The sequence below is a fragment of the Scyliorhinus canicula genome, chromosome 14 (assembly GCF_902713615.1).
Source record: "Scyliorhinus canicula chromosome 14, sScyCan1.1, whole genome shotgun sequence".
In the NCBI taxonomy this organism is placed as follows: Eukaryota; Metazoa; Chordata; class Chondrichthyes; order Carcharhiniformes; family Scyliorhinidae; genus Scyliorhinus; species Scyliorhinus canicula.
In genome coordinates this window covers 84,247,520-84,711,052 of record NC_052159.1, presented here as the reverse complement: position 1 = coordinate 84,711,052, position 463,533 = coordinate 84,247,520, and the positions used below count along the sequence as shown (strand labels likewise).

Genomic DNA, 463,533 nt, shown 5'->3' with positions numbered 1-463,533 from the left:
ATTGAAGACAAGTTGGGAGTAAATCCCAAGCCCCTGGCATGGGCCCCTGAAATTCACCAAGATCAATCTCCACTCTTGTACTGACCTCATCCGTTATTAGAAGAGATACCTAACTTCCCTTTTGCTTCTTCCTAACCTTCAGAAATGTCAAATGCCCTTGAATATTCAATTCCCAGTCTTGGTGACTTTGCAACAATGGATTGCATTTTTCATTTTCTTTCTAAGTGCAGGCTCAGCTGAGAAAAGTGGTGTGCAGCTCGCCAGCTACGCAGCCCCATATTTTCAAGCACTGAGAAAATATATGCTGGAGGCATCTCCCATGATGTCACACTGGTGGGGCAGATTCTGAAAGAGCCTGCCCAGCTAGTAACGTCAGGCTTTCCAGTGATCAGGCGCTGTTTTTAAAGTGCACTCCGATCTCTAAAAATTAAAATGCAAAATCCCCCCCATGGACTCGGAGACTCCCCTGAGCCCCCCACAGACACAGAGAACCCTGCAAATCCCCTCCCCTCCCCCCTCCATGGAGAACCCACCACGAACGGGGTGTACCCTTCCACCCTCGGAGCTCCCACAAAGCCACCAGGCATTGCACACTGGCACTGCCAGGGTACTGCCCGGACATGTCCATCTCTCTCCTTGAGGCTGTACTTACTGTGTGCCCTGACGTGGGGCGGAATTCTCCGCTCCCCACATGGCATGGGAGAATCGTGGGAGGGCCTCCTGGCATTTTTTACGCCCCCCCTGGCACCCCCGCGATTCTCCCCCCCCCCCCCCCGGAAAAATCGCCGCTCGCCGTTTTTCACGGCGAATGGCGATTCTCCGAGCCCGATGGGCCGAGCGGCCGGCCCTTCACGCCCGTTTCAACACGGCAGCAACCACACCTGGTCGCTGCATTTATGAAACGGGCGCTGGATGCCGACACGTCTTGCCGGGCGGCGGTGGAGAAAGATGACACCGCGGGTTCGTCGTCTGCGCGCTGATGTCATCCGCGCATGCGCGGGTTCCTGCGCATGCGCGGATGACATCCGCGAAGCGCCGTTCGAGCGTTAATTCAGGCGGCCGAGGTCGCGGCCGGGAACGACGGGGGCCCGCTCCTAGCCCCTCGGGTGGGGGTGAATTAGGTGCGGGGAGCAGGCCCCGAGGCCGTCGTGAACCTCGGCCGAGTTCACGACGGCCTCTACGATTTTGGCCACCAGCGGAGAATTCCGCCCAACGGTTTCTTCGCCTGGTTCACGTTGCTCCAGACCTGTTGTAAACCCAATATGGGGGAAGGATATAGAAGGGAAACCTGCTAATGGGATTTAAATATATTGAAGTGAGGTTCCTGATCTTCCTGGGTGGGAAAATGTCAATGGCTGGAGGTGGGACATTTTGCGAGGTCGTGCGGCGACATTCTCATTTTTGGCCTCTTGTGGGATTTTGCGCCCATGGCAAAAGCTTCTGGCCTATATCTCTGTAATGGCTATCATATCATACCCATTTATTTCTAATTGTACTAGGAATTCATCTATCTTGTTATAAATGTGTGTATTCTTTCATATTTTAAAAATATATATTTTATTCCAAACACACAGAAACAGTCAAATGGCACAGAATAAACAAAGTACATATAGTTTGTTTGATTCCCCCCTCCCCGGCGATGAACAATTCCTCAAACGTGGATAGAAACAGTCTGCAACACATGTTAAATCCCTCCTCCGACCCCCTGAGGGCGAACTTAATCGTCTCCAGCCAAAGAAATTCAGACAGATCTCCCAACCATGCCGTGCCACCCGGCAGCACAACCAGCCTCCAACTCAATAGAACCCATTGTCGGCAATCATTGTTGTCCCCTTGTTCAAGAAGGGGAGTAGAGACAACCCCGGTAATTATAGACCAGTGAGCCTTACTTCTGTTGTGGGCAAAGTCTTGGAAAGGTTTATAAGAGATAGGATTTATAATCATCTAGAAAGGAATAATTTGATTAGGGATAGTCAACATGGTTTTGTGAAGGGTAGGTCGTGCCTCACAAACCTTATTGTGTTCTTTGAGAAGGTGACCAAACAGGTGGACGAGGGTAAAGCAGTTCATGTGGTGTATATGGATTTCAGTAAAGCGTTTGATAAGTTAGGCTATTGCAGAAAATACGGAGGCATGGGATTCAGGGTGATTTAGCAGTTTGGATCAGAAATTGGCTCGCTGTAAGAAGACAGAGGGTGGTGGTTGATGGGAAATGTTCAGCCTGGAGTTCAGTTACTAGTGGTGTACCACAAGGATCTGTTTTGGGGCCACTGCTGTTTGTCATTTTTATAAATGACCTGGAGGAGGGCGTTGAGGGATGGGTGAGTAAATTTGCAGATGACACTAAAGTTGGTGGAGTTGTGGACAGTGCGGAAGAATGTTGCAGGTTACAGAGGGACATAGATAAGCTGAAGAGCTGGGCAAATGGAGTTTAATGCAGAAAAGTGTGAGGTGACTCATTTTGGAAGGAATAACAGGGAGACAGAGTACTGGGCTAATGGTAAGATTCTTGGTAGTGTGGATGAGCGGAGAGATCTCGGTGTCCATGTACATAGATCCCTGAAAGTTGCCACCCAGGTTGATAGGGTTGTTAAAAAGGCGTAGGGTGTGTTAGCTTTTATTGGTAGCGGGATTGCGTTTCGGAGCCATGAGGTCATGTTGCAGTTGTACAAAACTCTGGTGCGGCCGCATTTGGAGTATTGCGTGCAGTTCTGGCCGCCGTATTATAGGAAGGATGTGGAAGCATTGGAAAGGGTGCAGAGGAGATTTACCAGGATGTTGCCTGGTATGGAGGGAAGATCTTATGAGGAAAGGCTGAGGGACTTAAGGCTGTTTTCGTTAGAGAGAAGAAGGTTAAGAGGTGACTTAATTGAGGCATACAAGATTATCAGAGGATTAGATAGGGTAGACAGTGAGAGCCTTTTTCCTCGGATGGTGATGTCTAGCACGAGGGGACATAGCTTTAAATTGAGGGGAGATAGATGTAGGACAGATGTCAGAGGTAGGTTCTTTACTCAGAGAGTAGGGCGTGGAATGCCCTGCCTGCAACAGTAGTGGACTCACCAACATTAAGGGCATTTAAATGGTCATTGGATAAACATATGGATGAAAAGGGAATAGTGTAGATGGGTTTTAGAGTGGTTTCACAGGTTGGTGCAACATCGAGGGCCGAAGGGCCTGTACTGTGCTGTAATGTTCTATGAGGCGAAGGCCAACACATCGGCTCCTTCCCATCCTACAGCCCCGGCACCTCCGACACTGCTGTCTACCAGTTGCAGCAATAGTGATGATGATGGTGAACCATGGAAGACAGATGGACATAGTTCGTTAGTTATCTATCCACATGTTCATTTTGTTAATGAACTATCTTACTAGTCAAAGAACTAGATGTTCTGTGTGCATCTTTACCAGGGCCAGAACACAGAACAAAACAGGATAAACAAGACTCTTCAAACTGAGCACTGTGCTACTTGCTCACAAACTTTAAAAATGGTAAGCTGTTCTCTTTAAACAACTAATTGAACATTTGCAGACAAGTTTATTATTGATTACAAATTTCAACATTTAAAAATAATTTTTCTCCTATCCAAGAGAAGTTTAAAAAAACCTCATGATGATCTCTTGGAGACCTAGTGTGCCAGAGAACACTAAACCTGTTCAAAGGTAGTGTGCCTCACAGCAGACCACTGTGCTTGTTATTTTCAGCATTCTCTGAAGAACTGGGGAAGAATTTAACATGTTTTCTGACCCCTGTCTCCAGGAGAGTCGAGGGGTACACGTCCTGATGTTTAACACTTGAGCAAGTCAATTGACCGGAGATGAGATATGCACCTCTCACTCAGGCAGAAGACCCCCTCAGAGATTTGCTGACCAATCATATTGGCCAGCAGTTTTGTAGTCCCAATGACACCAAAGGCATTAGTGGTCACTGCTGGGACTACAAGCAGTTCCAGGAGTCAAAAGTCCTAGAAACAGGCGGAGGAAAGTGCCAAGAAGGTGTGACAGCGGAGGTGGAAGTGGTGGTCCAGGGGATTGGAAGGTGGTTGGGAGTGTTGATAGATCGACCAAGGGAGGGAGCACTTAAGGGTGGGGGACAGGCCTTGGCTGGGGGGAGGGATGGGGGGGGGGGGGGGGCCCTCAGTAGGAAAATGGGGCTCTTGTGGAAGGTACTAACCCCTGTCTCCACTGGAGAATATTCTACCTCCTACATTTAGCTTTTGAAATGTTTCACTCTGTCTTCCACCCGATGGACAGGGTTACATGAAAATGTATCCCCATGGGATCCAATACCAGGACAGGGGAAATTTGAAACCACTCCGAAATCCTTGTTGGTCTGAGGCCAGTGTGCAAACTGAATTTGGCTGTAATTTTCACACAGACTTATAGCTAAAAGCTACAGAAATTACACTTTAATTTTGAAAATTGGGAGTTTTATTGCTTTTTCACAAACAAAACCAAAAATCAGGTACAGTAAAGCATTACAAAATACACACAAAATAATTATATGTTGAAAAATAATAAATCTTTGTCACACTGACTAATACCACTATTATAATGTAGACATAAATAATGTAACATGTTTTTCCAGAATATTGTACTTGAAGCAGTGTAATTTATTATTTGAAAAGTTGTATCAAGATGTATTTCTTCAGTGCAAATTCATAATACAATATATAGTTCTAGAAAACTCCTAATTTTATTTATATTAATAATATTTCCAGAGAAGCTATTTATTTTATATTTTGTGTTGCATTGCTTTCTGCCATTTAAGATGGTTTCTCACCCATCATTTCACCAAAATCATTAATAAAGCTAAAATAATCTTTGCAGCATGAACCTGGGAAAGATAGGGCAGGATTAGTAACCTGAAAGTAACCCTTGGCTAGTGTCTTCAACTGTTTCAAGTATAGGGAATCCTAAAGTACTGATTTATTGTCAAAACAACAGAACAACTCCTCCAAAGCAATATATTGGGCGCGATTTAGCAGCATCGATGCGCCTGACTTGGTGTCAGGACAAGGTTTAACGAAATCTCACGGAATGCCCCGGTCTGGTTCTCGCCTTTACTGGCCAGGATCCAAATGTGCATACTTAAATGAGCCATTAGGTTTATACCTGTTTGTGGGATTCTCCCGGCGCCCCGGTCCTAACAGCCCTGTCTTGTTATATCTGGGAGACCTTGTCACGGGGCCTTTTCGTACTGGCACTTGGCCGGTTTCCCAGCCCATTAGAGGACCCCAGATAGTCGGGCACAGGGCTAGCTGGCAACCTGGCACTCCCTCGGGCATCCTGCCACTGCCAGGCTGGATGTGCCAGGGCGCCCGGGTGCTAGGTTGGCATTGACAGAGATCAAGCCCAGGGGGCCTTACCAGGTTGAGGGAGTGAGGAGTGTTCCCTTGGGCCTCCCCTTGGATGAAATAGGCTTTTGAAAATGAGGGATGCAGAAGAGGGGGGAGATCAGGACAGCCTTCCAAAATGCGCCCCGATCTGCAAGGAGCCTTTTCTGCTGAGCTTGCCAGCAGGAAATGACTCATGTGTGCCCTCGGTGGAGAGAAACTCCTCTTGCCAAGAAAACGGCAAAATGCTGTTGAATAACCGGTGTTTCTTGGTGCTGCAGCCGTCGAGAAACGTGCTCAAAATCGGCCATCAATTTTTTTTCTGTTGAATCGCGCCCATTGTATTCCTTTTATAATTGCTGAAGAATGGTGACAAAATATGCTCTCCACACCCTGCACAAAGTCACAGCTGTAGTTCTGAAAATGTCTATATCCTCGGGAATGTGTAGTGTTCTATCCTCATTGCTGACAGTTCTAGTGAGCTGCTGAACTGAACATGTAATTTTATAAACTATACAAATGAAAGTTAGGGAAGTGGTTTGTGTATACTTTCATCATTCCTCCTGGCCCCCCAAAAAACAATCCTGACTCTACCTTAGCCTCCCTCAGGATCTCACCCGTTGACATTCCAGCAGCGGTGTTGCCAGGTTTTCCACCTCCCCTTACCAGTGTTTGGAATGTTAATTAGCCCTGAACTTGAAATTGTTTGAAGTTCATCTTCTCTGACAGATGTTTTCAAAGAGTGATATGCTGGATAAAATTTAGATCTCTAACCAGAACAAACAACTAACAACAACTAGCATTTCTCCAACATCAATATGTTATAGATAATCTGAAAGGCACTTCATGGGGAATATTACTGAACAAATGTACATCAAGCTACATAATGAGATATTAGGACAGGTAGGTAAGCCAATCTAAAAGATGAGCAATGACTAAATCAGTGCAGCCTACTAACAAAAATGCATGTTACATGTTCTGTGCTATTCTTTGGACAATACAGTACTAACCAATAAGAGTTATAAAAGATTTCTATGAAGGTTCGTAACCATTTCTGCTTTAGATGTATACCAGGTTTTATTGTTATATTCATCTCCTTGCCTGTGCCAAAGATTGCTTAAAAGCCGGGTCGGAGAATCGCCGGGGGCGGCATGAATCCCGCCCCCGCCGGCTGCCGAATTCTCCGGCGCCGGTGATTTGGCGGGGGCGGGAATCACGCCGGTCAGCGGCCGCTCGCAGTGACCCCCCCCCCAGCAATTCTCCAACCCCGTGATGGGTCAAAGTCCCGCCCGTTCTATGCAGGTCCCACCGCCGTAAATTGGACTAGGTCCCTTACCGGCGGGACCTGGTGGCGCGGGCGGGCTCTGGGGTCCTGGGGGGGCCGCGGGGCAATCTGGCCCTGTGGAGTGCCCCCACGGTGGCCTGGCCCGCGATCGGGGCCCACTGATCCACGGGCAGGCCTGTGCCATGGGGGCACTCTTTTCCTACGCGCCGGCCGTGTAGGCCTCTGCGATGGCCTGCGCGAAGGTGAACCCCCCCGCACATGTGCGGGGATGACATCAGCAGCTACTGACGCTCCCACGCATGTGCGGACCCACGCCGGCCAGCGGAGTCCCTTCGGCCCCGGCTGGCGTGGCGCCAAAGGCCTTCCACCCCGGCGGGTGGGGAGCAAACCACTCCGGCGCCAGCCTAGCCCCTGAAGGTGCGGAATATTCCGCATCTTTGGGGCGGCCCAATGCCGGAGTGGTTTACGCCACTCCGTCCCGCCGGGTACGGGAGAATCCCGCCCCTCAAGAACGGTGATGTGCACTTAACTCTGATGTTTTATAAAAGTCATCCACTTGTTGATGGAATAATATAGTCCTGTTTTGTTTTGCGAATCCCTTTTTCTGAGTGCAATCCAAAGGTGAAGATGTACTATTTCCTGACTTCCGTCAGGCTTAAATTTATCAGCCATTCACTCAATCACAATTGTTTATAACTGCATGTTTTCAAAGGTGCTTTAGAGCTAATAGGCAGAAGAAAAAATGTATAGTTCTTTTCCCATCATTTCCTGTCTTCCCAAAGCAAGTTCATATCCCTGCAGAGCAGTATTTGCCTTGCTTACCTTAACACTATGTAAAAGTATGGCTCACTAAAAAGAAATCAAAAACAAATGTGGTATTACTGTTGTTTAACTTTGCACATATAGGACAGAATGTAATGGCAATGTTGCAGGACTCAGATGGCGGACCCGGAACTGTTGTCAATCAGGAGTGATGTGAATGATCACTTCTCGGCCTTTTGGCTAAGATCAAGTGTGGTATCTGCACTGCCTTTTGGCTCAGATCTGGTATGTCTCTCTTGTGGGGATCATGAATTGGATTCAATTTGAATTTGAATTGTTTTTTGGAGCAGGCAAGGAGCTGGATTAGGGGTTCGCACCTGTCCACACTCTGAGCCCTGGCTTTGTAACTCAGAAAAAGTAATTTTTAAAAAAGGAGTGACGTGAATGGCCAATTACCAAGATGGAAGCATGGGATCTATCCAAGTATGTGATGATGTGGGCAGAAAAGCACTGATTTCATCATCAGCTGATTTAAAACAGATATTGGTGCCATTTTTAAATGAGTCATGGGTGCAATGCCACAAGCGGGTCAATGGCCATCTCCATTCCATCAGGGTAAGTTGACTGCTCGCATCACTAGTGTCTTCAGTTGCAACACAGGATAGTTCACCATATGGTGAGAAGTTGCCCAGGCAGGCCCCGGTATTGGGCTGCACCAGCACCAACTGCCTGATTCTGCATTGACACATCTGGAAAATGGGATTCCTTCCATCTTTTGTTGGCAGTATCCTGCACATCCTGAGAGATTTGTGTAAAAAGGAGACATCCAAGAGGCCCCATCATGTGCCAAAGGGACGACTGCAGTAAATGTGATCAGCTGATCATTGAAGAGTGACTCTGGGTCCGCCATCATAGACCTGTGCTATGGCCATTAAATTCTGCCCTATATGTGCAAAGTTAAACAGCATTCACACCACATTTGTTTTTGTTATCTTTTTAGTGAGCCATATTTTACATAAGCTCATGGTAAGCCAGGTGAAGCAGTTCCTCATTCATGTTCTGATACCTGCAGAGGGGAGGCTCTCAAACTAGCAGGAACACAGGCTTAGCAATCGCAAAATGGTGCCACAAGTGAAGATGATGAGCTCATGTGTCCAACACTGAGCAAAGAAATAGTCACAGCAGGCATGGATGGGAGGAGGAACTATGCAGAATTTGTACCTAACTCGCATGATGGTTTCCACACTCTGGAAATACAGGCAGCAACTGAGACTGGGACACTGCTCTCTACCCCTGGGGAGGATGAGGATTCTCAGAGTGTGCACTGTCGTGTCATTCACCACCTTCCACCCCACCCCAATAATAACCAGCACAGAAACTCTCATTTTGGCAGGTTAGCATTCAGAATTACAAACTCTGAGCACATCACTGTCGTGCGTGAATAGCTGACAGAGACTATGATAGCTGAGCTACTGACAGACAGAGGACTGTGAGAGACCAGGCCAATGCTGAGGCCCATTATGCATTGAAAAGGAGGAGGATTGGCTACCAGCCGCATCTGGGGGTTCTCTCAGTGTTTCCAGGGGAAGACAGGTGTCCCTCCCCCCGCCCCTCCACGAGTGACCTGAGCACCTTGAGTAGCAACAGTGAGCAAGAGGGATCCTGAACCTGCACGGAGTCTCCTCAGCATCTTGCGCCCTAAAGAGGACAACTGCCAAAGTTATCCCATGCCACAAGACAGCTAAGACAGCAGCCTGCCTCCTCCTCAACTGCAAGTGCAGGGATTGCACCCCATAGAAGCTCATGGAGGTGTATTAAAAAGAACATGGGGACTCACCAAGGGGAGCATGAGTATTAAAAGTCTGTACATGTTAATGAATTACGGTATTGTGCTGTGCATGGACCCTTGGTTCGTAAACACCAAGTGTCACTGAGTGTTGAGGTTCTACCTGTCTCCAGTGTGACAAAGAATGAGTCTGACCACGTTGCTGCGTAACACTCCAAGCAGTTGGACTATGCCATATCTCTTATCGCTCATGCAAACATTTATGTCGAAAAACACTTTTTGAGTACAAGTTCCCCAGGCTGTAGTGGTCTGCATGTGACATCCTTGAGGCCCTGTGAGAAAAGGAGATGATAAATCCTATCAAATAGTTCCCTGAACAGACTATGAAATTCATTTGGCAGAATACCTAATCTCCAGAATCTTCAAATAAGCACCAAGGTGTAGCTTAGCTCGTTAACATAAAGGCACTCTCCGTCAGATTCTTCCTACATGGCTGGAAAATTATCTTGAGATGGTTGCGGTGGGAAGAGACTGTTGTCCACCTCCTTCTAGAAAGTGCCTTTGCAAAGAAAGTGTGGAGAGAGATGCAGGGTGGGATTCTCCGTCGACTGTGTTCCAGGTTGTGCCATGCTAGCCCCTCAACCGTTGCTGAATCGGTCCAGGTGCAGCGTCAGTTTTGCTGTCATAGAAGTCCACGAATACTGTCCCGGCATCAACACTTAGTCTCAGGAGCGGAGAATCCCACTGGCAGTGTTTTTTGTCAAGGTTCATTCTGGGCAGCTTTGTGACACAGGACTCTGTGCTCTATGGGTTGATCCCATGGATGCACAGAAGATAAACATCAACTGTAGCTGGAGGACCATCACCCAATGAAATAAGCTCTTTTGTCTGCCTGAAACTTGCTGGCCTTCAAGTGTAAAGAGTTGTCCATCATCGAGGGTTGCAGACTGGCACATCCCGAGGCCTAGAACTTTCATTCTGAGGGACTCATTAAAGCTTGGGGAAATCGCCGCGGAGGTGCAATGGGGAAGGTCTTTAGCCATAGTAAACTGAGGGGCTGGAAACTATGTAAAACCCCCCAGGCTGTATGTCTGACAAGGAACATACATATTAATATCAAGAGCAGTGAAATTGTATTGAGTGGAACATGTTGGACAGAGAAAAGCTGAATTATATTGTTCTTTCTGTAATTTCCAAGTCAAAATGTTTTGTAATGCACTTTTATAAATGTTATGAATTAAGTATATATTTGGGAAAAAATGTATTTATGTTTTGAGATGTATTTCATTGATGCAGTTTTTTTTGTCTTTTGGAATGTACAATTTGCATCCTCATTTGCCTGCCTGAAAGGGGAAGTTGGTGTCTGCTCATCTCCTCACACGTGGCAGTGCACATTGGAGGCTAGGAGCAAGTCGATGGTGAGTAATAAATGAGATGATGTAATGCCAACATGGTATATGGGCAAGCATTTTAAGGATATCATGGTTGCTGGAAGCCAGTGTGAATCATAAATCCTCCTTTGGTGTCTTTCAATGGCTCTGGTCTCTGGTATGGGGCTCATCATCCAGTGTGCCTGTTCTGCTCCCTCCTCCATACGCTCTTTATTAGATGACAAGTAAATCATCCAAATGATCTGGAAGAAAGGCCAACCTCTCTGCACTGCAAGCACAAAGATAACACAGGGAACTCTCACTAGGGCATACTGCTGAGCTCCACCAAATCAGTCCAACCAACAGAATCTCAATTTAGTAGGGCTAAAGCTTGCTTAATCATTGTTTGGGTCAACTCGTATTCCCTGGATGTAGTGCCAGGGTTCCTCAACTGCATTATCAGTCAAGCCTTAAGTGGACACTCTTCTGCGGATCCATTCCTATGAGACTTGGGAGTGTCATTGTACATAAGTGTCATGATGACTCCTGGGAAAATGGGTGCGTACACATATAGGATGTGCTTTCAGTGATCACAGACCACTTTCATATTAATGAAGGCCAAGGAAGCATTGTTTGCCACATGGGTGCAGTTGATTACACCTTGCACTTGGGGAAATCCTGCAATGGCCTCAAAGCCAATGGACCTCTCTGTCTATCAGAATTGATGTGGGAGCATAAAATCACCAGCCCTCTTGAACAATTCATTGGTCACCTTTTTAATGCAATGTTGAGCTGCTGCCTGGAAGACCTCATATATGGCCCCAAAGGATCCCTAATAGGAGGTGGATGTGTAAATGTTCAACACAGTGGTGAATTTCAGCACCACAGCATTTGGATGTCCACTGAGTCCAATGGGTTGGAGGACACCCTTCAGCATTGCACACAGGTTGTTGACAGCCATAGTCTTCTTTGGCCGGGGGCCGGTTAACTTACTTGGTTAGACAGCTAGTTCACGATCCAGAGTGAGGCCAGCAGCCTGGGTTCAATTCCTGTAGCAGCTCAAGGTATTCATGAAGGCCTGCCTTCTCAACCTTACTGCTAGCCTGAGGTGTGGTGATCCTCAGGTTAAACCACCACCAGTCAGCTCTCCCCCTCAAAGAGGAAAGCAACCTATGGTCATCTTGGACTATGGCGACTTTACCGTACCTCTTTGGCACTGGCACTCCAACATCTGGAGATAGTTCAGGTGAGTCCAGAAAACCCTGGATCATGTCTGGCTCCACTTTTGAATATGAACTTGCTGCCAGTCCATTTGACATCCTTCTGCTGTTTGCCCAGCTAGAGACTCTGGCACCTTGTCCACTATCCTACTTCACTGCTTCTCTGCTCATCTCCTCATATGTGGCAATGCACATTGGAAAGGCTAGGAGCTAGACAGTGGTGGGTAATAAGTAATGTCAACATGGAGTATTGGGCAGGCATTCAAGCGTGTTATGATTGCTGGAAGGGAGTGTGAATCAGAAGTGTTCCTTGCGTATCTCCCAATGGCTCAAGCCCCTGTACCAGAGACCAGGCTTCCATCACAGCACATCCCAGTACGATTCTACCACCCCTTGCCTCGTCTCCTACTTGTGCAACCCTTATTGAATTCCACCCGTACAAATTACAGATCTATAGCATCTATAAAGTGCACAGCTTTGTTTTGCTTACCTTTATTTATTCCATCTATAGTTCTTATCAATAGTTAACCTATATTTCTTTAATTTTTTAACCTTTCACTAAGTGATGTATTGATCTACATAAAGGTTTTACATCAGTAAAGGCTCAGGTGGAAGTTGTTTATAGAATGCCAAGCACTGGTTTTGTTTTTAGTGTACAGTGATTTGGTATGGAATGAATGCACCCTCCCATTTGCTAACTGAACCAAACCAGTCCAAGGTTTACTGCCCAAAGTCCAAATTTGACCTTAGCTACCTTTACTTTCCAAGTAAAACTGCTACATTTGGAGAGTATATTATTGGACTTGTCAGAACTAACATGAAAATTAATTTGAATGAGAGTTAGTCCAAATAGTTTCCATTAAGATTTCAGTGGCAACGCCAAGTCTTTTCAGCACAGATTGGATGCGACAGAAGACTGGAGCTGCTCTGTAAAAAGTTGAAGAAATCCGAATCCTTACTTCAGACCTGAAGATCCCAAAGGAAAATATTTTTAGGTCCAGTTTGCCTCAATGGGCTCAAGGGTACAAATGATTGCAGAAGTGCCGGTATTGCAATATGGATTTATTCTAAAATGGTCGAAAAGCTGCTTGATTAGACAAAACGTGATTAACAGTGCAATGTATACTCCCTTGCAAACAGCAGCTCCACTGTAATCTAAAGGAAATGTGCTAAGCCAGTTCACATCATTAATTCAGTTGCTGAGAAATGTGGGAATTTCCATGATTTGGATGGAATTTGACTGTCCATTGTTATTAAGAGTAAGTTAAATCATTAATTTGTTCCAGTTGTAATGAAAGAATTGCTCCAAATATTTGTCTGCCCACTGTTTGTTAAACGTCGTTTACACTGAAAACAACGGCGATATTTATTACATTGATCAAGTAGAAAAAGTCCTCCAGCCCTGTAAAGCAAATTAAAAATAGTTAGCATTGGCTTTGGCTTAATAAACAATTCTAGGTTCCTACAATACAGAATATCAAGTTGACCATCCCTCTAAATGAACTACTTTTTAAAAATCCCATTTTAAAATTTTACACAATTTTGTTCTGATAATTTTACTGACTCATGATGTATAAGAAATTGACAACTAATTTTTAATCTTTCCAAATTGACAGTTAGGAAAATACATATTTTAATTAGAAATTTAAGGGATGATTTTGAGCTCTCAAATGCAGGTGAATGGCACCCAGAAATGATAAGGATTGGCTTACAACACTAGTCCCTATCTTTCGTCCCAGGCTTACCCCTGGGCAGACTCAGGAACCATCATGGTAGGCTCCTCTAATATGCCAAATAGGGTACTCTGACATGCATAGGACTCTGTCACAAGGTTCATTGGGATGGGGTAGTGTGGGGGCGGGGGTCAATTGTGAGGGTTGGGGAGTCAATGTTGTACATCATTTAGAATATTCTATGAGCAAAACTTTTTCTGCCTCTACCTATCTGTTCACCGCACTATCACCCCCAACACATTATTGTTTCTTTAAGAACACAATAATGTGGATACCAATAACTCTCTCTTATGCACTTCTCTCCACACTCTATCATGCAATATCTCACTGATTTTAACTGTTCACTTTTCCCTCTCAATCCAGTTTTTCTGTTCTCTTGCATTTTTCTTTCCAATTGTGGTTCCTTTATGAACTCGTCTTTATGTCTTATTCTTTTTGTCCCAACTTGATTTTAGCTCCATTTTATCCAATTATTGAAGACAGCTTAGACAGTGCGAGTCTTGGATGAACTTTATTCTTACTGTAATCATGGCTCAGACTTTGAGGCACAAACATTAGTGAGACTATCATCACTTACCATTATTAAAGTCTACATAAAATGGTAATTCCTGACAGCCACACGTATTCAGTTAAATGCAGAAATCAGTAATATTTGCTGCCCGAGTTACCCTGCTCATCCAGATGTTTTGCAATACCAGTATCTCTCCAAAAGGCTCAGCATTGTATTACATAGACTGAAATGAAGTTGCTGTATTTCATGATGGATAGTCACTAAAATTACCAGAAAATTTTAGGGCTTGTTCATTGAAGTGTAAGTATGTTTTAGCGACCTGGTACGTTTCAATACTGCCAAACAATTACTTTGGCACTGCAACCTAATTTTTACAAGTGCGGAGGATCATTCATTCAGGGCCTAGTTATTGTTGAAGATTTTAAAACAAAAAAAATAGTCTTTTATTTTGTCACTTTTATCTCTCACTCTTAAGCCCATCTCTAGTTCACTATCTTTATTTCATTTTCTATATGAGATTGAAAATGAAATGAAAATGAAAATCGCTTATTGTCACGAGTAGGCTTCAAATGAAGTTACTGTGAAAAGCCCCTAGTCGCCACATTCCGGCGCCTGTTCGGGGAGGCTGTTACGGGAATCGAACCGTGCTGCTGGCTTGCCTTAGTCTGCTTTCAAAGCCAGCGATTAGCCCTGTGAGCTAAACAGCCCCAGATTTGGCATAGAATTAAATATTGCAACTTACACGTCACAGTTCAGATTCTGTGCCTGATTTGAAACTTGTTTGCATAAGGAGATGGACAATTGCTTCCCTATTCAACTGAAATCCTGATCCCTTTTATAGGGCACAATGCAAAAATTGTTTTCTAATCGCAACACCAATGACTTGCATATATATATTGCCTTTAATGTAAAATACGCCCAAGAGCATTGTAAAGCAAAGTTTGACAGAGTCAGATAAGACTATATTAGGCCAGATGGACAATAACTTGCTCAAAGAGATAGGTTTTAAAGAGTATTGTGAAGAAGGCAAAGTAGCAAAGCAGAGAGGTTTAGGGAGAAAATTACAGAGCTTAGAAAGAGATAGTGGGAATTATGCATTCTTAAGGATGGTGTGGGTATGTATTCAGAAGCTCTTCTTGGGGTCAAATTTCATTGGCATATTTCATTGGCACAATTGGTTTGTCAATGAAGGGTGAAGTTGCACATCAAGCTAATGAGAACCCCATTCTGCACTGGCAGTCTGGCATCTTATGGGACTCCACCCAGAAACCTCACAGTTGCCCCCAGTGCTGACCTCAGTATTCACCTCCTCCCACCCACATTTCAGCTCCCAATAAGGATGGTCACTTTCTCAGCAGTGATTTGAGCACAAACCCAGCAAGGAGGATGCAGGAAGTGATGCCTGCATGCCAGCTTCCAGACTTCCTTAAAGCAAAGGGCGCCCCAAAGTCAATGGAAGTTAAGGCCTAGACCTTTCCACCTGAGATTGAGTGACTGAACCCGAGCTGAGCTTATTTATGTCCTCCACATCCTCTCTGCTGCACCCTGAACAGTGAAGAGCCTGGAGAGCCGTGGCTGTCTGAGCGCTCACCTCCATTATCCCTCCCAGGGGTGAGGCCGTCAGATTCACGATTTTGTAGATCTGTTGTATATGACACCGCGCCCGGTGAATATTCCGTGAAGGGGAGGGGGGGCAGAGAAAGTGCTTGTTAATGATATGCTAATATTTAAATGAGGTTCCTGGGCTCCCACAGTGCGATTTTCAGTACTCAACTGCAGAAGGTGGGGTGAAAATTCCAAAAGCCAATCGTGCAGGAGAGAATTGTGTTTTTGATTCTCTCCAGATTTTGAACCCGCTCCAAGTTTTTCATGGATGGAGAATGTGGGCTCAAAATCGCCCTCTATGTTTCAACAGCAAGTTGCAGTACAATACTTGAGAAAAAGTATGTAGGCAGGTGCAAGTAAAGGCCAGCACTGCAGAATCATGGGATGTGGGAATAAAAATCACAGAATCATAGAATTATTATTGCACAGAAAAGGACCATTTGGTCCATTCTGTCTGCACCAGCTTTCCAAATGACTTAGTGCCATTCTCCTGCCTTTTCCCCGTACCCCTGCACATTGTTTCTATTCGGATAATTATCTAATGCTCTCTTGAATGCCTCAATTGAACCTGTCTTGAACACACTTCCAGGTAGTGCATTCCAGGCCTGAATCACTCATGTGAAAAAGTTTTTCCTCACATCACATTTGCTTCTTTTGTAAACCACTTTAAATCTGTCCCCTCTCTTTCTTGATCCTTTTACAGTTTCTCCTTATCTATTCTGTCGAGTCCCCTCATGATTTTGAACAACTCTAACATCTCCTCCAAACATCTCTTCTCTCCAAAGAAGGCAGTTCCAATCTCTCCAATCTAGCCTCATAATTGAAGTTTCTCATCCCTGGAATCATTCTTGTAAACCTTTTCTGCACTCTCTCCATCCTTTCTATAGTGTGGCATGCAGAATTGTGCACAATACTCTAGTTGAGGTCTAACTAGTATCTTGTATAAGTTCAGTATAACCACCTTGCTCTTGTGCTCTATGACGTATTAATGAAACCCAGAATACTATATGCATTATCATTGCTGTCACCACCTGTTCTACCAGTTTCAATGATCTCTACACATATAAACCCAGGTCCCTCCATTCCTGCACACCTTTAACAATTTTACCCCTTATTTCATTCTGTTTCTGTATGGTCTTTCTACCAAAATGCATAACCTCATGCTTCTCTGCACAGAACTTCATCTGCCATCATTCTGTCTACTCCACCAACTTGACTATCTCCTTTTGAAGGCCGACATTGTCCTTATCACAGTTTACAATACTTCCAAGTCTGCAAACTTTGAAATTGTCCCCTTCACACCAAGATCTAGATATAAAACATGACGTACCCATAAAAGTTTAAGGTAGTCAACTTAATTCTATTAGACGTTATAGGGATGAAACCCAAAATGCTAGGAAGGGCTCAACGGGTATCTGCACCTCTAACCCTGCTGGAGTAAACATGGTTAAAGGAGAGGGTTCCTGATCTCAATATGATTGATGAGTACCTGCATCATTACACGGTAGCACTGTGGTAGCACAGTTGCTTCATAGCTCCAAGTTTGATTCCTGGCTTGATTCCTGGCTTGGTCACTGTCTGTGTGGAGTCTGCACGTTCTCCCCATGTCTGCGTGGGTTTCGCCTCCACAATAATGTGCAGGGTAGGTGGATTGGCCACGCTAAATTGCCCCTTAATTGGAGAAAATTAATTGGATACTCAAAATTTATTTTTAAAAAGGAACCTGTCAGATGGGAAGACTGCATGTTCTGGTGTGGTGGTGGGCAGGGTCCTACTGTCAGAAATCTCCCAAAATGTGGACTTTCAGCTTCCTTGTTGGAAAGTCAAGAACATTTAGCAGCACAATAATGTTATGAGATCCATCAGCCACTACAGAGATGTCAAAACTCCTGTCACACCCACACAAACAAGGACAAGCAGAAAATGGCAAAGATGACCAGGCACTTCAATAACTCTCCTTCCAATCTAATGTAACAGTGCGCTGGAAGAGCCAGAGACGGTCCCTATATATGTTATGTCTTCTATTTCCCAACATGATAGCAGCAGGTGCCTGGAAGACCCAAACATTTTAAACAGATCTAGTATTCAATTGAAGTGGGAAAATCAACCCAAATTAATGTCAGAGAGAGAGACAGAAAACTGACTAAATCTTGCAAAGACAAAATGGCCACTGCCACAGCAATGAATTCACAACTACAGCCCATAATGAATTGGGGTGCTGATGAAGTCATAGAAGCATTTGAGAAGTTTAAACAAAAAATCCAGATTGACATTCAGCAGCTTTCTACATGGTACCAGCGAAGAAGAAAAAAGTCAGCCACATCCTTTTGTGAGCATGGGAGAAAGGAGGGTGAGAGACTTAAATAAAAGCAAATTACTGCGGATGCTGGAATCTGAAGGTGAGAGATTTTCTGATGATGACAATAAAAATCCATACAAAAGTTTTGAAAACATCAGCGCACATCTCCAAAGTCAAATCATTGGATCACTGATATGGGTTTCAAAGCCTGCGAAAGAAATCATGTGAGCTGGTAAACAATTTTTAATAATATTGAAAAATGTAGCCAGAAAATATAAATTCAAAGAATTAGAAGAAAAGCTTTTAGATCAACTTATCTGGGGCTTTGCACACCCTGAACTACAAAATGATTTGATTGGAAAGGACAAGTTTTCATGACAAAGAAAGAAGATGGTAAATGAGTTATCTGAGACAGAGCGAATAAGAAAAAAAAGAAATGAAAATCCAAACTCTGGAAGATTATGATGATGAATTTAAGAACATAAGAGACATAGGAACCAAACATGGATGCTGGATGCAACAAGTAGAGAACAGAAATTCTCACAATCATTCAGATCATGAAGAAGGTGAGAAATAAATCCAGAAGCAGAACACTAAAGTTAAAAAGTAATATTGGAGCACATCAACCCACTCAGTCTATACCAATAGGTCTTTCCTGAAAATTTAGAAGAAAATAGGTACCCAAGAAAAGCTGCTCTGAATAAGCAACATGATGCTAAAGCATATGAGGGACTGAGATTCAAGAGAACAGTCCAAATCAGAGGGACATACAAATGTTAACTATTTGTTCTATAGCACTGAAACAGATGGTCCTGCATAAGCAGTTATGAAGAGGTGCAGGTTATCTTTGTAAACCATGGCCTAAATATTCGGGGTGTTGGGCAAGCCTGATCTGCTGGACCGGAAGCGGATGTGAATTCACTCCCTCCCGTGATCAGCTCCTGATGGTGCTTACGCACTGGCTGGCTAATTAACTCCCTGCTAGAATGAAAAAACTCATGCTGAGAAGCTCGGTGGAGTGGTGCAGGAAAAGGGCAGGTGCTGAATGGTCGCAGCTGCAGGTGGGGGTTTAAAAGCAGCTGCTATGCATGGAGGAAATGTGTTAGAAAGCTGTTGTAATCTTTCAAGAGGCAAACAACTGTGGCGTGATACTTTACAGGAAAGCGTGGCTCGGACATTCGCAATGTCTTCCGAAACCCAGTCACAATGCGGTGGAAATGGCTGAAACCAATTGGCTCACCGCTGTTCAGATAACTGCCTGTGGATCCTTAGAATCATAGAATCCCTACAGTGCAGAAGAGGCCATTCAGCCCATCAAGTCTGCACCGACTATCTGAAAGAGCACCCCACCCAGGCCAGGGCCACTGTCCCGGTCCTTCCCCATAACCCCACCTAGCCATTGGACACTAAGGGGAAATTTGGCATGGCCAATCCACCTAACCGGCACATCTTTGGACTGTGGGAAGGAAACCGGAGAACCCGGAGCAAACTCGCGCAGACACGGGGGAGAATGTGAAAACCCCATTCAATCACCCAAGATCCCTGGCACTGTGAGGCAACAGTGCTAACCACTATGCCACCATGCAGCCAGGACTCTATTGGAGGCTGCGAGCAACCATCAGGAAATATTGCTGCTGAGAGATGGAAAGAGGATACCTCCGCACTTAATGAAGAAGGCATGGACAAGAGGTGGATCTCAGGTCACTTTTTAAAATTTGTTTATGTGACATGGACGTTGCAGGCTGTGCCAGTATTTATTGCCTATCCCTAATTGCCCTTGAGGCAGCAGTTACATTGCTGTGTATCTGGAGTCACATGTAAGCCAAACCAGGTAAGGATGCTTTACCCGGGTGAGTTTTTTAAATTAAGTTTTGACAGATGTGGGCTTCGTTGGCTGGGCCAGCATTTGTTGCCCGTCCCTAATTGCCCTTGGGAAAGTGGTGGTGAGCTGCCTTCCTGAACCTCTGCAGTCCATATGGTGCAGGTACACCTACTGTGTGATTAGGGAGGGAATTCCAGGATTTTGACCCAGTGACAGTGAAGAAAAGATGATATATTTCCAAGTCAGGATGGTGAGTAACTTGGAGGACCACTTCCAGGTGGTGATACTCCCATGTATCCGCTGCCCTTGTCCTTCTCGATGGTAGTGGTCGTGGGTTTAGTAGGTGCTGATCAAAGGAGCCTTGGTGAGTTACTGCAGTTCATCTTGTAAATAGTACTCACTGCTACTACTGTGCATCGGTGTTGGAATGCTTGTGGAAGGGGTGCCAATCAAGCTGCTTTGTCATGGTAGTGTCAAATTTCTTGAGTGTTGTTGGAGCTGCACTCATTCAGGCAACTGGGGAGTATTTCATCACACTTCTGATTTGTGCCTTTTAGGTGGTGGACAGACTTTGGGGAGTAAGGAACTGAGTTGTTCGCTGCAGGATTCCTAGCCTCTGACCTGCTCTTGTAGCCACAGTATTTATATGGCTAGTCTAGTTCAGTTTGTCCTCAATGGTAACCTGCAGGATGTTGATAGTGGGGGATCCAGGTATGGTAATGCCATTAAATGTCAAGGTAGGTGCAATTGTTTGATTCTCTCTTATTGGAGATGGTCATTGCCTGGCACTTGTGTAGCGCGAATATTATTTGCCATTTGTCATCCCAAGCCTGGATATTGTCCAGACCTTGCTGCATTTGCAAGTGGACTGCTTCTCCATGTAACTGTGGGGTGACGTGTTTGTGTGCCTACGCTTGTTGGGTCTCCGTGGTGTAAAGCTTCGAGTTTAATTTCACACATCTTCTTGTGCCCTTAAAGACTGTATGTGAGTAATAATAATCTTTATTAGTGTCACAGATAGGTTTACATTAACACTGCAATAAAGTTACTGTGAAAATTCCTAGGCGCCACACTATGGTGCCTGTTCGAGTACACAGAGGGAGAATTCAGAATGTCCAATTCACCGAACAAGTACGTCTTTCAGGACTTGTGGGAGGAAACAGGAGCACCCAGAGGAATCCTTCGCAGGCACGGGGAGAAAGTGCAGACTCCGAACAGACAGTGGCCAAGCCGGAATTGAACACGGGTCCCTGGCTCTGTGAAGCAACAGTGCTACCACACTGCGTATACAGGAAGGATGCATGTATGGAAAGGTGAAGTCTCACAATATGATGGATACCTAAACTTGTGACATTAGGGGGAAGGATAGAATATTCTGGCATGTAGAAGGGGGAGCTAATAAAAAGCATTGTTACCGTTACAGGAGAAAATGAGTCACAAAGTCCAGGAATAAGGCCAAATTGGTGGTGGTGTTCTGAATCTGATGGTTCTAACTCAGGTGTAGTAGCAGATCTTGAAGGTGGCATGTGAGCATGGAGCGAGGACCACTGGTTACATTGGGGCAGTGATTTCGGAGGAGGGTAAGTGTCCAGTGGACAATTCTGGTTGTCACACTATCAGTAGGATGTGGAAGCTTTGGCGATTGTACAGAAGAGGTTTATCAGGATGTTGCCTGGTATGAAGGGCGTTAGCTATGAGGAGAGGTTGGATAAATTTGGTTTGTTTTTACTGGAATGACAGAGGTTAAGGGGCGACCTGATAGACAAATTATGAGGGGCATGGACAAGGTGTTTAGTCAGAAGCTTTTTCCCAGGGTGTAAGAGTCGATTACTAGGGGACATAGGTTTACGGCGTGAAGGGTAACGTTTAGAGGAGATGTGCTAGGGAAGATTTTTACACAGAGAGTAGTGGGTGCCTGGAACTCACTACCAGAGGAGGTGATGGAAACAGATACAATAGTGGTGTTTAAGGGGCGTCTTGACAAAATATGAATAGGATGGGAATCGAGTTTCTCCAAATAGAGAAAATCAAATTCGCCATCCGTGGGTCGGAAGAGGGCTTCCACAAAACATCTGTTCCGAGACTTGTTTGTGGACAACGAATAAGCCAAAGCCAGCATGAAAGAAAGGCGGGTAGCAGCGAAGAAGGGGAGAAAGGGTGTGGGGGGCGGGGGGGGGGGGGGGGGGGGGGGGGGGGGGGGGAAGGGGGAGAACAAAAAAGGGGAGCCAGAAGGGGGAAGAGATAAGAGAACAAAAATGGTGGGGGGGGGGGGGGGAGAGAGGGGAGCACAGGGGAAGACAACGGCGGCAACAACCACAGCAGTTGCACCTGCGTCACATCCACTCTCTGCACCATGCACCAAAACAGATACAGGCACATCGGTGGGAATGAGCATTTCAGAATAGATGGTGGCGCACACTGGGGAAGACACATCAGACTTGCTCATGGAGCTGGTGCTGACAAAGAGAAAATTGCTGGAAACCTGGACATTGGTGAACCTGACGCAGATGATGAACCTCTAGAGCAGTCTCTAAGGCAGCAAATGCTGAATGTCCAGTGGGATGCACATGAAGAGCTGGTAGAAATCCCTGAAGGTCTTTGTATTGGAGGAGTCCATGCAGAGTGTAAGCACTGCTTTAACCCAAAGCTCTGAAGACAAAGCATCCTCCATAGAAGATAGCGGCGACTCTCTTGGAGCGGTAGCTCCAGGAACACAATCAGCGGTTTCTGGGGTTGCGTTCAAACTTGTGAGCCTACATACTGGCAGTGATCTCAGGCACTGCCATGTGAGAGATGGATGAGGCACCTAGTGACTCTGCTGGCACCCTGTCCATCACTGGTGAGTAGGGAGGTTCAGAAAAATACCGTGTTGGCAGACGACATACAGTTCCATGCATCCTCTCAGCACACATCTGATGATGAAGTAGCTCTTCTGTTCCTTTGCCAGCGACCTTCGCATCTGAGAAGACCGCAATGACTGAGGAATACCCAGCTAGTTGGGGCTCACTCAGGTGACCAGAGGACACCCACCAAAATAAACAAGGCTGATGGGGCATCAGAGTCAGCAGCCTGCCTCCAATGTAGCTGCCGGAGAGGGGGAAGCACCAAGACGTTGCACTTGTAAATAAAAATGTAAGTGTTTATGATCACAGAAGGGGTTGAAGTGAATCATTTCTCATTGTCACTTGTGTAATGATACATGTATGTCACAAATCACTAGTAAAATGTGACATCATGTCAAATGGCCTCATTGTGCTTTATGCCATTGTTAGGGAGAAGGCCTGCAACTCTTGTAAAAGTCATCACTTGGTTTGCAAAGTGTATTTCAGAGATAGGTTCAGACAAGCAGTCTATCTGTGAACATTTGGAGACCTGGCTTTGGAGTCCTACTGGAAACCCCTCTGAATCATGGCCTCCCTGGTGTTCCTGGCTCCCATAAGCATCTCCATTGCTAGATCTTGTTCATGACCCTGGGTTGATAAAGCTCCTGCTTAGACTCAGTGCTGGATTCTTCCTCAGCGGATTCTGGAAGAACATCACTGTCTTCGCCCTCCATCTGCTTACCCCTTGAGAGAGTCAGTCCGGACAGCAGACTCCAACCATAAGGGAAACACATTCTGGAGGATATTGTAGAGATGCTCCTGAGCAGTCCAGATATGAAAACCTCATTTTCAGTAAGCCTAATGGCCTCGCAATGATTGTCCTTGTTGAAGGATGACTCTGGTTGTACTTCTCCTTCCCTGACTTCCTTGCTTGTCTGAGTGGTGCCATCAGCCACCTTTCGAGCAGATATGCTTTGTCACCAGGAGCCAGCCATCCAACTGCATCTGAGCTATGAAGAGTTATGTAAGATATATGCATCATGGCAGCTTCTAGGATACCTGCCACAAATGTGCTTGTCACACCTAATCTGAACGGTTTCTATTCGCAAAGCTACATAACTGCCCCACAGGTGCCTTGATGGTATAAATGTGCAGTTAATAGCTCCCTGAATTCTTGGAAATCCTGTTATTGCTGTGAAATCTCTGGCTCGCTCTGCATGGCTGCCTTTGCTTGTCTTGTATTGAATTAAGGTGTTTACCCTTTGGAACAAGGCATTTGATGCAGCTGCGGATTGTGATACTCCACAAAGTCTCCCACCGACCTCTGAAATGAACCCGAAGAATAAACGTTTAGGGCCACTGTGACCTTCAGAGTAACTGGCTATGGGTGGCCACCTACAGAGTTTGAGGCTATCTGATCATGTCACGAACAGAGGTGATTTATTCTCTGGAGACGTGGCGCCTTCTTCGGCACTGTATGTCTGTTAATACTCCTATCTGCTCTCATCTCCATTCCTACTGGGACATTTATCCCACCCTGGATCTGGAATGATTAAAAAACGTGAAGCCCGCCTGGCCGACTGGATCGTTTGCCAAGCATGAAAGTGCACAGGCCTCATAAAATCAGGATTGATTATATTTTTAACAACTTTAAATGGCTCTTTAATTGCCGGTGGTGCCTGCCAACCAAAATATCGTAAGGAAGCACGATTCTGTCGGGAAATCCTCTCAATGTTATCACATGCCATTTCATGCTGCATCATGGCTGCTACGCACCTGCACAGAAAACGTCAAATTCCGGCCCATGAGATGAAGGAGGTGGCACTCTGGGTTGAAGGTAGCAGACATATTGAAAAGCGCCCTCTAATTAGAAGCAAGAATGTGGTAGCAGAGTCACAGAGCATACAGATTGGGTAAATTCCATTGTTAGGAGAGATAACATGCTCAGTCAAATGAATGAGGCAGTCAGATGATGAAACACTCAAGGCCGATATTAAAAGACACAAAGAGCTCTTGACAGAAAAGGAAAGAAATGAAATGAAAATCGCTTATTGTCACAAGTAGGCTTCAAATGAAGTTACTGTGAAAAGCCCCTAGTCGCCACATTCCTGCACCTGTTCGGGGAGGCTAGTACGGGAATTGAACCGTGCTGCTCGCCTGCCTTGGTCTGCTTTAAAAGCCAGCAATTTAGCCCAGTGTCCTAAACCAGCCCCCAGAGAACTAATTTGGAAAGTTCAGGCTGCTAAAAAAGGTTTCCAGAAACTTAAAACATTTCAAGATGAAAACTTAGGACTAGAGAATAAAGTTGTTGACCTGGAATGATTGAAAGCTGAGCACAACATAATGTGGCAAGCTGAAAAAGAACGCATGAAAGAGGAACTGAAGAGAAACAAGATGCTGCACAGTTAGCAAAGGAGACATCTGAGAGGGTGATTCTGAACCTTAGGTCAAAACTTCAACAGCAGCAGAGAGAAGATTAGGAGCAGGAGTAGGCCACACGGCCCTTCACTGTTCAAATAAAAAAAGAAGAGAATGACAGTGCTGAGTTCAGAGAGCAAATTAATGAACTGCACATGCCACTTAACACCATATCACGGGGAACGATTTACTGGAGATCAATTACATATTGGAGAGCTTAAAGAGGAAATGCAAAAAGCCAAGCAGAGCAAGCACAGCAGGGGGCTGAAAAACTGGTGGAAGACAGGCAGGTAGTAGGAAACTTGTGTTGCTCCAGGGAGCGGGAAACAAGGCGGCCAAAATTCAGCTTCTTGACAGCGGGACAAATGTCTGCATTTAAGTTCTGGGAGTCTGAAGGTGTGTCCTGCTTCCTCACAGAAAATGTTAGGAAATGCATTTGTATGCATCTGCATGTCATGCATGTTCACTAAAATGCCAGCTCAGCAGAATTAACATATCAGTGAGTGAGCAATACATGCCTTAAGATTTATGACTGTGTAAAAGTGGCATGTAGAAAGCAGGGTAGTCAGCTTACTGCAGCGGAGTGAGTACTCACTGTTTCTTTCCTCTTTGGGGACAATTGTTCAACAAGGCACCGATTGGGTGGTGTGACTAGGCAGCAGGGAGGCTAATCAGGAGAGGGAGAAATCTGGGGCAGGGATGGAACATGAGGGTGCAGGGAGAGAGGAACGGGCCTTGCATGTTGGGTGAGGGGGTCTTATAAATGAATAGGGATGAAGTTTCTGGGAACTGATGGTGGGAGAGAGAGATGGGCCTAAAGGTCAGGGTCAGTGCTGTCCATGGTGGGCTCCTGAGGGTTGAACTGAAGGTAGTGGGAAGCGAAGGGAATAATCACATTGAGAAGGAATAGAGGAATGTGATAGGGAGGCAGCCCAGGATCATGGTTGGGTTGTGGATGGTCTCATGCAGTGGTCTGAGAAGCAAACAAAACAGGTGGCGCACAGGTAGGGTGATGTTTATAGGCTCAAGAATAATAGGGAGGAAGTTTAAGGGTAACAGCAGGGAGACAAATGGTTATATTGGGTGGATAAAGTGTTTAGAACCTCGAGGGGTCCTGAGTAGATAGTCATGGCTTATAATAGGGTCGGTGATACGTCTATGGTGGCAAGGCAAGGATCTCGCGATTGTGTCTTGAGAAGGTGATGGAGGGAAGCCTCATATTTGAGGGAGGATGCACAGACATGACTGGTCAATGCTACAGTCTACATACACAAGGATGTATGAATGAAAGAACGCAATCTGTGCTACTCTAGAATATGGGGCGAGGTGCCAGGGGTAGACCAATGCTAGGTCCAGTGTTTCCTATTTGCTGAAATTCTCAGGGCTGGAGAGACAGCTTCAAATAGCATGCTGACCAGATGGATCACTGCAATTTGTGCACAGATCATCTCAGACATACATGATGATGGTTTGACGCAAACCTACACTTCCCTTGGCTATGGTCTCGCAATGTGTATACCACAATGGGGGTGTCGACATTCCGCCCACCTTCCCACAGGATTTACCATGCTCTTTGCATGTGTATACCTAATGAGCTAACCGGGATCATGTGTGGCCAGATGTCCCCAACCCCCCACTTCCACTCCCATCTCGTAAGATTCTTCCCACAGAGTAGTGGAAAATTGTGACACAGAGCTTGAGGATAAGTATTGTCAGACCAAAGACTGACTGCAGTGTACTGCTTCAGTTTTTGAAAAAATAAATCAAGTTGTAAGATTCTATCGGTGTCTAGTTTAATTATAAAAATCAATTGTTAATCTTCTTTAGGTCAGCATAATATATATTTAAAAAGTTAATGGGAAGATTTTCTGCTCTTGTTTTCGGGGGGAAGGAACAATGGAGGGGAGAAAATTGCATTGGTGTCCCAAAATGCCTTTTATGCTGGTGGGAGTTCCTGAGGAATTGTCCCCACTCCTACCAATGACATTATGGAGTCACGATCCCGATTTGCATCAATTTAAATATAATTGTCAGGCCTTATTGCCTGAGAGACCCTAACGGTAAATTATCTACTCGCATTGGCATGAATCACGACAGGTCCCCCCGCGACGTGCACCTGGTGAGCCTCACCTGCTGGATGCGTGCAGGTGAGTACAACCCCAGAGGGATGAGGGTCATATCTGGGGGGAAGGTGGTGGGGAGGGATTGGAGTTCTGTGGGAGGAGCTCTGTGGGGGTGGGGGAATTCCATGGTGGGTGGCAGTGGGGGAGTTCCATGGGAGCTGAGAATGTGAGAGTTTCGTGGGGATGGGATTTTGGTGGGGGTTGGAGTCTGGTAGTTCCGTGGGGATGTTGTTTCTATTTTTAATTTCTTATATCGAGGCGTCCCAATTTTTAAAAAACCTAAGTTGTTGGTGGGGCAGGCTCTACCAGTGAGAAGTTATGGGACCTGCCCCATACCTGTTGTTTCACAATCAGTTAAAAATATTTGCCATAACAATGGCAAAATTCGGCCCAATAATTGCAACAATTCAGAAAGAGGGATGTTATATTGCTATAATATTCATAAAAAGCTGGGAACTAATGGCTTTGTAAATGCACATACGTGGTGCTACATTTACACTGCTGAGCAATAATACATCAGTCTAACAACCACATGGAGAATTATAAGAAATGCACTCTATGAATTTCCAGTAGTTTAAGTCTAAAAGGGTCATTACTTGTGTCATGGGAGTGTCCCTTTAAGAAAGGTTTTTGTCTTATCACATGCCTTAAATTTTGTCATTGCATGTGTGGAGCTGGGCTGTGGCTCTGTGAGTTTTTACTTTCGCTTTGAGTTTTGGACTGGTTTGAACTGCACAGATTGAAAGAAATGTGTCACGATCTTCATTTTAAAAGCTGTTTCCAGACTGCTCGGTAATTTATAGGAGATAATTGTTTTCTGGAAGGAATTCAAATCTGCTGTTTGAAAAGGGGAACAGACTATCAGTAACAGTCTTATGTAAGTGAGAATGCTGTGTGCTGGGCCCCGCCTTTGAAAAGGGGTTTCTAGTTTTATTTGGATTTTACTATTGAATTGGGACAGTTAAGGGATGATTAATTAAGGGTTATACAGAGATCACCGTAGCTGTGTGGGGTCTTTGTGTTTGTAATTGATAAAAGTTCTCGCTGTGTGTGTTTGTTAAAATGTTAACTAAATTCTTAGAATAAAGCTTGCTGTTTTGATTAAAACGCCTAAGAGGTCTGTTGAATAATGTCTGAAAGGCAGGCTCTTGTGCTTATCCCAGCTAAATTCAACAAACAGTTATAGGTCAGGTGAACTCCATTATATACTTTGGAGTTTTCTAAACCCTGGCACATAGCACTTGGATCTTCTGAGAACCAGAGGACGTAACAATATATATCATGCCATTTTGCAAGAATTTAAAGCTGAGACTAATATAGAATTATCTTTTCTTGGTGTAAGGATCATGATGTTTCAATGACTAATATAAGCCAGGTGCAAATACTTGAATCTGAATGTGCAGAACAGATCAGTGGTGCGTTTCTCTGATCGCCGTCGCCAAAATCGCGTTCGGTGATCGGCCAGAGAATCCACGTTTACGCTGGAATCGGGGCGGTGCAGTGTTTGTGATGCTCCACCCCCTAAAAAATGCCATACTTGGGGAAAACTCCACACGCTATATGGCCGGCCTCAGGACGCCACCTGAGGCCTTCCCCGATGCTCTGCCCCCGATTGGCCGAGTCCCCAACGGCATGGGGCGCATGACCTCACAATGTTTGGGGACCTTGCACAGAGGCTGTCCAGCGCCGCCACAGTCGGGGGTGGGCAAGCCATTCCGCTAGCAGGGGGGGGCTTTGGCAGTGGCTGGGGTGACAGGTGGGGTGTGGTCCGAAGGTGCAGAGGGGGGTTACGGAGGGGGGGGGGGGCAGTTTTTGGCACGCGGGTCTGAGCTCAGCCAGCACCATGTTTCATGGGACCCGGCCATTCTGCGGCCGTATTTGCAGGTAAAGCCGGGGGCTTTACACTCTACGCGGCTTATAGCCCCCCAACAGAAGGAGGATCGGTGTGAGGCTGACACCAACTTTCTGGTCATATGACCAGACGGATCCTGAGGACATAACCCAATATATTTTCAGAAGGAAGTGTAAGTTTTACAACTTATGTGCACTGCTGGTGCATTTGAAATGTATTGTTTTTCATAATTTTTTTAATTAATAATTTATTCACGGGTTGTGGGATGGCGCTAGCAAGACAAGCATTTATTGCCCATCCCTAATCTCCCTTGCAAAGGTGGTGGTGGTAGTGAAAGGAGAACTTTTTAATTGGTGGGATATTTTGCAAACTGTTTGGATGCACAGGTTGAAGCTTTAAACACCTCTTTAAATAAAACACCAACCATATGGATTCCATAGACAGTGGAATTACCAATTATGGACACAAGGTGAGATTGCTTTACAATATAAAATATTAGGTGTGATAGTTTCATTATCTTACTTTGAGTATTGGTTTTCTTCATAATCTTTCAGTTGCTTCATTATTACATTGTCGTTCCATGCTTCCTCTAAAGTTTTATGTATTCTTTGTAAATTTTCATAGCGTTTTCTATGTTCATTTATTAAACTGTAGAAAATATTTAAACACCATTAATAACACAGCTTAATTAATGCCTAACCTCCTGCATAGTTCTCAAATTTACCAAACTTTTCTGTCCAAGTGAATCCCAAAACAAAATAACATACTTTACATAGATAGTGATCTGTTTCTTTCTGATAGTGACCCATTATTTTTTTATACACTTGTGAATTATTGGATGGTGAGTGATAAATACAGGTATTACTTACTTCAGGGGGGGGCCACCACCATGGCCAGGCCTGTGATCGGGACAACCGATTGGCGGGCGCGCTAATTCCGGGGAAGGCGTATGTTCCTCTGTGCCAAGCCCCTGTACGGCTCCGCCATGTTGCCTGTGGGCTGGCGCCGACGGCTGTGGCACGCATGCGTGGACTCGCGCTGGCCGTGGTGGGCCGGCGTTCGGTGCCAGAGCAGCACACAGCACTCCGGTGCTGTTCTAGCCCCCGAGGATGGGGAGAATGACTGGGCCTGGAGGCCCATTGACGCTGGTGTCGCTTGCGCAAGTTCTGACGCCAGCGTCAACATTTGGCTTGGATTTCAGAGAATCCCGGCCAATGTTGATTAAGCACATTGACATCCCTTTCTACACCCAATAGCATTGGTTCCATTAAAGGGAAAGCTTCCTGATAATAATCATTACTAGGCAATCAAAGTTGCCACATGTTTAATGAACTTCCTGTCACTCAGTTCTCATTCAAGAGAATAAACGGGACATTATTGTGAGAGGGAGGAAGAGGATTGAATTCCTCCACTTGCCCAAATAACATGGACATATACCTCAGTCAGTCAATTTGCACAGAAAATTAGTGCAACAATAGATAGGAAATAAAATCAAACCTGCTGATCTGCATTTCCAGTTTAAGGATTTTTAAAAAACCTGGTGCTCAGTTGATAAAGTAAAAATTAAAACCACTGGTCAGAAGAATAATTAAATTTAATGTCCAGACTTTGAAAACACATATATTTAACTATTAAAGACAAACCAAACAACAGAAGATTAGAACTCGAATATAAACTTACCTTTTTCTGTTTCTTTCCAGCAAATCTGACTCAGTTTTCTGTTCATACAGTTCATTCAGAATGGCAATCCTTTTACGATCAGCTGCAGCCTTCATCTGTTCATTGTAAAGGTTGTAAGCGTCTTGCTTTTGTTCTTCTGTCCTTCCAAGTGAATCAGAGCTGCCAAAGATTGGTTCAACGGAATCGGGTACAGATGCTGGCAACTGTCGTGGTTTATATTTTCTCTAGATATAGAAGGGCTAATGATTACATAGATGAAGAATTGTCTTTTGCCATATTAACTGCAACCAATCAAGATAACATGTTTAGGTCCAAGTGATTAATAACCAGAGCAGGCACAATTTTAACTGCCAAGAGGGGTGTTGTGGGAAAATATTAGAATGTATTAACAATAATACAGTTAGGACAGTTAGCACTTATTCTATAGGATTATGTCGTGTAGTACAGTATCCTAAAGCAATTTTCATAAAGATGTCAGCTAAAAGCTGACGTGGCACCAATCTACAGTAGTTGGTATAAGGACCACGCATGTTTCAGTTCCAGTGACCTAAACAGTTTATTCCAAGACACAATCAACAATAGTCAGCATAAAAAGTTAACAAACATATTTTTCTAACTGACCTGAGGACCAGACACATCTAGGGGCTGGTTTGGCACAGGTCTAAATCACTGGCTTTGAAAGCAGACCAAGACAGGCCAGCAGCACAGTTCAATTCCCGTACCAGCCTCCCCAAACAGGCACCAGAATGTGGCGACTGGGGGCTTTTCACAGTAACTTCATTTGAAGCCTACTTGTGACAATAAGCAATTTTCATTCATCTAACGTATCTGGCACCAAGTAGGGAGGCTAGGGAAGGAACCATAAGTTGAAAACTGAAGGGTAGATAAGGGTAGATAACACTCACTGTGTTTGAGTGCACATAATCTGTTAAATGTAAAATTTAAAACAAACATGATCTAGGATAAATAATATCCTTACATGCATAACCTACGTAACCATATTCTTTATAAATATCACCTGATTATGTAGGCTGGCAGAGTCAGCTCTGGAGGTCTACCTCTGAAGCTGGGCTCTCCCAACACGTAAATCAATAAATGATCATTACGTGTCTGAGATTCCTCTCGTTATTTTGTGGAAATGTGATAAACCACAACAGGGGAGAGGGGGAATGGTGGGAGGCCCTCAGAACTATTGCGAGAGGCTTAATAGCTAGGACGAAGAGCATCAGGGAGATGTGACAGCCCTGTCTATTGCCGATACCTAAGGGAAAGTAATCTGAAAATACAGTGTTTGTGCGAATACTGGCAGTAGGGGCATTATACAACAGATGAATCCAGCTCGCAAACATAAAGCCGAATACAAATCTCCCTAGAATCTCAAGCGGATTGTTCCACTCTACCGTATCAAATACTTTCTTCCGTATCCAAAGACACTATAACCTCAGGATCTGGTGCTGTGGAAGGGGGGAGAATAGCGTTCAAAGGGCAACGAATATTGGCCGACAATTGTCGGCCTTGAAAAAACCGTTTGGTCCTCTGACGTTAAGTATGGGAGACAAGGCTCCAGCTGGAACGCCAGGACCTTAGCTAGAAGCTTAACGTCCGTATTCAAAAGTGAGATGGGTTGGTCTGACCCACACTCTACTTGGTCCCTGTACCCTTAAGGAGCAATGGGATTGAGGCTTGAGTGAGGATGTGGGCAATGAACATCCAAGACAGTGAATCATTGAATATATCCAATATTAAGGTATAAGCTATTCTGAGAAGGTTTTATAAAACTCGGCTAGGAAGCAGTCAGGACCTGAGGTTTTGCCAGGTTGCAGCCGCCCAAAACATTTTAAAGTCTCTCCCAGGCATAAAAAGGAATACAATTCATATCTCCTACTCTTTTCAATAGTTGGGATGTGCAAGCTTTCCAGAAAGCTAGCCATACTTGATTTGTTCACAGTGGGTTCTGACTCATGGTTAGGTCACGGTAATATGATTTGAAGACTGCACTGACCTGGAGATGAGTGGAAACAAGATTGCCGTCTTTATTATGAATCATGGGGATCTCTCAAGAGCCAGTCTGCTGCTTGAGTTGATGAGCCAGAAGACGACTGGCTTTCTCCCCATGGAGTGCTGTAACTGATGCACAGCCTTACTCGTAGACACTAGCTTAAATTGGGCTTGTAATCTTTTCCTGTGTGTCAGTAGCTCCAGAGTTGGGGTGAGTGAGTATCGGTGGTCCGCCTCCAAGATGGAGTCCACCAAGTTCTGTTGCTCTAACTGTTCCATTTTCAGGGTATAATCCCTATATGAAATAATCTCCCCCTTTATGCTGGCTTTGAGAGTCTCCCAAAGTGTGGAAGGAGAGATTGGGTCTGATTTGTGGAGTTTAATGATATCCTCTATGGAGGTTCATACAATTAGTCATTTGTCAACAGAATGATGTCCAGTCTCCAGGGTGGGTATTGGAGTCAAACAGTAATCAACAAAATGTGGGGCGTGATCGGAAATGACAATTGCCAAGTCGTCAGTTGCAACTGTGGGAGGGAGGAGGGCCCTATTAAAAATAAAAAAAGTTGATTTGAGAATATGTCAGGTGGAGGTGGACATACGAAAAAAGAAAATTCTATATTATTTGGGTGCAGAACATGCCACGGATCTACTTCACCCATCTGCGCCCCATCTACGCCGTAAAAGAAGACAAGCACAGGCCATCCCAGATGGGACAAGAGATTTTGGTTTGGAACAATCCAATTTAGGGTCCAAGACACAGTTCAGTTCGCTTACTGGAATCATCTGGTGTAAATCAAGGTTAGGGAGAGAATTCACAAGAGAATTTATAAAGTTTGAGTCGTCGCAATTGGGGCATGTATGTTTACCAGGACTACTAGAGTCTTCGCCAGTGAGACATAAACAATAACATAGCAACCACTCGGTTCAGCGATGACCTGAGAAGAGGAGAATTGTATTCTCTTATGAATTAAGATTGCCGTGCCTATGGCCCTGCCATTAAAACTAGAGTGGAAGACTTGCCCCACTCAATTCTTACGTAGCCTGGCCTGGTCCTTGACCCACAAGTGGGTCTCCTGTAAGAAAATAACATCAGCGTTTAGGTTCTTAAGATGGAAAAATGCCCTCGACTACTTTACTTGGTCATTCAGACCTCAAATATTCCAGGTGACCAAATGAATTGGAGGTTTCCCATTGTGCCTCAGCCATTTCCAGGGAGGAATACCAGGCAAGGGATCTAGAAAGATAAAGTGGAGAGACCCACCCAAGATAGAAACGAGTCAAGTCATACAACTTGACAAGAAAGGACTTAATGTAAGCCAACTTACATTAAAACCCCTCCCAAGACCCAACCCACCTCAATAGCGCCCTTTTCTAACACTAAAAAACAATACCCTATCCCTAAACCTACAGTTGACAAAGCCCAACTAATTATACAATCTAAGCTCATATTCACAGATTGTTTGTGAAAAGCTGCAGCAAACCCTCCATCACTGCTTCCGTTAGCTAACTTAATCATTAGCAGAGAGACTCCCCACTAGAAATTCCAATAAAATCTTGTCTAATTTACAGCGCAACAATATTATTCAATCATCAAACCTAATAGCAACTACAAATCCCAAACGAGATAAAAACAAGAACTATGAAACTGGTCACCAGTTCATATAGTAGAATGAACATGAACATGTATCAAACAGAGTCCAAATTAAGTTTTTGAACAAAGGAGTTTGCTTCCTCCGGCAAGTCAAAAAGACAGTGGACTGGATTCTCCCAAAAAGGGACTATGTCCCCACGCCGGGGTAAAAACGCTGGCGTTTCACTCTGACGATTCCTGTGAAAAAGTGGAGTCAATTCACTGATCTGCAGGGGGCTAGCAGGGACACAAAGTAGTTCACACAGTTTTAGCTGTGGATACAGGGCCCCGCACTGCCGGTTTTGAGTCTATGCATGCGCAGGACAGCTGCCACCAGCGGCCGCACCGAGCGTCATGGCGGAATCGGACCGCGGAGGCAGATTAAAAATGTAGAACCCCGCAATCGGCTGCGCGGCCGAAGATCCGACCGTGCTGATCTGTCCCCCGGCCACCTAAAAGGATCCCCCCCCCCGGTATCCCCCAACAGGGCTGCCACAGACTGAGTCTGCAGCCGCCTAGCAAGCATGCCGACCAGCAATAGGTGGTTAGAACCACGCCGTCAGGAACTCGGCTGGACGGGAGCGGAGGATCGCTGGGCGGGCCTCTGATAATGGGCCCCCAGCCGCGCGGAGTACTCTGCGAACACGCCGATTCTCGGGTCCCGGAGAATCGCCGGATCGGCGCCGAGCCCGACGTAGCACGGGTAGCACAAGTGGATAGCACTGTGGCTTCACAGCGCCAGGGTCCCAGGTTCGATTCCCGGCTTGGGTCATTGTCTGTGCGGAGTTTGCACGTTCTCCCCGTGTGTGCGCGTGTTTTCTCTGGGTGCCCCGGTTTCCTCCCACAGTCCAAAGATGTGCAGGTTAGGTGGATTGGCCATGATAAATTGCCCTTAGTGTCCAAAATTGCCCGTAGTATTGGGTGGGGTTACTGGGTTATGGGGATAGGGTGATGTGAGCTTGGTTAGGGTGCTCTTTCAAAAGAGCCGGTGCAGACTCGATGGGCCGAATGGCATCCTTCTGCACTGTAAATTCTATGAAACTATGAAATTGGTAGAGAATCCAGCCCTGTCTTTTTGTGACTTATTAAGTGGAGCAAATAAGACTATCTTGAGCTTTAACGCAATTGAAGAAATTTTGCAGGAAAAATGGCTGGGATTCTCTGAGCCTCCGCGCCGCAATCGCACTCGGCGCGTGGCGGAGAATGGGCGTCAGACCCGTGATCGGGTCCCACCAATTGCCAGCGCGCGCCAGTCGGGGGCCATTGAAAGAGGCCCCCGCGGCGATTCTCCGCCGAGAACTGGCTGAGTTCCTGCCGGCATGGTTAACTCATGGTTCCACCCAATGGGAGCTCGGAGTGACGTCTGCAGACTCAGTCCGTGGCCGCCTGGTTGGGGGCGGGAGGATCCGTCACCGGGGGGGGGGCCTCCAGAACGGCCTTGCTCGTGATCGGGGGCTACTGATCAAAGGCCGTGCGCTCTCTCGGGGCGCCTACATTGTCAGGGCAAGCCCCTGGTGTGGGTTTGCCATGTTGCGCAGGGCCGCCGCTGCACGCGACCGCCGCACGCATGAGTGGACCCTCGGCCAGAGGTGCAGGGCCCCGTTTTAGCAGCCAGAGTTACAAGGAGCACTCTGGGGCCCTGCTAACCCTCCGCAAAATGGAGAATCACTCCGGACTTTCTCCAGGAAAGTCCACAGTGATTTGCGCCCGTTTTCTCGCGGGCGTGGGACATGGCCCCATTATCAGAGAATTCTGCCCACTGTCCAGAGATAAGTACATTTTTCAGTGAGTTAGATACCACTTTTTCTAATCTTTTTTATTTGCCCCTTCAAATCATCTTCCATTCATGTATGGACATATCATATACAAGTTTTTACTTTGCTCCAGATAGGAATGTACATATTTCATGATTCATTACCTGAAAATCTAGTGCTTTCTTATAGGCCTCTGTCTGTTCCTGTTTCTCCTTCTGAAAGTGTTGTCTCTGGACAGCAAGACTGTGAAACAAAAGATACTCCTTAGAAAAAACAATTTTGGACCAGGTCAACATGTCGATTTAAATAGTTCATAAAACTCTGAGAATTCCATTCAAAATGTAAATGCATTGATAAATATAGCATTCTATTACCTAGTTCTCAGGGTGCATTGCAGGAAAGAAGAGACACCAAACAAGAGTAAGGTAAGCTTACTAAAGACACAGGCCAGAATTCTCTAGTCATTAGGATTCAATATTCCCGCTGGCAATAATAATAATCTTTATTAGTGTCACATGTAGGCTTACATTAACACTGCAATGAAGTTACTGTGAAAATCCCTAGTCGTCACACTCCGCCACCTGTTCGGGTACACTGAGGGAGAATTCAGAATGTCCAAATTCACCTAACAAAGCACGTCTTTTGGGACTTGTGGGAGGAAACTGGAGCACCCGGAGGAAACCCACGCATCCACGCAAGCAGGTTTCACGGTGGTGTGGGTGGTTTCAATGGGAAATCCCAATGACAGGCAGCGGAAGGATAGAATCCTGCCACCACCAAACGGTGTGCCACCGGGAAACACGTGGCTGACAGACTGGAGAGTCCCACCCATGCTCCAAAAGTTACTTTACGTGAACTTTTAAATGAGAAGATAAAGGGAGATTAAGCACTGTGGAAGGCTTTTGGAAGGAAAGCAGTTGATATCGTCCCTCTGTTACCTGAAGTTAAGACTCATAGAATCATAGGGTGCAATCTACCTGTCGCGTTGCTCCCGAAAGGCAACGTGCTGCGGCCGATAGATGACGGGAGATCCCTTTTCCGAATCTACCCGACAAACCACACCTCCTGAGACGTAAAACGATCACGCAAGATGTCGCTATCTGAATCCCGCCCATTATTTTGCAAATCTGATTATTAGAGTGAGCCAGCTAGTTACATTCTAATATGCATTCCCATGATCCACCCAAGGCGTGGGATCTAACCCCCTCGCCTCTGAGATCTCGAGTGAGTGCAGTTCAGTGTAGGTCTCCACAAATGGGGACCAGATGGAATGGCACTTCCTAGAATCATAGAATCCTTGCAGAAGGAGGCCATTTGGCCCATCGAGTCTACACCGACTCTCTGATGCTCTTTTGGGACCAACTCTCTGAAAAAATGCACCCCAACTAGGCTCAAGCCCCACACTATCCCCGTAACCAGGAACCATGGTTGAGTGAGGGAACCATGGTTGAGTGAGGGAACCATGGTTGACAAGAGAGGTTGAATGTCTTGTTAAGAGGAAGAAGGAGACTTATGTAAGGCTGAAGAAACAAGGTTCAGACAGGGCGCTGGAGGGATACAAGATAGCCAGGAGGGAACTGAAGAAAGGGATTAGGAGAGCTAAGAGAGGGCATGAAAAATCTTTGGCGGGTAGGATCAAGGAAAACCCCAAGGCCTTTTACACATATGTGAGAAATATGAGAATGACTAGAGCGAGGGTAGGTCCGATTAAGGACAGTAGTGGGAGATTGTGTATTGAGTCTGAAGAGATAGGAGAGGTCTTGAACAAGTATTTTTCTTCAGTATTTACAAACGAGAGGGGCCATATTGTTGGAGAGGACAGCGTGAAGCAGACTGATAAGCTTGAGGAGATACTTGTCAGGAAGGAAGATGTGTTGCGCGTTTTGAAAAACTTGAGGATAGACAAGTTCCCCGGGCCTGACGGGATATATCCAAGGATTCTATGGGAAGCAAGAAATGAAATTGCAGAGCCGTTGGCAATGATCTTTTCGTCCTCGCTGTCAACAGGGGTGGTACCAGAGGATTGGAGAGTGGCGAATGTCGTGCCCCTGTTCAAAAAAGGGAATAGGGATAACCCTGGGAATTACAGGCCAGTTAGTCTTACTTCGGTGGTAGGCAAAGTAATGGAAAGGGTACTGAGGGATAGGATTTCTGAGCATCTGGAAAGGCATTGCTTGATTAGGGGTAGTCAGCACGGATTTGTGAGGGGTAGGTCTTGCCTTACAAGTCTTATTGAATTCTTTGAGGAGGTGACCAAGCATGTGGATGAAGGTAAAGCAGTGGATGTAGTGTACATGGATTTTAGTAAGGCATTTGATAAGGTTCCCCATGGTAGGCTTATGCAGAAAGTAAGGAGGCATGGGATAGTGGGAAATTTGGCCAGTTGGATAACAAACTGGCTAACCGATAGACGACAGAGAGTGGTGGTGGATGGCAAATATTCAGCCTGGAGCCCAGTTATCAGTGGCGTACCGCAGGGATCAGTTCTGGGTCCTCTGCTGTTTGTGATTTTCATTAACGACTTGGATGAGGGAGTTGAAGGGTGGGTCAGTAAATTTGCAGATGATACGAAAATTGGTGGAGTTGTGGATAGTGAGGAGGGCTGTTGTCGGCTTCAAAGAGACATAGATAGAATGCAGAGCTGGGCTGAGAAGTGGCAGATGGAGTTTAACCCTGACAAGTGTGAGGTTGTCCATTTTGGAAGGACAAATCTGAATGCGGAATACAGGGTTAATGGTAGGGTTCTTGGCAATGTGGAGGAGCAGAGAGATCTTGGGGTCTATGTTCATAGTTCTTTGAAAGTTGCCACTCAAGTGGATAGAGCTGTGAAGAAGGCCTATGGTGTGCTAGCGTTCATTAGCAGAGGGATTGAATTTAAGAGCCGTGAGGTGATGATGCAGCTGTACAAAACCTTGGTCAGGCCACATTTGGAGTACTGTGTGCAGTTCTGGTCACCTCATTTTAGGAAGGATGTGGAAGCTTTGGAAAAGGTGCAAAGGAGATTTACCAGGATGTTGCCTGGAATGGAGAGTAGGTCATACGAGGAAAGGTTGAGGGTGCTAGGCCTTTTCTCATTAGAACGGAGAAGGATGAGGGGCGACTTGATAGAGGTTTATAAGATGATCAGGGGAATAGATAGAGTAGACAGTCAGAGACTTTTTCCCCGGGTGGAACACACCATTACAAGGGGACATAAATTTAAGATAAATGGTGGACGATATAGAGGGGATGTCAGAGGTAGGTTCTTTACCCAGAGAGTAGTGGGGGCATGGAATGCACTGCCTGTGGTAGTAGTTGAGTCAGAAAAGTTAGGGACCTTCAAGCGGCTATTGGATAGGTACTTGGATTAGGGTAGAATAATGGAGTGTAGGTTAACTTCTTAAGGGCAGCACGGTAGCATTGTGGATAGCACAATTGCTTCACAGCTCCAGGGTCCCAAGTTCGATTTCGACTTGGGTCACTGTCTGTGTGGAGTCTGCACATCCTCCCCGTGACTGCGTGGGTTTCCTCCGGGTACTCCGGTTTCCTCCCACAGTCCAAAGATGTGCAGGTTGGGTGGATTGGCCATGGAAAATTGTCCAAAATTCTATGATTAACCTAGGACAAATGTTCGGCGCAACATCGTGGGCCGAAGGGCCTGTTCTGTGCTGTATTTCTCTATCTATCTAACCCCACTCGGGGCCAATTTAGAATAACCAATTCATCAACCTGCACATCTTTGGACAGGAGTGATAACACTGACAGCAGAGAGCTTTTATGGTATAATAAACTTTAATTTAAACACATAAGTAAACACAATAGCAACAAAGGAATAACTTACATTTCTCAGTTACAACATTTTACGTGCTTTCTAACCCTGCCTCTATATAATTCCAACTAAGCAAACCTATAGATATATATATTTATAATTCCAATTAAGCAAACCCATATTTTCTTTAATTAATTTATTGGATGTAGGTGTTGCTGGTTAGGTCAGCGTTTACTGCCCATCCCTAGTTGCCCTTCAGAAGGTGGTGGTGAGTTGCCTTCTTGAACTGCTGCAGTCCTTGAGGTGTAGGTACACCCACAGTGCCGTTAGGGAGTGAGTTCCAGAATTTTGACCCAGTGACAGTGAAGGATCGGCGATATATTTCCAAGTCGGGATGGTGAAACACAGCAAAAATACTAAATACAAACTTTTAAACATAAAAACATCTTATATCCATCAAGCCTCCCCCTGAACACAAAATAAACCAGCAATATCAAAAGCTGGCTTCATTGTCCAGATTTGTGATTCTTAAAATCGGAGACAGAGGCATTGATTTCTCCCATAAGCATCTTCTCCAAAGATGTTAGTTTTCTCTATAGGTCACATATCAGCCTACTTAGTAGCAAAAAGCCAATTTCTCCAAAGTTTCCTCTAGATTAGGCCTCCAACACGACAAAATCAATCTCTTCCCCTGTCAAAGTGATTGCTGTGCTCCTTCAGTATTGAAGGTGAAATGAGAAAAATTTTGTGCAGAAGAAATGCACATATCTATAATATCTTCAGGAGTCCTAAGAAGGTTACACAAAGAGGGTTTATTATGGTAAACAAAAGTAAAGGCCACAACGTGGCACACAGCACTTAAGTCCCAGCTGGGACTACCTGTGGTAGTCACCATTGATTGTATAGCAGTTGTAATGATGATTATTAGATGTAAAACGGTAAGGCTCCTGTACTATAGGTACAGCGGTAAATCCTTGCCTGCTGGCTCCACCCAGTAGGCGGAGTATAAATGTGTGTGCACACCCGAGCTGCTACCATTCTGGTAGCAGCTGCAGGAGGCTACGTATCTCTGCTTAATAAAGCCTCGATTATTCTCTACTCTCGTCTCGTAGTAATTAATAGTGCATCAATTTATTAAGCAGAGGTATTACAGCGATGGAACTTCGTATCAAGCCTGATCACCTACAGCTGCACCCTCAAGCAGCCAACGTCACGCCGGCCTTCGACCACTGACTAGCTTGCCTCGAAAGCTACCTCAGATCATCGACTGACCAACCCTCGGACGCACAGAAGCTCCAGGTCCTGTACTCACGGGTGAGCTCCGATATTTCTCCCCTTATCCAGGATGCGCCCACTTACACTGAAGCAATGGAGCTTCTGAAAGGACATTATATTCGGGCGATCAACAAATTCTACGCCAGGCACCCCCTGTCCACGAGACAGCAACTCCCCGGTGTGTCGTTAAACGATTTCAGGCGTGCCCCGCACATCCTGGCGAGGAACTGTGATTGCCAGGCGGTTTCGGCAGTCGAACATACGGAACTTTTAATCAGGGACGCTTTTGTTACGGGCATGGGTCAGCGTACATCCGCCAGCGCCTATTAGAAGGGGGTACGCTCGACCTTGCGGCAACCAGACAGCTCGCAAACTTGCTAACAGTAGCCTCCCGTAATGTACAGTTGTATGCCCTCGACTGCACGGCACCCTCATGGACATTGTGGGCCCCACCAGCTACCGCCTCCAGCCCACACAAGCCTGCGCCGCGCGGCAGCCAGCCAACCCCGGGGGGCCCAAATGCAACTTCTGCAGGCAGACCAAACACCCCCGACAGCGCTGCCCGGCGTGGAGTGCAACCTGCAAGACCTGCGGAAAGAAGGGACATTTTGCTGCTGTGTGTCAGGCTAGGTCGATCGTTGCAGTTTCTAGGCCCAGCGTTCCTACACCCCTCATGTGCGACCCGTGAGTGCCGCCATTTTCATTCCCGCAGACCACATGCGGCCTGTGGGCGCCGCCATCTTTAACGCCGCCCGCCATGTGCACCCTGTTGACGCCGCCATCTTTGGCGCCATTTTGGACGACGCCTCAGGACCCCTGCTCGTCGGGAACTTCATCTGGCCGTTCATTGCCTGCCACCACCGCCGACCAGCCCGGGGCCTACCAGCACTAGCCACAGCTCGCCTCAATCACCCTCGACTAGTCCCAGCCTCAAAACCTCGCAACCGCGAAGACGATGGTGAAAGTCGATGGGCACAAGATTTCCTGCCTTCTTGACTCCAGGAACACGGAAAGCTTCATCCACCCCTCTACGATAAGGCTATACTCCCTCGCGGTACACCCCATTACCCAGAGAATCTCCCTGGCCTCCAGATCCCATTCCGTGGAAATCCGGGAGGACTGTATCGCCACCCTCACCGTCCAGGGAATAGAGTTCAGCAACTTCCGACTCTACGTCCTCCCCAACCTCTGCGCTGCCCTATTACTCAGCCTGGACTTCCAGTGCAACCTCCAAAGCCTAACTCTAAAATCCAGTGGACCCCTACCACCCCTCACCATATGCGGCCTCACAACCCTTAAGGCCGACCCACCTTCCCTGTTTGCAAACCTCGCCCGGATTGCAAACCCATCGCCACAAGGAGCAGACGGTACAGTGCCCAGGACAGGACCTTCTTCAGGTCAGTGGTCCAGCGGCAACTGCGGAAAGGCATCATTGAGGCCAGCAACAGCCCCTGGAGAGCCCAAGTGGTAGTAGTAAAGACTGGGGAGAAACACAGGATGGTCATTGACTACATAGACCATCAATCGGTACACGCAGCTCGAAGCCTACCCCCTCCCATGCATATCTGATATGGTCAGTCAGATTACACAGTACTGGATCTTTTCTCCAGTGGACCTGAAATCTGCCTACCACCAGCTCCACGTCCGCAAGGCGGACCGCCAATACACTGCGTTCGAAGCAGATGGCTGCCTTTACCATTTCCTTAGGGTTCCTTTCGGCCTCACTAACGGGGTCTCGGTCTTCTAACGTGAGATGGACTGAATGGTTGACCGGTACAGACTGCGGGCCACCTTCCCATACCTAGATAACATCACCATCTGCGGCCACGACCAGCAGGACCACAACGCTAACCTTCTCAAATTTCTCCACACCGCCAAACACCTTAATCTCACGTCCAATAAGGAGAAGTGCGTGTTCCGCACCAACCGTTTTGCCATCCTTGGCTATGTTGTGGAAAACAGATTTCTAGGGCCCGACCCGCCCCCTTCATGGAACACTCCCTCCACCACTGCCCCAAGGCCCTGAAACGATGCCTGGGGTTTTTCTCCTATTATGCCCAATGGGTCCCTAACTATGCGGACAAGGCCCGCCCATTCATTCACTCCACAGTTTTCCCCCTGATGCCTGAGGCCCGCCAGGCCTTCAAACACATCAAGTCAGACATCGCCAAGGCCACGATGCATGCGGTCGACGAGTCCCTCCCTTTTCAGGTCGAGAGCGATGCATCGGACATCGCTCTGGCCGCCACCCTCAACCAGGTAGGCAGACTCATGGCATTCTTTTCCCGTACCCTCCATGCCTCTGAAATTCGGCACTCCTCTGTCGAAAAGGAGGCCCAAGCCAGTGTGGAAGCTGTGCGGCATTGGAGGCATTACCTGGCCGGCAGGAGATTCACTCTTCTCACTGACCAACGGTCGGTTGCCTTCATGTTGAATAATACACAGCGGGGCAAGATCAAAAATGATAAAATCTGAAGGTGGAGGATCAAGCTCTCCACCTACAATTACGAGACTTTGTATCGGCCCGGGAAGCTCAACGAGCCCCCCTATGCCCTATCCCGAGGTACATGTGCCAGTGCACAAGTGGACCCTCTCCAAGACCCTACACGATGGTCTCTGTCACCCGAAAGGTCACCCGGTTCTTTCACTTCATAAAGGCCCGCAACCTGCCCTACTCCATTGAGGAGGTCAGGGCTGCCACCAGAGACCGCCAGGTCTGCGCAGAGTGCAAGCCGCACTTCTACCGGTCAGATCGAGCGCACCTGGTGAAGGCCTCCCACCCCTTTGAACGCCTCAGCATGGACTTCAAAGGGCCCCTCCCCTCCACCGACTGAAACACGTACTTCGTGAACGTGGTCGATAAGTACTCCCGATTCTCCTTCCCCATCCCATGCCCCGATATGACGTCTGCCACAGTCATTAAAGCACTCAACAGCATCTTTGCCCTGCGGTTTCCCCGCTTTCGTACACAGTGACCGGGGATCCTCCTTTATGAGTGATGAGCTGCGTCAGCTCCTGCTCAGCAAGGGAATTGCCTCGAGCAGGACAACCAGCTATAACACCCGGGCAAACGGGCAGGTGGAGAGGGAGAATGGGATGGTCTGGAAGGCCATCCTGCTGGCCCTCCGGTCTAAAAATCTTCCAGTCTCCCGCTGGCAGGAGGTCCTCCCCGACGCGCTCCACTCCATCCGATCACTACTCTGCACTGCAACTAATGAAACCCCCCATGAATGTTTCCTTGCCTTCCCCAGGAAGCCTACCTTCGGGGTTTCTCTCCCAAAATGGCTGGCAGCTCCTGGACCTGTCCTCCTCCGCAAACACGTGCGGATCCATAAGGCAGGCCCGTTGGTCGAAAGGGTACAACTGCTGCACGCAAACCCACAGTACGCCTACGTGGCAAACCCCGACAGGCACCAGGACACAGTCTCCCTCTGGGACCTATCACCAGCTAGCTGGATCCCCATCCACTGCCCGACACCCCCCCCCCCCACTCCGATTGCCCTGGTGCAACTCACCCTCCACCCAACGCACCTCACCACAGCCCCCGCCCCAGGACGATCCGTCCTCCCACTGGTTCCACCCGGAGATGAAGACGAGGACAACACGCTCCCGGAGTCACAGGCGACCAAGTCGCCGCCCACATCATCACCGGGATCGAGACGATCACAGCGGAGGATCAAGGCACCTGACCGGCTAAATGTCGCCTGAACTGTAAATTTTTCAACCAAACTGTAAATCTTTCCACCACCCCCGCTGGACTCTTTTTTTTAACAGGGGGTGAAGGTGGTAGTCACCATTGATTGTATAGTAATTGTAATGATGATTATTCGAGGTAATACGGTAAGGCTCCTGTACTATAGGTACGGGGGTAAATCCCTGCCTGCTGGCTCCGCCCAGTCGGCGGAATATAAATGTGTGTGCACACCCGAGCTGCTTCCATTCTGGTAGCAGCTACAGGAGGCCACACATCTCTGCTTAATAAAGCCTTGATTATTCTTTACTCTCGTCTCGTAGTAATTGATAATGCATCACTACCAAGTTGCCTGGTCCCAATCTGGGCTGGCTTTTAGTACAAGATTCATGAGCCCTAGCTTTTAGGCCTCCGTCCCTCAGCGGGGAGCTTGTATTCCACTAATCCCATGGAGAGATCAATGGGGTCATCCCCATGGGTCACATAAGGGCTATTACATCCCCTCTCCCCCAAATCCATAGGTCCCTCAGTCATTGTAGGAGGAAGAGGTCTCCTTCACTGCTTTGCCCGCGGCTGTATTTCCAATGGTAGCATGGCTAGGTCGGACGGGTGAAATCTGTCGGGGAGTATCGCTTCCACGCCGATTATCTGGGGGATCCTGTCGCTAGTCTCTCCCTGACCAAACTGTCATCCAAAATTATGGATGTTTCTGTCTCCATGATTGATCCGCAATCCTCTGTCTCACGCATATCAGTGTCCTGGTCCTTGGGGAGTACTGCTCGCTGGCTCCTGGATTATGAGCAAGAGGGATGAGGGGCTGCTTTATTTGGTGGGGCTGGCTTCAGTGCTGGTTCCCTGCCTTTGAGATGGTCCACGTGTTTGTGTACCATCTTCTGCTTGGTTTTGACTGTATATGGATACAGTGTCTCCTAGCTCAGTGTTCTTCAAAGTCGGGGTGTGACCCGCGGATGGGTCGCGGGCGGGTGTTGGGAGGGTCATGGAGCCGTTGTCCGCGGCGCTCCCGATCGCGCAAATCCCTGCGCGGCAGCTGGCTTTTCATAACGCCGGCTGCAAGGGGCCACGAACATGTTAAAAAAAATTCGGCCGCATTGCGCATGCGTGCCGATCATCGTGCGCGTGGGATTCTCCATCCCACGCACCACGTTTCTGTTTCATCCCACCGGTGGGATGCTCTGTTACACCGGCTGGTCACTTGGATTTCCCATTGTGGGGCATCCCACGCTGTCGGGAAACCTCTGGGTTGCCGGCAAAACAGAGCATCCCATCGGTGGAGAATCCAGCCCCTTGTTTCTTCTCCATATTCCCACCAAGATTTGGAAACGCCAGGCATATATGGGTTTTGGTCTTCGGCCCATCAGAAATTCTGTCGGTGCTACCCTGGTCATCATATGTGGCGTGGTGCGATAGTTGAACAAGAAACATGCCAATTTTGTCTCGACTGACTCCTGTGGCATTTTGTTAGGCCCCTCTTAAAGGTTTATGCCACCTGCTCAACTAAGCTGTTTGAAGAAGGGTTGTACGGGGCGGTCTGTATGTGTGTCACTCCAGTTGCCTGCATGAACTTCGAGAATTTTTCACTGGTAAAAGGAGTGGGGTGTCATTATCAGTGACAAGCACCTCTGGGATACCATGGACACTGAATGACTGGCATAGCTTCTCTGTGGTGGTCTGCAAAGTGGTGGACGGCATGTGGTAAACGTCCATCCTTTTTGAGTGGGCGTCGACAAGTAGTAGAAACATTGATCCTAGGAAAGACCCGGTGAAGTCAGCATGTAACCTTGCCCAGGACCAGCCTGGCCACTCCCAGGGATGGTGAGGCAGATGGCGGGAGCTTTTGATGCCCTTGGAATGCCGCACACTGCTGCACGCCTTGTTCACCATCATTTGATAATCTCTGCACAGGCAGACGATCTTGGCTAGCTTCAGCAACGGGACCACAGATGCTGCCCACCGTGAACTGAACTCAGCGAATACACCCCAAGTTCTGATCATATTGACCCACCGAGAAAAGATTTGGGCACAAAAATCGGACAATATGAAGAAAAACAGAAACTTTGGCAGCACTGTCATCTTAACTGTCTGAATCCTTCCAGCCAATGACAAAAACCCAACACCCCACCTCTTAAAATCCTCCTTCATTCCCTCCACCAGATTCACCCAATTCAGCTTATGCAGCTGGGCCCAACTATGCGGCACTCATATCCCCAGGTATCGGAAACCTGCCCCGACCAGCCAAAATTGTAACTTCTCCAAAACCTTCCCCCTCACCCATATATTGACATGGGAACACCACGCCATTCCCCATGTTGAGTTTATACCCCGAGACTGAGCCAAACCCCCAATATCCCCATGATATTATCGAAGCTCTCCAACTGGTTCGGAATATACAGCAAAAGGTCATCTACATATAAGGAGACCCAATGCTCCATCACCCCCCCCCCCCCCACTCCCCAAATCACCCCCCCCCCCACCCCACCCCAAGGCTCTAAGTGCCATCGCCAGAGGCTTGATCGCCAAAGTAAAAAGTAACGAGACAGCGGACACCTGTCTTGTTACCCAATGCAAACCAAAATACCCTGCGCTCACATTGTTCATATGAACACTCGATGTGGGGCCCTATACAGCAACCTAACCTACAAACCCTGCCCAAACCCAAACCATCCCAACGCCTCAAAATAATATGTCCATTCCACCCAGCTGAATGCTTTTTCCGCATCCATCACACTATCACTTCCGTTTCCTGGTCCTCCGAGGGCATCATGATCACATTCAACAGTCGTCTAATATTCGCTGAGCTGCTGCCGCTGTTTCACAAACCCTTTGTTGGGTCCTTCCCTATCACCCCTGGCACACAGTCCTCTATATGCGTTGCCATCAACAGCTTTGCATCCACATTTAGTAACAATATCGAGTGGAACGAGCCACATTCATCTGGATCATTATTTTTAATTAAAATTAGTGAAATTGAAGCATGAGATAATGTGGGTAGGAGCCCCCCCCCCTTACTGACTGACACATTATACATCTCTACAGTAAGGGTCCCAATTCCGGGCCAAAAGTATTACAAAACTTTGCTGGGAACCCACCTGGACCACGGGCCTCCCGGACTGCGAAATTATGCAGAACTAAATAGGATGGATGAGGTTTCTGCCTCTGTTGTGTGGGAAGCGTTGAAGGCGGTGATCAGGGCAGAGTATATTTTGATCCTGGCGCAGAAAGAGAAGGGAGAGCGGCTAGAAAGGCAAAGATTAGTGGAGGCCATTCTGGAGGTGGATAAGAGGTACTCGGCAGCCCCTCAGGTGGGTTTGCTAAGGAAAGGAAGAAGCTCCAGATGGAGTTTCAGCTTATGTATACAGAGAAGGCAGTGGGGCATTGCCCCGTCCCTCTCTCTCCACTGCTCTACCCCCCACTTTGCTTCCGTTAACTAGCCTACCTGTCAGCAGTGTGACCCCCACCCGAGGCAACTGCTTCTTCCCCCCCCAAAATCCGCTGTCCGCCTCCTCCGCCCCTTCAACCCCATCTCCCCACCATCCCCCCCAACGCTGCCAACAAAAAATTCCAGATGTTAATATACATCAAACATTTCTCCCAGCGCTGGGAGGATACAAAGTTACCCCAGTTCTACCTTAACACAGATAACTAACTAAACCCAATAGGTATTATAAACAAAGCCAAAGATAATAACCCGGCACAAACATAAACAATTCCCCTCCTTCCCTGAGTGCAGCACCTCCAATCTGCTTCACAAGTGTATCCACCAAGTTCCAATGTTCTGATAAGTCCCCCAATCCATGGTCCATTAGGAACTTATAACGGTGGCTGAGATCATGTCGGGGCAGGGGACAGCGAATGGGAAGCGGGATAACTTGTCGATGATGGTTAAAAAATAGGTATTGCGGTTGGTGGACGGGAGGGGCCCTTTGAAGTCCATGCTTAGTCGCTCAAAGGGCCCAGAGGCCTTTACCAGGCGAGCCTTGCCTGGCCAGTAGAAGTGCGGTTTGCACTCCGCGCAGATTTGGCAATCCTTGGTCATGGCCCCGATGTCCGTGGTGGAATAGGGTAGGTTACGGGACTTAAGAAAATGGGCAAGCCGGGTGACCCCCGGGTGACAGAGGTCATTGTGGATAGCCCGCAGGCGATCCTCCACATTGGCGCACGTGCCGCGGAACAAGGCATCTGGGGGCTCGTTGAGCTCCCCTGGACGATGCTTAATATCATACGTGTAGGTGGAGAGCTCGATTCTCCACCTCAAGATCTTGTCATTTTTGATCTTGCCCCGCTGCGCGTTATCGCACATGAAGGCGACCGACCATGGTCAGTGATGAGGGTGAACCTCCTACTGGCTAGGTAGTGCCTCCAGTGCCGCACAGCCTCCACAATAGCTTGCGCCTCCTTCTCGACTGCAGAATACCGGATCTCGGAGGCGTTGAGGGTAGCAGCCAGGGCGTCGTCTGACGCATTACTCTCGACCTGAAAAGGGATGGTTTCGTCCACCGCGTGCAGAGCGGCCTTGATGATGTCGGCCTTGATACGGCTGAAGGCCGACCGGGCCTCAGCCGTAGGGGAAAAACCGTGGTCTTTATGAGTGGGCGGGCTTTGTCCACGTATTTGGGGACCCACTGGCATAATAGGAGAAACGCCCCAAGCACCGTTTAAGGCCCTTGTGACTATGGGGTAGGGGGAGTTCCTTGAGGGGGCGCATGGTGTCGGGCCCTAGGACCCCGTTTTCTATGACGTAGCCGAGAATGGCTAGTCGGGTTGTGTGGAAAACGCATTTTTATTTGTTGTAGGTCAAGTTGAGGGCCCGGGCGGTCTGGAGAAACTTTTCAAGGTTTGCGTCATGGTCCTGCTGATCATGGCTGCAGATGGTGACATTGTCCAAGTACGGGTAAGTAGCCCGCACTGGTCCACCATTCAGTCCATCGTCCTCTGGAAGACGGAGACCCCATTAGTAACGCTGAAGGGGACCCTAAGGAAGTGGAAAAGCCGGCCGGCTGCTTCTAAAGCAGTATAGAGGCGGTCTTCCGGATGGATAGGGAGCTGGTGGTAGGCAGATTTCAGGTCCACCGTGGAGAATACCTGGTATTGCACGATCCGGTTGCCAATCTCTGTTGTGCGGGGGGAGGGGGTGCGCATCGAGCTGCGTGAAGCGGTTTATGGTCTGGCTGTAATCCACGACCATCTGTTTCTTTTCCCCGGACCAGACTACCACCACTTGTGCCCTCCAGGGGCTGTTGCACTGGACCTCTGACTGGATGAAAGTCATATCTTGGGCACTGTGCCGCCGGCTCCTGGTGGCGACGGGCTTACAGTCGGGGGTGAGGTTCACGAATAGTGAGGGGGGTGCAACTTTCAGTGTTGAGAGGCTGCATACAGTGAGGGGGGGGCGCAAGGGTCCGCCGAACTTCAGAGTCAGACTTCGGTGGCTACATTGGAAATCCAGGCCGAGCAGTAGGGGGGCACAGAGGTGAGAGAGGATGTACAGCTTAAAACGGGCCGAGTGGGACCCAGAGGCGAGGGTGATGGTTTGGGATGCGGGATATGTGCGCAGGGAGCAGCGCCTTACCGTTTCTGGGTGCTCAAAACTCTCCGTGCTCCCGGAGTCGAAAAGGTAGGGGGTGTCGCGCCCGTTGATCTGGACGAGCATCATGGAGTTCCGCAGGTGCTTTTGCCGCGACTGGTCAAGGGTGATTGCTCCCAGCTGTGGGTAGTCTGAGTCTTCTGCCGAGTCCGAGTCACAAAATGGCCGCCCCCGTCGGTCGCATGTTTCAGGTTTAGAAGATGGCTGCCACCAAGATGGCCGCCCCATGACTTGCATGAGGCCGATCACGCATCAGAAAGGGGCGTGTCCGGCCGAGGCGCAGCCGCGTTGCGGAGCCTGCGGGCCTGTGTGATGGAACCATCAATTCACTAGACACGTGCTTTAAGATATGAACAGTGGTTTTAATCTACTTACTATAGAGTCAGCCTGTTACCCGTTGAACTCTCGATGAACTGGCAGGCTGGCTCTGGACAAGGGTATTTATACAGCAGTCCAGGGGAAGGAGTCGTGGGCTGAGCCAAGGGTGGAGCCCTGTACAAACTCCTGAGCATTCCCAGAGCTACTCCCCCTAGTGGTCGGATAACACTACTGCACTTACAATGGTATTGGTAAATACAGTGTGAATTACTAAGTTACATTCACTACATTCACCCCCTGCAAAAAATCCAGTCCGGCAGGGGTAGTGGTCTACAAGGTAAGTCTGTCCGGTGGTCGAACTGTCCGCTGTGATCTGCGGAGCACCGGGGTTGCAGCCTCTTGCGGTGGTTGGATGGGTGTTGTGTGCTGGGGTACGATGGCGGACTCCAGGGAGGGTTGTGTCCGAGCTTCATATTCTTCTGGTTCGACCGGGGACTGGGGGCGCTGGGTGCTGGCCGGCGTGAGTGCACGGAACTGGTGGAGCGAGCTCGTGGGCTCGGGAGCATATGGGGCGGCAGCATGGGGTGTAGGGTGAGGGGTCCTTCTGTAGGGGTAGAGGGGGCACTGGATCCGGCGGGTGCCAGATCCCAGAGGGATACTGTGTCCTGACGGCCGTCAGGGAACTCGACGAAGGTGTACTGGGGGTTGGAGTGGAGCAGACGCACCTTCTCAACAAGGGGGTCGGTTTTGTGTGCCGTGACGTGTTTCCTCAGGAGTACCGGGCCCGGTGTCCTCAGCCATGCCGGAAGTGAGACCCCCGTGGTAGTGCCCCTGGAAAAAATGAAGAGCCTCTCGTGAGGGGTCTGATTGGTCGCTGTGCATAAGAGGGACCTAATAGAGTGGAGCGCGTCTGGGAGGACTTCCTGCCACTGGGAGACTTGGAGCTTTCTAGACCGGAGGGTCAGTAGGACGGTCTTCCAGACCGTCGCGTTCTCCCTCTCCACCTGCCCGTTCCCCGGGGTTGTAGCTGGTAGTCCTGCTCGAGGCAATACCCTTGTCGAGCAGGTACTGACGCAGCTCGTCGCTCATGAAGGACGAACCCCCGTCGCTGTGCACGTAGCTGGGGAAACCAAACAGGGTGAAGATGCTATGCAGGGCCCTAATGACTGTGTGGGAGGTCACGGGATAGCAAATGGGAAACGGGAGAACTCATCTACGACGTTTAGAAAGTAAACGTTCTTGTTGGTTGAGGGGTGTGGCCCTTTGAAATCAATCGCGAGGCGTTCAAAGGGCCTAGAAGCCTTGACCAGGTGGGCCCTGTCTGGTCTATAGAAGTGCGGTTTGCACTCTGCACAGATCGGGCAGTCCCTGGTGACCACTTTTACCTCCTCGTTGGAGAAAGGCAGACTTCGGGCTCTTATGTAGTGGGCTAGCCGGGTTACCCCCGGGTGGCAGAGGTCGTTGTGGATGACTTTCATTCGGTCAATCTGCGCGCTGGCGCATGTCCCGCGGGATAGGGCATCTGGAGGCTTGTTGAGCTTCCCAGGTCGATACTTAATATCGTAGCTATAGGTGGAGAGTTCGATCCTCCACCGAAGAATTTTATCATTTTTTATTTTGCCCCTTTGCGAGTTATCAAACATAAAGGCAACTGATCGTTGGTCGGTGATGAGGGTGAACCTCCTACCTGCGATGTAGTGCCTCCAGTAACGAATACAATGGTTTGTGCTTCTTTCTCAACTGAGGAGTGTCAGAGTTCTGAAGCGGAGAGGGCACGGGAGAAAAATGCGATTGGTCTCCCTGTCTGATTTAGTGTGGCTGCCAGAGCTACCTCTGAGACGTCGCTCTCAACCTGGAATGGGGTGGATTCATCCACCGCCCGCATGGCCGCTTTGGCGATGTCCTCCTTGATGCAGTTGAAGGCCTGGCATGCCTCAGCTGACAGGGGAAATCGTGTGGCCTTAAAGAGTGGGCGGGCTTTGTCCGCATATTGAGGGACCCACTGGGCGTAGTAGGAGAAGAAGCCCAAGCACCATTTGAGGGCTTTGGGGCAATGGGGGAGGGGGAGTTCTAAGAGGCGGCATACGGTCCGGGCCTGGGCCCAGGACTCCGTTTTCCACAACGTAGCTGAGGATGGCCAGTCTGTTTGTGCGGAAAACGCATTTCTCCTTGTTGTAGGTGAGGTTTAATTTCTGTGCCGTCTGGAGAAAACGGTGGAGGTTGGCGTCGTGGTCCTGCTGGTCATAGCCGCAGATGGTGACATTGTCCAAGTACGGAAACGTGGCCCGCAGCCCGCACTGGTCCACCATTCGGTCCATTGGTTGTTGGAACACCGAGACCCCATTAGTGACGCCGAAGGGGACCTGGAGGAAATGGAAGAGGCGGCCATCGGCCTCGAATGCCGTGTAGTGGCGGTCCTCCGGGCGGATTGAGAGCTGGTGGTATGCAGACTTCAGATCCACCGTGGAAAAGAGCCGATACTGGGCGATCTGATTTACCATGTCTGCAATCCTGGGGAGGGGATATGCATCGAGGAGCGTAAATCTATTTATGGTCTGACTACAGTCGACAACCATGCGGAATTTTCCCCGGTCTTAACGACCACCACCTGAGCACTCCAGGGACTATTGCTGGCCTCTATAATCCCCTCGCTGAGAAGCCTTCGGACCTCTGATCTGATAAATACCCTATCCTGCAGGCTATACCGCCTGCTACGAGTGGCTACGGGTTTACAGTCCTTTGTGAGATTGGCAAAGAGAGGAGGGGGATGATTCGCAGCATAGCGAGGCTGCAGATAGTTAGTGGGGGCAGGGGCCCGCCGAAGCTGAGGGTGAGGCTCTTAAGGTTACACTGCAAATCTAGGCCTAATAAGAGTGGCGCGCAGAGGTCGGGCAAAACATAGAGTTGAAATTTTGAGTAGCTAGCGCCTCGGATTGTGAGTGTCGTGGCGGTGCGCCCCTGGATCTGGACAGAATGGGAGCCTGAAGCGAGCGAGATAGTTTGCCGCACGGGGAAAACGGGGAGCGAACAGCGTCTTACCAGGTCTGGGTGTATGAAGCTCTCAGTGCTCCCGGAGTCGAAAAGGCATGGCGTGTTGTACCCGTTGATTTGGACCTCTGCCATCGAATTTCGCAGATGCTTCGGGCGTGATTGATCCAGGGTGACTGCGCGAGTTGCGGGCCGTGTGACGAGCGCCCGGGGAGGTCGTACTCTTCCGATGAATTGTCCGAGCATGGAGATGCAGGTCGGGCCCGTGGAACGCACGTGGCCGGCGGCAAGGAAGATGGCGGCCCCCATGAGTCACACGTGGCCGGCCGCGTGGTGGAGGTTTTCCAAGATGGCGACTCCCATGGATCGCACGTGGCGGGAGGGGGCGGGGTCGGGGCATAGGCCACAGAGTTCCGGGCCCCGCGGGCCTGCGGGTGTGGGGAGCGATTACTTTGTGCCGCTGGGGAGTTGGAAGCTGGGGCCCTTTTTGCGAGGCACACTCTCGCGTAGTGGCCTTTCCGCCCGCAGCTGCTGCAGGTCGCGTTGCGGGCCGGGCTGTGCTGCCACGGGTGCTGATTCTGGCCGCAGAAATGGCAGGCTGGAGTAGCGTAGTGGCTGGCTGGGGCAGCATAGTGGCTGGGCGGCCGCGTGGCACAGGCCTGGGGGAGTCGCTAGTCGGGGGCCCATGATCGGGTCGCGGGGTCCGCGGGGAACGAGGTGAGGCTGCAGAAGGAGACCTCCATCGTGGTAGCAATTTACGCAGTTGTTTCTAAGTCTTGGGCCCCCTTTTCCAGCAGTCGTTGGCGCACATAATTAGACCTGAGGCCCGCTACAAAAACATCGCGTACAGCAAGTTCTCTATGTTCAGCCGCGGTAACCGCTTGATAGTTACAGTCATTTGATAGATTATTGAGCTCTCTTAAAAATTCGGCGAGTGATTCTGTAAGCCGCTGGCGGCGAGTCGTGAACACATGGCGTGCGTAAACTTCGTTAATGAGCCTTACATACATCTTATTGAGTATCACTAGCGCTGCAGTATATGAACCGGCCGTGTTTAGTTGCGTAGAGATTCTGTGGCTCACCCTCGCGTACAGTAGACTTAACTTCTGTTCCTCTGTTGTTTCGTCTGTGCTCGCTTCTGCCAGGTAGGCCTTAAAGCACCGCAGCCAGTGGGAGAAGATTTATTTTGCCTCTGCATTCTGTGGGTCGAGTTCTAGGCGTCCAGACTTGAGGGCTGATTCCATGATCGATCCTGACTGTTCTTAAGTAGATTAAATTGATGGAACCATCAATTCACTAGACACGTGCTTTAAGATATGAACAGTGGTTTTAATCTAGTTACTACAGAGCCAGCCTGTTACCTGTTGAACTCTCAATGAACTGGCAGGCTGGCTCTGGACAAGGGTATCTATACAGCAGTCCAGGGGGAGGAGTCATGGGCGGAGCCAAGGGTGGAGCCCTGTACAAACTCCTGAGCATTCCCAGAGCTACTCCCCCTAGTGGTCGGATAACGCTACTGCGCTTACAATGGTATTGGTAAATACAGTGTGAATTACTAAGTTACATTCACCACACTGTGAGCTCGATTTTCGGGCCTGTTGGGCTTTTTGTTTCTGGGCCTTGGGCCTGGTCAGGCAGATCCTTGCGAAATGCCCCTTCTTTCCGCAATCATTACAGGTCGCGGAACGGGCTGGGCAGTGCTGTCATGGATGCTGGCCCTGCCCACAGAAAAAGCACGGTGGGCCCCTGGTCTGGGCGGGTTGCCGTGCGGTGCAGGCCCGTGGTGTGGCCGAGTCTGGGGAAGGACGAGAGGGGCTCGCAGGGTCCACGGGATACGTACCGAGGTTCTGGTAGGCACCTCCAGCGAGGTGGCGAGCGTTACCGTTTCCTGCAGATCTTTCGCCCCGTTTTCCAGGAGTCGCTGCCTAATATAGTTTGATCGGATTCCAGACACATAGGTGACGCGGATGGTTACAGTTTCTAGCGAGCATGGTGAGCTTTTCCAAGTACTCGTCCAGCGATTCCCCTAAGCGCTGCCGGCAAGTAGAGAGCAGATGCCGTACATGTACCTCATTGATGGGTTTTACGAAACACTTCCTCAGAATCTCGATTGTCGCGATGTAGTTGGCCGCCTTCTCGATCAGGCCGGAGATTCTGTAGCTCACCCGGGCATGGAGTAGGCGCAGCTTGCGAGGCTCGGCGACAGGGTCTGCCGCGGAGTCCAGGTAGGCCTCAAAACACCGAAGCCAGTGTTCAAAAATGTCTTTGACTTCCGGCGTACGTGCGTCCAGGTCGTGCTTTTCTGGCTTGAGACCGTTATCCATCCTATCATAATCTGTTTATTAAATTGATATACCCTCAATTATGACACGAGAGAGTACTCTCGTAAAACAAAGGCTTTAATAAACAGAGAACTTTGCCGGCCGGGGAGATGAGTGCTCACTGAGCGCCGCCCACAGGACGTTACCTTATGTACGGCCCTTAGGAGGTGGAGCCTGAGGCGGAGTCCCCCGGGTTCCAAACCCAGTCTTAAAGGAAGATTACATGCATGATCTCAAAGGTACATTACCCATTCATCACACTCCTTTAGTACTGTCATTATACCTGCCCTCATATAACACTAATAGTCCTTCCATTGGTCTGGTAAATGTTGACACAAATTTTGAAGATTTCCTGCAACTAGACTATGAGTAGGGTTGGCAACGCTGAATGAAGTGTTGGGTTCACTTGTGACTCTTTTCAACCCCATCAGTTTTACATTTTCTCCTGGCTTTCACACGGCCACTTTCAGCAACAAGTGCCGCCGAGGGGTCAGTCATCTCAGAGTAGATTGACTCGACAGGCACTTTCTTGGGGTGACAACTTTTACCCCCTCATCGGAGTTTTCGTAACCACCGCCAGCATTTCCACTTTTGGAAACAGTGTATGGGACATCTCTGCCACTATGAACGGTTTGGGTTTTCCTGGCCTCGGTGGTTACAGAACCACTGCATAGGATTCATCATCCACCCTCCCTTAAACTCTTGAAAAGTATTGATGGCCAAATACTGCACCTTCCTGGCTATCTACTTCTGCTACCTCGAAAAGATGCAGTGAGCCTTCAAAAGGAGAGGGTTAACCAGTCGCTCACTTGTTACCACTTCACAATCTTTATTGTCCTCGCCCTGACTAACTGATACCATGCAGTCAGGTACACTTTCCTTAAAAGAAAGCCTGGAAGGAATGGCAGCAGGCTTACCACATGAGGGGGTATTAAATTACTTTTAGGCAAGCCCAATTTACCTACTTCTACCGGAATGGCTAACTCCTTCACAAGCTTTGGAGGAATTGTTTGCCAATTGTCCAAGTCCAATTAATGACGAGTCTACTTGGGAGAAACTGTCTATCATCGCATCATAGTCAGACCTGGCATCAAAGTCAAGTCTGTCGTCTGACTCTTCCTCCCTACCATCACCCTTGCAACAACTATATACCATTACCTCGTAACCAGGACCTAGGTCGAAGTCAAAACTTTTGTCTGACTCCTCCTACTTACCAACACTCTGGTAACAACTGTTTACCAGTACCTCATAATCAGAACCTAAGTTAAAATCAAGACCCCCATCTGATTCCTCGTCCTTATGGTCACCTTTGGCCTGAAAATGCTCAGGACCTGGTTCACCACCATGATCACTTGAAGCATGCTCAACAGTTATCAACATCTCTGTCCAAATCCTTACTGCCCAATTAGTTTTCCTAGCTCCCACATGCCCAGCGGTCAGCATTTCAGGTGCTAACTACAGAACTTCCTTTGGATTCTCTATATCCATGAGTGAAGCTACAACCTTCACACCCGCTCAATCGTTCCCCAAAACTACATCTCCTCCTACTTTGGTATTCCTTAACCACTCTGCATGTCCCTGCATGCGGCTGTGACACTGCAGCGCATGGTCCCGTCGTCTGCCCGGGGGTTGGCGAGGATGACCCGGGGAGGGAGGGGGAGCACACTCACCTGACCTCGACGTCCTATCACCCCTCACACCCTGGCATCCATCTCACACCCCACCCCCGCACGCACCGGAAAGAGCACAGAGGCAGTTTCTGTAGGTGTGAAAGTGATTTTAATGACAAACAGTTCATACACGTGCCCTAGCCCCTATAACTAATCTGTGCCCTGCACCCATGCCAACTTACTCAGTGTCTAAGTTTTTTGGCCTTCCGGGCCCTATGACTACGCCTAGGTGGTTCCCTAGACGATACAGCAGAACTGGAGATGGACTCCTGTGATTCCTGCCCTGTGACTAGGGACCCCTTTGGCAGCCATTTCCTGGGGAGGCCCGGCCTAGATGGGCCAGGCTGCGGGTCGGGCGACTGGGATGGCGAGCTGCCAGCCTGTCCTGCCCGTTGCCCACCAGATGCACCTGGGAGGGTAGGGCGGGGAGTCCGAGGTGTCGCGGTGTTCCGGGACCTCCCCTACAGGGGGACCCAGAATGGGCCCCAGCACCTCCTCCTACCTCGGGGCGCACGATGGCCCCCGGGCCTCTCTATGAGACGGGGCTGCGAACGGATCCAGCACCCGAGGCTGTCAGTCACTCTTCCAACTTCTTACATCAGGCAGGAGATACAGAGGTCTGAGAACACGCACGAACAGACTCAAAAACAGCTTCTTCCCCAATGCAGCCTGCATGGGTGGGTGCAGCCATGTCGGTTTCAGCTAGGGCTGTGCCGCCCATCCTTGAGAGTGGGGGAGAATGGGGGGGGGTACTCACCCTGGCTGCCCTGCCTAGGTCATTGACCTTCTTGTGGCACTGGATGCTTGTCCTGGCTGTTATGGCCATGCGCTGACAGCCTCTGCCACCTCCCTCCACAGGCGCTGGCTGAGGCGTGGTGCGACCCTGCGGCCGTGTCCGGGGTACAGCGCCTCCCTCTCCTCTGCTCCACTGCGTCCAGGAGCGCCTCGATGTCCCACTCCTGGAACCTCGGCGCTGCGCGGCGGGTGGCCATTTTGCCGAGTCTCCGGCAGTGGCGTCTTTTGTGCTGCAATGCCACGCGGCGTCAACGACGGCGTGGGCGTCTGTGATGCTGTCACGATTGGCATCACCCGCTGCTAGCCCCTTCCGGGTCGGAGGTTTCCTGAATTTCCGGTTGGCCCGACGCCGGAGTGGTTTGTGCCGTTCTTGGCGCCGGCATCGGGCCATCCCGCCGATTGCGGGAGAATCCCACCCAAGGTCTTTAATCACAGGCCATCAGTTGAGAAAAGTCAGTTTCAGTTCCCAGCCTTTTACTCAGAAGTGGAACATTCACAGGATACTTTAATTGCCAGCCTTAGCTGATATAAAGTGTTTTACATCACAAGCCCTCTCAAACAGAGATTTAAAATTCTCCATAGACATGACTACTGCCTGCAGGCTTTTAAACAGGAGGGACTTGCACAGGCCTGACGGGAACCAGTTTAAATCACCAAGCTGAGAGCTGAGAGAGAGGTCTGCTTTGTGCTGCCTTCTAGGTACAAGCCCCAAAACTGAAACTACTTTACAAAATGGTGTTTGCCTGTTCTCCAGAACCTTCTGAAGTGCTTGACCAATCAGCAGTGAAAATATGAAAAGGTCCAGAATTCCGGAAGTGGTGATTGGCTGTAGCTGAGTCAATTCAGTCTCTATAGATGTTCCTTAATTGGAATAGATCTACATCACGTATGATCACCTTCGTACTTCCTAGTTTGTTCAGACATATATCTCTATGTGATTGTAATAGCTCTTTCAGGTGTCTCTGATTTTCCTCTGGAAGGTAACTCAGTAATTTATCCCAATTTTGTATTACTTCCCCAGTATCCAATCTAATTTGAAGAATGTATAATTCAGAATCCTCTGGATTTATCTCTTCCCCCTGAGTTGTAACTACTAATATATCCTCCTGCTTTTCTTCCCTATCAAAATATCTTTTGAGCATATTACCAGGACATGTGTGACATGTATGACAATCAATTTCAATAATCTTTATTGTCACAAGTAGGCTTACATTAACACTGCAATGAAGTTACTGTGAAAAGCCCCTAGTCGCCACATTCCGGCGCCTGTTCAGGTACACAGAGGGAGAATTCAGAATGTCCAAATTACCTAACAAAGCACGTTTTTAGGGACTTGGTGAGAGGAAACCGGAGCACCTGGAAGAAACCCACGCAGACACAGGGAGAATGTGCAGACTCCACACAGACAGTGAGTCAAGCCGGGAATCGAATCTGGGACCCAGGAGTTGGGAAGCGCCAGTGCTATCCACTGTGCTACCGTAATGGTGAGAGCTAAGGACATACGTAGTTCAGAAGGAGTATAGCCAGAAAAGGTGGTAACATGTGGAATTAATGGCCAGTGCAGGACGGTTGCCTACATGTGACACTCGGCGGGATTTTGTTTTACGGTGATGGAGACGGCCTGCCATTGGCCGGCGGGATCTTCTGGTCCCAGCATTGTCAATGTGGGAGTTTCCCATTAAATGCACCTTTCTCCGCCCGGAACGCTGTGGCGGCGTGCACAGTAGGTGGGACCCGACATTCCCGCCAGTGTGAACGGCTGGAAAGTTCCAACCCAAGTCTTGTGAGTCTTTAAGATCAGAGTCAAACATATTTAAATAAAAACAATTCCAAAAACAGTTTGACTTGCTTATCTTGAGACACCATTTAGGAGAGAAATATTTCTTTATAATCAAACTGAACTATATCTATCTAGTTTGATGTTTCAGAGGCAACTGTCAAACCTGGTTACATTGCCACTGCAAAAATCAGTGATCCGCGCCCTTTGTAATCACAGCAAAAACACTAAATGTAAATTTGACAATATGAACATTTCCCACATCTGTGACAATATAGATACTGTGGTTACAAGAGCAGAACAGAGGCTAAGAATTCATAGAGGTTATCATAGAATTTACAGTACAGAAGGAGGCCAAACGGCCCATCAAGTCTGCACCGGCTCTTGGAAAGAGCACCCTACCCAAGGTCAACACCTCCACCCTATCCCCATAACCCAGTATCCCCACCCAACACTAAGGGCAATTTTGGACACTAAGGGCAATTTATCATGGCCAATCCACCTAACCTGCACATCTTTGGACTGTGGGAGGAAACCGGAGCACCCGGAGGAAACCCACGCACACACAGGGAGGATGTGCAGACTCCGCACAGACAGTGACCCAAGCCGGAATCGAACCTGGGATCCTGGAACTGTGAAGCAATTGTGCTATCCACAATGCTACCGTGCTGCCCGTATTCTGCAGCGTATAACTCACCTCCTGACTCCCCAAAGGTTGTCAACCATCGAGAAGGCACAAGTCAGGACTGTGATGGAATACACGCCACTTGTCTTGGTGAGTCCCGTTCCAACACTCAAGAAGCTCAATACCAACCAGACTAAAGCAGCCCGCTTGATCGGCACCCCATCCACCACTTTAATCATTCACTCCATCACCACCGACGCAAATGTTCTTTCGTGAATAAAGCTTGCTTACTGGGCCTGGCCTATATGTGATTCTAAACCCAAAGCAATGGTTGATTTTCAACTGCCCTTTAAAGTGGTCTAGCAAGTCACTAAACTGTATCAAGATCACTATGACAAACTATATGGGGCGGCATGGTGGCACAGTGGTTAGCACTGCTGCCTCACAGCTCCAGGGTCCCAGGTTCACTTCTGGCCTCAGGTGTCTGTGTGGAGTTTGCACTTTCTCTCCGTGTCTGAGTGGGTTTCCTCCGAATGCTCTGGTTTCCTCCCACAGTCCAAAGATGTGCCGGTTAGGTGGATTGGCCATGATAAATTGCCCCTTAGTGTCCAAAAGGTTAGGTCGGGTTATTGGGTTACGGGAATGGGGTGGGGTCACGGCCTTGAGTGGGGTGCTCTTTCCAAGGGCTGGTGGAGACTTGATGGGCAGAATGCCTCCTTCTGCACTGTAAATATCACTTGGCCATTTGCCTTGAGGGTACAATTGAGAATTTGATACATGTGGACCTGTCAGCAACAATGCATAACTCCAGCCATTTAATTGAGAGAATAAATACTGCTACGCAATATAGCCCACATCCCAACAACAAATTGAACATTACATACTCTTCAGCCAACTGCACTTGTTCCAAACGATCCAAAAACTCATCATCCTGTTTCTTTTTTTCTTCTCTTTGCTTTTTCTCTTGAATCTGTCTGGTCAGACATTGCGCATATTGCTGTTGCTTAAGAAAGACTGGTGGTGTCAAGAGTCTTCTTTGGAAAATGTATCCATTCTAAAAATAAACCTTCAATATTATTACCAGATATATTATGCATAACATAACAAAATTTCAGCATTGTATTGAATTATTAGTTTTCATAATTTAAATTTTTTAAGGAGTAAGTCATGTAATTTTTACTTTTGAACAATTACTTTAAAAAAATAAATGCAAATTACATTGCCAATGCTGAAAACATACACACAATTGTTCAATATGAAATGAAAACAAATATTCAAATTCCAGGAAATGTGCTACTGATAAAGAGGATTGTTACAGGATACAGGATTGTTATTAGACATTAGTCAGCCCGTGTGTGTAGATTCACTCACGGTGCTGTCAGCAGAGAGTCTAGAATTGTTATAATATTAATCTTTATTATTGACACAAGTAGGCTTACATTAACACTGCAATGAAGTTACTGTGAAAAGCCTCCAGTCACCACCCTACAGCACCTGTTCGGGTACACAGAGGGAGAATTCAGAATGTCCAAGTCACCTAACAGCACATCTTTCATGACTGTGGGAGGAAACCAGAGCGTCCGGAGGAAACCCACACAGATACGGGCAGAACGTGCAGACTCCGCACAGATAGTAACCCAAGCCGCGAAGCGAACCCGGGAAACCTGGTGCTGTGAAGCAACAATGCTAACCACTGTGCTACTGTGTATTATTATTATTGGACATCAGTTAGTCCATGTGGTGTAGCTACACCCACAAATCTGTTAGGAAGGGAGTTCCAAGAATGTTATTGGCCATCAGTCAGTGTATGTGGTGTAGCTACACCCACAAATCTGTTAGGAAGGGAGTTCCAGGATTGTTATTGGATAGTCGTCACTCTCTGTGGTGTAGGCATACCCACAGTGCTGTTAGGAAGAGAGTTCCAAGATTGATATTAGACATCAGTCAGCACATGTGGTCCAGGTACATCTTCAGTGCTGTTAGGAAGAGAGTTCCAGGATTGTATTAGACATCAGTCAGTCCATGTGGTGTCGGTGCACTCACAATGCTGTTAGGGAGGGAGTTCCAGGATTGTTTTCACAAATCAGTCAATCCATGTTGTGTATGTACACCCACAGTGCTGTTAGGAAGAGAGTTCCAGGATTGTTATTGGATGTCAATCAGTCCATGTGGTGAAGGTTGTTACGACACCCTGGGCAGTTGTGCAGTTAATTACAACCTCACTTGTTCCGGAGTCATAACACAAGTGAATTAACCAATAATTCTTATAAAAATATCTAAAATCTTTGGTCCTTGGCTGTCCAATACTTACAGTCACCAGTTTTGTACATTTAAACACAGTTACTGTTTATTTATATCGGGACCAAATATGAAATATGCAGTAAATACCACTTCCTTGCAGTTAGCAATATCTTATTCACAGCTTTTCCAGGAGACTCCTGGCTTCACATCAAACAATGCTTCCAGGCCATTGTCCCCTCTGGAGAAAGTATTGGTTGGTTCATATCAGCCTTTTCTACAGATAGTTGGTCTCCATATCGGAGTTGAAATCTGAGTCCTCCGCATCAAACATTTCAGTGTCCTGTGGTTCTTGGACCCATGGTGGCGGTCCCGATGTCCACGGTGGTAGAGATGGCAACAACGATGCCGATTCATCCGAATAGTGGTCGAACAATGCCGGAGAGTGGCTGTGGGGGTGATAAACATGCCGATTCAATTCTCTATCCTGCACATGAACTCTGTAAGACACTTACCCCATCTGCTTAATTACAATGCCCGAAACCCATATTACTCTGATGCTGAAAGTTTGGACATGCACCACATCCCCAGGTAAAAAACGCCACAGGGTGTATGCCTGCCAGAATTCAATTCTGACCGTTTCTGCCCATTTCGGATCACCCCACCATGTCCGCAACACGAGGCTCAAGCGTGTGCATAAGCGCCACCCCATGAGCAGCTCTGATGGTGCCACACCCATGGTGATGTGCAGCGTAGTCCTGTAACAGAGGAGGAAACAGGCCAGGTGCATCTTGATGGAATCCGTGGTCTGTTTCCGCACTCACCCCACCCCCACCCCTCGCCGTTTGAATGTCTGAACCGCTCGCTCGGCCAACCCATGTGATGCTGGGTGGTATGGTGCAGTGCAGATGTGGTGAATCCCATTTGTACGTAAGGTCTAAAATTTTGTGCTGGTGAGACAAGGACCTGCTAAACGTCTGTCGGAGCCTTTCAATTGTGGCCTTGGAGATTGTCAAAAGCATTCAGTGAACGTCCATCCATTTTGAGTGGGTGTCAATCAGGATCATCAATCCCCAGAATGGGCTGGCAAAATCGATGCGAAGCCGAGACCAAGGTCACCTTGGCCACTCCCAAGGACAGAGGCGCGCTGCCGGTGGACGCTTCTGGTGCTCCTGGCACAGGCCACACTGCAGGGTGAGTTTCTCGATTTCTGTGTCGACACCTGGGCACCATACATCATTTTCATTTTAGATACCCCGGGGTCATCGTTACGGAAATTCCCCCAAAATGGGACCATGGCACGCCATCTCTCATGGAAGGCTTCTATACTGAGTTTCGCGATCTTCGTCGTGATGGCTTTCAGGTTGTCAGGCAAAGCCGCGGTGTCAGGCCTTGTACAAAATGATGTGCCAAACATGGGCTAGCTGAGGGTCTATCTGGGTCCAAGCATGCATTTGGGATGCTGCGATGGGCAACATGCCAATTAAATGTAAAGTTGCGACAATCTTGTTGGGGCAAACAGGCGTCAGCAGCCTGGTTAGCAAGGGAAGCTGACTCAAAGTGTCCGCATGAGGGATCTTCGTCCTGGGGCAGTGTTCCAACACATATTCATAAGCTGCCTATAGTAAAGCCCATGGTTGGATTCATGCGGACGCGACAGAGGGATTGCCCTGTCCTCTTTGAACAACCCCAGCAAGGGTTTGTGATTCGTCAATACCGCAAAAGCATGCCTGTAGACGTATTGATGGAACTTTTTAACCGCAAACACCATGGCTGAACCTTCCTTCTCAATCTGACTCTAATTTTGCTCGATCGCGGTGAGAGTCCGAGAGACAAATATGATGGGCGGCCGATTGGGGGGTATCTTTCTTGGGTCTAGCTCCGCGGTCCGTGTCCGCCATGGAGCACGGCCCGGCCGCTGGAGGCCGCCGCCATTCGCATGAGCGACCTCTGACACGGAAGTGCGGGGGCCTGTATCTGCAGCAAAAGATGCAAGATCTACGCCGGGTCCCTGCTAGCCCCCTGCAGGACGAGGAATTAGTGGTCCTTTCACAACAGTTTTTCTGGTGTGAAACTCCACCGTTCTGATGCCGGCATGGGGACATAGTCCCAGTAATGGAGAATCCAGCCCCCTGTGTCCGGTGTTCGGGGTACATCAGGTTCTTGATCACGCTCTACGTGGCAGCTCCACAAGCGGTGAAAACGATGACCATCTGCCGCACCTCCCCAATGATGGCATTGGTGCGAAAAAAATATTGCATTCTCTCCAAATATTATCAGTCATCCGTACCTGTATCAAAAACTTCCAGCTTCCCTGTAAGTGGCATGTCTGCCATCGGTAAAGCGGCCTCCTAAGGCCTGTGCAAAGTGGACCAAGTCTGAGAAATTGGCCCCATCAGCAGCTCCACTTTATCCTCATCGCTAGTGTTAGATCCAGACAGAGCGACCACAAGGAAGAAACGATGAAAACTAACAAAGGTTTTGATCACGTGGTAAACTACAATAATCAACTCCACTCCTGGAAGGACCGCCTTCCCGACGCACATCCACATCGGGGTTTTTATGTCCGGTTGGCTTCCCTTGTTAAAGGAAAGCCCCGCCCTCTTATGGGAAGCTGGTATTCTTCCAAGGTCACAGGGAACTTGACAGTCCACACACCGTGATTCTCGTGAGGGTTACAACACATAATTAAATGATATATATGCATTTAAATCTCAGTTTACAAAGCAAAATGCATTTATAGTAAACCATCATCGACCAACAGCGTCTGCATTAATTTACAAATCTTACAATGTTATGCCCATACCTGAATGGTGCCTAAAGTACATTCAATGCTGTATTGGTTCATCTGGAAAAGGTAGCACAGTGGTTATCACTATTGTTTCACAGCGCCAGGGACCCAGGTATGATTCCGGCTTGGGTCACTGCCTGCAGAGTCTGCACGTTCTCCCCTTGTCTGCGTGGGTTTCTTCTGGGCACTTCGGTTTCCTCCTACAAGTCCTGAAAGACGTGCTGTTGGGTGAATTGGACATTCTGAATCCTCCCTCAGTGTACCTGAACAGGCAACTAGGGGATTTTCACAGTAACTTCATTGCAGTGTTAATGTAAGACTACTTGTGACACCAATAAAGATTATTCTTAGGCTCCTTACATACTCTACTGAGGGACTTCATAACTGTTCCTCAACCCCGAAAACAAAATCCAACAGAAGTGAGCAGAAAAGCCTTATTTCCTTCAGTTTTTCAGGATCTTCTGTGGCCTAACCAGTGGTCCTAGAAGAGACCAATGGAGTTTACAACAAAGAGATAAGATTTTAAATTTCAACTCACCATAATGTTCAACTGCAGGCCACTGCCAGCATGCATCCTCTGCCTCTGTTCCCTCCCAGTCTCCCATTCTACTTGAGCATTGCTGCTGCCAATGTTGCAGATGGCCTAAACTGGTGGCCTCAAAACCTGCAAATTGCATCTAGGTGGCCTAGCAACTGTGCCTCGAGCAAATTAAGTTGATGAAGTTCAATGTCTGATTTTGGCTGATATTCAAGATGCAAGGAAGAGCTTCGAAGAATGGTAGCTATCAATGCTTCAATAAAGATGTTGAACAGAGAACTTCTACAAAATTTCCCAAACCACACTGTGATAAGTCAGTCAGTGATAATATTAATCTGTAGCACTTCTGGGGAATGCTAAATTCATTATGGTCCATTTTTATCTGCATTACCCATATGATTCTATGACTGCCCTGCATTGATCCTCGAGCCTCATTCTAATGATCTGAATTGTAATCTGTTGCACCTCCAGTGGCAGCTTACTCAAGTGGTTGCATAGAATTTGAGTCATTTATTTGCCTACTCTGGCACTCAGTTAAGTGCTGCATGGCCAAGGACCAGAGAAGTGAGGGAGACAGAAGTGGGGAGGAGAACAGGAAATAGGAAACTAACAGCAACCCATGGTAGTGTTGTGGAGCCAAGAGGATCATTCCCACTATTCATAGCTCCACGGTCGGATAAGCATGATGCAAATAGTCACTTGCCAATTTGGAAGGTGGGTATTGCTGAAAAAAGAGACATATGGGGCTGGATTCTCCGGTCGTCGACACCGCAATTGTGTTCGGCGAACGGCCAGATAATCCAAATTCCTGACAAAATTGAGGGTAGTGCCGCTTTCGCGATTATCTGCCCCCTTCAAAGTGTTGTACCCGGACAGTACGCCGCGCCACATATCGACGGCCTCAATTCCTGACGGCGCAGGACACGTGTGGTCTCATTCGTCTGGAACTCGGAATGGCGGCTGCGGACTTAGTCCAGTGCCACCATAGTCGGGGAAGGGCTGATCCGTGGGCAGGGGGGGCATTATTCAGGGCTGGGGGTACTGTGGCGGGGTGGTCCAGGACGAGACCCGGCCGAAGGAGGGGACTATTTCGCGGGCCGGGTACGTGAGCTGCCACCGCCATGAAACACGCCGTGCCCACATTCTCCACTTTCATTAGGGCAGCACGGTAGCATTGTGGTAGCACAAATGCTTCACAGCGCCAGGGTCCCAGGTTCGATTCCCCGCTGGGTCACTGTCTGTGTGGAGTCTGCATGTTCTCCCCGTGTGTGCGTGGGTTTCCTCCGGGTGCTCCGGTTTCCTCCCACAGTCCAATGTGCAGGTTAGGTGGATTGGCCATGATAAATTGCCCTCAGGGTCCAAATTGCCCCTTAGTGTTAGGTGGGGTTTCTGGGTTATGGGGATAGGGTGGAGGTAGGGGCTTGGGTAGGGTGCTCGTTCCAAGAGCCAGTGCAGACTTGATGGGCCGAATGGCCTCCTTCTGCACTGTAAATTCTATGGAGCGCATGGGCGACTCTACCACTTTTTAAGGGTTCCCTTCAGTGTCACAAACGGGGTCTCGGTCTTTCAAAGGGAGATGGACCGAATGGTCGACCAATACGGTTTATGGGCAACCTTCCCGTATCTCGTTAACGTCACCATCTGCGGCCACGACCAGCAGGACCACGACACCAATCTCCAAAAATTCCTCCGAACCGCAAAACTCCTTAATCTGACCTACAACAAGGATAAATGCGTCTTTAGCACTGACCGTCTAGCCATCCTCAACTACGTAGTGCGTAACGGAGTAATAGGCCCCGACCCGGAACGCATGCTCTCCCTGATGGAGCACCCCCTCCCCCACTCCTTCAAAGCCCTCAAGCGCTGTCCTGGCTTCTTTTCCTATTACGCCCAGTGGGTCCCCAATTACGCCGACAAAGCCCATCCACTCATCCAATTAGCCACATTCCCCCTGTCGATGGAGGCCCGCCAGGCCTTTAGCCGCATCAAAGCAGACATTGCAAAGGCCACGATACGCGCTATCGACAAGTCACTCCCCTTCCAAGTCGAGAGCGACGCGTCCGATGTAGCTCTGGCAGCCACCCTCAATCAAGCGGGCAGACCCGTGGCCTTCTTCTCCCGTACCCTCCACGCTTCCGAAATCCGCCCCTCCTCGGTCGAAAAAGAAGCACAGGCCATAGTAGAAGCTGTGCGACATTGGAGGCACTATCTGGCCGGCAGGAGGTTCACCCTCCTCACAGACCAACGGTCAGTGATCTTCATGTTCGACAACACACAGAGGGGCAAGATAAAGAACGACAAGATCTTGCGGTGGAGGATAGAACTGTCCACCTACAACTACAACATCTTGTATCGTCCTGGGAAGCTAAACGAGCCTCCCGATGCCCTGTCCCGAGGCACCTGTGCCAACGCACAAGTGGACCGTCTTTGAACGCTCCACGCGGACCTCTGCCACCCGGGGGTCACCCGCTTTTTCCATTTTATAAAGACCCGCAACCTGCCCTACTCCATCGAGGAGGTCAGGACAATGACCAGGGAATGCCACATCGGCACGGAGTGCAAGCCGCACTTCTACCACCCTGAACAAGTGCACCTTATAAAGGCTTCCCGCCCCTTTGAACGTCTCAGCATTGACTTCAAGCGTCCCCTCCCCTCCAACAACCGAAACACGTACTTTCTCAACGTGAGTGACGAGTACTCCCGCTTCCCTTCGCCATCCCCTGCCCTGACATGACCACAACTACCGTCATCAAAGCCCTGCATACCATCTTCTCCCTGTTCGGATTCCCTACTTACATTCATAGCAATAGGGGGTCCTCCTTTATGAGTGACGAGCTGCGTCAATTCCTGCTCAGCAGGGGCATCGCCTCCAGCAGGACGACCAGTTACAACCCCCGAGGTAACGGACAGGTCGAGAGGGAGAACGGTACGGTCTGGAAGAAACGAAGGAGGGGACTATTTCGTGGGCCGGGTACGTGAGCGGCCACCGCCATGAAACACGCCGTGGTTGCTGCAGGCTGCTGCAGTGCGCATGCGCGGCCACAGTCCCGGCGATTCTCCAGGGTGTATTGGCAACTAGAGCTGGGTGCTCTATGATGCCATCCTGTTAGCCCCCCACAAAACATTGAGTGCCAACCCGTTCCATGGGGCGGTGACATTGGCCACCAGCACACCCGAGTTCCACCCCTCTGATGAAGCCGTGTTGGGGGGTTAGTGTGGTAGTATGACTAGGGGTATTACGGTACCTGGAAGTGTGAGCTGCCATTGGTGCAGAGGACTCGCTGCCCATTGGCCCAGGTATGTCATGTGCCTCTCAGCCAATTGGCTGAGAGGTAGGTAGCTCCGCCTACGAGGCAGGGTATAAGAACCCGTGCTCCCCGGCAGTCTGGCATTCTTCTGTACGTCTGCTGCCGGGTACACTTCTTGTGTATTAAAGCCAATCGTTTGGACTTTATCTACGTTTCGTGTCCATTGATTGTGCATCAGTTAGCACATGAGGCACGGCAGCACAGCGGTGCATGTGCCATCGACAAGTGAGCCAGGGCCTTCCAGTCTCAGAGCCCCCAGAGGACACCCGCCAGAGCATCAAAGGCCATGGGACGAGGTAAGTAGCTGGCGGCCCCCACCTCAGATGTGCATCCTGGGGAAACACCAAGACGTAGTGGTAGATCTAGGAGGGCCAGGCACATTGAGCATCACTGGAGTAGGGGGAAGGGGTTAGGTAGGGTGTGGGGAGGGGGTGGTGTTGGGGGCTGAGGGAGCTTGGAGGGGTGGCACTATCTGGAATGGGTATTGTACAGCACATTAAACAACTTTTTGAACTCACTTCAAATGCGGGCTGACGCCACGACCCTTTGCCTGTCTCTCCGTCAAACCCCCCCTCCCCGTGGCACCCACCCACCCTCCAGCCATGGTCGTGTCCCGAGATTTGTGACCCATTCTCTGGGTGTTCGGATGTTGACTGCAGCGTCTGTGGTGTCGTACCCCATACAGTGTCCAGGCATCAAGGTTTGATTGGAACTCTAAGCAATGACTCCCAAATGCTACATGGCCTGCCTAACCACGGGAATCCACTTGGCATGTGTCACGTGCTCACTTAAACACAATTGCCAATTCCCTACTAGCAATAGCTTTCAGCTGCGCAGCCAGAGGCCTCAGCAATCGGAGGGGTTATGGGTGATCGGTGGGGCAGACAGGCAGGTACAGGGGTTGCCCCCGGCATGGGGTTGGGATCCAAGGGTTCGCACGGTGGTCCCCCAAGCGATTGCCTCCTCAGTTGCACCCCGGCGCCCGGCGCCCTTCCCCCCCCCCCCCCCCCACCCCATCCTCCCATGGCGGCCCACTTCTGCGGAGGATCACCCAACCCCGTCGAGTACTGGGATGGCAAGCCCAGCACATCCGAGTTCTTTGCCTGTGAGAAAGATTGCTACTGACTTCCTTGGCTCCCCACAGAAGCCCTTCTGTCAGGTTCACGTTTTTAAAAAGGAGCACCAATCGGCGCCAGGGTGAACACTTGCTGGGGAGGCCAGTGAATGACAGGAGGCCTTTGAATGTCAGGTGGCTCTCGTTAATTATATGGAAATGAGGCTTAAGTGGTGTTATTGGTTTCTCGCCATGCTTCAGCGAGACTTCGAATTCACCTATGGGAACCGGCCGGTTGCATCGCAAACTGTTTGGCGCCTGGCGCTGTTCCCGTTTTAGGCCTCTCTCGCTATTCACCGGCCTCATTATGCTTTAGGGCTGATATAACAAGGCCAGAAGATCGCGACCTAAGAATTTTTTTTCGCACTTGGGAGAAGAACTCAGAGATCGGGCCACCATTTTGAAATGGTGCCCCAATCTCTAAGTGAGCATGTGGGTCCTTCCCACTCATGGGCAATGTCACCCCTCACACACATGGGCACTATCCCACACCCACCAATTGGGGGCACCCTGCTATGGGATCCAGTAGTGTGGGCTAAACCCGTGAGAAACTCCCCAGGGCCCAAAAAAGTGACTAAGTGTCATTGAATAGCGGTGGGCAACTCGCTGGCAGAGCCGGTGGGGAACTCCCTAAAAAACCCGCCACAAATGAGCTCAGAAATTTTGGGGAATAATTGGCCCTGAGTGTCCTCGTCACATCTTTCCATATTGAATTGACAGCTGAACTCAATTCATTTGGCTGTAAAACTTCAATCTTTTCAAAAGAAGCCCCAGTAAATTTAGCAGTGTCCTGCACATGGGTACAGGCTTTCCCATTCCCAGAAATTGGGCAGAGTTCAGGCTTATGATAAAAAGAGAGAGATATTGGGCGCGACCTTCCCAAAGGGGAACAACGTCCCCAAGCGAGCGGGTTTAGCCACTGAAATACAACTCGTGTTGAATAAGGGGCCTAAACGCCGAGGCCACACATAGCCCCGTTTTTTACAATGGGGAGCTCTGCTCACCGGAACTCCCCATTGTAGGAAGGAATTGGTACGCCATTTTTAAATAGCATCCCAATCTCTGATGCCCACAAACAAAATCCCCGACCTCCCAATCTGGGAGGGAGGGAGGGATACCCTTGAAGACCCCCATGAGTGCCATTCTATTTGGCACCGTTTATGGGGACCAGTACCAAACGGTGCTGGCTAAGGTCCCCGAGGCAAAGGGACTGAATCCCAAAGCCTCAGGTATCTTGGGAATCTGCATATTAGAGTGTGGCTTACTGCCTTGCTCTAATTTGCAGATTTGACAAAATCTGATCCCGCCCATTGTGGGCAAGATTCTCCTTGCAACATCTTGCCAGATTGTGTTGAATCTCGCGAGACGTTGCGAGCCGGTCGGATCCCAGGAGCGGGGTCTCCCGGCTTTCATCGGCCACACTGCGCCGCGGCGAGCTGCTTTTCAGGCGCAACCGGAAGATTCTGGGTATTCCTGGGCTCTATGGAAATTCTGCCAGATACGCCATTGTAAACACTGTTGCAGCAACATTTACAAAAAGCAGCCATATTCACTCTTCTCAGCCACAGGTGAGCCTCAACTAGCAATTTACCTTGGAGGGATTGATTACATCTGATTTGGGGCTTCCCGGCCTGGGAGCTTCTTCTAAAAGTTGAACCCCGCTATAGGGAGGGGACATGAGAAGTCTTTGGCAGGTAGGATCAAGGAAAACCCAAAAGCTTTCTATAGGTATGTCAGGAATAAAAGAATGACTAGGGTAAGAGTAGGGCCAGTCAAGGACAGTGGTGGGAAGTTGTGTGTGGAGGCTGAGGAGATAAGCGAGATACTAAATGAATACTTTTCGTCAGTATTCACTCAAGAAAAAGATAATATTGTGGAGGACAATGCTGAGACCCAGGCTATTAGAATAGATGGCATTGAGGTGCGTAGGGAAGAAGTGTTGGCAATTCTGGACAAGGTGAAAATAGACAAGTTCCCGGGGCCGGATGGGATTTATCCTAGGATTCTCTGGGAAGCCAGGGAAGAGATTGCTGAGCCTTTGGCTTTGATTTTTAGGTCATCATTGGCTACAGGAATAGTGCCAGAGGACTGGAGGATAGCAAATGTGGTCCCTTTGTTCAAGAAGGGGAGTAGAGATAACCCCGGTAACTATAGGCCGGTGAGCCTAACGTCTGTGGTGGGTAAAGTCTTGGAGAGGATTATAAAAGATACGATTTATAATCATCTAGATAGGAATAATATGATTAGGGATAGTCAGCATGGTTTTGTGAAGGGTAGGTCATGCCTCACAAACCTTATCGAGTTCTTTGAGAAGGTGACTGAACAGGTAGACGAGGGTAGAGCAGTTGATGTGGTGTATATGGATTTCAGTAAAGCGTTTGATAAGGTTCCCCACGGTCGGCTATTGCAGAAAATACGGAGGCTGGGGATTGAGGGTGATTTAGAGATGTGGATCAGAAATTGGCTAGTTGAAAGAAGACAGAGAGTGGTAGTTGATGGGAAATGTTCAGAATGGAGTTCAGTTACGAGTGGTGTACCACAAGGATCTGTTCTGGGGCCGTTGCTGTTTGTTATTTTTATAAATGACCTAGAGAAGGGCGCAGAAGGATGGGTGAGTAAATTTGCAGACGACACTAAAGTCGGTGGAGTTGTAGACAGTGCGGAAGGATGTTGCAGGTTACAGAGGGACATAGATAAGCTGCAGAGCTGGGCTGAGAGGTGGCAAATGGAGTTTAATGTGGAGAAGTGTGAGGTGATTCACTTTGGAAAGAATAACAGGAATGCGGAATATTTGGCTAATGGTAAAATTCTTGGTAGTGTGGATGAGCAGAGGGATCTCGGTGTCCATGTACATAGATCCCTGAAAGTTGCCACCCAGGTTGATAGGGTTGTGAAGAAGGCCTATGGTGTGTTGGCCTTTATTGGTAGAGGGATTGAGTTCCGGAGCCATGAGGTCATGTTGCAGTTGTACAAAACTCTAGTATGGCCGCATTTGGAGTATTGCGTACAGTTCTGGTCGCCTCATTATAGGAAGGACGTGGAAGCTTTGGAACGGTGCAGAGGAGATTTACCAGGATGTTGCCTGGTATGGAGGGAAAATCTTATGAGGAAAGGCTGATGGACTTGAGGTTGTTTTCGTTAGAGAGAAGAAGGTTAAGAGGTGACTTAATAGAGGCATACAAAATGATCAGAGGGTTAGATAGGGTGGACAGCGAGAGCCTTCTCCCGCGGATGGAGGTGGCTAGCACGAGGGGACATAGCCTTAAATTGAGGGGTAATAGATATAGGACAGAGGTCAGAGGTGGGTTTTTTACGCAAAGAGTGGTGAGGCCGTGGAATGCCCTACCTGCAACAGTAGTGAACTCGCCAACATTGAGGGCATTTAAAAATTTATTGGATAAGCATATGGATGATAAGGGCATAGTGTAGGTTAGATGGCCTTTAGTTTTTTTCCATGTCGGTGCAACATCGAGGGCTGAAGGGCCTGTACTGCGCTGTATCGTTCTATGTTCTATGTTCTATCTATATTTCTTTGGCTCATTAAGTCTATGAAATTCTGTTTATTCTACTGAATGGGTGACCTGCATTCATCATAATTGCTTAAGGTATTTACACTTATTATGTTAATGCCCCACCCCCTGAATTTGAGACAAGTCATGAACTTCAACAATGACATAATGCCCTTGTGCTACCAGAATTACTACCTTCATGAATCAAAATATGAAAGGCGGGAATTTCCATGCAACCTACATGTTTTGTTTGGCAGTGATGGAGACGGCCTGCCATTGGCCGGCGGGATCTTCTGGTCCCAGCATTGTCAATGTGGGAGTTTCCCATTGAATGCACCTCTCTCTGCCGGGAACCCTGTGGCGGGGTGCACAGTAGGCGGCACCCGATGATCCTGCCAGTGTGAACAGCTGGAAAGTTCCGACTCAAGTCTTGAGTCTTTCAGATCAGAGTCAAACATATTTAAATAAAAACAATTTCAAAAACAGATTATTTTTCTGCTGTTCAAGTCTTACACGAGGTTCTTTGCATTTTGAATTCTTCAATTCCTTTTTGGCTTCAGCAACCCCTATGTTGAATGCGGAAATCTTTTGGTTGAATTCTCTTTTAGCCAACACTTCACACTAAAAAAAAGGAACACATTAACTACAATTAAAAACAAGGTGAAGGAAATGCTATTTGGAGCACACATTACCATTTAAATAAACAAAATGAAAGAAACTACTTCTTATAGCGTTGTATATTTAAGCCATACTAAATTACATGACAAGCAAAAACATTGCTTTTATTCATGCAAATAATAATTTTGTTGAAAGATATGAACATGCTTGGCATGGTGACACAGTGGTTAGCACTGCTGCCTCACAGCACCAGGGACCCAGATTCAATTTCAACCTTGGGTGACTGTGGAGTTCTCCCCATGTCAGTGTGGATTTCCTCCGGGTGCTTCGGTTTCCTCCCACAGTCCAAAGATGTGCTGTTAGGAGGATTGCCTCTTAGTGTCCAAAGCTTAGGTGGGGTTGCAGAGATAGGGAGGGGGAGGGGGCCTAGGTAGGGTGCTCTTTCGGAGGGTTGGTGCAGACTTGATGGGCTGAATGGCCTCCTTCTGCACTGTATTGATTCCATGTATTCTATGTTCAAGAAGATATTGGGGTAGTAAGCATCTCTCCTCTTGATTTCATTTAGTGCCACTATATTTTCTTTGAATTTTAGATATTTAGAGTAATAAAACTTCCTCAAAGTACTAGATTTCAGGCTTTCAATCTGCACAACCTATTCACATATATAGGGCTGGATTCTCCCACCCCGCTCGCCGCATTGATCATGGGCGGGATTCACCGGTCACCGGGCGGACACGGTCAATGAATGTCACCCAAAATAAAAATATAATGCAGTTGTCGCATTGGATGGAATTTAATGCTTGGAGATAGGTTCAAAGGTGGGAGATCCATGTGATCAGGCAGGTCTTGCCCCTATTTTCTTGAGTCCAATGCAGAAGGGCAGCTTTTCTGCATGGAAGTCAATTGAAACCCTTAAGAGGCCAATTAAGAGTCACTTATGGGCCTCAAGTGCGGCCGCTGGTACTTAACCAGGAGTCTGGGTTCCCCCCACCCCTTAATGCAAGACCCACCACCCCTCAACAGGGCTTCCAAGTCTGCCCCCAGCGAACCCGCCCCACTCACCTGTTTCCTGGTGTAGGCCCCACCACAGTACTGGCAGTGGCCGTTGCTACCATTGACGCTGCCGGTACTGGAGAATTGCTAGCCTCTAATTAGCTGGTATCTCTCAGAGGCAGGACGTCCACCCTCCAGCAGGATTTCTTAGGGGGAAATTCACCTCACAGGAGCCAGGAAGCCCAATGTCAGGTAAATATTGCCTGATTGGGATTCAATCAATTTGGCCTCCCGCAAATGGCTGCAGTGGGATTGCCATCGATTTTCCAGCCAATGGATTGATCCACTGTCATGGTGATTACATTCCACCCATTATGTTCAAAGGAGAGTTTAGTAACTGTACTGTAATATTTGTTTCCATTTACACCAATAATTCAGCTCTCCCTATAATCTAAATAGTCTTTTTGCCCTGGATTACCATATGGCAAAACAGCAGAGTAAAATATTCACTTTTTATGTAAATAAAAAGAAACGTCAAAGCTCTTCCAATGTCTCAAAAGGCAAATATAAAACTTCCCTAATTGTTTGTCATTGAAATCAGCTCGAGTTTTGATCATGAGCCCATACTGAGATGGCTGATTAAGCTACTAGGACAGTGTGTGCATTCTAGCTGTCCTCAGTGCCTGAAGTAAAGAGAAGAAATAAAGATCAGCCAAGAACTACATAATTTAATGGAATCTGAAAATAGATGCCGGGATCATGAGACGTGATTCACCTGCGCTCAATGCTTTTGATGCAGGAAATATACAAACTTCATACTGCCAACTTTTTAATATGATTTCTGCATGCAGCCAGCCCAGTGCTAAAAACCTGAGAAGAGGCAAAAAATCGTAAGAAGCTAAAATAACTTAAATATGGTCACATACTTAATAACAGCCTGCAACTCGTAAAGGGGAGGTGCATTATTGCTAGAGCAGGTGCTGGAATTTGTTGCAGAAGAGCATGAGTGTTAGAAGAACAGGAAGAGAGCTGGTTCCAAGATTTTCCATCGCTATACTGGAGGCCTTAGTTGAGGAGTTGCAGAGGAGTTACTTCATCCCATCATCAGGAGGCCCTCCAGACAAACTTTAAGAAGGCTTTGGGAGCAGATAGCTGCGGTGGTCAATGTGGAGTGCAGTCCCAAGGGCCGGTACAACTGCAAAGTGTCCAATGACCACACACATTTGGCCAAATTCAGCAACTTACCCACTATGGCCTCATTGTACTATACCCTCATCACTCACCTACCAACAATTTCAATCAATCACAACACATACCTAACATTTGTATGCCTCACATCATCCTCATAGACAGCACGCTTTTATAAACTTCATGTCCACATTGTGTTGTTCCTCGTGTCTTAATAAAGCTCGTAGTCTCAAAGTTGGAGAAGATGCTTTATTGTGAATTTGTTCTCTCTTCAGAGCTTAATTTACGGCTACCTCAAATGCTGCCTGCTTGTGTCTGTGTCCTGCTACGAGTTCTGCCTTCCGTGAAGTGTGTCGTCACTTCCTGTCCCTGTGTATATATAGCTCTCCCATGCTCCCTCTAGTGCTTGCTCAGTTGTATTGCATCTAGTCAGATCTACAATCACCACATCCCCCTTTTTTCTTTACATATTTTCTGTACATCGTTAAAGAATATTGTACAAAACAGTTACTTATGATATGTGTATCTATACAAGAGATGGTGCTATTGCATATTTTACAAAGCCAATTTATATTTATGAGTCCACTCTTAATAAAAACATTTATGAGTCCAAACTTGATGAATTTGTTCACTGAGTTTTTTCTTTTGTTGTTGTTGACGTGGTGACTGTTGTCGGTGTTCCTGTTATTTTAAGTAACCAATACGTCATCCCGAGGTGTTTGCATGGTCGAACCACTGATGTTGACTGACATGGACTTTTTTCTGTGCTTGTGGTATCGATTTATTACGTCATCTGCCTTGAAAGCTGGTGTGCTTGCTTGTTCTGGAGCAGATGTGAGTTTGTGCGATTCATTGTCATCCCATGGCATGTTTGTAGTCTTGTCATTGTTTTGCAGTGTGCTGTGGCATTGTCCTTCATGTGCAGAGTTGTACCATTTTGTACAAGTCGTTGTTTCATTGCTGTTGTTTCTGTCGTTCCTGTCTTTGTTGCTTTCGTTGCCGTTCTTGTTGCTGTTTTTGTCGTTTCTGTCTTTGTTGTTATCGCTATCTTTGTTATGCTTCTTGTTGGTTTTGTTGTTCTTCTTGTAGTTTTTATCGTTGTGCTTGTAGTTTTTGTTGGTGCTGTTGTTCTTGTTTCTGCAGTGCTTCTTGCGATTTTTGTTGTTCTTGTCGCGCTTCATGTTGCTTTTGTTCTTGCTGTTGTTGTTCTCGTTTCTGCTGTGCTTCTTTTGGCTTTTGTTTTTCTTGTTATGCTCAATGAGTGTCCCGTGTGGATAATTTGAGTCATTGTCACAGTTATTGGTGCGAGTGTCCTTTGTGGAATCTGTTGCATTGAAAGTTTCGTCTCGGGAATGGTGAGACTGATCTGATGTTGCATTGATGCTGGTGACATCAGTCATTTGTGGTGAATTTGATTCCTCGTCTTTGCTTTCTTGGTGCTCCTCTTCTGGAGTCAAATTCTTCACGATTTCATTTGACGCGATCTCTCTGGACTCTTGGTGCTCCTCTTCCGGAGTCAGATTCTTCATGATTTCTGTTGATGTGGTCTCACTGGACTCTTGGTGCTCCTCTTCCGGAGTCAAAATCTTCATGATTTCAATTGACGTGGTCTCTCTGGACTCTTGGCGCTCCTCTTCTGGAGTCAAAATCTTCATGATTTCTGTTGATGTGGTCTCACTGGACTCTTGGTGCTCCTCTTCTGGAGTCAAAATCTGCATGGTTTCTATTGGCGTGGTCTCACTGGACTCTTGGGTGTCCCGACTCTGTGCTTCTGTACAGACAAGCTGAGAACTGTCAGTCTCGCTGTGATCACCTTGTCACTGTTTTCGCATGCAGTGGGTAGATGTACATTGTCTTTTTCTTGTTTATGTGAGCTTGGTAGACTTTCATAGTCTGCTTGCGGTTGCTCAGATACGGCGGGTCGACCTTCATGGTCTTGTTCATGCATGGTGTTCGCCAGGGAGTGTTTGCTTGCTTCCCTTTTGGAGTCTTTCATCACTCTCACTGTGGAGCCGGTCATCGCTCTCTCTGTGGAGTCTTTCTGTGCTCTCTGTGTGGTGTCGTCTTCTTCTTGGGTATTGGTGTCATCCAATGTATCAACGATCTGCCATGGCACCATGGTGTTGGATTCATCTACCACGAGTAGATTTGTGTTGAGCTTTGCGACCGTGTCGCTGATGCTGTGATCAGCATATCCGAATAACTCAGCCATGTCTGAGTAGTATTCTTCGAAAACCAAATCATCTTAGTTGGATTCATCTACCACGAGTAGATTTGTGTTGAGCTTTGCGACCGTGTCGCTGATGCTGTGATCAGCATATCCGAATAACTCAGCCATGTCTGAGCAGTAATCTTCGAAAACCAAATCATCTTTTTTTGTTTCGGATTTCTTTTTGTTCTCTTCACTTTGGGTGGTGCTGACTGCTTTTTCCAGGGTGTTGTGCAAGTTGTTTTCAACTGCTGGTTTAAGTTCAGGCATTTTTTTGTCTTCCGAGGCAAGAAAGTTTGGTTTTACCGCTTTAAATATCTTGTTTTCAATTATCGGGCATTTCCCTTTTAAGTAGGCGTGGTCCGGATGCTCAGACGTCATGACGCTCGTGACGTCATGCGTAGGAATCAATTGCGCATGCGCAAATCGGCCTTCCATTACTGTGCGGGTTTGCGTCCACTGCGCATGCGCGTCTTGCGCATGCACATAACGATCCGCGACCAAAACGTTTTGAGACTGCGCATGCGCGGCTTGCGCATGCGCATAACGATCAGAAACAAGAACTTCTTTTAACTGCGCATGTGTGGCTTGCGCATGCGCAGAACGCAAAACGGGTGATTGTAACTGCGCATGCGCGGCTTCCGTTTCCTGCGCATACGCAGACGCAGTTTTTAGTTCTTTGTCTGCCCGAAACTGTAAAATGTGCTCCGACGCCATTTTGTCACGGATTTCAGCGTTTTTTCTTTCTGAAAGTTGTAATTTACCTTTTCCTTTCGATCTGGACTGGATTTCAGCGTTTTGGCTTTGTGAAAAATTCAAGTTATTTCTTCTTTTTGATCTGTACTTTTCTTGACTGAAACCTTTCTGTTCTGATTTTGATTGTTTGAGTTTTGCATCACTCAGTTTCTGTGCATTTTGCCTCTGAGCATACAGTGCTGTTCAAATTTCTTACAGTACTCTTCAAATTTGTTTAGTATTATTCGTAAGCTGTTGCTGTCTTCATCTTTTGAGTATTTAAATCCATTATATACTTTCCTAGCTTCATGTCCTGCGATGAGCATTGCTATTTTAATTTCATCTGAGGCTGCTGCTACATCATTAGCTATGATATATAAATCGAACATTTGTTTAAATAGTTTCCAGACATTTCTTACATTGCCGGTCGTGTCCAGCTGAGGTGGGGTTCCATGCCACATCCTCGAATAAGCGATGTCTTCCCAAGTCCAATGTCCAGTAGGAGATATCCATGCCATTTTGTTCTTTCTGTGTCTGCAGCTGAGTTGTCCTGTAGTAAGCGTCTGAAGCCACTGCTGGCACCATGTGTTGTTCCTCGTGTCTTAATAAAGCTCGTAGTCTCAAAGTTAGAGAAGATGCTTTATTGTGAATTTGTTCTCTCTTCAGAGCTTAACTTACGACTACCTAAAATCCTGCCTGCTTGTGTCTGTGTCCTGCTACGAGTTCGGCCTTCCGTGAAGTGTGTCATCACTTCCTGTCCCTGTGTTTTATAGCTCTCCCGTGTTCCCTCTAGTGCTTGCTCAGTTGTATTGCATCTAGTCAGATCTACAATCACCACACACATCTCACAATTTGCGCACACTGCCAGACAGCCACAGTATACAAATATATTGTACCACACTTACTGACAAAACATCTTCCCTGTTGCAGGACAAGGTGTTGCATAGCTAGAGGTCGCAAAACGTGATTGGTGGGATGCAGGTATGGCTACATGTCCTCACTCTGATGGAAGAGACAGTGCTCACCATCATTAGGGTGGCCATGACTGAGTCTGTGGCCAGCGCCAGAGCTGAAAGCATTAAAGATGATGGTATGTTCATACCTCATCCTTGAAATCATATCCCACTTGCTCTTCATCCCACAATCCCTTCTAATTTAAAGATTTCAGATTGTTTAAGCATTCACCTGTTACTTCCTCTCATTGCACCCCAACCCTTGTGTCTTTCTTCTTTCAGGTGCCCAGTTCTGTCACCTGCCTGGACAGTGGTGCAGGAACAAGAAGTGGAAGTGGAAAAGTGAATGATGATGAAGGAACACTTCACTCAAATTCATACTCTCAGACACCAGCTCAGATACTGAGGGCGGGTCGGAGAATCCCCAGGGGGCGGCATGAATTCTGCCCCGTCGCTCTGCCGTGTGGCTGCTGTATTCTCCGGCGCCGGTTTTCGGGCGGGGACCATGCCCCGCTGGTCGGGGGCCGTTGGCAGCGGCCCCCCCAGCAATTCTCCGGGCCCCGATGGGCCGAGAGGCCACCCGTTTTTGGCAAGTCTCTCCGGCGTGGATTGGACATGGTCCCACACGGCGGGACCTGGCAAGTAAGTTGGCTGGTGCGGTCCTCGTGGTGGGCGCAGGGGGATCCGACCCGGAGGGGGGTGGGGGGGGCCCACGGTGCCCTGGCCCGCAATCGGGGCCTACCGATTTGCGGGCGGGCCTGTGCCATGGGGGCATTTCTTCCTTCCGTGCAAGCCCCTGTAGGGCTATGCCATGGCCGGCACCGAGGATACACCCCCCTGCGCATGCGCCAGAACACGCTGGCCGGTCTGCGCATGTGTGGAACCACGCCAGCGGTTATGTGCATGCGCTAACTCACGCAGTTCCTTCGGCACCAGCTGGCGTGGCGCCAACCCCTCCGTTACTTTAGAGTGCAATTTTAGAGTGGGATCACAACCAGGGCACGCGACAATTGCAGCGTAGGAGCCTTCTTCCCAGAGGGTATGGTTTCATACTGTAGAAGAGATATTTGAGAGTTTTAATGGGGCAGCAGACAGGAAAAAGCAGATGGGTATGCACAATGAGATGCTTGGTGCATTGACAAGCCTGCCAAAGGCTGTGGTCACTGATAAGGAGCATAGAAGAATCAAGCATATCCTTTCCAGTATGAAAATGATGGCTGTACTTAGACATCTCATGGCATGTACTGCAATTGAAGCTGATATTGGCCATCAGATGCCATATTATGGATGGGTCTGCAAGTGGACCTTCCCACTACTTCCATACTGGAAAGGCTTGGCTCCAGCTCTCTGCAAAGCTCTGTGTCAAGTTGGAATCAGACAAGGGCGGGACGGTGGCGCAGTGGTTAGCAGTGCTGCTTCATGGTGCCGAGGATCTGGGTTCCATCCCGGCCCCAGGTCACTGTCCATGTGGACTTTGCACATTCTCTCCAAGCCTGAATGGGTCTCACCCCCACAACTCAGAGATGTGCAGGGTACGTGGATTGGCCATGCTAAATTGCCCATTAATTGGAAACAAAAATGGTACTTCAGTGAAACCAGCAATGCAATTCTACATTAATTGGTCCACTTGACGAGGTCTCACGTGCTTCTCGCCGCAAATAAAGCCTCACCAGCCGTTTCACCGGGGTTGCGTTCGGCAGCATCCCCCCCCCCCCCCCCCCCCCAAACCGCTAACAAGTTCGAGCAGCAGTTAAACTGCACTTGCCCAGCCAGCTATGTTGGTGCCAATAATGGTGCTAAAGAGACCGGCACCAAAATTCGTGGACGCTGGCCTGGGGAGGCTCCTGGACGCGGTGGGGGCCAGGAAGGATTTCCTGTTCTCCCCGGGGTCCCGGAGAGTGAACCACAAGGCAGACAGTGCTGCCTCGGATGTGGTGGCAGCAGCCGATAGTTCCAGCAGTATAACCAAGAGGGCTGGCCAGCAGTGCAGGAAGAAGGTTAATGGCCTACACTGGGTAGCACGAGTGATTGGATTTGTTTAATGTCATGTGTACCGAGATACAGTAAAAAGTATTTTTCTGCGAGAAGAAAACAGATCATTTAGTACATGAAAAGAAATGAAAATACATAAAAGGGCAACACAAGGCGCACAATGTAAATACCTAGACACCGGCATCGGGTGGAGCATACAGGGGTGTAGTATTAATCAGGTCAGTCCAAATGAATAAACACCAACGTCATCCACTTCCCCGCCCCCCCCCCCCCACCACCTCCAAGGGAGCATCCACTCCCCAACCCTCCAAGTGGCCCCATCCCTCCCTCCCTCAGCCCCCAACCCCGCCTTCACACCTCCTCTCTCACCACTGAACCACGTATGTGGCTAACAATGCCCTCTCTCTGTCTCCTCAGGAAAAGCATCCCATAATCAGCGGGAGAGGGCCAAGACTGGCGCTGGGTGCTGAACTTAAGAATCCTCACCTCCTTCGAGGAGCGGGCTCTGGAGGTGATTGGGGTGACTGGGGAAAGATCGGTCACCCACACGGCGGCTGGCGCATGCCGCAGAGGTGAGGAACCAGCGGGCTCCACCCGGGCGACCTGCCAAACATGAGTACTGATTGCCGTACTGACTGACCCATCCCTCTCACTGACCACATGTCCATCTCCCACAGGTCCTGCACCGACGGTGCCGGCCCATCCCAGTGGCCCCCTCTCCTGACTCCGAGGGGAACACTTTGGAGTACAGCTCCGAGGATGCCATCCCCACCCTCAACCAACACGGATACACACATCTCGATGGGACATGTTAGTGGTCAGTCACCTGGGGCAAATCTGGTGAGCACCACACTGCTGCTGATGTACATCAGGTGAAGGCAAAAACCCCCAGGCGAGACAGCAGTTGGAAGTCTGCTGGATCTCAGGACCCAGTTGGGTCCCAGCCTGATGCTGAACCTCTGGAACAGGGTTACCCGGACCTAATGGAGACAATAGGGAGTGTCCAGGACACCCAGGGGGAGATGTCAGCGACACTCCACCAGATCCGTAGCCACTTGGAGGAATTTCAGAGGCTACAGGTGCAGGAGATGGTACCGGCAATGAGTGTTACCAAGGCCAACACTGCTAAGGTGATACCCGCAGTGGAGAGCCTGGTGCACGACACGGCACCACAAGTGAAGGTGTCCAAGGTGTCGTGCAGTCAGTGATGGCCATGGCTGAGGGCGATGTGACCCAGTACCAGGCTAACCCTGATGAGGTTCTGCGGGACATGCCCCGCTCTCAGATGGGCATGGCCAAGGCGCTGTGGAGCATGTCCCAGTCACTAAGGAGCATCACTGAGGGCGTTGACACCATGGGCTAGCAGAGCCAGATGATGCATGGGCAGTCGGGGCAGAACCAACTGTCCCTCTGTCCCAGGGTGAACCCGAGGGCCCTATGTGCCAGTGCCAACCTGGACCCATCCCAGTGGCGAACGTGGCCACCAGCACCTCCGAGTTCCACCCCTCTGATGAGGCCGCGTCTCGTAGGCAGCACAAGGGGCAGGGCAGCACGACTGTGCATGTGTCGCGAACAAGTGAGTCGGGGCCCTCCGGCCCCAGAGCTCCCAGAGGACGCCCTTCCGGGGCATCAAGGGCCAAGGGACGAGGTAAGCAACTGGCAATCTCCACCTCAGATGTGCATCCTGGGGAAATACTAAGACATAGTGGTAGAGCTAGGAGAGCCAGGTACAGTAAGGATCACTGAAGGCAACGGGGTAGGGGGTGAGAGGGATAGGTAGGGGTTGTAGAGAGGGTGGGGAGGAGGTGTTGTGGGTGGGGGAGATGGCACTATCGGGAATGGGGTATTGTATAGCACATTAAACAACTTTTTGTACAACCATTGAGATGCCTCTGTCACTTCCTTCCACACTGCGGGCTGACCCCCGAACCCTTTGCCCATCTCCCCAGGCAAACCACCCCCCCCCCCCCTCCCCCGCCCCCACCCACCCGTGGCACTAACCCAGCCTCTGGCTGTGAACATGACCCCAGAGCTGTGTCCTATCCCCTGGGTGTTTCGGATGTTGTCTGCTGTGTGTGTGGTGTTGCCTCCCACAGTGCTCATGCACAGTGTACAGACATCAAGGTGGGATTTGAATGCTGATGAATGATTCACACATGCTACATGGCCCGCCCACCCACAGGAATGCACTTGGCATGTGTCAACTGCTCACTTACCCTCGGTGGTGGAGCCAGGCAGGGACAAGGGCTGCCCCTGGAATGGGATGAAGATCCAGGGGTTGGCACGATGGTGTCGTGAGTGATTGCCCCCCTTGGTTGCCCTCGCAAGCACCTCCCCCCCACCCTTCCAAGATAGCCCAGCCCTGCGGAGGATCACCCTACCCCGCTGAGCACTGGGGTGGCAATCCCAGCACACCCGGGTTCTTTGCCTGTGAGCAAAGATGGCTACTCACCTCCTTGCCTCGCCACAGAAGCCCTTCCGCCAGGTTCACGTTTTTAAAAAGGATTATTAATCAGCACCAGGGTGACCACTTGTTGAGGAGGCTGCTGAATGACGGGAGGCCATTGGATATGGGGTGGCTCTGGTTGATCGTATGGAAGTGGTGATAATTGGTTTCTCGCCACGCTACGGTGAGATACTGATTTCGCCTCGCTTGAGCGAGAGCGTAATGAGGCCAAAGAATTGCGCCCATTAACTCTGTTTCTCTCCACAGATGCTGCCGAAATACTGAGCATTTCCAGCATTTTTTGTTTTTATTAAGCATTTCAGTATGCATGCTGATTAGTCTTTTTTATAGGCCATTACTTCAAAGTCCTCGGGCGGAATTCTCCGCTCCCCACGCGGCCTGGGAGAATCGCGGGAGGGCCTCCCGACATTTTTTACGCCCCCCCTGGCGCCCCCCAGTGATTCTCCCCCCCCCCCCCCCGGCTCGGAAAAATCACCGCTCGCCGTTTTTCACGGCGAACGGCGATTCTCCGAGCCCGATGGGCCGAGCGGCCGGCCCTTCACACACATTTCACCAGGGCAGCAACCACACCTGGTCGCTGCATTCGTGAAACGGGCGCCAGATGCCCGTTTGGGGCATCTAGGGGCCCGATTTGGACTGGAGCACCACGACTGTGCTCGGGAGGGGACAGGCCCGCGATCGGTGCCCACCGATCGTCGGGCCAGCGTCCAAAACAGACGCACTCTTTCCCCTCCGCCGCCCAGCAAGGTCAAGCCGCCACGTCTTGCCGGGCGGCTGAGGAGAAAGACGGCCACCGCGCATGCGCGGTTCGCGCCGTCTGCGCGATGAAGTCATCCGCACATGCGCGGGTTGGAACCGGCAACCCGCGCATGTGTGGATGACCTCACAAATGCGCCGTTTGCGCGTCATTTCCGGCGCGACAAGGTCGCGGCCGGGAAAGACAGAGGCCCGCTCCTAGCCCCCCGGGTGGGGGTGAATTAGGTGCAGGGAGTGGGCCTCGAGGCCGTCGTGATCCTCGGCCGATTTCACGACGGCCATCCCGATTTTTATCGGGAGCGGAGAATACCGCCCCTCATCTGAGTTCTCTATAACAAAGCTCATGTGCAACTTTGTCCTCTGATCAGCTGGCACCCAAGCAATCTTTCCCCCTGTTTCCAGCTGCAGCCCATTTGTGCCTAGTAACTCATTAAAATTAAATGCGCAGGGCAGCGTGGTGGCACAGTGGTTAGCATTGCTGCCTACAGCACTGAGGACCCAGGTTCGAATCCGGCTCTGGGTCACTGTCCGTGTGGAGTTTGTACATTCTCCCCGTGTCTGCGTGGGTTTCACCCCCAGAACCCAAAGATGTGCAGGTGGATTGGCCACACTAAATTGGCCCTTAATTGGAAAAAAAATTGGATACTCTAAATTTATTTATTTTTTTTAATTAAATGCGCATCCTGCATCTGTGTAACCCTCTAAAGCAGAGTTTTTAAAACATTTTTTTCCGGGACCCACTTTTGTCAACTGACCGAACTTCAGGACTAATGCCAACTGACGTTCTGGACCCACACTGGTTGACCTTCGGGACTCACGCCACGTATGCTTACCTTTATTGTGACGGGTGAGCCTACTTGGTCCTCACCATCTCAGTCCATACATCCTGTCTTGTCCAACCTTCCTCCCTTAAGTTGGATGAGACTGGAGGAAGGAAGCGCACTCCCAGCTGCATCAGCGCAGAATAACTTGAGCGCATAGAAGAAAGACACACTCCTCTCTCTCTTGCTCCCTCCGCCCATGTCTGGGTTATCCATGATCATTTCAACTTTGATCTCTCCCTATCAATATTCATCTCCCTACAAGTTACTCTGCAACACCCACCATGTCTGATTGCCTTTACCTCCATGCCCGTGCCATTATTTCCCCTTTTCAACATCTCCCTTATGCTCTTTCCTGGGTTTTTCCTAATGTATGACTGTTTTGCCAGTTTTTCCCTTCATCACCAGGGATTTATTTGTTTTCCTTATTTCTCTTTCTTTTCCTATCTGGCCCAGTCACTCCCCCTCTCCTTGTCCACTCATTCTTTTCCCTGATTCCCTGATTCCAAACGACTCTTTCAATTTTCTCTGTGTCTCTCCACCAATTTTGTTTTTTTTTCCCCCAACATCTTGATTGTCTCAGTTATTTCAGCACCCTCATGTGTATCAAAGTAGAATTTGAGTTACAAAGGTATCTAGGGAGATTTATATAGAGATATGGAAAAGTAGTTTATAGACATAGAAAGACAGAAGTCAGGCTTTTGATAATAGTCAAAAACGCAACCATGGAGTGCTTCAAAATCAGCCTCCGCATTTTAACTATCTGTCACTGTACCTCTCACCTTATGGTCTTCAGCTTTGTGCCCGAATGTGGAATGAACAGATTCACAATCATTTATTTGTGTTAAGGCTGCGGATTTAATATGAGGATTTTTTTTGTTCTGTGGCACCAGAAGTGCCCTTCAGTGCAGTAAAAGAGAAATGAACCCTTTGCCTCCAAGTACATATTCATACATCTGTATCGAGAAAATTATTTTAATCCTATGCTTCTGAAACCAAAGAGACTGTAGTATGGCTCGGTGCTGTGAGTGGAAACAGAAACTAAATTTATACAAATCACTTATATTTGTAACAAGGCTCCACAACTCACTCAAGCCACTCGCAAAAAGGGATTACTTTCTCTCTGGTATGTCGGCATCGTTGTTCACAGGTACGGGTAGATAACAGTGTTACAGCTGTTTTACAACAGCTCGGCCGAGTGTGCTGCTAATGGTAGAGCTTTAATATTCAGCAATATCGCGGGGATCCTTTGGGAACACCGGCGCAACCCTTAGCTCTGTGACCAATCTGCCACCCATCCAGGGTCGCGACCCACATTTTGAAAAACCCTGCTCTACAGTATAAGTACCAGTATCTAATAGGTCACCCTCATCAGTTACCACTATCTAAGAGCTACACTCATCAATAGCGACCACGTGTATAAATGTTTAACTGGAGTCTGAGCCGGTCCATAGCAGGTGGAATGGATGAAGATGTTCTCCAGTTAAGTTAAAACTTTCCTTTATTAGGCTGGAAGGAACAGGAGTTCTCCAGACGAATAACAAAGTTGCACTTCTCTTGCCTGGACTCCCCTATTTTGCTTCTTTTAAGATCTTTCGGAACTCCCTCCCTGCCTCTTACGTCCATGCAAAATGGTGGATGGAAGGCTGGCCGAGAGAGCTTTGGAATTCAGGTTTGGAGATGATAAACTTTTTAGTGGAAGATGGACTGAAGTTGGAAAAGAAGTGGGTGATGTTAATGAGGTGATTGTGGATGGTCTTTGTGACAGTTAGGAGAAGGCGTCAAAGGTAGGGGATCAAGAAAATAAGACCCTTTTTTGTATTTATCAGATCAAGAACCTTCTTGGGCCTGTAACCGTAGCAGAATTTATTCGCTGATTTCTAATCAATAGGCTCTGTTGGATACAGGCCAGAGCCACATGAAGACCAAGCATGCAACTAGAATCCATGCAGAGGCAGGTCACGCCTGGGTGCATAGTGCCTGATTAGCACCCATGTGGAGAAAATAAAAATCAGTCCCAATAAGGATAGGGAATAAGACTGTTAGTATTGGATGAGTTGCACATTATACACTCTATCCAGATTCTGGTGGTCTTAGCTAGCCTATTTTAAGCCCTTGCCAATTGGCCAAGTTATCACTAAAATAATCATTTTGAGTGTGTCTGTTGCATATTTTAATATAATTTTGGACTTAACATATAGTTCATAATTTGTTATATACCTGCTGCTGGAAGAGGGTCTCCTGATCTTTTATTTGCTGGTATTGCTGCAATATTTGTTCATTTTCCTCTTCTTTTATTCTCCTGTTCTCCGAAAGATCAATAGGAAAATTCTTCAGAGCTCGTTGCATGCAAAGGTAGCACAGTTCCTGCAACATCAATCAGTAGCAAATACATTCAGTTCACTTTCCTTTTTAAGGCACATTCCAATAGCTTTTAAATACACATTTGATAATATTAGCGCACAGTTTAGAAGTTTGTGGTATATTTAACAATAAACATTTCTGCATCAACTCCCTTGTCCAGAACAATTTCTCAGTTTGTTCCTTCAATTGTCTGCTAGTAGTTCCAACGAGGCATTTCAAACTCAAGAGCAGCATTTTGATTCACCTGTCTTGACAGAAAGACTTGCTGAATTGCTGAATTGCACAGGCAAAAACATATGTGGCGAACACATTATGAGATGCATACATACTTTAAGTAGGCCTCAAGAATTTAATTGGAAGCTGCATTACCCTGTGGGAAAGTGCCGAATTTCCATGAGATTGGGAGAGCAAACTGCCAATCATATTAAAATAAAGCCTAGGAGTTAAATTGTGCAGGCTCTATGGTGGGAGTTTGTTGTTTGTCCAAATTCATGCCTGTATTTGGGCAGAGCACACATGACATAATAGCGCAGCAAAATATCTGAAAGTCTTTAGAATGGCAAAAAAGATATCTCAGCTGACAAGAAATCATTGTCAAAGCTGAAGGGGCAGGAAAATTATTGGATGAATCTTATGTCTCCTTTAAACTTATTTCTATATACAGTTCAGCGCTAAGTAAACTGAGACACGTGTTTACAGGGCATATTTTGGATATAGTATGTGAACATTTTAATAGACCTCCCATCTGCTTTCAGGTGGCAGTTTCCTCTGCCCACTGTCAGCCCATCAGAAATGCTCATTTTCCCAAAAACAGTTAGAGAGTTACTGGCCGGGATTCTTCGAGCCTCCGCGCCACAATCGGGCTTGGCGGAGGGGCGGAGAATGGGGCGTCAGACCCATGATCGGGTCCAACGCCTTCCCGCGATTCTCCAGGGACCGGAGAATCGCCGCAAGTTGTGCGCATGCGGTCGACGTGGCACTGGTCGGGGGCCATTGAAAGAGGTTCACTCATGGTTCCACCCAGCGGGAGCTCGGAGTGGTGGCTGCGGACTCAGTCTGCGGCCGCCTGGTGGGGCGGGGGATCCGTCACGGGGGTGGCCTCTGGGACAGCCAGGTTCGCGATCTGGGGTGAGGGGTCTGTATTGTCAGGGCCAGCCCGCTGTGTGGGTCCGCCATGTGGCCGCCGGGCGCATGCGCAGGCCCACGGCCAGACGTGCAGGGCCCCGTATCGGCAGCCGGAACTGCAAGGACTATTCTGGGGCCCTGCTAGCCCCCTTCAAAACGAAGAATCACTCTGGACTTTTTCCAGGAATGGGGACATAGCCCCATTATCAGAGAATTCCGCCCACTGTTTATTTTTCAATGCCATAGTTCCCTATGAAATTGAACACTTGGCATAAACAATCATAGGAATTATCCCAAATGCCACCAAGCATTTTCTTTACATAAATTGCATGTACTAGAGCTCCCTCAAGATCAAATGTTGGTTCAGAGAGAAAATATATGCATTCATCTGTTGTAATAGATATGCTCGACCATATCTCCAATACCGTATTGGCTTTATGGCAAGTAATAAAATATATCCATTCTTGAAGCAAATATAATTTTTTTAATATTACTGTGGTATAATCTGTGTGCGTGACTAATAATTATGCTTAAAACAGTGTAAATCATCAAAATGGCTAGGTGTAAGAACAGGTATTTGAAATGGAGATGAACAAGCTAAGATGTTTATAAGTATATACAACCCGAGTAGAAATTTGCATAAAGCAATAAGTGATGATCTGGATTTTTAGATTATGAATTTCGAAGATCAATAAAAAAGAGATTTGCAACTGGTAAAGATCATAAATGAATAAAGGAAAGTTATTAAGTTTATTTTACCCGCAAGTAGTGGCCATTAGGAAAACATGGAAAATTTTTATATTCTGGGAAAGGTCACTTCCAAAGAAGTATAAGAACAATGATTTTAAAGAGAAAAAAACATATTTAAGGAGAGATTGGAAGCTATGTTGGGGGAGTGGCCATGTAATATCCTGCAGTGTGCTATATTAAGAGACAGCTGTAAAAAAAAAGTGAGCCATCTTCAGAAACTCCAGGGAATTGTCTGTCTGTTCCAAAAAGCAGGGTTTTATTTGAAGTTTAGGATTTCTACTGTTGAGTGAGAGGGAGAGACAAGCCCTGTGAAGTACCTCCCCTATAAGAACAGTGAGTGACTTTCGGCAAGTATCTATATTGGCTGTTGCCTAAAAAAGTGTTTGTTTGTGAGTCTGAGTAAGACGATTGAGAGGAAATGTTGAGGACAAGTAATGTAACTGTTTAAATGTAATCTTGCATGTTTAAGTTTACTTTCTGAATAAATGTTTTCATTTAATAGTTAAAACCTCCAAAAGAGTTATATGAATTTTTTACTCCTGGCTTCAGTGCATGGCACCTGCCATATCATAACAATTCAGATGCCCCAGTATATACCTGTCCTGCCCTGCAATGGTCAGAGCAGGCCGTGGCTGGTGGTGTTTTACGTTTCAGTGCCTGCAGATTAGTGTGCTGAATACCAGGTTGACAGGATGAAGAGCGATGCGGAGAAGCCAACCTAAGGATGTAGCAAAATAAACATGCTAACCAATGCAATCCAAAATTCTACTTTCAATAAAATTATTATAAATGACTGCTCGAACATAACAACACGTATTGTAGAAAACTACAAAATTCGACATCTATCAATCAACTGGCAAGTAGTGCTGCTCCGAAAGGGAGATGAAAACATCGAACTTACATTATGAAAAGATGAAAACTGTAAGTTAATTTCATCATAACATTCCATAGCACCTAAAATACTTGTATATTATATTGAGAGGATTGCAGGTTGCAGCCAGTATAAAACAAATAGATTCAGGATATCTCAATTAATGTTTTCCTACAGCATCCTATGGCAAACAGGCATTCTATTTCTCAAATTAACTATGTAATTAGGATGAAATAATCATTTCTAGTATTCACCTATAAATATTTTGTTTTGATGGTGTCAGAGAGATTAATATCAATCCGTAAACAACTTTCATCCTGAACTAAAACACAACTTTCAAATGACGTGTCTACATCTCACAGAAAGTCATAACATTTCTTTTCTCATCGCTATAGTATTTTTCTGTAAATTATGAAAATTTCAGTTCAGTACTTTAAATATCAACCGATCCTCAGATTTTCATTAAAGTTTAATGATAAGACATTAATTATTACAATAATTGACATTTAAAAATTAAATTCCACACAGGATGGACGGGATTCTCCATCCAGTGACGCCTGAATTGCGATCGGACGAAAATTGCGCGTCAGCTGAATATCAAAGTCAGCTACGGGAGCCCAACGGATCACCATGCTCCGGCATCTTGATATTGGCATGAATGCATTCTACACCCCATGCAGCTGTGGACATGCAAATTGAACAGTAACGGCCATTATTATATCATTAAGGACCGACCCGGCAATCTCCGGCCTCCCGCGATACTCCACCTCCACCAGGTGGAAGGGAGCCGGCGTGGTTCAATTGTGGTATTTAAAAACGGGAACCGGGCGCTTTGGCTGCAGAGGGTGTATGGAGGTAAGACATGTTTCCAAAGGCGCAACCATGGGCTGCCAGTTGTTCTGATGTTGGGTTGTGGGTTGTGACTGCCTGGGCTGGGGGGAGCAGCAGGGGGGAACCAGAAGATGGGCCATGGTTGTTCCCCTGGGACCGGGATGTCTGGGTACGGACCGTCATTGCCACAGCCAGCAAGGCAGCCATCTAGCTGCACACTCCACCGACTGCCTATTGTGACCTGTAAATGTACAGAGCGCCACTGGATGTATGGGTGCCCCTCTCCCCCGACCCACCAAGCACCCCGGAGGAACCTCCAGACCCCAGACAACCCATAAATGAGGTGGGTGCGGCCCCGTGCACCAGTGGACCACCAGGTGTTGGCACCCCTCAGTATATCCATTGGAGACGCTGACCCACTGCAGGGGGAGCAGAAGAGAGAGTGCAGAGTGCAGCCCGAACAGTGAACGTATACACCATGACCCTTGCCACCCTTCCTGGCCACCATGCCCCACCAGAGGTACCTTTACCCAGCCCACCCCACAGGAACACAGGGCGGTACTAAGCCCTGCCTGCCCACTGCATCCCAGCTCCCATCCACGCTGCTCCCGGACAGGTAGGCACAACCTGTGCATCGCACACAAGCCCGACGGCCGTCCGCTGGAGCGGCAGTCTTCCAGGTGTCACAGGTGGTGTGATGCCACCCTGTTCTGCCTGCTGCCCATTGGGTGCGTCAGGCACATGTAGCGGGGATTCAGAGGTGCAGAGGTACGCCGGCGCCCACCCTGTGGGTTCCACTGGTACGGGCCCCCATCACCTCCCTCTCCCTCTCCCTCGGGGTGTCTGGTGATCCCTGGGCTATTCCTTGGGACAGGGTTGCAGCTGGAGAGGGCTCCGGGGGCTCCACCGTCACCTGGCTCTGCCAATCCTGGAGGCCGCCTCTCGTCTCATCCAGGGTCATCATGCTCATGGCCATGGAGCAGAGGGACTGTGCTATGTCACTCAGTGGCCGTACCAGGTCCCTCTGTGACTTGCTCAGATGAGCCAGCGCCAGACCAATGATCTCGACGCCCGCAGCCATGGGCCATTATGACTGGGCCACGCTCACGAGCACGGCAACAATGTCCGTGCGGCCTTGAAAAATGGCTGCACGTAAAATGGCTGCCCTGTCCTGTGCCTCAGCCACCGCCCATACAGAGTGCCCTAGGCCTTGCACACCCTGACCGATTACCGATACCTTTGCACCAAAAGCCTTCGCCAAGGATGCCACTCATGCGGTGTTGACCTGGATAGCACTCATGGTCGGCACTGCCTCCTGCTCCTGCAGGCAGCTAGACTCCTCCAACTACAAGTTCAGCCATTGGATGGTTACTGACACCCTTTATGTAGTCCCCGGATCTGCCCCTGCATCTCCAACATTAATGGGACCGACCTTTCCAAAAGCATTAGACCTGTCTAGACGGCAGCTCGTACCTGGGACCTGGCTGTCCTCCGACAATCCGCCCCCTCAGGGGTTCCTACCTCCACATGATGTACGGCTGCATGTGTGTGGTATGCAGCAGGAGACTCTTCACTACAATGCCCGACCAAGGTGAGTGTCTCTGAGATGGTGGAGAGTGCCGGTGACAGCAATGGCAAGAGGTCAGTGTTGTCCCCAGACATGTGCTCCGGGGTGTTGCGAGGGGGCATCGGGCCCTGGATGGTCTCACCTTGTCTCCCAGTGAGTCGCAGGGTTGTGGCTGGAGGTGGGGGACACTGGCCGGCCCCTCATTGTCTGGTGGTGAACCTGCATGACACAATGCAAGATGGATGGTTAGATCACAGGTTGGTGTGATTTGGGGAAAGGGGTGACTCAGGTGCCATAGGGACATCGCAATGCATTGGGGGCTTACCTGATTATCCCATGCCACCCTCCGCCTCTGCATCTGCCTACTTTCCCACGCTGCCGGCCATGTCCAACGCCCTCTGTTCTGTGATGGTGAGAGGATGCAGGTCCGGCAGGCCCCCTCTGTTCTGCTTTCACTCCCAGCAGTTGTGGACCATCTTTTCGTGGCGGGACAGATAATGCACAGTGCAAGACACCCGGAAGTGGGCAGTGCAGGATGTCCGTAGCCTGACACGGTGGCACAGTGGTTAGCACTGTCGCTTCACAGCTCCAACATCCCAGGTACGATTCCCGGCTTGGGTCACTGTCTGTGTGGAGTCTGCCCGTTCTCCCTGTGTATGCATGGGTTTCCTCTGTGAGCACCAGTTTCCTCCCACAGTCCAAACATGTGCAGGTTAGTGGATTGGCCATGCTAAATTGCCCTAAGTGTCTAAAGGGGTGGGTGGGGTTGCTGTGTTACCGGTATGGGGCGGAGGTGTGGGCCTAAGTGTGGTGTTCTTTCCAAGGGCTGGTGCAGACACGATGGGCCAAATGGCCTCCTTCTGCACTGCAAATGCTATGTCAATGTAGCTGGTGACTTGTGTGTGCAGGAAAGCCGGCATGGTGGGCAGTACAAGTTTTGGCATGTGGTGCAGGGTGGGGTGTAAGGGGCAGATGAGGTGCAGTTGCCCTCTGAAGGGGTTGAGGCATGTGGGTGAGTGGGACAGAGGTGATGCCGTGGGCATGAAGGTGGTGACGCACCATGTATTGCCTGGGGGATTGCCTATCCTAACACAGCACTGCCTACTGGTCCACCTGGCAGGTTCGCTTGGGGGTGGGGAGAGGGGGGGAGGGGTGTGGGTGTACGTGATGGGGGTGGTGCCAGTGGCACAGAGGTGGTAACTCACCCAGGCCACCCTGAGGAATTTGTGCAGTTTTTTCTGGCACTGCTACCTGTCCGTGCAATGGGGCTCACGGCGCTCAAGGCCTCTGCCATCTGCGCCTACGCCCATTTGACGTCAGCAGATGGCAGCCACTTTCCCATCCCAGGGAACAGGGTGGTCCACCTCTCCACCTCTCCTTGATGGCATCGGGCAATATCTCCAGCTCTGTTTCTGCGAATCTCAGGGCTGTTCTCCGGGGTGGCATCGTCTTGGATGGAATGAGGTCTCTGGGGAGTGGAGTGCTTATGCAGCTCCAGCTTGTCAGACTCTCAGTACCAATACCGACCCCAGCAAATCCGACACAGGTGTGAGTTGGAATTGCATTAATTCCATGTGGCACGAGTGCTGACCCATCGTCGTGCCCTGAATTTCTCCGGGACTGGCACTGCCATTGGGACCGTGGAACACCCTGATGAGCCATCAATCGAACGCGAGACGAGTTGCTGTACAAAAGTTAGGCTTTAATAAGCTAGAACTTAGCCCTGCGGTCGACTACAGTAAATGGATGACCGCCGGGCGTTCTGACTATTTATACCTCGGTATGGAGGCGTGGTTAACTCAGCCTCTCGACCAATCGGAGAGCAGTCACATGACTGGTCTCAACCAATCGGTCGAGAGGCACATGACCGACCAGCGCCAATGGTAAGCCGGTGTTCTGCACCAATGGCAGACAGCTATGCACATCATACCACCACATTCACCCCTTGCGGAGAAAGAAGCCGGGGAGGGGGGGTATCAACGAGAGCCGGGGGGGGGGGGGGGGGGGGGGGAGAGAGAACTGGAGGTATGAGTAGCAGCCGGGGAAGGGAGAAAGAACAAAAATTTTCTCTTCTTTTCTTTTATTACATTTTTTTGGCTTCCCACTGGCCCAGACAATTTTTTTTTTTTTTTTTCTTTTTTTTTTTTTTATAAATTTAGAATATCCAATTCATTTTTTCCAATTAAGGGGCAATTTAACGTGGCCAATCCACCTAACCTGCACATCTTTGGGTTGTGGGGGTGAAACCCACGCAGACACGGGGAGAATGTGCAAACTCCTCACAGACAGTGACCCAGGGCCGGGATTCGAACCCGGGTCCTCAGCGCCGTAGGCAGCAATGCTAACCACTGTGCCACCGTGCCGCCCTGGCCCAGACAATTAACAATAGTACACAAAGTCCCAACAAAATCCATGGAGCTGTTGTAATTTAAATCGATTCGATCAGTCTTTTCGTGGCCCGTGACGTTCTGGCAGACTGCCGCAGTGGAGTAGGTGACGTCGGTTCAGCCGATGGTGGTGCTTCCGCTGACGTCCTGGAGTCCGGGAGCAATGGTCCTTGAACAGTCTCCGTCACCCGAGCTGGCTGTGGAGACGCCATTGATGGGGAAGGTGTGGCCTGGGTGGGGCGCTGGGGGGAAAAAACAGGGGGGGGTCTGTGGTAGAGGGGAGGAAGGCCGCACGCCGGCGGGTGCCAGGTCCCGGAGGGAGACCATGTCCTGCCGACCGTCGGGGTACTCCACGTATGCATACTGCGGGTCAGCGTGGAGTAACTGGACTTGTTCCACCAATGGGTCGGACTTGTGCACCCGCACATGCTTCCGGAGCAAGATGGGTCCAGGGGCGGCCAGCCACGTCGGGAGAGGGGATCCGGAGGACAACTTCCGGGGGAAAACAAGAAGACGTTCATGAGGTGTCTGATTTGTTGCAGTACAGAGGAGTGAGCTGATAGAATGTAGGGCATCGGGGATAACCTCTTGCCATCGGGAAATAGGGAGATCTCTGGACCGGAGGGCCAGTAGTATGGTCTTCCAGATGGTACCATTCTCCGGCTCGACCTGTCCGTTACCTTGAGGGTTATAGCTGGTCGTCCTGCTAGAGGCAATGCCCTTGTTGAGCAGGAATTGACGCAGCTCGTCGCTCATAAATGAGGACCCCCGATCGCTATGTATGTATGCGGGGTAGCCGAACAGGAAGAAGATGGAGAGGAGGGCCTTAATGACGGTCGATGTAGTCATGTCGGGGCAGGGAATGGCAAAGGGGAAGCGGGAGTATTCGTCGATTACCACCAGGAAGTAAATGTTGTGGTTGTTAGAGGGAAGGGGCCCCTTGAAGTCAATGCTGAGACGTTCGAACGGGCGGGATGCTTTGATCAGCTGCGCGCGCTCAGGGCGGTAGAAGTGCGGTTTGCACTCTGCGCAGATGTGGCATTCACGGGTTACTGTCCTAACTTCCTCGATGGAGTAAGGCAGGTTGCGGGTCTTTATGAAATGATAGAAACGGGTCACCCCTGGATGGCAGAGGTCCGCGTGGAGGGAGCGGAGGCGGTCTATCTGCGCGCTGGCGTAGGTACCGCGGGACAGGGCATCAGGAGGCTCGTTGAGCTTCCCAGGACGATACAAGACCTCATAGTTGTACGTGGACAACTCGATCCGCCACCGTAAGATCTTGTCATTCTTAATCTTGCCCCTTTGTGCATTATCAAACATGAAGGCTACTGACCGTTGGTCTGTGAGGAGGGTAAACCTCCTGCCGGCCAAATAGTGCCTCCAATGTCGCACCGCTTCGACTATGGCCTGGGCTTCCTTTTCCACAGAGGGGTGGCGGAGTTCGGAAGCCTGGAGGGTTCTGGAGAAGAAGGCCACGGGTCTGCCCGCTTGGTTCAGGGTGGCCGCCAGAGCTACTTCTGATGCGTCGCTCTCGACCTGGAAGGGGAGGGACTCGTTGATGGCTCGCATTGTGGCCTTTGCGATGTCCGCTTTGATGCGGCTAAAGGCCTGGCAGGCCTCTGTCGATGGCGGGAAGGTCGTGGACTGAATGAGGGGACGGGCCTTGTCAGCGTAATTGGGAACCCATTGGGCGTAGTAAGCGAAGAAACCCAGGCAGCGTTTAAGGGATTTGAGGGTATTGGGGAGAGGGAGTTCCATCAGGGGGCGCATGCGTTCGGGGTCGGGGCCTATCACTCCTTTACACACTACGTAGCCGAGGATGGCTAGACGGTCGGTGCTAAACACACACTTATCCTTATTGTATGTGAGGTTAAGGAGTTTTGCGGTTTGGAGGAATTTCTGGAGGTTGGCGTCATGGTCCTGCTGATCATGGCCGCAGATGGTGACATTATCAAGATACGGGAAGGTAGCCCGTAATCCGTACTTATCGACTATTCGGTCCATCTCCCGTTGGAAGACCGAGACTCCATTTATGACACCAAATGGAACCCTAAGGAAGTGGTAGAGGCGCCCATCTGCCTCAAACGCGGTGTATCTGCGGTCACTCACGCGGAGGGGGAGCTGGTGGTGAGCGGACTTAAGGTCCACAGTGGAGAAGACTTTGCATTTCGCGATATCGTTTATCATGGTGGAAATACGGGAGAGAGGATACGCGTTTAGTTGCGTAAACCGGTTGATGGTCTGGCTATAGTCGATGACCATCCGGTTTTTCTCCCCCAGTCCGGACCACCAGCACTTGGGCTCGCCATGGACTGTTGCTGCCCTCGATGACCCCTTCCTTCAGTAACCTCTGGACCTCGGACCTGATGTAGGTCCGGTCCTGGGCGCTGTGCCGTCTGCTCCGTGTCGCGACGGGTTTGCAATCGGGGGTGAGATTAGCAAACAAGGAGGGGGGGTCCACTTTGAGGGACGCGAGGCTGCAGACAGTGAGGGGGGGTATAGGGCCGCCGAATTGGAAGGTCAAGCTCTGCAGGTTACACTGGAAGTCCAATCCTAGGAGTGCCGGTGCGCAAAGGTCAGGGAGGACGAGGAGTTTATAATTTTTTAAAACCTTCCCTTGGACCATGAGGTCCGCGATGCAGCAGCCGGTGATGCGGACCGGGTGTGAACCTGAGGCTAACCCTATTTTGTGTTTTGCAGGATGGACAGGGAGCGCGCAGCGTCTTACCGTGGTAGGGTGAACGAAGCTTTCTGTGCTCCCGGACTCCAGCAGGCAGCCCGTCTTGTGGCCGTTGAGGTGGATCAGTGTTGTCGTTTTGGAGAGCGTGCGTGGACGTGACTGGTCGAGCTCAATGGCCACGAGCCGTAGATAAGATCCATAGTCGTCGGCGGCGGCCGAGTAGGTGCTGGAAGAACCTTGCGTGCCAGTCCAGGATGGTGGTGCCCAGGATCCGCACGTGGAGTCGGGGTCCCAAGATGGCGGCGCCCAGGACCCGCACGTGGAGTCGGGGCCCCAAGATGGAGGCGCCCAGGATCCACACGTGGAGTCGGGGCCCCAAGATGGCGGCGCCCGGGACCTGCACGTGGCGTTCGGGGCCCAAGATGGCGGGGCCCTCGTGGTTGCTGGGGGCGGGGTTAGTGGTGCCGGCAGGCCGACCGCAGCGGCTGAGAGCGGGGGCCGAGAGGCCAGGCGCAGGGGCCCGGGGGCGGGGGGGGGGGGGGAGAGAGTTGCGCGGTGCACTGGGAGGGCGGGAAGGCCCCGGAGGAGGGGGAGGCGCGCAGGCCGGGCGCAGGGGCCAGGCGGCCGGGGGGGGGGGGGGAGATTAGCGTAGTGCGCTAGAGGGGCCCGGAAAGGCCCAGCGGAGGAGATCCCCGGTCGCTGCGCGGCACAGCATCGACCGATTTGGCGGCTGAGAGCGGGGGCGGAGAGGCGCGCAGGCCAGGCGCACGGGCCCGGGGGCGGGGGGGGAGAGAGTTGCTCGGTGTGCTGGAGGGGCCCAGAAGGCCCCGGAGGAGAGGGGGAGGCGCGCAGGCCAGGCGCAGGGGCCCGGCGGCGGGGGGGGGGGGGGGGGGGGGGGGGGAGATTAGCGCGGTGCGCTGGAGGGGCCTGGAAAGGCCCGGTGGGGGGGGGGGAGATTGGCGCGGCGGATGGCAGTGGGGAAGCGCGCCAGGAGGCCCAGGGCGCTGCAGTGCGGCTGGGGACATAGGCGCGGGCGTGTAAAGCGGCGACCTCCAGGGAGGTGGAGAGAGTCCGTGCCTCAGTTAAGCTGAGGTCGTCTTTCTCCAGCATCCGCTGGCGGATAGCGGCAGACTGCATCCTAGCCACGTAAGCATCTCTGATCAGCAGTTCCATGTGCTCCGTGGCTGAAACTTGGAGGCAGGAGCAATTCCTCCCCAGGACAGTGAGGGCCTGGTAAAATTGGTCTAATAACTCACCGGGGAGCTGTTGTCTGGTGGCCAGCAGATGTCGGGCGAAAACTCTGTTGACTGGTTTAAGAAACTGTCCATTCAGCTTAAGCATGGCCGCATCGTAATCTTGCTCTTCCTTGATTATCGCGTAGGCTGTTGTGCCCATGCTGGAGTGGAGAACGTGAAGCTTCTGTGCCATGGTGGGGGGGCTGTTTGCAGACTCCAGGTATCCTTCGAGACATGCCAGCCAATGTTGAAAAATGTCTGAAGCGTTCTGAGTTTGCGGGCTGATGCGGAGGCATTCGGGCTTGATCCAGAACTCCATCTTCAAAAATCTAGCTTATTAAATTGATGAGCCATCAATCGGACGCGAGACGAGTTGCTGTACAAAAGTTAGGCTTTAATAAGCTAGAACTTAGCCCTGCGGTCGACTACAGTAAATGGATGACCGCCGGGCGTTCAGACTATTTATACCTCGGTATGGAGGCGTGGTTAACTCAGCCTCTCGACCAATCGGAGAGCCGTCACATGACTGGTTTCAACCAATCGGTCGAGGGGCACATGACCGACCAGGGCCAATGGTAAGCCGGTGTTCTGCACCAATGGCAGACACCTATGCAAATCATACCACCACACACCCCCTGTTCAGACCCGCATGGGCACTTAGTCTTTCAAATGGAGAATCCCGCTCGATGTTCTTATGTTCTTATGATATGTTCATACTAACATAACACCAGAGATGCATTTTTTTACGAACAACAATACAGCTTTCCAAAAGGAACTGCTGAATGCCTGCTGTTGTGTGGTCGGTGCAACTGGTAATTTCTTTCACTGGTTACGATGTTGTTTCATGGCTTTTACAGAATCTTTAGCCATTGAAACTCTTTAGTTATTTTCATATCTGTTGTATTGAGAGTTTCAAAATTTATGAATATAGCAAAAGATCATTCTGTCAGATCAAATGTTCATTATAGGGAATTCAACTACATGAAAAACACAGAATTTACAGCAGAGAAACAAGGCCTTCATCCAAACTGGTATATGCTGGCATTTATGCTTCACTTGAGGCAACACTCACTCTCTTCATCTAACCCCATCAGCATAATCTACTCCATTCTCCCTCATGTTCTTATTTAGGTTCCCCTTAAAACCAAAACAGAAAATACTGGACAATCTTAGCAGGTCTGACAGCATCTGTGGAGAGAGAAGGGAGGTAATGTTTTGTATCTGGATGACTCTTTATCAAAGCAGGAGAGAACTGGAAATAGGTTCAGCTTTATATTGTTGTGAGTGTAGCCACCATGTCCCGATTACAAAATGGACACTTGCAGAGAATGAAGGGAAAAATGGACAATGCTGAGAAAGTAAGCAGGTGCAAGGTTTGTCTGTTGGTTGGAGTTTGCAGCTCCCAGACAAGACCGATACTGCAAAACCATTAGCATACTGATGAGCCATCTCCGGGGACAAAAGAGAAACATTTAGGCAAACGATACCAAAGCAGACACCCCGGTGCCAGAGGAGACTAGAATAAAGCAGGCCAACGGCCACCTAGGGCCCGCCCAGCAATCAGGGCAGCCACTCCTTTATTGGAGGAAATCGATACCAATGATCAGGATACAGTCCAATTAATTGGGAGCAAGTTCAAGGACCGCCCAAAAGCGCGCGAAGCCCCGTTTGGGTATAAGAAGCCCCGAGAGAATCGTTCTTCTTGGCCTTGGCTCTCAGCGATGAGAGGCCTGCCTAGCAGCTGCACCAGAACAAGTAAGTCCAAAGTCAACGCACGCTACGAGATAGACGCTCCTAGCTACTATTCTGTACCAGCTCGGCCCCAGCAGCCTCAGAACTGGACAACAGCCATTGTTCCTCTGACTGAGTGGGCTCCCGAAGCTAAGTGTAGGCTTTAGTAGTAGTGATAGTTTAGTTAGTAGAGTTTGTGCATCAGTATAATTGACTGTGTGTGTAAATAAATGAATATTGATTTTGAACTTACTAACTGGTGTATCGAGTCTTTGACCAGTATTCGGTTCTGAACATTGCGGCGGTATCGAAAAGGTACCTGGCGACTCTTGAGCAAGCATAATTAGAATTAAGGACGGCGACCATATTAACCGCCATAAACAGAGCCAATTAAAGAGAGAACACAACAAGCAACATAGGGGTGGGGTGGGGAAGCGTGGAGCAGTGATGCTGGATAGAGGGTCAGCGTTAGGTGGAGATTGACAAAGCTGTCATGGACAGAAAGACAAAGGGAATGTAAATGGAGTGATTAAGGCTAAACAGGGTGCTGATAGTGGCACATAAAGAGATTAGAATGTGTTTATGGCAGAACAAAGGTAAGCAGTGTTTCAAAGGGAAATTAGGCACAGGGAACAGTTGGTCCAGGTGGAGTGGGGTTGGGCTGATGCAACTGAAGGTCATGTACAGGGTGCACCTCATTAGGGCGAGGATGAGCTGAGGGGGTGGAGGATGTAAGTGAGCATTGTGGAAGGAGCCCCGCAAACCATGTTCACATGTTTTGGTTCAGCCCAAAGCTGGAGGGTATTGGAGGGAGGTTTTTAAGGTGGTACATGTGAGTTTGGAACCAGGGCCTTTAGAATCTATTTTTGGGGTGTCGGACCAGCCCGGGCTGCAGGCGGTTGCGGGTGCAGGTGTCTTAGCCTTCGCCTCACTGATTGTCCAGAGACGGGTCCTTCTTGGGTGGAGGTCAGCTTCTCCGCCCTGTGCCTCTGCTTGGCGGGGGCACCTGCTGGAATTTCTGACACTCGGGAAAGTGAAGTTTGAGCTGAGGGGGAGGATGGAAGGGTTCCACAATTCATGGGCATTGTTTATCATGCACTTTCAAGAATTGGATACCATCGAGCATTAGTGGGGGGAGGGGGGGTTGACACATTGTTTATGGGATGACCATTGATTCACTTTTGGTCTTTTTGTTTTATTGTTTTTGGAATGTATCCCATAGCCTAGTCTTCCACAATTATCATGTAATTGGTCAACTTTTCAAAGAGTCTTAATTCAAGTACCAGAAACACCAGCATCTCAAAGGTGCCTTGAATCATAGTCTGCATGAGGAAAGCTTTTCAAAGGTAAGTTCAAATGGTTCTCCTCCTGCTGCTCCCAACTACCATGACAAGGGATGCACCCCCATCTTCCCATGGCCTCTCATGGTGCCCCATTCCAAGCTGTGGCACTCCTATGCCCATTCACCCAATGTACACTGTATATACATAATCAACCCTATAGTGACAGTAAGAGATGGAAAATGACTTTAAAAAACATTCACTGACAACTTTCCATTTTCTAAAAAAGTCAATTGTAGAGGAATGGATTAATGGTCAGTTAACAGGATAGTTAATGAGATCATGATGTTATAGATAAGGTAAGCATGGTACCAAGAGTCAGATGACTAAGAGGTTCCAAAAAAAGTAAGACACAGAATAGTCTGGAAACTATATGCATACCCTGAAGTCTTTGTCAATAGTTCTTAATAAATAATGTCAAGTAAAACCATATACCAACTGTTTCAAGTCAATTGTAGTGCTGACCTTGGAAAGGGTCCAGAGGGTCACACCAATGATCCCTGGAATGAACAGCGTGTTGTATGAGGAACGGTTGAGGACTCTGGGCCTGTACTTGTTGCCGTTTAGCGGGACGAGGGGGATCTTATTGAAACTTACAGGATACTGCGAGGCCTGGATAGAGTGGATGGGGAGAGGATGTGAAATGAAAAAATAAATGAAAATTGCTTATTGTCACAAGTATGCTTCAAATGAAGTTACTGTGAAAAGCCCCGAGTCGCCACATTCCAACGCCTGTTCAGGGAGGCTGGTACGGGAATTGAACCGTGCTGCTGGCCTGCCTTGGTCTGCTTTAAAAACCAGCTCTTTAGCCTTGTGCTAAACCAGCCCCTGAATGTTTCAACTTGTAGGAAAATCTAGAACCAGAGGACACAATCTCAGACTAAATACTGCCCCTTCAGTATTTTTGAAAGGCTTTTTTGCGGGCCTTTCACTGGGCAGGTCTCCCGACCTTAGGCCAATATACTGGATCAATCCTCACAAGCCTTGAAGTTTCCCCGAATTACACCCCAATTCTGCTGTCAAACTCTGCCTTCCTCACTGCCTCACAAGCTGTTCGGCCTCCTCTAAGGTTAAATCCTTTTTGGATTGCAACATATCCAACACAACATCACCAAGCATGCTGATTAGAATGTGTTCGCAAATCAATTCATGCTTTAAGGCTCTATAACAGCAAGTACATGGAAATCAATATAATTATTACAAAGGAATCAGTGGATTCACCCAGCCTTTGTCTCCTATAGTTGGATCTTGCTCTTCCTATTACTAGATCCCTCTTCGGGCTGAAGTACTTATCTAAGGTACTTATAACCTTGTCATAAAATGCCAAAGTCTCTTCGTCAGGACATCAGCAGTTATGGGTCCAACTACGTATATAAGGAAATGTACCTAGTGTTTCTGGTATCCAAATCCTTGGTACCTTTCAAACTGTTTCCTCCAGACCTCTCATTGATGTCTTGCTGCGGACCCACCATGTGTTGGAAAGGCTGTGGTAGGGGTAGTGGCTGTTCAGTAGCTGAGGACATTATACGTATCTCAATGTACCGTACCAAGATATGTTTTGGTTTTGCTCTTCATTATTGAAAATTCAATCTAATTCAAGGTCTTCACCCATGTGTTATCAACTGTGACTTCAGTTTCTTCAATTGTGGCCTCCAGTGCTGTCATCATGTTTCAATCTGTTTTGATGTTTTGGGTTGTGTTCATCATTTAGTGTCTTATCATACTTTGATAAGACCATAAGACCAGAAGACATAAGAGCTTAATTAAGCCACTCAGCCCATCGACACTGCTCCGCCATTCAATCATGGCTGATATTTCTCTCATCCCCAATCTCCTGCCTTCTCCCCATAACCCTTGATCCCCTTATTGCTGGAACAAGTAGATTTGACCTGGGGCAGCACGGTAGCATGGTGGTTAGCATAAATGCTTCACAGCTCCAGGGTCCCAGGTTCGATTCCCGGCTGGGTCACTGTCTGTGCGGAGTCTGCACGTCCTCCCCGTGTGTGCGTGGGTTTCCTCCGGGTGCTCCGGTTTCCTCCCACAGTCCAAAGATGTGCGGGTTAGGTGGATTGGCTATGCTAAATTGCCCTTAGTGTCCTAAAAAATATAAGGTTAATGGGGTTGGGGTGTTGGGTTACTGGTATAGGGTGATTACTTTGACTTGAGTAGGGTGATAATTGCTCGGCACAACATCGAGGGCCGAAGGGCCTGTTCTGTGCTGTACTGTGCTATGCTATGCTATGCTATGACCTTTTGAAAATTGGAAACGGGAACTTGCGTATGTGCATTTGTATGTCCATGATCTTCGCATAAAAGTGAAGTTTTTGATACCTGCACAGTCTGGCTCCTCCTTCTGAATGTAAAAGTGGGAGAAAAAATAGGAATGTAAAAAGTTCCCTTTTCCTGAAAATAGACAAATCGTAAGTGCAAGTATAAAACCAACTTAAGTATCTTTATTCGGTATATTGTTTTGCATTGCAGTTACCCATCCTATTGACATAGCCACTATTAGTGAGGGATCTATTACACCTTTCAAGAGTTTTGTTTCAGATTACATTTGTTTCCTTTTCAACAGGTTCTTGTAACCACAGAAATTGTTAAATAAGATCAGGGAGATAACTGAAACCTTTAAAGTCATTAGTTAACATGATTGTCAATCTTTATTAAGAATTTATTAACCACATAAGCCATTTACCTCCAAGATACTGAATAAATAATGCAAATCCACTACAATGTTTATGAGCAAGCCAGATAGTCAAACAAAGGCCAATACCTGTTCAACTAACTGCAGTGGCAGCCTTTGTCTTGCGCTATGTTAGTCAGCTCTGTGTTAACCATTGCCTGGCGTGGCTCATGAGCCCCATTATGGCATGACAGCCTCTGCCGCATTTGCTGCAGAGAAAAGTATTGGGCTGAGAAAGGGCACAATTCACTGGCCTATGTTTTCCCTGAGTCCTCAAAGAGGTACTTCTACTCAATTCTGTTGAAGACTTTTTCTGCATCCAGGGAGATGATCACCTCTGGTGTTCTCTCCCCGGGATGGCCATTATTACATTCACCAGCCACCTGATGTTCGCAGTTAGCTGCCTACCCTTGACAAAGCCCGTCTGATCCTCTGCGACTCCCTCTGTATGCAGTTCTCCGGTCTCTTGGCCAGGACTTCCGCGAGTATCTTTACTTCTACATTAAGCAGCGAAATGGGTCTCTATCATCCGCATTCCGTCGGGTCTTTGTCTTTTTTGGGTATCAGCGAAATCGTGGTCTGTCTTAGCATAGGAGGCAGAGTGTCCCTTGCTAGCGAGTCTGCGAACATATCCCTTAGGCGTTGGCAAGGCCAGCACAAATTGTTTATAGAAGTCCGCCAGGAAACCGTCGGGTCCCTTCGCCTTCCCTGCCTGCGTGGAGCTGATGCTCTCCACGATCTCTCCAAGACCAATCGGTGCTTCCAGTTCATCCCGCCTATCATCCCCCACAACTGCATGTCCAGTTCAACGCCGCGCCCTCATTGGGGGACTCGGAGGTGTACAGTCCTCAGTAGAAAGTCTCAAACGCCCGGTTGACCTCTTTTGGCTAGTTATCAGTCTGCCTCTGCTATTCTTTACCTGCTCTACCTCCCTCATGGCTGCCTGCTTTCTCAGCTGGTGAGCTAGTAGGTGGCCAGCCTTTTCTCCATGCTCGTAGAGGCTCCCGCGTGTCTGGTAGAGTTGGTGTACTGCTTTCCTGGTGAATAGGAGTTTAAAGTCCAGCTTTTTCCTCTCCATCAGGAGCTCTACGGTCGAGGCCTCAGAGTACTTTGTGTCGACCTCCAGGATGAAGTCAATCAGTTGTTGCCTGACTCCCGCTCTTCCCTGTCTCTACCTATCTTATAGGCTATAATTTCTCCCTTGATGACAGCCTTCTGTGCCTTCCAGAACATGGAAGGTGAGACTTCCCCATCTGGTTATAAGTAATGTACTATCCTATGGCCTCTGACATTTTTTGGCAGAAGGCCTCATCGGGCAAGAGATCCGTGTCCAGCCTCCATGTGGGGCACTGGGCTGGATCCATCTCCAACCTCACAATCATGTAGTATGGAATGTGGTCGGAGATGACTATCGCTGAATATTCCGCCCTTGCTGTTCCTGGAAGCACCGATTTCCCCACTGCAAAGAAGTCGATCCGGGTGTATATCTTGTGCACTGGCGAAAAGAACGAGAATTCCCTTTCGCCGGAGTGTAGAAACCACCATGGGTCCACCACCCCCATCTGCTCCATAAATGCTCCCAATTCCCTAGCCATGCCTGTTTTTTTCCCCATTCTGGGGTTTGATTGGTCCGTCAGAGGGTCCTATACACAGCTGAAGTCGCCACCCCCATGATCAGTTGGTGTGTGTCAATGTCGGGGATTTCCGCCATGGTCTTTCTTGTGAAGTCTGTGTTGTCCCAATTGGGCATGTACACATTTACCAGCACCACCGGTGCCCCGTCTGGGACACCGCTGACCATGACGTATCGTCCCCCTTGGTCCGTAACCCTCCTTATCTCAGTGAACCTCGTCCTCTTGCTAAACTATATGGCTACTCCCCTGGCCCTCATCCCGTAGCATGGACGTCTGTCCCATCCAGCCTTTCTTACCTGCAGTCGTTCCTTTTCACTCAGGTGTGTCTCCTGCAGGAAGATTATGTCGGCTTTCAGATTTCTTAAGTGGGCAAAGACTCTGGACCTTTTCACTGGGCCATAGAGTCCTGTGACATTCCAGGTGATAATCCTGGTGGGGGGTGTCCCCCCCCTTCCTGCGGGATCAACCATACTTACCTGGTGGACAGGACCCTGCACTAGGGGTTTTTCTTTGTTAGGGGGCCGTCCAAAATGTTCTCACCATGAGACCAGGCCCTTGCTCTCGGGGTTTCCCTTTGTCCATAGGGCACCCAACATGGCCTCCAATTATGTGTCCACCGTGTGGATGCGCCCTGCACTCCAGGTTTCCCTTTGTTTAGGGACCCTCCAAAGTGGCTGATTGTGTGCCAGCTTGCTTCCTTGGCCTGCTCCCTCCCGCCGAAGCCAATCCGAGAACCAAATTATTTTTCCCGTCCTGTTTCCTACGTGTTCCTTTTCACCCCTCTGCCCTCCCATCCACACCCTCCCTGCATCTCCCCCATTCATCCCTGCATCCTCCCCCCTGCCCCCCACCCCCACTCTGGCCTGGCGCTCCCTCCATGCCAAGAAGTGCACCATGGCCCCCCTTACTGCCTGTCTTCCCGTGCTAGCTATCCCTGCTAATACGGTGGCTCCCCTCCTGGTGCTGGTTTAGCCCTTTGCTTATGCCCGCTGCCTCTCTGCTTTCTCTGCCTGCACCCTCACCTGCATTTCCCTGTCCTCGCTCTCTCCTGTGACCCGGTCTTTTTGATCAGAACGAGCCAGCGCAAACATTGTAACTGTTCAATAAGTCTCTGTTCCTTTAGTGATCTTTCTCCGATCCGCCTTCATTGCTGCCTCACTTGCCCTTTGTCTATGCTGTAGGCCCACACAAAATTGTTTGTCTCCGCCAGGGTATTGATGTTGTGCTCTTTGTTCTGGTGTGTGACCCAGAATCTAGCTGGGAATAGCATGCCAAATCGCACCCCATTTCTGCAGAGCGCCGCCTTTGCCTGGTTGAACACGGCCCTTCGTTTCACCAGATCTGTCTCAATGTCCTGATAAATATGGATTGTGTGTCCTTCCCATGTGCTCGCTCTGGTCTGTCTTGCCCACTGCAGGATCCTCTCGTGATCCTGATATTGGTGCAGCTTCGCGATGATCAGTTTTGGCTACTCCCCCGCCTTGGGCTTCGGTCTGAGCGACCAGTGTGCCCTGTTGAGTTCTGAGGTTTGGGAAGCTGTCTCTCTCGACCTAGGTTGCCCAGCATTTAGGCGGTGTAGCCAGTCGGGTCTCTTCCCTTGATGCTTCTGGCAGGCCCACAATCCACACATTCTATCATCAGGACCTGTTCTCCTGATCCTCGGCCTTCCCATTAAGCTCCCTTGGGCCGCCACCAACCTTTTCATTTCTGCTTCCAGATCAGCAATCCTGTTAGTCTAGTCTGTCGAGGCTCTCTCCAGGTCATGGATCATCCACTCCTGCACCTCCACTTTCTTCCCCAACCCGTTGATTGTTTTTTGTAAGGCGACCATCGCCCCTGTCACCACCACCTTGACCGACTCCTGGATTTCAATTCTGATCGCCTTTCATGGCAGCCAGCTCCTTCTTGAGGAACGTCTTCCATCCATCTCCAGGCGGCAAGGGGGAGACTGATGCTCGGGTCAACGATCTCCCTGTCTCTTGGGCGGCTGGGGCCCCCTCACCTCGTGGGTCCTCCGGCTCATCCGCTTGCTGTTCATGGCCCTTTCCGTCACTTCTGCCGTACCATCAACCCCTCAAGCTCCTGTTTGCTGGCATTTCTTTTGCGTTCATTTTCTTTCCTCCTTTGAGGTTACTTTGCTATCGATGTTTTGGGCAAAATTCGCCTAAAAGTGCCTGTTTGATTCTGGTGGGGAGGAGAGCCACCTGATGTGCGTCTACTCAGCACATCACTGTCACCGGAAGTCGATACCTCCCCATTTTGGTTCAAATCTACATAGTCCTTATTCACCGACCACACCTTATCACAAAACCCTGTCTGGTAACAACCCTGAATCCAACCTCCACCCTGTCCTCTGCTCCCATCCCGATCTATGTCAAATGCCCAACCAGTGTGGTGTATGGTCCAAGGTTACTAACCCCGCCTACTCTGCCCCCACCACCCCCACCAACACCTCACAGCTCACCACAAAAATGTCAATTCTGGAGTATATCTTAGACACGTGTCAGGTGGAATACTCCCCCCCCCCCCGGGTTCTTAAATCGCTACAGGTCCTCCATGCCCATTTTCTCCTTAAATCCTCCCATCTTCTTCACCATCCGCAGCCTTCCCATTGACCTGGGACTCGACCTATTCACCCTTGGTTCCAGCACACAGATCTCCTCCCATATACAACTGATGTGCAGCCAGGTTCGGAATCGCTCCGAACATCCCCTCCCCCTCACAATTCGGTGCATATACATTCACCAACACCACTGGTGTCCCCTCAAACAACCCCCTCACCATCTCCCATCCGGATCTCTCACTTCCTTCACACTCACAAACCCCATCATTTTGTTCAGCAGAATGGCCACCCTCCGCGACGTTGAGTCAAACGCCGAGTGGATTACCTGACCCACCCATCCCTTTCTCAACCTGACCTGGTCCCCCACACAGAGATGTGTCTCCTGCAGAACCCGCAACCCCACCCCCCCACCCCGCCTTCAAACTCCTTAGGTGCATTAAGACCCAAGATCTTTTCACTGGCCCATTGAGCCCAACACATTCCACATTGTAAGCCTTACTGGAGGCTTATGCTTCCATTCCCCTCTTCCATCCGCCATCCTCCTCTGTCCCCTTTAATTTTGCCTCGTACCAGGCCCATCCAAGATGGCTCCCTTCTCCGCCCTGACCACACTTCCTCCCCAACCCTACCACTTTGCATCTCCCTGCTCCCCAATCCCCTTCCCTCCTACCCTCGCCTATCACTTATAGCCATCTCCCCCATCACTTATAGCCATCTCCCCCACCTCACTTCCGTTCATCAGCATTACCTGCTAGCATGGCAACTCCTGCCCGAAGACTCCTCCTATTTATTCCCCCTCCCCCCCCACCGCCCACCGTCTCCTCTATGGTCTGTGTAAGAGGATCCCCGTGGACCTCTCCCTCCCGCACCCAAACAAAGACACATCCAAAACCACAGGTCGCCTCCTCCAAAAAATAAACACCACCAGAGACAGCAGGAGGGGGAGGGGGACAGCTTCCCACTTACAAATCTATTACCTCTGCAACAAATAGTAGACACAACAAAAACCCTTCACCTCGGAAGAAAGGAGAAAAAAAACACCCTCCAGCCGTATCCACCGAACTCCATTGTGCCAGCTCCTCCGTCTCCCACTGAAGTTCGATTCTCCCCCAGTTTGTGCTCTTTAATGAAGTCATTGGCCGCCTCTGGGGTTTTGAAGTAATACCCCCCCGGCCTTTATAAGTCACCCACACTTTTGCCGGGTAGAGCACCCCAAACCTAATCTGTCATCGATAAAACAACGCCTTGGCTTTTTTGAATCCAGCACGCTTTTTGCCAGTTCCGCTCCAAGTCCTGGTATATTCGGACCTTGTTCCCTCCCATTCACAGTCCCATTTCTCCCTGACCCACTGCAGGATCTTTTCTTTTTCCATGAAGTTGTGGAGTCTTACAATCACCGCCCGCGGTGGCTCCCCTGCTCTTGGCTTCTGCCTTAGGGACCTCTGTGCTCTATCCACCTCCGGGGCCTTGAACAGCACTCCCTCCGCCACCAGCACTCCCTCTGCCACCAGCCCTGCCAGCATCCTCGAGACATATCTTGTGGCACTCATGCCTTCCACTTCCTCAGGTTCTGCCTTCAATACCTGTTCTCCTGCTCTTCCACCTTCGCTCTTAACGTCTTGCAAAGGTCTCACAGGAACCCCATCTTCGCCTCCAATGCCACGACCCGATCGCTGTGGTCTGACATCACCCGCTCCATCCCTGGATCTGCTACCTCTGTGTCTCCAAACACTTCTCGAGTCTTTCCATCGAGCCCTTCAGGGGTGTCACCACTCTTTTCGATGATCTTCAATCGGTCCTCCTGCATCTCCTTTCTTTGTTGATGAATCTCTTCCCTAATAAAAGCCATCAACTGCTCCATCTGAGGCTTTCCAACCTACACCGGCCTTTCCCCCTCCGCCATCATTCCAATAATTGCTGCACCCTTCCAGCTCCTTGGTCAGGTCTTTCACCTCCTTCTACCAGGTCTGGTAACCAGCAGACATGCCACACCGGGGGGGAACCTCTCCTCCAACCTTCAACTGCACTTTCGCGCCAACATTTCTGCCATTTTCGGGTAAAAAGAGCTTGGTTCTGTGCCTTCAAGCAGAAGCTGCCCTGTGTGCAACCACTCACTCCATGGTCACCACCAGAAGTCTCGTTTGATGCCATTTTAATAGAGTCTGGGAATCGATAGTTAAAGCAATTGTGAACAGTTTGTACAACCGTCAAGGCAAAGAAATCCTGAAGAGGTAGTGTAAAACCTGGATGCTGGATTATTTGTTACAAATGGATTGGAAGCTTTATTTGAAAGAGTAATTTGAAAACCTTGACTGGATTTGTAATGCAAACCGCTGATTGAAAGCATTGTTGTGAACGAAGGGTTTAAAGCATGTTTTTTTGAGAGTGGAGTTAGGAAACTCTCATTTGGTAATCATCTGGTGGGTTTTGAAGAGAAATCCACAGACATTTATTTGGGTTCAGAGTGGAGTGTATTTGACCACAGCCAGTCTATGTGCTTAAAGGGACTTTTTGTTACTGAGACTACTGTGGCTTAAGATATACTCTGCAATCAGTAACTTTAAAACCAGTGTATATCTGTGAGGCTAAGGGGAGAGTAAAGAGTATTGTCGTGTGATCCAACTTTTCATGTTTAATAATTTTTTTCTTGTTGTTAAAACCAATTAGCGGTCCTGTAGCTCTGTTAAGAACATAAGAACTAGGAGCAGGAGTAGGCCATCTGGCCCCTCGAGCCTGCTCCGCCATTCAATTAGATCATGGCTGATCTTTTGTGGACTCAGCTCCACTTTCCGGCCCAAACACCATAACCCTTAATCCCTTTATTCTTCAAAAAACTATCTATCTTTACCTTAAAAACATGTAATGAAGGAGCCTCAACTGCTTCACTGGGCAAGGAATTCCATAGATTCACAACCCTTTGGGTGAAGAAGTTCCTCCTAAACTCAGTCCTAAATCTACTTCCCCTTATTTTGAGGCTATGCCCCCTAGTTCTGCTGTCACCCGCCAGTGGAAACAACCTGCCCGCATCTATCCTATCTATTCCCTTCATAATTTTAAATGTTTCTATAAGATCCCCCCTCATCCTTCTAAATTCCAACGAGTACAGTCCCAGTCTACTCAACCTCTCCTCATAATCCAACCCCTTCAGCTCTGGGATTAACCTAGTGAATCTCCTCTGCACACCCTCCAGCGCCAGTACGTCCTTTCTCAAGTAAGGAGACCAAAACTGAACACAATACTCCAGGTGTGGCCGCACTAACACCTTATACAATTGCAACATAACCTCCCTAGTCTTAAACTCCATCCCTCTAGCAATGAAGGACAAAATTCCATTTGCCTTCTTAATCACCTGTTGCACTTGTAAACCAACCTTCTGTGACTCATGCACTAGCACACCCAAGTCTCTCTGAACAGCGGCATGCTTTAATATTTTATCATTTAAATAATAATCCCGTTTGCTGTTATTCCTACCAAAATGGATAACCTCACATTTGTCAACATTGTATTCCATCTGCCAGACCCGAGCCCATTTACTTAACCTATCCAAATCCCTCTGCAGACTTCCAGTATCCTCTGCACTTTTCGCTTTACCACTCATCTTAGTGTCATCTGCAAACTTGGACACATTGCCCTTGGTCCCCAACTCCAAATCATCAATGTAAATTGTGAACAATTGTGGGCCCAACACGGATCCCTGAGGGACACCACTAGCTACTGATTGCCAACCAGAGAAACACCCATTTATCCCAACTCTTTGCTTTCTATTAATTAACCAATCCTCTATCCATGCTACTACTTTACCCTTAATGCCATGCATCTTTATCTTATGCAGCAACCTTTTGTGTGGCACCTTGTCAAAGGCTTTCTGGAAATCCAGATATACCACATCCATCGGCTCCCCGTTATCTACTGCACTGGTAATGTCCTCAAAAAATTCCACTAAATTAGTTAGGCACGACCTGCCTTTTACGAACCCATGCTGCGTCTGCCCAATGGGACAATTTCTATCCAGATGCCTCGCAATTTCTTCCTTGATGATAGATTCCAGCATCTTCCCTATTACCGAAGTTAAACTCACTGGCCTATAATTTCCTGCTTTCTGCCTACCTCCTTTTTTAAACAGTGGCGTCACGTTTGCTAATTTCTAATCCACCGGGACCACCCCAGAGTCTAGTGAATTTCGGTAAATTACCGAAACATGTTCCTCCATGTTTTCTAAAAAAAAGAAAAAGTTACCATCTTTTGAGTCAGGGTTCCATTCTGGGATCTTCCCATCCAACTTGGATCTTAACAGAGGTGGAGGGGAGTAACATATTAGCATGGACAGGAGATTGGCTAGCTACCAGGAAACAGAAAATGGGCAGAAATGAGTCATTTTCTGGTTGGCAAGATGTAAAGAGTGGTGAGGCACAGGGATTGGTTGTGGGGCCTCAATTTTTTTACAATTTATATAAATAACCTGGATGAAGGTACACACTGATACACACTGTGTGGAGTTTGCACATTCTCCCCATGTCTGCAAACCCAAAAGGTTAGGTGGATTGGCCACACTAAATTTCCCCTTAATTGGAAAATAATAATTAGGTACTCTAAAAAAAATTTCTAATACAAAGATAGGTAGGAAAGTAAATTGTGAAAAGGACACAAGAAAGCTTCAAAGGTACATAAATAGGTTAAGCGAGTGGGCAAAGGTCTGGCAAATGGAGTGTAGTGTTGGCAAAAATGAAATTGTCCATTTTGGCAGGAAGAATGAAAACAAAGCATATCATCTAAATGGTGCATGATTGCAGACCTCAGAGATGCAGAGGGATCTGGATGTCACAATGTATGATTCACAAAAGGTTAGTATGCAGGTAAAGCAAGTAATTGGGAAAGCAAACAGAATGTTGTAATTTATTGCGAAGGCAATTGATACCAAAATTGGAGAGGTTATGCTTCAATTGTATAGGGCATTGGTGAAGCCACACTTGGAGTACAGTGTATAGTATTGGTCTCCTTATTTAAGGAAGGATGTAAATGTGTTGGAAGCAGTTCAGAGAAGGTTTACTACATTAATACCTGGAATGGGACAGTTGCCTTATGAGGAAAGGTAGGACAGGTTAGGCTTGTATCTGCTAGCGTTTAGAAGAGTAAGATGTTGACTTCCGGTTGCGGTGATGCGGAGCTAAGCCGCACATTCGGCAGCTCCCGCTATCAAAGGACTTTCGGGCCTGTTTTAGGCCCCCAAACGGCGCTGTTTTGACGATTCCCGGTTGGGGAAGGTGCTTGGAGGAACATTCCCCGGAATTTATGGTGCGCACCCAGAGTGGGGCAAAGAAAAAGGCTGCAGCAGCTCCCCATAAAAAGCGGGGGAAGGAGGACAAAATGGCGGCCAGCGGAGCACCCGAGAATTGGTGGCAGTGGGCGCAGGAGCAGCAAGCTGCTCTTCTGCGCTGTTTTGCGGAGCTGAAGGCTGAGTTGCTGGACTCCCTGAAGGCGACTACCAGCAAGCTGCTTGAGACCCAGACAGCCCAGGGAGCAGCCATTCAGGAGTTGCAGCAGCAGGCCGCTGATCGGGAGGAGGAGGCCGTGGTCCTCGTGGGGAAGGTGGAGATCCACGAGGCACTTCACAAAAAGTGGCAAGACCGCTTGGAGGAGCTGGACTTTCGCACGAGGCGGAAGAATTTGAGGATCCTGAGCCTCGCGGAGGGGCTGGAGGGGTCGGATCTACCGTCCTATGTGGCCACGATGCTGAATTTGTTGGTGGGGGCAGGGTCCTTCCATCTGCCCCTGGAGCTTGAGGGAGCCCACAGAGTGCTGGCCAGGAGGCCCAAGGCGAATGAACCCCTGCGGGCGGTGCTGGTCCATCGGTTCAGTGACCGGGAGTGTGTGCTGCGCTGGGCCAAGAAGGAGAGGAGCAGCAAGTGGGAGAACTCGGTAGTGCGAATCTACCAGGACTGGAGTGCGGAGGTGGCTAAGCGGCGGGCCGGGTTTAACCGGACGAAGGCGGTGCTGCATAACAAGCAGGTTAAATTTGGAATGCTGCAGCCTGCGCGTCTGTGGGTAACATATAAGGACCGGCATTACTATTTCGAGTCCCCGGAGGAGGCGTGGGCCTTTGTACAGGCGGAGAAGCTGGACTCGAACTAGGGTTTGGGGGCTGCGGGGTCTTGTGTACTACGGTTGTTGCTGTTTTTGTAATTTTGATATTTTTTTAAATGCTGGTTCTTGCTCTGTTTCCGGATGGTTCTGTTGGGTATGGTTTTGTGTTATGTGGGGAATGTTGGGGGTTTGTTTTTTTTCTGTACGGAGCTGGGGGATGGAGTGGAGCTGGAATTTGGGAGCTGCGTCAGAAGGGTGGGGTGAGGCAGTGTGAAAGCGCGGGCTTTCCTCTGGTTTCCCGCGCTGTGGGGCAGGAGGGGTGGAGCTGGCGGTGGGGGCGTGGCCTCTACTGGTTTTTTCCCGCGCTGAAGCGGTGCCATGGAGGAGTGGCAGGAGGGGGGATGACCCCATGTCGGGACGGGTCGGGTTTTGGCGGGAGTTGCCGGGGTCTGCAGAAGTCAGCTGACTCACGGAAGTACCATGGGGGGTGCGTCGCGGTTAGGAGGGGTCCTAGCCTGGGGGGAGGGGGGATACCGGGTTGCTGCTGGAACGGCCAGGAAGGAACTAGTGTGGGCCGGGGGGGGTAGGGGAGAGGCGCTATCGTCATGGGGAACGGGTCGGGCGGGGTGTGCTGGCCTGGGGCGAGCAGTCGATGAGCTATGGCTAGTCGGCGGGGGAGGGGGGCGGGGTGCCCTCTGATCCGGCTGATCACCTGGAACGTGAGGGGGCTGAATGGGCCGGTTAAGCGGGCTAGGGCATTTTCTCATTTGAAGGGGCTGAAGGCGGACGTGGCTATGCTCCAGGAGACCTACTTGAAGGTGGCGAACCAGGTTCGTTTGAGGAAGAGGTAGGTGGGGCAGGTTTTCCACCCAGGATTAGATGTGAAGAGGGATGGGAAGGTATCTGATATCTACAAGGTAATGCAGGAGGTGGAGGAGGCGTCAGTAGAGGAGCTAAAGGCTAAGTGGGAGGGGGAGCTGGGGGAGCAGATCGAGGATGGGACATGGGCGGATGCCCTGGAGAGGGTTAACTCTTCCTCCTCATGTGGGCGGCTTAGCCTCATCCAATTCAAGGTGCTGCACCGGGCCCATATGTCCGGGACTAGGATGAGTAGGTTCTTTGGGGGCGAAGACAGGTGTGTCAGGTGTTCGGGGAGTCCAGCGAACCATGCCCATATGTTCTGGGCATGTCCGGCACTGGAGGAGTTCTGGAAGGGGGTGGCAAGGACGGTGTCGAGGGTGGTAGGATCCAGGGTCAAGCCAGGCTGGGGACTCGCGATTTTTGGGGTTGCGGTGGAGCCGGGAGTGCAGGAGGCGAGAGAGGCCGGTGTTTTGGCCTTTGCGTCCCTAGTAGCCCGGCGGAGGATCTTGCTACAGTGGAAGGATGCGAGACCCCCAAGCGTGGAGACCTGGATCAATGACATGGCGGGTTTTATTAAGCTGGAGAAGTGCATAACCTTACACTTTTCCACCTTGTATTCCGTCTGCCACTTTTTTCCCACTCTCCTAGTCTGGCCAAGTCCTTCTGGAACCTCACCACTTCCTCAACACTATCTGTCCCTCTACAAGTTCTCTTGTTGTTTACCGGGTTTGGGGGGGTTGGGGGGGGGGGGGGGTTGATATATGCGTTGCTACGGTCTTGGGGGTGCTATACTTATTATGTTATTTTATTGTTGCTTGTTACTGTTTGTTGTTATATATTTTGGAAAAAATTTTCAATAAAAATTATTTTAAAAAAAAGAAGAGTAAGATGTGTGAATGTGGAGTTGAGGTTACTATCAGATCAGCCATGAACTTATTAAATGGCGGAGCAGGCTCGAGGAGCTGATTGTCCTACTCGTGCTCTGATTTGTTTGTTTGTGTATATATGTATGTATCTCGATCATCGTATTGTCAATGCTGTTAGATGGTGGCATGGTAACATTCGGGATTATGATATTTATCTACTTGATGCTGATAGTCAGGCCAATCTCTTTACAGGTGTGAGGGGGTTTGTCCATTTGCTGTTGAAGATGTTTCTCAGTGTGGAATACTAGTGTGGCAACATCAATGTAGAGCAAATTCTGAACGAAAACTTGGTGTACCTTCGACTTGGATCTCAAATAATCAAGGCTGAATTGCCTTCCATTAGTTCTGATATGTAAATCAACACTCACTGCAGATAACTTGAAGACAGGTGACAGCAGCAAAGAGGGGTGTATGCCAAAAAGGGATGTTCATATGCCATAGGTCTGCACACTACTGGGGTTCAAACCTCCACTGAGTTTTTCTGAAACTCTAGCCTAGAGCCATGAGGAACTCAGTTTCCATGTGTCACCATGAGAAAGAACAGCTGAGAACTTGCTGATGGAGAGGTTGCGTATTTACAGAGAGAGATGTACACATTTGCTTCATTTTTTTGCTTTGTTGATAGCCAGCAATGAAGGTTAAAAATGAAAAGTAAACTAGTATACAAAAGCAGAAAGCATGCTAATTCTCTTCACCCACACAGTATACATATTACCCTGACCTGTTGAACACAAATTGTTGAGTTGCTGTTTATGTGGTGAAGTTCAGAAGATCATAAAATAGATATGAGAAAGGATATTCAGATTTTTCATCCAACTAGAAAGATGCTATAATTCTCCATTATTGTATCCAGCAGTTTCTTAAATTACTTTTTTCTTCGACTACCCTACCTGAAAGTCTTTTCAAGATTTTGAGCATAATTTAAGGGTCATTTTCTGATGTGGTGCTTCTATAGCGCAGTCTCATCCATAAGTCGTGCATTCAGAAATGTCGGCACTTAGACATGCTAAAAGCATTCATAACAAGTGAAACGTGTGGTAGATACCATTTATCCCAGAGTTGACAGAGCCAAGAGTGGAGATTTGTGGAGCAGTGACAATCATGGGTCATTATAGAGGACTATAACATTCTTTAAGGTACTGTATGTATATTCTGGTATGCACATTTGTCAACAAATCCAAACTCCTGATAGAGGTTAACAATTATAATAAAAATATTGTCACAAGTAGGCTTACATTAACACTGCAGCAATGAAGTTACTGTGAAAAGCCCCTAGTCGCCACATTTCGGCACCTGTTCAGGTACATAGAGGGAGAATTCAGAATGTCGAAATTACCTAACAGCATGTATTTTGGGACTGTCCCAGCTTTTCAACCAAATGCAAACAAGATAAGAATAGTGAATTGAAATTATGTTTTCAATACTCAGACAGGAAATTGCTGACTTCTCTTTAAGCGTACCATTGCCTTCTCCAAACTTATGATCTGAGTTGAGATTTATTTGCAGTGTTCAAAGTATTACATGCAAAATTTGAATCTTCAGCCACTGAGATTTGTATCATGGCTTGCGTTTCAGGAATTCAGGTATCAAAAGCATCGCACTGGATTCAAAAACTGTACAAATTTATATCAATAAAATGAATAACCAGGAAAATATATGTACTTTAAATCAAGTACAATAAGCGACTCATCTGAATTCCTAACATATACCCATATAGTGCAAAACGCTGTACCAATAATATCAATGTATAAAATATAGTCCTTTATTTCAATTTTCTCAATTAGCTTTGCCACTGATAGAACAGAAATGTGCTATCTACAGGTATACTAAAAGCTACAAGGGATTCCAAAAAATGGTTGATTTTTAAACTGTGTTTGGAATTGATATTGTCCTTCTAGACCCGAGGCTGTAAAAAACATCATAATACTTCAGTGGCAACCAAAATATGAATGATTCAATTGACCAAAATATATCACAAGGGTTTCAATATTTCTTATGTTTAAGAAACCTCAGTTCTGAAATTGTGCAGTTTCATATTAGTAAATATAATTATGTATTTTTCAAGAAATTCCTTTTTATGTTATTTTGCCAAGTTAACCCATTTACTTTAAAAGACTAATCTCTTTCTTAAAATAACATAGATTACCCATGGCAAGCTTTTGAACTGTAGTGACTGCTATGATGTAACAATGATAGTTATATCATTGGGCTTTGTGACCATAAGTAATGCCATGAGAGGTCTGCTAGCTATAATCAAGTCTTGAGGAAAGCACACGCAGTCACACACATCCTACAGCACTTAAATATATAACACATAGTGTGACATTTCTCAGTGATGGCAAACATATTGAATTTATTTTAGTACCAGCAAATATATTCCACAATATCTCATTTGGTCATTCCTCACAATTCTTCTATTTTTGCATGGGATGGACATTGTTTGTGATGCTAACATTTGCTACTCATCCATAATGGCCCTTGAGAAGGTGGTAGTGAGCTGTATTCTTGAACTGGTACGGTCTATCTGGTGAAGGTACACCCACAGTGCTGTTAGGAAAGGAGATCCAGGGTTTTGATCTAGCAACAATAAAGGAACAGTGATATATTTCCGAGTCAGGATGGTGTGGGGCTTAGAGGAGAACTTGCAGGTGATAATGCTCCCATGTGTCTGCTGCCCTTGTCCTTCCAGGTGGTGGAGATCCAGGTTTGGAAAGTGCTGTCGATGGAGGCATGGCAAGTTGCTATACTGCATCCTGTATATGGTACACATTGCTGCCACTGTGCGTCAGTGGTGGCAGCATGGTAGCATGGTGGTTAGCACAATTGCTTCACAGCTCCAGGGTCCCAGGTTCGATTCCCGGCTTGGGTCACTGTCTGTGCGGAATTTGCACATTCTCCCCGTGTGAGCGTGGGTTTCCTCCGGGTGCTCCGGTTTCCTCCCACAGTCCAAAGATGTGCAGGTTAGGTGGATTGGCCATGCTAAATTGCCCTTAGTGTTAGGTGGGGTTACTGGGTTATGGGTGGAGGTGTGGGCTTGGGTAGGGTGCTCTTTCAAAAGAGCCGGTGCAGACTCGATGGGCCGAATGGCCTCCTTCTGCACTGTAAATTCTATGAAATGTAGTGAATATTTATGATGGTGGAAGGGGTCTGATCAAGCAGGCTGTTTTGTCCTGAATGATGAAAAGCATCATGCGTGTTGTTGGAGCTGCATTCATTAAGGGAAGTGGAAAGCATTCCACCACGTTTGATTTGTGCCTTGTAGATGCTCTTTTGTTGAATATGGTAATTATGCGGAACTTATGCGGAACGTATGTTACTTGCTGCTTATCGGCCCAAGCCTGAATGTAGTCCAGATCCTGCTGCATCTGGACCCTTCAGTGTCTGAAGAATTTCCACGCTGACATTCCTCATTACCACTGTCTTAACTACTGCAGTATCTGCTCCACTTGTAAAGAATTTTAAAGACTTTGAAAATGAAAACCGGCAATCCTTTGCCACTACTGCATTTACAGCAAAGCAGAAGATGTGCCTGTGTGGGCCTGACCTTGCTGGAGCTCTCAGGGTTTAAGGAATTTGCACATTGCTGGCAGGTGTTTGTACCAGTATTGGCAAATCTTGAGCACTTATGTCATGGTAGGGGAAGGGAAAATGGTATTGGATAGTTTTTTGTTTGCAAAGCCAGAAGGTCTTTTTTTATTACCTGGCCATTACTGAAATGCCATTGTTCGTCCTCTTCCAAATGCTGCAAACCACAAACCTAACCTAGAACACTAAAAGGCTCCTTTCCCTCCATACAAATGCACAGTAATTTGTAATACGTTACAGGTGCAGAAGGGAGGACCAGTGGGAAATTTGACAGATTATGCCATCTCACCTGTTCTGCCTCCTATTTGTACATCAAGCTGCAGAAAGGGGCAGATGCAACTTCTATTCACCTATATCCCGAGATGAAATCCCAGCAAAGCTTTCTTCAAGACAGAGACTGGAATGATCAGGTCCCATCAATTTTCCATTCCCACTAAAAGTAAAGTTGCCCTAGTCCCAGATGACCATTGGCTGCTGTTCCCTTTGAGGGGGAGAGCTAGCTGGTGGTGATTTAACCTGAGGTTCACCATACCTCAGGCGAGGGGCAAGGTTGAGAAGGCGGGCCTTCATGAATAACCTTAGCTGGCATGGGAATTGAACGCCCCGTTGTTGGCATCGCTCTGCATCACAAAATTTGTCAAACATTTAGCAATCTACTTTATTGAGGTAGTTGAGCTAAATTAATTCTCCTATTTCTTAGAAAATAAAGACAAAGGCAGGACTAGAATGCAATGGTGAATCCAATTACTGTATAATATATCAAAATTGAAAATTCCAATCAACTTGACCTTTTGCAACTTACAAATAGGATTCATGAAAATGGATAGTCGTTTATGACACAAATGATGCCAAGAATTAACTAGATGCGACTAATCATAAATTACCTTTCTGAAAAATCTTTAGGTTCAGCAATCTTTTGAAACTCTTCTGTCAGACATACAGCAGAGGTTTTAGCAGGTATAAAAGGTTGTTTAGCAAAAGGTTGCTTGACATGGGGCATTTCTGTTAAAACAAAAAGTGCATAAGGGTTAAAACTTTGCCAGAATCAGGCACAATGGCAGTGATGCAACTTCACTATGTATACAAACTGGGAGGCCAGCCCAAGATTGTGAAATGAGTGTGTTGCTTGCACCTGCGGCATTTCTAAAGCCAGCTTGCTCATTTGAACAAAAATTTACATTTGTTCGGTTTCAGCAGCCCAAAACGAAGTACCATGGCTTAGGGCTGCCTAATTAAAATACCGCAGAGTCAGGTGGGCATCCTTTGGATGTTCTTTGCTACCAGCAGTGTTTTTATTTTTTAAAGCATATATACTACTTGGTTGATGTATTACAACCACTATACGCACTGCAAACCGTAATATGCGAGCTTTCCACTGACAAAGAGCAGCCTAACAGCCCTGAAAGGATGGAAGAGAAAAGAAAGAGAGAGAGGTTAAAAAGGTGAGAGAGGTTCAAGCTAACAGTGAAGAAGAAAAATAAGGAATGGCTGAGGAGCAAGGGTGACATAAAACAGAGGCAGTTCAAGCCAGTCACGATAACAGTATAGAATCGCATTCCTTAACATATACAAGAATTCATTTCTGAAACATTTCAAGTTAATGTTGCACATTAAAGATGGACAGCTAACCGTCAAATCAAACTCATTTAATTTTAACCCAAACCAATTAGGATTACATAGGGGTGTAGGTAGATGGCTAAAGACTGATATGATTTAGTCTGACCACGATAGTCCGTATGGCCATCTTTTTCATGGATCATTCTATACTTTGATCTAACTTACTCGCTGTCTCTCTATTTTTCATATTTTCACTTTTCCACTCTAACTCTTGAAGTAAATGCAAGCTGTTTGCTGTAAGCAAGAAAATTATTTCTGTATCATTTGAAAGTTAAATTGTGTACGAATTACTTCTCTTTGAGTCCTTTTGCATGCTGGACTTATTAGAGAATAAGGTTTAAGTGATTCTCAATTGTGATCAAATAGAAGACAATAAACGATTCTTATTTGCACCCAAGAAGTGTTAACTCAAATTTCTCCTGAGTTTTAATGTTCGTAAGTGCCATTAGATCCGCATGATAGATCTCCACAGCATAGCCTCAAAATAAGGGGAAGTAGATTTAGGACAGCGCTCAGGAGGAACTTCTTCACCCAAAGGGTTGTGAATCTATGGCATTCCCTGCCCAGTGAAGCAGTTGAGGCTCCTTCATTGAATGTTTTCAAGATAAAGATAGATAGTTTTTTGAAGAATAAAGGAATAAAGGGTTATGGTGTTCGGGCGGGAAAGTGAAGCTGAGTCCACAAAATGTCAACCACCATGATCTCATTGAATGGTGAAGCAGGCTCGAATGGCCAGATGGCCTACTCCTGCTCCTAGTTCTTATGTTCTTATATGTGGGCAGCGTGGTAGCACAAGTGGATAGCACTGTGGCTTCACAGCGCCAGGGTTCCAGGTTCGATTCCCCGCTGGGTCACTGTCTATGCGGAGTCTGCACGTTCTCCCGTGTCTACGTGGGTTTCCTCGAGTGATCCAGTTTCTTCCCACAGTCCAAAGACGTGCAGTTTAGGTGGTTTGGCCATGATAAATTGCCCTTAGTGACTAAAAGGGTTAGGAGGGGTTATTGGGTTACGGGGATAGGGTGGAAGTGAGGGCTTAAGTGGGTCGGTGCAGACTCGATCGGCCGAATGGCCTCCTTCTGCACTGTATGTGCTAGGTTCTATATGACCGCGGTTGATGCACTACCGCGTGATTGGCCCCAAGCTGGTCACATGGTCCGTCAGGCCCACCCCCTTAAAGGGGCTGCGCTACCTCATTCCCCCCCCCCCCCCACAGATCCTTTATTACAACTACCACAAACAAACTATATAAAGAGATAACAAACGTTATAAGAGACCACAGTAGAAATAGAGTCCATCAAAAAGTAAATTGGTCCGGAGATGTCCAATTCCTCCTGGATCTCCAGAACCCGACCACAGACTCCACACCCTTCTGTGTAATTTCATTGTCAACAGTCAGTGTCACCTCAGGAGACACCATCTCAACTACAGATAAACTGGCTTCACCGGCCTCGATAGCTGGTTGTATAGATTCAGGAGCCCCTGACTGCCCTTGGCTAGACAAAGTTACACGAGTGTTCATAATACTGGTGGGACTTGTTGACTCCAAGCTGGGGCCACCAACCCCAAACTTCTCAAGTGGTCAACGTGCTTTCTGATAACCTTCCAGTTGACACTGACCACATATGACACCAGCCCCGACTGGACCACAACCCGTCCCTGAGACAAAATTATGGCCCAAAATTGGGTCTCCTACATGGAACAACTTGCTGCCCCTCTGCTCTGACCATTGAATCTTCTGGGAGGCCTGACATGCCTCCACCCTCCCCACCAAATTTAGAAACACAAAATCCAATCAGGTTATCTATGCCTGGCCGCCCGATGTAACTGCATGTCCGCAGCTTCATCTTTGTCTGCCCTGGGTGGGTGCTATGTAGCTCCTGCAGGAGGGCCCCCCTGGCTGGAGGAGGAATGACTACTCGTGATCCACACAGAATCATGCTATCCTCACAGGTCAACGTCCTGACAGGTGAAGTAGGGCCTTAGTTGCTGAGGTTTCTCGTACTGCCACGTAGTCTGTATCATTATTTTCTTCTTTGATAGTATGGGGGTCTCGCTCGGTAAAATTAGGATGATGTCCAGTGGAACTGGCACAATGTCTATGAGGTTCAAAGCCAGTAAGATCTCCTGGGGTACTGGTGTGGTGGAATGCTCTTTGGCAGGGGTAGGCAACTTAATGCAGCCGCATTGACAATTTGAATGTCGGGTCAGTACTAGAAAGCATAGTCAGGCCGCCAGCAGCAAGACCCAACATTGTTCTCACGCCGAGGCTATGACAGCATGGTCTTCCCTTAAAAGAACCAGTAATGGCTTATGGTAGGTCACTGTGTCAAACCGCCGTTCATACATATATTGGTGGAATTTCTTCACACCCTGTATAACTGATAGGACCTCCTTCTCGATTTGGGCATAGTTCCGTTCTGCTTCTTAAAAAGTTCCTGAGCCAAAGGCACTAGGGCACTCAGAACCATCTCCCATTTTGTGGGATAAAACTGCCCCTATAACAGATAAAACTGCCCCTATCACATGTAAGCACAATCAGGTTCCCTGGGTCAAAATGAACCAAAAGGTTCAATGACTCCAAGGCTTGCTTCACAATTCAAAAGGCTTCCTTTTGGAGCTCCCTCCATTACCGCCATTGCTGCTTCTTTAGTAGGTGGTGTAATGAAGCCAACGTTGTGAATAAATTTGAAATGAATCTTCCATAATAAGTCACCATATCGAGAAAGGATTTGAGTTCACTGACATTTTTGAGTACAGGGACTTCAGCAAAGCCTTGACCTTCCTTCCAGGGGATACAACCCTGTCGTATCAACACTAAATCCTAGGTATGTCACTTCTGAGGCCTGGAAAGTACACATTTCATGCTTGAGTTGGAACTCTGTATTCCCCAAAAATATTTTTATTCAGATAAAATTTTCATTATAACAAACACAACAATACAATCAACCAGCCCCATCTTATTCCCAAAATAAACCCACTTTTTCTATTAACTTTATTAGTGTCTCGTGTAGGCTTACATTAAGTTACTGTGAAAAATCCCCTAGTCGCCACATTCGGGCGCCTGTTCGGGTACACTGAGGGAGAATTCGGAATGTCCAATTCACCTAACAAGCACATTTTTCGGGACTTGTGGGAGGAAACCGAAGCACCCAGAGAAAACTCATGCAGACACAAGGAGAATGTGCAGACTCCGCAGACAGTGACCCAAACCGGAAATCAAACCAGGGACCCTGGCGCTGTGAAGCAACAGTGCTAACCACTACACTACCGTGCCACCCGCCTAGTACGCCAGTCACACTCCCCCCATACCCCCCCATGAAAAAACCTTAACCAACTAAAAAGACAAACCTCCCACAGCCAACAGCTGACGGTAACCAGTTCCCTGCCACCTCGAGTAGAACCCTTCCACCCACCCCCTCATGGTATACTTGATCTTCTCGAGGTGCAAAAATTCCATCAGGTCCCCCAACCAAGCCAAGGCCTTGGGCAGCACCGGAGACCTCCACCCAAGTAGAACCTGCCTCCGGGTTATTAGCAAGATGCAAGCTAGGACATTTGCCTTTGCCCCATCTGCAACACCGGCGAGTCCGATACTCCTAAAATGGCCACCAATGAGAACGGTTCCAACTGAATGCCCAAAATCCCTGACATTGTATCAAAAACGGAAGCCCTGAAACTAACAAGCTTGGAGAAAGTCCGAAACATGTACGCTGCTCACATATATCCTCCACCCCTGAGAAGAACCCACTCATACCCACCCTAGTCAGGTACGCTCTCTGCATCAACTTGACCCTACGAAGAGCCTCACCCGCATTCCCCCCTCAAAGACCAAACCCAGCTCAGCTTCCCACTTCCTCTCTACTTCCTCAAGTGATGCCTGCTCCATCATCAACAACTGCCCATAGACATCTGAAATCTTACCCTCCCCCTACTTGACCAGGGACAGGACCCTGTGCATCGGTGAAGGCGACAAGACCAAAGGAAATGAAGGAAGCTCCTTGTGTAAAAATTCACGCAGCTGAATACATTACATCTCGGAAGCTGGAACTTCTCTAACTACTCGTCTAGACTGGCACACCTACTGTACAGAAACATGTCTCCAAACCTCTCCATTCCCTCTCTTCCATGCCCGAAATGATTAATCTGAGCCCGGCAGCACAAACCTAGGGTTTCTGCCAATTGGAGTGAACAGAGACATGGAGCCCAGTTTAAAATGCTGCCTAAACTGATTCCAAATCCTCAAAGTGCCTATCACCATCAGACTTGAAGAGAATCTCACAGGGACAAAAGGGAGTGGCGCTGTAACCAGGGCCCTGAGACTCGATCCTTTGCATGAAGGCTCCTCCATCCACGCCATACAGAGTCCAAATCCTCGAACCACCCCTGCACCTTAACAATATTCGATGCCCAGTAATAGCGTTTAAGATTGGGCAATGTCAACCCCCCTGACTCCTATCTCTTTGCAAAAACATCCTACAAACCTGAGGAGCCGTACCAGCCCAAACAAAAGTAGAAACTAATTTGTTCACCCTGCAAAAGAAAGCCTTGGGAAGAAAGCCATGGGGCATGATCCAATTGCTAAGTTGTGCATGAAAACCAGCGTGCCATGGTGCAGCGTGGCCGATAAAAGTCGGGAGACCCTACGTCGGGATCTACACAGCATGCAACGCCTTGTGAGATCCAACACAATTTCATGAGATGTTGCGATGTAAATCCGCCTATTGTGGGCGGATCACTTTTTCCAAAATCTGCATATTAGAGTGAGACAGCTAATCTCACTGTAATGTGCAGATTCCTGAGGTACTTGAGGCTTTGGAATTCATCCCCTGCATCTTAGAGACCTCAGGCAAGCGCCTTTTAGCACTTGTCCCCCCACATGGGGACCAGAGGGAATGGCACATGTGGGGGTCTCACAGGGGATTGGACGCCCCCAGCTGCATGCCCTTTGGGCAGGGTAGTGCCCTGGCACTGCTGCTGCCACCTGGGTACCCTGGCAGTGCCACTGCTGCGATCAAAACTTTTACCTTGTTGCCAATGTGATGGCTTGAGACACCTTCCAATGGCTAACAAAGGGATTTATTGATGAAAGGCAAATGCAGTTAAATAACAGGCACAGAGACCCATAGGTGGTGAGGAATTGGGCAGGGTGGCACCCTGGCACTCCCTATGGTACCAATACATCTTGACACTGCCAGCCTGGCATCTAGGCACTGCCACCTAGGCACCCTGGCAGTGACACCCTCGCACTGCCAGGGTGCCTGGGTGACACTGCCAGGCTAGCAGGGGCAGGAGAGAGGAGGTAAAAGGACAAGCCTGTGGTTGAAGGGAAGGTGCTGGAGAAGGAGATGCTGAGGAAAGGACCAGGGTGTTGCAGAGGGGAGGGTCCCTTTGGAATGTTGACAGGAGAGGATAAGGGAATCTGTATTTAGAGGTAATATCATGCTGGCGGTGTTAGAAATAATGAAAAATGATTCTTTGAATGTGGAGACTGGTGGGGTGGAAAGTGAGGACAAGGAAAACCTTATTGTGGCTCTGGGAGGTAAGGGAAGGGGTGGGAGCACAAGTGGGGGAAATAGATCAGAGATGGTTGAGGGTCGTGACAATCACAGTAGCTCGGGGAAATCTGAGTTGAGGAAAAAGAAAAACATGTCAGAAGCACCACAGTGGAAGATACATTGTCAGAACAGATCCAACGGAGATGGCGAAACTGGGAGAATGTCGTCCTTGCAGGAAACAGGGCGTGAGGGTGTATAGATGATGGAGGTGTGAGATTCAGTGGGTCTATAGTGAATATTTTTTTAAATATAAATTTAGAGTACCCAATTATTTGTTTTTCCAATAAAGGGGCAATTTAGCATGGCCAATCCACCTAACCTGCACATCTTTGGGTTGTGGAGGTGAAACCCACACAGACACGGGGAGAATGTGCAAACTATACATGGACAGTGACCCAGGGCCGGGATTCGAACCCGGGTCCTCAGCGCTGCATTCCCAGTGCTAACCACTGCATCATGTGCCGCCCCTATAGTGAATATTAATAGTATTTTTATCCAGGCATGAGCAATTTTGTATCAAAGGAATCTCTTTCTCCAAAGCCCCCAATTTTGTGATTGATCTGGGTCTTTGATAAGCCAAAATTGATGTGGAAGGGTGGATTTCTAATCAATTGTTAAAATTTTTAAATTTCAAATTCAACTTTAAGCTGTTTCCAAAAATCTAAGATTGTGTTGTTGCATACTTCTTCACAAAGCGCTTTCCTGTGCTTGCCGGTATTTGCGGGCTCCTGCAATAATGCCGTTCGTGATTGGCTATAATCAAATCTTTTCAGCAATGGCTGCCTGGGAAGAGTGTTCCCCATTTAGTGCAATGTTCTTGTGGCTTGGAGGCATCGAATCCTGGCTTTTGCCAGGTTTTTAAAGCGATCTACTCAGTCATGATTAATTTTTAATTAACCATTATCTTTTCCTTTCTTCGAAGCAAGTTCAGCTGCCATGTGTTCCGGGAAACTGACTGATGTGCCATCAATTGGACGCGAGGCACGATGAAGGTCAAAACTTTAATCAGCTAGTTGTTAGCCTGGTGGTCGACTACAGAGAAAGGTCGACTGCCGGGAACTCTGGGTACTTATACCCCACCTTGGAGGCGGGGTCTACTTGCCTCTCGACCAATTGGTGAGCAGTCACATGGCTAGTCCCAGCCAATCGGACGAGAGGCACATGACCAGCCAGAGCCAATGGGAAACCCACGCTTTGCACCAATGGCAGTGCTCACATTCATACCACCACATTCACCTGTTGTGGAGAAAGAAGGCGGGGGGGTGTAAGTGGAAGAGAGGGAGGGGGGGTCCGAGGACTGGTGGTATGAGCAGCAAAAATCGATAAAGGTGGGCTGCCCACTGGCTCGTGGCAAAAAAATAATACTACTACTACTACTTAAGGTGCAACAGAATAACAACAAAGACCAAAAATGTCCCATGGTCGCATCAGATGGACACGATCAGCCTGTCGGGCGCCCATGGTGTTCTAGAGGACCGTCGCAGTGGAGCCGGTGACGTCGGGTCGATGGTCGTCCTTGCCTCCGGGAGTGGCGGTCGTAGATGTGTCTCCGTACCCCGGGCCGGTGGTGGAGACGCTGTAATCGGGGGAGAGGGGGCATGTGCGCTGGGTTGTGAGGGCGCGGGGGGCGCTGGGGGGAATTGGGGTTGGGGGGGAGGTGTTGATGTAGGGGGAAAAGGCCGCACGCCTGCGGGTGCCAGGTCCCGAAGTGAGACCGTATCCTGCCGACCGTTGGGATACTCCACGTACGCATACTGCGGGTTGGCGTGGAGTAACTGGACCCGCTCAACCAACGGGTTGGACTTGTGCACCCGCACATGCTTCCGGAGCAAGATGGGCCCGGGGGTGGCCAGCCAGGTCGGGAGAGGGGATCCTGAGGACGACTTCCTGGGGAAAACAAGAAGACGTTCATGAGGTGTTTGATTAGTGGTAGTACAGAGGAGAGACCGGGTTGAATGCAGGGCGTCGGGGATGACTTCTTGCCAACGGGGGATAGGGAGATCTCTGGACCGTAGGGCCAGCAGGATGGTCTTCCAAATGGTGCCATTCTCCCGCTCGACCCGACCGTTACCCCGGGGGTTATAACTGATCGTCCTTGCAGAGGCTATGCCCCTGATGAGCAGAAATTAACGCAGTTCGTCACTCATAAAGGAGGACCCCCGGTCGCTGTAGATGTACGCGGGGTAACCGAACAGGGAGAAGATGGATAGGAGGGCCCTTATGACGGTTGTTGTGGTCATGTCGGGACAGGGAATGGCGAAAGGGAAGCGGGAGTATTCGTCGATAACACTCAAGAAATATGTGTTACGGTTGTTGGAGGGGAGGGGACCCTTGAAGTCTATACTGAGACGTTCAAAGGGGCGGGATGCCTTGATCAGATGCGCTCGTTCGGGGCGGTAGAAGTGCGGTTTGCACTTGGCGCAGACGTGGCAGTCCCTGGTGAAGGTCCTGACTTCCTCAACGGAGTAGGGCAGGTTGCGGGTCGTAATAAAATGGTAAAAACGGGTGACCCCTGTGTTGTTACTCGTGTCTTAATAAAGCTCGTAGTCTCAAATGTGGAGAAGATGCTTTATTGTGAGTTCGTTCTCTCTTCAGAGCTGTTTCCTACGGTTACCTTCAGTGTTCCTAGCTGGCATGTGTGTGTGTGTGTCCTGCTCCAAGTTCTGCCCTCTGTGAAGTGTGTCCTCACTTCCTGTCCCCATCTATTTATATGGCTCTCCCGTGCCCCCTCTAGTGTTTGCTCAGTTGTATTGCATCTAGTTAACTTGTGATCACCACATCCCCCTTTTTCTCTTTACATATTTTCTGTACATCGTTAAAGAAAATTGTACATCCTGTCCCGGTGTATTTATAGCTCTCCCTCTGGTGTTTGCTCAGTTGTTTTGTATCTAGTAAATCTACGATCACCACATCCCCCTTTTTCTCTTTACATATTTGCTGTACATCGTTAAAGAAAATTATAGAAAACAGTTACTTATGATATGCGTATCTATACAGGTGATGGTGCTATTGCATATTGTACAAAGCCAATGTAGTTATATGTCCAATCTTAATTAAAACATTTATGAGTCCAAACTTGATGAATTTGTTCAGAGCTTTTTTTTCTTTTTTTTTTTGTTGTTGATGACGTGGTGATATTGATATTGCAAGTCCGCTGTGAATGTTGTTGGTGTTCCTTGTTATTTTAAGTACCCAATGCATCATCCCGAGGTGTTTGCATGGTCACCTCACTGATGTTGACTGGCATGGACTTTTTTCTGTGCTTGTGGTGTTGATTTATTGTCTCATCCGCCTTGGATGCTGGTGTGCTTGCTCGTTCTGGAGCAGACGTGAGTTTGTGCGATTCGTTGTCATCCCATGACATGTTTGTAGTCTTGTCATCGTTTTGCAGTGTGCTGTGGCATTGTCCTTCATGTGCCGAGTAGTACCATTGTGTACAAGTCGTTGTTGCATTGCTGTTGTTTCTGTCGTTCCTGTTTTTGTTGTTTTCGTTGCCGTACTTGTTGCTGTTTTTGTCGTTTCTGTCTTTGGTGTTGGCACTGTCGTTGTTCCTGACTTTGTTGTTTTCGTTGCCGTTCGTGTTGCTGTTTTTGTCGTTTCTGTCTTTGGTGTTGTCGCTATCTTTGTTCCTGACTTTGTTGTTTTCGTTGCCGTTCTTGTTGTCTCTGTTTCTGTCGTTGTCGCTATCTTTGTGCCTGACTTTGTTGTTTGTCTTGTCGCGCTTCATGTTGCTTTTGTTCTTTCTGTTGTCGTTCTCGTTTCTGCTGTGCTTCTTGCTATTGTTGTTGGTCTTGTCGCGCTTCATGTTGCTTTTGTTCTTGCTGTTGTTTGTCCCGTTTCTGCTGTGCTTCTTTTGACTTTTGTTTTTCTTGTTATACTCTATTCGTGTCCCGAGTGGATAATTTGAGTCATTGAGCATTTCGTCTCGAGAGTGGTGCGAATGATCTGATGTTGCATCGGTGCAGGTGACATCAATCATTTGTGGAGAATTGGATTCCTCATCTTTGCTTTTTTTGTGCTCCTCTTCCGGAGTCAAATTCTTCTCGATTTCGTTTGACGCGGTGTCTCTGGATTCTTGGCGCTCCTCTTCTGGAGTCAAAACCTCCATGATTACAATTGACGTGGTGTCTGTGGACTTCTGGCACTCCTCTTCTGGAGTCCAAATCTGCATGATTTCAGTTGACGTGGTGTCTCCGGACTCTTGGTGCTCCGCTTCTGGAGTTGAAATCTTCATGATTTCCGTTGATGTTGTCTCACTGGACTCCAGGTGCTCCTCTTCTGGAGTCAAAATCTGCATGGTTTCTTTTGGCTTGGTCTCTCTGGACTCCAGGTGCTCCTCTTCTGGAGTCAGAATCTGCATGGTTTCTTTTGGCTTGGTCTCTCTGGACTCCAGGTGCTCCTCTTCTGGAGTCAGAATCTGCATGGTTTCTTTCGGCGTTGTCTCTCTGGACTCTAGGTGCTCCTCTTCTGGAGTCAAAATCTGCATGTTTTCTTTCGGCATCGTCTCTCTGGACTGTTGGGTGGCCCGACTCTGTGCTTCTGTACAGACAAGCTGAGAACTGTCAGTCTCGCTGTGATCCTGTACGTCGAGTGCGATCACCTTGTTACTGTTTTCGCTCTGTGCTTCGGTACAGACAAGCTGAGAACTGTCAGTCTCACTGTGATCCTGTACGTCGAGTGTGATCACCTTGTCACTGTCTTCGCATGCAGTGGGTAGAGGTGCATTGTCTTCTTCTTGTTCCTGTGAGCTTGGTAGACTTTCATAGTCTGCTTGCGGTTGCTCAGATACAGCGGGTTTACCTGCATGGTCTTGTTCATGCATGGTGTTCGCCAGGGAGTGTTTGCTTGCATCCCTATTGGAGTCTTTCATTACTCGCACTGTGAAGCCTGTCATCGCTCGCTCTGTGGAGTCTTCCTGTGCTCTCTGTGTGGCGTCGTCTTCGTCTAGGGTATTGCTGTCATCCAATGTATCGACGAGCTGCCATGGCATCATGGTGTTGGATTCATCTACCATGAGTAGAATCGTGTTGAGCTTTGCAACGGTGTCGCTGATGCTGTGATCAGCATGTCCAAATAACTCCTCCATGTCTGAGTAGTATTCTTTGATACCCATTTCATCTTCGTTGGCTTCTTCTACCACGAGTTGATTCGTGTTGAACTTTGCGACCGTGTCGCTGATGCTGTGATAAGCATATCCGACTGACTCAGCTGTGTCTGAGTAGTATTCTTTGAAAACCAAATCATCCTGGTTGGATTCTTCTACCACAAGTTGATTCGTGTTGAACTTTGCGACCGTGTCGCTGATGCTGTGATAAGCATATCCGACTGTCTCAGCCATGTCTGAGAGGTAATCTTCGAAAAACAAATCATCTTTTGTTGTTTCGGAATTCTTTTTGTTCTCTTCACTTTGGGTGGTGCAGACTGCTTTTTTCAGGGTGTTGTGCAAGTTGTTTTTAACTGTTGGTTTAAGTTCAGGCGTTTTTCTGTGTTCTGAGGCAAGAAAATTTGTGTTTACCACTTTAAGTGTCTTATTTTCAATTTTCGGGCATTTCCCTTTTAAGTGGGCGTGGTCGGGATGCTCAGACATCATGACGTCATGCGTAGGAATGAATTGCGCATGCGCAAATCGGCTTTCCTTCCCTGTGCGGTTCTGTGTCCATTGCGCATGCGCGGCTTGCGCATGCGCATGACGATCCGCGACCAAGACTTTTTTTGACTGCGCATGCGCGGATTGCGCATGCGCATCACGATCGGCACCGCGATCTTTTTTAAACTGCGCATGCGCGGCTTCCGGTTCCGGCGCATGCGCAGACGCCATTTGTAGTTCTTTGCTTACCGGAGACTGCAAAATGTGCTCCAACGCCATTTTTTGGCGTTTTTCGCGGATTTCAGGGATTTTTCTTTCCCACCAGGACTGGATCTCCAAAATTCGTAAGTAATCTTCTCTTCCCGATTTGGACAGGGTTTCAGCGTTTTGGCTTTGTGAGAAATTCTTGTTATTTCTTCTTTTTGATCTGTACTTTTCATTCGCGATTTCTTGTTCTTTTCGTGATTTTTTAAGTTTTGCATCACTCAGTCTCTCTGCAGTTTGGACTCTGAGCATGCCTTGCTGTTCAAATTCCTTACAGTACTCTTCAAATTTGTTTAGTATCGTTTGTAAGCTGTTTCTGTCTTCACCTTTTGAGTATTTAAATCCATTATAAACTTTCGTAGCTTCATGTCCTTCGATGAGAATTGCTATTTTAATTTCGTCTGAGGCTGCTTCTGCATCATATGCTATGATACCGATATCGAACCATTGTTTAAACGTTTCCAAGACACTTTTTACATTTCCAGTCGTGTCCAGCTGAAGTGGGAATCCAAGGCACATCCTCCCATCAGCGATGTCTTCCCAAGTCGAATGTCCAGTAGGAGATTTCCATGCCATTTTGAGCTTTCTGTATCTGCCACTGAGTTGTCCTGTAGTAAGCGTCTGAAGCCACTCCTGGGTACCATGTGTTGTTACTCATGTCTTAATAAAGCTCGTAGTCTCAAATGTGGAGAAGATGCTTTATTGTGAGTTCGTTCTCTCTTCAGAGCTGTTTCCTACGGTTACCTTCAGTGTTCCTAGCTGGCATGTGTGTGTGTGTGTCCTGCTCCAAGTTCTGCCCTCTATGAAGTGTGTCCTCACTTCCTGTCCCCGTCTATTTATATGGCTCTCCCGTGCCCCCTCTAGTGTTTGCTCAGTTGTATTGCATCTAGTTAACTTGTGATCACCACAACCCCTGGATGGCAAAGGTCCGTGTGGAGGGAGCGGAGGCGGTCGATCTGCACGCTGGCGCAGGTACCGCGGGATAGGGCATCGGGAGGCTCGTTGAGCTTCCCAGGACGATACAAGATATCATAGTTGTACGTGGACAACTCGATCCGCCACCGCAATACCTTGTCGTTCTTGATCTTGCCCCTCTGTACATTGTCGAACATGAAAGCAACTGACCGTTGGTCTGTGAGGAGGGTAAACCTCCTGCCGGCCAGATAGTGCCTCCAATATCGCACAGCTTCGACTATGGCCTGTGCCTCCTTTTCCACCGAGGAATGGCGGATTTCGGAAGCGTGGAGGGTTCGTGAAAAGAAGGCCACGGGTCTGCCCGCTTGGTTCAGGGTGGCCGCCAGAGCTACGTCAGACGCGTCGCTCTCGACCTGGAATGGGAGGGACTCGTCGATAGTATGCATCGTGGCCTTTGCGATATCCGTTTGATGCGGCTAAAGGCCTGGCGGGCCTCCATTGACAGGGGAAAGGAGGTGGACTGGATGAGGGGGCGGGCTTTGTCGGCGTAGTTGGGGACCCACTGGGCATAATATGAGAAGAAGCCCAGGCAGCGTTTGAGGGATTTGAGGGAGTTGGGGAGGGGGAGTTCCATCAGGGGGCACATGCGTTCGGGATCGGGGCCTATCACTCCGTTACGCACTACGTAGCCAAGGATGGCTAGACGGTCGGTGCTAAACACGCACTTATAGAACATAGAACGATACAGCGCAGTACAGGCCCTTCGGCCCACGATGTTGCACCGACATGGGAAGTCAAAAACTAAAGGCCATCTAACCTACACTATGCCATTATCATCCATATGCTTATCCAATAAACTTTTAAATGCCCTCAATGTTGGCGAGTGCACTACTGTTGCAGGTAGGGCATTCCACGGCCTCACCACTCTTTGCGTAAAAAACCTACCTCTGACCTCTGTCCTATATCTATTACCCCTCAATTTAAGGCTATGTCCCCTCGTGCTAGCCACCTCCATCCGCGGGAGAAGGCTCTCACTGTCCACCCTATCTAATCCTCTGATCATTTTGTATGCCTCTATTAAGTCACCTCTTAACCTTCTTCTCTCTAACGAAAACAACCTCAAGTCCATCAGCCTTTCCTCATAAGATTTTCCCTCCATACCAGGCAACTTCCTGGTAAATCTCCTCTGCACCCGTTCCAAAGCTTCCACGTCCTTCCTATAATGAGGCGACCAGAACTGTACGCAATACTCCAAATGCGGCCGTACCAGAGTTTTGTACAGTTGCAACATGACCTCATGGCTCCGGAACTCAATCCCTCTACCAATAAAGGCCAACACACCATAGGCCTTCTTCACAACCCTATCAACCTGGGTGGCAACTTTCAGGGATCTATGTACATGGACACCGAGATCCCTCTGCTCATCCACACTACCAAGAATTTTACCATTAGCCAAATAGTCCGCATTCCTGTTATTCTTTCCAAAGTGAATCACCTCACACTTCTCTACATTAAACTCCATTTGCCACCTCTCAGCCCAGCTCTGCAGCTTATCTATGTCCCTCTGTAACCTGCAACATCCTTCCACACTGTCTACAACTCCACCGACTTTAGTGTCGTCTGCAAATTTACTCACCCAACCTTCTGTGCCCTCCTCTAGGTCATTTATAAAAATGACAAACAGCAACGGCCCCAGAACAGATCCTTGTGGTACGCCACTCGTAACTGAACTCCATTCTGAACATTTCCCATCAACCACCACCCTCTGTCTTCTTTCAACTAGCCAATTTCTGATCCACATCTCTAAATCACCCTCAATCCCCAGCCTCCGTATTTTCTGCAATAGCCGACCGTGGGGAACCTTATCAAACGCTTTACTGAAATCCATATACACCACATCAACTGCTCTACCCTCGTCTACCTGTTCAGTCACCTTCTCAAAGAACTCGATAAGGTTTGTGAGGCATGACCTACCCTTCACAAAACCATGCTGACTATCCCTAATCATATTATTCCTATCTAGATGATTATAAATCGTATCTCTTATAATCCTCTCCAAGACTTTACCCACAACAGACGTGAGGCTCACCGGCCTATAGTTACCGGGGTTATCTCTACTCCCCTTCTTAAACAAAGGGACCACATTTGCTATCCTCCAGTCCTCTGGCACTATTCCTGTAGCCAATGATGACATAAAAATCAAAGCCAAAGGCTCAGCAATCTCTTCCCTGGCTTCCCAGAGAATCCTAGGATAAATCCCATCAGGCCCCAGGGACTTATCTATTTTCACCTTGTCCAGAATTGCCAACACTTCTTCCCTACGCACCTCAATGCCATCTATTCTAATAGCCTGGGTCTCAGCATTCTCCTCCACAACATTATCTTTTTCCTGAGTGAATACTGACGAAAAGTATTCATTTAGTATCTCGCTTATCTCCTCAGCCTCCACACACAACTTCCCACCACTGTCCTTGACTGGCCCTACTCTTGCCCTAGTCATTCTTTTATTCCTGACATACCTATAGAAAGCTTTTGGGTTTTCCTTGATCCTACCTGCCAAAGACTTCTCATGTCCCCTCCTTGCTCGTCTTAGCTCTCTTTAGATCCTTCCTCGCTTCCTTGTAACTATCAAGCACCCCAACTGAAACTTCACACCTCATCTTCACATAGGCCTCCTTCTTCCTCTTAACAAGAGATTCCACTTCTTTGGTAAACCACGGTTCAGCTCGCTCTACCCCTTCCTCCCTGCCTGACTGGTACGTACTTATCAAGAACACGCAATAGCTGTTCCTTGAACAAGCTCCACATATCCAGTGTGCCCAACCCTTGCAGCCTACTTCTCCAACCTACACATCCTAAGTCATGTCTAATGGCATCATAATTGCCCTTCCCCCAGCTATAACTCTTGCCCTGCGGGGTATACTTATCCCTTTCCATCACTAACTTAAAGGTCACAGAATTGTGGTCACTGTCTCCAAAGTGCTCACCGAACTCCAGATCTAACACCTGGCCTGGTTCATTACCCAAAACCAAATCCAATGTGGCCTCGCCTCTTGTTGGCCTGTCAACATATTGTGTCAGGAAACCCTCCTGCACACATTGTACAAAGAACGACCCATCTAATGTACTCAAACTATACTATACGGGTATAGGGTGGATACGTGGGTTTGAGTAGGGTGATCTGCTCGGCACAACATCGAGGGCTGAAGTGCCTGTTCTGTGCTGTACTGTTCTATGGTCTATGTTCTATGTTCTAACTATTAGGTGGCCTATAGAAAACTCCCAACAGGATGACCTCTCCTTTCCTGTTTCTAACCTCAGCCAATACTACCTCGGAAGAAGAGTCCCCGTCTAGCATCCTTTCCGCCACCGTAATACTGTCCTTGACTAGCAGCGCCACACCTCCCCCTCTTTTGCCCCCTTCTCTGAGCTTACTAAAACACCTAAACCCCGGAACCTGCAACAACCATTCCTGTCCCTGCTCTATCCATGTCTCTGAAATGGCCACAACATCGAAGTCCCAGGTACCAACCCATGCTGCCAGTTCCCCTACCTTATTTCGTATACTCCTGGCATTGAAGTAGACACACTTCAAACCACCTACCTGAACACTGGCACCCTCCTGCGAAGTCAAATCTGTGCTCCTGACCTCTATACTCTCAATCTCCCGTACCCCAAAACTACAATCCAGGTTCCCATGCCCCTGCTGAATTAGTTTAACCCCCCCCAAATGCACTAACAAATCTCCCCCCCAGGATATTGGTGCACCTCAGGTTCAGATGTAGACCATCCTGTCTATAGAGGTCCCACCTTCCCCAGAAAGAGCCCCAGTTATCCAGAAATCTGAATCCCTCCCGCCTGCACCATCCCTGTAGCCATGTGTTTAATTGCTCTCTCCCCCTATTCCTCGTCTCACTATCACGTGGCACGGGCAACAACCCAGAGATAACAACTCTGTTTGTTCTCGCTCTGAGCTTCCATCCTAGCTCCCTAAAAGCCTGCCTGACATCCTTGTCCCCTTTCCTACCTATGTCGTTAGTGCCAATGTGGACTACGACTTGGGGCTGCTCCTCCTCCCCCTTAAGGACCCGGAAAACACGATCCAAGACATCACGTACCCTTGCACCCTTATCCTTATTGTAAGTTAAATTAAGGAGTTTTGCAGTTCGGAGGAATTTTTGGAGGTTGATGTCGTGGTCCTGCTGGTCATGGCCGCAGATGGTGACGTTATCGAGATACAGGAAGGTGGCCCATAAACCGTACTTGTCGACCATTCGGTCCATCTCCTGTTGGAAGACCGAGACTCCATCTGTGACACCGAATGGAACCCTGAGGAAGTGGTAGAGGCACCCATCTGCCTCAAACGCGGTGTACTTTCGGTCACTCATGCAGATGAGGAGCTGGTGGTAGGCGGACTTAAGGTCCACCGTGGAAAAGACTTTGTATTTCGTGATCCTGTTAACCAGGTCGGAAATACGGGGGAGAGGATACGCGTCCAGCTGCGTAAACCTGTTGATGGTCTGACTGTAATCGATGACCATCTGGTTTTTCACCCCAGTCCGAACTACCAGCACTTGGGCTCGCCAGGGACTGTTGCTGGCCTCGATAACTTCTTCCTTAAGGAGCCTCTGGACCTCGGACCTGATGAAGGTCCGGTCCTGGGCACTGTATCGTCTGCTCCTAGTGGCGACAGGTTTACAATCTGGGGTGAGATTAGCAAACAAGGAAGGGGGGTCCACTTTGAGGGACGCGAGGCTGCAAACAGTAAGAGGGGGAATAGGGCCGCCAAATTGAAAGGTCAAGCTCTGCAGGTTGCACTGGAAATCCAGGCCCAAGAGTGCCGGTGCGCATAGACGGGGGAGGATGAGGAGTTTGAAGTTTTTGAAAACCCTCCCCTGGACCGTGAGGTCCGCTATGCAGCACCTGGTGATTTGCACGGAGTGCGAACCCGAGGCCAATTCAATCTTATGCTTAACTGGATGGATGAGGAGTGCGCAGCGTCTTACCGTGTCGGGGTGGATGAACTTTCCGTGCTCCCGGAGTCCAGCAGGTATCTTGTTTTGTGTCCGTTGAGCTGGATCGTCGTCGTAGTCTTGGCGATCGTGCGTGGTCGCGACTGGTTGAGTGTGATGGAAGCAAGTCGTGGTGAGAGTTCCAGATCCTCCTCGGTGGCAGAGTAATCACTGGCAGGGCCTTCCGTGTTTGCCCAAGATGGCGGCGCCCAGGACCCGTATGTGGAGTCGGGGTCCCAAGATGGCTGCGCCCAGGACCCGCACGTGGAGCCGGGGCCCCAAGATGGCGGCGCCCATGGCCCGCACATGGCGTCCGGGGCCCACGATGGTGGCGTGGGAACCTCGTGGCGGCTGGGGGCAGTGTCAGCGGCGTCTGCGGGCTGGTCGGGGCAGCTGGGAGCGAGGGTCGGGAGGACCATGGGGCCGTTGCAGGGGCCGGGAGGCGGGCCGGAGCGGTTGGTGCGCGGCGCTGGGCCCTAGGGGTGCCCGGGGGCACGATCCACGGTCGCTGCACGGAACAGCAGCGACCAACTTGGTCTGGTAGATCACCGCGTAGTGGCCCTTCTTCCCGCAGCTCTTACACAGAGTGGAGCGGGCCGGGCAGCGCGGGCAGGGGTGCTTGGAGAGGCCACAAAAATAGCAACGGGGCCCCGCTAGTTTATCGGAGTGACCCGCAGCGCAGGCTTGAGGGGGTCGGGGTCCACGGAGGATGGGGGTGGCCGGTGCCATGAAGTCCAGGGGGTTGCCGCGCGGGCGTTCAGGTCAGCAACCTCCAGGGAGGTTGCAAGGGTCTGTGCCTCAGCTAGGCTGAGGGCGTTCTTCTCTAGCAATCGTTGGCGTATTGAAGGGGACTGCATGCCAGCAACGTAAGCGTCTCTAATTAAAAGTTCCATGTGCTCAGTCGCCGAAACTTGGAGACATGGGCACGTTCTCCCTAGAGCTGTAAGGGCCTGGTAAAACTCATCGATAGACTCACCAGGGAACTGTTGTCTAGTCGTCAGGAGATGCTGTGCGTATACTTCGTTGACCGGCCGGAGAAAGTGTCCTTTGAGAATCTCCATGGCCGCACGGTAGCATTGTGGATAGCACAATGGCTTCACAGCTCCAGGGTCCCAGGTTCAATTCCGGCTTGGGCCACTGTCTGTGCGGAGTCTGCACATCCTCCCCGTGTGTGCGTGGGTTTCCTCCGGGTGCTCCGGTTTCCTCCCACAGTCCAAAGATGTGCAGGTTAGGTGGATTGGCAATGATAAATTGCCCTTAGTGTCCAAAATTGCCATTAGTGTTGGGTGGGGTTACTGGGTTATGGGGATAGGGTGGAGGTGTTAACCTTGGGTAGGGTGCTCTTTCCAAGAGCCGGTGCAGACTCGATGGGCTGAATGGCCTCCTTCTGCACTGTAAATTCTATAAATTCAATCTATAATCACTTTCGTCCTCAATCATTGAGTATACCGCCGTGCACACGCATGAGTGGAGGATGTGGAGTTTCTGCTCCTTGGTGGGCTTTCCGGCTGCAGTCGTCAGGTACCTATTAAAACACGCCTGCCAGTGTTTAAAGATTGCAGACGCATTTGAAGCATGCAGGCTGGTGTGGAGGCAGTCAGGCTTGATGCGTAGCTCCATTCCAAAATTCTAGCTGATTAAATTGATGTACCATCAATTGGACTTGAGACACGATGAAGATCCAAACTGTGGCTTTAATCAGCTAGTTGTTAGTCCGGTGGTCGACTACAGAGAAAGGCCAACCGCCGGGAACTCTGGGTACTTATACCCCGCCTCAGAGGCGGGGTCTACTTGCCCCTCGACCAATTGGTGAGCAGTCACATGACTAGTCCCAGCCAATCGGACGAGAGGCACATGACCAGCCAGAGCCAATGGGATACCCATGCTCTGCACCAATGGCAGTGCTCACATTCATACCACCACACTGACTTAACAATCATGTTTCTAAGACTGTGATTTTAACAATTTCTGACCACTGCAGTATTTAACTCTCTCCAGGACTGGTGTTGTCCAGGAATTTTTTATTTTGCTCACTGCTGCTAGACCTGCTGACTGCACACTCTGGGTATTGAAGCTGTATTTCCACAGAATGGAGTCTTCTGCTTTGGTGAGGAATTTAATTTCTGTCTTCAGCTTCAAAGCCTTGCTTTTGAGTTTTTCTTTGTCTAATTTCTTCTATACTTTCACTTCTTTAACTTTTCTTCAGGTAAGAATGCTTCTTTGATTTTTCCTTCAATTTTCCAGGATTCTAATTTTCTTCTGCATTCTCTGAGAGGTTTTGAGTTGTTCAATATTCTGCCATCATGTTGTAAGGTGTTGTTCGTAGTTCAAAGTTCATGATCTTAAGTAGTTCAACAGTAAGTACTTATCAACTACTGAAACTATACACATATTTTCACAGTAACTTCATTGCAGTGTTAATGTAAGCCTACTTGTGATACTAATAAAGATAAAGATTATTAAATACAGTAAAAATCCAAGTTAGGAGCTCTCTCCATTGTTGCTTCTACACATAGCTCTATCCAACAATACACGGGCCCCTAGGTGCCAGTCATGTGTTCTCTTATATGACTGTGTGGATGATACTGTACTTGGCCCCATGTTAACCTTTTATGTGCCAGATTCTACTGCAGAAGAGACATCTGAAAGAGATGAATAAAATTATGTAGCTTGTATCTTAGATAAGATAGGCAAAGAACGGCCATCCTATTAGCTAAACATACAAGAATTATTCATCACAGATTTAAGATTTTGTGCAAGAGATAAAGGGTGGATGTGAGGAAGAACGTTCTGACACAGTACTTTGTAATGAACAGGAACTCATTGCATGGAATGTGGTTAAAGTGGAGATGATCAATAATTTCAAAAGGCAATTGCATTGGCACTGAGGAAAATAAACTTGTATGGCTATGGGGTTACAGCGGGGACATTAGACTGGCTGGATTGCTCTACAGTGAGCTGACATGCACTCAATGGACCAAATGGCCTCCTTCTGTGCCATAATTCCTCAATGAACCTTTGCGATTGAGAGCATGGAATCACAGATTTCTTGAAAAAAGGACCTTTCAGATTAAGGAAAAGAGAACTGCAAATACACAGAAGAATCGGAAATATTGTCGTCACACATAATCTCAGGGAATTGTTTCAGTTATTTCAAATAAATTTGCAGAACTGACAAAGGGGATGTGTGTTTAAAAAGATAAAAATAAAATTAATTTGTTCCAGTGCTTTAAGATTTTGCTCCAATAAAAGAATGTGCCCATCCTTAAAACTACTTCAATTTCTCTGTATTTTATCCTCGATCTCACGCTTTGCATAAACTCTTGCATCCACAACCTGAAACTCCACACCAGTACTGTGAGAATTTATGTTGCCAACCCATTGCTTCCAGGTCCCAAATCCACTCTAATTCTGAATATCATAGTCTCTGATAATGGCATAATACCTTTATAAAATTGAGCGATAGTACAAGACATTAGCTGTACACAAATTGTCCAGGTGTGAGTTAAGTGAATCAAAGTGTTTTAGCAATATTTTTATACAATACAAGGTCATCTCCAACAGAACAAATAAGAGCTATTTTGGAGGCAACTGTCTTTGAATTTCTCTTCTCAATACATACACGCAGACACAGTAGCTAACATAAAGCAAACAAAAAAACAATGTGAATATGAATCACACTGCCTTGTATTTTCCTAATTCCAATAACTAAAATTATGAAGGGTAATTTCAATCATCATACCTGTTGTTTCTCTACATTTCTCTCTTTCCTTCATTTTCTCAGTTTGTTCACTTTCTCCACTTGGCTCGTTTTGTTGAGGTTGAGAGAGATTCTCATAATTTTCTTTGAGATTTTCTTCCTTAATTGTCTGCAGCATTGATTTTTTTTCATTGAGATCACCCGGCGAAATTCTATGAGAAGGTTACAGTTATGACCAAAGATAGATCCACATACATGTCTAAGGACAATCAATACATAATCCACACATAATATCAAAGCCTGAATATATTTTATTGTTAATATTCTAGTTTAACAAAATGAATACAATGATCTTTAATTTCCTCCATGATTCCATCAGATCCCACTCAACTCTAGTGGGGATCCATCAGAATCAGAAAGCAGAAGGATCCTAATTGTGTTGGGTTCCTACTAATTTCAGAATCATTTAGTTTGAAGGGAGGGTCTTCAGTCTACCCTCACAAGACGCATGAATTTGAATATTGAGCCAAGGAGGAGGCTCCCTAGATTATCAGTTCCCATTATACCAGCTCAGCTGTGAGCTGCAATTGGCTTGGAGGCGAGTATTGTGAAAGAAAGGAAGTAAGTGCCCTTGGGCTATTCCTACCTTTATGAACACAGCTACAGCATCACTAACAATGGATTATCCTTCCTTTAATGCCATGTGGGAGCAGTCTCAAAGATTTAGAGCAATGCATGACAGAGCAACAGAGGTAGAAGATGCACAGTTGGTGAAAAAAAAATTGCAAAGAGGCGTCACAGTATATGGTGGGGGTAAGTTTACAAGTAAATATTTAATTTAAACTACCTATAACTTAAACTAGATCAGGTAATTTGTTTAAAAAACTAAATGAGCAAAGTTGATTAATTTACAGAATCATACTATCTTTTTTTTATAAATATTTTGGTAAGGCATATATAATTTTAACAATTTTCAAGAGGAAAAAACACAAAGCAAATAACAACCAACCAACCAACAACCAACTCCAGCCAACATGGCTTACAAACACAATTTCCCAATCCCCCTTTCCCACCAACTATTTCCCTCCTCAACCAGTCCTCCATGCTTCCTTCTTTCCCTTTACCCCACCCCCCAATCTTTTTTCTGCTGACAGCTTAATTTTCCCCAAAGATGTCAATAAAGGGCTGACATCTCTGGGCGAACCCTAGCATCGATCCCCTCAGGGCAAACCCGATCTTCTCAAGCCTGAGAAACCTGGCCATGTCACTGACCCTAACCCCCAATTTCGGGGGTTCCAAGTCCATCCACCCCAATAAGATCCGTCTCCAGTCTACCAGGGTGGCAAAGGCCAAAACATCAGCCTCTGTCGTTCCCTGGACTCCCGGTCTTCCGACACACCAAAAATCGCCACCTCTGGACTCGGAACCACCCGTACATACAATAGTTTTGATATGGCATCGGCAAATCCCTGCCAAAATCCCCTAAGCCTCGGACATGCCCAAAATATGTGGACATGATTTGCGGGCCCTCCCGCACACCGCCCATACCTTTCCACACCATTCCATGAGCCCTTTATAAATTTTCGAGACCTTCCCCTCCCCCACTCCCATTTTCGACACTACCTTGTCCTGTATCCCTTGGGACGTGTGGTGCACAAAGTCCCTCACCTGCAGATAGCAGAACTCATTCCCACCGAGCAGCTCAAACCTCTCCTCCAAATCCTCCAAGCACGGAAAGCTGCGATCGATAAACAGGTCCCCAAACCGTTCGATCCCAGCTTGCTGCCATCTCCGAACCTCCCCATCCAGCCCCTCCAGTGCAAACTGGTGGTTGCGACAGATAGGTGTCCATACCGACGCCCCCTCCACTCTCATGTGCTTCCACCACTGTCCCCACACCCTCACAGCAGCCTCTACCACCAGGCTTGTGGAGTACCGAGCTGGCGAGAACGGCAGAGGTGATGTTATCAATGCCCCTAAACATGTGCCCTACATGAGGCCGCCTCCACCCACTCCCACAGCAACCCCTCCTCCACTACCCACTGCCTAACCATTGCTATGTTCGCCATCCAGTAGTAGTTTCTGAAATTCGGTAGGGTCAGCCACCTCCCCGCGACTCTGCTCCAACAGCACTTTCCTTGCCATGGGGTTTTACCTGCCCACACAAACCCAGAGATCACCACATTCACATTCTTAAAGAAAGCCTTGGGGTAAAAATAGGCAGGCACTGAAATACAAACAAAAACTTTGGGAGAACCATCATCTTCACTGTCTGCACCCTCCCCGCCAGTGACAATGGGAGCAGATCCCACCTTCTGAAGTCCCCCTTCATTTGCTCCACCAACTGAGCCAAATTCAGCTTGTGTAGCTGTTACCACTCCCGCGCCACCTGGATACCCAAATACCGAAAGCTTCCTCCCATCAACTTAAACGGCATCTCCCCCAATCTCCTCTCTTGTCCCCTTGCTTGACAAAGATGTCACTCTTGCCCATATTCAATTTGTACCCCAAAAATCGGCCAAATTCCCCTAAGTTCCCTACAGTCCCTCCAATCCCCCCCCCAGCGGGTCAGAAATATACAAAAGCAGGTCGTATAGCGAGACCCTACGCTCCACATCCTCCCCCCCCCCCCCCCTCCCCTCCACCGTACAATGCCCTGCCAGTCCTTCGATGCTCTCAAAGCCATCGTCAATTGCTCTGTAACCAAGGCAAAAAGCAGTGGGGAGATTGGACGACCCTGCTTTGTCCCCCGGTGCAGCCTACAATAATCCAAGCTCACTCGGTTCGTCCGCACACTCTCCACCGGTGTCTGGTACAGCAACCGGACCCAGTGCACAAAACTTACCCAAGCCCAAACCGCCCCAGGACTTCCCACAAATACTCCCACTCCACCCGATCAAAGGCCTTCTCCGCATCCATGGTGACCACCACCACCACCTCCCTTCCCTCGGAGCGCTTCATAATCACATTCATCAGCCTTCTAATGTTCACTGCAAATTGCCCCCCCCCTTCACAAACCACGTCTGGTCCTCCCTTTTTACCCCTGGCACACAATCCCCTATTCTCGAGGCCAAGATCTTGGCCAATAGCTTGGCCACCAGGTGCGGGAGCCACCAAATGTGAGACTACTCATTCCATGGCCGCCACTGGAAGTTCACAGAATCATACTATCATAGAATTGTTACAGCATCATGGTTAGGATGGGTATAGAGGGATATGGCACAAGGAAGTGCTAAGGGTTCTGCCAAGGTTGGTAGCATGACCGGTACAGGCATGGAGGACTGAAGACCCTGTTCCTGTGCTGTATTGTTCGTTATTCTTTCACAGAACAAGGCCATTCATCTCGTCAGGTCTGCGCTGACTCTTGTTTGTTTGTTTGGTGGGGGATGGGTTGGTTAAGAGGGAGCATTGTTCTCTGGGAGGTGAGCAGCAGGTTCATGTGTGGGAAGGGGGTGGAGAAGGGAGGGGATTGGGGATTGAGAGTGACTCGGGCTTTTTCTTTGTTTTATCTTTTGGGTGGGGCTGGGCCGAGGTATTTGGTGTGGGTACGGGATAATCCTTTGTGGTGTAAATGGCTGACTCCATGGTGAGGGAGGATGAAAGACCTCTGATCAGGTTGGTCACATGGAACGTGCGGGGCTGGGGGCGGGGGGGGGGGGGGGGGTTGGTGTCCAGTGAAGAGATTGGGAGTTTTCTCTCAGCTGAAGAAGATGTGGTGCTCTTGCAGGAGACGCACTTGCCGGCGAGGGACCAGACCAGACTCCAGAGGGGGTGGGTGAGCCAGCTATTTCAATAGGGTTTTGACAGCAGGGCCCGGGGGGGTGGCAATTTTAATAAACAAGTGGACTAGTTTCTTTGCGGATAAGGTCAAGGCAGCATGGGTGGTAGGTATGTGATTGGTACTGTGCAGGTAAGTTAGTCGTATGGGTAAATATTTAGCTTGTACACAGGATACAAGTTGAATCTGGGAAAGAATGAGTATTTTCCGGTGAACCCCAGGGGGAGGGGTGCCAAACCAGGGTTGCTTCCTTTAAGCCTTGCCAATTCAAGCTTCAGCTATCTGGGTGTCCCAGTGGCCCGGGACTGCGCCCAGCTCCATAAACTGAACTTTGCCAGTCTGGTGTGTAAGATCAAGTCTGATCTACGAAGTTGGGACAACCTTCCCTGTTCTTGGTGGGCAGGGTCCAGTCTGTCAAAATGAATATTCTTCCACGGTTTCTGTTTTTCTTTTCAATGTCTTCCTGTCTTCTTCCCTAAATCGTTTTTGGGAAGGTTAGTAAGTTGATAGCTTTTATATGGGAGGGTAAGACTGAGAGAATCCGTAGGGCAGTTTTACAAAGAGTCAGGCAATCTGGGGGCCTGGCGCTGCCGAATTTACTTTTTTATTATTGGGCAGCCAATTTGGAGAAGGTGCTGGGTTGATGCAGCGACCCGGAAGCCGCTTGGGTGCAGGTTGAGGCAGGGTCATGTAAGGGGTCTCGACTGGACGCACTGGTGATAGCTTCGCTCCCGTTTTCGGCGACAAAATAATCTGCAAGTCCCGTGGTCGTATCCACTTTGAGGCTATGTCGACAGTTCACACCAACATTTTAAGCTTGAGTCTCTTTCGAAGTTGGCTCCTATTTGTGCCAACCATCTGTTCGAGCCGACGAAGCTCACCGCCTTGTTTGGGGAATGGGGAAGGAAAGGACTGGAGTGGTTAGGAGATTTGCCAGTCTGGAGGAATTGATGGTGAAATACGGGCTTGTGCAGGCAAATGGTTTAGATATCTCCAGATTTTGAATTTTAACAGAAGGCCTCCTGACATTCCTGAGCTCCGCAGACATCTCTTCCAGAAAGGATCCGATCGTTTGCGGGGTCGGAGGAGGGTAGCACATCTGGCATTTATGGGCGTATCGTGTGAGAGGAAGTGAGCCCGGTGGATAGGGTAAAAGCAAAGTGATGTTAGACGTTTAGCTGCTGTAGTATTAAGAGTCAAAGGTTCTGCTGCTTTTCCATAAAACACCTTTAATTTCTTCAACAGACTTTACACAAAACTTTTAACATCACATCACCTGACACAAGGGCCACCTGAAGCCCCTTTACATATCAGTGTCAATTATTGGATGCTTAACATAAATGAGACAACTAATTGGAATGCCTCTTAACCCATTATTTAACAGTTGAGAGGGGGTGATTTGGCTCAGAGTGGATGGCGAGGTGTGGAGTGAGGCCCTTCACAGGGTGACGCCACGTCCTCATGTGCGAGGCTGGGCTTGATCCAACTCAAGGTAGTGTTTGGGGCACACCTGACCAAGGTGAAGATGAGTGTTTTTTTCCTGAAGATGTTTGATAGGTGTTATCAGTGTTCCAGAGGCTTGGCCAATCATACACAAATGTTCTGGTGTTGTCCCAAACTTGTGAGCTTTTGTGTCTCCTTCTTTAGCACCATGTCAATGATTCTGAAGGTCAAATGGAGATCTGTCCTCGAGTTGCCATATTTGGTGTGTCGGACTTGCACTGGGGTTGCAGGCAGGGATGGAAGGGGGGATGTTCTTGCCTTCACCTCATTTATTTCCTGGATGCATGTTCTGCTGGGCTGGCGGTCCCCAAGCCCGCCCAGAGCCTCAATGTGGTTATGGGACCTAATGGAGTTTCCGTACCTGAAGAAGGTCAAATACAAGGTGAGGGCATCGGTCGAGAAATTCTACTGGAGTTTAAGGCCTTTTATTACATATTTTAAGGAACTAATCACCGTCAGCTGCTGGTGGGGAGGGGGGTTGGGAAGTGGGGGGTAAGGGTGTGTGAAATTTGTATTTCTTTTTAATATTTTTTCTTGTATGTTGTATATGTGAATTTGTAAAAATTTAAATTTTTTGTAATATCTGGTAAAATTCTAAACCTTTAATGTTTTTAAAAATGTCTGCGCTGGCTCTCCATAGAAGCAATTTATGTAGTGACATTCTCAGCCTTCTCCCACAGCCTTGCATAATCTTCCTTTTGAGATAACAATCCAATTCCCTCTGAAATATCTCGATTGAACCTGCCTCCACCACTCTCTCATGCAGTGCATTCCAGATCACAGCCGCCCGCCACGTAAATGTTTTTCGTCCTGATTCTTTTGCCTATTATCTTAAATCTCTACTCTCTTGTTCTCACCAATGGGAACACTTTTTCCATAGCCACTCTGTCTATACCTGTCATCATTTTAAATATCTCTATTAATCACCTCTCCTTCAAGGAAAACAGTCCCAAATTTTCCAATGTATCTACATAACTGAAGTTTCAAATCCATGGGACCATTCCCATGAATCTTTTCTGTACTCTCTCAAATGCCTTACCATCCTTCCTAAAGTGTGGCACCCAGAACTGGACACAATACTCCAGTTGAGGCCAAAACAGTGCTCCATACATGTTTCGCATAACTTCCTTGCCTTTACATTCAATGGCCTGAATTTTATGCGCGACATGCATGCGCGATTGGAAGCGGCTGAGTTTTCCAGTCCCACCCAAGATCAATTGCTGATTGCGATATTATGCTGGCTAGCCACTTAAGTGACAGCCAGCATGAATTGTATCTGTATTGGTTCAGCATGGCTGGCGGGGGCCGGTGTGCAGCGGTCACTGTGTCTAATGGCGGCCCAATGTGAAGGTCAAAGGCCACAAAGACAACAGAGGAGCCAGAGGGAGATAATGGCGGTGGCAGCACAGCACATCAGGTGGGAGGGTAGTTCAAATGGGCAGCAAGCCCCCCCCCCCCCGTTTCTCCAATGAGTGTCTGCACGGCCCTGTGGAGGTGGTGACATCTAGGAGTGACATCCTCATGCTGAGGGATGGAAAGAGGAGGCCACCCAACTCACAAAGAAGGCTTGGGCAGAGGCAGCAGCTGAGGTCAACAGGCATGACCTGGTCCGGTGCTAGTGGAACCGGTGCCAGAACAGGTTCAATGACTTTCTGCACTTGGCAAGGATGAGTTCTGAGTGGACATTGTACAGTATGGCAGACTGAGGAAGGGTGCCTGTATGTAGTTGCAATCAAGTGTGTGGGAATCAGGGAGCATCAGAACATATCTTTGACTGTGTGTCTCAAGGCTGAAGAGATCTGAAGACCTGAGTCCATCAATGGGTCAGGTGTGCAAAGGGTTGGGAACATTCACAAGCCTCATAGGGATGATCTGGGGTGGTGTACAGCATGATATGGTGCCGGAGGTGGTGGATCGAGTACTCAATGGAACTCTGCGCTTACCCGAAGGAGAAACACAGCCATAGCGACAAAGAGATCTGCCACTGTGGTGGGGTGCCCAACCTGGCCATGAGGTGGGAGCCCTGGAGTTCAAGTGCGAGCCGAGAGAGAGATGATCAGGTCGTGGAGTGGCTGGCGTCTCTGAGGAAGGTAAGAGCCCAGTGGACTGAAGTGTGACAAGCTGAGAAGGAAAAGAATGTATGGGCTTCTCATCCCTCAGAAGGACTTCAGCGATGTACCAAATACTGAACCATGTATTACCATTGACACCAATCGCACAGGGCCACATGTCATGGAAACTAACTCTGCCGTATGACTAATAGTTCTGTCTGATTGTTTTCCTCCCTCAGATTCATCAGAGCTAGCCAGGAGTCTAGCGAGCGTCCACTGACATCTGAGAAGTCAACCATGGAAGATGCACCCGTGGCACATCCCCTCAAACACCAGCGCAAATACTAGCACATTAGAATGCAATAACGCATTGGCTCAGTTGGTAGTGCACAGTGGTGAGAGCAGATCACACTCACTTGAGCAGATGATGGAGAAAGGGAGTGCTCAGGGCACTGGCAGTCGGAGGATTACTGGAGACCAGGACCGTGTTGAGTCCAAAGCTAAGGATAAGCCTCTGGAGTCATCAATCAGGCAGGAATTTCTGGATGACCAGCAGAATGTGCAAGGAGATCTGGCAGAGATGCCTGATGATCTGCATGCCATGGTCTCTGTCATGGCGGAGCATAAGCACTGCACTGAACCTTGGCTCTCAGTGTACAGCTTCATCCAATGAGAGAATGGTGATGCTTATGGAGAGGGACCTCCAGGAACAGAATGAGGGGTTCATGGGGTTGCACTTGGACCTAGAAGCCCTCATACAGACATTGACCTCAGGAGGTCACTGTGAGAGAAGGATGAGGCACTCAGTCTCTCAGGTGAATGTCCATCCTTTATTGAAGAGAAGGGAGGTCAAAGCTTATCTCACAATGGTGGACAACCTGCCTGTAGTTTCTGGGGCCTCCTCTCATGGCACCCGAAAGGAGGGCAGCAGCTCCTTCATCTCACAGCTATTATTGAAACATAGCTTAAAGAAGAGTAGGAATGGCAGCTCAATGTTCTCGGCTACAGGGTTTCCAGAAACAACAGAGAATTGGATTTAAAAAAAGGAGGAACTGATAAGGCTTTTAGCATCTTTGAAAGTAAATAAATGTCAGGCCTGGGTGAAATGTATCCCAGGTTGCTAAGACAAGCAAGAGAGGAAATAGCAAAAGTTCTGACCATCATTTTCCAATGCTCTTTGGCTACTGGCATGGTGTGAGAAGACCAGAGGACTGCTGACATTATACATTGTTTTTTAAAAAAAGAGGAAAGGATAAACCAAATTAATACAGACTAGTCAGTCTAAACTTGGTAGTGAGCAAATAAATTGTCATTTAAAAAAGCACAAATTAATCAATGACAGTCAGCGTGGATAAGTTAAGGGAAGGTCATGCTTGACTAACTAGATAGAATTTTTTGAGATGCGATGGAGGTAGCATGTTTGATGTAGGCTACATGGATTTTTTGCAAGACTTATGACAATGTCCCATATGGCAGATTTCAGTTGTCAGAAAAGTATGTGCCTTTGGGATCCAAAAGCAAATGGCAAATTGGAGCCAAAATTCGCAATGCTTATCAAACTCACTTAGAAAGCCCCCACCATGCCATCCTGTTCAACTACCTTCTTAGGACCTTAAGTAAACTCTCAACACTATTTGAAGATCAGATGGTTTCATCTGGATCAACACGATATCAAAGGAAGATATTAAAATCAGGGTTAAAGGCTTAAGGAATTCTCGCAAATACATGACTGTTGGGAGTGGGTTGATATGGTTGGTGGGGTTAGGTCAGACATCACTGAGATTGAGGATAGTCTGCCCCCAGTTAGAGCTAATCATTTTGAGATTTTTCTTTTGGATTTGTATATTCTTTGAAATAAGAATCCATGTCTTTGGCCTTTGGTCTGGGCAGAGTTTGTATCCTGAGCTGAGTTTGTATCCTGGGTTCCTTCTGTCTCTTTCTTGAGATTGATTTTTTTCCTTCCCTTTGTTTGGGTCTATCTTCATGTTCCTCCCCTGGGCTATTATGGTGGTTGGGTTGATGAGGAGGGAGGTTGCTCTGAATACCGTTACTATGATGTTGGTCACTTTGAGCTAGGCTGGGTGTCCCCTCCTTGAGGGTTCCCTTCTCTTCTCCTTTCTTCTCTTCATTCAGGTGATCATTGTGTTGGTTTTATCCTGATCTGGCTCAGTCGTTTGGGGCATAGTTTCTGTGTTTGTGTCTCCCAGGGCACCTAATTATTGATTCCTCTTTGTCTCATGGGGGAGCGCACTCCGCCCCCCAAAACCATCCTCCTTATGGCGCATTGCTCTGGATGGGATCGAAAAGGTACAAGCTCGACGGAGGTGCAGCTTTTTTTTTAGGGGTGTGCTGGAGGCCTGTTTATGTGTTGGTTGGTGTTAGGCTAGGCCAGGCCCATTAATGTGGCTCTTATCCTGGTGTACCTAGGGCTCGGAATGTCCTTTTCTGAGGGTGTGGGAAAGATCTCCCTTCAAGGCTGAGTTTTATTTCCTTGTCCCTCTGGTGCGCAGAGGCCTGGGGATGGGTCAAGTTCTATACCTTGGTCGATATCCTGTGGTTCCTCTGGGGGGTGGGGTCGCACTTTTGTTGATTGGTGACCAATTCGCTGGTAGGCGTTGTTATTTGGTGGGATAGCCTGTAGGTCTGTTTTCTTTGTTTTTCTCTTCCTTCTTTTCTACCTTGGGAGGCCCTGCGAGCTTGACCATAGACTGAACATGTTGTTAGCACCGCGCTCAGGACCCGGGTTCAATCCCAGCCCCAGGACACTGTCTATGTGGAATTTTCACATTCTCCCTATGTCTTCGTGGGTTTCACCCCCACAACCCAAAGATGTACAGGTGGGTTGGCCATGCTAAATTGCCCTTAATTTGAAAAAAAAAATGGGTACTCTAAATTTATTTTTAAAAAACTACTGCTGGACCTCTCCTTCTCCTTTTGTTATAACTGTCATTCTGCCTTCGGTCTGGGTTTGGGATTTTGTTATATTATGTAGTATGAATGTAGCTCCTGGTAGATCTGGGGTTTCCATGTATTTTCTTTTGTTTTTGCAAGGGTGAGTATGACAAATCCATTCGTACATGGGTGCAGGTGGTCTGGAATCCGGAAAGAGAAGGCTGTGTTTGATCATTGGTGGTGTCTGTGCTGCTGGAGTTGGGGGGGGGGGGGGGGGGGGATTTTGTTGTGCACCTGATCATGGTTTGAGAACTTTATCCTGACATTCCATGATGATTGTGGAGCTGGGCGGCATGAGAGAGTATGTGCTATTTTGTCGTGCTGGCACGTTTTCATGATCTTATCTTGTTTCTTCCTCAGTCTCTGGTTTGGCGATGTGGGTATCTACTTTTCTCTAATGGTGGTATTAAGCCATTTGTGATGTCATTCTCCTGTTCCACACTGTCCTCTTGTGGGTTAAGCCCTTTCTGTTTTTTCCCCTCCCTTGCTTTGGGTGCTGTATTATTTTGTACTTTTATTGCATTATTGTATAAACTGTAAAATCTCAATAAACATCCTTTTTAAAGAAATGCCCACTGAACTGGCCCAAATGGACTCGGTTTAAGGGCAATTAGTGATGGGCAATAAATGCTAGCCAAGCCAGTCACACAGATCCCACGAATGAATAAAATAAAATCATCAATAGCACCCTGCAATGTTAATAGCATGCATGGCACAGGTGTCAGATTATCAAGTCTTCCCAACAAGATTGACTCCATAAAATTTCTACAGTGCAGAAGGAGGCCTTTCAGCCCATCAAGTCTGTACCAACCCTCAAAAAAAGCACCCTCTATAGGCTCACACCCTGCCCTATAGGAATGAGGAGCAGAAGTAGGCAATTCAGCCCTTCAAGCCTACTCCGCCGTTCAATCAGATGATGGCTGACCTCTTCCTGGTCTCAAATCCGCCTCCCTCATCGTTTCCCATATCCCTTTAACCCGTTTTTTAAAAATCAGAAACCCCAACTAATCTGCACATCTTTGGACACGAAGGGGCTATTTAGCATGGTGAATCCACCAAACATGCACATCTTTGCACTGCGGAAGGAAACCAAAGCACCCGGAAGAAACACATGCAGACACGCAAACTCCACAGTCACTCGAGGCCGGATCGAACCCAGGACCCTGGGTGTGAGGCAGCAGTTCTAACCACTGTGCCATTCGTTGGGTGTACCAATTTGGAGTCAATTTAACCATAAAGAGAATGTTTCCTTATCCACCACCAGCACCCAGAAAGGTCAACTGGCAAGCACAGAATTGAATCCTTGATAGGTGAACAGTCAGCTCCTGAAATTCTCTTTGATTAGTGTGGTGAACATGACAGCCCAAAAGACAGCAAACAAAGCATTCAATGATCAGATAATGTACTTTTGGTGATATTAGTTGAAGAAGGGACATTGGATAAGGCTTTTCTTCCCTATCCTTTAAAGGAAAAGAGGGCTTCTGTTTATTATTTCATTTAAAAGGCAATACAGTATAATACAGTACTCTGATTTTGCATGGAAACATCTGTCTGGACTATGTATTCGAGTCCATAATGAGGTATTAAACTAAATATGATTTGCTAAAGCATAATTCCGATGGGAACTTTTTAATGTATTTACCTAAATACCAAATTCATGGAGGCTTGTTTATAAATTATTTCAAATAATTTTTGTTACATTTTCTGCTTACATTGAATCATTTCCTTTCTGGCCATTGTTTAGTAAAAATCAATAAAACGCTTAAGTAGGAACATTGCTTTCTCTTCTTCCCAGAAATCAAGTTTAGATAGGTGCAAGGATTCATACCTGGGAAACAGAACAGAATTGGTTGTAGCAGGTCGAACTGCACACACATCTTTGACTGACTTTATTGAGTCTGCAGTCCCAGGTCTCTGTTCAGAAAGGAAAATGTGTATTAATTGTGGAACAAGTGATAGATATAAAATTAATCTTCCCATTATCACAAATAATGACCAACTTGTGTGTCAAAAGTTGTTCATTTGATATTTCTTTCTGAAGAAGTTTCAAAGAATGTGATACTTTTATGTTTTCTCAATATATATTTGTTTCATGTGTCAAGTGAGAAGTAATGTCTTTTCAGTACGCTTCTGTTAATTCAAGTCTTCTTTTTGCATTAGGATTTTAAAATACCCAGCACTTTAAGTTAAGCAACTTCAATGAACAGGAATAAACTCCATTTTCCTTTGTTTCTTTAGCTCACGAAAAAATGGTCAATAAGAGGGCATAGAATGGGCTCTATTATCCTGATGGTATACTCTAAAATGCTCAGTGCCAATTGAGCTAATACCTATGCAATGAATCAGACAAGGGAAAAAAATGTTCAGTATTAGTTTGTCATGTATTTTAGAACATAGAATTTACAGTGTAGAAGGAGGCCATTCAGCCCATCGAGCCTGCACTGGCCCTTGGAAAGAGCACCCCACAACTCCGCCCCATACCCATAACCCAGCAACCCTACCCAACCCCTTTGGACACCAAGGACAATTTAGCATCGCCAGTCCACCTAACCTGCATGTCTTTGGAGTGTAGGAGGAAACCGGAGTTCCCAGAGGAAACCCACGCAGACAGGAGGAGAACGTGCAGACTCCGCACAGACAGTGACCGAAGCCGGGAATCAAACCTGGGACCCTGTGCTGTTAAGCGACAATGCTAACCACTGTGCTACCGTGACACCCTCGATCCCAATGAGAGAAATAAGATATAAAAAAAACTTCAAAAATAAATCATTACAATTTATACACTGTTCCACTGCTTACCGGGGCAATACAAAATCTGGTAGAGAGCTCGATCCTCCACCTCAAGATTTTATCATTTTTGATCTTACCCTGCTGTGTGTTGTTAAACATGAAGGCAACCGACCGTTGGTCAGTGAGGAGAGTGAATCTCCTGCCGGCCACGTAATGCCTCCAATGTCGCACAGTTTCAACGATCGCTTGGATCTCCTTTTCAACGGAGGAGTGCCAAATTTCAGAGGCATGGAGGGTGCGGGGAAAGAATGCCATGGGTCTGCCTGCCTGGTTTAGGGTGGCGGCCAGAGCGACGTCTGATGCATCGCTCCCGACTTGGGAGGGGAGCGTCTCGTTGACCGCATGTATCACGGTCTTGGCATTTGTTGGCCTTGATACAGTTGAAGGCCTGGTAAGTTTCGGCCATCAGTGGGAAAGCGGTGGATTGAATGAGTGGGCAGGCCTTGTCCTCATTGTTTGGGACCCACTGAGCATAATACGAAAAGAACCCCAGGCATCATTTTGGGGCAGTGGGGGAGGGGGAGTTCCATGAGGGGGCGCATGCAGTCGGGGTCAAGCCCTAGAACTCCGTTCTGAACCACATAGCCGAGGTTGGCTAATCGGTTTGTGCTGAACACACACTTCTCCTTGTTGTAAGTTAGGTTGAGGAGTGTGGCAGTGTGGAGAAATTTGGAAAGGTTAACGCATGGTCCTGCTGGTCATGGCCGCAGATGGTGACGTTGTCCAGGTACGGGAAAGTGGCCCGCAGCCCGTACCAGTCAACCCTTCGGTCCATCTCCCATTGGAAGACCGAGACGCTGTTTGTGACGCCGAAGGGAACCCTAAGGAAATGGTAAAGGCGGCCGCCAGCTTCAAACGCAGTGTATGGGCGGTCCGCCTTATGGATTGGGAGCTGGTGGTAGGCAGATTTCAGGTCCACTATCGAGAAGACCAGGTACTGTGCAATCTGATTCACTACATCAGATATGTGTGGGAGGGGATATGCGTCGAGCTGTGTGTACCAATTGATGGTCTGACTGTAGTCAACGACTATCCTGTTCTTCTCCCCAGTTTTCACCACTACCACTTGGGCTCTCCAGAGGCTGTTGCTGGCCTCAATGATACCTTCCCGCAGAAGCCGCTGGACCTCAGACATGCTGAAGGTCCTGTCCTGGGTGCTGTACCGTCTGCTCCTGGAGGCGATAGGTTTGCAATCCAGGGTGAGGTTTGCAAAAAGGGAACGCGGGTTGACCTTAAGGGTCGCGAGGCCGAAAACAGTAAGGGGTGGTAGGGGCCTGCCAAATTTCAGGGTTAGGCTCTGGACGTTGCACTGGAAGCCCAGGCAAAGTAGCAAGGCAGCGCAGAGGTTGGGGAGGACGTAGAGCCGGAAGCCACTGAACTCTATGCCCTGGGCGGTGAGGGTGGCGATGCAGTACCCCTGGATCGTCACGAAGTGGGATCCGGAGGCCAGGGAAATTCTTTGGTTTGAGTGTACTGCGAGGGAGCAGCGCCGTACCATTTTGGGGTGGATGAAGCTCTCCGTGTTCCCGGAGTCCAGAAGGCCGGCTATCTCGTGACCGTTGACCTTCACCTTTGTTGAAGCGGTCGCAAGGTTGTGCGGTCGAGACAGGTTGATCGTGACCGAGGTGAGACACGTCTGGTTGTCGGTGGGTGCAGGCGGTGAGCTGCCTGATGAAGCGTCCTGAGGCGGGTAAGATGGCGGCACCCACGGGCTGCACATGTCATGGGGCAGGCAAGATGGCGGCGCCCATTGGTTCTGATGGCGGTGCCCACAGGCCGCACGTGTTGTGAGTGGAGCAAGATGGCGGCGCCCACGGGCCACACGTGGAGGGTGCCGGGACAATAGCGGCGATTGAGCGGGCCTGGCACACTGCAGCATAATGTCCCTTCTTGCCACAGGCCTCTGCACTGGGCAGCGCTGCCGGGGGTGTTTTGTCTGTCTGCAGAAGTAGCACTTGGGTCCCCCGGAGATGGTTGGCTGCCGCGCGGCGCAGGCGTGGGATGGCTGAGGGCAGTTGCTGATGGGGTCCACGATGGAGTGGCCGCTGGCAGGTCCACGATGCACAAGGGGGGGGGGTGGGCCATGCGGTCGGGGGCCTAAGCCTGTACGTTGTGTGAGGCAACCGTGAGCGAGAGTGCGAGTTTCATGGTCGCTGCGAGGTCAAGCGTGGCCCCTTCTAAGAGCCGCTGGCGGATGTAGTCAGATCTTATGCCCGTAACGAACGCGTCTCTCATTAGCAGGTTCGAACATTCAGTGGGCGAAACGGCCTGGCAGTCGCAGTATCTCACCAGGACGAGCAGGGAACGCCAGAAATCTTCCACAGACTCACCGGGAAGTTGGTGCCACGTGGACAGGAGGTGCCTGGCGTAGATCCTGTTGGTCTGCTGAGCGTAATTCTCCTTCAGTAGCGCCATGGCCTCTGCATAGGTAGGCACATCCTGGACGAGGGGAAAAACGTTGGAGCTCAGCCGCGTGGGCAGAATCTGGAGCTTCTGTGCTTCTGAGATTGGGTCTGGCACAGACCCGATGTATGCTTCAAAGCAAGCTAGCTAATGTTAGAAGTCCTTTTTGGCATTGTCTGCTTGAGGATGCAGCTGCAGGCGATCCGGCTTGATGCGGAGGTCAGTCTCTGAAAAATCTCTGTGTAATAAATTGATACACTGTCAATTACGACGAGACGAGAGTAGAATGTAATCGAGGCTTTATTACATGGAGATGTGTGGCCTCCTGCAGCAGCTGACGAAATGGCTGCTGTTCGAAGAGCACACACATTTATACTCCGCCTATTGGGCGGAGCCAGCAGGCAGGGATCTACCCCCCATACCTGTAGTACAGGGGCCTTACCGTAATACCCATATATACAATATAATACAACAATGGTGACTACCACACATACTATGCAAGGATCCTTATCCGCCAGTAACATTTATTAGGATCATACACAAACAGCCCAGAATTTTGTCTCTGTATAAGGTAGAAATTTGAGCAGGTCCATTTTCACGAGGGAATTAGTGCAATGCTGGGAGCATAAACCTAATCACATGGGAGGGACATGACTGTCATACTGGTCGGTGGCATTCACTGTAATGAAATAGTCATGATGTTAGCTAGTAACTGACTCAATCTAAGTTTTAAACTTTCAGCATCCCTATTTAAAGGCCACCTTCACGTCTGAAAGCGAAGCGGCGCTTAGGTTGCGGGTAACCTGAAGGCAGCTAAAGATATGACAGGATAAGTAGATATTGCAAGAACGCTTTGCTTTACCAACACTAACTACATAAAACTTCCAGGTGGAGAAGATTGGCAGCAGGAGGGAGATCCTCTTCCCACCAGCATCAGGATATTATTCCCTCCCAAAATTGCTTAGCAGCAGTGAGCAAAACTGGTGGTGGGTGCCAATAGCAGCAGAATTGTCCCATGGACTGGCTGCATTGCAGAAGTTTGAGGGCCCAACCAAGGTTGCTAAGATAAACCTCCGAGCTTTGATCATGCATCATTTCCAGCAGAGCCCTGCACTTCTTGCAGTCCATCCATTCATCAACCTTCTCTTCTGAGTACTAGCATCTTCTCCTTTTCGTATAGAACACTTCACTTCACACTTGCCATACTCTGCACCTCCTACACGCCTCACTAGTGCAACGCAGTCTCCCCATTCTTCTGCCACCTTCAACACTTGCACTTCTCTGATCTTGATGCACACATCCTCAAATCAGTTCTGGGCTATATGTCAGAACTCCACCAGAGCAGTCCTGGTACTGGAACCTTTATCTGAGGACACCCATAGTTTGCACAATGAGAGCTTTTGTTTTTTATTAGCTGGCATTATAACCATGCTCCACGTCTGTACCTGGGTTTCTTTTTTCTAAATTTAGAGTATCCAATTATTATTTTTCCAATCAAGGACCAATTTAGTGTGGCCAATCCACCTACCCTGCATATCTTTGGGTTGTGGGGGTGAGACCCACGCAAACAAGGGGCGAATGTGCAAACTCCACACGAACAGTGACCCAGGGCCAGGATCGAACCCGGGTATCAGCTCCGTGAGGCAGTAATGCTAGCCTAACCACTTTGCCTGGGTTTTCAAGAAGCTAGCTTTTTGTGTTGAAGAATGGAAGGATTGGGGGTTATCAAAGCGTGATGTTATTATGAGCACTGGCAGGATACCAGGCACATTATTCAACAAATTATGTGGATGCACTGTGGGGAGTTGCTGGAGTAGTTTGGAGGTATTTTCTCTTCATAGGAAAGCAGAAAATAACATTGCCTTGCATTGCTTTGGGGACAACAAGGAGTAATATTGTAACTGTAAGGCCTTCCGCCAGCTTAATATGCAATTGGTTTGTGACAATGCCAAGAAGTTAATTTTGGTGATTGCCTGCCAGCCTTGAGCATCTACTTTGCTTTTGTCCTTAGTTACTCCACAATACTGACTATCTTAAGACATTGAAGACTCATCAAAGGATGCTGCTCAGATACAGCTAATCCTTCCATATGTGACTCATGGCGCCCATCTACCATCCCACCACACAAGTTAAGACGGCCTTAAATGAAAGTCACAGAACCACCCATAAAACTGTGGAGTATGCCATTGATCTACTAAAAAACAGGTTTTGCTACTCAGATCACTTGAGGGTTTTCTACTATACACACCTGAATAGCATCCATGTGTGTGGTGGTGTGCTGCATCCTCCACAACCTTACAATTCTGACGACCTAGTCAGTGAGTCCTGGAATCTGGAGGTCACTTTAGGAGGAGAAGGGAGAAGGGAGGAGACCATTGCATGCAACTGGGCAGAATGAGAGTGACTGCTTCGTGATTCTTTATTTTAATTGGATGAACTTCACCATTCCCAACATGGACCCACCATTCCTTAACAGGGAATCCATATTAGAGTCCCAACCACAAAGTCCCTTTAATCAGCATTTTTCAAGCCAACAGCAAAAACCTCCACTCAACAGCTTTATTTAATAGCAAGTTAATGATACAAAAAAAATAGAACTAATCACCCTTATGCATTTCCATAGTGGCTGCCTTGGAGGTGTCCTTGCCTGGCCAGTGTTCTTGCACAGTGCTACCCCAGTGGCTGCAGCATGGCTGGTGCATGGCTACTGAATTTCAATGAAGTAGACTGCAGATTACTTTGAGGGACCACCTCAAGCAGCTCTAAGCTTTGATGGGCCCTACATTGGACTTTATCACCTTCTCATGGATAACAGCAGACTGAACAACTGCAAGGGCACTGGTGGAGTGGCAGTGTTGGGCACATAAATCCTGCCATTCTGAGAGGGGATTGCATGTTTGTGCTCCACTGTGTCGCGGTCACTCCCCTTGGTCTCTTGGGACTGCACTCCCCTTGGTTCCCTTGGGAATGCCCTCTGAAATGGCCTAGAAAGCCACTCAGTTGTATTCAACTGCTACGAAAACACAAAAAGGTATGAAACCAGATGGGCAACCCAACATCGAACCAGGCACCGGAAACAACAACGGCAAACCCAGCCCTGCCAACACTGCAAAATCCTCTTTACTAACACCTGGGGGCTTGTGCCAAAGTTGGGAGAGCTGTCTCACAGACTAGTTAAGCAACAGCGACATAGTCATACTCACAGAATCATACCTTACAGACAATGTCCCAGACACCACTATCACCATTCCTGGGTATGTCCTGTCTCACCGGCAGGACAGATCCAGTACAGATGGTGGCACAATGGTATATAGTCGGGAGGGTGTTGCCCTGGAAGTCCTGAACATCGACTCTGGGCCCCGTGAAGTCTCATGGCTTCAGATTAAACATGGGCAAGGGAACCTCCTGCTGGTTACCACGTACCGGCCACCATCCGCTGATGAATCAGAACTCCTCCATGTTGAGCACCACTTGGAGGAAGCACTGAGGATGGCAAGGGCACAGAATATGCTCTGGGTGGTGTCTTTAATGTCCATCACCATGGGTGGCTCAGTAGTACCACCACAGACCAAGCCAGCTGGGTTCTAAAGGACACAGTTGCTGGACTGGACTGCAGCAGGTGGTGAGGGAACCAACAAGAGGGAAAGCATACTTGACCTTATCCTCGCCAATCTGCCTGCTGCAGATGCATCTGTCCATGACAGTATCGGTAGAGGTCCTGCATAATCCTTGTGGAGAAACAGTCCCATCTTCACATTGAGGATACCTTCTATCATGTTGTGTGGCACTAGCACTGTGCTAAATGGGATAGACTTCGAACAGATCAAGCAACTCCAGACTGGGCATCCATGAGGCGCTGTGGGCCATCAGCAGCAGCAGAATTATATTCAACCACAATATGCAATCTCATGGTCTGGCATATCCCCCACTCTACCATTATCACCAAGCCAGAGAATCAATCCCGGTTCAATGAAGAGTGCAGGACAGCATGCCAGGAACAACATCAGGCAAAATGAAAAATGAGATGTCGACCTGGTGACGCTACAACACAGGACTACTTGAGTGCCAAGCAGCATAAGCAGCAATTAATCGTCAGAGCTAAGCGATTCCACAACAAACGCATCAAATCTAAACTCTGTAGTCCTGCCACATCCAGCTGTGAATGGTGGCGGACAATTAAACAACAATCAGACAATAAAGATTATTATAACACACTAGAGGAGGAGGCCCCACAAATATCCCCATCCTCAATGATGGAGGAGTCCAACACATATGTACAAAAGGCAAGGTGAGGAATTTGCAACGATCTTCAGCCAGAAGTGCCAAGTGTGTGGATGATCCAATCTCAGTCTCCTCCGGAGTCCCCAGCATCACAGATGTCAGTCTTCAGCCAATTCGATTAACTCCATGTGATACCAAGAAACGACTGAAGGCATTGAATACTGCAACGGCTATGGTCCTGACAATATCCCGACAATAGTACTAAAGACTTGTGCTCCAGAACTTGCTGCACCCCTAGCCTCCTCGTCAACTCCACAGTAAAGTCCTGGTATATACGTATACCAGTTCTAGCCCACTGCACATGCCGCTTCTGCTTTGCCCAACACAGGACCTTCTCCTTCACGCGGCACCTACGGAAACAAATAATCACTGCTCGAGGCACCTCATTCGCCTTTGGTTTAGGCCTCCACACCCTATGAGCCTGGTCCAGTTCGTACCAAGAGGGATCTTTCCCCTCCTCCAACAGCTCCGTCAACATCTTGGCAAAATACTCCGTCGGCCTCGGGTCCTCAACCCCTTCAGGTAGGCCCAGGATCCTCAGATTTTGCAGCCTAGATCTGTTTTGCCTGTCCTCCACTTTGGCTCGCAGACCCTTGTTGGCCTCCACCACCCTCTGCAGCTCCTCGCCCATCAAGGTGAATTGATCACTGTGTTGCGACAAGGTCTCTTCCACTTCCTTTAGTTTCTCACTTTGCTCCTGCATTTTCGACGATGCCCTCGACACCGCCGTCTTCACCAGGGCAATCGCCTCCTCCACCAGCACCTTCAATACTGCCATCATCTCCTTCCTCATCACCTCCATGTGCTTTGGAACGGTTTTTCAAGTACCACAACCATCACCTCGATCATCTTTTCTGCGTAAACAGTGCAGCCCCGCCAAGCGACCCAGCCTCCGCCATCCTTCCAGTTAGTTAACCGACCCTTCCACTCGATAGCGAACCTTCATTCGCCCTCTTCTTCACGGCAGCTTTTCTTTGAGTTTTGGACATCTTTCTTCCTTATGAGTTCCTGCACTTATTTAACCAAAAATTGCCCCTGGGACCGGGCATTAAATTCTAAAAAAAATCAAGCCTCAAGCAGGAGCCATCAAATGTGCGACCTCCTCCTACATGCCGCCACCAGAGTCCTGTTCCAGTGCAGCTATAACACTGGCATCTACCTGGCAATGTGGAAAATTGCCCAAGTGTGTCCCATACACTACAAACAGGACAAATCCAAACCAGCCAATTACCACCCTATTAGTCTACTCTCCACCATCAGCAATGTGATGGAAAGTCATCAACAGTGCTATCAAGCAGCACTTACTCAGCAATAATTTGCTCACGGACGCTCAGTTTGGGTTCCGCCAGAATCACTCAGCTCCAGACCTCATTACAGCCTTGTTTCAAAAATGGACAAAAGAGTTGAATGCCAGAAGTAAGGTGAGAGTGACTGCCCTTGACATCAAGGCAGCAATTAACTGAGTATAGCATCAAAGAGCCCAAGCTAAACTGAAGTTAATGGGAATCAAGAGGAAAACTCTCCACTCCGTCCTGATCAGCTCCATCAACTTAGCCAGGTCCTCCAAGTCCTCTTGCTGTTGGAACTTGGTGTTCAGAATCTCCACCAATTGCTCAGTAGACCACTGGCTGAGGACGATGCCCCAGAGCCCTCCGCCATCTTTCCCTCTGACGCACTTTGAGAGTCGTTCCGGCCAGACTGCCGCCCCTTGATCGTTGCACTCCTCATCTGATAAGCCATAAACAGGCCCTTCTGGAGGAAAATTGCTATCTCTGTACGAGAAAATACCCACTAAGAGGTGATGCATTTTGGTAGGAAGAACATGGACAGACAATATAATTTTTTTAGTATATTTTTGTTAGACATTCTTCACTTTACAAAACATTTTAAGATGAAACCCATATTACCCACAGCAGATGATGCATAATCCCAACGTAACAAAAACTCAAACCAATTATACCTACCCCATCCAAGAAAAGAAAACAGCCGAAAAACAAATCCCAACCTCCCCCCCCCGCACCCCCCCCCCCCCCCCCCCAAACAAACAAACAATAACCTTGGAAGAATATAAATTTTAATAGACTTGGCTCTGCCCGCCAGGGACAGGGGAAAGTTGTTCCATTTTTGAGGATCGGACTTAACCTTGTCCACCAGACTTGCCAAGTTCAGCTTATGAATCCGGGCCCAATCATGAGCCATCCGGACTCCCAGATATCTGAAGCTAGAGCTGGCCAAGCAAAAAGGCAACACCCCAAGTTGGCTCCCCTCCCTGGGGGTTAACCAGTAAATATTTGTTCTTTCCCAAATTCAACTGGAACACAAAAATTAACCAAAGCTCCTCAATAGCTCCATTATATCACCCATGGTGAGGACTGCGTCCGTAACATCGAAGACCATAAGACATAGGAGCAAAATTAGGCCAGTCAGCCATCGGGTCTGCTCCGCAATTCAATCATGGCTGATATGTTTCTCATCCCCATTCTCCTGCCTTCTCCCCATAACCCCTGACCCCCTTATTAATCAAGAAGCAATCTTTCGACTTCTGGTGATGGTGATGTGCTGATCAGTCGCATATCAGGTGGCTCTCCTCCAGAATATAAACATATCGGCACATTTAGTCAAATTTAGCCCGAAAATACAGACTTACTTCACCCACAAGTAAGAAAGGGAGGGAATAGGTACATCATGCCAGCAAATGGGAGCTTGAGGGGCCGCAGAGAAGGCAGAAGTGGAGGAAAAGGCCAAGAGCAGCGGGTGAGCGAGTCAGCGGACCCACGAGGCTCAGTGTCCCCGGCAACCCCGAATAAAGGGAGACCGACGACCCAAACAACGGCCCCCACCCCAGGGAATGGAGATGGATGGAAGACATTCCTGACGAAGGAACTGATGGCAATGAGAGAGGCGATTAAAGTGGAGATCCAGGTGGCAGTCAAGTTGGCAGTAAAGCAGACTTTGGTCGCTTGAAGACGTTGATACTCGGAATGGGGAAGAAACTGGAAGCTTGGGGGAAGATAATGCTAGAGCTGGAAAAGGCATTGAAGGACCAAAGCAACGGGATTGTTTCTCAGGAGGCCGAAATTAAAAGGTTGGTGGCAACCCAGGGTAGCTTTAAGGGGAAGGTCATGGACCAGGAGAATCGGTCTCAGTGCCAAAATATCTGAATCGCAGGCCTGCCAGAGGGGATCCAGGGCAGAGACCCAATGGACTATGAGGCCCAGATGCTGGGAAACCTAGTCAGTAGGGATAGCTTCCCCAAGCCGCCGAAGATCAAAAGGACACACAGATTACTTCAACCAAGCCCAAGGTGGAGTAACAGCCAAGGAGAAGATCCTGCGGTGGGCAAGGCAGAAGACGGCAAGCAGCTGGGAAGGGCATAGAATATGAGTATACCAGGACATTGAAGAAGGCTAGGCAAAGTGCAGGGCCGGGTTCAACCAGGCGAAATTGGCCTTGTACAAAAGCAGAGTGAATTTTGGAATGCTGTTCCCAGCCAGGCCCTGGGTCACGTTCCAAAACGAGGAACATTATTTCAACACCCCGAAAGAGGCAGAGGAGTTTGTACGGATGTACGGCCTGGACAAGGGGCAGACAAGGCAGCATTGAGGACAAAGCTGAGGAGGAAAAGTGAAAATAACTGTGATGAACTTAAACAATGTTTGCACGGGACACTACTGCCTCACTTTGAACAGAAATATCAGACTCCAGGGAAGGGCGAGGGCAGCGGAACGCAGGAGAGGCTGAAGAGATAACAGCTATTAAGTGGGCATAGGAAAAGGGTAAGATCAGCCCGGGAGAGGGGCCACCACGCTAGTGGGGAAAGCTAGCGCTAGGAAGCACGAAAGCAAGGGGGGCCGCAGTGCACCTCCAGGCAGGGAGGGAGCGTCTGGCACGGGGAAGGGGGGGACCACAGGGACAGTGAGGGGGAATGTAAGGGGGGAGATAGAAAGTGGGGGACACGATGGGGGGAGACAGAAGGGAGACAGAAGGGAGAAGGGGAATACAAGGGAAATACAAGGATAAGAAAGGGATGGGTTTCAGATTGGCTTCAGTAGGTAAGGTGCAGGTTGAGGGAACAAGACAGCGCCACAAGCAGCCACTTCGGAGGGTCCCTAAACAAAGGGAAACCTTGGAGCGCAGGGGCGCACCCACATGGTGTGCACACAGTTGGCGGCCATGTTGGGTGCCATCTGGACAAAGGGAAACCCTGGAGCATAGGGGCCCGGCTTCATGGCGAGAACGGTGACCGCAGCCATTTTGGACTGTCCCCGAACAAAAGGAAATCCCGGAGTGCAGGGGTGCATCCACCAGGTAAGTATGATTGATCCCGAAGGAAGGGGGGAACAAAAACCCCCCACCAGGATCATCGGCAGGAATGTTTGGGGACGTAACTGCCCAGTGAAGAGATCCAGAATCTTCGCCCACTTAAGAAGTTTGAAAGCCAACACAGTCTTCCTTCAAGAGACGCACCTGAGGGAAAAGAACCGACTGCGGCTAAGGAAGGGTTGGGTGGGACAGACTTACGACTCATGGTGCGGGACGATGGCTAGGGGAGTAGCTATCTTGATTAGCAAGAGGACGGTGTACGGCAAGAAGAATGGTTACGGTCCCAGAGGGACGGTACGTCATGGTCAATGGGGCCTTAGACGGGGCAATGGTAGTCCTGGTAAATGTGTACGCTCCCAACTGGGATGACACCGATTTCATAAAGACGATCATCTTGGAAATCCCCGGCATCGACATACACTGACTGGTAGCATTGTGGATAGCACAATTGCTTCACAGCTCCAGGGTCCCAGGTTCGATTCCGGCTTGGGTCACTGTCTGTGCGGAGTCTGCACATCCTCCCCGTGTGTGCGTGGGTTTCCTCCGGGTGCTCCGGTTTCCTCCCGCAGTCCAAAGATGTGCAGGTTAGGTTGATTGGCCATGCTAAATTGCCCTTAGTGTCTAAAATTGCCCTTAGTGTTGGGTGGGGTTACTGGGTTATGGGGGTAGGGTGGGGGTGTTGACCTTGGGTAGGGTGCTCTTTCCAAGAGCCGGTGCAGACTCGATGGGCCGAATGGCCTCCTTCTGCACTGTAAATTCTATGATCATGGGGCAGGGGTCTTTAATTGTGTACAAGACTCACTGACAGAGCGGTCAAATCCCAGAACTGAGAAAAAACAGGCATGGCTAGGGATCTGGGAGCATTCATGGAGCATATGGGGGCAATGGACCCATGGCGGTTCCTACACCCAGGTGAGAAGGAATTCCTGTTCTTCTCAGCAGTGCACAAGGTATATACCCGTATGGACTTCTTTGCAGTGGGGAAATCGGTGCTTTCAGAAGTAGTAAGAGCGGAATACTCCGTAATAGTCATCTCCGACCATGCTCCACATTACATGGATATGAGGTTGGAGACGGGCCGTACCCAATGCCCTGCATGGAGGTTGGCAATGAACCTCCTGGCTGACAAGGTCTTCTGCCAGAAAACATCGCGGGCCATAGGCGAGTACATTACAAACAGCCAAAATGGGGATGTCTCACCTTCCACGTTCTGGCAGGCACTGAAGGCGGTGATTAGGGGAGAGATTACAGCCGACAAGACTCATAGAGACAGGGAAGAGAGGGCAGTAAGGCAATAACTGATCAACTCCATCCTGGAAGTGGACAGAAGATACTCCGAGGCCCCGACCGTGGAGCCTCTGGCAGAGAGGAGAAAGCTACAAATGAACTTTAACCTGCTATCCACCAGGAAGAAAGTGCACCAACTTCACCAGACACAGAGGATGTTTTATTGTCATGTCAGAATACCTTTAAGAAATGGGTGTTTATAAAATAGATGTAGTGGATGTACCTTTAAGAAATGGGTGTTTATTATTGCAGTGATGTCAGAGGTGGAGCTGGGCTGTCTGTCTGCTTTTACTTTCACTTTGGCTGTCTGCTACAGGGTGTGTTTTATTTTTGTTTTGAGAGCTGGATTGCTGCAGTCACAGCAAGAAGGGTATTAGTCTCTCTCTGCAATCTAAAGACTGTCTCCAGACCATTTGGTGATTTTAAAATAGTACCTGTTTCTGAAGAGAAGTTAAACCTGATGTCTTTTTGTAAAAAGGTTTTTTGTTATCTTATGGATGTTGCAAGGAAAGATTAAGAGTTACTTATAGAGTACTGTATTCTTTGGGGGATTTATTGATGTTGATAGTTGTTAAGATGTTTACTGTGGGTTTATAAAGTGTGACTGGTTTCATAAATAAACATTGTTTTAATTTAAAAGTACTGTAGATCTCTGTTGCACTATACCTGTAAGGTAGGCCCGTGTGCTCCCCATAATCACAATCTATTAAAAGTTGTTGGTCAGGTGAACTCCAAGATACACTTTTGGGGTTCTCTCAACCCTGGCCCATAACACTATGAACAAGGAGAGAAGGCTAGCTGCCTGTTGGCTCACCAGCTGAGAAAGCAGGCAGCCATGAGGGAAATAGCCCAGGTAAGAGGCAATGGAGGCAACGAATAGCCGAACCGAAAAAGATCAGCCAAGCATTTGAGGCCTTCTACCAGGGCTTGTACATCTCTGAGCCCCTCGAAGGGGATGCAGGGGTGAAACAGTTCCTTGACAGACTGGACATGCCAGTCATGGGGACGATAGACGGAGGGAGCTGGAAGCACCAATAGGACTGGGTGAGGTCATGGAGAGTATCAACTCTATACAGGCAGGGAAGGCGACGGGACCCAATGGGTTCCCAGCAACCTCTGTAAAAGATTCGCATCAGCTCTTGCCCTGCAAGAGATGTTCGCAGACTCGCGAGCTAGGGGAACTTTGCCTCCTACGCTAACACAGGCCACCATATAGCTGATATCCAAAAAATGACAAAGACCCGGCAGAATGAGGATCACATAGACGCATTTTGCTGCTTAACATAGATGCGAAAATGCTCGCCAAAGTCCTGTCCCAGAGACTGGAGAATTGGGTACCAGAATTGGTCGAAGAGGACCAGACGGGCTTTGTCAAGGGTAGACAGCTAACTACGAACATCAGACAGCTGCTGAATGTGATACTGAAGCCATCCGGGGAGAGAACACCAGAGGTGATCGTCTCCCTGGATACAGAAAAAACCTTTGACAGAGTCGAACGGAAGTACCTCATAGAGGTACTGGAACCATTTGGGCTGAGGAAGGGGTTCACCTCGTAGATGAAACTTCTGTACAGCACCCCCAAGGCGAGCATTTGGATGAACACTACCAGTCTGAATACTTCCAGTTGCACAGAGGCACAAGGCAGGGATGTCCGCTGTCCCTGCTTGTGTTCGCCCTGCAATTGAACCCCTGGCAATCACCCTGCGAGATGCGAGAGGCTGGAAGGGTATCCAAAGAGGAGGCAGAGAGCACAGAGTCTCACTCTATGGTCTACCATTTAAACTAGCCCAAAACAAATTTGGCTACCTGGGGATCCAGATAGCCCACGACTGGACACGGATCCACAAGTGGAATCTGACCTGTCTGATGGCGGAAGCTAAAAAGGACCTACAGAAATGGTATGCACTCCCATTTTCGCTGGGGGCGGGCGGGGAGGCCACAACATTGCTCCCTTCCCCGCCGGCAAAGTACACGTCCAGCACAGTGGTGGTAGCAACACGAAAAACTTGGAACCAGATGAGACAACATTTTAGCTTAACTGAGGTGTCCACCATGGCCCCCATCTGCGGTAACGACAAATTCCCACCAGCCATGCGAGATGCCACTTTTAAGAGGTGGAGACGGTACGGGGGAACTCTCGCGATTAGGGACTTTTACATGGGGGACTGACTTGCAACCTTGGATGAGCTGACGGAAAGATTAGAGCTCCGACATTTCTAAATCAGAAACTGTCTCCTTGTGGTGAGGTACCGTAGAGCCCGAGAGACACAATTCTGGACGAACTGCTGGACGCGGACAGTATGGAGAAAGGGAACTGGGGGGACATATACAGACGACTTTAAGAAAGGGTGAGAACACCACTAGATGGAACAAGACAGAAATGGGAAGACGAACTAGGGACGGAAATAGGGTGGGGAATCTGGAGCAAAGCACGCCAACTCCACCTTTTCCTTCGCAAGGCTAAGCCTCATGCAGTTTAAAGTGATGCATGAATGCACCTAACCAGAATCTGAATGAACAAGTTATTCCTGGAGGTGGAGGGCAAATGTGAATGGTGCCAGAGCGGTCCGGCCAACCACACCCACATGTTCTGGGCCTGCCCCAGACTTGCCGGGTTCTGGACAGCCTTCTTCGATGCGATGTCCAAGGTTGTGGGGGTGAGGGTGGAACCGTGCCCAAAAGTGGCAGTCATGGGGGTATCGAATAAGCCAGAATTTCATATGGGGGAGAGAACTTTCTGCGGCAAAAAGTCCCACAAATTCACCACCCTCTGGCTGAAGAAATTCCTCCTCATCTTAATTTTAAAGAATCGTACTTTAAATGCAAAGCTGTGCCCTTTGGTTCTAGATTTCCTACTAGTGAAAATATCCTCTCCATGTCCACTCTATCTGCGTCTCTCAGTATCATGTAAGTTCAATCTGATCCCCCCTCATCCTTCTAAACTCCAAGTGCAGACCCAGAGTCCTGAACCACTCCTCATATGACAAGCTCTTCATTCCAGGGATCATTCGTATGAACTTCCTCTGGGCCCTTTCCAAGGCCATCCTATTGTTCCTTAGATATGGGGTCTGACCAGAACCTCATTAAGCCTCAGAAATACATCCATGCTCTTGTATTCTAGCCCTCTCGACTTGCATGTGCCTTCCTAACTGCCGACTGAACCTACACGTTAACCTTAAGAGAATCTTGAACTAGGACTCCTAAATCCCTTTTGTGCTTCTGATTTCCTAAGCCTTTTCCCATTTAGAAAATAGTCTGTGCCTCCATTCGTCCGACCAAAATGCACAACCTCACACTTGTCCACATTGTATTCCATCTGCCACATCTTTGCACACTCTCCTAGCCTGTCCAAATCCTTCTGCAGCTTCCCTGATTCCTCAATACTATCTGTCCCTCTACATATCTTTGTGCCATCTGCAAACTTAGCAACAGTGCCCTCAGTTCCTTCTTCCAGATCGTTAACATATATTGTGAAACATTGTGGTCCCAACACCAACTCCTGAGGCATACCGCTAGTCACCAGCTACTATCCTGAAAAAGAATCCTTTATCCACACTCTCTACGTTCTGCCAATCAGCCAATCCTCCATTCATGCCAATATCTTACCCTGAACACCATGGGCTCCTAATTTATTTAACAGCCTCCTATACACCACTGTGTCAAAGGCTTTCTGGAAATCTAAAGAGATCACGTCAACTGGTTCTCCCTTGTCTAACTTCTTTGTTACCTCCTCAAAGAATTCTAACAGATTTATCAGATGAAGCCGTGCTGACGCAGTCCTATTTTACCATGCACTTCCATGTACTCCGCAAACTCATCTTTAATAATGGACTCTAAAATCTTACCAATGACCAAAGTCAGGTTAACTGGCCTATAATTTCCCATCTTCTGTCTCCCTCCCTTCTTAAACAGGGGTGTTACATTAGCCATGTTCCAGTCCTCTGGGACCCTCCCTGCCTCCAGTGATTCCTGAAAGATCACCACCAATACCTTCACAATGTACTCAGCTATCTCCTTTAGAACTCTGTCGTCCATCCGGTCCAGGTGATTTATCCACTTTCAGACCTTTCAGTTTCCCCAGAACCTTCACCTTAGTGATGGGCACAACACTCAGCTCTAACCCCCCCCCCCTCCCCCCGATTCTCCAGAAGGTAACTGCAGATCGTCAGCATATAGGGGTACCTTATGCTCCACCCCTCCCCTCTCTATCGTCTTCTACTTACCCAAAGCCCTCAAAAGTAATGGCTAAGGGCTCAATCGCTAGCGCAAATAGTAGGGGAAACATTGGACACCCTGCCCCGTCCCCCTATTCAAATGGAGGTACTCCAAACTCAAGGAACTGGTACGAACACTAGCCAAGGGGGCCCATACAACACCTGTACCAATTAAATCAATTTTAGCCCTAGACCAAACCTTTCCAGAACTTTGAAAAGGTATCTCCACTACACCCTGTCAAATGCCTTCTCTGAAGACAACATTCAACAGCCTCCGAATATTGGTTGACAATTGCCGTCCCTTGACAAAGCCTATCTGATACCACAATTACCTGTGGGAGACAGGGCTCCAGCCTTACCGCCAACACTTTAGCCAATATCTTGGCATCAACATTTAACAGCGTGATAGGCCTGTATGACCCACATTCCATTGGGTCCATATCCAATGCGGTATTAACTTTATCGGGGCAGAGGGACTTCCGGTTGCGGCTATGCGGAGCTAAGCCGCACGTTCGGCAGCTCCCGCTTTAAAAGGACTTGTGGGCTCTTTTAAGGGCCCCAAACGGCGCTGATTCGACGATTCCCGGTGGATAAGGGGGTCTGGAGCAAAACCCCCCGGGATTTATGGTTCGGACTCGAAGTGGGGCGAGGAGAAAAACGGCAGCAGCTCCCCTGGAAAAGAGGGGGAAGGTGGACAAAATGGCGGCTGGTGGAGCCCCTGAGGAGTGGAGGCAGTGAGCTGAGGAGCAGCAGGCGGCCCTTCTGCGCTATTTCACGGAGTTGAAAGGGGAGTTGTTGGAATCCCTGAAGGTGACGACGAGTAAGCTGCTGGAGACCCAGACAACCCAGGGTGCAGCGATACTCGAGTTGCAGCAGCAGGCCTCTGAGCGCGAGGAGGAGGTTTCGGCCCTCGTGGGGAAGGTGGAGATACACGAGGCACTTCATAAAAAGTGGCAAGATCGGTTTGAGGAGATGGAGCTTCGGTCACGGAGGAAGAACCTGCGGATCCTGGGCCTCGAGGAGGGGTTGGAGGGGTCGGACCTGCCGGCCTATATGGCCGTGATGTTGAACTCGCTGGTGGGGGCAGGATCCTTCCATCTGCCCCTGGAGCTGGAGGGGGCCCATAGAGTGCTGGCCAGGCGGCCTAAGGCGAATGAACCCCCTCGGGCGGTGCTGGTGCGGTTCCATCGGTTCAGCGACCGGGAGTGTGTTCTCCGATGGGCCAAGAAGGTGAGGAGCAGTAAGTGGGAGAATTCGGTAGTGCATATCTACCAGGACTGGAGTGCAGAGGTGGCCAAGCGGAGAGCCGGGTTTAACCGGACGAAGGCGGTGCTCCATGAAAAGCAGCTGAAGTTCGGCATGTTGCCTCCTGCGCGCCTGTGGGTCACCTACAAGGACCAGCATCACTACATTGAGTCCCCGGAGGAAGCGTGTGCCTTTGTGCAGGCTGAAAAGCTGGACTTGAACTAAAGATTGGGGGCGGTGGGAGTTTTTCTACTCTATTCATGTATAATTGTTTATGTTGTAGCGGGTTATTCTGTTTGTTTTTGTTTTTTCTCTCGCTTTCAGACAATGAGGGTTATGGTTTCGTGTTCTAAGGGGGGTACTGGGTTTTGTGGTTGATCTGTGTCTTTGTTTGTATGGAGTTGGTGGTTGGGTTGGGACTGCGGTTTGGGAGCTGCGTTGGTGGGGTGGGGCAGTGTGAAAGCGCGGGCTTTTCTCTGGTTTCCCGCACTGCGGGGCGAGGGGGTGGAGCTGGTGGCGAGGGGCGTGGCTATTAGACCGGGTTTCCCGCACTGAAGCAGTGCCCAGGACCTGATGCAGGGGAGGAGGGGGGGGACCTCATATCGGGAGGGGTCGGAGTTAGAGCGGGAGCTGCCGGGGTCAGCAGAAGTCAGCTGGCTCACGGGAGTACAGTGGAGGGAGAGTCGCGGCTAGGAGGGGTCCTAGCCTGGGGGGGGGGTTACCGGGTTGTTGCTGGATTGGCCAGGGAGGAGTTCGGGGTGGTCGGGGTGAGGTTCTATCGCCGTGGGAAACGGGCCAAATGGGTGATGGCCAGGGGCGAGCAATCGATGGGTTATGGCTAGTCAACGGGGGAGGGGGGCAGGGTGCCCCCTGATCCGGCTGATTACGTGGAACGTGAGGGGGTTGAATGGGCCGGTTAAGCGGGCCCGGGTGTTTTCGCATCTGAAGGGGCTGAAGGCGGACATTGCCATGCTCCAGGAGACCCACCTGAAGGTGGCGGACCAGGTCCGTCTGAGGAAGGGGTGGGTGGGGCAGGTTTTCCACTCAGGGCTCGACTCGAAGAACCGGGGGGTGGCGTTCCTGGTGGGGAAGAGGGTGGCGTTTGAGGCGTCTGAGGTTGTGGCTGATAGTGGCGGCAGATATGTGATGGTGAGCGGTAAGCTGCAGGGGGAGAGGGTGGTGTTGGTTAATGTGTACGCCCCAAATTGGGATGATGCTGGTTTCATGAGGCGTATGTTGGGCCGCATTCCTGGCCTGGAGGTGGGGGGCTTGATCATGGGGGGGGACTTCAATACGGTGCTCGATCCCCTACTGGATCGTTCAAGTTCAAGGACAGGCAGGAGGCCAGCGGCGGCCAAGGTATTGAGGGGGTTTATGGACCAGATGGGAGGAGTGGATCCCTGGAGGTTCGGGAGGCCGAGGGCTCGGGAGTACTCCTTTTTCTCCCATGTGCACAGGGTTTATTCTCGCATTGATTTCTTTGTTCTGAGCAGGGGACTGGTCCCGAGGGTGGAGGAGGCCGAATATTCGGCTATCGCGATTTCGGACCATGCTCCGCATTGGGTGGATCTCGAGATGGGGGAGGCGCGGGACCAGCGCCCGCTTTGGCGTCTGGACGTGGGTTTGTTGGCTGATGAGGAGGTGTGTAGGAGGGTTCGGGGATGTATCGAGAGGTACCTCGAGGTCAATGATACTGGGGAGGTCCAGGTGGGGATGGTGTGGGAGGCTCTGAAAGCAGTGATCCGGGGGGAGCTGATCTCCATCCGAGCCCATAGGGAGAGGGGGAGAGGAGGGAGAGGGAGAGACTGGTGGAGAAGCTGTTGAGTGTGGATAGGAGGTACGCGGAGGCCCCGGAGGAGGGATTGCTGAGGGAACGGCGTAACTTGCAGGCCGAGTTTGATTTATTAACCACCAGAAAGGCAGAGACACAGTGGAGGAAGACGCAGTTAGCGGTCTATGAGTATGGAGAGAAGGCAAGCAGGATGCTGGCGCACCAGCTGCATAAGCGGGACACGGCTAGAGAGATTGGTGGAGTGAAGGACAGAGATGGAAATGTGGTGCGGCAAGGGGCAGAGGTCAATGAGGTCTTTAGGGACTTCTATAGGGAACTGTACCGGTCGGAGCCGCCGGCGGTGGGAGGGGGAATGGAGAATTTTTTGGACAGGCTCCGATTTCCAAGGGTGCAGGAGGAGCAGGTGGAGGGACTGGGGGCGCCGATCGAGTTGGAGGAGCTGGTCAGTGGGATTGGCCACATGCAGTCGGGGAAGGCGCCAGGACCGGATGGGTTCCCGGTTGAATTTTATAAGAAATATGCGGACCTCTGGGCCCCCTGTTGGTCAGGACCTTTAACGAGGCATGGGAGGGGGGGTGTTCTGCCCACGACGATGTCTCAGGCACTAATCTCCCTGATCCTGAAGCGTGATAAGGACCCCTTGCAGTGCGGTTCATACAGGCCGATTTCACTGCTGAATATAGACGCCAAGTTGCCGGCGAAGATCTTGGCCACTAGAATAGAGGACTGTGTGCCGGGGGTGATACATGAAGATCAGACGGGTTTTGTGAAGGGGAGGCAGCTGAACACTAACGTGCGAAGGCTGCTAAATGTGATAATGATGCCGGCAGCAGAAGGAGAGGCGGAGATTGTGGTGGCATTGGATGCGGAGAAGGCCTTTGACAGGGTTGAGTGGGGGTACTTGTGGGAAGTGTTGGAAAGGTTTGGGGTGGGGTTTATTAAATGGGTGAGGTTGCTGTACGAGGCCCCGATGGCGAGTGTAGCGACAAATGGGAGGAGGTCCGAGTACTTCAGGCTCCACCGTGGGACGAGGCAGGGGTGCCCCCTGTCCCCCTTGCTTTTTGCGCTGGCAATAGAGCCTCTTGCCATGGCTCTCAGGGAGTCGAGGAGGTGGAGGGGTTTGGTGCGAGGGGGGGAGGAGCACCGAGTGTCGCTGTATGCGGACGACTTGCTGTTGTATGTCACAGACCCGGTGGGGGGAATGCCGGAAGTGATGGAGATTCTTGCTGAGTTCGGGAGTTTCTCGGGATATAAATTGAACCTGGGCAAGAGCGAGCTGTTTGTCGTGCACCCGGGAGATCAGGAGGAGGGGATTGGTAGGCCCCCGCTAAAGAGGGCAGTGAGGAGTTTTAGGTACCTGGAGGTTCAGGTGGCTAGGAGCTGGGGGACTCTGCACAAGCTCAATTTTACTAGGTTGGTGGAGCAGATGGAGGAGGAATTTAAAAGGTGGGACATGCTGCCGTTGTTGTTGGCAGGTAGAGTACAATCCGTTAAAATGGCGGTGCTCCCGAGGTTTTTGTTTTTGTTTCAGTGCCTCCCCATTTTTGTTCTGAGGGCCTTTTTTAGGAGGGTGAACAGCAGCTTTCTGGGATTTGTTTGGGCGCATGGGACTCCGAGGGTAAGGAGGGTCTTTTTGGAGCGGGGCAGGGATAGAGGGGGGCTGGCACGGCCCAACCTCTCTGGGTACTATTGGGCGGATAATGTCTCGATGGTACGCAAGTGGGTAATGGAGGGGGAGGGGGCAGCATGGAAAAGGATGGAGATGGCGTCCTGCGGAGGCACGAGCCTGAAGGCACTGGTAACGGCTCCGTTGCCGCTCCCTCCAACGAGGTACACCACGAGCCCGCTGGGGGCCACCCTCAAAATTTGGGGGCAGTGGAGGCGACACAGAGGGGAAGTGGGGGGCTCGGTTGAGGCCCCGCTGCAGGGGAACCACCGGTTTGTCCCAGGGAACATGGATGGCGGGTTCCTGGGGTGGCACAGGGCGGGCATTAGGAAGTTGGGAGACCTGTTTATTGACGGGAGGTTCGCGAGCCTTGATGAACTGGAGGAGAAGTTTGAGCTCCCCCCCCGGGGAATATGTTCAGGTACCTTCAGGTCAAGGCGTTTGCTAGGCGACAGGTGGGGGGGTTCCCTTTTCTGCCCCCACGGGGGGGGGTAAGGGATAGGGTGCTTTCAGGGGTGTGGGTCGGGGATGGGAAGGTGTCTGACATCTATCAGGTAATGCAAGAGGTGGGGGGAGGTGTCGGTAGAGGAGCTGACAGCTAAGTGGGAGGTGGAGCTGGGGAAGCAGATTGAGGAGGGGACATGGGCGGACGCCCTGGAGAGGGTGAACTCCTCCTCTTCATGTGCGAGGCTTAGTCTCATCCAGTTCAAGGTGCTGCACCAGGCCCACATGTCCGGATCTAGGATGAGTAGGTTCTTTGGGGGCGAAGACAAGTGCGTCAGGTGTTCGGGGATCCAGCGAACCATGCCCATATGTTCTGGGCATGCCCGGCACTGGAGGAGTTCTGGAAGGGGGTGGCGGGGACGGTGTCGAGGGTGGTGGGATCCAGGGTCAAGCCAGGTTGGGGACTCGCGATATTTGGGGTTGGGGTGGAGCCGGGAGTGCAGGAGGCGAAAGAGGCCGATGTCTTGGCCTTTGCGTCCCTAGTAGCCCGGCGAAGGATTTTGCTGCAGTGGAAAGATGCGAGACCTCCGAGTGTGGAGACCTGGATTAATGACATGGCGGGATTCATTAAGTTGGAAAGGGTCGAGTTTGCCCTGAGGGGGTCGGTACAAGGGTTCTTTAGGAGGTGGCAGCCTTTCCTCGACTTTCTGGCTCAACGATAAGGTACTAGGTCAGCAGCAGCAGCAACCCGGGGGGGGGGTTTGTTAAATGCGTTGTTACGGGTGCCGGGGGGTGTTTATTATTATTATTGTTATTGTTATTATTATATTGTTTTGTTGATATATATTTTTCAAAAAATTTCAATAAAAATTATTTTTAAAAAAAACTTTGGGCGTGATTCTCCGCACCCGCGAAAAATCGTGAGGCTGGCGTCAAAAACGGGCGGGTTTGACGCCAGCCTCCGCCCCCCCCCCCCCGACCGGGAACTGATTCTGCTCCCCGGTCGGGGCTAGCATCGCGCGGCCGTGACCGGCTGTATCCATTCGCGGGGCGGCTGAGGGGCTTAAAAGCCCGCTAGCCAGAGTTAGCGACGGCTGACGCGTCAGATGACGTCAGCCGCGCATGCGCGGATTGGACGACTCCAACCCGCGTATGCGCGAATGACGTCATCACGCATATGCGTGAAACCCGCGCATGCGCGGGCCGGTATGCCCCTCAGCCGCCGGGAGGGCGTCGGACCAGCGTGGCCGTACAAATTTACGCCGCCCGCTATTCTCCGCCCCGTCGTGAGTGCGGAGAATTCCGCCCTTTATCTAGGGCGGAAACCAAACTACCACTCAAATCCTTTACCTGAATAATCTCCCGGGAGGTTGCCTCAGATGATGAGGTAACAGATGGATGGCCTTCCCCCCCCCCATACTCATAGAAGAGTCCCCTCAAAAGCTGCAACTGTCTCACTGTCTTCCCTGTAGACAACAGATCAAGATGTGTCTTCCTGCTCGCCAGGAACTCAGGGGTAGGATCACACAAGTAGCTGCAGTCCATCTCCAAGATCCACCAATCTCTGCGATTCCACCCTTACCTCCCTCTCCATATGCACTCTATACGATATAATCACTCCCCTAATCACTGCTTTCAAAGCTTTCCAAAGCGTGGATGGCGAGACAGAATCATTGCTTTTTTAAATAAATTTAGAGTACCCAATTCATTTTTTCCAATTAAGGGGCAATTTAACATGGCCAATCCACCTACCCTGTACATCTTTGGGTTATGGGGTGAAACCCACGCAAACACGGGAGAATGTGCAAACTCCACACAGACAGTGACCCAGGTCCGGGATCGAACCTGGGACATCGGTGCCGTGAGGCAGCAGTGAGAACCATTGTGCCACCATGCTGCCTTGAGACAGAATCATTCCTATTGAATTCTACATACTCACCAATGGCCTTAAGACATGTGCCCACAGAACTCCAAATCCACCCTACATCTAAACTCCACGGTAGGTGCTGCGCAGGGCCCGATTCCAGAACCAAATCTACCAGAGTGGGCATGATCCTAGATGCCAATGGCCGAGTATTCTGCCTTCAACATCCAACAGACCTACCCAACAGAAAAATGTTTACCCTGGAAAAAACCTTATATACTGGGGAGAAGAACGATAATTCCTTAGCCATCAGCACGGTAGCATTGTGGATAGCACAATTGCTTCACAGCTCCAAGGTCCCAGGTTCGATTCCAGTTTGGGTCACTGTCTGTGCTCAGTCTGCACATCCTCACCGTGTGTGCGTGGGTTTCCTCCGGGTGCTCCGGTTTCCTCCCACAGTCCAAAGATATGCAGGTTAGGTGGATTGGCCATGATAAATTGCCCTTAGTGTCCAAAATTGCCCTTAGTGTTGGGTGGGGTTACTGGGTTATGGATAGGGTGGAGGTGTTGACCTTGGGTAGGGTGCTCTTTCCATTAGCCGGTGCAGACTCGATGGGCCAAATGGCCTCCTTCTGCACTGTAAATTCTATGAAATAAGGTGCATAAAGCTCCATGGATCTACCCCCAAGGCCCCCCCCCCCCCACCACCCACTTGCTCGAGAAAAGCTAACAACGTCTTCCCCACCTCTGAGAGAGCCAAACAATTTCGGCCTAGAATAGTCCAGCTTCAGATTTAGCACGCAATCTAAATCACCACCGAAACTCAGTTGATGTGTATCCAAATCTGGAATGGAAGCCAACAGCTTCCTAACAAATGCTGCATCGTCCCAGTTCAGGACATATACATTAACTAACACCGCCAATCGTATGGGTCTGCCACAATCTTGTACGATGAAAAGTTAAACGTTTATTGATTAAAACTACTCCCGCCCAGCCCTACCATCGAAGCCCAAGTGAAAGACCTGGCTCACCCACCCCTTCCGCAGTCTGGTCTGGTCTGATCCCTCACCCACAGATGAGTCTCCTGCAAAAACTCCACATAAGCCCTCAGGATCTTTAGGTGAGAGAAAACTCTCAACCTTTTTACTGGGCCCCCCAACTCCCTCCACCCTCCTCACTTCTGTTCGCTAGCTAAAAAATTACTGCTAGCCAATTAGCCCCTACCAAGGGCCTAGAAAAGAGAAAGAAGCACCCAACTACAAAAATGCAACAAAATTCAACAGTCCTACCAAGAGCAAGATCCCACCAGGAGCCAGATATTTCCAATGAAAGAGAAATACTGCCTTAAACAGTATCTCACAAAACAGTTAGCCTCCCATCCCCCACCATATAACTTATGCTAAACAATCTCATCGCAGCCCCAAAATAAATAAATAACAACAAATAGATACAAAATGCCCCAAAATCCCTTCCCATAAACAACCACAAGTCCACACAGAGCTCATTTAATTCAATCCCAGTCCATGCTCTGTAACAAAAGCTTCAGCTGCCTCCGAAGTATCGAAGTAATGGTCCTTTGACCCAAAGGTACAATTCAATTTTGCAGGGTACACCACGCCAAACTTCACTCCAATCTTATATAAAGCCGCTTTTGTCTTATTGAAGACCGCCTGCATTTTCACAAGCTCCGCACCGACACCGCACTCTCATCCTGGGAGATTCTAACGTGGCTTCCTTCTCATCTCAGATCAGAGTTCTCTTTGGCCCACTTCAGGACTTGAAGGGGCAGCACGGTAGCATAGTGGTTAGCACAATTGCTCCACAGCTCCAGAATCCCAGGTTCGATTCCTCAGCTTGGGTCACTGTCTGTGCGGAGTCTGCACATTCTCCCCGTGTGTGCGTGGGTTTCCTCAGGGTGCTCCGGTTTCCTCCCACAGTCCAAAGATGTGCAGGTTAGGTGGATTGGCCATGCTAAATTGCCCTTAGTGTCCAAAATTGCCCTTAGTGTTGGGTGGTGTTACTGGGTTATGGGGATAGGGTGGGGGTGTGGGCTTGGGTAGGGTGCTCTTTCCAAGAGCCGGTGCAGACGCGATGGGCCAAATGGCCTCCTTCTGCACTGTAAATTCTATAACATGACTTGCACCTTCTCCTGGAAGCTGTGAAATCTGAATATAACCGCTCGTGATGGCTCATTTGCCCGAGTCTTCTACCAGAATGTTTGATGGGCCCTGTCCAACTTTTGAGGGGCACCAGTACACCCTCCCCCACCATCTTACCCAACATCTGAAAAACATATGCAGTTGGATTCACCAAAACCCTCCAGCAACCCCACAACCCTGAGGTTTTGTCCCTTCGGCTGATTTTCCAGGCTATCCACCTTCACCACCAGATTTTCAATCTTCTCCGCCACCACTGATCTCAGTTTCCAGCGAGGAATTTGGTCGCTGTGCCTCGACAAAGTAGCCTCTACCCCTTTCAACACCTCGCCATGCTTCTTCACAGATTCTGAAGTCCTCTCCAACTTTTTGCGGACAGGACTCAGCGCCTCGTCAGAGAGAATCGAACATCACTCTCCATTGTGTAGTCGTCACCACTAACTGTATATTAGATGTAGTATGGTAAGGCTCCTGTACTAGAGATACAGGGGTAAATACCTGCCTGCTGGCTCCGCCCAGTAGGCGGCATATAAATGTGTGTGCACACCAGAGCTGCTCCCATTCTGGTAGCAGCTGCAGGAGGTGACACATCTCAGCTCAATAAAGCCTCGATTATTCTCTACTCTCGTCTTTGTAGTAATTGATAGTGCATCAATTTATTGAGCTGAGATTTTACAGCAATGGAACTTCGTATCAAGACTGATCACCTACAGCTGCACTCTCATGCACCCTCAATTGGCCTTCGACCAATGGCTAGCCTGCTTTGAAAGCTACCTCCGATCGTCGGCCCAACATCCTCGGACGCACAGAAGCTCCAGGTCCTTTATTCACGGGTGAGCTCTGATATTTTTCCCCTTATCCGGGATGCGCCCACTTACACTGAAGCAATGGAGCTTCTGAAAGGACATTACGTTCGGCCGGTTAAAAAACTCTACGCCAGGCATCTCCTGTCCACGAGACAGCAACTCCCCGGTGAGTCCTTAGACGATTTCTGGCGTGCCCTGCACATCCTGGCGAGGAACTGTGACTGCCAGGCAGTTTCGGCAGTCGAACATATAGAACCTTTAATCAGAGACGCTTTTGTTACGGGCATGGGGTCGGCGTACATCCGCCAGCACCTATTGGAAGGGGGTACGCTCGACCTCGTGGCTACCAGGCAGCGAATTCGCTAACAGTAGCCTCCCGTAACGTACAGTCGTACGCCCCCGAACGCACGGCATACGCCCCCGACCGCATGGCACCCTTATGGACATCGTGGGCCCCAGCAGCTGCCACCCCCAGCCCACCCCAAGCCTGCACCGCACGGCAGCCAGCCAAACCCGGGGGGGGGGGGGCAAATGCTACTTCTGCGGGCAGCGAAGTGCAACCTACAAGACCTGCGGAAAGAAGGGACATTTTGCTGCTGTGTGCCAGGCCCGGACGATCGCTGCAGTTTCTAGGCCCAGCGTTCCTACACCCCCCATGTGCAACCTGTGGGCACCACCATTTTCGGCCCCGCAGACCACGTGCGGCCCGTGGGCATCGCCATCTTCTTCTCTACAGACCATGTGCGGCCCGTGGGCGCCGCCATCTTCGGCGTCATTTTGGACGGCGCCTCAGGACCCCTGCTCGTCGGGAACTTCGTCTGGCCGTTCATCACCTGCCACCACCGCCGACAAGCACAGGGCCTACCAGCACCAGCCGCAGCTCGCCTCGATCACCCTCAACAAGTCCTGGCCTCACAACCGCAACAACTACGGTGAAAATTGATAGGCACAAGACTTTCTGCCTTCTTGATTCCGGGGGCACGGAAAGCTTCATCAACCCCACTATGGAAGTCTACCTCAGGGGTTTCGCTCCCAACATGGCTGGCAGCTTCTGAACCCAACCTCCTCCGCAAACACGTGTGGACCCAGAAGGCGGACCCGTTGGTCAAAAGAATACAATGACTGCACGCAAACCCGCAGTATGCCTACGTGGCGCACCCCGATGGGCACTACGGCACAGTCTCCCTCCGGGATCTGGCACTAGCTGGACCCCCACCCATGGCCCACCACCCAACACCCCCCTTCCCTCCGATTGCCCCGGCGCCACTCACCCTCCCACCAGCACCTCACCACAGCCGCCGCCCCAGGACAATCCGTCCTCCCACTGGTTCCACTCGGGGATGAAGACGAGGACAACACGCTCCCGGAGACATAGGCGACCAAGTCGGCGCCAGCATCACCACCAGGACTGAGGCGATCACAGCAGAGGATCAAGGCACCCGACTGACTGAACCTGTAGATTTTGCCTGAACTTGTAAATTTTGCCTGAACTGTAAATTTTTCCACCACCCCCACTGGACTCTTTTTTTTAACAGGGTAGTCACCTCTAACTGTATATTAGATGTAGTACGGTAAGGCTCCTGTACTAGAGGTACAAGGATAAATCCCTGCCTGCTAGCTCCGCCCAGTAGGCAGCATATAAATGTGTGTGCACACCAGAGCTGCTCCCATTCTGGATTCTGGGAGCAGCTGCAGGAGGCCACACATCTCAGCTCAATAAAGCCTCGATTATTCACTACTCTTGTCTTTGTAGTAATTGCATCACAGTGCCTCTCAAAATTATTTTTAAATCGCTTTTCAAATTTAATAGCTAATACCCAGTTGGCATATCTGTCGTGTTCGGAGCGGCCACAAACACAGGAGCCACGGCCGCCACTTTGCTGCTGAGGCGAAGCCTCTGTGCCGGTTGAAGAATTTCCACCCGCAGACTTCTTAGCTGTAGCCTTTTTTGACATACTTCCACACTAGAACCCCGCTATTATGTGCGGCATGGTAACATGGGCAGCACGGTAGCACAGTGGTTAGCACTGTTGCTTCACAGCGCCAGGGACCCAGGGTCTATTCTCGGCTTGGTCACTGTCTGTGCGGAGTCTGCATGTTCTCCCCGTGTCTGCGTGGGTTTCCTCCCGGTGCTCCGGTTTCCTCCCACAAGTCCTGAAAGGTGAAATGGAAATTCTGTATTCTCCCTCAATGTACCCGCACATGCGCTGGAGAGTGGCGACTAGAGGATTTTAATAGTAACTTCATTGCAGTGTTAATGTAAGCCAACTTGTGACACTAATAAACATTATTATTATTCGTAGGGGAAGAGTTTATCCACCAAAAAACACCAGGAATGCCAGGCAAAAAGGGCCAGGAAACAAGTACCCTGGTGGTAGCTATCTAGTGCAGGACCTCCGCCTACATGCTGCCCCCGGACATAATTCTTAAGGGGGTGCAGGAGAAGCAGGATCTGGATGTATATGTGCATAGATTATTGGAGGTAGCAGGACAAGTGGATTGAGAAGTTAACAAAGCATACAGTATCCTGGGCTTTATTAGTAGGAGCATAGAGTACAACAGCAAAGAGGTGGTGCTGAACAAGACACTTGTTACACCTCAGCTGGAATATTGTGTACAGTTCTGAGCGCCACACTAGAGGAAGGATGTGAATATGCTGAAGAGGTTTACAAGAATGATTCCAGGGATGAGAAACTATGTTCCGAGACAAAATTGGAGAGGCTGGGATTATTCTTCTTGGAGACAAGAAGGCTAAGAGGAGATATGATAGAGGTGTTTAAAATCATGATGGGCTGGACAGAGTAAATAGGGAGAAATTGTTCCTGCCTCTAAAAGGATCGAAAACAAGAAAGCACAGAGTTAGAGTGATTTGCAAAAGAAGCAAATGTGATTTGAGAAAAACATATTTTCACATAGCAAGTGATTTGGGTCTGGAATGCACTGCCTGGAAGTGTGGTGGAGGGAGTTTCAATCAAGGCATTCAAGAGGGCATTAGATAATTATTTAAATATAAACAACATTTAAAGAATGGGGAAAAGGCAGGAGAATGGTACTAAATCGTAATGCTCATTTATAGTGCCACAATGGGCCAAATAGCTTCCTTCTGCTCCTTAGCAATTATGTGATTATGTGACGATCAGATCAGAGACTGGGAATTCTGTGGCTAGTAATTCACTTCCTCAATCCTCAAAGCCTGTTCAAAGTCTACAAGGTGACATGTTGCACTGTGATTAGCAATGCTGCCTCAAAGCACCAAGTACCCGGGTTCAATTCCAACCTAGGATGACTGTCTGTGTGGAGTTTGCACGTTCCCCTCTTGTTTGTGTGGGTTTCCTCTGGGTGCACCTGTTTCCTCCCACAGTCCAAAGGTGTGCAGGTTAGGTGGATTGGCCATGCTAAATTGCCCCAAGTATCCAAAGGTTACGCAGGGTTAATCATAGAATTTACAGTGCAGAAGGAGGCCATTCGGCCCATCGAGTCTGCACCGGCTCTTTTGAAAGAGCACCCTACCCAAGCCCACATCTCCACCCTGTCCCCATAATCCAGCAACCCCACCCAACACTAAGGGCAATTGTGAACACTAAGGGCAATTTAGCATGGCCAATCCACTTAACCTGCACACCTTTGGACTGTGGGAGGAAACCGGAGCACCCGGAGGAAACCCACGCACACACAGGGAGAACATGCAGACTGCGCACAGAGTGAACCAAGCCGGGAATCGAACCTGGGACACTGGACCTGTGAGGCAATTGTGCTAACCACCATGCTACTGTGCTGCCCAAGGTTAGGGTGGGTGAATGGACCTAGGTAGAGTGCTCTTTTGTAGAGTTGGTGTAAACTCGATGGGCCAAATGGCCTCCTTCTGCAATGCAGGAATTCTATGATTCCATGAAATCAAGAGTGTGATGGGATTCTCTCCACTTGCCTGGATGAGTGCAGCTCCAACAACACTCAAGAACTTGATGCTATCCAGGAAAAAACAGCTCATTTGATTGGCACTCTAATGACCACTTTAAACATTCGCTCCTCTGGCACATGGTAGCAGCAGTGTGTGTGTACCACTTTAAAAATGTACTGCATTTACATGCCAAGATCTTTACAAACCCACAACCTCTACCAGCCTCTAGAAGAACAAGGGCAAGGCAACAAAAGTATGAGAAATTGCAACTTGTAGGTTTCGCCTCAAGTCACACACAACCTTATCATCATTCCTTCACTGTTGTTAGTCAAAATTCTGGAACTCCCACCTTACCTGCACTGTAGTTATACCTACATCACACAACCTACAGCAGATCAAGAAGGCAGTTCACCATCACCTTCTTAAATGTAATTAGAGAAGGGCAATAAATGCTAGTAGTGCTGTTGACGCCTACATTCCACACACAAATAAAAACAAGCGAACAGAACAGAGGGAATGAATGTTGACATGTTTGAATAACCAGGGCATTGAGAGTGGGATGCCAAGTTAACTCCAAACATTAGGCGAGTCATGCAAATTCATCCGAACGGGGTAGATGACAACAGCAGGCATTGTAGAAGGTCGATCAACAGGATGACTGGACATTACATGGAGGCAACAACCAAGATCTGGCACTTCTTTAAATTTGAAAAATATCTAAATGCATCATAGATTCCAAATTGTAACCCTCACAAATCATTGTGAACACTAGAAGGGAATTTTAAAACCTTTCTAGTTTCCTCTATTGCAACAACATGAAATAAAGGACTAAAAAATAATCACAGCTCATTCACCCCGAAAAACCTTGGGCAGGTTTTTCCATCCTTCCAACCCTGAGACCGGAAATTCCTGCCCAAGATCAACAGACCTTCAAATGGTCCACCAAATTTTCTGCCCCACCCATTATGATCCCCGTGGCGGACGGGACCGGAATATTTACCGCCTAGAGTTTCCCCTTCTATTTTTCTACAGCCATTCCACAATATTCATCTACCTTTTGACTAAAATTATGACATTTTAATCATAAAAGAACATCCCAACAAGCCAGTGTTTCTGTACAAAAAGACCGCATTTCAGAAGTGATTCATTGGTTTGGAAGAACTACAGAATATCCTAAAGGGATAATAACCATAGTCAGAATTTTCCATCCCCATCGTGAAGGGGCCCATCTTCGAGATTTGGGGCCCAGGCAAAAGTCAAAGCAAAATACTGTGGATTCAGGAAATCTGAATTAAAAACAGAAAATATTGGCAAAACTCCAAAAGTCCATTGGCGTTCTGCGGGACAGGATGGTCCTGACGGTGGGTGGGTCTGGAAATTTCCACCCCAGTGTCTCCTATTCTATCAAGATTTTCTTGAAGTAACGGGCGGCACATTGGCACAATGGTTAACGATTCCCGCCTTCGGTGACTGTGTGGAGTTTGCACTTTCTCCCCTCATCTGCTTGGGTTTCCTCCGGGTGCTCTGGTTTCCTCCCACAGTCCAAAGATGTGCAGGGTAGGTGGATTGGCCATGATAAATTGTCCCTTAGTGTCCAAAGAGATGCAGGTTATGTGGGGTTATGGAGTGGGCCAAGAGGATCTTTCAGCGGGTCGGTGGTACTTGATGGGCCGAATGACCTCCTTCTGCACTGTAGGAATTCTAAATTCTAAGTAAGCATTAGTGTTTACGTATTCAGATATGTTTCATTATCTTGCATATCTATTAAAATTTCTTCTCAGCTGCTTCCTTTCTTAACTAAAGTTCTTCAGCATTTCCTCATAACCCATTTGTCGAACACTTAGGATAAGTTTCCTCTGCGATACCTCCAAGTCTTTCATGTTTTCAGTCATCAAAATAGTCCCTGATACTACAAATGAATCTTCGCAAGGAAAATACAATGGGCAGGATTCTCCGCTGGCTGACGCCGAAATCGGGAAATGCGATTGGGCAGAGAATAGCTTCCGATGCCAAAATCGCAGCAGGCGCCGGTGTGATGTCAAATAGTGAGCCTCCATAATCTCAAAAATGGCGTAAATGCGCCGTGCGTAGCGCATAGCTTAAATTCCATTTGCATCTCATTAGTGGGCCCACCCAGATTCTCCGCCTCCAATGGTCCACATGTGCTTTTAAAAATTGTGAACCATGTGTGGTTGCTGCTGAGAGAGAGAGAGAGAGAGAGAGAGAGAGAATTGAAGTAAGACACGGAGAGGAGTGACCGCAGGCTGCCGCACGGACACTGGTCATGCTGGCTGGGGTGGGGGGGGGCCCTTCCAGGACTGGGGGAGGGGGAGGAACAAGCTGAGCGGACGAATGACTCCCGACGGAACCGGGCCGGTGCTCAGGCACCGGCTGCCATTAATGCGGCCATCTTGCTGTGGACCTACTGACCACCCATCTTGGCCCCTGATTCACCAGTGACACCGGCCGTATGGGTGTCCCCCCCCCCCCTCCCACTGCCCCAAACCCCGCGCCCAACCGTTCGCCACCCACCATCAGACCACTCAGGGCAACCCTCATGGCAGCCCCCAGCGAGAGCAGAGCCAACCAATCAGCAACAGGCACCATAGCTGGAGGTCCCCATTGTGCCGGCAACTGATGGGGCAGAGGTGAAGGGATGGGATGGGGGGGTAAGAGACATGTGAAGGCAGAGCCCTCAGTGCCAACCGGGGCCATTGTGTAGTCCGGAGGACCTGGTTCGGCACGGGGGTATGCACCACGCTAACATGTTGGCCTTTCACCCCTGCAGATAATGGATTTTGGAGTTCGACCAGCAATAGTGGTCGCTGCAGCTCTGCAGGATGCCCTACGGCCTTATGAGCAGGCGCTGTTCGAAGAGGAGGTGGATGCTGCAGCAGCAGAGCGGATAGCAGCAAGGCCGCAGCAGCGGGGCGGGCAGCAGGAAGTGGACCATCTCCGTCATGGACTGCGCCACATCACTCTGTGACTGTGCCACCACTTTCTGGGTCTGAGACACATCAGCCAGTAACTGCGCCATCTCCCTCTGGGACTGGGCCACCTCTACCTGTGCGCCATGGGGCCAGCGCCTGGACAATGCCGTCAACATTCTCAGCCATGGCTTGCTGTGACTGAGTCATGCTGAAGGGCGCCTCTGCAATGTCCAAGTGGCTCTGGCACATGGCTGCTTGTGAGGCGGAAACCCTGTGCTGTGCCTTGGCCAGCACCTGCACAGAATGCCCCAGGCCTTGGACGTGCTGATCCATAGCCAAAACCATCACCCCCCCCCCCCCCAATGCCTCCACCGCAGACGCTATCGTGCGGTGTTGGCCTGGGTGACACGCATGGTCGGCACCACCTCCTGCTCCGCAACAGGGCGCCTGCAAGTGCTGGATACTCAGCGCCATCCCCTCATGTAGTTTTTGGCTCTGTGACTGCATCTCCACTGCAGTTGGGACTGGATGTTCCAGATGCCCGGGACCCTGTCTGAACGGAAGCCAGTTCCTGGGGTCGGCCTGCCCTCCAACCGTCCGCCCCCTCGGGTGCTACTATCTCCTGTACCGGATCAGCTGTGCAATGCGCACCAGATGGTGTCCCAGGAGCCTCTTCACTAAAGTGACCAACCAAGGTCTCAGGGATGGTGGAGGGTGTTTGAGACAGCTGTGACGGAAAAGCACTGTCATGCTCCGATCCGAGCTCCGGGGTCTCCTACATCTCGGGCGGAGGATTGGTGTCCGAGCTGCTATCCTCGTCACTGCTCAGCTCAACGGGCGCCCCGCCACATCTCTGGCAGGTCCCGCAAGACACAAGACCACATGCATAATTAGAGCAGGGGCCGGGGAGCGGAGGGGGGGGCAGCGGCATGTGGATGGGGGGGTGGGGGGGTGTTGTTGGTGGAGGGTGAGGGTGGGGTGGGGTGAGGATGGTGTGGGGTGAGGGTAGGGGGAGATGAGGGTGGCGTGGGGCAAGGGTGGTGTGGGGTGTGGATGGTATGGGGTGAGGATGGTGTGGGGTGAGGGTGGTGTGGGGTGAGGGTGGGGATTCCGCCGTCCCCAGAACGAGGAGGGGGGCGGGTTACGGGTGTGTGGGGGGGCGGGGTCAGTGCCAGTGACACAGTGCTGCCTACTCACCCTGGCCGCCCTGAGGAGGTCGTGAAGTTTTTTTCGGCACTGGATGCTGAAAAAACTGCCCACGGCGCTGACTGCCTCCGCTCCCACCTGCGCCCAGGCAAGATGGACGGCGGTGCCTGGCAGCCTCCTTCCTGGGCTGGGCTACAGGGTCATCCGCTGTTCCTCCACGGCGTCCAGGAGGGTCTCCAGTTCCGCATCCGTGATCAGTTGCGCTGCTCCCCTTACAGCCATCTTGTTGGCTGGGGTGGCGTGTGGGAGGGAGAATGGTTTATGTGCAGCTGCAGCTTGTCAGCCTCCTGGGTGTCAATCATGGACTCGGTGAATCCCGCACCGTTTTTCATTAGAATTGATTGTGTTCCACGTGGTGCCGGTGCTAGCCCGTTAAAAGTAGCGCAATCGGTGCAGGTATGGCGCCAATTTTTCTGTCATGAAAGTCCAAGGATTCTCCTTTGACGTTAACATTCCAACCCCATACCTATACTCTTATTTATCTAGCAATATAATTTAACCTTCAGTCTTTTTTTGCCTGTGCTCTTTAGTTACTAATCATGTTCATTGCTGAGTCTGAAAACAGCCTTGTGTCATGTAAAGAACAATTTTATTATTCTTTTATTATTAGATCCAGAAACAAAAAATTTCAGCAATTAAAGAATTCTAGTTTGGCAATGCCATTTATAGTATTACTGCCTGTGGCTATCCCAGCCACAATTTAAATGCTGACCATAGCTTGATAGTGGGAGATTTCATGCTGCCAAAATATGTTAATTGTCAAAAACTTACCTTTTCGGCGAATGAATTCTCTCTTGTCTTTCGCACTGAAAGCAACCTTTGTATAACGCTGGTGAAACGGAAATGTTCCTTGAATTATGTGTTACCATAATGGCTTTGACTTAGATGACGGTAAGTCAACATGCAGCTTGCAAGGGGTACATGAGTGCACAGAAACTATCCAATATTTGAAGCCATCGATTCCCGGCTTGGATCACTGTGCGGAGTTTGCACTTTCTCCCCGTGTCTGCATGGATTTTCTCCAGGTGCTCCAGGTATCCCCCAGTCCAAAGATGTGCAGGTTAGGTGGATTGGCCATGTTAAATTGCCGTTAGTGTCCAAAAAAGGTTGGGTTCGGTTACTGGTTTGCTAGGTTACGGGGATAGGGTGGGGGTTTGGGTTTAAGTGGGGTGCTCTTTCCAAGGGCCGGTGCAGACTCGATGGGCCAAATGGCCTCCTTCTGCACTGTAAATTCTATGAAAAAATTACTAGCAAGTTGCCATTTCAGGTGAGCCTTCCAAGAAACCACTGACTTACGACTGCACATTCTTTTAAATGCTGAACATAGCCCAAATAGTGAGTGGTAATAAATTCCCAGACATCCATTGTATAACTTGAATATCTCCTTGAACCGAACGTTCTGATTTCCTTTTTATGGTTGCCTCAGACAGTCAGCTATAAAAAAATTGCCTTAGGGATAAATTCTCATCTACTTTCACCACAAATTGATCTTTCGGAAAATTAAAATGACTATAATTTGATACGACATTTACACTGGGTCTTCATGTCTATACATAATTTCCTGTCATCCACCTAACCATAGACCATTCAGAAATGTCACTGGCCAGACAAGGAAATAGCTGTGAAGCTAACTTGGGCTCCTTCTTCAGTTTGACTGCACAATGCACTGTTCCTGTCACAACTTGCTAAATAATTTGGTGTTCTGTTTGCAGAGCATATTATGTTTCAGTTACATATGTGAGATTAAAGTACATAATAAAGTGTAGAATAAGACAGGAAACAGGCTCGGTGAGGGGAGAGAACATTGTAAAGATTGTGGAACATCCAGATAGAGACCGTCCCCACTTAACATTAACTCAGTCAATGTTTTTGTTTTAGCATAATTAATAAAATAGGGCTACATACCTGGTTAACGTTGTAACGTTCATTATAACAATGTTTGTCACGACTCTGTTCTATGGCCTGCATGTGCCAATGAGTGCATGATGTTTTCCCCAACACTGGCCTTGCACCTCTTCCCTCCACTCCTGCCTTCATCCTGCTTTCAGTCTTGAAGTGCCTCTAAACCCAGCTCCTATTCCTGCCCTCCATTCTTACCTTTAAAGTCCCTGGTGTTCATTGCCACCATGGAGGCTTCTTTAGCTGTTCCTCTACCCATCCCCCACATTTCCGCCCTCACTTCCGCTTCAGCCCCTGCCCTCAGTCTTGAAATCCCTCTTCTCCCCTCCTGCTTCGATTCCCATCCTCTTCTTACTTTTAAAGTCTCTATTCTCCATTGCTACCATCAGGTTCTTCTTCAGCTGGCTCCTCTTCTCACTCCTGCTTCCACAAACAGCTCAAAATGATGTCCTAGGATTTCTTCAGCTACTCCTAATCAACCACCGTCTGCCACAATTTGGAGCCTGGTCAATCTGATGAGTGTATTTGTTCACATTTATTCACATTTTCTCCAATTGCATTTTTTTATTTTTTTTTATTATTTTGTTTTGAAGGTTATTTTTTTTAAATATTTTTATTCTTCTCCTTTTTCACATTTTCTCCCAAATTTGCACCCACCAACAATAAACAATAATCAGTGACGAATATGTCAATCCCCATATCAATAAGAACGATCCCATCCTCCCACCAAACCCCAAACATTAGCCCGCATGTTCACATAAACAAGTGACAAAATGGAATCAGGAATCACCCATAGTCACCCTTAATACACACAGCCCCCCTCCCCACCAACCCTCCCATCCATCCCCCCAACTAATGTTCGATGTTATCCAGTTCTTGAACGTGCATAATGAATAATGGCCATGAATTGTAGAACCCCTCCAACCTTCCCCTAAGTTCAAACTTAACCTTCTCAAGAGTCAAGAATTCCAACAGGTCCTCCTGCCACGCCAGTGCACAGGGTGGAGAGGTTGCTCTCCAACCCATCAGGATCCGCCTTCGGGCGATCAACGAGGCAAAGGCTACAACATCTGCCTCCGCACCCGTTTCCAACCCTGGCTGGTCCGACACCCCGAATATGGCCTCCCGAGGGCCTGGGTCCAGTTTCACATGCACCATTTTCGAGAATACCCTAAAAACCTCCTTTCAGTAATCCTCTAGCTTTGGACAGAACCAAAACATATGAACGTGATTTGCACCCCTCCCCCCCCTTCCCCCCCAAATGTTCACACACATCTTCTACCCTTTCAAAGAATCGGCTCATCCTCGCCCTTGTGAGGTGTGCTCTATATACCACCTTCAGCTGTATCGGCCCCAACCTCGGTTATTTTATTTAGGAATATAAACTTTTGGGAATGTACAGTATTTCGACTTATCATGTTTTTTTTCTGCTGAGTACCTCTAGTACCTTCTTTTATATTTAGTGATTTAGTTTATGTTGCAAGTTATGGTACAGAATTTCAACTTGTATATTGTATTTTCCAGATGAGAAACGTCTGAAGGAACCTAACTCCAGTTTCAACAGATTCCTATGGGAAACTATGATGCCCTTAAAATCACTTCACTTAAAGTACTGACTTTCAGGAATGCAACCACAACTTTATGTGAGAACTTACTGAAATCTACAAAATTCCTCAGTGTGAAGCAAATGGGTGGCATAAAAATTGCAAGGTAAAAGAAAAATGAAATCAAATAGTACAAGATTTTTTAAAAGAAAAATCATACACCATTGCAAGGCTAGACTCCTAGTTAGCACGCTTGATGTGGAGTGGCGCCCCTCAGGTTTTAAGCCCCTGATGACATACTAGTGAGCTGCTCCAGGAATTTTTTTTGTTGAAAATATTTTAGTTAAACTTTTATCATTTTGTACCAAAAAATAAAAAAGTTCAAAAATCACAAATAACAACAGTAAACCAAATAATAAGAATAATAACCTAGTAAACTCACACACCTCCTTACACCCTCCCCTCCTACAACCCCCCACCCCCAAGAGATATCAGTTACCAATTCCTTAAAGTACAATATGAAAAGTTTCCATCTGTGGTAGAATCCTTCAATTGACCCCTTCTCGTGGTGCAAAAGCTCCATTAAGTCACCTAGCCATGCTGAGGCGTTATGTGGCATCACCAGTCTCCAACTCAGGAGGATTCACCTCCGAGCAACCAGCGAGACGAATGCCAGGACATCTGCCTGCACCCATCCGCAATTCAGGCACATTCAATACCCCACATATAGCCACTAAAGGACAGGACTCCAGCTCAATATTCAGTCTTGCTGATACAGTGCTGAAAAAAAGAGACCCAGAAACCCACAAGATTGGGACACAACCTGAATATGTGCATATAGTTCACAGGCCCTCTTGAACAGCACTCACACATATCCTCAACCCCCTCAAAGAAAGGACTCATTCTGGCCTTGGTTAGGTGTGCCCTAAATGAGCTGGATCAGACTCAGCCTCGCACAGGATGACGTAGCATTCACTCATTCCACACCTCCTCATCCAGCATGGATCACAGCTCCCTCTCCCATTTAACCACCCCTTCCACCGAGACCAACTCTCCCCCCAAAATCCATCCACAAATGCCAGCCCTATTGCCCTCTTCCGACCCTGAACAGGAAAGAACCTTGTCCAATAAGATTGAAGGCAGCGCCACGGGAAATGTTGGGAACGTCCATCAAACTAAATTTTGAACCTGGATGTACCTAACCCATCTGAGCTCAAGAGCCCCTCCAGGCTGGCAAACCGACGCTCCAAAAATAAATCTCTCACTCTCTCCAGCCCTTTCCACCTCCCAAATGTGGCATCCAACTTTGCCGGTTTGAACAAGTGGTTCATACAAATAGTGGCCCACCTTGACGCTGACCCCAACTTGAAATGCTGTCGGAGTTGCCTCCAAACCACTAGGTTTGAAGAGCAAAAGACAAAAACATTGTCGCCAGCACCTCAAAATTGAACTCGCTGTATGACCCATACTCCATTCGCAGCTAGGTAGACCCCAGGTCTCCACGCCACCCCAACACCTTCACCATATTGGCAGCCCAGTAGTAAATATCAAATTTGACAGATCAAGCCCCCCCCCCCCCCCACCCCCAACTGTCTATCCTTCTGCAAGACCTCCCCTCCGAATTCTCTGGGTTTTCCCCTCGCATATGAAACCCATAAAAGCCACTCAATCCCCCGAAAAAAAGACTTGCGTAGGAATACTGGAAGACAGTGAAGTAGACCGCGAAGAAGTACCTCCACTCAACCTTGTCAAACGCTTTTTCTGCGTCTAGTGACATGATTATCCCCGGCTCTGGCCCAGTTGTGGGGTGAGAACCACATTGAGCAGTCGCCTCACAAATCCTGTCTGGTCCTCCCCAACTACCTCCGTGAGACTGGGTTCTAACCACACTGCCAGGATTTTGCATCAACATTGAGCAGTGAAATCGGGCGATAAAACCCACATTCCGTGGGATCCTTTTCCTTTTTCAGGAGAAGGGAGATGGATGTCTGCCCCAATGAATCAGGGAAAGAACCGCGCTCCAGGAAATCACCATCAGTAACAGAACCAACTGATCAGCAAGCTTGTGCTAAAATTCTACCAGGAACCCATCTGACCCCGGCGCCTTCCTTGTCTGCATCTTTCCTGAGGCTGTCGGACCGCCTCCAATCCCAGCAGGGCCTCCAGCTCCTCTCGCAATTCCTCCCCAATCTTGGGACCTCTAAAAAGACTGCCATTCCCCGCTCGTCCCTTGGTGGCTCCGACCTTTAGAGCCTCTCTTAGAAGGCTCGAAAAGCCCCATTCACCATGTCCGGGGCAGAGACCATTCTACCCTCTGAATCCCTAACCTGAACGATCTCCCGAGCAGCCTCCTGCCACCTTCACTGGTGAGCCAAGAGACAACTTGCCTTCTCCCCATACTCATATACCACCCTCTTCAACTGCCCTGTCCGTAGACAGAGGTCAAACTGCATTTGCAGCTTTTTCCTACATGCCAATACTGCTCACATACCAAAGGTGCACTCCCAGGATCTCATCCACTAACCTCTATCGTTCCTTTTTGCTCTCCCTATCCATATGCACCTGGTACGATATGATTGCCCCTCTAATAATTGCCTTCAACGCCTAGCACAGTGGGCTAAACAGCTGGCTTGTAATGCAGAACAAGGTCAGCAGCGCGGGTTTAATTCCCTTATCGGCCTGCCCGAACAGGCGCCAGAATGTGGCGACTAGGGGCTTTGCACAGTAACTTCATTGAAGCCTACTTGTGACAATAAGCGATTATTATTATTAAACTCTACATATTCTCTTATTTCTCACCAGGGAAAAAAATGATAACTCCTTATTCCCAGGATACATAAACTGCCATGGGTCTGCCCTTCCTGTCTCTTCCATGAATGCAGCTAATAGCCTCCCATCCCCGAAGGGGCCAGCGTCTTTGGCCTGCAGCAGTCCTGCTTCAGGTGCAGCACATTCCCCCTAAAATCAGTTGGTGCAAATCTAAAGGTGGTCAGCAACCGCCTTATAAACTTGACATTGTCCCAGTTTGAGGCATATACATTCATTAACATCACCGCTTTCCCCTGCAATGAACCTGCCAACCATTACGGACTGCCCCGCCTGATCAGCAAATACCGCCTAGAAATGGAACCTTTTGTTGGTTAGAATCGTCACACCCTGGGCCTTGCTATCAAAGCCTGCTTGAAAAACCTGGTTCACCTAGGCCTTCCGCAACCTGGGCTGGTCCCACACTCACAAGTGAGTCGTTTGTCGAACACATCGGTCCACAAACATTTTAAATGGGAGAAAACTCTTTCCCTTTTCATCAGATCCGCCCTCCCAGGCCCCACACATTCCAGGTGACTAACCTTGTTGGGGGTCTCGCACCTTCCCCCTCAATCTCGAGTCAGCCATTTCCACCATGATAAATCATCTCCTCCTTACAAATTCCTGGGTCCCAGGCCCTCTAGGGTGGCCACAAGCCCCACCCCAAGGATAAAGAAAAATCCCTGGTCACTGATCGCTCTCCCCCCTCCTCCACCAGTATCTCCTTGCCCCCCCCTTCCGCCTTAGCTAACCCCATTCCCTCCATCAAACAAACAACTAGACCGTGTGCCTCACCGAAACTGGCCAAACGAGTCGTAGCCCCTCCCCCCACTCAACCCCTGTTCACTACTGACTCGTGCTTATTAGTGAGGTAGCCCCACCCAGGATCCAAAAAGCCAACCAAAAGCAACAGCCTAATCCCTCCTAGCCCACTTTACCACCCAAGTGCCCAAGCCCTAGCATCCTAACTATCCTCTCCCCGACCAGTGCCTATCAAACGCCCCTTTTACAACCCGAACATCCAAGCAAAATAAGAAGAAACATTAACACATTGTAATAAAACATAATCAACCACCACCACCAACTGCCCCCCCCCCCCCCCCCCCAACAACTATTCTCTCACAAAGCCCCCCCCATCATCCCTCCTCAGACCGGTCCCAGTCCCTTCTCTGTGATGAAGGTCGCTGTCAGCTCCGGCGTATCAAAAAAATGATCCTTCGAGTCCATCATAACTCTCAGTCACTTTGGGACACCATCCCGAACTGCACTGCTTTGTTATCGAACACCGCCTTCACCTTACTGAAGGCTGCACGCCTCTTTTCCAGCATGGTCCCAATGTCCTGGTAGATCCGCACTGTATGCCCATCCCAGTCAATGTTACATTGTTAGGACCCATTCCTTTCTCTGGAAACTGTGACAGTGGATGATCACCACCAACAGTTCTCATTCGGTCGTGGCTTCTGCCGAGTGCCCAACAGGCTCTTTTCAACTCCAGAAGGGAGAACACCTCATCCCCTCCCACCAGCCAAGAGAACATCTCCGAGGAGCATTCAGTTGGCCCCAAGCCCTCCACTCCCTCCGGCAGCTCCACCATCCTGAGGTTCAGTCACCTCAACTTGTTCTCCAGATCTTCCACTTTTGCCCTCAAGCTCTTATTACTCTCCACCATGAGCAACAACTCCACTTCCAACGAGGCAAACCGCCAATCATGCTATGACAAGGCCTCCTCTACGCCTTTCAACGTTTCACCTTGTTCTTCCTCAGCTATCTCGGATCAGGCCCAATGCCTCCTCGATAATGGCTGTGAAGGATTCCTTCAGCTCGTTACCTTGCCACTCAAACTGTTTGTCTATCTGCTTTCCAAGTTTTTCCAGCTCCTGTGCCATCACCACAGCTAGTGTGTCCACTGTAATGGGTGAGGCTGCCTTTGCCATCTTCTCCCCTTCAGATTCCTTTGTCGTACTACCAACCTAGGTTTTCTTCCCAGCGGGCTTTTTCGTTGAACCTTTCAACATAACTCCTTCAAGTAAATGTTCCCTAGATCAGCCAACATGAAAATTCCCTGCAAATGGGCAAAGGGGGTAAAAAACAAAAATCCTGGCAGGAGCCACCTTTCTTGCGATTTGCTCTCACGTGATGTCACCGGAAGTTTGTTCTGGGAATTTTGTCTCACATTTTGCCTTATGTTCATATAATAAGTGGCATCAAGCTGATCAACATGGCAATTTAAAAAATATATTGCTAGAGGTCACATTTGTTTTGCATTCTCCAATTCAGGGCAACTACAATGGGTAAAATAGTCACTTATTATTCCTTTAATATACGTGGCTTTTCCAAAATATTTAGTGTACTTACATTTGAAAGGGCTCTCACTAAACATCCAGTCCCATCCATTGCATTAAGAAAGTCTCTATAAAACTTCATTTTGATCTTATTATTTCGTATAGTTAGCACACCAATATCTTTGAATGTGAAATGTACACTACGGTTGTTGGCAATATAACGATACATGATCTGCAGAGTCTCTTTGACGCATCCTTCAACTGTATCCCGATCATAAGGGCTCTCCAGAGCCAGGAATGTAAAATTTAATTCAACAATAGGTATGTCACCTACAGAAAAATAAATGATAAAACTTGTATGATGATTAGGTAACAAAGGAATTCATCAATGGATTTCTTTGATATTCTATGACCTCTAAACATGCACTCAATATACTAGATGGTAGGATAATACTGTAATAGGCAATTTGCTGAATCAACTTGCTAAAACAAATTGTATCTATCATAGACTCGCTACAGTGCAGAAGGAGGCCATACGGCCCATCGGGTTTGCACTGGCCCTTCAAAAGAAGACCACCCTACCTAGGCCCAATCCCCCACCCTATTCGTACAACCCTACCCTAAGGGACAATTCGGCATGGCTAAGCTTTGGACTGTGGGAAGAAACCTGAACACCCGGAGGATATCCACACAGACATGGGGGGAATGTACAAACTCACCCGAGGTCGGAATCAAAGATGGGTCCCTTGCTCTGTGAGGCAGCAGTGCTAACCACTGTGCCAATGTACAGGGCGATTTGGCTAAGCTGGATTTCATTGTCCCCAACAATCATTTTGCCTCCTGACATGCACGGTCAAAGAATGCATTTGAAGAATGCTCACTAGGAGGAAGTACTGCAAGTTTGAGCACTAAGGAGGAAATTGACAGAATGGAGAACAAATAACTTAGCAAACATTACATAAAAAATCATTCTCTTTTACTGCAAGATTAAAATTGTGGAATCAACTGTGAATTTTTAAAGAATTGTTGACCCTGAACTTCAGTAGAGGTCTGGAAGTTAGTGAGACCCAATAACGTGATTTACAAAGATGTAAAATAACTCTAGACAACATCACACTTAAAATAGTGTAATGATAGGTGGAGACATCCAGTGGCAGCCATCAGCTGAGTGGTCGCACGAAAGGTGACTCTCTGCTGACTTTCTGTTGGATTTTTTAAACTGGGTGTACGGGAGCAAAAAAATAGGGGAGGCCACGGTGGATCTCCCGAGAGGGAGGGATCGTCTTGCGGGGATGAGGGGGAAGGGTAGAGCAACCTGTGGGTGGGGGGAACAGGACATGCAGGCAAGGGAAGGGGGGCAGGCAAGAGGGAAGGGGGGAGTGGGGAAGGAAAGGGGAGAATACACAGGCAGAGAGGCTCAGAGGGGGATGGGAGACAGGAAGGGGAAGGGAAGGAGCTGAGATAGAATGCTGATCGGACAGGTCACACAAGGAGATGGTTGGAAAGAGGAAGATGGTGGTGGCCATCTTGGACTGCCCAAGAACAAAGGCAAGCCTGGGACTGCAGGGGCATGTCCAAGAAGTAAACATGGCTGACCCCAGAGGAGGGAGGGGACAGAAACCCCCATCAGGATAGTCACCTAGAACGTGAGGGGACTGAACTGACTAGTAAAAAGATCTAGAGTCTTCACCCATCTAAAAAGCCTGAGGGTCGAAGTAATATTTCTTCAAGAGATATACATAAGAGAGGAGGACCAACTGAGGGTAAGGAAAGGCTGGGTGGAACAGGCATGCCAGTTGTGCCTCAACACAAGGGCGAGGGGGGTTTCCCTTCCACAGGTAGCCATACTATTTAATAAATGGATAGCCTTTTCAGTGATGAACGCGGAGACTGACCCAGGGGGCTGGTATATCATGGTCAGTGGGGTCCTAGAAGGGGCCTCGGTGGTATTAGTCAACATATAGGCTCACAACTGGGGCAACAATGAGTTAATTAAAAAGACCATGGCAGCAACTCCCCTCGAGTAAGGAGGGTAATGCTTGAGGGAAGTCGGGGAGAGGGCCGGCTGGCGCTGCCGAATTTTAGCAACTATTACTGGGCAGCTAACATAGCCATGATTAGGAAATGATTGGGGAAGGGGAGCGTCGGCATGGGTGAGTATGGAGGCAGCTTCATGCAAGGGCACAAGTTTGGGGGCGCTGGTAACTGCGCCTCTGCCGTTCCCGCCGGTGCGGTACTCCACCAGCCCCATGGTGGTGGCGGCCCTGAGAATCTGGGGGCAATGGAGGAGATCTGTGGGAGCAGTGGGAGCATCGGTCTGGTCCCCAATCTGCGATAATCACCAGTTTTCCCCGGGGAATATAGATGGGGGGTTCCAAATATGGCGGAGAGTGAGGATTGAGGGCTTGGGGGACTTGTTTATAGAGGGGAGCTTTCTGAGTGTGAGGGCACTGGAGGAGAATTTTGCAATGGTGAGGGGAAATTAGTTTAGATATCTGCAGGTGCGGGACTTTCTGCGTAGACAGGTATCAACCTTCCCACTCCTGCACTAAGGGGGATTCAGGACAGGGTAGTTTCCAGAGGGTGGGTAGGAGAAGGGAGTGTCTCTGACATTTACAAGGAACTTATGGGATCAGAGAACACGCAGACTGAGGAGCTGAGGCGCAAGTGGGAGGAGGAGCTGGGAGGACAGATAGAGGATGGTCCATGGGCGGACACGTTGAGTAGAGTCAACGCGACCGCAACATGTGCCAAGCTCAGCCTGATTCAATTCAAGGTCGTTCACCGGGCCCACATGACAGTGGCCCGGATGAGCAGATTCTTTGGGGTGGAAGATAGGTGCGCAAGGTGTACGGGAGGACCAGCGAACCATGTCCCCATGCTCTGGACATGTCCGAAGCTTAGGGGAGTTTTGGCAGGGGTTTGCAGATGTCATGTCCACGGTGCTAAAAAGAAGGGTGTCACCGAGTCCAGAGGTGGCGATTTTCGGGGTGTCAGAAGACCCGGGAATCCAGGAGGAGAAAGAGGCTGACGTTCTAGCCTTTGCTTCCTTGGTAGCCCGGAGACGGATACTATTAGCCTGGAGAGACTCAAAGCTCCCGAAGTCGGAGACCTGGCTATCGGACATGGCTAGGTTTCTCTGTTTGGAGAAAATCAAGTTTGCCTTGAAAGGGTCACTGTTAGGGGTCGCCCGGAGGTGGCAACCGTTCGTCGATTTCTTCGTGGAAAATTAATCATCAGCAGAAGGCGGGGGGGGGGGTTAGTTTACCTTAGAGTAGGGGGTTAATAAAGGTGGGACCTGTAAGAAAGGGAGACGGCTTTTGCACTATGTTTATAGTTTCATGTACATTGTTTATTTTGTTGTTACAATACCTCCGTGTACCCAAACAGGCGACTAGGGGCTTTTCACAGTAACTTCATTGCAGTGTTAATGTCAGCCTACTTGTGACAATAAAGATTATATATATATGTATAAGACAAGTGTGAATACGTTAGGGGGGTCCGGCCAATCACTCCGACATGTTCTGGTCCTGTCCCAAGCTGAGCGAGGTCTGGACCACCTTTTTCAAAGCCATGTCCAAAATTGTGGAGATGAAGGTTGAGTCATACCCTTCAGTGGCGGTCTTCGGGGTGTCGGACAAGCCAGAACTCTTTGAGGGGAAAGGAGCCCCCACCTGGCCTTCACCTCCCTGATTGCCCAGCAGAGACTCCTGCTCGGTCGGATGTCGACCCGCCACCCAAGGCTGCAGACTGGCTGTCTGACATAGGGGAATTCCTGAGGCTCGAATAGAGGGGCTGGTTTAGCACACTGGGCTAAATAGCTGGCTTTTAAAGCAGACCGAAGCAGGCCAGCAGCGAGGGTTCAATTCCCGTACCAGCCTCCCCGAACAGGTGCCGGAATGTGGCGACTAGGGGCGTTTCACAGTAACTTCATTTGAAGCCTACTTGTGACAATAAGCGATTTTCATTTTCATAAATGAAGTTGCCATCAGGGTGTCGGAGGAAGAGTTCCACTGTACGTGGAAGCAGTTCATCGAATCATAGAATCCATAGTGCAGAAGGAGGCCACCTGCCCATCGAGTCTGCATCGGCCCTTGGAAAGAGCACCCCACCCAAACCCACACCTCCACTCTATCCCCGTAACCCAGTAACCCAGCCTAACCTTTTTGGACACTAAGGGTAATTTAGCATGGCCTATCCACCTAACCTGCACATCTTTGGACTGGGAAGAAACCGGAGCTCCGGAGGAAACCCACGCAGACAGTAGGAGAATGTGCAGACTCCACACAGACAGTGACCCAAGCCAGGAATCGAACCTGGGACCCTGGAGCTGTGAGGCGACTGTGCTAACCACAGTGCTTCCGTGCAGCCCAGTTCACCAACATCTTCCAAGACCTGTTCGTGGCCAGCAGCTAAGGGGGAGGTGTTGTGCGGCGAGAGAGGGAGGGAAGGGGTAGGGGAAAGGGAGAGGGTAATGGGGGGGAGGGGGGGGGGGGTAGCAGAGGAGATAGTACCCATAACTCAGGGAAAGCAAAATGTTTGCACCACATCAGGTGCCCAGAAGCAGCATTACATGGACACGGCCATAAAAGAGGGCGGCAGCCCAGATAACGATAATGGATTCAAGTCTGGCCACCTAAGGGGGAAACCTGTTTCAGGGACTGGGTGGTGCTTAGGGAGAGAGAAGAAAGAAATGTTGTTTTGAACAGTTACAGAGAAGGCTGTGGACTCAATCAGGGACATCATGAAAGTTGCCACCGATGTGACTTGGGGCCGAACAGAAGAAAGGTGCTTTGTAAATGCAAGTATTGGCTTTGTCTGTTTGCCTAAGTGGAACAAGAACTGCATTTTCATGTACAGTGCGGTACAGTGGGAACTGGTGTTCAGTTGGGAACAGTTAAGAAACTGCATGTAATCTCTTAGTGTTAGCTGAAGTAAAAGTTTAAATATTATTTTCTTTTCTTTTAATAAAGTTTGTTTTTAAAATAACCAAGCCTTATTTCTTATATTATCACTCTCGGAACAAAACAATCTTTCTGCACAGTCTTAAAACTTCAAAAACACAATCGCTTCACAGCTCCAGGGTCCCAGGTTCGATTCCGGCTTGGGTCACTGCCTGTGCGGAGTCTGCACATCCTCCCCGTGTGTGCGGGGGTTTCCTCCGGGTGCTCCGGTTTCCTCCCACAGTCCAAAGACGTGCAGGTTAGGTGGATTGGCTATGATAAATTGCCCTTAGTGTCCAAAATTACCCTTAGTGTTGGGTGGGGTTACTGGGTTATGGGGATAGGGTGGAGGTGTTAACATAGAACATAGAACATAGAACGATACAGCGCAGTACAGGCCCTTCGGCCCTCGATGTTGCACCGACATGGAAAAAATCTAAAGGCCATCTAACCTACACTATGCCCTTATCATCCATATGCTTATCCAATAAACTTTTAAATGCCCTCAATGTTGGCGAGTTCACTACTGTTGCAGGTAGGGCATTCCACGGCCTCACCACTCTTTGCGTAAAAAACCCACCTCTGACCTCTGTCCTATATCTATTACCCCTCAATTTAAGGCTATGTCCCCTCGTGCTAGCCACCTCCATCCGCGGGAGAAGGCTCTCGCTGTCCACCCTATCTAACCCTCTGATCATTTTGTATGCCTCTATTAAGTCACCTCTTAACCTTCTTCTCTCTAACGAAAACAACCTCAAGTCCATCAGCCTTTCCTCATAAGATTTTCCCTCCATACCAGGCAACATCCTGGTAAATCTCCTCTGCACCCGTTCCAAAGCTTCCACGTCCTTCCTATAATGAGGCGACCAGAACTGTACGCAATACTCCAAATGCGGCCGTACTAGAGTTTTGTACAACTGCAACATGACCTCATGGCTCCGGAACTCAATCCCTCTACCAATAAAGGCCAACACACCATAGGCCTTCTTCACAACCCTATCAACCTGGGTGGCAACTTTCAGGGATCTATGTACATGGACACCGAGATCCCTCTGCTCATCCACACTACCAAGAATTTTACCATTAGCCAAATATTCCGCATTTCTGTTATTCTTTCCAAAGTGAATCACCTCACACTTCTCCACATTAAACTCCATTTGCCACCTCTCAGCCCAGCTCTGCAGCTTATCTATGTCCCTCTGTAACCTGCAACATCCTTCCGCACTGTCTACAACTCCACCGACTTTAGTGTCGTCTGCAAATTTACTCACCCATCCTTCTGCGCCCTCCTCTAGGTCATTTATAAAAATGACAAACAGCAACGGCCCCAGAACAGATCCTTGTGGTACCTTGGGTAGGGTGCTCTTTCCAAGAGCCGGTGCAGACTCGATGGGCTAAATGGCCTACTTCTGCACTGTAAATTCTATGATTACTCGCCTGATTCAGTATCCCAGCCATTGCGCCTTTAACAATAGAATTTCATTATTTTCAAATTCCGAACACAAAGTAGCTGTTGGGCATTGCAGCATGAAAACTTATTGTGGAAACACTGCCAGCATGAACCTGGAAGGTGTCGGAAAAAACTTTTATGATACAGTAGCTCCTTGTCTTTTTATTACATTCAATTGATATTGCCACTCTGAAGAAACGTGTAAATGATATTGCTACACGAGTAAAATATCTCCATCCATATTGTCATGGAAAAGAAATAATTTACCATAGAATTATATATTGGATAGTTACTGCACAAAACAAGCCGTTCGGCCCAATTCCTCCTGGCCACTAGTGTGACCCACACGAACCAACTTTCACACATCTTCACCTAACCCTGTCAGCATAACCCTTCCATTCCGTTCTATCTCGTATGTGTATTTCGGTTCCTCTTAAACACATCGGTAAACTCTAACCACTCTGGACAAATAGATTTCTCCTGAATTCTTAATTGGATTTATCAATGACCCACTTGTAATATGGCCCCTAATATTGGTCTCCCCTATCAGCGTGCATTCATTCATCTTTCACCCTTCAGAACCTCGGTTCATCCCAAAGTGTATTTTACAGCCGATTGGTTTTAAATGTAGTTGTTGTTGTAATTGTAGGAAACGTTACTTCAGCTGTTTGTTTTTTGACTAACTCAGTATGTCCTTTGACGGAAAGGGGATCAGGAATTAGAGGTGGTGTTGAAACAGGCTACTTCTGAAAGCCCATTGCAAATATTTAATGCTGATTCCCACTGGAACTTTAGGTTCCTGCATGATCATGAATGTAGCGTTGGATTTTAGAGTGGCGTCTTTTAAAAATGCAAACTAATATAAAAATGGTCAATATACAGTGGTGTGTTGACAAAATCGTATTTTCACTGGTCTGATAGGTAAAATGTCTTTTCACCTTCTCATATTCTTAAAACTTCTGCATAAATTATGCTAGGTCACTATCCAAACGTAATTCATACAATTCCATCGTACATATTATTTACAGATTGACGCACTGAGATAATTTATTACCAGATACGTGTTGCTTCGTGTATGATAATCCATGGTTCTGCACGAATTTTTCAGACATCACAAATACCGGCCTCTGAATTAAAATTAATCTACGTCCGACATCCAATCTTTGCTGCGAAAATGTAAAAGTCCCCAAACCTGAGATATGTACTCCCTGGAATACATGGCACAAAAAAACGTGTAACCTTAACATGTTTTATTTTAACTGATCGCTAATTAATTTTTCATAGATTGTTAAAGTTCCAAAGCTTGCTGATGTTGAACATGTTATTATACTACGACTTTCAGTTGACATATATATCTGCAAATTTTACTTTAACAAATACAAATAGGTGTGGAATTGGGAAGGAAATAGAAACCGAAGTCGTGGTTAGTTTTCTTCTGGCTAGTAACGAAAACATACTTCCCCGTTTCAAAGATGTAATTTTAACCCCCTTGCATTAAGAAGTTTACTCCGCGAATTCAGTCTGGTTTCCAAGGTGCAGGCTCTTTACCTTCTGGAGAGACATGTGGCGATCCACGAAAGCAGAAACATTTGCCCAAATGTTCACAATGTCTAATGGAGAAAACAAATGGAGGGGGGGAATAAAGTAACCCGTGAAACAATCCCACATATAAAAAAGAGACAGCTGAAGTCTCGACTAGTTTATCTGACCCATAATATTATATAATATGCCTGAGGAAGGAGCAGTGCTCCGAAAGCTCGTGTTTGAAACAAACCTGTTGGACTTTAACCTAGTGTTGTAAGACTTCTTACTGTGCCCATCCCAGCCGGCATCTCCACACCATAATATTATGAGCATTAAATAAGAAATCCCATTGTGTGGAACTCACTCCAGAAAGGAAAATTAATTCGTAGAAGGCAACAATTAAAGGGTCCCTCAAACTAGTGTCAGTAAAATGGAACGAGGGACTGAGCGACTCATCAATGAAATGTTACTGAGCAGATCTTTACCGTCATCTGTAAGGTTGGAGAGAGTTAGGAAACAATTTCTGCCGATTTCCACGATGGCGTACTGTATGGTATCCAACATTGCTGCTTTACTTATCAGATCTTGCCGCGAGGAAGCCCCGGCTTTTCTCCCACTCCCCCAGCAGCGCTGTTGCTAAGACGCGACGAGCGACCTTTGACCTCGGCTCGGTTACCTAGTGTGACGTCACCGTGGTCACGTGAGGCCGCGAGCGAGGAGGCGGAACTCTCTCTCTCGTGCGGGCGCCGGGAATGTTTTCCCGCGCTCCGGGACATCCGCTGCGTGGTCCCCTCCTCTCCCCTGCTTCAAACCCCTTTTCATCGCCCCAGCTGCCGCCACCACACCCACCGTCATCGCAGCACTGACCAATGGAAAGTGAAGGGTCGAGCAACTTACAAGGTCGCGCATGGTCGTGAAAAATGGCAACTTTAATGAAATGAAAAAAATGAAATGAAAATCGCTTATTGTCCTGAGTACAGTAAGAAGTCTTACAACACCAGGTTAAAGTCCAACAGGTTTGTTTCAAACACAAGCTTTCCGAGCGCAGCTCCTTCCTCAGGTGAATGGCGAGGTATGTTCCAGAAACATTTATATAGACAAAGTCAGCGATGCCGGACAATGCTTGGAATGCGAGCATTTGCAGGTAATCAAATCATTACAGATCCAGGGAGAGGGATAATCACAGGTTAAAGAGGTGTGAATTGTCTCAAGCCAGAACAGTTGGTAGGATTTTGCAAGTCCAGGCCAGATGGTGGGGGGGTGGATGTAATGCGACATGAATCCAAGATCCCTGTTGAGGCCGCACTCATGCGTGCGGAACTTAGCTATAAGTTTTTGCTTGGCAATTCTGTGTTGTCGTGTGTCCTGAAGACCGCCTTGGAGAACGCTTACCCGGAGATCAGAGGCTGAATGCCCTTGACTGCTGAAGTGTTCCCCGACTGGAAGGGAACATTCCTGCCTGGTGATTGTCGCACGATGCCCGAACGGTGCTCACCCCAGTCCAACGCCGGCATCTCCACATCATGGCTGTCCCGGGTAGTCTTCAATGAAGTTACTGTGAAAAGCCTCCTGATTTCCTCCCAAGTTGTCTTCTGCACTGCCTGGGGCTGAACCAATGTGTTTCTCACTATTCGGGATATACCTAACCCAGGAAAGAGCTTTCCACCACATATTCGTGCCATAATGAAGACTGCCTATTTCTATCACCTTGGCACTGCCCAATACTGCCCCTGCCTCACCTCAGGTGCTGTTGAAATCCTCATCCATGCTTTGTACCCTCTGGATTTAACTATTCCATTGCACTACTGGCTGGGTTCCTATATTCTACCCTTCATAAACGACATCTCCAGAACTCTGCTGCTCATGTTCTTATTCGCACTAAGTCCCATTCAAACATCGATGTGTTTGCCGGTCTACACTGACTCCTGGTTGAGAAATGGCCTGGTTAGGAAAGGGGCTGGTTTAGCACATGGTTAAATCGCTGGCTTTGAAAGTAGACTCAGGCAGGCCAGCCGGTTCAATTCCCATATCAGCCTCCCCGAACAGGCGCCAGAATGTGGCGACTGGGGCTTTTCACAGTAACTTCATTTGAAGCCTACTTGTGACAAGAAGCGATTTTCATTTCATTTCAAATGCCTCCATTTTAAAGTTCTAATCCTCGTTTCGAAATCCTTCCATAGTCTTTTTACACCATATGTCTGTAATAGCCTCCACCTCCCCGTGTGCGCGTGGGTTTCCTCCGTGTGCTCCGGTTTCCTCCCACAGTCCAAAGATGTGCCGGTTAGGTGGATTGGCTATGCTAAATTGCCCTTAGTGTCCTAAAAAATAAGGTTAATGGGGGGGGGGGGGGGGGGGGGGGGGTGTTGTTGGGTTACTGGTATAGGGTGGATACGTTGACTTGAATAGAGTGATCATTGCTCGGCACAACATCGAGGGCCGAAGGGCCTGTACTGTTCTATTCTGCGATAAATGCACTGTTCTTATTCTGGCCTCCTGAGCATCCCTTCTATCATTTATGGCTGTGCCTTCAGCTGCCAATGCGCTAAACTCTGAAAGACCCATCCAAAGCCTCTCCACCTCTTTTTCCTCCTTAAATCTACTTCTTTGACTAAAGCTTTTGATAACTGCCACATTTTCTTATACAACTACAGGTCGGTGTCAAATTTTGCTTTAAACACTCCTCTGGAGTGCATTTAGGGGCATTATTACATTAATAACATATAAATAGAAGTAGTTATTGTTCACACCAGTGTCCAGGAGATTAATCTGTAATTCTTGATTAGGGTGGCAACCTTTTACTGTGCAATGTAAGTTTACAATTTTATAACCAGTTGATGAGATTGAGCCTGATTCAGTAACTTGCCTCTATATTTCAAATATGCATATAGGCATTTTCTCTGCTCTACATTATTTCCAATAATCCAATAAATTCATTGAACATCCACTTTATTTTTCCACCAGAATGCCAACCACGTTGGAAGTATTCCAGGAGATTTAGTCAGTTTACATCTAGGCATGTGATGACATTCCACACGATATCTGCAATTACTTTAAGATTGGGAGCTCAGTCATAAAACATTTTGCTCATAAATTTTAGCAGCAGCCAGTACATGAGAAAAGTTTTAAGAATCAGCAGGTCATCACGAGCAGGGAAAGAATCAAAAATCAAGGGGAAGGAAGAGGGGAAATCAAAGATGGAGGAGGGAAACTCCTGTTCCTAATTTGATTATCCAAAAGAAGAAAGGCTATACCTAAATAACTCACTTTCTGTCTCACACATGTTCCAGCTCAGCTCCCTCACATCACCATCCCCAAACCCACACCCCAGGCCACATTATTACTCAGGCATCAAACGGAACAGATTTCCGAGGAGTCAGTGTCACATTGTGCTACCCCACACTCTGCCAACTCAGATATAAGCATTTCAGAGGGCTGTATCAGGTGTGTACAGTTGGCAGAGGATGGAATTAATTGCACCAGAGTGTCGGAGGAATTGTCAGAATCAGATACATCTATGCAAAGTCCCTCTCAGAGGAGGAAGGAAAGTTACATTCATGCTCCTGTGGCAGTAATGTGGAGCCTTGGGAGTCCCTTTTTGGGGCACAGTAATTAGATAATCAGCAGTAGATGTGTGGACATCTGTTGGAGTTCCCTGAGGCAGTCTGAGGACTTGGACTGTGAATGCAGGAGTCTATCACTGTCACAAGCTTCACATTGTTCCAGGGTCTCAAGCCCATGAGTTCTGAGCATGAGAGGCTGGCCAATCTCATGGAGAGACTCATGCAGCAGCACTCGAAGTGGAAGATGCAAGAGCAGTGTCTCGGCTCAGAAAGGTTGAAAGCTTTCCTCAGTAGCCTCGATCACTCCGCTCAGAATATGGGCACTGACATCCACAGAATACTGAAACTTTGCGTACACATAACAGGATGGTCGCATTTGAAAGAGGCAGACAAACTGCACTGATTTCCTCTTACCATCTGTACGTAAGCAGAAGGTGTTTTGAATTTGTTTTTAGAAATAGGCGGTAGCATGTTTTCATACTCGCTCAGTTTTTGTGATCCAATTTACTAATAATCCACAGCAAGCTTGAGTCAGGATTAACTCAGATTAGTTTTCTTTCCACACTCAAAACCTGGGGATGGAAAGAATATTTGCAATGTTCCACTCCAAACATACACATTCACACAGTAAAGGGAGGAAGAGCAAAGGAGTTTCACAGTAAAATAACCTCTGAAATGAATATTAGTTCACATGATTTCCAGAGTCCAAAGAGGAATTCTTTCACATAGGTGTTCAAGTTCAGCTGGCTGAGAGCTGGACTTGCAGTATTCACTTTTCAGTTACTACTGATGAGAAGATAAAGTAGGTATGCAGCATCTGGGTCAATTGTAGTGAAATCTTCCAGCAGAGACAGGCTTGATGATCAGGTGGTTGTTCTGCCTGCAGGGTTCTGTTTTTGGTGGCTCACCAGTTGGATGTTAAAACAACAGACTGACCACAAAGGCATATATGGATTTCAAAATGGTCACTTGAGTAATGTGACCTTCCTTCTCCACAATTACTTCAAAAGGGATGCCTATCCAGCCTCTGGAATTGGCTTTGATTTCAGGGCTAATTATGTCCCAATGGTTGAAAGAGTTACCATTGATGTGTTAGGCGGGTTGGTTTGATGTTGACTGCAACTGGATACAGGGAAGCTAGGAACAAACATCTAACACCGGAGATGATCCAATACGGTTTTATTTAAACTATGAACGGCTGTACATGTTCAGCTGTGGGTTGACACTCTACTAATCCTACTGATGACCTCTTACTGGTTCAACCAGACTTACCAGCTACTACATGGCAATAATGTCCACTGACGTGTGCATTCTGACTGTTTCAGTGTCTGGGTCCCGAAAGGAGCGGGAGTCTTAATGCCTTTGTTGCTCGTTCTGGGTGAGTATGCTTAACACTCAATTTGGCTCTTTTTCGTTACTTAGCTCTGGAGTCGCTAGGTATCGTTAAGATACCGGCACAAGTTTCTAGGTCAAGTTCAAAGCAATAAAACCATACACCAATTAGTAAGTTCAAACAAATGAGTTTATTATAATACAATTATAATCTACTCATGCACACGCTAAGATGACTAAACTATTTCTACCACTAAATAAACCAATACTTAAAGGGAACTGCCGGATCAGGGGACAAGGCCTCTTGCTCTGCACTGGTCCGCAGACTTCAGGTTGGTACGGGTTAAAAAGGGGTCAGGAGTGTCTATCTCTGGTAGCGATCGTTGTGAGACACTTACTTGCTTGCGGCTGCTGTCCCAAACCTCTCCTCTCTCTCGGTCAAGGTCTTCTTCGGTAAAAGGCTGGTTGAGAGGGCTGGTCCAGAGAGAAGGGCTGGTCAAGAAGAACGAACTAAGTTTGGGACCTGTCTTTTATAGGTCCCAGGGCTTCGCGCCCTTTTGGGCGGACCCTCTATCTGCTGGGGATCGATTGGGTCTCTTCCCAATCGATTTGTTTGAATCCCCCAATACTGAGGCTGTCCCTCGGCTACTGGACGGGCCTTCAGGTGCTTTGTCTTCGAACCCCGCTGGTGCTGGGGTGTCTGGTTTCCCATACACTGTTGCAATCACTTCCCTATTTGTGTCCATTGTCCCTGGGATCGTTCCATTACTATGTTAACTATCCCGGAGATTGCCTCATTAGTATGCGGAATGTTCGTTTTGGTGACAGAATACACATTGGCTTGGTGCAGCCTGCTTGTGCTGCAAACTTTGTCCATTTTAACCTGCAAGCTTTGCGTTCCTCCATTTTGTATTGAGGGAATGGCCAACTTCGGTGGCTACACCCTCTGAGCTTTATAGTGGTGGTGTCTTGTCTGGTGATTGGTTGTTCTGTGTTGTGTGTTCACTGGTCATCCTATGTGTTAATCACTGCCTGTCTGCATCTCATTATATACGAGTGGCTAGTATGACATCTCTCCCCTTTGTTTAAAAAATAAGTCATGAAACGTGAAGGTATATAAGACCATAAGACATAGGAGTGGAAGTAAGGCCATTCGGCCCATCGAGTCCACTCCGCCATTCAATCATGGCTGATGGGCATTTCAACTCCACCTACCAGCATTCTCCCCGTAGCCCTTAATTCCTCGCGACATCAAGAATTTATCTATCTCTGCCTTGAAGCCATTTAGCGTCCCGGCCTCCACTGCACTCCGCGGCAATGAATTCCACAGGCCCACCACTCTCTGGCTGAAGAAATGTCTCCGCATTTCTGTTCTGAATTTACCCCCTCTAATTCTAAGGCTGTGCCCACGGGTCCTTGTCTCCTCGCCTAACGGAAACAGTTTCTTTGCGTCCACCCTTTCTAAGCCATGTATTATCTTGTAAGTTTCTATTAGATCTCCCCTTAACCTTCTAAACTCCAATGAATACAATCCCAGGATCCTCAGCCGTTCATCATATGTTAGACCCGCCATTCCAGGGATCATCCGTGTGAATCTCCGCTGGACACGCTCCAGTGCCAGTATGTCCTTCCTGAGATGTGGGGCCCAAAACTGGACACAGTACTCCAAATGGGGCCTAACCACAGCCTTATAAAGGCTCAGTAGCACATCGCTGCTTTTATATTCCAACCCTCTTGAGATAAATGACAACATTGCATTCGCTTTCTTAATCACAGATTCAACCTGCATGTTTACCTTTAGGGAATCCTCGACTAGCACTCCCAGATCCCTTTGTACTTTGGCATTATGAATTTTCTCACCGTTTAGAAAATAGTCTATGCTTGGATTCTTTTTTCCAAAGTGCAAGACCTCACATTTTCTCACGTTGAATTGCATCAGCCATTTCCTGCACCACTCTCCCAAACTGTCTAGATCCTTCTGCAGCCTCCCCACTTCCTCAGCACTACCTGCCTGACCACCTAACTTCGTATCATCGGCAAACTTCGCTAGAATGCCCCCAGTCCCTTCATCCAGATCATTAATATATATGGTGAACAGCTGCGGCCCCAACACTGAACCCTGTGGGACACCGCTGGTCACCGGCTGCCATTCCGAAAAAGAACCTTTTATCCCAACTCTCTGCCTTCTGTCAGACAGCCAATCCTCAACCCATGCCAGTAGCTCACCTCGAACACCATGGGCCCTCACCTTACTCAGCAGCCTCCTGTGTGGCACCTTATCAAAGGCCTTTTGGAAATCCAGATAGACCACATCCACTGGGTTTCCCTGGTCTAACCTACTTGTCACCTCCTCAAAGAATTCTAACAGGTTCGTCAGGCACGACCTCCCCTTACTAAATCCATGTTGACTTGTTCTAATCCGACCCTGCTCTTCCAAGAATTTAGAAATCTCATCCTTAACGATCGATTCTAGAATTTTACCAACAACCGAGGTTAGGCTAATTGGCCTATAATTTTCCATCTTTTGTCTTGATCCTTTCTTGAACAAGGGGGTTACAACAGCGATCTTCCAATCGTCTGGGACTTTCCCTGACTCCAGTGATTTTTGAAAGATCTCAACCAACGCTTCCGCTATTTCTTCAGCCACCTCTCTCAGAACTCTAGGGTGTAGCCCATCGGGGCCAGGAGATTTGTCAATTTTAAGACCTTTTAGCTTTTTTAGCACCATCTCTTTTGTAATGGCAACCATACTCAACTCAGCCCCCTGACCCTCTATAATTTTTGGGATATTACTCATGTCTTCCACTGTGAAGACAGAGGCAAAGTACTTATTAAGTTCTCCAGCCATTTCCTCGTCTCCCATCACTAGCCTTCCGGAATCAGTTTGAATTGGCCCAATGTCTACTTTGGCCTGTCGTTTGTTTCTTATGTATTGAAAGAAACTTTTATTATCATTTCTTATATTACTGGCTAGCCTGCCTTCATATTTGATCCTCTCCTTCCTTATTTGTCTCTTTGTTAACCTCTGTTTGTTTTTGTAGCCTTCCCAATCTTCTGATTTCCCAGTGCTTTTGGCCACTTTATAGGATCTCTCTTTTTCTTTGATACATTTCCTGACCTCCTTTGTCAGCCATGGCTGTCTAATCCCTCCCCGGATAATCTTTCTTTTCTTGGGGATGAACCTCTGTACAGTGTCCTCAATTATGCATACAAACTCCTGCCATTTTTGCTCTGCTGTCTTCCCCACTAGGGTCTGCTTCCAGTCGATTTTCGCCAGTTCCTCTCTCATGCCCTCGTAATTACCTTTATTTAACTGTAACACCATTACATCCGATTTTGCCTTCTCTCTTTCAAACTGCAGACTGAACTCAACCATATTATGATCGCTGCTTCCTAAGTGTTCCCTTACTTTAAGATCTTTTATAAAGTCTGGTTCATTACATAGCACTAGGTCCAGAATAGCCTGCTCCCTTGTGGGCTCCATAACAAGCTGTTCCAAAAAGCCATCTTGTAAGCATTCCATGAATTCCTTTTCTTTGGATCCACTGGCTACGTTATTTACCCAATCCACCTGCATATTGAAGTCCCCCATGATCACCGTGACCGTGCCTTTCTGACATGCCTTTTCTATTTCCCGGTACATGTTGCGCCCCTGGTCCTGACCACTGTTAGGAGGTCTGTACATAACTCCCATTATGGTTTTTTTGCCTTTGTGGTTCCTCAATTCTACCCACACAGACTCCACATCATCCGACCCTATGTCGTTTAGTGCCATAGATTTAATTTTGTTCTTAACTAACAAGGCAACCCCACCCCCTCGGCCCACCTCCCTGTCTTTTCGATAGGCTGTATATCCTTGGATGTTTAACTGCCAGTCCTGAACCCCCTGCAGCCATGTCTCTGTGATGCCTACCACATCATAATCATTCACGATGATCTGTGCCATTAGTTCGTCTACTTTGTTACAAATGCTACGAGCATTCAGGTAAAGTACCTTAATGCTAAATTTCTTATCATTACAGATATTGGAAGTCCTAAGATGTCCAAAGTTATCCTTCCTTTTTGTTGAATTCCTAGTCTGCATCAAGCTTAAATCCACCTGCCTACATGTTATTCTCCTGCGTATCTTGCCATTTAACTCCATGCTCCCTGTCGCTTTCACTTTCCCTTCCCCCCAACTCAGAAGTTTAAAGTCCTACTGACCACCCTATTTATCCTCTTCGCTAGAACACTGGTTCCAGATCGGTTCAGGTGGAGACCGTCCCAACGGTACAGATCCCCCCGGTTCGAAAACTGATGCCAATGTCCCATGAAGTGGAATCCCTCTTTCCCACACCAATCCCTTAGCCACGTGTTTACTTCCCTAATTTTCTTGTCCCTATGCCAATTGGCACGTGGCTCGGGCAGTAATCCGGAGATTATGACCCTTGAGGACCTGTATTTCAATTTTCTTCCTAGTGCTTGATAGTCCCCGAACAGGTCCTCCACCCTAGCTTTACCTATGTTGTTAGTCCCAACGTGGACCACAACAACTGGATCCTCCCCCTCCCGCTCCAATATCCTTTCAAGCCGGTCAGAGATGTCCCGCACCCTGGCACCGGGCAGGCAACACACCATGCGAGACTCCCGATCCGGCTTGCATAGGATACTATCTGTCCCCCTAATTATAGAATCCCCTATAACAACTACTTGTCTTTTTACTCCCCCCTCTTGAATGGCCTTCTGCACCATGGTACCGTGGTCAGCTGGCTCATCCTGTCCAGAGCCCTTTTCCTCATCCATACAGGGAGCAAGAGTCTCATACCTGTTGGACAAGGTCAAGGGCTGAGGCTCCTGCACTCCTGAACTCAGGTTCCCCCTGCCTGCCTTACTAACAGTCACACTCTGAAATCCCTGATCACTTACTGAATGTGAATTACTTAATCTCCCAGGTGTGACTGCCTCCTAAAACAAAGTGTCCAGGTAACTCTCCCCCTCCCGGATGTGCCGCAGTGTTTGAAGCTCAGATTCCAGATCATCAACTCTGAGCCGGAGTTCTTCCAGCAACCAACACTTGCTGCAGATGTGGTCATTGCCATTCACAAGGGGAACAGCCAGCTCCCACATCATACAGCTACAGCACATCACCTGCCCAGCCATCTCTGATTAGTTAATTAATTTATTACTTTGTATAAATTTCAGTTTAAAAAAAAACTTGGATACCTCTGCTATAGTCTTTATACATGCCTGACTATGTACAAATGGTGAGCTAACGAACATATATACATGGGAAGGTGTCTATCGTGCAGATACAGAGCAAACTGAATGAAATTTACAAAAGTAAAGTCTATAGATTCAGTCTTTGAGGCGGGTGCCGAATTCTGGTCGATCGCCGCAGAGGTGGAGCAGGAGACGCCGGCACTTGGACAGGCGGGATTGCTGGCATTGCAGCGGTGCCGTGGACAGGCGGGATCGATGGCAGATCGGTGTCCTCGTGGCAGGAAACGTCCAGAGGAGGCACGATAGCCGGCGGAGCAATGTGGTTAGGCGGTGGGCAGGGAACTCTCCACGGCGCCCTCCTGTTGCGCCGAAGAATGGAGTCATCAGCCAATTGGACAATGAAAGAACTTGGGGCGGTCTTCCTGATAACAACAGCTGGGGCCGACCAACCTCCCTCAGGCAACTGGACTGAACAACATCTGCGGGAGCCAGCGCAGGCAGATCCATGGCATGAGCATCAGACGCAATTTTCTGCTGGTCCCTGGACCAATGCACTTTTTGCAGCACCGTGAGGTGGTCAAGGTCTGGAATGTGAATGGCTGGAACAGTCATCCTCAAGTTGTGGTTCATGAGCATCTGCGCCGGAGACTAACCAGTCGACAGAGGGGCCGCCCTGTAGGCCAGCAGCGCCAAGTTGAAATCGGATGCTGAGTCTGCAGCCTTGCACAACAACCGCTTGACGATATGGACCTCTTTTTCGGCCTTCCCGTTTGATTGCGGGTAATGGGGACTGGACGTGTTGTGTCTGAAGTTGTAGGATCATGCAAAATCAGACCACTCCTGGCTGCAAAAACACGGACCGGTTGTCACTCATTACTGTGAGTGGTATCCCGTGCCTGGCAAACGTCTCTTTGCAGGCTTTGATGACGGACCTAGACGTGAGGTCCGACACTTTCACCACCTCCGGGTAGCTGGAGAAGTAGTCGACCAGGAGCACATAATCACGCCCATTGGCATGAAAGAGGTCTACCCCCACTTTAGACCACGGAGAGGTCACAAGCTTGTGCTGTTGCAGTGTTTCTTTAGGCTGAGCCGATTGGAACGTCTGGCACGTCAGGCAGTTGAGGACCGTGTTAGCAATGTCCTGGTTGATACCCGGCTAATAAACCGCCTCCGGAGCTCGGCGTCGACATTTTTAGACCCCAAGGTGACCCTCATGGACCTGCCCGAGCACCATAGCTCGCATGCTTTGAGAAATGACAATCCTGTCCAGTTTAAGAAGGACTCCCTCAATGACCGTTAACTCGTCCTTTATGTTAAAGAACTGGAGACACTGCCCATTTTGCCAGCCATGGGCAAAGTGTTGCATCACGCGCTGCAGTAGAGGATCCTTGGCAGTTTCTTCATGTATTTGAACCGCACGTTCATCGGTGGCTGGTAAGTTGCTGTCACACAACTGCACCTGTGCCTCTATGTGGTAGATTAAGTCGCCCTGTTCACACGGCGTGGTGATGGACCTGGATAGGGCATCTGCGATGATCAGCTCCTTACCCGGTGTGTAGATGAGTTCAAAGTCATATCGGCGGAGACAAGAATGCGCTGTAGCCGAGGCGTCATGTCATTTAGATCCTTCTGGATTATGTGAACTAAAGGCCTATGGTCTGTTTCCACCCTGAACTTCGGCAGGCCATATACGTAGTCATGAAACTTGACTATTCCTGTCAGGAGACCCAAACACTCCTTCTCGATCTGGGCACACCGTTGCTCGGTCGGCGTCATGGCCCTGGAGGCATATGCCACTGGAGCCCAGGACGAGGAGTCATCTCGCTGGAGAAGCACCGCCCCAATGCCATCCTAGCTCGCATCAGTAGATATCTTGGTGTCCCTGGTTGGGTCAAAGAACGCCAGTACTGGGGCTGTGGTGAGCTTCGCCTTTAGCTCGAGCCACTCCTTTTCATGTGCGGGCAGCTGGAACACTGTTGACTTCTTTACGAGATGCCGGAGGGCTGTGGTGTGGGCTGCCAAATTGGGAATGAATTTCCCGAGAAAATTCACCATCCCGAGGAAGCGGAGGACCGCCTTCTTGTCGTTGATTGGCATTGATCGCCAATACCTTGTCGGCGTCAGGTTGCGCCCAGTGTTGTGAAATGTTGTCATCCAGGATCTTGATAGTGGATTGACCAAAGGAACATTTGGCCCTGTTGAGCTGGAGGCCATTTTCGTGAATCCGCTGAAAGACCTGTCGGAGGCGGGCAATGTGATCCTCGGGCGTTGTGGGCCAGACGATCACGTCATCCACATATACTCGCACCCCCTCAATGCCCTCCATGATGGGATGAAATACTTCAGAAGTTGCTATGATACCGAAGGGCATGCGGTTATAGCAATGGCGTCCAAACAGGGTGTTGAACGTGCACAGCTTCCGACTGGACTCGTCCAGCTGTATTTGCCAGAAACCCCGGGAGGCGTCCAGCTTAGTGAAGAATCTGGCATGAGCCATCTCACTGGTCAACTCTTCACGCTTCGGGATCGGGTAGTGCTCCCACATGATATTGCTGTTCAGGTCTTTGGGATCAATGCAAATACAGAGTTCACCAGAGAGTTTTTTGATGCATACAATGGAGCTAACCCAGTCTGTTGGTTCCGTGACCCTTGCGATGACGCCCTGGTCTTGGAGGTCTTGCAGCTGCTTTTTTAGGTGATTCTTGAGAGGTGCCGGCACCCGGCGTGGTGCATGGATCACTGGGGTGGCGTTCAGCTTTAGCAGAATTTTGTAGCGATATGGGAGCGGGTCCATTCCATGAAACAAGTTGTGGTATTACGTGAGGATGTCATCTATCTCGGTCTGGAGATTCACATCGGTCGAGGTAGTCGCCGGTGTCGAGGATATGGTGTGGACTCACTGGACCAGATTCAGGAGCTTGCAGGTGCGAGCACCGAGCAGGGACGCCCTGTCAGGCCGAACGATCATGAATCGTAAGGTTTCCTTGAATTCCTTGTGAAATACTCCTAGCCGACACGATCCACTGGCAGCTATGGCATTGCCATTGTAGTCAAGGAGTTGGCATGCTGGTGGAAGAATGTTTGGTCGGTCACAGATGCTGTCGAGATCTGACTGCGATACGAGGTTCCCAGACTCGCTGGTGTCCAGTTTAAATCGGATGCGAGCCTGATTGACTGTGAGGATAGCACACCACTCATTGTCGGGATCCACACCGAGGATCGAAAGGCGGTGCTGTGGGAACCAGCTCGCGTGTGGTTATGATGCCCACCTGATATCGAAATTCAAGGCAATCAGCGTCAGGATCCGTTGGGCTGTCGGGATCAGTATCCTGCAAGTCTTGTACCGAACGGATACTTCTGTGCCGTATCTGGGACCGCTGGCTGATAATCGGTGGAGCGGACCTGCAGCGGGCCGCGTAACGGCCAGGCGTCCCACACTGTAGGCATCGCCGTCCTTTGGCTGGACATTGCCGCTTTAAATGGGCGGAGCCACAATTCGGACAGGTCATAATGCTGACGTCAGCGCGTTCCGTGCACCACCGCGCATGCACCGTGGCGACGTGGTCAGCCGACGTACGCACCTCCGCATCAGGGTTGTCGTCCTCGTCGTCCACTCGGCTGTGGCGCGCATGCGTCGGGACCCGGGAAAAAGCTCGTGAAACAGCCACTCTCCTCGATGCTCAGGCTTTGCATTTTTTCAATGGCCTGCAGCCGTTCCACCTCGTGGGAGGCCAGTTTTGCATTTTCCGCCGCCCTGATGTGATTGTAACGATTCTCAGCATGCTCAGGACCACGCACGTCTCAATAGCGATGGTGAGAGTTAGCTGTTTTATTTTAAGGAGCTGCTGCCGAAGGGAATCGGAGTGGACCGAAAACGATCTGATCCCGATCATGGAATCAGCCGCTGAGCCGTCATTGCATGACTGCGCCAGGATGCGGAGATGGGTCAGGAAGGACTGAAAAGGTTCATCCTTACCCTGGAGTCTCTGTTGGAAGATATACCTTTCAAAGCTTTCATTCACTTCAGTGTCATAGTGGCTGTTGAATTTCAGCAGGACCATTTTAAACTTTGTCTTGTCTTCGCCATCGGCAAACGTAAGCGAGTTGTAGATATGGATGGTGTGATCCCCCACGGTCCAGAGAAATAGCGCGATCTTCCTTGCATCTGATGCTGCCTCAAGGTCGGAGGTCTCGATATACAGGAGGAACTTTTGCTTGAAGATCTTCCAATTGGTAGCGAGGTTGTCGGAAATCCGGAGCTGCGGAGGAGGCTGGATTTTTTCCATGTCGCTGGATGGCCGCTTTTTGGTCGTTGCAGATTTACTCAAGGTAGGTTCGGCAGGATTAATAGCACTCTGGTACCATAATGTGTTAGGCGGGTTGGTTTGACGTTGACTGCAACTGGATGCAGGGAAGCTAGAAACAAACGTCTAACACTGGAGATGATCCAACACGGTTTTATTTGGATTTGGATTGGTTTATTGTCACGTGTACCGAGGTCAGTGAAAAGTATTTTTCTGTGAGCAGCTCAACAGATCATTAAGTACATGGGAAGAAAAGGGAATAAAAGAAAATACATAATAGGGCAACACAACATATACAATGTAGCTACATAAGCACTGGCATCGGATGAAGCATAAAGGGTGTAGTGTTAATGAGGTCAGTCCATAAGAGGGTCATTTAGGAGTCTGGTGACAGTGGGGAAGAACTATTTAAACTATGAACAGCTGTGGGTTGACATGGGTTGACACTCTACTAATCCTACTGATGACCTCTTACTGGTTCGACCAGACTTACTAGGTACCACATGGCAATAATGTCCACTGACTTTGCACTCTGACTGTCTCAGTGTCTGGGTCACGAAAGGAGTGAGAGTCTTAATGCCCTGTGAGCTTTATAGTGGTGGTGTCTTGTCTGGTGATTGGTTGTTCTGTGTTGTGTGTTCATTGGTCATCCTATGTGTCAATCACTGCCTGTCTGCATCTCATTATATACGAGTGGATATTATGACAACCATCGATGTTAAAGGTCTGGTGTTTGGGAAGCCATTGTTTAGGCAAACCCACTGGCTCCACTAGCAAGGTGAGCTTGCAAATGTCATTCCTTTTGAACTGGGCCTGGTCAGTTCCAGGTGTGATATGTATCTGTTGACAGATATGTGGCATAACAGGTTCTGATGCCCAAATCTCTTTCTTAACCATTTTGGATTACAAATGAGGTTTGAAATTCCAGAAGCTGAACAAAGAATTTTGTTCTTTTTTTTTTTAAATAATTTTTATTGAAATTTTTCGATACAAACATTTACCCCTACTACATTTTAAATTATAACACAACAAATCCCCCCTGGAATATCCTCCCCACGCCCTCCCCCGCGCGCACCCCCCCACCCTCCCGCGCTACCAGTCTAGCAACCAAACCGTTTTTCCCTTTCTGCCGATGGCGTCGGGCAGTCATTGCCCGCGACCCCCCGCTGACGTGCTCCCTTCGTTGCTATCCCCCCCCCCCCCCTCCCTTCCCCCCCCCCCCCCCCCCTTTCTCCCCGGGTTGCTGCTGTTTCGGCCTCCAGTTCCTATCTCTGATCCAGAAAGTCAAGGAAGGGCTGCCACCGCCGAAAGAACCCCTGTACCGACCCTCTCAGGGCGAATTTGATTCTTTCCAATTGGATGAAGCTTGCCATGTCGTTTAACCAGGTGTTAACACTTGGTGGCCTTGTGTCCCTCCACTGAATCAAGATCCTTCTCCGAGCTACCAAGGACGCAAAGGCCAATATTCCGGCCTCCCCTGCCTCCTGTACTCCTGGCTCCACCCCAACCCCAAAAATCGCTAGCCCCCACCCTGGTTTGACCCTGGTTCCCACCACTCTCGATACCGTCCCCGCCACCCCCTCCCAGAACTCTTCCAGTGCCGGGCACATCCAGAACATATGTACATGGTTCGCAGGGCTTCCCGAACACCTAACACACCTGTCCTCACCCCCGAAGAACCGACTCATCCTAGTCCCCGTCATATGGGCTCTGTGCAGCACCTTAAATTGGATGAGGCCCAACCTTGCGCACGACGACGACGAATTGACCCTCTCTAAGGCATCCGCCCATGTCCCATCTTCTATCTGCTCTCCCAGCTCCGCTTCCCACTTGTCTTTCAGCTCCTCTATCGATACCTCCTCCACCTCCTGCATTATTTTGTAGATGTCCGAGACCTTCCCTTCTCCGACCCAGACCCCTGACAGCACCCTATCACTCACCCCTCTATCGGGAAGCAAGGGAAATCCTTCCACCTGTCGTCTGGCAAATGCCTTCACCTGCAGGTATCTAAACGTGTTCCCCGGGGGGAGCTCAAATTTCTCCTCCAGCTCTCCCAGGCTCGCAAACCTCCCCTCTATGAACATGTCCCTCAGTTGCCTGATGCCCGCCCTGTGCCAGCTCTGGAATCCCCCGCCAGTGTTCCCCGGGACAAATCTGTGGTTCCCTCTCAGTGGCGCCGCCATCAGCCCCCCCCACTTCCCCCCTGTGTCGCCTCCACTGCCCCCAGATTTTAAGGGTGGCCGCCACTACCGGACTCGTGGTATACCTTGTGGGGGGGAGCGGCCATGGTGCCGTTACTAGCGCCCCCAGGCTTGTATTGCCGCAGGACGCCCTCTCCATACGTTTCCAAGCTGCCCCCTCCCCCTCCATCACCCACTTGCGCACCATCGATGCGTTCGCCGCCCAGTAGTATCCGGAAAGATTGGGTAGCGCTAATCCTCCACTGTCCCTACTCCGTTCCAAGAACATCCTTCTCACTCTAGGGGTGCCATGTGCCCACACATAGCCCATAATGCTGCTAGTTACCTTCTTGAAGAAGGCCCTGGGGAGAAAGATGGGCAAGCACTGGAACAGAAACAAGAACCTCGGGAGGACCGTCATTTTGACTGACTGCACCCTCCCTGCTAGCGACAGCGGTACCATGTCCCACCTCTTGAACTCCTCCTCCATCTGCTCCACCAGCCTTGAAAAGTTCAGCTTGTGGAGGGTCCCCCAGTTCCTTGCCACCTGCACCCCTAAGTACCTGAAGCTCTTTACTGCTCTCTTAAAGGGGAGCCGCCCAATTCCCTCCCCCTGATCTCCCGGGTGTATCACAAAGACCTCACTTTTACCCACATTTAATTTATATCCCGAAAAGTCCCCAAACTCCGCTAGTATTTCCATTACCTCCGGCATTCCCCCTTCCGGGTCTGCCACATACAACAACAAATCATCCGCATAGAGTGATACCCGATGTTCCTCCCCTCCCCTTGTCAGTCCTCTCCACCCCCCTGAACCCCTCAGTGCCATCGCCAACGGTTCGATCGCTAATGCAAATAGTAAGGGGGATAGGGGGCATCCCTGCCTGGTACCTCGATGGAGCCCAAAATACTCTGACCTCCTCCCGTTTGTAACCACACTCGCCATCGGGGCCGAATACAGCAGCTTCACCCACTTGATAAATCCCTCCCCAAACCCAAACCGTTCCAGCGTCTCCCACAGGTATTCCCACTCCACCCTATCGAATGCCTTCTCCGCATCCAGTGCTACCACTATCTCAGCCTCCCCCTCCACTGCTGGCATCATAATCACATTCAACAGTCTCCGGACATTTGTGTTAAGTTGTCGTCCCTTTACGAACCCCGTCTGGTCCTCATGGATTACCCCTGGCACACAATCCTCTATTCTGGTTGCCAGGACCTTTGCCAACAGTTTGGCATCTACATTCAAGAGGGAGATAGGCCTGTAGGACCCGCACTGTACAGGGTCTTTGTCCCGCTTCAGGATCAAGGAGATCAGGGCCTGTGACATTGTCGGGGGCAGAACCCCCCCCTCTCGCGCCTCATTGAAGGCTCGCACCAGCACTGGACCCACCAAGTCCACATACTTCTTATAAAATTCCACCGGGAACCCATCCGGCCCCGGCGCCTTCCCCGCCTGCATCTGGCCTATCCCTTTAACTAGCTCCTGCAGCTCTATCGGCGCCCCCAGCCCCTCCACCCGTTCCTCCTGGACCTTTGGGAACCTCAATCTATCGAGGAAGTTCTCCATTCCCCCCCTCCTCCTGGGCGGCTCAGACCGGTACAATTCCCTGTAGAAATCCCTGAAGACCCCGTTCACCTCTTGCCCCTTCTGCACTACGTTCCCTCCCTTCTCTCTCACTCCCCCAATCTCTCTGGCTGCATCTCGCTTGCGCAGCTGGTGTGCCAGCATCCTGCTCGCCTTTTCCCCGTACTCATAGACCGCGCCCTGTGCCCTTCTCCATTGCGTCTCCGCCTTCCTAGTGGTCAGTAGGTCAAACTGGGCCTGTAAACTGCGCCGCTCCCTCAACAGCCCCTCCTCTGGTGTCTCCGCATATCTCCTGTCCACTTCTATAAGTTCCCCCACCAGTCTCTCCCTCTCCTGCCTCTCCTTCCTTTCTCTGTGTGCCCTTATGGAGATCAGCTCTCCTCTGATCACTGCTTTCAGGGCCTCCCAGACTATCCCCACCTTCACCTCGCCCGTGTCGTTCGTGCCCAGATATCTCTCAATGCCCTTCCGGACCCTTCCGCACACCTCATCGTCCGCCAGCAGCCCCACATCCAGGCGCCACAACGGGCGCTGGTCCCGTGCTTCCCCCAGTTCTACCTCTACCCAGTGTGGTGCATGGTCCGAAATCGCAATGGCCGAGTACTCCGTGTCCTGCACTCTCGAAATCAGCCCCCTGCTCAGTACAAAAAAGTCTATTCTGGAGTACACCCTGTGGACGTGGGAGAAAAAAGAATACTCCCTCGCCCTTGGCCTGCCAAATCTCCAAGGGTCTACCCCCCCCATCTGCTCCATGAACCCCCTTAGCACCTCTGCCGCTGCCGGCCTCCTATTCGTCCTGGAACTCGATCTGTCCAGCCCAGGGTCGAGCACTGTATTGAAGTCCCCCCCCATGATCAGGCCCCCTGCCTCCAGACCCGGAATGAGGCCCAACAGGCGCCTCATAAAACCCGCGTCATCCCAATTCGGGGCATACACATTCACCAGCACCACATTCTCTCCCTGCAGCCTACCCTTCACCATCACGTACCTACCCTCCTTATCTGCTACCACCTGCGCCGCCACGAACGACACCCTCTTTCCCACCAAAATCGCCACCCCCCGGTTCTTTGCGTCCAAGCCTGAGTGGAACACCTGTCCCACCCACCCCCTTCTCAGGCGTACCTGGTCTACTACTCTCAAGTGAGTCTCCTGCAACATTGCCACATCCGCCTGCAGTCCCTTTAGGTGTGAAAAAAACCCTTGATCTCTTGACCGGCCCATTCAGCCCCCTCACGTTCCAAGTAATCAACCGGGTCGCGGAGCGACCCGTCCCTTTCCCCTGTCTATTAGCCATGTCCTGTCCCCTGTTCGCCCCGGGTCGACCCTCCCCTTCTGACCCGTTCCCCATGGCGATGGCCCCTCCCCCTCTCTCCTCCCGTTCTTCCCTTCCCGTCCTCGGCCTTTCCAGCAGCAACCCGGTATCCCCCCCTAACCCCCCTTCCCCCCCCCCCCCCCCGGCTAGGACCCCTCCTAGCCGCGGTGTATCCACCATCGTACTCCCGAGAGTCAGCTGGTTTTCGCTGACCCGGCTGCCCCTGCCACACTCCGACTCCTCCCGATGTGGGGGGGGAGGGGCCTCCCCCCCCCCTTGCCATCCCTCTCTGACCCCGCTTCAGCGCGGGAAAAGCCGCCATTGCTGGCCACACCCCACTCTTCTCTCCTCCCCCTTCCTCCGTCCCGCGCGCGGGAAACAGGGGAAAGCCCGCGCTTTCGCCCGGCCACACCCTACCCCGCCATCTTCAATTCCACCCCCGTCCCCATCCAAGCCCATAAAAAAGCCCCCTTAAAACGAGAGGAAGAAAAAGAGAAAAAGAAAACACGCATAACCAACTTGCACCCCCCCCGTCCCGCCTCCCCAACTTAACAATATAACAATATAAATAACAAATCTCAAATAAATACATAAATACATAACTATGCCTGCATAACTAAATAACTACCCAATAATAACGTATTTAACCATCACCCTCCATCGAACAGAACAGTAACCATAACCCTTAAAGAACAGTTCAAAAAACAGTAAAAAAAGCCCCCCCTACAACAACAATAATTAAGGGAAGTTGGCAACGGGAAGAGACACACAAAAAGGAACAAAGAAACCCCCCATAACACAAGTTTCAAAGAAACCAAACGATCCATCAACTTTAACCAAGTTCCGACCTGGCCTAAGAAAGACATGGGCCACTTGATCAGTCAAGGGTACTCGGGCGGCCTCGACCGCCGGCGTTCCCAAGTTCTAGTTCAGGTCCAGCTTTTCCTCCCGAACAAAAGTCCATGCCTCCTCTGGGGTCTCAAAGTAATGGTGCTGGTCCTTGTAGGTGACCCACAAACGCGCTGGCTGCAGCATTCCGAACTTGATCCTCTTTGCGTGCAGCACCGCCTTCGTCCGGTTAAACCGGGCCCGCCGCTTTGCCACCTCCGCACTCCAGTCCTGATATATCCGCACCGTCGAATTCTCCCATTTGCTGCTTTTCTCCCTCTTGGCCCACCTCAGCACTTTCTCCCGATCACAGAAACGCTGGAATCGCACCAGCACCGCCCTCGGGGGCTCGTTCGCCCTAGGCCGCCTAGCCATGACCCGATATGCTTCTTCCAGCTCCAGGGGCGATGGACCGGCCCCCTCTCCCATCAGGGAGCTCAGCATCTCCGCTACATATTTCGGGAGATCAGGCCCCTCCAGGCCTTCTGCTAGGCCCAGGATCCTCAAGTTCTTCCGCCTCATTCGAGTGTCCAGCTCCTCAAAGCGGCTCTGCCATTTCAGGTGGAGTGCCTCGTGCACCTCCACCTTTCCCACGAGGACCGTGGCCTCCTCCTCCCTTGCAGTCATCTCCTGCTGCAGCTCTCTTATCAACGCCTCTTGGGTCGCCTGGGCCCCCATCAGCCTTGTGGTCGTCGCGTTCATAGACTCTAAGAGTTCCACTTTCAGCTCCGTAAAACACCGGAGGAGAGCGGCCTGCTGCTCCTCCGCCCATTTTCTCCAATCTTCTAGTGCGCCACCGGCCGCCATTTTGGTCCTCTTCCCCCGCTTTTTTCGGGGAGCTGCTGCCGCTTTTTTTGTCGCCCCACTCCGAGTACCGACCATAAAGTTGGTCTCACTCTCCTCAGGGAGCCTTCCCCCACCGGGATTCGTCTTTACAGTACCGTCGGGGCCCTCCAATCGGCCCTTAAACACCTTTGTCGCAGGAGCTGCCAAATGTGCGACTTAGCTGGTCATAGCCGCAACCGGAAGTCGAATTTTGTTCTTGAAACCCCTGATGATGGTTTTCAAACAAAGGGCTAACCCTGCGGTCAGCCGACTTGCAGCAGCCATCTATTTGGTTGAGCAAAAAGTCAATTTTTTAAAACAGCAAAAACAGCACATTCACTGCAGTTCTTCTCACTTCATAAGAACCCAACACAATTTTGGCACAGTGATTACTGGAATGGACGACTGCTGTGCACCAGCAGCCAGTCCCACCTGAAGGCCAACTCAGGGATGTGCAGGTCACTGAGGAAGGTGAAGGTAGCGTAAGCTCCTCAACACCCTCATCTGCCTTCACCTCTCCAGCTCCTCCACCAGAACCTTCTTCTGCACAAATGTCAGTGACCACGGCTGTTCATGCAGAGATGTAAAGACCACAGTCTGAAGGAAGTCCCTAATGGGTATCTGCATAATGAGGCAAGATGTATTAGGTTAAAAAATGATTATACATTAAAAAGGTAGAAATCTGTTGGCTTACTGGACTTTCACTCTACAAAGGTGTTCACATGTTGACTACATGGTTGCATGGGCACAATCCATAACATCCTGGGGGAAGCCGGATAATAGGCAAAGGTTTTGGCTCTCAGCATCAAATCCATACAGAAATTAATGTGATCCCCACACAAGCAAATAGGGCTTTAGTACAGCCTTACTGTAGTTGTGCATAGAATTGTTGACAGGGATAGACCAGACAAGTCTGATATTCTCTGGAAAGATCCTGAGTCATAGCAGTTGAGAGCAACACTCACCTTTACAGCCACTTGCAGAGCATGGGAGTCAATGGATAATGGCTTGAGCTGCTGCTAGACCATGCAACATTTTTATGTCACCACCTACGGCTTAGCCTCAGCTGCCTTTGACTTTGATTCTCTGTCATGTTAAGGAACGATGTCCTTGATCTGTAGACCCTGTCCACACAGTAATACCTGGTTGTCCTGTCCACCCTGCTCCTCCTGGTGGGCATGCATCAGTCTTTCCTTCCTGATCGTATGCCCTCCCTGTGGCCTTCAATTGCTCACAGCAAATGGCTTCTATACCTTTTATGTGCGATGGTCCCATGCCTATCTTCCGCATTCCTTTGCATAAAATGCTATCCACCCTTCTCCAACAGAAAGTTCTTCCTGGCACTTGGGTGCACAAGTCAGTAGGAGAAAAAATAATTGCCTTGCAAAACCAGGAGCCCAACCTTTCTACACCCTTGGGTTAAGGGAAGACAGTTGGAATTTGGTTTTGAACAGTTGGAATTTGGTTTGTGTCACTTCTTGTGAGTACAGTTTTAAGGCAAATTCCACATATCCCTATCTCTCCAAAGGGATTCCCCCCTGGCTATTTAAAAAAGTACGGCAAGTTTAGATCTGCGCCTATCAGGTCTTCATTGAACACTCTGGAATCCTTGGGAGTATAGGAACAGCAGTAGGCCATTCAGCCCCTCGGGCTTGTTCCACCAATCAATGAGATTGTAGCTGATCTGTGACCTAATGACCTGTCTTTGGCCCATATCCCTTAATATCTTTGCTTATCAAAAATATATCTATCTCAGATTTAAAATTAACAACTATTCTAGTTTCAACTGCTATTTGTGGAGAGAGTTCCAAAACTCTACCACCCTTTGCGTGAAGACGTTCTTCATAACATCTCTACTGAGTGGTATCGCCCTAATCTTTTAGACTATGCCCCCTAGTTTTACAATTTCCAACCAATGGAAATGGTTTATCCATATCTATCCTGTCTTTCCCAGGTAATATCTTGAATACTTCAATCAGATCTCTCCTCCAAGTATGCAACCAAATTGCGACGCACTTCCTCCAGGTGCGCAAGGTGCCCACCAAGTGTTCAGAATTGCGACATTGTTGGCCGGTCTCAGATTCCCAACATTTTTTTTTTTGAAATAATTTTTATTCAAATTTTCAACAACAAATTTTATCACAACAGAGAAAAACAGTAACTCCTCCCCTCCAATACAAAAACAATAAATTAACAAGAAAAAGAACTAAGCATAAAACCATGAGAGCAAACCCCCATAACGAACCCGTAGCCCTCCCCCACACAGAATAAGAAACATATATAGAAAGACACACATTTACAGGAGAAGGGCACACCCCAACATAAAAAAATATATAATAAAATATGAAGTGGAATAACTGGTGGGGTATTGTGCACCAGCTTGACAGCGGCAGCTCTGCAGATCTGGCAAAATTACCCACACCACGTAAGTAGGCGACAGCCTGCGGGGGTGGGGGGGACTGGGGTGGCACACACACATTTGGGTGCCGGGGAGAAAATCACAGTCTGCGATTTTTTCCTGTGCTGTGTGTTGTCGTCCGCCCCTCCCGGACGGGTCTCGCTGCCGTCCCACGCTCGCCCCCTGCGTCAGGCTGAGCCTTGCACACGTGGAGGTGGAGTTGACCCTATGCAGTGCTTCACTCCAGAGTCCCCACCCTATCTCAATCCCCAGGTCATCCTCCCATTTCTTTCTTGTTGCGTCCAGTACGGTGTTGGCCCTTTCTACCAGTCGGTCATACATGTCGCTACAGTTCCCTTTATCTAGGATACTTGCGTCCAGTAGATCTTCCAGTAGTGTCTGTTGTGGGTACGTCCTTGTCTCCTTTCGTAAAAAGTTTTTGAGCTGCAGATACCTTAGCTCGTTCCCCCTGGCTAGCTGAAATTTCTCTGTCAGTTTGTCCAGTGTTGCGATCCTGCCGTCCGTGTACAGGTCCCTGTTGCTCGTTCTGAGTAAGTGTGCTTAACTTGGCTCTGTTTCTCTTTCTATGCTCTGGAGTCGCCAGGTGCCGTAAAAGACACCGTCACAAGTATTACGGTCAAGTTCAAAGCAATAAAGCTAACACCGATTAGTAAGTCCAAAACAATTAAAGTTTATTATAAAACAATTATAATAACACTCATGCACACGCTAAAGACTAACTTACTTCTACCATTAAACGGCCAATACTTATCTAAGAAGGAACAGGCAAGGTCAGGGAACAAGGCCTTCGTTCCGTTCTGGTCTGCAACTTCGAGTCACTATTGGTCGGCAAGGGTATAAGTAATGCCTGGGTCAAGTAGCGATCGTCGTTTGGCACTTACTTATCGATGGCTGCTGCTCGACGGCTGGTATAAAAGACAGGGGTCTGGAGGCTGGAGTCGGAGGCTGGAGACAGGAGACTGAACCATGTGCGGAACCTCTCTTTTATAGGTCCCAGGGGGTCCGTGCCCCTTGGGGCGGGCTTCCTCGCCTGCTGGGGATCGATTGGGCCTTTTCCCAATCGATATGATTTGAACCCCCCTATCCTAGGGCCGTTCCTTGATGGCTGGGGCGGTTCTTAGGACTCATTGTCCTGGCTTCGCTGGCTCCATCGTGTCTGCTTCGCTATTGAAAGTATCAATTGATACTTGAGTGTATCGTGCCCGGGACTGTCCCGGTATCACCTCATTAATATGTAAACTGTTTTCCCATTTACAGCGCTGCCTGAACTCTGCAGCTGTCGGGAAACCGGTTTTTGCAAGTGTCTCAATGCTGAAAGCTTCTGCAAGCTGTTTGCTCTTTACTATGTCCGTTTTTCCCTGCATTCTTTGCAGTCTTCCATTTTGTGTTACCAGTGGCCATCTTAGATGGCTACACCCTGACTGTCAGTGTCCCTCCGTCCTGCCTCCACCTTTTGAAGGTGGCGTCAGTCAGTGCTGGTGTGAACCTATGGTTGTTGCAGATGAGAGCTTTGTCCGACATTTTGGTCAGGCCAAATTGCTGCCGCAGTTGGTTCCAGGATTGTAGGGTGGCTGTCACCACCGGCCTGCTGGAGTGTTTTTTGGGTGGGGATGGGAGTGCTGCCGGTGTGAGGGCCCAGAGGGAGGTCCCCACGCAGGAGGCCTCCTCCGCGCGCACCCACTCGGCCTCTGGCTCCTGGATCCATCCCCTTACTCGCTCGGCTGTTGCCACCCAGTGGTAGAATTGTAGGTTTGGGAGGGCTAGCCCCCCCACTGGATTTTGTTTTTTGTAGGACCTTCTTTGGGATCCTAGCATTTTTACCCCCCCTCCGCCCCATACAAACACCATGATTAGTTTGTCCAGTGCTTTGAAAAAGGCCTTGGGGATGTAGATCGGGATGGATCTAAACAGGAAGAGGAACCTGGGCAGTACATTCATTTTGATCGTCTGGACTCTCCGTGCGAGGGAGAGTGGGAGTGTGTTCCATCTTTGCAGGTCCTTTTTTACTTCCTCCGTCAGACTGGTGAGGTTCCATTTGTGGATCCCTTTCCAGTCATGGGCTATTCGGATCCCCAGGTAGCGGAATTTGTGTCGGGCTTGTTTGAATGGCAGCCCCTTTAATGCTGCCCCCCCCCCCCCCCTCCCCCCTCCCTTGCGGGTGTACTGGGAAGATCTCGCTTTTGCTCATGTTGAGTTTGTAGCCCGAGAAGGCTCCAAACTCTTTCAGGAGTGCAATGATTCCGTCCATGCTGCTCTGTGGGTCCGAGATGTAGAGAAGCAGGTCATCTGCATAGAGTGAGACTCTGTGCTCTCTGCCTCCCCTTCGGATCCCCCTCCAACTTTTTGCTGCCCTGAGCACGATAGCTAGCGGTTTGATCGCTAGGGCGAACAGCAACGGGGACAGTGGTCCGTATGCTCGCCATGGGAGCGTTGTATAGGAGCTTTACCCAAGAGGTGAACCCTATTCCAAGCCCGAACCACTCCAGTACCTCTATGAGGTATTTCCATTCTACTCTCTCGAAGGCCTTTTCTGCGTCCAGGGAGACGATCACCTCTTGTGTTCTCTCCCCGGAGGGGGTCATTATCACGTTCAGCAGGCGCCTGATGTTCGAGGTAAACTGTCTACCTTTGACGAAGCCTGTCTGGTCCTCTGTGACCAACTCAGGTACACAGTCCTCTAGCCTTTTGGCTAGGATTCTGGCCAGTATTTTGGCGTCTGCGTTCAGCAGTGAGATGGGTCTGTATGACCCACATTCCGTTGGGTCTTTGTCTTTCTTAGGTATCAGCGAGATTGAGGGCTGTGCTAGCGTGGGTGGCAGTGTGCCCTTAGCTAGCAAGTCTGTGAACATCTCCCGCAGGTGCGGGGCCGGCGCAGTCGCAAATTGTTTGTAGAAGTCCGCCGGGAATCCGTCCAGTCCTGGCGCCTTCCCCGTCTGCATGGAGCTAATGCTGTCCATGATCTCTCCCAGTGCTAGTGGTGCTTCCAGGGCACGTTTTCTGCCCTCCCCCACGGCTGGAATGTCCAGTCCATCAAGGAACCGTTTCATCCCAGCCTCCCCCCTTGGGGGCTCTGAGGTGTACAGCTCTTGGTAGAAGGCCTTGAAGGTTTTGTTAATCATCTCTGGTTCTGTTTCCAACGTTCCTCCGGTACCCCTGATTTGCGCAATTTCTCTGGTGGCTGCCTGCTTTCTCAGCTGGTGTGCCAACAGGCGGCTGGCTTTGTCTCCGTGTTCGTACAGGGTCCCGAGCGCCTGGAGGAGTTGGTGAACTGCTTTCCTGGTGGAGAGCAGGTCAAAGTTCCTTTGTAGTTCTTTCCTCTCCGCCAGGAGCTCTACGGTCGGGGCCTCAGACTATTTCCGGTCTGCCTCCAGTATGGAGTCGATCAGCTGGTGCGTAGCCACTCTTTCCTCCCTATCTCTTTGCGCTTTGAAGGCGATGATTTCCGCTCTTAGTACGGCCGTTAGCGCTTCCCAGAACGTGGAGGGTGAGACCTCCCCATTTTGGTCGTTCTCCGTACTCTGCTATGGCCCGCACTATCCTTTCGCTGAAGGCCTTGTCAGCTAGAAAGGCACCGTCCAGCCTCCATGTGGGGCGTTGGGCCCTTCCCGTCTCTAGCCGCACGTCCATGTAATGTGGAGCGTGGTCTGATATCACAATTGCGGAGTATTCCACTTTGTCTATCCCTGGAAGCACCGTTTTCCCCACCACAAAGAAGTCAATTCTGATGTATATGTTGTGTACTGGGGAGAAGAAGGAGAATTCCTTCTCCCCCAGGTGGGCGAACCTCTAGGGGTCCACTGCTCCCATCTGCTCCATAAAGTGACTGAGTTCCCTTGCCATGCTTGAGGTTTTCCCCGTTATGGAGTTTGATCTGTCCATCTTTGGATCCTGTACACAGTTGAAGTCCCCCCCCCCATGATTAGTCGGTGCGTCGCTATGTCCGGGATTTCTGCCATGGTCTTTTTGATGAAACTCGTGTCGTCCCAGTTGGGCGCGTACATGTTGACTAGAACTACCGGTGCCCCATCCAGGCCCCGCTGACCATGACATACCGCCCCCCCCCCCCCCCCGGGTCTGTAACCGTCTTTGTCGCCCTAAACATCGTCCTCTTGCCGATCAAGATCGCCACCCCTCTGGCCCTTGTCCCATAGCAGGAATGGTCCCACCCAGCCCTTTTTTACCCGCAGTTGGTGCGTCTCTTGGAGGAAGACTTCGTCGGCCCTCATATTTCTGAGGTGGGTGAGGACTCTGGATCTCTTCACTGGGCTGTTAAGTCCCCTTATGTTCTAGGTGACTATCCTGATGGGGGGCTTCTGCCCCCTCGCTCCTGTGGGATTAACCATACTTATCTGGTTGACGCACCCCTGCTCTCCGGGGTTTCCCTTTGTTAGGGGGCCGCCCAGGATGGCCGCTGCTCTCCCCATGCGGTCGGGTCTCTGCGCTCCGGGGTTTTCCCTTGTCCCGGGGGCACCCGCCATGGCCGTCCACTGTGTGACTGTCACGCGGGTAGTCCCCTGCACCCTGGGGTCTCCCTTGAAAATGAAAATCGCTTATTGTCACGAGTAGGCTTCAATGAAGTTACTGTGAAAAACCCCTAGTCGCCACATTCCAGCACCTGTCCGGGGAGGCTGGTACGGGAGGCTTCGCCCAAAGACCGTACTGGGTGGGTGCTTGCAGAGGTTCCTAGTTTTGAGTCCTTGGTTGTGGCACTTTGTAGCCCTGTTCCTTTTCTACCCTCTTTTGTCCCTCCTTCCCTGCATCCCCATCCCCCCCCCCCCCCCCACCGGTCTCTCGCTCCCTGTGTGACCCCCCCCGGTCTCTCCCTTTTCCCTCCTCACCCGTATACCCCTCCTTTGCCCCTCTTTCCCCTATTCCTGTCCCCGTTTGCTCTCCCGACTTTGACGGGTGTTTCCCCCCCCCCATCCCCTGCCTGGTACCGTCCCCCCTGTTGGGGGTGCCCCCGGCGCTAGCTTTCCTGCTAGTACGGTGGCCCCCCTCTCGGGGGTTATTGTCTCGCTTCTCCCCTGCCTGGCCTCTACGATTTTCTGCCCGCTCTTCCCCCATCCTACCCTCTCGCCTGCTCTCCCTTCTCCATTGCTCTTGTTCCCTCATGCTGGGGCCTGGCCTCCCACGTGGAGCGGTCCCTCGGGCAGTGGTTTGTTCTTTGTTCTGGGTGTTCTTGCCGGGGCGGGGTGGCCTGGCATTGCCTCGCCCCCCCACCCACCCCATCAGCGTGTCGTTGCCCCTTGCTAGGGGCCCCTCGTCCCTACCCTCGCTGGTTGTTTCCAGCCCATGTTCCTCGACGAACCTATTTGCCTCAGCGGGGGCTGTAAAGAAATATTCCCTGTTTCAGTATGTGACCCAGAGTTTCGCTGGGTACAGCATACCAAAACGCACTCTGCTCCTGTGAAGAGCTGCTTTCGCTCTATTGAACTCAGCCCGTCTCTTTATGAGAATCTTGGGGCAGATTTAACTAGATTCGGATGGCGTGCCCTTCCCATTTGCAAGCTCTATTTTCCTTGGCCCAGCAAGGATTGTCTCCCTATCCCGGTACCGGTGCAGTTTGGCTATGACTGCTCTCGGTTGTTCCCCTGCCTTGGGCTTCGGGCGCAGCGACCGATGTGCTCTGTCCATTTCCGGTGGGTTGGGGAAAGTTTCCCTCCCCACTAAGTTGCCCAGCATCTCAGCCACGTATGCGGTGGAGTTTCTACCCTCACTCCCCTCTGGCAGGCCCACTATCCTGACATTTTGCCTTCTCGAGCGGTTTTCCTGGTCGTCTACTCTGCCCTTCAGGCTCCCCTGTGTTGCGCCCAGTCTCGTCATCTCCTTCTCCAGGGCCGTGACCCGGTCGCTCACGTCAGTCGCTGAGCTCCTTAATGGTCGCCTCCTGGGCTTCCAGTTTCTCTCCTTGGGCATCCAATTTCTCCTCTAATCTGGTCAGGGCCTGCTGCACCCACCCCCCCCCCCCCCCAACCCCCCAACCCCCCGACATGGATTCCCAACATTTTTGAGGGACCACAGTGGCTACAGCGTTGGCTCCTCGGGAACTAGTGATACCGACTGAGGGTGTGGCCAATGATGCGTGTGTGTGGGCGGGGGGTACAGAGTCCAGCTGAGAGCAGATACAAGGCTTATGCTGCTACTCATTGGTGGAGCAAACCATTGGGATGCTGAAAATGCAGTTCCGGAGCCTGGACCAGTCTGATGGAGCCCTGCAATACAGTTTGCAGAGGGTGTTGCACATTGTGGTTGTGTGCTCCACCTTTTGCAACCAGCAGGTGCTTAAATGGGGCAGGGTTCTGCCCAATAAGCAGATGGAGGAGTGGCACAATTCCTTTGATGAGGAGAATATCAAGGTGGATAATGAAAAGAGGTCCCGGAAGTCTGCGATCAAGCGGCGACGATGACCAGAAGGACACATTCATAGCCACGCAATTCATGGATAGTGATGATTAGGACCTCTGATCACATACCATCATCCTTAAGTCCTTTCATGAGCACAACTCACCCGTCTGACTGCTGGCAGCCCACATTCTCACTGAAAGGGCTTGCGTCATGGGGAGGGAGCGGTTATCCATAGTCCTAATGCTGCAGCAGGATAACGGTAACTTGCAGTGGGAACAAACAATAATCCTCAAAGAGGTACTGTGAATCTTTGATTCCTGTCTGGCTGAAGGGTCATATCAGGACAATGCCATGTGGAGAGTTTCATCTATCATAATCTAGGCTCCTGCTTAGTGATCTTGGCCCCCGAGGTTCAGTGCCACCGGAGGCCAAGCTCAGTTTTCATAAGGGTCTAGTCATCAGATAACATGTGTAGAGAACAAATATTGACAATGGCTGGGTTAAGTGACATTAGCCCTAAATATGTGGAGGATGTCCTAATCACCAACAAGACACATATATGACTGATGTATTCTGTCACTAAGGAGATGCCACAAATACGTTAGCAACCTTGCAGAGAACCAATGGCAACAAAGCATTCAGCCTTTCTGTGGAACAGGAATGCACTTATCTGAGCAGCACTACAGGAAGACCTCTCATAAGAACAAGGAGTCAGAGAGGTAGCAATATGTCAGTTTATTTACAGAGGTGGTGCTTATTTACATAGGCACCTAGATAGCGTCCACCTAACACCTGTGCCCATACTTTACAACTACAGCTTTTTAACCTCTCTAACCCTGCCACTACATTTTTGCTTATCTCCAGGATCCAGAGTGGAGGGGGAGGCAGCCTGCTGTACACCACTCCCTGTTGTCTATGATGACCTTGGCAGGCGTCTTCTGGCGAGGGACATCTGGAGGTCTCCGGCCTGCTTTCGGGGTCCTGTGTGATAGTGCCACCTCCAACTGTTGAGGTTGGAGCTTAATTGGTAACAGGGACTGTGGGGTTGGAGCTGAATCGATCACAGGAAGAGGGGATTCAGATGGGGTGGATGGTCTTGTGCTGTGCACCAGCTTCTCCTCCTCCCTGTGGGTGCCTGAAAATCCCTGGCTTCCTCCTTGGGAGTGAGCTCAAGAAGCTCGTTTGACATTGACATTCATGGATACTCACATGTGCACGCACCATGGAGTGCACGGCCTTCAGGGACGTGCATGTCTTTGCCTGCTGTGGATCAGAGTGAGGTCCCACTGTGCTGTTGGAGGGTGCAGGTAAAAGTTGTGATGGCTCCTTGGTCTCCAATTCTGAGAAATCATCAGAGTTGGCCTCGGAGCTGGACTCTTGGACCTGACTGGTGGAGGTCCTGGGCTGCTTCTCTAATATGCCTGCAAGAGAAGAGATTCCAAGAGAATTTTCAATTCTGGCATTTATCTATCCATCTGGGATCTCTCCCATTTATTGTGAGCCAACTCGTCCTGCAAAAAAAAAAAGATGGAGTACAATCAGGCTGAATGCCAGGGCAGATGGTAACGATGCCTGGCATGTGCGGATGTTGAGTGGGAGCTGTAAAGTGATGAGAGGAGCCACTGAGAAGAAGAGGATGTGTGGAACAGAACAAGTGGTAGTGTCTCATGAGGGGCAGTAAGTTCCATGTACATATGTGATGAGTCTGAGAGAGTGAGGGGAGGAGTGACTCACTTTGGCAAAATGGAGATGATTCATCTTTTTGCAGCATTGGATGGCCATTCTCCTCTGCAGGCAGCTGGTGCGGTCATCGCCTCCCATGCTAGATACATCTACTTACTTGCTGGTCTCCTCTCTGTGAGTGGGTAGACAATTCCATTACATTGCTCCATGGCATCCAGCAGCCTGGTGAGGACTCAGCCCGGTAGCACAGTGGTTAACACTGTTGCTTCACAGCAGGTTCGATTCCCGCTTGGGTCACCAACTGTGCAGAGATTGCACCTTCTTCCTGTGTGGGTTTCCCCCGGGTGCTCCGGTTTCCTCCCACCATCCAAAAATGGATTGGCTACGCTAATTTGCCTCTTAGTGTTAGTTAAGGCTACGGGGACAGAGTGGAGACATGGGCTTAAGTAAGGTTCTCTGTCCAAGGGCCGGCGCAGACTCGATGGACCGAATGGCCTCCTTCTGCCCTATTGCGATTCTATGATAACTCCATCCAAATGTGAAAATTCCACCTCTTATTTCAAGTGATATGGCTCATTATGAGGGGGGCACAGAGGATGGAAAGGCCAATGGAAAGTTATAGGATGTGAGGGAAAATCAATGATTATCCAACAAGTGAATCAAACAGTAAAATCCCATTCCTCGTAGGTCATCAGAATAAATTGTACGTTTTGGGATCACAATGTGATTTTTAAAAATTCTTTCATGGGAAAAAGGCATCATTGGCTAGGTCAGCAGTTATTGACCATCCCTAATATCCCTCGAGAAGGTGATGGTTGTCATAATATACACAAGTATATGATGGTGCACAGACAGGCAATGATTGACACACAGGATGACAAATGAACACACAGAACACAGCAGCCAATCACCAGACAGGATACGACCACTATAAAGCCAGAGGGCACTAGTTTTCCCGCTCTCTTGCGAACCAGCCTCTGAGACAGTCAGAGCCCGTGAGCAACAACTAGAACATACACCATATCGTAGTAAGATAGTCAGGTCAGGTTAGCCTCAGGTCTCCAGTCAACTCAGCATAGTGTCAACCCACAGTTACAGTATGTATGATAGTTAAGAGTTCAATAAAATAGAGTTGCATTTCTTTAAGAAGTCTTACAACACCAGGTTAAAGTCCAACAGGTTTGTTTCAAACACGAGCTTTCGGAGCACGGCATTTCTTTAAGTGTTGGAAGCCTGTCTCTCTCACTGCTACAGCAAATGCAGTCCTTGCAGACCCAGCTTACCCAACACATCAATGGTGAGCTATCATCTTGAACCACTGCAGTCCAATTATTTTAATTGAGTCAAATAAACTAAATTAAACAAACTGAGGGACAAAGTAAAAGGGGCAGTCCCTTAAAGTGATACTACCTAAAACAAAACACAAATGAGACTTAAAACATTAAACTGAAATGTGATTAAAAGGTCAATAAAGCACTCCATACCCTCAGAGGCCCACCAGGCATGGAATGCCTTCATGGTATCTTCAGGGACACCCAGCCACGAATTAAGCCGTGGAATTGGGGCAGACAGTCAGGTTGGACAACCCCCTCGGCCGCCCGCTGCCTGGATCTGTTAATGGAAAGTTTTACCAGGCCCAGGTTCACAAGGAGGTCCTCCTCCCTGCCCTTGCCTTCTCTGCACCAGGTGGTCACTGCAGTCCATGTGGTATAGGTACACCCACAGTGCTGGGGATGATGAAGCACCATGTGCACCATATACTCATGGGGCAAAACCAAGGGACAAGATATTACAGATCAGGAGTTAGATACTGGTAAAAAGGCAGATCATGATGAACACTGCTAAGGGCAATTTTTTCTAGAGGTCAGTGTCCAATGCGAGTGCTCGGCTATTGTATAGCCCAGTAGGACAAATCACTGGGAAGTTGCAACAATAGTGGGACAGGCAGGAAAATAAACTGAAAAACACAAGAATTGGTCAAATATCCAGGACAGACAAGCAGTGAAAGCAATGGACTGGAAAAGCAAAGTATGAAAATGGAAAATAAAGAAGCATAGCCTGAGTTACAATATTGGGTTAGGTAGTGAATCTCGGGTGAGGAAGTGTTCACTTAGAGTGGAAAGAGCCTTAGATAGGGTATGCACAAATCCAACAATAGCAGCCTGGAAAGACATCAACAGATGAGTACTCTAACTAGATGATAGTTAAATGGAGAATGCAGAATCATCACAACAAAATATTAAAAACCTAAGTGTTTTAGTAATAGTCAGCAAATTAGAGGATAAATTGAGGCTAAATTGAAGTAGGCAGTTGGAGGGAGTTTGGCATGTATTCAGAGGTCTCAGGTAAGGATTAGCCAGCATTATCGCATAGGTGGATCTGCACGGAAAGGTCCAACCAGATGGTATCTCCAAGACTAGGTTAGTGGCCTGGGGTTTTGAAGAGTGCTTAGCATATTTTGTTGGGGCCTCACGGTAGCATGGTGGTTAGCATCAATGCTTCACAGCGCCAGGGTCCCAGGTTCGATTCCCGGCTGGGTCACTGTCTGTGTGGAGTCTGCACGTCCTCCCCGTGTGTGCGTGGGTTTCCTCCGGGTTCTCCGGTTTCCTCCCACAGTCCAAAGATGTGCGGGTTAGGTGGATTGGCCATGCTAAATTGCCCGTAGTGTAAGGTTAATGGGGGGATTGTTGGGTTACGGGTATACGGGTTACGTGGGTTTAAGTAGGGTGATCATTGCTCGGCACAACATCGAGGGCCGAAGGGCCTGTTCTGTGCTGTACTGTTCTATGATCTATATAGAGGTCAAAGTGGACTCACCCACAGCAGGAAAGGTAATTTTGGAAATTTCTTTGGAATTAATTCCTAGAAAGCATTAATCCCATCTTAGTCAATCAGGCTAGGTTCTCATAAAAAGATGCAGATGCTTTCAGAGTTGGTCAGTGTAAAATAAAATCCAGAAAATGCTGGGTAAACTCGGGTCTGGCAGATCTGTGGAGAAAAAGTAAAAGAATCATATGAACTCGGAACTGTAGTATCTCGCTCCACAGATGCTGCTGTGTTTATCCAGCATTGTCTGGTTTTATTTCAGATTTCCAGCATCTGCAGTATTTTTCTTTTACTGCATATTTATTTGAACAGTTGTACTGACTGGGCACAACGGTCAAATGCAAGTTTTGATGATTCAGAACTGAGTACTGTAATGAAACATCTCAAACTCCAGAACATTTTGCAGGCAAACAAAACATTAAGATGGAGAAATGTGTGTTGAAATTTCCATATTTAGGTGACCCTAAGAATATAAAATTATTTTTAATGACATGTCTCGTGCAAACCTTTCTGATGGGATTTATAATATTTCTAATTGGAGAAAGTGGGAATTCCTGTCCCTCATCTTGGGACACCAGGAAAATTAGAAGAGCACCCTGGCTGCTGAGACACTTCAAAGATATTTTGGGGAAATTATATGAGGGAAATGCACCAATAGAATGTTATATACACAATCGTTCCCTTTATAATAAAGTGCACTGTACAATATGCGTAAATGAAAAATGATTAAGATTTGATGTTTGTGATCTAAAATGAATGGTGGCAAGAAAGGAAATCGCCAAATGGGAGCTACAAGTATAATTGATACAAGGCATCAATCCCGTACCAGCCTCCCCGAACAAGCGCCGGAATGAGGCGACTAGGGGCTTTTCACAGTAACTTCATTTGAAGCCTACTTGTGACAATAAGCGATTTTCATTTCATTTCATTTTTTCAATTACCAGATTATTTTACCAAAAGGAACACTTCTAATGAGAAATTGAAAGCACTAAAAGGGCGACTCATGAGGTAAGTCTTGAAAATGTATGATTTATTTCTCTTTCACCATTTTTTTCTGTCTTAAATATGCACTTGTTATTTTTTTTAAATTAAGAAAGAATAATATTGGAATCCTGTTCAAATGAAGTGAATGCTTTAGTTTGGCAGCTATTACTAACACTTTGCAGCTGGAGACAAACTTGGAATGCAGGAGGGAGGATCCAATTGTCATGATCCATGTCGTAACCAATGACATAGGTAAAACTAGCAATGATGTTCTGCTGGGAGTTTGAAAAGCAAACATGCAAATTAACATACAGATCCTCAGAAGATATTCCATTGGGATGAGCTCCACTTAAAAGAGACTGGAATCGATATCATGGCTAATTGTGTCAGAAGGGCTGTGGGTAAGGCCTTAAATAAAAAGGTGGCGAGGAGTCAGATGCAGGGCAATTTAGAAATCACAGGAGAAAAATCAGGCAAGGGAGAAGTGTGGCAATTTGGGTAATTTGTCAAAATATCCTCCCTATATCAAATCTACTCAGGATCTTATATTTTTTCAATAAGGTCAACTCTCATTCTTCTAAACTACAATGGGTTTAGGTCCAACCTGTTCAACCTTTCCTCAAGTTCCTCATCCCAGAATGATTCAAGTGAACCTTCATTTTTTAAATAAGGCAACCAAAAATGTACACAGCACAAATGTGGTCTCACCTGTATACCCGCCATAAAACTTCCCTACATTTACATTCCATCCCCTTGCAATTAATGCCAACATTCCATTTGCCTTCCTCATCACTTGCTGAACCTTCGTACTAGTATTCTGTGATTCATGCACCAAGAAACCCAGATTCCACTTTACCACCGAGAATCTCTCTCCATTTAAATATTATGAAGCATTTCTAATCTTCCTGCCAAGGTGGACAAGTTAAAATTTTCCCACATTGTACTTCCTCAAAAAATCTCTATTAAACACAATTTCCCTTTTACAAACCCATGTTGACTCTGCCTGATCAAATTATGATTTTCTAAGTGTCCTGCTGTAACTTCCATGATAATTAATTCTAGCAATTTTCCCATGACAAATGTTAGACAAATTGGCCTGTAGATTCCTGCTTTCTGACCTTCCTTGAATCAAGGTGTTACATCAGGTCTTTCCAAATCCATCGGAACCATTCCAGAATTTAAGGAACTTTGGAAGAATGTAACCAACACATCTACTATCTTTGTTTCCACTTCTTTTAAGATATAGGCTATTTCGTTGTGGGGATTTGTCAACCTTTCACAAAGACAGGTGTAAAATACCTGTTCCAGTACACCCATTTCGTTTTCTGTTATCAATTCACATCTCACTCTTTGAAATGTCATAAGTCTCGGCTCTCCTCTCCTCTTTGGAATGCCGAAACTCACGGCTCTCCTCGTTCTTCGAGACACCAAAGCTCCGGGCTCTCCTCTCACTCTTTGGAATGCCAAAACCCCCGGCTCTCCTCTCGCTCTTTCAAACGCCGAAAGGTCCTTCTCAAAGGCAATTAGTAAATGGACATTAATTGCCGATGACACCTAGATCACAACAGTGATTCAAGCAAATCCTTCCATTCTTCGTATATTTTATGATATAGTCTGCCACATTTGTCACCCTCAGCAACCTATTTTCTAAAGTCACAATTTCAACTCTGCTTTTCCCCCTTTTGGATTTAAAACGGTACAAATCCTAATATCATCAACCCCAATTCTAACTAAAACTGTTAAAATCCAATTAAAAGAAAATCACGAGAATTTTTTTCCCCACAAGAGGGGAGATGTGGAACAAAATCCCAGTTAATCCTGTAAATAAATAGTTGAATAATTATCAGTTGAAGATCGCAGTCTAAACCAAATATCAGTTATGTGATTTTAAACAAATTAATTATTTATTTGAATTAACATTGCTGTATTGGTCAAGTGGAACATTAATCTTTAAAATAAAATGTTGAATAATTTAATTATCTGACTGAAAAAGTGTGTCTGGGTAGGTATAACCAGAGATTAGGGTGAAATACAGTGTCCAAGCAAGTAACTGCTCAATACTTGAATGGCTATGGCTAGATTGATACCAAGGTTGCACCTAATTACTTTTAAATCAGTGATAAACTTTGAGTACCTTTCTTCAAGAGATTACATGCACTCGATAGAGTTCATTACAAAAGTGTGTGCATTACAGAAGAACAGATTTGATACACTGAACAGCTGTTCCATATTTTATAATTTTGCATAGGTCCCATCAATTTGTAACTGGATTGTATCTGGATTTAAACAAATACAATTTTGGAATTTGTTACATTCAGGAAGGAATTAGAAAAAGCTCTTGGGGCTAAACGGACCAAGGGATATGGGTGGAAGGCAGGATCACTGTATTGAACTTAATGATCAGCCATGATCGTAATGAATGGCGGAGCAGGCTCAACGGGCCAAATGGCCTCCTCCTGCTTCTATTTTCTATATTTTCTATACAGCTTACTACTGCTCATTAACTTTCATTTAGTTCTAATATTATAACCTTACTGTTAATCATCTGTATGGTATTCTGCAGCCCAACAGTTCAGAAATTAAGACTAGAATCAAATTTATTATTAGACAATAACTAACTAAACAGTTCAAAGAAAATTATCCATTTAGGTAATGACAGCATTACCAAACACAATAATTAATAAATCAGGTGGTAATGTATTAGACATGTTTGTGAATAACCAACAATAACAGGAACCCAACCTGTTCCTTTAATATCTAAAAATATACCTAAAGTGCACTAAAGGAGATATCACCTAGTTTTTACAATAGAAAGAGTTCAGTTTATGTTTGATGGAGCAATTAGTATATACATCAGTACATTAGAAGATCATTTTGCTAATTAGGTCGGTATGTAACTATGTTTTAGCACCACAGACTTGTGGCACTAATTCGGCAGTTGTGGCAATAGGCACCACTAGTCCATACATTTGTACCATATTGCTTAATATTTGCAAGATCAATTTTAACAAGTAAATTACTGAGATTTACAAGTGACATCAATCTTAGCTGCCTTTGCGTAATTCTCAGTAGTCAGTTTAAGAATGTCTATGGCCAAGCATTTCTATGTATTCAGGCAAGAAGTACTATGATAGAAGGTGATGGCACAAATAATTTTTTCTCAATTTGCCAGACAAAATTGCTCATTTCAATGAATTCATTAGTAATCAGTTGGATCCACCTTTGAATTGCTGGGTTGTCTAGTATCAGTATAAATTTAAACTAGCCCATTACTAATCTCAAAGAACTAATCCATGTTAGAATGACTATCAGAGTTATGAGTAATTGTGGTATAGAAACAGGAAGAATTAACTCAATTTTGGTGCCGCTGTGCTCTTGCATTGAACTAATATGCCTTTTACATACCATTTCCTAACCACACCTCTATAACCAGGACAATTACACGGCAACTTTGTTATTAAAACTTCATGGGAACCAGCCAGATGACATGAATAGGCATATTGTCTTTTTGACTTTATAACCTGAGTTTTAGCCCAACTCAAATCAATGGGGTAAATGTCTTGAAACGTCCCTTCCAAGGGTGCCACATGAGTTAGGCATCCGCGATTCAGTTGCTAATGGCTTTACAGCATAAAAATCCACACAATTCAGTATAAAATAGTAATTCTCCTCAACAATAATTAGGATGAAAAATTGGCACTCATGAAAAAGATAAAATATAACAGTGTACCCAGTGTTCATGGATGCTGAGCCAGAGATACAATGTTGTATGTTCTGCACAAATGTTCGATCATTGGGCATTTACTAAAGTACTTGCTGATTGGATTATTGTATTGCTACTGTATTGTCTGCCATTGATGTTTGATAAGAAGAGTAAAATGGCTGAAGTCCTTGAGATCCATTTCTTAATTTGTGGGAATGTAGACAAAGGGGTCTAAATACAAATTGGGGTTTTAGATACTACTGGCACTCAATGAAAATCCAGCCACATCATTCTAATAATCTAGCGTAGAGGTCAGTAGAGAGGAATGGAAGAGCTGGCAGAGTAAACAAAGTAGAAAACTTATTTTTAAGCAAAGAGGATCTGCTTGACTAATAGTGTAAAAAAGTACAGCAGGATAAAAAGGAAAGGAAGGAAAGCAGAATAGAGAAGACAATTTGTGATGGGGATGCTGAGCCCATTTAACAGTAGCATTCTCAATTTGACATTTAAAAGTAAAATTCGATTAAATACCAAACACCCTGTTGAAATAAAGTGTGCACTGTACTATAAAAGCTTTCTTAACCTATAAATCTATATTGATTTGTGAACTTGAGGGAAGTATTTACTTGCTGATAAGTTTTGAAATAATTATTCTAATAAATCAATTTATGTAGCTTGATTCCTCTATGTAACTAATCTGCATGTGAAGAGTTTACAAAAAGGAGATTCTGTCAACCTGCCAAAAATTGAACTGTTTTGAAAACTTTTCAACTTATATGGAGACCAAATTAAATTATGCCTGCAATCCTTCAGTGAAGCATTAAGTTTCTGATTTTAGTTCTGATTAGTTGACACTATTAGCATTAAGTACTGCCTATCCTTTCTATGGACTGTATGCAATTTTCTTTTCCAGTGCCTGACTCGGGCTGCATTGTTCCATTTAAATTAGTTTCCCTTGCAACTTACATTTTCAATGCCAGTAATATATTCTGAATGCTTAGTTGTTCCTCAAATTTTCTCTTATGTTTTTCCCTTCCCACTCCTCTCTTCAATATTTATTATAAGCATTTTGTCTTGAAGGATGTTCCAGGTACATACAATTGTATCAAGAGAGGTAGGTCATATTTAATTTTTTGTGCTCATCTACATACTGCCTGGTTAAGATTCAGAATATAATTCAATAAAACATCCTGGGGTTACTGCAAAACCACTATCAGCTACATTAATAGACTTGTGATAGTGACTATTTACTAACCACTCATTTACATTCATATTCTACTTGAGGAAGAATATCAATACATATCTTCATAGCAGGTCAGACACCATCTTTGGAGTATCTCCGTTCTAATGAAAGGTCATCAACCAGATATGTTAACTCTGTTTTTCCCTCTCTTTAGATGCTACCTGAATTGGTGAATTCTTCCAGAAATTTCTGTTCTCATTTCAGATTTCCAGCAGCTTCAGTATTTTGTTTTTGAGTTGGGACTATATAGCTATGCTGATGCTGAAGAAATATGTGCATAGACAACATACATCATTGTTCTACACAGTCTAAGCACGATAACTGCCAGCAGTCCAATTCTTCAGTTTACTACCTTCTGGAACTTGAATCCGATCTTAGAACAAAATAGCCATCAAGAAGACACATGTAGGGTTATATACATAACTAATAAGTCAATATGGAACTTAAAACTTAAGATAACATGAAGCAGGTTTTGTAAAAGGTCCCTGTTCATGAAATATATTTCAAGATTAGCATTGATGGTAGAATAGAAAAAGATGCAAGTAGAGAAGAGTACATCTTAGGCATGACAGGAAAAGAATGCATAGTTTCAGAAAGATTTATCTAGAACAGGATTCCCTATGTACTTTTTCCACTAGATGAGCTCAAATCCGGTTGTGGCATATGTGGTATAAAGAGTTTTCACAACATAATACAACTTCTGAACAGTCTTAGGTGCTCAAGTCCAATTTAAATGCATTTTGAGAATGAAAATAAAGCTGGCAATCCAAACATGATTAGAATGATCGTTACTATCCATGTAACAAGTGTGATAGGTATCGGAAGCAAGATATTCCAAAATAATTTTCAAACCAGCTTCATTACTATGAAATGCATCATGTATTCAAAACATCTTGCAGAAAAGAAAAGAATTTGCAAAAATCAGTTTATACAGTTTGAATGCTGCTGGTTGTAACAATTATCTTCTGTAGAATTTATGATTTCCAAAAGTTTGGGTTTTGGGACAATCTTCTGTGAAAATTCTCATACCTGAGGAATGGAAAACAAGAGAAAAAGCATACATGGATCAGCAACATGGATCTTTGCAAATTAAACGTTAAAATAATTAAATGGCTTTCTTGGTGTAGCTACAGAAATTAGTATGCATGAACAATTTCTATGAAGGCGAAAGGGATGACGGTGTTGGTTAATAAGCGGGCTGTGTTCGGGGGGGGGGGGGGGTATTGTTGCCAATCTGGGGAGGGTGAGGAGGATATGTGATGGTCAGTGGGAAGTTGGAGGGGATGCCGATAGTTCTGATGAACGTTTATTCCCCGAATTGGGACAATGTTGTTTTTATGAGACGGGTATTAGTGAAGATTCTGGTTTTGGACTCGCAACGGTTGATTATGGGGAGGGGGCTTTTAACACGGCCATATATCCAAGCTTGTAGTCCCACGTTGTTGAGGGTGTCGGCAATGGTGAAGGAGCTGAAGGGGGTTTATGGAACGCACGGCGGGGCGGGGACCCATGGAAGTTTGGAATGCCACGGGCAAAGGAGTTTTCACACTTCCCCCATTTGCACTAGATGTACTCCCAGATTTACTTCTTTGTGTTGGATAAGACGTTGCTGGCAGGGGTGATCGACTCGAGTATTCGCCGATTGTGATTGCTGACCACGCGCCACACTGGGTGGATTTGTGGGTGGTGTGGGGGAGTAGCGCAAGCAGTGGAGATTGGATGAGGGGTCGTTCGCAGATGAGGTGGTGTGTGAGCAGCCGAGGGCTGCCATTTAGAGCTACGTGGAGGTGAACCAACACAGGGAGGTCACAACCGCCACGCTGTGGGAGGCACTCAAGGCTATAGAGTCAGGGGGCGTCATATCAATTTGGGCACATAGGGAGAAAAAGGAGCGGGAGAGAGGGCAAGACTGGTGGACGAGATCTTGAGGGTGGACAGGAAATATTTGGTGGCGCCTGAGGCAGGGTTGTCGAAGGGGAGGCAGAGGCTTCACATGGAGTTTGGGCTAGTTTCTACAGGAAAGTTGTGGGGGCAACTGCGGAAGGTCAGTGTATGAGTATGGGGAAAAAGGTGAGCAGGATGTTGGCCCATCGTTGAGAAAGCAGGAGGCAGCAAGGCTGATCAGTAGTTAGAATGATAGGGATAAGGTGGTGAGGGACATGGAGGGGGTGAATAGGGTGTTGAGGGGTTCTACCGGAGGCTCTACAAGTCGGAGCACCCAACCGAAGAGGAGGGGATGCAGCCTGGATAGGTTAGAGTTTCCCCAGAGTGGAGGATAGGCCGGTTCAGGAACTGGGGCACAAATTGAGCTGAGGGAGGTGATGAATAATACAAGGACGATGCAGCAGGAAAGGCTCCTGGGCCAGACGGCTTCCCAGTTGAGTTTTATAAAAAGTTTAGAGCGGACCTGGGATCACTGCTGGTGAGGGCATATAATAAAGCATGAGGGGGGGGAACTCCCCCTACTTTGTCAAGGCCCTACACTGTCAAGGCTTCCATCTCCCTGATATTAAAGAAGGATAAGGATCCAGAGCAATGCGAGTCGTACCGCCCAATTTCACTGTTGAACGTGAATGTCAAGTTATTGGCATAACAAATTGAGGGCTGTGTCCTGGGGTGATAGACGAGAATCAGACAAGTTTTGTGAAGGGGAGGCAGTTGTCAGCGAATGTGAGAAGGCTGCTCAATGTAATCATGATGCCTTTGGAGGGGCAGGAGGTGGAGGTAGTGGTGGCGATGGACGCTGAGAAGGCATTTGATTTGGTGGAGTGGCCGTATTTGCTGGAGGTGCTCGGCCGGTTCAGGTAGGGGTTTGTGGATTGGGTCCAGCTGCTATATAAGGCTCCAATCACGAGCGTACGGACGAACCGAGTGAGTTCCGGGGAGTTCGAGCTGCATCGTGGGACGGGGCAGAGGTGCCCGCTCCACCTGTTGCTTTTCACCTTGGCGATAGAGCCACTGGCAATGGCGCTTGGGATGTTGAGGGATTGAGTAGAGGGGGTGGGGCGCCTCGAACACAGGGTCGCTTTGTATGCAGTTATTAGTTTGCACCGGCGGAGCCAAGTGCGAGGTTTAGGAGGTGGCGGCAGGCAGGGATTGAGCGCTTTGGCAACTTGTTTATAGAGGGCAAATTCACAAGATTAGAGGACCTGGAGGAAGTGTGGGAGATGTGGGGGGGGGGGGGGGGGGGGGTATGGCTTTAGGTACCTGCAGGTTCGGGACTTTGTAAGGAAAGAGGTACTGTCCTTTCCTGGGCTGCCGCCTCTGGGGTTGCAGGACAAGGTGCTATCAAAGGACAAAATAGGGGAGGGGAAGGTGTCAGATGTCTATAAGTTGATGGAGTGGGGGGGAACCCTGGTGGGGGATATCAAACGTAAATGGGAGGAGCTGGGGGAAAAGGATGAACGTGTCCTCGTCATGTGCAAGGCTAAGCCTCACCCAGTTTAAAGTGGTACACAGGGATCAAATAATGATGGTGGATGGGTAGGTTCTTTGCGGGGGTAGATGATAGGAGTGGGCGGTGTGCAGGAGAACCTGCGAATCACATCCATATGTTCTGGACGTGACCGAGATTGAGGGGGTTCTCACATGTGATGACCAATGGGGAAGCCAGGATTCGAGGCGGGGTTGACATCATGGGAGTAGGTGGTTGTTTATTGAACTGTTTTGCTGTTCTGAATCTTTTTCGTATATGTGAAAATGCCTTGAATAAAAATATTTTCAAAAAGAAACAATTTCTGATTCCATTTTGGTCAATCTCTTCCTTTTAGATCCTTTAAATGCAAAAAAAACACAAACATATTATCCTTTATGAGATAAGATGGGTGGGGGAGATGGAGGACCATATTTTTGGTATCTCTTTCTCAAAAAGTTTATGTAGGGTGCACATGCTTAGAAATATTGAGGAATACAATCAGCTTAACTCTGAAGAAAAATATTTAACTTGAAAGCAAGCAAAAAGGAAATTAGGCCACAAGAAACTGCAGTTCTGCTTCTTGTAAAACAGATCCAAAGACTATTTACTATATTTATAACTTTTTAAATAAAAAGAGAAATGTGAAGGAGTTCGACTGAATGGTATTGTTCCCCAGAGATTATTTGCTAAATAAAATAACCAAATGTGTTGAATAAGTCATCAAAATCTCCATTTAGTATGTGGCTCAGCAGAAAATACTAGCAAAAATACATGCTGCAGTGAGCTAGTCAACATCCAAATTATGGAACAGTTTGCATTGGGTGGTTGCAAACTTCATAAGGAGTAGGTGGGGTGTGGTTGTTTATTGAACTGTTTTGTTCTTCTTCTGAATCTTTTTTGTACATTTGAAAATGCATTGAATCTAGAACTAGGGACCACTCACTTAAAGAGAGAGAGAGAGAGAGATTAGGAGTTATTTTTCCTCTCAGAGGGTCATGAGTCTTTGGAACTCTCTTCCTCAAAAGGCAGTGGAAGCAGAGTTTTTGTATATTTGTACGGCAGGGCTAGTTAGAGTCTTGATTAACAAGGGGATGAAAGGTTATCGGGGATAGGCAGGAAAGCAGGATTGAGATTACAATCAGATCAGCCATGATCTTATCGAATGGTGGAGAAGACTCGAAGGGCCAAGTGGCCTAATCCTGCTCCTAATTCGGATGTTCGTATGACGAAAGCTAATTAGCCTGGCTTTGTCAACAGTCATTTATAGAAGACTTTAGCTCCAGGGGCAACCTTCCAACTTAGTCATATAGACAAATAAAGGTCCTGGATAAAAACATGTGAGTAAAGGTTCCAGATAAAGAATGCTAGCTTGAGGAAAGAATCAGCCTGGATGCACAAAATAATTCATGGAAAATACAATGTACAGTCGATAAATATAGTTTTCTTATTCTTCAGAACAGTTTTTAAAGCATTAAATCAGGGAAATAAACTAGGGTGGCTGCAGACACAGTGAGGCTGTTATAAAAGGAGCTGGAAAGAAATTTCCAAGACGTTTGATTGCAAATGTGGTAGCCTTCAGTTATTTACTGATTGCCTTCGGTGAAATAAATAATACAGCAAAAGAACAATTTTCTAGATAACGTTATTTTCAGCGCATCCCTTACATCTAACGAATGTGCAACACTTCAAAGGAGGCATCAACATTTTAAACATGCCAATAGATTTTCCAGTTCCTCCCAGCTCATCAAAAATTTCTCCGGCCAGACCTTTTTTATTTCTATAGGAGATTAATTTAAATTCAAATTATAGATAGACAGTTGTTTTCAATGTTACAGGCATGTAACATTAGAAAGTAAAGTTAGAAAGTAACCAGTCATGAAGATTGAAAGTTTTAATTATACACCAGATGCATGCATATGACATAATGAGATGAGATCTGAGAGCTTTTCCAGAACCAAGTTTTATCAAGGTGTAAACACCAAAAGAAAAGTAACTGTTCCTACTGATTGCATATAGATATACCATAGAGATCTATATTTACCATTTCAAGACAATATTTGCTGGGATAAACATCTCAGAAGGGTTTGGGATCATTTGAGCCTGGGTCAGTGCAAATGAGGTTGAAAAATTATAGAAATTGTCTAGCATCTTCTGTGTAAACTGAAAGCACAAGAAATTTATAATTATTTATAGGGTATTTAGACTGTAGCATTAAACATGTTATATACAACTACATGTAAAATAGCAGAAAGGAGGGAAAAAAAGTGCAGCAGCCCAGAGCTTTAAAGACAAATGTTCAAACACGGTTGCTGATTAAAATGTCAGTTTCTAGAAAAAGTTACTTCCATAGTAGAAAACAGACACTTCATGAACTTTTATGATTGTTCATGCTATGCTAGCAGATTTTCAAAGCAACATTTGTATTACAATTAAGAGTGGCACAGTGGCTAGCACCGCTGTTTCACAGCACAAGCAGCACAGGTTCAATTCCAGCCTTGGGTAGTTGTTGGTGTAAATTTTCTGCGGAGACAGTGAACTTTAGGCTAAGAGTGACTCTAACAGATGTATCCTCCAAAGACAATGGGTCAAGTGAGGACCAGTGCTCCAAGGACTGCAGGAGCAGTTATTCTAAGCTGTCAAGACAGCTGCGAGAGGAAGGTTGGCCTCTAAATCCACATCTCGGACTGGCAACTCGTGACCTTATGGCTGGCGACTCATAACTTTATGACCTTGTCTAATCACGCGCGCAACATCTTGATTGGACGAATGTAACATACCGTATAAAGAATTGATAACTATATAGGAATTAACTGCGATACTAAGAGAACTGATTGGCTGTATGTAAATGAGAATGCGAACTAATTCTGCTTTTGAATGTGTATATTAAGCCAATTTCAGCCACAGCTCAGCGAGAAAGTGTACCGGCAAGACCGAGGGGTCTAGGACTTTCTCCCAGAGCTCTGCAACAATAAATTGCTTCTTTTGCTCATGTTAAGGTCTACTTATGAATATTTTCACCCAACGGTGGCTGTGTAGAGTTTGCACGTTCTCCCAGTGTGTGTGTGTGTTTCCTCTGATTTCCTCCCACAGACAAAAGATGTGCAGGATAGGTGGACAGGGCATGATCAATGCACGGGGTTACAGGGATAGGGTGGGGGAGTGGGCCTCAGTAAAGTTCTCTTTCGGAAGGTGGGTGCTGACTCGATGGGCCAAATGGCCTCCTTCTGCACTGTAGAGATTCTATACAGAAAATGTGTCACAGTTTAAGATTATGTCACAGAAATAACTTGGACATGAGCTATTTTAAAATTTGCTTTACAGAAAAACGGCACCAAAAAGGGTTTCGCTTTCCAAAATAACTCCATGCTGAGTTTTAGATCAGGAGATAAGCCAATGATAATTACTCGGTTTTGGATCAGTCAGCAAACTAATGCTATTTACAAAAGAAGATGGAAAGTTGCTTTCCCTCGGAAAACCAAAGAGTTGATCATTTAAATCCGGGCCAAGATTTAACACTCAATCAACATCACAAAAGCAGATTATCTGGTCATTTGTAGGATTTTGCTGTGAGCAAATCAGATGCCACAACTGGAACCATAAAATCCTCTGGAAGAACACCCTACCTAGGCTTACTCCCCCGCCCTATTCTCATAACCCAGCCTAACCTGCACATCTTTGGACACTAAAGGTCAATTTAGCATGACCAATCCTCATAACCTGCACATCTTTGGACATTGCAACACAGATTACACTTCAAATGTACTTCATTGGTTGTATAATGCTCTGGGGTGTCCTGATATTGTGAAAGGTACATTATAAATACAAGACATTCATTTATTTTTTAATTGCCTGGCTATTCAGAAACAATTTCATTAACGACTTGGATGAGGGAGTTGAAGAGTGGGTCAGTAAATTTGCAGATGATATGAAGATTGATGGAGTTGTGGATAGTGAAGAGACATAGATAGAATGCAGAGCTGGGCTGAGAAGTGGCAGATGGAGTTTAACCCTGACAAGTGTGAGGTTGTCCATTTTGGAAGGACAAATATGAATGCGGAATACAGGGTTAATGGTAGGGTTCTTGGCAAGGTGGAGGAGCAGAGAGATCTTGGGGTCTATGTTCATAGTTCTTTGAAAGTTGCCACTCAAGTGGATAGAGCTGTGAAGAAGGCCTATGGTGTGCTAGCGTTCATTAGCAGAGGGATTGAATTTAAGAGCCATGAGGTGATGATGCAGCTGTACAAAATCTTGGTCAGGCCACATTTGGAGTACTGTGTGCAGTTCTGGTCACCTCATTTTAGGAAGGATGTGGAAGCTTTGGAAAAGGTGCAAAGGAGATTTACCAGGATGTTGCCTGGAATGGAGAGGTCATACGAGGAAAGGTTGAGGGTGCTAGGCCTTTTCTCATTAGAACGGAGAAGGATGAGGGGCGACTTGATAGAGGTTTATAAGATGATCAGGGGAATAGATAGAGTAGACAGTCAGAGACTTTTTCCCCGGGTGGAACACACCATTACAAGGGGACATAAATTTAAGATAAATGGTGGACGATATAGAGGGGATGTCAGAGGTAGGTTCTTTACCCAGAGAGTAGTGGGGGCATGGAATGCACTGCCTGTGGTAGTAGTTGAGTCGGAAAAGTTAGGGACCTTCAAGCGGCTACTGGATAGGTACTTGGATTAGGGTAGAATAATGGAGTGTAGGTTAACTTCTTAAGGGCAGCACGGTAGCATTGTGGATAGCACAATTGCTTCACAGCTCCAGGGTCCCAAGTTCGATTTCGACTTGGGTCACTGTCTGTGTGGAGTCTGCACATCCTCCCCGTGACTGCGTGGGTTTCCTCCGGGTACTCCGGTTTCCTCCCACAGTCCAAAGATGTGCAGGTTGGGTGGATTGGCCATGAAAAATTGTCCAAAATTCTATGATTAACCTAGGACAAAAGTTCGGCGCAACATCGTGGGCCGAAGGGCCTGTTCTGTGCTGTATTTCTCTATCTATCTATCTAACTGGTGAAACTATTTTTTGCAGGAGCTACAAGATAATGTATTGTACAAAATGTCCCAAACACCACTATCACCATTCCTGGTCTGTCCTGACAGTGAGATAGGACATATCCACCAGAGGTAGCAGCACATTAGTACACAGTCAGGAGAGTTGCTCTGGTAGTCCTCAATATTGACTTCTGGTCCCATGAAGTCTCATGTCATCAGGTCAAATATGGGCAAGGAAACTTCCTGTTGGTTACCATTCAATGTCATCTCCATCCCCCAGCTGATGAATTAGTGCTCCTCTATGTTGAGCACCACTTTGAAGAAGCACTGAAAGTGGCAAGGACACAGAATGAGGTTGTCCATCACCAAGAGTGGTTCGGTAACACCACTATTTACTGAACCCAAAAGGACACAGCTGTTATTCTGGGTTTGTGACAGATGGTGAGGCAAACAATAAGAGGGAAAAACCTACTTGATCTCGTCCTCACCAATCTGTCACAGATGCATCTGTTTTAACTGCATTGATTTCACACAGACCTAATGACTAAAACCTGGACATCCATGAAGCTCTTTGGGCCATCAGCAGCAGCAGAATTGTATACATCCACAACCTTCAACCTCATGACCCTGCAAATCCCCACTCGTACTATCAAGCCAAGGGAACAACCCTGGTTGAATGTAAAGTGCAGAAAGGTAGGGCAGCACGGTGGCGCAGTGATTAGCACTTCTACCTCATGGCGCCAAGGATTCGAGTTCGATCCCGACCCAGGTCACTGTCCGTGTGGAGTTTGCACATTCTCCCAGTGTCTGCGTGGGTTTCACCCCCACAACCCAAAGATGTGCAGGTTAGGTGGATTGGCCACACTAAATTGCCCCTTAATTGGAAAAAATAATTGGATACTCTAAATTTATAAAAAAAATAAAATAAAGTGCAGAAGGGTATTCCAGGAGCAGCACCAGGCATACCTAAAAATGAGGTGTCAACCTGGTTAAGCTATAACACAGGACTACCTGCACATGAAAATGAAATTAAAATTGCTTGTCACAAGTAGGCTTCAATGAAGTTACTGTGAAAATCCCCTAGTCACCACATTCCAGCACCTGTTCGGGGAGGCTGGTACGGGAATTGAACCGTGCTGCTGGCCTGCCTTGGTCGGTTTTAAAAGCCAGCAATTTAGCCCAGTGTGCTAAACCAGCCAACGGTTTAAGCAATCCCACAAGCAAAGGATCAAATCCAAGCTCAGCAGTCGTGCCACATTTAGTCGTGAGTGGTGGTGGACAAATAAAACCAATAATTGGAGGCTCCACAAATATCCCCATCCTCAATGAAGGGGGAGCCCAGCACATCATCAATGCAAGAACAAGGCTGCTCTTGCAACCATCTTCAGCCAGAAGTGCTGAGTGGATGATTCATCTCCGCCTCCTCCTGAGGTGCCCAGCATCGCAGATACAAATCTTCAGCCAATTTGATTCACTCCATGTGATATCTAGAAATACCTGAAGGAATTAGATATTGCAAAGACTCTGAGCCATAACAACACTTGCAGCATGGCAACTCTAGATGTGTCACTGGGTATGTACAGCACCCTTCCAAATTCTTTGCCAAGTCATACCGTCTCCTATTCACTTCTTGCATTTGTACAATAGAGTCATTTTAATATCACCATGCCAGGGGTACCCATTTTACACATAGAATTTACAGTGCAGGAGGCCATTAGGCCCATTGAGTCTGCACCGACCCTTGAAAAGAACACCCTACTTAAGCCCACGCCTCCATCCTATTCAATTAACCCCACCTAATCTTTCGGACACTAAGGGGCAATTTAGCATGGCCTATCCATCTAACATGCCCATCTTTGGACTGTGGGAGGAAACCAGAGCAAACCCACGCACACAGGGAGAAAGTGCAAACTCCACACAGACAGACAGTCACCCAAGGCTGGAATTGAACCCAGGACCCTGGAGCTGTGATGCAGCAGTGCTAACCACTGTGCCGCTCCAATTTCAATTGTTACATTCAAATGTAACAAGGATACCCGCTGGGTTAATAATTATGGAGGCTTTAATAGCTATCGTACTTACTTGTGTAAATGAATCAATTGTTGAAACAGCTGCACTTGCTACTGGAGTTTGCTGTGTCAATAGTTCCACAGGTTCCACAGAGATTCCTATTTGGGCAACAGATTGAGTTTGTGCAATATTCATCATTCCAAAAGGATGCACACCAACTTCGTCTGCAAGGAGATATACAATTCTATTAATATGTAATTTTATAACAAATCCGATCAATAGAATGTAAACTCTGCCAAACAAATGTAAATCCAAAGGAATAAAATTATAAGACAATGAAGTTACTTGAAGCTAAAATGAAAAATAAAACACAGAATTAGCATGTTATTTTTATATCAAGTGCAAAAATTGTTTTATGGTGTCAATTTGTTTAAAAAGTACAGTGCAAACATTTGATCTTTGATGTTAAGGTATAGGAAAAAATTGAATAATCTCAGAAGAGTCTTATTGGGGGAAATTATTTGTAAAAGCATTTTTATATAGGACAATCAATGCCAAAGTTGAATTTCTATCCATTCCAGATGAATTTGGCAACATTCAGATATAGTTAATTTAACCCATTACTTTTAAAATATTTATACCAGAGTCACGATCTTGCTGATTTCCAACATTGATTAACATCTTTCTATTAGTTAATCTTATATATGACCTTACATTTTACTTGCTTTGGTGCACACTTCAAATTTTGGACCTTAAGGAATGCTAGGAGTACAACAAGCTGAGAGGTCCAGTAAGAAATGCAACAATGAGCAATCAAGGTAACCCAAGCTGTTTGGCATGTATTTTTAGTAGGTAGGTATGCAGAAATATGTACTACAGTCCATTGTTCCATCCACAGATTATATTCCTGTTCAGCTAGTGTTGATAGGAGTAAGATTACATATTTGAATTGGAAGACTATCGGAGAAAAGATTTTAATGTGACCAATTTCACCATCAATTAAACTATGCATTTTTTTTTTTAAAGGAGGAAAATCAACAATTCAATAAAAGTTTTATTTTTATGTAAAAGTGAACTAATGCACAGTATGATTCTACATTTGTTTGTAGAAATATACCACACAGGTCCAGAAGGTTCCAGATCTGTGCCAACATGACAGAATTCAACTGAAGGTTGCTTTAATTCATTTCCGAGTCCTTGGTGTGGATGTCGGGAGGAGTTTGAAAATTTGGAAATATAACCCTGACTATCAAGCAACTATCTCACCTCGACTCGAAATTGGCTATCCAACATCAAAACAGCCCAAATGCCACTCATTTTCTAAGCAGTCCAGAAAAAAAAGGCATTTGAATAAAGGTGCTGGAGGAAGGCTGATGTCCATAGTGCCATAACCCAGCAGTCAGTGACTTTAGTAGATCAGGAATGTAAAAGATAAAGTCCTGAAGTGGCAAACAGAGATTATGTTCTTGTTCGGTTCGATTCACAATTTCTCCAGTTAAGAAGCAGGTCATGCCAACTCACAGCAGAACCCAAATAACATGCAAGTTGAGGCTTACCAGTGGGAAGAACAGTCACACCATGCAAATCCCAAATAATGTCCATCACCAATAACAAAGCCCAGCAATATCTCTGCATTTCAATGGAACCACCAAATGTCTGGGGGTCACCACTTACCAGAAGCTGAACTAGGCCAGTCATATTAACACAACTACAACAGCATGTACTCTGCAACAAATGGCTCACTTCCTGGTGCCTTAAAACCTCTCCACCATCTAGAAGACTCAAGCCAGAAATGTAACGGATTGATGATCATTCACCTGGATGGCTGCAGTTTTAACAAGTCAAGAAACTAGACACCCCCCGATGGCAAGTGTAGCTACTAATGGAAGGAGGTCAGAGTACTTCAGGCTCTACCGTGGGACCAGGCAGGGGTGCCCCCTGTCCCCCTTGCTTTTTGCACTGGCAATTGAACCTCTGGCTATGGCGTTGAGGGAGTCGGGGAGGTGGAGGGGTCTGGTGCGGGGTGGGGAGGAACATCGGGTATCGCTGTATGCGGACGACCTGCTGCTGTATGTGGCGGACCCAGTGGGGGGAATGGGAAGGTATCTGATATCTACAAGGTAATGCAGGAGGCGGAGGACGCGTCAGTAGAGGAGCTAAAGGCTAAGTGGGAGGGAGAGCAGATCGAGGATGGGACATGGGCGGATGCCCTGGAGAGGGTTAACTCTTCCTCCTCATGTGCGCGGCTTAGCCTCATCCAATTCAAGGTGCTGCACCGGGCTCATATGTCCGGGACGAGGATGAGTAGGTTCTTTGGGGGCGAAGACAGGTGTGTTAGGTGTTCGGGGAGTCCAGCGAACCATGCCCATATGTTCTGGGCATGCCCGGCACTGGAGGAGTTCTGGAAGGGGGTGGCGAGGACGGTGTCGAGGGTGGTAGGATCCAGGGTCAAGCCAGGCTGGGGACTCGCGATTTTTGGGGTTGCAGTGGAGCCGGGAGTGCAGGAGGCGAGAGAGGCCGGTGTTTTGGCCTTTGCGTCCCTAGTAGCCCGGCGGAGGATTTTGCTACAGTGGAAGGATGCGAGACCCCCAAGCGTAGAGACCTGGATCAATGACATGGCGGGTTTTATTAAGCTGGAGAAGGTCAAATTCGCCCTTAGAGGATCGGTAAAAGGGTTCTTTAGGCGGTGGCAGCCTTTCCTCGATTTACTGGCTCAACGATAGCGAACTAGGTCAGCAGCAACCCGGGGGGGGGGTGTTGACTATGTTTATTTAATTTAATTTATTTTCAAGTTCTCTTGTTGTTTACCGGGTTTCGGGGGGCTCGATATATGCGTTGTTACGGTCTTGGGGTGTTATGCTTATTATGTTGTTTTATTGTTGTTTGTTACTGTTTGTTGTTATATATTTTGTAAAAAATTTTCAATAAAAATTATTTTTAAAAAAAAAGAAACTAGACACCCGCCAAGATGGAGCAATTCACTCGGCTGGTGCTTCTACTACTGAACTTAATACACACACCCACCACTGTATTGTGCAATCCACAAGGTGCATGCATGTATCAACTGACTACGGTTACTTCAGCAGTTCCTCCAATCTAATCTCTACCACCAAGAAGGACAGGAGCAGTGATGTTCTGGATGTACAATTAACTCCAACATTGCTTCTAAGTTGTAAATGGGCTGGTCAGAATACTGTTTCCTATCTAATACCATTATCAAAAAGACCACAATGGTTCAAGAAGGTCCACCATCACCTTCTAAGCAAAACAAACCTAAAGCTTATAAACATGGCCTTTCCAGTGTCCTTTACATCTTGAGAACAAATATATACATTTTTAAACAACCAAGTATCCATTGGGAAGGTAAAGGTCAAACAAGAGCTAAATAATCCCAATAACCAAAGTGAAACTAGAAAGAATTGAGGGGTATAAAAAGGAGATAGATAAAATATATTATCCACTGCTACATAACATTCCAGATATACAAGTAAATGTTCAATGAATTTGAAACAAACAACCCTTTCAAGTGCTTTCATAATGAATACTTAAATATCTGGTACTGATCGTTGATTTAGATAAGTAATTGATAGTCTGTCAAGGAAAGTCACACGGTAGTGTACTCTATTATCATTTTTGAGAAACAGGAAGGAAGGCAAGAGCATGACAACATTATCTTCATATTCAGCCAAAATATAAAGTTAAAAGGCCCAATAGAAAAATATGCTGGAAGTTACAAACAGTAGGAATGAGCAAATTTTATTGTCCATTTGTCATAGCAATCGAGAAAACAAAAAACAACTTTTCTGAAGGTGGTCCAGATGAAATCTGAGGTGGAGATGAATCTCTGTAACCATGGCAATTCAAGGGGTGGCACGGTGGAACAGTGGTTAGCACTACTGTCTACAGCGCTGAGGACCCGGGTTCGATCCCGGTCCCCTGTCTGTGTGGAGTTTGCCCATTCTCCCAGTGTCTGCGTGGGTTTTGCCCCCACAACAAAAGATATACACGTTAGGTGGATTGGCCACGCTAAATTGCCTGTTAATTGGAAAAAAAATAATTGGGTACTCTAAATTTAAAAAAAAACATGGCAATTCAGGATGCTCACTTTAAATGTCAGTTAAGGCATGTCATTGTATTAATGAGTGGGTGGCACAGTCACACAGTGGTTAGCACTGTCGATTCACAGCGCCAGGGACCCGGGTTCGATTCCCGGCTAGGGTCACTGTCTGTGCAGAGTCGGCACATTCTCCTCGTGTCTGTTTAGATTTACTCCGGGTGCTCCAGTTTCTTCCAACAAGTCCCAGAAAGACGTGTTTCTTAGGTGAATTGGACAAAAGGGATGGTTTAGCTCAGTGGGCTAGACACCTGGTTTGTAATGCAGAACCAGGCCAACAGCGCAAGTTCAATTCCCGTACCAAATTACCCGAACAGGCACCAGAATGCGGCGACTAGGGGCTTGTAACAGTAACTTCATACTTGTGAGAATAAAAGATTATTATTCTGAATTGTCCCTCAGTGTACCTGAACAGGTGCCGGAGTATGGCGACGAGGGGATTTTCACAGTAATTTCATTGCAGTGTTAATATAAACCTACTTGTGACACTAATAAAGATTATTATACGATAAAACTGTTACATTGTTTGTCAATGCATCAAGAGTTCTTGAATACCCTTTAAACAGGTTTAATGTAGTCAACGTACATGTATTTGCTCCTCTGAGCAAACAGCCCATGCAGTAACGGTTCTTAAATCACCTAAACCAGCATTACCTTTTTACAGCAGTTGAACGAAAATCTAAACCAAGGTGTACCATCAAACCATTCCTTTGGATATCTAATTTTTAGATGAAGGATTAAATGGAATATTTTCCCTCCAAATTCTTTGCACTGTTAACTGGAGTAAAATATACTTTCCTGAAACAGTGATGGGTCAATGAAATAGTGATGAGTCGGTTTGGTGGCTTCTGATCATAGAGTCCATATCTCACTGAAGGAGGAAATATGTCCTTTTAACTATCACATTTTGAATCACAGTTGGCCAGTCAGCACTAGTATAACTTATTTTTCCAAAATTGGAGGAACATTAATTGGATTTTTGAGCAGTGAATTTAAAATAATGCAATTTAGTTGCAATAAGCATTAGCTTAGCTCAGTGGCAGCATTCTTACTGGAGCCAAAACATTATGGGTTTAAACCCACACTGCTTGATCACATAATCTAGTTTGACATTTCAGGCAAGTACTAAGGAACTGCTAATACCTTTGAGCTGATTTGTTAAATCAAGATCTTCACAGAATTTTTATAGTGAAGGAGGCCGCCATTAGGCCTGTCGAGTCTGCACTGGCTCTCTGACAGAGACATCTACCCAGTTCTACTCCCCCTGTCTTATCCCCGTAACCTTCCACATTCTCTCTTTTCAGATAGGAATCTTTCAAAATACCTCTATTGAACCTGCCTCAACCACTCTCAGGAAGATCATTCCAGACTCCAACCACCCTCTGCGTGAATAAAATTCCTTCACATCACTTTTACTCTTTTCACCAACTATTTTGAATTTGTGTCCTGTAGTTCCTGATTTGCTCTTTAGTGGGATGTCCTTGAACACCTCTAACAAGTCTCCCCTCAACCTTCTTTTCTCAAAGGAAAACAGATCCAATCTCTCCAAATTATCCTCCTAGTTACAGTTCTTTATCACTGGAATCGTTCTTCTCTTGTCTTGTCTTTTCAAATGAACATGAAAGAATCCATGACACTACTTGGAAAAGAACAGGGATAACATTTCCTAGTGTCCATTTGCCTACAAGACTAAAGCTGTTTATTGACTAGCTATATGCTAAATGGTTGCTGCATTTGCCTACATAACAGAAACTACACTTCAAAAGTCATGAATTGGTTTAAAGTACTTTCAGATGTACTGAGAATATCTATATAGTTGTATGTTCTTTTCCCAACTTTATTAGTAAGTCAATCCATTGAAAGACCATCTTCTACTTACCTGTCTTTAACCGTGATATTTTGAAGATTGCACTAGGTTTTTCATTAGTTATGAATCCCAGCAACTGCCAAACTGGCATTCCACTCTTGTCGGGATATGAGAAATACACAGATCCTCCTGTTCCTACAGGGAATGGTGTTGTCCCCAGCATAAAGACCACCACGTGATTGACATTCTCATAATCAGGAAGGTTAAAAACAAATTTCCCTTCTGCAACTGGTTGTGCATCTGTCTGCACCTGGGCAAGGGAGAAAAACCCTATTAGTGGATACAGAATACAAGAAACAGAAACCCAAGATATATTCCAACATTTTCACAACAGCAAAAAGGAATATAGTATTAAAAAGGTGGGAGAAAGAGAAAGAATTACAAAAAAAAGATACAAATGTTATTTTCTATTTTGTTCAAAAGCAAAGCGATGAGAGATCAACTAATAGTTTCCTATTCTCACAATGATTACACACTCAATTTGGGCTGTCTCTTTATTTTTCTTTTAAAGAGGAGTGGTTCCAAGAGATGATAGTAAGCAAGCCAACACATTTCTAATATGCACAGTAATGTCCCATTACATGATATTGCACATTATGTATACCACAGAAACAAGCCATTTAGCCCAACAAGTGCTTGAAAGTTTTTATGCTCCACATGAGCCTCCTATCAATCCATCCTAGTTTTCTCCCTCCTGTGTTTATCCATCTTTCCCTTTAATGAATCTATGCTATCCATCGCAACTAATCTATATAGGACAGCAAGTTCCACATTCTAACTAGCCCTGTCGACCCGGCAAAGTTGTCCTTACTAACATTTGGGACTTGTGCCAAAATTGAGATAGCTGACCCACAGACTATTAATTAAGCCGTACACAGTCAACTTACTGAATCATAATTTACATACAATGTCACAGAACCACCATCTCTAGGCATGACCTGTTCTACCAGCAGGACAGACCCACCAATGCAGTCGGGAGGAAACTGCTCTGGGAGTCCACAACGTTGACTCGGAACCCCATAATTCTCATCAAACATGGGCAAGGAAAGCTACTGCTGCTTACTACTTACCGCCTTCTACCGCCTCGCAGCTGATAAATCAGTACTCCACCAAGGGCAGCATGGTGGCTAAGTGGGTAGCACTGATGCCCCACGGCACTGAAGACCCAGGTTTGATCCCGACCCCGGGTTACTGTCCGTGTGGAGTTTGCATGGGTCTCACCCCCACAACCCAAAGATGTGCAGGCTAGGTGGGCTGGCCACGCTAAATTGTCCCTTAATTGGAAAAAAAAATAATTGGTTCTCAAAATATTTTTTTTTTTTTTATTAAAAGAATTGTACTTCACCATGCTGAACACCAAATGGAAGAATCAATGAGGGTGGCAGAAGCAGAGAATTTACCTTCGGTTGGGAACTTCAATATCCATCATAATAGTTCAGTAATACGACTAGAAAACAAGCTGGCCGACTCCTAAAGTACACAACTGCTAGGCTGGGCCTGGTGGTGAGGGAACCAACAAGAGAGAAAAACCTTCTTGGCCTCATTCTCACCAATTTACCTGCTGCAGATGTATCTGTCCATGACAGTATTGGTAGAAGTGAGCAGTGTACAGTCCAAGCGGTGACGAAAGTCCCACCTTCAGACTGAATGTGCCTCCACTGTGTTGAGTGGCACTACCATCATGCTAAATGGGCTGATTTAGGACAGATCTAGCAGTGCAAAACTGAGCATTCACACGGCACTGAGACCATCAGCAGCAAAAATATATTCAACTCTTAAGCTGGAACCTCATGGTCTGACATACTCCCCAATTCTACAATTACCATTAAGCTGAGGCATCAAACCATGTTTAATAAAGAGTGCAGATGGGCATGCCAGGAGCAGTACCAGGCATACCTTAAAATGGAGTGTTAACCTAGTGAAGCTACAATACAGATACTTGCATGCCAAACAGCTGAAGAGGCAGACAGAGCCAAGTGATTCCATAACTAACTGATCAGATGGGCAATCCTGCCACATCCTGCCATGCATGGTGATGGATAGTTAAACAACTACCCAGAGGAGGCGGCACCACAGAATTCCCATCATTAAAGATGGGAAGGTCCAGCATATCAGTACAAACGACAAGGTTGAAGCATTTGCAACCATCTTCAGCCAGAATTGCAGAGTGAATGAGCCGTCAAACTCCTCCTGAGCTCCCTGATACCACAGATGCCACCTTCAGCCAAGCCAATTTCATTCACTCCGTGTGATGGCACGAAATGACTGTAAGCACTGGATATCCATTGGATCCTTACAATGCAGAAGGAGGCTATTTGGCTCATTGAGCCCTACCAAGGACCACACCCCCACTCTATCCCCATACCCCGTCCTAAGCTTTGGACACTAAGGGCCAATTTAACATGGCCAATCTATCTAATCTGCACATCTTTGGACTGTGGGAGGAAACCGGAGCATCTAGAGGAAACTCACACAGACACGGGTAGAACGTGTAAACTCCACACAGTCACCCAAGACCAGAACTGAACCAGAGTGCCTGGTACTGTGATGGAGCAGTGCTAACCACCATGCCACCCGATACAGTAAAGGCTGTGGGCCCCGATGACATATCAGCAGTTCTGAAGACTTGTGCTCCAGAAATAGCTGTACCCAAGCCAAGCTGTTCCAGTACAGCTACAACACTGGCATCTACCTGACAATGTGAAAAATGCCCAGGTATGTTTTGTACACAAAAAAAAAACAGGACAAATCCAACCCACACCATCAGTCTGCTCTCAATCATCAGTAAAGTGATGGAAAGTGTCATCAACAGTGCTATGAAGCAGCACTTAGCAGAACCTGCTCACCGATGCGCAGTTTGGATTCTGCCAATGTGCTCCTGACCTCATTACAGCCTTGATCCAAACATGGACAAAAGAGCTGAACTGAACAGGTGAGGTTAAGTGCGACTGCCCTTGACATGAAGATATAGTCTATGGGGCTGGTTTAGCACAGTGGGCTAAACAGCTGGCTTGTAATGCAGAACAAGGCCAGCAGCGTGGGTTCAATTCCCATACCAACCTCCCCGAACAGGCGCTGGAATGTGGCAACTAGGGGGCTTTTCACAGTAACTTCATTGAAGCCTACTTGTGACAGTAAGCGATTATTATTATTCTAACCACATGTGGCATCAAGGAGCCTGAGCAAAACCAGACAATGAGAAACTGGCTGGAGTCATACCTTACACAAAAGGAAGATGGATGTGGTTGTCAGAGGTCAATCATCTCAGTCCAAGATCATCACTGCAGGAGTTCCTCAGGATAGTGACCTAGGGCGAAATATCTGCAACTGCTTCAATGCTCCATCGTAAGGTCAGAAGTGGGGGGTGGATGTTCACTGACATTTACACAACATCCAGTACCATCCTCAGATAATGAAGAAGTCCGTGTCCATGTGTAGCAAGAATGGACAACTTTCAGTCTTGGGCTGATAAAAGTGGCAAGTAACATTTGCACCATTCCAAGAGCCAGGCAGTGGACCTCCAGTGGTGGCAATGAGATAAGCAATTGCAGTGGCTCCCGCTAGGATACTTCGATTTTAGTCCTTTTTGCCCAGTTATGGCAAACTTTGGGGGGAAATTGGTTTTGTTTGATGGAATAGGGGTCCCCTCATAAAAGGTAATGTCCGGCAAATACAATACAAGGCAGAAGTCGGGAAACGGATCGTCGTCAGGCTCCGAAGCTCCTCAGGCCTCAGTGGATTTCTGCTGCATCCTTGGCCTCTCCATGGTGAACCAAAACGTTGGCTAGCTTCTTGACGGACGAATTTAAGAAGCAGCAGCAGGCGATCGCTGGTGACCTGGAGAAGGCAACGGAGCGGGCTTGGCAATGATGGACCAGCGTATAAAAGTATACGGTGAAGTAATACAGAAGGTGCAGGTGGCACTCTCAGACAGTAGTGATCGGATTGTCTCCTTGGAGGCAGAGATGGCTTTGCTGGCTGAAGAGCGGAAAGCATTGAAGGCCAAGGTTGACGATCTGGAAAAGCGCTCCAGATAGCAAAACGTAAGGATAGTGAGGCTGCCAGAGAGTCTGGAGGGCTCAAACTCCACGGACTATGTGTCTGAGATGTTTGGAAAGTTGGTGGGGAAGGGGGTTTTGCCTTCTCTCCTGAATTGGATCGTGCCCATTCGGTTGCTGTGGCAGAAGCCTATTAAGGGGCTGGTTTAGCTCACTGGGCTAAATCACTGGCTTTTAAAGCAGACCAAACAGGCCAGCAGCACGGTTCGATTCCCGTACCAGCCTCCCCGGACAGGTGCCGGAATGTGGCGACTAGGGACTTTTCACAGTAACTTCATTGAAGTCTACTCGTGACAATAAGCGATTTTCATTTTTCATTTCATCTGGGAAGGCACCACAGACGATCACATAGGTAGCCTTCGATGTGCCAGAGGATGCGAATGAGTTTGTCAAGAAGCATGGACTGGGGGAGTTCTCAGCGATCATTATCTCGGATCATATTCCGAATTTTGTGGACCTGATGTTGGAGGCGGGTCGCTCTCAGCAACCCCTGTGGAGATTGGACACGGCGCTACTCATGGATAAGAGATTTTGTGAGCATATATTCTCCGCCATTGGGGAGTATGTTGAGCTTAACAAGAATGAGGCGGTCTTGCCTTTCACGCTCAGGGAAGCCCTGAAGGAGGTCATTAGGGGAGAGATAATCTCTTACAAGGCACATAGGGATAAATCTGGACGGGTGGAAGGCAAGGGCTGGTGGAATCCATTCCCAAGGTGGACCAGCAGTACTCAACTGCCCCGACATTGGAGTTATGGCAAGCAGAAAGAAATTGCAGATGGAATTAGAGTTGTTGTCAACAGGCAAGGTGGCGAGCCAGCTGCGACGATCGAGGGAGACCTTTTACGAGTATAGGTAGAAAGCCTGCCATCTGTCAGCACACCAAATGAGACAGCAGACTGCCTTCCAGGAGATAATGCAGATCAAGGACTCAAGTGGCGGGTTGGTTTCTGCCCCAGGGAAGATTAATGAGGTGTTTGAGGCCTTCTACCGAGAGCTGTGCAAGTCAGAACCCCCAGAGGAACAATCATCAAATGATGCAGTTTTTGGGTGGGTTGCCCTTCCCGGAGGTGCAGCAGGAGAGAAGGCAGAAGTTGGGAGACGTTGATAGAGCTGGAGGTCATGAACTTTTATTAGGTTAATGCAGATGAGTACGGTTGGATTCCCTATCGAAATTTACAAAGTTTGCCGGTCAGTTGGTCCCACTTCTGCTTGGCATGTTTAATGGGTCCATGACCAGGGGGGTGTTGCTGGCCACATTGGCGTAGGCACTGATTTCCTTGATCGGGAGAAGGGAAAGGATCCGTATTTCATTGTTAAATGCTGACGCTAAGTCGTTGACTAAAGTGTTGGCAATGCATTTGGAGCCATGTCTTTCTGGGCTGATTTTGGAGGTGGAGACTGGTTTTGTTAAGGGCCAGCAGTTGTTGACCAACATTAGGAGATTGTTAGATGTTGTGCTGTTGCCCTCCTTAGGGCCCCGAGCCAGAGTTGATTATATCGATGGATGCTGAGAAAGCATTTGATAGGGTTGCGCGGGGGTACCTCTTCCAAATCCTTAGAAGGTTTGGCTTTGAGCAAATGTTTATATCAGGGACTAGGTTACTGTACAGGACTCCCACAATGAATGTGCATACTAATGCCCTGAGCTCAGGTTATTTTCAACTGAATAGGGGTACAAGGCAGGGGTGTCCATTGTCCCCGCTTTTGTTTGCCTTAGTATTCAAGCCGCTGGTCATTGCGTTGAGGTTGTCCACTAGATGGAGGGGGATAGAGCGTTGGGAGGGGGGGGGGGGGGGGGGGGCATGGAGTGTCCTGATATATGGATGATTTGCAGCTATACATCACTGACCCATTCTTCAATGTGGAGGAGATAATGAAGCTGCTCAGAGTTTTAGCTCCTTTTCGGGGTTCAAACTGAATCTGGGCAAAAGTGAATATTTTCCAGTGAATCCCCCCCCCCCCCCCACCCCCCTCCCCCTCCGGGGAGGGGAGCTCATCTGGGAGGTTGGCATTTTGTTGGCCAGGACTAGCTTCCATTATCTTGGAATCCCAGTGGCCCATAATTGAGCATTGCTCCAGAAACTTATACTTTGCTAACCTGGTGGATGAGCTGAAGGCCGACTTGAAAAGGTGGGACGCCCTCCCTCTGACCTTAGCAAGAAGAGTACAGACGGCGAAGATGAATATTCTCCCGAGGTTTTTGTTCCAGCGTCTCCTAATCTTTCTTCCCAAGCTTTATTTTGCAGGGTCAATAAATTGATATGTAATTTTGTTTGGGCTGATAAGATGTTAATGTTACTAGTGGGCACCAAATATTGATAATGTGCAAGGATGGCTCAGGGATCTGGATTTTATATGGGGGCGGATGGAGGAGGGTTCATGCATAGGGTCAAGTCGGAGGGCCCTGGTTACTGCCCCACTCTCGTTTCCCCTACAAGATTCACTTCGAGCCGAGTGATGATAGTCATTTTGAAGATTTGGAATCATTTTAGGCAGCATTTTAAACTGGGCTCCATGTCACTGTTGGTTCTGATTTGCAAGAACCATGGGCTGGATTCAGTGGCTGAGTGCCAGCTGAAACAGAGAATTAGCGGGCATTTTACGACGCCGAACCCTCAACCGATTCCGGGACCGGTGAGGGGCTAGCAGCAATGCCGGGTAAAACTGCCGGCCGGAGAATGATCAGGTCTGTGGCCACGCTTGTGCACGGTGACGACCTGCAGCAGTCATGCCGGACAACATGGCGCCAGCCATGCGTGGACCAGACCCGCCAAATGTGACCCCACAGATATCCCCACCAGTCCCCCCCAGCCTTCGCGGAAGCTCCCCCTGGCCAGTGGCATGGATCCAGGCCGAGTATGATGGCGCTGGACATAGTCCGCAGTCGCCACACCAGGTTCCCGACCGTTCAGACCACACAGTCGAGAACGCAGTCTATCGGGGCGGAGCATAGTGGGAGGGCCTGCCGATGACGCGCCAACTGCGTTGCAACAGCATGCGGCGCTCGACGAGGTGTCAGAGGGGGAGAAGACTCAAAAACCGGTGCCACATCCCGATTTTGGCCTCGGAAGGGATTCTCCACCCGATCCCAGATTACGATATCGGTGTCGGGCAACGGAGCATCCCGCCCTATAGGTTTGTGCTGTATGTCTTGAATTCATCGTTTAGGGCATGGGAGAGGGAGGGGTTGGAGTCGTTTAGGGACATGTTTCTTGAAGGTTGATTCCCTGGCTTAGATGAGTTTTTAAGAGAAATTCCAGCTCCCAGGAGGGAACATATTCGCAACTTTCTATGCAAGGAGCTTCCTTCATTTCCCCTGATACCGTTGTCCTTGCTTTTGGCCAGGGTCCTGTCTCTGTCCAAGTTAGGGAGTCAAGATTTTGGATATTTATGGTCCAGATGTTGTCGACGGAGCAGGCTGGAAGAAGTAATGGGGAAATGGGAGGGTGAGCTGGGTTTTATTTTTGAGGTGGAGGTATGGAGTGAGGGTCTTCACAGGGTCAACCTCACCTCCTCGTGTGCGAGGTTAAGCTTGATCCAGGGCACACATGAGTAGGTCATTTACAGGGGTTGAGGATAGGCGTGAGTGGTGCTCTAGGGGGCTGGCAAATCATAAGCACATGTTTTGGTCTTACCTCAAGCTGGTTAGTTTCTGGGTTTCCTTTTTTGACACAATGTCAGGGATTTTGGGTGTTCACCTGGAGCTATGCTTGTTGGTAGCCATTTTTGGAGTATCGGACTCGCAGGTGCTACAGATGGAGATGAAGGTAGATGTTCTAGCCTTCATCTCGTTAACAGCCCAGAGGCGAGTTCTGCTTAGGTGGAGGTCCCTGGTGCCGCCCAAGGCCTGGGGGATCTTATGAAACTTTTGTACCTTGAGAAGATCAAGTATATCATCAGGGGGTCAGTGGAAGGGCTCCACTCACGATGGCAGCTTTTTTCCTCCTTATTCAGGGAACGGCTTACCGTCAGCTGTTGGGGGGGGGGGGGGGGGGGGGCTGTCGTTTTGTTACGGTTTTGCTTTCTTTCTGGGGGTTGAGCGGGGAGTGGACTGAGAATTAGGTGGGTGTAGTTTGTATTGTGTTCGGGTTTGATGTATTGTTATTTTGTTATAAGGAAATCTTTTTTGAATAAAAAGATATATTTTTTGAAAGACTCAGGCAATAACCATCTCCAACAACAGAGAATCTAACCATTTCCCCTCGACATTCAATGATATTGCCACTGCTAAATCTCCCACTATCAATATCCTGGGGGTTACTATTCACAAGAAACAGAACTGGAACTGCCATATAAATACTACGGCTACAAGATAAGGTCAGAGACTGGAAATTCTGAAGCAGGTAACAATTCCTGACTCCCTAAGTCTTGTCTACCATCTGCAAGACAAGTCAAGATTGTGATGGAATAATCTCCACTTTCCTGGATGAGTGCAGCGCCAGTAATACTCAGGAAGCTTGACGCCATCCAGGACAAAACAGCTCATCCCCCAACTTAAACATTCACTACCTTCCCCACCAACACATCAGGGCAGCAGTGTATAACATTTTCAAGATGCATTGAAATGAAATGAAATGAAATGAAAGCAACTCATCAAGCGTGCTTCAACAGCACCTTCCAAACCCACACCTACCACTTAGGAGGCAAAGGGAAGCAGGTGCACGAGAACACCACCACTGCAAGCTCTCTCCAAGGCACACAACATCATGCCTTGGAACAATTTCACTGTAACTGAGTTGAAACCTTGGAATTCCCTTCCGAACAGCACTGTGGGTGTACCTACACTATATGGACCACAGCAGTACAAGCTGATTCACCACCTTCTCAACGTCAATTAGGGTTGGGCAAGCAATGCCCACATCCCATGAAAGAATAAATAATATTGGTCTAACCAAGATTTTAAATAAGTTTACAATCGCTTTTCTTATTTTGAATTTTATTCCTCGAGAATTGAACCCCAATAATTTATTTGCATTGTTATGCCCGAGTTAACTTGCATGGCCATTCTTAATAATTTATGAATTGGTACACCAGATCCCTTTATTCTTCTACCACATTTGGATTCTAATTTTCAAAGGAGATCATTAGTCGTTTTATCAAAATGCACCAATTTACACTTCCCTATATTGAAATTGATTCGCTATTTACATACCTTGTCTACAGAGTCAAGTCTATTAATATATTGTATATGTCACAGTCTTCCTCAAAACTAACTGCACACCAATTTGTGCCATCAGGAACATTTTGATATTGTGTTATTTCCAATTTCCATGTCAAAATAATTAATGCTGTGATAACAATAGCAGCTTCAATCCTTGTAGAACACCATTTCTAATCTTCTGCCAAAAAACTGCCATTGACCCATGAAGTAATATCAGTTATTAGGGCACTCAAATCAGAGACAATATTTCTATAGAAAGGAAAAAATCCTGCAGTTATTAGCAGTTGGTTTTGTGCATTGTTTCTTTCCTCTACAATCCTCAGGACCTTGCAAGTGATTGCAGCAAGATTTAACCACCAAGTAGCCTTTGAAACCACGAAGGGCACATCAATGGATTCAGTCTGGATTTCCAGACAGTAAAAATGCATGGCATTGAAGGTGACCTTATATGGGTTAGAAATCAATTGAAATACAGGAGATAGAAAGTAGGGATAAACCATGGAGCACAGTCTCAGAATGAGGGACAGGCCATTTAAGACTGAGATTAGGAAGAATTTCTTCACTCACAGCGTGGTGAATCTTTGGAATTTTCTGCCTCAGGGAACTGTGAAAGCGGTGTTGAAGTAGAATATCAGCCATGATCTCATTGAATGACAGAGTGGATTCGAAGAGCTGAATAGCCTACTCATGCTCCTATTTTTTATGTGGAGCGGCATGGTGGCACAGAGGTTAGCACTGTTGTCTCATGGCGCTGAGGAACCGGGTTCGATCCCGGCCCCGGGTCACTTTCCGCGTGGAGTTTGCACATTTTCTCCCCCACAACCCAAAGATGTGCAGGCTAGATGAATTGGCCACACTAAATTGCACCTTAATTGGAAATAAAAATAATTGGGTATTTTTTAAAAAATTAAATCATGGGAATGTGACAAGTGGTGTTCCCTGGTGATCTGTACTGTGCCTTAGTTTTCATCATTTGAATAAAGAAACAAAAGTTGTTTATCCAAATGTACACATGACACAAATTTAGGAGGCACTGCAAGTTCCACAGATGGGAGCAGAAAGTTACAAAGGCCATACATTAAGTAAGCAAAATTGTGTCAGATAAATTTGATATGACAAAATGTGAGATGTCATTCTTGCATCCAAAGTAGACAATCCAAATGTTTTCTTACTATTGAAGAGAATCTGTTGAGGAATTAAGACATTTAGGTGCCTTTGCACAGATCACTCAATGTTAGTGCTCGGCCAACAAAAGCAATCAAAATGTCGAATGAAATGTTATCCTTTATCTTAAGGTTGGGAATAGATAAATGAGGCAGTTATGTTTCAATTGCTCATTGACGAGTCCTCATCTGGAGAACTGCATTGAGTTTTGAGCACCACACTTCAAGATATAATGGCTTTGATAGGTGGACAATATATATTATGAAATAACTAATGATACAGGATAGGTTTCAGAAACTTGGTTTGTATGCCACAAATTTAGAAAGTTACGGGTTGATTCAATGGAGATGTTCACAATGTTAAAATGATCCAATAGAGTAGATGTAGGTTTTTAAAATCTCTCTTCTGTTCGAGGAATCCAGAACTTGGGAGGCAACCTCTGCCTCCATCTTAGTAAACGAAATGTGCGTATTCTGTAATACTAAGGGTGCTGGGTTGTAGCTGTCCAATACCCAGGTGTTGATTTGTGTATTTGGTGGGGTTCTTCGTAGTTTTATTTTAAATCTCCACCATGTAAAAATTATTTTAATATGAAAACATAATTTATATCCAGTAGTTTTTCGGGGGTGGCATGGTGACCCAGTGTTTAACACTGGTGCCTACGGCAGTGAGGACCTGGGTTTGATCCCAGCCCCGGGTAACTGTGTGGAGTTTGCACATTCTCCTTGAGCCTGTGTGGGTTTCACCCCCACAACCCAAAAGATGTCCCGGCTAGGCGGATTGGCCACACTAAATTGCCCTTTAAAATCGATAAAAATAATTGGGTACTCTAAATTCCAAAAAAATCCAGTAGTTTTACATGGTCTTATTTTTCTATGGTTAGACAAACATTCTCAAGAAGTATTTGAGAGGAGAGTAAAACATTACAGATTACATTTGAATTTCTATTTGCTTTACAAATAGTGCACTGAACTAAATGTTGTAAACTCAATAAGCCTATTTAATAGAATTTTAGAAAATCATTAACGTTGATACATCTGCTAATTGTCAGCTAAGAAAGCTGGAAAACCAGACTAAAAAGAGTGCAAATTGGCTAAAAGAAATCTGAAAGCAAAGCTGCACTTTATATTGTACAACACCAACTGCATTCACACAGCACCTTTAAAATTGAAAAAGAACTCCAAAGGCATTTCACAGAAACATAACCAAAACAAAAATTGAAACAAGCCAAAGGAGGATAATCAGAGTAAAATCTTATTCAGACGTAGGTTTTATAGAGTGTGTTAAAGAAAAAGGTGGAGGCAAAGAGGTTTGAGAACGGAATTCCAGGACTGATGGTCAAGATGGCTGAATACGTTTACAAATGGGGAGAAGACATTTGCAATGCACATGAGCTCTTCCAATACTGGTTTCCAATGCATGCCCAATTTGAATCACTCCACCACTGACATCTGCGCCTTGAGATGCCTGATACAAGAATTGCCTTCCCAACGTCTCTAGCACTGTACCTCCCCACCTTTAAGACTCTCCTTAAAACCAACCTCTTTGGCCAAGCTTTTCATCACCTGCTCTAATATCGCTTTACATGGCTAAGTGCCAAATTATATTTAATAATGCTGCTGAGAAGCTCTTTGGGACATTTTACTTTGTTGAACACTTAAAATATAAGCGGTTATTGAAATGAACCTTGGAATGTGAGGAGAGTTAGGAAAGAAGCTAAGGAAAGATTTGTGCATTGGTAAGAGGGACTGAAGCAGAGGTGATTGAATAGATGGTTTCACTCATAGTAACAAAGAAATCCTTGAGCTCAAATAAAAACAGAAAAAGCTGTATAAACTGAGCAGGTCTGGCAACATCGGTGGAGAAACAAAGTTAGTGCATTGGGTCCATCTGAATCTTCTACAGAACTAAACTCTTAGAACTGGAGAAGAGCATGAACGACATGGAAGAGGCGTTGTCGACATGCGGCAGGGAAAAAGAAGACAAGGCGTTATTTTTGCATTCCAGGATGATTCTGACTGGGTGTTATTGACAGGAGACAAAGGTAATAATGCTTGATGTAGAATAGTCAGAATTGATATGTGGATGGCAACACTAGATACATTCAAATCTGCATCATCTGGGCTTGGGAGCACAAAGATGGGAGCCGTAATAGACCTAATGAAACAAATAGGATATTTTAAACATTTAATATTTACATGTTTTTTTTTTAAATGCCTCATTGCCTTAAATTTAGAGGTAATTCAGTAGCTAAAAATACGTACTCCACAACTAAGTAAGTCAAGCATTTCCCAAAAAGTCAGAGAGTAAAACAGAATTGAAGTCAATTACAAAAGCAAAACTAATTGGGTACTCTAAATTTTAAAAAAATCCAGTAGTCTGGTCTTATCTGCCGAAATAAGTCTAGAAATTGCTGGAAACAATCAGCAGGTAAAGTGAGCTGTCAGGTCGGAGAAGTACTGTCAGTATTTTTGCTTTTTACTGAAGTTAACTAATCCATTTTTCCGCCAAAACACAACTTTCACTCACCGCTGCTTCCAATAGGGTAACTTTTCACAGACCCAAAAGTATTACCTGGCTTTCAGCTCCAAAATTTGTTCAAAACAAAACTATTAAATCCCAATGGTGCAAGTGTTGAATGAAAATAAACTTACCAATCGACCCGCAACCAGGCATCCGAACATTGTCTCACCAAATACACCTCCCCTCTCTGGTCAGGATCCAACTCTCGCCGATGTCTGACATGTCAGTCTGTCCCGTCCCTGCCGCCCCGCACCCAGCGGCCCAGAAGCTTCTGGAACCACTGGAACCACCGCCACAGAGAGCGCCCTCCCACCTTTCACCCGGAACGAGTTTGCAGATCTCGGTCCCCTTGGAAACCGGATATGTCGGATCCGGGCCTGGAGGCGCTCTTTTAACTTTCCCTGATTACATTTTGCATATCCGCCACATTGCAGCGACTTTAATCCATTCCTATTTATTTAATTGACGATCGACTGCTGACAAAGTTGACGTTATTCATGACTCGCTAGCGAAACATGTTGCCGTCTATGAATATCAAAGACAATGCTCTTCTTGAATTAAGTATAGTTCTGTGCATGTTGCTTTGGAAAATTTCTTGTGTCGCAATCGTTCAGAAGAAGACGATGTTGATTCTAAAAGTCATGGTAATACACGTAGAACGTTTCTAACTGCGCCTTTGTACCCTGAATTCTCCATCCGAATCCCACCTTCACAGTTTTGGTCCATAGGCCTGTAAATTATGGCATGTGATTGATGTCAGTTACATTTCCAAGTGCTTTTTATGTGTGACGAAGAATATACAAGAATGGGATAAGATAAAAACAAGATGACGGCAGATGCTAGAATCCAACACGAAAATTCTGAGCAGGACTGACAACATCTGGCGAGAGAACAGCTAATGTTTCGAGTCTAGCTGACTCTCCTCAAAGCTAGTGAGAACTGGAAATAGGATTGATGTGGAGATGCTGGCTTTGGACTGGGGTGAGCACAGTAAGTCTTACAACACCAGGTTAAAGTCCAACAGGTTTTTTTCAAATCTGAGGAAGGAGCAGTGCTCCGAAAGCTAGTGATTTGAAACAAACCTGTTGGACTTTAACCTGGTGTTGTAAGACTTCTTACTGGAAATAGGATGGCATTTTTACTATGGCGGGGGGTGGGGGTGGGGGGAGATGGAGCAGTGGGGCTGGCTAGAGGGCCAATGATGACTGGAGGCAAGGGAGAGATTGACAGATGCCATGGGCAAAGAACAATACAGCTCAGGGAACAGATCCTTTGGCCCTCCAAGTCTACCGGTCTTGGCCAGAACCTTCAACACTTCCTGGTGCCATATCCCTCTATGCCCATCCTATCCATGTATTTGTCGAGATGTCTTTTGAAGGCTGTTAATGTATCTGCTTCCACAACTTCCCCTGGTAAATCGTTCCAGACAATCACCACTCTGTGTAAAAAAACCTGCCTCGCACATCTCTAAACTTTGCCCCACGGATGCCCCCTGGTGACTGACCCCTCCACCCTCGGAAAGAGTGGCTGCCCAACCACTCTAGCCATGCCCCTAATAATCTTGTAGACCTCTATAAGATCACTCCTCAACCTCAATTATTTCAATGAAAACAGTCCAAATCTATTCAGCCTCTCCACATAGCTAATACCCTCCAGATCAGGCAACATCCTGGTAAACATCCTCTTTACCCTCTCCAAAGCCTAGACACAAGACTGAATGTAAATGGTGCTGATTGTGGCTAAGAAGGGTGCTGATGGTGGCACATTAAAAGATCAGAATGTGATAAGGGCAGAACAACGGTAAGCAGTGTGTCAAAGGACGCCCTGGAACAGATGGTGCTAGTGGTGTGGGGGAGAGGAGATGATGATAAGGGGAAACCAAGTTGGAAAGCAGGGTGAAAAGGAGGATGGAAAATAATAATAATCTTTATTGTCACAAGTAGGCCTACATTAACACTGCAATGAAGTTACTGTGAAAATCCCCTAGTCGGCACTTTCCGACACCTGTTCGGGTACAGAGGGAGGATTCAGAATGACCAAATTACCTAACAGCACGTCTTTCAGGACTTGTTGGAGGAAACCGGAGCACCCGGAGGAAACCCACACAGACACAGAGAGAACGTGCAGACTCTGCACAATGACCAAGCCAGCAATCGAACCTGGGACCCTGACGCTGTGAAGCAAAAGCGCTAACCACTGTGCTACCATGCCGCCCAAATGAATCAATGATTGAATAAAATTGACAGAAATAAAAATGGGATGATGGTGGAGGAGAGAGTTCACAGTCTGAAGTTGTTGAACTCAATATTAAGTCCAGAAGGCTGTAACATGTCTAATTGAAAGATGAGGTGCTGTTCCTCCCAGTTTGTGTTGGCCTTCATTTGGAGCATTGCAGCAGGCCAAGGACGGATGTGTGGACATGAGAGTAGGATGGTGTGTTAAAATGGTAAACAACAGGAAAGTCTGGGTCGTGCTTTTGGATATACTGTCGGTGTTCTTCAAAGCAGTCACCCAGTCTGCATTTAGTCTCTCCAATGTAGAGTAGACCACATTGGGAGCAACGAACGCAATAGACCAGGTTGAAGGAGGTACACATGGATGGTGAGAAGGGAAGAGATAAACAGGCAGGTTTAGAACCTTCTTTGACTGCATGGATAGGTGCCATTGGAAGGCAGTGAGGTGTAGAGGTGATGGAAGAAGGACAAGGGTATCCCGGAGTAAATGGTCCCGAGGAATGCTGACGGCGGAATGAAGGGAAGATGTATTTGGTGGTGGCATCATGCTGGAGTTGGCGGAACTGGCAGAGGATGATCCTTTGAATGTGGAGGCTGGTGGGGTGAAAAGTGAAGACAAGGGGACCACATCTTGGTTCTGGGAGGGAGGGGAAGGGGTGAGGGTAGAGGTGCAGACGACGGTGAGACGCAGTTGAGAGCCCCGTCAACCACACCACAATTAAGGAAGACATGTCAGCAGCATCAGTTTGTAAAGTGGCAACATTGGAACAGATACAACGAAGGCAAAAGAACTGAGAGAATAGGATGGAGTCCCATTGAGAATGGGATGGATTAAAGATTTTGCCTGTACTACTCTTTCAGGCAGTGTGATCTGTACCCCTACTATACCCTTTCCACACAGACTAGGTGAAAAAAAATCCCCAAATTCATTCTAATTCTCCAATTAATTTAAATCATTTCTCAAAACTTTCTGCATTATATTGCATAACCCTTTAATTAAATCATAGTTGGGCTGACAAGTGGCAAGTTACATTTAAGACCATAAGACATAGGAGTGGAAGTAAGGCCATTCGGCCCATCGAGTCCACTCCACCATTCAATCATGGTTGATTTCAACTCCATTTACCCGCTCTCACCCCATAGCCCTTAATTCCTCGAGAAATCAAGAATTTATCAATTTCTGTCTTAAAGACACTCAATGTACCGGCCTCCACCGCCCTCTGTGGCAATGAATTCCACAGACCTACCACTCTCTGGCTGAAGAAATTTCTCCTCATCTCTGTTCTAAAGTGACTCCCTTTTATTCTAAGGCTGTGTCCCCGCGTCCTAGTCTCCCCTGCTAATGGAAACAACTTCCCTACGTCCATCCTATCCAAGCCATTCATTATCTTGTACGTTTCTATTAGATCTCCCCTCAACCTTCTAAACTCCAATGAATATAATCCCACGATCCTCAGACGTTCATCGTATGTTAGGCCTACCATTCCTGGGATCATCCGTGTGAATCTCCGCTGGACCCGCTCCAGTGCCAGTATGTCCTTCCTGAGGTATGGAGCCCAAAATTGCTCACAGTATTCTAAATGGGGCCTAACTAGTGCTTTATAAAGCCTCAGAAGTACATCCCTGCTTTTATATTCCAAGCCTCTTGAGATAAATGACAACATTACATTTGCTTTCTTAATTACGGACTCAACCTGCAAGTTTACCTTTAGAGAATCCTGGACTAGGACTCCCAAGTCCCTTTGCACTTTAGCATTATGAATTTTGTCACCGTTTAGAAAATAGTCCATGCCTCTATTCTTTTTTCCAAAGTGCAAGACCTCACACTTGCCCACGTTGAATTTCATCAGCCACTTCTTGGACCATTCTCCTAAACTGTCTAAATCTTTCTGCAGCCTCCCCACCTCCTCAATACTACCTGCCCCTCCACCTATCTTTGTATCATCGGCAAACTTGGCCAGAATGCCCCCAGTCCCGTCATCTAGATCGTTAATATATAAAGAGAACAGCTGTGGCCCCAACACTGAACCCTGCGGGACACCACTTGTCACCGGTTGCCATTCCGAAAAAGAACCTTTTATCCCAACTCTCTGCCTTCTGTCTGACAGCCAATCGTCAATCCATGTTAGTACCTTGCCTCGAATACCATGGGCCCTTATTTTACTCAGCAGCCTCCTGTGAGGCACCTTGTCAAAGGCCTTTTGGAAGTCAAGATAGATAACATCCATTGGCTCTCCTTGGTCTAACCTATTTGTTATCTCTTCAAAGAACTCTAACAGGTTTGTCAGGCACGACCTCCCCTTACTAAATCCATGCTGACTTGTCCTAATCCGACCCTGCACTTCCAAGAATTTAGAAATCTCATCCTTAACGATGGATTCTAGAATTTTGCCAACAACCGAGGTTAGGCTAATTGGCCTATAATTTTCCATCTTTTTTCTTGTTCCCTTCTTGAACAGGGGGGTTACAACAGCGATTTTCCAATCCTCTGGGACTTTCCCTGATTCCAGTGACTTTTGAAAGATCATAACTAACGCCTCCACTATTTCTTCAGCTATCTCCTTTAGAACTCTAGGATGTAGCCCATCTGGGCCCGGAGATTTATCAATTTTCAGACCTTTTAGTTTCTCTAGCACCTTCTCCTTTGTGATGGCAACCATATTCAACTCTGCCCCCTGACTTTCCTGAATTGTTGGGATATTACTCATGTCTTCTACTGTGAAGACTGACGCAAAGTACTTATTAAGTTCCTCAGCTATTTCCTTGTCTCCCATCACTAGATTACCAGCGTCATTTTGGAGCGGCCCAATGTCTACTTTTGCCTCCCGTTTGTTTTTAATGTATTTAAAGAAACTTTTACTATCATTCCTAATGTTACTGGCTAGCCTACCTTCATATTTGATCCTCTCCTTCCTTATTTCTCTCTTTGTTATCCTCTGTTTGTTTTTGTAGCCTTCCCAATCTTCTGACTTCCCACTACTCTTTGCCACATTATAGGCTCTCTCTTTTGCCTTGATGCATTCCCTGACTTCCTTTGTCAGCCATGGCTGCCTAATCCTCCCTCTGATAACCTTTCTTTTCTTTGGGATGAACCTCTGTACTGTGTCCTCAATTACTCCCAGAAACTCCTGCCATTGCTGTTCTACTGTCTTTCCCACTAGGCTCTGCTTCCAGTCGATTTTCGTCAGTTCCTCCCTCATGCGCCTGTAATTACCTTTATTTAACTGTAAAACCTTTACATCTGATTCTACCTTCTTTCTTTCAAATTGCAGACTGAATTCTACCATATTATGATCACTGCTTCCTAAGTGTTCCCTTACTTTAAGGTCTTTTATCAATTCTGGCTCATTACATAACACTAAGTCCAGAATAGCCTGTTCCCTCGTGGGCTCCATCACAAGCTGTTCCAAAAAGCCATCCTGTAAACATTCAATGAATTCCCTTTCTTTGGGTCCACTGGCAACATTATTTACCCAGTCCACCTGCATATTGAAGTCCCCCATGATCACTGTGACCTTGCCTTTCTGACATGCCCTTTCTATTTCGTGGTGCATTTTGTGCCCCTGGTCCTGACCACTGTCAGGAGGCCTGTACATAACTCCCATTATGGTTTTTTTTGCCTTTGTGGTTCCTCAACTCTACCCACACAGACTCCACATCGTCTGACCCTATGTCGTTTAGTGCTATTGATTTAATTTCATTTCTAATTAACAAGGCAACCCCGCCCCCTCTACCCACCTCTCTGTCTTTTCGATAGGTTGTAAATCCCTGGATGTTTAACTGCCAGTCCTGAACCCCCTGCAACCACGTCTCTGTGATGCCTACCACATCATACCTGCCAGTCACAATCTGGGCCACAAGCTCATCTACCTTGTTCCGTACACTGCGGGCATTTAAATATAGCACCTTTAATTCCCTATTGACTGTCCGTTTTTGTTTTCTTAGCGTGGTGGACCTTGGTTTACTGAGCCTTTCCATACACTGTCATATTTTGTGAGATGGGGACTATCGTAACCTCTCCTGAGCTCTGTCTCTTCGTGATTTTTTGTAATCCTAAGCAGCTACGCTTCCCACTGATTCCTTCACCTCTTGGTTCCCTGACTTTCCCTTCCCCCCCAATCTCTAGTTTAAAGTCCTATTGACCACCCTATTTACTCTTTTCGCCAGAACACTGGTCCCAGCTCGGTTCAGGTGGAGACCATCCCAACGGTATAGGTCCCCCCTGTCCCAAAACTGATGCCAGTGTCCCATGAAAAGGAACCCCTCTTTCCCACACCACTCTTTCAGCCACGTGTTAACTTCCCTTATTCTTGCCTCCCTATGCCAATTTGCACGTGGCTCGGGCAGTAATCCGGAGATTATGACCCTTGAGGACCTGTTTTTTAATTTGAATCCTAACTCTTTATAATCTCTAAACAGGTCCTCTTTCCTAGACTTGCCTAAGTTGTTGGTACCGACATGGACCACAACAACTGGATCCTCCCCCTCCCTCTCCAATATCCTTTCAAGCCGGTCAGAGATGTCCCGCACCCTAGCACCGGGCAGGCAACATACCATGCGGGACCCTCGATCCTGCTCACAAAGGATACTATCTATCCCTCTGATAATAGAATCCCCTACAACTACAACTTGCCTATTTACTTCCTCCCCTTGAATGGCCTGCTGAACCATGGTGCCTTGGTCAGCTGACTCATCCTTCCTGCAGCCCTGTTCGCCATCCACACAGGGAGCAAGTGCCTCGTACCTGTTGGACAGGGTCACGGGCTGAGGCTCCTGAGTTCCTGACTGCTGGTTCCCTTTACCTGCCTGACTTGCAGTCACACCCTGCTGTCCCTGGCCACTGGCAGGATTTAAACTATTTACTCTGACAGGTGTGACTGCCTCCTGAAACAAAGTGTCCAGGTAAGCCTCCCCCTCCCGGATGTGCCTCAGTGTGTGAAGCTCAGACTCCAGCTCATCAACTCTGAGCCGGAGTTCTTCGAGCAGCCAACACTTGCTGCAGATGTGGTCGCTGCAGCTCGCAATGGGATCTGCCAGCTCCCACATCAAGCAGCTTAAGCACATCACCTGACCAGCCATCTCTAATTAATTAATTTGTTTAATTTAAGTTTACGAGTTTTAAATTTGGGGCAGTTTGGTTACCAACCAATCAGATCACAGCTTCCCTCTGACGTCACTTTTGAAATAAAAAAAAGTGGAAAACAGGAAGTTACCGTTAGGTCTGTATACTCACCCAGAGACTGCTCCTCCTCCTCTGAACGGCTCCCGAAACTAGGCCTCGATCCCCGGGTTAAAGTGAGTTTTTATACTCACCCAGAGATTGCTCCTCCTCCTCTGAACGGCTCCCGAAACTAGGCCTCGATCCCCGGGTTAAAGTGAGTTTTTATACTCACCCAGAGACTGCTCCTCCTCCTCTGAACGGCTCCCGAAACTAGGCCTCGATCCCCGGGTTAAAGTGAGTTTTTATACTCACCCAGAGACTGCTCCTCCTCCTCCCGGAACAGCCAATCAGAAGCTCTGCTCTGCTGCCCTCTGCTGGATGCTTGACTTCCGTCGAACTCCTCGGGTCACTGATGCAGGTGCACCTTCAACTTACGCTGACCGCACTGCACGTATGCAAATGTCCCCGGAACAGCCAATCAGAAGCTCTGCTCTGCTGCCCTCTGCTGGATGCTTGACTTCCGTCGAACTCCTCGGGTCACTGATGCAGGTGCACCTTCAACTTACGCTGACCGCACTGCACGTATGCAAATGTCCCCGGAACAGCCAATCAGAAGCTCTGCTCTGCTGCCCTCTGCTGGATGCTTGACTTCCGTCGAACTCCTCGGGTCACTGATGCAGGTGCACCTTCAACTTACGCTGACCGCACTGCACGTATGCAAATGTCCCCGGAACAGCCAATCAGAAGCTCTGCTCTGCTGCTCTCTGCTGGATCAGACAAGTGCCAGGCAATGACCATCTCCTACAAGTGAGGATCTAACCATCGCCCCTTGACATTACTATAGCCGAATCCCCCACTAGCAACTCACCTCCTGACCCCGCCAAAGTCTGTCCACCATCTACAAGGCACAAGTCAGGAGTGTAACGGAATACTCTCCACTTGCCTGGATGAGTGCAGCTCCAACAACACTCAAGAAGCTCGACACTGTCTTGTTGCACGTTTTACTTGAGTGTTACGTGTTTTATTGGAGTGTATTAACACGCCTCCGTTTAAAGGCCGTGTGCTTAACACTACTACAGCTCTGTGTATGTAATTCAGCTCAGGAGTCGCCAGGTGCCGTATCTAGACACCTCACAAGTATATCAAGGTCAGGTTCAAAGTAATAAATCTGTACACCGATTAGTAAGTTCAAACGATTGATATTTATTATAACAAATACAGTAGTCCCCCGTTATAACGCGGGTGTTGGGGTCCAAGACAGCCACCCGCGTTGCATCCGAGCCGCGGATATCCACGATGGGGGTTTTAAATTTATTTTAAAATCTATGCATGCGCTTCCCATTGTGAGTCTACGGGGGGCGGGGGGAGAGGTCAGACCCCCGTAGACTCACAATGGGAAGCGCATGCATAGATTTTTAAATAAATTTAAAACCCCCATCGTGGATCTAATTAAAACAAGCTCTCTGATTGCCACAGAATGAGGCTGGGAGTTATTCCAGAGGGAAACCCACAGAAACTTACCAGGAACTCTGGTGGGTTTCACCAAACTGGAGGAAAGGATTGCCTTTCAAAAATATGTTCTGACCGCCACCGGTTTAAAGAACCTGTCTGCTGTGCAGGGTTGAGGCAGCTGTAGCTCTGCACTATCCACTTCCGGACGCTGTGTGAGCTGCTCCTCTCTCACTGAATCTCCCTCCAATCAGCCGGCAGGGTCAACTTCAGCGGCCGGCTCACTTTGATCCGGAGAGGGAAGCTGACAGTTGGGGTCCATAAGCCCCCCCGCCAAATATCGCGAACCGCGGTATTGCGGAGCGCGGTATAACGGGGGACTACTGTATAATAAATACACATGCATACGCTAAAGAGACTAAGTTACTTCTAAACTAAATGACTAAAATACTTATCTAAACAGGAACAGGCAAGGTCAGGGAGCGAGGCCTTCGTCCCGTTCTTGGTCTGCAACTCTCAGAGTGTTAAAGGTCGTCAGGGTCTAGCAAGTCTGGCTCACGTAGCGATCGTTGTGGTGACACTTACAGTTCGATGGCTGGTGGCTCAACGGCTGGTGATGGAACTGGAGTCAGGATGCGATGTATCAGCAAAGCGATGAAGACAGCAGAGAGCCGGAGCCAAAACAACAGACCGGACCATGTGCGGGGTCTACTTTTATAGGTCCCCCAAAGTCCGTGCCTCTTCGGGGCGGTCTCTACCTGCTGTATATCGATTGGGCCTTCTCCCAATCGATATTTTCCAAACCCCCCAATCTGAGGGTCGCTTCTCGATGGGTGGGGTGGTCTCTATGGTGCTTTGTGATGGATACTTATGGTGCCGTTTCGTCAAAAGTATCCATTCATACCTAAATGTTTCTATTGTGTGGGCATGGATCTGGATCACCTCATTACTATGTAAATCGTTGTTGCCATTTACACCTTTAGCTGAGATTCTGCACCTGGCCACAAACTGGTTTCTGTACGTGCAGAATGCTAATTATCCTTCTGCAAACTGCTTGTCCTTGCTAAGACTGTTTTCTCCCTGCAGCCTTAGCAGTTCTCCATTTTGTAGCCCAGTGTCCATCTTAGGTGGCTACAGTCTCACCCCCACAACCCAAAATAAGTGCAGGCTAGATGGATTGGCCACGCTAAATTGCTCCTTAATTGGAAAAAAAAATTGGGTATTCTAATTTTTTTTAAAAAGAAGCTCGACATCATCCAGGACAAAGCAGCCCGCTTGATTTCTACCCTTTCCACAAACATTCACCCTCCACCACCTACAAACAGTGGCAGCCATGTGTACCATCTAAAAGATGCATTGCAGTAACTCACCAAGGTTCCTAAGCACCTTCCAAACCCACGACCACTATCATTTAGTAGGAAAAGAGCACCTGGGAACCACGCCACCTAGAGGTTCCCCTCCAAGTTACTCACCAGCCTGACTTGGAAGTATATCGCTGTTCCTTCACTGTCACTGGGGCAACAACCTGGAACTCCCTTACAGCACAGTAGGTGTACCTACACCCCAAGGACTACAGAGGTTCAAGAAGGCAGCTCACCACCCTATCTGAACGGGAACCAGCGACGCCAATATCCCATAACCAAATAAAAAGATGGTTGGGCACTATCCTAAGGAACGCCTGCAGTGCTGTCCTGGAGCTGAGATGATTAACCACCCTCTCAAGGTCAACTAGGGATGAGTAATAAATTCTGGCCGAGCCAGCAACACCCACATCCTGTAAATTAATTTTTTAAAATGCACAGATACTCTAAGGTCAATGTGCTTCTGCACTCCCTTTAGAGATGTACTCTTTATTTTATATTGTCTTGCCATGTCCTTCCAACTCAAAACTAATCACGTCACATTTCTCTGCATTGAATTTCACATGCCGTCCATTCGACTAACTTGTCTGTGTCATTATGTCCTTTTGAAGTTCTACACTATCCACCTCATAATTCAGAATGCTTCCAAGCTTTGTATCATTCACAAATTTTGAAATGGTGCCCTGTACACCAAGGTCTATGTCATTAATATAGCAAGGGTCCCAACTGACCCCTGGGGAATGCCACTGCCATCCTTCCTCCAGCCCGAAAAATATCCATTAATCTCTACTCATTGTTTCCTGTTACTCTGCCAATTTAATATCCATGTTGCTGCTTTCCCTTTTATTCCATGAGCTATAACTTTGCTGACAAGTTTGTTGGGCAGTATGAATCAAATGCCTTTTGGAATTCCATGTATACCATATCAACAGCATCGTTTTCATAAACACTCACTGGCATCTCTTCAAAACAAAACTCAAGCAAGTTAGCTAAATACAAATTACCCTGAAGAAACCACAGTATGGTGGGACAGTTGATATTTAAGGATGACATCAGAGCAGTCATGAGATGACCGAGGTTCTCTGGTGAAAAGGGTTGAATCCATTTGGGTGGAAATTAGAAATAGTAAGGAGAAAAAGTCACTGACAGGAATAGTCTATCGTCCACCAAATAATAACATCACGGTGGGGCAGGCAATAAACAAAGAAATAACTGATGCATGTAAAAGTGGCACGGCAATTATGGGGGATTTTAATCTACATGTCAATTGGTTAAAACAGGTCAGTCAAGGCAGCCTTGAGGAATTCATAGATAGTATCCTTGAACAGTATGTAATGGAACTAATGAGGGAGCAAGCTATCCTAGATCGGGTCATGGGTAATGAGGCTGGAATAATTAATGATCTCATAATTGGGGCAGCACGGTAGCATTGTGGATAGCACAATCGCTTCACAGCTTCGGGGTCCCGGGTTCAATTCTGGCTTGGGTCACTGTCTGTGCGGAGTCTGCACATCCTCCCCGTGTGTGCGTGGGTTTCCTCCGCGTGCTCCGGTTTCCTCCCACAGTCCAAAGATGTGCAGGTTAGGTGGATTGGCCATGATAAATTGCCCTTAGTGTCCAAAATTGCCCTTAGTGTTGGGTTGGGTTATGGGGATAGGGTGGAGGTGTTGACCTTGGGTAGGGTGCTCTTTCCAAGAGCCGGTGCAGACTCGATGGGCTGAATGGCCTCCTTCTGTACTGTAAATTCTATGAAATTCGGGGTCCTCTTGGAAGGAGTGACCACAGTATGTTGAATTTAAAATACAGGTGAGAAGGTAAAATCTGATACCAGTGTCCTGTTCTTAAACAATGGAAACTACAATGGGATGTGGGAGGAGTGGGCTAAGGTAGACTGGGAGCAAAGACTTTATGGTGGGACAATTGAGGAATAGTGGGGGACTTTCCAAGTGATTTTTCACAGTGCTCAGCCAAAGAATATACCAGTGAAAAGGGAATGGATATCTAGGGAGGGCATCAAATTGAATGCATGCAAAGTGGCTAAGATTAGTGGGAAACTAGAGGATTGGGAAATCTTTAGTGGTCAGCAAAAAGCCATGAAAAAGCTATAAAGAAAAGTAAGATAGATTATGAGAGTAAACTAGCTCAGACTATAAAAACAGATAGCAAAAGTTTCTACAAATATATAAAACGAAAAAGAGTGGCTAAGATAAACATTGGTCCTTTAGAGGATGAGAAGAGGGATTTAATAATGGGAAATGAGAAAATGGCCGAGGCATTGAACACGTATTTTGTGTCGGCCTTCACAGTAGAAGACACAAATAACATGACAAAAACTGATGGCAAGGAGGCTATGGCAGGTGAAGACTTAGAAATTATCATTGTCACTAAGGAGGTAGTGTTGAGCAAGCTAATGGGTCTAAAGGTAGACAAGTCTCATGGCCGTGATGGAATGCATCCCAAGCTACTTGAAGGGATGAGAGGGGAAATAGCAAATGCGCTTGTGGTAATTTACCAAAATTCGCTGTACTCTGGAGCAGTTTTGGCAGATTGGAAAACAGCAAATGTGACGCCACTGTTTAAAAAAAGGAGGTAGACAAAAGGCGGGTAAAAATAGGCTGATTAGCTTAACTTCTGTAGTGGGGAAAATGCTTGAATCTATCATCAAGGAAGAAATGGCAAGACATCTATCCCATTGTCCCATTTAATAGACGCAGCATGGGTTCATGAAAGGCAGGTCATGTTTAACTAATTTACTGGAATTCTTTGAAGACATTACGAGTGCGGTGGACAACAGGGAACTGTCGATGTGGTGTATCTGGATTTCCAGAAGGCATTCGACGAGGTGCCGCACAAAAGGCTGATGCATAAGATAAAGGTGCCTAGTGTTACAGGTGATTTATTAGCATGGATAGAGGATTGGTCAACTAACAGAAAGAAAAGAGTGGGGATAAATAGATGTTTTTTTGGTTGGCGATCAGTGGCTAGTGGTGTGCCTCGGGGATCAGTTTTGGGACCACAATTGTTTACAATTTACATAGATGATTTGGAGTTGGGGACCAATTGTAATTGTTAAAGCTCGAGATGACACTAAGATGAATGGTAGAGCAAAATGCACAGAGGACACACAAAGTCTGTAGAGGGATATAGATAGTTTGTGAGTGGGAAAGGGTCTGGCAGATGGAGAACAATGTTGGTAAATGTGAGGTCATCCATTTTGGTAAGAATAATAGTAAAATGGATTATTTAAATGGTAAAAAAATGCAGCACGCTGATGTGCAGAGGGACCTGGGTGTCCTTGTGCATGAATCGCAGAAAGTTGGTTTGCAGGCAGTTTATAAACTGAGAGGTTAAGTTGCAGCTGCATTGGGTGCTGGTGAGGCCACACCTGGAGTACTGTGTACAGTTTTAGTCTCCTTACTTGGGAAAGGATGTACTGGCACTGGAGATGGTGCAGAGGAGATTCACTAGGACAATTCTGGAATTGAGAAGATTGGCTTATGAGGAGAGACTGAGTATACTGGGACTATACTCATTGGAATTTAGAAGGTTGAGGGGGGAATCTTATAGAAACATATAAAATTATGAAGAAAATGGGTAAGATAGAGGTTGTTTTCACTGGTGGGTGAAAATAGAACTAGGGGGCATAGAACTGAGCTGAGGAAGAACTTCTTCACCCAAAGGGTTGTGAATCTGTCGAATTCCCTGCCCAGTGGAGCAGTTGAGACTACCTTGTTGAGTGTTTTTAAGGCAAAGATAGATAGATAGATTTTTGAATAGTAAAGGAATTAAGGGTTATGGCGAGCGGGCGGGTAAGTGGAGCTGAGTCCACAAAAAGCTCCTAGTTCTTATGAATCCATGCTGGCTTTCTTTAATTAACCTGCATTTGTACATATGATTATTAATTGTGTCCCTAATTATTGCTTCAAGAAGCTTCTCCACCATTGAAGTTAAACTGACTGGCTTATGTTCACATCCTTTTTTGAACAAGAATGTAATGTTTGCCATTCTCCAGACCTCTGCTACCACCACTGAATTTAAGAAAAACTGAAAAATTACAGCCTGTGCATCCACAATTTCTACTGTCACCTCGCTCAGTATTCTTTGATGCACCATAGTGTCTTATTATCCAAGTATAGATAGTCTATCCAATATTTCCACCTTTTAAACCATCAGTGTATCGGAATTACCTCTTCCTTCACCATGATAACGTCTTCTTCCTTGGTAAAGACATGTATTAAATTAATATTTTGCACTTCAGCTGTAATCTCTGCCTCCAAGTATAAATCCCTTTTACCCTGCGCAGTTTGGGCAAGCTGATCCTGCCGACCAGGTTGCACAGCATCTGGGCCACATAGTGCGTCGGGTCCCTGCCCTCGATCCCCTCTGGGAGGTCCACGATCTGTATATTTTGGCACCGGGACCTTCCCCTTTAGGCACCAACCTTTTAATTTCGGCTTGCAGAGCAACAATCCTATCGCTCTGATCTGTCACACCATCTCAAAGCTCCTGGATCGTCCTCCCCTGACCTGCCAGCTTCTTCCCCAGTCCGTATATCACTGTCTGCATGGCGACCAACACCTTAGGCACTGCCACCTTAACCGCCACCTGGATCTCTACCTTTATCACCTCCCTCATCGCGAACAGTTCTTTGGTCAGGAAAGTCTTCCATCCATCCCCAGGCTGGTGGCGGGGGAGGGAAGGAGGCCGTTCGAGTTGTTGGTCTCCATCTGTCTGGGGTGGCCAGAGGTCCCCCGCCTCGTGGGTCCACCATCTCATCCACCCGCTGCTCTTGTCCTTTCCCTCTGATCCTATCTCTCTGCTTCTCGAGCTCTCGTTTGCTGGCATACTGTTGTTCCTCTTCTCTTCCTTTCTTATTTATGGGTGCTGTCCAAATTTTCAGGCTAAATTCAAACAGAACTGCCTGTTTGGTTGTCTTCAGGAGAGCCACCTGATGTGCGACCGCTCAGCACATCACTGCCACCAGAGAATCCATCCATGATCGGCTTATTTGCATGGTACCCCATGGTGCTTCACAGATGACACCCAGTTCTAACTCTTCATCTTTCACCACCCCTCTGCTGCATCTCCTATCGAGCTGCTTGTCCAACAGTCAAGTCAGTTCTCCACCATATTGTCCCTTGTTTCCTGTAATCAACACCTATGCCTGCCACCTCTGACCATCGTTTCTTCACTAAAACCATATATCTCTCTCTCTCCTTTGGAACTTGGGCCACAGCCTTTTACAACCAATATCAATGACTTGGATGAGGGACAGCGTACACGTTTGCTGATGATACAAAGCTGGGTGGGAAAGTATGCTGTAAGGAAGAAGCAGAGGCTAGTATATGTTGGTATGCAGCGCAATTTGAATGTGCTTATATACAAAATTAATTTGCAGATATAACAAGCAGTTGGAAGGCAAATGGTAAGTTAGCTTTTATTGCAAAGGAGTTGCAATACAAGAGTATGGCGAATTTGATGCAGTTACTTGTGCAGAGTTTTGTTCTCTTGACCCAAGGAAGGATATACTTGAGTATGTGCAAAAAAGGTTCAGTTGGATTGATGAATGAGGGTTGAACTCTGAGGAAAGTTTCAATAGAATGAGCCTTTGAAGTTGGGGCTGGTTTAGCACAGTGGGCTAAACAGCTGGCCTGTAATGCAGTACAAGGCCAGCAGCGCGGCTTTAATTCCCGTACCGACCTCCCCGAACATGCGCCGGAATGTGGCAACTAGGGGCTTTTCACAGTAACTTCATTGAAGCCTACTTGTGACAATAAGCGATTATTATTATTTAGAAGAATGAGATGTGATTGCATTAAATTTATAAGATTCCAAGAAGGCTTGGCAGGGTAGATGCTGAGGGAATGTTTTCAGTAGCTGGAGAGTCTAAAACTAGGGGTTAGTCCCAGGATAAAGGGTTGGCCATTTAACACTGGGGTTCAGAGAAATTTCTTCACTCAGAGGATCGTGAATCTGTAGAATTTTCAATCCCAGAGGACTGTGGATTCTGTTACTTGGTGTATTCAAGACTGAGATAAATATGGGTTTGAGGGCATTAAGGAATATGTGGAAAGGGCAGGAAAGTAAAGCCATACTTTACTGAAGGACAGAGCAGGCTCGAGATGGGTAGATTTTTGAACTGTAAGACTGTGCTTCCAAAACCATTTTCTAATGTGTCCTGATTTTAACACTTGAAAATTGAAGTCATCCCAGATACCAGCAACAACAAATCTGTGATACAGCAGCATAGTAACACTCAGCATAATCAAGAAAATCTGTGTTTTTAAAAGTATTTTGCATAAATCTTGTGTACTCATGTAGGTTTCAGCCAAGCATCCCTATTCCCTGAAGACAGAACTCAGTGAAGTCCCTCTCATAGTGTAATGACCAACTCTTCTCCACACTCAGCTGCCCCATTTCTCAACCTCCCACCTGCTACAAAATCACACTGAAAAGTCCCTTTTCCCATGCCCCCAACCCTCACTCACTCAGCAGCTTCTCTCCCTTTCCCACTTTCGGTCTACTTACCGGTACCTGCAAAGCAGCTTCACTATTCTAGGGCAACAAGCCTGTACAAGCAGATCGGAGCAGAAATACAGAAAAATTCAACGTCGCCACTCAATCCTACCAGTTCAACTGCATGATCTCCCAATGTTATCTTGCACGCTGGATGCAGTCAGTTTTTGCCTGTCCCAAGTCGGTGCTCAAATATCATGGGCCCATTCAAAGTATTTTTGGAATCTAAAGAGCATTTTTGGCTCATCGACTACTCTTTTATTTGGCTGTATTGATCTAGGATTGACCCTACAGATCCTCCAGACTTGGTAGTCTCCTCTCCATAGTCCCCAGCTGCGCACAACCCCAAATATGATCTCTGCAACCGCATGAGAGAGCACGAGCCACAGTTTGGGTACCTGTGCTGTAGACGAATCAAGGGGAAATCAAGTAGGAAACCGGAATTGAGGACAGGGATGAACCATCTTTTTGGAAGGCAGAACAAATCCGAGGGGCTGTAAACCTACTCCTGCTTACATTCCTTTATTTTAAAAGTAACTATATAAGTGTTACCTGACCGATCTCTTTCAGATCAAATTCATTACAATTTACATGTTTCACTGGCTACAATCATTTAACTCACTGTAACTCTTCAAATTTGAACTCCAAGTCTTTCTTTATGACTAAACCCTTGTCAATGGCAGAAGTTTTTCTTTCAAGACTTTAAACCCACAGGGATTTGGTTGGAGTCCTAAAACCTATTCCTTTTGCTACAATGGCATTTTAGAGGGGAAAAAAGCCTTTGATGCCAGTTATTGTGATGTCAGCTGTTGTTTAGATGGGTTGAATGCTTTAAACAGATTTACACAGCCATTAATTGTAAACGATATTGTAAAAAATTTATAAACAGCATTTACATACGGCCAACATATAAAAAATATATTTTATTGACAGTAGAGTAAAAGCAACCATCAACACGAACAGAAAGGTCAACTTAACTACACAGTATGCAATAGCAGATATACACAAACAGTAAAATTCCTGTGACAATATAACTGAGAAAAACAAGCTGAGAAAATATTCAATGTCATTGGTACACAGATTATGTGCTAATTAATTAAATTTGGAATGTGATTAACATTATTGTTTATCGAAGTCTGTCCCATCGCCAGATGGTGGCATCATCACATACAGCGATGAGGATACTGCTATCTCTGCTAAAACTGGTTTGTCGTATGGCTGCCGTGCATTTTGGATGTGCCAGTGTTGTGCATCTAAGAAAAAATAAAATCATAATTGCATTACAAAATAGTTCAAAGCTTAATTGCAGTGTCAAAAAGGTCCAACAGCTCACCATTTTGGCATTTGCAAATAGTACGCCATAAAATGTACTTGGGCATCTCCACGTTCCAATATCAGCTGTACAAAAATCAAGAACCTCTCTAATGGGGTGGTTTAGAAAATCGGAGCTTCATTCAGCCCAAACAATTTTGAATTACATAAACAGCTGACTAAAAGCAACATCAGGCATCTAGTTGCTTCTCCAGGACAGCGCTGCCATTGATAATGGTTAAAATAAAGGTGGGAGATGAAAGAATTACATTTCTTTCGTCTCCATTTTATTAAGCATAAGTCTGACCAGAACCGTGACATTTTTGGAGACTAGGCTCCATGGAAACGAATTGGTCCATGATTTCAAAACGACTGGAGAACCTTGAAAAGCCATATACCTGCTTTGCTTTTAGCACAAGTTATTTATAAAATAAGATATTGAGAAAATACTAACTTGGCCTTATGAGGATCTTCCACTTCAAGGTCCCATACATAGAGTTTTCCAACTTGATTACCTAAAGCCAGCATCTTTAAAGAGAAATCTAGATTTTAATAAACAAATAGTGTCAAAGAAATCACTAACAAAAGGAGGAAGGCTAAGATAATAATGAAGTCAAAATATCGAAAGAAGATAATAAATAACTATACATTACAGATATTGAGATTAAAAACTTCAATAATTAACGAACAATCCGCTCTTTCAACAAACAAGATCATAAATTATGGGAGGGTTATTGGTAATCACCTTCCCCAGTGATGGCAGTAGTAAACAACTACAAAATATATTTCTTAATTACACAAACTGAACACTTTAAATGCACTCATGCATACTTTATTCTCACCTTTTGCCAGAAATCCATTGAAAACCTCATGTACCAGATATCACACTGACTGTAATCAAATCTTCCCAGTATGGTCACATTTGACTCATTTGGTTTTATTCTATCAATGTCATCCTCCATTTTGCTAGGTTTCCAGCACACTATGGCATTTTCACAAGACTGAAACAGATAACAATTGTTAATCATAGTTCATAGTTCTTGTGCATAAAAGCTGAACTATAACAATTGATCCAACCTATGTCAAAACTTTTGGAATACTTAACTCATCTTGAGAATCTAAAACTCAGCCCTTAAAACAGCAGACAATCTACAGACCTCCAACAATAGTATTGCTAAATTAAATTCATTTTTATTGTGCAGTTTCCATTTCTGTACATATCTTCCTGAAAAAGTCATTATGCACCATTTTGGAGCAGGAACAGGTCAGCGGCCTGGTTACAACCAACATATTCACATTAAGAAAGGCTATTTGTAATTTAGCTGCCAAATTATTTGTGCAGATTCCCATAAACATGGAGATTCATTAGAGGGTAAACATTCAGACAACCCATGGTCAAATGAATGTTGCAAACAGGAACAAATGTTTACCTTTGATAATATTAGATCTCCAAGCCAACGCACACAGTCCACATAATTCCTGTGTATGTCCCTTGTGGAGAAATCTGGGAAATGGATTTTCTGTGACACAAATGGCCTACAAATAAAAACGACATTTTAATGAACAGTTTAAAAAAACCCTCAAGTTTCACCACGCCTCCAAAAAACTCAGACAAGTCCATGAAAATTGTTAATGATGCTCAAAACATGTTATTGCAAAGAGTTGCACTGAACTTCCGATGGCGGCCATGGAGTGAGTGGTCGCACACAGGGCAGCTCCAACTCAAAAGGCATTGGTTTGAGCTCTTTTTACCCAAAAGTGGGGTAATTTCGGCAGGAAAATGTAGCTGAAGGTGTGGAGAGGTCCCGCCCACCCCAGTTGGTTACCAGACCCGGCAGAAAAAAGTTAACGACCTGGCCAAGGAACTGGAGGAGACTTGTGGCGCAGTAGCAATTTGGAAGACGATGGAGGGGGAAGGGTTGTCGCATGCTGGAAAACCCCAGGTGAAGCAGTTGATGGTGTTTATTAGAGAAGACTTTGGCAATCAGCGAAAGGAGATGCATGGGGATCAGTCGAAGGCCATCGAGGGAACGGGAGCATGCCTGAAAGGATTGATGGAGAGAGTTGAGAAGTGCCTGGAGGCACAGCGGTCGCAGATCAGGGTGATGGAGAAGGTGAAGCCCGATCACAGTGATTGGGTGGTGGAGCTGGAAGTGAGGGTCCTGGGGGACCCTTGCAAGTCATTAAGGGCAAAGGTAGAACAGCAGGGGAACAGATCTAGAAGGCAGAACCTGCGTATTGTTGGCTTGCCTGAGGGTGTGGAAGGCTTGAGTGCCATAAGATACGTCTCGAGGATGCTGGCGGGGCTCATGGCAGAGGGGGTAATGGACAAGGCCCCGGAGGTGGAAAGGGCGTACAGGTTCCTAAGACAGACGTTGAGAGCCGGGGAGCCACCGGGGGCGGTGATTGTAAGGTTCCATACATTTGTGGAGAAGATGACCGTTGGAATGTGGGAGGAAACCGGCGCAGCCAGAGGAAACCCATGCAGACACGGGGAGAACGTGCAGACTTCGCACAGACAGTGACCCAAGCCGGGAATCGAACCCAGGTCCCTGGAGCTGTGAAGCAACAGTGTTAATCACTACTACCGTGCCACCCCACATAATGTTTATATGGGTGGGGAAGGTACCTAGGGTGAAGAGGGCCCTGTTAGTGGCAGAAAGGGGGGCTGGTGCTACCAAACCTGCTGCATTACTATTGGGTGGTGAATGCAGAGGTGAGGCAGTGGTGGGAAGGGAGAGAGGTTAGAGTGGGTTAGGATGGAGGAGGAGTCCTGTAGAGGGTCCAGCCTGAGGGCCATGATAACAGCATTACTTCCGTTGACACCGGGGAGGTACATAGTGCGTCTGGTGGTGCAGTCCACGATTAGGATGTGGAACCAGTTGAGGAGACACTTTAGGATGGAAGGGATGTCAGTGCTGACACCGCTGTGTGGGAACCATAGGTTTAAGCCGGGGGAGGTGAGCGGCATGTATAGGAAGTGGAGGGAGGTGGGGCTGGTGAGGGCGAGATTTGTACCTGGAAGAGAAGTTTGCAGGTCTGGAAGAGCTGCGGGAGAGGGTGGAGCTGCCGAAGAGAACCAAATTTGGGTATATGCAAGTGAGGGACTTTGCGCGGAAAGAATGGAGTGGGTTTCCCAAGCTGCCGGATTATACCCTGTTGGAGCGGTTGCTGCTCCCGGATGTGAAAGGGGAATATAGGGCAGCACGGTGGCCTAGTGGTTAGCATAACCGCCTCACGGCGCTGAGGTCCCAGGTTCGATCCCGGCTCTGGGTCACTGTCCGTGTGGAGTTTGCACATTCTCCCCGTGTCTGCGTGGGTTTTCGCCCCCACAACCCAAAAATGTGCAGAGTAGGTGGATTGGCCACGCTAAATTGCCCCTTAATATAAAAAAAAATAATTGGGTAATCTAAATTTAAAAAAAAAAAAAGTGAAAGGGGAATGTCGGATTAAGGAGAAATGAGAGAAGGTGCTGGGAGGGGAGATAGGATGGGAGTATGGGATGAGGTGATGCATCGGATAAATTTGACCTCCTCGTGTGTGAGGATGAATTTGATTCAATTTAAGGTGGTGCATATGACTCAGGCGAGGCTGCGTGGGTTTTTCCAGGGGGTGGCAGATGAGTGTGAGAAGTGTGGTGAGGACCAGGTAATCACATGCACATGTTTGGGGCTGCGAGAAGTTGGAGAAATACTGGGAGGCGGTGTACAGGATGCTATCAAAGATTGTGGGGGTAGCAGCTGGGCTGAACCCAATAGTGGCGATTTTGGGGTATTGGATATGCTGGAGCTAATAGAGGGAGGAGGGCTGATATTGTAGCCTTTGCATGGCAAACGATTCTGTTATAATGGCAGTCGATATCGCCACCGGGGTGTGGAGCCCTGGCTGGAGGAACTGTACGATTTCCGCTGGCTGGAAAAGATCAAGTTTGATTTGAGGGAATCAGTGGAGGGCTTTGATATGCGGTGGGGACTGTTCATGACCATGTTTGAGGAATTGTTTCTCCTGACAGTGGAGTGGGTGAAAAGGGGAAAATCTTGCACAAAGTGTGAGCTATGAGGGTGTTGACAATGTGTTTTCATTTATGTCTTTGTACTTTTGAATATGTTTGGAATAAAATACATTTAAAAAGATGTACATTTATACAGTGGCAAATCAAATCTCACCAACATTTTCACATGCAATGAATAACTACGTTTAAGAGCAATAAGAATCATGCAGGCAAAAGGGGCAGGATGTTCGAGTGGTTCAACAACAAACAAACAGCAATGACATGATCAATCAGTTTTGGTTGAGGATTGTTAACATAACGAGAAAATTGTGATCTTCTCCAAACAGTTCTGTGGGGCCTTCAAAGTCTACCTGGTCAACAAGGACAGTTTAAGGGTAGCATGCGTCACAGTGGTTAGCACTGGGACTACAGCGCTGAGGACCAGGGTTCGAATCCCAGCCCTGGGTCACTGTCCGTATGGAGTTTGCACATTCTTCCCATGTCTGCGTGGATTTCACCCCCACAACCCAAAGATGTGCGGGTTAGGTAGATTGGCCACTCTAAATTGCCCCTTCATTGGGAAAAAAATAATTGGCTACTCTAAATTTATATTTAAAAAAAAGAAATCAGTTAAGTTTAAAATCTGGTCCAAAAAACGGCCTGTATTGGAATGCCAATCTTGTGAAACAAGGTCTTGGAGAAAAGTTTCAATTAAGAACTTTATAATTTAAGTGTGATTGGTACCAACTAAGTAAAGTCAACAGTCCAGTTAGACAGAAATATTGTTGCTAAAATTATACTTGTGAAATGTCTTCCCCCCCCCAACTTCCTTTTCCACTGGTGAAGGTATTGGTTCAGAGTTGGTTTGGGGTATTGCACTAACCTCAATCGAACAATGGGACTTCATCTCAGTGGTTATTCTTCCTGTTAAAGGCCAACGTTAGACAGGTGTAGGGGGAATGGAGAAATCACAGCTCAACCCAATCTATTGTCATTTACACACTTGAACCTCTGACATCGGGTTTCTGGATAGCAAATTCATTGGTTTTCTTTCTGAACCAGGGGTAATGGGTCCCATAGCATAATGCAAATTGAAATCAGCCAACCCTCCGACAGACCAGGCATCAAACCGTGGACCGTTTGTTAAGTAATGGGTTAAGAGTCATTCCAATTAGTTGTCTCATTTATGTTAAGTATCCAATAATTGACACTGATATGTAAAGGGGCTTCAGGTGGTCTTTGTGTCAGGTGATGTGGTGTTGTGCAGAGTCTGTTGAAGTGAATTAAAGGTGTTTGAGGGAAAGGAGCAGGACTGTTGACCCTTTATACAACAGCAGCTAAATGTATAACAAATGGTAGCAGAGGATGGTTGCGGTGCAAATATGAAGGGTTGAAAGATACAACTTTTCCAGACAAGGAGTGAGTGAGAAGAAAAAAAGCCAAAGATGTTTTCGATGTGACTCTCAATATCATTATGCTTTTAACTGTCCAACACATTATAATAGTGTTTGAAGTGACACATGACACATAAGAGGAATGAAATGAAATGAAATGAAAATCGCTTATTGTCACGAGTAGGCTTCGATGAAGTTACTGTGAAAAGCCCCGAGTCGTCACATTCCGGCACCTGTTCGGAGAGGCTGGTACGGGAATTGAACCGTGCTGTTGGCCTGCCTGGGTCTGCTTTAAAAGCCAGCGATTTAGCCCAGTGTGCTCAACCAGCCCCTAGAGGAAAAAGATAATGACCAGAAAAAAGGCATTGTCCTTTTACAAGCAGTTTTATGCCGGTAATGAGGGTGTTGGTTGCAGAGTTCTTCAACTGTGCTATATTGGTCAGTGGCTGCACATCTACTGTGTGTGGAATTGACTGGTTAAAATGTTACCTGGACTCCTTGAATGCTGAAAATCGTAACAAGGTTAAGGAATTTGAAAGTTCCACAAGTTTCAGGTTTGGGGATGATATTCCTGAAAAGAGTGGTGATCCCTAGCAATATTGCCAGAGTGAATCATTTCATTAGCAAGGATGTTGTATCAAGTGAGATACCTTTGCTTCTGAGCAGACCGTCAATAATATATTCATTTTGCATTTTATAGATTTAGCAACCAGATTTAGTCAATCAACGATTGTACGAAGTAAAGAAAAGAGAATAATTCTGGATCAAATCATGGAAAAATGGATAGTGACAGGAATGGGCCCACCGGCAAAATTCCTTACGGACAATGGGGGAGAATTTGCTAATGATGAGTTTAGGGATGTGTGTGAAAATGTGAATCTCTCAGTTCTGAATACGGCAGCCCATTTAGTAATGGTGTGTGTGAAAGAAACCATGCGGTAATGGATGACATGCTGTGGAAAATTTTGGCAGATAGACTAAACTGCAAGCTAAATTCAGCTTTAGCATGGGCGGTACATGCAAAGAAATCAGTGCAGATGGTTGGGGGCTATAGTCCTATCAATTAGTGTTTGGTAGAATCCTAAAATTCCGTCCATTTTGGATGACCAGCCTCCAGCTTGGGAAGAGACTACAATTAGCTCTGCCTTTGCTGAACATTTAAATGTATTACTTAGCAGTAGAAAAGCTTTTTTGGAAGCAGAAGTCTCTCAAAGGATTCGTAGAGCTTTGAGGCAGAATGTACGGCCATCAAATATCGTTTTTCAGCAAGGAGACATGGTATACTATAAGAGAGAAAATATTAATGAATGGAAAGGCCCAGGGAAGATCATAAGCCTGGATGGCAAAACAATTATTTTGCAACATGGCAATCAAACTGTTAGGGTACATTCATCAAGGATAATGGGTACAGATTACAAATTTTCAAATTTAGACAGAGCAGACAGACATGACGAAGAGCCAGGGTCATCCGGTACGTACGTGTGACAGAACTATGAGGACGAGTGAACTGATATAGACAGGGTTTCTGTAGAGGAACATAACATTTCTGATTATTTAAAACAGGCCATTTTTCCAAAAGGACAACTGCCAAAAGTTGGTACAAATGTGACATACTTGCCTGAAGAGTCTAGTCAATGGCAGGATGCAACGGTTATTAGTAGAGCAGGAAAGACTTCCGGTGTGGACCATGGAGTAAGTGGTCACACACAAAGCAGCTCCTGCCCAAGTTTACAGAAAAGAGCTCTTTTTTTAATCAATACGGGTTGGAATTTTGATGAAAAGATGTAGGTGAATGTTGGAGGAGTACTTTCCCCCAGGAATAGTATGCCTCTTGGTTACCAGACCCGGCAGAAACAGTGAAATATTTGGCTGGAGCTGCAGCAAAGACAAAAGCCTCTTCCAGCATGCAGGCGGGGGAAGGGCAAGCTTATAGGCTTCAAGCTATAAGCTTGGGCAGCAGGGTAGCATGGTGGTTAGCATAAATGCTTCACAGCTCCAGGGTCCCAGGTTCGATTCCCGGCTGGGTCACTGTCTGTGTGGAGTCTGCACGTCCTCCCCCTGTATGCGTGGGTTCCCTCCGGGCGCTCCGGTTTCCTCCCACAGTCCAAAGATGTGCGGGTTAGGTGGATTGGCCATGCAAAATTGCCCGTAGTGTCCTAATAAAAGCAAGGTTAAGGGGGGGGTTGTTGGGTTACGGGTATAGGGTGGATACGTGTGTTTGAGTAGGGTGATCATGGCTCGGCACAACATTGAGGGCCGAAGGGCCTGTTCTGTGCTGTACTGTTCTATGTTCTAAGCTGACCTGAGGGCCTTTATTAAAGCTGAATTCTAGCAGCAGAGGGAACAACTGTGAAACGATCTCGCCAAGACCATTGAAGAAGCAGTGACGAGACTTCCGGTGGCGGCCATGGAGGAGTAGGTCGCACATTCAGCAGCTCCCGTCTGGAACAGACTCTCGGACCTTTTTAATGGGGTTTTCACGGACTTTTTGGGGCAGATTGGTGAAGCGAACACTGCCAAAAGGATTCCCTCTCTGTCGTATGGATAGCTGGACCAGGAGTGGCCAGGTGAAGCATTTAAGTCTCAGTAGACAGAAGCGTGCGAGCGGGCTCCGAGGCACGGCATGGCGGCCGGTATAGACCAGGGTGCATGGGCGCAGTGGGCACAGGAGCAACAAGAGTTCCTTAGTGGCTGCTTTTCTGATCTTAAAAAGGACATGCTGGCCCCGATGAAGGCATCAATAGACCAAATGATCGCAACTCAGGCGATACAAGGGAAAGCGATTAAGGAGATGGAGAAAAAGCTATCCAACCATGAGGACGAGTTGGTCGTATTGGCCCTTAAGGTGGAGGTGCAGGATGACCTCCACAAGAAGTGGCAGGAGAGGCTGGAGTACCAAGAAAACAGGTCCAGGAGACAGAACCTGAGAATTGTGGGCCTCCCCGAAGGTGTGGAGGGGTCGGATGTGGGAGCATTTGTGTCCAAGATGCTGGAGACGCTGCTAGGGACGGGGGTATTCCCTCGACCCCTGGAGCTGGACAGGGTGCACAGAGCCCTTGCAAGGATGCCCAAGGCGAATGAACGGCCGAGGGCCATGGAGGTGAGATTTCATCGCTTCTCGGACAAGGAACTTGTCTTGCGGTGGGCAAAAAAAGAACAGAGCAGCAGGTGGTAAAACAGTATGATACGCATCTATCGGGACCTGGGTGCGGAGCTGGCCAAGAGGCGTGCTGGATTCAACCGGGTGAAGGCGACCCTCTTCAGCAAGGGCGTGAAATTTGGGATGCTACACCCAGCGAAGCTACGGGTCATGTCCAAGGAACTGCATCACTATTTTGAGACGCCGGGCGAGGCGTGGTCATTCGTCAAACAAGAAAAGCTGGACTCGAATTAAAGGACAGCTAAGCTTTGGTGGAATGCGGCGGTGGGGCTGGGTAACACGGTACCATTGTTAATATAAGATTGTATACAATGTTGGGTGCGTGTAAGGGCTGTGGTGGTGACTGGAGGGTGCAGTGTTTTTGGCAAATTTGAGATACGGAACGGGGAGGGGGCCCTGTACATAGTGCTAATTTTCAGAACGTTGGAGCCTTGGTTCAACAAGTGTCTCCTCACGGGACAATATTAGTGTCTTCTGTTTATTTTTCATTTCGTATTACTATTTACTCACTGGGGCTGAATGGGCCGGTCAAAAGAGCGCACGTGTTCGCGCATCTAAAGGGGTTAAAGGCAGACGTAGCAATGCTTCAGGAGACACATTTAAAGCTCTCAGATCACACGAGATTGAGAAAGGGATGGGTAGGCCAGGTGTTCCATTCAGGGCTTGATTCAAAAACCAGGGGGATAGCAATTCTGATCCGTAAGGGTGTGGCATTCGAGGCTGGGAGAATTGTGGCAGATAAGGAGGGGGTAGGTATATAATGGTGAGTGCAAAGTGGGAGGGGGTCCGGGTGGTGTTTGTGAACGTCTATGCTCCGAATTGGGATGATGTGGAATTTATGAGACGCATGCCAGGCAAAAGAGTCACACACCCTGATCATGGGGGGAGGCTTTAACACAGTCATTGACCCCGAGCTGGACTGGTCGAAGTCCAGGACAGGGATGCGAGCGTCAGTGCCTAAGGAACTGAAGGGTTTTATGGAGCAGATGGGGGGGGGGGAATGGATCCCTGGAGGTTTGCGCGGCTGAGAGCGAAGGAGTTCTCTTTTTTTCTCCCACGTTCATAAGGTTTATTCCCGCATAGACTTCTTTGTCTTGAGCAGGGCGTTAATCCCAAAGGTGGCGGGGACAGAATACTCAGCAATCATGGTCTCGGACCATGCCCCGTACTGGGTGGACCTGCGGCTTAGTGAGGAGAGAGGGCAGCACCCACTCTGGAGACTGGATGTGGGGCTGCTGGCAGACGAAGAGGTTTGCGGGCGGATTAGCAGGAACATTCAGGATTACCTGGAAACAAACGATACAGGTGAGGTAGCAGTGGCAACGGTCTGGGAGGCTCTGAAGGCAGTTGTCAGAGGGGAACTCATCTTAATTCGATCCCATAGGGAAAAGAGAGAAAGAGCGGAGAGGGAGAGATTGGTGGAGGAGATACTCTGAGTGGACAGGAGATACGCGGAGGTCCCCGAGGCTGGGCTACTGAGGGAGCGGCGGAGTCTGAGGCGGAGTTTGAACTGCTGACCACAGGGAAAGCGGTAGCACAGCTGAGGAAGGCAAAGGGGGCCGTCTATGAGTACAGGGAGAAAGTGAGTAGAATGCTGGCACATCAACTGCGAAAGAGGGAGGCGGCCAGGGAAATCGGGGGAGTAAAAAAAATAAGGAGGGTAACACGGTCTTGGATCCGGGGGGGGGGTGAACTGAGTCTTTCAGGAATTCTATAGTAAACAATAAGAGTTGGAGCCCCCGAAGGGATGAGGCAATTTTTGAACCAGTTGAGGTTTCCAAAGGTGGAAGAGGACCTGGTGGAGGGGCTGGGGACCCCGATTGAATTGGAGGAGATTGTCAAGGGTATAGAGGGCATGCAATCGGGTAAAGCTCCAGGGCCGGAAGGTTACCAGGTAGAATTCTACAAGAAATTTTCGGAAATATTGAGCCCACTCCTGATGAGGACCTTCAATGAGGCAAGAGAGAAAGGAACCCTCCCTCCAACAATGTCACAGGCTTTGATCTCACTCATTCTTAAACGATGGAAGGATCCGGCACATTGCGGGTCATACAGGCCGATTTCGCTTTTAAATGTGGATGCCAAATTGCTAGATTCTGGCCACAGGATTTGAGGATTGCGTCCCAGGGGTGATAGAGGAAGACTGGGTTTGTTGAAGGCAGACATCTCAATCCCAATGTCCAGAGACTTTTGAATATTATGATATCCTCAGAGGATGGGGAGGCGGAGGTGGTAACAGCGATGGACGCAGAGAAAGTCTTTGACCGGGTGGAATGGGAGTACCTGTGGGAAAAGCCGGGGAGGTTTGGGTTTGGTGAGGGCTTTGTTGGCTGGGTCAAATTGCTGTACCAGGCGCCTGTAGCAAGTATATGTACAAACCGGCTGAGGTCGGGGTACTTCGAGCTTCACCGGGGAACGAGGCAGGGGTGTCCTCTCGCCCCGTTACTATTTACCCTAGCTATAGAACCACTAGCTATGGCACTGAGAGCCTCGAGGAACTGGTGGGGTTGTGGGACATCAGGTCTCGCTATACGCGGATGATTTGCTCCTGTACATTTCAGACCCTGTGGAGGGGATGGGGGAGGTTCTGCGGATCCTGAGGGATTTTGGTAGTTTTTCAGGGTACAAACTGAACGTGGGAAAGAGCAAGTTGTTTGTGATCCAGGCCAAGGGGCAGGAGGAGAGACTGAAAGAGCTGCCGCTCAGGATAGTAGAGAACATTTTTCGTTACCTGGGTATACAGGTGGCCAGGAAATGGGATGCCCTGCACAGGCTCAACCTGACCCGGTTGGTGGAGCAAATGGAAGGGGACTTTAAAAGGTGGGACATGCTCCCGCTGTCACTGGCAGGGAGGGTGCAGACCGTGAAAATGACTGTCCTTCCCCAGATTTTTGTTTGTCTTTCAGTGCCTCCCCATCTTCATCCTTAAGGCCTTTTTTAAGCGGGTGAGTAGGATCATTATGAGCTTTGTGTGGGCGAATAAGACGCCGCGAGTAAGGAGATCGCTATTGGGAGTGCAGGGGGGGGGGGGGGGGGGGGGGGGGGGGGTTGGCGCTGCCAAACTTTCGCAACTACTACAGGGCAGCCAATATAGCTATAATTAGGAAATTGGTGATGGGGGGGTGGGGCACGTGGGAGCAGCTGGAGGCGGCGTCATGTAAAGGTACTAGTCTGGGAGCTTTGATAACGGCTCCTTTGCCGTTCTCGCCGACTCGTTACTCCACAAGTCCGGTGGTGGTGGCGACACTGCGGATCTGGGGACAGTGGAGGAGGTACAAGAAGGTGGAGGGAGTGTCGGTCTGGACCCCGATATGCAACAACCACAGGTTTGTCCCAGGTAGGATGGGTGGTGGGTTCCAGAGCTGGCAGAGGGCAGACATCAGAAGAAGGGAGATCTGTTCATAGACGGAAGCTTTCCCAGTTTGAAGGCGCTAGAGGACAAATTTAATCTGCCGCCAGGAAATGCCTTTAAATATCTGCAAGTATGAGCCTTCCTGAAAAAACAGGTAGTGGCCTTTCCGACGCTGTTGCAACTGAGATACAGGACAGGGTGGTCTGCAGCACCTGGGTGGGGGAAGGGAGGGTGTCAGATATCTACCAGGAACTGCAGAAGGCAGAGGAAACCCCGGCGGAGGAGCTCACGGGCAAGTGGGAGGAGGAGCTAGATGAGGAGTTGGAAGCAGGTCTGTGGGCAGAGTCCCTGGGCAGGGTTAATTCCTCCTTCATGTGCCAGGCTCAGTAATTCAATTTAAGGTGGTCCACCGGGCACACATGACCGCAGCAAGAATAACCAAATTTTTTCGGGTAGAAGATAGTTGTATGAGGTGCAAGGGCAGCCCTGTAAACTATGTCCACATGTTTTGGGCATGCCCAGAGCTTAGTGTTCTGGCAAGGGCAATGTCCAAGGTGCTTAACACACGGGTGGTGCCGAGTCCAGAGATAGCGATCTTTGGAGTTATGGGGCCGAAAGAGGCCACGTCTTAGCCTTTGCCTCCCTACTAGCCTGGTGACGGATTTTATTAATGTGGAGGGACTCGAAGCCCCCGAGTGTAGAGACTTGGGTTAACGACGTGGCTGGGTTACTCGGTCTTGAGAAAATAAAGTTTGCCTTAAGAGGGTCTAAGCTCGGGTTCTCTCGGAGGTGGCAGCTGAACGTCGACTTTCTCGGGGAAAATTAAAATGTCAGCAGCAGCAATTCGTGTGTGTGTGTGGAGGGGGGGTGTTTGTGAGTGCTTCATTGGGATGGTGTGGGAAGACTGGGTCGTGTGGGGTAATGTCTATTTAATTGTTATTGTATATTCTCTTTTTGCACTATGTTAATATTCACTCTAGTTTGTTTTGTTATGGTTACTACTGTTTTATTATGAAAATTCTGCAAAACCTTAATAAAAATACTTTTTTTTTAAAATTAGTAGAGCAGGGAAGGCCACTGGAAAGTATAAACATTGGTTGAAAGTACAGCATTTGGGGGAGGGTGTCAAGACAATGGATTGGGAACACCAAGTTCAAAAATGGAGGGCACAGAAACGCAGTGCCAGTTCAGATAGTACATTGGATAGTGAACAGGTCCACAGGAAAAGATCGAGAACTATTGAAAGGACATCCCACAGCAGAAGGGAAAGATCAAGCAGTAGCAGTACAGAACGAGATACCAGGTGGGAGAGGGGACGTAGTTTATCAAGATCTCGGAACGTGAGTAAGACTACAAATACCAATAGGAGTAAAAGCCCACATGCACGTGAGATTTTGGTGGCTTTCAATAAGTTAAATGAAAAAGTTATCAAAGATGCCAAACAGCAAGAACTGCATATTTGGAGTGAATTTGGGGTATACATGGAAGTACCGGATAGGGGGCAAAGAGCTCTGTCCCACAGATGGATTTGCACGAGAAAGGTTCTTCCGGATGGAACTTATAAGGCAAAGGCCAGGCTTGTGGCGAGGGGATTTGAAGATCAGGATTTAAGGGTAGATTCACCTACGACATGAAAAGATCTTATTGGCTCTATTAGCCACAAAGGCATGGGAATGCAAATCTGTAGATATAAAAGCTGCCTTTTTGCAGGGGCATCAGCTCCAGAGACATTTTTCTCAGTCCTCCTAAAGAGGCAGCTAACACAGAAGGGGTACTCTGGAAGTTCAACAAATGTGTACATGGATTAAATGATGCGTCTAGAGTCTGGATTAAATGATGCGTCTATTGTCTGGTATTTTTTAGTAAGGTCAGTTTTGTTAAAGTTAGGCTGTTGCCAGTTGAAAGCAGATCCGGCAATACTGGCACTATAAAGGAAATCTTTCTGGCATCTTTATGATGCATGTCGATGATTTTTTGTGCGGTAGGCTAGTGATTTCAAAGCTGTTGTGATCTCTGGTTTGAGGAAAGAATTCAGGGTTGGAAGTCAGGCTTCCGGTGCATTTAAATATATTGGACTGGAAATCAGACACAGACTAAGTTTGGGACAACTTTACGTCCGCAATATTATTTGGAAAGCATCAGCCCAATAGCAATTAGCTGTGGCCGGGTTTCACAAAAAGACGCAATGGTTTCAAAGATTGGAAAAAGAGCAACTGCGAAGTTTAATTGGGCAACTGAATTCGTTAGTAGACAGACTAGACCGGATGTGAGTTTTGATGTCTTAGAGTTGAGTACAAAAATTAATGATCCTAAAGAGGAAAACATAATAAGAGCAAATAAAGCATTGGTCAAACTGAAAATGCAGATATGTGTTTTGAGGTTCCCGCTTTTAGGTGACCTCAGGCACTTGAAACTCATAATTTATAGTGATGCGTCCTATGCAAATTTATGTGATGGGTTTTAAGTGCAGGAGGTTATATAATTTTCCTTTTGGGGAACAATGGGAAATGTTGCCCTCTTGTGTGGGAAACAAAGAAAATAAGGAGTGGTCAAAAGCACTTTGGCTGCTGAGACGTTAAGCCTTGTAGAGGTGGTGGATATGGCCTTTTATATATCTCAGATATTGAAAGCAATTTTGGGATTAGGGGATTTGGATAATATACCTATTGAATGTCACATTAACAATAAATCCCTGTGGGAAAATGTGCACTCTACAAAAAGTGTCAATGAGAAAAGGCTAAGGATAGACATCATAAGTTTGAAGCAGATGTTGGACAGACGGAAAATAGCAAAAATTAAATGGGTTAACAGCAGCCGTCAATTGTCAGACTGTTTTACAAAAAGAGGGGCTAGTTCACAGAAACTTTTGGATATTGTTAATGAAGGGCGCCTGTTTCTGTGACTGTTTATTTTTCTTCCAAAAATGATTAAAAATGGGGGGAAATTGCGTGTGTTTTCAAATTTGTAATTTTGTTTTCACCTAATTATTTTTTTCTTCAAGGGGCGGCTGTGAAGTAATGGGTTAAAAAACATTCCAATTAGTTGTCTCGTTTATGTTAAGTATCCAATAATTGACACCGATATGTAAAGGGATTTCAGGTGGCCTTTCTGTCAGATGTTGTGATGTTAGAGTTTTGTTGAAGTAAATTTAAAGGTGTTGTGGAAAAGGATGAGAAAAGTTGACTCTTTATACAAGAGCAGCTAAACGTATAACACCGTTTATTATGTATGTGGCTCAGCTACTTATTATCTCCGAAACATCAAAGGAAGTAGGTGCAAAGTTTACATAATGTGCAAGATGGGTCAATAGGTAGCTACAACAGTTTAAAATCTAAATAAACGATACTGACCTTTATAATAAAATAAACTTTAGAACGTCCTCTGCTATATTGTACAGCAGTTCCACAAGACGATAAGACATAGGAGCAGAATTATGCCACTTGGCCCATCAAGTCTGCTCCGCCATTCAGTCATGGCTGATATTTTTCTCATCCCCATAACCCCGATCCCCTTATTAATCAAGAACCTAACTATCTCTGTCTTAAAGACACTCAGTGATTTGGCCTCCACAGCCTTCTGCGGCAAAGAGGTCCAGATTCACCACCCTGTGGCTGAAGAAATTCCTCCTCATCTCCGTTTTAAAGGATCGTCCCTTTAGTCTGAAGTTGTGCCTTCTGGTTCTAGCTTTTCTTACAAGTGGAAACATCCTCTCCAGGTCCACTCTATCCAGGCCTCACAGTATCCTGTAAATTTCAATAAGATCCCCCTTCATCCTTCTAAACCCCGAGTACAGACCCGGAAGTCCTCAACCAATCCTCACCTGACAAGCTCTTCATTCCAGGGATTATTCTTGTGAATCTCCTCTGGACCCTTTCCAAGGCCAGCATATCCTTTCTTAGATACAGGGCCCAAAACTGCTCATAATACTCCAAATGGGTCTGACCAGAGCCATATACAGCCTCAAAAGTACATCCCTGCCCTTGTATTCGAGCTCTCTCGACATGAATGCTAACATTTCACTTGCCTTCCTAACTGCCGACTTGAACCTGCACGTTAACCGTAAGAGAATTTTGAACAAAGATTCCTACGCCTCTGTGCTTCTCATTTTCTAAGCATTTCCCCATTTAGAAAATAGTCTATGCCTCCATTCCTCCTTCCAAAGTGCATAACCCCAAACCTTTCCACATTGTATTCCACCTGCCACTTCTTTGCCCACTCTCCTGGCCTGTCCAAGTCCTTCTGCAGCCCGCCTGCTTCCTCAATACTTCCTGTCCCTCTACATATCCTTGTATCATCTGCAATCCTAGCAACAATGCCTTCAGTTCCTTCTCCCAGATAGTTAATGTAAATTGTGAAAAATTGTGGTCCCAGCACCGACCCCTGAGGCACACCATTAGTCATTGTCTGCCATCCTCAAAAAGACCCCTTTATCTCCTCTCTCTGCCTTCTGCCAATCCTCCAATATGGCAGGTAAAAGGGCGCAAACAAGAGCGTCAAGATTACCTACCATTAATCAAGATATCATCACAAAAAATTTACAGATGTTTCAACGAGAAAAAACTGGTTACAACATGGGTTTCTCTAGAATGCAAGCTGAGAAGCTGGGAAATACAAAATCAAGCAGGCAGTTTTCATTAATAATGTGAATTCATAATGGAAAAGTTGAAACTGAAAACAAGTGCAGGCATTAAGATTTCCATGTTTTTGTTCAATTAAATAAATCTCTATTTGAAGTAAAGTTGGTGGATATAAGGTATGATCTATATATCACCAGATGTGATGAGTTAATACTCATTTTTAAAATTTAATTCATGGGATTTGGGCGCTGCTGCTGAGGCCAGCATTTATTGCCCATCCCTAATTACCCTCAAGAAGGTGGGAATGAGCTGATGAGACATTTTTATATACCATTGAAATGTAAATTCGAACAAAAGATATCAAGAAAGATCTTGTTAGAATGGCGTTGTTTAAAGAAAATCCAATGTAGACTTGTTAACTTGGTATACACTGTATTTAGATCTTACAGTTTTTTCCATCTGTGAAGACAACATGAATACTGCCAGTTCTACAATAAAATGAACTAGTAATCAGGAAAACAAGTCCAGGCAACATAATATAATTAGGGCTGAAGAATGCAACCACTACCTGTTTGTTTTGCTTGGGTTATATTCATTTGATGCTTTAATAGCTTTTAACATCCTTTCCGAGTTGATTCTCCACAATTTAAGGGAATGATCCATGCCACAAGACATTATTTTTTCTCCAAGCAGATCAAAATCCTGCAAACAAAGAAAACCATGATATATAATATAAACTACTCATATACTGAAAATGTTAAGTGGGTCACAGTTATGCCATTTATAGGCACATTTAAAATTCTTAGATCAGGCTATTTATCTAGCGAGTGCAAATCTCTGAATAGCCTCATCTGCCAGGTTTAAGGCAATTGGTCTGTAGAGGGTATACTCCTTGGTAATATGCAGCATTGTTTGTATCTTTCCACAAGTGCAAAAAGGGTGTGTACTGAGGCTCCAGTGGACGTTAGCTGCTTGGGGCCCCTGTCCTGTCCTCGATCTATTTAGCAAGGACCACTCTTGCCATGATGGTACAAATCTGCCATTTGACATATGGGGTTTGTCATAGGGACATATTAGTGACTTCAGGCTCTCTACAGAAAGCCATTTTAAGTGTCAAAATGTACCTGCAGACGGAGTTATGCATCAATGTTAATGCTAAATTTCGTCTTTCAATGCATGACAGAAATAGCTAGAAAATCAGTGTCCCACATACCCAACATTGCTGGCTGCCTGTGGACTATTATATCAGATTACAGTGTCATCCTTAGCTCAGTGGTAGCACTGTCACTCAAGTCTAAAGATTGTGTGTCGATTCTTCACTCTGCAGACCTGAGCACATAATCAAATCTGGCATTTCAAGGGCAGCATGGTGGTGCACCGGTTAGCACAGCTGCCTCACGGCGCCGAGGTCCCAAGTCCGATCCCGGCTCTGTGTCACTGTCTGTGTGGAGTTTGCACATTCTACCGGTGTTTGCACGGGTTTCGCCCCCACAACCCAAAGATGTGCAGGGTAGGTGGATTAGCCATAATAAATTGCCCCTTAATTGGAAAAAATGAATTGGGTGTTCCTGCTTAAAAATTCCTTGACTGGCTTTTGGACACCTCAGTTTATAAAAGCTTTGAAATGCAGACTTTCTTTTATGTCCGGCCTGATATTGTAGCTTCACCCATAAATTCTATATTCTCCCCACATGAACCAATATCTTACGGGTGCATAATCAGCATTTTGTGCATGGCTGCTCCAACCTATTCTACGTATTGCTCCATCCCCAACACCCTCACATCTAAGCATTTTTGTGCAAGTGAATGTCACCCCCGGAGCAACATTTTCTACATTGCAGTCAATCCTGCCCTCCAATGGATCTCTCTCAACACTCACGACTACCCAACACACTAGCTAAATATGTCTTCTGACTGCCCTAACCTTATTCTCCCATTCCCTCCTCTATCCTGCCACCCACTCATCATTTAACCCCGCTTGACTAGTGTAAAGAATTGAGTGCAAAAGAGAAATGGGATAAAGGGGGAACCTTTTTTTTTTGAAGTGGAGGGATAAGGGAATAATTTCCACCTATATGCTAAAAGCCTGGTTGGTCTACGGGGTGGGTAACATCAAAGGGAAAAATGAAACATCCAGAAAGATAACTGAAGATAGTAGAGAAGCTATCATTATAACTGCACCCAGTTGTAGAAGATAGGCTCTCCCAACAACAAGTTGTTGCTAAAAGCTACTGTTTCAAATAAAGCTCTTACAAGGAATACTGCTACGCTGAACTGAAGACTGCTTTCCCAAACCTGGGAAATAACCTGCTCGGTGGTAAATATGTGCTGGATTTAGCTCATGGGAGTTATACAGTATTGGTTGCTGTTTGGGAAAAGGGACGTTTCTGAATTCAGGAAATGTAGGTAGTCAGGAACTTCATGAGATATTGTGTGTAGATAAATATACTGTTGTAGTGTATTATACTCTTTATCATGTGTTTCCTTTCAAGTTAATAAATATTCTTTATTATTTGATCACAAGAAGAGTGAACTGTTCCTCCTTTGCATATTTTTTCTCACATTATACCAAACTGAAAAAAACACCACTAAGAACCGGCATTCCAAGTTACCCTTCTGGGTTTTAGGATACCATCACATTTAACATCAGTGGATTATTAACACTAGAATGTTCTCCATTGGCTTAACTCCCATGTACAATTACTTAAAAATTAACAAAAAAACACAAGTCCTCAAGAAATGGGATGCCCTGCCATTAGAAACCAGTCCAAAGATAGAACATAGAACAGTACAGCACAGAACAGGCCCTTCGGCCCTCGATGTTGTGCCGAGCAATGATCACCCTACTCAAACCCACGTATCCACCCTATACCCGTAACCCAAACAACCCCCCCTTAACCTTACTTTTTTTTAGGACGCTACGGGCAATTTAGCATGTCCAATCCACCTAACCCGCACATCTTTGGACTGTGGGAGGAAACCGGAGCACCCGGAGGAAACCCACGCACACACGGGGAGGACGTGCAGACTCCGCACAGATGTGCAGGTTAGGTGGAGTTATGGGATAGGGTGGGGCAGTGGGCCGAGGTAGGGTGCCCCTTTGGAGGGTTAGTGCAGACTCGATGGGCCAAATGGCCTCCTTCTGCACTGTAGGCATTCTATGGATTCCATTCTATGAATATTGATCATCTTGCTGTTAACCCTTGCAAACTCAACATTTACTTACCTTTCAATATACTAACTGCGTTTTATCATTAAATCCTTAGGAGAATAAATAATGTGAATGAATCATTGGTTATTATTACTGCAGAATATTGTCTGGAATGGAATGTTGTTACCAGCAGCAGCCAAATAAATGAATAGCACAGAGTGTCTGGTCACTTACTGCACTCAGCACTTCATCTCGATGTCCTTCCACACCTCCAAATATCGCAACTAAAGTGTCTGTCTGGATGTTCCAAAACCTTAGAGCATGATCTAGTATGAAGCACAGGTTCCATTTAGCCTTTCAGATCGAGTACTTCACAGAAGCTGTACAGCTTTATCATCTTGATAAGCTACCAGAACACGGAGTGAATTACAAGTCTTCACGGAATTTTACTTGCACAAAATATTAAAAAGTGATTACACCACTTGACAATTCTGCCAAACATATTGACAGAAGATATAACATTGCCTCTACATAGGATATTAAGAAAATAATAGGAGACAATGAATAACATTTGAATTTTTTTTAAAATGCTACATCTTCAAATCAAGAGAAAGACTCAGTTGGTGCACGAACAAAAAAACAAGTGTTTACTGGGTGAGGGCAGTAAGATTTTAAAATGTTAAAGTAGGCGAAAATTAAATGGAACCCACAGGTAAAAGTACAAAGTATGCACAAAATCTAACATGACCGCCTTGAATTTTGGTGAAACTGATTTGGGGGATTTGATTGGTCTATCAGAATGGGACCAGACGTGCATGGAAGAGAAATACATTTTTGGTTTTCATAGAATCCCTGCAGTGCAGAAGGAGGCCATTTGGCACATCGAGACTGCATCGATCCTTCGATAGACCACCCTATCTAGACCCAATCTCCACAATATTCCTGCAACTCTACCCTAAGCGGCAATTTAGCTAACGCTCACATTTTTGGATTATGGGAGGAAACTGGAGCACCTGGAGGAAGCCAACGCAATGATTTATATTCTTTAGACACATTGGCCCATAACTTCATGGTTTCCCAGCGTCGCATTTAATAATAATCATTATTAGTGTCACAAGTAGGCTTACATTAACACTGCAATGAAGGGTGGCACGGTGGCGCAGTGGTTAGCATTGCTGCCTATGGCACTGAGGACCCAGGTTCGATCCCAGCCCCAGGTTACTGTCTGTGTGGAGTTTGCACATTCTCCCCGTGTCTGCGAGGATTTCACCCCCCGTGCAGATTTCATACAGACAGTGACCCAAGCTGAGAATCGAACCTGGGTCCCTGGCGGTGTGAAGCAACAGTGCTAACCACTTGATACCCCAAAGATCCGCTGGGAATTCCTTTAGGAGGTTCCCATGTCAGGGTTTACGCAGCAATTGCCCAGAAGTGTTAACTTCCTCTAGACAATTGCACGGGGCTGGGAACCACTCGACAGAAGTGATTTAAATTGTTAATTTCGGATGGTTCTGCCAGTTTTACCCTGATAGTTACTCTGAAGAGCTACAAGGAAAAAAAAACACTTCCAACTCCAGGGTAATTATTTTAAAAACGCAGATCCTGTTGTATGTATTTAGTAGTCTTCCTGTTTCTTTCCCCCTGTACTGGTTTGATCCCCCCCCTTATTGACTGGTGACTTGCTCTCCTCTGCAGTGGTGTGTTTCAGAAGCTGTCCGAGAAGTTGGGGGTATGGTTTGGATACTGAATCCCTGCTCTGTTTTTCTGCTTCTTTTTTCTGTATGGTGTTATTTTGTCACTTTGTTTTTCAATTTCTAAAACCTTGGGGCAACGTGGTGGCGCAGTGGCTAGCACCGCTGACTCACGACACTTAGGACCCGGGTTCGAACCTGGCCCTGGGTCACAGTTCGTGCAGAGTTTGCACATTGTCCCAACGTCTGCGTGGGTCTTACCCCCGCAACACAAAAAGATGTGCTAAACTGCCCCTTAATTGAAAAAACGAGAATTAGGTACTCTAAAAAAATCTTAATAAATATCTTTATTTAAAAAACCCAGACCCAGCCTTGCACGAGTCACTCCCCAGACACACAAAAGATATCTCCCTCCGGGGCCAGGAGGCATTCCTTTCTTCCCTGTGCCCCAGTTACTCCACGCCATGCAGCCAGGGATACTTTTCACTGCTCCTGTCTCACCCAGCCTGAGTGAGGAGGGTTGGGCGAGACGGAGGGTTGGGCGAGCAGAGGCTTTGGAATATCAAACTGGGTAAATCCGTCGAGAGTGGCAATCCTAGGAGATTGCTATTGAGAAAGTTACGGGCCAAATTTAGTATATTATTAGTATTTGGGCAGCACAAGTGGATAGCACTGTGGCTTCATAGCGCCAGGATCCCAGGTTCGATTCCCCGCTGGGTCAGTCTGTGCAGAGTTCTCCCCGTGTCTGCGTGGGTTTCCTCCGGGTGCTCCGGTTTCTTTCCACAGTCCAAAGATATGAAGGTTAGGGGGATTGGCTATGATAAATTGCCCTTCGTGACCAAAAAGGTTAGATGGGGTTATTGGGTTACGGGAATTGGGTGGCAGTGAGGGCTGAAGTGGGTCGGTGCAGACTCGATGGGCCGAATGGCCTCCATCTGCACTGCTGTTCTATGTATATATAATTAATTTACACCTTTCACTTAAGAAAAGTGTTGAATTCCCCTGAAGTGTTTCAAATCATTCTTTTCTCTTTATATTTTTTCCAAGTCAATTTATTCTTCTGGTGTCACAACGTTGATAGTTCCCCGGACCCTTTAGAATGCTACCCAGGGAAGTGGCTGACAAAAGCTACTGTGGCAACATTCTCAAAATCCTCTCCTCTCCCAAAACTTCAATTCAGCGCTCTCATCCAGCAGCACTGCTGAACCTGCAGCTCAGCATCATGGAGAATCCATATGCAAACTCAAATCCCACAATACAAGATCTTTAGACAACAAGTTAATCTCAATTGCTACCTTACCTTTGCTTACAGAAAGCAGGAGATTTGGTTCTCTGGGGTGGAATTTCAGCTCATTGATTGCATTACCATGTCCAACATAATGCTACAATCAATTAAAAAGGAAGAAATCACATCAGTCTTCTACAATAAATAGTAAATACTTGTTAGGAATTAAAAAGTAATAATGAAGTTATTTTTTCCATTGAAATGCAGCAACTTAAAGATTGAAAATATACATGTATATTAAGCACCAGTGTGCTTTGCAACCATTTAAAAAAAAAACGCATTTTATCGACGAACAGCTCCTCAAACACGGTCACAAACATCCCCCACCTTTTCTCAAACTCCCCTGTTGAGCCCCTTAAACTCATACTTTATCTTCTCTAACTGCAGGAAGTCGTACAGGTCACCCAACCATGCTGCTACCCCCGGTGGCGATGCCGATCGCCACTCCTGCAAAATTTGTCGCCGTGCAATCAGAGAGGCGAAGGCCATGACATCGGCCTTCCTCCTCTCCATGAGCTCCGGCTTCTCTGAAAGAAGGCCCCTGGGCCGGATGAATTCCCGGCGGAATTCTATAAGGAATTTGCAGTGCTTTGCAACCATTGACTTCTAATATTTACAAAAATCAAGTTATTTCCCAAATGAAACAGAAGGAATCATAAGCATCATAATCTTCAGCGCCAGGAAAATAATACTAATAGACAAAGTCTTATCCACCAACAGATCATACATTTCTCTCTTGTTGCTTTTCGTAGACGTTGAATATTTTCAAATTTCACCAATTTGGTTTGTAGATAGATATTTTGTCAGCAAACAACTTCTTGAGCTCTTCCAATAATTCCTGGTTTAAGCCAAAATTCAATAGAAATGGCATTTTGTTTTGCGACTGTCAATACGCAGATTTCTGGGACTGCCAGCACATATAGAGGGCAATTTTAACAGGCAAAACATGTGGGTTTATAGCGTGGGCTGCAAAACTGTTAAAATTCTCAAACCAGTCCCAATCCTGTCTATTTCTGATTTTACTATCCATGAAGCAGATTGTCCATTTAAATACTAATACAAATCGACAGACCTCAAATTTAATTTCCATTTAAAAATTTCAGGCTGGCCAGCCAAATTCACCAGGCCTAAAATGCCCAACAGCGAAAGGGAGGCGAGGACTGCTGGATCCAGTAACCAAGTGCTTTTCAATTTACTCATTCCACCAAGCTTGCCTACTAATCTGAACCTTTCAGCCACCCACACCTGAAGATTCTAATCTCTCCGAATCCCAACATCTCCAGACCCTGATCAATCTGAAGCCCCAAACCCATAATCTCATGCTCCCTCCTCTCTGCCATCTGGGTGTGGCCAGGTGTCAGAGACCTTTGTGTTCGCCAGCCAGTAAGCTTTTCAATTTAGCTTGCTGTGCCTGGGAAATCACGCCGAGGCACTAGGTGGCATTGCCAGCCTCCAACTCAATAGGACCCGCCTCCGAGCAACTAAAGAGGCGAAGGTAAAGACATCTACCCCTGCCCCTTGAACAGCGCTCCCACCTATCCTCAACCCCAACAAAGAAACCACTCATTCTGGCTTTAGTAAAGTACGTCCTAAACACAGTCTTGCGCTATTTCAGACTCAGCCTTGCATATGATGACGTGGCATTCACCCTGCGACGGGTGACCCTGTGAACTCTATACCCCCCCAGCAATATGAGCCCCAGCTCCTCCTCCCATTTGGTCTTCACCCCTTCCACCCAGCCCACATTTTCCCCCAAAATCCGACCACATATGCCGGACGTACTACCCTCTTCCGACCCCGAACAGGAAAGGATCCTCTCCAGCAAGCATGATGGCAGCAGCACCGGGGATGCCGAATCATCCGCCAAACAAAATTTTATAGCTAGAGATGCCTGAACAAGCGCGAGCCCAAGGGCCCGAACTTCTCTCTCAATTCTCCCAGGCTGGCAAACCTCACCTCCAGGTTAAATCCTTCACTCTTTCCAGCCCCATCCTCTTTCAAACCCCACATGTAGCATCTAACTGTGCCGGCCCGAACAAGTGGTTAATACAAACGGGGTCAGCCTTGACACTGACCCCAACTTGAAATGCTGACGGAGGTGCCTCCATATCTTTAAAGTGAAGACAACAACCAGGTTTGACGAGTACTTTGCTGGAGCAAATGGCAGAGACGCCATCACCAGTACCCCCAAACTGGACCCTCTACATGACCCAGATTCCATCCACACCCAGATAGACAAAGAAAATAAATGCTAAGGTTCAACAAGGCCCAACGAAAATATTTCTTCCGAGTTTCCGGGCCACAAAATTTCCTCTCCCTTAATGCCTCCAATAATGAGGCCGCAAGTTCTCTCCTCACAAATTCCAACATTTAATGGAAAGCATACCCCAGTTTGAGTTAGAAATCAAAGTCAAGCAGCTGATGCTCATTATCCCAGATCACAAAGGTCCTCAGTTGTTGTATAAGTCCACAGAAGCTTGAAACCAAGCAATAGTGCATTCTTCTATCGAACACTCAATAGGGATGATTATCACAATATCAAAAGAACTTTTAACTTTATGTGACAAAATCAACTAAGTCATATAATGCAAATCTGTCCCCAAAGTCGCAAAATAGCATATGCGTCCCTATTTGTCCACACTTAACTAGACCTGTCAATGATATGCTAGTTCTATTTAATTATGATACTTGAAGACAAATAAAAAACTTGGTTCTGAATTAAAACAATTTTAAAAACAAAACATACAAATTTATAATTGAAGCACAGATATTTGATAGGTTAACAGACCACTGAAAAGTAAACTAAACTTAACTAATAAGTTGTCCTTTAATATTATATCTGACATTGCTTAGAATAGATAGTTTTGTAGGGATTTTGCCAGCAAAATAGAGTAGAATACTAACCTCCACAAGTATTATTCTAGCCCAAACAATAGTATTTACAACTGGTTGTACTCACCTTAATGCACTGCATGGAGATAGGATTAATAATTCGGATAATGCCCCTTGATCCTGCCACAGCCAGGAGGGGATGGCTTGTATTACTGTCATAGGTCCACGCACATGTGTAGAAGTTTTCATCTGTCTGAATGGCTCCAGAGTTAGAGTCAATACAGAATAAAAATCTAAAATGTCCTTTTATTTCTTTTGTAACTACAACTCCTCATTCAGTAAGGATTATGAAACAATCTTACTCAAGCTTACTTATGGTAAATTTTGGTGCCACTTTGGATATGCAATTAAAAGGACACAAGAACCCAACTGGGGAAGGTAAATTTCTTCAATCTCCAAAGAGGTTATAATCTCTAATCAAACAGACCATGGGGGGGTTGGGGGGGGGGGGGGGGGGGGGGGGGGGGGGCTGATCGCACATAGCATTGACTGTGAGAGCCATGCACTCCCTCCTCTGTGTTCAATCAAGTGTAAATTTTTATTTTGTTTTCACCATTTGAAACTGATGACAGTACTACTAATATCTGAATGATTAAGCATTTTCTATAACTCGTTATGAAATATTCAACATGTATTAAATATATTTAATCTTACCCATGAGGTCATGGTTGGTGAAAACACCCAATTTTAATCTTGCAGCCCACTGAGATGAAGGAGGGTCTCGGAGTTGAGGGGCAACCTGATAGAGATTATGAAGGGCATGGATAGAGTGGATGCGCAGGCACTCTTTCCCAGGCTGGAGGGGTCAGTCACGAGGGGGCATAGGTTTAAGGTCCGTGGGGCAAAGTTTCGAGGAGATGTGCGAGGCAGGTTTTTTTTTTTTTACACAGAGGGTGGCGAGTGCCTGGAACGTGTTGCCTGGGACGGTTGTGGAAGCCGATACATTAACGGCGTTCAAAGGCACCCCAACAAATACATGGATAGGATGGGTATAGAGGGATACGGCACTGGGAAATGCTGAGGGTTTTGGCCACGGGTGGTATCCTGACCGGTTCAGCTTGGAGGGCCGAAGTGCCTATTTTTGTGCTGTATTGTTCTTTGTTCATGCGGCCCACTCACTAGTCTATGTTGCCCATCACTGGGTTAGCTGCTAGTGAAAAAGACTCAACCTTTCAAATGATGTTAAAATCTACCTTATGCTGGAATTTCAATGTTAATAAATACAAAAATATTCAGTAATTTGAATAGGAATCATTGTTGGATGAAATTAACAGTCTCTGGACTTTCCAACCTCCCCAGAATATTGAGTCATTATAACCCAGCACAGAATGGCACTTGAACATTTCAGGTTTCTACTCTAAAACCACATGTTCGTTGAAATGAACTCAACTTAAAAATGCCAATTTTAATTCCATTGGAAGTGCAAAGTTTCAGTCTCATTATATGTTTACATTCAAAGAAGGATACATCAGCATCTACATATGACTGTAGTAATCGTATTTCCCCTAGTGAATGGCATTCATAAAGTGTGACCTATTCCAAATAAAAAGAACACAAATTAAAATACATAAGAACATGTGATTAAACATTTTATTCATTAGTAACCAAATTCAAAACATTCAAATATATTTTTCTAATAAAGCCCGAGGTAGCAGTAGGTGGAAAGGCGGGGAGAAAGCAAGGGAAAGTGAATAATGATTTATCATTAGTCTCTACCTGAACCACACAAAACATATACAATTAAGAATGAACTGTGAGATTGGTTCATTAGTCAGACATGTAAAATTTCTGTTTGTTTCAAAATTGCGGTGATTTAAGTTAGAACATTTGTTGGCAAGAAGCCGTCCGTTAAATCTAGCAATGTTGTCCTTTGAAATTGAGAGGAAAGTCAATTCCCAAAATATTCAGCTCCGTAGAATCAAATTAAACCCTAGCTTCGAAGATAATTTGTAATAGAAAAAATTTAAAAATGCAATTAAAAATCTTATCCTCAAATACTACTGCATACAAACACTAATTTTGACAAGCATGGGATGTATGGCACAGAAACAGGCCAGTCGGTCCAACCAGTCCGTGGTGTTTCAGCTCCCCTCATCGTTTCTCATCTACATCTACCATCGCAACCATTTATTTTCTTCTCCCTCAAATGGTCGTTTAATTTCCCTTAAATGTATCTATACAATCCGCTTCAACCACTCCTCGTGATAGAGTTCTTCGCTCTTATTACTCTCGGAGTAATGAAGTTGCTTCCAAACTCTCAATTGGATTTCTTGGTTACTATCCCAGACTGATAGCTTCTAATTATGCTTTTGTCCACAAGAGGAAACATTTTCTCTTGTATCCACAGTATGAAAATCTTTCATAATTTTAAAGGCCTCTATTCAACATCCCTCGGCCTTTCCTGTTGAAAAGAGACCCAGATTATCAACCTTTTCCTGATATGTATTACGCATGCAGTTTACATATCAGTAAATCTTCCCTGCACTTTCTTTGGTGTCTTTATATCCTTTTGAATAATATAGTGGCCACAATTGCACATTGCAAGAATGGTCTAACCAACGTTTTTCTCTAGTTTACAATTCTATCTCTCTAGAAATAAAGCCTACTGCATGGTTTGCTTTTTTATGGCCTTGCTAACCTGTGGCTCAACTTCCAACGATTGAGGCATTTGCACTCCGAGGTCCATTTGTTCCTGTATTTAACAGGTGCAAATTTAGGTGGGACTATGTTACCTCCCTAACTTTCAGGGTCCCAGGTTCGATTCCTGGCTTGGGTCACTGTCTGTGCGAAGTCTGCACCTTCTCCAGTGTCTGCGTGGGTTTCCTCCAGACATTCCGATTTCCTCCCACAAGCCGCAAAAGATCTGCTTGTTACGTGAATTGGGCATTCTAAATTCTCCCTCAGTGAACCCGAACAGTCGCCGCAGGATTTTCACAGTAACTTCATTGCAGTGTTAATGTACGCCTACTTGTGACAATAATAAAGATTATTATTATTCCTATCAAAATGTACTATGCCGTACAATTATCTGTGTTCAACTTTCTTTTGCCAATTATTTGCCTATTCTGCAAGTCTACTAACCTCTTCCCGTAATTTGGTGCAGATCACCTCAATATTGAATACCCACCCACTGCCAGTTTGGTTTTGATTGCAAAGTCCAAGTCATTCATCTAAATTGTGAACAGCTGTGGTCACGGTACCAATCCTTCCGGAACACCATTTCCTACCTTCAGCCACTCTGAATAACTATCCTTTATTCCCACTCTCTGCCAGCTAATAATCCACTTTGCAACTTGTTGCCTGACTCCACTGAACTTATTCATTAGTCTATTATGGGTCACTTTATCGATGGTGTTCTGAAAATCCAGATAAATTGCCTCATCTATTGTACTCTTATCTGCTCTGTTACCTCCTCAAAAAATCACTAAGATCGGTCAACCTTTTGTTTAAACCACGCTGACTATTCATTATAAGAACATAAGAACTAGGAGGAGGAGTAGGCCATCTGGCCCCTCGAGCCTGCTCCGCCATTCAATGAGATCATGGCTGATCTTTTGTGGACTCAGCTCCACTTTCTGGCCCGAACACCATAACCCTTAATCCCTTTATTCTTCAAAAAACTATCTATCTTTACCTTAAAAACATTTAATGAAGGAGCCTCAACTGCTTCACTGGGCAAGGAATTCCATAGATTCACAACCCTTTGGATGAAGAAGTTCCTCCTAATCTCAGTCCTAAATCTACTTCCCCTTATTTTGAGGCTATGTCCCCTAGTTCTGCTTTCACCCGCCAGTGGAAACAACCTGCCCGCATCTATCCTACCTATTCCCTTCATAATTTAAAATGTTTCTATAAGATCCCCCCCTCATCTTTCTAAATTCCAACAAGTACAGTCCCAGTCTACTCAACCTCTCCTCATAATCCAACCCCTTCAACTCTGGGATTAACCTAGTGAATCTCCTCTGCACACCCTACAGTGCCAGTACGTCCTTTCTCAAGTAAGGAGACCAAAACTGAACACAATACTCCAGGTGTGGCCTCACTAACACCTTATACAATTGCAACATAACCTCCCTAGTCTTAAACTCCATCCCTCTAGCAATGAAGGACAAAATTCAATTTGCCTTCTTAATCACCTGTTGCACCTGTAAACCAACTTTCTGTGACTCATGCACTAGCACACCCAGGTCTCTCTGCACAGCGGCATGCTTTAATATTTTATCGCTTAAATAATAATCCTGTTTGCTGTTATTCCTACCAAAATGGATAACCTCACATTATGATGTTTTCCTTTTCAGTGTTCTTCTATTCTCTCCTCAGTGTTCCATGAGCATCCGGAGGTAAATGTATCAGGAATGTAGGTTGAGATCCAACTATACATTGTTCGTTTGAAAACTGAAAAGTTTAATTGGTGGCATGATACTTTCTTGTTAATCATACATTAAGACACTAACCCGGTTGCTACCGACTGTGGCAAATACCAAAGGATCGCCCTCCTTACTGTGCCAGTTAAACTGCACTCCAAAAAGTGGTTGACCATGATCTTCCTAGAAAAGAACAATGAATATTACTGTTTCCTTGTGTGACGGTTAGTTTCAAGCATCACAAATATCAAACACTGCGATCAAGAAGCCAGACATTTTGAAAGGATGTTCAACAAACTATCATAAAAACCCATTTGGTTCAATAATGTTCTTTAGAGAAAGAAATCTGCTGTTCTTACCTGGTTTGGCCTACATGTGACAGCATGCCCACAGCAATGTGGTTGAATTGTTAACTGCCCTCCGAAATGGTCTGGTTAGCCACTCAATTCAATTGGGAATGGGCAACAAATACTGGTCTTGCCAGCAATACCCAAATCCCAACTGAGAAAAAAATACATGGCATTAATGCCTCTGTAGTTAGGATAGGTAGGATAAGGAGATGCACAATGACAGTAAGGTGGAACTCTGGGGCGGAATTCTCTGCTCTTGTGGAAAATCGAGAAGGCCGTCGTGAACTCGGCCGAGTTTCACGACGGCCTCGGAGGCCGCTCCTCTCACCTTATTCACCCCCACCCGGGGGGCTAGGAGCGGCGCTCCGTTATTCTCGGCCGCCGGGCCTTGTCGCTGGCGTCAAGGCCCAGTGCGCCGAGAATGACGCGGCCGGTGCGCCTAATGACGTCAGCCGCGCATGCGCACGTTGGCCGGCGCCAACCCGCGCATGCGCGGTTGCCGGCTTCCCCTCCGCCGCCCCGTAAGACGTGGCGGCTTGATCTTGCGGGGCGGCGGAGGGGAAAGAGTGCGTCCCTTTGAGACGCCAGCCCGACGATCGGTGGGTACCGATCGCGGGCCAGTCCCCTCCCGAGCACGGCCGTGGTTCTCAGTCCCATCTCCGCCCCCCACAAGCGTCAAACCAGCGTTTGGCGCCATGTTCACGACGGCGGCGACCAGGTGTGGTTGCCGCCGTCATGAACCGGTCGCGAACGGCAGGCCGCTCGGCCCATCGGGGTCGGAGAATCGCCGGTCACTGTGAAAAACGGCGAGCGGCGATTCTTCCGAGCGGGGGGTGGGAGAATCGCGGGGTGCGTGTCGTGAGTCGCCCGGCCCTCCCGCGATTCTCCCACCCGGCGTGGGGAGCAGATAATCGCGCCTCTGGTCTTCTCTCCCACTACCTGCAAGAAAACCTGCAGCTTCAGTGTCTAATTTTCCTATTCAACAAAGTTCAGGTCATAGAAATCAAACTAACGTTTGCCCTTCATTGCATAGCATTATGCAACATAACGTGGTGTCTCCACTTAATCCAGTCAGCCCATTTGAGATGTAATCCACATTTAATGATTTCTTTTTTTTTAATGATTTTTATTAAAGTTTTCACAAAAGATCAACAACAGAATGGAAAAAGAACCCCATAGAATTAAATACAAAACAAAACACCCCAGTACCCCCTCCCCCCTGTACATAAACACATAGGAAACATAACAAATACGTACACCCCCTCAGATCCTCCAGTGTTGAACAACAAAAGTAAAAAAGAACTCACCCCCCCTCCCTCCCGCTGCTGCTACTGACCATTGTCTACCGTTCTGCCAGGAAGTCTAGAAACGGTTGCCACCGCCTAAAATGCCCTTGCACCGACCCCCTCGAAGCAAATTTCATCTTTTCAAATTTAATAAACCCCGCCATGTCGTTGATCCAGGCCTCCACGCTTGGGGGCCTCGCATCCTTCCACTGAAGAAGAATCCTCCGCCAGGCTACTAGGGACGCAAAGGCCAGAATACCGGCCTCCTTCGCCTCCTGCACTTCCGGCTCCTCTGCAACCCCAAATATTGCAAACCCCCAGCCCGGTTTGACCCTGGATCCTACCACCCTCGACACCATCCTCACTACGCCCTGCCAAAATTCCTCCAGCGCTGGGCATGCCCAGAACATATGGGTGTGGTTTGCTGGGCGCCCCGAGAACCTAACACACCTGTCCTCACCCCCAAAAAACCGACTCATCTTGGTCCCGGTCATGTGTGCCCTGTGCAGCGCCTTAAACTGTATGAGGCTGAGCCTCGCGCACAAAGAGGAAGAGTTCACCCTCCTGACGGCCTCTGCCCACGTCCCCTCCTCGATCTCCTCCCCCAACTCCTCCTCCCACTTACCTTTCAGCTCCTCCATTGAGGTCTCCTCCTGCATCACCTGGTTTGTTGCCGAGATCTTCCCCTCTCCGACCCATACCCCCGAGAGCACCCTGTCCTGTACCATGCGTGGCGGCAGCAGCGGGAATTCCACCACTTGCCGCCTGGCAAACGGCCTTACCTATAGATACCTAAAGGGGAGCCCGTACTTCTCCTCCAGCTCGCCCAGGCTCGCGAACTTCCCATCCACAAACAGGTCTCCCAACCCGCAAACCCTCCATCTATTCTCCCCGGGACAAACCGGTGTATCCCCCGTATCGGGGACCACACAGAGGCCCCCACTTCCCCCCTGTGCCGCCTCCATTGCCCCCAAATATTGAGGGTAGCCGCCACCACCGGGCTCGTGGTATACCTCGTTGGAGGGACCGGCAGCGGCACCGTTGCCAGCGCCTCCAGACTCGTACCCCTACAAGATGCTGTCTCCAGCCTCTTCCGTGCCGCCCCCTCCCCCTCCATCACCCACTTTCGCACCATCGCCGCATTAGCGGCCCAGTAGTACCCACGGAGGTTGGGCAGCACCAGGCCCCCCCCCCCCCCCCCCTGCTCCGCTCCAGGAACACCCATCTCACTCTCGGGGTCCCCCGCGCCCACACAAACCCCGTAATGCTCCTGTTGACCCGCCAAAAGGCGGCCTTCGGGATAAGAATGGGGAGGCACTAGAACAGGAACAAAAACCTTGGGAGCACCGTCATCTTGACTGACTGCCCCCTACCCGCCAGGGACAGAGGCAATGCATCCCACCTCTTAAACTCATCCATCCTCGTGAAATTAAGTCTATGCAGGGCCCCCCTCCCCTGGGTGAACCATGAACAGCTCGCTCTTCCCCATGTTGAGCTTGTACCCAGAGAAATCCCCAAACTCCCTGAGGATCCTCATTACCTCCGTCATCCTCCCCCACCGGGTCCGCCATATATAGCAACAAGTCATCCACATAGAGCAACACCTTATGGTCCTCCCCACCCTAGCCCCCTCCATTTCCTCGACTCCCTCAGTGCCATAGCCAGGGGTTCGATCGCCAATGCAAAGAGCAGGGGGGACATGGGACACCCCTGCCTCGTCCCTCGATGCAGCCGAAAGTACTCAGACCTCCTCTTGTCTGTGGCCACACTCGCCATCTGGGTCTCATACAACAGCCTAACCCACCTGACGAACCCGTCCCCAAACCTCTTCAGCACCTCCCACAAATATCCCCACTCTACCCTATCGAAGGACTTCTCACCATCCATCACCGCCACTATCCCAGCCTCCCCCTCCCTCGCCGGCATCATAATAACGTTCAGGAGCCTCCGCACATTCACGTTCAACTGCCTCCCTTCACGAACCCAGTCTAGTCCTCGTGGATGACCTGCAGCACACAATCCTCAATTCTCATGGCTAAGACCTTCGGCAGCACCTTGGCATCTACATTTAACAGCGAGATCGGCCTGTAAGATCCGCACTGCAGGGGATCTTTGTCCCGCTTCAAGAGCAAGGTGATCAGTACCCGGGACATCGTCGGGGGCAAACCCCACCCCCCTTTTGCCTCATTGAAGGTCCTAACCAGCAACGGGCCCAACAGGTCCACATATTTTCTGTAAAACTCGACTGGGAAACCGTCCAGCCCAAGCTCCTTCCCCGCCTGCATGCTCCCTATCCCTTTGACCAGCTCCTCCAGCACAATCGGGACCCCTAACACCACCACCAGTCCCTCCTCCACCTTCGGGAACCTCAGTTGGTCCAGAAAGCTGCCCATCCCTCCCTCCTCCACCGGGGGCACGGACTGATACAGTTCCTCATAAAAGTCCCTGAAGACCCCATTGATGCCAACCCCACTCCGCACCACACTCCCTCCCCTATCTTTAACTCCCCCGATCTCCCTAGCTGCGTCCCGCTTCCGAAGCTGATGCACCAGCATCCGGCTTGCCTTTTCCCCGTATTCATAAATCGCCCCCTGGGCCTTCCTCAACTGCGCCTCCGCCTTCCTGGTGGTCAACAGGTCGAATTCAGCCTGGAGGCTGCGCCTCTCCCTCAATAGTCCCTCCTCCGGCATCTCCGCGTACCTCCTGTCTACCCTCACCATCTCCCCCACCAGCCTCTCCCTTGGTTCTCTCTTCTCCTTGTGGGCAGCTCTCCCCTAACCACTGCCTTCAGCACCTCCCAGACCGTCCCCACTCGAACCTCCCTGTTATCGTTGGCCTCCAGGTATCGTTCTATGCTTCCTCGGACCCGCTCGCTCACCTCCTCGTCCGCCAACAGCCCCACCTCCAAGCGCCACAACGGGCGCTGGTCCCTCTCCTCCCCCAGCTCTAAGTCCACCCAATGCGGGCGTGATCCGAAATGGCTATCGCTGAGTACTCGGTATCCTCTACTCTCGCAATCAGCGCCCTGCTCATGACAAAGAAGTCGATCTGGGAATAGGCCTTATGAACGTGCGAGAAGAATCAAAATTCCCTTGCCCCCGGCCTTGCAAATCTCCACGGGTCCACCCCTCCCATCTGGTCCATGAACACCCTCAGCACTGCCGGCCTCCTACCCATCTTAGACCTGGAGCGATCCAGTGCCGGATCCAACACCGTGTTAAAATCCCCCCCACCATTATTAGGCCCCCCACTTCCAAGTCCAGGATCCAACCCAACATACGCCGCATAAAACCCACATCGTCCCAGTTCGGGGCGTACACGTTGACCAGCACCACCCTCTCCCCTTGCAGCTTACCGCTCACCATTATGTACCTACCGCATTGTCTGTCACAATGCTCGACGCCTCGAACGATACCTTCTTTCCCACCAAGATCGCCACTCCCCGATTTTTGGCATCCAACCCTGAATGGAACACCTGGCCTACCCACTCCTTCCTCAATCTTACCTGGTCCGCCACCTTCAGGTATGTCTCCTGGAGCATTACCACATCCGCATTCAGCCCCTTCAGGTGTGCGAACACCCGGGCCCGTTTAATCGGCCCATTCAGTCCCCTTACGTTCCAGGTTATCAGCCAAATCAGGGGGCTGCCCGCCCCCGTCGACTAGCCATAACCCCTCCTTGGCCAGCCACGCGCCCACACCCGGCCCATTCCTCACGGCGACAGACCCCCGTCCTGACCCCCTCTATTCGCTCCAGCTCACCCGTGACCATACCAGCAGCAACCCGGTCTCTTCTCTCTCCCCCCCCCCCCCACCCCCCCGCTCAAAGCTAGGACCCCTCCTAGCTGCGTTGCTCCCCCCATTGCAGTCCTGTAAGTCAGCTGACTCCTGCTGACCCCGGCCACTCCCGCCTCTCCTTCGACTCCTCCCAATGTGGGACTCCCCCTCCCGCCATTACCCACCAGCAGGCTCTCCGCCTCCCCCATCCATCCCGAGCGCGGGAAAATGCCCACGCTTCCCCGCCCCCTTCAGCCTTTAGCACGGGAAAAATCCCGCGCTTTCCACCTCCGGCCCCGCCTCCTCTGGCGCAGCTCCTTTTACAGGCCCAGTCCCCTCACCCCCGGATCGGGCCTCACCCACCCCTGGGGCCCCATCCCCCCTACCGGCCATCCACCCCCCATTCCACTTACTTGCCCCCCTCCAAGAGCCAACCCAACAGACCCAACCAAAACATTGCCCAACCCTCCCTAACCGCCCACACCGAATCAAAAATAAACAAGAACAGAGAACCCCCTCCCCTCAAAATGTAACACAACCACGGCAATCCCCAATCATCCCCACACACGACCCCTCGTCCCGACACTCAGTTTGTGTCCAGCTTCTCGGCCTGAACAAAGGCCCACGCCTCCTCCGGGGACTCAAAGTAATGGTGCCGGTCCTTGTAGGTGACCCACAGACGCGCCAGCTGCATCATGCCAAACTTCATCCCCTTCCTGTGCAGCACCGCCTTTGCCCAGTTGTACCCGGCCCGCTTCTTCGCCACCTCTGCGCTCCAGTCCTGCTAAATGCGAACCTCCGCGTTCTCCCACCTGCTGCTCCTCTCTTTCTTGGCCCATCTGAGCACATACTCCCGGCCGACGAATCGATGAAACCGCACCAGCATCGCCCGCGGCGGCTCGTTAGCCTTGGGCCTCCTCGCCAGCACTCTATGGGCCCCTTCCAGCTCCAGGGGCCCTTGGAAGGACCCCGCTCCCATCAGCGAGTTTAACACGGTGACCACATAGGCCCCCACGTCCGACCCCCCCAGGCCCTTCGGGAGGCCCAGGATTCGCAAATTCTTCCGCCTCGATCGATTCTCCATCTCTTCGAACCGTGCCTGCCATTTCTTGTGGAGCGCCTCCACCTTTACCGCCTGGCCCCAAGATCTCATCCTCATTATCCAAGATCTTTTGCCGGGCTTTCGCATGGATAAAATGGAGAGAGAGCATCTGGTAGTTTTTTACAATTGAAGAGATAGGTATGATATCTTTCCTTAGGGAATTTTCTGAACATCCTTTTACTAGTTGGAAATGTAGTAAACACGGAGAATGATGATGACAAAATTCAGAAAAACATAAGGATTACATAATTTTACAGTACAGGAATAGGTCAGAGACCGAAAGGTCTTTGTGTTTATATGCCATATGAACCCACTCCCACCTTAATCCATCTCATATCAGCATATTACCCTATTTCTGGCTTGTGTAATTCCTTCAAATGTCTGCATTATTTGCCACAACCAATCCACATGGTAGCAAGTTCCACATTCTCACCACTCTCTGAATAAGGCCATTTCTCCTGCATTTATTGGAATAAGTAGTAACTATCTAGCTCCTAATTTGGGCACCCCACTAGTGGAAATATTTTCAGGTCACCTAATGCAAGAACGAAGAGAGATAGAAAGACCTGGAGTTCACATACACAAATCTTTGAATGTGGCAAAATATAATTTATACGACTGCAAAAAAATTCTAAATGGAAGCACCAATACGAAATCAAGGTAAGGGAGATAAGGGCTGTACCAATGGGAAGAGTCAGTGTGAGATATATTCACTGACTTAGTGGGAGAAGGATAAAGAGGTGAGGGTGTTGTTGAATGGCAGCTGCAGAAATGCAGCTGTGAATGGAGAAGCAAAGTTAGGATTTTGAAAGTGCAGTAGTAAGTGATAAGCCGCCTGGTCTACTGAACTTGGGCATACTGAAAGACAAGGGAGATATGCTATCAAAGCTTTTCCTCTTTCATTCATCAAGATGGAGAACAAGAATTTTCCAACAGTAATGAAATGAAATGAAAATCGCTTATTGTCACGAGTAGAGTAGGCTTCAATGAAGCTACTGGGAAAAGCCCCTAGTTGCCACATTCCGGCGCCTGTCCGGGGAGGCTGGTACGGGAACAGGGGAGCAACAATTTATACATGTGAAAGGTGTGCTGATTGGTGGAGACGTCGCATTTGGGAATGCAGCATGGAACTGTTAACTGCCCAGCTTTGTTCAAATTCAAATCAGGCAGGTCTGCTGTGATTGGTCATGCCAATGCTGCGGACTAAAGATTATTTAGCAAATGCTGTCCAATGACGGAATCGCATTTAATGTTGGACACTATGGTTTGGTTTTGCAGGCAGACTGGTTCGGTACGATCAGTACTTTGCCTGATGTAAACAGCCAAAGGGACAGGCTGTTTGGTATGATCCGCTAATTGTTGGGACGTATGGCTTATATACCTGGCATCAAGCTGGTAATGAAATTCATATGCCACATTGTTCATTCATGTGAGAGGTAGAAAGTCTTTTTGGCTTGATGGCCGCATCCTGTTCATCATGTTGCTACCGCATAGCAATAATGTGCAATGGCTAGCTTCATATATTTCTCAGAATTGAGACACCTTAAATCTCCAGGGTAATTAGAAGTAGAGCAGGCACTTCTCAGTACTGAAAATGGCAGCGTCAGCACTTTCATGAGTTTGAGCAATATACAGCCAGTGATAATCTAATCAGGTAGACATCAGCCTGGAGAACACTTTGATGCACCCAATTTCAACATCAAGCTTGCATGGTAAGCAAATGGCTCAGCCTCTATTTTCAAGATTGCCAATAAGACCAATCTTATAGTATGTGGAACTGTAGGAATTCTAAAGTAGGAGGTTGGGTGTCATTCCATCAAAGATGAATATCTTGTGGAAACCGACAAAGACGTTTGAGAGAGCTAGGCCGAGAGGGATCCCATGGCAACACAATATTTTGGGCAGCCATGGTTAAAACCGAACTCAACTGCACGAGTTGCTGTATTCATTAAGTTCAATGAACACAGACTCAGATAGTGTTGGTATGTCTAGATTTCCGTGATATGATGATGCAATGAAAATGGCTGTGGCTTCCTTGAGAACTACATTGGAGAATAGGCTAGCAATGTTGAACAAGCACATGAACACAACATTACCATCTATATCAGGGGTGGGCAAACTTTTCTGTGCAAGGGCCACATTCAGAAATTCACAATTTTAAAGGGCCGCATAGTATTAATAGTCCCGGTTGTAACCAATTAGCGTGCGGCATATACCTCAGTGCTTCCCCCGGCGGCATCCTGCCTTTAGCCCTCTTTATCTCTACTTTTTCACCCGGTTATGATTCTGGGCACCTCATATAGAACATAGAACAGTACAACACAGAACAGGCCCTTCGGCCCTCGATGTTGTGCCGAGCAATGATCACCCTACTCAAGTCAACGTATCCACCCTATACCAGTAACACAACAGCCCCCCACATTAACCTTATAAAAAAAAAATTAAAAAAAAAAAAATTTTTTTTTTTAAATTTTTTTTTTTTTGTTTAATGACTTGATCTTGGTGGGCCACATAAAGACCTTTGGCGGGCCGCATGCGGCCCGCGGGCCGTAGTTTGCCCACCCCTGATCTATATGCAATCCTGCGTAGTCTTTGCAAAGAGGAGGGAATCCGCACTTTTGTGCGTCTGAGGCAGCCCATACAATCCTACCTGGCAGCTCGTTACTCCTACACAAATCCAACAAAAAGTGTTTTTGTAACTTGCTTTCAAGCAGTTATCCGGTCGTGCATAGGAACGGGTCCAAGGATACGAATATGGACCCATCATAAAGAATGGTGTGCGTTTTGGTAATAGTCATACTTGTTGAGGATTACTATTGCCTCTTAAGAGTGAAGGTAAGGCTGGTAGAAGGAGAGAACCCTGGATGACTCGGGATATTGAGGCCGTGGTCAAAAGGAAGAAGGAGGCATATGGAATACATAGGCAGCTGGGATCAAGTGGATCTCTCGAAGAGTATCGGGTTTGTCGGAGTACAGGCAAGAGAGAAATCAGGGGGCAGGAAGAGGACATGGGATTGCCTTGGCAGATAAGGGAAAGGAAAATCCAAAGAACTTTTACAGATACATAAAGGGTAAAAGAGTGACTAGGGAGAGGGTGGGGCCTCTTAAGGATAGACAAGGTCATCTATGTGTAGATTCACAAGGGCTGGAAGAAGTCCTAAATGAATATTTCTCAAGTGTATTTACTGTTGAGAAAGGCATATTAGGGAAATTGGGGAAATAAAAAGTGACGCCTTGAGGAGTGTACATATTACAGAGGAGGTGGTGCTGGAGGTATTAAAGCGCATCAATAAAGATAAATCCCCGGGACCTGATGAAATGGATCCCAGGACGTTGTGGGAGGACAGGGAGGAAATTTCTGGCCCTTAGCCGAGATATTTGAATCATCGACAGCCACAGGAGAGGTGTCTGAAGATTGGAGGGGAGGAAACGTTGTGCCCTTGTTTAAGAAGGGCTATAGGGATAAGCCTGGGAACTACGGTTAGTCATACTTCTGTAGTGGGTAAATTGTTAGAAGATATTTTGAGTGACAGGATTCACAGGCATTTAGACAGGCATGGGCTAATTTGGGAAAGTCAGCATGGCTTTGTAAGGGGAAAGTCATGTCTCATGAATTTGACTGAGTTTTTTGAAGGAGTAAACAAGAAGGTAGATGAGGGCTGTGCGGTCGACGTTGTCATGGTCTTTGGCAAGGCCTTTGACAAGGTACCGCATGGTAGGTTGTTGCAAAAGATTAAATCTCACGGAATCCAGGGTGAGGTAGCCAATTGGATACAAAATTGGCTTGGTGACTGAAGCCAAAGGGTAGTTGTGGAAGGCTGTTTTTCAAACTGGAGGCCCGTGACCAGCGGTGTGCCTCAGGGTTCAGTGCGCCTCAGGGATCGATACTGGGTCCACTGTTGGTTGTTATATATATTAATGATTTGGATGAGAATGTAGGAGGTATGGTTAGTAAATTTGCAGATGACACCAAGATTGGTGGCATAGTGGATAGTGAAGAAGGTTATATAAGATTGCAACAGGATCTTGACCAATTGGGCCAGTGGGCCGATGAATGGCAGATGGAGTTTAATTTGGATAACGGTGAGGTGATGCATTTTGGTAGATCAAATCCGGGCAGGACCAACTCAGTTAATGGGGAGTTACAGAACAGAGAGATCTAGCAATACAGGTTCATAGCTACTTGAAGGTGGAGTTGCAGGTGGACAGAGTGGTGAAGAAGGCATTCAGAATGCTAGGTTTTATTGGTCAGAATATTGAATATAGGAGTTGGGACGTCTTGTTGAAGTTGTACAAGACATTGGTAAGACCACACATGGAACACTGTGTTCAGTTCTGGTCACCCTATTATAGGAAGGATATTGTTAAACTAGAAAGAGTGCAGAAGAGATTTACGAGGATGCTACTAGCACTTGATGGTCTGAGTTATAAGGAGAGGCTGGAACTTTTTCCCCTGGAGCGTAGGAGGCCTAGGGTGATCTTATAGAGGTCGATAAAATAATGAGGAGCATAGATAAGGTAGATAGTCAACATCTTTTCCCAAAGGTAGAGGAGTCTAGAACTAGAGGGTATAGGGTAAAGGTGCGAGGGGAGATACAAAAGAGATCAGAGGAGAATTTATTTCACACAGAGGGTTGTGAGCATCTGGAACGAGCTGCCAGAGGCAATGGTAGAGGCGGGTACAATTTTTGCCTTTAAAAAAGTTAGACACTTACATGGGCAGGGTGGGTATAGAGGGATATGGGCCAAATGCAGGCAAGTGGGACTGGCTTAGTGATAGAAACTGGGCGGCATGGACAAGCTGGGCTGAAGGGCCTGTTTCCAAGCGATAAACAACTATGACTCTATATGTACAGATATGTATGCCCAGGTTGGCCTTGAAGCCTTGCAATGCTACCAGACAGCCACATTACTTATGAAAATTGACCAAGTTGTTAGGAATCACACAATGTATATGGTAGATCAGTAATGCACACTTGCAAGGATTCAGCATCTTCAGTGGATCCTGGTTTGTGGCAGGATAGCTAGGACGATTTCAAACTCAGCAAATATGTATATATTCCTGGTTGGTGAGACAGCGAAAGCATTCCAAACTGAAACCATATGCATGAGTGAAGTCATGTCAGAGACTTCGTACATGATTGGTGGTGTAATTGATTGCACTTCTAAACCATTTTCACTTACGTGAATTTACAGTGCAGGTGGTTTCAAGATGGTTCATGGTGCGGTCATTCACTGAGCAAATGTAGCAGCACAAACTGATCAAATTAAAAAATGAAAGGAGTATCCATACTCAGACCAAGTGTCATAAATTCATGACCCTCCTACTAATCTGTCCATCGCATCTTGCATAAAAACTAGCTTGATCATGAGATGACATCTCACTTTAGCGTTGTCAATATGTTTGGTGATGAACACGGGCACAACCTTGGATTTAATAGGAGCAGATGTTTGAGGGCAAATAAACATCTGGCATGTGGGAGTGTAGGTTGATAGGAATTCAGGACTGACATGCTCCTGTAAGGAAGAATAATAAGTATGGCAATTTTCAGGAACCTTGGATAACAAGAGATATTGTGAGCCTAGTCAAAAAGAAAAAGGAAACATTTGTTAAGGCTAGGAGGCTGGGAACACACGAAGCAAGTGTGGAATACAAGGAAAGTAGAAAGCAACCTAAGCAAGGAGCAGGAGGGCTAAAAGGGGTGATGAAAAGTCATTGGCCAGCAGGATTAAGGAAAATCCCAAGGCTTTTTATACATATATAAAGAGCAAGAGGATAGCCAGCGAGAAGGTTGGCCCACTCAGGAACAGGGAAGGAAATCTATGCGTGGAGCCAGAGGAAATGGGTGAAGTATTAAATTAGTACTTTGCATCAGTGTTCACCAAAGAGAAGGACTTGATGGATGATAAGTCTGGGGAAGGGTGTGTAGATAGTTTGGGTCATGTTGGGGTCAAAGAGGTATCGAGGGTGTTGAAAAATATTACGGTAGACAAGTCCCCAGGGCCTGATGGGATATTCCCCAGAATATTGAGAGAGGCAAGGGAGGAAATTGTTGGGGCCTTGAGAGAAATCTTTTATCCTCAATGGCTACAGGGGAAGTCCCAGAAGATTGGAAAATAGCCAATGTCATTCCTTTGTTTAAGAAGGGTAGCAAGGATAGTCCAGGTAAATTATAGGCCGGTGAGCCTTCTGTCAGTGGCAGGGAAATTATTGGAGAAGATTCTTCGAGACAGGATTTACTCCCACTTGGAAATAAGTGGACATATTAGGGAGAGGCAATATGGTTTTGTGAAGGGGAGGTTAACTTGATTGAGTTTTTCGAGGAATTGATGAAGATGATTGATGAGGGTAGGGCAGTGGATGTTGTCTACATGGACTTCAATAAGGCCTTTGACAAGGTCCCCTCATGGCAGACTGGTACAGAAGGCGAAGTTGCACGGGATCAGAGGTGATCTGGCAAGATGGATACAGAACCGGCTTGGTCATAGAAGACAAAAAGGTAACAGTGGAAGGGCGCATTTCTGAATGGAGGGCTGTGATTAGTGGCGTTCCTCAGAGATCAGTGCTGGGACCTTTGCTGTTTGTTTTATATATATATAATATATATATATGATTTGGAGGAAAATGTAAATGTTTTGATTAGTAAATTTGCAGACGACAAAAGGTTGGTGGAATTGGGGATAGAGAAGAGGCCTGTCAGAGGATACAGCAGGATATAGATTGGTTGTAGATTTGAGCGGAGAGATGGCAAATGGAGTTTAATCCGGGCAATTTTGAGGTAATGCATTTTGGAAGGTCTAATGCAGATGGGAAATATACAGTAAATGGCAGAACCCTTAGGAGTATTGATAGACAGGCATCTGGGTGTACAGATACACAGGCCACTGAAAGTGGCAAAGCAGATGGAGATGGTAGTCAAGAAAGCATACGGCCAGCTTGCCTTCATCGGCCGGGGCATTGAGTTTAAAAATTGCCAAGTTATGTTGCAGCTTTATAGAACCTTAGTTAGGCCGCACTTGGAATAGTGTTCATTTCTGGACACCACACTACCAGACGGATGTGGAGGCTTTGGAGAGGGTACAGAAAAAATTTACCAGGATGTTGCCTGGTATGGAGGGCATTAGCTGAGGAGATTGGAGAAATTTGGTTTATTCTCACTGGAACAACGGAGGTTGAGGAGCGACCTGATAGATGTCTACAAGATTATGAGGGGCAGGGATGGAGTGGATAGTCAGAAGATTTCTCCCAGTGTGGAAGAGTCAGTTATTAGGGGGCATAGGTTTAAGGTGCAAGGTGCTGGAAGAGAAATTTGGGCTGCCCCCGGGGAATACCTTTAGGTACATTCAGGTCCGGGCATTCATGAAAAAGCAGGTACGTGAATTCCCACGGCTCCCTGCTCGGAGGATACAGGATACGGTTGTCTCGGGTGTGTGGGTTGGGGATGGCAAGATATCGGAAATATACCAGGAGCTGCAGGCGGCGGAGGAGATCTCGGTGGAAGAGCTGAAGGGCAAGTGGGAGGAGGAGCTGGGCGAGGTGCTGGGTGAGGGCCTGTGGGCTGGCGCCCTGGGCAGGGTCAATTCCTCATCTTGCGCCAGCTAAAGTGGTGCATCGGGCACATATGACAGGGGCAAGAATGAGTAAGTTTTTTGGGGTAGAAGATAGGTGTGTGAGGTGTTCAGGGAGCCCAGCTAATCATGCTCATATGTTCTGGGCGTGCCCGGCACTTACGGAATTTTGGAAGGGCTTTGCAAAGGCTATGTCCAAGGTCTTGGATACTCGGGTAAAACCGAGCTGGGGGATAGCGATATTTGGGGTATCGGATGATCTGGGAGTGCAGGAGTCGAAAGAGGCCGGAGTTCTGGCGTTTGCCTCCTTGGTAGCCCGGAGAAGGCTCTTGTTAATGTGGAGGGACACAAATCCCCCAAGCGTGGAGGCATAGGTCAGTGACATGGCGGAGTTTCTCAGGTTGAAGATGATAAAGTTTGTCTTGCAAGGGTCTCTGCAGGGGGGCGTGATTCTCCGCCCCCCACGCCGGGTGGGAAAATAACGGGAGGGCCTCCCGACATTTTTCACGCCCTCCCGCTATTCTCTCCCCCCCCCCCCCCCCCCCCCAACGACGCCACGAATCGCCGCTCGCCGTTTTTTCTCCGAGGCCGAGCCTTCACCCCGTTTCAACACGGCAGCAAACACACCTGCTTGCTGCCGTCATGAAACGGGCGCCAGATGCCTGTTTGGGGCATCTGGGGGCCCAATTGGCACGGTTGTATCACGGCCGTGCCAAGGGGGCATAGGCCCGCGATCGGTGCCCACCGATCGCGGGCCGTGCGCCCATAACGGACGCACTCTTTTCCCTCCACCATCCCGCAAGATGACGCCGCCACGTCTTGTGGAGCGGCTGAGGGAAAAGACGTCAACTGCGCATGCGCGGGTTGGCATTGTCCAACCTGCGCATGCGCAGCTGACGTCATCGGCGGCGTCAGCCGGCGTGATGCTTGGCGTGCGGCCCCGGAAGTGGGCGTGAAGCCTGCCGTGGGTCACGGCCTGTCCCACGGCAGCCTTTACGATTCTCCGCATTTGCGGAGAATCTCGCCCATGGTTCCCAGAAGGATAGTGGGTTTTAGTTCAGACAGGCAGCACAGTCGGTGCAGGCTTGCAGGGTCAACGGGCCTGTCCTGTGCTGTCATTTTCTTTGTAATACACCTGGAGAAATTTGACTGACAACTTAGCTGTTTTTAACTTGACTCAAGTTATGTTGTTGATATCTCAAATTTGGTCATCGTTGTGTCGATGTCGCTTATACAAATAGTTGATTGAGAGATATGCATGCTAGAACTAACATACATTTGCACTGTCTTTTGCAGACAAAATTTACATGTCCACCCATTAAGCTTTTTCAAATAAACTAAAGCTTCATGAACAGTATTGATTCCCCAGGGCATTGCTTCGACCAATTGGAGTCGACCTGTCTGGTTTGAATTTGAACAAAGCTGGACAGTTAACTATTCCAAGCTGCATTCTCCATGGCAAAGCCTCCACCAATCAGAGTCCACTTGCCAACCAATCATACTTATCATGCAATATAAATTTTTGTCCCTTGGTCACTGTTGGAGAATCCCGATGAGTGCAAAACAAAAAGCTTTGATAGCATGTCTTTTTCTTTGAGCAGTACTCAAGTTGTAACTGAATTCGAGCAAGTTATTATGCAATTATGCAGCGAGTCATGATTTGGAATACAATGCCTGAAAAGGTAGTAGCTGTAGTTTTGGTCATATCTTGAATTGGATATATAATTGAAATAGATATTGGGTGATGCAGAGGTTAGCACCGGTATCCCACGGCGCCAAGGACCCGGGTTCAATCCCGGCCCCGGGTTACGATCCGTGTCGAGTTTCCACATTCTCCCCATGTCTGCGCGGGTCTCACCCCACAACCCAAAGATGTGCAGGGTAGGTGGATTGACCACGCTAAATTGCCCCTTAATTGGAAAAAATTATACGTAAATAAAATCAAAATAGAAAAAGTTTCCATGTTATAGGAAATAAGCAGGGGAATGAGGCAAATAGGATTGCTTTAAAAACTGGCACATGAATGAAGGGCTGAAAGGTCTTCTGTGCTATATGATTCAAGTTATGACATCAACCACTGGTGAATATTTCCAGACACAAACCTTAAGACTGTTGACACACTTAAAGGAATATTTGCATTTCTTGGACTTCCACTTGCCCTTCCCCCAACTCTTCCGTCCAGGAACATTTGGTGTGTTTGTTGGAGTGTCCGGCCTCTCTGTATTTGTACCACTCTCAATGCTAGCAGCATCATCCTGTAAAGAAAACAATAAGCAAAACAAAAATTACCTCCAGATAGTTCAATATATCTTTTTCGAGCTACTTAGATCAAAGGACGCACAACACCATGAAACAGCGTTGTTGAAGTACTCTACAACAGAAAAGCTTTTACCATTATTAAAAATACCATGAACTTTTGAAAAAGTTAAGTGTTGTCATATTCCTTTAATAAAATATGTGGCAGTTTCATTCTGCATCTGTCATGCAAAATGGCCAGCAATGGGGCCTAAAAAATTGCACTGAATTTCAAAAGTCTTTACAGTCAAATCAACAGTGGAATATTTTGGTTGTAGTTCCCTTTTCAACTCCACTTCAATATAAGATGCCAGGTGCATGAAACACTGGTCAATAATAAAACTGTCACAGATAGACAAACATCGTGAACTGAAAATTTTGATAACGTACAAACAAGCAAATTAGGGACAGGACTACACTACTCAATCCATTGAGCATGCTCCATCATTTAGTATGATCGTGTCGATCTGATTGTGGCCTCAACTCCACTTTCCTACCTATCCTGATAACCTTCACTCCCATATCCATTTATTAAAAAGTCAAAAATACATTAATATTTTACCTATTTTGTATTTTATTTCTCTTCCTTATTACTTAGACTTCCCAAGGATAGGAACACATCAGATCCATAGCTTTAGTTTTGCAGTTGATCAGCACATTTTGTTGATAACTTTTCATCTTTGAAAGTTGGTTTGAATGGGAAAAAATATACGTTGCAGAAGTATCAGCTCAATGCACCACTGAAGTAGGGAAACAATGAAGCATCAAGTTACATCTGATACTTCATAATTTAGTTGTTCATGTTAACTCAACAAATATGCGAACCAACTTTTAAAAGCATGAGCAGAGGAGAGCATAGTGTCCTGAAAAGTAAGGTTACGGGGGGGGTTTTGTTGGGTTACGGGTATAGGGTGGATACGTGGGTTTGAGTAGGGTGATCATGGCTCGGCACAACATCGAGGGCCGAAGGGCCTGTTCTGTGCTGTACTGTTCTATGTTCTATGAATCATGATGTACACATCAACTGATTTTACACTATAGAAATAGTATGAGACTCCTCACACCATGAACTGTAACATCAAGAAGCAATGTTTTATACATTTTGTTGATGCAAACTATTGAAGGATAGAAGAGCAAGGAGGATTAAAATGGATCATTCCAAAGTGAAATTGGTGTTAGCACAGTATTATGGATCAAAAGGGTCCTTCTATGCTGGAAATTACTATGATAATGCTTAAGCAGGAGTATTCCAATGATGAATTTGTCAAGTCTGTAGAGAACACAGATCTTGCAACGCAGTTCCATATTGTTCTGCAGATTATCAGTACCAAACCAAAGCTAGATGTACTCTAGGCCAAACCCAGTGAAAATTTGACAGTCCTTAAGCTTAATGTCTGCGAAACCACACCTAGACTTAGGTAAATGAGGCGTTTCCCTCCAAATCGTGCATCTGGACTCCATTGAGCAAATAAACATTGTACCGAGAAATCCTAGTTAATTGATTTGGATAGCTAGTGCTGGGTTTGTGCTCATTAGATAGTTGAACAAACAAAAAAGGCATGGGGAATGAGTCTGGGAAAAATGTTCCATAATTCTTCAATGTAATTTAACTCCAATGAAGAACCATAGTGCAGGGTGTAAATTCAGCAGAAAGCCCTTAAGCCAGATTCATGCCAAAGCTAATGTCTGCAGCAACGAAATCAAGTTCCACGAACTGGAGTCGTCAATTCTGGTCATAGCTGTTTGTAGTCACAACGTGCGCAGTGATAGAGGCAGCACCAGGACTTGCGATGGAGATAACACCATAAGCCGCAATATGGTACCAACAATTAGAATGGGAGAAATAAAATGAAACCGTTACAAATATAACAAGTGTTATATTCATACTGTGCTACTGGGATAACAATACCGTCTTGTGCAGCGACAGGGCGCTACAGTGATTCTGGGTTTACCTCCCCCACCCGCACGCCTGGCTGAGATCCATCACACTGACTAATGTTGAAGTAAAGCCGGTGCCCTGGGTTTAACCAAGCTGCCGATTCTCATTGTTCATCCCGCGGCACCGGAGGCCGTCCAACATCCCAACTTGAGGGACCGTGCAACTTCTAAACAAAACCCTCATTAGAAATGGCCGGACACATCGTCGCTGCGACCCTCCTTATAACAGCGATCGTCCTGACTCACGTTTTCGTCTCCGGACACGTCCGGGTTGCTGTTTTCGTCGCTCAGTTTCTGTCGTTTGGCCGGCATGTCCCCTCGTACCGCGCTCTCCGACATGATCCGCACAAAGGACCGCGTCACGCCGCGCACTGTCGCAAAGTCGTTGCGTCACGTCGCACACCGTCGCAAACCCATCGGCTCATGCCGCACACCGTCGCAAAATCATTCCTGGATGCTGCAGACTGTCGCAAAGTCATTGCCTCAAGCCGCACGCTGCTTGGGGGGGTTTGTCTTTCGAGCTGTTCGGCGATTGCAATAGTATATCTCAAAATGTAGTTCAATTCGATTTCCTTAGTTGTTAGCTGCCAGAACGTTTCTTAGTTCTTAGTTTTCCAATCTACGTGTGGATATTATATGTGCTGATTCTGACATCAGGGTTAATTAAGAACTATTCTCAGCTTCGCCTGTAAGTTCATGACTGACCTGAGCACTAGGGTCCAAGAGAGAACGCATAGGCCCAGGCGCGTCTCCTGTTTCTGGGCCCATAGAAAAAACAGATTTTTGTGGTTGACTTCAATTTATGTTTCATATCTTATTCAAAAGCTAATATATCGAAAAGCTGATTTTGACTAGCTCAGGGATGTGCATTGTTTCATTACAACCATTTTGGTATGCAATTTATCACATTCTGATGTAGCATACATTATCGATGTTTCCTTACACACTTAATATTTGGGCGACTAAGCATCCAGGCACTCACTAAATGTCCCAGTATCCCGACAGTTTCCTCCAAATTGCTTATATATCCTGGTTTTCAGCTCCCCTCTTTAACTCATCCCTCGCATTCTGTTTACTGTCAGCAAACCCCCCCCAAAACTCTCTTGCGTTGTTGCACCTTGGGAATTGGAGTGCCACTCATTCACCGATTGTTAAGCAGCTGCTCCAGGATGCTCCGCATGCACAGAAAACCTCACTGGCTCCAGCATGCAAAGGCAGGAGGGAATCAGTCTCTGTGATGAAAGTAGATTGATAGTGGTGCCGCCAACTGCAAGCCACACTTGGGTAGAGGTCACCTATTAGTATACTACCAATCAATGAGGAAGGTGGCAGGCCAGTTTAGTTGAGGCATGGCTATTCATCCAAACTTCACATTGATGGACCTCACACGTTCCTGCTTGTGGTTCAGGGTGCAAATGTAATCTCACACACTCGAGGTATGTTTGCTTGTTTAAAATACAATTTTTGGCTGAAAACATCTATTGTTAGAACCCAGTATACAAATGAAAATAAACAGGGCAACACAGTGGTCAGCACTGTTGCCTCACACAACCAAGGACCTGGGTTTGGTCACGGCCCTGGGTATAATAATAATCTTTATTGTCGCAAGTAGGCTTACGTTAACACTGCAAAGTTACTGTGAAAAGCCCTTAGTTGCCACTTTCCGGCGCCTTTTCGGATACACAGAAGGAGAATTCAGAATATCCAATTCACCGAACGGCACATCTTTTGGGACTTGTGGGAGGAAACCGGAGTACCCAGAGGAAACCCATGCAAACACGGAGAACGTAAATTCGCGACACCGCTGGCCCCGCACCTGCGGGAAATGTTCACAGACTCGCTAGCTAGGGGCACACTGCCACCCACGCTAGCACAGGCCTCAATCTCGCTGATACCTAAGAAAGGCAAAGACCCAACGGAATGTGGGTCATACAGATCCATCTCATTGCTGAACGCAGGCGGCAAAATACTGGCCAAATTCCTAGCCAAAAGGCTAGAAGACTGTGTACCTGAGTTGGTCACAGAGGACCAGACGGGCTTCGTCAAAGGTAGACAGCTTACCTCGAACATCAGGCACCTGCTGAACGTGATAATGACCCCCTCCGGGGAGAGAATACAAGAGGTGATCGTCTCCCTGGACGCAGAAAAGGCCTTCGACAGAGTCGAATGGAAATACCTCTTAGAGGTACTGGAGCGGTTTGGGCTTGGAACAGGGTTCACCTCCTGGGTAAAGCTATACAACGCTCTCATGGCGAGCGTACGGACCAACAATACCAACTCCCAATACTTCCAACTGCACAGGGGCACCAGACAAGGATGCCCACTGTCCCCACTGCTGTTCGCCCTAGCGATCACGCTCAGAGCAGCAAAACGCTGGAGGGGGATCCGAAGGGGAGGCTGAGAGTACAGAGTCTCACTCTCTGCAGATGACCTGCTCCTCTACATTTCGGACCCACAGAGCAGCATGGACGGAATCATTGCGCTCCTGAAAGAGTTTGGAGCCTTCTCGGGCTACAAACTCAACATGAGCAAAAGCGAGATCTTCCCAGTACACCCGCAAGTGGGGGGGCCAGCACTTAAGGGGGCTGCTGTTTAAGCAAGCCCGACACAAATTCCGCTACCTGGGGATCCAAATAGCCCATGACTGGACAGGGATCCATAAATGGAACCTCACCATTCTGACGGAGGAAGTAAAAAAGGACCTGCAAAGATGGAACACACTCCCACTCTCCCTCGCGGGGAGAGTCCAGACGATCAAAATGAACGTACTGCCCAGGTTCCTCTTCCTGTTTAGATCCATTCCGATTTACATCCCCAAGGCCTTTTTCAAAGCGCTGTACAAACTAATCATGGCGTTCGTGTGTGTGGGGGGGGGGGGGGGGGAATGCTAGGATCCCAAAGAAGGTCCTGCAAAAAATAAAATCCGGGGGGGGCTAGCCCTCCCAAACCTACAATTCTACCACTGGGCGGCGACAGCCGAGCGAATAAGGGGATGGATCAAGGTGCCAGAGGTCAAGTGGGTGTGCGCGGAGGAGGCCTGCATGGGGACCTCCCTCCGGGCCCTCGCCACGGCAGCACTCCCATCCCCACCCAAAAAACACTCTAGCAGCCGGGTGGTGATAGCCACCCTACAATCCTGGAACCAACTGCGGCAGCAATTTGACCTGACCAAAATGTCGGACAAAGCTCCCATCTGCAACAACCATAGGTTCACACCAGCACTGACTGACGCCACCTTCAAAAGGTGGAGGCAGGACGGAGGGACACTGACAGTCAGGGACCTATACATGGACGGTAGGATCGCAACACTGGACGAACTGACAAAGAAATTTCAGCTAGCCAGGGGGAACGAGCTAAGCTATCTGCAGCTTAAAAACTTCCTACGAAAGGAGACAAGGACGTACCCACAACCGCCACGACAGACACTACTGGAAGAACTACTGGACGCAAGCATACTAGACAAGGGAGACTGTAGTGACATGTATGACCGACTGACAGAAAGGGCCAACACCATACTGGACGCAACAAGAAAGAAATGGGAGGAGGACATGGGGATTGAAATAGGGTGTGGACTCTGCACTGCATAGGGTCAACTCCACCGCCACGTGCGCAAGGCTCAGCCTGACGCAGCTAAAAGTGGTACATAGAGCCCACTTAACAAGACCCCGTATGAGTAGGTTCTTCCCGGAGGTGGAGGATAGATGTGAACGGTGCCAAGTAGGCCCGGTCAACCATGCCGACATGTTCTGGTCTTGCCCCAGACTTGTGGAGTACTGGACAGCCTTCTTTGAGGCAATGTCCAAAGTGGTGGGAGTGAGGGTGGAGCCATGCCCGAAGGTGGCGGTCTTAGGGGTCTCGGACCAGCCAGATCTATTCCTGGGGAGGTGGGCGGACGCCCTTGCCTTTGCCTCCCTGATCGCTTGCCGTAGAATCCTGTTTGGCTGGCGGTCAGCAGCACCACCCAGAGCTGCAGACTGGCTGTCCAACCTCTCGGAATCTCTCCAAATGGAGAAAATCAAATTCGCCATCCGATGGTCAGACGACGGCTTCCACAGAACGTGGGAGCCATTCACGCGACTGTTCCGGGACCTGTTTGTGGCCAGCGAACAAGAGGAAGAATAGCCAGGTAGCCAAGAATCAGGGGAAATTAGTCAAGAATCAGGGGAAAGTAGCCAAGGCATGAAAGGGAAAGATAGACTGGGAGGGGGACGGGGACGGCTAAACCTGAGGAAAGAAAGGTGAACCACGGAGGGGGGGGAGACAGCTAAACCTGAGGAAAGAAAGGTGAACCACGGAGGGGGGGGGAGACAGCTAAACCTGAGGAAAGAAAGGCAAAGGGTGGGGGGGGGGGGACAAGAGAGGAGAACTAGCGAGGTGGGGTGGGGCAGGGAAATGGGAGCCGGAAGGAAGGCACGGGATACCAAAACGTGCATGACATCTCCAGGACCGTGGAACGAGGAAAATAAAGACGGAGGACGGGAGGAGCAGCAGAAGCGGAGGCGACGCGAGACGGCAGCGAGATCCGTCCGGGAGAAGCAGGCGACAATAACACGAAACACAGCCAAGTATCACACACTGTAATTATCTCCCCGGCACCCAAATGTATATTTGCCACCCCAATCCCCCCCCCCCCCCCCCCCCGGCCCCCCCACCCCGGCAAACAGTTGCCTACTTACGTGGTGTAAATTATTTTGCCAGGTGTACAGAGCTGCCGCTGTCGAGCTGGTGCAGAATATCCTACCAGTTATTCTATTTCATATTTTATTGTATTTTTTTTTACTATGTACCATTTTCTTCTCTTTGGTATGTTGGGGTGTGCCCTTCTCTTCTAGATTTGTGTATATATATATATATATATATATGTTTCTTATCCTGTGTACATAACGGTAATTATTACCTTGTTCAAAAACCCAATAAAAAACATTTATTAAAAAAAACACGGAGAACGTGCAGACCCCACAGAGACAGTGGCTCAAGTCGGGAATGGAACCTGGGACCCTGGAGCTGTGAAGCAACAGTGCTACCCACTGCTACCATGCTGCCCGATCACTGTCATGTGGAGTTTGCATATTCTCCCCGTGTGCATGGGTCTCATCCCCCACAACCAAAAAGGATGTGCAGGTTAGGTGAATTGGCCACGCTAAATTGCCCCTTAATTAAAAAAAAAACGTGAAAATAAACAAGACTTTTAAATGGAGATTGGTCTTATTGTTGTGAATTGCAAAGTAAAGATAGAGTGGAATAGAAGATTTTGGCTGGGATATTTGACAAATTAAACTTTGGTGCCGTTTTTTAAAAGAAAATTTGGCAGAAACGTCATTAAAACAAAAGTCTTGTGGTTCCTAACTGCTGTCTTCAATAATTGAATGGCTAGCGTTGCCACTTGTGGCTGGACATATTCCAGGAGATGTCATCACATGACCTACCTTCATCTGCTCCACCCCAGACTCCTGCCATTGGTTGCCCAAGATGTCAGTCATCAACTCAAGGTTTTTCAATCTGTCGCAGTTTTGATTTTTGAAAATGTTTATATTTTGTAAGATATACTGGCATCTCTGCCTCCTTGACACCCTCCTGCATTTATTATTTCGTAAGGTGCACTATTGAATGTCAATACACAAAGTTATCTTGCAGATTCTTAACTGTACTTTTTATCTGCTATGTAAACTCTATTGAAGTTTTTATTTCTAACAAATTAACAGATATGTTGATTAATTTGCAACCATTTAATTTAATTTACAGAGCTCTGCGTTAAGTTTGAGACTTGCAAATTAATTTACATTAAGATTTACATTAATTTGGATACATTAGGTTACACTCAATTTTTTCTTCAGTTGTATCGGACCTAAAATGTTAACACTCAAATGCTACCAGAATGACTGAGTTTTTCCAGCACTTTCTGTTTTTATTTCAGATTTCCAGCATTCACAGTATTTTGATTTTATTTTAGATTAAACTTATTGCTTCAGTAAAACTACCATGAAGACTGTATGATTTTATTTTTCATATCAAACTGACTTCGGAATCATCATTCAAACCACCATTGTTCACATTTACATTGGATTTTCATCATTTTATCATGTTTGCATTTAATATTGTGTGAAAAAATTCATCCTCCCACAAATTATCGTATCAGTGTTACAGTAATACCAACATTCATTTTTAAATCCTTCACTGTTACTCCTGGCTGATGGGAAAATTCACAACAGAGCCGTTTTTATTTATTTATTTATTTTTCTATTTAAAGTTTATTTTACTTCCAATTAAAGGGCAAATAGGCATGGCTAATCCACCTACCCTGCATATCTTTGGGTTGTGGGGGTGAGACCCATGCAGACACAGGGAGAATGTGCAAACTCCACATGGACAGAGACACAGGGCCGGGATCGAACCTGGGTCCTCGGTGCCGTGAGGCAGCAGTACTAACCACTGTGCCATCGGTCCGCCCTCAAAACCGCTGTTACTGTAAATGTTTTTCAAAATTAATTACTGGACTGATCAGACAGTTAACAGATATAATGAGGTCTTGCACCTCACTGAGACTTTGAACGGGTCTTGCAACTCAAGACTGGGCATCCATGAGGCCCTGTGAGCCACCAGCAGCAGCAGAAGTTTTTCAACCACAAACCTCAACTTCATGACCTGGCATGTCCCCCACTCTACTATTACCACCAAGCCAGGGGATCAATCCTGGTTCAATGAAGTGTGCAGGAGAGCATGCCAGGAGCAATATTAGGCATATAGGAAAATGAGGTATCAACCTGGTGAAGTTACAGCACAGGACTACTTGTGTGCCAAACAAATTAAGCAACAATAAATAGAGCTAAGTGATTCAACAACAAACGCATCAGATCTAAGCTCTGTGGTTCTACCACATCCAGCCATGAATTGTGGTGGACAATTAAACAACTCACTGGAGGAGGAGGCTCCACAAATATCTCCATCCTCAATGATGGAGGAGCCCAACACATGTGCAAAAGACAAGGCTGAGGCATTCGCAACAATCTTCAGCCAAAAGTGCTGAGTGGATGATCTATCTCGGTTTCCTACAGAGCTTCCCAGCATCACAGATGTCAGTCTTCAGCCTATACGATTCACTCCACGTAATACCAAGGAATGACTGAAGGCACCGGATACTACAATGGCTATGGGCCCAGACAATATCCCAGCAATAGTACTGAATACTTGTGCTCCAGAACTTGCCACACCCCTAGCCAAGCTGTTCCAGTACAGACACAATACTGACATCTACCCCGCAATGTGGAACGTTGCCCAGGTGTGTCCTGTACACAAGAAACAGGAGAAATCCAACCCAGCCAATTACTGCCCTATCAATCTATTCTCCCATCACCAGTAAAGTAATGGAAGGAGTCATCAACAGTGCTATCAAGTGGCACTTACTCAGCAATAACCTGCTCACGGACGCTGATTTTGGGTTCCGCCAGGGTCACTCAGCTCCTGACCTCATTACAGCCTTGGTTCAAACATGGACAAAATAGCTGAATGCCAAAAAATGAAGTAAGAGTGACTGCCCTTGACATCAAGGCAGCATTTGACCGCTTATGGCATCAAGGAGCCATAGCTAAACTGGAGTCAATGGGATTCGGGGGAAACTCCATTGGCTGGAGTCATACCTGGCACAGAGGAAGATGGTCGTAGTGGTTGGAGATCAATCATCACAACTCCAAGACATCACTGCAGGAGTTCCTCAGGGAAGTGTCCTAGGCCCAACCATCTTCAGCTGCTTCATCAATGACCTCCTTCCATCATAAGGTCAGAGGTGGGGATGTTTGGTCAGTATAGTGGCACAGTGGGTTAGTCCTGCAACCTCACGGCGCCGAGGTTCCAGGTTCAAATCTCGACTTGTGGAGTTTGCACATTCTCCCCGTTTGCATGGGTTTCGCCCCCACAACCCAAAAATGTGCAGGGTAGGTGGATTGGCCACACTAAATTGCCTCTTAACTGGAAAAAAAATGAATTGGGTACTCTAAATTTATATTTAAAAAAAAGAAAAAGGGAAAAAAAGTGGGTATGTTTGCGGATGACTGCACAATGTTCAGCGCCATTCGCGACTCCTCATATAATGAAGCAGTCCATGCCCAAATGCAGCAAGACCTAGACAATGTCCAGGCTTGGGCTGACAAGTGGCAAGTTACATTTGCGCCACACACGTGCCAGGCAATGAGCATCTCGTACAAGAGAAGGTCTAACCATCGCCACTTGACATTCAATGGCATTACTATCGCTGAATCCCCCACAACCAACATCCTAGGGGTTGCCATTGATCAGAAACTGAACTGAGTAATCATATTAATACTGTGGCTACCAGCGCAGTTCAAAGGCTAGGAATCCTACGGCCTCACCCCCCAAAGCCTGTCCACTCTCTATAAGGCACAAGTCAGGAGTGTAATAGAGTACTCACCACTTTCCTGGATAAGTCCAACTCCCAACAACACTCAAGAAGCTCAACACCATCCAGGACAAAGCCGTCCGCTTGATTGCTCTCCCTTCCACAAATACTCAAACTCTCCACCACTGACGAACAGTGGCAGCCACGTTTACCATCTACAAGATGCACTGCAGTAACTCACCAAGGATCCTCAGACAGCACCTTCCAAACCCACTGCCATCTAGATGGACAAGAGCAGCCGATACCTGGGAACCCCGCCACCTGGAGGTTCCCCTCCAAGCCACTCACTGCACTGACTTGGAAATATATCACCGTTCCCTCACCGCCGCAGAGGCAACATCCTGGAACTCCCTCCCTAACAGCATCATGGATGTACCTACACTTCAGGGACTGCAGCGGTTCAAGAAGACAACTCACCACCACCTTCTGAAGGGCAACTAGGGATGGGCAATAAATGCTAACCAGCAACACCCTCATTCCGTAAATGAATAAAACATTTTTTAAAAAATTATAATGTTTATCAACAAGAATCCAAATGTGTTTATTTTGCTCTCTTTTCAATGGAAATCTTTTTTTTGGACATATTTATTTGCCTCAACTTACAGGTTAGGATGATCACACTGAGGGGGAAATTGCACTGAGTTCCCGAAAATTAATTTTTCAAGCCTTGCTTCCAACCTCCGCATATTTCCCTGGCACTGAAGAAATTATGGGGCTGCCCTAGTCATGGAGAAATCAGAAGCATGGAAAGTATTTGCTGGAGCCTGCCCACACCCCCCAGCAGGACACAGGCCCCAGTGTTTTTCACCTTCTGCATCCGCATCTCCTGGATGCAGCAAGACGCCCCAAAGCCTGTCCACCACAACAAGTTAGGTGACCAAATGTCCCTTATTTTTAGGGATTGGCCCTTACTTTGACTGTCTTATGTTCCTTAAGGGACAGATATTTACAGGGCAACCTGTGAGAGACTGATCTGAGGCGTGTCCAAGGTGAGTTTGAGTTATTCAAGCAGGACCTAAGGGAGTTAGGGAGTTGGGGAGCAGAGAGATGGTAATATTGTAACTCAACATGGTAAGTTATGTTTTAGTTGATTTTAAACAGGCACCCCTCCTTCGCCCCCTACTATTATAATTATTATGATCGCAAGACCCCTTCCTCTCACCCTCCTTTGATTTTGAAACGGCCCCCTCCCGGTTTACCAACCAAACCAGCTGTCAAGATTACCAGCATTTCCATCCCTCAACCCATAGGCATTCTAGGCTATATCTTTGGGTGTAAAGTTTGAATGAAGCAAACATTGTCTCCAATGTGCCCTTAAGTCTGCTGCCTGGAACGAAAAGGTTTACAATGTTGGATTGCCTCAATATGAAAGCTTCATGACAGCTCCCAAGGAATCTGCTGGTCATCAACTGGTGCATTCTCTATAGTAGCGCCTCCACCAATGAGAGTCCGCTTGCCAACCAATTAACCCTCTCTTCTCATAAAGTACAAGTTTGTTGATTTTCCTTACATTGTATTCTTGCAAGTGCCCTGATGAGTGCCAGACAAAAAGCTTTGGCAAAAATGCCTCTTTTTTCAGCAAGGTTTAAAAAAATAAAAGAAAGATAATGTTATTTTTATTTTTATTTTTTTAATTTAGAGTACCCAATTATTTTTTTTCCAATTAAGGGACAATTTAGCGTGGCCAATCCACCTAACCTGCACATCTTTGGGTTGTGGGGGTGAAACCCACGCAGACATGGGGAGAATGTGCAAACTCCACACGGACAGTGACCCAGGGTCGGGATTCGAACCCGGGTCCTCAGCACCGCAGTCCCAGTGCTATCCACTTAGCCACATGCTGCCCCAAAAGATAATGTTATTAAAAAGAAAGTAAGACAGAGCCGTTAGACGCAGACACCAAAATACTGGCCAAAATCCTAGCCAAAGGCTAAAGGACCAGACGGGCTTCGTCAAAGGTAGACAGCTTACCTCGAACATCAGGCGCCTGCTGAACGTGATAATGACCCCCTCCGGGAAGAGAACACAAGAGGTGATCGTCTCCCTGGACGCAGAAAAGGCCTTCGACAGAGTCGAATGGAAATACCTCATAGAGGTACTGGAGCGGTTCGGGCTTGGAACAGGGTTCACCGCTTGGGTAAAGCTCCTATACAACGCTCCCATGGCGAGCGTACGGACCAACAATACCAACTCCCAATACGTCCAGCTGCACAGGGGCACCAGACAAGGATGCCCACTGTCCCCGCTGCTGTTCGCACTAGCAGTCGAACCGCTAGCAATCGCGCTCAGGGCAGCAAAAAATTGGAGGGGGATCCGAAGGGGAGGCAGAGAGCACAGAGTCTCACTCTATGCAGATGATCTGCTCCTTTATATCTCGGACCCACAAAGCAGCATGGACGGAATCATCGCGCTGCTGAAAGAGTTTGGAGCCTTCTCGGGCTACAAACTCAACATGAGCAAAAGCGAGATCTTCCCAGTACACCCGCAAGAGGGGGGTGGGGGAGCACTAAAGGGGCTGCCGTTCAAACAAGCCCGACATAAATTCCGCTACCTGGGGATCCAAATAGCCCATGACTGGAAAGGGATCCACAAATGGAACCTCACCAGCCTGACGGAGGAAGTAAAAAAGGACCTGCAAAGATGGAACACACTCCCACTCTCCCTCGCGGGGAGAGTCCAGACGATCAAAATGAACGTATTGCCCAGGTTCCTCTTCCTGTTTAGATCCATTCCGATCTACATCCCCAAGGCCTTTTTCAGTGTGCTGGTCAAACTTATCATGTCGTTCGTATGGGGGGGGTAAAAATGCTAGGATCCCAAAGATGGTCCTACAAAAAACAAAATCCAGGGGGGGACTAGCCCTCCCGAATCTACAATTCTACCACTGGGCGGCAACGGCCGGGCGAGTAAGGGGATGGATCCAGGAGCCAGAACCCGAGTGGGTGTGTGCGGAGGAGGCCTCCTGCATGGGGACCTCCCTCCGGGCCCTCGCCACGGCAGCACTCCCATCCCCACCCAAAAAACACTCCAGCAGCCCGGTGGTGACAGCCACCCTCCAATCCTGGAACCAACTGCGGCAGCAATTTGGCCTGACCAAAATGTCGGACAAGGCTCCCATCTGCAACAACCATAGGTTCACACCAGCACTGACTGACGCCACCTTCAAAAGGTGGAGGCAGGACGGGGGGACACTGACAGTCAGGGACCTATACACGGATGACAGGATCGCAACACTGGACGAACTGACAGAGAAATTACGACTAGCTGGGAGGAACGAGCTACGGTGCCTGCAGCTCAAAAACTTCCTACGAAAGGAGACAAGGACGTACCCACAACCGCCACGACAGACACTACTGGAAGACCTACTGGACGCAAGTATCCTAGAGAAAGGGAACTGTAGCGACATGTATGACCGACTGGTAGAAAGGGACGACACCGTACTGGACGCAACAAGAATGAAATGGGAGGACGGCCTGGGGATGGAGATAGGGTGGGGACTCTGGAGTGAAGCACTGCATAGGGTCAATTCCACCTCCACGTGCGCAAGGCTTAGCTTGACGCAACTAAAAGTGGTACATAGAGCCCACTTAACGAGAAACCGTATGAGTAGGTTCTTCCCGGAGGTGGAGGACAGATGTGAACGGTGCCAAAGAGGCCCGGCCAACCACGCCCACATGTTCTGGTCTTGCCCCAGACTTGTGGAGTACTGGACAGCCTTCTTCGAGGCTATGTCCAAAGTGGTGAGGGTGGAGCCATGCCTGATTGTGGCGGTCTTCGGGGTTTCAGACCAGCCAGATCTATTCCTGGGGAGGAGGGCGGACGCCCTTGCCTTTGCCTCCCTGATCGCCCGCCGTAGAATCCTGTTTGGCTGGCGGTCAGCAGCACCGCCCAGAGCTGCAGACTGGCTGTCCGACCTCTCGGAATCTCTCCAAATGGAGAAAATCAAATTCGCCATCAGAGGGTCAGACGACGGCTTCCACAGAACGTGGGAGCCATTCATGCAATTGTTCCGGGACCTGTTTGTGGCTAACGAACAAGAGGAAGAATAGTCGGGTGGCCAAGAATCAGGGGAAAATGGATGGGAATCGGGGGAAGGTAGCCGGGGGGGGGGGTTCGTTATGGAGGTTTGATGGCAAGCTAAGGCCCGAAACCAAACTATAAATAAATGCCTATAAACATGTGCCTCGGCCATATTAGGGGTTGTAAAATATGTATGCCGGCTAAAGGGGACGGCCACAATTGTTATTATGAAGATGCTTACCTGTAAATATATATGTTAATTTTTGCGTGTTTTTTTTACTCTAATAATTTGTAATATGTTGTATATAAAATATGAAAACTCAATAAAAAAACATTTAAAAAAAAGACAGAGCCGTTAGCAATTATCTTTTAGTCCTCACAGGGGTGGTACCAGGGGATTGGAGAGTGGTGAATGTCGTGCCCCTGTTCAAAAAAGGGAATAGGGATAACCCTGGGAATTACAGGCCAGTTAGTCTTACTTCAGTGGTAGGCAAAGTAATGGAAAGGGTACTGAGGGATAGGATTTCAGAGCATCTGGAAAGACACTGCTTGATTAGGGATAGTCAGCACGGATTTGTGAGGGGTAGGTCTTGCCTCACAAGTCTTATTGAATTCTTTGAGGAGGTGACCAAGCACGTGGATGAAGGTAAATCAGTGAATGTGGTGTACATGGATTTTAGTAAGGCATTTGATAAGGTTCCCCATGGTAGGCTTATGCAGAAAGTAAGGAGGCATGGGATAGTGGGAAATTTGGCCAGTTGGATAACAAACTGGCTAACTGATAGAAGTCAGAGAGTGATGGTGGATGGTAAATATTCAGCCTGGAGCCCAGTTACCAGTGGCGTACCGCAGGGATCAGTTCTGGGTCCTCTGCTGTTTGTGATTTTCATTAATGACTTAGATGAGGAAGTTGACGGGTGGGTCAGTAAATTTGCAGACGATACGAAGATTGGTGGAGTTGTGGATAGTGAGGAGGGCTGTTGTCGGCTGCAAAGAGACATCATAGGATGCAGAGCTGGGCTGAGAAGTGGCAGATGGAGTTTAACCCTGAAAATTGTGAGGTTGTCCATTTTGGAAGGACAAATATGAAGGCGGAATACAGGGTTAACGGTAGGGTTCTTGGCAATGTGGAGAAGCAGAGAGATCTTGGGGTCTATGTTTATAGATCTTTGAAAGTTGCCATTCAAGTGGATAGAGCTGTGAAGAAGGCCTATGGTGTGCTAGCGTTCATTCGCAGAGATTGAATTTAAGAGCCGTGAGGTGATGATGCAGCTGTACAAAACCTTGGTAAGGCCACATTTGGAGTACTGTGTGCAGTTCTGGTCGCCTCATTTCAGGAAGGATGTGGAAGCTTTGGAAAAGGTGCAAAGGAGATTTACCAGGATGTTGCCTGGAATGGAGAGTAGGTCTTACGAGGAAAGGTTGAGGTTGTTCGGCCTTTTTTCGTTCGAACGGAGAAGGATGAGGGGTGACTTGATAGAGGTTTATAAGATGATCAGGGGAATAGATAGAGTAGACAGTCAGAGACTTTTCCCCCGGGTGGAACAAGCCATTACAAGGCGGCATAAATTTAAGGTGAATGGTGGAAGATATAGAGGGGATTTCAGAGGTAGGTTCTTTACTCAGAGAGTAGTGGGAGCATGGAATATCCCTTTAAGGTTCCCTTCCAGCCTTTTGAGGTTTAACTCAGATGTTCACAAATAAATGTCTGCAAAAGGTGAGTCCTTGTCAATCCTGCTCAAAGGCGCTTCAAGGCTTTGTAGACTTTGCCCTATTCAAGTTGTTTATGCATCTTTTGATCGTGTCTCCCACCTGCCTTCAGTCAGGTTGCATGTCCATCAATCAAACTCCATCATCTCCCTGATTCCAAACCACAGTTGACCACCCTATGTGTAAGGCTACTGATCTTCCTGGCTTGTAGTTCAAGGGTCATCAAATGCAGTGAGGAAAAGCTTTTCTGATCAACAGAACACAACATTTATTTCAGTCGTTGAGATTGAAAAGGGACCACAAAGATGTCGACCAAATACTAGCTGTGAATGTTCTGTATGAAAAACAAAAGACTTGTGAAAACAAGTCTACAATTAATACAATCACTATTGCTTACTATTGTGAAGTTAAAATTCACCACTATTCTTAGAATTCCCCCTATACCAAAAAAAAGGTCGATATTCTAAATGGTGAACAGGGATTCTCATTCCCTGACTCCGATGCAGGCTTCTGTGGGTGCTATTCAGGTCAAACTATCTTTTCAAGTTATCCCCCGGTATAACCCATACCTTCACCGAAGAATTTTACCTACTTACCCCTTAATAGCATTGATGTCCTGGGTCCTGCGTTATTAAGGAAGTGAAGTAAGCTAATAACCACTTTTTCAGGTTAAGTTATTTTTATTATTATATTTTTTCTTTTAAAAGCTGCAAACACTTTCTTTACAGAAAGGAAAAAAGATCTTGCTTCTGGCTGCTGCTGGTTGGTTGTACAGACCTTCAGGCCCACGACACTCAATCTTCTTTAAATTCTGGTCTTCTTGGGATGTATTCGCTGGTTAGCTCTGTTGCTGTGTCTTGTTGATCCATGTACTGAGCTATAAGAGCTAGCTCTGCTAGCTATCTCTAAGCTGACTCTGACTCCTGTTTAAATTCTAGCCTTCCTTAGATGTATAGCTGTTTAAACTCGGCTGCTTGACTTGTCTTTCCCATGACCGAGCTCTCTCTCTCTCTCTGAGTTCTCCTCCCCTTCTCTCCTGTTCCTGTTTTCCTCTGTCCTGTCCTCTGTGCTTGTTGCTGCTGCTCCCTGGGTTTATATTCTCTTTCTGAGAGTTATTAAGTTTTAACGACTTTATTGTAAATGAGCTTGTTTCACTTTGATAGTTTAAAAGTATCTTTGATGTAAACATTTTACTACAACTAATTATTCATTTTGGGCATATCGTCTCCTCTCAGATCTGATTAAAAAATGCTTTGGTTTCAATAGTTAACTTTTATTTCTGTGATTTCGAATCGTTTAATTTTCCAATTGTCCCCAGCTCATAACTTTGCCTTTGATTTTGACTTAAATTATGTTTCTCGTAGACAGGTCGTCTCCAATTTTCTTTTAATTGACTTGATGTTCGTAGAATTTTACACTTTAAAATTGACACCAAATTCGACTGGGCATCTTCCATCCTTTCCAGCTGTTTACTAAGAGAGTTTATTTCAATTAAGGTGTGAAACTTTGCTTTTAGCTGTATGCTAAAATCTAACTTGGTTATGACTTGAAAGACTTGCCTGTTTTAAACATTCGTCACTTAATGCAATTGAAACTCTCATCCATGCTTTTTCAGATGCTTCCTGAGATAGTTACATTCCATGAAGGTGTGAGCCATTGTTTTAGCTTACCACATGAAACCTATGTGTCTGCGAAACCTGCTTGTGAGCATGAATCTGCATTTTATAACCCTGCTCTTTGCAGCTGCTATTAACCTTTTGTGGGATTTTTCCCTGTACCCTCTCAAACCAGATATTGCCAGACTTCCATGTTTCAAATGACACATTTTTCTGTATTTTCAAGAACAATTGATTCATTATTTGATTTTATTCAAAGCACAATCACACTTAGTTTTAAATCGACGTGTACAAAGTAACTTTAAATATTCATTACAGCCTTAAAATCAAGAGCAAAGTAGAAATAAATTGTTCAAATAAAAAAATAGCAAACGTTAGTGGCTGTCGGCTTCTGGCCGTCAAGTGGACACAAAGATGGGGAGTGTCCTGGCTCTCCATCCTGTTTGCATTGGAGGAGTTGCACCTGATATTGCCAGGATGGCACCACTTGAGGAAGTGGGCAATGGAGAGATGGGAATATCTGTAGGTGAGGATGAAAATATTGAATTCTGTAGATGATGGGGATGAAATGCACTCTGCCCTTTTGATAGTTGCCAATGCTTCAGTTGCAGTGGCATCCGCTGTCAGGCAGGTTCTCATGATCTCTTCTCTCTCCCACAGGGCCAATTTTGGAGGGGGAGAAATGTCAGTCCTCTGGTGACATAGAAGTCACAGACCCAGCCCCATTACATCATTCAAGTGTACTCTCCATTAATGCAGATATACTTGCATCGATCAGTCATTGTGCATGTTTAGAAAATGTGGCAGAGGTGAAGAACATGCTATGAGTGAGTAGGACCAGATGAAAAAAGGCAAAGGCAGTTACAATGTTGGAATAAATCTAAATGCAAGCTTGAGGAACAGCACCTCATATTTTGAGTTGGCACTCTACAGCCTTCTGGACTCAACATTGAGTTCAACAATTTTCGATTTTAACCTCTGCTGCCTCCATTTTGATTATTTTTTTTGCTGGTTTATGTTTTCCAGTCAGGGTGACCGAACTGAGGAAATGCCATCAGGGACACTTCTGAGTGTGGGAGAGACTGGAGACTGGCAGTGGATGCTAGACCTCACATAATATTCCACTTTTACTTTACTTACTCAGAGCTTTCCTCTTCACCCCCACCTGAGAATGTAATGATCATAATAATCTTTATTATTATCACAAGTAGGCTTACATTAACACTGCAATGAAGTTATTGTGAAAATCCCCCAGTCGCCACACTCCGGTGCCTGTTCGGGTACAAAAGGAGAATGTGGAAGAGCAGTCACGAGTGTGTTCTAATACAGCCAAGTCTGGGATGCTGGGAACAAAAGGATTGAATGAGGGCTTCTCTGCTTATTTATTGAGACCCTGGGTCTGTATTTGTTGGAGTTTAGAAGGATAAGGGGGGATCTTATTGAAATTTACAGGATACTGAGAGGCCTGGTTAGAATGAACGTGGAGAGGATGTTTCCACTAGTAGGAAAAACTAGAACCCGATGCCACAGTCTCAGACTGAAGAGACAATCTTAAAAACTGAGATGAAGGGGAATTTCTTCAGCCAAGGGGTGGTGAATCTGTGGAACTCATTGCTGCAGAAGTCTGTGGAGGCCAAATCGCTGAGTGTTTTTAAGATCGATAGGCTCTTGATTAAAAAGAGGATCAGGGGTTATGGGGAGAAGACTTGAGAATGGGAATGAGACACATATCAGCCATGAATGAATGGCAGAGCAGGCTTAATGGGCTGAATGTCCTAATTCTGCTCCTGTGTCTTGGAGTAATTTAAACATTGGCTCTGATTTAGAATCCATTCAGTTCAGTGTTGAGCTGCAATAGGAGTATGAGTGAGGGGAAGTTTTGTCTCTTGCTGTGTAATCCCAGAGCTGTAACAATTTTTATCGATGTCAATGTCACCCATTTTCCCCCACCCACCGCCCCTGTGACCCCTAGCTCCAGGAGACAGTGGAGAACATCTCAGAGGGAAGGATGAGTAGGTGAGTATGACTGAGATTTGGACCTGACGCCACCCTGCTTAAGACTTGGGCTTGACCCCACCACCCGAGACTTGTGCTTGACCCTATCACCAAAACTTCGGCCTGATTCCACTCCCTCCCCCTACTCGGGACTTGGGCCTGACCCTCCAGCCCAAAACCTGGGGTGCACCATTATCCCCCTGCGCTCCTCCCCCAATCCCCATCTTGGGAATGCCGGAGCTGTACCTCCTCAACTTTGAGTCCCCTACTCCTCCCCCAGTGTCCTTGGCTCCATTCAACACCAGTCAGATGGTCTTGTGAGTTGTGGCCTCGTGGGATAACATCACGGCGACACATGCACTGCAGCACAATGTGCATGTTTAAGCACCAAAGATACATGGACAGTGGCAGGAGACTCTGCAACATTCCCCCAGTTGCTACTCCAGAGATACGGGACAAATAGTGTCCCAGGTGGAAATGGTAAATGGTATCACACAATTAGCTAAATTATGGGATGATCCTGTAAAATACAGGGCAGATAGCACTCTGGCCAGGATTTTACGGCCCTGCATTGTGTGTATCACTTTCGCGGCTATGATAGGCAATTTAAATTGCTGTTTACTTCGACATGGCAGTAATATTCTGCTGAGTGGGAGAGGCCATAAAATCCTTGACTCTGTTTCCAGTTTCTTTCTTCCTTCACATTGTATTTGGACAGCTTCATAGCTCATCTGGACACATCTTTTGTTATTTTGGCTTTTGAACCATGAAACATTTTGTCATTTACTCTTTTGTGTCCGTAACCCTATCACAGACCATTTTTGTTCCTCCTCCCTCTTCCCAACTTTTTTATTTGTGCAAAACCTACAACATTTTGACCTTTTTTTGGTTCTTATGAAAGGCCATTGATTTGAAATGTTAACTCTTTCTCTCCATAGATGCTGCCTGACCTGCTCAGTATCTCCAATATTTCCGTTTTTATTTCAGATTTCCAACACCTGCAGTGTTTTACTTTCATATATATTCACTATGGATTGGCTGTAAGACTGAAACTATTCAAACGTAAATGTTTAACAGGGGATTCCTCATAGCCAGAGTATGGTTGGTGGCAGAGCATGCAGTCCTGCTGGATGGTAAAAGGTGACTGGATTAGATGTGATCTGGCGTCTATGACATCCTGCTCCCAAAAGCTGTGTCAATGTAGCACATCATAGTTTTCAAGGTCCACCAGGTTTTGGTCTAATTGGTCAAAGTAACCTTAAATTGATTGCCTGTTGGGCTCACAGTGTGGTGGATATGTGTGCACTGGAAACTGCATATTTTAATACACAAGGCTCTGTTCTTTGCAAACAGAAATAATATGCACACACTATGTGCATGTCTCCGTTAAACAAAGTAAGGGCTAGCCATTTGCTGATTCATTCCTCAGTGCAATGCTTTGATCAATCAGAGAAAAGTTGCCTGGTTTGAATTTTCAAATAATACTTGGCAGTTAACTGTCAGTCACCATTCACTGGTACATTCTCCATGACAATGCCTCTACCAATCAGAGTTTACTTGCCAACCAATCAGCACTGACTTCTCATACAAAGGAAGTTGATTCCCTTGACATTGGTATTCTTACAATTGTCCTGATGAATTCAAGATAAGCAGCTTTGGCAAAATGTCTTTTTTCAGCAATATTCAAGTTCTGTACCACCAAATGGCCATTTGAACACAGCCATCTTCCTGTGTTCTAGGCATAATCCAAACCAGTGGAGAGCTTTCTACCTGATGCCCATTGACTTCAATTTTGCTAGGCCTACTTGATGCCACATTCGGTCAAGTGCTGCCTTGATGCCAAAGGCAACCATTCTCATCTCAGCTCTTGAATTCACCTCTCTTATCTATGTTTGGACCCAGGCTGTACTGAGGTCAGGAGATGAGTCACCCTGGCAGAACCTAAACAGCATCATTGATCAGATTTTTGCTCTGTAAATGATGCTTGATAGTACCATCAATGGCATCTTCCTCAGTTTTGTTGATTTTTATTTTATTTTCCAATTAAGGGGCAATTTAACACAGCCAATCCACCTCGTCTGCACATCTTTTGGGGTGTGGGGGTGAGACCCATGCAAACATGGGAGAATGTGCAAACTCCACATGGACAGTGACCTGGGGCAGGAATCGAATCAGGATCGTCAGCACCATGAGGCAGCAGTGCTAACCACTGTGCCACCTTGTTTTGTTGATGATTGAGAGTAGACTGAGGGGGTGGTTAATTGGCTGGATTAGATTTTTCCTGCTTTTTGTGAACAGGGCGTATTGGGGCAATTTATCACATTGTCAGTGCTGTCGCTGTACTTGAAAAGCTTGGCTAGGTATGCAGCTATAGTTCTGGAGCACTGGGTTTCAGTACAGTTGCCAGAATTTTGTCAGGGTTCAGTGTGCTTGCAGTATCCAGTGCCTTCAACAGATTTTTGATATGAACAGTTTCGTGGAATGAATTGTGTGGCTGTAAAATGCTGGGGACCTCAGGAGTAGGCCAAAATGGATCATCCACTCTGCAGTTCTGGCTGAAGATGGTTGAAAATGCTTCTATTTTTCTCTGATGTGCAGGGTTTTCCCATCTGTCTTTGGAGCCTCTGGTTAGTTTTTTTAATTGTACACCACCTTTCGTGACTGTATGTGGCAGGACTGCAGAGTATTGATCTGATCAAGGGTACAGATTTCCAAAATAATGATCCTCTGAGAATACATTCCTCCTCATCTCCATTTTAAATTGAAGACCGCTTTTGAAACTTTTTCACATGGGGGGTGGTGGGAATTTGGAACTCACTGCCTGAAAATGTGGTAGAGGCGGGAACCTTCATAATGGGTGGCACGGTAGCACAGTGGATGGCACTGTTGCTTCACAGTTCCAGGGTCCCAGGTTTAATTCCCGGCTTGGGTCACTGTGCGTAGTCTGCACGTTCTCCCTGTGTCTGCGTGGGTTACCTCCGGGTGCTCCAGTTTCATCCCACTTGTCTCAAAAAGACATGCTGTTAGGTCATTTGGACCTAATTCTCCCTGTGTACCAGCACAGGCACTGGAGTGGGGTGACTAGGGGCTTTTCACAGTAACTTCATTGCAGTGTTAATGTAAACCTACTTGTGACAATAAAGATTATTGTTATTATTTAAGAAGTGTTTAGATGAGCACTTGAAATGCCACAGCATACAAGGCTACAGACCAAGTGCTGGAAAATAGGATTAGAAAAGATTGGTGCTTGGTGGCTGACGCAGACACGAAGGGCTGAATGGACTCTGTTTGCACAGTCCCACATTAACCTTTATTCTGCCCAAACACCCTGATACTACAGTGAGCAATAACATTTTATTACAGTATTTGACTGACTTGGGTGGGCTTGTGACGCCAGATCAGAAGGTTGCATGTTCAAGTCACATCAGGCTTGGAGTTTTTCTGCAGCTGGTGCCAGGATTTTATATTCAGACAAAGTCATTGTGGGAATGTTTGTGGAATACTGAATTTCAAAACCTGATGAAAATTATCTTTTGGGGCAGCACAGTGGTCAACATTGCGTCCTCAAAGCGTCAGGGACCTGGGTTCAATTTGGGCTTCAGGTGACTGCGTATGTATCTTCTGAGTGCTCTTGTTTCCTCCCAGCAGGTCAGGTAGATTGACCATGCTAAATTTGCCCCTTAGTGTCCAAAAATGTGCAGGTTGTGTGAGGTTGCGGGGATAGGGTGGGGAGTGGGCTTAGGGTGCTGTTTCAGGGGGTCGATGCAGACTTTATGGGCCATTTGGCCACCTCCTGCACTAGGAATTCTATGGATTTTAATGAACTCCATGAATTGCCATTGTTGTCTTTTAAAGCAACTTTTAGGAAGCTTGTAAAACCCAAAGATGCAGCAGAAAATTTGAATGATGGCTGAAATATTGCTACAATGGATTGATTGACATATTTAAATTGGTGACCTGCCTCTCCAGAAGTGGGTTATATACAACCTGCCGAATGCACCCAAACGTGAAAGATGGCACATTGGAATAAATATATTTATGACCACTTTAACCATGCCCCTAACTTGCACCCGAACCCATACTCCCCTCTGTCTCTCCACAGATGTAGTTTGACCCTCTTGAGTTTTCCACCAATTTCTGTTTTTATTTCACAACCTCAGAAGTCGCTGCACAGGGACAGAATTCATTTTGAGGACGCCATCTGTAATGAACTCCAATTGGCTTTATTGGTTGGCCAATTGGAGTATGAGCTCCCTCAATGATAGCTCATTGAGGAGGCCCATATAAGCACCTGTGTAGGCTTTGTGAGCCAGTCTTAAGTTGACTGGACTGCTAGCAGCACTGTTTGTAGCTGCTCCTGTAATATCGTTATTGTAAATAAATATTGGTGTGGTGACGGAACTCCTGCCTCCCGTGGATTACTACAGTGGTGACGAGGTAAACTAAGAATTTTGCGGAGACCAGCTGCCGCACTCGGAGGGCAAGCCTTGCCATTTAAAAAATGCCATTTTTTGGGAGGTTAGAGGCATTCGACCTGGCTATTGAGGACTGGTCCCAGTATGTGGAGAGAATGTGTTACTTCTTCCGGGCAAATGATATACTGACGGACGAAAGGAGACGGCTTATCCTGCTGTCGGCGTGCGGACCCTCAGCTTTCGCCATTATACATAGTCTAACTTATCCCGATGCGCCAGACATGAAAAATTTCCAAGAATTAACGGAATTGGTGAAAGAGCACCATGACCCAAAACCACCCCTCATTTTGCATAGGTACAGATTCTACATAGCAAAGCGGGAAGACAGGGAGTCAGTCACGAATTTCTTGACCCGCCTGAGAAGGCTGGCGGAAAAATGTGAGTTCGGCCCGACGCTAAATGAAATGCTTCGGGACCGGTTAGTGTGTGGTATAAACGACCTCACAATACAGAAACGTCTGTTGGCGGAAATGGAGCTAGACTGCAGGTAGGCGTTATAGCTCGCACTGTCCCTAGAAAAGGCAGCAAGTGGGACGCAGGAACTACAGGGCACGCCAATGGAGGTAGATACCTGTGAGAGGGACTACCACAATGGGTTCTGCTACCAGATAGCCACTCTCAGGAAAAGCCTGAGGAATAAAGGGAAAAAGGAAAACCCCAGAACTGCACCCAAGTCTGCCAGGACTAACTGGAGACAGAGGGAAGTACCGGCTGAGGCCACCCCAACAGAGAAAGACCGTTTCTGGCACCAGACAGAGTGGGGTAACAGCAACAGAAACCCTAGAAGGAGGTGGCAAAAAAGGAATAGCAGGTGGGGACGCAGGGAAGTACACAACCTAGATGCCCCATCCTCCTCCGAAGGGGAACAATTATATTATATTGCAACGAAGAAAGCAGAACCCATTAAGATTACCCCACGGGTGAACGGGCGGCCGACAATAATGGAAATAGACACTGGTGCGGCCGTATCAGTAATGGGAGTGGCAGCATTTAGAAAAATCAAAGATGGACTCCAGCCACTAACCCTAACAAAAACATCGACGAAACTTAAAACCTACACGGGGGAACCCCTGGAAGTTCTAGGCACGACTCATGTACCTGTGGAATATGAGAAACAATTGCTCAGATTACCGTTGACGATAGTAGAGGGCTCCGGACCGAGCTTAATTGGATGGAACTGGCTGAAAGACCTAAAATTAGATTGGATGAAAATTTTCCAGAGTGGAAGCGGGCAGTTGAGTGGAGTACTCTAAAAATACCCGGAGGTCTTCCAGGAAGGTTTGGGTGAAATCATAGGCGCCAAAGCAACTTTGCACGTGGACCCAGAAGCCCTTCCAAAATTTTGTAAGGCCAGGCCGGTACCTTTTGCATTAAGGAAGAAAGTAGATGACGAAATAGAAAGGTTACGGCGCGACGGCATTATCAGACCATTACAATTCTCGGAATGGGCAGCGCCGGTGGTACCAATTTTGAAGCCAGACGGCTCGATACGTCTCTGTGGAGATTTCAAACAGACGGTAAACAAATACGCACTGCTGGACAAATACCCAATCCCGAAAATAGACGACCTATATGCCAAATTGGCAGGTGGGCTTTTGTTCACGAAACTGGACATGAGCCACGCCTACCTGCAGTTAAAACTGGACAAGGACTCCCAGAAGTTCGCTACAATCAACATCCTGAAGGGTCTTTTTCGTTATACTAGGCTACCTTTCGGAGTGTCATCAGCCTGCGCTATATTCCAGCGTACGATGGAAAATATTCTGCAGGGACTACGGCAGGTGCCGATTTATTTGGACGATGTTTTAATCACGGGTAGGACAAACAGGGAACACTTAAGGAACCTGGAGGAAGTGCTCAGGCGTTTCGCAAAGGCAGGCGTACGGCTAAAAAGGGAAAAATGTGTTTTTCTGGCCCCACAAGTGACGTACCTGGGATATATAGTAGACGAGTCAGGCTTACACCCATTAGAAGACAGAGTAAGGACAATAAAAGAAGCCCCAGCTCCCACCACGGTCCAGGAGTTATGACCATTTCTAGGGTTGGTAACCTATTATGGAAAGTTTATTGAAAATAGGGCTACCATCCTAGAACCCCTCCACCAGCTACTAAAAAAGGGGCAAGAATGGAAATGGTCCACCCGCCAAAACCGAGCATTTAGGGACATTAAGGAACAGCTGTCATCCGAAAATGTCCTATAGCATTATGACCCAAGGAAGGAGTTGGTGGTCACTTGTGATGCATCCCCCTATGGGTTATGAGCCGTCTTAGCCCAGAGAGGAAGGAATGGGGAAGAACGGCGAATAGCCTATGCTTCGAGGACCTTGGCGATGGCTGAGAGGAAGTACGCCCAAATCGAGAAGGAAGGACTGGCGGTGATATTCGCAGTAAACAAATTTCACCAGTATCTGTACGGACGGAAATTCACCATAGTGACGGACCATAAGCCGTTATTAGGGTTATTAAAAGAAGACAAGTCAATACCCCCGATTGCCTCAGCTAGAATCCAACGCTGGGTGTTGCTACTGGCGGCGTATAGATACGTTCTGGAGCACAGACCGGGAACGCGAGTAGCACATGCAGATGCTTTGAGCAGACTTCCACTCCCGGACACTCCGCCGCAAATACCAAAAGTAGAGGAGACAGTAATGACTCTAAATTCTTTGGACACCCTACCAGTAGACGCACAACATATTCGGTTGTGGATGCAAAAAGACCCAGTTTTAGCCAAGATGAAGCATTTACTGCTAACAGGGGAAGTGGAAAGACCAGTGGAGCCCCAGATGAACCCATACTGGAGCAGAAGGGACCAAATAACTGTAGAAGACGGTATCCTATTATGGAGAGCCCGGGTAATCGTCCCAGCCGCCGCGACACCTCTCCCCAAGGAGGAGGAAGAACAACTTCCAAGGAGGTCGTCAAGGAAAAGACAGGCACCTAGAAGGTACACCCCGCCCACTTCGGAGAACGACCCGGCGGACGACACAGAGGTGACAGACCCAGACATGAGGAGCAGGAAGAAGCTCAGAGGAATGCCAGCTGGCAGGAATTCCTCGGACCTTGGTTGGGGGGGGGGGGGGGGGGGGGGGGGGTGTAATGAACTCCAATTGGCTTTATTGGTTGGCCAATTGGAGTATGAGCTCCCTGAATTATAGCTCATTGAGGGGGCCCATATAAGCACCTGTGTAGGCTTTGTGAGCCAGTCTTAAGTTGACTGGACTGCTAGCAGCACTGTTTGTAGCTGCTCCTGTAATATTGTTATTATAAATAAATATTGGTGTGGTGACGGAACTCCTGTCTCCCGTGGATTACTACACCATCTGTTAATCTTGATGAATTAGAACATTGACCTGATTAAACTATGATGTTGTTTAATGCGTTCAAGTGACATTTCACTGTCTGCTTTTTTAACGGAAGCATTAACCTATTTCAGATTTGTCCACTAATTGTAATTTATTGGAAATAATACAGGTAACGGAGGGAATATACAACAGGTCCGGCAGTATCTATATAAAATATTTTGAGTGTGCTTCAGAATGACAATTTCTAGTTGCTGTAACGAGATACACTGTTAGATACATTGGGCTGAATTCTCTGCTGGCGGGATTCTCTGTTTTGCCGGCATCCCAGAAGTTTCCCGATGGCGTGTGGCTGCCCCACAATGGAAACTCCATTGTCCTGGACAGTCTCTTCCTTCCCCAGACAGTCTTCCTTCCCTTCTTTTGCCTCTCTCCCATGTCCAGCCTCTGCTCCACCCTATCCCCTCCCATCTTTAGCCTGTCTCCCATGTTCTGGTTCCGCTTCATCCTTCCACCCTATGTCCCTCGACTCGTCACCTGCCTCCCATGCCCAGCCTTTGTGCAGCTTGTCCTACCAGTGCCAGATATGAGTCAAATTATGAGCAGTCCCCAAGAAGGACAAAGCAGCATTTTCTCACTTCAAGGTCTAAGCAGAAATGATGTTCGCCAGGTGAATGCCACTTATATACAATTGTAAAATTGAACATTCTAATTTTTCACTGGTGGGGGACTTAATTGCAGTGAGGTGGCCTTTTAATGCGAATGAACGACACGCAAAAGACCTTCTCAACAATGTTCGGAAGCTTGACACGCCAAAAGTTCATCTGGGTGTGGGGATCCTTATTTTTGGCTTCACACCAAATTAGGCTTCCCCTCCCACCAAGCTTCCAGCAGCCTGCGGTGTCAGAAGATTCTGCTCCATGTATCTTTCTAGTAAGCCCATGCAGCATTCCCTAAAAGGCCAATATAACCTTCCTAAGATGACGCCCCTCAGAAATGCTTATAGTATTCCAAGTGCGTAACCATGGCTTTGCATGCGTGAAGCATGACTTCTAACTCCTTGTATTCTATTCCTATAAATGTAAAGGCCTCTGTGTGGAGTTTGCACATTCTCCTCGTGTCTGTGCAGGTTTCACTCCACAACCCAAAAGACGTGCAAGTTAGGTGGATTGGCCATGCTAAATTGCCCCTTAATTGGGACAAAAATAATTGGGTACTCTAGATTTAGAAAAGAAAAATGTAAAGGCCAGTCAATGAGATTGATTATAAGCCATTTGGATGTGAATATGGTGAGAAGCTTTTCCATTACCATGATAAATAAATCCTAAATAGAACTAAATGGAACGTTAGTATCTATGCTTCCATATGTTTATTGGTATATTTCCTCCAGTCTCACCAATTTTGTAAAGTAACACGTTAAATAAATTAAATAAAAGCAAATTGCTGTGGATGCTGGAATCTGAAACTAAAAGAGAAAATGCTGGAAAATCTCAGCAGGTCTGGCAGCATCTGTAAGGCGAGAAAAGAGCTAACGTTTCAAGTCGAGATGACTCTTTGTCAAAACAAACCGTTAAAAAAATTGATATTAAGAAATGGTGCCTATGCAATTTCATATGCTGGATTCATTACTAAAGCGCCTTTTTAAAACAGGTTAAAATGTGCTTTATTATTAACAGTACGTGTGAAATAATTAAAGCTAATTTATGAAAGCTATATAATAATCGCTTATTGTCACAAGTCGGCTTCAATGAAGTTACTGTGAAAAGCCCCGAGTCACCACATTCCGGCGCCTGTTCAGGGAGGCCGGTACGGGAATTGAACCCATGCTGCTGGCTTTGTTCTGCATTACAAGTCACCTGTTCAGCCCACTGTGCTAAACCAGCCCCTCACACATACCCACAGTTGCTGGGATTGTGGGTGCAAAAGTTAAAATATTGTTTCATATTTGCATACACAGAGAAAACATTAGTATTTACACGCACTTTGTGCTTTTCATCTTGATTATCACTCAATAAGAGAATTAACAAGCAATCAAATAACTTAATTGAATGCATTCGAGTTTGTTTCCTGGAACAGTATGTCGGAACCAACCAGGGTGAAGGCTACTCTCGATTTGGCATTTTGTAATCAGGAGGGATTAATTAATGACCTCATATTTAAGGATCGACTAGGGAGTACTGACCATAGTATGGTAGAATTCAAGATTCAGTTTGGGGGCGAGAAGGTAGAGTCCCACACTAGTGTTCTAGACTTAAACAAAGGAAATTACATAGGCTTGAGGTCAGATTTGGCCTGTATAGACTGGGTAGGAAGGCTAAAAGGTAGGACAGCTGATGAGCAGTGGCAGTTGTTTAAGGAGATACTCAATTCCTCACAACTAAAACATATCCCAGTGAGGAAGAACAATAGGAACAGGGGTAAAAAAACATCCATGGCTAAACAAGGAGGTCAAGGACATTATAAAGACAAAAAATAAGTTATATCATATTGCAAAGGCCAGTAGCAGACTGGAAGATTGGGAAACTTTCAAACATAAACAAAGGAATACCAAAACAGTAATAAAAAATGCTAAGGTAAATTACAAAACTAAACTAGCACAGAATATCAAAAAGAATAGCAAAAGCTTCTACAGATACATAAAAGGGAAGAGAGTCACTAAGGTGAATGTTGGCCCCTTGGAAGATGAAACAGGTGAATTTATAGATGGGAATGCAGACGTGGCAGAGATGCTAAATCAATACTTTGCCTCAGTTTTCATGGTGGAGGACACTAGTACCATTCAGAGGTAATAGAAAGGGTGGAACTTGGAACAGTCAGTATAAATAGGGAAATGGTACACAACAAACTCTTGGGATTGAGGGCAGACAAGTCCCCAGGGCTTGATGGAATACATCCTTGGGTGTTAAAGGAAGTGGCAGCAGAGATGGTGTATCGATTGGTTATTATATTCCAAAATTCCATAGACACGGGAAAGGTTCCAGTGGATTGGGAAAATGCTACCGTAATGCGCTTATTCAAAAAGGGAGGGAGGCAGTATGTGGGAAATTAAAGACCAGTTAGTTTAACATCTGTTTTTGGAAAATTGTTAGAATCAATTATCAAGGATGTAAAAAGATCAGGGCAATTGGAAAGCCAAAGCGCTATCCATCAGAGTTAGCATGGTTTTATGAAGAGCAAATCATGTTTGACTAATTTCCTTGAGTTCTTCAAAGATGTAACAAGTAAAGTGAATAATGGGGATCCTGTAGATGTAGTATATCTGGACTTCCGGAAGGCGTTTGATAAAGTGCTGCACAGAAGGTTGATTCACAAGGTGCGATCACATGGGATTAGGGGTAATTTACTAGCTTGGAACCTGTAACCTGATTCCCTTTAATAAGAAAGAAGTAGATGTTATTGATAAATGGCCTTTATTATGAGCCCTGCACCTTTTCCAACCCACCTTCCTCCCATGAGATCTTACGTTGCCCCTCCCGCAAAAATGAATAATGTGGAGACTGGCCTGGCATTAGAATGCCATTAGGAATAATTATGGTGTTGCTGATCAGCACACCTTTCTCATTTACCTTACTGGGTGACTTTACTGAGATAGGTCTTAGATGGAAACATGCTGTAGGTGATGAGCCACTAATCTGAAAGCATCCACTCCTTGGCTGGGATTTTCTGCTCCTAATCACAATGGCAGACATGATAGCTAAATCTGAAGGAAAGACTTAAAACCAGCTTTATGATATTGTAAAACAAGGATGCAATTGTGCACTTCAGCCATCAATGGCAGGCTGTGTTTCCGCTGCCGAATGGCGTGAATATCATTAGCATAAATCAGCATCTCCTTATGACGGCTCCTCGCCAGATTCATCACTCCACACTGGATTCAGAGCCCACATTGGCGTGCAATTAGAACAATGGCCAGGATTCACCGAAATCCCGGCCAAGTGTTGACGCCGGCATCAAAACTGGCGTGAGTGACGTCAGCGTCAACAGGCCTCCAGGCCTAGGCATTCACCTCTTCTTCGGGGGCTAGTATGGCGCTGGAGTGCTGTGCGCGTGAAAGCCGGCACGCCACGGCCGGTGCAGGGGTTGCCGTCTCCGTGCTGGCCCCTGGGCATTATGGCGGAGCCCTACAGGGGCACAGAGGAACATAGCCCCCCCCGCCCCCGGAATTAGCCCGCCCACCGATCGGTAGGCCCCGATCGCGGGCCTGGCCACCATGGAGGCCCCACCCACCCGGAGTCGGGCCCCACCCCACCAGGACGGCCCCCGTAGCCAGAACTCCTAGGTCCCGCCAGGTGGGACCATACGTAAACCACGCCGGCGGGACTCAGCGGAACACAGCTTGTCGAGCGCGAAGAATCGCCGGCGGGGGGGCACTTTCAACGGCCCCCGACCAGCAAGGCGGCAACCACGCAGGCACGATTGCCACCGATTCTCTGGCGGCCTGGCTTCGGAGCGGCGTGGCGCGATTCTCGTGCCCCCCCCTTACGGCACGGGACCGGAGAATCCCGGGCAATGTGTTTTACAACAGAATTTTAGTGATGTGCAGCTGGTAACCAGCACTTCACTCATGGCTCGTAGGTTAGTTTGCATACCTTGTATTACACATCGCTCGCGGAGATCAAACCAGGCTTCACAGGCTGCACTGCATCAGTTTTGGTGGACCTCACAGGCAAGTCTCTACAGCTACCACACCAGGGTTAAGACAGGGGTGGCTTTGGTTCTACTGCAGGAAAATGGCTTCACTGGGGGCAAAGCAGGGAAGGTTCCAGTGAGACCATTAACTGAGGAGCGGGACACTAAAGGGCCTGCCAACTGAAAGGATAGTTCCAAAATGAATACAGAGCCACAACTCAGACAGGTTAGCAGGTGCTCCATTGACATGCAGGAAGAGAGAAAAGAGAAACAATTATGCCCACTAAGCCCATAAAGTGACAATAATTGCTCCTTTATTTTAACTCCTTGTTCGCAACCTTCAAATTCACCAGAGTATTACAGAACAACAGAACTATTGGGTGACGGGCAAGTTTGATAACCCGACCCTGGAAATGTCCCTATGCAACACTCATAGAGAAATCTCTGTTAGCATCTGGCTGCTGTTGAGTGAAGAGTCAAGAGTTTTGCTCCTTTCCCAAACACCTTTATTTTCCTTGAACACACTCAATACAAAACTCTATCACCACTGCAAGTGCCACCTGCAACTCCATTACATATCAGTGTCATTCATTGAATACTTAAAATCAATTTGACATGTAATTGTAATGTCTCTTAATCCATTCCTAACAGTCTCCAGGACTGCTAAGTTAATCTCATAAAGTAATTGAACATTCATGTTCATGTTTGCATTCAAACATTACAGTCTTGGAGTGTGTGCATGACGATCCCAGCACCTGAGCTGAAGGCAGAACATCCAGTCACCAAGCTGAAGCTGTCAGCAGATGGTCATGTGGGGTGGCCGAGTATCGTGGTGAATGTTCCCGCACAGGGCATAATTTCAGGGGCCACTACTCTTCAGCACGTGTAACCACAATCACAGACGATACCTTGACAGGAAGTGAACCCATGGAAACAAATGCTGATTCCTGGATCTTCCTTTGATACTGCAGTGAGGGATCATCACAAAGATGGAGCCTGCTGTTGTCGCAGCCTGCATCATTGCATATAGGCAGGAGAGAAGATGAGAATATTGTGATGGAAGAATATAACCCTCAAGACAAAGGGGCATGAGGTGTTCCTCTCGACGCAGAGAACTATCCTCAGACAGTTGTCATTCTCAGGTGCCTCGCAAGACCCAGGGTGTATAGGTAGAATCATAGAATTTATGGTGCAGAAGGAGGCCCTTCGACCCATCGAGTCTGCACCGGCCCTTGGAAAGGACCCCCTAATTAAGCCCATACCTCCACCCTATCCCTGTAACCCAGTAACCCCACCCAGTCTTTTTTGGACACAAAGGGCAATTTAACATGACAAATCTACCGAACCTGCACATCTTTGGACTGTGAGAGGAAATTGAATTACCTGGAGGAAACCCACGCAGACACGGGGAGAACGTGCATACTCCACACAGACAGTGACCCAAGCCAGAATTGAACCTGGGACCCTGGAGCTGTGAAGCAACTGTGCTAACCACTGCGCTACCGTGCTGCCCAAGGTATTGCATGGGAACGAGGTTTGTTTCGCAAGCACACTTAACTCAAAGGTGAAGACATTACTGATATGGAGAATTACTTTGAAACCGGACACTCACATTGGTCAGTTGGTAGCACACTGCACAGAAGAGAGGCACAGGATAGAAACAATGGTCATAAGTGGGTGCAGGAACCAAGGTATCACATATAATTGACAGTAAGACAGCTCATCACAAGAAGGAGGCATAGACAAGAAGTGGCATGAAATGATTGCTTGTGTATTTACATTTGTGAATATTACATACCTGCGGTTAACAACCGTGCCAACATTGTACAACTGCATCTTTTTCACTTTCTCTAACCTGCTGCTACGCCTTGGTACTCATAGACATAGACATAGACATAGAACAGTACCAACAGAACAGGCCCTTCGGCCCTCGATGTTGTGCCGAGCAATAATCACCCTACTCAAACCCACGTATCCACCCTATACCCGTAACCCAACAACCCCCCCCCTTAACCTTACTTTTTAGGACACTACGGGCAATTTAGCATGGCCAATCCACCTAACCCGCACATCTTTGGACTGTGGGAGGAAACCGGAGCACCCGGAGGAAACCCACGCACACACGGGGAGGACGTGCAGACTCCGCACAGACAGTGACCCAGCCGGGAATCGAACCTGGGACCCTGGAGCTGTGAAGCATTTATGCTAACCACCATGCTACCGTGCTGCTCTCCTCTGACATTCATAGCAGAGGTGGAGGTAGCCTGTTGAATGCTATGCTCTGATGTCTCTGATGACTTTGGCAGATGTTCTCTGGAGCTCCGAGACCTGGACAGCCCCAACCTGTTTTTGATATCCTGTTTTTGGAGCTGCACCCACCTTGTCTTATGTAGCTGAAGCTAATGGGGTCACGGGAAGTGGAGATTTGGATTGGTCGGTCACTCCTAGAGCCCCGGGTGTCGAGCTGCTGGTCCTCCTCAGCTTTGCATCCGAAGATGGATCGATCTAAGCCATGCTTGTTGACCCCTTCGGGAGGAGTGAAGGTGTTGGCAGCATTCATGAAGGAGATGGGGGGGGGGGGGGGGAGCAGATCCGTGGAGGTTCTTGCATCCGGGGTCAGTGTCATGGAAGTGTCACTTTAAGAAATGTTTGTCTGCTCAAGTGGCTGCAGTGATGTCAGAGTGTGGGTGGAGCTGCGCTCTGGCTCTGCTTTTTAGTTTTGCTTTGAGGAAAAGCTTGGGTGTGTCTGTGTTTTTTTTAGTTTTGTTTTAGTGTTCGAGCTGCAGCCAGCCAAAGAAGATGTAATTTTGATCTCTCTACCATCTAAAGCCTATCTCTAGATAACTGCTCTCAGTAGAGAATTTAAACCTAATCTCTGCGTTAAAAAGGGTCTTTTGTCTTTCGGATGTTGGGAATTTATTAAGGGTTATCTATAGAGTACTGTATTCTTTGGGGATTTATTGGTGTTGATAGTTGTTAAGATGTTTACTGTGGGTTTATAAAGTGTTAACTGGTTTCATAAATAAACATTGTTTTAATTTAAAAGTACTGTAGATTTCTGGTGTATCACACCTGCAGAGTAGGCCGGTGTATTTCCCCATTACCACAATCTATTCAAATTTGTGGGTCAGATGAACTCCAAGATACACTTTGGGATTCTCTAAACCCTGGCCCGTAACACAGAGAATATTCCTATTTCTCGCTGGTGCATAATGTATATTTGAGAAGCGGGGTGTACGAGTACGGGAAGAAGGCCAGTCACTTGCTGGTGGGACAGCTCCATTGGCAGGTGGTCTCTGAGGCAATTGTTCAGGTCCGGGATGGGATGAGGGGGTTGGTGATGGCACCAGAGCAGGTGAATTTGAGGAGTTTTATAAGACATTGCTCGTAGGCGGGTCCTGTTGATGTTCTCTGCCCTCAGTGTGACTGGGAGACCTGAAGGAGTTTCTGTATCTTAAGATGGTTAAGTTCCTCTTGAGGGAGGGATTGAGGGATTTCATATGAGATGGAGTCTATTTATTCTTCACTTTAAAGAGTTGGTCACAGTCAGCTCCTAAGGGCAGTGGGAGGGGTGGGGGTGGGGGTTGAATCATATGTGTATTGTTTGGCAAACTGGGGGGCATGGTTTCTGTTCTTTCTGCTTTGTGTTGTTTTATGTCAAAAATGTTAAAAAACAAATAAAAATATTTTCCAAAAAAACAGATTTATGCGAAGACAGGTGATAAGGATGCCTAGTATGTGTGGGTGGCGAGTAGAGCATGGACAGGATAAGGATGCAACCTCTAAAGGAGATGAGGCCAGATGGAGATGTGAGGCTGTGTGAAAGTGAGTGGTGATGCCCCTTAAGATGGCAGCAAGTGAACCCCTTGTGAATGCATGATGGGCTTTGAGTGTGTAAGTTGAGAGTGATGAGATAGTTGACTTACCCTGACAGAATGGAGGAGGCCATTCATCTGCTTCCTGCACTGGGGGGCTGATCTCTTCTGCAGGACGTTTTGCTGCAACCACCTTCTAAGCCAGATTGGTCACCCTGGCAGAGGTCCTAGGGTCAGAATTAAAATCTAATGATGATCATAAAACCATTGTTGATTGTCATCGAAATCCCATCTAGTTCACAATTACCCATCAGTCTACTCTCGATCATCAGTAAAGTGATGGAAGGGGTCATTGCCAGTGCCACTAAGCAGCACTTGCTTAACAATAACTTGCTCACTGGTGCTCAGCTTCAGTTCCACTAAGCCAATCAACTCCTGATCTCATTATGTCTTGGTTCAAACATGGACAGAAAAGCAGAATTCCAGAGATGACGTGACCGTGACTGCCCTTGACATCAAGGCTAAACTTGACTGGATATGGCATCATGAGGCACTAGCAAAACTGGAGACAATGAGATTCAAGGAGAAAACCTTCCGCTCTTTGGAGTCACTCTTTGCACAAAGGAAGATGGTTGTGGTAGTTGGAGGTCAATCATCTCAGCAAGGTAGCACAAATGATTAGCACTGTGGCTTCACAGCACCAGAGTCCCAGGTTCGATTCCCCGCTGGGTCACTGTCTCCGCGGAGTCTGCACGTTCTCCCTGTGTCTGCGTGCTCCAGTTTCCTCCCACAGTCCAAAGATGTCAGGTTAGGTGGATTAGCCATGATAAATTGCCCTTCGTGACCAAAAAGGTCAGGAGGGGTTATTGGGTTACGGGAATAGGGTGGAAATGAGGGCTTAAGTGGGTCGATGCAGACTCAATGGGCCAAATGGCCTCCTTCTGCATTGTATGTTCTATGTTCTATTTTTCAGGACATCACTGCAGGAGTTCCTCAGAGTAGTGTCCTAAACTTATCCATCTTCAGCTACTTCATCACCGTCTATAAGGCATATATCAGGAATGTAATGGAACACTCCTTACTTGCCTGGATGAGTGCAGCTCTAACAACACTCATCAAAGACATAGATACATAGACACATAGAAGATAGGAGCAGGAGGAGGCTTTTTGGCCCTTCAAGCCTGCTCCGCCATTCATCAAGATCATGGTTAATCATCCAACTCAATAGCCTAATCCTGCTTTCTCCCCATAGCCTTTGATCCCATTCTCCCCAAGTGCTATATCTCGCTATATCTAGCCGCCTTTTTTAAATATTCAAAGTTTTAGCATCAACTACTTCCTGTGGTAATGAATTCCACAGGCTCACCACTCTTTGTGTGAAGAAATGGCTCCTTATATCTGTCCAAAATGGTTTACCCTGAATCCTCAGACTGTGACCCCTGGTTCTGGACACCCTTCATTGGTAACATCTATCCTGTCTAGTCCTGTTAAAATGTTATAAATCTCTATGCGATCCCCCCATATTCTTCTGAACTCCAGCGAGAACAATCCCAACCTAGTCAATCTCTCCTCATATGACAGTCCCGCCATCCCTGGAATCAATCTGGTAAACCTTCGCTGCACTCCTTTGAGAGCAAGAACATCCTTCTTCAGAGAAGGAGACCAAAACTGCACACAATACTCCAGGTGTGGCCTCACCAAGGCCCTGTATAATTGCAGCAACACATCCCTGCTTCTATACTCAAAACCTCTCGCAATGAAGGTGAAGCCTTCTTTACCACCTGCTGCACCTGCATGCTTACCTTTAGTGACTGGTGCACAAGGACACCCAAGTCCGTCTACACACTACCCTCTCCCAATTTACAACCCATTCAGGTAGTAATCGGCCTTCCTGTTTTTGCTTCCAAAGTGAATAACCTCACACTTGTCCACATTATACTGCATCTGCCATTGATTTGCCCACTCACCCAACCTGTCCAGATCATGCTGTAGGATCCCTGCATCCTCGTCACAATTCACCCTCCCACCTAACTTGGTATCATCTGCAAACTTTGAGATGTTACATTTTGTTCCCTCTTCCAAATCATTAATATATATAGTGAATAGCTGGTGACCCAGCACCAATCCCTGTGGTACCCCACTAATTTCTGCCTGCCAGTTTGAAAATGACTCATTAATCTCTACTCTTTGTTTCCTCTCTGCCAACCAGTTTTCTATCAACCTCAATCCATTACCCCCAACCCCATGCGCTTTAATTTTGCACAATAATCTCTTATGCAGGACTTTGTCAAACGCCTTCTGAAAGTCCAAATATACCACATTGGCTGGCTCCCCCTTGTCAACTGTACTGGTTACATCTTCAAAGAATTCCAACAGATTTGTCAAGCATGATTTTCCCTTCATAAATCCATGCTGACTCTGACTGATCCTGCCACAGCTTTCTAAATGTTCTATATACTTACTGGTCTATAATTCCCTGTTTTCTCTCTACCTCCTTTTTTGAATATCGGAGTGACGTGAGCTATCCTCCAATCTGCAGGAACAGTTCCAGAGTTTATAGAATTCCAGAAGATGACCACCAACGCTCCCACTATTTCCAGAGCCACCTCCTTAAGCACTCTGGGATGCGGATTCTCAGGCCCTGGGGATTTATCCGCCTTCAATCCCATCAATTTTCCTAGCACCATTTCTCTACTAATGTTGATCTCCCTCAGTTCTTCCCTCTCACTAAACCTTTCATTCTCCAACATTTCTGGTATCTGATTTGTGTCCTCTTTTGTGAAGACAGAACCAAAGTATGTATTCAATTGCTCAGCCATTTCTTTGTCCCTTATTCTGCATTCGCCTATTTTTGACCTTCCATCATAAGGTCAGAAGTGTGGATGTTCACCGATGATTGCACAATGTTCAGCACGATTCGCGACTCCTCAGATGCTGGAGCAGTCCATGTCCAAATGCAGCAATACCTGGACAATATCCAGGCTTGGGCTGACAAGTGGCAAGTTACATTTTTGCCGCACAAGTGCCAGACAATGACCATCTCCAACAAGAAGGAATCTAACCAGCACCCCCTGACATTCAATGGCATTACCATTGCTGAATCCTCAACTATCAACATTTTGGGGTTCACCATTGACCAGAAATTGAACTGGACTAGCCATATTAATACTGTGGCTCCAAAAGCAGGTCAAAAGCTCGGATTCCTATGGGGAGTAACTCACCTCCTGATCCACCAAAGCCTGACCACCATCTACAAAGCACAAGTCAGGAGTGTAATGGAATACTTTCCACTTGGCTGGATGAGTGCAGCTCCAACAACACTCAAGAAGTGTGACACCATCCAGGACAAAACTGCCCACTTGATTGCTTCCCCTTCCACAAACATTCAAACCCTCCACCACTGACGAACTGTGGCAGCCCTGTGTACCATATTTAATATAATCTTTATTATTGTCACAGGTAGGCTTACAGTAACACTGCAATGAAGTTACTGTGAAAAACTCTTAGTCGCCACACTCCGGCACCTATTCGGATACACTGAGGGAGAAGTCAGAATATCCAATTCACCTAACAAACATGTCATTAAGGACTTGTGGGAAGAAACCGGAGCGCCTGGAGGAAACACACGCAGAAACGGAGAGAACGTGCAGACTCCTCACAGACAATGACCCATTGACCAGGAGTTGAACCCGGGTCCCTGGTGCTGTGAAGCAACAGTGCTAACCACTGTGCTTACTAACATCTGGGGGTTTGTGACAAACTTGGGTGAGCTGTCACAAAGGCTAGTCAATCAACAGTCTGACATAGATATACACACTGCATAAGCTACAGCCAAACTATGCTTACAAACGAAGTACCTTCTGCACAGTGTGGATACCTTCCAGCATGTCATGTGGCACTAGCTCAGTGCCAAATGTGATAGATTCAAAACAGGCCCAGCAGCTCAAAACAGGGCATAAATGAGGTGCTGTGGGCCAGCAGCAGCAGAATTGTATTCAACCACAATCTGTGCCACATAGCCTGGCATATCCTTTACTCTACCATTATCATCAAGCCAAATGATCAATTCCAGTTCAATAAAGAGTGTAGAAGAGTAGGCCAAGAGCAGCACCAACTATACCTAAAAATGAGGCGTTAACCTGAAGACGATACAACACAGGACTATTTGCATTTCAAACAGTAGATGCAGCATGTAACCCACAACCAACGGGTCAGATCAAATCTCTGCAGTCCTGACACATCCAGTCATGAATGGTAGTGGACAATCAAACAATGAACTGGAGAAGGTGGCACCTCAAATATCCCCATCCTTAATGATGGAGGAGCCCAGACCATCAGTGCAAAAAGGAAAGCTGAAACATTTTCAACTAACTTCTACCAGAGGTTCCAGCTGGATGATTCATCTTGGCCTCCTCCCGAGGTCCCCAGCATCGAAGCCAATCTTCAGTTAATTGAATTAATTCCACATGATAGTACCAGATACTGCAAAGACTATGGCTCACACCATCCCAACGATAATGCTGAAACCTAGTGCTCCAGCATTAGCTGTGTCCATAGCCAAGCTTTTCCAGTACAGATACAATACTGATATGTACTGTCATGTGAGAGTACCTTTAAGAAGGTAAGCAGGTTCTTAAGCAACGTGCCTTTAAGAAATGCATGTTTAAGCAATGTACCTTTAAGAAATGCAGCAGCTCATATTACGTAAGTGATGTCAGAGTGTGGGTGGAGCTGGGTTTTTTAGCTCAGCCATTTTGCAGTGTTTAGGTTTCAGTTTGAGAGAGAGCAGCTGAAAAGTGCCTGGCTGGTTTGTGAGCTGTTTGAAAGGAAAAGCCAGTTTTGAGAAAAAGAGCTTGGGTGTGTCTGTATTTGCAGTGAGCTGGATCTGCTGTGATATCTATCAGGAAAGACTATCTCTAAATCATTTGGGTGATTTAAACTCATAATAGTAATATCTTTAACCTGATGTGTTCCTGTTTAAAGCTGTTAAGTCTTTTGGAGGTTTGAAGGAACATTTTGAGGGTTTATTTAGTGTTGTATTATTTTAGGGGTTATCTTTGAAGAAAGGGGTGTTAAGGGATCCAATGTTTATTTAAAAGGTTAAGTTGAATTCATGGAATAAACATTGTTTTGTGTTTAAAAACTCACGTGTCCATTATTGTAATACCACACCTGGAGACCAAGCCGTGTGCTTCAAAAGCAACAATACATTAAAGGGAGAGGTTGGTTGAACTCCATGATACATTTTGGGGTTCTGAAAACACCGCTCCCATAACAGTACCAGATTATGTGTAAAATCACCCAGGTATGTCTAGTTTAACATAGGACAAATCCAATCTTGCCAATTACCGCGCCGACTCTCAATAGACAAGGTGATGATGTCGTCAACAGTTTTATCAGGTGGCACTTGCACAGCAATGGCCTGCTTACTGGCACTTAGTTTAGGTTCACCAGGGCCACTCAACTCCTGATCTCATTACAGCCTTGGTCCAAATTGGAACTAAAGAGCTAAACTCATGAGGGGAGGTAAGAATGACTGCCGTTGACATCAAGGTAGAATTTGACTGAGTGTGGCATCAAGGAGCCCTCGCAAAATTGAAGTAAGTAGGAATCAGGGGAAAAGTCTTACTGGTTGTAGCCGTACCTAGCACAGAGAAAGATGGTTGTGATTGCTGGAGGTCAATGATTGCACGCCCAGACATTTCTGCAAGAATTCCTCAGGATAGTAACCTAGACCAAACATCTGTAGTTATTTCATCAATAACCTTTGCTCCATCATAAGGTCAGAGGTGGGAATTTTTGTTGATGATTCCACAATGTTCAGCACCATTCCTGAGTCCTCAGATACTGAAGCAGTCTGTGTACATATGCAATACGACCTGGAAAACATTCAGGCTTAGGTTGATAAATGGCAAGTAACATTCACATCACACAAGTGCCAGGCAATTATGACCTTCAATGACAGAGAATCAAACTATTCCCCCCTTGACATTCAATGACATTACCAGTGCTGAATCCCCCACTATCAACATCCGAGGAGTTATCATTGACCAGAAACTGAATTTGTCCAGTTATATTAATACTGTGACTATAAGAGCTGGTCAGAGGCTAGGAATCCTATGGCGAGTAGACTAGATTCCCTACAGTGCAGAAGGAGGCCATTTGGCCCATTGAGTTTGCACGGACCCTCTGAAAGAGCGTCTTCACCTAGGCACACTCCCTCCCCATCCCGTTAATCCCATAACCCCACCAAACCTGTCCATATAATTTGAAATACTTTAAAATACATTCTCAGGGCTAATTGGGTTCTGAAGAAAATGTTAATATATTTTTAATAGCTGGGGTATGATAATTCCTCAGTACTAGCGGCGCCATGTGGATGAAGATTTCATTGTATGCAGGCTCCCTGGAAGATTTCCATCAGTCTACATGAACTGCCAAGATGAATTTTTCAGTGTATTTTCACACAACTTGTGTTGGAATTATTCTGTGGTGCAAAGCCAATCTTAATGTTTGAGCAGAATTCCAAGGATTTTTAAAAAATACTTTCAGTTAGAGACAGAGTGGACAGGATCTGACATACCATTGCAGTTCTAGCTAAGTATTTTGAGTGCTGCACTTAAATATATTAAAGTTCAGCTGATGTTTGAATTTGGTTAGAAAATTATTGGTCATAGTTTCAATTATAAACAATCTGTTAAAATTGCTAGTTTTACACACGAATTACTAGAAGTAAACCACAGCTAGCCCAGGATGAATGAGTAATTTTTCAACCATGGAAATTTGGCAAGATCATTTTTCAGTATTATAAACTCACTGCATTTTGTGACAGTGAAAATTCATTTGACATGATATCTACAATGGGTTAATAGCATCCGTTTCTTCTATACATTTCTACATATGGAAGGGAGTGGGAAGTCACATAGCTAGTCATCAGCTTTGTGGTAAACATAGGACATTGAACAAACAGTGAAGAAGGAGGCCATTTGGCCCTTCGAGTCTGCACCGACCCACTTAAGCCTTCACTTCCACCCTATCTCCGTAACTCAATAACCCCTCCTAACCTTTTTGGTCACTAAGGGCAATTTATCATGGCCAATCCACCTAACCTGTACGTCTTTGGACTGTGGGAGGAAATTGGACCACCCAGAGGAAACCCACACATACAAGGGGAGAACGTGCAGACTCTGCACAGACAGTGACCCAGCGGGGAATCGAACCTGGCACTGTCAAGCCACAGTGCTAACCACCTGTGCTACCGTGCTGCCCTCGAGAAAAGATCAATCTAGATTACTCATTCAAATCAAAGAATGGCATTAGGACAAAGTGGCACAGGTTAAAACTGGAAATAAAGAACTTTATTAATGACATCATCTTTGCACCAAGAATAATTAATGTGTAGAATTATCTGTTCCATGGAGACAAAAACCATGAAATCATTGAAGTGATCCATTAGAGTATTTCTAGTACAAAGTGTTTCTTTGACAGTTTCCATTATAAATATGGAGATACAAATCTATAATGGAAGTATATGAAAAGAACCAAATATGTGACTTTAAAACTGGATCTAAATTACATCTGTATACACTGGTCCACTTATTCACTGACCTCTAATCCCACAGAAAATTACTCTTGGTCTTACTCCTGGTGTGAAATTCCACGAGAAATGGATCCGTTTTTCATTGTAAATGTAATTTTCTTTTTGGTATTATCTTTATATTATTTCTATTAGTTTCTTTTTCTTTAATTTTACAAATGTTGTAGCTCAGGAACAGTTAGCTCAAATTATACCTGTCTCTATTGTGGGTTTGTTATATTTATTGCCGCTAAGAGAAAAGGTATGGAGGTGCCCACATTGGTTTCTTGTGAAACATGATGAGAGGTTTAATAAGGGTGTTGCTCAATACAATCAAGATGGTGATCTGCCCAAAGCCCACGCAAATACTCTGCCGATGTCATTACACATCACGTGATGCAGAACCAGCAAGAATGTATTCTCAGATACATAGCATCCCTCCTTCTTTACTTCATTAGTGCAACAACAACAATTAACATTTCTACAACAGATCCCTGAGCTGTTGGGCGAAATTCTCCCCTACCCGGCGGGGCAGGGGGTCCCGGCGTAGCGGAGTGACGCCAACTACTCTGGCGTCGGGCCTCCCCAAAGGTGCGGAATTCTTCGCACCTTCAGGGGCTAGGCCCGCGCCGGAGTGGCTCCCGCTCCGCCAACTGGCGCCAACGGCCTTTGGCGCTACGCCGATCGGCTTCGGGGCTGGCCGAAAGGCCTTCGCCGGTCGGCGTGAGTCCGTGCATGCACCGGAGCGTCAGTGGCCGCTGACGTCACCACCGGCGCATGCGCGGTGGAGGGGGTCTCTTCCGCCTCCGCCATGGTGGAGGCCGTGGCGGCGGTGGAAAAAAAAGAGTGCCCCCACGGCACAGGTCCGCCCGCCGATCGGTGGGCCCTGATCACTGGCCAGGCCACCGTGGGGGCACCCCCGGGGTCCGATCGCCCCGCGCCCCCCCCAGGACCCCGGGGGCCCACTCGTGCCGCCAATCCCGCCGGCACAGAGGTGGTTCAAACCACGTCGCCGGGAGAGGCCTGACAGCAGCGGGACTTCGGCCCATCGCGGGCCGGAGAATTGCCGCGGGGGGCAGCCGATCGGCGGGGCGTGATTCCCGCTCCCGCCGATTCCCTGGGTGGCGGAGAATTCCGGCCACGGCGGGGGCAGGATTTACGCTGGCCCCGGGCGATTCCCCGACCCTGTCGGTGAATCGCCGGGAGCGGTGTGAATCCCGCCCCGACGTCGGCTGCCGGATTCTCCAGCGCAGGTTTTCCGGCGGGGGCGGGAATCGCACCACGCCATTCACAGTGGCTCCACCGGCGATTCTCCGGCCCGTGATGGGCCGAGTGGCCGCCCGTTTTCGGTGGGTCCCGCCGGCGTAAATGACACCAGGTCCATACCGGCGGGACCTGGCTCTGCGGGCGGCCTGCGGTGTCCTCGGGGGAGGGGGTGAGGTGGGGCGATCTGGTCCTGGGTGAGGGGGGGGTGGGACCCACGATGGCCTGGCCCACGATCGGGGCCCACCGATCCGCGGACGGGCCTGTGCCGTGGGGGCTCTCTTTCCCTCCACGCCGGCCGATGTAATGGTCCTCAATGGCCGGCGCGGAGAAGATCCCCCTGCGCATGCGCTGGGATGACGTCAGCACACGCTAGTGCTCCCACGCATGCGCCAACTCGCGCTGCCCGGTGGAGGACCTTCACCGCAGGCTGGCGCGGCGCCAACCCCGCCGGCGCCGGCCTAGCCCCTGAAGGTTCAGCACCTTCCGGGCAGCCCGACGCCAGAGTGGTGCACGCCACTGCTCGGCGCTGGTACGGCCCACCACGCCGGTTGGGGGAGAATCCCGCCCACAATTCAATAAGACAGTTTCGATGCTGGACGTCTGTTTCTTTTTGGAAGAATTTGGGGTTCTTGAACTCAGATACTTGCGACCTCAGAAATGGCCTCATTCCTTTCTGTAGATTGTACTTCTTGAGTAATTATTCCAGTATCCGTCACAATAGACATTGAAATGTCCTCATAAACAGAATCTGAACACGTCACTGTCTCTGATCCCCGTACCAAAATGTAGCTCTCTAGATCTCCTGAAGGTAGAACCTCTTGAGACATTCCTGCAAACTCACTTCATTCAGCAAGTAACTGATTAGCATGACGTTGCCAAATTCTTTCACGATCCGTCTGGCTGGTGTACGATATTGGTCCTTTCTTTGTTAAGATCAAAACTGGAACCCATTTTTCTTTGGTGGTATAACTCATAGCCAGCACTCTCTCTCATAGTTGAATACTTGCCTTTTTGAGATTTTCTCCCTCCCAGCAATTTGTGCTTCTTGTTGTTGTTTGATAATTTCTGAAGTATCCGGTGGTGTCAACAAACCAAACTGTGTTTGTAGTTTCCTCTTAAAAAACAACATTGCCGGTGAACTTTGCATGGTAGCATGTGCAGTGTTAGACATTAGATAAGATGTTAGAAATTTGTTTACTCTGCTTGATAATGTTCCCTGGCCGTTGGATGCTTTTTTATTTTTATAAATTTAGAGTATCAAATTAATTTTTCCAATTAAGGGGAAATTTAGCATGGCCAATCCACCCATCCTGCACATCTTTGGGTTGTGGGGGCGAAACCCACGCAAACATGGGGAGAATGTGCAAACTCCATACGGACAGTGACCCAGAATCGAACCTGAGACCTCGGCGCCATGAGGCAGCAGGGCCAACCACTGCACCACCGTGCTGCTCGTCTTGTTGGGTTGTTGGGTTACGGGTATAGGGTGGATACTTGGGTTTGAGTAGGGTGATCATTGCTCGGCATAACATCGAGGGCCGAAGGGCCTGTTCTGTGCTGTACTGTTCTATGTTCTAACTGTACAGTTTTTACAAATGTTTACCCTTTTTCGTCCTCCCCTCCTCACCGCAACGCCCCTCCCATGCCCCTCTGCTGCCGGGATGCGATTCTCCGGCGACCGGAGAATCGGTGCCAATCACGCCCGCGAGGTCACCGCGGCACATGTTGGGGACCGCTGAAATAGGCCCCCGCGGCGATTCTCCACAGGCGATGGGCCGAACTTCTGCCGAGTTCCGCCGAGTCCTGCCAGCATGGTTCGAACCATGTACCACCCGGCTGCGGTGAACGCCCTGGTGGGGGGGGGGGCGGGAAGATCTGACTCCAGGAGGGGTCTCCACGGGATCCAAATCTGCGATCGAAGGCCTACCTCCTTCCGCGCAGCCCGCTGTAAGGTCGCCGACATGTTGCTCCACGCCGGCGCGGAGATGGCAACCATGTGCATGTGCTGGCGCGGAGACGGCCGTCGCGCACATGCACGGACCCACGCCGGCCATGCAGGGCCGCCTTTCGGTGCCGGAGCGGCCGCAACACTCCGGCACCGTGCTAGTCCCCTAAAGACTGGCCAATTGCTGGGCCAGGCGGCTCATTGACGCCGGCGTACACCACTCTGGTGTTTACACCGGTGTCAACACTTGGCCAGGATTTCAGAGAATCCCGGCCCCTATCTGTCCAAAAGTGCCTAATAGCTGGATCCAGATCTTCACCATTGACTGCACCACCGGACTCCCCGAGTATCTGTTTGGCACCATTAGCAATGCCGCCGTCACCATAGCCCTTAAGCTAGATCCCCTGGAGGATTCCTCCTCCACCCTAACCCATTCTACCCCCTCACCTCCCCACCATCACCTCACCTGCTCCATGTTTGCCGCCCAATAGTAATGTAATACAATGTAGCAGGTTCAGCAACGCCAACCCTCCCTGCTTCTGTAACAGGGTCCTTTTAAACCTTGGCACCTTTCCTGCCCATACAAAGTCCAAAATAATTGTGTCAGTTTCCAAAGAAGGCCTTCAGTACAAAGATCGGGAGTGTCTGGAATATGAACAGGAACCTCGGCAAAATGTTCATCTTTACCACTTGGACCCTCCCTGCCAAAATCAAGCGCAGCGTATATCACCACTTGAGATCCTCCCTCGCCTCCTCCACCAGTTTTATTAAATTCCATTTGTGAAGCATCACCCATTCCCTCACTACCTGAATCCCCAGGTAGCCGAACCTGCCTCTAGCCATCTTAAATGGCATCCCCTCTAAATTGGCTCACTGATCCAACTCATACCGCGCAGGGCAGCACGGTAGCACAGTGGTTAGCATAGTTGCTTCACAGCTCCAGGGTCCCAGGTTTGATTCCCAGCTTGGTCACTGTGCAGAGTCTGCACGTTCTCCCTGTGTCTGCATGGCAAACCTCCGGGTGCTCCGCTTCCTCCCATAGTCCAAAGATGTGCAGGTTAGGTGGACTGGCCATGATAAATTGCCCTGAGTGTCCAAAAAGATTAGGTGGGCTTACTGGGTTACGGGGATAGGGTGGAGGCGCGGGCTTAAGTAGGGTGCTCTTTCCAAGAGCTGGTGGAGACTCGATGGGCCAAATGGCCTCCTTCTGCACTGTAAATTCTGTGATTCTATGATTCACCGGGAACACTTCGTTTTTCCCTACATTTAACTTTATCCCGAGAACGTCCCAAACTTGCCAACAAGCCCATGATCTTCTCCATGATCCCCAGCAGGTCCGAAACATACAACAGTAGGTTGTCAGCATAAAGCGAAAGCTGATGTTCCCTTCATCCCCTCGTAATCCCTTGCCACTCTGCCGACCACCCTAAGAGCCATTGCCAGAGGCTCTATAGCCAGTGCAAACAGCAGCTGCAACAGCGGGCACCCCTGCCTTGATCTCCTGTGTAGTTCAAATTTCCGTGAACCCATGTCATTGGTCCGCACATTCGCCCTCGGTGCCACATATAACAGGCGCACCCCATGCCATAAACTTCGGCCCAAACCTTCCCAGGACCTCAAACAGGTACCACCACTCCACCTGGTCGAATACCTTTGCTGCATCCAAGAACACGACTGTCTTCAATACCTGAGCTCCCTACTGGGTCATGATCACATTTAATAGCTTCCTTCTATTTCTAGAAAACTGCCTGCCCTTTACGATGTCTGTTTGGTCCTCCACAACCACCCGTTCCATCCTTCCCGCCTTTAATACGTCCGTATTTAACAAAGATATGGGCCTATATCACCCACATTCCAACGGGTCCTTCCCCTTTTTTTGGTATAAACGTGGTCGTCGCCTATACCATCGTCTCCGGCAGCTCCACCTTCTCCAACGCCTCATTAAATGCCTCCAAGAGATGTGGTGCCAGGTCTGTCACAAACTCCTGATAAAATTCTGCCAGGTAGCCATCGGGCCCCAGGGCCTTCCCCGACTTCATACCCCTTATACTATCCAATATCTCCCTCATCCCCAGGGACACCTCTAGTGCCTGCCTCTTCTCTTCCTCCATCTGTGGAACCTCCAGTTCATCTAAAAACCGTCCCATGTCCCCTCCTCACCACCCGGGTCCACCCTGTACAGCTCCTTATAATACTCCCTAAACACCTCATTTATCTTCCCCGACTCTGAATCACATCCCCAGCCCCAGTCCGCACCTTCAATATTTCCCTGTACACGCTAACATTCGACTCGCCTTCTCTCCGTATTCGTACTGCACCCCTCTTGTCCTACCGCCCTCTCCATTGTCAGCCTATTAAATTGCGCCTGTAATTTTTTCCTCCTCGCCAATCCCTCCGTGGTAGGCACCCTTGAGTACTCCCTATCTACCTCCACTATCGTGTTCATTAACCATTCACATTCCTCCTTCCTTTTCCTATCGGCATGAGCCTTGAACAAGATAATCTTCCCTCAGACCACCGCTTTTAGCACTTCCCAAAAAGTGGCATGCGACGCCTTCCCGTTTTGGTTCAAATGAACAAAATCTTTAATCACAGCCCGCACTTTGTCACAAAACCCTCTATCTGCCAACAACTCCGAATTGAGCTTCCACCCCGGCCTCTGCTCCTGTTCAATCTAAGCCTAATCTCCAGCCAGTGGGGCACATGGTCCGAGATTATTATCCCGGTGTACTCTGCCCCTCCATCCCTACCAACACCTCCCGGCTCACCACAAAAAAGTTAATTCTGGAATATACCCTGTACACATGCAAAAAAAAGGAATACTTCCTACCTCTTGGGTTCTTGCAGTGCCACGGGTCCACCATACCCACCTTTTCCATAAACCCATCCAGCTCCTTTGCGCTACGTATTCTACCCATTGACCTGGGGCTCTATCTATCTATCCTCGACTCTAGGACGCAATTAAAATCTCCTTTCATAATTAACTGGTGTGTGGCAAAGTCCTGGATTGCTGCCAATAACCCCCTCATAAAACCTACATCATCCCAATTTGGTGCATACACATTCACAGCACCACCTGTGTCCCTTCTAATACCCCACTCGCAATCACCCACAATCTCCCACCCGGGTCCCTCACAAACCCCGTTTTCTTACTCAACAAAATTGGCACTCCCCGCGACATTGATTCAAACCCCAAGTGTAAAACCTGACACACCCACCCCTTCCTTAGCCTAACCTGGTCCTTCATGTGGAGATTCGTCTCCTGCAGAAAGACCACCTCTGCTTTCAAGCTCCTAAGGTGCACAAAGACCTGAGATCTTTTTATTTTTTTTAGAAATTTTGACTACCCAATTTATTTTTTTCCAATTAAAGGGCAATTTAGCGTGGCCAATCTACCTACTTTGCACATCTTTGGGTTTTGGGGACGAAACCCATGCAAACATGGGAAGAATGTGCAAACTCCAAACGGATAGTGACCCAGGGCCGGGATCGAACATGGGACTTTGGTGCCGTGAGGCAGCAATGCTAACCACTGCGCCACCATCCTGACCAACCCAAGATCTTTTGAACGGTCCATTGAGCCCTCACACATTCCGTATTATCAGCCTTACTGGGGGCTTACACCTCCATTCCTCTCTACTATCCGCCATCCTCCCCTTTTGGTTCTGCCCCCGTTAATTTCACCCTAGACCTGGTCCATCCATGATGGCCCTTTTCTCCGCCCCGACCATGTTTCTTCTCCAACTTTGCCTCGTCGTGTCACCCTCCCTTCCCCCCTCTACCCTCCCCCTTCCCCTGCCCTCCCCCCCCCCCCCCCCCCCCCATGGCCATCTCTCTCGGCCTCTTCCCCCACCTCGCTTCCATTCACCAGCATTACCTGCCAGCGTTGCAACTCCTACCCAAAGGCTTCACCCACTGATCCCCCATCCCTCACCTCTCTGTTCTGTGAAAAAGGCTCCACACTGACTACCCCATACCCCCGCAAACAAGGACTCATCCCGAACCACAGGTCACCTTCCCCAAGAACAAACAAACAGGAAAATAAACACACAGGCCCAGGTGGCAGGACGAGAGGCGGCGGGTTCAACAAGGCCAAGGTGGTGCTATATCAGCGGCAGATCAGGTTTGGGATGCTCTATCTGGTGAAGCTTTGGGTGCCACAGCCCCTGTGATAGCTTTCGAGCAATCCTCCTGCATCTCCTTCCTCTGCTGGTGGACTTCTTCCTTGATGAAGACTTGTTCGATCTGGGGCGTTCCAGCTTGTACTAGCCCTTCCCCTCCGCCACCCTTCCTCTGGCTGCTGCGCCACAGGTCTCTTCCAACTCCTTGGCCAGGTCTTTCACCTTCTTCTGCCGGGTTTGGTAACCAGCAGACAGACCACTCCCGGGGGGAACTTCTCTTCCGACCTTCAGCTACACTTTCTGTCAAAGTTGCACCCAATTTTGGGTAAAAAGAGCTCTTTACTACACTTTCAAGCCAGAGCTGCCCTGTGTGTGACCACTCACACCATGGCCGCCACCGGAAGTCTTCTACCGGCAATCGTGATAAAACATCAGCATTTGCATGCTGCTTGGACTTGAGATACTGGATATCGTAAGTGTGTGCCGACAATATCAATGACCATCTGTTCAATCTACTAATGACAAAGAAGGTATACCTTTATAAAGCCCAAATATTGTAGTCAAGGGTTGATGACCCATCAAAAGGGTAAAATGATGACCATAAAGGTTTTTAAAAAATAAATTTAGAGTACCCAATTAAACTTTTCCAATTAAGGGGCAATTTAGTGTGGCCAATCCACCTACCCTGCACATCTTTGGGTTGTGGGGGCCACCGTACTGCCCCTTGATGCCCATCAAAGTTCTTTTTCTGGCTGAACATAACTAATTTCTGTGCGAGGAAGTGTGCGTGAAGCAAATGCTATCTCCTGAAGGGATGATGTGCGAGACGACTGCCCAAACCCCATAGAGTGAGGTATCGCAAAGCAATTGCAATTTCATTTTTGTATTATAATGAACCAACAGCTCTGACTTCAGTAAAGCATCTTTCACTTCATTGTATGCATTTACACATTCTTCTGACCACTGCCATGCTTGTATGTCACATAGCAATATTTGTAAAGACTTCAATCGTGTTGCTAAATTTGGCACAAATTCATCGTACTAATTAATCAATCCTAAAAACCGCCTTAATTATGTCACATGTTGAGGACATGGTGCTTCTAAGATTGCTGATATTTTCTTTTGTTCTATGTAAAAACTGCCTTTGTCGATGATATGACCCAGGTAATTTATGGATGACTTATAAAAGTCACATTTTCCCTTCTTAATTCTCAGATTGTGGTTCTGTAACTGCTTCAGGGTAGCTTCCAAATTTTCCAAGTGTTCCTGTTCACTTGAACCGATGATGAGTATGTCATCTAAATAACATTGCACTCCATTCAACCCACTTAAAATTTGATTGATGGGCTTTCAAAAAAGAGCAGGCGTAGATGTTATTCCAAATGGAATTCTCCTGTAACTAAACAGACATTTGTGCATTACGATGGTGAGTAGTGGCTGTGATTTGGCAGACACATTCTATTGCAGATATGCCTCTGAAAGATCAATTTTACTGAATTTCTGTCTCCAGACGGTCCAGCAAACAAGTCTTCAATCAGCAGCGGATAATGATCTATCCACAAACTGGGTTAATTGTAGTTTTTAAATCTCCACAAATTCTCCCTGAGCCATCCTGTTTTAATACAGGAACGACTAGTGTTCCCAATCACTTGTAGCAACAGGTTCAATGATTCCTGTCCTTACTAATCTTTCTAGTTCTTCTTCAACTTTAGCTTGATGGTACAGAACATAGAACATAAAGTGCAGAAGGAGGCCATTCGGCCCATCGAATCTGCACCGACCCACTTAAGCCCTCACTTCAACCCTATCCCCTTACCCCAGAAACCCCTCCTAACTTTTTTTTGGACACTAAAGGCAATTTAGCATGGCCAATCCACCTAACCTGCACGTCTTTGGACTGTGGGAGGAAACCGGAGCACCCGGAAGAAACCCATGCAGACACGGGGAGAACGTACAGACTCCGCATAGACTGTGAGCCAACAGGGAATAAAACCTGGGACCCTGGCGATGTGAAGCCACAAGCGAACCACTATGCTACTGTGCTGCCCAAAGTTTGAGCTTTGAGATATTAACCCTAACCCTAACCCTGATTTGGTGTGCTGTCTGGCTTGATTTTTAGATGTAGCTCAATTCCAGTCATAGAGCCTAGTGAATCTTTGTACACCTTCTCATACTTCTTCAGAAGTTGTTGAAAGTTGTTCTTTGAATCCACTAATTTGTAGACACAGCTAGATTTACTTTTATTGCTCTTCTTGCACTTTCTTGGCATAGGTAAAGTTTTCTGAGCTTTGCAGACTTTGACTATGTGGCTCTTCTTGCCACTGCTCTTGCATATATTTGATTTACTCCAGCAATCCTCTGTTGCGTGTCCAACGTATGTACAATGGTGACATGGTTGCACCTTTGCAGCCCCATTCCTTGAGATATCCATTTTGTGGATCTTTGCTCCAGCCCCTATCTGCGAAACTTCTCTTGCTGCAAGCACCATAGATGTGACAACTTCCACAGCAGCTTTCAGAGTTAAAACAATTACAGAAAGCAACTTCCTTCATGACCCACAAGCCAGTCTGTATCATAGTGTATCATCAAGTGTTGCACCAATTCACATTTTCCAGCTAATAATCCTCTAAAAGACGCTACAAACTGTAAAATGGTTTCACCGTCTTCCTGACTATGGCAGTAGAATCAAAGCCTTTCTGCAATCAATAATGGTTGAGGAGAGAAATGCCCCTCTAAGATTGTCATTAACACATTGAGGGACTTGTCTCCTGGATTTTCTGGGTGATCATGATTCTGTAGCAGCATAAACGTTTTACGGCCAAAGAAGCTGAGAAATGTTGTGACCTTTAGATCATCTGGTGTCTGATTAATTATTAAAAACTATTGGGGAGGGCTCCGAAAATATAATTTTACTAGTTTGGTGGGGAAGGTAAAGGCCGATCTGTCAAGGTAGGACAACCTCCCTATGTCGCTGGGTGCAGGTAGTTAAAATGAATGTTTTGCTGCGATTCTTGTTTTTACTCCAGTGCCTGCCGGTCTTTTTATCGAAGTCCTTCTTCAGGCGGGTGGACATGTTGATCTCCTCGTTCATCTGCAGGGGAATGTGGCCAGGATTAGGATGGTGATTCTGCAGAATGGATCACAGGGGGGGGTTAGGCCTCCCAAACATGCTGTACTATTATTGGGCGGCGAATGTGGAGAAGGTGCAGGACTGGAGCAAGGAGGAAAAAACCCGATGGGTTGTGTACATAGATACATAGAAGATAGGAGCAGGAGGAGTCCTTTTGGCTCTTCGAGCCTGCTCCGCCATTCATCATGATCATGGCTGATCATCCAACTCAATAACCTAAACCTGTTTTCTCCCCATAGCCTTTGATCCCATTCTCCCCAAGTGCCATATCTAGCTGCCTCTTGAATATATAAGTTTTACAATCAACTACTTCCTGTGGTAATGAATTCCACAGGCTCGCCACTCTTTGTGTGAAGAAATGTCTCCTTACATCTGTACAAAATGGTTTACCCTGGATCCTCAGACTGTGACCCCTGGTTCTGGGCACACCCATCATTGGTAACATCTTCCCTGCATCTACCCTGTCTAGTCCCATTAAAATTTTATAAGTCTCTAGGTGTGGCCTCATTAAGGCCCTGTATAATTGCAGCAACACATCTCTGATTCTATACTCAAAACCTCTCGCAATGAAGGCCAACATACCATTAGACTTCTTTACCGCCTGCTGCACCTGCATGCTTACCTTCAGCGATTGGTGCACAAGGACACCCAGGTCCCACTGCACACTCCCCTCTCCCAATTTACAACCCATTCAGGTAGTAATCTGCCTTCCTGTTTTTGCTTCCAAAGTGAATAACCTCACACTTATCCAAATTCTATAGGATCTGCCATTGATTTGCCCACTCACCCAACCTGTCCAGATCTTGCTGTAGGTTCCCTGCATCCTTGTTACAATTCATCCTCCCACCTAACTTGGTATCATCTGCAAACTTTGAGATGTTACATTTTGTTCCCTCATCCAAACCATTAATATATATTGTGAATAGCTGGGGTCCCAGCACCGATCCCTGTGGAGATGGAGGCGGACTCGTGCAGAGGGTCAGAGTTGCAGGCGCTGGCAACTCGGTGAGGAAAGTACTCGGTGAGTCCAGTGGTGGTGGCCACATTGAAGATTTGGAGACAGTTCAGGCAACATTTTAAGCTGCGGGCGGATTAGGGGGAATTGTGGGTTCGAGCCAGGGAGGATGGATGTGAGATTTCGGAGATGGGATGAGAGGGGGAATCAAGGAAATTAAGGATTTGTTCCTTGAGGGGGGGGGGGCAATTCGCGAGCCTGGAGGAGTTTAGAGAGAAGTATGGGTTGACCCTGGGGGAAGGGTTTAGGTACCGACAGGTTTGGAACTTTGCAAGAAAGGTTTTCCCGACCTTCCCGATGGCGCCAGCTCTTCGTTGCTGGAGGTAGTCTGGAGGCGGGGGGCTGGATAGGGGGATTGTTTTGGTGATCTACAGGAGTATCCTAGAGGACGACAGATGTCAATGGATGGGATTAAGGCAAAGTGGGAGGAGGAGCTGAGGGGGCATTGGAAAAGGGAGGAGTTCCTCAGGGTAGCGTCCTCGGCCCAACCATCTTCAGCTGCTTAATCAATGACCTTCCTTCCATCATAAAGTCAGAAGTTGGAATGTTTGCTGATGATTGTACAATGTTCACCACAATTCACAACCCTCAGATACTGAAGCAGTGTCCAAATGCAGCAAGACCTGGACAATATCCAGCCCTGGGCTGACAATTGGTAAATAACTTTGTGCCACACAAGTGACAGGTAATGATCACCTCCAACAGGAGAGAACCTAATCATCATCCCTTGGCATTCAATGGAATTGCCATTGTTGAATCCCCCACTATCAACATCTTGGGGAGTTACCATTAAGCAGAAACTGACTGAACTGACCATATGCATACTGTGGTTACAAGAGCTGGTCAGAGGCTAGAAATTCTGTGGTGAGTAACTCACCTCCTGACTCCCCAACATCTGTCGACCATCTACAAGGCAATAGTCAGGAGTAGAATGGAATACTCTCCACTTGCCTGGTTGAGTGCAGCTCCAACAACGTTGAAGAAGTTCAACGGCATCTAGGAGAAAGCGGCCTGTTTGATTGCTATGTCTTCTAAAACATTCAACTCCTCCACCACCAACAAACAGTGGAGCAGTGTGTACTATCTACAAGACGCACTGCAGAAACTCACCAAGGCTTCTGAGGCAGCACCCTCCAAACCCACGACCACTACCATCTCGAAGGACAAGGGCAGCAGATACATGGACGCACCACCATTTAGAAGTACCCCTCCAAGGTGGCACGGTGGCACAGTGGTTAGGGCTGCTGCCTCACAGCTCCAGGGTCCCAGGTTCAATTTCTGCCTCAGGTGGCTAACTGTGTGGAGTTTGCACGTTCTCCCTGTGTCTGCCTGGGCTTCCTCCGGGTGCTCTGGTTTCCTCCCACAGTCTAAAGATGTGGAGTTAGAGGGATTGGCCATGCTAAATTGCCCCTTAGTGTCCAAAGGGTGAGGTGGGGTTACTGGGTTACAGGGATAGGTTGGAGGCAAGGGCTTAAGTATGGTGCTCTTTCAAGCGCCGGTGTAGACTCGATGGGCCGAATGACCTCCTTCTACACTGTAAATTCTGTTTCCCTGTAAACCACTCACCATTCTGACTTAGAAATATATCACCATTCCTTCACTGTTACAGTGTCAAGATCCTGGAGTTCCCTCCCTAAAAACACTGTGGGTGTACCGACATCAAAGGGCTTGCAGCAGCTCAAGAAGGCAGCTCACCGCCACCTTCTCAAGGGAAATTGGGAAGGGCAATAAATGTTGACCTAGCCAGTGATACCCACATCCCAGAAATTAATATTTTTAAAACGCCTATCAGAGTGAAAGCCACAATAAAAGCTTTCATTGCGGGTTAAGCTAAGTTAAACATGCTGGATTGAGTTTAAGGTCTGAGCTCATATTGTTTAGTTTCATTATCTTATTTGTTCAGTATAACTGTTTAGTTATTATAGCTTGTGTTTGTTTTGTTCAAGTTTATATAGCAAAGATTATTTTTGTGTTTCAATTTAATCTTGGAGTCTTGCCATTTATTCCCTTATCTTTGGTTCTTCCATGCATTATATAATTTTTAAATGATTACGGTCTATCAAGCTAGATCCGAACTAATATCCAGCTTGTCCAGTATTTTCATAGCTGGGATCATAACACTCTGGTGTTATGAGACTGCAGATTTTGGATTGTGAAAGTGAATGGATGAATGCACTGCATAAACATTCAAATGAAGTTTTTATTATGCATATCCTTGAAATTTAACTATAACTGAGAAGTTTAGACTTAGAATCAGAGATTCATAATCATACAGCACAGAAGGAGGCTATATGTTCATGTTGGTTCTTTGATAGAGCCAGCAGGATTAGATCCTACCTGGAATAATTCATTCTGCATCTCAGGAATGATAAATTTGCAAGAGTGATACAAGAGCTAAAGGGTTAAATTATGAAGACAGATTGCATACATTATGGGCTGAAACTTCTGCTCTGAAGTCTGGGTTTGGTGGCGAGTGCAGAAGCAGTGGTGGTTTTGCATTGGCAAGCTCAATGCACATGACCTTACCAATTCTAATGGTATGGATAGGCAGGAAGTTGCCATCCCCACCGTTATCCCATGTGGTTGATGAACCAAGCATCATATTTAAAGGACAGCCTGCACTATACCTTTGCTTGATCACTGCTCCAATCTTCCCCATTAATCCTTCCTCCCTTCCTTGGTCATCCACCATGCAATTTGCACTGACACCACCCAGTCTCAAGCATAAGCTGACATTTATATACGCTCCCCAAGAAAGACATTGCAGTATAACTCATGAAAGAAGCCTACCTTGTCAGTTGCAAACCACTTATGTGCAATCTAAGCGTTCTACATTCTCACTGGCAGGAATCTGAATGTTGCAGGGCAACTTAATTCTGGCAAGGTGGCCTTTTAATAACATGACATGAAAATGTATGTTTTCAAAAAAGCTTTTTAAATTTTAAAGTACCCAATTGTTTTTTTTCCAGTTAAGGGGCAATTTAGCGTGGCCAATTCACCGAACCTGCACATCTTTGCATTGTGGGAGTGAGACCCACACAGACACGGGGAGAATGTGCAAACTCCACAGGGACAGTGACCCAGGCCGGGATCAAACCCAGGTCCACTGTGGCACCGTGCCGCCCCTATGCTAATGCATGTAAAAGAACTTCCTGACATTGTGTGGAAGTGTGACCTGCCTTTTCCAAACCTTAAAGTCCCAAGAATAGAATTCCAAAGATTCATCCTAATGACAGCAAACTGATTTTTGGCCTTACACTAAAGTAAGTTCCCCACCTGCCAGGCTGGCAACTGCTGTTCGAGTGGACGATGCCAACCTCTGTTTCCATTCCCTTGAGTGTATAAGATTAATGGGGGTATCTAATTGAGGTGTTTAAGGTGATTAAAGGATTAGATGCGGCAGAGTGAGAGACAATAGGTGGAATCTTGTTGCATCAGTGCATGTTTTGATCCCAGGACTGGAAGTGAACAGGACCTCTGCTTGGAGGTGGGATGACTGAACATGTGCAACCACCTGATAGCCAGCCAATTAGCTAGGGATAGTTTGACACCACCAATTGTGCAGTGGGGCAGGCAGACTCTGTTGTTACCTCATAGGAGTTGAAGGTATGGGCGCCATATTTAAATAGCATGTAGACAGGCATCCACTCCCTGAAAGCCAGCAGCACCATTCTGTCTGTCTGAGAGGAGCATTTTGAACTTGAACTGCTGCCACCCCATCCCCACCTGCCACACTACCATCACCCGTGCTCTGCCACCATCGACCTTGCACCTTTCCCCCTGCTGTCACCCTCAACCTGTGAAACTGCCATTCTCAACCCTCCCTCGCCCTTGACATACCTCTGTTACCCTCGACTCTCTCAGCCTCACCATTGATCTCTCTATCATGCTTTGCATGTCTGTTGTAGAGATTGTCTTTCCCTCTTCCAACTCCCTCGCTCTGACCTCCTAACCTTTTTTAGGACAGCCATAATCTGAACTCCACCACCTCCTGCCCCCCACTTGACCAGCCCAATTTGACGGCAAAACGTCCACTCGAGCTCAATGCAACAACTCAGCCTCCTCTCCTCTTGTGCAACAAATAACCCCATACAAAAAAAGCTGCTCCTATCACTTCAAATCCATTAGGAAGAATACGTTACCTTCTACATGTCACCTTTAACCAGTTGTGAATCTGAGGGCATGGGTTTCCCGTTTGCTGCTGACTTAATCGCAAAGGTACAATTTAATCTGGAGACCATGCATTTTAATGAATATGCATGATATGCTAATACATTAAGAACAGGATCCCACTGCTTGCCCTCGGCAATCACGATCTGCCTTCAATCTGTCAGCAATTTACTTCCCAACTTTCATCATGCCGTCAGGAAGCTGATATTTTGCCTCCTACCCTCACTTCCTGCTCCTGGGTTCATTTGATTCTTCCCATTATTTCTCCTGATGGGAGAGTTCAGAACAAGGGGGTATTACATAACATTAAGGTTAGGTTAGGTTGCATGGCCCAAATAAACAGTTTTTTACAAAAACACGTGGAGTATAAGAAACAAATTGAATAAATTGCAGGCGTAGATTCAACGTGGTGTATATGTATTGCATTGTAACTACGAAGGAGACATAATTGCAGATGGTCAAGACTTGGAGCTAAATATACACGGTCTAAAGGTTTACAGGAAAGATAGGAAAATAAATGGTTGGGAGAAATAACCTGAATGATTAAGCATGAAGTCACTTCAATGATAAGAGAGGATATACTAGGTATAATATCCGCAGAGTGGCAATCGGAGTCAGATTGCCACTCCGCTCCTACGTTTTTACCCTGTAATCTATTTGACCCTGTCCCGTTCATCCTTTTGATTCAGGTTAGGAAAGAACTGTGCAGGCAGTGAGCTCCTTAGCCCTTCAGTCGAATGCTGCTGAATTGAAGGCAAGGAGGTGACGTCCCTTTTTTACGGCACCAGCTGCCATAAATCGGATAAGTTCAAAGGTCCAGCCAGGGAGAACATAGAACATAGAACAGTACAGCACAGAACAGACCCTTCAGCCCTCGATGTTGTGCCGAGCAATGATCACCCTACTCAAACCCACGTATCCACCCTATACCCGTAACCCAACAACCCCCCCTTAACCTTACTTTTTAGGACACTACGGGCAATTTAGCATGGCCAATCCACCTAACCCGCACATCTTTGGACTGTGGGAGGAAACCGGAGCACCCGGAGGAAACCCACGCACACACGGGGAGGACGTGCAGACTCCGCACAGACAGTGATCCAGCCGGGAATCGAACCTGGGACCCTGGAGCTGTGAAGCATTTATGCTAACCACCATGCTACCGTGCTGCCCCTAGGTAGGTATCTGAGGTGTAGTGGCTAGACTTCGGTGGGGTATGTGGGAGAACACTCAGGGTGACAAGGGTGGTGGGGAGGGGGAATGTCAGATAGCGAGGGGGAGATGGGAGCCAGGGAAGGGGAGCAGACGGTCAATGGGGAGTCGGACACTCAGGGGAGCAATCAGTCAGGTAAGGGGAGCAGACAGTGGGTGGGTGGGGGAGCGGGTCAGACAGCTGGGGGTGACAGCTGGGGTAATGATGTGGATCAGCCGGGGAAGGGGAAGGGGGGAGGGGTGGCTTGTCAGATGGCCTCAACAAGAGTCAGACAGCCATGGGGTGGGGGGGTTCAACAGTCGGGGTGGGGGGGGGGGGAAGTGGACGGGCTCCTGGGTGACTCAGAAAGCTGATGGAAATGGACAGTGGGGGGTGGATGGTTGCATAGCCTGGGGAGTCGGTCAGATAGCTGAGGGGTGGGGCAAGTTGGATGATTGTGATTGTGGAAGAGTAGGATATTCAGATGGGAGTTTGGACAGTTGTGGGGCAGTCAGTCATGGCAGGCAGATGGTTGGTGAGCAGGACCAGGGGGACCAGACAGTCGGGTGGGATGGACAGTAATGGGGGAGGTCGGACAGTTAGTGTGGCTGCCAGTTGGGGATGCAAATAGAGTAGGGTGTGCTCAATGAAAATTAGCTTTATTGTCATGGATGACATTTTGGTACTATTGTGACTGTATCTATCCATATACCCAGGACTAACCAATCATGCAGAAGGAGCATCAGTGGTAAATTGACTCATAAAATCAAAAACAGAACAACTGAACACTACTCCTTTTCCCCCTTGTAAAACTAAATATTTTATTTTAAACAAAATCATTCCAAAAAACAAAAATACATATATACACCAAGTAATTTCTTAGAGTTCAGCTTATCTGGTTTTTCAAATTACAGAAATAATCTTTGATATATGAAGGTGCCTGGTGATTATGTGAATATCTACAAATGTAAGGTTGTGGTTCTATGTGATCAACTTGATAAGGCAAATGATCAACATTACAATCGCTCATCTGAAACAAATGCTGAATCCTAGAGACGGATTGTACTTCGCCAAATTTGGAGTTGTTGCCATGGGGTAGATTGTAAAGGTGTGGGACACAGTTCAGCAGATTTTCACTGCGTGTTGAAGCCAAGTTTTTGCATTGTGATCGGTATCTGAACCAGACTGCTTCTCGGGATTGTTGTTTCATCTTAATAACACCCGGATGTTCTTCATGGGAAAGTTGCAATACGTGCTGTTGTAGCCCTTTTGGGACAACTATTCGAGCTTCGCGTGCAGTATGTATGTCATCAAACAATGCACGTTCATAACGCACTCTGCAGTATGGGGCCAATTCTTCTTCTATTTTGCAAGACCTTCTGCAAGGTGGACTTTCTGCAGCAAGCTGTCCGCTGCTGATTCTGTCTTCAACTCCTCTCTGTACAGCAAGATTCACAGTCAGGTGTGAGATCATCACGAACACACTGTAATGATTGGAAGATGTTAGGAAAATTGGATTCAAGGGTTAAAGCCTGGGGTTATAATGTGTTTGGTTAAAGGTCATTCTGTTGTGCAGGACCTGGGTGGTTTTAGCAGCCAGCAGGTGAAATTGATGAAGAAATGTGTTTTTCAGTCTATGCTAATGCATAGTAGTTTCCCTGGGGAAGTCCCTGGGGTGTCAATGTGCTTTGTTGTTTTTCAGCTTGGGGAGATGAGGTAATTGCTGGGTGGAGCCAAGGAAGGCAGAGAGACATTTTGAAAGTATTAGAGAGGCAGTTGGTAGAGAAACTTTGGAGAGAGGAGTTGCCTTCTGATCTGCCTGATGCTAAGTCCACACTTCTCCCACAGCAAGATAGATTGAGATCTGTATGTTTATTTTCTTGTTGTTTAATGAGAAATTGAGTAGCAGTGCTTAAGGTGTAAATTGTAAGCTGCTCTTTTTGGGTGTGAAGTTAAAAAGTTTAATATTGTAGTTATAATGAAGTTTTATTTTAAAAATAACTGTACCCTATTTCTTCATGCAATTATTCCTGAGCGAATCATTCTTTCTGCACAGACTTGCAAATAAACAAAATTATTGGGGCTCTGGTCTAGTATACTCGCCACTGTTGGGGTCTGGTCTGGAATCGTAATAACATAGTCTTCAATGTAGCAAGTTGTTGCATCATTAACACTGCGGTTGCAGTATGGTCAAGCATGTCAGCTATTTGGTTGTGTGGACCTGTGGCAAAAATACCGATGCTAAAATTTGTCACTCAAAATAGGCACTTCTGTGCCACCATCATGAGAAACAACCCTGAGTGCCCATGATCTCAACTGAAAAATTCTTAAAAAGACCCACCATTTGTGATGGTATACACATGTTCTAATTCACTCTCAGGGAGCTTGGATCCTCCAAGCGTTGAACCGATGAAGTCCTTTTTTTTATGACCTGCACATCTAAATAAAATGAATCAACTTCAAGCATAAGTCTTCCCCTTGAGCTGGACATGGCATTGTGAATTGATGAGCAGTTCCACAATCTAGGCACATTTTTGACGTGATCTGACTGTGATAGAATGAGAGTGCTAATATCTCTTTGTCCATAATTCTTGCACTTGAACTGGTTGGGCAAGCTGTTGTTGCTCTGTTTACTTGCTATAAATATGGTGGTTAATAAGGTTGCCTTTCTTAATCCTAATTATGAGTATACTTTCAGAGTCGCCAGGTATCTCTCGATACCGCCACAAGGTTCAACCCGAATACAGATCAAAGAGCCAATACACCAGTTAGTTAGTTCAAAGTCAATACTACTTTATTTACACACAGTAAAATCTACTCATGCACAATAACATTACAGGCTAAACTATATCTATCACTAACACCTATACTTAACTTTGGGTGCCCACTTAGGTCAGAGGAACAATGGCTGTTGTTCGAATCTAAGGCTGCTGGGTTCGAAGAGGTAATAGGATTACAGCTAAGGTCGTCCGTCTGGTAGCGAGAGTTGAACTTCAACTTACTTGCTTCTGGTGGTGCTGGTGGAAGGGTCTCTCCGCTTGAGAGCCGAATCCAAGAGGCTGAACCTTTGGCGGGGGTTCCTTCTTATACTTGGAGGGCTTTGCGCGCTTTTAAGCGGGCCTTAAACTTGGTCTCAATTAATTGGGCAGCTTCTTGATCATTGTCATCAATCGAAACCAATAAAGGGGCGGGTGCCTTGATGGCTGGGCGTGTCCTAGGTGGCCATTGGCCTTGTTTTGTTTGTGTCTTTCGGTTGGGGTACTGGCGCCGGGATGTCTGCGACAGTATCGGCTACCTGAATATTAGTCCTTTGTTCCTTGGAGATGGGCCATCAATATGTCAATCGACCCAGAGTTTTGATTCGGTCTGCTGACTGCCTTTCAAATATACATTCAGGCTCTGTGCCTGCTTGTTTGCTTTGCATTGTCCATATTTCCCTATAGGCTCTGCGAGTGTCCATTTTATATACTGAAAGTGGCCATCCCAGATGGCTACACTGTGTCTGCAACCCTGAGTCTGAGAGTGCATTTCTGTGTAACCTCTTTGAATAAAACATGGCAGATTCCAATTGGACTGCCAAAGTCATGCCGTTTTTCTAGGTTAAATCATCATCCTCCATGAGATGTTCCCTAATTTGTGGAATTGAAGTATTTACAATTAATTGGTCACAAATTAGTTAATTTGTATGCACAATTTAGCTGTCGAAGCCATTTGCCACAATGGAATGTACATTGCTTGATCATCACACTTTTCTTTGGCCCAAAGTATTTTTGAGAGCACTTACTGCTATTTCAAATGTAGACGTGACCTCTGTGAGCTGCTTGAATATTTGCTGGCTTTCTTCACCAAGCCAATGTGAGCAACTCTTTCTTGAGGATCGCTGATAAATCAGGACTGTCTATCCCTCCAATGAGCTAGTAAGTCTTGAACCCTGAGATCCATTGATCCTACAGCATGGTGGTGAATCTCCTTGTGAAGAAAGGAAAGGTGCGGGTGTAAGTAAACTTTAACTTTTCTCCATCCAAATACCCCAATTTGTTATTGTATCTTTTATATCTAAGATGAACGCACAGGTGACAGTCATTTCTTGCCTAAAACGTACCAAGAACTTTCAGATTGGAAGGATAATTATGTGAAGTTTCTCTGCTCAGTTGAAATGTTGAGAAAAGAATCACAGCCCTAGAAATGGGAAAGGTTGGAGGATAACAGTCAAGGCATAAGTAAAATGACATAAATTTTTTTTTCTTTTTTAAAATAAATTTAGAGTACCCAATTATTTTTTCCAATTAAGAGGCAATTTTAGCGTGGCCAATTCACCTACTCTGCACATCTTTGGGTTATGGGGGTGAAACCAACGCAAACACGGGGAGAATGTGCAAACTCCACACGGACAGTGACCCAGGGCCGGGATTCGAACCCGGGTCCTCAGCGCCGCGAGGCAGCAATGCTAACCACTGTGCCACCATGCTGCCCGTAAAATTACATTACTAATGAAGATAAACGTTTAATTACATAACTAATTTTTGTACTAAAGATGTACTTGTTTTATAGAAGATCTGTGGATTTTTTATATTACCGGAAGGGTGGCTTAGAAGGATAAAGGTTGAGTACCCTTGCTCTGATTTGAGAATTGTCAACGTATTTCAAAGATTGTTGAACTGGCCCTTTAAGGCAATTTCAAAAATCTGAGCGGGTGTATGGCGGCCTGCTTTCTCAGCATTAACGGGGGTGATTTCGTTTGTCTGTCTGTCTGTCTCTTTTTATTTCATTTTTGAAGGCAAACATATTTGTATTTTTTTCCACTGAAAACAATATCTGGCTCTTAAAATGACCAGTCAACAACTAAGCTTAAGAAGAGTTTCGTTTCAGGCAATGAAGACTGGCAGCAATCAATTTCACGAATAAAAGACAAATATGTTATTTGAAAATCTTCTTGAACATTGCTGTTAAAAGTTATTGCAGCGATGGCTTTTGTTGCAAAAATCACATTTCACTTGTAAATAATCTCTCGCTTTCGAAACAAAAGGTAAAGGGCTATTCAAGACACAGATCTACAGGCGGGTGCAATCTATATTCTGGATGCAGCTTATCGTGTGCAAAAAACTGTACACGTGTAGACAGATGTGCATAAATCCAGATGGATGGGTGGAAAGGCTCAGCGAACAAAAAAGAATCTCTCATTTGGCAGAGGCAGACAAGGGAGGGAGGAAGGGAGGGGCATATTTTGCTGGGAGCAGCAGCAGTGTCAGGCTGGGCTGCAGGGGAGAGTCTGGGACTGGCTGATGGGCTGGTACGAGGTTGGTGGATGGTCACATGATAACGATCCAGTGGGCAGGAGCCTGGTTCAAACCCGCCATTTTCCTGTAATTCCTGCTCCTTTTCGGCAGAGGAAGAAAGCGGATTTGAACCCTGGGTGGCGACAGCTGCCCAAGTGACCGCCTTGTATATAAATTCAGGGGGGGAAAAAAGCTCCAGTGCAGCCAGTTGTGCTTGGCTTTCCCTCCCTTGCTGGGTTTTCAGTTTACTTTTTGTTTTGTTTCCCCTCCCTCTCTCCCGGTATTCCTGGCCGGGGTTTGCTCAGTGAGAGGGTTTTTAAACCCCCTCTGTGTGTATCTGCTGCTGGCGAGGAGGGAAGATGTCGGGACAGAGTATCACGGATCGGATCGCCGCGGCTCAGCATAGTGTCACCGGCTCGGCCGTCTCTAAAACCGTCTGCAAAGCCACCACACACGAGATCATGGGCCCCAAGAAGAAGCACCTTGACTGTAAGCACTTTCTTGCACATTCTCACAGCAAAAATGAAAACGCGTCCTGACCCGACCGCTGTGGTCCTCGGCCACTGGGTTTAATTTTTTAATACCAGCGGGTTGTGTTTGAAGTTGGTGTCGGGGGCTGTGTGTGTTGTCAGGGGAAAGTCTCCCTAGTTTTCATACGGCACCAGGCCCCACATAACGCCCTTGGCCTTGATTTAGTTCAATGGACCGGCGCTAGTGTTTTGGCGTATACATTTTTTATTATTTTTTTTATTGCATAGTTTCTCCAGAATTTTTTTTTGATGCAGTGCATTTACTGGTAGGGAGTTTGCGGTGGGAGGGGCGGAGGCAAGTCTCGGGGCTTCCATACATTTTTGTGGTCTGCTGTGATGTGGTAACTGTGGTTACACGTCTGAAAGCTACTATTGAGGACAGAAATTACAGCCCACTTCATATTCACATTATAATGAATCAGCATTTTTCTACAATTGAAATGACTGTTTAACTAAGGCATATTTTTCAATCTTCTATTGATTGAGACAGATTCTTTTCCCGTTTGAAAATAAGGTGCAGGACTGCATTCACTCTCAAGATACTGTATCCCTAGTGTCTTTAATTATGTGGGAACTTGTTGGCTTTTCATAGGTTGAAGAAGAACACCTAAGTGTCCCAAATTGGAAGCTTCTCCTGTTTCTGAAAATATGCCTCCTTACCTAGTGTTACCTAGAATTGGCTTCCAAAAGGTACAGCAGTTGGCTGAGATGTGTGGCTTGAATCCAATGCAGTACCAATAGTCACTTTCACTACCTTCAACATAATTTAGTGCTACTTCTGATGAGTAGTACGAACATTTATTTAAAAATAAATTGTTAGTTAATTAAATATGTTGATCCAATATAAGATGCTCCTTTTACAGTTCATGGGAAGCATTTCAGAAAAAAACATTGTAAACTCTGGGAACTCAACCAGAGCTGCTGCAGTAAAACTGAGAACTAAACGTTAAAAATTTTAAAACTGCCTGTTAGCTTCTCGTGATTGGCCCTTTTTGGATATATGTGATTCATACTGCCGTCAGGCTTTCTATATCTGTTCTTTTTCTTTTAGATGTTTTGTGCTCTCTGGTGATTTTGAATGAGCTTTTCCATTTTGGTGTAATCCATTTGGTGCATACTTGCTGTGCTGCAATGCCCCACATTTAAAACAAAAATGGAAATCAACAAAATCAACATACCAGGAGAAAATCACATTTATTAGATTTTAGTCTTTTGTTTAAAAATGAAACTTTTAAACCACTGCTGCAATGTTAAATTCATGTGTTGGAAAATCACTAATTTGTGTCCCAGAGTACATGCACATTATATGTTTTGGGATATTTGCATGTCTGGACAATGGGAGCTCAGCTGTTTTTCTTGCAAAATATGGAAATTACAAGAATAGTTTTCTCAAGTGGTATTATTAACCTTTGGAGCTGATTTGAGTACCATTGATAGTCTTGAACAATAGGCATTTTTGGGAGGAGAATGGTACAAGCTAACAACAAAACTATAACTTCACAATGGTTTGTTAATTGAGCTACAATTAGTTACACTGGCATTATTAGCTCAGTAAGTAGTTTAGAGAATGAAAAGATTTGCCAGTTTTAATCAATAAAAATAACACTCAGTTTTCAAATTACTTACTTGGTGTATTTTCGGAGGTTGGCTTTTTACTACTTGTTGATGCAGAGTGGTTTGTAATGCATACAAATGAGTGGTTTGTAATGCATATAAATGAGAATGTAACGGTCATATCCTGGTCTGTCTTCTGTGGGCAGCACGGTAGCTCAGTGGTTAGTACAGTTGCTTCACAGCTCCAGGGTCCCAGGTTCGATCCCCAGCTTGGGTCACTGTGCGGAGTCTGCACATTCTCCCCATGTGTGCGTGGGTTTCCTCCAGGTGCTCCGGTTTCCTCCCACAATCCAAAGATGTGCAGGTTAGGTGGATTGGCTGTGCTAAATTGCCCTTCGTTTCCAAAAAAGGTGAGTTGGGGTTAAGGGGCTAGGGTGGAGGTATGGGGCTTGGGTCGGGTGCTCTTTCCATGGGCTGCTGCAGATTTGATGGGCCAAATGGCCTCCTTCTGCACAGTAAATTCTATGAAAATCATTGAGCTTGGATGAAAGAGACCATCTGTAGTGAGTATCTCCCACGTGGGTGTACTAAAATTCCAGCCTAGTGAGCATTTTAAGACATCAATTTCCAGAGTACATTCTGGCTGAATCAAATAAAACTGATTCAATCCTTGCTGAATTAGATGATTACTGCCAGAACAGCTATAGGGATGTTTTATGTGGCTTCACTGATCCTGTATTAGTTATGCAGGGGAAAGTCAGCAATCATTCCACTTCCTGATTGCTATCCACCTACCTCTATTGAAAGTCTATTGGTGGGCATTGGTTAAGAGTATGTTGGCTTTGGTGCAATACCTCCCCAAGGTCAAATAAGCTGCTGACGTTAGCCCTGCAGCCTCACGGCGCTGAGGTCCCAGCTCTGGGTCACTGTCCGTGTGGAGTTTGCACATTCTCCCCATGTTTGCGTGGGTTTTGCCCCCACAACCCAAAAGATGTGCAGGCTAGGTGGATTGGCAACATTAAATTGCCCCTTAATTGGAAAATGAATTGGGTACTCTAAATTTATATTTAAAAAAATAAGCTGCTGAGTACTATTGAGGCTCATTCAAGAGATGAGCTCCAACTGTACCCATAGTAAAACCTTTTTTTACTGGAAAAAAAAAGATACAAAACTGACACATTTTACTGCTCTAGGAATGAAAAACATACTTACGTACTTCTAAATGTTCAACTTTAAGGTGAACTTTGCGGCTCTCTTCACTTGACCTCTTGCACTTCAGTGTACTGTAGAAAAGCATCTATATTTAAATCTGTATCTTAGCTTCCCAAATTTATCTGCTTAACTGTAAAATGAGTCAAAAAATAAGGGCTGAATATTGTCTGCATGCTCTGATCCAGTTAGTCTTGCCCTGCTTCACTCAAGACATCCCTCTTTCCCGACTCCCTTGTTCAGAGCCAAATTCCAAATACTACGGTATGTGGCATAATCTCAGATTTTACTAATTCTGTGGATCATAATTTTCATAAAGAGAGCGTCATGTGTTATTAAGTTGAATTATTTCTTGTTTAGTATGTGTTAGACCCATTGTCCCTTTTTCACTCAACTTGGTTATCACTGATTGAAGTGCCAACTCCTGGCATGTGGGATTTAGCAGCCAGCCTGAAAGTAAGCTGCTGAAATTCACTGTAATTTTAAACTGAACATTTGGTAGAATTGGGCAGCACAGTGGTGCAGTGGTTAGCACTGTTGTCTCACATCGGTACAAGCTTGGAGGGCCAAAGGGCCTGTTCCTGTATTGTTCTTTGTTTCACAGTGCCGAGGACCTGGGTTCGATCCTGGCCCCGAGTCACTGTCCATGCGGAGTTAGCACATTCTCCCCGTGACTGTGTGGGTCTTACCCCCACCCCCACAACCCGAAAAGATGTGCAGGGTAGGTGGATTGACCATTGAATTGCCCCATAATTGGGGGGGAAAAAAAGAATTGGGTACTCTAAATTTATAAAGATTTGCTAGAATTGTCCTATTATTGAGCATTGATGAGATTATTTTTGAGTTGCAATTGGCCATGTGAGACCTCCATATCGGGGACCAATGATATAATGCAGATTCTGGCATGATATAAAAGTGGTTGTTATGGGAAAGTGATTTTCTATAGCTTTAGATTCACTTGGAAACTATAACTTTCACAAGCTCAGAACTTTTAGGGAAATCATGACACTTAATTAGTATATGGAATGATATTTGATTAGTGTAAACACTTGTGGGAAATGTTGCAATGTGCTGGATCACTTTCCAGTTTGATGTTCTCATTGAGAGTTTCGGGTGTCATAATTTGCAACAGTAAATTTCAAGCTGTTAATAATTGTGTGGTGTAATTGTTGATGCAGGAATAACTGAATAACTTTAGATTCTGATTTTTATTTAAAAATAAACTTGATTGGCATTTGAGGATGACTCTTGATGACAGAAATTAGTATCATCCAGTTAACATGTATTCATGTCCATGGTGAAATATTAATGATTATGATATCACTAACAATTGACCTCATGAACTTGTAATTACTAGAAAATAATATGGTCAGTATGTTCTATTACTATATCTGATGTAATCAACTTATTTTCAAAAGGCCTGTTCTATTATATAATTTTAGGCATTTTGTCGGTGTTCAAAAATTACGTAACCTGTATTAGGATTTCTTGTGATGCTACATGTTACTGAACTAGTAGTACAACTTGGGTTTCTATGATGCTAGGGTCTTTTTTCCCTCTGAAAAACTTGCTTTTTAAAAATAAATTTAGAGTACCCAATTCTTTTTTTTTCCAATTTAAGGGGCAATTTAGCGTGGCCGTGGCCAATCCACCGACCCTGCACATCTTTGGGTTGTGGGGGTGAGACCCACATAGACACGGGGAGAATGTGCAAACTCCACATGGACAGTGGGCCGGGATCGAACCCTGGTCCTCGGCATCGTGAGGCAGCAGTGCTAACCATTCTGCCGCCCCCTGCAACCCTTCCTTCTGTTCCGTTCTATATGTGCCTCTGCACCTGCTGCTCTCTGAGCAATCAGATGCACTCCTCTCTAGCCTAACCAGGAAAACTCGACGTTTTGGCAATGTGCCATTTAAGCACTGTACATGTTTTCATCATTGGAAAATGCACTTTTCTGTGGTAGCAGCACACTTATTGATTGGTATGGAAGGCACCTTTTAAGCTGCAGCTGTTGCATTGCCAATACTTGGAGGAAGGTGATTTAGTTAAAAATCCTAAATTTGATTTTTTTAAAAATCAATTCAATAACTGGAAGTCTTTTCCAAAAGTAATACAGTACTGTACTATGTTTACTATGTACTATGTTATTCATGAAATCATTGAAAGATTGTCCAACCTTTAATTTCAAGTACTAGTTCACAATTTGGAATTCATGATGCTTCCAGTGCCAGTTACAGAAGAAGAAATGAACATTTAATGTGTGATAACACAAATTCCAAGTGGTGATCAAACAGTTTTAACTATCCAATACTTAAGTGTTCTTTTGTCCCAACTGTAAGTTGTCAATAAGTGATTTTGGCCATGCTGATTGCCTTGAAAGAGATGACTCACCACTAAGTAAAGGCGATAGTGAGGTGCTTTTGACCATATATCCGAAAAGGTTAATTGAAACTATCATTTAAAATGTCAAATACTTGAAGTTTATATTGAAATGAAAAATATTGTGGTTGACTACTTTTCTAAAATCATCCAATTAATCCACGATACATAGAAATACACAGTAAATCTTTAAATCTGATTATTGTTGAGGCAATTATGTTTTTATAAAATATATATATTTATTTTAAAATCTAATTAAGGGGCAATTTAGAGTGGGCACATCTTTGGGTTATGGGCCTGAGACCCACACAAACACAGTGTGCAAAGTCCGCACGGACAGTGACCCTAGGCCAGGATCGAACCTGGGTCCTCGGTGCTGTGAGGGAGCAGTGATAGACACTGCACCACCATGCCATCTTGAGGCAATTACGTTGAATAAACTGATGTGTGACATGCCATTTATTTTTATCTTTTGTAAGGAATGTCATGTCATTTAGATGCATTCAGTAGTGCATACATCTGATTCTGTAGGTTGATAATTCAAATTTCACGCCAGTACTTCAGTATACAATCTAGATTGCCACCAGTAAAGTACTGGTACTGGATGGGTGCTGCATCATCAGAAGTGTCATTTTTCTGGCAAGGCATTAAATTGATGCCCCATCTGCTTGTTGGATTCCGTTGGACTTAGCTAAAATCAGGGAGTTCTACCGGAGCCTGGCCAACATTTGTTCCTCAACCAGCATCAAGCAGACTTGACTGGTTGGTCTTTTATTTCATTTGCTTTTTGTGTGATCATGCTGCGCCTACCTGCATAAAATTTTACTTCATAAAGTGATTTGTGTGGAGTACTTTTCAGACCGTTATTTTCTAAGGTAGCATGTCTTTGAGAACACAGCTCGTTTGGTATGCCCCTGCAAAGTCATATAATCAAGTTGTTTTTAAATTTGCTTTTCTCCACTTCCTGCCACCAAATTAGTACTTTGATTTAATTAGCATTGATGGAGAAGGTCTTTGGGGACTAGTGAACCTTTTGTTGTCATCATGCATTGCATTTGACTGTTACAAATTGCACCTTCCAACAAGAGTGGCAAAATAGTTGTTGATTAGTAGCTTTGATCCTGTCTTATCATGAACCTAATAGCTATCACTTTCTCTCCCACCCACAGCACTTGATTGATTCAAGTAATTACATTGCTATCTCTCTGCCACTTCCAAACTTCCAATTCCACACTGAATGTTTAGGTAACTTTTGCCTGTTTCTCTCCGTTCTGCTGTTTGAACCAACACAGCAGTGTAGTTTGCAGTAGAAAAGGCAAATTGAGTATCGTGATACAAAGTTGATTCAGATTTCTCAATTATACAAGGGTTACATTGCTATCTCTCTGCCATTTCAATCCCACACTGAATGTTTAGCTAACTTTTGCCCAGTCTCTCCCTTTTGCTGTTTGAATCAACACAGCAGTGTAGTTTGCAGAGGCAAATTAAGTACCGCAATATTAAAAAGTTGATTCAGATTGCTCAGTTAGACAAGGGAATAACATTTAATGGCAATTTAGGAGTAGAGGCAAATCAGTAGGATAACCACGTTACAGAATACTGGTAAATTAGCAGGAAATGTCATTTGAAGCCTATATCAGATTAGAATCATGGATGAATATTTGAGAATTCACAAAATATGTGTTTTGGGGAAAGAGAAAGCAAAATAAATAGGCCTGATTGATGAATAGGGATTATCCATGTTATTTTCGTGCTCTTTTCCAAACCCATGGCGCCTATTCTCTGACTTGGCTTAGTGCTCAATTGAATGTATGATTTGTGATATATTTCAGGGGTAATAGTTTTTCTCTGATTTTTAAGTTTCTTTTTGTTGCTTGCTAATTTGTCTGTTAGCACATTTTGTTCTCTCATCGCCATCTCCCCCCCCGTTTACATTCTGCCCCTCTACAATGTCAACTGGAGACAGTTCCACAACATTTAGCTTGCCTCTCTACCACTATCTTGTATTCCATGAGCAGTGTCTAACATCCAGTTGCAACTGAGCAAGATCTTTTTTCCAACTTAACATACTTAACACCAAAATAATCCTTTAAAAAAAATAATTTTCCAAAAGGGGCAATTTAGTGTGGCAAACCCACCTACCCTAAACATCTTTGGCTTGTGAGGGTGAGACCCTTGCAGTCATGGGAAGAATGTGCAAACTCCACACAGACTGACTCAGGACTGGGATTGAACCCGGGTCCTCGGCACCGTAGGGAGCCATCCTATTAAGGTTTGAATATGTAAATTTGCTTGTGCCATTTAAAAAAAAAAAACCAGATTATGTACTGCTAGAAGCAGCATATCACCTAATGTGATCAGGCCATTCAACTCATTATGTCTCAGCTAGCCCAGCAGAATTCAGAAGGTTGCAATCCAAAACATTTAATGCTGTTGGCAAAGATGAATACTTTTAAGACGTATTGCTTAAGGTGTTGTTTTGTTCCAGGAGCAAGCCCCCACCTATAGTAGTAACTTTAATAGGTATTCTGAGAGATGAATGGAGCTCTTGATTTGGCTGAAGCTTCTGTGATTGACAACTTCATCTAAGATTCCGGAATTACATGATACCGAACAATATTCACACCCCAGAAATGGTTTTGAGTAGGAGAAGAATTGGTGTGTGAGACCAGTAACTAGCTAAAACCTCAGCGATGGATAGTTAAGCTACAGGAAGTTTACAGCCAAGGGATCTTGTTGTTTTAAAGGCCATGTTCAGAAAAAAGCAGGGAGACAGGGACATGTATATCACAGTGTGTACTGTTTGTTCGTCTGTAAATGAAAGTACTGGTTCAAAACCCATGTCTTGATTCAGTTCGGAATGTTTATTCAGCTCACTGTTTGGAGAGAGAGAGAGAGGGAGGAGAATTCACTCGCAATGTGCAAGATGCATTCCAGTAGCTGATGTACAGAGTAGGAGTTTTTAGTTATGATCCCTGGGTTTCGCTACTGTTTGCATTGAAATTAAACCCAAGAAAAAGGCACTGACTCAGAGGAGACATGATATTTAGCAGTTGCTAATTCCCTTGCAGTAGACTAACTCTTGAGTGTGCATTCTTGGTCTCCTGTTTGATCCTGAGAAGAGCTTCAAATTCTGTTTCTTGCCTCCTCATATTTTGTCCGTTTAAATCCGTGTTGCACTATACGCCAACTGCTGCTAAAGTACTATTTAATACCTTGGTCACTGACATGTTTGACACCCCCCCCCCCCCCCCCCCCCCCTCAAAAACGTTTTCCTCGCCAGCTACCCATGTTCTGTCAAGTACACACTGAAACTTTACCTTAATTTTCACCTTGCTCGTATCCATCCTGTAGAACATCCTGCTTTCTCACTGTCCCTTTCTTCATGACGTTTTGGCACCCAGTCCACTAGTGTGTGGAAATGATCCATGTTCATGGCCTCTGATTTCTGTAATCCCATCCAATTTTCAACTGTCTTGATGCCATACTCCTGAATGCTCTCTCCAAATCCCTTTCCTTTAATAAACATGTCCCCTCCTGGGAAAAACTTGCCTCTTAGTTTTGCTTGTTGGCTATTCCTGTGTTTATCTCAGTTCTTCTCCCAGCACATGCTCCTTGAAAATCTGTAGCTTTGAAACTTTAGATCACCTGTTCTAACATTTCTTTCTTTAGTTATTTTGTCTGATTACATTCCTGTAAAGCATGTTGAGATGTTTTCCTACATGCAAAGCATTGTGTATGCGTTAGTTGTTGTCCTTGCACCATCTGTTCACTTTTTCAAGGAATCTTTTGCCTTTTTGCTTTTTCTGCATGATGTATCTGAATTACAACACCTGCATATATGCATATTCCAGTTAGGCGGTCTGCTGAAATTTCCTTTGCCACAATTGCTTACTTTGTCATCAGCAACATTGATTAATTTCGGGCAGCATTTGGACTGTCGTGTATGCTGTGAGTGCTCCATTGTTTTATTTTAATTTGTCACTTCACTTTGCATTGGAAATGTCACCAACTGGTGCCATCTTTGGAATCCTGAGGCCACTCGCCAATTTTGTATTGGGGAGGATAGATTCAAACATTACTGCCATTACATATGCTTTTAGGAACTCGAGTGTCACGGTCTGGAAATAAAGAATTGTTATTTTGTGTGCACATTACAATGCTCTGGATTCTTATTTTGATAATCTTGAGAGAAGCAACATCAGGTTTTCATTATTCAGCAATTGTCTGAAAAATGCAAAGCATTGCTGGAATAACTACATTGTTTTGTGCAACAGATTAACAGTTATTGGAATCTCTTCCAATTTTTAAATATCAATTCCTGTTACAAAATCTTCTTGCCCAAATGTTCATGAACTGTTTTCTGACTAATGAATGATCTAACTGCTGTCGGTGCAACACTGTGGCTACACCAGATGATCTTCTGTATTATCATCTGTGCAACCAGGTGACACAAGATTGGAAAGCAAAGCTGTTCTAATGAGTGTTGATTTTAAAAATCTATCACAAACAAACTGCGACTGCAAGTCTGGAGTGTTTGAACTTGTAATAATCTGGTTGGTCCTAATTGGGCTAAACTCAGGCGAGCAAAATCTGCCTATGGCTGGCTAATGATCAGAGGGATGTATGTTCATAAATGCCACTTTCTGTTTGCAGAAAACAAGGCTGTTTATATTTTATTTTAAACAAAACATTGGTACCATCCCCAGAATAACATGATACCTGTCTTATCTTCCGATGCTAATGGACCGGCTGTAATTTGCACTTTTTCCCTCAGTTAACAGTGATGCTCCGGTTGGCTGTTGAAAATTTGATCACTATGTAATTTGGCTCGGCAGTTTTCTGATGGATGAGATTCCTATAATAGTGCATCTAATCATCAGGGAAGAAAACCTGTTGAAGGTAGTAGATGTGTTGATTACATATTGTGTTGACTGAACACAATTGTTGCTGCAGGAGTTAAGATGCAGTAACTAGTCTTTCTGGTTAGAACATGTTATATGAAGGTGACTACAGTGGGACAGTAGAAAAGTGCAGTCGTCATTTTCAAACTCCAAATTAGTGAATTTTTAAACGTGCAGAGTCAGGAATCGGGCTACCAACGTCAACCACCCACTTCTGCTTTTCACCTCTGGGTTTGAAGGTGAATGGAACCAACCCCCTTTGCAGCTGTTGGGTAAATAATTTACATATTCTAATAGGTAATTCAATTCCTGTTTTTAACCCGCATTCTGACTTGAATAGCCGGTATATCTATTTCCTAGACTGTCAGAAACTCGCCATGGCCAACCAGGCATGTACACATCTGGGAGAGTTACATCACTGAAACAACACAAATGGAAACCTTTGATCATTAAAACTCCATGGCTGTATCAGAGGCTGCAGCTTGCATCACTCCTGAGAGTCTACTTGTACTACTTGACTGGCAATTCCAACTTATTGATATTCACTTTGCTTCCTTCCCAAAATTCAGCTGCAATTTCTTCCTGCCAGCCTTCACCATGGCATGGGAGCAGCTTACGAAGCTCCATCTTGAACCTCTTAGGAACAAGAGGAGCTGCAGTTGCTGCCTTCTCCTCTGTTACATACTGCTGCTCCAGGGGAAAGAAGGGATGGACACAGAATTCTAGTTGGAAGGAAGTGAAATTCCCATCCAGGATGTATATAATAATAATCTTTTTCATTGTCACAAGTAGGCTTACATTAACACTGCAATGAAGTTACTGTGAAAATCCCTAAGTTGCTACACTACGGCTCCTGTTTGGGTACACAGAGGGGGAATTCAGAATGTTCAATTCAGCTAACGAGCACGTATTTCGGGAATTGTGGGAGGAAACCGGAGCACCCAGAGGAAGCCCATGCAAACACGGGGAGAACGTGCAGACTACGCACAAATAGTGACTCAAGCAGGAATCGAACCCGGGATCCTGGTGCTGTGAAGCAACATTGCTAACCACTGTATTACCATGCCGCAGGGGCTCGATGCTTATAACATGCCTGAGCAACTGGTGGCTCAGGCTTTCTGGCAGACCATTGTAAGATGATATCCTCCTTCCAAAGTGGGCATGATTTTTCAGCAGTCATCAAGGTGCACGTTACTGAAGAACCACATCTTGTGCAACCGACCCCAATGAGTCTCTGCCTTTTCCCAAAAAGAAGAGCGTCAAAGTTGTAAATAGCTTACGTAGAAGGACATTGTGGAGGGTCAGATTGAGGCATTGGTTGCTAGAGGATAAGGGGGAGTGTTTGTTCAGATGGATATGTTGCACCTGGGGAGAGAGGAATGAGTGGAGCTACAAGATGTGGTGTTCTGTAGAGTGTTGTGCAATAGAATACAGAGTTGGGATAAGAGGGGCATTTTCAGGATGGCAACCTGTAACTAGTGGAGTGCTGGGGCTGCAATTATTTACTATATATAAATGACATGGACGAGGGAAGTGAATGTGCTATTGCCAGTTTGTGGATGATACAAAAATAGGTGGGGAAGGCAAGTGGTGAAGGTGACAGTGTCTACAGAGGGATATAGACAGGTTAAGTGAGTGGGCAAAAACTTGGCATATGGAACATTTATGCAGGAAAATGTGAGGTTATGCACTTTGGCAGGAAGAATAAAGGAGCTGAATGTTATTTAAATTGAGAAAGACTGCAGAAAACTACAACATAGAGGGATTTGGGGGTCCTTGTGCATAAATCATAAAAAGCTAGCATGCAAGTTCAGCAGGTAACAGGGAAGGCAAATGGAATGTTGGCCTTTATTTCAAAGATGTGGAGATGTCGGCATTGGACTGGGGTGGGCACAGTAAGAAGTCTTACAACACCAGGTTAAAGTCCAACAGGTTTGTATGGAGTCACTAGCTTTCGGAGCACAGCTCCTTCATCACCTGATCAGGTGATTCACCTGAGGAAGGAGCTGTGCTCTGAAAGCTAGTGACTCCAAACAAACCTATTGGACTTTAACCTGGTATTGTAAGACTTCTTACTATATTTCAAAGGGAATGGAGAGGGGGGAAAAAAAGGGAAGTCTTGCTAAATGTTTCATATGAGGATAGGTTGAGTTTTTGGGCCTGTACTCATTGCAGTTTAGAAGAATGAGAGGTATGCTCACTTTGTCAGCCACTTCCATTCACATCTACTTAGTTGGAGAAGCTGTCCTCTTCTTCCTGCACTTGACAATATCACCCTATTCCTCAGATCAGCTGCAGGACCTCGTGGTAAGAGAGGGAGATTCAGGGAGCAGTCTTCCCAGGTCTTTTCCATTCCTCTGGTGCTGCAGGCTCCGCAATACACATGTATCTGAGCCTTTCTGACCTTACCAGGCCCCCTTTTAATTAATTCCTGTTACAAAATCTGCTTGCCCAAATGATCATGAGCTGCTTCATGATCAATAATTCTTCCTTTGCCAGATCCGGCACAAGTTCCCATCTGCCCTCTCTGGCCAGGGAGCCTGCAAGCAGGATGCTAATGTTGCAGCCCTGTTAAAGAGCGACAGCAAATCAAGCTGGAGATTTCAACAGGCTCTGAACCTGCTAATGGTCACTATTAATTCGGCAATTTTGTGTTTAAAAATTATGCCCTTTGTTTTTACTGAAGTGCTATTTCTGACTTTCTCTTTCGCCCTTCTCCAAATCGCATTATCTTACAGTGGTGTCTACAAAATTTAACTTTTTCCTCATTCACCTGAGGAAGGAGCAGTGCTCCGAAAGCTAGTGTTTGAAACAAACATGTTGGACTTTAACCTGGTGTTGTAAGACTTCTTACTAAACTTTTTAAAGTTGGTGCTGGTATGAGTAAAATGAGATAAATGGCATAATTAGAGCTGATTTCCAAATTCTGTTTAAACAATGATTTTAAATGAAGTTTCAGAGCTCTCTGTTGGGACAGTGGAGCTTAATTCTTCCAGTTACAGTCTTCTTGTTTAAAAGGAGATTATCGATGAACAATTAGCAGTAATGCAAACCTTGATCGATCAGGAAGTTGAAATCTGAATGTTCCATTCAAGTAGAATGCGAGTCTTTGGTATTAAGAGGTCTTCTGTCTCTTTCTCTCTCTTTGCCATCTACCTCTAGTCTCTGAGAACATTAACATAGGGATTCATTATTGTTGACTTCTACTCTATTTATTGTCTTGGCTCTTTCTATTTCCAAACCATTTCTAATCCAGGTGTTTTGTGGAAAATTTGGCTGAAACTAGTTTAAAATAAAAAATTGAGTTTTTACAAACAAAACAATGCACCCTCAATTGGTACGGTACAGTGTGATCAATGTCCGTTCAGTAAACCGGTCAACTGGTACGGTACAGTGTGTTCAATGTCAGTTCAGTAAACCGGTCAACTGGTATGGTACAGTGTGACCAATGTCAGTTCAGTAAACCGGTCAACTGGTACGGTACAGTGTGACCAATGTCAGTTCACTAAACCGGCACTTCCACAGATACTAATTTTCCCAGATAGTAACCTCATCGGTATTCACAGCGTGATCTGTTTCCCAAGACCGTAGAGTATCTAGCACATTCATACAGGATCTAGGACTAGAACTTGCTAATTATTTGCTTTGATTCCGTAGATAACAGGATTGTTTTTGCACCGGTGAGAGACTAGCATCATGTTGCAGAGATTTCTTATCAAGAATAAAATCGTGACATTGTAGATCTCTGAAAAAAGAGTACCTCGGGGATGCCATATTGTTGACACAGTTGCTCAAAAAACAAAGAAGCACCCTTAAGCATGCCCCCATACCTTCCAATCTCAAAACCATGGTCAATAAGACCTGGTGTGAAATCTGAGTTATCCACAATGGGACAGAGAGGAGAAGTCAAATTAAATCTCCCTCCCAGCTTACGGACCAACCTCCACGCTCTTGAGTGTTGATGATTATTGAATTCTCACACTTATTCAGCACAGTCCTAAAATCCCTAAGAAACAACAGATCTTGTAAGGAGTATTCAGACTGGCCAGCCTCAATATCAAGCCAGATGGAGATGTGTAAATCTGAGATGCAAGGCTCATTGATGCATCCTAATATTCAGCTCCCCCAGACTTTTCTTTGAACTAGGAAGCTGCAATTTGGCCAATTTTAAGTGAGGTATCTTTTTATTTCATATAAAAGGAGCTAGACACCCCATTAATTTCCTTTAAAATCTTGGCAGAAAGCAACATTTATAGTATCTGTAAAATATGTACAATGTAAAACCTAGGCAGCACATTGATCTTAATCAGGCCAACCAACCAAACCACAATAATGGTCAGAGGGACTTATGATGTTTACAGACATGGAGGGGGCAGGGGATTTTGCAAAGTTAATTTACCTACTACAATATCAAGAGAGGATTTTCAGTTTAGACACTAATAGAAACACATCATTCATATATGACGTGATCTTATGTTGCTTCCCACCACTAGAAACCCAATCACCAAAGGATTTTATCTAATTGCCTCCGCCAGGGGTTCAATAGCTTTTTAAAAAAAATCTTTCTATTCTCCACCTGTTCAACATTTTCATCAAATAAACAACAAAAGAAAAACAATAACAATTCCCCCAAACAAAACCAGCACGCCCCTCAACATACAGACCAAAACATCAGTCCATGCGTTCCAAGTAAAAGTTAAAATTAACAGTCAGTCAATCAGTAAACAGTGTAATCAAAAACAGCAATAACACCCCCCCCCCCCCCCCATGCTCAATGGCAACCAATTCTCATAGGTGCATAATAAACTGTCCCCATGAATTGTAGAACCCTTCCTTCAACCTTCTCGTGAGTCAGAAATTCAAGTAGGTTCCCCCTGCCAAACCAAAGCATAGGGTGGAGAAGCTGACCTCCACCCCAACGGGACCTGTCTCCGGGCAATCGGCGTGTCGAAGGCTAAAACATCTGCCCCGCACCCGCCTGCAGCTCGGGCCAGTCCAACACCCCGAAAATGGCTTTAAGAGGCCCTGGTTCCAGGTTCACGTGCAGTACCCCCGAGACGACACTGAAAACCTCCCTCCAAAACCTCTCATGCTTCAGACAGGACAAAAACATATGTACATGATTTGTGGGACCCCTCCCACACCACTCGCATACGTCCTCCACTCCCTCAAAGAGCCAGCTGATCCTTGCCCTCGTGATGTGCGCCCTATACACGACCTTCAGCTGTATCAGCCCCAACCTCGCGCATGAGGTTGAGGCATTCACCCTCCAGAGCACCTCACACCACAGCCCTTCTTCCATAACCTCCCCCAATTCTTCTTCCCACTTGGCATTAATCCTCCCATAGATCACCGACACCAGCACCTTCTCCAATACCTCTATGTCAGTACCTCTTCCAACAGCGAGGGGGTTGGCACTATTGGGAACTCTTTCTCGGAGCTGCAGGTACCTAAACCCTTCCCCTTGCTCCAGTCCATATTTCTCCCCCAACTCTTCCAACCTCGCAAAATGTCCCCCCAGAAACAGTCTTTTAATACCCTGATCCCCATCTCTGAAACTTCCCATCCAGCCTCTCTGGCTCAAACCTGCGATTTTTCTCCCTGATCGGCATCTCCCCTGACTCAGCTCCCAGATGTGGTGCCTCAGCTGCCTCCAAATCTTCAGTGTCGCCACCACCACCGGACATCTAGAGTACTTGCCTGGGGCCATCGGGAGCATCACCCTCGCCAGCGCCCCAACCCCCTACACAGGCCCTTCTCCATCAGGGGCTCAATAACTGGCAACCTTACCTAGTCCCTCACTAAAGGCTAAAAATTATCAGATCTATAACTGTTAGTAAGAACTGCTGCCAGAGGATTTTTATAAAGCTCTTGTATCCACTTACCATAATTCCCCTCCCAGCCCAAAGTTCTGCAGCGTGTAGAATAAATAATTCTCCTCCACTCGAGCAAAAGCTTTCTCTGCATCTAATGAGATCACAAAGCGGTCTCTCGCCTGCTTTTGGAAGACCTGAATAATATTTAATCTCCTAACATTGTTACATGAATTTCGGTCATTGATGAACCCAGTCTGAACATTCCAGAGAATCAAGGGGAGGACTTTTTCTAGATGCAACGCTAGTAATTTAGACAACAATTTCAACTCTACATTCAAGAGTGAAATCAGCCTACAGAATGCACATTCCTCTGAGTTCTTGCCCTCCTTCAAAATTAAGGAGATATTTGCTTCTCAAAGCAACTGAGGCAGCAGACATGCTTCGAATGAATGAATATGCATACCAATCAGGGGATCTATTGGCAGGTCTTTAAAATTCACTCCCAAAACTATCAGGCTCCGGAGCTTCACCAGACTGGAGATGCTGCACGGCAAATATAATTTCCCCCTTAGAAATTGGAGCATTTAGGGTTGACCTTTGGTCCTCGGAAATTGTTAGGAGTTTAAAGGAAGAGAAAATGCTCTATATGTATTGGTGCATCCCCCGACTGACCTGTTTTATATAAATTGGGATAGAAGCTTTTAAATGCCCTATTAATACACTTTGTCTTTAGAATCCTATTAGCCTTGGAATCTAGCACAGAGGAAATAAGCCCTAGTGTGCATCGTCTTCTTCTTCATATGGAAAGTCAAATATCTACTTGGTTTATTTCCAAATTCATGTAGCTGTTGTTTTGCAAACATTATTCTCCTCATCACATTGTGTGGAGATGCCGGCGTTGGACTGCTGTGAGCACAGTAAGAAGTCTTACAACACCAGGTTAAAGTCAGCACATTGTGGCAGCAAGGAGTCCAGTGCCATTTGGATTGCATTAATTTCTTTTTAGCATTGAATGGCTAGGTTTCCTAACATATTCCTCTCTGATGCAGCATATTTTACTTGCGCTTTTTGCTGGCCATATATGAAATGATTAAGCCCCTTTCAAAGGCTTTGCAGATTTTCCACCAGATTGAGGAAGGGCTTCCTTCAGAGAGAGAGAGTGGACTGAATAGATGAAATCGAACTCTGCCTTAAAGTACAAAATAAAGTTATGATCCTTAAACAGAGATGCATTAAATCTCCCAAGATCCAGACCGAGGATGAACACTCTGAATAAAAATTCCAAGAAGACCAGGCCATGATCAGAGGCTAATTAATACTACCTATAGAGTAGGAAGCTACTGAATGTAATATTGTTTTGGGCATGAAAAGATAATCAAATCTGGTATTACATTGGTCGGGAGCAGAAAAGAAGGTAAACTCTTTATCTTTGGGATGTAATGGTCTCCTAACATACAAGTAACCCATATCCTCTCATATCGATGCTGATGCCTTTGCCTATTGAGTGGGTGGTATCCTAGTTGTCCATCAAAAGATTAAGATGGCAGTTGAAGTCCTCACTTATGAAGGAATTTGTTGAAGCTAATTCGGTAAAATCCGCAAAGATTTCAGTCACAAAATCGGGAGAGTAGCTCGGAGGGCCATAAATACTTCTCCATGCAGCATCCCCATAATAATTACATACCTTATCCCCTCTTGTCCATCACGCAGTTCCCTCGTCTAAAAAGCACATTTTTATGAACTAAAATCACAACCGTGCGGCTATTAGTCGAGAATGCAGCAATAATCACCTGCCCCACCCGATCCTGCTTCAATTCCTAGTCCTCCTTGCCATCTAAATGAGTTTCCTGCAACTAAGCTATGTCCACTTTCTCCTTTTTAACGAAAGACAGAATCTTTTTTCTTTGAATAGATTGATGTATCCCTTGTACATTCCAGGAGCAGAGTTTCAAAGTAGCTACAGTCATTGCTTATTCAGCCAAAGAGCATATAGGAAATTGACGCAAAGAAAATCGTTTACCAGCCAAGAATTTTCCTACGCCGCTTGACCATTCACCAAAACATACTCTTCCCCATCTCCAACCATACTGGAAGCACCAGGGACACGTTTATGAAGTCTTTTTTTTACTGAGACATGAGACTTGTCTGTATCCTTGCAGGAACCAATTGATGATCCTTTACCCCCAAATAATAAGAAAACACCCAAAGCCAGTAGCTCGAAGGGGGTTATCCTCTCCAAATGTGAGGCCCTGTAGGGCTACACCTACAAATCTCCCATAACACCAATGAGTCTTTCTCCTTAAAAGAGAGGAGACACAATATTCCATGAAAAGGGTCAGCACAGAACCTGCATTCTAACCCTTCCTATTGAAACCTGATCCACACGCCTACCTTCCAGCAGAGGCACTATTCATAATCATCATGATCAGAGCAAAGGAGGCCATAAAACATGCACCTCCATTGTAAGCATATGGATGAAAAGAAGGATATTGTTCACACGGCCCTTGTGTTATACAACCAGCACAGTGTATTCCTTAATTAGGAGGAGCACGCTGAGGAGTAATTTTGAGTAATTGGGAAGTCCACCCCCTATTCTCTCGGATTAAAAACTCACTCCAGTGCTCATTTGCTAAATCACCCCTGTCAGATTGAAACATACCAACACAGAATCTGAAAGGAACTATAATGTCAAGGGATAGAGTCCAGATTATTCAGTGAACTGTTATTCCATGGAGTTTAAAAGCCAAGGCTTTAGCCGGATTGTCGAACATCTTTCTAGAGTTGTCAGATGTCACCCTTGGTGTGGCAGGATACGGTAGGGCCCTTAGGGCAAGGACTCATTACGTCTATAGCTGCCTCTAATATTCTTTGGTGACTCTTGAAGTTCTGATAATAGACAATTAAGGGGCAGGGCTATTGGTTGTCCCTAGCCCTAGACAGGATATGATGTGCCCGTTCTAATTTAATGTGTCCAACTTTCATTTCTGAGTTCGAACGATGTAGCCAGCTCTCAAAGAATTTAACTGGAAGTTTACCCTCGGCTCCTACTGACAATCCAGATATTCATCCTCTGACGATTTATAGCTGATCTCTACTGAGAAAGTTCCATTTTCGACAGTACTTATTCTTTCCTACACTTCATTAAGCCATTTACCTGTATTCTGCAGCTCTATATTATGAACACTGATATTTTGTGCTAACAGACTTAGTTTCTCATTAATGACCGTATTAATATTAGCAGTCATCAGTTATAATACCAATAAGAATGGGGGAAGGGTTTGCCGTCAGTGGTATGGGAAGCGCTGAAAACAGTAGTGAGGGGTGATGCCATCTCGTTTGAGGCTCCGGTGGACAGAGGTAAGAGAGTAGCAGCAGTGGCTTGTAGAGTATATTTTGGAGGTAGATAGAAGGGTCTGTGGAGGATCCAGCTCCGGATCTTCTGGTGAGGAGGAAGGAGCTGCAGGCGAGGATTGACCTTGTGTCCAGGAGAAAGACAGTTTGGCAGTTGAGGCAGACAAAGGGGAGGGGGCAGTATATGAGTATGGGGAGAAGGCCAGCCAGGCGGCTGTGAGGGAGATTGTTTGTTTGGGTCTGGGATGGGACAGGGGAGCTGGTGGTTGCATCAGAGCAGATGATCAAGGCATTTGAGGAGTTATACAAACTGGACATGAGGGAGTTTTTTGAGAGGATTGGAATGTTCCGAAGGAGGAGAGGGAAGGGTTGGAGGAGCCAGTGGTAGTGGAAGAAGTGCGGGTAGTGATGGGGGAAAATGCAGACAGGTAAGTCACCGGAACCGGATGGTTTCTTGGTAGAGTTGTACAAAAAGTTTATCGATAAGTTGGCGCTGCTGTAGGTAGAGATGTTTGAGGATGAGGTGGCTAAGAGAGCACTGCCAGAGACAATAGGACAGGCATCCATCTCATTGTTGCTTAAGAGGGTCAAGGACCCGGTGGAGTGTGGATTGTATAGGCCTATATATTTGTTGAATGTGGATGCTGCCAAGATATTGGCGAAGGTGATGGCGCTTAGGTTGGGGGGAGGGTTCGTTCCGGGGTTGGTGTTGGGTTTATTTTATTTTGTGATGTTATATGTGTTTAATGTAAAATTTGAATAAAAATACTTTTTAAAAAAAAAAATAGAAAAGTTGGATTCACAGCTTCATGTTAACTTAGTGAGGTCGAGGTCATGCTGGAAAATTCCCTTTCTATTGGACTTGACTGGAACTAAACTAATTTTGTATGAGAGACCAAATAAAAAGATTGGTTATGCTGTTATTCTTTCAAATGCTCAGCTAAATGATGCAGTTTTCCCATGCACATATGAAATGTGATGGATTAAGTAATTGGAAGGAAAAAAATGTGAGTTTGTTTTCTCTTCGGGACCAGGATGAGTCTATACATAGGATAATGCTGTTAGAACATTTGTGCTAGTATAATCTCAAATGTCTGGACTGGTATTCACCAAATGGGAGATCTTAAAATTATTGAATTAGTTTTTCTTGACTATTTAAATGCAGTGTTCATAATTTGCTTCCACTCAATAGTTTATTCAACTAGTTTGACCTGTATTTAACAAAAAGACTTTTGATGAGCTTGATCACATCTTATGAACAAATACAAGAAGATTATTGGGTTATCAACAAAATATTTTTTATTTAAGGCTAGCTGATCCACTATTAAATACAATTAACTTTCAGTTTCATACTGTGACTTTATTTAAATTTTAATGGAAGCAAAGTTTTTGTATGTGGATATAATATCACATCAACAATCAATGAATTGAGTTGAAAGCACCAGCTGCTGATGTGAGTGCCAGTAACAGAATAAATTGATATTGTTTGAATTGTCTAAAAATGGCCTTGTGAACCCAAGCAATAGTGTGTCTCTTCTGGAAAGTGTGCCAGTGAGGAAAATGACGTAGCATTTTGACGGCAGGAAATGTGCCAGTTATTCATCTGTTTAATACTGGCAGCTTTTACACTGGCGCTCATTCTTTTTGCATTAACAGAGCAGGCTTTTTTCATTGATGGAAATGGAGATGATCCCAATGTAAGATTGAATTATGTACACAGTCTCAATGCACCATTTCATGTGCCGTTTTCAAATGTATAGTGCAGGTGCAAATAGTAGAATTGATAGCTGTTCCTTTGCCAACTGGACCTTTCAGCTTGAAATTGCACTAAAAACTGAATGCAAATGCCACTTGAAAGGAATACTTGTGGAATGGCTATTTCCTCAACTATTAATTTCTTCCTGACAAAATGTCACTTAATTTTTCTTGTCAAAGTGAAACTTTGAGCTCACCTTAATCAGGATTCTGATCTTTATTTGCTGAAATAGATGCTGAAATAAGCATTTCGCTGTAGACTCTCTATCGCCACGTGGTATCTTTATCTTCCCCTTCCATTGTTCCACTAAATCCAAAAGAATGATCGCTAATGGGGTTTCCTTACCTGAAATCCAAAAGATGGGACATATCTTATTTCAATTTCAATTTTTTTAAAATTTAAAGTACCCAATTCATTTTTTTCCCAATTGAGGGGCAATTTAGCGTGGCCAGTCCACCTACTGTGCACATCTTTGGGCTGTGGGGGTGAGACCCACACAAACATGGGGAGATTGTGCAAACTCCACACGGACAGTGACCCAGGTCCGGGATCGATCCTGGGACCTCGGTGCCGTGAGGCAGCAGTGCTAACCACTGCGCCACCGTGCTGCCTATTTCAATTTCAAAGATAAAATTTGCATTGAATATTTGCATTGAATACTTGAGGGTAAGACCATTATGGAATTGTTCTGTGAGATTCCTTAATCTACTTTCACTAATTGGAAGCTGATGCGATTTGTGTGCAAGCACTAAGACCTCCAAGTAACATCTCTGCAATGTCCATCAACTCTGCCCCAACCTCTGCTCATCTGCTGCCGTCAAATCTTTGTTACCTCTAATTGTGACCATTTAGTACACTCCTTTCAGGCATCTCCGATTCTAACCTCTAAACTTGAGACCATCCAAAACATTGTCCATGTCCCAAGTTGGACCAAGTCCAGTTCTTCCATCACCCCTCTGCTGGCTGATCTGCACCGACTCCTATTTGGGCGATGCCTTGATTTCAAAATTCTCATTCCTATTTTTGTCTCTGTGGACTTGCTATCTCCCTAACCCCCTCCAGCTCGACATTCTGAGACATCTGAGCTCCTCCAATTCTGGCCTCTTAGTGGCCCTGACATTAATTGCTCCTCCATTGCTTTCTGTTGCAGAGACCCCAAGCTCTGGAATTCTCTTCCTAAACCTTTCTGTGCCTCTACCCACTTTGCTCCATGAAACCTAACCTAGATCGTATAAACCTACCAACTGATATGGGGGATCAATTAAATACGGGTGTGAGTGAAATGTGGGAAAAAACATTGGAATAGAATAGAATAGAATAGAACAGTACAGCACAGAACAGGCCCTTCGGCCCTCGATGTTGTGCCGAGCAATGATCACCCTACTTAAACCCACGTAACCCGTATACCCGTAACCCAACAATCCCCCCATTAACCTTACACTACGGGCAATTTAGCATGGCCAATCCACCTAACCCTCACATCTTTGGACTGTGGGAGGAAACCGGAGCACCCGGAGGAAACCCACGCACACACGGGGAGGACGTGCAGACTCCACACAGACAGTGACCCAGCCGGGAATCGAACCTGGGACCCTGGAGCTGTGAAGCATTGATGCTAACCACCATGCTACCGTGAGGCCCCTAATGTTAAATTTAATGTATGGTTTATTAAATGAATTAATTGTACAAAGATATATTTAACCACAATCAAAATGTTTTAAAACTGTCAAATTCATTGGCTTTGGCACCCAACAGAGTTCACCAAATTCATTGAGTCTCTTTGGCTACAGCATCATCGTAAAGAATCCTACTCTGGATCAGATGTGGCACTTTCCCTTACAAAACCATCCCTCCAACAAATCATCATCTTCCCTCTTTCATTGTGTTGGATATTTTGCATAAAGGTAGTTTTAAGGAATTTATATTTCTATTGGTAAACATTAGAAGTAAAGTATAGTTAGTGTGTTTCATTTGATGTTTCTGTGCCTGGAAGGGTGAAACCTACAGTTAGATTCATGCTGGACAAAGGTATTTGTTTGTTTGGGGGTTGGTTTCCATTCCATCTGTGATTATATTGTGCTTGGATAGGGCTATGGCGTGAAGAGTAAATAAACCAGCAGTGGTTTCTTAGCAACTGGGGCCTTGCAAGGTAGAAAAGCTTTAAGTTTTTGTTTAGCTAATTTGATTGCAGTTAGAGAAAGGTATAGAGAGAGCAGGCAGCTCTTGCATCTCCTCCATGTGGAGGAACGGATTGGGAAACAGATTTTGGAAAGGTGCAGAAGTCACAGGGTAGTAGTCATGGGTGACTTCAACTTCCCAAACATTGAGTGGAAACTCTTTAGATCAAATAGTTTGGATGGGGTAGTGTTTGTGCAGTGTGTCCAGGAAGCTTTTCTAACACAGTATGTAGATTTTCCGACCAGAGGGGAGGCCATATTGGATTTGGTACTCGGTAATGAATCAGGGCAGGTGATAGATTTGTTAGTGGGGGAGCATTTTGGAGGTAGTGACCACAATTCTGTGACTTTCACTTTAGTAATGGAGAGGGATAGGTGCGTGCAACAGGGCAAGGTTTACAATTGGGGGAAGGGTAAATACAATGCTGTCAGACAAGAAATGAAGTGCATAAGTTGAGAACATAGGCTGTCAGGGAAGGACACAAGTGAAATATGGAACTTGTTCAAGGAACAGGTACTGCGTGTTTTTGATATGTATGTCCCTGTCAGGCAGGGAAGAGATGGTCGAGTGAGGGAACCATGGTTGACAAGAGAGGTTGAATGTCTTGTTAGGAGACTTGCGTAAGGCTGAGGAAACAAGGTTCAGACAGGGCGCTGGAGGGATACAAGATAGCCAGGAGAGAACTAAAGAAAGGGATTAGGAGAGCTAAGAGAGGGCATGAAAAATCTTTGGCGGGTAGAATCAAGGAAAACCCTAAGGCCTTTTACACATATGTGAGAAATATGAGAATGACGAGAGCGAGGGTAGGTCCGATTAAGGACAGTAGCGGAGATTGTGTATTGAGTCTGAAGAGATAGGAGAGGTCTTGAACAAGTATTTTTCTTCAGTATTTACAAATGAGAGGGGCCGTATTGTTGGAGAGAACAGTGTGAAACAGACTGGTAAGCTCGAGGAGATACTTGTTAGGAAGGAAGATGTGTTGCGCGTTTTGAAAAACTTGAGGATAGACAAGTCCCCCGGGCCTGACGGGATATATCCAAGGATTCTATGGGAAGCAAGAAATTAAATTGCAGAGCCGTTGGCAATGATCTTTTCGTCCTCGCTGTCAACAGGGGTGGTACCAGAGGATTGGAGAGTGGCGAATGTTGTGCCCCTGTTCAAAAAAGGGTATAGGGATAACCCTGGGAACTACAGGCCAGTTAGTCTTACTTCGGTGGTAGGCAAAATAATGGAAAGGGTACTGAGGGATAGGATTTCTGAGCATCTGGAAAGACACTGCTTGATTAGGGATAGTCAGCACAAATTTGTGAGGGGTAGGTCTTGCCTCATAAGTCTTATTGACTTCTTTGAGGAGGTGACTAAGCATGTGGATGAAGGTAAAGCAGTGGATGTAGTGTACATGGATTTTAGTAAGGCATTTGATAAGTTTCCCCATGGTAGGCTTATGCAGAAAGTAAGGAGGCATGGGATAGTGGGAAATTTGGCCAGTTGGATAACAAACTGGCTAACTGATAGAAGTCAGAGAGTGATGGTGGATGGCAAATATTCAGCCTGGAGCCCAGTTACCAGTGGCATACCGCAGGGATCAGTTCTGGGTCCTCTGCTGTTTGTGATTTTCATTAACGACTTGGATGAGGGAGTTGAAGGGTGGGTCAGTAAATTTGCAGACGATACGAAGATTGGTGGAGTTGTGGATAGTGAGGAGGGCTGTTGTCGGCTTCAAAGAGACATCATAGGATGCAGATCTGTGCTGAGAAGTGGCAGATGGAGTTTAACCCTGACAAGTGTGAGGTTGTCCATTTTGGAAGGACAAATGAATGCGAATACAGGGTTAACGGTAGGGTTCTTGGCAATGTAGAGGAGCAGAGAGATCTTGGGGTCTATGTTCATAGATCTTTGAAAATTGCCACTCAAGTGGATAGAGCTGTGAAGAAGGCCTATGGTGTGCTAGCGTTCATTAGCAGAGGGATTGAATTTAAGAGCCGTGAGGTGATGATGCAGCTGTACAAAACCTTGGTAAGGCCACATTTGGAGTACTGTGTGCAGTTCTGGTCACCTCATTTTAGGAAGGATGTGGAAGCTTTGGAAAAGGTGCAAAGGAGATTTACCAGGATGTTGCCTGGAATGGAGAGTAGGTCTTACGAGGAAAGGTTGAGGTTGTTCGGCCTTTTTTCATTCGAACGGAGAAGGATGAGGGGTGACTTGATAGAGGTTTATAAGATGATCAGGGGAATAGATAGACAGTCAGAGACTTTTTCCCCGGGTGGAACAAACCATTACAAGGGGACATAAATTTAAGGTAAATGGTGGAAGATATAGGGGGGGATGTCAGAGGTAGGTTCTTTACCCAGAGAGTAGTGGGGGCATGGAATGCACTGCCTGTGGAAGTAGTCGGAAACGTTAGGGACCTTCAAGCGGCTATTGGATAGGTACATGGATTAGGGCAAAATAATGGAGTGTAGATTAATTTCTTCTTAAGGGCAGCATGGTAGCATTGTGGATAGCACAATTGCTTCACAGCTCCAGGGTCCCAAGTTCGATTTCGACTTGGGTCACTGCCTGTGTGGAGTCTGCACATCCTCTCCGTGTGTGCGTGGGTTTCCTCCGGGTACTCCGGTTTCCTCCCACAGTCCAAAGATGTGCAGGTTGGGTGGATTGGTCATGATAAATTGCCCTTAGTGTCCAAAATTCTATGATTAACCTAGGACAAAAGTTCGGCACAACATCGTGGGCCGATGGGCCTGTTCTGTGCTGTATTTCGCTATCTATCTATCTCTGCTGGAAGCAGTTAGCCAAAGAAGGAAGATTTGTTCAGCCTTGCTGGGAGAAAAGCCACACTATGGAGTAATGGTTAAGAAAACAGATGTTGAAAGTATGGAGTCCTGTTAGTTAAAGAAACTAGAGAAATTGAGTTGAAGTCTGGAGTTAAACAGAGGAAACTGGGAACCGGAACAGATTCCTGTACAGTCAAGTCACAGGGCTGAGACAAAATTGGATTGTTAGAGGCCAGAAAGAAATCTGCCAAAGCTCTAAGGTTAGTTAAAATCACTACAGATTGGGAGACATGGGGGTTGATTTTTCTGGCCACGTTGTGTCCAGTGTAAATCCTGCTATGTCAGGAAAATACCAGGAGAGCTGAAATGGAATTTATGCTGTGCACCAAACAGTTGCAATGTTCCTGGGCCCTCCCAGCAGACGTAATCGGTTCATACCCAGTGAGGAGTGGAGGGCAGGAGGAGGAAAGATCAGGGCACCCTGATCTCTCACAGGGTGGGCTTGCTGGTGTGATTAGGCCCCTCCAATGCCAATGATGGCACAAAACACACCCCTCTTCAGAAAATGGCAATGTGTGGGAAGATCTTTTCTAGCAACTTGCCTGTTTGAAACATGCCAGTTTTCTGGCTGAACCTGACCCGTCATTCTTTTGTTCTAAGTACCAGTGAGGGTTTTCTGTTCATGGGTTCCTCTTGATCTCATTGGTTAAGTGGAATCTGAATATGTCCCACACTAAGATGCATTCTTCACATAGCCATCTATTCCATACATTCTCAATTCATAACGTCAAGCCATCCAACTGTTGTAATGGATATGCAGGGAACATGATATTCATCATGGTTTTCCATTTGAAAATTATATCCGCTTCAATTTTGTTTGGTTGCCCATGTACCGTGAATTTTGTCGTCTTGTTGACCTGGTGTTTTCACGAGAACTGTTTTTGAACCTGTTCACTGCACAGTTTGGCTCCTGGATATATTGAATTTCATCCATGTTGCTTGTGTGTCTCAGTGAATACTTATTTTTGCCACTGAATCCACTAGAAACTGGTGCATGAAGCTGGTACGGTCATGATACAGTTGAAAACTAATTAAGATCAGCTCAGCCAATTGAGGAAAGCTATTTTCAATATTTGAAGGCACAGTCTAATTACCTAAAAGTCTGTGAATTTAGTCATTTGAAGTGGATTTATGTTTCAAAAGCAAAAAGCTTATAAATATGTAAGAGTCTTATCATAACTCTTAAGGCCTCCCTAAAACACTTAACATACAGTGAACTACTTTAAAGTACAATTACTGTGAAGTGGGAGTTTCCTTTATATTGGTGACATAGATATTCGTGTGACAGTTGAGTTTGCAGTTTTATTTAGGCCAAAAATCATACGGTTGATTGACATGGGTAATATTTTTGAGGGATTGGCATCATGCTTGATTTGAGCCCGAAAAGATCATTTTGTTGGAATAAAGTAAAAGCAAATAACACTAAAGAATGCAAATAAATTCTGTAATTTTATAATATTACAAACTATATACGTTCATCCAACACAATATAAATATATGCCATAACAAGTTTAACAACAATTCACATTGCAGTCCTCCAAAATTATTGCCTGAATCACGAAACAATTCTTCCCAATAGCCTGGTGAAATACAACATCATATGGATCTTCTTAGTCTCCATTATCATCATTGTTGGTACTGGTCTCCATTATCATCATTAGTAGCGAAAGAGAAAATGCTGGAAAATCTCAGCAAGTTTGGCAGCATCTGTAGGGAGAGAAAAGAGCTAACGTTTCGAGTCCGATGACGCTTTGTCAAAGCTAACAGACAGAGAAAGTGGGAAATATTTATACTGTGGAGTAAGAATGAAAGAGGAGTCATAACCACAGAAACCCAGGGAAACCGGATGCTAATGACCACAGAAACCAAGGGGAAAGAGTGCTAATGGCAGTCCCCAGAGAGGACAAAAGATGTGAAAGGTCAAACAGCAGGGAAACTAACATCAGAGGATGAACTGTAGATGTGGGAGGAGGGGAAGGGAGAAGCAAAGAGGAGAAAGGTGAAGGAAAGATGGATAAGATTGGGGGGGGGGTGAATTAAATGTATATAAAGAAAGAAATGGTAAAAGACAGTTAAAATGAAATGAAAACAAATGGGTTGATGCACTATTGATTACGACGAGACAAGAGTAGAGAGTAACAAGGATTTATATGCAGAGATGTGGACCCTCCCGCAGCTGCTGCTGAAATGGCTGCAGCTCGGAGAGCCCACACATTTATACTCTGCCTACTGGGTGGAGCCAGCAGGCAGGGATTTACCCCCGTACTTGTCATACAGGGGTCTTACTGTAATACCCTCGTATGCAGTATACACAATACAACAGTGGTGACTACCACATGGGTCAAGGTGGGGTAGAGCTGATCATCTGAAGTTGTTAAATTCGATGTTCAGGCCGGAAGGCTGTAGCATGCCTAACTGGAAGATGAGATGTTATTCCTCCAGTTTGTGTTGCATTTCACTGGAATATTGCAGCAGGCCAAGAACAGACATGTGGGCATGGGAGCAGGGTCTTTTGTTAAAATGGCAGCAACTGGAAGGTCAGGGTCCTGAATGCACACATACCGAAGATGCTCAGCATCATTATTAGTAGTATTGGTAACTCAAACATAATGATTCCAGAGGATCCGAAGTAATGTTGAGTGGATTTGATATCTACATTTTAGGAATAGTTTGACAATATATGGATCAGAATGTGATTACCTTTGTTCAGCCATGAATACATCTGATCTCTTAAGGTGCCACTATCAGCACCCTTCTTAGCCATGATCATCACCATTTCCATTCCCTTTTGTATTTTTGTCCATGACATCGCTAGCTAGCAATCACTCTCCAGCTTCCAACTAACACTGGCTTGCTATCCAGCCTTTACTGCACACCGCATTCTCTCCTGTAATAGGTTAATTAAACGCGCTGTCCCTTTCCGAGAGTCATATTGACTGCCTGATCACATTATAATTTTCTAAGTATCATGCTGTGACCTTCTTAAATAATGGATTCTAGGAGGCCATTGATGAAGCAGCTAAAAATGGCAGGGCTTAGGACACTACCCTGAGGAACTCCTGAAGCGATGTCCCCAGACTGCGAGGCTTGATCTCTGGCAACTACAGCCATCATCCTTTGAGCTAAGTATGACTCCAATCAGTGGAGACTTTTCCCCGATTCCCATTGATGTCAGTTATCCTGGGGTTCCTGATGTCATACTCGGTCAAATGCTACCTTGATGTCAAGGGCAGTCACTCGCACCTCTGAAATTCAGCTCTTTTGTCCATGTTTGGGTCAAGGTTGTAATGAGGTCAAGAGCGGAGTGGTCCTGGTGGCACACAAACTGCCAGTGAGCAGGTTATTGCTGAGTAAGTTCGACTTGATAGCACTGTCAATGACACCTTCCATCACTTTGCTGATGGTCGCGAGTAGACTTGATGGGGCAGTAATTGGCCAGGTTAAATTAGTCCCACTTTTTGTGGACGTGATGTATGTGGACAATTTTCCACATTGTTAGGTAGATGCCAGTGTTGTAGCTGTGCTGAACAGTTTAGTTTTAGGGGCGTGGCTAGTTCTGGAGCACATGACTTCAGTACTATTGCTGGAATGTTGTCAGGGCCTGTGTCTGTTGCCGTATCCAGTGCCTTCAGCCTTTTTTTGATATCACCTGGCATTAATGAAATTGGCTGAACATTGGCGGCACGGTAGCACAGTGGTTAGCACTGTCGCTCCACGGTCCCAGGTTTGATTCCCGCCTTGGGTTGCTACCTGTGCGGAGTCTGCACGTTCTCCCCATGTCTGCGTGGGTTTCCTCCGGGTGCACCGGTTTCCTACCACCGTCCAAAGATGTGCAGGTTAGGTGGATTGGCCATGATAAATTGCCCTTTGTGTCCACACAAAAAGGGTAGGTGGGGTTACTGGGTTACAGGGATAGGGTGGAGGTGTGGGCTTAAGTATGGTGCTCTTTCCAAGGGCCAGTGCAGACTTGATGGGCCAAATGGCCTCCTTCTGCACTAAATTCTATAATTACTATCCGTGATGCTGGGGAGGTTCTGTGAATGGTTCCATTAGATCTTGTGTCCACCCAAGCAGATTGGGCATCGGTTTAACATCTCCAAAAGATACCAATCTCTGAAAGTGTACAAAGAATGACACCCATGAATTGTAAACCCCGACCCACCCCCCACCCAGACTCCTCCCCTCCACTTCTTCTCGAAAACAACTCACCCAGTATCGGTCCCTTCCCCCAATTTTTCACCCCGGCTAGGCTCATCAAAACCTGTTCTACCAGGCTCTGATGGCTGCAGCCCCTCCCCCCATCTCACTCCCGTTCATTGGCCATCTTAAACCAGCCAGTGTGGAGGCCCCCCTCTTCTCCCCCCACCCCGCCCTGTCCCAGGAAAACAAAGAAATCCCCTATAACGCACAACCCCAGCATAAACCCACAAGCCCCAAAGAACCATCATTGCAAAGGAAAGTCCCAACTCGTACCTTGTCCAAATAGACAGCGTCAACTCATTTAGTACATACAACAACATGCAGTGAAAAGATAAAGCTACATACTCTCCTACCAACCCCATATCCTGTACAAGACCAGTCCTCAGTCCCATTTCTCAATTCTGCCACAGCCCTTCTGCCTTTGCAAACACTTCTGCCGCTTTCACCATCTCAAAATAAATTGGATTGTAGGTCACCCTCAGCTTAGCTGGACACACTATGCCGCACCACACCTTTCCAGTGCCGTCTTCACTTGGCCGAAGGCCGCTCGCCTCCTCACCAACTCCACCGTGAAGTCCTGGTATATGCGTATACCAACTCCAGCCCACTGTACCTTCTGCTTTGAAGCACAAGACATTCTCCTTCACGCAGTACCTACGGAAACAACAGTCACTACTCTTGGCAGCTCGCTCGCCTTTGGTATAGGCCTCCACAACCTATGAGCCCGATCCAGTTCGTATCGAGAGGGATCTTCCCCCTCCCCCAATAGCTCCGCCAACATCATTGCAAAATACTCCGTCGGCCTCGGGCCTTCCACCCCTTCGGGCAGACCCACGATCCTCGGATTCTGCTGCCTGGATCTGTTTTCCAGGTTTTCCATTTTGGCTCGCAGACCCTTGTTGGTCTCTGTCACCCTCCGCAACTCCTTCCCCATCGAGGTGAGTTTTTCACGGCTGTTTTTCTTTGAGATTTGGACATCTCTCGTCTCTATGCATTCCTACCCTTGTTTAATCAAAAGTAGCTCCTGGGACGGGGCATCAAAACTCCGAAAAATCAATTCTCAGGCGGGAGCCCTCCAACGTGCGGCTTCCTCCAACTTGCCGCCACCGGAAGTCCCCAGCACCTTCTCCCAGTTGAGTCCTTTCATTGTAGCCATCCTTAAATGTGTGTTCCATTTAAACCCCTGGTTAATTTTCCACATTTTTAGATAGATGCCAGTGTTGTAGCTGCACTGGAGCAGCCTGGCCAGTGGCTTTGCTGGAGTACAGTCTTCAGCACTACAACCTGGACATTGTGGGGGCCCATAGCCGATCCTGCATCCAGGGCTTTTAATTTTTTAATTTGATATTCATTATTTGAAGATTGGAATCCTGACATGGTGGGAACCTCCCCAGGAGGAGGCCGAGATAGATCTTCCACTTTGCAATCCTTTTGTCTTTTGTGTATGCTGCACTCCTCATCCCATTAGCTGTTTCATTGTACACCATTATTCATGAGTAGATGTGACATGACTTTGGAGTTTTAAGCTGACCTGTGGTTGAGGGATTATGGGCGGGATTCTCCTGTACCCGGCGGGACGGATGGCGTGAACCACTCCGGCGTCGGGCCGCCCCAAAGGTGCGGAATCCTCCGCACATCAGGGGCTAAGCCCGCCCCGGAGTGGTTGGCGCCCTGCGGGATAGGGGCTTGGCGTCACGCCAACCGATACCAAAGGGCCTCCGCCGGCCGGCGTGAGTCGGCGCATGCGCGGGAGTGCCAGCGCGTGCTGGCATCATCCCTGCACATGTGCGGGAGGGTTCGTCTCCGCATCCGCCATCACGGAGGACCACAACGGCCGATGCAGAGTAATATAGTGCCCCCACGGCACAGACCCGCCCGCGGATTGGTGGGCCCCAACCGCAGGCCAGGCCACCGTGAGGGCACCTCCCGGGGAAAGACCCCCCCCCCCCCCACCCCAAGGAACCCCGGAGCCCGCCTGCACCGTCAGGTCCCAGCAGTAAGGGACCTACTCTGATTTACGCCGGCGGGACCGGCTACAGGCGGGCGGGGCTCCGGCCCATTGCGGGCCGGAAAATTTGGGCGGCCCCGGCGCCCACTGAGTCGTGCTGGACCCCGCCATTCTCCGAGGCGGGCGGTGCGACTCACGCCGGGCTGGTTTTTGGGTTTGGCGGGAGAATTGGGAGGACGGCGGGGCGGGATTCACACCGACCCCCGGCGCTTCTCCCACCTGGCGGGGGGGTCAGAGAATCCCGCCTCATGTGTCGACAGCATGCTGCTTCATGCTTTGTAATAAACATTGCATTCTACGTTATAGAATCCCTACAGTGCAGAGCAAGTCGATGTTGAGGCAGTATACCATTGTGTCATCACCTCTGGTGAATTGCCCTGTAATATGGGATGAGACTTTTTTGGGGTTGGTGATGGCCTAGTTTTCACTGTAGAGAAAATAGCAAAGGATGCCACATTGCTTCCCAGTAAAATCCCAATTTGCTTAACAGAGCCCCTTGTTCTTGCAGAGCCCCGTCATGTTGATTTTAAAAATATTGTCCTATCCTTACTTCTCCAGGTTCTGCTGTAGTTTTTGCTTTTGAAGGTAAAACTCCTGTAGTTTGCAATTTGGCATCTTGTAATTCCACATATATTGTGCATGTGTTTGAAAAGGAATAACAAATCAGTTCGCTTGTTTAGGTGATTTTGCAAAGTGTTAAGAAAATCCATATGGGAGAATGTCTAATTGAGTTATTGGAAATGTTGCTGCTGAGCTAGAATCAGCTTCCTGTGTTATATTGGTTTCTGCAATGACCACATCATCATGGGTGGCATTTTGTTCCTCACCCCATTGGGTTTGCTGCTACTTTTTTTTACTTAAATGAAGCCTAGAAGGATTTTTAAAACTTGAAGTATGAAATTAACCGATATAAATAAGTGTACATTTCAAGAATTGTGGTGCAGGTTAATGCATAATATGACATCATGGTGCATGTATTAGACAAACCTGCTGAAAATCCATTTGAATGTGAAGTAGAAAGGACAAGGCTTGATGTTACAAAGATAATTTTTGCTTTGAGATGTGAGACGATTCACTAACCACTGTGTGCTCTTTTTCAGATCTGATTCAGTGTACAAATGAGATGAATGTAAACATACCTCAGCTGGCAGACAGCCTTTTTGAAAGAACTGCAAACAGCAGCTGGGTGGTGGTATTCAAATCTCTCATCACAACCCATCAAATGATGGTTTACGGGAATGAGGCAAGTCTCAGAAAATACTTAAATTTTGGGTTGTATAAGACAAACTAAAGTGTATGAGTGAATGTTTCTGTTTTAATAACCACCTTTTGAAGAAGCTCTCCAGTTGTGGTTTTGAATAATGAATCAGAGTAAGAGTGAAAACTCAGATTATTTTTTGACTTAACCAAATGAAGGAAGCATCATGTTCTGAAAATGTCCCCCTCCACCACTTCCAAATACTGTCCTTATCGCCAATATGTTGTAAGACTATATGTTATTATTTGCTGGGTGCATATTGGTATGAAACAGTTTGCATTTATATAGTACCTTTCATGGAATTCTAAAGCACTTCATAACCCCCTATTGAAGGACAGTCACTAGCTAATTTGTGGATGGTGAGGGAGATGTGTGTTCAGTTGATGTGTTTTGGTGGAGAAATATTGAATCTGTAACCATCTGAGTCTGATGACTGTTACCACTAAGCCAAACTGTCATAGATGCCTGCTTTTATCTCTGCTGATCCTGCTTTGAATTCAGGATTGTTAGATGCAATAAAAATGTTCTGTCTTGACACTTCACTCAATTGTGCAGAAATCTATTGTGAAATTACAAGTGTAGGGAAATGTATTTATAAGGTCATGTCTATTATGCCGTAGCTCCTTTTGGGCACCAAAGCATGCATACCAGTATTGCCATCTCCAGAACTATATTGCCGTTTTGGGTGAAGTAGATTATACTAGTTCTGGGACTTGTGTCACCACTTTGTATCTTTTAAACATGTAATGAAGGAAGCTATTTGTATGTGTGATTATTTTTAAAGGGGGTGGGAATGAAATGTTGTTCAAGCAGAAACTAATTGTTTTTTAACCTGTGTAGCGTTTTATCCAGTACCTAGCTTCAAGAAACACCTTATTCAACCTGAACAATTTTCTAGATAAAAGTGGGTTACAAGGTGAGTATGAATTAAATTTTATGATGAAAGTTACCTTTCAACTTTTTGACTATTGTAAAATTATTTATATCAATATCTGACAATGTATCAATATGTAATACTATCATTCTTTGAGCGTTTGCCTGGCTTTTAAAGGAGTGAAGAAATTATAGTTCTGAGAGGTTGATTGCAATTGTGCGTGATCTTTAATTGCTCTTTGGTCTTGCAGCAGTTGTTAGTTTACAACATAGAAAGTTTGGCTCCTGGTCAAATTGTGATTCTTAAAAATACTGCAACTTGTGCTTAACTCTGCAAATGCTCTAACTTATGAGCTCTGGGGCAATTTCACTGGGGGCATCTCAACGATGCCCTCGGGAATGCACCCCGCTTCCCCCATGGAAGTTCCCAGATAAAGTTTGCATGACAATTGCAAAGTTCAAACTTCCTGTGGGCAATTGCTACCATAAGACATAGGAGCAGAATTAGGCCACTAGGCTCATCGAGTCTGCTCCGCCATTCAATCACGGCTGATATTTTTCTCATCCCCATTTTCCTGCCTTCTCCCCATAACTCCTGATCCCCTTGTTAATCAAGGACCTATCTATCTCTGTCTTAAAGGCACCCTGTGATTTGGCCTCCACCGCCTTCTGCGGCAAAGAGTTCCACAGATTCACCACCCTGTGGCTGAAGAAATTCCTCCTCATCTCTGTTTTAAAGGATCGTCCCTTTAGTCCGAGATGGTGTCCTCTGGTTTTAGTTTTTCCTACAAGTGGAAACATCCTCTCCAGGCCTTCTCCCTGGCTTGAAAGTAGCTACACCTTTAAACTTACCTGATTTATGGCAGCTGGGCCTCCTCCTGTCCGGTTCACTAGCACTTGTCTGAAGGTTTCAGGGGCACTCTGCGCTGCAGTTTGCACCCATCCTGAGCCGTAAGGTCAGACGAGACTGGATGGGAAACTTTCAAGTTAAGGATCTGACTCTGATTGCTACTCTGTGGAAGTTCAGGCCCACAGTAAATCTAATATTTTGCTTGTTCTCAAGTCCTTTTTATTTCCGTGCTGATAAATTTTAACCAAGTTTCAATCATTCACATATTTTTGTTGCGACCTTGTAATGAAGCTGATTCATTAAATCTTGCCTAACTTTCAGGCAAAATGGTGGGCATCAGATCTATTGGTTGGTGACAAGAATGATAGAATTTACAGTACAGAAGGAGGCCATTCGGCCCATCGAGTCTGCACTGGCCCTTGGAAAGAACACCAATACTTAAGCCCACGCACCCACCCTATCCCCGTAACCCCACCTAAACTTTTTGGACACAAGGCAATTTAGCATGGCCAATCCACCTAACCTGCACATCTTTGGACTGTGGGGCGGAGCACCCAGAGGAAACCCACGCAGACATGGGAGAATGTGCAGACTCCACACAGACAGTGACCCAAGCTGGGAATCGGACCTGGGACCCTGGAGCTATGAAGCAACTGTGCTAACCACAAAAACCGTGCTGCCCAGAACCGAGGATGCTGGAAAAGGTCAGGTCTGTAGGGAGCAGAGTTAATGTTTCAAGCCTGCTTGGCCCTTCATCAGAACCAAAGAGAGGGAGATTGTGTTAGATATTTCATCCACCTCTCTAGTATTGGTTGGTGATGGTTTAGTTGTGTTGTTAAATGTAAATTAAAAATTTAAATTTGGAAGGAGAAGAATTTTCTTTCAGAGGGGTATGCAATAAACTGATGGTGCTCTCTGGCTTGTTCAAAATCGGAAATACTTATGGTAGTGAAGACTACATTACCAACATCATATAAATAGAAGATCAGACAAATGGAGATAAATTCTAACAATATTTTGCCATGTTAAAATTAATATGGCACTAGAATTTTGGTTATTTAACTACGTAATTTCGGCAAGCTGTATAAACCCATCGCAAACTTTGTTCTGAACTTTTGCGTTTAAAGTCATTAATACAAATAACCAATCCTCACACACGTTGAATGTATAACGCTTCAATACAGTGCTCCATGGGCTATTTTCTAAATGCCCCTTGTTATATAAGTATCATTCGCGATTGATGTGTTTTGCAGTCATTTTAGTGGACAATGAGAGGGATGAAATTAGTGACAATACATCAGTTGTTTATCAAAGATTAAGGACGCGATTTAACAGCCCGGTGGATCTGTGTGTGCTGGTTAAGTTGCAGGAGTGGCCAAAATCTGTATTCGTGCCGGGCACCCTCCGTTGGCGATTTAACCGGCCTGCTAGCTCCATCTAATGGCCTCGGGGAACTAATAGGCTCCCCAGCGAGAAGTCACACAGGCACTGTTTAGCACCTCTGTTTAAAAATGGGAATCTAGTGCAATGACTGCGGAGGGAATCTGAGGAGGTGACTAGTCGTTTTCGCTTATGGGCAGGCAGCCCAGGGGCTCTGGAGTTGCTGCCCCAGTGCTCGGGGTTTGGGGGGGGGTGGTGGTGGTGTGTGTGTGTGCTGCGGTGGTGTACATTTCGGGTCCTACAGGCCTTCCCCGACTTGTGTATACCATGACCGGGGCAACCAGCACCGCTGCTGCCTGTTTGTCCCACCAAACACCTCCAGGACAGAGACCTGTTCATGATTATATGCTGAAGCTCACTTTGCCACCCTCACAGCTGAAGGCTATTGCTAATGAGGAATTGGCATTGTTAGTTATGTGAGCACTTCACAGCTGCAGGTTATGTTTGCTGCTGCCCCTGCTGGAGGCTGTTGTTGCTGTTTCCTTTCTTTTCTGTAGCCAGAGAGGACAATTCTTTCTAAGATACCCGGGTCCTGGGACACTGGACTCAGCGGGATGCACAAGTCTAGAAGGCAACGAGTTTGAAGCAAGAAGATGCTGCGGGACCTGGTGCACAACACTGATCCAAATGGGCTACCTGATGACGCTGTTGGAGAAATTAATTCTTAGATTACCGATGCCTTTGTTGTTGGTGTGGTGAGTGCTGTATGTAACTGGCAAATCACTGTGGGTTAAAAACAGGGAACAGTCTGGAAGTCCAGGTTGTTCAACTGCACCTTGAGTGCCAGTGGAAGATATGGATGCCAGGATTTGGATCCGGTGAGATTGGGCTGTGTGGGAGGGCTTTCACAGTTGCGGCTCCTGGACAGGAAATGGCACTGATATGTGGAACAAGTCACACATCGAGACAGATAATTTCTGTGACACAGTTCTGGACTTGATAACATATTGTCAAGCTTAGCCTCCAGTTCTGTTGAGGAACCTGCGAGAGTTGATACCAAAAGTTTTTTTTAATGAAAATGAGCTGATATAGTTTTGTATTGGTACCAGTATGGAATGATGATGCGTTCTTATTGTTTAATGGTTAGTGTGATATGTGGAATGTTATATAGTTGATTCTCAAATCTTTGTTGCAGTTGACCATTTAATAAACAAAATATTCTCAAATGCATTCTAGTGGGTACACTTGCCCTGAGTTTTATTGCTCAGCATTCCAGTCAAATGGAGGCGCGGTAGCACAGTGGTTAGCACTGTGGTTTCACAGCTCCGGGGTCGCAGGTTTGATTCCCGGGTTTGGTCACTGTCTGTGTAGAGTCTGCATGTTCTCCCGATGTCTGCGAGCGATTCGTCCGGGTGCTCCGGTTTCCTCCCACAAGTCCCGAAAGACGTGCCGTTAGGTAATTTGGACATTCTGAATTCTCCCTCTGAGTACCCGAATTGGTGCCTGAAATGGTGAGTAAGGGCTTTTCGCAGTAACCTCATTGCAGTGTTAATGCCAGCCTACTTGTGACAATAAAAATTATTTTAAAAAGAACTGTGAGGCATGGACACTTTGCCTGAACCCTGGAAGGCGTCAACTCACAGAGATAGCAGCCATTAACCAATCCAGAGCTGGGCTTCAACGCTCAAGATATCCCCGCAAGCAGAGGGTGTCTGCACGTTCTCCCCGTGTCTGCGTGGGTTTCCTCCGCGTGCTCCGGTTTCCTCCCACAAGTCCAGAAGTGGGGGAGAGCGCAGGGGGATTGCTGGAGGTCAGGGTTGCCTTCCTGGTCATGCTGGACGAACTGAATGCCACTGCCTCCCAGGTAGCATTGGCAGCCCTGTGGCTGGTCCTCTCAACCCCTCTGGGGATCCGGGTGTCCTGTCTTGCCTCCACGGTGTCCAGCGGCCTGACCAGGTCGGCATTCTAAAGCGTGGAGCAGGTCTAAGTGATGGCTGACTGGAATGTGTTCCAGTGTGAGTCGCTCCCTGGGGAGCTGCTGGGCACAGTCCAGGCGAATCAGCTGGCGGAACAGCCTTTCCGCCATGAATCTCGTGGGGGATCGTTTCCGGCACTGTGCCATTAAGTACAGGCCGCGGTCTTGCTGACTCAGCTATCAGGAAGCACCCGGGAAGTATTGCCTGATACGCTACTCAGATCTTTTCTTGTTAATTCACGTCCTGAATGTCAGGCAACCAGTTTGACAATGCAGCAATGATGTTATAATGATATTGCGTCACATGATGCCATCCAGGGGCAGTTTATAGATGAAGAGATGGATCCAAGGATTGATTCTTTGGGCACTAGACGTAATAGTGTCGGGGTGGAAGATAAGCCACTGTGGGTTACAGTCAAATAAATAAGGCTGGAACCAAGCAATTAAAGTTGCAACAAACTGAATAACACGAGGTGGTGTTGGAGGATATTGCGGTTGACTGTCAGACATTGCAAAGAGAAAGATGGATGATGCACTACGATTGTAGTCACGGAAAATATAATTTGTTACTTTGATTTAAGGCAGCTAAAGTGCTGAAAGTCATTTGTGAATGCATTGATGATCAAAAAATCCAATAGAAGTACAAGCAGTTCTTCTAAGTGGAGGACCGACAGATGGCCTGGCCACATTGTTGCTGCAGAAAGTTACATTCCTATCTCCTTGGCGTTAGATCGTATTGAGTCAAGGGAGAGGAGGCACTTTTACTATAGAGCCTACTGGGAATGGTTGCAATATTAAACCAGTGGGCAGGTACAGGCTTTAAGGGAAGCTTTTCTAAGTATTTTATACTTCTGCCAGCTTTTCTAGCAATCTTATGCCCAATGTAGATCAGATACAATTACCAAACCAAGGGTCCTGGATATTTGTTTATACTTTTTAATATTTAATTTCTTGGAGCGTAGCAGTGAATGGAATGGCATTACAGTTAATGTGCCCCAAATGAACTATTACCTTTATGAAATTGGGTAGTAGATCAGCCATGCTCTCACTGAATGAATGACCGAACAGGAGTGAGGGGCTAAATACCCTACTCCTGTTCCCATGTTCCTCTCCAAATATGTTTGAGATAAGTAATTACTATTATGACTCTCTCTCTGTATGCACTGATCTTGTTACCTGTTCCATAGTATGGCAAAAAAGACCAGCTTTTCAGTGTGGCATTTGGGTTGCAAATGGAAAGGGAAATCGCAGGCTAAATCAAGTTTTGTTGTTGGCCTCCTCCTTATCTAAAGATCTGAGGGTGAATTACAGGGAGAAACTATGTAGATTGGGAAAAGAAAGTCATGAATTCAAACCAGGGCTTGAAAATTGCAGCTATGAGTAAAGATTGGGTAAGCTGGGCTGTTTTCCATAGAACCAAAGAGGCTTAAAGGTGACTTGATTGAAGTTTAAAAAAAAATTGAGCAGCCTAGATAATGTCAACAGGGAAGACTTGTTTTCCCTGACAGAGAGGCCAATTACCAGGGGACACAAAGGTGAGGTAGAAGGATTAGAGATAATATTAGGAAAAATGTTTTCACCCTGACGGTGGTAGGTGTCTGGAATTTGCTGCCTGGGTTGGTGGTCGAGGTATTAATGCTCACATTATTACAAGGTACCTGGATCTACAAATGAAATGCTGTACCCTACAAGGCTACAGACCGGGTGTTGGAAGGTGTCATGAGTATGGGCAACTAGTCTTTTCAGCCGGTGCATGCATGAAGGGCTGAATGGCCTCTTTTTCTATGCTGTAATATTTCTACGGCTTCTAAGATGCTGAATCATCCTACAGCCACAATACTGCTTTAAGCTGATTTGCCTTTAGTATATGGAAAAATAACTTTGTTTGGTTAATGGAACCATGATGCCTAAAGAAAATAATCGATTAATATCACTGCATTCTTTATTTCTTGGAATCTGGTCTTTCCGCTCACGGAAGACAACTGCATATAGTTCTTTTGCAATTGTTTATAAACTACACAACTTTGTAATTTTTTATGACCAAAATTAGTAAATGCTTGTTTTCCATTGTCATTTATTTTGTAACATTGATATTTTGTGTTTAAGGATATGATATGTCTACTTTCATCCGGCGCTACAGTAGATACCTAAATGAAAAGGCTGTCTCCTACAGACAGGTTGCTTTTGACTTCACAAAGGTTAAAAGAGGGTAAGGACAACTACCAATTGACAGTAATCTGATATTTCCAAATATTGATTTTCCTTTGTATTATTTACATAGGTAGGTGTAACTCAATGAGAGTTGATATTTGAGTTGTTGCACCTGCTGAAGATCCATATTGAACTATGTCAACTGCAAATCTTCTACACATTTGCCTATATTTTGATAATCCCAATTCAGAAGTAGATTTATATCACGGTGGACAGCAAAAAAATGGTTTCCTTTTCATGAAGGTAGTGACTGATGCTTTGTTCCTACCTTTGGACCTCATCCACGTGGCCGTTTGTCATGTTGATTATCAGCAAGCAATTTGACGTAGTGGGAAGTGCAGCTGGTTCAATTTTCACCTAAATCAAAAGTGCAGTATTGTGTTATGCTTTTGAACATTTTGAGACAATCTTGAATATTTTGATTGGAAGATTCAAGGGTACCCATGCCAGTTATTTTATTTGAGGACCTTGAAGATCCTGCCTTCAGCCACAATGAATTCCTCTTTTTGGGCATGTGTAAAGAAAGGAGAATGGTACTTTTGTAGTTCTTCGGTGACTATAACATCCCAATGACGATTCAGTTGTGGTTAGAAGAATGTGGCAGCAGTTAGTAGCAGCCCAGAACCTGGAATATGACTCTGACAGATAAGAGTTAATGGTATAGCCAATGAGTAGGTTGTTTTGCCAAAGTTCTAGTGGATTCCTTGTGAGTGATCAGGATTAATACCTCTGCCATTTTAAAATTTTTCTCTCCCAAATCCCACCCTAGGGACTGGTGAAATCAGTCTGTAGGCACGTTCCTGGATCAACTAACTTAAATGAATACCAAGGAACAAACCTGTGACTTGTTGGAAATCATTTGCATGCATTTATCCATGTTGTCATCAGTAGAATTTGCTTTAAAAATATGAACTAAAAAACAAAATCAAATCAATTTCTCAGTTAACTGTCTTACATTTGCAGATATTTGTTTTGGGGGGTGGTTGAACGTTATGGATTTGGAAATGAGGAAGGACAAAAAAAATACTTTTACAAGCACGTGTCAAATTAAAAGCCCACTTTTTTCCCCTGATAATTTCATCAGCCATGTATTTTTCCATTTCGGAAAGAATATAGGTCAGATACTTCACATTTCTGTCCTTTCTGCAGCCGCTGCATTTCAAGATAATTTGTGGCATGTGAAACACATTGGAATGTTTTCAGATATATAGTAAGGCACTAAAGGTATGAAGAATCTTTTCATGCAAAGGGTGAGAATATAGAACACATCTTCAAGTGGCTGTTGAAGCCAATTGCACATTTTATGAAAAACATTGGATAAATTGTATGCATGTAAAAAGTCCAAATGAGGTCCAAGGAAACTAACAAACCTACTTTTCGAATACCAACCATTGTTATAATTTATCTGAGATACTTTTTTTTACTTAAAATTAATTGCTTTGAAATGCAGCTGCTATTCACTGTATTCGGTGTAAGAGTCACATTCTCAATGTTTGTTTGTTTGTTCACAATCCAACCCATACGAATAATCTTTCACTACTTAAGAAACTTTTCTCAAAAACACTTAAATGCTATTATGAGGTTTCCCTTAATCACCTTCAGTATTTGAGACCTAGGTTTACAAGCCTCTCAATATCTGTACTCCTGTTCTAGTACTTCATATGCACCTGTTTCCATGACTCAAACATCCTTTCAATAATGAACTGTCCAAATGTAGGCCAACCAATATCCAATATAGATTCAGGTTTCCTCCTTATTTTATATTAATCACTACTGTATATGGTATATTTCTTTGCTGCAAAGAGAAAAGATATGGAGGTGTCCGCTCTCTGGACTGGATTCTTTCAAAATGCTCAAACTCTGTAAAGCCTTTGCAAACCCTCTGCTGCCACCACTAATGGGTGGCACGGTAGCGGCGCGGGTTTCCTCCCGAGTGCTACGGTTTCCTCCCACAAGTCTTGAAAGATGTGCTTGTTGGGTGAATTGCATATTCTGTATTCTCCCTCAGTGTACCCGAATAGGCGTTGGAGTGTAGCGATTTCACAGTAACTTCATTGCAGTGTTAATGTAAGGCTACTTGTGACACGAATAAAGATTATTACGCAGCACGTACTTTACCAGCATGAATGTATTCCCTGTAACACACGGTAGCACAGTGGTAAGCATAGTTGCTTCACCGCTCCAGATTCCCAGGTTTGATCCAGCTTGGGTCACTCTCTGTGAGGAGTCTGCACGTTCTCCCCTTGTCTGCGTGGGTTTCCTCCGGGTGCTCCAGTTTCCTCCCACAGTCCAAAGATGTGCAGGTTAGGTGGATTGGCCATGATAAATTGCCCTTGGTGTCCAAAAAGGTTGGGTGGGGTTTCTGTGTTACGGGGATAGGGTAGAGAGCTTAAGTGGGGTGCTCTTTCCAAGGGCTGGTGCAGACTTGATGGGCCAAATGGCCTTCCTCTGCACTCTAAATTCTATGATTCTATAACGATGTATAAAATCCAGAGTACCATGAAATGAATTTGGGAAACCATGTTTAAGTTGCTAGTTGACATGGGCCCAGAGTGTAGACTGTCCCTAATTTTCCACTAATTGGCAAATGTTACAAAAATAACAAAAAAGTTATTGACTCCATTTTAACATTCTTCTGCTAGACGACGAAGAACACACCTATTCACAGTTCAGGAATGATGGAAGTGTAATTGGCCCATTGCATACTTCCCAGATACGCTCACCGTACACTTGTACCACATAAAGAGGTGCTTTGTGGAAGGTTTTTACAATATATCTCCAATCTGTAGGTAATGTAAGCATATTTTAGTCATTGTTAGTAGTTTCGCTAAATCTGGAGAGTTTTATGTGTTTAGACATACTGGCTTTCCTGCCAATAAATTATTTCGGATTTGTGTTCTGTAACCGCTTTACATTTAATACATACTTATTTTGTCAGGGCTGATGGAGTGATGAGAACAATGAGTACAGAGAAATTGCTAAAGACTATGCCCATTATACAGAATCAGATGGACGCACTGTTGGATTTCAATGTGAGTTTTGATTCTAGTACACAAACCTGCTTTGGATGTAGTCGCTCTAGTGGTTTTCAGGTCCACCTCCAAATTTAAGTAAATGTAATGATTGTTAAAGCAGAAGGTAAAGGTGTAAATAGGTGAGTACAGAATCTGAATTTAGAGATCAATGTGCATTTTTATCAAATTCCAGATTTAATACTTCTGTAATTTTAATGCTCAGTTTTGCTTTTTCTTTCAACTAACAAGCAAGGTTCACAATAAGAGTATGTCTTCTGCCATTTTACTATAGCTTTATAATAGGATTTTACTTTTATTGATTTGTTCTTGCGTTGTGTCTTAATGGAAGAGTTATTTGCTAAAATGTCTTACTTGGCCTGGCAGACCAATCCAGAGATATGCCCAATATGGAGCAAGGAGACAAATTTTCTGTGCAAATCTCTGGAGACTGCTTTGTTTCTTGATAATCCAGTCAAATTTCATTGTTGATTTGTTTTAGTTTTTTGCCACTTTATCCTCTTTAAATGACCAACAGGCCAACTTTTTCTATATTGTTTAAGTTATTGGTAGCAAGTCATTAAAACAGCAAGAAGAAAATGTACAAAGTGGATTAAAAATCAGCAGCTTGCAGTACTTCAGAAACCCAATCTGTTTAATGTTTAGAAAAATGTCAGTTACAATGCATTGATTTGGATTTTGAAATACATAATGAACAAAATTGGAAATTGAAACATAGTTTGTTTTGCCAAAATAGCAAATGGGCAGATATACTGAGAAACATTTTAGTTGTATGGAGGCTTTCTCACAGTCTTTCTCTAGGCTGGTCATTACAACATTAGAATTGCAGCCCAGCTTGCCTCTACTGCGAATACACTGAGATCTCAGACTTGTGTTGCAGGGAATGTGGAGGATTCAACATTCAGTTGCAGATAAATCTATGTATTTGTCAGAAGGTTTGAGTTTATTGGGCCATGATCTTCGAGGAGGTCAAGTTCATAATGGATATCGCCCTCGAGTCCAATCAGCTTCATTGCCATTGGAGCTCCTAGTTGATGTTCTTGTGGGCCCCAGGATGGGCTGGTTCATTTTAACTTTTCGAGACCAGTCATTAGTTCCCAAATCTCTGGTTCAGGTAAATTTGCTCAGAGCATACCTGGGCTGAGATGTGCTATTTCGAATCGCGCATCTCTGGGTTATCTTGGAAGAAAATATGTAGTGTAATTCGACTTATTGTACTTGTACAATCCAATTGCAAAGTGTTACATCAATATTACAGAGTTTGGTTAGGGGCAATGCGATACTAATTGGCTGAAGATGTTGAAAGGGGAGACGTAAATGATTCTGAGGACTGAAGGAATTTCAAAAATTATTTTGCTAAAACTGGTACTTGGACAATGAAGTAGCAGACAGAATTGAATTTAAGTAAATGTGAATTGGTACACATCATTCAAGTAAAACTACTAGGAACATAGGAATTAAGAGCAGAAGCAGGCAATTTAGCCCTCCTGCCATTCTATCAGATCATGGCTGAAAACAAAGAAAATGCTGGAAAATATCAGCAGGTTTGGCAGCATCTATAGGGAGAGAAAAGAGCTAACATTTTGAATCCAGATGATCGTCAAAGACCTGCTGAGATTTTCCAGCATTTTCGCTTTGGTTTCAGATTCCAGCATCCGCAGTAATTTGCTTTTATTTTGACCATGGCTGATCTCTTCCTGGTCTCAATCAACCTCCCCACCTGTGCCCATATCCCTTAACTTGTTTTTTTTAACAGTAAGAAATCTTACAACACCAGGTTAACAGGTTTGTTTCGAATCACTAGCTTTCGGAGCACGGCTCCATGAGGAAGGAGCAGTGCTCCGAAAACTAGTGATTCAAAACAAACCTGTTGGACTTTAACTGGTGTTGTAAGACTTCGTACTGTGCCCACCCAGTCCAAAACCGGCAACTCCACATCATGGCTGTTTTTTTAAATATCAGAAATATATATCTATCTCCTTCCTGAAACCATTTAATGACTCTGGTTCCATCGCAGTATGGGGCAGCGATTTCTAAAATTTCAGCAGCCTCTGTGACAGGTAGTTCTCTACTGCCTCTCAGTCTATATCCATGACCTCTTGTTCTCGACAGCCCCACAAGAGGGACGTTCAGTCTATGCTTACTTTATCAATTCCATTTAGTATTTTATATATACCTCGATTAGATTCCCTTTCATCCTTCTAAACTCCAGTGAGTACAAGGTCAAACCGTTTAATCTCTCCTCATAAGTCAACCCTTTCATCCCTGGAATCAGTCTGAACTGCCTCAAATAAGGAGACCAAAACTGGACACACTATTCATTTGTGGTCTCACCAACACCGTATACAATTGCAACAGCACTTCTCTACTTTTATATTCCAGTCCTTTTGCAATAAACGCTAACATTCATTTGCCCTTTATAATTACATTCTGTACCTGCATACTGATTTTCTGAGATTAATGAACAAAGGCTCCCATATCCCTCTGCCCAGGCACATGTTGAATCTGTATTCCTTTTAGATAATGTATCTTTCTATTTTTCAGCCAAAATGGAGAATCTCTCACGCATCTGCATTAAACTCCATCTGCCAAACTTTGGCCAAATCCCCGAGCCTATCTATATCTGCTCTTTATCATCTTTATCTTCTCTTCACTGCCTGCTTTCCCACTTATTTTTAGTATCATCCACAAATTTTGCTATGTTATATTCAGTCCCTGCTTGCAGATCATTTATATAGATTGTAAACAGTTGAGGTCCGAGGACTGACCCCTCCGGGTACCCCTCTGGTTAAGGTTCGTCAGCCAGAGAAGAACCCTTTTATCCCAAACTTCTGCTTTCTGTCAGTCAGCCAATCCTCAATCCAATCATGTACTCTACCCCCAGTCCCCTGTGATCTCACCTTCTGGATCAGTCTTTAATGTGGCGCCTTATCACACACTTTCTGGAAGTCTAGATAAACCACATCCACAGGTTTCCCATTACCCATCTTGCTGGTTACGTCCTCGAAGAATTCAAGCAAGTTTGTCAAGCATGACTTGCCCTTCATAAAACCATGCTGACAATGGTGGATTGAGCTTTGACTTTCCAAATGTTCGGTCATCTTCACCGTAATAATTGATTCCAACAACTTCCCCACCACAAGAGGTCAAGCTAACCAGTTTAATTTTTGCACCTCTCCCTGTCACATTAGCTTGTTCCCAATCCACCAGGAGCCTTCCAGAATTCAGGGAAATACCATAACTAATGCATCCACCATCTCCACTGCCACCTCCCTTAATACTCTAGGGTGCAGGCCATCAGGTCCCGGAGACTTATCTGCACTTAAGTCACATCAGATTATTCAATACTGATTCCTTCGTGATGATTATTGCATAAATTCCCTCTGCGTTATCTGTAGCTTTTGGAAAAAATTTTAATTTTCTGCCGGGAAGACCGAGGCAAAATATTGGTTCAGTGCCTCCGTCATCTCTTTGTTCCCCATTATTACCTCACCAGTATCGTCCTCTAAAGGGCCAACATTTACTTCAGCAATTCTCTTCCTCTATATACTTTTCTGCCAGTTTCCTTTCATAGTTCATCTTAGCTCTTTTTGGATTTTATTTTTCATATCCTTTTGCTGAACCTTAAAGTTCTCCCAATCCTCCAGCTTACCACTAGCTTTTGGAGCATGGTATGCCCTAGTTTTTGCCTTTATGCCTTCCTTGACATCCTTGTTTAACCATGGAATATTTCTCTCTTCCAATTCTTCTTCCTCTCAGGAATGTACTTTGATTGAGTGGTATTTAATATCTCCCTGAACATCCGCCATTGTTCCTCAACTGTCCGACCTTCAATTATCTGTGGCCAGTCTACTTGGCCCAACTCCTTCCTCAGGCCTATATAATTACCTCTGCCCAATGCCAAAACTCTAGTATGGCATTCTGTCTTCTCTCGCTTCATCTGAATTTGAAATTCTAGCATGAATCACTCCTTCCAAGAGGATCCTTAACGACAAGACTATTTATCAAACCTTCTTCATTATATAATACTTGTAGTTGTTTTGTGGAAAGCTGGATCGTGTGGAAGAACAACGTGAATTGGGAGTTGAGGTTCAACAAAGCAGCAGTTGAAATTGGTAAGGCTATTAAAAGCTATGGAATACTGGGCTTTGTGGCCATAGACATATAAAAGAAAAGTCAAGCTGTGATGGTGAGTGAAAGCCAAGGCTTAATATTATGTGCTACTTTGAACTTGACTGTAAAGGAAAGTTATTGAGCCAATCGACAGGGTATAGCGCCGGAATACAATCATGAGGAACTACAATGAAGAGTTTGAAAAATTGGTGCTGTTTTCATTAGAGAGAAGGACGTCGAGTAAATAAAAACAGATGGCAGGAGGAACTTATTTTTTAAACCAAGACCGGACTATTGGCTAGCTGTGACAACATAATAGTTCACAGAAGTGACTGAGGAAGCCAGAATAAAAGAACAGGACAGGTCATTGAGATTTGGAACAACTGCTTGTGTGAAGGATGCATGCCAATATGGATTATTTGGACCTAATGGGCAGTTTCTATCCTATTGTGGAGAAAGAAAAGGGAATGTGAAGGCTCAGAATAATGGTTCAGCTCTTTTTATCCCTTTTCCATTTCTGTTTTGATTTCTAGATTTGGTCTCCACTCTAATTTTTCTCTGCAAATTTGTCCCCTGGTATTGCTCACAGTTGCCCCCTGGAATTTGGGCAGTACAGCACATTTACTGGAGCAATATCTTAGGAATATTGTACCTTTTAGTAATGAAAGACGCAGACCCACACACATTAATGCTTTATCTATGACAGCACAAAACATTTATTTTATTCACCCAATACCTCATGGTGAATTTGTAATTATATTATAGGGAGTCCCCTCCTCTCCCTTCAAAATCACTTTTATTTTTGATATGTAAGTGGTGATTGCAAAATATTTTTCACTCCGTTCTAATTTTTAAGTTGTCAATGATGTAACAAGTACATGCTCTGTCTTGTCACCTTCTTTCACATGGGGCATGTTGGCTTAATGGTAATCTCAATGTCCCGGATAATAACCGAAAAAGACATTCATTCAAATCCTATCATTGCAGCTGTTTAACTTCAATTCAAATTCAATTAGTTAAAATGAAACTGGAATAAAAAGCTAGTATCAGTGTACTGGGTTGTCGTTTAAAAATTCATCTGGTTCACTGACATCTGCCATCCTACCCTACCTGACCAAAATGCAACTCCATCTGGATTATGTGACTCCAGAACCACAGCAATGTTCTCGATGTTTTGTTGTATTCAGGGTCTGGTCTGGGTTCTTTGGAGCTTGTCTATTCTCCCAATGTAAGCTGCTTGGGATTGCAATTTGTTAAAACCATTATTATTTATGTACAACTACAATATATACATTAGGACCTCAACATGAGCGTGGAACATCTGTTTCCTTCAGATCTGATTTTCCCTTTGTTCATGGGGCACGGTGGGGGGGAGGGAGTGGATGTTTGTGGATGGGTACCAATCAAGCAGGTCTGGATGGTGTCAAGCTTCTTGAGTGTTGTTGAAGCTTCACTCATCTCGCCAAGTGGAGAGTATTCCATTACACTCCTGACTTGAGCCTTGTAGATGGTGGATGGGCTCTGAGGGGTCAGGCAGCGAATTAATTTCTTCAGAAATCCTAGCCTCTAACCTGCTCTTGTAACGACGGTATTTCTCTGACTATTCAAGATGAATGTCTGGTCAATGGTAACCCCCAGAATATTGATGGGGGAAGATTCAGCAATGGGATTGCCATTGAATGGCAAGGGACGAGGTTATTGCTTGGTACTTGTGTGGTGCGAATGTAACTTGCCACTTGTCAGCCCAAGCCTGGATATTGTCCTGATCTTGCTGCATTTGAACATGGACTGCTTCAGTATCTGAGGAGTGGTGAATGGTGCTGAACATTGCACAGTCATCAGCGAACATCCCCGCTTCTGACCAATTGGAAGGAAGATAATTGATGAAGCAGTTGAAGGTAGTTGGACCCCGGACACGTCCCTGAGGAACTCCTGCAGTGATGTCTTGGAACTGAGATGAGTGACCTCCAATTGCCACAACCATCCTCTTCCTTTGTATGACTCCATCAGTGGAGAATTTCCCCCCAGATTCCCATTGATTCCCATTTTGTTGGCTCCTTGATGCCACACTTATTCAAATGTTGCCTTGATGGCAAGGGCCGTTATTCTCGGCTTGCCCCTGGAATTCAGCTCTTTTGCCCATGTTTGAACTAAAGCTGTAATCAGACCGGAACTGAGTGACCCTGATGGAACCTAAACTGAGCATCAAAGAGCATGTTATTGCTAAGCACTGTTGATGACCGTTTCCAATACTTTGATGATCTAAGAGTAGACTGATGGGGTGGTATTTAGCCGGGTTGGATATTCATATACAAGACATACCTGGGCAATTTTTCACAGTCAGGTGTAATAGCTGTACTGGAACAGCTTGGCTAGGGCTGTGGCAAGTGTTGAGCAGAAGTTTGCTGCAATGTGTCTGGGCCCTTGGACTTTGCACTATCCAGCATCTTCAGCTGTTTCTTGATAGCAGGTGGAGTGAATCAAATTAGCTAAAACTGGCATCTATGATGCTGGGAACCTCCAGAGGAGGCGGCGATGGATCATGCACGCGGCACTTCTGGCTGAAGATTGTTGCAATGCTTCAGCCTTGTCTTTTGCACTGAATTACTGGGCTCCTCATCATTGATGAGGGGATATTTGTGGAGTCGTCTCCTCCAGTGAATTATTTAAGTTCTATCACCAATCCTGACAATGTGGCTGGATTGTAGAACTTCGATCTGATCCATTGATTGTTGAATCGCTTAGCTCTATCATTTACTGCAGATGATGTTTGGTGCGCAAGTGGTCCTCATTTCAGAAATATCTGGTGCTGCTCCTGGCATTCCGATCTCTTCATTGATCCGGGGATGATCCCCTAGCTTGGTGGTAACGGTAGAGTGAGGGTGTGCCAGGCCATGAGATTATATATTGTGGCAGACGGCAGTTCTGCTGATGGCCCACAATGTCTCATGGTTGCCCATTCTTGAGTTGCTGGATTTGTCTGAAATCTATCCCACACAACATAATGGATGCTATCCTCAATGTGAAGACGGGACTTCATCTCCACAAGAACGGTGCAGTGGTCACTCCTACCGATACTGTCATAACAGATGCATCTGTGGGAGGCAGGCTGGTGAGGATGAGGTTACGTATATGTTTTTTCCTCTTGGTTTCCTTGCTACCAGCCACAGACCCAGTTTAGCAGCAATGTCCTTTAGGATTTGGCCAGCTCCATCTGTACTGGTGCTACCGAGCCACTCTTGATGATGGACATTGAAGTCCACCCCCCAGAGTACATTTGCGCTCTTGCCACCCTCAGTGCTTCCTCCTGTTGTACTGATTCATCAGCTGAGGGGGGAGGTACATGGTAATGGTAAACAGCAGGAGGTTTCCCTGTCAATTTTTGACCTAATGCCATGAGACTTCATGGGGTCCAGAGACGATGTTGAGGACCCTCTGGGAACTCTCTTCCGACTGTATGCCACCTTTGCAATCACCTCTGCTGGGTCTGACCTGCCAGTGGGACAGAATGCACCCAGGGATGGTGATGGTAGTGTCTGGAGCATTACTTGTAAGGTATGATTCCATGCGTGTGACTATGTCAGGCTGTTTCTTGATAGTCTGTGTGACAGCTCTCCCAATTTTGGCATAAGCCCCCAGATGTTCGTAAGGAGGACTTTGCAGATTCGACAGGTTGTGTTTGCCATTGTCAATGCTGGTTCATCTGTCTGGTTTCATTCCTTTTAAAGTTTTAAAGCAGGTTGATAAAGTGGCTTGCTAGGGCATTTCAGAGGGCATTTAAGAGTCAAGCATATTGCTGTGGATCTGGAGTAACATATTGGCCAGACCAGGTAAAGGTGGCAGATTTCATTCCCGAAAAGGCGTTAGTGAATCAGATGTGTTTTTTTTATGACACTCAAACAATGGTTCCATGATCATCATTCGATTTTTAATTTCAGAAAGTCTTGTGCTCTGTGTCTGAATTTGGAGTTGCCAGCCTGTTTGATTCTTTGCTTTTCCTTGCACTGTATTCACCCTCATTCAAGGTATTATTATGTTTTTGCTTCAGCTGCAAAGCTGGAAATTGTGTGCTCAATCGCCTTCCCATCAACAATTCAATGGTGAGAAGGCATTTTGTAGCGGTGAGGTTCTGTAACTCAATAGAGCTAAATTAAGATTTTCATTCTTCTTCTTCAAGTCTTTGATACTTCAAGCATCTCTCAGTTTCTCAATTTGCTGGAGGATAATGAGGCGGGCTGGTTATGTGAATGAATCTGTAACTCTTTGCAAAAGTTTGGAATAATTCATGAGCAAATTGCAGACCATTATGACACCACATGGCATCACAATGTCTAGATTGAATGTCTTCTGCTGTGATGCACAATTTATTAATTTTAATTCACCATGAGTAGTAATCAACGATCATGAGGAAGATCTTGCCTTTTGAACTCCAATAAATCCATTCCTAAGCAATCCCACAGTTCTGATGGAAAAGTACAAGGTAATGGTAGTTCTTTTTGCTCTTGCCTGTTTGCTGTACACATAAGTCACTTGGAAATAATTTCTTCTATAGAACAAGTAATGCTTGACCACCAAACTGATTGCTGGGCTCTCCTTTTAACATTTTGTTATTCTGAAGTGACCTTGATGAAGTCTTTGAAGAATATCGAACTGAAATGTTCTTGGAATGAACACAATGATGTTAAAAACGATGAGATCACCAATGATTGAGGTGCTTTCTCTGTTTGGAGGACTGAATTGAGGAGGATTTCTTCAAGGCAGTATTTTTTATCTGGACACATTTGTCATCTTGCTTCTGTGCAGTAGTTGATAGGACAGTTGACCCTTTTAGTATCCACAGGGGTTATAAACAAGAAAGTGGTTTGCTACTAGCTTCTTGAGGGCAATAAATGTTAGCCAGTGACCCCCACATGCAAATGAATATCTTTTCTCTTAAATATCTTTATGCATTTATGTTGTATTTCTCTGTTGCCTGCTCACACTTATCTGCTAGTTATCCCTTCCTGGCACCTGTGCTCTTTGTCTTGTGCACTATGAACATTTGTTTGCATTCTGTCTCTCATTAGTTTATAGTTTTATTGGGGGTTTTATCACAAATCGAAGAAATGAGAAGATGCATCATGGAATACATTTGAAGTCTTTATTTTGGATAATGGGAATTTAACTTAATGGTAGGAAAGGTGTTTGAGGCGGGGGGTGGAGAAAGAGAGAGGAAAACATTTTTCAGAAACCACGTTGAGGAAATTGTGAGATTTGAGTGTCCAGATTGCACAATTTTGTGATTTTGCACTCTTCACTCGGTGTTGTGCCATTTAACAATGAGCATTTTAATCACCCATCCTCCGTTTTCAATTAAATATGAACCCTATTTATTGAATTTGTAACACAAAAGCTTTTAGTTAATTGATGTAGGTTGAACTATTTTCATGATTGTAATATAAATGTGAAAAATTGGTTGCAGTTTTGAAATCTAACTTCAGATACTTTTATGCTAATGAGTGAATATCTAAAGAGAAAATACATGACGCATATGAAGTACAGTAATTTTTTAATAGTGTTGCAAAAATATGTTTTAAAGCTTAAGTTTGATAATCTCAAATTATTGCCTTCGTCCGAAATGGATTCCTACCCAAAAAAACAATATTTTACAGACTGTAGTCATATTAATTTCAGAATTGCAGAAACAGCTAGAGAATTGTCTCAAGTGGACAATATTTTCAATGTGATGAACCTGAATTTCGTTTTGTTTCACAGGTCAGTGCGAATGAGCTCACAAATGGGGTGATCAATGCAGCTTTCATGCTTCTATTCAAAGATGCCATTAGACTTTTTGCAGCTTATAATGAAGGGATCATTAACCTATTAGGTAAATTTATTCTTCTTTGGTTTGAGAAATGCAAAACTAACCTTTTTAAGATAATACAAGATTTGAAAATAATTTGATTGTTGCTGACATGCATTTCATGCTAGATTTTGTAGTTGAAATGATTTATATTGGACTGTTTGTTTTGTTATTGATAAATTATTATTCTCTTTCTAGAATGTCATTGGCCATCCTGTGCATTTTTAAATATTTAAAAAAAAAAACAAGAATTTGAAGGTAAAATATGAATATGGTCAAGGAGCAGAACAGAAACCGTGAACAAATTTTTCCAATTTTTTTGGCAGAGTGGCACATTGGGTGGGGAGAAAAGATGTGGAAGCCACCAGCCTCTATGGGCATATCATCATTCGGACGATAGTTGAAAGAATTGAAGGGGTGGGTCCCACAATGTAACCCAGATCAGGCTGCCCTTTTTAAAGGCCACCTTGATATACCAGCCACATCTTTAAATCAGCGTGAAATGCGAACTGCGCCCCTGACTAGATTTTGTGATCCCGACACCGATCTTTTCTGACACAAACGGGAGCAGAAATCATGCATGAGCTGATTTAAGAACAACAACTAGCTAAACCTTCAGTAAAAGCAATTTCTGAGTGTTCTTTTCTCACTGTTCCCATTTCCCCCATTGCCTCCCCAGCCTGCATAGTGGGCATAGCTTATAAAGGAATAATGTAAGACATTGTAATGTAAGACATTTGGAAAAATATTTTTACCTATGTGCTTAA

The 463,533-nt window shown here is 46.8% G+C and overlaps 4 protein-coding genes and 1 pseudogene across 28 annotated transcripts in view; 2 read left to right on the top strand and 3 right to left on the bottom strand.

The window, feature by feature from the left end:
* Positions 1–7,603: 7,603 nt before the first annotated feature.
* LOC119977920 lies at positions 7,604–7,809 on the top strand (annotated as a pseudogene).
* A 4,997-nt stretch (positions 7,810–12,806) lies between these two features.
* On the bottom strand, positions 12,807–246,103 carry LOC119977907 (coiled-coil domain-containing protein 81-like). 4 transcript variants are annotated; one of them, XM_038819217.1, is made up of 16 exons: positions 243,405–246,103; positions 240,114–240,415; positions 208,974–209,035; positions 208,480–208,633; positions 201,106–201,362; positions 157,026–157,111; positions 144,956–145,125; positions 123,148–123,265; positions 91,886–92,006; positions 89,270–89,416; positions 74,831–74,938; positions 61,704–61,873; positions 36,174–36,252; positions 30,625–30,848; positions 29,467–29,592; positions 12,807–13,161 (listed from the first exon to the last, which is right to left on the bottom strand). In XM_038819217.1, the coding sequence occupies exons 2-16, from the start codon at positions 240,154–240,156 to the stop codon at positions 13,032–13,034; spliced, it is 1,995 nt and encodes a 664-aa protein (XP_038675145.1). In that variant the 5' UTR covers positions 240,157–240,415; positions 243,405–246,103; the 3' UTR covers positions 12,807–13,031. The 4 variants fall into 4 exon arrangements, with proteins under 4 accessions (XP_038675145.1, XP_038675146.1, XP_038675143.1 ...); XM_038819218.1 differs by having other exon boundaries at positions 240,114–240,325; XM_038819215.1 differs by lacking the exons at positions 240,114–240,415; positions 243,405–246,103 and adding an exon at positions 209,626–209,853.
* Positions 246,104–249,925: 3,822 nt separating this feature from the next.
* hikeshi (heat shock protein nuclear import factor hikeshi) lies at positions 249,926–278,973 on the bottom strand. Its single transcript, XM_038819219.1, has 5 exons — positions 278,779–278,973; positions 265,753–265,990; positions 259,832–259,983; positions 254,800–254,918; positions 249,926–250,372 (listed from the first exon to the last, which is right to left on the bottom strand). Exons 1-5 carry the CDS (start codon positions 278,806–278,808, stop codon positions 250,318–250,320), a joined length of 594 nt encoding a protein of 197 aa, XP_038675147.1. The 5' UTR covers positions 278,809–278,973; the 3' UTR covers positions 249,926–250,317.
* A 17,292-nt stretch (positions 278,974–296,265) lies between these two features.
* On the bottom strand, positions 296,266–345,254 carry eed (embryonic ectoderm development). Its single transcript, XM_038818082.1, has 12 exons — positions 345,099–345,254; positions 342,722–342,874; positions 326,627–326,719; positions 323,640–323,705; positions 322,240–322,365; positions 319,296–319,377; positions 316,539–316,630; positions 313,722–313,855; positions 298,110–298,215; positions 297,522–297,680; positions 297,134–297,207; positions 296,266–296,621 (listed from the first exon to the last, which is right to left on the bottom strand). The coding sequence occupies exons 1-12, from the start codon at positions 345,189–345,191 to the stop codon at positions 296,495–296,497; spliced, it is 1,305 nt and encodes a 434-aa protein (XP_038674010.1). The 5' UTR covers positions 345,192–345,254; the 3' UTR covers positions 296,266–296,494.
* A 63,246-nt stretch (positions 345,255–408,500) lies between these two features.
* picalma (phosphatidylinositol binding clathrin assembly protein a) overlaps positions 408,501–463,533 on the top strand; it is a 161,830-nt gene continuing 106,797 nt past the window's right edge. For 5 of the 22 annotated variants that reach the window (XM_038818492.1, XM_038818486.1, XM_038818484.1 and 2 more), the window contains exons 1-6: positions 408,506–409,001; positions 442,333–442,475; positions 443,331–443,406; positions 449,675–449,777; positions 452,718–452,811; positions 462,679–462,790. In XM_038818492.1, coding sequence (XP_038674420.1) covers positions 408,872–409,001; positions 442,333–442,475; positions 443,331–443,406; positions 449,675–449,777; positions 452,718–452,811; positions 462,679–462,790 — 658 coding nt within the window. In that variant the 5' untranslated portion in view covers positions 408,506–408,871. Of the gene's footprint in view, positions 409,002–442,332; positions 442,476–443,330; positions 443,407–449,674; positions 449,778–452,717; positions 452,812–462,678; positions 462,791–463,533 lie in introns of all 22 variants that reach the window. The other 17 variants (XM_038818488.1, XM_038818487.1, XM_038818496.1 and 14 more) reach the window with 9 other exon arrangements.

Bases quoted from the DNA above. Each gene is read 5' to 3' on its own strand.
- eed (XM_038818082.1), bottom strand. From the start codon at position 345,191: ATGTCGGAGAGCGCGGTACGAGGGGACATGCCGGCCAAACGACAGAAA. The intron at 342,875-345,098 runs GTGAGTCAGGAC...TTTTCTTTACAG, and splicing joins ACGTGTCCGGAGACGAAAAC to GATGATGCTGCTAGCATTGA. The intron at 297,681-298,109 runs GTAAACATTTGT...TATCTGTTTCAG, and splicing joins GAGATCTAATATTATCAAAG to TCTTGTGAAAATGCCATAGT.
- hikeshi (XM_038819219.1), bottom strand. From the start codon at position 278,808: ATGTTCGGATGCCTGGTTGCGGGTCGATTG. The intron at 265,991-278,778 runs GTAAGTTTATTT...TCCCTTGCCCAG, and splicing joins GCCTGGTTGCGGGTCGATTG to GTGCAGACAGATGCACAACC. The intron at 250,373-254,799 runs GTAAATATAGAT...TCCATTCCTCAG, and splicing joins GCAAATATTGTCTTGAAATG to GTATGAGAATTTTCACAGAA.
- LOC119977907 (XM_038819215.1), bottom strand. From the start codon at position 209,725: ATGTCCCGGAGCGCGGGAAAACATTCCCGGCGCCCGCACGAGAGAGAG. The intron at 209,036-209,625 runs GTAACCGAGCCG...TTTCTCCATTAG, and splicing joins CCACGGTGACGTCACACTAG to ACATTGTGAACATTTGGGCA. The intron at 201,363-208,479 runs GTAATAAATTAT...ATTTTTCTGTAG, and splicing joins CACGAAGCAACACGTATCTG to GTGACATACCTATTGTTGAA.